This window comes from Pleurodeles waltl, chromosome 10 (assembly GCF_031143425.1).
Source record: "Pleurodeles waltl isolate 20211129_DDA chromosome 10, aPleWal1.hap1.20221129, whole genome shotgun sequence".
NCBI classification, from domain to species: Eukaryota; Metazoa; Chordata; class Amphibia; order Caudata; family Salamandridae; genus Pleurodeles; species Pleurodeles waltl.
This window is the reverse complement of record NC_090449.1, coordinates 132837326-133278697: the sequence shown is the minus strand read 5'-3', so window position 1 is coordinate 133278697 and position 441372 is coordinate 132837326. Positions and strand designations below refer to the sequence as shown.

Genomic DNA, 441372 nt, shown 5'->3' with positions numbered 1-441372 from the left:
TACAGGTAAATTATTAGTACGGAACGCTCTATCACACTTCAACTGGAAAAGGAAAGCACGTTTTGCTTCATGGGCATAAATTGTTGAGCGGGACAAAGGGGTAGGAGACAGGGACGGCCTTGGGGACCTTCCATGGACCCTATACTAATCTTCCGACTCCCAGAAACATTCACAATCATATAGTTCTGAAGTGAAACGGTGCGAAAGGCAGGCACGTAGTCACATTTGTAAGCATGCTTTATTGTTAAGTGCATTCACAAAATAATTAGATCTAACGTGAAAAAACATGTTAATGGGCCTGGATTTTCTGGATGTGTAATTTGCGCACTGACTGGTTTCAGAATGGGTCTGCTATTTGCGATGTGGTTTATATATTACTGGGTCACATCACAAATTATCCACTCACAGGGGAGAGCTAAATGCCCTACCTAATGGATATTATTAAAGAAGGGCACGATTTGTGTTCCTCTGTGACTGGCTTTGAATGAAGGGATGGGACTTTAAAGGACAGCAGGCCTCCAACTCTGAATTTGCATTTCCAAATGGGAAATATATAGTGATGGTTGTGAAGAGGGGTTGCACGGTATGGTAATATCAATTAATGATGTAAATTTGAAACCTAAAAGCAATGTTGCAAGCACTCAGACAACTGGAACTTTCTGAGTGGGCTGCCTTTTGTGCCATGGGGCGGGGGTTAGAGGGTGCCCTCCATCGGTTTCACCTCACTAACACTGAAATCGCACACTCAAGCCTTTTCAGAGGCTACACAAAATGGGAGGAAACTACCTTGTATTTAAAGCACCCTTCCAGTGAAAATCTTGTAATGAAACTAGCAAATGTTCCTTTTGCCAGGAAGATTCAAGCTAAAATATTTAGCAGTATAATGAAATAATGAATGAATAGGTTGATGACCAGCTAAAGACCATCATGCAGATTTATTTGCAAGTGACTTTGGTGAGTTTCATATAAATGGTGAAGTCATCTTTCGGCCATAGTTGTCACTACCAAGAAAAGGAGTGACCTGTTTTGGCAGCGCTGATATTAACAATCACTTTTCAAAGTGTATGTATGGTTGGTATGTTTGGATTTATGTTAAGACGCTCTCTTTCTGTGACAATGTAGACAATATTGGAAACGCAGGGCGGGGGAGGTTTATTGGTGCCCTGGCCTCTTTGAGCCATATTTGCCCAAAGTTTAAAGAGTTTAAGGATGTGTAGGTTGATTGCTTGCAGAAGATTAACTGAAGATGCTCTTTCTGTGTTTGCAAGGAAGACAGAGACGTGGAGGGGTTAGTGATTTTCTATGCCCTTGTGAGACACAATTTTCCATATTTTACGGAGCAGTGCATTATAGATACAACCGAATGCCCTCTTGTCTGTGGCACTTCATGGCTTCATATATTTAACCACTTCTTTGCGGAACTGTGCGCATTGCATTTAGGTTGTTGTTTTGTGCCTTGGGTGCAGAATAATGTAGATCCGGTTCACTATGAGCAGGGTCACATGAATTGTGTGATGAGAGGACCGAATTATGCAGCAGGATTTACTAAATTATTTTCCAAGAAAAGGCAAATTATGCAACTTAATGTGACATAGTTTGTGAAGGTTTTTGTTCATAATTTTGCATTTTTTCACCTGTTAACACTGTTTAGGAAAAGGTTTCACCTAATTAATACCAGTTCAACATCTGAATACAGTGATAAGCTACTGGAAATGATGGGTCAGCCTTTGCATGAGACTTTCAGTTGCATGGAAACATAGATTGCAGTGTTTTTAGTAACTTTTGATCCGTTTGAGCTAGAAACAAAATGTTTTTTTGTTAAAATCTGCAGATTAAGCAGCAGATGATCGATTATGTGGTAAGTGTTGCAAATCTATAATTATGAGGAAAACACCACAGAATTGCATAATTCCAGCAGCATGACCATGAGTAAATATCACATGTGTAAAAACATGCAACTTTGTGGGAGTGTGAAGACGGAGATCCAACAGAAGAGAATTGCATTTGCCTTTTGATCAGCTTTGCAGTAACAAGCATTTTTGGAGGGGAAGCTGGTTTCATTAATTAAATTATCTCCCTTTTGACAAATTCTAGCTAGGTAGGGCTACTGGGTGAGACAATGCACCTTTACTGCATTTTTGCTTAAAAACAGAGAAGACCTCCCTGGCATGGACAGGAAGGGGCAATCGTTGTTGATGCCAGCATTCAAACGATACGAATGATGGGCCAGAGCGAAGATATAATGAACAGTCATTTTCTAACATTTTTAAACATTTCAACGCCTTAATAACTGTGGCAGCTTTATGTTTTGTTCCTCAACTTTTTTTGTGTGCTTTAGAGGTTGAAAAATTGACCACATGGGCCAGATTGAAATTTCTAGAAAACAAAGGTGTTTATGTCTTTGCCATGAAATTCAGCAGAGACCACAACAGTTTAAGTCTTCATCACACAGTTAAGAGCCACTGTACAGGCTCATACGTACACGCCTTCCTCTCTAACAGAGCATAGAAAGGGCCTGGCGACTCTGTGCCAGGCTGCATTTTGCACAAAATGAGCGCAGCATCTATACAAGTGTCCTTTAAAGACAGATCAAGTGCATCACGCTCAGCATTAGTGCAAGCTCCCAATAAGTACAGAATAAGCACAGCATGTGCAGTACAGGTGTAGGGATCCACATACGTCCTTGGAATTGTGGGTCAGACTCATTTTGGGTCATGTAGTCTGTGTCTGCTACCAAGCGTTAATATATTCGGGATTGAGGTTTATGCTAGGTAAAACTGCCCTAAATAAAACGCTCTAATCCAACCCTTTAATAATTAGAAATAAAAACAATAACCGTAAATGTCACAAAGAGATAACCTTAACTGAATTGCTCACTGTGAAACTGTAAAATCTGGTATAAATCTCGGCTTCCCTGTTTTAACTAACGGTATGATCCTAAGCAAATACTGAATTTCAACAAGCCTCTCTTTTATTTTAGGGCTTGGGCGGGCTCTGTTCCCTCTCTTTCAAATCTTTCATAATGTCTTAAGGGAGCATCTTTAAGGCGGCAGGTAGGGTAAGGGTGAGGAGGGCAGAATTCAGACAGTAATCCACAAAGGCAGGTCTCTTGTCCTCTGTCCCTTTGACAGGTGATAACGCGTCCCAATCTAGATAATTTATTCACTCTGGGACTCGTTTTAGGCCGATGAATCTTTTGACCCTGATTGAAGTCTCCTTAAAACGAGATAACTAGTCAACATGTCAATCAATAAATCAATAACCTCATCAATATTCACAATATCATGTCAATCAAATTGATCAATGACATCAATAAGACTCGGAAACCACCATGACCTTTCAGTCACGAATAACCACACAAAATTTAGTAAGATTTATGATATTTATTCCCTATTGATTACAATTCTACCAGCAAGTTTATTAGGACCAGATGTAGCAAAGGGTTTTACCCATTCTGTGTCTATGGGAAAATTCGTTGGTACATATGGCCCTTAGTCTCAAAACCAGAAAACACATTAAAATTGTCATAATATTTCAACTCAAATAGGATTTCATCAAAGCAAAGATCATGAACATTAGAACATAGCACAATGTCAACATGGATTAACTTTAGCAGCGTATCATTAGCGCATTATTCAACAAAGCATAGATTCAGTCATTTGTCTGCTTGCGTCCGTTTGGTGAACTCCTTAACTAACCTCGAATTAGCATTAGCATGTTGGGCTTCATGCAAAACAATTTAGCAACACCAATTTAGAAAACATCTAACTATGGTCTCTATCAAAAGAAGCTTTTGGTACCTAGAAAGAAAAGGCAAACAGACAATACAATTTCGTCATCATATAGTTACCCTCCGTAATGGATCAGCATACAGAGTCGGTCTTCGTCCTCAGGACATCAGTTGATTCGCCGTCAGCCAGGAGACACAGCAAAGTTCAGTAAGACCGGGCAAAAGGGATTACCTCCCTCATAAGGAGGAAAAGTATGAATCGGGCAAGGCAAAGTAAGTAAGGATGGTTTGCAAAGTTCAAACAGCAAAGTCTTTGGGCAGAGTAACAAAGTGGCTGGGCAACAGCAAAAGGCATGCAATGGCTTGTAATGGCATATAATGGCTCGGAATGGCTGATTTCTCCTTGTGTCCAAGAATTTTATATCGATCTTGTTGTTCAGTCCCCTAATTTCCAATTGGGCAAGTTTTGGCGCACCATCATCTTCATCCAATGGTTTACTTGTCGTCTCATTACGATTGTCACCCCATAACAGTTCTCATGTAGTTTATTGGCTCCTGTATTTGACGTCTCCAACGGGTAGAATGTCAGGTGAGGAATAAATGACATTTGTTACTCAAGTCAGTAGTCCCATTGTCTTCCCTAGTCTAAATGACCTTGTACCTGTTGCGAATTACACTGTTGCATTCGGCAAGAATGTCTCCTTGAGCAAGTCAAGTCTCATGAGAAGATTTACTACGGTTACACACACATCTCTAACTTCTGGAAACGTACGGCTTCATGTCCTTCAACAAGGCAGCACACTGCACGTTAGAAAAACACATTTAATATGAAACCGGGCAGCTAGGCCCGACTCATGCTAACTAAGGCCTAGTGATTAATTAGCAAAACCTTAACATATACTCTTAATACTAGTTCAAAATCATACATTAGTACATTAATATTTCATTATTAGTCAATTTCACTAATCATCGTATACATTGGTGGCCACTCCCCGTCGGCACATTTCAGCACATGTTTAGTAAAAGCACATTAATACATTTTCTATGTGGCATCATTATGCATTAATTCGCAAACATTTTCATGTTAATTTTGATTATAAAACTACACTCCAACACAGGCGGAAACCACAGGCAGCTGTACCAGGACAGATTGTGGTGCCGAAATCGGGCAATTGCTGGAAATTGACAGCATAATGAAGCGGTGACATCACCTTCATTTTGTGACCATTAGATTGGCCACAGATACATGGAAGAAGGTTAGCAGGTCACGTGCAGGGCCATTATAGGTAGCGTTTTCCAGCGCTAAAGGCCCTGTGAATTATGGAGATGAGAGGGAAAATTCCTGTGTCCCCACAACCTCTCACCCCTGTTCTTGTGTCCCCTCCACTCCAAAATCGAGGGGATAAATCCCCTGTGTCCACCACACGTCCTACCCGCATGGAGCTGGACAAAACAATAACATATCAAATCAATGCCTGCACATTAGGAACATCCAGGGCCGGACTGGGACAGAATATAGGCAGAGGCACCAAAATAAAACCAGCCCCTATTAGTGAATTTGGGAGCTAAAAAAAAGTGCCCCATGTTTGCAAATTGAGGCAGTTTTGAACTTGTAAAGAACCTTTATGTAAGTGTTTTGCAAGGTATAGAGTACTGCAAGGATTTCATCTTGTTGAAGGAAATCTTTGTTTTAATATCTGGGAAATCAAGAGTAAAAACCAGCTCAGCAGACCATCAAACAGTCTGACAAATAGCCAAAAAAATAGGCCCACACATGAATGGGCCAGTCAGACCCGGTAAACATCCTAAGACAGATATTAGCAATAAAACTTGAAAGTATATACATTTCCTGTTAAATCTCTTTGAGGCAGCCAAGGCACAGTGATCAGGCAAACATGGATTACTCGAAAAAAGATAATGTTTAGAGTTATGACACAGTCGCATTGTCCCTGCCAGAGCACCCTATATTAATTTGGCTATGCCCCAAGAAACAACATGGGCACCAGAGGTAGGGCTAGACGTTTAGAACCACCAGCCAGGCAGTCTCTCCTCTAACCAGCTCCATTTCCAAATATCCTCTCTCGAAGAGGGTTTGATAATAAACTCAAAGGCACTGTAGCATTTGAGTAACATTCTTGGGCAATTTTAGGCATTGAAAATAGGTTAGTGGGATTTAAGCAGGACAAAGAGGATCTCCTAGGGGAAACTCAGCCTTTTATACCCCTTTTCCCCCTCTGTCCAATTCTTTTGACCACTTCCGGTCAGTTGTCCACCACCAGTTGCCAGTCTCCCACGAAATCAAAGGATGCTCGGAAACCCCACATGGGATAGGGGCAGTAGCCCAGTCCATGCCAAAAAGAAAGGTCCCTCAGCCCTAGATCGGCTAGTGACCGTCCCCGCTATTGGAGAGGTGCTTGATCCAAACCTACCACTTCATTTGGTATTCCTTTCTCTTTAAGCACATTTTTTCCTGTGGTTGATAGAAGTATGTTTCTGACTATTACCAGGGTCTCAGAAGTCACTGGAAAAGTTTGTGAATGCCCACAAGACAATACATTTGTGATCACTAACTGATTGTGTTCATTATACTAAACAATGGAGGATTCACATTCCTATAAAATGGATGGCTTGTTGTGCACTTGTATCAATAACTCCCAAACCCCTAAGATAAGACAAAAACAAAGCAAAAACAAGCAAAAACAATAGCAAACATGTATTCTCCAAAGGAATGGGGGGTGTCTCAGAGTTCAGAAGGCTCCTTTCATGGTTCTAGGTAGGTAATCCTATATCCTGAGTTTAGGATTAGCAATATCGCTCTCTCAGTTTGGGAATGTTTTGTTACCTAGGGGCCCGAGTGCTGTGGGTCAGTGGCATCACACTCATAGGGATCCAACCTGGCTGGTGAAGGGAGCAGAACAAACTCTGACTCCCTGAAATAGATTGAAAGCCACAGGTACAAATAGCTTGTCACAAACCACACAACCCTCTCTCGATCCGACTACCTTCGAAATCAACCAGCTGCATTGGCCTGGTAAAATAAAGAACATAAAAGAACAGACCTTGGTGCAGTAAGGAATTTTCTTCCAAGGCACAGTCATCGCTCAGCTCATTTACAGCTGTAGATATCTAGGGCAGCTATGCTCCAGCCTTTGATGACGGGTAGATAGTGCTCCAAGGCACAATGCCTATAAACTCCTTGGGGCAGGGGAAGGCTTCCGCTTAAGCAAGGTCACCTGCAGTGCAGGCCTGAATATCTTCCACTGTGTCCATCTAAGAAGTGATCAGACCTCAGCTCCAGACCTTGGAAGCACCAACAGTGATGGAGTCCATAGAGCTGAAAGTCCAAAAGCTGTTCACCAGGTTGAAGGGAAGTCCCATCATCCATGTCCACATTCAATAAGTTGGTCATGGGCTGCCAATCACATTCAAAGGGCCTGTAGAGAGGACCTTCCAAGGATCACGTGGAGACCTCAGTGGTGTGTCACTCAGCCCTTTATTCACACTCCAGTTTCTTTTCTCATAATCCCTGCCCTTTCCAGGTCATCCCCTTTTATCCCACACCCCTGATGTACTCCCCGGTCAATAAAACAGGGCATTTTCTGAGGGGTGGACAGTGGGTACACCCATGTTATTGTAGTGACTTGGTGTCGCCCGCATGAGACAACACAACATCCCTCCCTCCAAAGAAAAAGGAATAAACAACCATAACTACAATAAAAGAACCCACACATATATAACTTCAGCTTAACTGCAGCATCGAAGTAACAGGATACAGGTTCACTGCTTCAAAAAGTCAGCGGACCGCCTGGGTGGATCTGGAGTGGACCCTGAGGTGGACACATTCAGCCCCTGCTCTCCCAGAGGGTATCACGGTGGCCCCACTGGTGAACAGTACATTTGTGGTGGAAGGTTCAGTGCATATGTCTCTGCTGCGGTTCGCAACTCAGACAAGGGTGCAGCTCCTGTAACGGATGATCTGGTGGTTGAATGCTCTAGGGAGGAATCTGCAGGCAGGTCATATCCCACTGATCGTCAAGCAACAGAACTCTGCTTTGTCCTTTCATGACTGGGGGGCGGGCAGTTTCTTAAACTGGGGCACGTTTCTCGTGACAATGTCACCACTCCTCTCAGCTATCACCATAGTGCCTTTCACATCAAATACTGGGCAGGGGAGACTGCGAGGGACCTCAGTCTTGCAGGGAGGACAAGAGGGGGGCCTCTCAGAAGGCAACCACCCTCATTGATGGAGAGTTCATGCCGTTGTGGTAGAAGACCTGAAGGGTGTACCTAGCTTCAGTTCTGCGGAAGGTTGCTGGGTGCTGTAAGGGTCGCCAATCACTTGACAGCCAGCTGCAGACACTTGTCTCAGGATGCGGCTTCTATTACCTCTGCAAGGGGCGTGGGAAGTGGTATTGCACGGTCTGTTATAAGCCGGACATATTCTTCGGTGTCCAGTGGCGTGGCCGGGCGTGCGTGCGTGTCATGACAGAAAGTCAGCAGGATTGTGCACTCCTGGTTGATACTCGACAGTGAAATTAAATTCTTGCAACTGTAAAAGCCCTTTTTCTATCCTCGGGGTGACTTGGGGGATGACCCTTTGAAGAGTGGGAGGTGTGGTTTATGGTCGGTTAGGACAGTGAAGGACTTCCCATACAGATACAAGGGGAAATGTCTGCACCCCAAATGGATGCCGATCACCTCTCTTTAAATTTGGGAAAACAGCTGCTCAGTGGGTGTCAGAGTCCTACTGGCATAGGCTACCAGTGACTATTTATAGGCTAGCACAATGCCGAGCCCGGTGGGGCTAGCATCAGTGACCAATTGAGACTCTCTCTGCAGGTTGAAGTATACAAGCATAGTGTTAGCTGAGAGGGCTTCCTTGGTGGTCTGGAACGTGTGTTCTTTGTCCTCCTCTTACACTCAGGGGTTGTTGGTCTTTGTGAGGTCACACAAAGGGTTGGTAATGTCCAATAGGTTTTTCATAAGCTGCCCACAGTAATTAACCATGCCTAAAATACTCTGCACTCCTGATATGGAGTGTTGAGCTGGGTCTTCTTGAATGCCTTTTACCTTGGCAGGATCTGGGCCAACTACCCTCTCCAAAAAATTGTATCTGAAAAAGCTGATGTCCATTCTCGGGAATTCACATTTATCATGGTGAAGAGCCAGCCCACATTCTCACAGCTTGGCGAAGGCCATTCGTAGGCGAGTTAGATGGCCTTCTAAGGTGGGGGCGTGCACCAAGAGATTGTCACAGACGTTCAAGACTCCGGGGACACCCTGTAAGACTCCTCTGATGGTCTGTTGGAACACTTCCTCAGCACTGGAAATACCAAAGTTCAAGTGGGTGTATCTCCAGAGGTTACTATGGGTTGAAAAGGTTGTGTTCGGCTGGGAGTCAGTGTGCCGCAGAATCTCATGGTAGTGGGACCTGAGGTCCATGTTCGAGAACCATTTTGAGTCAGACAGCTCTCCTATGATGTAATCGATGGTCAGGGTCAGATGTCTCTCCAGCTTGATGGCCATTATTTGGTATCCTCATATCTATGCAGATGCGGACTGCATCATGCTGCTTCAGCTTCTTAGCAACAACTATCGGGGACACCCACGGGGTGGGATCGGATACCTTCTCAATGACTCCTGCCTGTACCAGGAGTTGTAGCTCTTTTTCCACTCTCGGGCGGAGGTGGAAAGCAATCCTTCGGTGCTTCGGTGCCACCGGAGTGATGGATTCATCAATGTACAGTTAGAGCGGAAGGCCTCGCAGGCACCCAATGCCTTTGAAGAGGACAGCGAACTCCTGTATGAGGTCTTCCAGGTTAATGGTGTGTAAACTGGATGAGGTTTAAGATTTTTGTGGTCTAGCAGCCCAGTAGAAACCCTGATCCTTTTTGAGACACATATATTGGTGAGGCTAGTGGCCCTGTGAGAAAGGTCCATTGTGAAGAAGCTGTTCATTTGTAGTGGCTGTGCATTTCTGAAGGCGTATACTTGTTCCCTGGTTGGTTATAGATTGGGTGGGTCAGGCAGGCGCTTATACACTGCTGCGGCCATGAGATTGATCGAGGTTCCTGTGTTGTTTAGAGCCGAAACGGGGTGTTCTTGTACTATCACTTGGCAAGTGGGCAGCTTTTGTTTGACTAAAACTGGTAGGGCCTACTGTCCTCACCATATGAACCACCTCTTGGTCATCATCCATGTCGCTGTCTGAGGATGAGGTGGGGAGAGCAGCAACAGCCTGTATAGGCCTCTTTGAGCTGGTTGGCACTGCCCTGGGTATTGAGTGGCATACTTTAGAGAAATGATTCAATTTACCACCTGCACCGCATGTCTTTCCTCTCACTAGGCATTCGCCTGAGTGGGGTAATGGGCTTCTGCACCAAATGCAGAAACAGTTCTTTGTCTTCAGTTTGGGCCGCTCAGTCTTTAGCTTGAGGGATTCCTTGAGTATGGCGTTGACTGTCTCAGACTTAACTTTGGGAGGTAGAGTCTGCTCCATGTGTGCTGCATGGGCTCTAGATAACTCTTTAGATCGTCCCATTGTAAGGATGTCCCTCATGCTCATGTTAGGCTCCTGGAGGATGCTCTTGCAGAGCTTCGAGGATGCGCACCATTGGATGAACGGAGCGTGTACTTCATCCTCTTCACCTGGCAGTGTGCATGGCCTGGCTAGCTCTTTTAAGTGGGCGTAAAAGACATCTACTGACTCTTCCGGCTTCTGGCATGCTTGTTGCAGCAGGAACCTCTTGTAGTCGGGATTTGCACAGGGTTCAAAATGCGCTGTGATGGCATTCTTCAGCGAGGTATACGTGTGGGGTGTCCAGTTGATGACTGTTTGGAGGTTTTGTGAATGTCTGTACCCCCAGGTGCAGTAGCAGTGGGCGCCTCCTTTCGTCCTCTACACCGATTGCTTTGAGGTAGGTCTTGAGACGTTCAACCCAGGCTTTCCAGTGGGCTGCCCTTGTGGGTGGAGCCCCAGTGGTCGCAAAAGGTTAGATGGCGGGTATGCTGGACATTGTGGATAGCTGGTGGATGGAGGCATTGTCTGGGTGGATGAGCAGGATGTTGGCAGTGGTGCCGCTGTGCGCTGGGGTGTTTGTTTCGAGATATGTGCTATGTGCCAAGTCACCCTCTGTAAGTGTCCCCAGAATCAAAGTACCTGGGGAGGTTGTCTCCTGTGATTCTTTTTTTTTCTCTGGAGCAGGGGCACAGCAGGTCAGTCTATTGGCCTTCTTGGCAGCTGGCACCCACGAGCTGGAAGCTGGCAGTCCAGCTCGTAAGCAGCCCTTGTGCAGGGTGGCACAGCTAGATGAGCTGTGGAATCAGGCAGCTTGTACCCTTATAGGAGGCAGCAGGACATATGTCTTGTTCCAAAAATATTTTTGTTAGCACCGGCAGCTGAGGGGAATCTGCTGAACAGGACAAGCAGGCAGATTCCCAGGGCCTCGAGGGAGTAGCCAATCGGCCTAGGGGCGTGGCCCCTTGCAGACCTGATGCATCCAGCTGAGCGAAACCATCAGGGGGGAGACTGTTGCCCAAGGGGCTGTGCAGCGGGACAGAGAGAGAAGTTGTAGCCTCAGGTAGCGCGCTTGAGTGAAAAGTTGTGCTGGCAGACCAGGGCTGCGACTGTGGCAGTGCGGCCACACTTTTCTGTGCAAGGCTCTTATTGAAGGAATGCCGGGGAACCTAAAGTATGTGGACTCGGTCTGGTCTGTGCTGGACAGCGCAGGATGGAGAGATTCGGTCAGAGTAATGCTGGTGGCAAGGCGTGTGGCAGTGGATATGCAGCCCCCCTCATCCCAATATAGAGAGGACCCACAAAGGACCACACAGAGACCTCAGTAGTGTGTCACTTAGCCCTTTATTCACACTTTCAGTATCTCTTCTCATAATACTCGCCCGTTCCGTGTCATCCTTTTTTATCCTCCACCCCTGACGTAATCCCTGGTCAATCAAACAGGGCATTTACTAAGGGGTGGACAGCAGGTACACCCATGTTACTGTAGTGACTTGGTGTTGCCCATATGGAACAACACTACAGGGTCCAATCAGTAATTCTGAGACACTGATTTTCTCATTATCTAGGATTCTGGGAAGGGCTTTTCTCCAGAATTCAATGCATCGGTAACTGCCTTCTTGCAGATGCAGTAGTGTTGCTGTGAGGAAAAGCCTTAAGTATTAACTAGGAAAACAAGGTACTGCTTTGGAAAAAGTGAGTGATGGATTTATTGTCTGTGGCAGGCATTCATCCTCTATTGTGCAAATCATATCTAACAAAATAAAAGTTTGTGAATGACCAAAGGTAACTTTAACAACAAGTGCACCAGTAGTGTTCACAAATGTTATCCGATGAACAAACATTCAGATGGGCACAATATTGTAAAACATATGTTTAAAACATGTATGCTTACTGTGTGCGTACAACCCAAACATAAAAAATAATAAGCATTAATGAGCAACCATCTCCTCATAGATACGGGCTTAATTTTAAAGGGGAAAAAGGTAGACTGCTCCCATTGGTGGAAACAATGCATCCTAGAACCTATGCATTAGCTGACATCAATCAGGGCATGTATAGGGTAGTAAAGGAGTGCTCCCCAATCTAGACGCTAGGGTAGGGCAACAATTTACAGGAGCCCCTCTCCGTTAAGCTCCTATTTGCAGTTTTTGAGGTTCCTCTATACATCATGCTGCTTTATCTGAGAATATAAACTGAGTGTACTGATTTTGTTTTTTTTCAAATTAGTACGTTAATATGTTAGTAAAAGAGCCACTTGTTATAGGCTATAGAATTTGAAGTAATTCGCTCCAATCTTTTGGAGATGCCGAAACAAGAGACTTGGTGTGCCTTAGATGCAATATCTGTTACGGTAGATACATTTGTTTTTCACTCTGTGAAGTCGCAAAGGAGCTGCTCTTCTCTCCTCAACAGGCTCACCATGCTGATTGTTGTGTGTGTTTACAACACAAAACATCTTGAAGAAAATGGTTCAGACTAAATGTATTTTTTTAACCATATCTAGCTTCATGAATGGCTCTCAATAAGATGAAGAAGTCAACCTCGAAAAGCCTTTCTTGAAGAAAAATTATTTTCAGAAAGCTGTCTTCCCTTTGGTTTCATTAAGGGGTTCCCCTCCGTCAAACCTCTAATTATTCTCTTTGCTTTTTTTTCTATACAGGAGGGGTCCTCACCTTTAATTTCATCCCCGGTTCCAATACCTTACCCTACCTTAAAAACACCTATAGATACTCAATCTTTTGCTTGACTACTTCCAAACTATCGTGCCCACCGCATCCCCATGACTCCCACCCTCATTTCCCACCCCTTTCTCCTGTCTTAACTTTGTCTCTCTTATTTGCTCTTCTTTCCCCTTTTTCTTAAAAAATCTTTAATTCTTATAGTATTAGCAATTTTAATCATATGTCATTTTCAGTACCGAGATACTTTCCCCCACCCAGTATACATTTTCAGTGGAAACAATCTATATATAGTCGTTGCAGCATTTCTTCAAATTAAAGTTTAGTCAGCCTTATTTAATCAACTTTCTTAAATTTGGAAGTTTGGTACAATGAACTTTGCCAACTTTTTCCCAAACTCCTGGTTCCTTCAGCTCTTTCAAATCGTCACTATTATTAGTCAGATTACTAATCAAGCCTATAATTTCTTTACTATTATCAGGAATATATGAGCAACAATGCTTTGAGTTCAACATTTTGCAAACTCCCCCATCTTTTGCTAAAAGAATGTCTAACACAAGGAGGTTTTGAAGAGTCAGATCTTACCGAATTTCTGTATCCGTTAGGATCATGGCTCCAGAAAAAATTGTCACCATGTTATCCACAATAGTAGACAACTTTCGAATTTTCAATGAATTCAGAACAACTACCACTGAAGGAATGATTGCTCCAAATATGTCTCCAACTATGCCAGAATATGACTCTCGCTTTTGTCTAGTATGATGTAATTCAGTTATTTTAGGTAATTTGCTCAAGTTCTCAAATTGAAATATCTTTGAGAAAACTATCCCCAAGTAACGTGAGCCATGCCATCCTCTTTGAAGAAGGTAATATGGATTTAATACACAGATGTAATAAATTCCAGGAATTGCTGGATCCCGTCCATTCAACTTGAACACCCATTTTCCCTGAAATAAAAACACATGTCTGCATTCACTCGTTCCCACAAACAATGTATCAGTTCTAGTTTTAGGCCTATATACACACACAGCTTTCCTACGTGTTGCACATCTAAATCTAACCTTCCTTGTGTCTTTATCTCACTAAATGCATAATAATTTTTAATTGTCCATTTTTTCTAAGCCCTTTTCTAATTTCTCCTTTAATGCTCTTTTCCAAGCATCTGTGTGATCTAAGAAGCTCTTTTCTATGGGTGTAAGCAAGCATGTCAAATTGTTGCAGTGTACGTATGCGGTGCCAAACGTCAATGTAGGCTCAAATAATTCTCTCAATAATTCTATAGTGTTCTCCTTAGCTACTCTACTCAGGCACTTTATTATGGGGACAAACGAAAACACAACATCATAATTGGAATAGAAATACTGAATGTACTCCTGGTTATAGAATCTTGTTAGTAACAGTCTAGAAATGATTTCAAATATGAGGGGCAAACTATGATAAGTAACTCCTTCCTCGCCTGATGAAGGAATCTGCGCGCAAACATAACAATCTCTCGCATTTATCGTTTCAACATACTCACTCAATAAGCGATAAAAAATGTTAGAAGTAAGTTCTCCTTCCGTATTATCTATGTGCAGATATTTCTCATCTAACTTGAACTTCTCTATTTCGGTGAGTGTATTAGTTGTCTCTAAAGATAAGGTATGGTTGGCTTTACTATTGTCAAGAACAGGCATACCCACAATCAATACCAGGCACAATATCATGCATACAATTGCCAAACCAATACTCATGTATTTACAGCACCTATTCTTACTACCCTGCTGGCTAAGGTTACTCATGATCTGAAAAGAAATTATAACTATGCAGAAAAAAATCAAAAACAAATCTTCAGTCTTCTTTAGCAATTATACAGTTTTCAGACTTTCCTTCAGGACCCTTTTTGTCAAAAATCGGTAAGTTGTCAAAATCGGTTTAGCAGCTTTTCAAAATCAGGTTATCAAAGAGTCTTTTCCGGTTGCTTTCACAGTCTGTTTTTACACTTGTCTCAGTTTCAGTTTTCAACAGTTCAGGTCATTGATTTCCTTCAAGTACCAAAATATTGATCTGAAATGTCTTGATCAAAACAAAAAGACAAAATTCTCTTTGCCATTCACTTGTTTTTTCATACGCCCATTCAGGACCAGCGTACATTCGACTAGCAATTCTCTTCCTTTTAAACCTTCGATCTCCATTTAATTCTCCATCACTCAAACCTTCTCTCCTTTTCGTGTATACTTCCTCCTTAATTGTTGTCACAGTAATTGCTTGTTTTCTTTTTGCTTGTCATTTATCTCCTTTCAGTGGACGTTTCGTCAGTGCTCTTTTCAGTGTCAGACTTCTAATTTCTCCTTGCTCTGCAGGATTTTCTCTTGATGGATCTGCTACTCTTGATGGAGGAGTCAGAACACATTTGCTTTGATCCACATCAACTCCTTCCACCTCGTAGTCTATCATTTGCTCTGTTTGTCTCTCAAGACCGTCTGCTGACTAGACTCTCCTGTTGCCTCAGGTGAGGTTGGTTCACTTCCACTTTCCTGTGTGTCTCCTCCTTCGTTTCTCACAGTAGCGGCTGAACCGCTTTCAGTTTGCTCAGATTCAGTCTCAGTTTCTCCTTCTCCCCTCTCCAGTTCTGGGTTTTGTCTGGACGTTGTTGGTACTCTCAACAACTCCTCCTCATTGTCCAACGGACATGCCACTTTTCTCATATGGCTTGCATGGATCCAGTTCGATACTCCAGCGCACTTCACTGCTGTGGTAGTGATAAGCACTGCCTGTCAAGGGCCTTTCCAATGAGACTCCAAACACGTCTTCCTCACGTGTTTTCTGATCACAACCCAATCACCTGCTCTCAGGTTGTGTCCTTGATCTTGAGATAGATGCAGTGTGGTAGCTTCTACCTGATGAGTCGCATCGATCTTTTCACCGCACGGCGCCCTGTGAGTGGATTTTTTCCTCTTAGGCTGCCAGCTTCTCCTTTCAGGGTCCCAGGAACTGGATGGGCACCACTTGGCAGAGAAGGAGTCTTTCCAGAGACTCCAGGTGCTGGCAGAGAGACGTCTTTGCTGTCCCTGAGACTTCAAACAACAGGAGGCAAGCTCTAAATCAAGCCCTTGGAGATTTTCACAAGATGGAAGGCACACAAAGTCAAGTCTTTGCCCTCTTACTCTGACAGAAGCAGCAACTGCAGGATAGCTCCACAAAGCACAGTCACAGGCAGGGCAGATCTTCTTCCTCAGCTCTTCAGCTCTTCTCCAGGCAGAGGTTCCTCTTGGTTTCCAGAAGTGTTCTAAAGTCTGTGGTTTTGGGTGCCCTTCTTATACCCATTTTCTCCTTTGAAGTAGGCCTACTTCAAAGCAAAGTCTCTCTTGATTGTGAAATCCTGCCTTGCCCAGGCCAGGCCCCAGACACTCACCAGAGGGTTGGAGATTGCATTGTGTGAGGGCAGGCACAGCCCTTTCAGGTGTAAGTGACCACTCCTCCCCTGCCTCCCAGCACAGATGGCTCATCAGGATATGCAGGCTACACCCCAGCTCCCTTTGTTTCACTGTCTAGTGAGAGGTGCAACCAGCCCAACTGTCAAACTGACCCAGACAGGGAATCGACAAGCCAAGAAAATGCAAAATTTTTAAAAGTGGCATTTTCAAACACAAATCTCAAAATCAAATTTACTAAAAGATGTATTTTTAAATTGTGAGCTCTGAGACCCCAAACTCCACATGTCCATCCGCTCCCAAAGGGAATCTACACTTTAATCATATTTAAAGGTAGCCCCCATGTTAACCTATGAGAGGGACAGGCCTTGCAACAGTGAAAAACGAATTTAGCAATATTTCACTGTCAGGACATATAAAACACATTACCATGGGCCTGATTACAACTTTGGAGGAGGTGTTAATCCGTCCCAAAAGTGACGGTAAAGTGACGGATATACCACCAGCCGTATTACGAGTCCATTATATCCTATGGAACTCGTAATACGGCTGGTGGTATATCCGTCACATTTGGGACGGATTAACACCTCCTCCAAAGTTGTAATCAGGCACTATGGGGGTCATTACAACATTGGCGGTATAAGGCGCTTACCGCCGTGCAGAAGACCCCAATACACCGCCACGGCCGCGGTAGACCACCACAGCTATTATGACACACAACACGGAATCCGCCGAAATTCAGACACCCACACAACACCGCCACACCAAAGGTCAGCGATAAACTGGAAGAAACAAAACCGCCACCTCCACGCCAACAGAAACACGCCCATGCTATTACGACCCACGAATCCACGCAGCGGTCTTTCAACTGTGGGATTCCATTGGCGGTACACACCGCTGCGCTCAAAATACACACACATATACAAAACACCGTCACATTGGACAATTCAAAATACACACACCTGATACACATACACACACCACTCCCACACGCCCAACACAATATAAAATACACACCCACATCACACACAAACACCTACAACCAGAAATTCTGAGAGAAGGCCAGAGAGACAGCACAGCTATTGACAACCCCATCACACAGAGGCACACAACACCATCACCCACACAACATCCACGCACAAAACACCACATACCACTACACTCTCCACACTCATCAACACATACACCACCCCACACATCACACATAACACCCCATGTCACGCCAAAGACACCCCCGCTTCTCCGAGGAGGAGCTCAGGGTCATGGTGGAGGAAATCGTACGGATAGAGCCACAGCTATTTGGCTCACAGGTACAGCACACATCAATAGCCAGGAAGATGGAGCTATGGCGCAGAATAGTGGACAGGGTCAACGCCGTGGGACAGCACCCAAGAAATAGGGAGGACATCAGGAAGAGGTGGAACGACCTACGGGGGAAGGTGCATTCAACGGTCTCCAGGCACAACATCGCGGTGCAGCGGACTGGCGGCGGACCCCCACCTCCTCCCCCACAACTAACAACATGGGAGGAGCAAGTCCTGACCATCTTGCATCCTGAGGGCCTCGGAGGAGTCGGTGGAGGATGGGAAACTGGTAAGTCAAATCTTAACTATCACATCCCCCACCCTACCTGCATGCTATCACACCCCCCCACCCTCACATCCTCCCCTATCACCCCAAATCCTCACCAATCTACCCATGACACCAAGCACCCATCCCAACACCATCCCTGCATGACACAACTAAGCATGGACACCCCTCACTAAAGCATGCCCACTGCACATACCCAGAACACCTCCCCAACCATCACCACAAAAGCCCCCACACAGGAATGCCTGCACTGGGGATCTCGCACACCCAACCATTGCACACCATCACACACACACATGCAATAATCATGTGCTTATACCCCTACAGGAACCCGAAGGAACGTCACCACACCAGAGGGTCCAGACAACACCACTCCACCCCCAGAAGAGGCCCACAGTGACGACAGCAGCTCTGCCCCACTGGATCCTGATGACCAGCAAGGACCATCGTGGGCCTCAGGTCAGTCGGTTCCCCTTGCCCAGCCACAGCCCAACACTGAGCTGCCACCCTCTGGTAACACCAGCACAGCACCCACCCAGCGGGCCCAAACCTCCCTACCCAGGACAGGTCAATCAGCGGTGTGTCCACCACTACAGGGCACCCAGCCTAACCCACCACCCCAACAACAACAGGGACCTGGGGGCAGTGGTAGTGGGCACACGTTCCAGGGGACGGAGGCACAGGAACCCCGGGGAACTGGAAGGGCTGCTGTGCGACAGAGGGAGGACAGGCCAAGGGAACCAACTCTCCATGAGGCCCTATCCTCCATCATGGGAGCATACCACCACTCCCAGGAGACAATGGCGACGGTCCTGGACAAGTTGCAGGAGACCCTGCGTCTGCAGGACGAACTGTATTTGGGGTTCAGGGAGGAGCTCAGAACCATCAGCTCTGCCCTGGGCACCATCGTAGGGCTGCTGACGGACATTCAAAAGACCTTGAGGGACACCGTGGCACTCCAAGGGGCCCCTGACACTAGCCAGGACGACGAACTGCCCACCACCTCCGCCGGCGCTAGTGGACAGGAGGCACCGCCACAGGACCACCACACCAGCACCCCATCCCCTGCAGACGGACAACCACCACGCAAGCGGTCCCTGAGATCCAGGAACAGGACAGAGCAAGATGGCAAGACCCCGCCAGGAAATAAGACCACCCTGATTGTCCCCCACTGTCCCACTTTGTCACCCTGTCCAGATTGGAACTGCCCCAGCTCCACTTCCAATGCCCAGATGGGCAGTGCACCTGTGAGACGAATAGACTGGACTCTGCCATGGACATTCCTCCACCATCACCCATCACCATTTTACAACCTTCCTTGATTTTTTTAGCACTTAAATAAGCACCCTTGAAAGCCAAAAAATTATTTAGTCAGTCTATGATTTGGAACTTTGTATTATCAATTACAGTGCCATAATGGGTTATCCATTGTAAGGCTAACATACCAATGTCACACATCACAAGCCCTTGAAGGATGCAAGCAGTTGACACGTAGGTTACCACACTTGTGAAACTGAAATGGAAGGGTACAACCCAATTAACAAATAGTGAGTGAAATGTAGGTACAGGATAGAGGTAGACGTGTGAAAGTTAATGTTATGTTAAACCAGAAAATGTTCTCACCTGTGTGTCACTGGAAATATTGCTGTATGACTGACTCCCTGTTGTCATTTTCTTCATCCTCAGCTTCATCCTCATCACTGTCCACTGGCTCCACAGGCTCCACAGCTGCCACAACACCGTCATCTGGATCATCCTCCTGCAGAAAAGGCACCTGGCGTCGCAATGCCAAATTATGGAGCATTGAGCAGGCGATGATGATGTCGCACACCTTCTTCGGTGAGTAGAATAGGGAGCCACCTGTCATATGGAGGCACCTGAACCTGGCCTTAAGAAGGCCGAAGGTGCGTTCGATTACCCTCCTAGTCCGCGCATGGGCATCATTGTACCGTTCCTCTGCCCTGGTCCTGGGATTCCTCACTGGGGTCAATAGCCACGAAAGGTTGGGGTAACCAGAGTCCCCCAATAGCCATACACGGTGCCTCTGGAGTTGACCCATCATATCAGGGATGCTGCTATTCCGCAGGATGTAGGCGTCATGCACTGAGCCAGGGAACATTGAATTTACCTGCGAGATGTACTGGTCTGCCAAACAGACCATCTGGACATTCATGGAATGATAACTCTTCCTGTTTCTGTACACCTGTTCTCTCCTGTGGGGGGGACCAGAGCTACATGGGTCCCATCAATGGCACCTATGACTTTGGGGATATGTCCAAGGGCATAGAAGTCACCTTTCACTGTAGGCAAATCCTCAACCTCAGGGAAAATGATGTATCTCCTTACGTGTTTCAGCAAGGCAGACAACACTCTGGACAGCACGTTGGAAAACATAGGCCGGGACATCCCTGATGCCATGGCCACTGTTGTCTGAAATGACACACTTGCAAGGAAATGGAGCACTGACAGCACCTGCACGTCAGGGGGGATTCCAGTCGGATGGCGGATTGGTGACATCAGGTCTGGCTCCAACTGGGTACATAGTTCCTGGATTGTGGCACGGTCAAACCGGTAGGTGACGATGATATGTCTTTCTTCCATTGTCAACAGGTCCACCAGCGGTCGGTACACCGGAGGATTCCGCCATCTTCTCATATGTCCCAGCTGACGGTGCCTAAGAAGGACAACAGCGAAGAACCAGTCACTATTCCTCCAGGTATGTACCCACAGTTACACACAAGACTACAGCAGACAAAAAAGCCTTCCTGTATGTGTGTTGAGTATAGGCCTAGCTATGCGTGACGCAGTAGTAAATGAAGCCATGTGGGTCCCTGAAATGGCGGCTGCCTGACCTCTAAACTGGGACAATGGGATTGTGGGGTAACTGCGCTGGCGTTGCACACCGTCGCGGTAGGCGGTCGTAGACCGCGGCGCAATGCTGCATTGGTTAACATTGGACCCTATGGGTCCCAGGAGCCAATGAACAGGTGCACCGGCGGTGATGATGCGCACCGCCGCGGACGTCACCGCCGCGGACGTCACCGCCATTTTCTATCTCTTCAATCACTAGATACCTGACCTTCGACAGGAGAGGACCTACACTGCTAGTGCTGCTGTGACCTCGGTCTGGAATCGACGATGGCTGCTGCGTCTGGGGAAAGGGCCCCTGCCTTCACTGCACAGGAGTTGGAGAAACTTGTGGATGGGGTCCTCCCCCAGTACACGCTACTCTACGGTCCTCCAGACAACAGGTTAGTACACAGGGAGCACGTTGTATGGGCTAGGCCTGGGTGGAGAGGGCTGGGTTGAAGAGGGAAGGGGGCAGAGTACATAGAACAGTTATGCCTTAGGTCTAGAGCTCGCCCCCCACGTCCGCAGCACCAACCTGCTGTCTCCTGCCTCTGACCCCCGCCCACGCTGCTGCTAGCGTGTTCGAGGCCCTCCTCCACCCGCAGGCATCCTCCTGCGCCTCATCCCTGGTGTCTAGTGGGCTCTAGTAAGCTTCACTTGACCCGTGTGCTGCTTTCCGCCGTCCTGTAAGTGTTTTACTATTGTTTTCACGCGCCTTGCCTCCTGCGCATCTGCCCCCGTTGTGCCCCTCTGATTGCTGTTCCCCGATTGTATTTTGTGCCATTAGTGTATTTTTGTGACTGTTTTTCATATTGTGCCCGACTTTTTTGTGCCTTGTTTTTCTTGTTTTCGCCCCTTTGGCGCTCCCCCCTGCAGTTCTCTCCCTGCCGCTGCCTCCCTGCGGCCCCGCCCCCCTCACACCCCCATTCGCCGCACCCTCCCGCCTCCCGCCTCCCAGCTGCTCCTCCCTCCCCCTCCCTTCTTAATGGCTGGCGCTGCATGTCGCGAGTGATCGACCTCTGACCTGCCTTAGGTCTAGAGCTCGACCCCCACGTCCGCAGCGCCAACCTGCTGTCTCCTGCCTCTGACCCCCGCCCACGCTGCTGCTAGCGTGTTCGAGGCCCTCCTCCACCCGCAGGCATCCTCCTGCGCCTCATCCCTGGTGTCTAGTGGGCTCTAGTAAGCTTCACTTGACCCGTGTGCCGCTTTCCGCCGTCCTGTAAGTGTTTAACTATTTTTTTCTGCGCCTTGCCTCCTTGCGCTTCTGCCCCCGTCGTGCCCCTTCTGATTGTGCCGCTTTCCGCCGTCCTGTAGTGCTTTTCTATTGTTTTCACGCGCTTTGCCTCCTTGCGCTTCTGCCCCCGTCGTGCCCCTTCTGATTGTGCCGCTTTCCGCCGTCCTGTAAGTGCTTTTCTATTGTTTTCACGCGCCTTGCCTCCTGCGCATCTGCCCCCGTTGTGCCCCTCTGATTGCTGTTCCCCGATTGTATTTTGTGCCATTAGTGTATTTTTGTGACTGTTTTTCATATTGTGCCCGACTTTTTTGTGCCTTGATTTTCTTGTTTTCGCCGCTTCCCCCTGCAGTTCTCTCCCTGCTGCTGCCTCCCTGCGGCCCTGCCCCCCTCGCGCCCCCATTCGCCGCTCCCTCCCACCTCCTAGCTGCTCCTCCCTCCCCCCTCCCTTCTTAATGGCTGGCGCTGCGCGTCGCGAGTGAGCGACCTCTGACCTGCTTTAGGTCTAGAGCTTGCCCCCCACGTCCGCAGCACCAACCTGCTGTCTCCTGCCTCTGACCCCTGCCCACGCTGCTGCTAGCGTGTTCGAGGCCCTCCTCCACCCGCAGGCATCCTCCTGCGCCTCATCCCTGGTGTCTAGTGGGCTCTAGTAAGCTTCACTTGACCCGTGTGCCGCTTTCCGCCGTCCTGTAAGTGTTTTACTATTTTTTTCTGCGCCTTGCCTCTTTGCGCTTCTGCCCCCGTCGTGCCCCTTCTGATTGTGCTGCTTTCCGCCGTCCTGTAGTGCTTTTCTATTGTTTTCACGCGCTTTGCCTCCTTGCGCTTCTGCCCCCGTCGTGCCCCTTCTGATTGTGCCGCTTCCGCCGTCCTATAAGTGCTTTTCTATTGTTTTCACGCGCCTTGCCTCCTGCGCATCTGCCCCCGTTGTGCCCCTCTGATTGCTGTTCCCCGATTGTATTTTGTGCCATTAGTGTATTTTTGTGACTGTTTTTCATATTGTGCCCGACTTTTTTGTGCCTTGTTTTTCTTGTTTTCGCCCCTTGGGCGCTCCCCCCTGCAGTTCTCTCCCTGCCGCTGCCTCCCTGCGGCCCCGCCCTCCTCGTGCCCCCATTCGCCACTCCCTCCCGCCTCCCGCCTCCCAGCTGCTCCTCCCTCCCCCCTCCCTTCTTAATGGCTGGCGCTGCGCATCCGCGCTGCTGGCGTGCCAGAGGCAAGCCCGTTTGCGCCCGTCCGCGCCTGGACCGCGCCCAGCGCCACCCCCCCTGGTCCTCACGGCCCCCGCACCCCCTGTCTCCGATACTCGGCCAGCGAACTCCTCGCCCTCAACCCTGGCCCCTCCACAGAGTGCTTCCAGGCCACCCCGAAGCACACCAAAGGACCTTTTTCCTGCTGCACCTGCAACTTCTCCTGCAACAGAACAACGAAGCCAGCAACAACCAACACAAACCACCTGCACTGCATCCTCCTCAACACACGCTCTGCACGAAAACACGCCATCGAGCTCTGGGACCTGCTCGACACCACCGCCCCAGACGTGGCCTTCCTGACCGAAACCTGGTGGAACGACTCCTCGGCCCCCGACATCGCCATCGCCATCCCTGACGGATACAAGATCACCAGAAGAGATCGCACCAACGGAATCGGCGGAGGAATAGCCATCGCCCACAAATCTACCCTCAAGATCCACACCCACACGGACGACACCCTCAAGACAGCCGAACACCTCCACTTCCAGATTCACACGGACCCCAACACTACCCTCAGAGGAACCCTCATATACCGCCCTCCAGGACCAAGAGCCCCCTTCAGCGACACCGTCTCCGACCACGCAAGCACCCACGCCCTCGCCTCTCCAGACTACATCCTCCTGGGAGATCTAAACTTCCACCTTGAGAACAACAATGACGCCAACACCGCATCACTGACCACCAACCTCTCCAACCTCGGACTCCGTCAACTGGTCAACACTCCCACCCACATCGCCAGACACACCCTTGACCCACTCTTCACTTCAAGCAACCACATCTCATTCAGCCACACCTCCGAACTCCACTGGACCGACCATCACTGCGTACATTTCACCTTCAAGAAAAACACCGAACACCACCGCACCCCTCTACCGCCTCACCGCCGCTGGGGAAAAGTCACCGAAGATCAACTAGCCAGCACCCTCGCCAAAAACCCACCACCCGACCCCACCGACCCGGACTCCGCCGCCATCAAACTCCATCAATGGATCCTCAACTGCGCCAACATCCTAGCTCCACTCAAGAGACCCACCGCCAACCAAGGAAAGAAAAAAACAGCCTGGTTCACAGACGAACTAACCACCTCCAAACGCACCTGCCAGAAACTCAAGAAAAAATGGATCCTCGAGCGCACACCCGACAACCTTGCTACCCTCAAGGAAGCCAACCGCAAACACCATCAACTGATCCGACTCGCCAAGCGCTCCCACTTCACAGAACGCCTCAACAACAACGCTCACGACTGCAAAGAACTCTTCTGCATAGTGAAGGAACTTTCCAACCCCAACGCCAACGTCAACGACGTCCCTCCTTCCCAGGAACTCTGCGATGATCTCTCCACCTTCTTCTACCAGAAAATCGCAGACATCCACGACAGCTTCAACACCTCACCTCCGCCAGACCCCACCCCCAACAACTCCTCCCACGCCTACCGCATCACCTCCTGGACTCAAGTAGACGATGCCGAAACCCGAAAGACCATGAACTCCATTCACTCAGGATCTCCCTCAGACCCCTGCCCACATCACGTCTTCAACAAAGCCGACGCCACCATCGCCCCCAAACTCCGCAAGACCATCAACCTCTCCTTCAACACCGCCACCTCCCCGGACAGCTGGAAGCACGCAGAAATCCAACCCCTCCTCAAGAAACCAAAGGCTGACCTCAACAATCTCAAAAACTTCCGACCGATCTCCCTCCTCCCTTTCCCAGCGAAAGTCATCGAGAAGATCGTCAACGCACAGCTCGCCCACTTCCTAGAAGACAACTCCATCCTAGACCCCTCTCAATCTGGTTTCAGATGAAACCACAGCACTGAGACCGCACTCCTCGCCGCCACAGATGACATCAGACAACAAATGGACAACGGCGAAACCTCAGCCCTGATCCTCTTGGACCTATCAGCCGCTTTCGATACAGTCTGCCACCGCACCCTACTAACCCGTTTCCACGAAGGCGGCATCCAAGACAAAGCCCTCAACTGGATCTCATCCTTTCTCTCCGGCAGAACCCAGAGAGTCCGACTCTCACCCTTCCGCTCCAAAGCCACCAATCTCATCTGCGGCGTCCCCCAAGGCTCCTCACTTAGTCCAACGCTGTTCAACGTCTACATGGCCCCCTCGCACAACTGGCCCGCCAACACAACCTCAGCATCATCTCCTACGCCGACGACACCCAGCTTGTCCTCTCCCTGACCAAAGATCCTCTCACCGCCAAAACCAACCTCCACGAGGGACTGAAATCCATCGCCGAGTGGATGAGCAACAGCCGCCTGAAACTTAACTCCGACAAGACGGAAGTCCTCATCCTCGGGCGCACCCCCTTGGCCTGGAACGACTCATGGTGGCCCACCACCCTCAGACCCCCACCCACCCCAGCCAGCCACGCACGAAACCTCGGCTTCATCCTCGACTCCGCTCTCACCATGTCCAAACAGGTCAACGCTGTCTCCTCTTCCTGTTTTAACAACCTCCGCATGCTCCGCAGGATCTTCAAGTGGATTCCAACAGGAACCAGAAAGACGGTGACCCAAGCCCTCGTCAGTAGCAGACTCGACTGCGGCAACGCACTCTACACAGGCATCCCAACAAAAGACATCAAACGACTCCAACGCATCCAGAACGCATCCGCCCGCCTGATCCTTGACATACCCTGCCGGTGTCACATCTCCCCCCACCTGAAGGACCTCCACTGGCTCCCCGTGGACAAGAGGATCACCTTTAAACTCCTCACCCACGCACACAAGGCACCACACAACACCGGAACCTGCTACCTGAACTCCAGACTCAACTTCTACGTTCCCTCACGCCAACTACGCTCTGCCAACCTTGCCCTCGCCATCGTCCCCCGAATCCAGCGCAAGACCTCTGGCGGCAGATCCTTCTCCTACCTCGCCGCCAGACCCAGGACCTCCTCACCTTCAGGAGACTCCTCAAGACATGGCTCTTCGAACGATAGCAGCAACACCCCTCCCCCCCCCCAGCGCCTCGAAACCCTAACGGGTACATAGCGCGCTTTATAAATCTATTGATTGATTGATTGAATGGGCCACATGGCCAGAGTAGGGAGGGGCCCACTCACATTGACGGTGCAGTTGGTAATGACTGTTCCTCTTTCCTTGTGCATGTCATGTAGGTCAGCGCCCACCAGAAGAGGGACATTTGGCGTGCCATCGCCAAGGAGGTCCGGACCCTGGGGGCCCACCAGAGACGGGGCACCCACTGCCGTAAGAGATGGGAGGACATTCGCCGCTGCAGCAAGAAGACGGCGGAGGCTCAGCTGGGGATGGCCTCCCAACGTGGGAGGGGTGCCCGTCGCACCATGACCCCCCTGATGTTCCGGATTCTGCCGGTGGCCTACCCGGAGTTGGATGGGCGCTTGAGGACATCACAGCAGACACAAGGGGGTGAGTACAACCTCATTCAGCGGACTTTGCGTGCAGTGGAGGGGTCTGGGTGGGGGAGGTGGGCTGGGGGTGTCCCTAGGCCAGGGCGAGTTAGGTAGGTAAGGCCCCTCCGTTATGTAGGCCATGTGGCACTCAACCTCGCCTCAGCAGAGTGCCAAGTTGAGGTATAGTTGTCCCTGTGGCATCCATGTGCGCAGATTCCCACCATTGCCATGTAGGCCATGTCCCAGAAATTGCATGTGCAGAGGTCAGGAGAATGGCGTAATGCAGGGGGCTGCTGCGTCTGTCTTGTCCGCCAACGGTAGCGTCATGCCATGCACTAAAACTCTCTTTGTTCTGTCTCCCCCCCTTTTCCTGCTCTCCCTGTCCTTTTATACATCAGCATCATCAGGCGGAGGTACAGTTGCACCGGAGCACGAGGGAGCTGCATCCCACATGGCCATGGAGGGCCACACCACAGACTCTGAATGCACCAGTGGGACGGAGGGCGAGGGGAGCTTCACGTCGGCTACCGGATCACCAACCTGCGACACAGACTCGTCCGCCGATGGGAGCTCCCCTGTGGTGGCGGCACCACCTGTGCGCCCCACTTCTACAGGTACAGCCGCCACCCCCCCTACCAGCACCGCCCTCCCAGCAGCCCCTCAGCATTCGCCCCGTGCCCGCTCACCCAGGAGGGTGGGCATCACCTTCGCCCCAGGCACCTCAGGCCCTGCCCCAGTCACCCCTGCTGCCCTCAGTGAGGAGGCCATTGACCTCCTCAGGTAACTCACTGTTGGGCAGTCTACCATTGTGAATGCCATCCAGGGTGTAGAAAGGGAGTTGCAACACGGTAATGCATTCCTGGTCAGGCTGTCCTTCAGCGAACCCTGCAATCTCTGGCCTCAGCACTGATGGCAGCCATTGTCCCTGTGTCTAGCCTCCCCCCTCCAACTTCCTCCACCCAGACCCAATCTCCTGTACCTGAGCCCATCCCAAGCACACCTACAGACCAGCATGCACACAAGTCAACACACACAAGTAGCTCAAGCAAACATAGGCACCACACACACCACAGGCACTCACGCAAGCCTCACCCACATACAGACACAGCAACATCCACTGTCTCCACTGTGTCCCCCTCCTCCTCTTCTCCCTCCTCCCTCCCAGTCTCGTCTACACACACACCTGCATGCACCACATCTACAGGCACTAGGACTCGCACCAGGACACCCAGCACCACAAGCCGCTCACCTGCACTCACCACCTCCACTGCCATTTACACGTCCCCTGTGTCCTCTCCCAATGTGTCTGTGACGCCCCCTCCCAAAGTACCCAAACGCCGGCAATCACTCACCCAACATCCATCCACCTCACGACAGCCTCCAGTACCTACACCTGCACCCAAAACACCTAAAGTGACACCTCCTACAACCACCTCCTCTTCCTCCACTCCCAGACCCCCTCCAGCTACCCATCCCAGTGTTCGTCAGAAACTGTCCCTCTGTCAAATTGACCTTTTTGCCCCCCCCCTCCAATTCATCAGTCCCGTTGTAGCGCCTCAGACAAAAAGCCTCCAGTACCAGTGGTGCGTGTTCCAGGTTTTTGGAGTGCACCGGCCACCAGGGCAGGCAGTAGGACCCGGAGCCAAGGCAGTGGCAGCCCACCCCCTGTAAAGGCTCTGAAAATGGAGAGTGGACAACGGGACCGTCTTAAGACTCCTGGTGGGACAACAAGTGACATGGGATCGAAGGCGATTGGTGAGTCAGCTGTAACTCCAACAAAGGTGGGGAAGGTCCAGAGGAAGTCTGCCCAGCCTGTTGTGAGTGTCACAGCGGAGAAGTGCGCCATCATATCCGGCGCTCCTGACACAACCGCCAGCACCGTCGTCACTGGTCCAGATACCACCGCCAGAGTCACAGCCCAGGAGGGCACAAGTATCGTCACTGGTCCAGAGACCACCGCCAGAGTCACAGCCCAGGAGGGCACAAGTATCGTCACTGGTCCAGAGACCACCGCCAGAGTCACAGTCCAGGAGGGCCCAAGTATCGTCACTGGTCCAGAGATCACCGCCAGAGTCACAGCCCAGGAGGGCACAAGTATCGTCACTGGTCCAGAGACCACCGCCAGAGTCACAGCCCAGGAGGGCACAAGTATCGTCACTGGTCCAGAGACCACCGCCAGAGTCACAGTCCAGGAGGGCACAAGTATCGTCACAGGTCAGGAGACCACCGCCAGAGTCACAGCCCAGGAGGGCACAAGTATCGTCACTGGTCCAGAGACCACTGCCAGAGTCACAGCCCAGGAGGGCCCAAGTATCGTCACTGGTCCGGAGACCACCGCCAGAGTCACAGCCCAGGAGGGCACAAGTATCGTCACAGGTCAGGAGACCACCGCCAGAGTCACAGCCCAGGAGGGCACAAGTATCGTCACTGGTCCAGTGACCACCGCCAGAGTCACAGCCCAGGAGGGCACAAGTATCGTCACTGGTCCAGAGACCACCGCCAGAGTCACAGCCCAGGAGGGCACAAGTATCGTCACAGGTCAGGAGACCACCGCCAGAGTCACAGCCCAGGAGGGCACAAGTATCGTCACTGGTCCAGAGACCACCGCCAGAGTCACAGGCCAGGAGGGCACAAGTATCGTCACAGGTCAGGAGACCACCGTCAGAGTCATTGCCCAGGAGGGCCCAGGATGCCACAGCCCCGCTGGGCAATGATGGAACGTCATACCACACACCAATGCCCATTGTAGAGATCGTCATGCCACACACCAATGCCCAGTGTAGAGATCGTCATGCCACACACCAATGTCCGTATCAGAACCGCCATGGCAAAGCACTGCTGAACAGTCCTGAAACGCCATGTCAAAGCACCACTGAACAGTCCTGAAACGCCATGTCAAAGCACCGCTGAACAGGGCAAAGACCGCCATGTCAAAGCACCGCTGAACAGGGCAAAGACCGCCATGGCAAAGCACTGCTGAACAGTCCTGAAACGCCATGTCAAAGCACCGCTGAACAGTCCTGAAACGCCATGACAAAGCACCGCTGAACAGGGCAAAGACCGCCATGTCAAAGCACCGCTGAACAGGGCAAAGACCGCCATGGCAAAGCACCGCTGAACAGTCCTGAAACGCCATGTCAAAGCACCGCTGAACAGTTCTGAAGCGCCATGTCAAAGCACCGCTGAACAGGGCAAAGACCGCCATGTCAAAGCACCACTGAACAGGGCAAAGACCGCCATGGCAAAGCACCGCTGAACAGTCCTGAAACGCCATGTCAAAGCACCGCTGAACAGGGCAAAGACCGCCATGTCAAAGCACCGCTGAACAGGGCAAAGACCGCCATGGCAAAGCACCGCTGAACAGTCCTGAAACGCCATGTCAAAGCACTGCTGAACAGGGCAAAGACCGCCATGTCAAAGCACCGCTGAACAAGGCAAAGACCGCCAAGGCAAAGCACCGCTTAACAGTCCTGAAACGCCGTGTCAAAGCACCACTGAACAGGGCAAAGACCGCCATGTCAAAGCACCGCTGAACAGGGCAAAGACCGCCATGGCAAAGCACCGCTGAACAGTCCTGAAACGCCATGTCAAAACACTGCTGAACAGGGCAAAGACCGCCATGGCAAAGCACCGCTGAACAGGGCAAAGACCGCCATGGCAAAGCACCGCTAAACAGGGCAAAGACTGCCATGGCAAAGCACCACTGAACAGGGCATGCACCGTCTAGGAATGAAGGGACCGCCACATCAGGCATCCTTATCCCATGTGCAGCTGGGACAGTGACAGGACAGGTACTTTCACGTGGAGACTCATCCAGTCTGGGCACCAGTCCCCCTCCAGAACCAGTGGAGACCTGCACCTACTTGAGAGACTGTGGCTTTGCACTCCCCAGGATGGCACAGTGGGCAAACCACCCACTGTAGTGACTTGAGAGACTGTGGCTTTGCACTCCCCAGGATGGCACAGTGGGCAAGCCACCCACTGTAGAGACTTGAGAGACTGTGGCTTTGCACTCCCCAGGATGGCACAGTGGGAAAACCACTCACTGTAGTGACTTGAGAGACTGTGGCTTTGCACTCCCCAGGATGGCACAGTGGGCAAACCGCCCACTGTAGAGACTTGAGAGACTGTGGCTTTGCACTCCCCAGGATGGCACAGTGGGAAAACCACCCACTGTAGTGACTTGAAAGACTGTGGCTTTGCACTCCCCAGGATACATCTATGGGCATGGAGCCCCGTTGTGGATCTGGCTTCGCGTTCATGTGGCTGAGGTGCCCCCCCTTCCCTTCCCCCTGAGGTGCCTGTGTTGTTTCTATCTGATGCCCCGGCAGTGTTCTCCCCGATTTTGGTCAGGTATCTATTGTGGGCCTCGCCCATGCTTTTTTGGACTGTTGGTGCACGGACATTGTTGTGTACATATCTGCACTACTTCTCGGATTGTATGTGTAAATAAGAGTGATTTTGAGATATGTATATCTGTATATTTTTGTATGACATGTATATTGGCACATTACAATGTTTGCCCGATTTTCGCATTGTCTTTGCATTCTTCCGGGGGGATTGTGGGTTGTTACTGTGATTTTTGTGACTGCATTGGTGTGTATGTTGTGATATGCGAGGGTGGGGGTGGGGGTGTTTGGTGGGTGTCCCCCTAACTTTTGCCTCCCCCCTCCCCGTGTCGTAGGTGCAGTACTCACCGGTATCTTCTGCGCCTACGTAGCTGTTGGTCGTAAAGGAGCAGAAAAACAAGGGCAGGTAGGATTTGTAATTCGGGCTCCATGGTGTCCTCCTTCCTTGTGGGATGTGTTGAGGTGAGCGTTTTCCCATAGCAAAAGCTGTTTCTGCCGTGTTTTTATCCGCGGTGCATCCGCCCCGGAAAAGGTGGCGGATTGGCGGTTTGTAATAGTGTGGGCGGTACATTGTCTCCCGCCTGTCTGTTGGCAGTAACCGCCGCGCTGCTTGTCTGTACCGCCGTGGCGGGCGGTGTGTTAAAGTGGCTGTCTTTGTTGGCGGTTTCCGCCAGGGTCATGATTCCCTTTTTTTGTCCGCCGGCCTGTTCGCGGTATTACCGCACCTTTAACACCGTCCGCCAGGGTTGTAATGACCCCCTATATGTCCTACCTTAACCATACACTGCACCCTGACCTTGGGGCTACCTAGGGCCTACCTTAGGGATGTCTTATTTCCTGGCGGGGGTCTTGGCAATGTTCTCTGGCTTCTGCCTGGATCGCAGGGACCGTTTGTGGGGTGGTTCTCCTTCTGCAGGGGGTGGGGTACTGGTGGCCTGTTGTTCCAGTGGCGGGCCTCCTGTCCACCAGCACCGGCGGAGGTGGAGGGCTGTTCTTCGGTGTGGCTAGTGTCAGGGGCCCGTTGTTGTGTCACTGCCTCCCTCATGGTGTTGGCCATGTCACCCAGCACTCCTGCAATGGTGAACAGGATGGTGTAGATATTTTTGAGGTCCTCCTTGATCCCCAGGTACTGCACCTCCTGCAGCCGCTGGGTCTCCTGCAACTTGGCCAGTATTTGGCCCATGGTCTCCTGGGAATGGTGGTATGATCCCAGGATGTTTGTGAACCGTGTGCCCACTGCCACTGACCCCAGGTTCCTCATCGTCCTGAGTTTGTGGGGTTTCCTGGGGTCCCTGTCGTGGTGGACACACTGCTGACTGATGTGTCCTGGGGACAGTGCCGTGGGCCAGCTGGGTGGGTGCTGTGCTGGTGTTTCCTGAGGGGGGAGGCTCTGTGGTGGTATGGGACTGTGGCAGGGTAACCGACTGTCCCTGATGGGCCAGGTTGGTCATCCTGATCCAGGCGTGCAGAGCAGCTGTCATCACTGTGGGCCTCTTCTGGTGGGGGACTGGATGTTGCTGGCAACTCCTCTCCGGTGACGTTGAGTAGGGGTCCTTTGGGGATGCAAATACAGTGTTATTTTTTCTGCGTGTGCCATCTTGTGCATGGTTATGTTCCCCACTATGGTTGTTATTCCCAAGGCAGCTTTGGCTTGTGTGAGTTGTGCTTCGTTTGGCTAAGTGATTGTCACTAGTGTGGATGCTACCTTAGGGGTGTCTTACATGTAAGAAAAGAGAATGTTTAGGTCTTGCAAGTGGGAAATAAGACTCTCCTGATTATCACCCTTCTGTCCCACTCTGTCACCCTGTCCACCTTGAACTGCCATGTCTCCACTTCCTATGCCCCCTTGGACAATGCACCTGTGATACCAAGAGACTGGACTCTACCCTGGACTTTCCTCCACCATCACTCCCACCCATTGCACATCCCCCTCTAATTATGAGCACTTAAATAAACACCCTTGGAACAAATTACAAATCTGGAGTCTGTCAAATGATTCAAATATGTATTAGTACAACATTATCAAAGCATAGCAAGTCATATGTACAGTTACATTTTCATTGGAATGACCTTTAGTGGGCAGCAGTAAACACACCAGGAGCCAGAGTGGGCCACAGAGATCTGAAAATAGAGATGCCAAAGGGTACAGTAAGTGGCCATAGACATAGATAGGGAAATCAGGCTGCCATGTAAAATGTCCAACAGAAAAATGAAAAGTAAAGTGAAGTTACAGTGTCTTACCTGTGTGTCACTGGAAGTACTGCTGTAATATATTACTTCTGTTGTCCACATCTTCTTCCTCTGCCTCCTCTTCCTCACTGTCCACAGGCTCCACCGCTGCCACAAGACCATCTCCAGGCTCATCCCCCTGCAGAAAAGGCACCTGGCGTCTCATGGCCAGGTTTTGCGACATGCAACATGCAACGATGACCTGGCACACCTTCTTGGGTTTGTAGTACAGGGATCCACCAGTCAGATGGAGGCACCTGATCCTGGCCTTCAGGAGGCTGAAGGTTCTTTCAATTATCTGCCTTGTTCGCCCATGTGCCTCATTGTAACATTCCTCTGTCCTTGTCCTGGCGTTCCTCACTGGGGTCAGTAGCCATGAGAGGTTGGGGTAACCAGAGTCACCTGCAAATATTGAGGGACAACCGTTAGACACACACTAACCCTTAGGAACAACCCCATACCCTGACACCTACTTATACTGGGTGGGGACCTTGGGCTCACCTATTAGCCACACCTGGTTCCTCTGGAGTAGTTGGCCCATCACATATGGGATGCTGCTATTCCTCAAGATAAAGGCATCATGCACAGACCCAGGATACTTGGCATTCACATGGGAGATTTACTGATTTGCCAAACACACCATCTGCACATTCATAGAGTGATAGCCTTTTCTATTCCTGAAAACTTGTTCATTTCTCCCGGGGGGGAGGGGGGGGGAAGAAACAAATGCCACATGTGTACCATCAATGGCACCAATGATGTTGGGGATATGTCCCAGGGCATAAAAGTCAGCTTTCACTGTGACCAAATCCTCCACCTGGGGAAATACGATGTAGCTGCACATGTGTTTCTGCCGGGCTGACAACACTCTGGTCAACACGTTGGAGAACATTGGCTGAGACATGCCTGATGCCATTGCCTCTTTAGTTTGGAAGGAACCACTTGCCAGGAAATGGAGCACTGACAGGACCTACACTAGAGGGGGGATACCTGTGGGCTGGCGGATAGCAGACATCAGGCTTGGTTCCAATTGGGCACGCAGTTCTTGGATTGTGGCCTGATCAAGGTTGTATGTTATGATAATGTGTCTGTCCTCCATTGTCGCAAGGTCCACCAAGGGTCTGTACACCGGAGGATGTCGCCATCTTATATTCAGCCTCAGCGGTTAAAGCCTATGGAAGAAAACGTGATCAGAGGGTCATATTCACACATCTATTGCACTAATGATGCATTTTTTCCTTTCCAGAACCAGTATGGGAATCCGAAAATCAGTTGCTGTGCCAATGTCTGCTGTGACACAGTTAGGTGCCATGCCTTGTGCCCCCCTGAAATGGCAGCTGCCTGACCTGTGAGGAGGGACAAGTGGAAATTAGGTAATTCCGCTGGCGTTGTGCACCGTTGCGGTAGGCGGTGGAAGACGGCCGCATAACTTTGCATGGTTATCATTGGGCCCTATGGGTTCCAGGAGCCAATGGCGATGTATGCCGTTGGTGACGGTACACACCGCTGCAGACGTGACCGCTATTTTCTATCTGTTCACTCACTGGCTACCTGACCTTCAACAGGAGAGGACCTACACTGCAAGTGCTGCTGTGACCTGTGTCTGGAAGCTGCAATGGCTCATGTGTCTGGGGAAAGGGCCCCTGCCTTCACTCTGGAGGAGTTGGAGGAACTGGTGGATGGGGTCCTACCCCAGTACACGTTACTCTACGGTCCTCCAGACAAATAGGTGAGTACACTGTGAGCAAGCCACAGGTAGGGGGGCAGATGTGTCCTGGCTAGAGTGCTGCATGTATGGTGGTCAATGTATGTGCGTCAGGGGATGGGAGGGATCTGGTGGGCCATGAATGTGATGGTCCGGACGGTTGACTAATTCCCCTTTCTGCTGTCTTTTCCATGCAGGTCCGCGCCCACCAGAAAAAGGGTATTTGGTGTGCTATCGCCAAGGAGGCGCAGAACTCGGGGGTCTTTGACAGGCGGAGCACCCACTGCCGCAAACGGTGGGAGAACCTGCGCCGCTGGGCAAAGAAGACGGCAGAGGCCCAGCTGGGGCTGGCCTCCCAACGAGGAAGGGGTGCCCGTCGCACCATGACCCCCCCTGATGTTCCGCATCCTGGAGGTGGCCTATCCGTAGTTGGATGGGTGCTTGAAGTCACCACAGCAGCCACAGGGGTGAGTACAGATTATGAATCCTGACTTTGTGCATGTTAAGGGTTACCTGGGTGGGGAATGTAGGCTGTGGGTGCCCCTAGGCCAGGGCGAAAATGGCAGGCTCTGCAGCACTCCTACCCCAATGGTGTTAGTGGGCATCTACTACTGGGCAGGGTCCTGTGGGTTTCAGGTGTGCAACTAACGGTGGTAGGCTTTGTACCCCACTGGCTGGTGACTATCTTAGTAACTGGTAGTGCATGGCCTAGTGCATAGGGCTGCTCCCTGTGTGTTGTGTACGCCAACGGTGGTGGTGTTGCTGGCATTGACCAAGTGTATCCTCTGTCTCTCCCCCCCTTTTTGTTTTGTCACCCTGGCCTTGTGTGCATTATCATCATCTGGCGGAGGAGCAGAGGCACCGGCGACGGAGGGAGCTGAATCCCACATGGGTCTGGAAGCTGAATTCACTGAAGGTGAGGGCACCAGTGAGATGGAGGGCGAGGGAGCACCACAATGGGGACAGGAGGGGACACCACAGACAGCGACTCCTCCTCCGATGGATGCTCCCTGGCAGTGGCGGACACCTCTGTGCCCACCCCAACAACAGGTACAGCCGCCACCCCCCAACCAGTACCGCCCTCCCATCAGCCCCTCAGTGTGTTTCCTGTGCCCGCTCACCCAGCAGGGTGGGTATCTCCTTCACCCCAGGCACCTCAGGCCCTGCCCCAGTTAGCCCTGCTGCCCTCAGTGAGGAGGCTATTAACCTCCTGAGATCCCTCACTGTTGGGCGGTCAACCATTCTGAATGCCATCCAGGGTGTCCAGAGGCATTTACAACAAACAACTGCACACCTGGAGGGCATTCACTCTGGTGTGGCGATCCAACAGAGAGCATTTCAGGCTCTGGCCTCCTCCCTGGTGGCAGCCCTTGTCCCTGTCTCTAGCCTCCCCCCTCCAACTTCCTCTACCCAGTCCCAATTCCCTCAACCCCAGCCTATCCCAAGCACACCTTCAGACCAGCATTCACCCAAATCAACACACAAAAGTGGCTTAAGCAAACACAAGCACCACACTTCATCCACTGCCTCCACTATGTCCATCTCCTCCTCGTCATCCACCTCCCTCCCAGTAGCGTCTCCACTCACACCTGCAGGCACTACATCCTCATCCACTACCTCCATCACCAGCACGCCCATCACAACACACCCCTCACTGGCAGTCACCACCCCCACATCCATGCACATGCCCCCTGTGTCCTCTCCCAGTGTGTCTGTGATCCCTCTTCCCAAAGTAAACAAACACAAGCACCCACCCAACAGCCATCCACCTCACAACAGCATCCAACCCATGCACCTGCACCCAAACGCAGCAGACAGACACCTCCTACAACCACTCCCTCTTCCTCCACTCCCAAACTCTCTCTCCCTCTTCTCGCCCCAGTGTCTCTAAGAAGCTTTTCCTGGCAAACATTGACCTGTTCCCTACCCCTCCCCCTGTCCTTCCCCTTGGGCCAGGGTGTCCAGAACCCAGCCCAGCACCTCAGCCACCAAGTCGACATCTGCTGTGGTTCCTGCAGCTAACAGAGGCTGAAAGGGGGCACTCATCAGCCCAGCCAGTGTGCCACCAACACCTGCCAAGGACAAAACCATTCCGCCACCTGCCAAAGTGAAGAGGGGGACAGCATGCAGCAAGGGGAAGGAGCACCAACCACCCAGCAAGGTGACCTCAAAGACTCCAGCTGCCAGACCCAAGGTGACACCACCATCTGCCAAGGTGGGGAAGGGGCAGAAAACACTAGGCAAGGCTCTTCAGCTGTCGGAGGCTGCAGGTGAAGGCCTGGTGGCTACCAGCACAACTATCAAAACCCGCCACCTGCACCGCGGCCAGCACTGCCACAAGCACCGTCACCTGCACCGCCACCTGCACCGCCGCAAGCACCACTACTGTCAGCAGCCCCAGTTGTCAGCCGTCCGAGGCTGCAGGAGAAGGGCTGGGGCCTCCACCCACCACTGGCAGCACCGGCACCTACACCATGGCCAGCACCGCCACCTGCACCACCGCTAGCACCACCGCAGGCACCGCTACAAGCACCACCACCTGCACCGCTGACAGTAGCACCACTACCAGCAGCAGCAGCCCCAGTGGGCAGCCGTCTGAGGCTGCAGGACAAGGGCTGGAGCCTCCCACCACCACTGGGAGCACCCCCACCAGCACCAGCTCGGCACTACCACCAGTTTGCAGCCTTAGCCGCCGCAGGATGGAGTCTAGCCCTGCCTCCATGGACTATCATGCAACCTGGTCCCTGCATATCTCGTGCCTCAGACACCCAGGTGAGGGACTGTGAACTGCCACACCCCAAGTGGTGCATCACTGGGCACAAGGCCCCCTCCAGAACCAGTGGCGAAATGCATCTATTCACCCAATCCTTGGCAGGATGAAGCACACTGTGCACAAAGCCCCCTCCAGAACCAGGGGAGATATGCATCCACTCACCCAATCCTTGGCAGGATGAAGCACATTGGACACAAAGCCCCCTCCAGAATCAGTGGAGATATGCATCCACTCACACAATGCTTGGCAGGATGAAGCACACTGGGCACAAAGCCCCCTCCAGAACCAGTGGAGAAAGGTACCCACTAGAGAGACTGTGGCTTTGCACTCCCCAGGAGGAAGCAGTGGGCAACTCACCAAGCTCGGGCTCCATGGCGTCCTGGTTCTTCGTTTGTGTCGAGCGGTGAGTGGCTTCCCTTCCAAGTCCTGTTTCTGCTGTGCTTTTGATGGCGTTGGTACCACCCTAGAAAAGCTGGTGGATAGGTGGGTTGTGATGAGGTGGGTGATACATTGTCTTCCGCCTGTCTGTTGGCGGTTACCGCTGCGGTGTTTGTTGCTACTGCTGTGGCGGTCGGAGTGTTAAAGTGGCTGTCTGTGTTGGAAGTTTCCGCTGTGGTCGTGATCCCATTTATTTTTACCACCGGCCTGTTGCCGGTATTACCGCCGCTTTAACACCAACCGCCAGGGTTGTAATGAGGGCCTATATGTCCTACCTTAACCATACACTGCACCCTGCCCTTGGGGCTACCTAGGGCCTACCTTAGGGATGTCTTACATGTAAGAAAAGGGAAGGTTTAGGCCTGGCAAGTGGGTACACTTGCCAAGTTGAATTTACAGTTAAAACTGCACACAGACACTGCAGTGGCAGGTCTGAGACATGATTACAGAGCTACTTATGTGGGTGACACAACCAATGCTGCAGGCCCACTAGTAGCATTTGATTTACAGGCCCTGGGCACCTCCAGTGCACTGTACTAGGGACTTACTATTAAATCAAATATGCCAATCATGGATAAGCCAGTTACATACACATTTCGTAGAGGATCTCTTGCACTTTAGCACAGGTTAGCAGTGGTAAAGGGCCCAGAGTAAAAAAAACAGCAAAATCAGAGTCCAGCACACATCAACAACCAGGGAAACAGAGGCAAAAAGTTAAAGGAGACCACGCCAAGGATGAAAAGTCTAACACTCATGAAGAGGTAGAGAAAAGAATGCTTGTGATGGGTCTATTACGGTGAACCATTCAGCATTGCATGGGATCTGAAATCACTGCTGGATTTGGCAACATTTAATCATAATGTCATTCACCTTTTTCAAATCTTGAACAATCCAAAATTTCCCACAGGGCTTTTGCAATCCCATTATCGGTGAGTTACCTGGGCTGCTCAACACTGCTTTCAAAACCCCTTGGTTTACAAATTCTGCAATTATGGGTGCAATCCCTTCAATTGTGTCCTGTGTCATGTGATACTGAGGAAACTGGGGAAAATCGCATTTTTCTTGATTGGAACTTTAACTGGCTTATCTTCTTTTATTAGACCGATGTATTTTCCTGACAAATCCCACAATTTCATTTTAACTGTTCCTTGTAAGTCAGACGAAAGATCTCTCACTGTGAAAACTGGAAAGAAGGTTATCAAAGGATACTCTTCATTTATTGTCTCACAGTCTAATTCCGGAGTCGGGTCATCCTCATCATTGCTGTTTATCTGAATTTTAATTCCATCATTTGAGCAAGTAATCAAGCATCTTGTTTTACACAACAAGTCCCTTCCCAGTAAGGATACAGGACTCCAGTCACAAACTATGAATTTGTGTAATCCTTTAAAGTTGCCAATTTTAACCTGAACTGGTTCTGAGAATTGGGTTGGTCAAATACTGATTCGCGACTCCTACAATCGGGACTGTTTTCCCTGAAAGGGGCAAGTTTGGAACTTCTGCAGTTCTTACTGCAGAACGTGTAGCTACTGTGTCAACCAAGAATTAAACTTCGTGACCCAGTACCTTTCCCTTTACATATGGACCTTTCTGATCTACTTCTAGGGAAGCTACATGCACACATTCGTCTTCATCTGATCTCTCACTCACCCAATCATTGTTTACTCCATTCTCAGTGTGTAACAGGAATTGGTGCACTGTGTTATTATTCTGATTAAACATTTGACCTGGGACATGCTGAGGAAGCATCACATGCTGCTGCTCCATTGGGGCTTGAGGTATTTGAATTTGCTGTCTAGGTACCATTTGAACTTGCGATTGCATTGGCTGAAACAGAGGCATCTGCAAACATGGCATTTGCATCTGTTGCATGGGCTGAAAACCTTGTATGTGATTCATATTGCTTTGAAAATTTGAATTATGACCTCTCACTCTTGGTCCTCTCATGTTTTGAAAAGAATTGATGTTGCATGTTTGCTGAACAATGCCTTCCTGTACTAACATCGGACACTCCTGCTTCCAATGTCCAAGCCTTCCGCATGAGTGAAATGGCAACAATCTTTTCATTCCCTGCACATCATTCTGAACCACTACAGTATTCAAATCAGGACTATGATTTCCAGTTCCTCCACAACCTCTACCTCTTGCTTAACTCTGAAACACCACATTTCCCTGCTGTTGTTGCTGTGAAACATTTCTCTGCATTCCAGTTTGTGCCGCTTTAATCTGCATCACCATTGCCTTTTCTTTCAACTTTCTCTGCTTCAACTCAATATCATCACTACAGTACTTTACATATTGCAAAACCTCATCAATCAGCTTTGCTTGCCAGCAAATCAAATGACTCTTGATCATCTGGCTAAATTCAGGTCTCAATCCTTCAACAAATCTGAACACAAAATGAATCATGTCTTTCGGCTCGATTGTTTCTGTACCACTGTAATGCGTGAACGCCTGCAACAATCTCTCATAGTATGCATGTACTGATTCTTTCGCTTCCTGGGCTGTCCTGTCTATTCCCGGCCAGTCAATGTTTATGGGCTAAATTCTCATTTTAAAAAATTCAGTCACCTTATAGTAATATTATATTACATCACGGAATGGCGTGCCTGTTGCTGAATCTCTCTGTGGTTCTTTTGTCGGCCAATCTATGGTCCTCCTACATTCAATCCATAGATCTTCTGAAACTACTATCTCTGACAGGGTGTTCATATCTTCCCACAGGCATTTTGAAAGTTTCACAAATCTGTCTGTCTGTTGGTACCAATCTACTGGCTTCTCTCTCAACCTGGGATAACTATTTGTAAATGACAGAATGTCACTTTTTCTCAAAGGCACAATGACAAAATTCCCTCCTGGAATCTCTCTCATAGGTAGAATTGTCACTGGGTCCTCAACCTGCTGCACATTTGCAGTAAGATTTGCAGAATCCCTTTTCTTTTTGTCTCTTTTCTTTACTCATCTGCTTTCCCATTTATCCAATGCCCCCCATGTTTGAATAGTCTGGATTATTCCTGAAGATGAATTTTCATTCCTGGTATTCTCATGTTCTCAAAATCTTTTGAATCAAAATCCAATCTGTAACTCCTCCCAAGTGCTTTGTTTTCTCAACCTCTATGTCGTATTTATCTGATAAGTCTGCCAATTTCTGTTGCACTATTCCTGCTTTGTTAGTAATAAGCTTGCATAGGTATCTTCCTTGAATGTCTAAATTCTGTCTAACCCCATGGTTCCCTCAAGTAAGTTTTCTGCCTATAGTCGAAGTCTGGTCAAATTCAGTGCACATCCTCTGCTAGAATATCCTTGAGTACTACTCAACCTCTCTAACCATTCGGTTAACTGCTGAGCTATCAAACCCTGTAACATAAAGTTATTGTGACTCACACCTGACACTTGCAGTAATGTCATATTCGGGGTCTCTGGTGTCACCATGCTCGGATTTGGACCTATGTATAATCTCACCTCATTATTTGGAGGAGTCCTGAAAGGACTTAAATCAATTAACGGACCTGTTCCATCAAACGTTGGTCTCATGGGAGTTGTCATTCTTGCATTTGCGTGGTATTTTTCCCTTTCCACCCTAGGGTTCAGAGATTTCTGCTCACTGTTCTAATTATTTCCGTGGGCAAACAATGGTATAACAGGACCTATGGTAACTGGTACTGATACTGCATCGGGGCTTGGTCTGTCATTTGGCTCTCGTGAGTGGACTATTCCTGTAGTCTGATTTGTCAATGTGAACATTTCTGTCTGTAATCCTGTTTTAGGGGTGTATTGTGGAACTGTCTGTGACTGTATCGGGGACATCAAATTCAGGGTGGACTCTATCTGGACCAATGTTGGCTTCTGGTAAACTTGTCCTGTCGGCACTATCAAGGTTGTTACAGTATCTACAATAGGTACATCAGGGTAAATTATTGGATCATCCATTTGCAGCATAGGCCTCTCAACTGCAGGAGTAGCTGGAGATTTTTGGCTAACCTATGTCTGGCTCTGGGTTGGTTCAACTGATATCGGGGTTGTAGGCTCTACACTGGTGTTTGAACTTCTCTAATGTGCTGCATATGGCGGGGGAAGATTTCTCAATAACAGTAAAATGAATTCATCATCATCTGAGTCTTCATCATGTGTCAGAGACTTCCTAGATCCTGTGGATTTCTGCTCTATGTCATCAGAAGGATACGAATCCGTCTTTCTAGTGCTCTTTCTAGCATCATTCTCATTCTCCTGTGTAATTGCAGGAAACAACTTAATTCCCTGTAAAGTCTTGGTTCTCCTAAACTTCTGATCACTGTCCCATCTAGCCTCTGCCAGGGTCTTCTCAGCTTTTCTCATTCTCTTCTCAAATTTTAATTGGGGTTCCTGTCTAGCTACTAGTTCCCAAATAGCTAATGCCTCGAACTGTGCTGGTCTTGGAAGAGGTTTCAAATCATACAGTACCCTCCTCAAATTCTCTAAGCTCCTCAAATTTAATGTTCCATGAGCAGGAAACGCTAAACTCCCATCTTTCTCTGTCACTTTGCACCATTGTTTCAGCCAAAGACATGGCGCAGCACCCTTCTCTCCTATACTCATTGAAATATACGTATCTCCCCTCCGGGCACCCTTTAAGGCTTTGAAAAATGTTATCTCTGAGACTTTCATGGTACTTTCAATCAAATCAGGAAGTGACTTTCAATGCCAAAATCCCTTTCGCCGACCTTCTCAACCAATTGCTCTTCACGGTTGTCCGCCAATCCATGCTCGTCCCTTCTCACTAACCGACCTATTCCAGCGCGGCACCAATGACGTTACACTCACACGTACAGCGGCTGACAAAGTCTTGCGCCTTCTACCCTTAAACTTGGATTTACACTAAACTAATGCAAAAATGTTGCGAGCACTAAACAAAATTAAAGCCCAATTTATCTGTTCACTACAGGTACCTCACAATCGCTTCAGAAACCTTACAGAATTTTCACTAACAGCGTTTCGCACTAGCAGCTACTCTTACTATCTCAGTTTCCCTGATTCGCAAGCAAAATTCGACCTGCAAATTTTACTCTCAACTGATCAGTGGGACTGTCCTGGTACACATATGACTCGCCAGATCTCAGTCAAAAACCTTTCTCTCACTTTAACACGCACTCTCGAGTTTGACAACCACGCCTGATTGACCTATTAAACCAGACAAATTACAACAATAAACCAAGTGTCTCATACACTTTTCAATATACTCCAGAGTATTAGACCTCACAGGGCCCGTATACCAACAACCATGTGAATTTTTTTTTGCACAAAGCGCCACAGTCAAACTTCGGAGCAAGCAAACTCCTTAAACAACTTCATTTGGACTACTCAAACTCCCTAAACCTTCACAAACATCACAGTTCACCTGCGATTTTCATAAGCTGGTCAAGCGCAAAACCTATTCCATTCACACTATCACTGGAACGCTGAGAACATCTTCAAACAATCATTGGCAAGCTCCATGGGTCTGGGAAAGTCATTCCTGAGTCCTTAGGGACACATTTTCTCTCCAGTTTGTATCATCGAATCTGAAAATCCAAACTTTCACCAGTTCCTCTTACTCAATCTGCAAATTATTTTCTATCATTAGGGGACTGACCCTTACCCTTCTACCATCTCCTGGGACCAGCTATTTCTCAAGGGGAAACTTTTGTGGTGGCCTCTTAAGGAAACGTAACCATGCAACTCTCTAACCTTCTCTACAGGGCAAAATGCAATTTGACTGACCTTATAATGATGGGCTCTTATGGAGACCAACCATGTACTGGGCCTTATAATGGGCTCTCAAGGAGACTAACCATGCACCAGACCTTATGACGGGCTCTTAAGGAGGCTAACCATGTACCAGGCCTTATGATGGGCTCTTAAGGAGACAAACCATCATATTCTGCTACCATCTCTGCTAGAGCGTCTGACCTTATTTGGTTTCTTATCTTTAATTTATAAGGGGATGCGTTAGGGGTTCGATGGACCTTTTGACTCCCCTTAGAGTAATTCCCAACATAGGACTCAGTTTCAATACCGATCAATAACAATATCAATCAATAGAATCAATAATCTTGGGAGCCAGTAATTTCCATGCACCATGACCCCTTTGGTCATAAATAACCATACTTTTCTGTAAAAGTTAGAATGTTTATTTCCCTATATTAACTATGCTAATATCACGTAACTTAATCTCAAAATCAGATGATGAACATACAGAAACAACACTCGTTGACCAAATCGCCTAAAGAATCTCAATTTAATCAAACCATGTATGGTCACACATTCTAGGATTACAATACAACTCAATAGCAAGAATAACTGCGCAATAGAAAAAGCATAAATTTATATTCAGCAAAGAAATGACATCAACTGTTGTTAATAATTAGCATGTTCTGTGAGTCTCCTAGCTAACCTCCTGATTAGAATGGCATGTTTGGGTTTCATGCAAGGAATTTAGTTAACACTAAATTAGCAGTTGGTACCTAGGAACAAAAGACAAATTACATCAACAATAACATTTGGCTAGTACCTCCCCTCTGTACGGATCTTCAAGCTGCAACTGTGTTTGTCAATAGGACATTTGTTCGGTCAGCATCAGCATCGGACTGTGAAAGGAAATGGTTCCGAACGGGGGACTCTAACTATCCAAACCATTTGCAAGGCATAGTCTAAAGATCAGCATTCAGCATCAAAAGTTTAAGCAATAAAGTTAAAGGTAGAAATAAAGTCCTCAGGAACTGTTCAGCTCCTCAGACAGAATAAACAAGCTCCTCTCAGGAGGATATCAAAGTGGAAAAAAGCCTCTCTCCTCCCTAGTGCAGTCAGGCTAAGTTAAAACCCTCCAGAACACTTTCCATGTTGCCATTGTACGTTTACATTTAGTCCAGTGAAATTAGAATTTCAAATCTAAGATCTAACTAAACTGCCTTTCACATGTCAATGATGGTCTCCTCTTCTCTTGTTCTCATCGTCAGACTCGTCAGGTAACAACTTTGTATCCCTCTGACCTCCAGTCAGTGCATCCATTGTTAGTTCCTGGGATCATCGCTTTCACACACACTAAACTCTAAAATGTATTGAGAGCTAATAAAGCATGTTCTAGCATGTAGTTCTCATGGGAAAGAAAGCATTTACTAGTGTTTGGTCAACACAGTGGAATAATGCAAGTATTCAATTCTCTAAACAGCCATTTTATGTGAATTATTTAAACAGTTCAACTTAACATGAGGCTGTGCAACTAGGCCCAGGACCTCGTTAACTTAAGGCCTACGATTAATAAAGCAAGTGCATAATAAGTAATTATCGATATAACATACTACTACATTAATCTAACCATGAGCACATCATTTAATTTAATATGCAATTAATAAGGACACTTTGTGATTACTGGCAGCCACTCCAGTAGGAACATTTCCAAAGTTGTGTATTATTTTCTATATTAATTCATTTTCTGCGCAGATTCAACATTCAGAATACATTAATCTTTATTAGTAACAATTCAGCGTTCACAATGTCACTAGTTGGGCTTTGTGCAAGTTGCCCTCATGTCACCAAGATGCTCTAGGTACATTTTTCTTTATCCTGTCTTTACAGAGACTAGGCTCTTTGATCGCTCTTCATTTTTTGCATTTAAATGTTTTTCACCATATCCCTCTCTTCTCCTCATCATTTACGAAAATGATGCTTTATCTGAATAATGGAGGTATTTCCAAAAAATGATCATTATGTATTTTATTTCTGATGAAAGATGTACTTCTCTCAGACAAGGATGTTCCAGCAACACCGGCCCACTGCCTTCTACACTGGTTTCCCCACCCATCTATTACCAATGAGACCAGTAAATTTCAGGACCTAGAACTGAATCTGGTCAAACGCAAGATCACATTGCTCTGGAAGGACCCTAAGGCTCCAGACACACTGGTATGGCGCAGAGAGATAGAAAGATGTGAGGGCACATTACTCCAGAGGGAAGCATGAAGGGGCATAGGGCAAATGAAAGTGGAACAGGCATGGGGAGTAATAGTTGATAGACTGAAGAACCCAGAACCTCAATCACATGAGACGTCACCTATGGCCTCTCCTAGATGAGCTGTTGCCTTACTCACTCCGCGACATGGCCCAACATATAACCTCTTGATGTCACTGGAACTGATCTGATATGGTCAATTCCCATACGCATTACTCCATAGTTCAAGGGGAAGTTTTCATGGTGCTTGGGATCCATATATCTATATCAACATCTTTGGCACTAGGTGGGGCTAGTTTACTGACTTGGGGGTGGGGGGGATTTTGGGAGAATGATACTGGGAACATGGTGTTTCTACCGTATCAAGTTGTAATGGATTATGGTTTTGCTAATCAATATTCAATAAAATCTGTTTACAAAAAAAAGAAAGATGTTCTTCTGTAAGGGGGTCTGGGCTGCTCATCTTCACATTCACCTTCATGTTTAAAATGTTCATAAACTTTTCAGTAATATCATCAGAACACAGAAACAGTGAATGCCTTTGTCTATATTGAAGGCATACATTTCACTCCAAATGAATCATGAAAAATGAAGAGGTCATGGATTAGTAATGTCTTTTATTCCTCTCTTAACAGAGGTGAATTTCATAATGTAAATCTATGCCGTAAATTCTACCACACTAATGACGAAAGGGAATAGTAAATCTGCATTTTTACAAGTACTGCTAGAACTGCGCTTGTGTACACATTTGCGATTGTTGCCTTATTTGCAGTAGTACGCACAGAAAGCTTTTGAGGCATATGACTAAGTGAGTAATGCAATTATTTGTAAACGTCTTCTATTTCTCGAATTGAGAATAGCAAATGGTGAAAATTCTGCACCTTTGAGAGGCAGCCTGATGCATAAATCACACAGTATTTGATGTTTCTCTTGTATAAATTAAGAAAAGGAAGCCAGAACTCCTTGATCCCAATTGTGCATACATATTTGTCCTTCGCAATTTTTTTACCTACATTCTTTTTCTTCTTAACCAGGGGTTGTAAGCCTTCTTTAACAGATATTTAATCAGATATCCTCTTTGTGCATACTCTTTCTTTTTTTCATCGCATGTTATATCTTTGAAATGGTATATAAAGGGATCATTTAGACAGAGGAGTACAGTTTGCCAGCCAGAAGAGTGGCTTCTGTGTCCTCGACTGATCTGATGTAGGATGTAGGACCACCTGTCAAATTTAGGGATCTTGTCCAGACACAGTGGGACCTCCGTGCCTTCAGTCGAGTCATATGTGCATTAGCTCTATTGAAGGCACTGATCATTGCTCAGCTGGTATCATGCTTGTTGCGTACCTTTGGTATATTCGTTTTTAAGAAACAAACACCCAAAGTCAGGAGTTTGTTTCTAAAAAAAACAATTTCCTTGATGTGCTCATGTGTGTTTTCCCTACCAAGGATCATCATGTGTTGTATGTCGGTCCTAGACAGTGAAAAAATGACGGTCACCTCTCCCTTAGACCTGACAGATTCTTCTCCAGCCCTGCGGCTGCTACCACCATGGCAGTCGGAGTAGTACACTGGCAGGTTGGCTTCAACCAACCCGTCAATGTCATATTGTGGCAGTATGTAATGCCTGCCTGTTGGCGGTACCACCGCCACATTACTACCGACCTCCGGGGTCATAATGACCCCCAATGTAATTAACGAGAGAGAAGTGCTTGATGAATTTTCCAGAGCATGAGGCATTTCGGAACAAATATTAAAACAAATGACAGAGAGTCCGAGAGTTTTCCCTGGATTTTAGGTAGGGATCCATCAAAGTGTCAAGTTTGAAAGACATGGAAGAATGTATGAAGTTCTTTATTCTGTTTGGCAGACATCCTTGAACAACTCAAAAGATAAAATAGCAGGAAATGTACTTTAGAGGAGATGTTAATAAAAGCAGAGCATCACAATCAGTACTACTATTGGTCCAGAATAAAATGTGGACACATCACATCTTGTTTTTTGTTTTTAATGCAATAATTGCAGCAATGTGTAAAGGTCATTACATTACACATCACACAAAAAGCAAGGGAGATATTATTTAAAGGTTATACATTTTTGAAATTCATAAAATACTATTTATGTGATCAAATGTCATGCAATATTCACAAACTTCTCATAAAATCACAACATGATTAAAAAATCACAAATCAACAAGAACACATTCAAATTCAGTGCAACACTTCATTGCAAATAATCATAATATAGCACAACTTGGCTGCCACATTTGCGAGATTATACCAAAATTTACACGTAATGGAGACATGGCAATGATGCTTTGAGAAGAGAGTGCTGTTGAAACCATTTTTTTGGATGACTTAAATGTTCAGAACAAATGTAGGCTTTTTCCTGCTTTTTGCAAATGGAGGTGATAACTAAAATGTCATCTTAAAAGCACCATAGATGAAATAGTTTTGTCATCTGGCAAAATATTTCTGATGCAGATCAGTGAGAATAAAGCTTAAAGGTAACAAATCCAATTGGCATAAACTGCTACTTCAGTGTTGTGTGGGAGACACTGCAGGAAAACTGCACTGACTTTGGACTTATTTTCAAAGGATTATCAACAAGATTCCTCCTGTGAAGCAAAGATATGTAAATAATTTACTAACATTAAAAGGTTATTAATTTGATGGTTTTGAATAATTATTTCGATTGAGAAAATGACTTTGATAACTGCTGTACAAGGGACAAAACAAAGTCCTGAAATTCGAGTTTTCAATATCAATGTTATGTGAGATGTAACTACACAAAATAAGAAGCATTGTAAATATCAACAGTGTTTAAGTTCATGAATTGAAAATAATTATTTCTTCATAATTAATGTAACAGTTTGAAGGATTCCGTACAAGTGGCCTCTTTAGTGAGTTAAAGTACTCAATATGTGTAATTCAACAATATGCTCACTTCACTGGGCTATTTCCATGTTTCTATTATTTTGGTGATTATTGTGCACAGAATAATCCTCAAATCTTCTGATTATTTTTTTTTATTTCACTGATTTGACCATGCAATTTCCAAAAAGGCTTTTAAGTTTCACTACTTCGAAAATTCTGCTGTGTAAAGCACACATTCTGCCTTTTTATTATTTCTTCTCCAAGGGTGGTAATTGAAGCTCCCAAAAACTTTAAAGATTGTTTGATACGTTACCCCAACCTCATCAATAAGCTTGACTAAAGTATTTTTAAATCCTTCAATTGAAGTTACTTAAAATAACTTTCAAGAAATAGCACTGAGCCTGGCAGATCATCAGTATATCTTTAAAAAAGTAGAGCTTCAATGTGTTCCATTTGATGTATAAATAAATGTATAGCTATTTTCAAATGATGGGGAAGGAGTATTTTTAGCAATTAGTGAGCAATTATGATTCGAAGATCATCTTGTGATGCAGGAACAAAAATAATGATGAGAGCATACGGAATGTTAATAATTTATCTATGCTATAGGCTAACCGTGGGCCCCTAATAGCATTCATGAAGCTGGAGTCACGTAATCATGTGGTCTTGGAAAACTTCAGTTGTAGGATTCCCTTCCTGAAAAATGAATACAATGTCCAGGCCATGATGCAACTATACGCCTTTTGGTCTCCTTAACTGCAGGACTACATGCAGCCTGGGGGTAGCCTAACTGTATATGTCTCCCTACAACCAAAGGCTAGCTTCCTAGACTTTATGGACAGGCCCTAGATTCCACAATCCATAGGTGAATAGTGTGATTGGTTGGTAGATGAATGGGCATGCCTGAAGTCTACCTTGCCCAAAATATCCTGAGTTAGGAACCTTAAGCCTCTGGAGGTGGTGAAGCACCTCCAGTGGTGGGTTCCACTGGGATTCTTCTTAGAAGGGGCTCCTCTGAGGTAATTGGAGGATGCATTACTAGCTCATCACTAGGACAAATGGGCAGTAGGCCAATACTGAGACAACGTAACACTTGCAGGTGTTCAGTGAGTTGTTTGCAGAGTTGGGATCTTTGCCAATGACAACCCAAATTCATATTCATATCACTGAATTATGTCAAATGTGCTTAGTTTAGATCTCATACCTACATTCCAAATGCTTGATTCACAAATGTTGAATTCTGAAAGTCAGAAATCTACTGCTATAAATTCGTATTAGATATCTAACTTTTGTTCGATTGAGAAAGAATCTCTGTCCTCCCGTAAATGTACAATGGATGGAAATTATCAGAAGTACTCAAATTCACATTTTTCAAACAGACTTTCAGGGTATGGAGTGGAATTGGGGCTTTGAACAAAGAGCTTTTTTTTCTAATACAGGGAAAATATGTTTTCTTCTGGAAAAATATTTACTGCCAAAAAATAGCGGGTTATTTCTTGTCATTCCCACATAGATCACGCCTTCAATACATTTTCTCCTAAGCAATGATCATTTTTTGGATTATACTATTTCAAAGCACTGCAGTCACATACTTTTTGATTTACAGATTCCTAGACCATGACAGGAGACTCAAAGTTCATCAAGGCTGCCCTGTGTTGCATCTTTCTTTCTCTTTCTTGATACTCAACACTTATTTACCTTGAAAGTCATAGAGTTTGTGAATTTTGTTTCCCACATTGATTCTACGTTATGCTATTTTTGTGCCTCTTACACAGATATTAGTTTCAGCACAATATAATACTTTAACAATAGGATAAAGATTCCTCTTATTTCAGCTCCCATCTCTTAGGACTAGCCTGCATGTCACTTTGCAGGGCAAGGCACCTTATTATTTGGTTTGTCGTTTTCACATTAGTTGACTTTTAGTTAGATTTAAGCGAGATAGCAGATCTTATCCTTCCTCAGCATACAAGATAATCAAGTCAGACTTTTGAATTTAAGAGTCCTTATCTGCTGATGGAGGGAATCCTGTGTGTGCATACGAAACAAAACGTTGAGAGTACATTTGATCCTCAGTCTCAAATTTCACTCAATTTAGGTATAGAAACACTTTTTATTTTCATAACACTTTGAAATATCTGATGATGCAAACATTAACCCAGTATGTTTTTGTGGATCATTAGTAATGCCATCACTTGTATGTAAAAACAATCCTACAATGTTTCCTGCCTCTATAATTGCACTAAATCATGACAGAATACACATTATATTCATTATATTAGTGTTATCATTAATATGATTATGATGATGATGATGATTATTATTACATTATTATTATTACTAATGAGTAGAAAGGTATGGTATAAAGATAAATACTGTAATTACCTTCAATTAAATCTTGTTATACTCTTATTCAAACAAGCCAAAACAATTATTCAGAAATAATTTCAACAGTAGATTTTAATTAATCTCAAATTAGTTTGAAGCAGATAATAATTCAGAAAAAACAAAAGAATTAACATTTATGTGCAGACATGCAATATTGTAATTCACACGAAAATCCTTTACTTCAATGCCTTGATGTATCCAAGACAGTAACTAAAATAAGAGTTAAATCATTAATAGTGTTTAATGCATACTATGCTCCGAAAATTATATAATCAATAAATAAAATGTAATGTTTGGAGTACTATAGCACTAATAAATGGAGCTCTAGAAATGAAGGTTTCCTTACATGTAGTCAAGCAGAGTTTATAATAATGTACTGTCACCAGTGGTAGCTGGCTTGTATGTACAGCGGAGGGTGGGTTGTACACAATAAAACAAATTTATTTTTAGAAAGAAAAGGAGCTTACCTGATGGCGACACATCTTCCTCTGCTCGTGGTGTCCTCCTCTCCTCTGTACAGAGATGGAATATAGTAATTCACAGGAAAACCATATACTTCAATGCCTTGAAGTATCCAAGAAAGTAACTAAAATAAGAGTCAAATCATTAATAGTATTTAATGCATACTATGCTCTGAAAAATATAGTATCAATAAATAAAATGTAATGTTTGGAGTACTATAACACTATTAAATGGAGCTTTAGAAATGAAGCTTTCCTTGGATGTAGTCAAGCAGAGTTTATAATAATGTTCTGTCACCAGTGGCTGCTGGCTTGTATATACAGTGGAGGGTGGGGTGTACACAATAAAAATAATTTCTTTTTAAAAAGAAAAGGCGCATACCTGACGGCAACACATCTTCCTCTCCTCACGGTGTCCTTCTCTCGTCCTGCACCAATGTGGCCAAGGGGACCAGTAAAGCCTGCTGCTGCTTTCATGATGGAAACTAGGTCAAAAGAGCACTGGGGGCCTTTGCTTTATTCAACCCAGCTGTCTTAAGTGAGAGAAGTTTAAAGTGTGCATGCACAGCTCCCTGCTACTGTCACTCAGCAGCAGTGGCACCGCTCCGTTCTGACACTCAGTTCAGGACGGGGTGCTGAAAAATAATATGGTAATAAATAAACCTCATTACCCTTTTATTTTTCAGTTCTGGGGCCATTTTTGGGAGCATATTTTTAGCTGGGCGACGTTCCTCCGCTCTCCTGGAGGGGCCGCACCTGAGTGCCATTGTGGAGAATAAGCAATCTCAGAAATGCAGGACCCGCTTCATATAGGTAAAATTTATGTTGGATTCTACTCACATGAAGTTATACTTCTATGCTAAGTGTAAAAGCCAACATTTTTGTTATACACTATTTCTGAGTTAAGATTTATTTCTAGGAGAAGGTCTTCTATTAGTGAATTTATGAGTATTAAGTTACTATTATTATCTTTCCACATGTTTGTGGAGATCTCACCCACTGGTATGGGGACCTCACTGTAGAAAAATATAGAAGGAATTTAATAAAATGTGTTAGTACTTTTTTCAGATAAATAAAATTAATGTCATGCAAAATACAAATGTAAAAAAACTTTCAAACTAAGACTACTACAACTAGAGATAGTACACACTATCTCTTAAAAGTATTTCTTTAAATATTATTTCTTGAATAATACTATAAAAGCACACTCTCACGAACATTTTCCTTTTATTTAATGTGTAATAAGCAGGGTTAGAAGATATTTTTAATCAGGTTTTAATCATGTTTAGACTTTACATTATATCCTTTGGGCTGAAATTATTCCTCTGTTGTGTCCAATGAGAGTTTGTGGCAGTATTAGTAATGGGGCTTACTGGAGGGCTGGAGTATATTTAAGGCAGTTTTTACTTTTGTAGGGCTGCAGTAACTTTAGAGGTGTAGTTTGTGAACAGCAATTGTCTGATTCCTATTTGGGTGTATGTTTAGCATTTCCCTCCCTAAACACTTCCTTACTTGTTACTTAACCCACTAATTTTGTATTAATTATCCCCATTTCTCACATTTCCCCTTGTTCCTCCTACATTATCTACTAAGACTGAAACTTACATTTGTGGTGATCTTGGCCACCAGGGCAGAGGTCTTTGTACAGAACAAAGAAACCGTAAAAGTGGAGATCTCCAGGTGTAGTTTTGTAATTGCATTTTGTAGAATGTAGTACTGGTGGAGTACTGCCTTAATTACTCAAAAATGCTTTTTGTGACTCAGGCTTATACTGTCCAGAAAAAAGAAGTATTAATGTTCAAATGAATATGGATTTTACAATAGTGTTGCATCAACGGGGTGGATCTTGTATCAATGAAATGTAGTTTCTGGAAAGAAGTAATGCCTATAAATAGATAAGTATTGTTGGACCTGGCCCTTTTTACAGGGTCATCCCCAAACCTTTTGCCTCCTTCCTCCTATTTTTCCTGACCTGTTGTTGTTGGCTTTTGACTCTGGGCACTTTACCACTGCTAACCAGTGCTAAAGTGCATATGCCCTCTGAGTAAATTGTACTGTTGATTGGTTTATCCATGATTGGCTATTTGATTTACTTGTAAGTCCCTAGTAGAGTGCACTATATGTGCCCAGGTCCTGTAGATTAAATGCTACTAGTGGGCCTGCAGCACTGGTTGTGCCACCCACTTTAGTAGCCCATTTACCTTGTACCAGACCTGCCATTGCAAGGCCTGTGAGTGCAGTTTCACTGCCACTTAGACTTGGCATTTAAAAGTACTTGCCAAGCCGAAAACTCCCCTTTTTCTACATATAAGTCACCCCTAATGTGTGTCCTAGGTAACCCCTAGAGCAGGGTGCTGTGTGGGTAAAAGGCAGGACATGTACCTGTGTAGTTTACATGTCCTGGTAGTGTAAAACTTTGTTTTTACACTACTGTGAGGCCTGCTCCCTTCATAGGCTAACATTGGGGCTGCCCTCATACCTTATTGAAGTGGTAGCTGCTGATCTGGAAGGAGTTGGAAGGTCATATTTAGTATGGTCAGAATGGTAATACAAAATCCTGCTGACTGGTGAAGCTGGATTTAATATTACTATTCTAGAAATGCCACTTTTAGAAAATGAGCATTTCTTTGCACTTAAATCTTTCTGTGCCTTACAATCCGCGTCTGGCTGGGTTTAGTTGACAGCTCCTTGTGCATTCACTCAGACACACCCCCAAACACAGGGTACTCAGCCTCACTTGCATACATCTGCATTTTGAAGGGGTCTTCCTGGGCTGGGAGGGTGGAGGGCCTGCCCTCACACAAAGGACTGCCACACCCCCTACTGGGACCCTGGCAGACAGGATTGAACTGAAAGGGGACCTGGTGCACTTCTAAGCAACTTTTTGAAGTCTCCGCCACTCAAAGGCACATTTGGGTATAAAACAGGGCCTCTGCCCTACCACCTCAGACACTTGCTGGAGAAGAAACCTGAACCAGAACCTGCACCCTGACAAGAAGAACTGCCTGGCTGCCTAAAGGACTCACCTGACTGCTTTCTACAAAGGACTGCTGCCTTGCTGTTGCCCTGCTGTCTTGCTGCTCTCTTGCTTTGCTGCAGAAGTGCTCTCCAAGGGCTTGGATAGAGCTTGCCTCCTGTTCCCTGAAGCCTCAGGACCAAAAAGACTTCTCTCTTGCGACTGGACTCCTTGTGCAGCGAAAAATTTGATGCACAGCTTGCTCCGCGGTGAAAGATTCACCGCACACCGAACCGGAAAGACGCCGCTCGACTTCGCGAGGAAAAGATCGCCGCGGCGCCTGCAGTGCGACCGGAACTTCGACGCACGGCCCGCCTGGACAACGCCGCCTGACTTCCAGAGAGGAAATCGACGCAGCGCCTGCCGTGAGGGAGAAAATTCCACGCACAGCCCTCCGGAACGACGTGCAGCCGGACTACAAGCCCAGGATTCCACGCACAGACCCCGGGGCATCTGAAAACCCCGCGACCCACAGAGGAGACCTGTCCACGTGACAGAAATTGACATAACGTCTTCCCCGTGTGAAAAATAACGACGCAAGTCTGTGTGTGAAGGGGCGAAACCGACGCACACACCATTTTCCACGCATCTCCTCCTCTGTGGCCCTTTGCGGAGATTTTTCACTCCAAACCAGGTATTTTGTGCTTGAAAGAGACTCTGTTTGCTTTTTAAAGACTTAAGACACTTTATATCACTTTCCAGTAATATCTTTACATTTTCATATTGCATCTTTTATCGTTTTGACCTACAAATATCCAGATAAATATTATATATTTTTCTAAACACTGTGTGGTGCATTTTTGTGGTGCTATTTTGTGGTATTGTATGATTTATTGCACAAATACTTTACACATTGCCTTCTAAGTTAAGCCTGACTGCTCAATGCCAAGCCACCAGAGGGTGGGCACAGGCTGATTTGGATTGTGTGTGACTTACCCTGACTAGAGTGAGGGTCCTTGCTTTGACAGGGGGTAGCCTGACTGCCAACCAAAGACCCCATTTCTAACAAGTATACTGTCAATTACTATATTTTGTATCTTGAGAAGGATTGGAACAATATGTAACAGGAATATCAAGCAGTAAATTCTAGTGCCTAAAAAGTCAGGTAGTAAAATACAGTGTTCAGAAAATTGTAGTGTATGTGAGCATAATTAAATACCAAGCCACACAATATATTGTGTTCAAAGAATAACTTTGTTCATGAGAAGAATGTATTGTCTAACCAAATAAAACAGGGTTGTGATAACATAAGCGTCAATGAGCTGAACACTAAGACTACACAAAAAATAAAGAGTTTGAGAAATAGCAGTGTTTGTGAGTAGAATGTAATATCCTACTAACTGTACATTTTTAACTTAAGTTTCTCTTTCCGTAGTAGTGTGTTGTTTAATGTATTTGCTTCCATGGAAAAAACAAAAATGAATATGTCTTAGGGCCTCATTACGACTTTGGAGGTCTTTTGGCAAGACCGCTGCGGTGGCGGCTGCCAAAAGACCACCATGTTGGCAGTCATCTGACCACTGTATTATGACCCACACAGGGAATACCACCAAAAAACAGCCAAACTTCAGAAACCGCTGGGACACTGGAGGGCGGGAAAGAGGCGGTTCCACAACCAGCACCGCCAGCCCAACACAAATCCACTCAGCAGATTACGATCCATGAATCACCACAGCGGTCTTTCCATGGCGAAAAAACATTGGCGGTGCGAGCCGTCGCAGTCAGAAACCACCACTGACAGAACACAAAACCAAGTTGAACAGTTTGAATACCCCACACCTGACACACATCCCCACACCCGACACACCACCTATACACACCACTATATAACACACCAGAATCCTTTGGAACAAAACTGCAATACTGAGAAACAGAGAGCTGGCACATACACAAAGAGAGCACCCTAACACTATAGTCACACACACATCACACACCAGCTAAACAAACACAATACACACATAATGAGCACACAAATTCCACGACTAACGTTCATTCCCTCACAACGCAGCTCCCACACCCCATCAATCACCCAACACTACACCCTTTTCCATACACCTCCCAGACCGTCAACACAATCACAAACATGTCCCCACAAAAGCACCCACGATTCACCAATGATGAGGTGAGGGTCCTGGTGGATGAGATTGTCAGGGGAGAGCCACAGTTGTTTGGAACACAGGTCCAGCAAGCATCAATTCAGCACAGGTGACGACAACAGGAAGAGGTGAAACAACCTATGGGGGAATGTGCGTTCCATGGCATAGAGACACCAGATAGCCAAGCAGAAGACTGGCGGTGGACCCCCCCCACCCCACAGTTCACATCTTGGGAGGAGAAGGTCTTGGATATTCTGCATCCTGAGGGCCTGACTGGAATACCTGGGGGACTGGAGTCTGGTAAGTACCCACAACATCAATGTCACACAATTGTCAGTGTCCTGCATGCTTCCTCACCACCCAAATACCACCTAATTCACTGAATGTCCCACTACACCTTCCTGCCAATCAACCAATGCCCCTCTCATGCATGCCATCACCCCACACAGCTCTACTGCCCACACGGCCCTTGGCAAGGGTATGGATACCACTGGCTAATCCTATCACTATGACTCTTACATTGCACCAACCTATCAATGCAAAAACCTTCAATGTGCACATCACGTCATATTTCATGCAGGCATGACTATGGTACTATCTACGCCAACTAGACTGTATGACTGAGGACCAGTACATGGCTATGACAGCAAGGCAATGGCACACCACAATGGCAAGCAAGGCTAAACATAGCTACAGCTCAGTAACAAATCCAAATGGACACTGATCTATATCTCCTAGCCTGAAATGGGCTGGCCATGGGTTTGGAAAGTAAGATGCTAGACTCCATGCACATGCACAATATTCAGAGACATTCAATGGGACATCATGGTGCAATGTGCAGCAATATTGTGTCACCACTACCATGCCTGACCACTCACTAGGTAGCAGAGTTGAATAGTAATGTCAAGTATCACATACTAACAGAACCATCAGCAGTGCCATGTGCCCTAATCATAGATGACAGCATCCAACATGGAGCATAGTACTCCTCCTGACACAGACTTGTATGTGCTTCCAAGGTATGCTGTGCAGCATCTGTCATTGTCATTGCAGGGGATCATGGTAAGCCACTGTCTGCATCTCACAAAGAGGGAACCATACACATTTTCTTAACTGTACTCTCTGTCTCACTCCATCCACAGGTAACCCTGCTGCGTTGCCACCATGGAGAGGATACCAGACACTGCCGGCCCTCCTCAGGATGAAGGCCCCGGTGAGGACAACACGCCTGGATGTCTGGACAGTGACGACCTACCTGGCCCATCCAGTACACCTGGTCAGTCGACGACTACCAGCCTCACCTTACCCACATCAATCCTCCCCACCCCTGTTGCTCCGATATCACAGCCAAGCAACTGCTCCAAACCTCTGTCCCAGGGACTGTTCAATCTATTGTGTGCCCCACAGTACAGGGACCTGAGTCAGACCTTCATACCTCAGACAATGATGGTATGGTCCTGCTAACACTGGGAGTGGGCATACTGTGCCAGGGGCACAGATACCTGGGGTGGGGACAAGGGATGCTGTGGGCCAGTGGTTGGGGCACCCAAGGGACTCCACTGACCATCCCAAGTGCTGGGAGTATTCCAAACGTCCCAGGACAGGATGGACCAGATCATCACCATTTTGGGGGAAAATCAAAGGCTGAGGGGGCATACCACCAGGCGGCCATGCAGCAGTGGCAGGCACACACTGCCACCATGGCCTCCATAGCAGGGGTGCTGAGGGACATGACCATCACCCTGCGTGCTTCAGCAACCCACCATCAGGCCCCATCCACTAGCAAAGTGCCATCTGCCCCCTCTACATCAGTGTCAGCTAGTGGAATTGAGGCCCTGTCAGGGGAACCCCAAGTCTCAGACACTCCTCCCTCTGTAGGTGAAGAACTCCCCGCAAGGGTGGACGTTCATCCAGACATCCGGGTGAAGCAGATGCCAAGACCAAACCCACTGCCAGGAAGTGAACCTCTCTTGATTTATCACCCTTGTGTGTCACTGATATACCCTGTTGACTGTTCTGAGACAGAACTCCATTTTCCTGTGGTACAGGGACACTGGACCTGTGTGACCAAATGTTGCAGCAGCTACTCTGATCAATTCCATCTACCATGACTCCATTCATTACCTGCTTATTATGTTGTACACATTTATATCAATTGTCACAAAACTTAAATGCACAAAAATTCCTTTTGGACACAGCTACCATATATGTGTGTTTAATGATACAACAACAATTGTCCTACTACCCAACTGTGGTCTAATAATGCCCCCTTGATTCGAACTGGCAGTGTCATGGCCATCAGACGGAGGCTTCCTCAGCAGGACACACATGACAACAGTAATGTCACTGGACAGATGTCGGAGAGTGAGGTTGAAATCCACTGTAACACCAGGGTATAGTTCGTTGAGGCATCTGCAATTAGATCAAGACAAAGAGTACCATCAGGATGGAAGGTACGATGACACAATAAGCACATGTACAGGTAATCAACTGCGTGCCTATTGTAGTATAACTCCAATTCATTGGCACCCAGATTGGAGCTATACAGCACCAGCCTCAGGCCCTTCACTAGATCCATTTAACAGGCTATTTGTCATGTACACCTCTCAGAACTGTACTCAATCACCATTGACTACTGACACTGTATACCTCAAGCCTTAGGTAGCAGACCCACATATGAATTCCACATCCAGTGGGTGAGAGGAGATGGGAATAGGAGAATGCAGGAAATCAAGCTCAAAACTGATCAGTCCATGAGCGAAGTAAATGTTGGAATCAGTTGCTACAACACATGTTTGAGGTCAACCACAAATACTGTGCACCTTACATTCTATCTGTCTGCTTCCACAACTCACACATAGGCATTGGACATCATTACTCCACCACAAATGCTAAAGGTCAGGAGATGTAATGTCAGCTGTCCACTTCTGACTGTGCACAGACAAGACTTGAAAAGACAGACCTCGCATGTCACTGGAAGTACTGATTGATGAGCTTAGTCCTAGAGTCAGCTGCTCCTTCTTCCTCTAACTCTTCATCACTTTCCAAATCACCATGTGCAGCCACAGGTACAGCTGTCTCACCGTCATCAGCTAGCAATGGTATCTCACACCTCAGGGCTAGATTGTGGAGCATGCAGCAGGCAACGATGATTTGGAAAACCTTGTGGGGCGAGTAGAGGAGGGCACCTCAAGATAGGTCCAGGCACCTGAACCTTGCCTTCAGGAGGCCCAGTGTTTGTCTGATTACACTCATAGTCCTCCCACGGGCCTCATTGAAACTGAGTTCCCCTAGTGTGGCTGAGTACCTCACAGGTGTCAACAGCCAAGGAAGGTTTGGATAGCCAGAGTCACCTGTGTTCATAATGGTTGAACTATTAATATTGAAGGTTCAGTGAGAAGGCAGATTGTGATGACAGGTCACTTTACATACAAACACATTACAATGCATACTTACCAACCAGCCATGCCCTCTCTGTGTGTAGTTGTGCCATCCAGTGTGGGACATTGCTGTCTCGCATAGTTTAGGAGTCATGAACTGATCCAGGAAACTTGGCAGTCACTTGGAAATGTACTGGTCTCCCAGACACACTACCTGCACGTTGATGGAGAGGTAGTTCTTCCTGTCCCTATACACCTGTTCATTGCCACTGGGAGGGACCAGGGAAACATGGGTGCCATCAATGGCCCCTACCACATCAGTAATCTGCCTCATCTGATAAAAGTCAGCCTTCACATAGGTCATATCTGCTCTTTGGGGAAACCTGATGTAGCTGTCTAGGTGTTTTAAGAAAGCACACAGTACATTCCTCATCACCAGAATGAACATGGGCCGAGACGTCTGTGAGAGGAGGCCTCTTTTTACAGGATTAGCCCCCCTGCTTTTTGCCTGATGTTGATGCGTTCTAGCTGTTGGTAGTGCCCAGGGCCCCTGCTAACCGGGATCCCTGGGCCAGAGCTCTTTCCCAAAATCTGTTGTGATGCTTAGCACAATTGGACACACTCTTCGTCCCTAGTATATGGCTACCCGAGTACGCAGGGCAAGAGATATTAAGAGTAGATCTCTGAGGGCAGCCACACCGATTGTGCCACCCCCAAGGGTCCTGCCCCCAGATGCACCCAGTTCTGCCATTGTAGGCTGAGTGTACTGAGGCAAATCTAGAAAGACAAACTCAACATGGCACACCCTCAGTGTGCCCTGCCAACCCTACACTGCATATATTATGGGTAAGTCACCCCTGTGGCAGGCCTTTCAGCCCTAAGGCAGGGAGCACCATACTATGGGGGTTATTCCAACTTTGGAGGAGGTGGTAATCCGTCCCAAATGTGACGGATTTACCACCAGCCGTATTACGAGTTCCATAGGATATAATGGACTCGTAATACGGCTGGTGGTATATCCGTCACTTTACCGTCACTTTTGGGACGGATTACCACTTCCTCCAAAGTTGGAATAACCCCCTATGTGTGAGAGCATAGCTGCATGGGCATGGAGTAGGTTGGTTAACAACTTCCGCTAGCCAGGTATCTCACAAAAAGTGAAGGAATTTTGCAAGTCCTGTCCCTCCTGCCAAGCCAGTGGCAAAGCAGGTTGGCACTTAAAGGTCCCTTTAATTCCGCTGCCTGTGGTTAGGGTTCCCTTTTAGAGGGTAGGGGTTGACCTTGTTGGCCCCCTTGACCCTCCAACAGCATCAGGACATAGATGCTTTCTAGTGGTAGTGGATCATGCCACTAGGTCTCTTGAGGCTATTCCCATCACTGCACCTGCAGTTGCCAAATCCCTCCTGGGTGTCTTTACCAGGGTGGGGTTCCCTAAGGAGGTAGTACCAGAAGGGGTCAAACTTCATGTCTGCATACTTAAAACATATGTGGCAGGAATGTGGGGTGACTTATAAATTAACTACCCCATACCATCCACAGACCAATGGCCTGGTAGAAAGGTTCAACCAGACCCTAAAATGCATGATTGTGGACTATAGTAAGAGCCACCAATTCTGCGACTTGTGCAGATATTACTCCTTTAAGCCATGAAGCATCTAGTATGCCAGTGACATATCCTGCTTTTAACGCACTCTTGTTGTCTCTAAAGCAAGAACCATTGACAAAGAGAATTTGATAATTGTCTTCCAAACAAGTGTCTTTAATGTCATCTCTTGGTTTGGTGCATAGTTCTGTCACTTCCAAACAATCATGTTCAATATTATCTATTTTATTTAGATCTTCTCCCTCATTTGGTAATAATGTTGCCGGGTTAAGCACTGTGCACCTTTTGATCGTTACATTTGGTGCTCCAAGAATCACTGTCTCATATTGTGTTAATCTTGCATTTGTCAAGTATTGCGTTTTTGACCTGCACAATAGAATTTCTATTGAATTAAGTACCATCACTGTCAGTTGATAACCCATCACAATGTTTTCACTCTGAGTTATGCTCTGCTCAACTGCTGCAACTGCTCGTAAGCATCCTGGTAAGGCTGCTGCAATGTTATCCAAAGTAGCTGAAAAATATGCTACTGGACGATTGACACCACAATGTGTTTGTGTCAAGACAGACAAAGAACATCCATCTTGCTTATGACAAAACAACAAGAAAGGTTTTGTGTAATCAAGCATACCTAAAGCTGGAGCTTGACACAAACTCTCAGTCCAGTAAAGGCTCTCATGCATTCCTCATCCATCATTATGGGATCTGAAACAACCTTATGTGTCAATCTTTGCAGTGGCTTAGAAATGGCTGAAACATTTGGAATCCACTGGCAACAACATCCTACCATTCCCAGAAACATCCTCAACTCTTTCTGCAAACTCGGTATTTTCATTTCATTATTGCCGCTACTCTTTCTCTCTAAATTCTCCTTGACCCTTTCTCGATCAAATGTCCCATATATTTCACCTCCTGCTGACAATACTGCAGTTTAGTAGGAGATACCTTATGACCATTGTCTCCCAAAAAGTTCAACAATGCAATTGTATCCTCTCTACAACCTTCCTTTGTCTCTGATGCAATCCACAAATCATCAATGTACTGTACTAATGTCAATTGATAAGGCATTACCAATGACTCCAGGTTCTTTTTCAAAATCTGATTGAAAATTGATGGTGATTCTGAAAACCCTTGAGGAATTCTACACCAGCAATAAACTCTGGTCAGGAACTTGAAACAAAACAGATATCTGCTGTCCTCATGTAGAGGTACTGAAAATAAGCTTGGCACAAATCAATTACAGTGAACCATTCTGCATCACGTGGACTTTGAAACATTATCACTGCTGGATTTGGCACAACTGGACAACATTTCACCACTATGTCATTTATTCTCCTCAAATCTTGGACAAGACAAAGGGGGTCATTCAGACCCCGGCGGGTGGCGGGAGCCGCCCGCCTGGAGGGAACCGCCATATGGCCGCTCCGCGGTCGAAAGACTGCGGAGGCCATTCTGGCTTTCCAGCTGGGCTGGCGGGCGACTGCCAGAAGGCCGCCCGCCAGCCCAGCGGGAAACCCCTTCCCACGAGGAAGCCGGCTCCGAATGGAGCCGGCGGAGTGGGAAGGTGCGACGGGTGCAGTTGCACCCGTCGCGAATTCCAGTGTCTGCTGAGCAGACACTGGAATTCAAAGTGGGGCCCTCTTACAGGGGCCCCTGCATTGCCCATGCCATTGGCATGGGCAATGCAGGGGCCCCCAGGGGCCCCACGACACCCCTCACCGCCATCCTGTTCCTGGCAGTCGGAACCGCCAGGAACAGGATGGCGGTGAGGGGGTCGGAATCCCCCATGGCGGCGCAGCAAGCTGCGCCGCCATGGGGGATTCCCAGGGCAGCGGAAAACCGGCGGGAGACCGCCGGTTTTCCTGGTCTGACCGCGGCCACACCGCCGCGGTCATAATGCCCTGCGGGGCACCGCCAGCCTGTTGACCCCCAAAGTTTTCCATTCAGCTTTTTCAAACCCATTATTGGTGAATTACACGGACTGCTCATCACTTCTTTTAAGACTCCCTGTTCCAAAAACAGTTCTATCAATGGTCTTATCCCTTTGAATTCCTCATTTGTCATTGGATATTGCACAGTCTGCGGACACACTACACCCTTTTTCACTGTCACTTTGAATCATTCGACATCTTTAATTAAACTAATGTCTTTTCCTGAAAAGTCCCAAACTTTTGACTTAACTCTTTTTTGTCGGCAAATCTTTCTTTTCAAAAACTGGAAAGAAGTTAATTAAATCTACCAAATTGTTATCCTCATTTGTGTGCTCAGTTTCATTTGTCTGATCATCAAGATTTAACAAAGCAAATTCCCTAGACAAAATCTTTTTCCCGACATCAACTGACAAATCTTCTTCTTCATCACTATTTGTCTCAATTTCAATTCCTTTTGTTGAACACATAATTGAACAATTTATCTTGCACAGTAAGACTCTTCCCAGTAATGATACTGGACTAGAATCACAAACAATAAAGCTCTGATAATCCCTAAAATTCCCAACTTTCACAAGAACTGGTTCCATAAGAGTATTAACCAAATGTTTATTTGCAACTCCTTCTATTTGCACTGTCCTTTCTGAAATCAGTAGGTCTGGAACTTTTACAGTTCTTACTGTTGAGTGTGTTGCTCCTGTATCGACCAGGAAATTAACCTCATGACCACGTTCTTCACCTTTCACATAAGGACCTCTCTGATCCACTTCTAATGATGCAGCCATCATACACTCCTTCTCACCTGAGCTATCCCATGGCCATTCAGCTTTTATTTCATCCTCACTGTGTAAAGGAAATTGTTCAGCTGTTTTTACATTTCTGTTCTTGCCCTCATTTGTGACCACTTGAGAAAGCATTACCTGTTGCTGATCCATAGGGCTCTGTATCATTTAAACCTGTCTCTGCATGTGCATTTGCTGTACAGGCACCATCGGCACCTGTGGCTGCATTTGTTGCATGTGTGGCATTTGTACCTGATGTTGTGCATTCTGTACCTGTTGCATTGGCTGTAAAGGCTAAAAATCTTGCATATTATTCACATTGTTCTGGAAATGTTGACTTTGACCTCACATCCTAGGTACTCTCATGCTCTGATATGAATTGACACCATTTGTCTGTTGTACAATTCCTCCTTGATTTAACATTGGGCACTGTCTTTTCCAATGTCCAATCACTTAGCAAATATGACAAGGTAACACCTTTCGCCATTGCTGCTCATCCTGCATCACCACAAACTCAAATCCACATTTCTATTGACTACCGAAAGCATCATTCCACCTCTACCTCGACCTTGACTCGGAAACAATCTATTTCCCTGTGGCAGCTGCTGAAAATTTCCCTGTAATCCTGTATGTGCATCCTTGATCTACATCACCATCGCTTTCTCTTTCAGCTTTTTCTGCTTCATCTCAATTTCATCACTACAGTATTTAGCGTACTGCAACACCTCATCAATCGGCTTTGCTTGCCAGCAAATTAAGTGATTCTTAATCAATTGATTTATTTCTGGTTTCAACCCTTCAACAAACCTGAACCCCAAATGATTCACGCTCTCGTTCTCAATTATTTCAACACCAATGAATTGTTTGACGTCGTCAACAACCTCTCATAATATGCATGAACCAATTCCTTTCCTTCCTGTGATGTTCTATCTATGCGTTGCCCATCTACATTTTTCGGCGAAACTCTTGTTTTCAGAAACTCAATGACCTTATAGTAATGTTTCATTACTTCAGGAGATGGCGCACCTGTTTTCAAATCTGTTTGTGGTTCGCTTGTTGGCCAATCAATACTCCTTTTGTATGCAATCCACAAATCTGCTGGAACAACAATATCAAAAAGTGTATTCAGATCTTCCCACAGACACTTTGCAAGTTTCACAAACCTATTTGTTTGCTGATACCACTCCCTTGGTTTCTCTCTGAACCTCGGGTAATCATTTGTAAAACTTAAAATGTCACTCCTATTCCAAGGTAGATGTATAAAATTCACTCCTGGTGTTTCTCTCATTGGCAGTATTTTCACTGACTATCCTGCGTGTGTTGCATCATCTTTCTTCGGCCTTTCTCTTTTCTTGACCCATCTGCCTTCCCATTTGTCTAATGCGCTCAAAAACTGTACTGACTCAAGTAATTCTCTAAGATGTGTTCTCATCCCTGCAGATCTCAAGTGTGTAAAATCTTCCTCCTCCATGTTTAATCTGTAACTTCTTTTCAAAGTTTTCATTTTTGACAAATCAATGTCATAATCGTCTGCTACTTCTTGTAACTGCTGGTAGACTCTATCTGCTCCTCTAGTAATTATTTTACATGGATACCTCAAATGAGCTTCAGTATAGGACTCAAGTCTGTTCACTCCCAGGGTCTCTTCCAGGAGTTCACTTCCTTCCATGTTCAATCTCACTCTGTTTATTGTTTCTTCCTCTTTATCTTTTCTCTCTTGTATTTTTGAATTACTTAAATCTTCCAACCATTTTGTTATTTCTTGTGCAGACAAACCTTTCAGTGAAACACCATTAGTTTGTGCACCTACATCTTGCTCTTGCCCTGAACTCGCACATTGTTGCGGAACCATTACTCTCTGTCCCTGATTATTATAGAATATAGTCCCAGAATTCTGAACAAGAGACAAATCTATCAAAGAATTAGTCTCATTCTAGCTTTGTCGTTGTTTAGGAATTGACTTTTCCAACATTCCATTCTGAACATTAATCAATGAACTCACTCCACTATTATCTACACGCGCATATAATGGAGTTACCGGACCCATCGTAATAGGTGCAGTAATTGTATCTGGATCAGCTAAGGATCCAACCCTCTGCTTTTGTCCTGCACCCATGCTCTGCATTTGTGGAATCTGTATTTGAACAGGCTCTTTTATTTTCATTCCTTGCTGGCCTTGTGACAACACTAAATTAGTAGTCGTCCTTACAATCTGAGCCTCTGGCTGTATTTCAGGAATGTTTATTTCAAACTGCTGTCTGTTGTTCAATGAATCATTGAAACTACTCGGCATCTGAACTCTCTCATTGTTCAGGATACCCCTTGATAATTCTGATGTAGATGGAGCAGTAGGAATCGTATTACTAATTCTACTCCCATTTGATCTGTTATCACTCCTCTGATTTGCATTTGGTGGAGGATATGTCTCTAAAATCTGAGAAACTATTTCATCTTCCCCCATCTCATCGTCATCATTAAACATGACTTGTTTCAAGTCTTTCAAATTTTGTTCTTTATTCTCTGTTGAACCCTTTTACTTTTTCTTCCGATCTTTTGTTTCATTCTCATCCTCCTTTGTTTCTTTGTTTTGCAGGAAATAATCTAATCCCCTGCAATGTTTCTACTCTCCACCTTTTCTGCTCTTCATCCTATCTAGCTTCCGCTGGTGTCTTTTCCACCCTTCTCATTTTCTTTTCAAATTGTAATGCCTGTTGTTGTCTGGCTACCAGTTCCCACATCGCTAAAGCCTCGTATTGTGCTAGTCTCGGTGAAGGTTTTAGACTGTATATCTTTGACCTCAAATTATCCAAAATTCTTAAATTAAACGTTCCATTTTCTGGAAAAGACAAACAACCTTCTTTCCTTGTAATTTTGAGCCAATGTTTCAACCAAAGGCATGCTCCTGTTCCCTTCTCCCCAAACACAATATATGCTGGAGTATTCTCTGGCGGACAAACCTCTCCTTCGAGTGCCGGAATATATTCATCACCTCTCAGTGAGCATCTCAAAGGTTCGAAAAACGTCATTTTTAACTGAAATGTATTTAAGCCTGATGTCCACAACAAAATTGTTTATGAACTCAATTAAACTAAGCAACACAAATAGTAAAAGAACAACCAATCAAGAAAAGTGACTACAATCCCACAATTCGCTTCAACCCTCTCATCTTCCAATCGTGTTACTCTATTGTTGGACTGATTGACAAATCCGTGTGCAACTCTTCTCACTAATTAACCAATCTGAGCGCGGCACCACTTATGTCACACTAACACATACACCCCTCCTCAGCTCGCTCGTTGAGACACTGACAAAGCCTATTGTACCAATTCCTTTCACAACCCACACATAAAATCAATGCAGTATTAATTTTGTGAGCTAACTTAAACCAAAAAATAAGACAATTTGCTCATTTACTACAGGTAGCATAATACAATCGCTTCAGAACCTTCCAAAGTAACCTTCAGCTTTCGCCTACTCTTTTTCACAGTTCCCACAACCATGAGTAAAATTCGACCCAGGAACTTCACTTCTCAAATAGTCCTTGGACTGTTGTCCTAGTGCACTTAGTACTTACCAAGATCGGTCTACTAAATGAATGAATTACAACATATACCTAGTGTCTCACTACACTTGTCAATATACTCCGGAGTCCCGACCTCTCTCCTTACATCTGTCATCAACAACCATGTGGATAATTTTTCCTGCATCAAGCGCCACACTCAAATGAAGAACTCCGCTTCCCTACTGTTATGCCTACAGGAGTACACCCACTCCATCTAAAACTACTTGAGTATCTCCACTCCTTTAAATTCATACTCACGTCAATCATCTGAAAATTAGCTAAAGCTGTGCAAGCGCAAATCACTCCACGCAATTCAACCAAACACCACTAAGAACATACCCTTCAACCTAGAGGGTCTCCAAGAACCGGAGAAAGTCACTTAAGGCAACTAGCAACTCATCTTGTCAAATCCGTATAACATTTTAGAAAAAAGAAAACTCAACAAATTTTATTTTCACAAAAATAACTTTACATTAACCTCATTATAACATCATCAAACAACGACGTAACCGTGATCTGCTACCAAAAACAGCTGCAGCGCCACGGAATCCTAGTTATCATCTATACTATAAAGTGGATTCTGTGCTAGAGGTCAATTGATCGAAGCGACATAGGTTTGAGGGATGTCATCAATGAGTAATGTAAGCATCAACAATAATCAGCATAATCAATGATATTAAACCTCAAACAATAACCACACCAGTTTATTAAGAAGAATTATAAAATTTATTTCCCTAGTTTAGCAATGCTAAGGTCACGAAAATAACTCTCAAACACAAATGGTAAGCATATAGAATTAATAGTGGTTGATTAGAACGTTTTATATATCTCAGTTTAATCAAAACAACTAAACAAATAATCTCCAAGAGAATTACACTTATTAATAATACTAGCAATGGTAATAATGGCAAAGTATACATTAGTTCAACACTTAAAAGATGTCAATGTAAGTCTTGAGCATTACAAGTGAATTCCCTCACTAACCACAAATTAGCGTTAACATGTTGGGTTTCATGTAAAAAGAATTTAGAAACACAAATTTAGAAAAACTCTTTAACTCGGGTATTATTAAAAATTATCATTAATATGCAGCAATCAAATGATAAGTTGCAGCTGGTACCTGGAAAGCTAAAGAGACACATATAACATTACAATGACATACATTTCCAAAATCGATAGCAACAAGCAGTCTACTTCAGCAAGGGGACACCATCAGGTATATCTTCAGGAGAATTGGGCCTAACAACAGCTAAACCCACACTGCTACAGGAACACTGAATCTCACGACTTCAATCTCTCCTGCTAAAATCTGCAATCTGCCTCTTCTTCTTCTTCTGATCTAGAGAATCCTACCTAAGTTGTTATACTAATCTCTAAAAAGCTTATGATTGGTCAGTTCATGGGGTGGTTACGTTTCAACCAATAGAAAACTAAATTGATAACCTAAAATATGACAACACTACATTAACGAGAACATTTTCTCAACATTAACTTTTCCTCTTCCGTCTCGTCTGTAGCTCCATTGTTCCATCTCACCCCAAACTTCTTCTCAGGAAGAAACTTTTACTGTTACAAACTCCACTCACTTCCTCAAGGAAAAATCACGTATTAGTAATATTCTCAAACAATGGAACATTTAACCTATGCAATGCTCGGTTAAAACATGGCCTTGTAAGACATAATTCAGCAACCCAGTAGGGGTAGCTGTGGACACATCTATTAAAGTACTGAATGCACATTTACGTAAGCATTTGAATTATGGAAAATAACCACAAAATTTAGTTCGAATTTTGCTCAGTTAGGAACAGAAAATTAACTGTGGCGACCATTTTCAAAAGGCACCCGTTTTATACGTTAATTCATCATACATTTAGTATACTAAAATCATTAATAAACATACTGGAAAATTCACACTCTCACACTAGCATTTGCATTACACCATGTAACTCTGCTTGAGAATAATAGATAGCTTTGTGCACGATATGCGTTGGATTTCCACGTATCTTGCATACATAAAAAAAAAGAAAAAAGCTCTTCACACAGTATGACCCATTGCAGGTTTTGCCTCATGCACGGGGTTACAAAATACACAAATCCTATATTGCGCTACTTAGTACTGATTGACTCAATCACTGCGCAGTTGCCAAACGCAAAAACAAGGCAAAAGCTTGGTAAATCTGACCCCACTTTTTAATATTAACATTGTTGGGATGACTGAATGGACTGAAATGAGGTCAGACAGGTTCAGATGACCCATTGGCTTGGCTGATAGGTGTAAGTATCCAGTGACTGTTTTTGTTTACATTTTACAAAGAAAGGCAAGAAAAAGGCAGGTTTTCTTATAATGAAGTATAAGTAATGGGTTTTATGATATGTACCTACATTTTTTACAGAGTGAAATTAACAAAGGTAAGTTTCTTTGGGTAAAGGGACGGGGAGCCCAAACGGATAGGACCGTCACTTTGACACAGCATCTATTTCTAATTCGAGCTCCTAGTATTTCCAATGGCCACTTCTCAACAATGACAAAGAAAAAAACAAGATACATACATTTCACACATACTACAGACATAGAAGCTTGTGGAAGTCAGAGCAAGAGTTTGCATCTTTTTTCACACAGCAACAATATTTTTGTATAAAACGCATGCACTGGTTGGCCTGCAGTACCTTGGCCCAAGCAACTGTCTGCTACAGCAGCGCATCCCTGGCAATCATGCCACAGCTTGGCACCTAATTAATGACGGATTGTTATTTTAATGCCAAAGAATGGGGGAAATCTTAATAGAACTCCTGCGTTAGTTTAGGAACTCCGTGCGTCCTGTATATATACTTAATTCGGCAGGTGCTTCTATCAAGCCTGGCCTGGACAAAACGTCTGTTACGCAGGCGTAATTGTGTATAATTTGGCATCATGCATGTTATTCGAAATCTCAAAAATACTGCTACTATGCCACAAAGTTTAATCACTCACAGTCCGCTGAAAAAAAATGTGCATTTGTACAGAAACAAAGCAAACAACCAGTACTCGAGTGGCTGCTGATAGCGGCTCTTCCGTCGTTTGCAGTATTTGTTCAGAGCAAAAAAACGTCCTTGTGTCCAAAATGAATCCAAGGATGCATTTCACGGTATAGTGCCAAAAGCCAGTTTTGCATTTCCCATAACGATGCATACATCTTCCAAAATTTTGTGTAATTATATAAAGGCAAAATACATCAATTTCATTTACCCCGAAAATTGCTCTTTTCAACTGCTGCCCAAGTGGCAATATTTAAATAAAAAAATAAAAAATAAAAAAACTATTGTGCATTAAGGAAATTGGTGGTTAAACTCACCCTGTTTTTATGTACTACAAGGGAAGGGAGCAGTAGTTGTGCTGGGCCTCAAAGAGGGGAACCGCCTTCTTTGTCTCCTGTGAACGGACAAGCCTGTCCTGTAGGTCACTGCATTGTGGTGCAGGGAAGATGGCACTAAGATTACAAGACCCTCAAAGTGCAGACACAGCTCTGTAACTTTATTTGGGCTCTTAAATCCTGGACTGACTCCAATAATGAAGTAGCAGATTAAATTCAAAATGTAGACAGGCTGTGTTCACAATGCAAAGGGAGACCATAAACAGATGAGAACTGTGAAAATAAGAAATATACCTGAATGTTAATAAGGTGGTTTGGTGACTGCACCAAAGTTAGGACATGTTGATGCTGTCCCTCGTCTTCTCATGATATTCCGTTTTTTTTGTAATTTAATTCCAATGCAACCCACATTATATTGTATTATACACTGCATACATTTAAACAAGCAGCCAGTTTCCTCAGCTATCTCACTGTGGTTAAAGCCTTTCTCCTACATGTGGCACAGTTTTCATGGTATGTGCCCCAGTCCATTTAGTGCACCATTTCTCAAGCTCATGTTCTTCAATACTCAGATACATTTGAAAATAATTTAATTACTTTTCAAAATATATTTTAACCTTTCAGGGGCACTCCAAGACCATTCCAACTTTTACTGTCCCAATAATCCTCAAACCTACCACTGCCGATCCAGTTTCCTATTTCGTTCGGTACTACTGCAGTGCTTATTGGGAAAACACAAACCACACACCGGAATATGACTCACAAAGAGTGGTCTTGAGCATCTTATGTTTCCAAGGAAAGATAACCTCCATCACTTCCATTCAGGACCAATGGGTTTTTGCTCAGTCATTCCTGAATACTGATCAGACAAGCCGTGGCATTTTCAGGAGTGAGTATTATTTTACCATGCATGCCAATTTACACTCCAAATAATCTCAGAGGCAAGTTTATGATTGGGGTTGCATCACACTCGCACCACACAACGCGGCACATGCACAACACAAGGCCAAAATGCAATTTTGGGCCATGAGTGCGTTGATAAATCCAGAGTAATGCAACGCAGCACAAATCACTGCGTTGCGTTACTCTGCCCTAGGAAGGCATCCCATGGGTGTTGCGTGGTTGTTCCCATGTAACATCCATGGATTTTCACGCATTCCCAGATTTACCAAAGTGGTAGATCTGGGAATGCGTGAAAATGCTACACTTTCCCAGGTGAGACATAACCAGGAGAAAAATCTTTATTTTGTCTTTTTTATCCTCTTTCTATTTGTGGTGCAGAATGAGGAGCCTCAGGGGATTGTTTTTGTGCAAAAAGTTGCTCCTTCCTGAACAAAAACAATCCTCCTTACAACACAGGCACCCTTGCACCATGGTGCACAGGTACCTGTTTGGTGCTAGGCAGCCAAGATGGTGCCATTTGGGGACAAAGGCAAGAATGTGATGTATTCTTTTAAATATGTGACATTCCTGCCCTTTTCTTGTCATGCAGCGTAGCAAGATAATTTGCTGCGCTGCATGACTTTGACATAAATAAGGCCCTTAGCCTTTATTGCATAGTACCTCATTCTGTATGCCTCGTTAATGTGGTAATGTGGCTGATAATTCCTCCTGAAGTTACCAACTGGGAATACTGGTTCCATGGGAGTTTATTAGCTGATTACTAGTGGATCCTGAGGTTCCCCTGAGAAATTAGGAATTACTGGAGTAATAAATACTTCCGCACCCAACTGCCCCAGTTAATCCTAATTTCAAATCAATATCTCATATTAAAACTCCACTCGCTTTTAGCAGGTGGAATTTCCAGTGGAAACGCAACAGTTCTGTGAAGTTACCATGGAACCTCCAATTCTGATATGGCGTTAACTCCTGTTATTAGTCCCATTGGAATAAAAAGGTCACTCATAATGAGCGCCATATTGCATAATGGGACGATCCTTGCAATACCTCTGCGTAACAACTATGCATCAAGTCTGATCAAACTGTAAGGTAAAACAGCTCTAAAAAGTAGCTGGGTTGAACTTCATTGCCATGTCTCTCAACTATAATAATAAGGAAGCATTTGAGCAGCTATACATGAAAACCAAGCAGAAGGGGATTATCCAGGTAAGTGCCAGTGTCCAACATCAAATATATTGATTTATTAACAATACATTATTTGCCATCTATCAAAGCTCCAGGGTTGATAACAATAAAATAGGCCATGAAAAGAGACAGACAGAAGTTCATTAAATATTTGCAACAGAAGATCCAACGAAGTGAATATTGATGGATTAGAGATTGCTAGAGAATTGAATGTTTGTTTGAAACATTACTTGTTCTGCTTTATTCATTTGACTTCATGGCACAGCAAGCAGTACAACAGACCCCAGTGTGCTCCAGAGCATTATTTGCATAACCCGGGAGACATCCGAATGTTAGATCTCATTGTAAAAATCATACTTCACGTTTACAGAGGCACAGATCTTTTTAAAGTGCTACATACATATGGTAATGCAATTTCGCATGCACGGGTATTAAAACTGCCAGCTGGCACCATCTTCAACGAGTGTGTTTGCAATGTAATCTGTCATACTAGTCTGTCATACATAAGTGGGACAAAGGTTGTTGCGACCCAGTACACAGCCTCCCACTGTTATCAAGAGCATGAATGAAAGAGAACACTGTTCTGAGCTAACTGACTCCAGACTGCCAATTAGGTAGGGAGGCATGAGGTCATCAAATGCCCTGGTTAATTGGGGCATTGCTCCTCATCAGGCCGGCGCTGCAATGCCTGACAGGCCCCAAAAAGAGGCTTTTTGCCAGAGATCTTTTAACCATAAATGCCAGATGAGAGTGAAGTGTGTGGAGAACTGGAAAAAGTGACATTGAAATTGACTATAGGTGCCAAACTGGTAAAGTTTACTTTGAAAAAATGGAGCCTATGTCAAGGTTAAAAACAAAGAGGGAATGTCCTGGACATAATCATCTGGTTACCTTACAATTAAAGGCAAATGAGTGATCCCTCAACTTACAAAATCTGAGAAGGGGCAAAAAGAACTGCATTTGGGAATTAACTACACTACAGAAAGGATGGTCAATGTGTTTCTCATCTCTTTTTGTCACTAAGCATGACTTGGTGATTCGTCAGGACCTAAAGAAACCCTAGTCCTCACTAAGAGAGTATGAATGCTCACCTATTAAAGAGACTAATATTGACCTATCTAGTTATAAGAGGTGATTGTCCCTCTAGTGGTGATGACCTGTAGAATCAAAAGAACATGCAACAAGTATTAACATAATGATTGTGAACATATCATGTATATTTACAGACTGTGTCCACATGCACACATATTTGTGAATTCTAGCTCAGGCTATTTTTAGAAAGTGTGCAATGCTGGTTAGTGCTTTGAGCAATCTCTTGCCCTCCTAGGTTCAGGAATGGGCCCCCTGGGATAACATGGATGCTACTGCTCCCAGACACTAACACTTTAGGGTAGATGAAATTTAGACACCACACTAAATGAAATTTAAAGTAAGAAGTCTATTGAGAATATATCACAAAAAACAAGGGCGGCTAAAAGTTGTGTAAGTATGATGTTGTATTGTGGCCCCTCCACAAAGGGTAATCTTATGGCGTGGTGTGGTTAACTATCATAAAGAGGGTTAAAAAGTACCTCTAATATCTAGTGGTAAATATGGAGCCAACATTCAAACAGGACCTCCCTAAGAAAAATGAACCATGGGGAGGGATATAACAGCTCCCGCCAGTGTCCCAGACTGTTGAAAAATCAATAACAAAAGTAGTATGTGACACTAAAGTCAGGGAGGAAAGTGTCACAGCTCCAGTCAATTAATACATGTGGTAAGCACATGTCAACTGATAGGGTTCAGTGGAAGAAGCAATTATCATTGTTTACACTTATGTCACCTTCAGGTTACACTATGGTTATGATCCATTGTTAAATACCACAATGGATTCAACTTTGGATGACATTTAACAAAAAATACCCAATTTGGTGTTAATTAAAATGCAGAGCTATCAGCGATAAAACATGTCTGCACAATGTATATACGTGGAAGATACTTTGACAGCACCCGCAAGCGGCACTATTATATCGCTTTAAGGCAGCCTTCTGAAACTGGTAGCAAAAAAAAACTAACCTGTATGGTGTGCAAATGCGGGTCATAATAGTGACAGCTCCTGCAAGGGGTACAAATGTTTTGCTTCGGATCAACCCCCCCTCAAACTTAGCAAAACCTGGTTGCCTGAAATGTAAATGTGTATGAAGGGCCCCATGGAGACCAGAGACAGAATCTAATCTCTCCACGGGATCCTTGGTGACAGGAAGGACATCACAGGGAGAGGGGATTGGAGAAGAGAGGCACCAAGTGAGGGTTCTACGGGTGGGTATAAGTAGGTAGGCAGGGGAGGGATCGGCCTCTTTTGTGCAAATCGCTTGTGTTGCCGAGTTGGCCGTAGGCAGGTAGGGTAGGGAATTGCTCATTACAGGTGCGATCATGACATGGTGGCAGGCCATGGCGGGGGGACAGTACCCGCAGAGAATCCTTGGCGCGGCCTGCAGCGCGGACCTGTTCAGGCCTGGCATTCTGGACCAGGCCTGCGTAGGGTTGGAGCGCCCTGTGTGTGCGGTGGCAGACGGCGTGGCCGCAGCAGTTGCCGCGTGCCAGTCGCCGGCAAGAGGAAAAGCAAAAAGAAAGCCAGCGGGAGGGGGGCAGAGGCGCAGAGCGTCCAACCCCCCTCCTTCAGGATCAGCAGAGGGACTGTAGGGGGGCACGGCTGAGGGCCCTGGTGAGAGTGGGGAAGGGCTCCTTATACAGGGCCCCATGCAGGAGGCCAGCAATGAGGCAATGCCGGCCACAGGGGTTTGTGAGACTACACCCCTGGGGCTGGGCCAGCAAGGCCCACCTGGGGAGGTATTTCCCCTGGATTTATCTTCTGGGAGGACCAGGGGGGGCCATTGTGGGGACTGGCCAGGCTTCTGGGGCTCCAAAGAAAGTAAAGAAGGGCAAACAGGTGCAGGGTATGGCAAAGGTGAGGGGGCAGTGAGGGTGTCCACAAGCTCTTGGTTTTGCACAAGTAAGGCAGGGGGGCAGACAGGGAGGTGGCTGGGACCAGCTGGGGTAAATTGCAGGAGGGCAGAGAGCACAACATGGAGGCCCTAGATTGGGCTGCAGGGGACATTGAGACAAGGATCAGGGAGCAGCGTAGTTTGGTGGCATAGTGCAGGGACAGGGATGAGTCATTATGGAGAGATGGGCAGTGCAAGAGAAAGACAGGCACTGAGAGCGTTGCTGGGCAAGCAGATCTGGCCAACCAGAGACAGGAGCAGGGCAGCTGGGTGTGGGTGCCAAAGGACGGCATGGGAGGACAGCAGGAGGCCTGTGCGGGTGGTGGGTTCAACAGCGTAAGAGGCACACGTGGCAGAAGCGGTTATGTGTGGCTCGGTGCGGTGATGCCAGAAGGTTAGGCTGGCAGAAAGGTGGCGCAGCCAACACGGTGCAAAATGGCCCCTTGGACATTGGTCAGAAGAACTAGGGGGGCCTTCGGCTGCCTTCCCTACAGCGGGGAATCGCACAAGATGGTCACATGGCAGACACCATGGGGGAGAACGTGCAGCAGAATGTCAAGGTGTCATGGATGCTGAATATGAGGAAGCGAGAGATGACATGGATGTGAAGGATTTGGAAGATCTAGACTATGAGGAAGACAGTGTTGAGTGGGAAGTTGGTGAGATTCAAGACAAAGAGTTGAGCAAGTGAAAAGGGATGGACAAGGGGCACAGGAGTGGCGCAACTCCCTCTTCTTTTGATGTATGACAATAAACAAAGTTGGGTGCGAAGGCACACGAGGAGGCACAGAAAGACGTGGTCGCAAGAAGGTTCGGGAGGTGGATACCCTCAAACCGGGGCTACATGGTAAGTGGGAATGGGGTCCAACCCAGTGCAATTCAAGTGCACCTCAGTTCAAGTCTATTGTGGTGGGGATGAGCAAATTCATGCAGAGCTTGGTGCGGAAGTGGCAGTTGCTGCATGGACACGTGCTATCATGGCTAAGAATAATGTACCATCAGTAGGTGAAAGAGATAAAGGCACTCATACAGACGTACATAGCGAAGTGAAGGAGGGGAGTGGACACAAAAAGCACCTCCCTGATATGTGTTCGGTGAAGCCGCTGGGGTCACATGTGGGGGAGAAGACCAAAAACCGTATATGGAATCATGAATGTGTTGATGTATTCAAGCTTCTCCATGGGAAAATACAGGACAATAGAAGGGTAGAAGAAAGAGGAGTAGGAATTAGCTCACAGACCGAGGGTTCAAATAACAATGGAAAACTGGATGTCAGCGTTTCTTATTTATGCGAGCATTTACAACGACATATACCCTCACAAGGCCATTGCGATGTTTATGTATAGGGATATAGGGCCTGATTCTAACTTTGGAGGATGGTGTTAAACCGTCCCAAAAGTGGCGGATATACCACCTACCGTATTACGAGTCCATTATATCCTATGGAACTCGTAATACGGTAGGTGGTATATCCGCCACTTTTGGGACGGTTTAACACCGTCCTCCAAAGTTAGAATCAGGCCCATAATTTGCAAGGTACAGACGCATTTTGGAGGCTTTGCATGGCTGAGTTAGGATGAGGGGTTCAGGGCTAGGGTGAGCGTGAACCCAGACAAACCTGGGGTATGTAGATTCTGAACTGTGGATGTAGTGGATGGTGTCTTCCCATTCTGCTGCATCAACGCACACAGGGAGTGGGCTGCCGGTGATATATAAGCCTTTTGAACCCCGTCTTTGGCTAAAGCACCCAGGTCGGGGTGGGTAATACACAGTGAGCTCAAGTTTCCAGTGTGGGAGCCTGTTGGAATTTCAACAAAGGTTTCTGCTCATGTCACCTGTGTAAATTTAAACATGAGTGTTCCAAATGTGGGGGGAGGCACCCAGTCATGCAGTGTTTCTCACTGTTAACCCCAGTAGAACAATGGAGATCGGCCAGGGGTCATGGAGGTCAAAGCACTCCTGGGCCAATGGTCTTCTACACCAATTGAACTGCCCAAATTGCTACCTTGGTTGAGCATGAATCCTGATACGGACGTAGCGCGGAGACTGGAATGGGGTTTCAGAGATGGTTTCAGGGTGGGTTATCAGGGACCACGAGGGTGAAGGTGGGCTGCCAATTTGCGGTCAGCCAGAGAGTTGCCAGAAGTGGTTGCTAATTAATTGAGTAAGGAAGTCGCAGAGAGAAGGATTGCGGGCCACTTTTATGAGTAACCTATGGAGGATTTGATGATTTCACTATTCGGGGTGGTGCCAAAAAAGAAAGCAGGGTAGTTTTGTTTCATCCATCATCTATCCTGGCCAGAGGGGATGTCAGTGAATGACTTCATCATGCCCAAGGACACGTGGGTGGTGTATGCGTCAATCAATGATCCCATTAGACTAGTTGGCAAATATAGCAGGGGTTTAGAGCTGGCTAAATGTGACCTCAAGGTGGCTTTTAGGCTCTTGCCCATTCACCCTGAGGATTTCCCATTGCTAGGCATGCAGCTGGATGGGACTGTCTATGTAAACAGGGTTGTCCCCATGAGTTGCTCTATTTCCTGTGCCTTCTTTGAAGCATTCAGTACGTTTTTGCAGTGGGTGTTCATGAAAGTGAGCGGTCATCGCACTGTCACACTACCTGGATGATTTTCTGTTTGTGGGTGAGGCGGAATCTGGGACATGTGGCAGGGCTTTGAGGTGTTTTGAAGAGATGGCGCTGTGCATGGGGGTTCCCCTGGCCCCAGAGAAGACGAAAGGCCTTAGTACTATCGAACTGGACACAGTGGCACTCATAGCACGGCTGGCAGCAGACAAAGTGAAAGAGATTGTAGCTTTTTTCAGCACCTCCAGTTGCTACATAAGATTGAGTTGCAAGTGGCACAACAGCTGTTGGGTTTTCTCAATTTTGCTTGCAGGGTGGTGCGAGGAGGCAGGATGTTTTGCCGGCGCATGGGTCTGGCTATGTCAGGCACATCACTACCTCATCACTGGATTCGGATGTCTGTGAATTTGAGGGAGGACATCAGGGCCTGGGAGACATTCATTACTCAGTTTAATGGGTTTTCGATGGTCTATTGCGAAGAGGACATGGTGTGGCAGGTGAAGATATTTTCAGATGCAGCTGGAGTGGCAGGTTTTGGTCTTTTTTGGGGGGATGGCAGGTGGTGCGCGGAGGCGTGGCCTCAACAGTGGCTGACACAGTGCAGGAGTATAGTCTTCTTAGAATTTTTTCCTTTGCTGGTGGGGATGGCTGTGTTAGGGAGAGAACTTGCCAATAGGGCTGTGATGTTTCATGTGGACAACCTGGCAGTGGTGGAATTAGTAAACAAACAGAGAGCAAGGGATTCAAGAGTGTTGTGGCTGCTCAGGAGTTTCATGCTTCGATGTCTAATGTTAAATATCATTTTTAAAGCAGCATACATTCCTGAGGATAAAATTCTATTGTGGATTCCCTGTCTTGTTCACAGTGGCAATGGTTCCGCAAAATGGCATCTCAATCCTTCAACAAACCTGAACACAAGGTGATTCATGTCCTTCGCCTCTATGACCTCTGTACCACTGTAGTGCTTGGACGCCTTCAACAATCTCTCATAGTAGGCATGTATCGACTCTTTGGCCTCTTGTGCCGTTCAATCAATCTTTTGCCAATCAATATTTTGCGGCAATACCTTCTGCTTCAAGAACTTAATCACCTTATAGTAGTACTTCATCACCTCAAGCGACAGTGCTCCTGTAGCTCTGTCCCTTGCTGGTTCCACTGTTGGCCAATCCACACTCCTCTTGCACTCAAGCCACAAATCAGCTGGAACTATAATCTCAAAGAGAGTATTCAGGTCTTCCCAAAGACACTTCGCAAGCTTCACAAACCTGTCTGTCTGCTAGTACCACTCTACTGGCTTCTCCCTCAGCCTAGGGAAATCATTTGTAAATGACAGAATGTCACCTCTAGACCGTGGTACATGGACAAGAACCCCTCCAGCCGTCTCTCTCATGGGTAACATCTTTATTGTACAGGTATCCGGCACTTGTTTCGCCTGCTGTTGCTCCGGGCAGTCACTTTTCCTTTTATCTCTTTTCTTTGACCATCTGCCTTCCCACTTCTCTAAGGCTCCCCAAACTTGTGCACTCTGCAGTATTTCTTTAAGGTGTGCCTTCATCCCAGTAGACCTCATGCGATCAAAATCCTTAGGCTCCAAGTCTAACCTGTAACTCCTCTCAGATGTTTAGTATTGTCTAAGTCTATGCCGTATTTATCTTCCAGGTTTGCCAATTTCTGGTGCACCTTGCTAATTTCTTTAGTTATCTTTGGGCACAGATACCTCAACTCTGCTTCAGTTTATGACTCTAGCCTGTTCACTCCCATGCTCCCTTCTACTAGCTCAGCTGCCTCCATGCCCAACCTCACAAAATTCAGGTACTCCTCTCTCTCTGACCGCTCTGCTGTCGCAGGGGTAGTCTGTGGTGAATTTAACTTGTCTAACCATTCATTCAGTTGTTGCACTGTTAAACCTTGCAATGAGATATTTCCAGCCTGCATCATCGGCGTTTTCGGTACGTTCATGCTTGAGATCTGCGGGGCAGCAGTCCCAAACCTGTTTGTCTCATGGTATCTGGAGGAACCCCAATCGGACTGAAGTCTAACAAGGATCTAGATCTTTCTATTGTCTGTTCCACTGGAGTCACCCCTTGAGAGTTCCCTACTAACCCTCCTCTTGTCATCTCTTGGGTCATTACTCCCTGATCGCATACACCAGACTTCACCTGTGCACACAATGGTACTGACGGACCAACTGTGATAGGTAAGGATATGGCGGCTGGCGACTGCCTGCTTCCCAAACCCTGTGGAGCATAAGCTCCCATGTTCTGATTCATTATCGGTGCTGTGGCCAACTGTGGTCCCGTGACTGAGGCGTAATTCGGAACCATCTCTTGCTGTGCCTGAGGCAGTAAAAGTGGAGTTGGCTCAATCTGTTTTAGCTTTGGTCTCGTATAAGCCGGATCTGACGGCACCATCAAATTCATAGTAGTCTCTAATATTGGGACCTCAGGGTAAAGTCTCTGAACCGGTGGTGGCTGCAGCTGTGTCTGCATCTCTGGAGCAGTAGACACACTGACACTGTTCTGCATCGGAACTGGTGTTGCAACAGTACTCACCTGCACTGTGTTTGTTGTCCCCTGGTTCTGTGTCGAATTTACAGGACCTGCACTAGTACTTGGTCTATTATCATCTAAGGCATATGGCGATGGTCGATCATGTAGCAACTGATAAAGGAACTCATCTGCCTCTGCCCAGGACTTCTTAGTCTCCTTTTCTTTGCTAGAACCCTTATCCGTCTTACAAGTAGCTTTCCCTCCTTGGGTTCCGCCTTCTTGAGTTATCGCTGGAAACATCCTAACTCCGTCTATTATCTCTCTTCTCCAGATCCTCTGCTCACTATCCCACCTAGCCTCCGCTAGTGTCTTTTCAGCTTTCCTCATTCTCCTCTCAAATTTCTGTTGTCGTATGGCCATCAGTTCCCAAATTGCTAATCCCTCAAACTGTGCTGGCCTCGGAGGTGGCTTTTGTTCATTTAACACCCTCTGCTAATTTTCCAAAATCATTAAATTGAACGTTCCGTGCTCCAGAAACGGTAAAGACCCTTCTTTCTCTGTCATTTTGTAGCATTGCTTTAGCCAAAGACATGGCGCGGCTCCCCTCTCCTCCATTACGGCATAAGCCGGTGTCCCCTCTGGTGGCGTAGGCTCCCCCACACTCGAGGTAACACATCTCCCCTTAAAGCGTTCTTTAGAGCCTTGAAAAACTTCATTTTGTGTCTTTTATTTTGTTAACAATCGAATCAGGAAGTGACTTTAATTCCCAGAACTCTCTTCACCCACCTTCTCAACCAATTGCCTCTCACGAATCCGTGCGCGACCCTTCTCACTAACTGACCTATCCGGGCGCGGCTCCAATGATGTCACACTCACACACACTGCATCTGTCAAAGTCTTGCGGCTTGTCTTCCTCACTCTCTATTCGCACAAAACTAATGCCATATATTGCGAGCACTACCAAAACTCAAATTTGCCAGTTTACTACAGGAAGGGTAACACAATCGCTTCAGAGCTTTACAGAGATTTTGCTTAGCCTTCTCAGATCCCGCACTTGCAAGCAAATTTGACCCACAATTTCTACTCTCGACTTGTCAATGGGTTGTCCTAGTGCACTTTAGGACTCACCAAATCTCCATCGAAGTTTTCATTCACTCACTTTGACTCAAACTCGACTCGTCAACCACGCCTGATTGACCTATTAAACCGCGCAAATTACGAGATAAACCATCAATATACGGAGTCTTAGACCACACAGGGTCCGTACATTACCAACAACCATGTGGACAATTTGTTTGAGCATCAAGCGCCACACTCACATGAAGTTCACCGACTTCCCTACTCTCACACTGCGGAGTACGCACACTCCTACTAAAACATCACTTGGCCTAAAATTCTCACAAACCTCACAATTCACCTGCGGTATGCATAAGCTGTGCAAGTGCAAACCCTACGTCACTCACACTATCACTAGAACGCTGAGAACATACCCTACTCACTTCGGCAAGCTACGAGATTCCGAGAAGGTCATTTCGGACTTAGGGGCACATCATCTTTCCAATTTGCATTATTTCAAAAACAAATTGCAAACAATGGTCCCTCGTCCTAGGGCCCGAAAGGGCCGAAACCGTCCTCTGCTACCAGAACTGATAACGCATCACAACCTTTATAATTTAACTTACAAGGGGACTCGTTTTAGGCCAATTAATCTTTTGACCACGTTTGGGGACTTCCCAGAGCGAGATATCCGTTTAGCATTTCAATCAATAGATCAATAACCTCATCAATGTTCACAATAACTAATCAACCAAACTAATCAATAACATTTAATTAGAATCAAACACACCACGACCTTTCAGCCATGAATAACCACACAAATCTAGTAAGATTTAGGATATTTATTCCCTATTAGTTACACTCTAGTATCATATTTATTAGTTGCAATATCATTAAGCACATCAATACCACTATAACTTGGCAACTCAAGTAAGACTTTATCAAAACATAGGTCATGAACATTAGAACAAAACACGACGTTAACATGAGTCAACTTTAGCAGAGTATCATTAGCACATTATTCAACAAAGCAATAAGACGGTCATTTGTCTATTTGCATCAGATATTAGTGAACTCCTTAACTAACCTCTAATTAGGATCAGCATGTTGGGCTTCATGCAAAACAATTTGGCAACATGAATTTGGAAACCACCTAACTATGGCCTCTATGAAAAAAGCAGTTGGTACCTAGAAAGAAAAGGCAAACAGACAATTACAATTTATAATCAAATAGTTACCCATCCGAATGAATCAGCATGCAGGATCAGTCTTCGTCCTCAGGACATCAGTTGATTCGCCATCAGCCAGGATAGTTAGGTAGGTCTCAGTAGGGCACAGCAAATAAAGACTCTTCCCTCATAAGGAGGAGAAGTGCATAACAAGCAAGGGGTAGGATGAGGATGGTTTAAAGCATCAGACAGCTAAAGATCAAGTCTCTCAGAATGGGAAAGGGTGATGAAGAATGGCTCGATAATGGCTTCAGGAAGAATGGCTAAGAAAAAAAATGGCTGATTTCTCTTCAGGTCACGCCATTATATCAAAGTTGTCGAACAAGTCTCTAATTTCCCATTGGGCAATATTTGGTGCATCGTTATCTCTGTCCAATAATCCGTCACACACCTTACTAGAATTTTCACCTAAGACGGTTCTCATGCAATTGATTGGCTCCTGTGATTGACGTCTACAACGGGTGGAATGTCAGGTAAGAAAAGTTACACTTGTCGCTCCAGTCAGTAGTTCCATTGTCTTCTCCTAGTCCAGACGACCTTGCACCTGTTGCGAATTACACTGTTGCATTCGGTAAGAATGTCTCCTTGAGGAAGTCGGGTCCCATGAGAAAGAATTTACTACAGCTACACACATATCTCTAGCTTCTGGAAAAGTACAGCTTTGTGTCCTTCAGGAAAGCAGCACATTGCATGTTAGAAAAACACAGTTAATATGAGACCAGGCAGCTAGGCCCAGACCCTTGCTAACTAAGGCCTAGTGATTAATTTAGCAAAACCACACATATATAATCCTTAATACTAGTACAAAGTCATACATTAGTACATGTTTAATTCATTATTAGTCATTTTCATTAATCATCGTATACATTGGTGGCAACTCCCAGTGGGCACATTTCAAACACGTACATTAATTTTCTTCTAGTTTAACACATCTTCTATGCGGCTTCATCACACATTATAGTGCAAACTTTCAGTGTTAATATTAATTATAAAAGTCACACTCCAACACTCTTTAAAGGGTAATTGTCTATGAGGAAGTCCAGTTGGGGGCTATGTGGATTTAACAGGACTAAACAGGACTTTGCCCAGTTCATTTGCAAACCAGATGCAGCCTTAACTCTTGTAGAATGATCTGAATTTGTTTGATGTCTCCCCTAATGTCACATATATAAACCAAGACATCATCCATGTATAGCTAGACTGCATGTGTTTCCTCAGATATTGGGATCCCCCGTCATCTGATGTGATTTTTGAGCCAAAGTCTCTAAAGCTAGGTCGAAGAGTCAGGGGGACAACGGGCATCCTTGCCGTGTCCTCTGGCTCACCCGAAAGGGGGGAGAAATACATTGCCCTCTTTTTACTCACGCCAGTGGTTCCACATACAACAGCCATATCAGTTCCTGCAGCCTGCCCACTATGACACAGTCTGAGTAGAGAAAAGGTACTCCCGTTCCACTGTATCAAATGCCTTTTCCAGGTCTACTACCAGGCATGCAGTGAACAGCCAACGGGTTGGGGCTGCTTCCATTACTCTGATTGTCTGAGTATGTTCCAAGTGGTGGAACTTCCGGGTATTGTAGTGAATCCTAGTTTGTTTTAACGGGATAACAGGAGTTAGCTTAGCCGTCGGCTTGTAAACTCGTGCCCCCGTCACCCAGTGACTTTTAACCTACTTAGCTTGCTCTGTCTTAGTCCATTTAATTATTTATTTCCTTTAAAATGGCAGCCTTGTTTATAGTTAGGCCACTTGTTATGGGTTCTATTATCGGTGTCACTGCGCCAAGGCGTCAAGATCAAGCACGAAAGACAAACATACAGTAGGCATTCACACTTAGGGATTTTCCCTCTCTATACTTTCGAGGGATTGTTGATATTAATTGCCGTCCCAAGCATGCCTGTTATCTATTGTTATGAATAACACTTATGTCAGGGGACCTTGTAGATCTGTATAAATACAACACACTTTTAGACAGATAATCAGAGGGCTTCCGACCAGAGGGCATCGCCACCATCGCTGATTCCGATGCTGCAGTCATCTTGACACTGACCCAGTCTTCGTGTCCCTGCGGAGTCTGAAATAGAGACCTCATTCCAAGGTAACGAGGGTTGGGGGCTCCTCTCATTGACACGGTTTTGGCAGATTAGGTTTAACAAACCCAGCTCTCTTTGAGGTATAAGGGCTTGTGCCATCTTTTACATATACATATACTTCTTTCATATATTGCATAATGGTGGGGGTCTTTATAACAATGACTCTCCTCTTCACAATACTGTTGCTTGGTATATTCATTATCCTAATCATTGCAGTTCATGCAACTTATCACAAATTGCAGTTATGTTGAATAAAAACTATTATAACTTTACTGCATCTGTGTTATTGCCTTTGTTTGTATGAGACATAATAAATCTGTGAGAAAAGGGTAATTTCCGTTTAACCACGACAACCCTGAGATATTGTACTTTGAGTCCATGCGTAAGCGACTGCTACAAATCACCTTTGACTATTGTGTTTATGGTGAGGTACTGCTAGTAAGCCGGTAAGGTTTGGACAACAGTTACAACTAGTTGTAGGAAGAGACTTAGGGCCTCATTCTGACCTTGGCGGGCGGCGGAGGCCGCCCGCCAAAGTCCCGCCGTCAGGTTACCGTTCCGCGGTCGAAAGACCGCGGCGGTAATTCTGACTTTCCCGCTGGGCTGGCGGGCGGTCGCCTTCAGACCGGCAGCCAGCCCAGCGGGTAAGAGGCTTCCACGATGAAGCCGGCTCGGAATCGAGCCGGCGGAGTGGAAGCTGTGCGACGGGTGCAGTTGCACCCGTCGCGTATTTCACTGTCTGCGCAGCAGACAGTGAAATACATGTAGGGGCCCTCTTACGGGGGCCCCTGCAATGCCCATGCCAGTGGCATGGGCACTGCAGGGGCCCCCAGGGGCCCCGCAACCCCCCCTACCGCCATCCGGATCTCGGCGGTCCGACCGCCGGGATCTGGATGGCGGTAGGGGGGGTCGGAATCCCCGCGGCGGTGCAGCAAGCTGCGCCGCCGCGGAGGATTCAATGGGGCCGCGGTACACTGGCGGGACCCCGCCAGTGGTGCCGGTCCGACCGCGGCTTTACCGCCGCGGTCGGAATCCCCATTGGAGCACCGCCGGCCTGTCGGCGGTGCTCCCGCGGTCCTCCGCCCTGGCGGTCAAAGACCGCCAGGGTCAGAATGACCACCTTAGTCACCTACAAACGAAAGTACTGTCATCCTGAGACCAGCAGTCTTGCTCAGAGCAAGAGTCCAAACTACGACAGTATGAACCCATTCTGGTCTGAATGCACTAGTCGTGGCATATGGTGATACGGGCAACCCACCAGGATTTTACTCAATATTTTATAATCTGACCCCAACATGGGCGGTGGGCAGTAGGAAGCAAGCTCCATGGGATCTTTCCCTGAGTTAGGAAGGGAGACTAGGAGGGACTACCTGAGGGATGGTGGGAGGTGGCCTTCCACCAGTGCTTCTTTATACAGCTCAAGTAGTTTTGGGGCTAGGTGGTGTTCGTACGCCTTATAAAATTTGATAGGGCGCCCATCCAACCCCGGTGTCTTATTTGTTGCAGTGCCTCATACTGATCCCTGAACTTCTTGTATCGTAAGAGGAGCATTGAGTTCCTCTTGCTCCATTGGGGTTAGTGTGGGAAGTTCTACTGATTTAAGGAAGCTACATGAACACAGGTTCACGAGTGAACACGATGATTCACCCTAGGACAGTTGTAAAGTGTGCAATAGTGGTCCATAAATGATGCATGAATATCAGTTTCTTGCAGGGCTACCACTGTCGGGGATACTCAAATTCTTGTGATGAGTGAGCGGAGTCTGCACTATGCAATAACCAAGCCAGCAGACGAGATTGATTACCTCTTAAGCGGGTTGCAGCTGTTACACCATTGATAAATAGCATTTCGAATTGCAGACTGGACTGCCGCACTTCCCATCTACTTTTGATTTGGACAGGGTTGCAAAAAAGGTATTTTGCAAGTCAAAGACTTTTCCAACTCTCAGAGTAACTTTTTTAGATTTCCGAAAAGAAAGTCACAAAGTTGGTGATTTTCCAAATCCAGGCTTTGCAGCCACAAAATAGTTTTACGCATTTGGCCCTAAATGCTGTTTGTTCCCTTATACAAGAGGAGTGTGTTGATTCTACATGTTCTCTTCACTGCATCCACCAAAATCTGATATAACAACTCGGAAACTTTTGTTCATGTTGATTTTCAGAAGGTGCTTTTCAAATACTAACACGTTTCCACACAGTTGCTTTGAGAATTCTATACAAGAGATTACATTACTTTCAGCCTTCTAATTCTTCCTAGAACACCTGACACTATAAAGTGTTAGCTCATATTCTCCAGCATTGCTTAGAAGTTTACCTAAAACTAGCCTAAACCTTACCTCTGCTCGAGGCAGGTGTAACAAGGAGACATTTTTCAACTTTGTGTATGTGCTGCATTGCACGGCGAACGAGTGTGCTGCATTGTACAGTGCACATGCAAAGCGGGAGATGTCTTAAAAGTTAGTTTTTGTACTGGAAGGGTCCACTTCCTGTACAAAATGTATGCTTTAGAGAATGCAAGCATCTTTGCACTATGGTTCAAGGGTGTGTGTTGGTGCATGAGGACCATAAATGCACCAATGCTGGTGGAGAGAAATATATGCCATGTCTCAGCAAATATGGCACTTTTTTGTCTTAACATTTGACTTTCACTTTGGTTTTTGCAAGCGGCATAGATTCAGGGGGATGTTCGGGGTGTCACATCTCCCCTAATCAATGTATGCTCTAGTAAATAGTTGGGTACAGGGGCTTTCAGTCAGATCTGGTGAGGTGTCTGTCGGACTTAACCTAAGATTTTTACACACACAGACAAAAAAAGATGCACACCTACACTTTCCTATCTGCTTTGAAATTCTTAAGACTGTTGTTTATTTTACAAGTTATTTTGTTTTGAAATGTTAAGTGACCCTAATAATCAGCACTGCTCTCCCTTTCCACTGCCCACTATAGCCTTCTCAAGTCCTGCTTCTCAGATAATGTATTTTAACATGATATGCCAGCGGGATTGCTGGGAAATTTGAACTTTGCAATGGAGTGCAAAATCGTACAAAAGCGCCTAGCATGCACTGCCATCAATTACTATCCTTCGGTGTTAAAAAAAAGTTATAATCAAACTACAGGGGCCTGCCAAGAGGGAGAGAGGCTATAGAGCTGGTTCCCAATGGATAATTGCAGTTCATTAATACAAGCAGCGTGACAAGTCTCTTAGAACCAAGGACACGGCCCCAGCCGGTGGGCAGTACCTATAAGTCAGAGAGCAGAGCTGAGGCATGTGTACATTTTGCCAAATGATTAAAGTGTTTACCAAACAAAGCAGGAGCCCTGGAAGCGACCATGCAAGAATCAAAAATGTAATTTGCAGTATAGATGTCTGCCTGTCCTGATAAAAAAAAATTATGTGGAAAAGGCACTAAACATGCCAAATGAAAGAGGACTATTTAACTGCTATACTTTACGAGCACCTTTCCAGTGTTATATGCCGCAGTTGTTAACATGAGTGTCGTACGTGAGTTAACGTACGAGACGCCGGGGGGCAGAAGGTAGTCCTTCTTCTATGTTTAGGTCGCCTCCTGACGTCACGGCCAATCCGGGCGAGGATGGTTGTGACGTCGGGGGCGGCGCGCGGAGGACGAAAAGCGGAGCGCGCGGACTCGGGCTGGCGGTGGTGCTCCCGGCGGCTCCTCGTGGGCCTTATTGTTTGTGGCAAGAAAATAAAGAGTGATTTAATGCAACGCAATCGCCTCGCTTCCTTCATTGCTGCCACTACAAATGGCGACGAGGGTCACAGCTTCTACTATGGCCCACGAGTGTAGTCCAACGTGCCTGGTGTTTCCTGCTGCTGATGGGGCGTGCTGATATCTCCTCGCCGATGACCACGTGCACTGCCTCCGGTGAGCTGATGCGGGAGAGCTCTATGCGAGTGATCTGTGACGACCCTGCTACGTGAGGACCAGGCAGTAGGCCCGTGCCCCGGGTTTCCTGTCAACTTGTGTACACCTCATTGGACGTGGCCTGGGGTATCCTGCCGTGCCGCCTAGGAGCCTCCATAGTTGCTGCTGCACCTGTTTCACGTGGTCTATCCGGGTGTGGTGCCCGCCTTCCGGTCATGTCGCAGACCGTTAGTATCTGCGTGCCTCCTCTCTTCCTGGACTCTCCTGGTAAGCCGTGCATGAAATGGAAGTGTTGGCTGCGCGCATTTGAGAACTATATCGTCTCCATTGATGGTAAGGGGTATAGCCCCGAACGCAAAAAGTCGCTGTTATTCGGACTGTTGGGGAAGGCTGGCCAGGAGGTTTTCGATAGCTTGCCGGTTTATGTGAACCCCCCTGGGGCTACAGCTCCTCTGAATGAATACCAGGAGGCCGTTAAGCGACTTGAGCTGCACTATGCTGAGGAATGTAACATCATGGTGGGGCGCCATAAATTCGCACTGCGGAAACAGGAGGAAGGAGAGACCATCGAAGAGTATATTGCGTGCCTACGAGTTTTGGCCCAAGATTGTGAATTTGCGGAGATGATTGATACTTACATCAGAGACCAGGTGGTGTTCTACTGCCACACTAAGAAAGTGCAGGAACGTTTGCTTTCATGCAGGAACCCTTCACTGAAGGAAGTGACGGCCATTGCAAAGGCAGTGGAACGCTCCATGGTGTCTTCTAAGGAACTGGCGAGCACTAGTCAGGCTTCAAATGTGTTCTATGTGCAGGACAGACAGAAACATGCGCCCAAGACTCCAGACAGGGCGGCGAGCGATAGAGGGGGAGGCAGGAGGCCGCTCACTTGTTTTAGATGTGGGTCAAGGGACCACTTAGCAGACAGCAGGACCTGCCCTGCCTTGTACAAAAGCTGCTCTAAATGCAGGAAGGTGGGCCACTTTGCTGCAGTGTGTAAAGCCAAGAAAGCTAGTACGGGCATGAAAGTGAGCTCGGTGAGCGATAGTGACATGGATGCGGATGCGGACATCGTGCTGTCCATTGATGATGAGGACGGAAGAGTGAAGGGGCCTATTGGCTCCATCATGATTGGTGCGGTAGAATTGCCATTTACGGCTGATTCTGGTTCCTCTCTTACCCTGATCTCTGATAGGACATTTGATTTGAAATGGCAGGATGTACGACTGCATGAGACGGATGTGAACCCAAAGGCCTTCGGGGAACATGACATATTGATGAGGGGGTACTTCTGGGACTCCCTCACCTTTCGAGGGCGCACAGTGAGAACAAAGATATATGTGGCTGAAAAAGGGAGGAGCCTTGTGGGGTGGAAGGACCTGGCGAAGCTGGGTGTGATGCTAGTCCCTGGGGCAGAAGATCCCATAGTTCTGAGGGATGATTGGGTCAATTACGTGCAGCCTGAGGATTTGCATGAAGGATTAGCTGAGGTTCTCGACAAATTTGATTCCGTTTTCGAAAACAAGGTAGGGTGTGTAAGAGGATTTGTGCATGCCATACGGTTGAAAGAGGGTGCCATGCCAATTAAGCACAAGGTCAGAACGATTCCCCTTTCGGTCAGGGGGAGCTGAAGGCTGTTCTGGATAGGCTGAAAGTAGAAGGAGTAATAGAGGAGGCAGGCGCATCAGAGTGGGTGTCCGCAATTGTGGTGTCCAAGAAGAAGAGGACAGTGGATATTCGGCTGTGTGTAGACCTGCGATCCTTGAACAGAAATATCCTGGTGAACTGCCATCCTCTGCCCAACATTCAGGAGATATTATCTTCCACATCAGGATCGAGGTTCTTCACCCTGATAGACCTGAAGTCCGCATATCACTAGGTATGTCTCACTGAGGATTCCAAGGAATTGACCACCTTTATTACCCCGTTTGGAGCATCGGCCTCGGGCGTCTTCCAAAAGCTGATGGACCTTCTCTTCTGCGATATGAAGGGAGTTGAAGCCTTCCAGGATGACATTCTGATACACACGGAAGATGAGGAGGGGCACCTGGAACTGCTAGGCAGAGTGCTGGAGGTGCTAAAAAAAAGGGGGATGACGGTCTCCAAGGACAAATGCAAGTTCATGGAAGGGAAGATCGAATACTTAGGGCATGTATTACCCCAAATGGCATCGCGCCTAAAGATGACTTAGTGAGGGCCATACGAGATGCCCCCTGCCCAGGAGACAAAGACGCCTTGCGATCGTTCCTGGGACTCAGTGAATACTATTCCAAGTTCATGCAAGGATACGCGATCACAGTGGAGCCTCTAAGGAAACTGCTGCGGAAGAACGAAAAATACACGTGGACACAGGAACAAAGCGCTGCCTTTGAATTCGTCAAGCAGGCAATCGCCGCGGCTCCAGTATTACAGCCGTACAACAAGGATCTCCGGAACGTGATCACAGTTGACGCCAGTGCCAAGGGTATCGGCGCAGTGTTTTGCCAATTCCAAGGGAAGAAGGAGAACACAGTTGCATTCATATCCCGGTCATTGAGCGAAACAGAGAAGCACTACAGCACCATCGAGCGGGAGACGCTCGCGTGTGTCTGGGCCGTGGAGAAACTGAGGAATTATCTGTGGGGCAGGGAGTTCGAACTGGTCACTGACCACAAACCCTTGATATACATGATGGATGGTGAAGGACGTGGCAATGGCAAAGCCAGCTCGAGGCTCCTACGTTTACTGTCAAGGTTGCAAGAATATCACTTCACCATCAGACACATCAAGGGCGGCCTCAATTGCAGGACGGATTGCCTATCGCGCATGCCGGTCACGGGTGAGGAGGACGGTTCCCTGGATGACACGGAATGCGTGGTGGCAATGGTGGATGCAACAGCCATTTGCGAGGGATCCATATCTGAGGAAGAGTGGTTGACGTCTCAGGAGAAGGACACGACTATTCGAAGGGTGATGGACCACATGACGGCTCGTTGGCCCCCGGTCCGGAACCTGCACGGAGCACTCAGGAGTTTCCAACAGGTTAGCTCTGAACTCACCATTGAGGGCGGAATTGTGAAGAGACACGAACTGTTTGTGCCTCCGGAAGGTTTGAGAGACAAGCTAATCAGGATTGCCCATAAGGGCCACCCGGGCAGTACCGCTACAAAAAATCTCCTCAAGCAGTACTACTGGTGGCCAGGGATGTGCAGCGACATCAGCAGCTTCATTGATCGGTGCGGACCGTGTTTAAGGGCCGACAAACACTGGAAGACGGCGAAAGGGGAGTTGCAGCTGGTGGACATTCCTGCTGGTCCATGGAACAAGATTGCCATTGATTTTGCGGGCCCATTTACCGTGCTACCAGACGATTGTAGACATCTCATCGTTCTCACAGATTACTTCTCCAAATGGATCCACTACAAGTTCGTCAGGGAGGTTACCACTGACCGAGTGATCAAGGCACTGACGAAAATGTTCGCGATTGAGGGGCAGCCGAAGATCATGGTGTCTGACAACGGCACCCAGCTGGTGTCCAGGCAGATGACGGATTTTCTGTCCAGGTTAGGGATAAAGCAGGAGAAGACCCCGCTGTACAGCCCGAAGAGCAATGGGCAGGTTGAGGGGATGAATAGGTTCCTCAAGGAGGGTGTGCAACAGGCAGTCGCCTCCAACATGGATGTGAAAGCGTTTCTGGCGGACAAGGTGCACACTTTTCATAACACGCCCAATGAAGTTACGGGACACACTCCGTTCTACTGGATGAGGGGGAGAAGATGTATGAGTGAGCTTACCCCTAAATTCAATAAGTGGTATGACATGAGGGAGGAAATTGAGGTGTTACCTGATGAGAGCTTGAGAGTCAAAGAAAGAATCATGGCTAAACAGGAAAGCAACAAGCGGTATGCTGACATCGTGAACAGAGCCAAAGCTAAAGATATAGTGCAGGGGGATTGGGTATTGGTGAAGAAACCTAACAAGGTGAGGAAAGGAGAGTCTGTATTTCAAACCCCTATACGTGTGCAAGGAGTGACAAGAGGAGCAGTCTGTTTGGAAGGAGGGGGGTGGCGAAGCAAGGACGACATCGTCAGGCTCAAGGCTGGTCAAGAGGAAATCATCATGAGAGGTAGTTGTGGGTGTGGGGCCGAGAGCATGGACGATATGGATGAGTGGCAAAGTCATGAAGCCAGGGATGTAGTCACTGGTGATGAGGAGTGTGTGAATACGTCCTCTATGCGAGGGCGGATCGGACATGGAAGTGCAGATCGGTGTGAGAAAGCATGGCGCGGCTTGGCGGATGCCGAAGGACAGAATAGTAGCAGGCCCTAACCTGCGAAGAGCGACAGTCACAGCGCAATGAGTTCAGGCCAAGAGGGTACAGGCGCTGGCAGGGTGGGTTCACCCCAGTATATTACCCCGAGCAGGCCGATGAGGCATATCCGAGTTCCCAAGAGGTTCGAAGATTTTGTTATGAGATGAAGTTCCACAGGTTTATGTTTCTGTTAAAAGGGGAGATGTCGTACGTGAGTTAACGTACGAGACGCCGGGGGGCAGAAGGTAGTCCTTCTTCTATGTTTAGGTCGCCTCCTGACGTCACGGCCAATCCGGGCGAGGATGGTTGTGACGTCGGGGGCGGCGCGCGGAGGACAAAAAGCGGAGCGCGCGGACTCGGGCTGGCGGTGGTGCTCCCGGCGGCTCCTCGTGGGCCTTATTGTTTGTGGCAAGAAAATAAAGAGTGATTTAATGCAACGCAATCGCCTCGCTTCCTTCATTGCTGCCACTACAATGAGGAGGATTTCTAATGATCCATTACGTAGATGCGTAGCATTCTCAAGTGGATGTTAGTGCCACGGGACTTCGTCATATCTGGGCTACCAGGTTTCAGCTCATCGCACAGATTGATCCTATTCAAACTCTGTTAAAACTATAACTATAGCCGTACCTGAGACTTGAGGAGCTCAAAAACATCATTTTCGGAAGTATTGTGCAACATTCCAACCCCGTCCGTCGAGTCCTAAAATGTAAATTTCTCAAAATGGTGTTGTTCCAAACACTGAAAGTCCTGATCTAGAGAAATGAATGCCTTTACTGAATGTTTGCGTTAAAACGCCTACAAAGATTTCAGATTTATGATAGGATCAACAATTGTGTGACTATCTTTGCACGTTCCGCATGAGATATTTCTGCACGAGGTTTGAGTGCATGTGAAAATCACATGTGAAAACAGAGGGTAGGTATCAGTCACGGCTGGCGACCGTGCAAAGTGACGGGGCGGGGGCAGAGGGTGTGGAACAAAACAAAACCAATAAAAATAAAATAACTTACCTCAGCAACACCGCTCTTCTTCTCTCTCCGCTGAACTGCAGGCAGGCAAAGGCTCCCAGCCTGCCCTGCGGCGAATCCTAATGCTGCATGAAAGCAGTGTTAGGATTGGCCGGAACACCCTGACTTGGTGCTCCCAGGCAGAATGGGAGCCTGTGCCTGCTCTCTCCAACATAGCAACACAGTTCCGGGTTGGAGAGAGCTCAGTGCACACGTATGTTTGGCTGGCCAAACACACATGCGCACTGAGGGGAGGGCTCACCACTCCCCTCCATGGTTGTCATCCCCCCATGGCCCCACCCCTTTAAAAATAAAATGATAATAAATGCTGTTTATTATCGTTTTATTTTTAAAGTTTTGCAGCTGCTGCTAGCTGGGGGGCGAAGCTTCTCCACCATAGCAGAGGAGCCGCTGCTGGTAACTGTTACTGACAAAAACATTTGTGAAAGGGCCAATACCCTAAAAAACAGAGCACGATTTGCATCGATTTTTGTGTTGAGAGAGCATAACTTGGCCGTGCCATTATGCATTCCAGAAGTGACTTGGAAATATATTCAGTAACATATGTATTGTGTGATTCATAGTATTCATGTTAACACGATGAACTGAAAATCATTTTACACGAGGTGCATTTATAAGTAAAAATGTTGTCAAGTAATGTTTTCTAATGACATTTATCAACATTTGTATGCATATGTATGCATTAATATTCAAATGTATTTGGATTATGGTAATATTGCAAATTCATATCTTATTGCATTTATTCGTCACTCATATACTTATGCAAAGATATGCAGGTATAGCCATGTGAACCTATGTTAAGCTGACTTAAGAAGATCTGAAATGTTTTTCTGTGCTTAATTTTCAACATGGAGTTCTGCCTGTGTTGCATATTTTCGTTTTGCAGGTGCGGTTGCACAGATTCACAGTAATGAAAAGCTTATGGTTAGTTTAAGATAAAGGGGGTATAAGAGGATGTGTGCCAAGGACGAAAAGAGCGAACAAGGCAAATGTGAAGATAAACTCCCTTTTTGAACTCCTGATAGAGGAGGTGACCAAGGTCGACCTGTTCAGTTTGTGAGCTAAAAGCCTAATTGGAATTGACATTGTGTATGGAAGGTGGAAAGTTACTGGAACTGGTGAAGTAAGCTCTGACATGGTTTAAGTGGGGTTTAGTTATTTAGGATATTCAGATTCCCGCTGCCCTTTGTTATGGACACCTTTGGAGAGGTACAGATCTCTCTACTTTAGTTTTGCTGAAGTACCTTTATTTTACTCACACCTCTCTTGCAGAACCTCTATTGAGGTTTCTTTTATGCTGGCACTTTTCTAATAAAATGTATTTCTAAATTCAGGTAAATCTTTAAGGTTCTTTAGCTTAGTTAGCATATTTGGATTTAAATAGTTTCAAATGATTAAGCAGACAGATCGCAATTTGATTACTGATCACTAAGTACTTTCTCTCATCTTTTGTATCTCTGTTTCAGAAATATTGGTATAATTAATACTTTGTCAAATTAATTTGATCCTGTTGTTCAATTCTCCTTTGGTGATTCTGTACCTGTATGGAATGCTTTTAAGACTTAGGAATACCAGTTTGGCTTTAAATTTGTAATACACCTTTTGTACTATAATTTCTGTCTCTGAGATTCAATGTGTGGCCAAATGGGTTACACTGTAATTTGATAGAAAGATTAAATACGTTTTTCCTTACCTCTCAGAACTCCTGAAAAAAAAGACTCATCGGATCGAGATAAAGTAGAAATGTATGCTTGCACACTCTTTAACACTCCATTTATAATACTTTATGTTTAACTATCCCAGATTCTGCCACTGGACAGGTTCAAGCCACCGACATGGAAACTGAGATAATAATTATTTCATTAATCAGAGCCGCCCACAATAAAGTTTAAATTATCATTCTATACTGCACCTTGACTTGTTCAGTCACTTATAGTGTTTTGTGCTCTTGGGAATTCAGCTTTGATTGCTCTGTTTGAAATCTACTAGTCAGCTTTTTAGTCTGTTGATTTGTCACTTTGTCGAGAAGGATCAATTATTAGCACATGTGCAAAACTTATGCCTGATGAAGAAATGGGCAGCTACAGCAAGGTTGAGCTTTTTGATGGGCCTTTTCTGTCTGCAGCTCGGGAGACAAAGCATCATGCATAATTAACACAAAAGGGTGAGGAGCGGAGAGTGGATGGATGAGTGACGGGGTGGATGAATAGATGCATGGATGAATGGGTGAAAGGATGGATGTAAAGATGGATGAGTGAAAGGGAGTAAGTAAAGATGAATGAACTTCTGGGAGAGACATACAAGCTGGAGGCTGGTAAAGTTAGGACCATAGAGGAACACTAGAGGGAGACAGTTTCTGATGTCCCCAGCTGTAGGTGTGGTCAATAGGCTGGCAAGGTCAAAGGTCACCGCTTAGTTGTGGTCAATAGGCTGGCAAGGTCAAAGGTCACAGCAGCCACAAGAAGCATCACAGGTGTAGAGATACAGCAGCCCAGGTGAAAGTATTTGAAGGGTGGCAGCACGACCTCTCTGGGTGCAATCTTCAGAAGGGTATCACATTCCGTGACAGACTGAATAACTTTTTTACAGTGGTAACTCCACCGAGCCACAACTTTGTGATGGCACTAAACTCTGTCTCAACATGAGTTTCTGGCCAGTGGCATTATCAACTTCGGGCACAGTCTTTTTGGGGGCAGCAGCAACAGTCTGTCTACTTTTCCTTTGAGATTTGTCCTCACAGAGAATCTGCAGCCCACACGCCTCAGGACATGCAGCTGTCTCTCTTCAGCCTTCATTCAGCGACTCATACAGTTATAGGGTTCAAGCTGCTCTAAGACTTCAAGATAGTCACATCTCTGCAGGGTTGGAAGGCTCCATCCATCTCTCAGCAGCATGTTCGCTTCAGGGTGCTTCCAGTTAGAGATTCAGCTTCTACCAACAAGCCCAAACTGCAGGTGATGTCCGCTCACCTTTGGGAGGTTGCCTGTCAGGCAGATACCAGCTCCGGCTGTACAGCAGTCCTCTCAGTACTCTGCAAAGCATTCCCTTCCTTGGTTGAGAGAACTTGAAACTGGAACAAGTGGGTGTTTGGCTCCCACTTTTATACAATCAAAGGGGATGTGTCTCTCTGTCTGCACCTTAAGAACCGGTTTGTGAGATTCTGCTTCCATCTGTCCTTCCAGGCAGCTCTCTAGACACAGCCTCAGTGCAGAGTGAGAATTGATGCTCTAATCTGTAGGGTGGTCTACAGCCTGGAGTGCCCACAACAAAAGGAGAGGGATTTGAGCGTTCTGTACCTAGCTCAGCGACAGCCAGACAGTCACGGATTGTGAAAAGAAATGAAGCTGGCCTCACCTAAAGGACTCTTCTCACCCTTAACAACAGAGACTGCAGTCTCACCCTTCAGATCCACCATCTACCAAATGGTAGTGCTCAAAAAGACTTATCAGCAGGACTTCTCGGCAAAATAACCTAATGGAGTTTCTAAGTGAGTGCTGTCTCTTATTTCCCACTTCAGTGTCTAAGTCTCTTCCCCCCAAATTCAGGGATGTCCAGAATACACTTCCACTGTCTAAGAAATCAATCTGTAATTCTCTTGAGCACATGAACAGGGCAGGGGCTTTCAAATGGAACTTGTAGGCCTAGATTACTTTGATTTATTCATATATACATGAATGTACACAAACATGCACATGCAAAACATACACATGGGATGGTAGCGTTCGGATCTGGGCTGGCGCAGAGAAGCAGAATTTTACACGGGTGGGCCAGTAGGCCTTCTCTCCTGTGAACACAGATAAATAGGTCTGGTCACGCATACTGATTCAAATCATGGTCGGCTGCCACCACTGCTTACAATGCTACATTCATGACAGGAATAGTAGTTCACTGTCAGTCAAATGAGGGAACACCTGGTGCAACTCTTCAGATCACAAGACAGGTGAGGGACGTCACTCATGTCAATCGACAGGCCTAGGTCTTCTCACACTCTCAAGATCAGCACAAGGCTGGGGTCATATGCAGTTAGCATAGGGGAAAACAACTTTACACCAAAAAGGAGGCATTCCTGCCCCAACAGTTGTGCAAAAAAGCCTGTTAGCAGTAGCGGGGTTTACAATATTGTGGTGGAAATATCGAACTCTGGCATTATCGACTGCCACTATATTGTCTAAATTTGTACTTCCCGATATACACTTACTTCGATGATACAGTGGTAGTCAATATTATGGACGCTATACTTGTGCAGGTCAATAATAATGACTCTGATATTATGACATACGACTCTCCTTTTGTCTCCATGGAGGCTGCGATGGTGTGGATAGGCTTACCAAAAATAGCAATGTATTCCTTTATGAAGAAAATCTGAAACATGTGGCAGCAGAATCCACTATCACCAGGGGGAGGAAACCCAGAATATATCTTCTTCTGTCTGACACATTGCATGGTCAAAAATGTTTTCATGTCTTTCCCATTACACTTCAAATGTAAAATAACAAAACTCTAGTCAAAAGCTGCAACTTTCCTAATCCATTTTTTAGTAAAATACATACACATATAAGATTAAAGCAAAGCAGTTCCTATGGCTTACTTTGTGCAGGTGCTTGCAAGTGGCCTCTCTGGCACTCATTTCTGGGAGCCACGACTTACATTTTGTCATCAAACTTTGACCCGGAGTAAGAGAGAAAGGGAGAGGATTAAGGAAGAGAAAATCAAACATTGAAAAAGGAAGAGAGCTATGTTGCAAAGCAACCTACAAAAGTTAAAAGACTGAGGCCCATATTTATAGGAAAATTATGGAGCGTGACGTTGTGCCAAAATTGGCAGCACTACCCTCTGTCATTTTCACAACTCAGGGATGCACAGTATTGAATTGAATATGGTGCACCCCTATGCTGTCCCCTGCGCTGGCACTAAATTTAGCTGCCAGCGCCAATGCAGGCATCCTTGCACCATCGTGCAAGGATGTCTGCGTTAAGGGGTGTGATTGTTTATGTGCGGGAAGGTGTCCCTTCCTACACATAAACACTCAAATCTTCTCTTCTTGTGGTGCCTACTTCTTCTTCGATTGTTGAAAATGTAACTTAGACTTTTCTTTTAACTTGTGATCTTGTCCATTTGTCTTCTTTCAGTGTTCCCTTTTTTAAAGCTCTTTTCAGTGCTGGACTTGCAGTTTCTCCTTGTTCTGCAGGATTTGGACTTGATGCACCTGCAACTGGCTCTGAAGGAGTTAGATTTGTTTGATTCTGATTTAACTCAACTCCTTCCACTGGTTCGGTGGCCTGCTATGGCTGGTTTTCGAAATCATCTGCTTCTGGGAAAGTCCTCCTATGACTTGGCTCTCCTGCTGCCTCAGTTGAGATCTGTTCAACGCCACTATCCTGTAAGTTTTCAGTCGCATCTCTTACAGGAGTACCTGGATTTTCCTCTGTCTGCTCAGAGTCTGTTTCTGATTCTCCAGTTTCCTTCTCTGCATCTAGAGTTTAGCTGGATCTAGTTGGTACTCTCAACAACTCTTCTTCATTGTCCAAAGGACAAGGTACTTTTCGAGTGTGACTGGCATGTACCCAGTTTGGAACTCCTGCACACTTCACAGCAGTAGTAGTAACTAGTACTACCCGATATGGACCCTTCCACCGGGGCTCCAAACAAGTCTTCCTCCTTTTTTCGGATCACAACCCATTCTCCCGCTCTCAGGTTGTGACAGTGATCTTGGGATGGCAGCACAGTTGTGGCTTCACCTGATGAGAAAAAAAGTTAACCAGATCAGCTAGACCCTGCAGTAGTCCAACACCATGTCATCTGTTATGTTCACAAGAGCATTGACAGGAACCGCTGCAACCTCATTGCTCTGCCCATGAGGATTTCATGCGGGGACAATCCAGCTTTCCTGTCGGGTGTGTCTCTCATCAGAACTAATGGAAGTACATCTGGCCATTTCAAATTTGTGGGTGCACACTTCTTTGCAAGTCGGGACTTCAGAGTACCATTCATTTGCTCTACGAGTCCTGAGGCTTCAGGGCAGTAACTACAATGGAACTTCTGCTCAATGTTTAAGGCTGAACATAGTAATTTAATTACTTCGTTATTGAAGTGACTTCCTCTATCTGATTCTAAATAGACCGGAAACCCAAAACGTGGTATCAGTTCCCTAAGCAATAATTTTGCTATGGTAAGGCTGCCATTTCTGCGTGTGGGGTATGCTTCAATCTAATGACTAAAAATGGAAACGATCACCAGCACTTATCTCAATCCTCCACACACAGGCATTTCAATGAAATCCATTTGCATTCTGCTAAACAGACTTCCCGCTCTTCCAATGTGGCTCATGTTAACAACTGTCCTTTTTCCCACATTCATGTTAGCAAATGATACAACGGTGGCAAACTGCTTCGGCAACCTGTCTAAATTTTGGATTAAACCATGTCTGTCTAAAGGTTTAAATCATGGCATCCCTCCCAACATGTTCTTGACCATGTTAATATCTAGCCATTTGAGTCAGCAGGCGATTTGGCAGGACTACTTGGCCCTTCCCTGACACCCAAACATCATCTTCCCTCTGCACACATTTTAATTTAACCCACGTTTTCTTTTCTTCTTTGTTAAAATTTTCCTGGAGGCTCTTCAGCTCTTCCCAGGTATCAACAACAGTTAAGGCATAATTTCTTCTTCAGGTAACAGTTCCCATTTGTCTTGGAAAGATATACAATTCAATGTGCAAAAACCTTGTTATTTGATCTGCATATCCATTTCCCATTGAAACAAACTCTTGCGATCTCTGGTGTGCACTGCATTTCACCACAGCAGTTTTTTCAGGCATTTGTAAAGCTTATAACAGATTCTGTCACCATTTCTAACCGGGAACCAGAAGAGATCATGAAACCTCTCTGTGACCATAGCTGGCCAAAGTTGTGCACTATTCCAAATCCATACTGGCTGTCCGTATAAATGTTAACTTTAAGCTGAGCAGAAACATGGCATGCTCTAGTAAGAGCCACCAATTCAGGCACTTGAGCTGAATATACTCCCCGAAGCAAAGAAACGTCGATTATTCCAGAAATTGTGCACACAGCATATCCTTCTTTTAGTGTTCCCATATTATCTCTTAAACAGGAACTGTTAGACCTGACAGCCTTAGGGTGGCCATCCCCCAACCTTTTGCCTGTCTCCCTCCTCTTTTCTGACTCTGTTTTTGCAGGTTTTAGGACTCTGCACACTTTACCCCTGCTAACCAGTGCTAAAGTACATATGCTCTCTCCCTTAAACATGGTAACATTGGTTCCTACCCAATTGGCATATTTGATTTACTTGTGAGTCCCTAGTGGAGTGCACTACATGTGCCAAGGGCCTGTAGATTGAAAGCTACTAGTGGGCCTGCTGCACTGGTTGTGCCACCCACATAAGTATCCCTTAACCATGTCTCAGGGCTGCCATTGCAAGATCCGTGTGTGCAGTTTCACTGTCACTTCAACTTGGCTTTTAAAAGTACTTGTCAAGCCCTAAACTCCCCTTTTCCTACCAATATGTCAGCCCCAAGGTAGGCCCTAGGTAACCCATAGAGAAGGGTGCTATGTAGTTAAAAGGCAGGACATGTACATGTGGTTTATATGTCCTGGTAATGGAAAACTCCTAGATACCCTCATATACTGTTTGAGTGGTAGATTCTGATCAGGAAGTGGTAACCAGGTCATATTTAGTATGGCCAGAATAGTAATACAAAATCCTGCTTATTGGTGAGGTTGGATTTTATATTACTATTTTAGCAATGCCACTTTTAGAAAGTGAGCATTTCTCTGCACTTAAAATCCATCTGTGCCTTACAGCCTTTCTCCAATCCACGTCAGGGCTGGGCTGGTTGACAGCTCCCTTGTGCATTTCACCCAGACAACCACAAACACAGGATACTCAGTCACGCCTGCACTCATCTGCATACTGAAAGGGTCTTCCTGGGCTGGTGGCCTGCCCTCACACAATGGACTGCCGAACACCCTGCTGGGACCTTGTGCACTTCAAAGCCACTCTTTGAAGTCTCCCCCAATTCAAAGGCATGTTTGGGTATATAAACTGGGTAGCTGACCCCACCAACTCAGACACTTCTGAAACTGAACCTGCAACCTATCAAGAGGAACAGCCTGGCTGGCCAAAGGATTCATCTGGGCTGCTTTGCTGTGAAGTACTGCTGCCCTCCTGTTGCCCTGCTGCCCTCTGACTTTGCTAAGAAGTGCTCTCCAAAGGCTTGGATTGAGCTTGACTCCTGTTTACTCGGGGCCAAAAGGATTTCTCCTCTTCAAGTCAACTCCTTGTGCACTAAAAAATGATGCACAGCCTGCCGGAAATGACGCACAGCCTGCCCTGCGACGAGAAAACCGCAGCACAGCCGAACCAGAATGGTGCAGCCCGACTTCCAGAGTGAAGACCGGCGCAACATCTGCGACTTCTTCTCGCATAACCAAGCTTTTCCCCGCATTCTCCCGGGGCGTCCAAAGATCCCTGCATCGCAGTGAGGAACCAAGACTGCGTGCCAGAAATCGATGCAAAGCCCCTTGTAGCTGGAAAGAAAAGACGCATCGTCTGTGCTTTATTTTATCCATGCATCTCCTCTGCGGTCTCCGTGCTTGGTAAATTTGAATCAAACCATGTACTTTATTGAATCTTTATCAGTTTGACCTTAATTTAACCAGATAAATATCTTATATTTTTCTGTGTGGTGTATTTTTGTGGTGTTTTCACTGTGTTACTGTATGTCTTATTGCACAAATACTTTACACATTGCTTTTTAAGTTAAGCCTGACTGTTCAGTGCCAATCTACCAGAGGGTGGGCACAGGATAATTTGGATTGCGTGTGAATCACCCTGGCTAGGATTGTGGTCCCTATTTGGACAAAGGTGAATACCTCTGCCAACTACAGACCCCATTTCTAACAGGGACCATCAACCAATATGAATTGGTCATTTTCTTCCAATCAGGTATCTCGAATGTCAGGTCTAGGTTTTGTGCACAATTCAGTTACTTCCAGACAGTAATGATCAACGTCTTTCAATTTGTCAATTTCAACATTTTCTTTTGGAAGCAAAGTTGCTGGGTTAAGCACTGTACACCTTTTCAGAGTAACATTTGGGGAACCCAAAATCACAGTTTCATATCTGGTCAATCTTGCATTTCTCAAGTGCTGTGTCTTTGTTTGGTAAGCAAAACTTCAATGGAATAAAGGACCAAAACAGTTATGGGATGTCCCAACACAATGCTCTCACTCTGAGTGAGGCTCAATCCCATCGCTGCCACAGTTCGCAAACAGCCAGGCAAAGCTGCTGCAATTGGGTCCAAAGTAGCAGAAAAATATGCAGTTTACACCACCATGTACCTGAGTCAAAACAGAAAAGGAACATGCATCACTTTCATGACAAAACAACATGAATGATTGTGTGTAATCAGGCATTCCCAAAGCCGGAGCGTTGCACAAACTATCTCTCAACTCAATAAAAGCTTTCATACAAACTTGGTCTAACTTTAGGGGATCAGTAACCTCTTTGTGAGTCAGCTTCTACAGTGATTGATAAATTATTGAAAAATTGGGAATCCAATGACGACAATAACTCACTATTCCAAAAAACATTCTGACATCTCTTTGTGTAGCTGGGGGATTCATCTGCAGAATGACAGTGACTCTCTCTCTGGAAATATTTCTAGCTCCCTTTTCAATTTGATGTTCCAAATATTTCACTTCTTTCTGGCAGTACTGTAATTTTGCTGGGGACACTTCATGTCCGTTTTTCCCCAAATGATTTAGCATGGCAATAGTATCTTGCCTTCATTTTTGAAGCGACCAACAAATCATCAAAGTACTGAACCCACGTTGATTGGAAAGTCATTTCCAATGTCTTCAGGTTCTTTTTCAGTATTTTGTTAAAAATGGATGGGGACTCTGAAAAACCTTGTGGGATTCTGCACCAATAATATACGTGATCCAGGAATTTAAAGCAGAAAAGAAGCTGGCTATCCTCGTGAAGAGGTACAGAAAAGAATGCTTGTAATAGGTCCACTACAGTGAGCCATTCAGCATCACATAGGATCTGAAATAATACCACTGCTGGATTTGGCACCACCGGACAACGTTTAATCACAACATCATTAATTTTCCTCAAATCCTGAACAAACCAAAATTTCCCACAGGGTTTCCGCAATCCCATGATAGGTGAGTTACATGGGCTGCTCAATACTTCTTTTAGAACGTCGTCTTACAAATTCTGCAATCATAGGTGCAATCCCTTCAATAGTACCTGTTGACATATGGTACTGGGGAATCTGGGGGGAAATTGCATTTGGCTTGACTGGGACTTTAACTGGCTCAACTCCTTTAATTAGACCAATGTCTTACAGATACTCCTTTGAGCCCAGTTTACTTGACTCACAAGCAAAATTCGAGCAGCAAATTTTACCCTCAACTGATCATCAGATCCTCCTGGTGCACTTAGGAGTCACCAAATCTCTGTCAAAAACTACCACTCGCTCTAACACACACTCTGAGTTGTCAACCATGCCCGATCGATCTATTAAAAACACAAATTACAACATAAACCAATACCAATATTCAATACTCCGACGTCTTAGACCACACAGGGTCCATATACCAACAACCACGTGGGCAATTTTTTTTTTTTAGCACAAAGCACCACACACAAGTGAAGTTTGACGACTTCCCTACATGCAAACTCCTTAAACAACTTCATTGGAGTACGCAAACTCCCTATTTCCTCCCAAACATCACAATTCACCTGCGATTTGCTTAAGCAGTGCAAGCACAAAACTTATTCCACTCACAATCACACTAGGAACTCTGAGGATATCTTCAAACAAGCATTGGCAAAACCCAGGGTTTCAGGAAAATCATGGTATGATCTTAGGGAGACACAACCCTCTACTTTACAATTTACGATTTGGGAACCACAGCAGCTTCTTAGGGAGGCGTAACCATCCATTTCTGCTACCAAATTCTGTAAGCGCATCTGACCTTATTTGTAATTTGATAATTTATTCATAAGGGGACGTGTTAGAGGTTTGATGGACCTTTTGACTCATGCTAAGAGTGTTCCACCATGGGTACAAATTTTTCTCATGACCTAAACAACAACAATGCAATCGGTTTAACAAATAATTATCAGAATCTATGAGACTGTAATCCTTACACACCATGACCCATGTAGCCATGAATAACCACACCTTTTGGTAAAATCAGAAAGTTTATTTCCCAAGATTAACAATGCTAATATCACCTAAAGTAATCTCAGAACCAAATGATAAATGTATACAAACAACACAGGTTTACCAAAGCAGTGGAAAAATCTTAATCTTACTAAAGACTAAAAGGATTTATCATTAAACATTCAAGGGTTACCGTACAAATTAGCAGTAACACTATCTGAGCAATAGAAATGGCATACATCTAGACACAACAGATGAATACAATTAATTCTTTATTAATAATACTTGTGAGCACGTGACACACTAACTAACCCTCCAATTTGAATGCCATATTTGGGCTTCATGCTAAAGTAATTTAGATAAAAGTTAATTTGGAAAATATCCAACTTGCTCTACCAAATTAGCGGGTGGTACCTAAAAGAATGAACAAAAACCTATAGCAGAAACAATAGCATTTTGTATACCTGTCTAGAATGGATTAGCTTTACCAAAATAGTGGTTGGTTCCTAAAAGAATGAACAAAAAACCTATAACAGAAACAATAGCATTTTGTAAACCTCTCCTGAATGGATCAGCAATCTATGATTTCTTCCTCAGTTGGACATTCATCTGGCCAGCTTTGGCGAGGGAAAAGAAGGGGGTTGGCTCAGCCAGAGTGGGGCTCTAAGTTAACTGAGCCTCCTTAGAAAGGGCATCAATAGCATTGCCAAAATTACTCGGTAAGGCTAAAGCTAGGAAGAGAAGACATCAGGAACTACTCTGCTCCTCGAATGGGACTCGAACTACCAGAATGTGTGTTTCTGCTAAGTGTAGTCGAGGTAAGTTGAAAATCCATAAAGTATTTTCTCACTTCGTCATTGATCAGAATATCGTCATTGGTTCACAGTAGAACCAATAAACATTAATTCTCAAATCTATGATATAACTAGACAGTCTTTCACACGTCGATGATTGGCTCCTCTTCTCCCGTTACATCATCAGTTTCGTCAGGTAACCTTTTAGTTGCAATAACTCCAGTCAGTGAAGCCATTGTCAAGTCCTGGGAACATTTGCTTCTCACGCACCAAGCATACAAATGTACCCATAGGTAGAACATTGCACTACAGCAGACAGTTCTCACACGAAAGTTTAAGACATTTACAAATCGTTTGGTAAGTGCTGTGTGAACAATGAATAAGCGTGAATTCTCTGCTTTTATCAAACGTTTTCAAACATTTATTTATGCCAAGAGGCTTAGCATGAGGTCTTGTCGACTAGGCCCCTAATTGTACAATTACTCTACGCCTAGTAAAGTTAAATGAATACATTTCGTTAATACATTAGTATGGTCTGCTAATACATTTTATTCTACATGTGCGCGTTATTTAAACGATTAATTACACTTTTTTTATTAATGTCGGACATGTAATGGCTGCTACCGAGGTGGGCACATTTTCCAAAACCCTTGATTTCTCTGTGTTAGCATAATTCATGTAAGTTCTTAGCTACTAATCAATGCACATTTATTAGTAATGAATTCGGCTTTCACACCTTACAAGGGGCATATTTATGATGCCCCTCTGCCACCTTGCGCCACATTTGCATATTTTTTTCACTGAAATGTGGCATTATCTGGGCATTTCCCACGCGCCATGTTTACAAAGTGGTGCAATGCAAGCATTGTAAACCCTTTGTAAACCCTTGTCCCACATTATGCCAGCGCCAGGCATAATGTATGCAAGAGGGGCGTTTCGATGTAGGGAGGCCCAGAAAAATGGCACAGTGAAATTTACTAGATTTCACTGCGCTCTTTTTAGCGTCATTATTAACGCCTACCTAAGGCGCGGGTTAAGATGACGCTCACATTGAAAACAATGGGCCTCCTTATGATTTGCTGCATTAGAGCCATATTTATGGCCCTTATCCAGCAAAGCACCACATTAGCGCCATAAATTATGACACTAATGTGGACAAGACCGCCATGGTGAACCGTGTTGTAAAAACGATGCACAAAGGTGTTGTTAGGGGGACACAGTAGGGCGCTAGAAAAGCGGCTCATCATGAATGATGCGCCACTTTTTCATTTATGTACGCCCCAAAGTATTTTCCATAAACCTATCTTAATTGGTGAGCCACTTCAACCGTACTGAAACTGGACAAAAACAATGACAAGAAAAATATTTTGTACATTGTACATCAAATCACGTGGTGCCTGACATCAAGGGTCAGAGTAGGGAGTGGGGTAGGGTGCACAGATGTAGTTTCCAGGTGAAACAGAGGTGTGGACCCATCTATTTCAGCTCATACAAAGTGACTGTAAAAGGAGAGGAGGTTGTTGCAGAGACCTTTAGACAGTTCAAGATGGGTACACATTTGAAGTACATTTTTAAGAGGGATGGAGGGCCTAATATAGATTAAAAAAAGGTAAAAGAGGGAGAGTGAGTACTCAAAAGAATTACCAAAAGATACATATATATAGTCCATATTATAGGCGTGTCCAATCTACATCCAGGGTCCAGGCCAGATTATTAGATTACCCAGGTCCTGTGAATTTACTGAATGAAAGTAGTTACCTTGTGGTTATCCAGGAAATATGCATTCACCCAGCCATCCTGGGCTGATGTTGGACACCTCTGGTATGTAACATGGAACTGAACATGACAATTATGTTTTTCCTATCACTGCAACATATCATATCTGGCTTCTCAGCTTTCTATCCACAATGTGGATGCGCCCTCTAATTTCACATCTGTTTCTTTTGAAGTTTATCATGCTGCATTTCTACAAGCAGATAGCACATCAGGTAGATCAGCTATATATTTTGATGTAGTGACGTGACCTCCCTGCTGCCCAGAGACCCCCTATTCGCTTTGGAGTCGGACCTGCAGTGTGGTAGGGCTGCGCCCGGTATGATGTCTGTCCAGGTGGTGGAGGGAGGCTGCCAGGCATTGACAGCTGCACGCTGAGGAGAACAGGTGCATCCTGGGAGAGAGTGAAGGGGGGGAAAGAAAAGGCTGTACCTGCTCTCCAGGAGGCCCCGCTGCAACTATAACATTAAGGCCATGATTTATTAAAAATTGAAGCAGCGTCGCGCTGTGCCACTTTTGAAATGCAGGAAGTGCACCGTATTTAGAGGAATACGGCGCACCCCTGTGTTTCCCCCTATGTCGGGGCTCAATTAAGCTGCCTACCCCAATGCAGGCATTCTTGCACTGTGTTGAGGGGATAGATTGTTTATGTGCAGGAAGGTCTCCCTTCCTGCACATAAACAATCTATAATGGTGATTTGGCATGTCTATGCGTGCTGTAAAATGCAGCACACATTAAAGTATTTAAGCAACAATTTGGAATGATTGTTCATGTGCAGGAAGGGACACCTTCCTGCACATAAACAATCACCCATGGCATTTTGCTCTTTTTATGTGTGCTGAGGAATGCAGTATACATGGAAAAAGCAAAAAACAAGGAGGAATAAAAGCATTCCTCAATGTTTTGCTATGCTAACGCCACACCTGAGGTGGCGTTAGTTTTAGGCACTGCCACAGGTTTACGATTACTCATAAATATGGGGCACCATCAAAAGCAATGGGTGTTGTGGTGGAACGCCCAGAGCAACACCCATTGCATGCCCCTCTGACGAAGAAAACTGCATCAGAGGGGCTCATATTTCCAAGTCAGCGTAACACCACAAAAAGTGGTGTTACAACTCCTTGTAAATAAGGAGCAGTTTTTAGCGCCACCGAAGTGTCACGAAAAGTGCCACTCCGGTGCCGCTAGGGCCTCTTAAATCTGCCCCTAACTACGGACTGAAAGTGGCAGATTTCTGCAGCTCCTCTCAAGTGATAAGAAGTTTCTTTAACATTTTTGGAGACACAACTGCTGAAAAAAAGAGAAGTCGAACGACCTGCAGCTTGAACAAGTTTTTCAGCGTTCATAGAGGCTGCGTGCCTGTGGCTCCGCATGCATGGCTGTGTGTGATGCTCTCCTCGTGGTTTCAAGCCAGCACCCTTATGTTGCACACACATATCTGAGAAACAGGAGGCGATAATTGGTTGCGCTGAGTATAAAACACCATATCCGAGGTATAATTATGTTAATTGACGATGCAAAGCAGATTTTAGCAACTGGGATGCAAGAAACATAGACCAAACAAAACAAAATCCAGAGGCGAAGAGTAGAAACTGACTGGGGTCTACGGACAGGCTGCTTTGGGAAAGAACTCAAGGGTAGGCATTGCTGGCTAATATATTGTCTCTTCATTTTCCTGTGTGATATTTGCAATTGGTTCCATGTTAGAAGTACGGACGCTTGGTCGAAGGACGTGGGTTGTGTGTTTCACTCATTTATCTTACCCGTGTAGCTGTCCTGGGCACAAGTTTCAGATATATTGGAGTCTTGGGTTGTACAAACCCCCTGGTGTCCAGCTCTAGCGGAATCTGCAAAGATGGAAAGAAAAATAAATCATCAGTAACGTTTAATCATCACTCTGAGACATGAGCTGAATTTTGAGATATATGTAAAGAGCTCTAATTCATGAGGTTCCAAACATAACTAGCTGGCCAGAAAAGCACTACACTGGCTAGAAACCTAACCCGCAGCGCTTACGACCATCAGCTGTCTAACACACTCATTTGCCAGGCAACTGGAAAAAGTATACGTCTGGGTTCTGTGGGTGATGAAATATGTAAAATTAAGATTTATGAACTTTCCAAATAGCACTGAGAATCACAACATCTCTGACCAGAGACAGTTGTGAAAGTGAGGGAGGGAACTTAGAGTAAGCAACTGAGTTCAAACCCAAGCCCTGTTCACAAGCCTTGACGTAGTTTGCAAGGCAGCCTGCTGCTGGATGGGTATTTGAGCAGTAGTAGCCAGATGCAGCGATGGAGGGGAGAGTTTTACCTAGATTGAAGAATTTGTGGGACCATCAAGGTGACACGTACATAGATGGAAGTTGATTATGCCGTACCCATGATGATTTACAAAGAGCCCCCGATAAATAGTCAGAATGGGGTGATCCGTTGTTGCATCTTTTGACATAATCAATATCAGACCTCACCACAGATATGCGACCCTGTTTAACTTTGATCCAATGAATGACCTTATTGGTTAAGAATTCAGCGTCGTCAAAAGCATTACTGCCCAGCTTTGGAACTGGAGTTAGATGTGCCATTCTCTGGAGATTTCTTCCATGTTTGGAGCAGAGATTACCAAACAAATTATATGAGTGTGAGGTTAGAAAAGAGGGGACATTGCTACATTGACTCTCCCAAGGTCGATTATTAGGCGCACTTCTTGATTATGGTTAAAGTTTGACTCTGTCCTTGAGTAACCGTTGTGCTGTGTCTCTTTATGTCGATTATAAGGCCCACTTCTTGATTATTCAACCCTTCGAAGTGGTTACAATTTGACAGTGGCCTTGAGTAACCATTGTACAGGTGTCTGAAATTCGACTCCCAAGATTCTGTTCAAACACTTGTGGCCTTACTTCTTCTAAAAGTGCTAGCACTTGGGATTGTACTCAAAGCTTGTGCAGCAGAAAGTAATTTCCCCTGGGCAAAGGTGTTGTCCCATGCAATGTGCCCCTGATTGCTCCTAGATGGAAGAGTGCTACTACCACAACAGCAGCATGTGATTTTCCCAGAGACATTGCAACCTATTTTATTCCTCTCAACTAGCATAGTAACCAGGACCAGCAATTTGTCCAGTTTGCAGTGAAGCGAGGGCAAGCCTTTACCAGCAGCCACTTGGTGACACAGACTCTCTCTATTTATGTCCTCAGTGGGTGCTCCTAAAGTGGATAACGGAATGGGTGTGTTTTGCACCAATGGAACTAAAGTTAGGGGTTCAGCGGTGATTAGCGGAGATGCGGCTGTGTCCTCAGCTGCCAAGAGGGAAACCTGTTGGTGCAAGAGATGTTCCGGACAGCCACAATTTTAGGTGACCAAGGCAATCCAGCCGTGCCATCGCTGACCTGGTGTGAGGGTTAAGCTAGTTCAGGGCCAGTTTTAGCCTTATGCACACTCTTATTAAACATCTCTGGGATTTTCCCTGATGCTGTAATTCCATTAGGCATCTCTATTAAATGATCAATGGCCTGCATTGCAGTTGAACCAGCATTGATCTTGCATTTCTGTTCACGGGCTAACCTTTTCGCCACAGATTTCGTGCATCTGAGGCTTTACCCTTCCCTATAGCAGCTGTGAGAATTTGAAATGTTAATAGCCACCTTACAAGAAAATGTGATCCCCAGATTTTTGAGGACTTCCAAAAGTAAAAGATTTGTGGTACTCACATAAATTCAGAGGCAGTGATCTGTTAGAGGGTGGGTCCAGCCTAGCTTCTTCCGGGTGATGAGGGATGAAGAGGGACCTGCTGTTCGAAGATCAGTATAGCCAAAGTGCGTGTCCCATGCTGCGGTATGTAGAAGGCTGCAGAAGTGAAGCCACAATACCATGCAGCCAGTGCCCCATTTGCACTGGGTCCGGTGATAGTGTTTCTGATTTCAAGTGGAAGGGTCAAACTCATGCTCGTTAAAACTCATACCCAAGTTGACATTGGTGCCACACCTAGCAACAAAGGCAAGGCGTCAGAGGATTCCCTAGACATTGCAACCAATTCAGATTCTGAGGAGCAGTCATAATGGTCAAAATAGAATCGATGTAATTAATGGATTTTCGGAGTGAAACTGAGAGTAAGGAAGTTCGGAGGTTCTGATTTTCTTTTGAGGGGCATTAAGGATGGAGAAAGTGGTCCGGCTTCAAATTAAACAAGGCATTCTTTTCATTTAACAGTTTAAGTATATTGCTAAAGATTGGTTTAGGATCTGGAACCAGACTACACAGGCTAAATGCCCTGTGTAGATGCCGCATTTTGTTATCACAATTTGGACTCTGTTCACCTGAATGGTCCGTGTGTAATAAGGAATGCACATCGTCCTTTAACAGGGCCGGAGAGTACATTTGTGAACTATACTCATTTTCAAGAGCACTTTTATGAAAGTTTCAGTGCCCATGGCACCTTGATAGACCAACATTCGCCACTCTGTCAGGTAATACTTTCTATACTCCTACTCCTACATAATGTGTAGCTGATCTCCATTTTTTCATCAATGGGGCACATAGCTTCTCTATGTTTTCAATGCTCTATTGCTCTCACGACACAGTAACACAAAAAATGAAAATTGAAATCTTTATTATTCCAAGTTCAGATCTTAAATGAGTGAGGCTGGTGACGACGAAGACTGATGAGTTGTAATTGATTGGTTACTTACATAAATGCTTCCTTACTCAAAGTCCAAGTCTTCAACAAGTAAGGAATGTGATGAGGAAGATGGACAAGTCAAGAATATCTCAATTACTTACTAGAATTTTTCCTTGGTCCAATAGAAAATCTTAAATAAGTATGAAGGTGATGAGGAAGATGGACAAGTTGGTAGGAGCTTCATTACTTTTTGGAAATCGTCATTACACTGAAGATTATGCACTAGTAATCTTCATTACTCATTATTACATTACCTCCACGTTTTAAATGAGTGAGGAATGTGAAGAAGAAAACAGACAAGGTGGTTCTGAGGGAAACTGACAATGAAGGAAGTTAGGTACTGGGTGGCAATCATATTGTAAGAGAACTGAACATGATCTAATTTTGGACATTTAGATTAATATATTTTCTAAAGGGATGCGGGCAATACTTCAATACCATAGCTCTAACATTAATGTATGAACTAAAACTACACTTTCAGGGATAATTTATGTAGTTTTTAACCGAGAAAATGTATTCAAAAGTGTTACTAACTAACCATGATGAAGAATTGTGCCAAGAAATATTTATGTGGCCGCAGATTTACATTTTATGCTGAATTGGGTCCATAGCACAAAGCAGAATGAGCCTTTTTATCAATAGGCTAATTCACACAAAAGAAAGCCATTCTATGCTAGAATGTTGCTCCTCACCGGTGTTTCTTTGCAGACCTGGAAGCTGAAGTTCTGCAGCAGGCTAACTATTCCAACCTTCACATTGAGAAGAGCAAACCTCATTGCGATGCAGTTCCTGGGGCCACTTCCAAAGGGCAGGAAAGTGTAGGGCTCCTGAGTTTCTTTGTTCTCTTTAGTGAACCTGGAAAAATCAAAATGAGATGAAAGAGTGAAACCAACTGTGAGATCGTCTTGAGGCACTGCTATATGTTGGGAGTTTGGTGTTATCACACGTTTTGGAGAATAATGTGGTTAACTGCTGGTGTTTATAATCCTATTTACTGGTGTTCACCTTAATGAGAAAATTATATCTATATATATATAAAATCATAAAATATAACTTTTATATTAATATTTATCTAAATAAATACTATATTAAGTCTGCAGGAACTCAGATAGAAAAGCCAAGTCTGCTCCAAGCCGGCGAGAGATTTAAAAATGCTAGCACTGGGTGGGAGCAGAGTTCAGTTTCCTTGTCTGCACACCTGCAGGCTGGAAAACAGATATTACTCCTGCCTTGAGGAAGCAAGCAAAAACAGCTGCTCCCTCCTGGCGGGAGCAATGTTGGCTCCCACAGTATGCTGGGAGCCTGCTGGGGCTGTGGGGGTCCTGGAGTCCCCCCCATGGCCCCAGCTTGCTGCTTGGATAAGTTCCCTGGGGCCGTAGAGCCCCTCCCCTTTTTATTGGAATAAAGTTCCAGGGGATGGGAACCCCAGGGCTTATTAAGGCTCAGTGAAGGTGGCCATGTGCTCCCCTTTAATTGAAATGTGGCACTGGTGGATGAGGATCCCAGTGGCCAATATTGTCCCAGGGAGGGGGGCCGGGTACCCACCTCTCCTGAAAGACCCTGGGGAATGGAGTCCCTGGGCCCCATTCTCACTTGAGGAGTGGGGCCACGTGCTCCCTTCCCCTTTACAAATATTGGTTGGCCATGAGGATGGTGTCCGAGGGCCACAAGTTGCTTTCGGATGGGGTAATTTGCCCCTCCCTTGTAAAAAAAAAATATCCAGAGGAATGGGGTCCCTGCAGCCCAAAGGCCAACCCTACGCTGCATACACCAATGGCTATGTTTGGCTTAGAGTTGGCATTTGGATAGTGGGGTTTTCCCGCAGGGCCTGACCAAAGGCTTTCACTGCTGCCAAGCCCACACCGCGCTTGGCAAAAGGCTGTGCATGGCGTGTGGTTGACCATCGGTGGCAAACCTGCTGCGCACAGCCAAAGCCTGTGTGCGGTGCCAAGTTGGTTTTATCTATAGTAAAAAATATTACTTTACGTTAACAAAAACCCTAGCTATCACTAAAAAACAGTAACATTATAGGTAGGTGAGCATTTCACTGACAACATAGGCCCTCATTTTAAGAACGGTCGTAAAAACTGACTACCGCTGTGGCGACACCCGCCAAAACACCGTCGCCATGGCTACCAGTTGTCCGCTGTATTATGACCACAGCTGGATTTCTGCCACAAGAATGGTGGAAATCCGGCCAGTGGATGGTGGTAAACTGGTGCTGCTGCCACCAGCAGCGCCATGCCAGCTGTATTATGAGAAATAATACGGCCTGGCGGTGTTCTGCTGGCGGGCGCTGCTGGCGGTAGCAGCGCCCCATGTCGTCTCCTGCCGGAGGAACACCTGGATACAGATAAGTCGGGTCTTTGACAGGGGAGGGAGGTGGGGGGTGTTGTGTGTGTGTGTGGGGGTGTATGAATGTTTGTTTGTGCATGGATGCAGGTGTGTGTTGTGTGTTGAATGCATGTGTGCCTGTATGGAGGTGTGAGTGCGTGTATGTTGTGTTATGTGAATGCGTGTCTGCGTGTATGTTTGAAAGTGTGTACGGATGTGTGTGTGAATGGATGTATGCATGCGTGTAAGCATGTGGGAATGGGTGTGTGTATGCGTGTGTGTGTGTGTGAAGGGGGTGTGAATGTAGGGGGTGAATGGTGGGTTTGGAGAGGTGGAGGGTGTGGGGGGTAACCGGAGAGAAGTGGGGGAGACCCATATCAGTGACAAAGAATTTCCTGTCACTGATATGGCCTACAGCCATGGTTTTCATGGCATTACGAACGCCACATAAACGATGACGGTAGGTGGGGTCATAATCCCATAGGCGGAACAATGGCAGCCGCCGGGCTGGATTGGAGATGGATATCTCCAGCCCGGCGGCTGTTACCGCCGTGGCAGTCGAAGTGGTACATTGGCCAATGTCATAATATGGCAGTAAGTACCGCCAGCCTGTTGGCAGTACTTATCGCCACATTAACACCGACCGCTGGCATCGTAATGACCCCCATATTGTTTTAAATGAACAAAACTATTGAAATTTACCAGTTATAGTTATCTCGAGTAATTAGAACTTGTGCCCTAAAGTAACTATAACTCGCGCTCTCGTCATGCACCACGTATTACCGCACATATTACATCACTCATGGTATTATCTATGACGTTATTGATAATATAATTTGCAATAAAATAACTGATGAGAAAACTGTACATCGGGGTCTTGAGCTATAGTTACCTTAGGGTATGAGTTATAGTTAGTTGTGATAACTATGACTGGTGGATTTCAGTGGTGTTGTTCATTTAAAATGTTACGTTGTCACTGAAATTCTCACCTAACTATAAAGCTACTTTACCCTTTGGTTTTTCCACTGAATATATAAATATTCTATTTATGACCATTGTTGAGTGTGGGAGGGGTGCGATTCATGAGAGGTGAAATCTTGAGTGGATCATGATGCCCCTGCCCTCCCTCATCTGCAATGTTAATAAACAGCATATTATTCATTATTCTCTGTGCATCTGCATATCAGGTTTATGCCATGACATTTTTCATGGGTATTTCCGTTACCCCATGGACGTAATCAAGGGGTTAAATTTGTGCAGCAAAATAAAATCACACTCTAAAGATATCCTGACTCTTGAGAGAGCTGTTTTCTTGTGTAAATAATTTGTTACAGCATTCTGTGATCCAGTAAAAAGTGTTTTTCTCATGTCACTTTCGCTGTACTGGTAATAAACTCCTCGAATTTGACCTCTAACACTACATTATGTATAGATATATAGATTTACTACCAGAACGTTGCATTTAATATACAGCTCTACAAAATACAAATAGATGCGTTTTAGATTTACTATTCATAACTTCACCTATGTACCTTGAAACTATACCTAGATTTCTACATATCATTATAGTTTGTTAGGATGAAATAATTTTTTTGTCTATGATATTCAGGACCCATTAACTCTTTTTATGTGCACTTCGGTACACAAAAACATGGGCTCTACACTTCATTTAGGAAATAGCATAATACACCACATCTGTCGTTAAAAATAGATGATCTCGACATTCCACTGTCTGCATTCTAACCCAAATCTTTCCTCTTTTAATGGTCTAATCTGGGCCAGTCTGTCAGCTTGCTTAGCTCTATCCTTTCTGTCACCTACCTCCAAGTCTAGGCCAGATGACTGCACATCCATTCGGAACATCTGGCCAAGACCCAGAAATTTGTGAAAAGGGAGAGACAGAGATAAAAAATGAAGCCAGAGTTGGTGAGACAAAAGAGGACAGACTGGGCAGATAGTAAGAGTGGGCACTGCTGGGCTGTGAGAGAGTGGGGGCAGGATCCTGGACAAGCGAGAAGGGAGCTCAAGGAAGAGTCAGAAGAGCTGGGCATAGATCAGTACCTGCGTAGAGAGAGGTTTCAGACCGGTGAAGTAGTAGGGAGTAGGAACTGTTTAGGAGAAAGAGGGCAAATGACAACAGCAGGCAGTGCTGAACAGGGATAGCAGGTTCTAACAGGCCTTTTATTCCACTGGGCATTTCCCTAGTGGGGCGGTGCCCATGGAGGCTGGACTTGAAAGCTCAGCGCTTCTCCCGGTGCCTCTGCCACTTCCCCTGCTCCCCGGGATTATTAGCAGCAGGCAGGGGACGCTTCAAGAGAGAGAATGAGAGGGAAGGAGGGTGAAGATAGAGAGAGAGCATTCAGGGAGTGAGAAGAGTGAGCGGAGAGAGGAAAAGAGGATGGATGGAAAGAGGGAGATTATGAGAGAGCGTACCTTATATACTCAATATTAACATGAAATGTTTATGAACTAGTGTGTAATAATGCTGCATAGAAAATGTATTAATGTATTTTGCTAAAACGTGTGCTTGAAATGTGCCCACGGGGAGTGGCCGCCAAAATATATATGGGGACTAATGAAAATAACTAATAATGATGAAATGTTATGTTAAAGTATAGTTTTACACTAATTATTAAAGGTTATATGCTACAATTCTGCTAATAAACCATTAGGCCTTAGTTAGCATGAGTCAACGCCTAACAGCCTGGCTTTCATATAAAATGAGTTTTTCTAACGTGCAGTGTGCTGACTTGCTGAAGGACATGAACTCTTGTTTTTCTAAAGCTAGAAGATGAATGTAACGGTAGTAGATCCGTTCTCATGGAATTCGACTTGCTTGAAGAAAAATTTTAACTGAATGCAACAGTGTAGATTAATCTCAGGTACAAGGTCGCTTGAACCGGTACAGACAATGGAACCACTGACTGAAGATGTGCAAAGGACCACGAGAGCATGAAATCATACCGGACATTCTACCCGCTGAAGACGTCAATCATAAGGACCAATAAACTACGTGAGAACTGTTATGGGGTGACAAATTTGATGAGCTAATTAGTAACCTATTGGTTGGAGTGCAAAACCCTATCCAATGAAAATTCAGGGACTGTACAATGGAAAAGGGATAAAAACCCTTGACACAAGGAAGTAGTGGAGATCGAGGGGAGACTAGAGATCAGGAGACTAGGAGTTAGTTAGGGAGATGCTATTGCGTATTGCTATGACCCAGACACTTTGTCACACTGCATAAAGACTTTGCTGTTTGTTTCTTAAAACCATCCTTGCCCTTATATTGCCCGTTATACTTTACCTCCTTATGAGGGAAGTACCCTTTTACCCTTCCTGCCCGAGCTGAGTTCATGGCTGATGGCAAATCAACTGATGTCCTGAAGATGAAGACTGAATCTGTATGCTGACCCAATACGGAGGGTAACTATATGACAATGAAATTGTGATTGTCTGTTTGCTTTTCCTTTCTAGGTACCAACTGCTTCTTTTGACAGAGACCTTAGTTAGAGGTTTTCCAAATTAATGTTTTTAAAATGTTTTGCATGAAGCCCAGCATGCCAATGCTAATTTGAGGTTAGTTGAGGGGTTCATTAATCTGGCGCAAATAGACAAATGACTGAATCTATGCTTTGTTGAAAGACGCACTAATGTTACTCTGCTAAAAGAATAATCTATGTTGACGCTGTGTTATGTTCTAATATTCGTGATCCTTGCTTTGATGAAGTTGCCATATTGTGACTATGCTAATGAGTTTCTTAGTTTTGAGATTAATAAACTTGCTAGCAGAATTGTAAACAATAGGGAATAAATATCACAAAATCATGCTAAACTGGTGTGGTTATTCATGGCTGAAAGGTCGTGGTGGTTTCTTGAGTCTTATTAATGTCTTTGACTAAACTGAATTATCTTATTGTAGTAAATATTGATGACGTTATTGACATATTGACTGACATGTTGATTAGCTATCTCGTCCTAAAGTGTCTTCGATCAGGGTCGAAAGATTCATTGGCTTAAAACGAGTCCCAAAGTGTATAAATTAGTCATAAAGGGACTCGTTAACAGTAGCAGAGCGACGGTTTGGCCCTTTGGGGGCCCTATGATGAAGGATCATTGTTTAGAATTGTTTTTCGAGATAATGCAAATTGGAGGTATGATGTGTTTCTAAATTCCCCATTACTTTCCCAGAATCTCTGATCCTGCCTAAGTGAGTTGGGTATGTTCTCGGCGTTCTAGCATGTGTGGTGTAGAATTGCGCTTGCTCAGCCTATGCATATTGCAGATGATTTGTGAAGTTTGTGTGAATTTAGGCCAGATAATGTTGTTTTAGTAGGAGTGGGCGTACTCCGCAGTATGAGAGTAGGGAAGTCGGCGAACTTCATGTGAGTGTGGCGATTGGTGCTAAAAAATTATCTATGTGGTTGTTGGCATACGGACCTGTCGTGGTCTAGTTTTGTGTGAGGAGGACAAGCCGCAAGACTTTGTCAGCCGCAGTGTGTGAGTGTGACATCAGTTGAGCCGCGCTGGTATAGGTCAGTTGCCGAGAGGGGTCGCGCACAGATTGGCAGCCGTCCGTGAGAGGCAATTGGTTGAGAAATGTGGGTGAAGAGTGTTCTGGGAATTAAAGTCACTTCCTGATTAGATTCTAAACAAAATAAAAGACGCAAAGATGAAGTTTTTCAAGGCTTTAAAGTGTGCCTTAAAGGGAGATACATTTATTGCAGCAAATGTAGGGGAGCCTACACCGCCTGAGGGTACTCCAGCTTATATCGTAATGGAGGAAAAGGGAGTTGCGCTATGTCTTTGGTTAAAGCAGTGGTGCAAACTGACAGAGAAGGAGGGATGTTTGGCATTTCTGGAGCACGGAACGTTTAATACAACAATTTTGGAGAATTTGCGGTTGATGTTAAGTGTGCAAAAACCGCCTCTGAGACCAGCTCAGTATGAGGCATTATCAATCTGGGATTTGATGGCCATACGGCAGAGACAGCAGAAATTTGGAAGGAGAATGAAAAGAGCAGAAAATAATTTAGCTGAGGCTAGGTGGGATAACGACACCAGGATGTGGAGAAGGGGAATAGTTGACGGACTTAAGATGTTTCCGGCAATAACTCAAGAAGATGAGACACAGGGAAAGAAAGTCACTTGTAAGACAGACAAGGGCTCTAGTAAAACAAAGGAGACGCAGAGGTCTTGGGTAGATGACGATGATTCAGATGATGAAGAGTTTCTTAATCAGTTGTTACATGATCGCCCGCCACCATATGCCACGAATGACAATAAGCAGAGCACTAGTGTGCGTCCTGAAGGTCGGGCACAAAATAAGGGAATCACAAATACAGTGCAGACAAGTGATACAGTTTTGATACAAAATGGTGTCAGTGTACCCACTGCACCAGACACGCAGATACAGTTGCAACCACCGCTGATTCAGAGGCTCTATCCAGATGTCCCAGTATTGGAGACAACTACGAGTTTGATGGTGCTGCCTGATCCAGTGTACACTAGATCAAAGTTAGTGCAGATTGAGCCAACTCCACAATTGCTGTCCCAGCCACAGCAACAGGTGGTTCTGAGTTACACTTCTGTTGTAGGATCGCAGTCGGTAGCTACAGCACCCATGATAAATCAAGCTATGGGAGTTAATGCTCCACAGGGTTTGGGACTTGGACAGTCACCAGCTGCTATATCATTGCCAGTTACTGTTGGTCCGCCAGTACCGCTGTATGTGAAAGGTAAGCCTGGCGTATGTGATCAGGGAGTAATGACCCAAGAGGCGATAAGAGGAGGGTCTACCGGAAACTTACAGGGAATGACACAGGGCCGTCAGTCAGCCGAAAGGTCTAGATCCTTGTTAGACTTTAGTCCGATTGGGGGTTCCTTTGGAGATGATGAGGCAAGCAGGGTTAGGTACCCTAACCCCACAGATAATGAGTACAAATACGACACAGACACCCGTGGTGCAGTCTGGAAATGTCTCGTTGCAAGGCTTGACAGCGCAACAACTGAATGAGTGGTTAGACAAGCTCAACACTCCGCAGACTACTACAGTGACTGCGGAAAAGCAGGAGAGAGACGAATACCTGAATTTTGTGAGACGGTGTAGAAACCGCAGAACTAGTAGAAGGGACAATGGGAGTGAACAAATTAGAGTCATACACAGAGGCAGAATTGAGATACCTATGCCCCAAAATAACCAGAGAAGTGAGCAAGGTGCATCAGAGGTTAGCAAACATGGCAGATAAATACGGCATAGACTTAGAAAGTACTAAACATTTGAAGAGGAGCTACAGGTTAGACTTTGAGCCTAAAGACTTCGAACACATGAGATCTACCGGAATAAAAGCACATCTCAAAGAGATACTGCAGAGTGCTCAGATTTGGGGAGCATTAGAGAAATGGGAAGGCAGACGGGCAAAGAAGAGAGATAAAGAGAAAGGTGATGGTCCGGAACCAAAGCAGGTTAAAACCGCACCGGACACGGGGACAATAAAGATGTTACCAATGAGAGAAACAGCTGGAGGGGTTTTAGTCCATGTACCATGGTCTAGAGGTGACATCCTATCATTCACAAATGATTACCCCAGGTTGAGGGAGAAGCCGATGTAGTGGTATCAGCAGACAGACAGGTTTGTGAAGCTTGCAAAATGTCTCTGGGAAGACTTGAATACCCTGTTTGAGATTATAGTTCCCCCTAATTTATGGCTTGAGTGCAAGAGAGCTGTGGACTGGCCAACAGAAGAGCTGGAAAGGGACAAGGTTACTGGAGCACCATCAGCAGAGGTGATGAGGTGTTATCATAAAGTGATTGAGTTTCTGAAGAAGAAGGTGTCACCGAAAGTCACTGATTGGCAGAAAACTGATCGAACCTCACAGGAGGCCAAAGAGTCGATCCATGCTTACTATGAGAGGTTGTTAAAGGCATTCAAACACTATAGTGGCACTGAGGTCATAGAACCGAAAGACATGAATCACCTTGTGTTCAGATTTGTTGAAGGGCTGAGACCAGAGATTAGTCAGATGATTAAAAATCATTTGATCTGTTGGCAAGCGAAGCCGATTGATGAGGTGTTGCAGTATGCAATATGCTGTAGTGACAAAATTGAATTGAAACAGAGAAAGTTGAAGGAGAAAGTGATGGTTATGCAGATTAAGGCAGTGCAGGCAGGGATGCAGGGAAATGGAATCCAGCAGATTGTACAGCAGCAACCGCAGGGAAATGGAATGTTTCAGGCACAACCAAGAGGACGAGGTCATGGAGGTTTTGTGAACAGGGGTCCAGATATTAATACCGTTGTGGTTCAGAATGATGTGCAGGGGATGAAAAAGGTGTCGCCATGTCACGCGTTCGGGGGCGTGGGGCACTGAAAGTGGGAATGTCCAATGGTGGTGCAGGATGGTGTTGTTCAACAAAGCAATCATGTCGGTACATTTCAAAATGTGAGGGGTCCAAAAGTGAGGGGACAAAATCAGAACTTCCAGAATAACATGGTTCAGATGCAGGGGTTACAGCCCATGCAGCAGATACAAATGCTGTGTGTTCAACCAGCACAAGTGCAACAAGTACAACAGCAGATTCCCATGGTACCTAGACAGCAAATGCAGATACCATTAGCTCCAATGGGACAGCAACAGGTGATGCTTCCTCAGCAGGTCACAGGTCAAACGATGAGTCAAAATAATACAGTACAACAGTTCCCATTGCCTGGTGAGGATGGAATGAACGATGAATGGTTGGATGATTGTTCAGATAGTGAGGAGTGCAGGCTTGCAGCGTCCCTAGAAGTAGATCAGAGTAGTCCCTATGTAGAGGGAAAGGTGATGGAACATTAGGTTTCCTTCCTGGTTGATACAGGAGCTACACGCTCGCCAGTCAGAAGTGCAGGGGTTCCGAAGTTGCCACTTTCGGGGCGTACAATAAGGGTGGTAGGAGTAGCAAATCAGTTCCTGACAAACCCAATTACAGATCCGGTCCAAGTTGAGATTGGTAACTTCCAGGGATTACATAAATTTGTGGTCTGTGATTCGAGTCACGTATCCTTACTGGGAAGAGACCTACTGTGCAAAACGAGGTGCTCAATTACCTGTTCCAATGAAGGGATTGAGGTGCAAACAAACAGTGATGATGAAGGGGATGATGTTCAGATCTCTGAGCTAGAGACGGAAATGGTAAATGAGGAATACCCTTTGATAACCTTATTCCCAATGCTCACAGTGAATGACTTACCAGCTGATTTGCAGGGACCAGTGACAGAAAAGGTGTGGGACCTGACAGGAAAAGAAGTGGGGCTAATAAAAGGAGTAGAACCGGTCAAATTAGGAGTAAAGCCAAATGCAGTGTTTCCCCAGGTACCCAATACCACATGGCACAAGATGTCCTTATAAAAGTGATGCAGATAATTGCGGACTTTGTGAAGCAAGGGGTACTGAAAGAAGTATTGAGCTACCCGTATAATTCACCAATAATGGGTCTGAAAAAGACTTGTGGGAAAGTTCGAATTGTTCAAGACCTGAGGAAAATAAATGAGATTGTGGTAAAATGTTGTCCCATAGTGCCAAATCGAGCAGGTATTATGTTTCAGGTTCCGTGTGATGCAGAGTGGTTCACAGTTGTGGACCTGTCACAAACATTCTTTTCGGTGCCTCTTCATGAGGACAGCCAATTTCTCTTCAGTTTCAAATTCCTGGATAAGGTTTATAGTTGGTGCAGAATTCCTCAAGGGATTTCTGAGTGACCTTCCATCTTCAATCAGATACTGAAGAAGGATTTGGAGTCACTAGAATTGCCTTTTAGTTCGACTCTAGTGCAGTACATTGATGATTTGTTAATTGCGTCCAGAACAAAAGATGACTGCAGGTATGACACAATTGCCTTACTGAATCATTTGGGAAAGAATGGACATAAGGTGTCCCCAAAGAAGCTGCAATACTGTCAGAAAGAGGTGAAGTACTTGGGTCACTTGATTGAAAAGGGGTCTAGAAGAATTTCCAATGAAAGAGTGACAGCTATACTGCAGATGAATCCCCCGACAACAAAGAGAGATGTCAGGATGTTTCTGGGAATGGTGGGCTACTGTCGTCAGTGGATCCCCAACTTCTCGATTATCTCTAAACCTTTGGTGAGGTTGACGGTTAAGGAAATTCAGGATGGCCCAAGTGCCATAATCATGTCCGAGAAAGAGATGAAGGCATTCATGGAACTGAGGGAAAGTATGTGCAGGGCCCTAGCTTTAGGTATGCCTGATTATACAAAGCCATTTGTACTGTTTTGTCATGAACGTGATGCTTGTTCTTTGTATGTCCTGACACAGGTCCATGGAGGTGCAAACCGCCCAGTAGCATATTTTTCAGCTACTTTGGACCCAGTTGCAGCAGCCTTACCAGGTTGTTTTCACGCAGTTGCAGCAGTTGGTCAAAGCCTCACTCAGTGTGAAGGTATAGTGATGGGACATCCCCTAACAGTAATGGTCCCTCATTCAGTTGAAATCTTGTTGACCCAAACCAGGATGCAACACATGACAAATGCGAGGCTTACAAAATACGAAACAATTATACTGGGGTCACCAAATGTTTCGCTTAAAAGATGTACTGTATTGAACCTGGCAACTTTGCTTCCTATTGAAAATGTGAACATGGATGATGCTGAGGAAGTTGAACATGATTTTCTTGAGGTAACAGATCTGAGCACCAAACCAAGACCTTACATTAAAGATACCCAATTGGAGGAAAATTATTACATTATGTTTGTTGATGGTTCATGCCTGAGGGACGCAGTAGGAGTACTGAGAGCTGGATATGGCGTGTGTACAATCACCGGTATCTTAGAAGCTTCCTGGCTCGAAAGAGTATACTCTGCACAAATGGCTGAATTAATTGCTCTTACTAGTGCAGGCCACGCGCTGAAAACCTGAAAGTCACTATCTATACTGACAGCAGATACGGATTTGGAATTGTACATGATTTTGGCCAATTATGGTCACAGAGGGGTTTCATGACCTCTTCTGGTTCTCCAGTGAAAAATGGCGAGAAAATTAAGGATTTGTGGTGAAATGAAATGCCCATGTTAAATCACAAGACTTTGTGTCAATGGGAAATGGATATGCAGATCAAGTCGCAAGGTTTTGTGCATTGAACTGTATATCGTTTCGAGATCAGTGGGAATTGTTACCTGAAACTGAGAATGAAACATGCACAGGGTATGCATTAAGAGTAGTTGACACATTAGATAAGTTAAAATCCTTGCAGGGACGTGCCAGTAAAGAGGAGAAACGCTCCTGCCAGAGAATGCAATGTGTACAGAGGTCTGATGTCTTGTGGGTCACAGAGGAGGGGAAAATGGTTTTGCCAAACAGTCTTTTGTCACAGTTTGCAAGGTTTTACCATGGTCAAGCACATGTCGGGAGAGACGCAATGATCAGGTTGTTCAAAATTGATTGGTTCAATCCGAAATTCAGACAAGCTTCAGAGGTTATTTGTCACAGGTGTATCATCTGTCAGCAGATGAATGCAGGGAAAGGGACTGTGGTGAATTTGAGCCACATAGGGAGAGCTGGAGGTCCGTTTAGCAGAATGCAGATGGATTTTATTGAGATGCCTGTGTGTGGAGGCTTGAGATATATGTTGGTGATTGTGTGTGTTTTCAGTCACTGGATTGAAGCTTACCCTACACGTAGAAATGACAGCCTCACAGTAGCAAAACTGCTGCTTAGGAAACTGATACCATGTTTCGGGTTTCTGATCTCTTCAGAATCAGATAGGGGCAGACACTTCGACAATGAGGTGATTAAGCTCTTGTGTGCCATATTGAACATTGAACAGAAGTTGCAATGTAGCTATTGCCCTGAAGCATCAGGACTAGTGGAACAAATTAATGGTACCTTGAAGTCAAGAATGGCAAAGATGTGCGCAGCTACCAATTTGAAATGGCCAGATGCATTTCCCTTAGTGCTGATGTCAATAAGAAACACCCCTGACAAGAAAACAGGACTGTCTCCTCATGAAATTCTTATGGGTCAAGCTATGAGATTGCCTGCAGTGCCTGCAAATGCTCTTGTGAATATCACGGATGACATGGTGTTTGGCTACTGCAAGGGTCTGGCTGACGTGGTCCGCTCTTTCTCTCTCCAGGTGGAGGCTACCACACTGCCACCGATAAGTGATCCAGCTCACACTCTGAGAGCCAGTGACTGGGTTGTTGTCAAGAAACACGTGAGGAAATTGTGTTTGGAGCCACATTGGAAGGGGCCATATCAAGTAATACTGACATCTACCACAGCTGTGAAATGTGCAGGTCTTCCGAATTGGATACATGCCAGTCACACAAAAAAGGTGACGTGTACAACTGATGAGGAACTTGAATTGTCCAAAACAACAGCTGCAGAGAAGGAAGTCTCAAGGCCGGAGAGGAATCAAAGAGGAACTGAGACTGAAGGAGAGCCTGCTGAGGACGGCTTAGTCACTCAAACAGTAAACGAGTTCCAGAGAGGTGACAGTGAGCCTATCTCAGCCGAGGCAGCAGGGGAACCGAGACAAAGAGAGGTTCTCCCAGAAGCAGACGGATATGGGTTTGAAGTTGAGCCCATAACAGACCCTGAAGGCGAAGGAAGTGAGGCAGAGGGAGGTCAAGGTATTCTGACTCCTCCTGAGCCGCTTGCAGGTCATCAAGAGAAAACACAATAGCACAAGAGGAGGGTGCTGTTCAACGTCCTGAAAGGCCAAGGAGAAAGAAAATGCTTAAAGGAGATAACTGGCCGGAGCCACAAGCTGCAGGGGAGAAAGTGATCCCTAATGAAACAATAGAGGAAGAAGTTGATACAACCAGGAAAGAAGATCCCAGTGAAGGAGAGTTACAGGGTGACCGCAAACTGAAAAGAAAAAGAGTCGCAAACAGAAGGTACGCAGGTCCTGAATGGGCGTATGCAACATCAGCTGAATGGCAACAAGAATTCTTGGCATTTTGTTTTGATTGAGAGATTCCAGGTCAATACTACGGCACCTGAATTCAACATTAAAAAGAGACTGTTAAAATTGAAATTGAATAAAGCTGAAAAGCATAGAAAAGAAACTGATAAATAACCGGATGTGACACTGATAACCTGAATTGACTCTGAAAATCCGATTATGACAAGCTGCTATCCTGATTTGACAAAAGGGTCCTGGAGTGAGTGAAACACTGTAAATACTTGCTGAGAAAGAGAGACTTTGCATTGAAAAAAAAAAGAGTTTTTATATCATCCTCAAGTTGATTGTTTGCTTTGTATTAATCTGCCTTCTGATTCTTTACAGATCATGAGTTACACTAGAGATAATAATAGTAAGGGTAGGACTCGTGCATGTTTGGCTGTTGGTGTGGGAATTATGTGTGCAATAATAATTGTAAGTGTGATTGTGGGAATGCCATCGGTGGTTAATAAAGTGACTAACAATGCTTCAACTCCTGAAACTGCTACACTAACACCGTGGGAAAAGTTTGAGAAGGATACTAAATACTTGCATGAGGAAACTAATTCAAAGGGGGAGCTATCTACTAATGTCTTCTATCGCTTGCTGAATGAGTATGTTGACACAATGGATGCGAGAAATTGCTATGTGTGCACAAAGATTCCTTCATCAGTACAAGAAGGGGTTACTTATCATAGTCTGCTGCTCACTTACGGAATAAGCTGTAGTTTGCTATTAACAAAATTCTATAATCAAGAACATGTGCAATACTTCTACTCTAATCTAGATGTAGTGTTTTCCTTTGTGCCCGTAATTGAGTTTCTAAATAAATTAGCTAAGGAACACAGTATAAAATTAGTTAGGGGTTTCTTTGAGCCGACACTGACATTTGGAACAGCTTATGAGCACCGCAATCATCTTACTTGCTCACTAACACCTGCAGAGAAAAGCTTCTTAGATCACACTGATGATAGACGAAAAGCACTAAAGGAAAGGCTAGAAAAGGTATTCGAAAAACGCACGTTTGCAAATGATTATGCTTACACCGCAATAAAGACACAGGGTAAATTAGCTATAGACGCACTGCATGTAGGTAGGCTTTGTATATATAGGCCGAAATCTGAGCGTGACACTTTATTTGTGGGAACGAGTGAAAGCAGACATGTGTTTTTGTTTCAGAGTAAGTGGACGTTCATGTTAAATGAACAGGATCCAGCGATCCCAGGGATCTATTATATATGTGGACTTAATGCTTATTACCGTCTTCCTAAAGGATGGTATGGGACATGTTATTTGGGAATAGTTTTCCCAAAGATCTACCAGATTGAGGACTTAAAGCAAATTCCTAAAATGTCTGAATTACATCATGCTAGACAAAAGAGAGAGACAGCGGCTGCTGTCGTAGGTGACATATTTGGAGCCATAATTCCTTCAGTAGGGGTTATCTTAAACTCCATAAAGATTCGAAAGTTGTCTACTATTGAGGATAACATGCTGACAAACTTCACAGGAGCTATACCCCTGATGGATACTGAACTTGCTGCGGAGAGGGCTATGACTCTTCAAAACCGGCTTGCTTTAGACATTCTTTTAGCAAAGAGTGGCGAAGTCTGTAAGATGTTTAATGAGCGCCATTGTTGTGCATTCATTCCTGACAATAGTAATAAGATTAGAGGTATGCTTACTAACCTAACAAGAGATAGTGCAGATTTGAAAGAGCTGAAAGAACCTGGAGTGTGAGAAAAGGTTGGGAAAGGAATTACCAAAGTAGGGAACTGGTTTAGTAGTATTTGGAATGGGGTACTTGCAAAAATAATAGGGGGTATATTGATTGTTCTAACTTGTCTATTCGGACTATGGTTATCATGCAAAATTAATAAAAGAATCAAAAGAGGTTTGGTAAAAAGAAATAAAAGAAAAGAAGAAAAGGAAAAGGAGAAAATGTTTAAAGAAATTTGGGAAAAATCACATAGGGAGGAAGAAATTGAAATGCGTAGCCTGAAGAAAATGAAAGGTTGTGAAGGGAAAGGTTTTGTGTGATGACAAGTGTCATCAGAGGAGGGACTGAGAGAGCGTAGCTTATATACTCAATATTAACATGAAATGTTTATAGACTAGTGTATAATAATGCTGCATAGAAAATGTATTAATGTATTTTGCTAAAACGAGTGCTTGAAATGTGCCCACGGGGAGTGGCTGCCAATATATATGGGGACTAATGAAAATGACTAATAATGATGAAATGTTATGTTAAAGTATAGTTTTACACTAATTATTAAAGGTTATATGCTAAAATTCTGCTAATAAACCATTAGGCCTTAGTTAGCATGAGTCGAGGCCTAACTGCCTGGCTTTCATATAGAATTAGTTTTTCTAACGTGCTGTGTGTTTGCCTTGCTGAAGGACATGAACTCTTGTTTTTCTAAAGCTAGAAGATGAATGTAACGGTAGTAGATCCGTTCTCATGAAATTCGACTTGCTTGAAGAAACATTTTAACTGAATGCAACAGTTTAGATTAATCTCAGGTACAAGGTCGCCTGAACCGGTACATACAATGGAACCACTGACTGAAGATGTGCAAAGGACCACAAGAGTATGAAATCATACCGGACATTCTACCCGCTGAAGACGTCAATCATAAGGACCAATAAACTAAGTGAGATCTGTTATGGGGTGACAAATTTGATGAGCTAATTGGTAACCTATTGGTTGGAGATAATGGGGTGCAAAACCCTATCCAATGAAAATTAGGGGACTGTACAACGGAAAAGGGATAAAAACCCTTGACACAAGGAAGTAGTAGAGATCGAGGGGAGACTAGCGATCAGGAGACTAGGAGTTAGTTAGGGAGATGCTATTGCGAATTGCTATGACCCAGACACTTTGTCACACTGCATAGAGACTTTGCTGTTTGGTTCCTAAAACCATCTTTGCCCTTATATTGCCCGTTATACTTTACCTCCTTATGAGGGAAGTACCCATTTACCCTTCCTGCCCGAGCTGAGTTCGTGGCTGATGGCAAATCAACTGATGTCCTGAGGACGAAGACTGAATCTGTATGCTGACCCAATAAGGAGGGTAACTATATGACAATGAAATTGCGATTGTCTGTTTGCTTTTCCTTTCTAGGTACCAACTGCTTCTTTTGACAGAGACCTTAGTTAGAGGTTTTCCAAATTAATGTTATTAAAATGTTTTGCATGAAACCCAGCATGCCAATGCTAATTTGGGGTTAGTTGAGGGGTTCATTAATCTGGCGCAAATGGACAAATGACTGAATCTATGCTTTGTTGAAAGACGCACTAATGCTACTCTGCTAAAAGAATAATCTATGTTGACGCTGTGTTATGTTCTAATATTCGTGATCCTTGCTTTGATGAAGTCTTATCAGAGTTGCCATATTGTGACTATGCTAATGAGTTTCTTAGTTTTGAGATTAATAAACTTGCTAGCAGAATTGTAAACAATAGGGAATAAATATCACAAAATCATACTAAACTGTTGTGGTTATTCATGGCTGAAAGGTCATGGTGGTTTCGTGAGTCTTATTAATGTCTTTGACTAAACTGAATTGTCTTATTGTAGTAAATATTGATGACGTTATTGACATATTGATTGACGTGTTGATTAGCTATCTCGTCCTAAATTGTCTTCAATCAGGGTCGAAAGATTCATTGGCCTAAAATGAGTCCCAAAGTGTATAAATTAGTCATAAAGGGACGCGTTAACAATTACTTCGGGAGATGAACGGAGTGTGGCTGGTTTGAGCAATTTCTCAAGAACTGTTTTTGTTCCCCAGTAAGACGTTTAAAGACAGGCTTAGAAGGGGGCTTCCAGAATCCAAGAACCTACTGAGAATGCAACATAATGTCAGAGGAGAGAGGCGGGCAAACAGGTGCAAGTGATGGGAAAGTAAAGCTGCTAAGGAGAAAACAATGCAAAGGAGTAATTTGAGAACATAAAAACTGCTGAACAGTGACAGATAGGAGTACGGAAAAGATAGCAGGGTTACCAAGGAAAGCAGTGCAGACACTAGAAATTCAGCAAAAGTCGAATCGAGGGAGGAACAGAGAGGGAAAATGTAGGAAACATGATATATTCGGAAAATGACTCTAGTGTGTGTTAGAGACATTGATAAAGAAGGGACAAAGGAGCTACTGATTAGAAACGAAGCAGAAAACCAAGAAGAGCATTAGCTTTGGCAGGAGATAGAGAGTGGAAACAATGGGACTTGTAAGCAATGTAGACCAGATGGAGCAAGGGTGACAAGTGATCTTTTAAAGTGGAGTAAATACATACCGGCTCTGGACAGTGATCTTTTAAAACTGGCGTGCACACACACTTGTCTGTGCAGTAGGAGCACTGCATTGGGAAAATGGGGGACTAACAGTGCATTTAATAACACAATTTTGTATGAATTTCATAATAAAGACATATGTGCTGAAAGGATACTCATAAAACATTCCAAAACTTTAACCGTTTGGTAAGTAAGCCTGACTCTCCCCAGAAATTTTGTAGGTTTGTCTACCCAAGAAAGGTTTGTGAAAATAAAATTGAAAGAGTGCATTTTTCAGCACTATATTCTTATTACACTAACAGAGCCGGCTAGGACGTCATGTGAGCAAATCACCAGTGACAATGGACAGATTTTAAAAGGACGGTCTTAGTATAGTGGAGGAGATCCATAGTCAAACACGTGAACCTTTTACATCTTTAGTGTTTCGTTGAAGTATTTTGGCAGGACAAGGCATGCTTCTTTAAAACTACCTCCAGATATCAAATCAATACTTTGACTGTTTGATAAAAGTGCTTCTTAAGTAAAATATAACTAAGAAAATCTATCTCATAATGGATAGTGAAAATGCAAAAGATCTGCAATGTTGGGAAGATTGCTTTTGCAACCTAGACAAAAGTTTATAATAAACTGCAATTTTCATATAGTTTTTGATGATTTGCACCAGGAGTCATGCATATACAAATCATGTCTTGCGTAATGATAGAGTCTACACCTGTCCTAATTTGACATTACAAAATGATCTGGGCAAGGGGACTACCCAGCCAGATAGTTGCTTTTATTTGGGTTCTTGACTCCACAGCTTTTAATTACTCGATAATAGTAATTAGAAAAAGCTAGGTTTGATTCGTATGAAGTTGTGGCTGCACAGACAAGGAGAGGAAGTATGTTGCAACGTCTGGCTGAGAGTTACATGTATCTGTACATCTCAAATTCTACAAACCCTGAGGATGACTGCAGAAACAGCTCTGGTCAGTTTATGTCCCTGGATAGAAAGACAAGCCTGTGATTAAGAAGGTTGAAGAAGCGTTTCATGGGGTCCTGTGGAATTCAGGAGTCACAGTAGTCAAGCTTGGCACAGGTGCATGCAGCAGACTAGGCTCACAGATCCAGGGGTGATGGTCGTGCCTCAGTGACCAGTGTCATCATAAGGGGTTTGTGGCCTGAGCAAGACATATTTTGGGGGCCCAGGTATGAAACAAATTAGAATTTTATTATCCATTCACTGCTCTTTCAAGCCTGCATGATTTCAAAATACTAAATTATATTTTAAACTTTCAAATGATCCCACAAAAACTGTTGAAATATCTCTAGTCTGTGACCCCAGAAATCCTTAAAAAGACACTGGTTGGAGATTCTGAGTCAGAGGTAGAGGGAGGTAGAGAGGAAGAGAGTTTTAGATATAGAAATAGAATATACAGAAGTCAAATAGAGAGAATATTCATTTTACCGGTGTGCGTGCCCCTTGGAAGGTGGGGGCCCTGGGCCATTGGCCACTTTGCCCATACATTGAAGTTAACTTTCCAGTGCAAGGACTGTGCTGGGGCCACCAGGAAAGGACAAAAAGTAGGGGTGGAAAGACGCACACACACCCTCATTTGTAAAATAAAATGGGGTGAGCTTGGAGCACTCGGAAAACTACACTTAACATCAATGCTGTAACCTTCTTGGACTTGGTTGTGGGAGATGTTTGGAATTTGAGGCTGTAGCTATTTAAGACTCGGGAGACATCTGCCTTTGCATCAGGGACAGCACTGCAAATGGCTACATATAATCAGCTGCTGAAAAATGGGGATCGTGCTAGGTTTGAATAATTTCATAATAAAAATGCAAATAAACCGTGATGACCAAATTCGAATGACACTGCTGTACATTCACAATTTCTACAGCTCCAAACTTTAAAGTGTGTTTCATCTGTAGATTTTTTACATTTTGCTCTGGTATTTGTGGAGAGAGTTTTAACGGCTTAGGAATCTTTCCAGAAACATAGTGATGAGGTTAGGGCGGAAGGAGAAAATGCATATTTCTAGGAAACTACTAATGTACAAAGTAGTTACAGCAAATCCCACTCTCAAATGCTTCACTTTCTCGATGGCGATGCATCAGACTCTTGCAAATGAGGCCCTCAGACTGAAGTGGAGTGAAATTCCATGCAGTAATTCTGCTCTGGCAGACTCATAAGCAGGGTCTTAGAGCTGATAAACAATCCATAACATTCCCTATTTCAGAAGCTGGTGTTTTACTAAAGGAGTAAAGAGCTATTTCTGACACCTCTTAAGCTAGTTTGATAAATGAGCATTATTATGTGCTTCCAACATTTTCCTAAAAACAATGGGGAGGAAGTTGGGATTTGTTCATTCTGTTTGTAAATGGAGATGGGGCTGAAAATACGTAACTGGAATATTAAAAGGTTTCTTATATTACAAGAAAATAATGTCCCTAATATTTTTATACCACACCCCTCACTGGCATATTTTTGACTGGTGCTGTTATATGTCATAAGATGCAAGTAAGGAAGTGATTAGTACAAACAACTGTTAGCACCGTTTTATCAGAGAAAATTTGAGGAAGTGTTAATGTGTAAGAAGCATATTTGTGTATATCTATTGTGCTGCATTTTTGTTGTTGTCGTGATGTGATTTGTTGTTTTTTGGGCTGCTTTGTTGTTGTGATCAATTATCGCATTGTGTTATAGTTGTGTTGTATTGTGGTTGTTGGGTTTCATTCTGTTGCTGACTGTTTTCTTGGGCTCTGCCCTGTTATGTGTTGGTTGTGTTGTTATTGTGCTTTGTGCTATGTTAGTGGGTTCTCTTCTGTTGTGCTCTTTAATTACTACTGAGATGACCGCAAATCTTGGCACATTTACAGCTGAAAGCAGAATATAAATTGAACGTTCAAGCACAAACAACCAACTACACGTCTATAAAGTAGTAAAATATTTCGGCAGTAGCTCTTTAACGCTTCAGCCAAAAACTGTGGCAGAGACATTATATGATACGGCCCCCTGGATTTATGAAATTATAGGAAGTTTGAATTTCTTACACTTGAGGCTGCTGATTATTATTTCTAATTACAGCGAGGCAGTGATTGTCTGTTATATATTTTAAAAGCATTGATGGTGGTTTATGATCTATATAAGCCAAGGGGAGGCCAAAAAGAGGCTGAGGATAAAGGACTAGGGGCCAGATGTACGAAGCATTTTTCAAGTCGCAAAGGGGCCGATTCACAGAATCAGCCCGTTTGCGACTTGAAAAATGCTTTTTGGGATGTACAAAGCCCAAACTGCGATTCAGTAACTTGTTACCGAATCGCAGTTTGGGTTTTGTGATTCGCTTTTAGGAAGGGGTGTGTAAAATCCAAATGGTATGTATGATTGTTTTGTGACCGCGAATGTGGTCGCAAAATAATTGCAGTTAGCACCAGTTTCAAACTGGTGCTAACCCATTCGGAAACAGGAATGTTTTCCTTTGTGAATGGCAGCAAAAATATTTTTTCAGAGCAGGCAGTGGTCCCACGGACCACTGCCTGCTCTGAAAAAATGAAAAGAAAACTTTTCATTTTTTTTTTAAAATGCATCTCGTTTTCCTTTAAGGAAAACGGGCTGCATTTAAAAAAAAACTGCTTTCTTTAAAAGAAGTTAAAACATGGTGGTGTGCTGTCTCCAGCAGGCCACCATCCTTGTGAGGGCCGCCATTCCAAAAGGGGTCGCAAATGGCGACCTACCTCATGAATATTCATGAGGTAGATCATTTACGACCCCCATTAGGAATTGCAAACAGTGTAAAGTACACTGTTGTACATTCGGTATTGCGACTAACAAATTGTGAGACTCTAAGACTCACAGTTTGCGAGTCGCAAAACCGGATCTTTGTACATGTGGCCCCATATGAGGAACAACGGAAAAGTGGTTTATATGAAAAGACAGTAAAAATGGTAGAAAGGTAGGAAAGATGCAGGAAAGTATAGGGAGCAGGATAATGGACCAGAGAGGAAGAGAGAAGAAGGAAATAGAGAAAGATCAGCAAAGGAGAGGGCCTCCAACCCTTTACCTAAAATAGTATTTACATCCTTGAGCAAGGTTACTGTGTCAATGTGCTTTAAAATGCACTATCTGCCACCATTTCTTCACTAAATTCATTTGTCTCCAGCACAACTGATGCAAGTCAATTCAATACTCCTGGTGTATACTTTACTGTACTCTTGCATTCCTTTGTGAACTGGCCCAATAACATCCAACATGGGACTAAAATAGTAATATATATATACGAGTAGCACTAATAGAAAGGATGATGTCCTCTTTGAACTTTTATTATTAGTGTGCTTGGCTTTTCAAAAGTATGTAAGAGTACATAAAAGAGAACTCCTTACTGTAAAATGTTTTGAGAATTGTTCCCCATAAGTTTACACTCATCTTTACTGCGTAGATGTTTATATTCTTGAGTACCTCCTTAGAAGGCGCACGTTTTTAACTACACACTATTTGGTAGTCTTTTTTCAGCTCTACGGATCCATGTATAACAGTGGTCTTGTTACCATCTCCAGGTTTACCAACACTTAGGACTGAAGTCTAAAAAATGGACCTGCAGTGGTCATCATTTATTTCAGTCTTTTGGAGGTCTTCTCGGGGAGCACTATGATGGCGCTGTAGACACATTTCACTTATCACATTTTATAGCCAATTCTATTCAGTTCAGTTCATGTGAATTAGATTAAACATACAGGCCCTCATTATAACTTCGGCGGTCTTATAGAAAGACCGCCGAAGCTGCGGGTGCCACTATACTGCCAGTGCTGGCTGTATTGGTGGCTCCCTATTATGACTTTTCCGGTGGCCCAGCGAAAAAGTCACATCAACATTGCTGCTGGCTCATAATAGAGCTGGTGTTAATGTTGATGTGCAGCGGGTGCAGCAGCACCCGTCCTGCATTTCACTGCCCAAAATTCGGGCATTGAAATGCGCGATGGGGCTGTGCCTGGGGCACCCTGAGTCCACCTTACCGCCAGCCACACCGCCATGGACAGGCTGGCGGTTGGGGACTCATAATCCCCAGGGCAGTGGTGCTTGCACAGCTGCCCTGGGGATTATGACCACCTGGCACCAGGCGGTCACTTGGAGGGGCCGGTGGTATGGCCATGGTTAATGCGCCACGGTCATAATACGCTGGCGGTACACCGCAAGCCTGTTGGCAGAGTTACTGCCAGCTTACAGCCGGCCGCCAGGGTCATAATGAGGCCCACAATGGGCAAATTACAAGACACTTCCTACACAAAATGAATTAAATCACAAGATGAACAGTGTAACTAATTGAGCGATTATAGTTAACTGAAGTTCTAAAACACAAGGTCGCAATGTTTTCTAGTACATCCGTTTGTGCTCAGTTAAAACTAAGCTTAGATTGGTAATGTGTGCTGTGAGAGACTGCAATTTTAGTTTATTTGAACTGTGGTTATAAAAGTGATTTGAAACTCTATCTTAACTTAAGCCAGCTTTCTTATTCTCTATCCGCTTATTTATTCAGTAATTTGAATCATTGATAATTAGCCATAATGTTAACGGATTTCCTTGCTATCACTCTATCTCCCTTTCTTGCACCCTTCATTTGTGAATGATACCTGTCTGGATTGAACTTGTCTGGTTCTGGCCAATACTCAGGGTCCCGGTGCAGGCTATATAATGGGATCACCACCACCACTCCTTCTGGGATTGTCACTCCCTTCACCTCCACGGTCTTCTTACAGACTCTTTCAATTCGTCCTCCAGCTGGGTACAATCTGAGGGCCTCATTAATTGCCATCTCCAAGTACTCCATCTGCAACAGTGCCTCATATGTGGGAGGAGCCTACAGTTAATGGAAAATACTGTAGGTTAGAAGTGAGGCACTATACTTGATAAAAATCTTTCTTATTTGACACAAATACATCACCCATGTAATGCAAGAGATCTTATTACCGAGCCAACAGAATTTATATCAGCTTGCTTGTTGGCTTGCTGGGGCTAGAGTCCTGAAGTGGATGGTTTACAAATCTGATGCCTTCGCCCTTCTGGGTCATTCATCTTCCCAAAACATTTGAATGTTAATTATACCAATTTTAAAAGATGTACACAACCTTGTCCATACACATTACCACACTCTTCCTATTTCCTAAGCACGACTTCTAAAACAAGTGTTAGCCTAATGTTTTCTAAGCAGCTTAGGTGCTACCACCATTGACCTTTCTGCTGACTGGCTTAAGAAAGATTTTAAAAAATACTATAATGTATGTGTTATGTAGACATTGGCCCCTTGAGCACATGACCTAATTTAAATGTCAAGAGTTCAAATGAGAAAAATCTATGGCAAACCAATGGTTAACCAGTGACAACTGAAGTGCCACAGCAAAACACTAATACAGAAGAAAATGAAATCACCCTTGATAGAATTGAGATAGCATAATCTGGCTGTGCCATCTCTTAAAATGTGAAACCAAATGGTGGTTGTTTTTCTGCTTAACAAAATAAATGTTTTCTTTTAACGTGGTGCACGGTAAAATATACAGGCCAAGTGCACAGACAAATGGAATGTTTCATGTATGTCATATTTTATCATCGTTTAAAAGAATGTTTATGTTATAATGTTTCAGAAATATTATTCTTTATAATCATTATAGATTTGATATGAGACAGAGAGAATTTAGTTAACCTGAAGGTGTATTTGTGTTTAATTAATTTGGCCAGAGTGAAGGCCCAACCATTTTTTTGTGTTTTAACCTTCAATGTGCAGTTTGCTTTTTCAATGTTTTTCTAAAGCTTCAGGTGTCAGGATCTGAGACTGAGTTAATAGGAAGCTCATTGTTCGAGATGATAAGAAAAGCCAGTTGAAATGCTTATCAAGGATGTGAGGAATATCCTTAGATGGCAGCTGTAACTCTTGTGGAATTCTAGAGCACAAGGGTGTACCAAGGTTGACGTGGAAATCACAGAAGGCCGAAGTGTCAATTAGCAAATTGTTAGACTTGGCATCCTTGGCGTGGTCTCTCCTAACGTTTTGCCTCTGCCTCCCAGGTTGTTGATGTGTGCTGGACTCAGTTTTTGCTGTTTTTTGATACTCTAGGCAATTTATCAATGCTAACCAGTGCTAAAGTGCAGGTGCTCCTGTGTAAAATGTATGTGTAATTGGCTATCCATGATTGTCATAGTTGATTTACTAGTAAGTCCCTAGTAAAGTGCACTAGAGGTGCCCAAGGCCTGTAAATCAAATGCTACTAGTAGGTCTGCAGCACTAATTGTGCCACCCACATTAGTAGCCCTGTAAACATGTCTCAGATCTGCCACTGCAGTGTCAGTGTTTGCAGTTTTAAACTGCCAATTCGACTTGGCAAGTGTACCCACTTGCCAGGTCTAAACCACCCCTTTTTATACATGTAAGGCACCCCTAAAGTAGGTCCTAGGTAGCTCCATGGGCAGGGTGCAATGTATGTTAAAATTGGGACATGTACTGATGTGTTTTACATGTCTTAACAGTGAAATACTGCTAAATTCGCTTTTCACTTTTGAGAGGCCTATCTTTCTCATAGGTTAACATGGGGGGCTGCCTTTAAATATTTTTAAAGTGCAGATTCACTTTGGGAGCACATGGAAATGTGGAGTTTGGTGTCTCTGAACTCAGAATTAAAAAAACATATTTTAGTAAAGTTGGTTTTTAGATTGTTAGTTTGAAAATGCCACTTTTAGAAAGTGGGCATTTTCTTGCTTTAACCATTCTGTGATTCCGCCTGTTTGTGGATTTCCTGTCTGGGTCAGTTTGACAGTTGGGCTGTTTGTGAATCCCCTCTAGAAAGTGAGACAAATGGAGCTGGGGTGTAGCCCTCATATCCTGATGAGCCATCTGTGCTTGAGTGTATGGAGGAGTGGTCACTTACACCTGAATGGTCTGTCCCTGCCCTTCAACCCCCTGGTGTGTGTCTGGAGCCTGGCCTGGGCAAGGTAGGATCTTGCAAACCAAACACGAGAGACTCCCCTTTGAATTTTACCAACTTCAAAGGCAGAAAGTGGTGTAATTATTGGACCCAAAACCTCTGAAAATTATATCACTTCTGGTCTCAAGAGGAACCTCTGCCAAGGAGAAGAGCTGAAGAGCTGAGGAGAAGTGCTGCCCCTGCCTGTGACTTTGCTTTGTTGGGCTATCCTGCAGTTGCTGCTTCTGCCTGTGAAAGGGGACAAAGACTGGACTTTGTTGTGCATTCTTGCTTGAGAAGAATCTCCAAGGGCTTGAACTGAGTTTGCCTCTTGTTTTGAAGTCTCAGGGCCATCAAAGGCTTCCTCTACCGGCACCTGGACTCTCTGCTGAGGCTCCTGCCCTGCCAAGTGGTGCCCTATCCAGTCCCTGGGCCCTTAAAAGATGAAGTTGGCAGAACGAAAGCTGGAAATCCACGCACAGAACGCCGTGCTGGGAAAGTTTCGACACACCATCTGCAACGCGGCTGATAAATGATGCGCTGTGGGCTCGTGACTGAAATCAATGCTTCACCTGCATCACAGCTGGAAAATCGACTCATCGTGGATGGAGAAAGGAAGCGCAACACCCGCTTGCGGCTGCTGATTACGACGCAAACCACACACAGCGCGGTTTTCTAACACCGTGCAACCGGATTTTCCACGTATTGTCCATGGGCGTCAAAGTCATCCTGACTCTGCAGAGATCCAAGGTGCTCCGCCTAGAAATTGACGCATCGCTCTTTTGTAAGGGAGAAAAATGACTCATTGCTGACTCGACTGAGGAAGAAATTGTACAGGCCTCCCTTGCGTGGAAGGAATTGACACATCGCTGACTTTTCCGATGCACACTCACCCGTGCGGCTTAATTTTTTACACATACCAGGTACTTTGTGCAAAATCATCATTTCCATTGTTTTCTATACAGTAAGAGTCTTATTGTTTTGAAAATTCATATCCTGACTTTTGTATGCTGGAATTTTGTCGTTTTGGTCTTGTTTGATTTAGATAAATGTTACATCTTTTTCTAAAATGGTTTGGTGTCCATTTTCTAGTGTTTTCACTGTATTACTGTGTGTGTTGGTACAAATACTTTACACATTGCTTCTGAGTTAGGCCTGCCTGCTTGTGCCTAGCTACCAAGGGGGTGAGTATGGGTTAACCGGGTGTGTTTCTCCTTTGCCCTGAATACAGTCCTTGCTTGGACAGTGGGTAACCTGACTGTCAAACAAAAACCCAATTTCTAGCACAAATTATAATTTGTGGTTATGTTTTTGATCTGAAAAAGGTATTTGCCTATCAGATCATCCTTGGAAGAAAAAAGATTTAAGTGAGATTTAGTTAGCGGTAAGATTCAGATTCCCTCTGCCCTTAGTTGAGAGAGGACCATATGTAGATACCCCTCTTGAACTCTAATTCTTTGTGGCATCATGCTGCCATACCTCTCTTGATGGAAACTTCTCCAGAAGTTCTGCTGTGCTGACTACTTTCCTGAACCTATAGAACATTAGCATAGTCAGGTTTAAGATCAAATGGTTGGGCACTTGTTTTTGAACTCTATGCATCAATTGTTTTTCCTCATTTTCTGCATTATCCCTATTGAATTAGTTGTCTTTTGCATGTTACTTAAATTTCATATTGTGTGAGGTTTTGATTGGCCTTTGGTTAGTCTGTAAATGTATGCTATGATTTTGAGACATATATATAAGAATGACTTTGAGCCTAAATAAAGCCCTTTGAACTGTAAGCCGGTTTCTGGCTTTGAATGTGTGACCATCGAGTTACACTGTAATTAATTTGAACAATTTAAAGCATTGTCTCCTCACCCTTCAGAATGGAGAAGAAAAATTCATCAGACCCAAGAATCTAGAAAAAGAGCCGAGAGCTGGAACAGATGGTGGTGACGAGGATGGTTCTCTTTCCAAAACTGGATTTAGGCTCTAGAACATTTAGTCCCCACTGTCCAATTTAGTTGCTCGTTTTCAGATTTGAAAGATCAGTGGAATTGGGGCAATTCGGAGGAGAGTTGTACTGCCAATGGATGAGTGAGTATTAATACGGTTGCAGATAGCGGAAGTCATATCTAGTTTGCGGTGATCGTGTGAATAAATGGTGTTTTGAGGAGATGTTTTTGCATGATGATTTATAAAGAGGTTGAAGAAGTTATTGGGTCCGAAGTGGCCTAAAATCGTGGATAGTCTAAAAGGTGTAGAAGACACTATATTAGATTGCCAGCTCAGAGGTTTTGTCATTTTGAGACCTCATCAATGGCATAGTTAAGATAGGGGCTTACTTTGTGTGAATCTGAGGCGATTGGTATAGTGAATCTTAACGCACAGAGTGAAGCTATAACGGTCTCGATGATGCCCCGAATGGTGAGGTTTCATTAGAAGTGACTGCCAACTTTCTTGTGTGTTGGAAACTATTCGTTTTAGTAGGACAGATAAAGGTTTTTTTATTTTGTGTGTGCGTGTCATATTGCGGAGCAAGTGTGTGTGTGCAGACTGTAAAGGAGGGTGAGTGTCATGAGGAGTGAGGTCTACATTACAGTGTACAACACTGGCAGAGGTCAGTTGGTATAGTGTTGCGCTATTGGTGGACGTCATATGGTGCTGTGCTGCGACTGGTGACTGCGTTGAAGCGAGGAATTGTGGATACGATGTTGCTTTCTGGAATTGATGTCTTGTGAAAATTGTTGAAAAATTAAAAGTTTTGAAGTTTTGCAAGACCTATTCAGAGGTGATGTTCCAATTCCTGGAAGAGTGGGTGAAATGGCCCCTCTTGAAGGTACTCCTGGTCATTTTATGGCAATTAATGGAGGGCTTCACAAGTGTTTGGCTTGGTCAATGGTACAAAATCACAGAAAAGGATGGCCCATTGAGTTTCCCACAATATGACACATTTAGTTCAAGAATTATTAAAAATTTGAGGATAATGCTGTATGAAAATAAGCCTCCTCCTAGACCTGCACAAATGAACCACTTAATGCTTGGGAATGTGCTGCCCATGCGAAGGAAAGGGAGAGATATCAAGGCAGAGTGAAGAAAGCTATGTGTTCTTATGCAGGCGCTATATGGGATGCTGTGCAAAAAAGGTGGAGAACAGACATGAAAGAAGGGGTTAAGCTGTAGCTAGCTTTGACCACAGATGGGACAGAGAGAGAAGGGGAAAGAAAGACAATCAGAAAACAAAAGGAGAAGAAGCAAAAGGAGCATGATGACATGAGCATAGATGATGATGACGATTCTGGAGATAGTCTTGAGGATGTGCTATTGTCTGAACATCCACCCCTGTATACTGAAGCAAGAGGTGAGAGTGGGAACAATGGTATTGGAGGCAGTGGCATAGTAACCTTTCCTTCTGCCCCAAATAGGAAGACTCTTAGGGCCAGATTTATGCTGGCCTTGTGCCGTTCCAACACAACATAAGCATCATTTTTGTTGAGGCCTATGTGGGGGTGGAAGGGGAAAAACGCCATGCCAAATATACAAAGTGGCACAGTGCTTGTATTGCACCACTTTGCAACCCCTTGCGCCACATTATGCCTGCGCCATAAATTTGGCCCTCAGTCCTGTGCGATCTGTTCCTACTAGCGTTCCTTGTGAACTAAGAAGTGGAGGTCTGAGAGAATGTGTCCCAGTCGACCCCACTGTGAGTACGTTGATGCTCTCACAGTACCAGTTACTATTGGCCCAGTAGTTCCTATGTATAAATCAGAAGGCGCTGGGAGAAACATGTACAATCTGGAAGTACCTAATAGTGTTGCAGGATCAACAAATGATCCAAATAATTCGGGTACTAGAGAATTTGTTCCTTTGATCCCTACACATTCAAGCACTCCATTTGAAGCAAGTGCGGATACGACTCTGAATATTTCAGGATACACTTCAGTAAGTTCATATCAGAAGATGCACACTCATACCAATCCTGTATGGGAACCACCTTTGAATTTGAAGAATGGTGCTCAGAAAAATGATTCCACACCCAGGATTCCTGTAGTGACTCCATCTATTAGTGCCAAAATAATAGACAAATGGTACAATTTTTTAATGGAGGTACTTCATCTGAAGATGGCGTAAGTACAGAAGTGAGTTAGGGAACAATTCCATTGACACTGAGAGAAAGAAGTTTGGATGTGGCAAATTTGACAGTAGAATTGGAAACAATTCTTGGTTTAGAACAATTGGAAAATTATAAAGAGAATGAGATTGCATTTATGTGTAGGGACATCACTAAGCAAGCAAGTCAAGTTCATGATAAATTGGCAGAATTGGCTCAGAAATATGAGGTTAACTTAAATAAAACTAAGGCTCAACGAAGGAGCTATCGAGTGTGCTTTGGTTAAAAAGACATTGCTCAAATGAGAACTCCAAGGTTGAAAACTCAGATTAAAGAATTAATTCAGAATATTAGGAAATGGAATGCAGTAGGTAAATGGGAGACTAAATTGGTGAAAAAGAAGGAGGAACATTCAGATGAACTGCATCCAGTTGGAGCAGAGGGAGGTGTTACAACCTTCCTTTTGAGAGAAGTGACTGGTGGAGGTTATGTGCATGTGGCATGGAGCAGAAGTTATCTTGCATCATTTAACAAAGATTTCCAAAATCATTGTTTGACATTGTTGTTCTGAGTGACTTTTGGACGGAATGTATGATAGCTGTCATATAGCCTGAGGTGATGCTGACTAGAAACCCACTGACAAAGGGTTCATCCACATTGGTAATGAAGTAATATCAGGAGGTCATGACATTCCTAAAAGGAATAGTGCCTCCTAAAGATGTTGATTGTGTCAAAATGGACAGAATGACTCAAGAACTAAAGGAGTTGATCCATGCGTACTATGGGAGTTGTTGCAGGCACTCAGCAGTACAGTTGTATGGAAACATTAGAGGCAAAGGATATGGGACATTTTGTGTCAAGTTGATTGAGGACAGAAATAAGCTTGATGATTCAGCAACACTTGATCTGCTGGCAGAATAGGTCTATTGGTGAGATTTTGTGTTACTCAAAATACTGCCATGATGAGATGATAGCGATGAAGCAGAAAAAGCTGAAGGAAAAATTGATGGTTGCTCAAATGAAAGCTGCACAAAGAAATAGCCAGATGCCTGTAAATAATGTGGGCACAATGCAAATTGTATACCAACAGCCACAAAATCCCATGCAAGTCTAAAAAGATCAACACAGTGTCACATCTGCAATAGAGTGGGACATTGGAAGTGGGAATGTCATTTAAATCCAGCTAATCAGGTCCAAATGCCAGATTTGTACCTTCTCACAATAATAATTACAATCAGATGCAGGGTGTGCAAAGACCAAGAATTCAAAATTTCAATATGCCTCAAGCTCCAATAATGCAAGTTCCACAACCTCTGATGCCACAGCAAAATGCTTTTGGGTCACGTCGGAATATGAATCAGGGTTTGAGAATGAATACGAATTTGACGCAAGATAATAATCCATTTCAACAATTTCCCCTTTTCAGTTTGAATGTAGGAACTGCCTCCCATCAGTCAACCTGACTGTGTCAGAGAGGGCAGGAAGACGGTGTATTTCGCGCAGCCTTAAAGGTGGACCAGAGTGGACTATTTATAGACAGTGAAGTGTATGGCTGCCCTGTGTCATTCTTGGTCGATATTGGTGCTACCGGTTCTACTTTGAGAATAGCAGAAGTCACAAACCTACCCCTCTCGGGAAAAACAATCCAAGTTGGTAGTGTAGAGAATAAACAAATGACTGCTCAAGAAACTGTCCCATTTAAGGTGAAAATAGGATCTTTAGAGGATAAACAAAAGTTTACCGTATGTGATTGCAGTCCAGTGAATCTTTTGGGAAGAGATTTACTTACAATACTAAACTGTGTGATCTTTTGCACTCCAGCAGGAATAGAAGTGCAAACCCATGATAAGGATGCTGTCTTTAAGTTGATAAAAAATGAGCCGTGTTGCATGATGCTGACATTGATAATACTTGATGATTTGCCCCAGATTTGAGAGAATCTGTGAGAAATGAGGTGCAGGATTTTACGGGGAAGGACATTGGAATGATTAAAGGTGTAGAACCTCTCTGGATTTCTGTCAAGCCTAATGATGAGTTCCCGAGAACCCCGCAATATAATTTGACACCAGAAACGATTGCTGGGATAACTCCTTGTGGCAGGCGGAACGGTATAAAAGCAACGGAGAAAGGTTATGGTGATCAGGTAAGTGGTTTATTTAAGAGTTTGGCTTTTAATTTTTTTCTTTCCTTCTGTTTACAGGGTTTTAGGGTCTCTGGACGGCTTCTTATAATCTTCTCACTAGGTCTTATTCTTCTTTCTTCTTTGTCTCTTAGGTTGGTGGCTCCTCTGTCTCCCGTATGGCTCCAGCGGGGTTGTACCGGGAAAAGAAGGAAAACGCTAAGGTAAGTGGGGAATTGCGTCTGGGTTTGGGTTTTATAAAACTAAAGGGGAAGGGGAGAAGGGGTGGGATTGTGCTGGTAGCGTGTTGGGGCAACTTAAATAATAGCCTTAAAGTGCACGTGTTATGTGATTCCCTTGTGCCTCTATACGTGCTCTCCAATATCCCTTCCCAGCCCTCCCTCACTCTTTCCCAGGTCCCTTCCCCAGTGCCCTCTTAAGCTGTGTATTCCCTCTTGTGTCCCACAAAGACCGTACCTTAGCAAGCCACGACCCTCCTGGGTCGTGGCCGGCTCCTGGGCGTTCTGTCAGCTGATCTCCTCCGTCGACAGTCTCCTTTTCCTCTGATTCGTCCTTGGTCAGGGTTTCGGCTCCGCTCGTCAGTTCCTCTGTTCGGGTTCCGGTTTTTGGCGTCCCTTCTCTCGCTCCTTCTCCTTCTCCTTCCCCGATATCGCGGCTACTCCCCTTTTTCACCGCCGCGGCCCGGAAGCCCTCTTGTGTTTCCCCGGCAGCCAGGCAACGCTGTCCTCGGTCCGGGAGCGTTCCCACGGAAACGTGGGAACGCGGAAGTGACGTGTCGGGACTACCCGACACGTCGGTGTCCGCCAGTGCCGAGGATGTGTTCGGGTCTGCCCGATCACACACCCCATCCCAAGAACGGTCCTGCTTTAGGACCGAAGAAGAGCAGGGAAAACGAGATAAATAATCCGCAGGACCCTGCTGAGCCCCAGGGATGTGGCGGACCTGAAAGGAAAAAGGCTGCAGTTCAAGGAACCATCGCAAAATCCGTGAGTTAGAATCCTTATGAGCGGCCATCCAGGTAAGGGGAGCGTGATCCGTATATAGAATAAAAGGCTTGCCCAAGAGATAATACTGCAGATTGTCCACCGCCCATTTAATAGCCAAACACTCTCTCTCGATGATGGGATAATGACGTTCCCGGGGAAACAGGTTCCTGCTGATAAACACTATAGGGTGATCCCTGCCTTCCCCGTCAGGTTGAGCCAGAACTGCCCCCAGCCCTACATTAGAGGCATCAGTGTACAGATGAAACGGTTTGGAAAAGTCCGGACATCTCATTACAGGTTCCTTCGTAACATAGGATTTTAATCTCTCAAAACTATTCGTCTGAGGGCCTGAAAAGGGTAATAACCGGTTAGGGTGGGATTTAGACAGGAGGTCTGTGAGGGGGGCTGCAAGGGTGGAATATCCTGGTATGAACCTTCGGTAATAGCCCACTAAACCAAGGAAAGAGCGCAAATCTTTCATTGTTTTAGGGGTAGGGGTAGGGGCATGGCTTATAGCCTCCACCTTCGTGGTTTGGGGTTGTAGGGTACCCTGACTAATATTGTATCCGAGATAAGATATGTCTGTTTTCCCTAATATGCATTTCTTGGGGTTGGCCGTTAGCCCTGCTTTTGCCAGGGTATTGAATATTTGTCGAAGATGGTACAGATGATCCCCCCATGTCTCGCTAAAAATAACGACATCATCCAAATAGGCTGCTGAGAATGTGTGAAAGGGCTTTAGTAACCTATCCATTAATCTCTGAAAGGTAGCCGGGGCTCCATGTAGTCCAAAGGGTAACACTGTAAAGTGATAGAGACCGGATTGTGTAGAGAAGGCTGTTTTTTCTTTATCGTCTGGAGCAAGAGGAATTTGCCAATACCCCTTAGTTAGGTCCAAGGTGGACATATATTTAGCTTTTCCTAGTTTTTCAAGGACATCGTCTACTCGGGGAATTGGATACGTGTCAAACATAGATATTTCATTAAGTTTACGGAAGTCAATACAAAACCTGACGGACCCGTCAGGTTTCGGTACCAGGACTACTGGGGAGCACCAAGGGCTGTTAGAGGGTTCCACCACTCCCAGGGCTAACATTTTCTGTATCTCGTCTTCTATGATCTGCTTCCTTGCCTCAGGAATACGGTAGGGTCGCAATCTGACTATTTTACCTGGGGTTGTTCGTATTTTATGACAGATTAAGGAGGTTTTCCCGGGCGTCTCAGCAAAGACATGTTGAAACTGACTCAATAGGAAATATAACTGCTCTTTCTCTGAACTTGTCAACGAACTATTGACAGAGGGCATTTTCTCAATATTTTCCTTGTCCTTAGGGAAGAACTCTATGTTCAATTCCTTACTGGGATATAAAAACCGACCCATCTCTACTGAGTTGTCTACATCCTCTGCAACTTCCCATTTCTTTGAGAGATTCACATGATAAATCAGTTTTTTTTTTAGGATTGGTATTTAGTTCTATGAGATAAGTGACAGGGGAGATTGCTCGAATAACCCGATATGGACCCTGCCATCTCGCGAGAAGTTTTTGCTCAGACGTGGGACGCATTATTAATACCTGGTCGTCTGGGTGAAAAATCCGCAACTTACTCCCTCTGTCATAATAATGTTTTTGTATCTCTTGGGCCTGTTCCATATTTTGTCGTACCTGTTCCCATAGCCCTTGTAAATGGGACTTCAAGTTGTGGACATATTCCAACAACGGCCTTCCTGCTCCCTCAGCTTCCTCCTCCCATGTTTCTACAGCCATATCTAAAAGGGAACGGGGTTGCCGTCCGAACACTAGTTCGAATGGGCTATGTCCCGTTGAGGCCTGTTCATGGGTTCTGATAGCGTACAGCACTAAGGGTAATTTTTGATCCCAGTCTCTGCCTGAGTCCTTGACTATTTTCTTTAATAGTGTTTTGATGGTCCGATTGTAGCGCTCCACCAATCCATCCGTCTGTGGATGATAAACTGAGGTTTTTATTTGGGAAATTCCCAATACCCTACATACTTGTTTCATGAGATTCGACATGAATGGGGTCCCTTGGTCAGTGAGTATCTCTCGGGGAAACCCTATTCGCGCGAACACCGTTATCATTGCTTGTGCAACTGTTTTTGTTGTCATACTTGTCAGCGGGACGGCTTCGGGGTACCGGGTAGCATAGTCTACGATAACCAATATATAGGTATGACCTTTAGAGGAAGGTACTAAGGGCCCAATTAAATCCATCCCCACCCTGCTGAATGGAATGTCTATGATGGGAAGGGGCAGAAGGGGCGCTTTTTTTGGCCTACCTGGTTCTGTAAGCTGACACCTGGGACATTGGGAGCAATATCTCCTAATGTGTGCAAAAACTCCTGGCCAATAGAATCGTCTGAGGAGATACTCCTCAGTTTTTTCTCTCCCAAAATGTCCCCCCCCGGTTGGTTGTGTGCTAGAGTAAGGACATGGTTCCTATAGGGTTCAGGTACTATTAACTGATGTTTGCGTTCCCCTGATCGGGTAGTGGTAACCCTATAGAGGAGGTTTCTTTTAACCAGGAAGTAGGGACCCACCTCATCAGTTTCTTCGGTTTTTGCAGAGCTCCAGGCCTGAGTAAGGGTAGGGTCTTCTCTCTGTTGGTGATGGAAACTTATGGGTGCTTCATGCGTCTCTGCTATAAGTCCTTGGGATTGCTCCTGCTCCTTATGAGTCCGGAACTGTACTCTCTCATACCGCTTTTCTCGGCGGGAAAGTTTTCTGCGGGTCAGAGGACATTCAATGGGGCTTCCCGAAAAAGGAGCCTCAACCCACCACTCCTGGCGGAATATATGACAGAACAACTAGGTCCTAAACAACTATAGCCTAAACCACTACTGCTAAACAACTAAAAAGTCTCTACAACTAAGTACTGAACAACTACTGTCTAAACAACAATTGTTCCTGAATAACAATTGCCTGAACAACTACTACATATTTATGTATTCTAAACTACTAATAAACCATAAAAACCAAAAAGAAAATCTTACCTTAAAATTAGTTGTTCAGGCAATTGTTATTCAGGCACAATTGTTGTTTAGACAGTAGTTGTTCAGTACTTAGTTGTAGAGACTTTTTAGTTGTTTAGCAGTAGTGGTTCAGGTAAGTAGTGGTTTAGACCTAGTTGTTCAGGATGTTTCCACTCCTGGGGAGCTTTTGGATTTCGAATATGATCCAAGAGCTCGTGGAAATGGTCATAGTCGGTACCAACGATACATTCCTCAATGAGTTGGGACATAACTCCCATAGGAAGCAAATCCCTGTAGTCTCCCCACTCTAATTCGACTACTTTCAGGGGGTATTGCTCCTTATCACCGTGAATACAGCAAATATGGACCCACTGACTGGTTTCCCGATCTATAGGGCCTATTAAGTCTTCGCGAACAACGGATTGGCTGCAACCCGAATCGATGAGAGCACATAAGGACCGTCCATTAATTTTTAGGGTTTGTTTAAATTTAATGTCTCCCCCTCCTGTACAAAGTACTCGCCGTCTGGTCATTCCTATCTCCATCGGTTCGCCTCCTTCTATTTTCCGGGGACACATGCGAGCTATATGACCTCACTCTCCGCAGTTAAAACATTGTGGTCCCTGTAGGGGAGGACCTTCTCCGAGTCTTCGGGGAACCGGGTCTTCTAGAGGAAATCTCGGTGAGGGTTTGGGGTTGGGTATAACGGGTTTTATGTTGGGTCTGGACTGTGTACCTCTCGCATCGGTGGACCGATGGTATGCACAGGCTAAGTCAATAGCCATGTCTTTATCTACCTTTGGGTGTTGTCTTATCCAGTTTTTTGTAGGAGTAGGTAAAGAGTCCAAGTATTGCTCGAGGACAATTGTCTGTATGACCTCCTCCCGGCTGTTCCCGATAGGACCCAACCATTTCAGGGCTAAATCTTTAACACGGAAGTAAAAGGTTCGGGGGTCCTCACTCTGTCCCCACTTCACTTTACGGAATTTTACTCGATAGTACTCTGTATCGTGTCCTACCCGTTCTAGGATGCTGTTCTTTATGTCTTTGTAGGGGGTTGTTCCCCCGGGATTCGCTGCTTGATACGCGGCTTGCAAGAGTCCGGTGAGCAATGGCGCGATGTATTGTCCCCATCTTTCTTCCGGCTATTGGGCAGAAGAAGCCACTCTTTCAAAGTTAGTAAAGAAGGAGTCCGGGTCTTCTCCCTCCTGATATTTTTGTAACACCGAACTGGGGACATTTGGGTGGACTTTGCTGGCGGCTATTGTCTCTGTTAATTTTTTCATTGCCGACTCATGTACCAGTTGGTTGTTCGCTAGTATAGTGGCTTGACTTTTCAAGGCAGACTGTAAGGCCTCCCTGTCTTCTTTCGCCTCTCGTTGGTGGGCTTCCCATACCAACTGCAAGTGGCGCTGGCCTTCCGCCAGTTGTTTTATCATGTCCTCTAGGGAGGGACTTTCACTCATTGTTTATACCGTTCGGTAGCCTTGGGCCTTTTTTTTTTTTTTTTAGATCCCACTTCTGACACCACTGTGGCAGGCGGAACGGTATAAAAGCAACGGAGAAAGGTTATGGTGATCAGGTAAGTGGTTTATTTAAGAGTTTGGCTTTTAATTTTTTTCTTTCCTTCTGTTTACAGGGTTTTAGGGTCTCTGGACGGCTTCTTATAATCTTCTCATTAGGTCTTCTTCTTCTTTCTTCTTTGTCTCTTAGGTTGGTGGCTCCTCTGTCTCCCGTATGGCTCCAGCGGGGTTGTACCGGGAAAAGAAGGAAAACGCTAAGGTAAGTGGGGAATTGCGTCTGGGTTTGGGTTTTATAAAACTAAAGGGGAAGGGGAGAAGGGGTGGGATTGTGCTGGTAGCGTGTTGGGGCAACGTAAATAATAGCCTTAAAGTGCACGTGTTATGTGATTCCCTTGTGCCTCTATACGTGCTCTCCAATATCCCTTCCCAGCCCTCCCTCACTCTTTCCCAGGTCCCTTCCCCACTGCCCTCTTAAGCTGTGTATTCCCTCTTGTGTTCCACAAAGACCATACCTTAGCAAGCCACGACCCTCCTTGGTCGTGGCCGGCTCCTGGGCGTTCTGTCAGCTGATCTCCTCCGTCGACAGTCTCCTTTTCCTCTGATTCGTCCTTGGTCAGGGTTTCGGCTCCGCTCGTCAGTTCCTCTGTTCGGGTTCCGGTTTTCGGCGTCTCTCCTCTTGCTCCTTCTCCTTCTCCTTCCCCGATATCGCAGCTACTCCCCTTTTTCACCGCCGCGGCCCGGAAGCCCTCTTGTGTTTCCCCGGCAACCAGGCAACGCTGTCCTCGGTCCGGGAGCGTTCCCACAGAAACGTGGGAACGCGGAAGTGACGTGTCGGGACTACCCGACACGTCGGTGTCCGCCAGTGCCGAGGATGTGTTCGGGTCTGCCCGATCACACTCCTGTAATTGAATCCATGATACAGCAGGAAATTCTGAGAAAGATAATGGAAAGTCCTTGTAACTCTCCCATTATGGGTTTTCAGAAAACAAGTGGCATATATACGATTATAGAGGACCTGAGGAAAACAAATAATGTTGGTGTTCCTTGTTGCCCTGTGGTACCAGATACAACGGTAATACTGTTCTAGATTCCATGTGAGGCTGAGTGGTTCACTGTCACTGATTTGTGTCAGGCCTTCTTTTTGATGTCGTTGCATGAGGACAGTCAGTTCCTTTTTGCATTCCAAATTGGAAACAGGGTCTTAACGTGGTGTTGTGTCCCACAAGGGTATACTGAATCTCCATCTATTTTTAATCAGATTTTTAAAGAAACATTTGGACTCTTTAATTATGCCTTGCAGCTCACTCTTGCTCCAATACATCGATGACCTAATGGTAGCGTTGATTACCCAAGAAGCTTGGAAGCAAGACCTTATCCCATTTCTGAACCACCTGGCTGAGAGTGGTTGATGTCACCAGGAAAGTCACAATGTTGTCAAAAAGCAGTCCAATATCTTGGACACCACCTTGAAAAGGGAGTGGGGAAAGTGCCACAAGAAAGGATATCAGCCATACTGAAAATGAGTCCCCAAACTACACAGAGGGAAGTTGGGATATTTTTCGGAATGGTGGGCTACTGTAGACAGTGAATACCCAACTTTTCCCTGATGGCCAATCCTTTACAGATGCTGACACAAGGATGTGTCTGAGCCGGTAATTCTGTAGCCGCAGTCTATGCACAAGCATAGAGTGGTGTGAAAATATTGTTATGGGTCACCCACTGACTGTGTACATTCACCACTCCGTTCGGCTTTTGTTGACTAGAACAAAAACGCAGCATCATACAAGTAGTTGACTTACTAAGTACGAACAGATCATTCTGGCTGCAGAGAATGTGATTATCAAACGCTGTGGGATTTTGAATCCTGCCACTCTTGCCAATATGAAATCAGGAAATTGTGGAAGATTGTGAAGGATACCAGGATTGTCTTGATATCACTAAACTGTCCATCAGACCGAGACCAGACATCCGAGAAGAGCCTAAATCTGATTATGTCCTCTATGTTGATGGTTCATGCTTAAGAGACAGTGGAGAAAGTCTAATAGCAGCCTATGCTGTTTGTACCCATTCTGGAGTTGCTGAAGCTTCTTGGCTTCAAGGCATTTTCTCTGCCCAAGTAGCTGAATTGATTGCTCTTACTAGAGCCTGTTGTGTTTCTGAACAATTGAAAGTGACAATCTTTACAGATAGTCAGTACGGCTTTGGAGTTGTTCATGAGTGTGGACAACTGTGGTTTCAGCGAGGCTTTATGACACTTTCTGGATCTCTGATCCAGAACCGAGAACAAGTGAGAAACCTCCTCGATGCACTACAATTGCCCGAGCAGATTGCAGTGGTTAAGTGCCTTGCACATCGTTCTGGAGATGATTATGTAACTTTGGGCAATAGGTACGCTGACAAGGTCGCAAAATACTGTGCACACAAATTTTGTACATTCAATTGTGAATTCACAAATGAAGGAATAGATGAGAATAACTTTAACATCTTAACAGTTGATACCTGGGAAGAAGTGAAGAGGCTTCAGGAGGAAGTGTCTGAGGAAGAACAACAAAATTGGGTCAGAGCATTTTGCGTTAAAAAAGACGATGACATTTGGGCTGCAATGGATGGATGACTGGTGTTTCCAAATAGTGCGTTACCTCCTTTGGCTAGACATTTCCATGGTCCAGCTCATATTGGAAGAGATTGCTTGGTAATATTTCTTAGACAGGCTTGGTTGATGGCTGAGGCATTGTGTCATAGATGTGTTGTGTGTCAAAAGAATAATGTTGGGAAAAGAACTACAGTTACACTGAGTCACATAGGAAGTTCAGGAGAACCTTTTAACAGGATATAAATGTATTTCATTGAGATGCCTGTGTACAATAGATTGAGATATGTTTTGGTTGTAGTGTGTTTATTTTCAGTTTGGGTGAAGGCCTACCCAACTAGGCAAAATGATAGTCTCACTGTAGCTAAACTGTTACTGAGGGGACTATTCTCTCGGATTGTCCTTTTCACCTCTTTACAAAGAATTTAGACGTTTAAGTACACACTGTACAATTACACTATACAGACCTGTATGTATTGTTCATCTATGTTTTCACAGCCTTGACAAAGTCTTGAAGACGAAACACATGTTGGCTGTTTTGCTGTATGGACTTATTGTTACATTTGATCATCCTATTGTAACTCTGACCATTGATCACCATCTGGCTGCTCTGGATACATGGTCATTTTGTACAACGCAGTCTTTGTGATTGAGATTTCTACTTTCTACCTGCCTCTATAATAAATTCCTACACATCATCTTCCAAGAACGGACTTTCAATCAATTCTTGAACATTATCAGGATCTATGATACGGGTGTGCCCTGGCCACTCTTCTTTTAAGTTTGTTATAATGGCAATAGTGGCCCTGGTGTAATAGGTGCAGGATGCTAGCACATGGTAAGGTGGGGTCTTTGTGGGAATGCTTCTTATTAGTCAACTGGACAAGTAGTATACAAGAAGTGGGGGACAATCTGTCTCTGGTCCATTCAATATTACGAACAAGTGCAGGGCCCATAGTCAGTGGGGGTAGGGTTTGAAAATAGATAAATTCCAGTTTGACATGTGGTCTATAAGAGGTAAATTTGCGGTCGGAGCCTGTCAGTTTGTGTGTCATGTGCTCCACTGCCAAAGTATGCCATAGTCTTGTGAACCAAGCCGCCACAGGGGGATCCCTAGGTGACTCCCATGCAATAGCTATTAGTTGCTTTGCTGTGCCTGTAATGTGTTGTGTCAGGTACCAATCTGAGTGTGTCATTGCCTGTAATGTTGGCGGACGTAGTCCCATGATACCAGTATGGTAGTAAATGGGGATAGGATATCCAAGTATGTCTTTAATATGGCTACTAATTTCTTTCCAAAAGTGAGGGAGCTTGAATCCTTCAAGGTTAGGCCTACATCCTTCAAGATTAGGCCTAGGCAGAGTTGACAGAGTTCCACTCCATGGAATTCCATAGAACTGATTAAAAAACTCTGTGGAATTCCGCAGAGTTCTGTGTGCCACAGAGTGGCACCCTCTCGGAATGCGCCTGGCCTCCAGGCATGACCTGCTCAGCGCTTCTGAGATCAGGCACATTCAGGAGAGGGCTGTAGGCAGTGAAAGCTGCAGTTTCAGGCCTCTTGTGCACCGGCCTGTCCAGTGTGCAATGCACACGGAGCAGGCCAGTGCACAAGAGGCCTGAAACAGCAGCTTTCGCTAGATAGGGCCCTGGCCTGAATGCAGGTCAGGGCCCTAAGCAGCAAAAACAGCAGTTTCAGGCCTTTTGTGCACCAGTGTGCGCACTGGACATAAGAAAAAAAAACAAGGAATTACCTGGGTTCTCCTAGGTAGTCCTCGTTGCCAGCGCAATGGCCTGGCTGTCTGCCTCCCTCTGCCCACTGCGCCCAGAATACAGAGCTGCCGGTAAGCAGCTCCATCACTGATGTCCGGTGAGTGCACACTGCAGCCCAGTTATGGGCCACACAGCGCAGACTGTTTGCGCTTTAGCTGTGTGGCCCATAACTGGGATGCAGTGTGCACGCTTCAAGCTCTGCTCTTCTGGTGAGGCTAGTGGAGTTTTTGGGCTAACTTGCGTTAGCTTTGCCAACGAAGCGGAGCTCACCACCCACCCCCTACCCTATTCAACATGAGCATTATCGGAGATGTAAATGTCAGAGATAAGGGCTGATGTTAAGTTACAGAGGAGGGAATGAGATATAAATAGTAGTAATATAATAAACATGAGTTTATTTTGGCTGACAAGCCATAAAAGTATGCATCAAAATAAAACAATAAATACATGAATAAATAAAACAGGCATAGGCCTAAACATCATCACATAAAAGGTGATACAATAAAAAACTGTGTTTGAAAATTTAAAAAAAGGTGCAGTGTGACTGGCAATTAATAATTCCACACAAGACATAAAATGATCTTTCACAAGCAGCACTAATGATAATATAGTCAAATTACTTGGTTACCAGTTGGTCAATGAGAGCTACTGGTGGTAATAAGTACAATTTCGAGTAATCATAGTATAGTCAAATTCCTCAGTTATCAATTGGTCAGTGAGAGCTACACTTGGTAATAAGAATCATTTCAAGCACCTGAACAGAAAGTTCCTTCATTCTCATTTTCCCTGCCACAAGAGGAATGTGAGACAGGGGACGCAATCTGTTCACTAATATCGTAAGGATCCTAAGTATCTCCCAATGGTTCTTAACCCTGAGCAGCTTGCATAATGCAATGATCCACTTTGAGCGGGGCTTTCAATACTTAGGGCAACAAAAATAAAGTCTGCCTCCGTCTGACTTTGCAATGGACAACGTGGGCAGTCATAAGTTTGTCAGCATGCCTTTTACCATGTTAATGGCAAGGTGCCCAGTCTAAATTCTACATATACATATTTAGCCTGGGATGGATAAGTTCTGTCCAGGAACTGCTCAAATGTAGGGAAGCACTCATGGTTAAGAAATTGCCCCGCTTTACTTTTCTGTGTCTGGTCTTTCCAAATCTGCATGAACCCAAATTCCCAGTATGCTTGCTTTACTTTCTTGGTAACTCCTTTGGTTAGTTCCAATGAGGAGTCCCATATCCTGCCCATTTTAATCATCTGGCACCGATTTTTAACATATCTAAGCCATGGGGTGCGAACCTGGTTATCATAGGGAATTAGTTGTGAAGCGGCATCCATGCATGGTCTCAGTTCCTCAGTTGACCACAAGCACACCCTATATAATAATGGTTTTAGAAAAATTACGTGGAGGATGCTCTTGAGGGCCATATCAAATCTAAGTGGTGTAAGCAGGGTGCTTGAGGGCAAATTTAAAAGAGCCCTAATGAATTTGTTTCCAATCAGCGTAAGCACATGGGGGTTAGGATGATGCCAGAGCTCAGCACCATATGTTGCTGCTACCACCGCTGTAGCTTTGTACACGCTGAGAGGTGGTGAGATGGACCCCCTCCATAAAGGCCTTGTGTTTTCTGCCAATTACAGCTGCTCTTTGGTGGAGGATAGTTCTTCTTTTCTCAATTTGTAGGGCCCATGTCAGGTTATACGCCATCCTTACTCCTAAGTAATCAAAGTATTTAACCTGTTCAATACAGACTCTGCCCCAGAATGACCTATGCTTGTTTAGTACCATGTACCTCAATTTGGAAGGATTTATTTCCAAATCCCCTCCTTGAACAAAAGGCTGCAAAGGGATCCAACTCCACTGTAAGCCCATCAGAGTTCTTGAAATAAAGAGGGTATCGTCTGCAAACATAAGAATTGGCACAAGGGCTCCAGGTACCTTAGGGGCATCTGTATTAGACAGTCACCCGCACCATTAATACACAGGTTGAAAACGATGGGTGCCAGCACTCATCCCTGTGTGACCCCGCTCTTTTTTGGAGTCTGAGTCGTGAGATCCCCTCCATGTTCCACCTTAAACTAACATATGTATTGGTGTGTATAAATCTCAAAATCAGGAGGAAGTCACCAGGGAGACTGCAAGATTCTAAGGCCCTCCACAGTTTTTCTCTTGGAACCAAATCAAATTCCGTTGTCAAATCAAGAATGGCAACATAGAGTTGATCCCACCTGAGGGTAATGTATTTCTAACACAAGACTTGGTTGAGGGTACTTGCTCCACTCCTAATCCCCGCCTGAGAGTCCTCAAGAAAATGATGATCAGAGATTCAAGATTGAAGCCTTGCCAAAACTTGCCTAACAAACATTTTTTGACTGATGTCAATTAGGCTACCACCACTCAAGAGGGCCCCGGGTACAGCTTGATACGAGTTGATTAACGTCAGGCAGGGAGAAAAAACGACCTGAACCAGTCACAGCAAAATATACTTCCACAATCAAGCAATTTCCTCCCTGGAGGCAGCCTCCCCCTACAGGATAAATCCAAAGTCGTAAATGCCAGTGAAGAGCAAAGCAATAATTACAAAGTGGCCCAAAGGACAAAGGGCAACAAGTAATTCTGAGATTTGGCTGTTAGACCATAGCCTTTTTGCCGCAAATGAGTATTTAACCATAATGATGTTACTATAAAACGTCCGGCATCACCCTCAGAGACAGAGTGTTTTTTAGAGTAGCTGTGGTAACAATAAATGGTTAAAACAGTTCTTACCAGACACAGAAATTTTGGGAGGGGGCTCCCTTCCCTGCCTCTTCCTGTTGCTGACAGGCTTTGCATGGGCGTGGCCAGCATGTGTCCCACACAGAAGGACTGTGGCACAGCTATAAGTCCTGAGGGCAGCCTTCTCCTCCCCTACACAGGTGTTGACTCCTCCAGGTGCAAAGAAATGGGGGACAGGTAGTCCCCTGGCCTCCAAGTCTTTTCCACGGCATCCCACGCAGCAGGATTGATGACAGCGATGTAAGCACTCAGTGCAACCTGCCCCTACCCCCCACAGGTGTTGGCACATCCAGAAACAAAGAAACGTGGGACAGGTAGTTTACTGGCCTCCAGGTCCCCTCCATGGAGTCCCATGCAACAGGATTGATTACAGTGCTGTAAGTGCTTGGGGCAGCCTGCTCTTTCCCCGCACAGGTGTTGGCACCTTTAGGCGCAAAGAAATGGGAGACAGTTAGTTCCCTGGCCTTCAAGTCTCCTCCACAGATATGAATAGATAGTCTATGTGTGAATAGGAAAAGTGTACGTAGGTATGAAAGGCGTAGTCTCGCTCGTTAGGGCAGAGGTATTTCCAGGTGTCCACTAGCCCAGCGTCAGAGATTTCTTTATTAAGTGAAGCTGACATGGCTCGTGTACCTTGGTGATATGGTGGGTTTCTGTCTAGTGCTAGATCCCAGACTAGATGAAAGTCATCCCCTACCACAAGTTCGGAGCTGGTCTTTGAGGATCTGTCTAATGTAGGTATCTTGAGACTGATTCGGGGTATAAAGGTTAAGGAGAGTCAACGTGGTCCTCCCTCACTTCATTAATAATTTTAAGTATGCCTCTTTGGGGTCTTTAGATGCCTTGATCAATTCAAAGGGGAAGCCCTTCTTAAGGAAGATGGCAACTCCTGTGATTTAGTGGATGCGTGAGATGCATGAGATGCAGCATGCGGCCGGAGTCCCCCCGGAACTATAAAGACCCGGTGGCTCAAGGGATATGGACCACAGGTTACAGTAATATGAGGTAGACTTGCAGGAAGAGGGATAGGAACTAGAGTAAACCTAGCCCAACAGGGCCAAAAGTAATGAACCACTTCAACCAAAACCCAATAGGAAACCCCATCAGGCCCTTTTGAGGTGCCGCCCATGACAAAAACTATAGCAATGTGTGGAGGCACAAACCCAACAAGACAATATACAATATCAACCTGTCAGAAAGAGCAAAGAAAAGTTAATGAGTAACATTCAAAGGATATATCAGTCTGGATCCCAGGCTGTGGACCCCCGCTTTCACAGGAGAAAGCATCTTGACAGCTCAATTGTTTGTCACCTGGAGGCAAGGAAGGCAGGCTTCGGACCATGTATAAGTCACAGATCATTCAGACAGTCTGATGTTCTTGCTTCAAGCTGTGGAGATGTGCAATGATGTCTTCTTTTGGAGAGGGGAAGACCTCCATCGTCTTGTTGTGACCCAGAGGTCCCCTGCGGCCAGTACGCCAGACTGGGCGTCCGCCATCACAGCCAGGTGATTGCGGAAGTTTGGCGCTGTGTTCCTCTTAGTCATCCAGTATGCCGGAACGGAGCGTACTGCCATCCTTTGAGAATTCCACTGAAAAAGCAGTGTGAAGGGATGTGTCCATTGATATGTGGCCCCCTTCTCCCGAAGCATTGCTGTGATAGGCTTGAAACTGCATCGCTTTTTGAGTGCCGGGGGAAAGGTTTTGGTAGATCTGGATCGTGTGACCCCGAAAGACGAGGTCCACTCTACCCTAGCAGCTCGGAGGATGCCTTTTAATGAAAAAAATGGATGTCTGTGAGAATATCCGGGAGGGTTTTGGAGCAGTACCTTGTGGGCAACACGTGGTGAGCTCTATCTTAGATGAGGGGCTTGTCTTTTCCTCCACCCTTCAGTGCCTGCAGGAAACTCATGATGAAGCCAAAGATGTAGTCCCCCTACGCTCCCCAGGGTACTGCCCTGATACGGATGTTGTTTCTTCTTTCCCGGTTTTTCAAATCCTGCTTTTCCTGAAAGTCCATTTGCTACTCCTCCAGGGTGTTAACGCGCCCCATTAACCACGGGATGGGAGTCCACCGTGTGCTCCAGGTCATCGATTCTGTCCCCCAACTGATGTGACATCTCTGCATAGGTCCTAGAGACAGCTTTTGATGTCTGATTTGAGCAATGTGATCTCTTGTCTAATGTCGCTGAGAAACCGCTCCTTGTAGTCATGAGTAATGGCTGGCCATGGGGAGGCATAGCCGATAGCAGAGGGTCCTCCGATTTGCTGCTGATGTCCGCTGTGTAAGACTTGGACAAAAGTGGAATCACTGAGTGTTCTTTGGAACTTTTACCATGTGCCATGTCAGTGAGGATGGCGAGACCAGTGTGATCGCAAAGTTTTGAGTATCTGGCATGTGATGTTGGTCCAGGCTCTCAGCCATACATCTGTGTGGGGAAGGTACACCTGGTAGATCCAGTCAGGGGAGAGATAGGGGTTGCCAAGCTGGGCCTCTGTAGAGTATTTTTCCCCTTGCAGACACCAGGAAAAAGGAACGAACACCCCCAGGGTCTCCCTCCTTCAAAGAAACCTTGTGGCCGACTGTGCCAGGCAAGCCACGCCCTGTGGTCCCACAACAGTTTGGTGTGCTTCTTCTCCCGTCCCCTCAGTAGGGCCTCTATGCGGGGTTCATCACTCTGCGTGGTGTTTTGTTGCATGGAGGGCTGGTGCAATCTAGGGTCCCTTGCGCGCAAGTGTAGGGCACTGCAGGCTGAAGGGTAGAGTCAATATTCGGATATGGTAGAGAGCAAAGGCTTCTGCACAAGTATGCCCAGCTTCATGTGCGAAAGAGGGGCCTCACTCATCGTGATGGGCTACTGGTTGTTGCCAGAGACTGTTTACTAAAACTGTGCTCGCACCAGCTCCCTGGGTTGTAATCTGGTGTAGTCTGGTGTCAGATGGGTTGTATCAGGGCACCTTCAGGGGCGGAAAGTAGAGGTGCAGACAAGAAGCCTAGTCCATCCTCCAGGATCAGCAGGTTGCGGTCATCCCGCGAGCGGAGGGCATACAGGGGTCAAATCAGGCCTCGCAACAGGGCCGCTATAGGATTGGTCAGACCCTCCACCATTTCGCGATTTCAAGATTCGCAAAATAATCGCAAAATCAGATGAGAAGCACGATGATCGCAATATTTATCTTTTTGGCAGCAAAGAAAGATTTCTGACTGTAGGCACACGTCACTAGGAGGAGCCATACAGCCATGATTGCTGTCTGCTTCCTCCTGCCTTTAAAAACAGTACAGTTGGAAGATAGACGAGAAAACGAAAGCGTGCACACACACCTTCTTCATATTCTGAAAACTTTGGTAGAATGTACTTTAAAATGATGCACCGCATTTTGTAAGTAAAGTAAAGTAACCAAATATTTCTAGTTGCAGACTTCATTGATCTAATTAAGAGTCTCCAACAGACAAATTTGACTAAATTAAATGTTTCAATTCATTATTCGATTTAGGTTCGACACGTAATTTCCCTTTATGCAGGGCGCGTTATTTACTGTCAGTTCATGAACTATGCATGAATTAGTGAATGAGATTTCATCGCATTAAGCCACCCCACGAAGCATTTGGTGTCACAACACTCTTCTATAGGTCTACAGACTACTGGCTAATCTCTCTTGTCACTCAACATGCAAGATGATGAACCACAAACGTTCATAGGTTGGAGCTTGCCGTACCTGAAATCCAGAATAGTTTGTGAAATCTGAGATTCACCAGTCTAGCATCATTGTGCCATGATTACCGGTCTAAGAATCATGCAAAAAAAGAAATCAACTACATAAAGCTCGTATTTAAACAGCCACGCTTAAGAGTATCACAAAAGTTGTCTGAAGTTACAATCAAGTTACCAGTTTAAAAATACATTTAAGTACAAGTGTACCACTAACTCTTGGAAACCTTCTTTCTGTTGTCTCAGTTGTGAGGTTTTAATTGTAGGTGCTCTCCCTACCACTCAAACCTTTTACCTCATCACGCAGTTTTGCTTGTTTTGTCGTGCATTTGTAGTTACTATTGTCGAGTAAAGCAGAAGAAGTTAGATTTTCTGTACTCAGACGATATGCTCCCAGACTTTTCTTTCACATTTCCCTCTTCAGTTTCTCTTGGGCCTGGAAGTCTATACTTAAGGGGCGCATGTGAAAGTTCCTCCTACTTTAGTTCTCATAGCCATATTTATATGGGTTACATATATTATTGCAGCCCGAAACATTGCCCAAGTTCATAATGTATCCGATAGCATTCTCACCCTCTGTGATTGCATCATTTAAAACAGTGGTTCCCAGCCTTTTTGATTTCTGTGGACCCCCACTTTATCATTACTGGAACCCTGAGACCCCGAGTGAATCATTATTGGAATCCTTTGGACCCCCACTGAGTCATTACAGGAAACCCGGACCCCGGCCTGAACACTGTTAATGATTTAAAATGCAAAACAATACACAAAAAATACAGAAACAAGCATTCATCAAACACATATACAAATGATAACACATTTTATTTTATTTACAAATATAAATAAAAAAAATAGTCATTTAATTTTAATAGCAAGGTTGGAGCTTTTCTAAATTCAATTGAAGCCCACATCCTCCGTAATATATTCTGTTTCATGCACTGGCACTGCTCCCATGAATCAATCTGAAGATACTAATTTAATTTTTAGCCTCCAATTTCAAATTACTTTACATTTACAGTAACTTTTAAAGTTTTAAATCATACATTTAGCCACTTTATATATATTCACTTTATTATTCTGTTAATATTATTTAATTTTCCAAACAGTCGCAGACCCACTAAGAAGGCTTCACGGAATGCAGTGTTTCACAGAATGGCCACACTCACCCGCAGGGTGAGAGTTTGACCGTGAAGCAGGAAGGGACTCAGTGGTTAGAGGAAGTCCCCAGACGAGCACGAGTATAGCAAGCAGGCCGCCAACCCTAGCTTAGATGGCGGGCAGTCCTGCAGCCAGGGGTCCACTGTCCGGAGTTTGTTGACAGTTGAAGCATTTCAAATAAATCAGCCTCATTGACTACTGACAAGCATCCATTCAGTGTTCTAACTTCGTTAGTTTATTCCGAGCGGTTATTCTTACTTTGATTTGGATTGTTGGTGTCCATTACTGCTTTTGGCCAAAAGTTGCAAAGAACAGATTTTTAAATGTAAAAGGTTGCTTACCTGAAACACAGTTTCCCTAACTTTATTAAAAATATACGCGCCACTTTGGTAGAGCTGTAACTATTTTATCACCTCAATATTGGGGAGGTTGTGTTCTGTTTTGCATATCCATGGGCACTAATGCACACATGACAAAATAGAATATAAAACTCAAAAAAAAAAATTGAGATTTTTTTTCTTAAAGTCTGCACACATCTCAAATATCTGAAAGGAGTGATGGAAAAGTGCTAAAGTAATCATATTCTTTGTGTGGTTACTGTGATGTCATAAATGTCGTCAGGGCAGAAGATAAAAGACAGAGTTAGGTTTTTGTGGAAATCTTAATTTAGCCAATTCAAAGTTGTAACTTTTTTAGGCTTTCACCGTAAAAACGTAATGATAATCTACAATCGAATCCATAGGATAAATTTGAATTTCGTTCTTACTTTTACCCCATTTAGTTAATCTGAAGTAAAGTTAAGATGCAATTCACTTTTAGTTGATACCGGAAAAGTTACAAAACATTGTTGAAGCTGAAAAACAAAATGTAGTGGAAGGTCCGCAACAATTTCTTTTCCATTTTGATACAGATTTTTAAGTTTTAGCTGAGGCTGTAGAAAGTGTTAAATAGATTTAAACCAGACTTTACATAAGGACAGAGGCAGATGTCATCTGGGTGTTTTTATGATTTTACAAAAAAATCCATTCAGAGATTATGAGAAACTGCATAGCTCTTTGGCTCGAAGGACACATCATCTATGGACTTTGAAATTCAAATCCGGATTTAGAATCACCAAGGTTTCAGGTCATTGTTTCATGAGGATATTTGGCCACTGCACCTAGCAGCTCAGTTTTGTCCTAGGGTAAGAAGGAGAGTTCCTAATCTTAAAAGTTCTTTTTTTGAGGCAGCTGTAAGATGCTATGCTTTTCACAGCCCCTCCCTGACCTTACCAACCTTGCCCGGAGGAAGGTTTCTGCCTCAACGCTCCCTCCGCCCCACCCAAGAAGTAGACATTTTCTATTTTATTTTGTGACCCAAGCAAAGGTCTGGGATGATTTATTTGGACACCCACCTTGACCAGGGGCAGTCTTGTGCAATAAATAGTAAGAATGTTTTTTTTATTCCCCAATCCATCCCACCGAGGAGCCAAGAGGGGTGTTTCTGCAACCACAACAGTTTAAAAGAATGACATGGAGAGAGGAATTTCCACATATACTTATTTATTGGTTCCTGGAGGTGTGGGGCAGGAGTTGGGGTGGATTCATTATGACGCCCCTTCTTGTCGTGCTCAAGGACAGGAAAAGTGTACTTTGCAACTCTTTTTAAACTTGTTACAACTGCTAAATGCTGCTTGGAGACGTGTACACACATATGAACAGGGCACAAGGGTGGTTGTTAGTTGTCATGGTCCTTCTTCAACCATATTTCTGAGATTAAAAGAGGACCAGGCAATGACAGCTACTCTACACCCAGAAAGATACAAATGGCACCAAGCACTGCATGAAAAATATGTTTAGATTCTGGTGGCTTAAGTTGCTTATGCAGAATTTTAAATAAAGAAAAATATTTGGGCCATCAATTATAGGTCGATAGGAATTTAATATCTAATATCCTCCAAACACCAGCAGACATCCTGTCCGCCCTTCTCTGATGTCCCTCAAAGTAGTCCCTTTTGCATCCTCCTTCGGCAGATAACTTCGGCTCACCTTGTTTGGTAGGAGAGTATCTATCTCCTGTTGCAGTTTCCGCTGAACATCAGGATGGGTCGCCAGGTTGTAGGACAAGAAAGAAAGAGTAGTGCTGGTGGTCTCATAGCCAGCCAATATGAAGACCCTGGATTGGGCTATAATTTCACTATCAGTCAGTGCTGTGGAAAGAAGATCAACAGGAAAGAGAAACAAACAGTGAGATAGCGTACATGCTATTCTTCGTTATGTTAGGATGTGTTATGTTGTTCTGTGCTGTCTTATGTTATGATATGCTGTGTTACATTGTGCTATTCTGTTTTGTTCATGTGTTTTGTGTTTGCTGTGCTATTTGTTTTTGTACTGTGATGTGTTGTGCACAGCTATACTTTGTTACTTTTTGATGTGTTGTAATGCTGTTTCATGCTATATTAGGGTGTGCCATGAAGTGCTATGCTTTGTTATGTTTGGGTGTGCTATGTTGTATCATGCTGTGCTACAGTATACAAGATTGTGCTTTGTTATGTAATGCTGTGCTCTGCTGTGTTATTTCATGGAGTGTTGTGTCATGTTGTGTTATGCTTTGCTATAATATGTCATGGAAAGGTGCATTATGTTATGCTATGTGATGTAGGATGTTCATCTGAGCTGCTTATTTTATGATGTGGTGTGTTTTTGCAGTACCATACTAACAACACATTACATAGTCTTTTTTTAAACAACGTATTTTTCAATGCTAAGACCACACATCACAGACATCTTTCCAAAATATTTCCAATCACTTTTCAATTGCCCATGTAAAATTAAATTTGTCACATTGGTGTGTACTGTCCCATCACCACTTTGGTGTTATAGCTTGTGATAGGCGTGAGCATGGGCGGTGAGGTGAGCACATGTGAAACAGAAGCCTATGTCAGGCCTCCTGCGGTTCATTACTTGGTACACCACTTCTTGTTGCAGACATTGTTGTTCGCCGGGAGAAGCAAATGACGAAACTGAACACGTTTATATGGGTCTCTCATCCGAACCTCTGCTGCGTCTCCTCATGTCTCCAGTTTATCAGTGCATGTTGCAGTGTCCTCATGGCTACTCAGTACTTAATTTGTAAATAAAAACGTGCCGGTGCCCAAAGGCCTCCTCTTAAACACGCGGCTGCTGCAATTAAATGTGGGAACACGGAATACCGAGGCGGCGTAATCCTGAAGAGAACCCGGGCCTCTTCAATCCATATAAAGCAACTCCCTGCCCCTTCAGCTCACTCCTGCAGATTTCTACTTTCTCCCTTCCTGACGCTTTTTCGTTTTTCCCTTCACCCGTCTTTCCCATATGCTTGAGGCAGAAGAATAAGCACCGGCCCTCAAAAATAAGTGCCGGTGCTAAGCACTGGAAACAACAAGCACAAATTAAGCACTGTGGCTACTGAGTCGTTATCTTGGCCACTCTCCACACCTTGACCAAAGGGGCCTCTGTTGACTTCCAGTCCATTGCAAATCTGCGTTTTCCAGAACTAGTGCGGGAAAACTAATCCTCGCTTAGACAGCCCTCTTTGGGGAAGTACTCTCAGTAAGCACGTCTAGGGCACACTGTCACCGGCGTATCTACAACTTTGCTAATCTATGGAGCTATCTCATGCAGTCCTCACTTATGACGGGGCACCCCCACGTATAGTCGTCTACATTAGGGAAATTGCATCTGGGGCAGTCAACTGAGCCTGTTCAGAACATCCTGTGAATGCTGAAGGGTGTGCCAATCCCTGTGCAAGGAATTGGGTTGTACCACTATGATGCACCTTTGTCTTTAAAAACGTAAGCATTGTACCCCACCAGTCATCATCACTCCACGTCCTGTTTCCCATGGAACAAGTCGGGGGTACACACACAGGTAGATGGAATTCACCCACATTTTCACAGGACAGATCCTGTCCACTCCGGCAATAAGTTGGGACTTACTGAAATATGCTGAATGTGTCCCGGTGTAATTTTCAGACACCGGGACACATTCATCAGAATCTGCATGTTGGCTTTTCTTCTGAGTAGCAAGGGGCTTTGTTATTTTAAATTCCAGCTGGGCCTAAAACAAAGGCCAACTTTAAGGGGCCATCAAATTTCCTTCTGTTCCAGTAACCAGCCTGGGAGCTATCTAGAGCCTCACACCTGGATGCAAATGCAATGGAGGAGAAACAAAGGCACACAGCTTATTATTAATTCTCAAGTACTTAAGAGTTTTGGCGTTGTTTAGTTCCTTTATATAACAGATATGCATACACTATAAGAATATCAGATGTGTTAGTCGGTCCCTCTATTTATACAAATAGCAATTTAAATGCCACTATTTTGTTTTATTTCTTTAATAACACAACTCATCCTAACGCAGGGTGTCAGAGAGCTTTACATCACACATACACATTATTCATTAACGATAAATCATGTGTGTCTAAATCAATGTACACCATGTGCTACTTAAGACAGTGAGTGTTACAAGGTATAGGAGTCTCATGTCCTTCAGAGCTGACTGTGCTATAGTAGAAGGATTACAATTTATGAACTGCAAGTAACAAAATAATCTCTGTGTTAAAAGCAGTAACCCACTTGCCTATCTACCTAAAATAAAAAACTGTCAACTGCATGTTACATGATGTGCTTTGCAGGAGACACATTAACCTTCTGTGCTTCTTTGATTCAAAACAGGGACTACACAAAACACAGATATCTCCAGCAAATGTGTTACCTTCCATAGTTATCTCACCTTTATTATTATTCCCTGAAATTTACTGACTACACAAAAATCTCTGCAGCAGGTGCCTTAACCTGATAAGGTATTTTAAAATGGAGACTTTGTGACCAACTAAGCAGAATAGATTTACCAACACGTTTCTCCTTGTTGCCAATTTCTTTGTGGCAGATTTTTTAAAACATAAATTTATAATTTGAGGCCCAGATTTTGCGTCTTGGTTGCATCCCTTTTTTGGCACAACCCCTGAAGCAAAATCACATTTGTTAAATTTCATAATGCACTCAAATGTACTCATGATAGACCTGCTAAACGTATTTGTGAGATCTTATGATCTGATGTCACTTTTGTGATGTCCCTGCCTGGGAGGTCATGGGTTGTGATGCCAATTCCTGTGATGTCACATCCTGTCATGCCACATGTGATGTCACACGCTGTGATGTCACACACTCTGATATAATGCGCCATGTTATCACTTGCATACTACCTAACTTGGTTAGCCCCCTCACTCATTTATTTTGGACCTATGCCCTGCTGGTCCCCATGTCAGTCTTGCCTGTAACAGTCCGTCTGATGGCAACTCCATGATGCCATTGTGCCCTGTGGCCTTGACATCATGCATCAGTGTCCCAAGGCAAAAATTGCTCGGTGGTATCATGTACCCTTCCTGCAACAATGAATACTCCTAAGCATACCTTCAGAATACAAGTCTCCTGTTGTTTCAAACAATGATTTTTCCCACACGTCCCCTGCAAGCTTTAAGCAAGTGTCAGGTCAGTGGTTTTAGGGGTGTATATTAGTTTAACTTCCTACAACTTACAAAAGCCTTTTCTGTGTTGAGCGCTGCCACTGAGGCCAATAAATATGCTACAAGGGCCTCTGTTAGGACTGGAAACTGTCTTCTAAGGTTTAGGGAGTTCTGCGACCTGGCATAAAACCATTCTGTTCAGGGTGGATAAATCTTGTAATCAATATTTAGCAACAATAACAGCTTATACAATGCTTTGTCATAGAAGACTATGGCCCATATTTATACTTTTTTAGTGCCGCATTTCGTCATTTTTTGACGCAAAATCTGCGCAAACTTACAAAATACAATTGTATTTTGTAAGTTTGCACCAATTTTGTGTCAAAAAGCGGCACAAATGCGGCGCTAAAAAAGTATAAATATGGGCCTATAATCTGCTAGGGTAGAACTACAATTACTGGTTCCCTCACAGACTTTGGAAAAGTCACCCTCTGCAGTATAGTTCTAGGAGTTTCTGACACAGCTGGGTGTCTCTAATGCATTTGGATGTCTTTATGTAGTCTTCTCTCAATGCTGCAGTCTCCTATTCAATCCATTTATCGCTATTGCGCACTTGTTGTCTTTGAAACTGTTAGAAATGGGGTCTCTAGTTGCCAGAGGTTTGGACCCTGTCCAATTAGAGGCCCTCAGTCTAGTCAGGGTAAGGGAATCACACAGCTAAGATAACTCCTGCTCACCTCCTTGGTAGCTTGGCACAAGCAGTCTGACTTAGCTCAGAGGCAAGGTGTAGAGTACACACATTAATACAGTGAAAACCCTACAAAAGGACTCCACACCAGTTTATTAAAATAGACAGTATTTATCTGAGTAAAACAAGATTGAAATTACAAAAATCCAGCATACAAAAGTCAAGATATAACTTTTTAAAATTTTAAGCAAGTCTTAAACTATAGGAAACAATGGATTTATCTCTTTAGCACAAAGTAACTGGACTGCGTCCAAAACAATGACGATGCCGGCCACAGGGGAGGTGAGGTGCCAGAAAAATAAAGCGATGCATCGGTTCCTTACCGCGCAGGGGAGTTGATATGTCGATTCTTTCCCTGTAGGTGAGACGATGCATTGGTTCCTTACTGGCAGGGGAGGTGATACATTGATTCTTTCCTCGCAGAAAAGGCGATCCGTCAATTTCTGGATACGCAGCTTTAGTTCCTTACTACGGTGCAAGGTAGATGAAAAATTGACACCCAGGGATGACATTGTGGAAAATCCAGACGCGCTGTGATCATGAAACCGCAGCAAAACAGGTGCTGCACCAATTCTGCAGGCGCTGCGTCAATGTTTCAGCCACAAGACAGACACTGCATTGATTCTACAAGCAATGCATCAATTTTTCAGCTGGGAGACAGGTACTGTATTGTTTCTGCAGGCATTGCGTTGATTTTTTCAGCTGCAAGACAAGCGTTGCATCGATTCTTCCGGTGCCATGCTTTGATGCATGGCTTTTCTCCTTCAGATTACCAGTTTGCACTTCGAAGGGCCCAGTGAACGGAGTTGGCACCAATTGGCAAGTCAGGGCTCTCAGCAGAAGAGCCCAGGTACTGGCAGATGAAGTCTTTGATGCCTTTAAGACTTCTTAACAGGAGGCAAGCTTAGTCCAAGCCCCTGGAGAACCTTTGGAAGCGGGGTGTAGAAAGCCAAGTCCAGTCATTTCCCTCCCAGGACACAAGCAGCAAGCAGCAGGCCAGCAAAACAATGCATCAGGCAGAGTGGTAATCCCTCCTGCAGCATCTAGCTCTTCTTCCTGGCAGAATGTCCTCAGTCCAGAAGGATTCTAACTATGTTGTGCCAGGGGTCCAGTACTTATACCCATTTCTGTCTTTGAAGTAGGCAAACTTCTAAGAGAAGTCTTTGTAGTGCACAAGACCCAACCTTTCCCTGCCCTGGCCCCAGACACACTCCAGGGAGTAGGGGAATGCTTTATGTGAAGACAGGCACAGCCCTATTCAGGTGTAAGTGTTAGCTCCTCTCACCAATCTAGCTCAGGAAGACATATCAGGTTATGCGGGGCACACCTCAGCTCCCTTTGTGTGACAGTCTAGAGTGAATTCACAAACAGCCCAGTTGTCAGCCTGCTCCAGACCTGTATTCAGCAGACAAGCAGAGGTACAGAATACTTAAGTAAGAAAATGCCCACTTTCTAAAAGTGGCATTTTCAAACTCACAATTCGAAAATCATCTTCACCAAAAGATGTATTTTAAAAGTGTGAGTTCAGAGACCCCAAACTCCATAGCTTTGTCTGCTCCTAATGGAAAATTACCAGTGTTGCCCAATGGGAGAGATAGGCATGGCAATAGTGAGAAACGAATTTAGCAATATTTTACTATGAGGACATGTAAAACACCCCAGTACATGTCCTACCTTTTAAATACACAGCACCATGCCCATGTGGCTACCTTGGGCGTACTTTAGTGGGGCCGTACATGTAGTAAAAGGGAAGGATTGGGCCTGGCAAGTGGGTGCACTTGCCAAGTCGACATGACAGTTTAAAAACTGCACACACAGGCACTGCAGTTGCAGGCCTGAGACATGTTTGCAGGGCTACTCATGTGGGTGGCACAATCAGTGCAGCATTTCACTAGGAGCATTTGATTTACAGGCCCTGGGCACCTATGGTGCACTATACTAGGGACTCCAATCACAAATACTTTGCAGACCGAGAGCATATGTACTTTAGCACTGAGCAGTGGTAAAGTGGCCAGAGTCATAAAACCAACAAGAAAATAGGAGGAAGAAGGAAAACAGTTTGGGGATAACCCTGCAAAAAAAGGGCAGGTCGAACAGAAATTATTATCTATTGTCTCCCCGTACCCTAATAAAGAATTTATTTTTTAGAGCCAATACATGTAAATGCTAAAACTGGATTGATGAAATGGGTCTTCCTCTGTCTGAGTGTTAGTAATAATGGGTTATGGCCTGAAAAGTTCTTACTTAAACACTCAGACGTGCACTAGAGTCAATGATTCATTTTGTATCAAGAATCTATCAATGCAGTTGTGGAGTTTAGATACAGGTGAATAGAATGGCCACTCACTCTTTGCAGGTATGAAGGGCTCTCCATACATCCTTTAAGTTCCAGTTCCCCAACTATTCTCTTCCTGGTGGCTGTGTTTCTTGTGCTCACCACATTTTGCATTGGAGGGTAGGACCTATGCTTGTCAATTATCAGGTGGTCTATTAGATTACATATTACTCAGAGCTGTAGTTCTTCAGGCAATGTATTAGGTGCATATGTACATCTCAGTAAAATTGGGGCTATCACCCAGTAGGCCCTCCACCATTAGCGACTCTCTACATCAATTACCTCATTGAATTTCTGAATGTTACTCCTAGCCTCATCCACATAAGTGTCCCTTTTGCGTAAGGAAAATACTTAGTTGCAAATATTTTGCCTTTTGATTTGTTTCTCAATTTCTTTATATCAGATTGAGCTATGTGGTGTCCTGAAAGAAAGCTACTTGCTCCCCTCTCATTTTCAAGTAAGCAAGAACAGTGTGGCATTTTGAGGGAGTGGTCACGCCACTGATGTCCCAAAGTCATCAGTTTGTTCTGCTTTTGCTTGGCCATTTAAATACTAGTACCCTTCCTACACCCACGATGACTATCTCATCCTGCAGCTCGCCTTCTCAACAATGTTTTCTGCCTTCCAGTACCTGCCTTTGTATTACCCAATCGACTTTGCAATCTTAGGGTGAGTCTGTCTGCACTGTGCCCCTTCCCTCGCCCCCCTAGGTCTGGTGATGTAACAAATACCGCGTCCTCATAATTTATCCTGATAAACTGTTGCGTTAATTTTAAGCTAATTTCGTGACCTGTGGGGCAAATAGATATGTCCATAAAAGAAACAGAATGACCGCAACCTCACTTTTTCCTCAGTTAGCCCTGCTCACTCCACAGCTGGCTACTTCACAGTGAAGCGCTGGGGTTCAAGTTCAGAAAAACACATAAAATAGAGAAACTAACATGTGGGCTTAAATCTGACTGTTTCTCATATTTCTGTTCAGACCTGTCCCTATGTGGTGCCATTTGATATGAGTCAAAGGAACACCAGACCTTGTAGTATTGATGAACCTTAACAAGTGTCAGCTGGCATTAAAAAAATCACTTTTTTGCATTGTAGATATGATTGTTGTCTCAGACTTTACATTCTAGTGTGTTGGTTTGTTGTGAATTTACATAGTCTGAAGTCCAGAAGTAACCTTAGTTCCTTCCTCTCTGTCGAGTTGGCTTGTTGTAGTTGTCCTCCTGTGATCATGTGACTGTCTCCACTTATCAGAGGTCAGAGCACCTGCTGCTAGGCCACACTTTCTGCCCTAATTAAGCATCAATTTCTCATGTGCCTCCTACTTGCTTTTGATGCATGTCTTGTTTGAGTTTGTTGTCAGTCTCTCCTTTTGCAGTTGTGATGTTCTTCCCTTCTAGCAAGTCCCAGATGTCTGACCCGTCTGAAAAGAGCACAGCCCTCATGTATCAGCTTTTTTTCACCAAGAGTAACAGCATGTAACAGACTTGCCCTTCCTTTTTACTTCTATGAAAGACCATCTTTGAATTTGCACTGCTGCCATGTAATCTGGAAATAGAGAAACAATAGCTTTGGCCACTTTGAAGGGCTGTGTGACAGCTAATTTTACAGGTAGACAGCTTTGTCCCAACCCTCAGCATGCTCTTGGAGCTCAACTATTCCAATGGTACTTCTGCAAGCTCTTCCTTCTATATTTTCTGCTTGAAATTCTAAGTAACATACATCTTCCAGGAACTCTGACCTATTTTCGTCAAGGTCAGCAATTTCGGACTTCAGCACAAGAATGTGTGTCAGCCTCAATTCACTCTGACAACTTTCTTTGGTCAGACTTTAGTAGTCCTACATCTATGGCTACTGTGTTGATTTTTGATTCAACGTCAGTTTGCGGTTCTTGCACTGCTGTTAATATGCTATCCAGGCCATCCGTCGGGTCTAAGAATGTAACCCCTGTTTCTCTGCTTCTGCCATTAGGCCTCCTTTGCCACTGAAATCAGACATCAGTGATGCCACTACCACAGTTTGCTTTGTGCTTTTGAGTTTAACCACTGTTCCAAGCACAGGTTATTTATTTACTTCATGTTGCAGTACCCTGATAACTCCTTGGTTCCAGCTGATAGCACCTCAAAATGTTTATTGGTTCTAACAGTCAGTCACATTAGTGGTTACAGTATGGTTTGCAAATCTTTTCCCACACTACTTGGTAGTTCATGGTCATTGTGTTCAACTTACAATCCCACAAATGTTTCACATGACAAAGTCACTTGTGTAGGTTGTGAGTGAATCTGGAGGTGGGAGGAGAAATGCCCTTCTTTTCCTCTCACTAGTGCTCATCAGTTCAATCTGCACAAACTGTTCCAATCCACCTGTGCTGTATGGGAAACACCAACTTTCACCTCCATGGCCACACCTGGTCACCATCAGTCATTTAATACCTCCACCATGTAAAGCCCCACAGGCAAGCACTTGCCTCCACTTTCACCAGTTGATCACACTGGGTGTTTCCATCCTTCTATGTTGGTACACCTTGGAAAGCTACCTGGGCATCCCCCACTGCACTGGATACACAAACTGGGGCCACCATGTCTCTCCTCCCTCCTCGTGCACATTCGGGGACATGCCCAGCCCACAACTTATAGCACTACCCCCACTGCTCCCAATCTAGTGCTTACCACTGATTCATGGTGCCTCTCACTTCATTGTGTGGCCCTGAGCCACTCACTCTTACTGTTGCGTGGACACATCTCGTTCTGCAGCCTTCTGCAGCTTGCTCTGTGTTTCCTCCTAGGACCTTTCTCTTTTTCTGCTCTGTGATAGCCCCTACAGCAATTTCACTTGCGCCTTGCTGTTTCTCAGCATGAGGGTACTCAGCACCTCTTGCAGATGGCCAACATTGCCCCTGAGTTGGCAAGATTTTATTGACAGGGTTGGCAGTTTAGGTCATTCTTGTAGGCCCTGTTTCTGGCGCCACCAGCACATTATGAGTTTTGTTATTGTGTGTTGTATCATGCTGTGTTATTTTTATGGCATGTTGTGTTATGCTGAGTCATGCTGTTCTATGCTTCACTACGTTAAGTGTGTAGTGTATGTTGTTATATGCAGTGCTACACTGTGTAATGTTAGAGTATGTTATCCCATGCTTTTTATGTTTGCATGTTGCATGCTGTGCTTTGCAGTAAAGGTGCTTTGTACTGCGCTCAGATGTTACCCTAGTTGGTATTATGTCGGGGCATGCTATGCTATGTTATGGTGTGTTGATTTATGTTGTGTCATTGTGTCAGCCAAGCACCTACATAAAAACAAGCTCTCTGTCTCTATCACAAGCTACACATCATGTTCCATCTGCAGTCTAACAAAAGGACTACCTAATGCCCCATCCCCAAAACCAAATGGCAACACAAATAAGATAATGTAACCATCCTCTAAAAAATATGGGTTCATGGACAGCATAACTAGGAAATGCAAAGCATGAAAACCACAGGAAAGCCAATGGCTGAGGGAACCGATCCTCAGCCTACTTACTTTCTCCGTGTACTTCTTTTTATTATAGTTTTTTTTTTTAATTGAGGTTTGTATTGGTGTGGTGCGGGTCGCAGATCATGCAACTATTATGGCATGTACTGAGGTGCCTTCGCAGGGGGTGGCCTGATCTGAGATACAAGAATCAGATGTTTGAAATGAAACTGGGACCTTGCTAACAATTGACACTCTACGTATAATTGATTTGAACTCCCGAAGAAATTTACATTGGTAAACAAAATGATTTGGCTGTGTCTTTGACTGCAACGTTTGGAAATTTGAAACCATGTGAAGTTTTTTACCAGAAATAAAAGATTTGTATCATCGGATACTTTGATTAGACTTCTTACTGTTTGATAGTGCATACTACTTGTATTTGTTTATTAACTATAATAGCACACCTTGGAGCAGCAGGAGTTTTTAGTGTATGCACATCACCTTTTGCATTTACTGCTATTGGGACAGAGTGTAGGTGCTGTTCATGGACTCGCTGCTCAATTGTCTTTGGGATTGTAATACTTTTTTTTGAAAAATTTATGTCAAGAGGCCATTGAGGCAACTAACATTGTCCAGACCTAGGCATAGTCCCCCACCAGAGCCCACATTGAAACCTGAATTGGAGACAGCCATTAAGAGAGTTTAAATCTCATTTAGAACGCATATACAATAAGGTGGCTGAAGTTAAGCTTTGGAACTCAAGCTCTAAAGAATTTAAGGATGAGACCGCCACCCATGCCATCCAATCTCTAAGACAAGACCTGTTCAACTTTTACATTTTTGGATAACTGCACCCCTTTCAGTTTTATTGATGGTGTTTCGTTTTTCACAATTCATTTGCACGTTTTGTGGTTTCTTTTCTTCAAATGCTAATTGGGTCCTTTTTATGTTTTGAGCATCACAAAAATGCTTTGTATGGCGTTATGCTGTAGGTTATAAATATTTAAAAAACAAATAACTCACTGCCGCTGCAAAACAAATAACTCACTGCCGCTGCCCGTCAGTCTTGCTGAGCTGCATCACTATCTTAGACACTAAAACCCACTTAATGATTGTGTACATTCTAGGGTATTACCTTTGTACCCATGATGTGTACCATTAGATGAAGAGGTGTCTTCTGTCTGAGAATCAACCATCAGCTGCAAGAAATCCACTCGCTTCTGGTAATAAAAGAAAAGACACCACGATTACTGAACACATTTGCGTTAGAGATGACTTTGGCAAATCAGTTAAAAAGATCTTATACAAACATGCAGGGGTGGCTCCTCCTTATGGGCGGAGGAGGGTTGTCCCCGCCAGCAGCAACAGCTGCAAACCTTTTTCACAAAAACGATAATAAACTTTGTTTATGGAGGGATCTCTCGGACGAGGAATGGGACAGCATATTCTATAGAACACACTACACAGCCTATAGCGCGGCAGGGACAGAGACAGCATATAAGATCGCCTCTTACTGGTACTATACTCCGGCGCGAGTGCATACATGGGATCATGCTAGGACAGACCTTTGCTGGAGAGGCTGTGGAGCTACGGGCACACTGGTACATTTGCTTTGGCATTGCCCCAAGTTACATCGCTATTGGGAAAATATTATAGATGAGATATATACGGCATTCCAGGTCACGATTCCGAGGTTCCCATCGTATATCCTACTGGGGCAACCCAACCCCCTTACTTTTCCGTTACGATCTCTAAAGGGGAGGCAGATAGCTCTGGCGCTCAATTCAGTGCTGCAATTGATTCTAGCGCTCTGGGGAACAGATAGGGTTCCGACTCACGTCTCATGGCTCCAGAAGCTCTGGTTTATTCTCGCAATGGAGAAACTTACGCTGGCCACCCAGCAACGGGCAGAAGATTTGGGTGCACTGTGGAAGCCCTTTATTCGGCTTCCCTCTGTAGAATTTACTGAGTTGACATGCCCGACCTACCTGAGAGTTTTGAGGTTGACCTGAATTACGGGTTGGAGCGCGAGAGGGGGAGCCGGTGGGGAAGGGCGATTGATATTAAGGGGTCAAGGAGGGGAGAGACAGATGGATGATACGGTCTCATTGGGAGGTACTGTTGTAATGTTTTTTTTGTTGTTCTATTTATGTTTGTGTGGTTCTAAATTGCGGGGCTGATATTATTGGGGTCTATTGGTTATTGCCATTGGATATACGACTTAGTAAGGAGGGGATCCTCCGGAGGTCCATATTAGCATGTTTGGGGATTTAAGAGAGGACCCTTTATATGAAACTAGGATGTGTCATTGTGCTGATGTATATCATTTCAGCCCTGTGCTGTGCTATGTTTTGTATGTTTTGGTTTTTCTATAAAACATAACAAAAAGATTTGATCCTAAACTTTGTTTATTATCGATTTTGGGGGCAAAGGGGCAGGGCCACGGGGTGACGAGCAATAAGGGGGAGTGCTCAGCACTCCCTCTCAGAGCGCATGTGTGTTTGGCCGACCGTCTCGGGCCCGCCAAACACATATGTGCACAGGGCTCTCTCCAGCTCGGCAACAGCTCCTAGTCTGCTTATCAGGACAGCCCCACCATGAGGAAGCCAAAGAATGGCGAAGTAACCAAATATATTTAGAGACCACGACTGCAAACATGTACAGCGTCTAGCAATTAATCAAGGTATAGCACCTACCCAAGTGATAGTGAACTTTGCACTCTGAGTTTATAGCCCATTATCACTCTACTGTATTTCACTTTATACAGTAAATCACAACAAATCGAGTCCTGTTGATTATAATCGCCATATTTTTATGTCCTCTGACAGAATTTGATAATCCGGGGTTTCTATATGGTCAGCCTTGGATGCCCCTGGTTTGAAAATGTGTTTGTCAATCTATTTGACGAGAGCTGCTATGACTGAAATGTTTAGATGCTTACATTTCTAATTCCTCTTTCTTTCTTCTTTAATTCAGTCTTTCCTTATTTTCCCCTACTTTATTTGCACTCTTACTTTATTTTTCATTCTTTCCCTTTATTTTAATTCCTTTTTCCTTTCCTTCCTCAGACTTTTACTTTTTACCTCCTTCTTTTTACATTCATTTCTTCCCCTCTTTTTACTCCCTTTTCCTTGCCCTTTTGCCTTTCTTCCCTTTCTTTCTTCTTGCATTTCTTCCTTCCTTTCATCCGCTTTTTCATTCTTTTGGTAATTATGCGTCCTTTCTTTTACGTGCCTTCATGTCTTCAGTGTATTCTCATTGTTAGGTTCTTTCTTATCTTTCATCCTATCACCCTTCTTTCCTTTTTTGTCCTTACTTTTCTTCTTCATTCTTACATATTTCCATTTAGCTCGCTCTCTTCCTTAATACTTTTAAATAACTTGACTTGGGCCCTAATTACGAGCGGGTCCGTGTTTTCCGACTCCAAAGTAAACCCCTGTTTGCACAGGAGTCTGAATTGCAGGTTGGGTGATATATAACACATCAGGTAATTACCAGGTGCGTTAAATATATCACTCTTTCTTTAATATTGAACAGTTCAAACCTGCTGGAATTTAAGAGGGGAAAGGTGTAGAGTATTTACTGTACCATAGGGATTTGGTGATGTTAGAACTAAAATGGCACATTATTCCCTAGAAACTCGTAACAGGTGCCATTCATCCCACTAGATAAATAAGGTACCCCAGAGTAATATTTATCAGGTGCGATAAACAGCACCTATTCTTCCCAAAAACTCCTTTCATGTTAAATCTTTAAATAAATACTAATTTGTCACTGTCCCTCACGTGCTTTTGGCTTGATCCATGTCTTCTTTCCTTTCTTTCCATCTTTCTTTACTTTTTCATGCCCCTTTCACGTTCCGTTTCTTCCTCCGCATTTCTTTCTTGATTTCTTTCTTCATTCCTCTCATCTTTCATCCCACACCCTCCTTTGCCCATTCATTTATTTTTCTCTTTTCTCCTTCCTTTTACATTCTTTCTTTCACCTTTATTTCTCCCCTTACTTTCCTTTCTCTCTGTCTTTTGCTTTCCGTTTCTTTCAGTCACTCTTTCTTCTCCATCCCTTCTTTCACGTTTCCCTCCTTTTTGCTTCCTCCCACTTCTTCAATTTCACCCTCTTTTTACCCCTTCCTTCTTTCACTATCCCTTCCATCCTTCTTCTCTACTTTCTCCATTTCCTTGATTTTTGGTTTCCTTTCTTTCTTCTTCTTTTCTTTCTCTTTCCTCCTTGTCTCCCTTCTTTATTTACATTTCGTTTTCTTGATTTCTTTCCTTCTTATGTTTGTTTTGTTTGCTACTCACCCCATGTTGCTTTTGTTTTTTTCAAATGTTCTTAATTTCTCTTTATTTCTTTCCATCACAGAATTTTCCCATTTTAACGCCCATACTCCCTTTCCTTACCTTTGTGAAGCTAATCTTTTACTGTGATATTTATGAGCTCTTTGGAAGGAATTGGAAGGGACCCATAAAAAAATTCTGAAGATTTTAGCATGACCCAGATCTGTGAGAGATCCAGCTGCATTAAGGGTGCAGTGAAGCACCAACTACATCACCTTAGGCAAGGGGGGGCACTGACAGATTAAATAGTTTTTACTTTCCTCTTCCTCACAGGTCACAAGATCAAAGCTGAAGCTAGCAAGTGACACACCACGAGGAAAAAAATATATCAGGACTGCCCCACCAGAAGGAAGCCAAAGAATGGCGAAGTATCCAAACATATTTAGAGACCAAAACGTGATAAACATTGCAAAGAAAACAAGCATTTGCAATGCAACGGGTCTCGCGTTTGCTCATGTTAGAGCTGATCGCGTTGTGAACTCCTAACCCGACTTTTTATCTATCGGCAAAAGTGCTTTTATGTACGTAACCCGAAAAAGTGAAATTAACTGTGTAAAGCGCTCGACTTCTGCCAAGCGAAATCGCGATAGGAAAATAGAGAAAAAGTAGTCCACGATCCGACAGAAAACAGCAAGACTTGCATGTTTTCTGTACTTGGTCGCTGCGCTCGAGGAGGGCTAACCACGGAAAAGGCATGACGTGTGCATGCCTTCCACTAATGAAAGCAAGCAGATTTTACAAGGCAAGCCCACCAACCAATCAAACACACTGACATGACGTCACAGGGCTCCGAGCCCTTTTCTAATAACTAAAGCGTCTCGCTGCGATACGCATGCGTGAGCGCATGCAACGCAGGCTCGACCCTAAAAATGAGTCAGGGACTAGAGGAAGGGGGAGCGCGAAATAGGTACGGCAAAAAGAATCAAAGGAGAAATGAAAGATAAAAAAAGGAAAGAAAAGAACACGAATCAAGGGAACACTGCACGGAAGGCCATCAGACTTTTCTAAGAAAGGTTGTGATTGCATGCTTCCTGACTTATGAATATGATTCATAAGGGGGTATTTTATTTTTTTGGCTACTCCCTTGGCTGCATCCCTCATCCGCTGACCTTCACCCCACCAGTCTCCCCAGTGCTCTAGCTGACGAAGCAGGCCTTCTTTTGGAAGCCACTGAGTTGAAAAGATTCTCTACCAGGAAAAAAGTGTGATTTGAAAATGCATTTAATACAATTTACATATTTGTTCCATAGTGTTCGTACTATGGTCAATCAGCAGGAATAATAGCTCAAGGAGCTGAACTTTCAGCACTAGAGCAAAGAGGAAATCAGCACTCATCAGTGTGAATCAGCCTTCCAGACACCCAAAAATGATACATTAAGTACAGTAAGTTTAGAAATAATCAAAGCTGTTGTTTACTGCACCTCGAAACTTCAGAAGTGAGGTATGAAGCACTACGTGAAAAACAGGTCATTTTAATTATCATGCTTCCTTTGACGTCCTACTCTACCAGATGCCCCATGAATCAATTTGAATGCGATGCTTTAATACATGCACATATCTTTCATTTAAGTCCTTATTTTGCGTGTACATTTTTTAAAGATATATTTTAAAATATTTTTTTTAATGCAGATTTTTTTTCTGCTGGACTCCTAACACTAAGCATCCAATAAGTTAGGCCCGCAGAGATATTAAAGAGCCCCAAGAATTAGACGAGCATTACCTTTTTTTAGGACAGTTGGGAAAGTCAACATTATTAAGGGCTCTGAAGTTGGAAGTGAGCCAGTCTTCCCAGATGCTCTGAGACCGCCACTTCACTGTGACCCACACTCAAGAGAGTAGAGGCTATCAGTGGATTTTTGACACAACAACGACCTGTAGAACTAAACACCATCTAAAGTGAAGCCATTAATGTGGCCTGGTGGTTGATGACCTGGGTTCAGAGACTGGAATTTGAATGCCAGTTAATAAAGGGCATGCCATGATGTTTCTTCCTTACTCAGTGGAATTGGGGTTGGGGTGGACATTTTTGGCACTAGGTAGAATCATAAATTAGCATTCCATCATCAAGACATGACTGACTGTCATGTAGATATCGCTATTCCTTATTTTTCTGATATTGGGTTGCACTCACCTCATGGTTGCCTTTTTGCCTCTTCTCCTTCAGGCTCTTGATAGCTCTTGTAAAAAACTGCACGAGATCATTGGGGCTCAGCCAGTCATTCAGTTTTTTAAGAATAGGAGTGAGGAATGGAAACAAGACTAGAAAGAAAAAAAAAAAATGATGGCAACTTTTCTGAGGAATCACAGAGGCGAAACGAGTATAATTTAATATTTATCAGATTAATTTTATTATCCCTTGTGATACCTGGTGTTCAAATTAATAGATATGCTTTTGAACCCTGAACATCAAAATCATTGACTGTTGTGGGACGGGAATCCAATCCAATTGTAAAACGTGTTGGATGAAAGCTTGTAAGAATGTAGAAGGATTGACTGGTGTCAAACGTAGCCAAACAGCCTTCTACTTTAGTGTGGAAGAAAATCTTCATTACTTTTCAAACCACATCTTTGAATTAACGTTTACTATAACAATAATAATGCATTTTAATGATTGATTTTGCAGGGTCTGGCAGCTTAGTGGACTAATGCGTTTACTGTAGGGGACCTGTGTTTGACCTCATGGTCACAGGTTCAAATCCCAGTGGGTCTACTCACCTTTTCATCCTTCTGAGGTCAATATAATGAGTACCATTGAGTTGGGTAACAATAAACATCTGTTATTTAGCACCAAGATACCCATCTGGGTGAATGTATACTGTACAAATGCATATTTTATGTTATAAATTTGATTATTAGGGAGGTTTTTCACAAATGCAGTTTATAGAAGAGGCATTTCTGTCTAATTTAGACACTTAGGAAAGATGACTCCAAGGACACATCTTATGAATTTGGAAATATATCTGAAAGTGGTCTCTCTGATGACTTGTTACATGCCATATGTTACCACATCACTCTTTAGGTGTAAAGAACAATGTTCAAATTACTAATGAGTACCAGGGTCCCCCAAATAAAAAAGTAAACCAGAAAAAGGCCATGGTTGGAATGTAGGCACTTGGGGCCAGATGTAGGTAAGTAAAATTTTGCGACTTGCAAATTGCGAGTCATACCGACTCGCAATTTGCAACTCGCAAAATTACATGCAGAAAGGTGTCTCAGACACCTTCTGCGACTCGCTATGGGGTCGCAAAGACCCACCTCATGAATATTAATGAATTGCGACCCCATAGCGAGTCACTGCACTCACAGGGATGGTTGCTTGCTGGAGACAGCAGACCTCCATGTCTGTGACTGCTTTTTTAATAAAGCAGTTTTTTTTTTCTTTTTGCAGCCCGTTTTCCTTAAAGGAAAACGAGTTGCAAAAAGAAAAAATTCGGAAGCCATTTGGTTTCGTTTTTTTCAGAGTAGCAGTGGTCCATAGGACATTGTTTTCGGCATTCACAAAGGGAAAGGGGTCCCATGGGGACCCCTTCCCTTTTGCGAATGAGTTACCACCCACTTCAAGTGGGTGGTAACTGCGAGTTGGTTTGCGACCGCATTCGCGGTCACAAAGCAACTCAGCATGGCGATGCGGTCGCAAATAGGAAGGGAACACCCCTTCCTATTTGCGAGTCGCATCCCTAAATTACGAGTCGGTACCGACTCGCAATTTGGGGATGTGCATCGCGTTAGGCTGTTTGCATGCCGCAAACTGCGTTTTTCGCAGTTTGCGACATGCAAACAGCTACCTACATCTGGCCCCTAGTGTGTTGTTGATTGCGCTGCATGCACAGTATGCTACACCTTACATTCCCTATAGCCACTTGGCTGGTTTCTTTGTCCACTTACCTTCATGTTGTCACGCACCTTGTGGATCTCCTAGGCACACACACCACTCAAATATTAGCATGAAAAGCTTGCAATATATTGTGTGATGAAGCTGCATCGAAAATGTGTTAACAGAAAATAATGTACACGTTTGAAATGTGCCCATGGGGAGTGGCTACCAATGTATACGAAGACTAATGAAAGTTGTTAATTCTGACCTTATTATGTAGTACTGTTTTGAATTTGTATTAGCATATCATAATTAGAGTTATGTATTAGGAGTTTACTTATTACATTTGAAGGCCTTAGCTTGGCGAGGGTCTGGGCCTAGCTGCCTGGCCTCATATTAAACTGCATTTTTCTAATGTGTAATGTGCTGTTTTCCTGAAGGACACGAATCTGTACTTTTCCAGAAGTTATGTGTGTGTGTAGGTGTAGCAAATTCTTTCTCATGAGAACCGGGGACGTTCTTACTAAATGCAACAGTGTGATTCGTAACAGGTGCAAGGTTAGCTGTAGTAGGGAGAACAATGGAGACACTGACTGGAGCGCAAAGTGTAACTTTTCTTACCTGACATTCCAACCGCTGAAGACGTCAATAACATAGACCAATCCGCGACATGAGAACTGTGGTTTGTGGAAAATTCTGGCAAGGTGCGTGAAGAATTATTGGACAGAGATAACGATGCACCAATTATTATCCAATGAGGAGTTAAGTGCTAATTAGACTGTTTTGATTTAACAGAGTAACTCAAGGAGAAACGGGGACTCAGAGGAGAAACTTCACTTACTCATGGAGACTTTTCGCTCTTTTGCTTTGTCCTGGTACTTTAAACCATCCTCTACCCATTCTTGCCTGATACTTACTTCTCCTCCATATGAGGGAAGATCCTATTCCTTAGCTATGCTATATCGGGACTTTGTCCCGTCCTAACTCTGCTGATGGTGAACCGACTGATGTCCTGAGGACGAAGACTGACGTTGTTTGCTGATCCATTGGATTGGTAACTATTTGATGCAAAATTGTAATTGACTGTTTGCCTTTTCTTTCTAGGTACCAACTGCTATTTTGATAGAGGCCATAGTTTAGATGTTTTCCAGATTCGTGTTTGCTAAAATGTTTTGCATGAAGCCCAACATACTAATGCTAATTCGAGGTTAGTTAAGGTGTTCACAAATATCCTACGCAATTAGACAAATGACTGAGTTCTTGCTTTGTTGAATCAAAAACTACTGAAACTTTGTTAAATTGCTTCATATTAATGACATATTTAATACTGAATGAATATTCTCTATGCACTGATTAATTGCATTCTAATTGCAAAGTAGAGGAGTTTCTAATGTGATTTGAATTGCTAATGAGATTAACAGAAATGACAGTAGATTGTAACGAATAGGGAAATAAATATCCTAACACGTAACTAAATTGGTGTGGTTATTCTTGGCTAAAAGGTCATGGTGTGTTCAACTTATTGACTCTTATTAAATGTTATTGATTAGCTTGTTGAGTAATTATTGTGATTATTGATTGGGTTTTGATCTATTGAGTTGTGATGCCAAAAAGACATCTCGTACTGGGAAGTCCCCGAACGTGGTCCAAAGGTTCTTCGACCTAAACGCGTCTCATCGTAAGTTTACTTATTAAGGCTCTGATGCGCTAACACTGCCATTGGGAAAAAAGGGGCTTTGTGGGCATTGCTGTCTGCATATAGACTTACTTACGTCTTCTCTTTGTTTTTCTAGTAAGGGGTGAATGACCTTATTGGAGGTCTGTGTTCCGTGTTCGGAATAAACACATCAGCACCTGAGGGGAACCAGGTCGCTCATCGTTCAGACAGCACAGCTGTCTACCCATAACTTTCCTTCTCCCATTATTCACCCTTTTTCCCCTAAAGGGTAGTCAACAACGCTCTCAATTACTTGGGGTGCAGGGATTAGCCTGCAGGTGAAAGGACCGACTATCTTTGTCCTCTGGTACCTGGTTTTCAGGTGATTGGGACCATGAATTTGTGTTTGTTCCTGCTTGGCAGGAGGGTCAAAAATGCTTCTGCCACACGGGAGAAAGCACAGGTTTCCCTGCCAATGCTGGTGCGGACAGGAAAACAGCTATGTCCTGGGGGTGGGCTCCCAGGACATAGCTAGTCGGCTGCGGGCATGGGGTCCCAAAGGTACTTGATGGCTGTGTTGCCCCCTCTCTTTTTAACCAGCTTCGGCCTCGGGGTGGGCTCCCCGGGGTCTGTAGAATCAGTATCAACAACTTCACCTCCAAGTTGATTTTTCCACACCTCTTCTTGACATCATTCTTGAGAGGCCGAATGATATCTTAAACGGGAATGAATGATGAAAAAAGGCTGTTTACCTGTTTTTTTCTAAAAAAAGTATTAGGAAACCTTTTAATCACACAACACTTTTTCACATGTTGTTGAATACATCACCCTTGTTAGGCCGTATGATGTCTGTAGTAGTAATGATCCAGATTTAAAAAATGCTGTATCCATTAGTGTCCAACTGATCCACATTGGAACTTTGGTTGAAGAAAAAATAAATATGAGTTAGGAAGATTGAAAGGTAGTTTCTGTTTAAACTTGAGACTTATATCATTGCATTCTGTCCATCCGCTTTGGGTCTTCAAATATATAGTATAATAATGTCCAGAAGTAATATTTACTCCTTTATGGAAGATGAGAGCCAAACTACAATATGTTCTACCAGAAATTGAAATCGGTCCAGTTCTAAAGTTTGTAATCTTGGTGTCCAATCTTATTCCATCGGCTCTGCATTGTTTAAAAATTGCTATAATGTATTTACCACTCCCCTGTATAAGAAATGTACAGAATACACTTGATGGACAGGTTGTACAGGTCATATTTTGTCACTCGTTTTTATTAATTTATCAAAACACACACTTGTAGAATCTGGGAGAGTTAAGTACAAAAATTGCTCAGATGGGATTTCAGTGGTAGATAAGAAAGAACAATCTTCACGGTCATGGTTCCATGTATAACTGGGTCCAAAAATATCATCAATATTCACATTTTCTTCTTCTAAAATTCCAAGGATTACCCAATAAACACCTGTGCATTTTGTTTAACATTTAGAGTGAATACAACAGATCCACTATACTTGTCTACTAGTTCTCAAATTCCTGAAACAGATTGTATTACAGTTCTGTTACGAAATAAGAGTTGAAGACAATTATATATTGCTGTGCATAATGTGTTACACGTTTTTCCTGGATTGCATTTACAACATGTGGTAGATGGAAGAGGACATTAAGAACGACATTAGCATAGCAGTGAACACCACTAGTGTTATCCAACTGGTAACCAACAATATATCCATCTTTTCCACTTTTCATTTCTTTACACCTTCTTCTTTACCTGTGCTTTCTGCCTTTTGTGTAATCTTTTTTGATTGTTCTGTAAATTTCTGCTTAGGAAATAATACCTTTTTTCATAAACAGGATACTGTCCTAAATGAAGGGTATAATTACTTCTTAGTCTGTTGTATTCTTTCACACAGTTTGCATCTGCACTAAGCTTGTTCTCATTAAAACCAACTAGAAACAAACCAGATAACTTCCAAACTCGTGACAATGTTACATATGACGTTCCCTCTTTAAAAACTGTACTTTCAGTTTTTTTGAATGCAGCATCAACACTTAACCCTTGAGACTTGTGGATTGTTACTGCACATGTAAGACAATCTGGAAACTGTTTTCATCACAAATACAAATCTTTCAGGAGCAAAAAGAGTACAACACATTGTCCAATTTGCTTCACGCCATCAACCTGATCAAACTTTATAATTAAGAATTCAACATGATAATGGTTAAGACAATGAATTATATCAACTTTACCCATGGCACCATTTACCATGCCTTCTTCCACATTTAAATTATGTGTTAAAATTATTCTGCCATTTTTACAAACACGTAAACATTTCTCTAGTCCAACAGCCATTGGTACAAATTTTTCCAAAGAGTCTAATTTATCTTGTAATTTTCACTCACTCCTACAGTTATTCCTTGATATTCCATTTTGTCAATTGCTGTAATCTCCACAATTTCTTCATTCTCATGTTTTAGTAATTCCTCATTAAATGCAGCACACTCTTGAATGGTAGGCATCAAATAAACGATCTGTTTCCCCTCTTTACAAAAGTTGTACATTAGATCTGCTGCCCTCTTGTTCTAGGAAAACAGTTTTTGTATAAGTCGAGTTTGCAATATAAGTTTTCCCTCTTCTGTGATTACTCCTACTCTAATGTCCTTTAGACTGTTTCATACTCCATGTCAGAGGCTTGATGCATATTTTTGACAAGTTCTTTGTGTTGAAAATTTCGCCAAATGTTGACATTACCAATACTTCCCAATGATTTTCGAGTCTCTTCATGTGAAAGAGTTTTGAAAATAGGCTGTACTTTTACTGGAGTAAGTTGTAAAATGTCCAAAAAAACAATCAAATTCTTTTATCCAAAGAAGACATTGTATTCAGTTTTTAAAATCTCTTGCATTCGAAAGGTGGACAAAGGCCGGCATTAGTTTTGAAACCATGCTTACCTCATCAGTAATCAAAAGCTTAATTGTCAAAACTCTTGCTACCTCATGACAAGCTTTACCTGACAATTTCTGGTATTAAAGTTTATTGTCATGTACAGCTGGTTGGATTAGTGGTCTATGTAAAGTTATTCCTTTGATATTGTGTGCAGCTACTCCAGCAAGTTAGAATCTGTATTCTTTTGTAGGTAAGTAGAGATAACTTTAATTAAAAAGCTTTTTCTGGTGCCAGCTTGACCACAAATGTTGCCTTAGAGCCCGCTGTTAAAGGCTTGCTCCAGCGCTAAAGGCCCAACCCGAAGGCAAATACAATACTCTTCCTTTAAGTCCTTTCAAACACTCTGTTGGATCCAAAAGTGTAATTGTTTTAAATGGATGTACGCATTGTATAAGTATAGACTCATGAACATTTAAGTCTCATAGTTATTCTGGGATACTCACAAATTCTAACCAATTATGCACTGCTCTAGCTGGTGTTCTCTGATCCTCAAATTATCAAAGCAGCACTTACAAATAACTTGCTGCACTGACAAGTCAAAACACTCTTCTACAAATAAATAAGCAGCAAGTTCTTGCCACTTTTCCCTGTGTTATCCTTCAGTGTGTCTACAGCAAATGCAAACATAGTTTGGCATCTCAGAACAAGCTAAATTGTATTAAAGATCTTCTGTGTTACCAACAGGTACCAATTTATGCAACAGCGCAGAATCACAAAATCGAAAAACACTCTGTTGTGCACATAAAGCACATTTCTCCCCTTTACCTCTGGCAGATGTCAGTATAATAATTGCCTTATTCCATAACCCTCTTACATAGGCATCATAAATAATCTCTTTATCTGTAGAACACATCATTTACAATCCTCTACTATTAAGCCTATCCTAAAATAATAACTACACTATATATTCCTAAATTTATATTTCAACACATTTCTACCTGTAGTTCACTTAATACAGTGATATCGATCTCATAAACTCTTTGATCAGTCTTACTTCCAAACATAGTTTACTTTAAATTAATACTTTTAGTCACATACTTGTCAATACTTTCTTTTGATAGGTAAAATAGTATCACAGTATAACTTTGGCTTTTTCTTTATAAAACATCTAAAACTCAGAATAAAAATGGAATACCACTCATACTCCAAGAAACCAGTAATGGCAACCTATTTACCTTTGCGCTCAATTATACTATCCTAGTTATCAAATCACAATCTGTCTTTTATTTTTTATTTATGCTATCCCATATCTGAATGGTGAGTCACTATTAACCTTTTTTTAATGTTTTTGGTAAGAAGCCCATTTTCCTACTGTGTGCTGTTGGAGTGGTGACTCCTTTGTGTCCCCCTGCGCAGAGCCCCCTTGAAACTTCACGATGGAGTTGCAATTCCAGTCGGGGACAAAAAAACATATTTCCCATTATTTTCTTATACCTTTTCACTACATTATGAAAATACAGACAATATTTACCAGGGGAAAACATTTGTTTCAAAATCCTACTCCACCATAAACTGTCCTTTAGTGACAACTGTTTGTCTCCTTTATTAGGTCCTCTTCCCCCAACACTGAATGTCCACAGGTGCCATAGCAACCTCCTGCAGAACACTGTACTGTACCAGGAGTTTAAAAGTTCACTACATTTATTGTTGGAAGCAGTCTAGCTTTACTGTGTGCTGTAGCGGGTATGGTTTACTACTATTAAATGTAAGCATATCCAGAATCAGAATACATGTCTTAAAAATATAACAACCAATCGACTAACTTATATTTGTTAATCACAACCTACTTTTAACTATCACTATTTTTACAGCATCCAATCAAATATGTGTTTTTTTAAAATCTCGTGCTCCCTCCATTCTAACCACCTGATATTTTCAGAACTCCTTCATTCAGCTGCAGCCTTCTCCTGTGTGCTACTGCTCCTTCCCTTCAAAATGTTCAGTTTGGATTGTAGGTCACAGCTATGTTTATTGGGCTGGTGAGTATGCTAGAAAGAGTGGCATTAACAGGGGCTTGGGTTTGTCTAATGTGAATATTGCTTGCTTTGGCCAGAGTAGGTTAAAGTGACAGCAATTGCTTCCATTGGTTGAAAGCATTAGAGACTTCCAACCACCTCATCTCATGATTGTGCACTGTGGTGGTATGACTTGGGCACACTGACTGGGGCACGATTAGAAATCCTAGTGAAGGATACCTTTGCTCAACTAATGCACCTTTTCCCTCACACTGCTTTTGCCGTCTCTAATATATACCAGAGGCAGAAATGGAAACTGTCAAATCAGTTCTGTCCACAGATTGACAAAGCCAGGAAACATTAATAAAACTGTTTTAGCATTTTTCAGCGACCATAACATGGGTTCTATTTACAATAACAACCTCCAGTTTCACATGGAGGGGATATATAGAAGAGATGGTGTGCACTTCACAGATGAAGGCAATAGAGTGTTCCTCTGCGACTTGACACTCTACATCCCTTCCTATCTGTACTAAACATATACACATAATAAACACCAAGGCTCTTTTTAGAGCCACTCTAAACCCCAAACAATCTTTTAATTATAAAGAAATTCTAAATTTATTTTCTACAAAAAGTTTGAAGTCGCAACTCTGTCTTGGAGCCGCAAACCAAAAGCTCACATTAAATGAACAAAACATACATATTTGTTCATATGTTTTTCTTCAGCTCTAGTCATATGGCAATACATTTCTCAAAACCTAAGTGGAAGTCAAATGGGGTCTCTAACAGCACCCATTAGTATTTCAGTGGCTCTAAAAAACAGTAACACTCTCAATTAATGTGTGAGTGGATAAGTCATACTGACTGGGTCTGTCACTTGCTAAGTGGGTGCATAACCGTCAAAGTGGATGTGTGAGTGGATATATCAGTGAGCAAGTGGATGTCTGAGTAGGTCCATAGGTGGGTGCATGAGTAACTGGGTATCAGAGTGGGTGCGTGAGTCACTGGCTGGGCCTGTGAGTGAGTGCATGAGTGTCTGAGTGGGTCTGTAAGTGAATGAATGACAATGTCTCTGGGTCTGTAAGTGGTTGTGTGAGACTCTGTGTGGCTCTGTTAGTAAATGTGTGATGATTTCAGAGGGTCTGTGATTGGCTGTGACGCTGTCTGCGTGACTCTGTGAGTGGTTGCGTGAGACTTTGAATGGCTCTGTAACTGGGTACATGAGTGTTAGACTTTTCATCCTTGGCCTGGTCTCCCTTAACTTTTTGCCTCTGTTTCCCAGGTTGTTGATGTGTGCTGGACTCTGTTTTTGCTGTTTTTGTTACTCTGGGCACTTTACGACTGCTAACCAGTGCTAAAGTGCAAGTGCTCCTTTACAAAATGTGTTTGTAATTGGCTTATCCATGATTGGCAAATTTGATTTACTAGTAAGTCCCTAGTACAGTGCACTAGAGGTACCCAGGGCCTGTAAATCAAATGCTACTAGTGGACCTGCAGCACTGGTTGTGCCACCCACATAAGTAGCTCTGTAATCATGTCTCAGACCTGCCACTGCAGTGTCTGTGTGTGCAGTTTTAACTGTAAGTTCGACTTGGCAAGTGTACCCACTTGCCAAGCCTAACCCTTCCCTTTTCTTACATGTAAGACACCCCTAAAGTAGGCCCTAGGTAGCTCTAAGGGCAGGGTGCAGTGTATGGTTAAGGTAGGACATATAGTAATGTGTTTTATATGTCCTGAAAGCAAAATATTGCTAAATTAGTTTTTCACTGTTGCAAGGCCTGTCCCTCTCATAGGTTAACATGGGGGCTACCGTTAAATGTGATGTAAGTGTAGATTCCCTTTGGGAGTGGATGGACATAGGGGAGTGGTGGAGTGTGGGGTCTCTGAGCTCACAATTTAAAAATACATCTTTTAGTAAAGTTGATTTTAAGATTGTGTGTTTGAAAATGCCACTTTTAGAAAGTGAGCATTTTCTTACTTATATCATTTCTGTGGCTCTGCCTGTTTCCCTTTCTAGGTTAGTTTGACAGTTGTGCTGGTTGCACCTCACAGGGCAAAATGGGTATAAGAAGGGCACCCAAAACAACAGACTTCAGAACACTTCTGGAAACCAAGAGGAACCTCTGCCTGGACAAGAGCTGAAGAGCTGAGGAAGGAGAGCTGCCCTGCCTGTGACTGTGCTTTGTGGAGCCTTCCTTCAGTTGCTGCTTCTGCCTGTGCTAGAGGACAAAGACTGGACTTTGTGTTGCCTTCCTTTTTGTGAAGATCACCAAGGGCTTGAGTTAGAGCTTGCCTCTTGTTGTTTGAAGTCTCAGGGACAGCAAAGGCTTCTCTCTGCCAGCACCTGGAGCCTCTGGAGAGACTCCTACTCTGCCAAGTGGTGCCATCCAGCTCCTGGGACCCTGAGAAGAGAAGCTAGCAGCCCAAGAGTGAGAAATCCACGCACAGAGTGCCGTGTGGGGAAAAGATCGCTGCAACTCTGATCTACGGCTGAAAAATCGACGCGCCGCCGGCTTTGCAGCTGAAAATCTATGCTCGCCTGCAACGCGACCGGAAGACCGACGTTCGCGGCTGGAGAAATTACGCACAGCATCACTGACGGAGGCTGGTGAGATCGCAACCCGCGCAATTGAAAGGAGGTAACTTTTCTGGAGAGAACAAACCTCTGTTTCTTTAAAATGCAGGTTATTCCACACACACAAGGAAACATGCACACACAGCAGACAAACACATACACACCCACACACATACATGGAAACATGCACATACAACATAAACCCAGACACACACATAGCCATGTACAAGCATGCACACCTATTTCTGATGTTTTACAGAAACAGTGGCATGTAATGAAACATTTCGTACCTGCCTAACCTTCACTTCTAGTAGTGCTCAACACACATGTTCACACTTTAATTTCCCACGTTCCAATAAGTGTGCATTTCCACGGGCAGTGTGCACTAGCCATTGTGAGCAGCCACCCTACACCCCTCAGCTACAGCATCATTTGCTCATGCCTGTGGGAAGAGAAGACGAGCAAAGCCTTGACACGGATAGTACCACTGACAGCAACAGACACACACAGACCTGAATGAAATTAATTTGGAAGCTTTTTTCTAGAGCATGAGAGCAAAAAAAAAGGAGGTGATCGGAAGCAGGTGACTTTTCTGGAGACCTTTGTTTCTTTATAATGCAGGTTATACCAAATGTGGCTCTCCCTTTAAAACACTTGAAATTGGTGAATGCTTTACAGGAAAACAGAAATCCTCAAAGTGAAAGCAGCTCTCCTGGCACAGAAGGAGAGCCGATACTACATAATATTCACTGCACTCGGGAAACTTGCCCCATAATGCTTTGAAGGGCTGTAGTAATCACACAGGTAACTCAGGTAAAAGATGTTTATTTCTCAACTCCTCACAAGCCACTAGCACAAATCAATCTCAACATTCTATGGCAAACTCCCGGTTGATCCAAAGTCCCAACATTCTAAGGTGAGCGGAACGTACTACTTTAACCACTTGAAGCATGAAATTATGTACATATTTAACCCATACTCTATATTTCTATGCTATGCTAAAATATATATGTATATACATATTTACAATAACAGAAGGTATCTCTCTTGACGTTTAATACTTATTACAAGGGCATTACTTTTACTAAACATTTTTGCTCATAACTCAGGTTGTGGTGGTCCTAGGACAAAGGGACTACCTCCAAAACGTTTACGAAAACATGTTCTTTCTGTCTACAACATCTTTGGGTACCCACATTAGGTTGATGGGGACTTCAAAATAATAACCACTCCTTCCATTCAGTGTCTGTTTAAGCTCTCTCATGGATGGAACTTTTATTTTACAGTTGGGAGTAGCTTGTGATTTAATGGTCTTATTTGTAATATCATTGTAATAGGCCTGTTATCCCTGAAAATGTGTAATGGACCATGCCCTCTAGGGGCAAAATATATGGTTACACTTGGTTATGCTCTCTGGGAGCTCTCTATATAGTTACATGACCATGTTTCTTACAAATGATATTTTAATTGTGGTGTCCTGTAGGGACAGTGCTAAGCATTACAGCGGTATCAACATATTAAAATATTTGTGGTACGGAAACTTGCCCCGTAATGCTTTGCAGAGCGTTACTTTTACAAAACATTTTTGCTCATAACTCAGCCTATGGTGGTCCTAGGACAATGGGACCACCTTCAAAACATTGACCACAATGTGCTCTTCTGTCTACATCATCCATGGATCCACACACTGTAAGTAGGGACTCCAAAATAATAACCCCTACCGCCAGTCATTTTCTTTTTAAGTTTTCTCGTGGCTGAAACTTTACAGCTGGGAAATGTTTTTTTATGGACCTTGTTCATAATATTACTGCAATAGTCCAGCTAGCCTTGAAAATGTGTAATGTACTATGCTGTCTGGGGCTCCATATATGGTTACACACTGCATTATTTTCTCATATTCTTTTTTCATGTGGACTGTTTGAATACTCATATGTTTGGATGATCCTTATTTCTTCTCTGTAATAGTCTTGTGTCTTTTTTTGGAGAATTGTGTTAGCCAGCCAGCAACTCTGATGGTGGGGTGGTGAAAGTTGAATTCTATTGGAATCAGCATGGCAGATTTAAATGAGGATGGCAAATGGCAACATTGTTTTGCTGCAGATAGAGGAAGAAGGTAAATGGAAGTGCTTTAGTTATATGCAGGGCCACTGGAATTATATGGCAGGAAAAGACAACATTATGAGGCAGGGTTGAACAATTTATGTTGCAAAAAAAGTCCAGTAATGAATTTACAATGCCAATAGCTCTAACTCAAGCAAATGCAAGACCTATTGCATTGCAAATGCTTGTTATTATTTACAGCCCATATTTCCAATCCACGGGGTCGTGCACCAGTAGATAAGATGGCGGCCCCTACTTTTTCCACAGGTTGCAACCAGCCAATCTAATTGCCTCCTTCTGTTGCGCGAAGGTGCGATGGCTTCGCGACGGATCCACGTCCCTATATACAAATTTGGATTTCCTTTAATTTCTCAAAAACTACCAAATGGATTTACACCAAATAACAAAAAGGATCATCCTGTACCAAGATCTAGCTTTTTGCCAAATTTGGTGTAATTCCATCCAGTAGTTTTTGCTCTATTGCTAAAAATGAATTGGGAAAACTTGTTTTGGGACCCCCCTTTTTCTAGGCCCCCACCGGATGGATCACCCTGAAACTTTCCAGACAGCAGCTGATGTGAGCATAAAAGTTTTTGGAAAATTTTGTGAAGATTCATCAAGCAGCGCCAAAGTTATTACCAAAAAATAAAAATGTTTTTCTATAGAAACTAGGTCCTAACTATAACTAGCTGGTGGTGACCACCTCTGAGTTTTATATATCTATATCTATCTCTCTCTCTCTCTCTCTCTCTCTATATATATATATATATATATATATATATATATATATATATATATTCACTTAAAAAACGAAAGGTTACAGGGACACTATAGTTAGGCTCGCATTTTAAACTAACAAAACCATAGAGGGTCACCTGTTATAGTTGGGGTTATCTCAAGAAACTATAACTTGTTCCCTAAGGTAATTATATCTCCCACAGGCAGGGAAACAGAGGAAACCTCCGCTTCCAGGATGCAAGAGCAGTTTGACAGCTCTCACTTGCTGGAACCGGAGTGTGTGCTCTGGCTTGGTGGGAGCTGTCAAAGCTCCTGCCAAGTAAGAGCAAACAGCTCTGTGCCAGGGATGGGCACCCTGGAACATAGCAGGAGCTGGCCAAGGCGGGTTGTGGTCCCCAGGGCCATCATTGGCTCCTCACCGGGGGCCACCCAGTGTGTGTTGCCCCAGGAGGTGGTGGTCCCAGTGGTCCTAAACTGACCCTCCTCATTGTTTTATTTTTAGCCCCAGAGAAGTGGCTGTCCCCTGGGCTGCGGGGGGCCACGCACCCCCCAACAACATAATTAGTTTAGTCCCGGGGAGGTGGCGGTCCCTTGGGCATAAAACTGCCCTAGAAGGAGGGGCTCCTTATGCCCCCTCCTTAACCCCTTCGCTGCCAGGCCTTTTCCCCCTCCTGTGGCAGGCCTTTTTTTGCCTATTTGGGGCAGTTCGCGCTTAGGCCCTCATAACGTTTTGTCCACATGAGCTAACCAAGCCAAATTTGCGTCCTTTTTTTCCAACATCCTAGGGATTATAGAGGTACCCAGACTTTGTGGGTTCCCCTGAAGGAGGCCAAGAAATTGGCCAAAATACAGGGAAAATTTCGTTTTCTTTAAAAAAATTGGAAAAAGTGGCTGCAGAAGAAGGCTTGTGGTTTTTCCCCTGAAAATGGCATCAACAAAGGGTTTGCGGTGCTAAACTCAGCAGCTTCCCAGCTTTCAGGAACAGGCAGACTTGAATCAGAAAACCCAATTTTTCAACACAATTTTGGCATTTTACTGGGACATACCCCATTTTTGCAATTTTTTGTGCTTTCAGCCTCCTTCCAGTCAGTGACAGAAATGGGCATGAAACCAATGCTGGATCCCAGAAACCTAAACATTTCTGAAAAGTAGACACAATTCTGAATTCAGCAAGGGGTCATTTGTGTAGATCCTACAAGGGTTTCCTACAGAAAATAACAACTGAAAAAGAAAAATATTGAAATTGAGGTGAAAAAAACATCAATTTTTCTCTACGTTTTACTCTGTAACTTTTCCCTGCAATGTCAGATTATCGGAAGCAATATACCGTTACGTCTGCTGGACTCCTCTGGTTGCGGGGATATATAGGGCTTGTAGGTTCATCAAGAACCCGAGGAATCCAGAGCCAATAAATGAGCTGCACCCTGCAGTGCGTTTTCATTCTATACCGGGTATACAGCAATTCATTTGCTGAAATATAAAGAGTAAAAAATTGCTATCAAGAAAACCTTTGTATTTCCAAAAAGGGCACAAGATAAGGTGTTGAGGAGCAGTGGTTATTTGCACATCTCTGAATTCCGGGGTGACCATACTAGCATGTGAATTACAGGGCATTTCTCAAATAGATGTCTTTTTTACACACTCTCCTATATTTGGAAGGATAAAATGTAGAGAAAGACAAGGGGCAATAACACTTGTTTTGCTAATCTATGTTCCCTCAAGTCTCCCGATAAAAAGGATACCTCACTTGTGTGGGTAGGCCTAGCGCCCGCAACAGGAAACACCCCAAAGCGCAACGTGGACACATCCAAATTTTTGGAAAAAAACAGAGGTGTTTTTTGCGAAGTGCCTACCTGTAGATTTTGGCCTCTAGCTCAGCCGGCACCTAGGGAAACCTACCAAACCTGTGCATTTCTGAAAACTAGAGACCTAGGGGGATCCAAGGAGGGGTGACTTGCGGGGCTCGGACCAGGTTCTGTTACCCAGAATCCTTTGCAAACCTCAAAATTTGGCTAAAAAAACACATATTCCTCACATTTCTGTGGCAGAAAGTTCGGGAATCTGAGAGGAGCCACAAATTTCCTTCCACCCAGCGTTCCCCCAAGTCTCCCGATAAAAATGATACCTCACTTGTGTGGGTAGGCCTAGCGCCCGCGACAGGAAACGCCCCAAAGCGCAACATGGACACATCCAAATTTTTGGAAGAAAACAGAGGTGTTTTTAGCGAAGTGCCTACCTGTAGATTTTGGCCTCTAGCTCAGCCGGCACCTAGGGAAACCTACCAAACCTGTGCATTTCTGAAAACTAGAGACCTAGGGGAATCCAAGGAGGGGTGACTTGCGGGGCTCGGACCAGGTTCTGTTACCCAGAATCCTTTGCAAACCTCAAAATTTGGCTAAAAAAACACATGTTCCTCACATTTCTGTGGCAGAAAGTTCTGGAATCTGAGAGGAGCCACAAATTTCCTTCCACCCAGCGTTCCCCCAAGTCTCCCGATAAAAATGATACCTCACTTGTGTGGGGAGGCCTAGCGCCCGCGACAGGAAACGCCCCAAAGCGCAACGTGGACACATCCAAATTTTTGGAAAAAAACAGAGGTGTTTTTTGTGAAGTACATACCTGTAGATTTTGGCCTCTAGCTCAGCCGGCACCTAGGGAAACCTACCAAACCCGTGCATTTCTGAAAACTAGAGACCTAGGGGAATCCAAGGAGGGGTGACTTGCGGGGCTCGGACCAGGTTCTGTTACCCAGAATCCTTTGCAAACCTCAAAATTTGGCTAAAAAAACACATGTTCCTCACATTTCTGTGGCAGAAAGTTCTGGAATCTGAGAGGAGCCACAAATTTCCTTCCACCCAGCATTCCCCCAAGTCTCCCGATAAAAATGATACCTCACTTGTGTGGGTAGGCCTAGCGCCCGCGACAGGAAACGCCCCAAAGCGCAACGTGGACACATCCAAATTTTTTGAAGAAAACAGAGGTGTTTTTTGCGAAATGCCTACCTGTAGATTTTGGCCTCTATCTCAGCCGGCACCTAGGGAAACCTACCAAACCTGTGCATTTCTGAAAACTAGAGACCTAGGGGAATCCAAGGAGGGGTGACTTGCGGGGCTCGGACCAGGTTCTGTTACCCAGAATCCTTTGCAAACCTCAAAATTTGGCTAAAAAAACACATGTTCCTCACATTTCTGTGGCAGAAAGTTCTGGAATCTGAGAGGAGCCACAAATTTCCTTCCACCCAGCGTTCCCCCAAGTCTCCCGATAAAAATGATACCTCACTTATGTGCGGAGGCCTAGCGCCCGTGACAGGAAACGCCCCGAAGCGCAACGTGGACACATCCAAATTTTTGGAAGAAAACAGAGGTGTTTTTTGCGAAGTGCCTACCTGTAGATTTTGGCCTCTAGCTCAGCCGACACCTATGGAAACCTACCAAACCTGTGCATTTCTGAAAACTAGAGACCTAGGGGAATCCAAGGAGGGGTGACTTGCGGGGCTCGGACCAGGTTCTGTTACCCAGAATCCTGTGCAAACCTCAAAATTTGGCTAAAAAAACACATGTTCCTCTTATTTCTGTGGCAGAAAGTTCTGGAATCTGAGAGGAGCCACAAATTTCCTTCCACCCAGCGTTCCCCCAAGTCTCCCGATAAAAATGATACCTCACTTGTGTGGGTAGGCCTAGCGCCCGCGACAGGAAACGCCCCAAAGCACAACGTGGACACATCCAAATTTTTGGAAGAAAACAGAGGTGTTTTTTGCGAAGTGCCTACCTGTAGATTTTGGCCTCCAGCTCAGCCAGCACCTAGGGAAACCTACCAAACCAGTGCATTTCTGAAAACTAGAGACCTAGGGGAATCCAAGGAGGGGTGACTTGCGGGGCTCGGACCAGGTTCTGTTACCCAGAATCCTTTGCAAACCTCAAAATTTGGCTAAAAAAACACATATTCCTCACATTTCTGTGGCAGAAAGTTCGGGAATCTGAGAGGAGCCACGAATTTCCTTCCACCCAGCGTTCCCCCAAGCCTCCCGATAAAAATTATACCTCACTAGTGTGGGTAGGCCTAGCGCCCGCGACAGGAAACGCCCCAAAGCGCAACGTGGACACATCCACATTTTTGGAAGAAAACAGAGGTGTTTTTTGCGAAGTGCCTACCTGTAGATTTTGGTCTCTAGCTCAGCCGGCAGCTAGGGAAACCTACCAAACCTGTGCATTTCTGAAAACTAGAGACCTAGTGGAATCCAAGGAGGGGTGACTTGCGGGGCTCGGACCAGGTTCTGTTACCCAGAATCCTTTGCAAACCTCAAAATTTGGCTAAAAAAACACATGTTCCTCACATTTCTGTGGCAGAAAGTTCTGGAATCTGAGAGGAGCCACAAATTTTCTTCCACCCAGCGTTCCCCCAAGTCTCCCGATAAAAATTATACCTCACTTCTGTGGGTAGGCCTAGCGCCCACGAAAGGAAATGGCCCAAAACACAACGTGGACAGAACATATTTTTTCACAGAAAACAGAGGTGTTTTTTGCAAAGTGCCTACCTGTGGAGTTTGGCCTCTAGCTCAGCCGGCCCCGGGAGGGGGGGGGGGGGGGGGTAGAAATGCCCTAAAATAAATCCCAGGTGCCTAGTGGTTTCTGCCCCCTTGGGGGCAGATTGACCTAAAATCGGCCAATCTGCCCCCGGGGGGGCAGAAATGACCTAAATACAATTTGCCCCCCAAGGTGAGCGACCCTTGCCTGATGGGTCCCTTCCCATCTCTAAAAAAACAAACAAAAAAAAAAAATGTGCCCTGGTGCCTAGAGGGTTCTGCCCCCCCCTGGGGGCAGTTCGGCATAATAATAGGCCGATCTGCCCCCAGGGGGGGCGGAAATGGCCTAAAATAAATTTGCCCCCCCAACCCCCACTCCCCCCCCCAGGAGTGACCCCTGCCTACGGGGTCGCTCCCCCTGCCTGACATTGGCGCCAAAAAACAAATCCCAGGTGCCTAGTGGTTTCTGCCCCCTTGGGTGTAGATTGACCTAAAATCGGCCAATCTGCCCCCAAGGGGGGCAGAAATGGCCTAAATACAATTTGCCCCCCAGGGGAGCGACCCTTGCCTGATGGGTCGCTCCCCATCTCGAAAAAACCAAACAAACAAAAAAAAACACAACAAAAAAATTTGCCCTGGTGCCCTGAGGGTTCTGCCCCCCCCTGGGGGCAGTTCGGCCTAATAATAGGCCGATCTGCCCCCAGGGGGGGCAGAAATGGCCTAAAACAAATTTGCCCCCCCCAGCCACTCCCCCCGGGTGCGACCCTAGCCTACGGGATCGCCCCCCCTGCGTGACATTGGCGCCAAAAAACAAATCCCAGGTGCCTAGTGGTTTCTGCCCCCTTGGGGGCAGATTGACCTAAAATCGGCCAATCTGCCCCCAGGGGGGCAGAAATGGCCTAAATACAATTTGCCCCCCAAGGGGAGCGACCCTTGCCTGATGGGTCGCTCCCCATCTCTAAAAAAACAAACAAACAAAAAAAAAAAATTTGCCCTGGCGTCTAGAGGTTTCTGCCCCTCCCCGGGGGCAGATCAGCCTAATATTAGGCCCATCTGCCCCAGGGGGGGCAGAAATGGCCTAAAATAAATTTGCCCTCCCCCCCAGGGAGCGACCCTTGCCTAAGGGGTCGCTCCCTTTGCGTGAAATTCACGCAAAGAAAAAACTCCCTGGTGTCTAGTGGTTTCTACCCCCCTTGGGGGCAGATTGGCCTCATCAAAATAGGCCAATCTGCCCCCAAGGGGGGCAGAAATGGCCAAAATATAATTTTCCCCCAAGGGGAGGGACCCTTGCCTAAGGGGTCGCTCCCCACCAAAAAAAATAAAATGAAACATAAAAATAAAAAAAAACAAAAAAAATGGTCCCTGGTGCCTAGAGGTTTCTGCCCCCCCTGGGGGCAGCTCGGCCTAATAACAGGCCGATTTGCCCCCAGGGGGGGCTGAAAAGGCCTTCCCGAAAATATGCCCCCCCTGGGAGCGACCCTTGCCCAAGGGGTCGCTCCCTTTTGTCAATAACAGTAAAAAAAAAAAAATAATCCCTGGTGTCTAGTGGGGTTTCAAAAGCCGGATTGCAAGCAATCCGGATTTTGAAACCCTCGGAGAGACTTCAAAGGGAAGGAAATACTTTTCCTTCCCTTTGAAGCCCCTCCGGGCCTCCCCAGTGATTGAAAGAGAAATGCTTTTGCATTTCTCTTTCAATCGCGCTAGGGAGGCCCCTGTGACAAATCAGCGCACGCTCGTGCGCTGACGTCACAGGGGGGGGTTGGGGGGGTCGGGGTGGAAGGGGAAGGTCTTCCCCTTCCATCCCCGACTTGGGGGGGGGGAGGGGGGTGCACGGGGGCGCGCTAGCGCGCCCCCAAGTTCCCCTGTGCCATGGACGAGATGATCTCATCCAAGGCACAGGGGAACTGTAGCCTTGGACGAGATCATCTCGTCCAAGGCACAGAACAGATTAAACTGTATATGCCCCGGCCAACCTGGGCGCTTGTTTTGTTTAAAAAAAAATTCTGGTGAATTTGCAACATTGTTGGGAATTTGCAGACTTTTTTATTCAAAAAGCATTTTTTCGCTCTGATGGGGCCCCTCTGGGACCACAGCACCAGAGCTAAGGGGTCAGTATGTCCCTACCCTGGCCCGGTGTCTTATTTTTTAAACTTTTTTTCCGGGTCTCGGCTGAAGCTGAGTCCTAAGATGGCTACCTACACTTCCTGGTTGAAGTATTGGCAGCCAATCAGAGCTCTGCATTTCCCTGCACAAGCTCGTCACTATTCGCGAAGTTGTTGTGGCCAGAGATATACAAATTTGGATTTCCCTAAATTTCTCAATAAATTCTTAACAGATTTACACCAAATAACTGAAAGCGTAATCTGCATACTGGAAGCTACCTTTCTGCCAAATTTGGTGTAATTCCCTTCACCAGTTTGGTCTGTAGTTGTGTTCAAAACTCCTACAGGAATTAACATGAGAAGTGCATATTTTGTTACCCCTCCTTTTCTCGGCCCCCACTTGACAGATAAACCCCAAACTTTCTGTGCGCAACAAGAATCACTGGCACACTTTTTGGGGGGAAATTTCTTGAAGATTTGTCAATTGGTGCCAAAGATATAGACAAGTCAAGAAATGATTTCTATAACATTGTCTTAACTACAACTACCTCCTGGTACCACTCTGAAAGGATTTTGCTTTGACTTATACTGGGTGCTCCTTTGTGTCTGGAGAAAGCTTAACCTCTGTGAAGACCTATAATGATAGTGAAACCCATGTCAGGGTTGCTTTTGCTCATTCCAGATTGGCTTGGAAGGTATTTTACCAATTCAAAGCTGTAATACTGTGCCTGGAGTGGTGAAAGGTATTTGTCATTTACAGCTCGGTAAGGATGGCACTCTGCTAACCTTATGCTTAAAGACTTTGCTGCATAGGTCTTAAGACCGCCAGGGCGCTATGGCAGTTGGACCGCTGCCAATGTGGTGGTCTAACAGCCACATTATGACCGTGGCGGTTGCGCCACGGTCGGACCACCAGTACCGCCAGTTTTCCTCCACTGAAGGGGCTGGCGGTGCTGGCGGTGCTGATGGTCCCAATCCGCCAGGGCAGTGCTTCTCCTCTATCTATTACATGGTGGTAGCCTTGTCATGTAAAGGGTGGCAGAGACGGGGTGCAGGGTGCCCTAGGGGGGCCCTACACTGCCCATACATTTGGCATGGGCAGGGCAGGGGCCCCTTGCCCAGCCCCGTTGCGATTTACACTGTCTGCAAAGCCGACAGTGAAAATTGCAACAGGTGCTGGTGCACCCCACGCACTACAGCATTCCCGCCGGCTCTGTTATTAACCAGCGTCAATGTTGTAGGCTGTTTCCCGCTGGGCCAGCAGGCAGAAACTCTGTTTCCGCCCAGTGACTCGGGGGAAACTCTAAATGGGGACCACAGGAAGGGGACCGCTAAGTTTGGCAGACGCCCTTTTCCATCCATCAAACTCATAATGACCCCTTTTGTCATTTTTTAGCTCGTCATTAATGGCACTGTGCTTAAAAACTTTGCTAGAAAAACAGACATTTGAGGTGAGCAAATCTAGAGTGTTGCTGGTATTGTAAGGTGCTCTATACTGGAGCTGCTCTCCACCGAAACTAGGGAACTACCCTCTGTTCTCTCTTCTCTTTTGCAGAATTTATGCATCACCCTAAATCTCAAAGAGTTTTTGTTTTGATATATATATATATATATATATATATATATATATATATATATATATATATATATATATATATCTAGCTCAAATGAGCACTATAATTTGGCAGTCATGGTATAAAACATTTGCCATAACTTGCAACGCCATTAGAGTTGTGCAATTTTGAATCCACCATTATATGTCACAAATACGCAATATATATGTGAATCTTGCACTACATACTTTGGGGGTGATTCTGACCTCGGCGGTAAAATGCCCTTACCGCCGGTCATAAGACCGCCATAACACCGCCGCGGCCGCGGTCAACCGCCACGGTCATTCTGACCCACAACGGCCAAACCTCCAAAAATCCGTCCTCCACTGCAGCCCGCCACATCGGCGGGCAGCGATAAACTGGAGATGACCAAACCTCCACCGTCACGCCAACAGAAATACGCCCATGCCATTACGACCCACGAATCCACACGGCGGTCATTCAAACGCGGTATTTCATTGGCGGTACACCCCGCCGCGGTCAGAATACACACACATCACCAAAACACAGCCACATTGGACAATTTGAAATACACACACCTGATACACATACACACACCACTCCCACACAATCAACCAACTATAAAACACACACCCACATCACCCACAAACCCCTGCGACCCTAATTACTGAGAGAAGGAGAGAGAGACACAGCAGACAATCCATAGCAAGACACACTGAGGCACACTACACCATCACACACACCACATAGTAGCACAAAGCACCACTCACCAACACACTCCTCATCACATACACCACCCCACACCTCACCCACACCACCCCATGGCACCCCAAAGGCACCCACGCTTTTCGGACCAAGAACTCCGGGTCATGGTGGAGGAAATCCTAAGAGTGGAACCCCAGCTCTTCGGCTCGCAGGTGCAGCACACCAGTATAGCCAGGAAGGCGGAGCTATGGCAGCGGATCGTGGACAGGGTCAACGCGGTGGGACAGCATCCCAGGAATAGGGAGGACATCCGCAAAAGATGGAACGACCTACGGGGGAAGGTCCGATCGATGGTCTCCAGGCACAACATCGCGGTCCAGAAGACTGGCGGCAGACCCCCACCCACCCCTCCCGAATTTACATCGTGGAAGCAAGAGGTCTTGACCATCCTGCATCCTCAGGGCCTCGCAGGAGTAGCCGGAGGAATGGACTCTGGTAAGTCCAATCTCAACTACTATATCCCCCCCACCCGACCAGCATGCCAACCCACACCCCCACCCTCACCCCCAACCCCCCAGCACACATCCTCCCTGACAATGTCTCACCAGCACAACCCACCCATCCCAACACCAACTCCTGCATGCCAACACAAATCATGGGCACCCATCACCTAAGCATGACCACTGCACTAACCCCTCCCCCCCACTAAATACCCTCACAACACCTCCCTCCAGGGAATGCCTGCACTGGGGGACAAGGGCACCCACAACACGCATGCTATTGCACACACAGAAATAATAACCAAACTCTCTTACCCCATGCAGGACCCGAACGACAACACACCAGCCAGGAGGGTCCAGAAGTGTCCATCCCACCACCGGAACAGGCCCACACTGAGGATAGCTGCTCTGTCGACAGTGAACCTGATGACCAGCCCGGACCATCGGGGACCTCTGGGCAGTCGGTTCCCCTCAGGCAGCCACAGGCCACACCAGACCCGACCCCCTCTGCCGACACCAGCACAGCTCCCACCCAGCGGGCCCATGCCTCTGTCTCTAGGACAGCTCAATCAGCGGTGTGTCTGCCACTACAGGGCACCCAGGCTAACCCAACACCCCAACAACAACAGGGACCTGGGGGCAGTGGTGGCGGGCACACCGTCCAGGGGACAGAGGCCGGGGGAAACCGGGCAGCTCGGAGGGCTGCTGTGCGACAGGGGGGGGAGGAGAGGCCCAGGGAACCCACTCTCCAAGAGGCCCTCACCACCATCATGGGGGCATACCACCACTCCCAAGAAACGATGGCGACGGTACTGGCCAGGTTCACTGAGATCCAGGCACAGCAGGAGGAACGCTACATGGGTTTCAGGGAGGAGCTGAGAATCATCAGGACCGCAATGGGGACCATCGTCCTGGCCCTCCACAGGATAGAGGACGCGTTGCGGGACCATGGTGCACCACACAGGGCCCCTGTCACTAGCCCGGACCAGGAACAGCCTACCACCTCCGCCGGCGCTAGTGGACAGGAGGTCCCAACACCTCGACAGCCCCCCAGAACCCCACCTCCTGCTGAAGAACAACCACCCCGTAAGAGGAGCCTGAGACCAAAGAAAAAGACAGAGTAGGATGTCAAGACCCCCGCCTGCAGGACATACCCCCTCAAGTCTTCCCACTGTCCCACATTGCCACCCTGTCCAACCATGAACTGCCTATGCTCCATCCTTCCACAGGCAAAAGGACAATGCACCTGTGAGACTGAGAACTGGACTCTGCCATGGATATTCCTCCACCCCCACCCATCACCCTAAGAATCACATGTACCGATATCTAGCACTGTAAATAAATCACATTTTGCACACAAATCTGTTTTGAGTCATGCTGTATTATTGACAAATGTATTACATATTACTGTTCGATTTCTGTTCTGTCAATTAGTCATGACAACATACCAATGTCAATACGCTGTATTTCATGGGCGAATCAAGCAGAAGTCAGGTACTGAGTCAGACAGCACTGAGAAGGGAAGGGAAAGGCAAAAATCAATGACAAACATCTGTGGGGAACTACAGAAAGTACAGATGCAGGAGGCTATAAGCAATTGTGAAATGGCGTGGGTGATTCTTACCTGGGTGTTACTGGAAATACTGTTGTATCACTCTGTCCCTATTGTCTGTGTCGTCCTCTGAGTCTTCCTCCTCTTCACTCTCCACAGGCTCCACGGCTTCTACAACACCACCATCTGGACCATCCTCCTGCAGGAAAGGCACCTGGCGTCGCAAAGCCAGGTTGTGAAGCATACAGCACGCCACGATGATATGGCACACCTTCTTTGGTGAGTACATTAGGGATCCACCTGTCATATGCAGGCACCTAAACCTGGCCTTCAGGAGCCCAAAGGTTCGCTCAATCACCCTCCTAGTACGCCCATGGGCCTCATTGTAGCGTTCCTCTGCCCTTGTCCGGGGATTCCTTACTGGGGTCAGTAGCCACGGCAGGTTGGGGTAACCAGAGTCACCTATTAGCCACACACGTTGTCTCTGTAGCTGCTCCATCACATAGGGGATGCTGCTATTTCGCATCACATACGCGTCATGCACTGACCCTGGGAACTTGGCATTTACATGGGAGATGTACTGGTCAGCCAAACAGACCACCTGGACATTCATCGAATGATAATTCTTTCTGTTTCGGTACACCTGCTCATCGTCTTTTGGGGGTACCAAAGCCACATGGGTCCCATCAATGGCACCAATGATGTTGGGGATATGTCCAAGGGCATAGAAATCACCCTTCACTGTAGGCAAGTCACCCTCCTCGGGGAAAATGATGTAGCTCCGCATGAGTTTCATCAGGGCAGACAACACTCTGCTCAAAATCTTAGAAAACATAGGCTGAGACATTCCAGATGACATGGCCACTGTGGTCTGGAATGACCCACTGGCCAAAAAATGGAGGACTGACAAAACCTGCACCAGAGGGGGAATCCCTGTGGGTTGGCGGATGGGGGACATCAGGGCTGGCTCCAGCTGGGCACACAGTTCATGGATAGTGGCACGGTCAAGTCTGTATCGAAGTATTATATGGCGTTCTTCCATTGTCGACAGGTCCACCAGCGGTCGGTACACGCGAGGATTCCTCCTTCTCATCGCAAGTCCCAGCGGACGGTGCCTAGGAAGGACAACATGGAGCACAGAGTCAGGCAAACCACAGGTACGTACAGACAGCTTGCACAGTTAAAGAATGGCAATGGGTTGAAAGGCGTGTATGTGTGGCAATGCAAGGCCTAGGCCTGTGTGTCGCAGTCAAAATTAAGCCATGTGGGCCCTTGAAATGGCGGCTGCCTGACCTGTGAAGTGGGACAATGGGATGTGAGGTCAATGCGCTGGCGGGGCACACCGTGGCGGTAGGCGGTCGAAGACCGCGGCGCAAAGCCGCATTGGTTAACATTGAAGCCTATGGGTTTCAGGAGCCAATGACGAAGTGCGCCGGCGGTCGCGGTACGCACCGCCGCGGTACGCACCGCCGCGGGCGTGACCGCCATTTTCTATCTGCTTAATCACTCGAGACCTGATCATCCACAGGAGAGGACCTATACTGCAAGTGCTGCTGTGACCTCGGTCTGGAAGATACAATGGCTGCTGCGCCTGGGGAAAGGGCCCCCGCTTTCACGTCTGAAGAGTTGGAGAAGCTCGTGGATGGGGTCCTCCCCCAGTATGCGCTACTCTACGGTCCTCCAGACCAACAAGTGAGTACACCGGGTGCTAATGGAATGGGCTATGCCTGTGTGGATTGGGGTGGATGTAAGTTGGTGGGGTGGGGGGCGAATGAGGAGTGCAACGCCCGAGAGATGAGAGCATGTGCCATATGGCAAAGTGGGTGGGTGGGGGCCAATTACATCTAACATGCAGGTCATTGATGATTTCCTCCTTTCCACCATGTACATGTCTAATAGGTCAGCGCCCATCAGAAGATCGAGATTTGGCGTGCCATCGCCAAGGAAGTCCGGACCTTGGGGGTCCACAACAGACGGGGCACCCACTGCCGCAAGAGGTGGGAGGACATCCGCCGCGGAACAAGGAAGACAGCAGAAACACTGCTGGGGATGGCCTCCCAACCTAGGAGGGGTGCCAGTCGCACCATGACCCCCCTGATGTCCCGGATCCTGGCGGTGGCCTACCCTGAATTGGATGGGCGCTTTAAGACATCACAGCAGACACAAGGGGGTGAGTATCAGCACATTCTCCTATCTTTCTGTGCAGTGGAGGCGTCTGGGTGGGGGAGGAGGGCTGTGGGTGACATTAGGCCAGGGCGCTTTCTGTAGTGTAGTCCTCTCCCTTAGGCATGGCCCTGTGCCCCCGGCCCCCACCTCTGTAGGGTGACAAGTACAGCCATTGAAGGTCCAGCATCTCCCATGTGCGCGTTTGACGTCTCTTGGCCTGTTGTCTTAGTCAGTAGTACTGAGTAGTGTACCACGAATGCGCGGCTTAGTGCATTAGGCACCTGTGTCTGTCCTCTCCGCCAACGGTGTTGACATTGCATGCACTCAACCTGGTCTTCTTTTTTCTCCCCCCACCCTTTCTCTTCATCTTCTTGTGCATGTGTGCATTAGCATCATCAGGCGGAGGAGATATGGCATCGGAGCACGAGGGAGCTGCAGGACACAAGGCCCCGGTGGGCCCAGGAACAGACACCGAGGGCACCAGTGATCCGGAGGGCGAGGGGAGCACCACGACGGGGACCGCTGGTGAGAGCAGCGAAAGCGACACGTCCTCGGATGGGAGCTCCCTAGGGGTGGCGGCAACATCCGTGCCCCCCGCCTCTACAGGTACAGCTGCCACCCAGCGCACCAGCCCCGCCCTCCCAGCAGCCCCTCAGTCTTTGCTCCGTGCCGGTTCGCCCAGGAAGGCGCGCGTCTCCTTCGCCCCAGGCACCTCAGCCCCTGCCCCTGTTGCCCCTGCTGCCCTCAGTGCGGAGCTCATTGACCTGGTAAGGACGCTCATTGTTGGGCAGACGACCCTTTTGAATGCCATCCAGGGTGTGCAAAGGGAGGTGCAACAGAGCAATGCGTACCTGGAGGGCATTCATTCGGGTCAGGCTGCCCATCAACGAGCGTTCACTGCTCTGGCCTCAGCACTGACGGCAGCCATTGTCCCTGTTTCCAGCCTCCCTCTTCTGACTGCCTCCAGCCTGTCTCTGTCTCCTGTTCCTCAGCCTATCCCATCCACACCATCAGACCAGCCTGCACACACCTCAACACCCAAGAGCAGCTCATCCAAACACAAGCACCACAGATCCCGCAAACACTCACCCGAGCAACACCCAGATGCAGACATGCCAACAGCCACTGCCACCCCTGTGTCCCCCTCCTCCTCGTCTCCCTCCTCCCTCCCTGTGACGTCTACACTCACACCTGCATGCACCCCAACATCAGCCGTGCTTCCATCACCACCTCACCCTCCAGTACAGTCCACACTCGTGCAGTCACCACCCCCACTGCCATGTACACGTCCCCTGTGTCCTCTCCCACTGTGTCTGTCACCCCCTCTTCCAAGACACACAAACGCAGGCAGCCACCCACCCAACAGCCATCCACCTCACGACAGCCTACAGCACCAGCACCTTCACCCAATGACAGCACACCTGACTCTCCTACAACCACCTCCTCTACCTCCACTTCCATCTCCAGTTCTCCTACCCTTTACCTTGGCCCTAAAAAACTTTTCCTGGCTAACCTTAACCTCTTTCCCCCGATGACCTCCCCCATCCATCTTCAAAGAGTCCCAAGAGCACCGCAGCCACCACCAGCCCAGCTTCGGGTGTCACTGTTGTGCCTGGGTTCTGGAGCCCACCCTTTGCCAGCAGTGACACATCGATCAGCAGCAAGGACACGTCCAGCCCCCCCCCGGCAAGAGGACCCGCAAAACCAAGGACCGCCGTGCGAGGACCGACAGGGCTGCCCCCAAGGAGCAATGTGCGGCCACTTCACCCCGACACCATCTAGGGGAGGCAAGGGCCCGAGAGCCCCATCAAAGGAGCGGAAGGCCAGCAGGAGCGCGGAGAAGGTGGACCCCACATGCCACATCCCAGCTGGGAAGGAGGACACTAAGGAGGCCAGGAGTCCGTCCCCGAAGGGTCCAGAAACGTCACGGTCCGAGGGCGACTGAGCAGGGAGTCGAGGCCAGGTCTGGCTCCCTTGACCTGCTGGATGAGCACCGCTGAACAGGGCCCCGCCGTGGAGAAGAGCACCGCTGAGCAGGGCCCCGCCGTGGAGAAGAGCACCCCTGAACAGGGCCGAGGTGCAGAAGAGCACCGCTGAACAGGGCCCGCGGTGCAGAAGAGCACCGCTGAACAGGGCCCCGCCGTGGAGAAGAGCACCGCTGAACAGGGCCCGCGGTGCAGAAGAGCACCGCTGAACAGGGCCCGCGGTGCAGAAGAGCACCGCTGAACAGGGCCCCGCCGTGGAGAAGAGCACCGCTGAACAGGGCCCGCGGTGCAGAAGAGCACCGCTGAACAGGGCCCGCGGTGCAGAAGAGCACCGCTGAACAGGGCCCCGCCGTGGAGAAGAGCACCGCTGAACAGGGCCCGCGGTGCAGAAGAGCACCGCTGAACAGGGCCCCGCCGTGGAGATAGGCACCGCTGAACAGGGCCCGCGGTGCAGAAGAGCACCGCTGAACAGGGCCCCGCCGTGGAGAAGAGCACCGCTGAACAGGGCCCCGCCGTCTCAAGCACCGCTCCGCTGGGCCCCGCCGTCTCAAGCACCGCTCCGCTGGGCCCTTCCTCTCAAGCACCGCTCCGCTGGGCCCTTCCTCTCAAGCACCGCTCCGCTGGGCCATTCCTCTGAGGCACCGCTCCGCTGGGCCCTTCCTCTCAAGCACCGCTCCGCTGGGCCCCGCCGTCTCAAGCACCGCTCCGCTGGGCCCCGCCGTCTCAAGCACCGCTCCGCTGGGCACCGCCGTCTCAAGCACCGTTTATGGTTCACTGTGCCCACCATGCCTCCTCCTTGACCAGTGGAGACTGTCATCCACCTGATGGACTGTGGCTTTGCACTCCCCAGGATGGTCCAGTGGGCAGCCCACCCACTGTAGAGACATTGAGAGACTGTGGCTTTGCACTCCCCAGGATGGTCCAGTGGGCAGCCCACCCACTGTAGAGACATTGAGAGACTGTGGCTTTGCACTTCCCAGGATGGTCCAGTGGGCAGCCCACCCACTGTAGAGACATTGAGAGACTGTGGCTTTGCACTCCCCAGGATGGTCCAGTGGGCAGCCCACCCACTGTAGAGACTTGAGAGACTGTGGCTTTGCACTCCCCAGGATGGTCCAGTGGGCAGCCCACCCACTGTAGAGACATTGAGAGACTGTGGCTTTGCACTCCCCAGGATGGTCCAGTGGGCAGCCCACCCACTGTAGAGACATTGAGAGACTGTGGCTTTGCACTCCCCAGGATGGTCCAGTGGGCAGCCCACCCACTGTAGAGACTTGAGAGACTGTGGCTTTGCACTCCCCAGGATGGTCCAGTGGGCAGCCCACCCACTGTAGAGACATTGAGAGACTGTGGCTTTGCACTCCCCAGGATGGTCCAGTGGGCAGCCCACCCACTGTAGAGACATTGAGAGACTGTGGCTTTGCACTCCCCAGGATGGTCCAGTGGGCATGGTGGCTCCTCGTGGATCTGGCGTCGTGGACTCATGTGGCTGTGGTGCCCCCCCCTTCCCTTCCCCCTGAGGTGCCTGTAGTTTTTACATCTGATGCCCCTGCAGTGTTCTCTCCAAAGGACTCAGGTCTCCTGTGTGGGCTTTGCCCTTGTTTCTCAAGACTTTGGCCCACGGACATGCTGAATTCGTAGGATGTGCAGGACTTGTTACTTCAGTTATACACTGATGTGTATGTCATTAGTTTGGTTGTGGATATCTTTCATGGTTGTACTCTAATTTTCTGGAGCTTTTTGGTACATAAATATTTATTCCAAATATGATTACGTCCTGGCATTTTTCAGGGGTGTTTGGGTGGTGTCACTGTGACTTGGTGCTCTGCATTGGTGAGTACATAGTTGGGGGGTGGGGGGGGGGTCACATATGTGTGTGCCCGTGACCTTTCGTCCTCCCCCTCCCGTGTGTCGTAGGTGCAGTACTCACCGTTGTCGTCTGCGCCGGACTTCGTACTCGTGGTAGATGAGAAGGTAGACGAGAGCAGGTAGGATGTTTAATTCGGGTTCCATGCTGTCCTCCTTCCTCCTTCCTCCTGGAGTGCGTAGTGGTGAGCGTTTTCCCGTCCGTAGTCTGTTTCCGCCGTGTTTTTATCGGCGGTGCTCCCGCCCCGGAAAAGGTGGCGTATTGGTGAGTTGGAATAGTGTGGGCGGTACATTGTCTCCCGCCTGTCTGTTGGCGGTGACCGCCGCGCTGTTTGTTTGTACCGCCGTGGCGGTCGGAGTGTTAAGGTGGCTGTCTGTGTTGGCGGTTCCCGCCAGGGTCAGAATCCCATTTTTTTTACCGCCAGCCTGTTTGCTGGTTGGCCGCCGCTTTAACACCGACCGCCAGGGTTAGAATCACCCCCTTTGTGTGTTTAACAGCATTAATGTAACGTGTTGCACTTGAATTCAATAATGAGGTGCATTCACTTTAGAACTAGAAATTATATATTTTGTTTTCCTTAGCTTCATTAAACGATATGTAGTTTTAGGAACTGAATTAGACCATCTTCATTTAGCTGAAATGCATTTGCTTTTCAACGAGAAAGATTATGTAAATGTGTGTATTAATGTTTATGTTGGAACTCCTAATGTAGTTCTTGGTGCATATTTAGAATTATATTGCATTTATTTAGTTTTTCAATATGAATTTAATTTGAATTTATGCACTGGCATTCTTGTTTAGTTGTAGTTAAATGTGCACAAATGACATATTGAATGTGCATTATTGAATTATACAGTTAATTTGACATAACCAGGTTTTATTTATTTTTACATGAATTTGTGTTTTCCATTCTTGCTTGCATGTCTTTTTCTTTGCAGGTACATTTGCATGAAATGTTAGTTTGAAAATATATGTAACCCTGTGTTAGTGATAGAGAGCTTGGGAAGAAGACCTTGACGAGGGGCATGGAGGACCAGTGCATGTTTCGAGGAGTTGCAAGCCCCCAAGGCTAACAACTTTCCCAGGACTGGTATGGGAGAATTTGCAAATGTTGCAACTCACAACGAAATGAAAAGGACAGTGGAACCCCTGATGGTGTGAACAAGGGGTGTTGCTTAAAGGATTTGTATGGGTATTAATTAATGTTCTTACAGATTGAAGAGATGCACTATGCCTTTGGATTTTGAGAGGTGCAAACCTCTATTCTTTCCTTTTTGCCCCAGGCGGAGTGTGGATTAGGCTAACACTTATTTCGCTTTCAGAGAAGATTCTTTACAGAGTTTCTAAATGCTGACACCTTCCTAATTTCCTGTGTATGCCTGTGCATGTAATGTTTCCTTTTTATTGATCTAAGCAAGAAGATCAGACACTTTTCTCTGAACACCAAATTTTATTGCCACTTTTCTGTACTGCTGTAACTGAACTTCTGTTTTTCCTTATGTTGACTCACCTTGGGTATCCTGTTGTTATCCTGTACCTTTACAGCATGCTTTTGAGATTGATATACATTAACGCCACTGCTAATTTGTAGTAAATTCTTTAACTTTATTCCTCATTCCTGGTCCTTTCTGTGTAGCCAAAATGGTTACACTGTTAATCAGAATTGTTTGACAGTTGCTAACTCCTTGCACCTCTCCTGTTGACAACAAATGTCCATCTGGAGACCTATGGTAGGGGATTTACCCAGAGCTGCATCAACCAGTAGCAGATGATGGTTTGTCACGGAAGGGGAGAGTTAGGGTGTCTCATTCAGAACGTTGCCCAAATTCAGGACAAAATCATAAAACCCATGGTTCTTTTGGAGGATTGATGGAGAGTTCCAGCGGTTCAGAAGTGAGTTGTAACAGCGGAAGTGTGAGTATTAATAGGGTTGCAGTTGCGTATGCTTAGCCTGTGGTGTTTTGCGGTGATTGTGTGTTCTTCTGCTGAGATATTTTAAGCTATTGTGTGAATTTGGCGCTTAATGCTAAAGAGTTGATTTGGTTATTGAGTCTGTTGTGGCCTTAGATTCCAGGATTGTATTCAGAAGTGTAGACTACAGAATATTGTAGTTGTCTGCTATGTTGTGGTGCTAGTCATGAGACGTCTTTGGTAGTACTATTGAGATAGGGACCTAATCTTTGTGTAATTGTGAGTTGTGGTGGATATAGCCTATTTCAGTGCACAGGGAGGCACTAAATCAATCCAAGTGAGACCTCACTGGTCGAGGTTTCATTCGAATGTGTGTCAGGGTAGGGCAGAAGGCATTACTTCAGATCAGTTTTGTGTGTTTGAATAGTTTAATTTCTTTAGAGAAGCAGACAAAGTTAGTTGTTGAAGTTGCCTGCATTTGTCGTGCTTGTAAACTGTTGCGAGAGTGTGTTCGTGGGAAAATTGTGAAGGAGGGTGAGCTGCTGCAAAGAGTGATTTTTACGTCACAAGGTGCCATGCTGGTATTAGTTGTCTTTGTCATTGACAGCCACTCTGGTATTGGTTGTGGACGCTGGACAAAGAAATGTGGGTAGAGAATTATTTCCTGCCTCCAAAGAAAAGTAATGGGAGGTTTGTATATTTTGACTGAAAATTAAATTATTTAAGGCATTATGAAATCTAATGAAGGGAGATGTGACTATACTTGTTAGAAAAGGAGAGGAAAAGCCGCCTGAGGGTACACCAGGTCACTATATGACAATGTGCATGGGTATTCACATGTGTATTTGGCTCGAACAATGGCACAAGATCACTGAGAAAGTGTGTGCACTGGTATTTCCACGCTATGGTGCACATAATTTGAAAATTAATGAACACTTAAGGAGGATGTTATATGACATGAAACTACCCCCAAGACCTGTGCAGTATGAAGCACTTAATGCTTGAGAACTTATAGCTCACCAGAGACAAAAGAAAGTTATGAAGGAAGGGTCAAGAAGGCAACACGCACTTGTGCGGATGCTAGGAGGGATGCAGAACAGAAGGCATGGAGAATGGATATGGCCGAGGGAGCTAGAATGTATCTTGCATTGATGAGTGAGGAAGAAGGGAAAAGGGAAGTGAAAGGAAAGGAAAGGAAGAAGAAGGGGATTGAGGATACTGAAAAGGGAGGTGAGAACAGTGATAGTGAGTCGGATGAGGATTTCATAAAGGAACTATTGTGAAACTGTCCACCCCCATTTAATGAAACCCCAGTTGGAGAAGTGGGCAGTTTGTGTACCAGTGGAAACTCTGATGTGCCAACAGCACCAAGTAGATGTACACTCTAATCAGATGACAGAGGGTTCAGGGATGACAGCCCCTCTGAATTGACCTGTCTTGAAATGTTCCTTTCACAACTGGTCCTGTAGTTCCTTTGTAGAAACCTGGATTGTCAGGGAGTACTACACATGCTGTTCCTACTGAGATGGGTACCTCAGGGAAAGATCCTATGGGTTTGACAGTGAGGAGGACTCCTTCGGTCCTGGCATGGAGGAACACTCCATTTGTTACTAGTGCAGATCCAACACTGAATCAGACAGGGTGTTCTCTGAGTGGAAGGTTTTCCCAAAGAGTACCACCTTCTTTCATTACTAACACAAATGCACTTCCAAGTGCTAGTTACAGTACCCCTAGGACAGGAATACCCTCAGGTTCGCCAAATTCTGACATGATCATTTGGAATTCACTAGGTGCTGCAAATCTTAGAACCTCTAGAGAAGAGATAATAACTAATACCCCACTAGAGCAACATGGTCTTAGTGCTCAAGAATTTGAAATAATGTGATGATTGTCTCAAAGGTATAGACATCCCAAATGAAGGTGAAAGTTCAGGAACAAGTGCAAAGACTGTACAAACCTCAAGTATTGTAAAAGACGATACATGTTACTAAATTAAAATTTGAATTAAATGAACTTGTACTGGAAATCTTGACATGTCCCAATCAGATACCTACCAAGAAAATGAGCTCTTGTTCATATGTAAAGACATCACCAGACGTGCTGGACAAGTCAAGGAAAGGTTGGCTTAATTGACTCACAAATACAAAATTGATTTAAACAAATCCAAAGCTTTACAGAGAAGTTACCATTTAGATTTTAATGTTAGATGTCTTACTAATATGAAACCACCAGGAAGTATATTACAGATCAAGGAATTAATTGGCTATATCCAAAAGAGGAGTGAGCTGGATAGATGGGAAAGCAGATAGGTGAAGTAGAAGGAACTGAAGAAAGTAAGATTAGAGCTGCCTCCATCTGGAGCAGAAGAAGAGGATATACAAATTCCACAAGTGAGAGAAGTTGCTGGTGGAGGTTATGCCCACATGCCCTGGAGCAGAAGTGATCTTGCGCCATTCACAAATGATTTTCCAAAATTGAGGGAAAAACCATTGGAGTGGTATGGACAGGTTGACCGATTTGTGAAAATATCAAAAGTCATGTGGATAGATTTGAATACATTGTTTGAGATTGAGGCCCAAAGGGATCTGTGGGTTGAATGCAAAATAGCTGTGGAATGGCCTGAGAAAGAACTGATGAGACATCCAATAATCAAGAGTCCATCACCAGTAGTGATGAGAAAGTAGCATCAGGTAATTACATTTATTAAATCAAAGTTATCCTCTAAAGATATTGATTGGGTCAAAATTGACAGAACAACTCAAAATTCCAAAGAGTCAATACACTCTTATTTTGAGATGCTGTTGCAGGCGTTTAAACAGTATAGTGGGATGGAGACCATTGAGGCTAAAGATATGGATAATTTTGTGTTCAGGTTTGTGTATGGATTGAAATCTGAGATTAGCAAGATGATTCAAGAACATTTAGGGGGTCATTCTGACCCTGGCGGTCATGGACCGCCAGGGCCAACGACCGCGGAAGCACCGCCAACAGGCTGGCGGTGCTTCCGGGGGCATTCTGACCGCGGCGGTAAAGCCGCGGTCAGAAAAGGGAAGCCGGCGGTTTCCCGCCGGCTTCCCGCTGCCCCAGGGAATCCTCCACGGTGGCGCTGCAAGCAACGCCGCCATGGGGATTCCGACCCCCTTCCCGCCAGCCTGTTTCTGGCGGTTTTTACCGCCAGAAACAGGATGGCGGGAACGGGTGTCGAGGGGCCCCTGGGGGCCCCTGCAGTGCCCATGCCACTGGCATGGGTACTGCAGGGGCCCCCTAACAGGGCCCCATTAAGATTTTCAGTGTCTGCTTGGCAGACACTGAAAATCGCGACGGGTGCAACAGCACCCGTCGCACACCAGCAACTCCGCCGGCTCCATTCGGAGCCGGCATCCTCGTTGCTGGGGCTTTCCCGCTGGGCGGGCGGCCTTTTGGCGGTCGCCCGCCAGCCCAGCGGGAAAGTCAGAATGACCCCCTTAATCTGTTGGCAGAGTAAGCCAATTGATGAAATTTTAAGGTACGCCAAATATTGTAGCAATTAATTGGAGATGAAGCAGAAGAAATTGAAAGAGAAGTAGATGGTGGCACAAATGAAAGCTACACAGCGAGGTCAGAATTAGCTGTTTGTTGGGAATATTGGTCATACACAGAGAGTGCATCAACAGAGAGCTACGATGATGCAAGGTGGTATTGAATTTCCACAACAAGGTAGAGCTTGTGGTATCACAGTTGATCCGAGTACAAGGATTGATAAGGCTACTTTAAAGAAAACAAATCATTGCCAGTTTTGCAGCAGGATGGGGCAAAAGAAGTGGGAATGACATTTTAATGCTGGTAACATAAAGAATGAAAATTAGGGGTCCGATTGGTGGATTTGTATAACCTCAGGTGAAAATACCATTCCGACACAACATGTATAAGGTCAATGGACACAAAATGTTCATGTACCCCAGTCTCAGGGAATGCAGGTTCCACAAGCCCTGATGTCACAACAGAATGTGAATGACCCCAGGACTAGGATGAATATGGTTTCCAATGTGAACAACAATTAACAATGTGAATCCGGGTATTTCCCAACAGTTTCCTATGATACGAGCCGATTAGGATTACACCTCAGACCTGTCACAATTAAGGTACTTTAGAGAGGAGGAGGGTTGCATGCTTGGTGAAACCTTAGAGATCAACCAGAGTGGTCCATTTGTGGATGGTGAGGTGAATGGTCACCCTGTATCATTCTTGTTTGATACTGGTGCTACCCGCTTTACTGTTAGAACAGTGGAGGTTCCCAACCGACCCTCTCAGGAAAAAAAATTAAAGTTGTAGGAGTTACTAATAAAAAATTGACTAGCTCTGTCACTGAACCTGGACCTGTAAAAATAGGGTCCTTTGAGGAGAATTACTGGTTTGTGGTGTGTGATTCAAGGCCTGTAAATTTACTTGGAAGCTATCTTTTGTGCAAACTGAACTGTTCCATTTACTGGATCCCGAAAGGCATTGAGTTCCTAACTCATGGTGAAGACATGGTATTCTGACTTGTAAGTCAAATTGTATCCCAAGCCGACAAGCAAAGATTTTCCCCTGAAACTGGGAGACAGTACTACCTGAAGTCTAGGATGTTTCAGGAAAGGACATAGGTTTTATCAAAGGTGTAGAACCTATTCACATAACAGGAAGACCCAATGCAGATTATCCAGGAATCCCGCAATATTATCCGACCCCTAAAAATATGGCTGGGACTACCCCTGTGATTGACTCAATGATTCAGCAAGATATTCTTAAAGAGATCATGGGGTGTCCATGAAGCTCACTCATCATGGCGCTGCAGAAACCCAATGTAAATATTGCATAGTTCAGGACCTGAGAAAGATTAATCCTATTGTATTCCTTTGTTGCCCTGTTGTTAGACTTGGCATCCTCGGTGTGGTCTTCCCTAACTTTGTGCCTCTGTTTCCCAGGTTGTTGATGTGTGCTGCACTCTGTTTTTGCTGTTTTTGATACTCTGGTCACTTTACCACTGCTATCCAGTGCTAAAGTGCAAGTTCTCTGTTGTAAAATAAATGTGTAATTGGCTTTCCATGATTGGCGTATTTGATTTACTAGAAAGTCCCTAGTACAGTGCACTAGAGGTGCCCAGGGCCTCTAAGACAAATGCTACTAGTGGGTCTGCAGCACTGGTTGTGCCACCCACATTGGTAGCCCTGTAAACATATCTCAGACCTGCCAGTCTTGCATTGCCAATTTGAATAAACCTTCCCTTTTTATACATGTAAGGCACCCCTAAGGTAGGCCCTAGGTAGCCCCATGGGCAGGGTGCAGTCTATGTTAAAGATGGGACATGTACCGATGTGTTTTACATGTTCTAACAGTGAAATACTGCCAAATTCGATTTTCACTGTTACAAGGTCTATCTCTCTCATAGTTTAACATGGGGGCTGCCTTTAAGTATCCTTAAATCGCAGATTCCCTTTGGGAGCAAATAGAAATGTGGAGTTTAGGGTCTTGAAGTCACAATTTGAAAATACATATTTTAGTGAAGTTGTTTTTTTAGATTGTGTGTTTGAAAATGCCACTTTTAGAAAGTAGGCATTTTCCTGCTTAAACCATTCTGTGACTCTGCCTGTTTGTGGATTCCCTGTCTGGGTCAGTTTGACAGTTAGGCTGTATGTGCCTCTCCTCTAGACGGTGACACAAAGGGAGCAGGGGTGTAGCCTGCATATCCTGTGAGACATCTGGGCTGAGAGGAGGGGAGACATGGTCACTTACACCTGAAAGGGCTGTGCCTACCCTCAAACAATGCAGTCTCCAAACCCCTGGTGTGTGTCTGGGTCCTGACCTGGGCAAGGCAATACACTGGGACTGCACATGTTTGTCCTGAGTGGGGGGTCTGAATGAGTCAACAGTTGATGTTGAAACAGGGAAGTCTCATCCTGAAGTACTGACTGTCTAAAACTCAGATCCTAGTGAAGGGCCTAGTGCACAGTAACATGAGTAGTGCCTGGAGACCAGTGGCAAAGAGAACAGAGCGTGTCTAGAGTGCGAGTACCATGTACTAGCCCAGAAGAGACAGAGGAATCTGGTCAGAGTGACACTGATGATGAAAGGCCAGTAGTGAGAAGATCCAAAAGAGCAAGAGTATCCTGTGTGGGGTATTCCTCACCTGATTGGACATATCTTGCTGCCAGTGACTAGGAGAGTGAAATTTTGACATTTTGTTATAAAAATTCAAATCCAGCTTAGCGTCCTTGAACTGAACTTTGTGATCAAACTGAGTTTTGAAATGCCATTGCCCCTTTACAGACTGGGACATTTTATCCTGGATTTGATGATTATTGTTAATGGTTATTAGGGAATTTGAACTATGCATGTATAGAGACATTTGAATGACCTTGACATGGAACAAAGAAGAGTACCCAGGCCCAAGTCTGATGAAGGAGCACAAGGTTGTCATTTAGAAGAAAATGGAGTAGGGCTAAAGAAGGTTCTCAAAGTCTGAATTTAGAAAAGTCACGGATACTATTAACCTAAGTAATAAACGTAGCTACCTATTTACAGAAGTGTTATTTGTAATAACTATAGTATTAATTACTTTGCTTGTAGGGCTGAGCTTACCTACACAAAGGGAAATTAGGCCTTTGAGTGTCCCAAAAGCACCATTACCTACCAACAATAGTTTGCATTTATTTGATGAGAGTCTTACATTTTGATACATCTAGAGGAGATTATTCACTGAATGTTTATTCCAAATTGCTTTACAAATATGTTGACAATATGGATATCTGTGATTGCTGTGTGTGTATGCAATTACCTGTCATGCAGTTTGTTGTTGAGTCTATTCCATGGGAAGGAACATTTCCAATATTATTAATACACCTCGTCACAGGCAGTAAGCCCCACATAAATACAATTACAATTATAGTTAAAATTATGACCTAGGGCCTGATTTATATTTTGACAGACAGTTTACTCCGTCACAGTGGTGACGAATATCCCTTCCACTGAAATATAAATCTCACAGGTTATAATCCTGTGGGCGGTCGAGATATTCGTCACCGTTGTGATGGAGTAACCCATCTGCTGAAACATAAATAAGGCCCTTAGGCCCTCATTACAACCCTGGCGGTAAAGGCCGCTGACCGCTGTGCTGACGGCCGCCAACATACCATGGCCGCGGTGGAAATCCGCTACAGGTATTATGACCTACACTTAGAAATCCTCCACAATACAGACACCCACACAAGTTCGCTACACCAAAGGTAAGTGATAAACTGGCAATAGCAAAACTCACACTATTACGCCAACAGGAATATGCCCACACTATCACGACCCACGAATCAACGCAGCCGTCATTCAACCGCAGTAATCCATTGGCGGTACACACCGCCGCGCTCAAAATACACACACACTTACAAAACGCAACCACATTGGACAATTCAAAATACACACACATGATACACATACACACACCACACACTCACACCACTATAAAACACACACCCACATTACTCACAACCCCTTACAACGACATTTTTGGAAGAAGCAGAGAGACATAAAAGCTATGACAACACCAGCATCCAGAGGCACACAACACCATCACTCATACACCATCCACGCACATCAAAGAACACACCCCAACACATCACACCACACATCATATCAACCATCACCTCACACATCACCCACACTACATCATGGCACCTCAAAGACACTCCAGGTTTTCTGAGGAGGAGCTCAGGGTCATGGTGGAGAAAATCATCCGGGTAGAGCCACAGCTATTCAAATGACAGGTGCAGCAGATGTCCATTGCTAGGAAGATGGAGCTATGGCAGAAAAGTGTTGACAGGGTCAACACAGTGGAACAGCATCCAAGAACACGGGATGACATCAGGAAGAGGTAGAACGACCTACTGGGGAAGGTACGTTCCGTGGTATCCAGACACCAGGTAGCCATACAGAAAACTGGCGGTGGATCCCCACCTCCTCCCCCACAACTAACAACATGGGAGGAGCAAGTGTTGGCGATCATGCATCCTGAGGGCCTCGCAGGAGTAGCAGGAGGACTGGACTCTGGAAAGTCAACTCTTTACTATTATATACCCCCCCAACCTACCTGCATGCCATCACAAACTTCTACCCCTATCCTCACACCCATCACCCCAACACCTCACAGATACCGCACTATCATAACCCACACATCCCAATACCAAGCCCTGCATGTGACAACAATGCATGGACACCCATCACAGACCTGCATGGACACCTATCACCAACCCATGTCCAGTAGAGAGACTCAGCCAGGCCACACACGCACCACTCACACAAGGGCCAAGGCGATAATGCAAGCACAGGAGTAGAGGGAAACTCACCCATTGCACAAGATGGCACGCACAGATACAATAACTATGCATTTACACTCCAACAGGATCCCTACCCAACGTCACCGGACAGGAGGTGACAGCCATATCCAGTCCCCCCACAGAAGAGGCCCACTGTGACGACAGCAGCTCTGCACGCCTGGATCAAGATGACTAGCCCGGCACATCAGGGACCTCTGGACAGTCGGTTCCCCTGCCATAGTCCCAAACCACCACTGAACCACCCCCCTCAGGAAACACCACCACAGCAACCACCCAGTGGGTCCATGCCACTGTCCCCAGGACACGTCAATCTGCACTGTGTCCACCACTACAGGGACCCCAGGCAAACCCACTAACCCAGGACAATCAGGGACCTGGGGTCAGTGGCAGTGGGCACACGGTTCAGGGGACAGAGGCACAGGACAACAGGGAAACTGGGAGGACTGCAGTGTGACAGGGGGAGGACAGGCCCAGGGAACCCACTGTCCATGAGGCACTCTCCAACATCATGGGAGCATACCACCATTCCCAGGAGACCATGGGCATGGTACTGGCCAAGTTTCAGGAGACCCAGCGGCTGCAGGAGGAACAGTACCTGGGGATCAGAGAGGACTTGAAGTCCATTAACACCACCCTGGTCACCATTGCAGGGGTGCTGGCAGACATGGCCAACAACATGAGGGAGACAGTGGCATACCACTGGGCCACTGACACCAGCCGAACGATGAACAGCCCTCCACGTCCACCGGCGCTAGTGGACAGGAGGTCCCGCCACAGGACCAACAGGCCACCAGCACTCCACCCCCTGCAGAAGGAGAACCACCCCACAAATGGTCCCTGCGATGCAGGCACAAGCCAGAGAACATTGCCAAGACCCCGCCAGGAAATAAGACTCTCCTGATTGTCACCCTTCTGTCCCACTATGTCACCCTGACTACCTTGAACTGACATTGCTCCACTTCCTATGCCCCATTGGACAATGCACCTGTGATCCAAAGAGACTGGACTCTACCATGGATATTTCTCCACCATCACCCCAGCCCATTGCACATCCCCCTCCACTTATTAGCACTTAAATAAACACCCTTGAATCACAAAACAATCTGGAGTCAGTCTGTACTTTCACAAATGTGTTCTTACAACCTCTTTGACAAATAACATAGTAAATGTTCATTTGCACATTTCAAAGTAGGACAGTTGTTGGGCAGCAGTGAACATAACAGAAGGAATAATGTGGTACCCAGATCTGTGAAAAGGAAAGCCTAAGTGAACTGTCAGGGTCCATGCACAGAGGTAATGAGGCAGACTTATACAATGTCCTACAGTAGTCTGATATGACATGAGCAGTGCCAGTCTCTTACCTATGTGCCACTGGAGGTACTGCATGATGATGTTATTTCTGATGTCAATATCTTCTTCTTCTGCCTCCTCTTCCTCACTGTCCACAGGCTCCACAGCTGCCACAAGACCAACATCAGGCCCATCCTCCTGCAGAAAAGGCACCTGCCGTCGCAAAACCAGGTTGTGCAGCATACAGCATGCCACAATGATCTGGCACACCTTCTTCGGTGAGTACTATAGGGAGCCCCTGTTAGATGGAGGCACCGGAATCTGGCCTTCAGGAGGCCGAAGTCCCCTCAATAATCCTCCTAGTTCACCCATGTGCCTCATTGTAGCGTTCCTCTGCCCTGGTCCTGGCATTCCTCACTGGGGTCAGTGACAGGTTGGGGTAACCAGAGTCACCTGCAAATGTCGAGGGATATCTGTTAGACGTACACCAACCCTTAGGGACTATCCCATATCCAGACACCTATTCATACTGTGTGGGGACCTTGGGCTCACCTATTAGCCACACAGGGTGCCTCTGGAGTTGCCCCATCACATAAGGGATGCTGCTATTCCTCAAAATATAAGCGTCATGCACAGAGCCAGAATACTTGGCATTCACATGAGAGATGTACCGGTCTGCCAAACACACCATCTGCACATTCATTGAATGGTATCTTTTACGATTTCTGTACTCCTGTTCATTCCTGCGGGGGGACAAATGCCACATGTGTACCATCAATGGCACCAATGATGTTGGGGATATGTCCCAGGGCATATAAGTCAACTTTCACTGTGGGCAAATCCTCCACCTGGGGGAAAACAATGTAGCTGCGCATGTGTTTCAGCAGGGCAGATAACACTCTGGACAACACGTTAGAGAACATTGGCTGTGACATCCATGATGCCATGGCCACTTTTATTTGAAAGGAACCACTGGTCAGGAAATGGAGCACTGACAGGACTTGCACTAGAGGGGGGATACCTGTGGGATGGCGGATAGCTGACATCAGGTCTGGCTCCAATTGGGCACACAGTTCTTGGATTGTGGCACGATCAAGTCTGTAGGTGATAATGATGTGTCTGTCTTCCATTGTCGACAGGTCCACCAGGGGTCTGTACACGAGAGGATGCCGCCATCTCATCATCTGCCCCAGCGGATGTGCCTTATGGAGGAGAATGGTGAGCAGAGGGTCATGTACCACATAGGTTGCACAAGGGTGTTTTGCACTAATGTGATTTAATCAGTGTGTGGCGCTGGCTGTCCGTATTCCTGCCCAAATGTGCTGTGACGCAGTTAGGTGCCCTGCCATGTGCCCCCCCTGAAATGGGAGCTGCCTGACCTGTAAGGAGGGACAAGGGGAAATGCGGTAACTGCGTTGGCGTTGTGCAGCGTCGCGGTTGAAGACCGCTGCGCAATTCAGCATTGGTGATCATTGGGCCCTGTGGGTTCCAGGAGTCAATGACGATGTACGCCGGCGGTGATGGTACGCACCGCCACAGATGTGACCGCCATTTTCTAGCTGTTCACTCACTTGATACCTTACCTTCAACAGGGGAGGACCTACACTGCAAGTGCTGCAGTGACCTCAGTCTGGAAGCGACAATGGCTCGAGTGTCTGGTGAAAGGGCCCCTGCCTTCACTTCGGAGGAGTTGGAGAGAATAGTGGATGAGGTCCTTCCCAGTACACACTACTCTATGGTCCTCTAGACAAACAGGTGAGTAAACTGTGAGCATGATGCATGGGACATGAATGTATGGAGTGGTCTGGATGGAATATACATGTTGTGGGGGGGGGCTGAGGCCTGCATGTGAGGATGGTCAGTGTATGTGTTTCAGGGCATAGGTGGGAACTGGTGGCCAATGAGTATGAAGAACCGGACAGGGTAGTAAGTTCCATTCTTACTTTACCTTCCCTCTAGGTCAGCGCCCACCAGAAGAAGGGTATTTGGTGTGCCATTGCCAAGGAAGTGCGGACCCTGGGGGTCTACCATAGACGGAGCACCCACTGCTGCAAGAGATGGGAGGACCTGTGCCGCTGGTGCAAGAAGACGGCAGAGACCCAGCTGGGGATGGCCTCCCAATCCCAACGTGGAAGGGGTGCCCCTCGCACCATGACCCCCCTGATGTTCCGGATCCTGGTTGGTGGCATATCCAGAGTTGGATGAGCGCTTGAGGGCATCACAGCAGACACAAGGGGGTGATTACAGTCTCATTCAGCTTACTCTGCACGCTTTACGAGGTGTCTGGGTGGGGGATGTGAACCATGGGTTCCCCTAGGCCAGGGCGAACTTGGTAGGGTATGTCCCTTGTTAGGCAGGCTCTCTGGCACTCCAACCCCAGTAGTGGTAGTGGCCATCTACAACTAGTCAGCCTCCTGTGGGTTCCAGGTGTGCAGGAAATGGGGTTAGGCATAGTCCCCCATGGGCAGGTGATTTTCCTAATAACTGTTAATGCATGGGCTAGTGCATAGGGCTGCTTCCTGTGTGTTGTGTCCGCCACCGGTAGTGGTGTTGCTGGCATTGACCATGTGTCTCCTCTGTCTTTCCCCCCCTTTTTGTTTTGTCACCCTTTCCTTGTGTGCATTAGCATCATCTGGCAGAGGAGCAGTGGCACTGGAGCAAGAGGGAGCTGCAACCCACATTGCCCATGAGGGTGAATGTACGGAGTCTGAAGGCACCAGTGGGACGGAGGGTGAGGGGAGCTCCACGACGGGGACAGGAGGGGACACTAGCGACAGCGACTCCTCCTCTGATGGGAGCTCCCTTGCAGTGGTGGACACCTCTGTGCCCACCGCAGCAACATGTACAGCCGCCACCCCTCCACCAGCACCGCCTTCCCAGCAGCCCCTCAGCGTGTTTCCCGTGCCCGCTCACCCAGGAGGGTGGGCATCTCCTTTGCCCCAGGCACCTCAGGCCCTGCCCCAGTCAGCACGGCTGCCCTCAATGAGGAGGCTATTGACCTCCTGAGATCCCTCACTGTTGGTCAGTCAACCATTTGGAATGCCATCCAGGGTGTCAAGAGGCATTTGCAGCAAACATATGCATACCTGGAGGACATTCATTCTGGGGTGGCAGCCCAACAGATAGTATTTCAGGCTCTGGCCTCAGCACCGATGGCAGCCATTGTCCCTGTGTCCAGCTCCTCCCCTCCAACCTCCACTACCCCTACCCAATCACCTCAACCTCGGCCTATTCCAAGCACACCATCAGACTTGCATGCACACACATCAACACACAAAAGTGGCCCAGGCAAACATAAGTACCACACATCCCACAGGCACTGACACAAGCACCATACCCATGCAGACACACCAACATCCACTGCCTCCACTGTGTCCCACTCCTCCACGTCCTCCACCTCCCTCCCAGTCTCGTCTCCACTCACACCTGCATGCACTACATCCTCAGCCACTACCTCCATCACCAGCATGCCCATCACCACACACTCTACTCACGTGCAATCACCACCCCCACTACCATTCACACGTCCCCTGTGTACTCTCCCAGTGTGTCTGTAAGCCCTCCTCCCAAAGTACACAAAAGCCAGCACACACCCACTCAACAGCCATCCACCTCACAACAGCCTCCAACCCATGCACCTTCACCCAAACTCAGCAGACGTACACTTCCTACAACCACTACCTCTTCCTCCACTCTCAAACCCCCTCCATATTCCCATCCCAGTGTGTCTAAGAAACCTTTTCTGGCTACCATTGACCTCTTCCCTACACCTCCCCCCTGTCCTTCCCCTAGGGCCAGGTTGTCTAGAGCCCTGACCAGCACCTCAGCCACCAATTCCTCGTCCAGTGTGGTCCCTGCAAGTCTGGGAACATCAAAGGGGGCACCCAACAGGGCTGCCAGTGTGCCACCTAGTGAAGCCAAGGACCTCCCTATTCCACCACCTGCCAAAGCAAAGAAGGGGCCAGCATGCAGAAGAGAAAAGCCGCACCACCCACCCAGCAAGGCCTCATCCAGAACCAAAGAGGACAGTGCCAAGGTCCCAGCAGCGACTTCCACGTTGGGGAAGGGACACAAGAGCAAAGGGAAGTCAGCTCAGGGCACGGAGCCTCCGGGTGAGGGACTGGTGTCCCCCCTTTCGCAAGACAGCCCAGCAACCTGTACCGTGGTGATCACCGCCACAGGGACCGCCACCTGCACCTCCATCTGCACCCCACCTGCACGGCAGCTGCCTGAACTACAGTCACCAGCATCATCCCCAGTGGGCAGCCTTCCGAGGCTTCAGGAGACGGCCTGATGTCTCCCTCCACAAGCGCAGACACCTGCACCACCGGCAGCATCTCTGCCGCAGCCACCGCCGCAGCCACCGCCGCAACCACTGCCACCTGCCCCCTGACGTGCCCAGGCAGTGCCACTACAGCGGACTTCAGCATCATCCACAGTGGGCAGCCATCTGAGGCTGCAGGAGATGGCCTCGTGTCTCCCTCCACAAGTGCAGACACCTGCACCACCAGTAGCATCTCCTCCGCAGCCACCGCCGCAGCCACCGCCACATGCCCCAAAACGTGCCCAGCCAGTGCCACTACAGCAGACAACAGCAGCATCCCCACTGGGCATCTGTCCGAGGCTGCAGGAGACATCCTGGACCCTGCACACACTACAGGAGGCACCACCACCAGCACTGGCACTACCAGCAGTTTGCAGCCTCCGTCGTCGCAAGGAGGAGTGTGGCTCTGCCTCCATGGAGTATCATGCTACCTGTTACCGGCACATCTCGTGGCTCAGACACCCATGTGAGGGAATGGGAACTGCCACACCCCTGGTGCAGCATCACTGGGCACCAAGCCCCCTCCAGAACCAGTGGAGAACAGCGTGGAGTGCACCAGGCCCCATCCAGATCCAGTGGAGAACAGCATCCACTCACCCAGTCCTTGGCAGGATGAAGCACTCTGGGCACCAGGCCCCCTCCAGAACCAGTGGGGAACAGCATCCACTCACCCAGTCTTTGGCAGGATGAGGCACTCTGGGCACCAGGCCCCCTCCAGAACCAGTGGAGAACAGCATCCACTACCCCAGTCCTTGGCAGGATGAAGCACTCTGGGAACCAGGCCCCCTCCAGAACTAGTGGAGAACAGCATCCACTTGTGAGACTGTGGCTTTGCACTCCCCAGGACCAAGCAGTGGGCAACCCACCCACTTGAGAGACTGCGGCTTTGCACTCCCCAGGACCAAGCAGTGGGCAACCCACCCACTTGAGAGAATGTGGCTTTGCACTCCCCAGGACCAAGCAGTGGGCAACCCACCCACTTGAGAGACTGTGGCTTTGCACTCCCCAGGACCAAGCAGTGGGCAATGAACCCACTTGAGTGGCTTGAGAGACTGTGGCTTGGCACTCCCCAGGACCGAGCAGTGGGCAGTGAACCCACTTGAGTGACTTGAGAGACTGTGGCTTTGCACTCCCCAGGACCAGGCAGTGGGCATGGAGCCCCCTCGAGGAGCAGTGGTGTCATCCCATCATCCAGCTGCCCCCACTCCCCTTCCCCATGAGATGCCTGTTTTTTTTCAAGCTGATGCCCCTGCAGTGTTCTCTCCATTTTGAGGCAGGTGTCATGTGTGTGCTTTGTCCATGCTTTTTGGAACCACTGGTCCAGGGACATTTAATGGGACAGTGTACGGACTTGTGTACTTGCTGTAAATATTTGTATATACTGATGATTTAAAGTTATCTTGGGCTATCTGATTGTTCGATTATTACACTTGTTAAACTCATTTCATTTGATCCTTGCATTCTTCCAGGGTATGTATCTGTGATGTTATTGGATGTGTGTGTGTTCTTGTGGGTGGGGGTGTTGCGTGTTGCATGTGTGTGTCACTCTCTTTTTCCCCCATCCCCCTCCCCTGTGTACTAGGTGCAGTACTCATCGTCGTCGTTGCTGCCGTCTTTGATGTTCCTGGCAGATGAGGAGGTAAACCAACATGGGAAGGACCTGTAACTCGGGCTCCAGGGCGTCCTGGTTCCTCGTTGGGTGTTGAGAGCTGAGTGGTTTCCCTTCTGTGTACTGTTTCCGCCGTGCTTTTGATGGCGTTGGTACCGCCGCGTAAAAGCTGGCAGATTGGTGCTTTGTAATAGTGTGGGCGGTACATTGTCTTCCGTCTGCCTGTTGGCGGTTACCGCTGCGGTGTTTGTTTCTACCGCCGTGGCGGTCAGAGTGTTAAAGTGGCTGTCTGTGTTGGCGGTTTCCGTCATGGTGGTGATTCCATTTTTTTTCCGGCCGGTCTGTTGGCGTTATTACCGCCGCTTTATCACCGACCGCCAGGGTTGTAATGAAGGCCTTAGGGGGTCATTCTGACCCCGGCCGGCGGCGGAAGCCGCCGGCCTGGCGGGGACCGCCAGAATACCGCTGCGCGGTCAAAAGACCGCCACGGGTATTCTGGGTTTCCTGCTGGGCTGGCGGACGACCGCCAGAAGGCCGCCCGCCAGCCCAGCGGGAAACACCCTTCCATGAGGATGCCGGCTCCGAATGAAGCCGGCGGAGTGGAAGGGGTGCGACGGGTGCAGTTGCACCCGTCGCGATTTTCAGTGTCTGCATGGCAGACACTGAAAATCTTTGTGGGGCCCTGTTACGGGGGCCCCACGACACCCCATACCGCCATTCTGTTCCCGGCGGCCAAAACCACCAGGAACAGGATGGCGGTATGGGGGTCGGAATCCCCATGGCGGCGCAGCAAGCTGCGCCGCCATGGAGGATTCCCCAGGGCAGCGGGAAACCGGCGGTACACCGCCGGTTTTCCGTTTCTGACCGCGGCTGTACTGCCGCGGTCAGAATGCCCATGGGAGCACCGCCAGCCTGTTGGCGGTACTCCCGCGGTCGTTGGCCCTGGCGGATTTTACCGCCAGGGTCAGAATGACCCCCTTAGTCTTCTCTGAGATTCCTCTGTTGAAACATTTGAATCGTTAGCCTGATGCAAACATCCTGGAAATAGTTGAACACTTCTTTAAGCCTACTATGATGAGGAGAAGAAATTCACAGATTCAGTACTGTTCAGGAGGAGAAATATCATAGCCAAAGCAGCCAATCATACTTGTGCACCTAAATTGGGCTAAGGAGGAACTTGAACACAAAGTAGCAGGAGACGTGGCTGCTTTATCATTAGTTTGGCACCATCATGGTAAATTGTGTATATATACTAGAAAATCTAATTTGGATACAAGGTAGGAATCACTATTAGGAAATTACAATTAAGAAATCTCATGCCTTTAGTTAAAATTGGCTTTGGGCAAAAGCCCTACTGTGATGCACCCCACAAAATAGTGGTGCACATGTAGAGCACACATGTGCCCTAGTGGATGTGTGTGCTCTACTGCACTTTATAAAAGCATCTTTGGGTGCTTTTTCTAAACTGTACATGATTACCATTGACTTGGAGTCAATGGTAATTGCATTTCCTAAATGTCCAATTCGCATTGAGGATATGCTTTGTACATCTGAATAGGAATCGCAAATAGGTAATCCCCATTTGTGATTTCCTATTTAGAGGATTGCAAATTGCGATTTCTACTGGGTAGAAATCACAATTTGTGATTCCTAAAGGCTTTTGTATACCTAAAAGCCTATTTCGCATTTCTTAACGGCCCAAAATAGTGATTCAGACTGTTAAGAAATGCTAAATAGCTTTGTACATCTGGTCCTTAAATTTTACTTATGTCTAAATAAGAAGATCGGAGACTTTTCTCTGAACATCAGATTTTATTGCTAGTTTTCTGTGGTGCTATGACTGAACGTCTGGTATGTCTTATGTTGACTAGCTTAAAGTTCTTCAGGTTTGGTTATCCTGTTGTTATCCTGTATCTTTACAGTATGCTTTTGAGATTGATTTACATTAGCTAGACTGTTCAGTAGTAATACATTCTTCAACTTTATTCCCAATTCCTGGCACTTTTTGTGTAGCCAAATAGGTTACACTGTTAATCAGAACTGTTTGACAATTGCTAACTCCCTACACCTCTCCTGTTGACAACAATTGGCCATTGGTTGACTTATGGTAGGAGATTGGCCCTGTGCTGGTTCAATTACCATACTTAGGCCCATATTTATACTTTTTAGCGCCGCATTTGCGTCGTTTTTTGACACAAAATCAGCGCAAACTTACAAAATACAATTGTATTTTGTAAGTTTGCGCTGCTTTTGCGTAAAAAAATGCCACAAATGCTGCACTAAAAAAGTATAAATATGGGCCTTAGTGCTTACTTCATTATCTTTTCTCCACTGGTACTTGCAAATGGGTGAAGAGAGTTATGCCATGCATTGAGGGCCATGCATATCACTGTCAAATTGCTGTGGTTTTGCATGCTTGAGCAGGAACCATAATTAAATTTTTAACTGTAGTTATGTGATAAATAAATGTGAAACTTTGTCAGGAAATTAGATTTTAGAACAGTGATGCAAACCACTAGTGTTTGACCCTGTGCAAGTTTATGCTGGAATGCACCATTGTGTTCAAGAATAATTAGGAGTTCAATTCAGCAGTTAGTGCTCAAAATAAGTGTGCATTCTTGATTTCCTTGAAAAAAACACTCAAAATAGTCTGTATTCCAACTATTTTGCTCTCAGATGGTGCCCACCCTGGTTTCTAAAGAATTTTGAGGTTTCTGCAAATTGGGGGAATCTGGATTCTGTGCTATTTTCACTAAACATCTGGGCCCATATTTATACTTTTTAACGCAAATCAGCGCCAGGGCAGATTTGCGTAAAAAGTTTACCACCGGCTAACGCCATTCCAACGCACCAGCCGGGCGCCTTATTTATGGAATGACGCTAGCCGGCACTGCGGCCTGGCTTGCGTCAAAATGAATGACTCAAACTGGGCAGCGGAGGCGAAGGGAAGACTGGGGGTTGTGCATCAAAGAATGGTGCAAGTCAGGTTAGAGTAAAAAATATTGGCTCCAACCTGACCTGCGACAGTTTTTGATGCAAAGACAGGAGTCATGGCCCCCTGCCCAATGGCCATAACCAGGGGACTTCTGTCCCCTGGGCATGGCCATTGGGCATAGTGGCATGTAGGGGGGCCCAAGTTAGGCCCCCCTATGCCATTCTAAAAAAAAATATATATATATTTACCTGCACTTACCAGCACTCACCATGGATGCGTCCCCCCATCCATGAGTGTCCTCCAGGGGTGGGCTAGGGTGGCAGGGGGTGTCCCTGGGGGCAGGGAAGGGCACCTGTGGACTGCCTCCATGGTCTCCCACCATGGAAAAGAGCCCACAGGCCCCTTAACGCCTGCCCTGACCCAGGCGTGAATTGTTTACTCAAATCGGGGTTTACGTAATTTGCCAGCTCTGCCTCCCAGCCGTGCGCCATTTTTGCTTGGTTGGATAAATATAGCCCACGGGTGTTTAAGTCTTTTTTGGATGGGAACGCCTTTCTTGCATGTCATTAACGCAAGGCGGTTTCACGCAACCAGAAAATGACGCACACTGAGAAATGTTGACATTAGTGGGGTCTAACGTCAAAGTATAAAAATGGTCTTAGTTTTGCACTGAATTTGCTTTAAAAAAAGATGCAAATCCGGCACAAGCAGAGTATAAATATGCCCCCAGGTGTAATGGCTGCAGGCTTCAACCTTTAGGACAAACTGCTTACAGAAACAAGAAAGATGCAACTGTCACAATCTTCTGTCCCATCTTTACAAAGTTTGTTAAGTTTCATAAACTCCTATTTGACAAAAAAAATCATGGCAGTTAGAACTTGGTCTAAAGTAATTTGCAGAGGCCTTATAGAGGGCACCCATAATTCATGCAAATGTAGGTTGCAGTAGATTGTTTAATTGCCCTTTGTACAAGTTTAGAATATTGAAGATCAAGTGAGGAGGAGTAAAACCAAATTGTGTAAGCAGAACTCCTTAAACAGCTACCTTTTGTGTCTGATGGTGGAAAGCTAGGCATGCTAGCTCAAACACAAGACTGAATATTAATAAAAGAGGTGTGCCACAGATGCTAATGTCTGTACTAAGGTAGAAGTCTGAAGGCCTTGGGTCCAAGGCTTCAACACTTACCAGATGATTTCAGAGCTTTTCTCGAATCTTGGGAATTACGTTACGTTACTGTTATACTATTGGAAGATCAGAGAGTTTATGGTCAAATGTTAGAGACTGTAGTTGAAGTATGACCAACACTTGTGATTAAACAAAAAATCTTATTGAAGAAGAACACTTAACCCCAAGGGTGCCTGGGGCAAGCTGGTCTCGTCCAGGCACACGGTTCCCATGTGCCTGAGACGAGACCAGTTCGTCCTGCACCTGGCCCACGGGGGAGCATTAGCGCTCCCCCGTGGGCCTCCCTCCCACACCCCCCAGTCGGGGATGGAAGGGGAATTGCTTCCCCTTCCACCCCTGACCCAACCCCACCCCCCCAGTGATGCCTGATGACTTCAGTGTGCAAATCGCACCCTGACCTCATCAGAAGTCACCTCGGATCATGCTGGAAGCATGTGTCCAGCGCGATCCCGGAAGAGAAATGCTTTTGAATTTTTCTTCCGACCAGGATGTGGGGCGGTAGAGACAAGAAAGGAAAGGAAATACCTTTCTTTTCCTTTCTTGTCTCTCATAGTGTTAGACTTTTCATCCTTGGCGTGGTCTCCCTTAACTTTTTGCCTCTGTTCCCCAGGTTGTTGATGTGTGCTGGACTCTGATTTTGCTGTTTTATTGTTACTCTGGGCACTTTACCACTGCTAACCAGTGCTAAAGTGCAAAAGTGCTCCTTTACAAAATGTGTATGTAATTGACTTATACATGATTGGCATATTTGATTTATTAGTAAGTCCCTGGTACAGTGCACTAAAGGTGCCCAGGGCCTGTAAATCAAATGCTACTAGTGGGCATGCAGCACTGGTTGTGCCACCCACATAAGTAGCTCTGAAATCATGTCTCAGACCTGCCACTGCAGTGTCTGCGTGTGCAGTTTTAACTGTAAATTCGACTAAGCAGTTTTAACTAATATAATTAGGCCGATCTGCCCCAGAGGTGGCAGAAACCACTAGACACCAGGGATTACTTATGTTTATTCATACTTGTGCATAAGGGGAGCTGTCCCTTGGGCAAGGGCCACTCCCCATGGGGCCAAATTATTTTTAGGCCATTTCTTCCCTACGTGGGGGCAGAAAACCACTAGACACCAGGGATCATTTTCTTTTTTGTTTATTTTTATTTTTTTATGTGTGGGGAGCGACCCCTTAGGCAAGGGTTGCTCCCAGGGGGCCAAATTATTTTTAGGCCATTTCTGCCTCCCCTGGGGGCAGATCGGCCTAATATAATTAGGCCAATCTGCCCCCGGGGGGGCAGAAACCACTAAACACCAGGGATTATTTCTTTTTATCATACTTGCGCATAAGGAGAGCGGCCCCTTAGGCAAGGGCCGCTCCCCAGGGGGCCAAATTATTTTTGGGCCATATCTGCCCCCGGGGGGCAGAAAACCACTAGACACCAGGGATAAAAAAAATGTTTGTTCATTTTTATTTTTTTATGTGTGGGGATCGACCCCTTAGGCAAGGGTCGCTCCGAGTGGGCCAGATTCATAGGCATATATATATTTTTGTATTTACTTTATGTTTTTATGTATGGGGAGCGACCCCTTAGACAAGGGTCGCTCCCCTAGGGGGCAAATTGTATTTAAGCCATTTCTGCCCCCCTTGGGGTAGATCCGCCTATTTTTGTTATGCCAATCTGTCCCCGGGGGGGGGCAGAAACCTCTAGACACCATGGATTGGTGGGTGTGTATGTGTGTGTTTTGTTTGGGGGGCAGCCCTTTGGGCAAGGGTTTCTTCCCATGGGGGCACATTACTGTTGGCCATAACTGCCCCCCTGGGGGGGAGATTGCCTATTTTTGGAAGGCCCATCTGCCCCCAAGAGGAGCAGAAAGCCCACCAGAGACCAGGGAAGATTTTCTTTCAAAATAAGAGGTTGGGGTTATGGCCATACCCCCACCCCAAATAAATGGGGCCAAAGTTTTTCTGCCCACCATTGGGCAGATTGGGCAATTACCCCCGATCCACACACTGGGGGGGGGGGGCAGAAAGTCTACTAGATGCCAGGGATTAAAACATAAAAAATAAAATAGTGGGGTGGTGGCTACCAACCAGTATGGGCCTGGTTGTGCCCCCACCCGAACTGAAGGGGCTAACAGTCTTTTAGCTCTCCCCCGCACACTAAAACATCTTATCCCATGGCAAGCAAGAGGAGATTTGATTATTTTGGGTTTTGGTTTTACATTTGGGCCATGAGAGCTTGGTAACTCTCAAAATCGTCCCACTTGGAATGATGAGGGCTGCACTTTTTTTTACTTTGGGACGCTGCCATGTAGAAAAATCCACAAGACCTAGACACATCTGAAAACTAAACATCTGGTTGATTCCAGGGTGGTGTGCTTCACATGCATCCGCACCATTTCCTTAACCACAATGCCCTGCAAACCTCCAACTTTGCTGGAAATCACACATTTTTCCCACATTTTTGTTATGGGACCTTTCGGAATCTGCAGGAATCCACAAAATTCCTACCACCCAACATTGTCTCATCTATAGCGATAACTATTTTGCTGCACTTGTCAGCCTAAAAATGTTTTTTTTCAAACTGCCCTTTTGGACCTGCTTTGGTTCCCCCTCAATTTCGACATGTTTTTGGCTCTTCCCTGTCACAGGAACTTGGCCCACCTACACAAGTGAGGTATCATTTTCACCGGGACACTGAGGGGAACGTTGGGTGGTAGGAAATTTGTCCAGGTGCAGTGATCCCACTCACAAATGTGGGAAAAATGTGATTTTTAGCTAAATTTTAGGTTTGCTGAGGATTCTGGGTGGGAAAACATTGGGGGATCCACGTAAATCACACCTCCCTGGAATCCCTCGGGTGTCTAGTTTTCAGAAATGTCTGGATTTGGTAGGTTTCCCTAGATGGCTGCTGAGCCCATGACCAAAAACGCAGGTCGCCCCCGCAAAAACAGGTAGTTTTGTGTTTGATCATTTTGATGTGTCCAGATAGTGTTTTGGGGCATTTCCTGTTGCAAGCACAAGGCCTACCCATGCAAGTGAGGTACCATTTTTCTCGAGAGACTTGGGGGAACGCTGGGTGGAAGGAAATTTGTGGCTCCTCTCAGATTCCAGAACTTTCTGTCACCGAAATGTGAGGAAAAAGTGTTTTTTAGCCACATTTTGAGGTTTGCAAAGGATTCTGGGTAACAGAACCTGGTGGGAGCCCCACAAGTCACCCCATCTTGGATTCCCCTAGGTGTCTAGTTTTAAAAACTGCACAGGTTTGGAAGGTTTCCCTAAGTGCTGCCTGAGCTAGAGGCCAAAATCCACAAGTAGGCACTTTGCAAAAAACACCTCTGTTTTCTTTGGGAAAATGTGATGTGTCCATGTTGTGATTTGGGGTATTTCCTGTTGCGGGCACTAGGCCTATCCACACAAGTGAGCTATCATTTTTATCGGGAGTTTTGGGGGAACGCTGGGTGGAAGGAAATTTGTGGCTCCTCTCAGATTCCAGAACTTTCTGTCACCGAAATGTGAGGAAAAGTTTTTTTTTGGGCCAAATTTTGAGGTTTGCAAAGGATTCTGGGTAATAGAACCTGGTGAAAGCCCCACAAGTCACCCCATCTTGGATTCCCCTAGGTATCTAGTTTAAAAAAATGCACAGGTTTGGTAGGTTTCCCTAGGTGCCGGCTGAGCCAGAGGCCAAAATCTACAACTAGGCACTTTGCAAAAAACACATCAGATTTCAATGTAAAAATGTGATGTGTCCATGTTGTGTTTCCTGTCGTGAGCATTAGGCCTACCCACGCAAGTGAGGTACCATTTTTATCGGGAGACTTGGGGGAACACAGAATAGCAAAACAAGTGTTGTTCCCCCTTGTCTTTCTCTACATTTCTTCCTTCCAAATGTAAGATAGTGTGTAAAAAAGATGTCTATTTGAGAAATGTTCAAAAACCAACAAAGGAGGGGCAAAAGAAAGGGATATTCGGAGAAAAGACTCCTGGTCCCGTGTGTGAAGTTCCCAATATAATGCACATCAAAATTGCACACACGATTCCAAAAAGAAAGGTTCTTCATAGACCAATAGGTTCTACATACCACAGAAAAGAAAAAGTTATTTCTTTTAAAGCACAAGCCCTCACTCACCTTACGGTGACATGCTTCATCATAGGGCTGTGCTCCTCGTCAGGCTGGCGCTGCAATGCCTGACGGGCCCCACGAGGGGGCTCTTTGCCGGAGATCTTGTTTAAGGAGAAATGCACAACCGGTCAAAAAGAAGTGTGGAGGATTGGTATAGTAGTGGTTAAAATTGTCTAGAGGTAGAAAATAAATACGTCTTTAATTTGGTGTAGATACCTCTGACAAGGTTAAAAACAATAAATAGGGAAATGGTAAAATAATGTCTACGCTCCCCATAAAAAGAGAAATTATTATTAATAGCAATTACTGACTCTCACATTGGGGAGTAGTATAAATGAAGCAAGTAGACACAGGGTCCCCTGTGCTACTCTACATCACAGGTCAACATGTTTCTCGCTAAATGGTAGTCAAAAATGATCTTAGTGCGATTCGTCAGGACCTTAATAAACGTACCTAATCCTTTAGATATTTGGAAAACCCTTATTTAGGGAGAACAGAGCCTTCATAATTTATATGTAGGGCCTCATCAGGGAAAGTAATAACTTGAAGCTATCCTTGGATATGAATAGGGAGTGTTGATACCATTAGGTCTTCCCACACGATTCTATTCATATCCAAGGATAGCTTCAAGTTATTACTTTCCCTGATGAGGCCCTACATATAAATTATGAGGGCTCTGTTCTCCTTAAATAAGGGTTTTCCAAATATCTAAAGGATTAGGTACGTTTATTAAGGTCCTGACGAATCGCACTAAGATCATTTTTGACTACCATTTAGCGAGAAACATGTTGACCTGTGATGTAGAGTAGCACAGGGGACCCTGTGTCTACTTGCTTCATTTATACTACTCCCCAATGTGAGAGTCAGTAATTGCTATTAATAATAATTTCTCTTTTTATGGGGAGCGTAGACATTATTTTACCATTTCCCTATTTATTGTTTTTAACCTTGTCAGAGGTATCTACACCAAATTAAAGACGTATTTATTTTCTACCTCTAGACAATTTTAACCACTACTATACCAATCCTCCACACTTCTTTTTGACCGGTTGTGCATTTCTCCTTAAACAAGATCTCCGGCAAAGAGCCCCCTCGTGGGGCCCGTCAGGCATTGCAGCGCCAGCCTGACGAGGAGCACAGCCCTATGATGAAGCATGTCACCGTAAGGTGAGTGAGGGCTTGTGCTTTAAAAGAAATAACTTTTTCTTTTCTGTGGTATGTAGAACCTATTGGTCTATGAAGAACCTTTCTTTTTGGAATCGTGTGTGCAATTTTGATGTGCATTATTTGAGAAATGCCCTGTAATTCACATGCTAGTATATGCACCCCAGAATTCAGAGATGTGCAAATAACCACTGCTTCTCAACACCTTATCTTGTGCCCATTTTTGAAATACAAAGGTTTTCTTGATACCCATTTTTCACTCTTTATATTTCAGGAAATGAATTGCTGTATATCTGGTATGGAATGAAAACCCATTGCAAGGTGCAGCTCATTTACTTGCTCTGAGTACCTGGGGTTCTTGATGAACCTAAAAGCCCTATATATATATCCCTGCAACCAGAAGAGTCCCGCAGATGTAACGGTATATTGCTTTAAAAAATTTGACATCACATGAAAAAGTTACAGAGTAAAACGTAGAGAGAAATGGCTGCTTTTTGCACCTCAATTTCATTTTTATTTTTTCAGCTGTTATTTTCTGTAGGAAACCCTTGTAGGATCTACACAAATTACCCATTGCTGAATTCAGAATTTTGTCTACTTTTCAGAAATGTTTAGATTTCTGGGATCCAGCATTGGTTTCACACCCATTTCTGCCAGTAACTGGAAGGAGGCTGAAAGCATAAAAAATGGTAAAAATGGGGTGCTTCTCAGTAAAATGCCAAAATTGTGTTGAAAAATTTGGCTTTCTGATTCAAGTCTACCTGTTCCTGAAAGCTGGGCCGCTGGTGATTTTAGCACCGTAAACCATTTGTTGATGCCGTTTTCAGGGAAAAAAACACAAGCCTTCTCCTACAGCCCTTTTTCCCCTTTTTTTAAACAGAAAAAAATAACTTTTTGCTGTATTTTGGCTAATTTATTGGTCTCCTTCAAGGGAACCCACAAACTCTGGGTACCTCTAGAATCCCTAGGATGTTGGAAAACAAGGAAACAAATTTGGTGTGGGTAGCTTATGTGGGCAAAAAGTTATGAGGGTCTAAGTGCGAACTGCCCCCAATAGCCCAAAAAAGGTCTGGCACCTGAGGGGGAAAAGGACTGGCAGCGAAGGGGTTAAATTAGTGTGGACATCAGGTGTTTTGCAACCAAAGAGATGTTCAGAATTCAGGAAGTACAAAGCCATGCATTTAAAATGCTCATGTGCCTCATACTTATTGTCATTATGTGTAGTGAGAACTGCAAAATGGGGACTAATGTACCCTGTTGTTTACGCTAGATTTATCCAGAACAATTATTTGCATACCTATCTTATTAATGACATGTTTATTCGCAATGCTTTCCTGTTGCAGTCAAATACTCTTACCCACACCCAGCCGAAACTCAGTTTCCAATAACCTTGAGCAATTTCAGCAAGGACATAAAGTAAATAAATATGGAAGAGATGCTAGACCGGAATGAGGAGTCATATTAGAAGTCATCTCGAGAACATGGCTAGGGGATACCTAGTTTTGTTACTTGTGAGGCATCAGTGCCTGGTATTATAATTATCTTTAGGATTATCCGTGTTGTAGTCAAAAGTACCTCAGTGCTTTGAGGTTATGTGAACCTGGTCCTGACTGTAATATCATTGACAAAAATTCTGCATTCATCTCATTTGAAGGCAGTGTTCATGTGTACTGCGTGACCAATCACAACTTCAGAGAAATGATAAACGAAAATGAAAATTATGCAAGAATAACAGCACATGCTGCAATCAAATAGATTGTAAGTTATGTTATGTTTAAGATGCTCTTTAACAATACAAAGTGGCTCAGGATTCTTACCTATGATAGTTAACAACGGGTTAATGAATCTGAAATTAAACATTTTCCTTGCAATAGTAACAAAGGGATCGTTCGGGTTGTTCATTGAGTCTACGTTCACACCAAAGGAGGTGCTGATGACCACGTCAGTACTGTAGGAGCCAAACAACCTGAGCAGAAGGAAATGAAAATGAAGTTATTCATTATGTAGCTCAAATCCAAATTCTAGAGCAAAGTCAGCGATATCTATTAGCCAGGCAATATTTTTAAGTGATATATATGTGCTGATTCTAAATATCCGCACTGTAGGAATGGGGTAAACTGAGATCTAATATCACATTGATTTCATACGGTTATCATCGTTACCAATTAAATATTTGCAAGATTTTTATGTGATGATTCCAATCCTGTGCAGCATGAGTCAGTCAAGCATACAATCAACGCACACACAGATTTAAGGGGCAGTGTCTAATGACAAAGGCTCTCAATACGACCTTGGCGGGCAGCAAGATCGGACTGCCGGGCGGCCGCCAATGTGCCCGCACCCCCGCCACGGCCATTTGGAGATCCCCGCTGGGCCGCAACACAGGAGCCGGCTCCAAATGGAGCCGGCGGTGTTGCAGCCATGCGACGGGTGCAGTTGCACCCGTCGCGCTTTTCACTGTCTGCTATGCAGACAGTGAAAAGCTGCACGGGGCCCTGTCAGGGGGCCCCCGCACTGCCCATGCCAGTGGCATGGGCAGTGCAGGGGCCCCCAGGGGCCCCGTGACTCCCCGTACCGTCAGCCTTTTTCTGGCGGTGCAAACCGCCAGGAAAAGGCTGGCGGTAGGGTGACTCGTAATCACCTGGGCAGCGCTGCTAGCAGCGCTGCCCTGGCGGATTACTACCGCCGGGGCCATTGTGGCGGGAAACCGCTGGGCCCCAGCGGTGCGACCGCGGCGCTTCCGCCACAGTTGTAATGAACTGGGAAGCACCGCCAGCCTGTTGGCGGTGCTTCCGTCATTACAGCCCTGGCGGTCTTATACCGCCAGGGTTGTAATGACCCCCATTAAACTGTTTTCTCTACAGATGTTTGGAACATTATCAGCATGAAACACAAAATTCACCTTTACTAGAGATCTTTCTTTGAACTTGTGGTTTAATCATATCTGTTCACAGTTTTACAAAAATGCCCCCATCTCCAACTTATATCAAAGACGGTCAACACAGAAATATCTTTGGTAAAAGAGTGAAGGTGGGAGTGTATGACTTAAGTTCCTATCCTGAATGGGTCAGAAACGCGTGGTATTTTCAGAACCTGGTAAATGCCTTTACACCGGCGTGGGTTATTTACTAGCTATTTTAAATACCTTCTATTCTGAGTTTTTTTGGCAAAATTAAATTAGCAAATGCAGGATCGGCGTTTACCATAACGAATTGCACATGTTTTGCCTTTTTTTACAGCCCTTTTCCTCTGATAAATTTCAGCAATAAATACCAGCCGAAAAATCAGGTGCATTTTGTGCGAGGTATGGTGTCTACGGCAAAACTCAAATTCCAATCCCTTTCCAAACTCACCCTTTCTTTAAACCTCCCCGCCAGACCCTCACCCATTTTAATCCTTCTACAGTACATTCTTTTAAATCCCACATTTTTCCAAGTAGAACAGAGACTCATTACTTTTCACACTGTCAGTTCCTTAGTCCCCACCATGTTACCGCATACCTCCAAAAAGTTTAGGGACAGATTTAAGAAAAATGGCATTGCATCCAATTCAGTGCCACTTTTCTTGCGCCCCATAGCCCCCCTAACTACACCAAGTGTTACCATGGCAGTAGTTAGGGAACTATCGTCAACATTTTTTACACTAGTTTGGCACTTTGCAGGATTACTGTAAAAAATGGTGACACTAATCCTGCAAAGCACCTTGAGGCCCATTATAATAATGGTATGCCTACTTTTAACTCCTGCTCTGTGAGGGTGTTAAAAATGCTGCAAAAAATGGCACAAAGAGAACTTTTAGATTTCTTTGCACCATTTTTTCAGCCATCCTAACTTGGGAACGTCACCCTTGCATACATAATGCCTGGCACAGGCATAATGTGGCACATGGGGTTTCAAAGTAGTGCAATGCGTGCATTGCGGCACTTTGTAAATCTGGCACAGTGATTTTGGCCTTGTTGGGCCACATTAGCGTAAAAAATAACCTTACTGTGTCGCAAGGAGGTGCTACGCCTTCCTAAATATGGATGTTAGTATCTAAACTGCTCATCACATCCCACAAGCCTTTGACACCAACTACACCAAATAGAGGCCAATCAGTTCTCATGCCTTTTTAGCTCGCACAAGTCTAACTTCTTCAGGTTCCCTTAATGCTGTAAACAATCCCATGTTCCTTTATTGCCATTGCTCAGTTTCATAAATATCAGGATTCATTCAACCATAAAGTCACGAAAGGTAGATTACAGGACTCTGTGGATAAAGAGAACTTGCTCCATGACTTGCACTCAAGGTTTTGACCATTAGGAAGCATGGTCCCTGATTAACAGAGAAAAACTAAGAACATTTCCAGCATCGAGAAAAACAAACTAGAAGCATTAACATTCCTTTACATGCTAATAGTAATGTTGGTCAAAACATACTACAGGAACCAGTATAATACATGCAGATGATGTGGCATTATTTCATACCCTTACTCCAGAGAGAAGTAATATCAAGCCAGTTTTTGAGACCATAAAAAAGATTGTGTATTATCTCTGGGTATAAGATAAATGCTAAAAATATAGAGGCTCTATTGATAACTTTTGAACCACTAGATCAAACCCTGCAATATTGAAGCATGGTAACCAGAGTACTATTTTCTACATCATTAAAATATCTTTTTGTTTAAAGTATGCTTGACTACTTGTTGAAATAAAGCATGACTTCAACAAGAGTTACCATTTACCTCTCTTGATAATGGGAGGATTAAAATAATCAAAATGGTTACCCTACTGCAGAGTCTATTCCTTTTTCAGAAGCTACAGTGTAAAAATGTTGTTAAAAGAATCAGTGGGATGAATACATAATTTGCATGGTAATTCAAGTGTCCCACCCTAGCAAGGAAAAAGCTTTGTCTTCCACTGGAGAAGAAAGGTGAGCTGTTCCAACTTAGTGGCTATATCACAGTTGCTTCAACAACTTGTGCTCACTTAGAATAATTGGCAATACTATACGATTCTTATGAAGGAAATGACAAAGAAATATGGTCTAAAGGGTTTTGTTAGTAAATTGGTAGTAGTGAAAAAATATAAAACCATTGAGTTTTAAGTCCTCAGAGACCCTAATCAGTTGTATTAATTATGGATCAGATGATCAAAGATTGATCAAAGAATGGAATGTCTACCATTATGGAACAATTTGGAGCTCCCTGAAGAATTGTCTAGTCTAATGCTTAACAGGGCCAAGAAAAGGCTAATGAGAACTTAAATAATTGTGGAATCATGAAAGGTTTAGGACACTGGAAGAAGTTAGACAAGAAAATCAATATTGAATTAAAAGGAAGAGTTTGCAGCTTAGAAGTTACTTTTCAGACATACAGCCTGGAGAAGAGTTAGATATTTTTAGTGAGATTTTACAACACCCTGCTCATAAAGTCTACACATCAAAAGTTTATGCACAATTTTTAACTCTAGAAAAAATTAACAATGATAAAATTAGAACAGCCTGGGAACTAGATTTAGGTTTTCAGTTCATAGAGCAGGATTGGGGTGGATTAACTCAGATATCCATTTGTTTAAGCTCTAATATCCAGCACATGCAGTATTATATGGTATATCAGTTGTGTTTAATGCCAGCGTATATTAATACAATTGCAGAATCAATACCAGCTGTATATAAGAGATGTTTTCAAGTGATTGGGAACTGGAAACGTATGCTAGGAGACTATAACAAAATCAAAAAGTTTCAAAAGAATGTTTCTGAATGGCTTGTGGAAAAATTAGGATATCTGATATCACCATATCCCTGCTAAGCGGTGCTGGGCTGGCAAAGTTTTTCTAAAAGAATGGAAAAAAACGGTTTTGACAGTTTCCTAACTCTTCTTTGTAAAAGTGTTTTTCCTTGTTTTGTGTAACTTGTCATCACAAATGATGTTACATATTGAGGAGATACATGTGACATTGGTGACAACCATATAAAAACACACAGCAACATGGTTTGTGCATCTCAATTAGCAATTAGTTGGTGAGTACATTGAGTGGCGGCGGGCAGCATTGGGCCATGCAAGACGGTATTGATAATCAAATGGAATGAATAAGGAGCCTATTACAAAGCCCTTATGAGCTTATGACTGCTTTCAGTGTTTTAGTCTGATATCTGAGGATGTCTTAAAATGTGACCTAAGGCCCATTATTCATCACCCTCTGTACCTAATAACCATGAATGCAATTCTCCTGTAACCCCTGGAGGAGCTGATGGGTGAACCAGTCCAGTGTGGGGTTGTCATACCTTTGTGCCAGTATTTCAAGAAAGAAAGTTAGGATGCCCTCCCATGTTTGTGCATGTTGTCCTTTACCCAGACCTTTGTAACTGCTCACTCAGATTACTTTTGAGTCAATCCCTCCCCAACATATTGTCAGCTCTATCCAGTTCTATGCTTCCAGTCACTACAGGGATTTCCAGGCAGTGGCAATTCCCTTTTTTAGCAAGAGTTACAAAGAGGTATATACATTTATTTATCATTTTCCGTTTTTTGGGGGAGTATGTACTGTCACAAGAGACAACATTTTCGTTTGAGGAATCCTGTTCTGTTAGTAAATCGCTCTATTTTTCCCATCCCCTCTTTCCAGTAGGAATTTCACAATCATTGGTTGCTAGATCATTAATAGCACAAAAAAGGAAATCAATAGAAGTCCCTTCATTTGAAGAATAAAAATCAAGAGTACATTAATATTTGATGAATTGTGCCATAAAGGCAATGGATTATGTAATCAGTGTGCAAAGCACTGGTTAACCTAAAAAAAGGCTTACCAAATGAGCTATAGCTCATGAATAAGCAAATTATGCCTTTTTTACATTAATATATTATCCCTCAAAATTAATATTTGCAATTTTTTCTTCTAATGAAATATAAGATTGACTCACTTCCCAGTATTAAAGCAAATAATGACTACAATACTGGACTGAAATGACCACTCTAACCCTAAAAAAGATGAGATCATTCTTCCAAAATGATTGGGCCTCTTTCACACTACCAACTATATTGCACCAGGCACAGTACTGCAGTCTCTTGCCTGATGCTCATGCTGTTTAACATGGACATGTGGCTTCCCACTAGCCCAATCCAATATCTTAGACTCCTAGCCTATTTTGATACTAATGAAAGACACATCCATCTACAATCATATATACCCAGAGTAAAAAAATAAAAATAACAGAGGGCTTTTTAACATAACTATTTCTAACGAAAAACATCTTTCCTGTCCCTCAACCAACAAAAGCAGACCAACTACTTGTAAGCAAATCAGCAAAGACAATCCTACTGTTCACGTGGACCCAATTGCTATATCTGATAGGTAGGTTTGTTGAGAAGATTTGGAACTAGCACCAGTAATGCAGATGCTGCATATCATTATACAGAGGAGAGGAAATGTGGGATTCCTCCTACGCTCATCACAGTTCCTCAATGTGAGCAGAAATATGCGAGTTCAGTCTGTCATGGTAGCGTGGGAGACTCACATGCCCTTCTAAATCGATAACGTACATTTGCCCTGTGAGGTGTCCCAAAAAAGAGACCAGCAAAGAATAGACTGGAGTCCAGGGCGGTTTTGGAATTTACAGCATTAACCGGCATCCCTCTCAGTGTTAGTATAGGAGGGTTTCAAGGCTCCTGGAGTCATCTCGACCCAGATAAGTTTCCTCCTAGGGGTAGTGATTAATTTAAGTGAAAGAGTGAGCAGAGGCTTTCGTGGTGGGGCCAAAGGAATTAAACAGATGCCTCTGATTTGAGGCGCTCCTGCCGCTGACTGGTGAGTGGCTGCAGGTAGAACAGATGAATGATTAGTTGACAGTGAGAGCGTGAGCTCAGGATAAGTCTAGGGTACCTTAGTATTAGCACAGTGTTGAGAAGTGAGGGTTCCTCATCCAGAAGTCAGATAGATTCTAGTTGCCCCAGACGCTCTCGAACATCCTCAAGAAACTGTGCACCTGCAGGTAGCAGGGTAAAGACCTATATAGGGCACCACTCTATTGATGTTCAGATGATAGGACTAGGAGAGAACATAGACCAACAGTCTGTGAGAAATAATCAGTTTTCATTACTAGGATATGGTGATGTGTGCATGTTCACAGGTAATGATCAGTATCGGATCACCTAGGGTTGATAAGATTGCATTTTCACCCAGAGTGTCTAAAGTAAAATGAAACAGGATGCTTAGGAAGTTTACTACTAACACTTCCAAAGTGACAGAGGGCTATTAAAGGTGACACTTGGCTAAGAACCCGCATAGGGTGGATTCTCCAGCAAGGGGCAAAGAGTAGTGTTGACTATGACCTGGGTAGACAGACCCACTATGCTATTGGCCGTTTTTGTGGCAAAGTCTATCTCAGAGTAAATAAACGAGTAACTAATGGAAAGCATCACTTACACCTTGTATCAGGAAGAGAGAGTACTTCAGGGTTCAGGCATCCACTACTTTAGGGGTCAGGCATCTACTACTTTAACCACTAAAACCAGATATAGAATGTGAATTGAACAAGTTTCAAGCTAGCCCCTTCAACTGCTGCAGAACAGAGCTGGGCCTTTGTGTGAATAGCTTTGATTATGTTCAATAAACAAATGGAATGGTATATAGCAACTCAAAATGCAGACCGATTTTTCGTGGCGAAATAGAGAACTGTATGTGAAAATGACAATTTTGGATGTCCTAACGTCAATGTGTGTAGGCAGAGTCAAGGTATACAAATAAAAACAAACTTAAAGTAAATAGTGGTATGAGTCGCAAGGATGGTCCCTGATGCATCCATACATTTTTGCTTCCTACCCTAGAAGGACACAATAATCCAAGGTTGCGAGTAAAGGGTTCCATTTGCACCCCAAATCAAAAATATATGCACACAAATACTTGTGAATCATCACTGAAAGAACATTGATGAAGTCACTTAAATTCCCATCTTTACACCAAACTCAACTCTCCACAGATTACAAAGCTCAATATGGCTTCCAGTCTTAAATCCCAATATTTATTGTACTCTTTCATTTCTCCTAGGACCATCAATCAGCATTCGTCACTCTAATGTAAACCTCTCCATTTATAACACTGTTCCAAGTTACATCGTTACTCTTAACAACTCTCAATGTTTTTCAGCAACCTTGCAACCACGATTTGCCAACATGCTTCAATTTCTTACTTACTGTTTCATATCTAAGGGTTCATCATGTTCTGTTTTTTTCTGGACATTTTTTACCAAAGTTTCTCCCAAACTCTTCATGATTGGAAACATCTGAAAATCAAGAAAACAAAAATCAAGGAATGCAAATTATCTTGGATACACTTGTTGAAAATACAACTTTCCAGGCCTAAACCTACCCTTTTTATACATGTATAGCACCCCTAAGGTGGGCCCTGGGTAGCCGCAGGGGCAGGGTGCATTGTATGTTAAAGGTGGGACTGATGTGTTTTTCATGTCCTAACAGTGAAATACCGCCAAATTCAGTTTTCACTATTGTAAGGGCTATCTCTCTCATAGGTTAACATGGGGTCGTTCTTTAAATAACTTTTAAGTGCAGTTTCCCTTCGGGAGCAGATGGAAATATAGAGTTTGAAAATGGCACTTTTAAAAAGGTTCCTCTTGAATCCTGAAGTAATCTAAAAATCTGGGGTTTTGGGTCCACTACTTATACACCTTTCTGCCTTTGAAGCAGGCAAACTTCAAAGGAAAGTGCTATTCACAAGATCCTGCCTTGCCCAGGCCTGGCTCCAGACTCACACCAGTGGGTTGGAGACGGCATTGTGTGAGGGTGGGCACAGCCCTTTTAGGTGTCAGTTACCACTCCTCCATCCACTCTAGCTCAGATGGCCCTTCACGATATGTAGGCTATACCCCAGCTCCCTTTGTGTCACTGTTTAGAGGGGATTCACAACCAGCCCAACTGTCAGTCTGACCCAGACAGGGAATACACACGCAGGCAGAGTCACCAAATGGTTTAAGCAAGAAAATGCCCACTTTCTAAAAGTGGCATTTTCAAACTGACCATTTAAAAAACAACTTTGCCAAAAGATGTATTTTTTAATTGTGAGTTCCGAGACACCAAACTCCACATTTCTATCTGTTCTCGAAGGTAAAGTGCACTTAAAAGTTATTTAAAGGCAGACCCATGTTGACCTATTAGAGATACAGGCAATGCAACAGTGTAAACCGAATATGGCAGTATTTCACTGTTAGGACATATAAAACACACCAGTACATGTCCCCCTTTTAACATACATTGCACCCTGCCGATGGAGCTACCTAGGGCCTAACTCAGGGGTGCCTTACATATATAAAAAGTGAAGGTTTGGGCCTGGCAAGTGGGTGCACTGGCAAGTGGGTGCACTTACCATGTCGGATTGGCAGTTTGAAACTGCACAAACAGACACTGCAGTGGGAGGGCTGAGCCATGTTTACAGGTCTACTCATGTGGGTGGCACAAGCAGTGCTGCAGGCCCACTAGTACCATTGTATTACAGGCCCTGGGCACCGCTAGTGCACTTTACTAGGGACTTACTAGTAAATCAAATGTGTCAATCATGGCAAAGCCAATTACTCATACATTTTACACAGGGAACACTTGCACTTTAGCACTGGTTAGCAGTGGTAAAGTGCCCAGAGTACCAAAAACAGAGTCAAAACGTGGGAAGCAGAGGCACAAAAGACAGGGGGGCAACATGCCAAGGATGTCAGGTCTAACATGTGTCCCCCCCGCTGAAAGTAGGGAGAACTACCCAACCTTATGGGAGTTCTCAACACTAAGGCGAAAGAATCATAGCCAGACCATCAGCATTAGTTTTTTCTGTTCCAGGGCGGTGTTCCACCGTAAAGTCCATTCCCTGTAGGGAGATGGACCACCTAAAAAGTTTTGGGTTCTCACCCCTCATCTGCATTAACCATCTGAGGGGCTTGTGGTCTTTCTGAACCCGGAAGTGAGTCCCACACAAGTAGAGTCTCAGCTTCTTCAGTGCCCAAACCACAGCAAAAGTTTCACGCTCAATTGCACTCCACCGACGTTCCTGGGGAAATACCTTCCAACTAATGAAGGCTACAGGCTGGTCTAGGCCCTCTTCCTTTAGCTGTGACAACACTGCTCCCACAACATGCTCTGAAGCATCAGTCTGCACAACAAATTCTTAAGAGAAGTCAGGTGCCTTTAGAGAATGGGTACCAAGAACAAGGCTGCCTTCAGGGCATCAAAAACTGTCTGGCAAGCCTCAGTCCAGATCACTTTCTTTGGTTGCATCTTGGAAGTTAATTCTGTTAAGGGAGCAGCAATGGTGCCATACCCCTTAACAAACCTCCTATAGTAACCTGTGAGACCTAAAAAGGCCCTCACCTCAGTCTGGGTCTTGGGGGCCTCCCAAGCCAGAATGGTATCAATCTTTGGCTGTAGGGGTGCCACCTGGCCAATCCCCACCTGGTGTCCCAAGTACACCACAGAACCATGCCCTATTTGAAGCTATTTGCTTACTTGCCTTAATAGTGAGGCCTGTCTTCTGCAGGGCCTCAAACACTTTGCAGAGGTGCTGCAAGTGTTCCTCCCAAGTGGGGCTGATCACAGAAATGTCATTCAGGTAGGTTGCACTTAAATCATCCAGTCCAGCCAACACCTGGTTAACCAGCCTCTGAAAGGTGACAGGGGCATTTTTCATCCCAAAGGGCATCACCCTAAACTGGTAGTGTCCATCTGGGGTAGAAAATGCAAACCCCTCCTTGGCCCCCTCATTCAGAGCAATTTGCCAATATCCAGACATTAAGTAAAATGTGGTGAGCTATTTGGCAGCCCCTAAATGATCAATGAGCTCATCAGCTGAGGGTATGGGGTGCACATCAGTCTTAGTGACCACATTGAGTCCACGGTAATCCACACAGAACCTGAGTTCTGGAGTGGCACCATGGACAGCAGCCTTTGGGACTGAGACCACAGGGCTGGCCTAAAGGCTACTGGAAAACTCAATAACCCCTAATGCTAACACCTTGGACACCTCACCCTTGATGTTAGCCCTTACCTTGTCAGTCACCCTGTAAATCTTGTGTTTTACAGGTGGACTGTCCCCATTGTCCACATCATGTGTACACAAATGAGTGACCCCTGGGATCAAGGAAAACAATATGGCAAACTGTCCCAATACCTGATGACAGTCCCTCTGTTGCTCTGGGTTCAGTGAGGGGGAGAGGTTCACACCCTCCACAGACCCATCTTTCTCTGTAGTGAATCCTAGTTTGTTTTAATGGGATACAGGAGTTAGCTTAGCCTTTGGCTTGCAGACTCGTGCCCCCGTCACCTAGTGACTTTTACCCTACTTAGCTAGCTCTGTTTTAGCACATTTATTTAATTAATTATTTTACAATGGCTGCTCTGTTTTTAGTTAGGCCCAAGCTTTAGTTTGTGTTATCAGTGCCACTGCGCCAAGGCGTCAATATCAAGTGACAAAGATAAACAAACTGTAGGTATTCACAATCAGTACTTTCCCTCTTCACTCTTTCAAGGGAATTGATTATATAAATTACCGTCCCAAGCATGTCTTGTTATCTATTGTTTGGGAACAGGCCTACGTCAGGGGTCCAAGCAGATCTGTATAAATACTCTTCACTTAAACATATAGAGGGATTCCGACCAGATGCCATTGCTGCTATAGATGCTGCACGCCGCCTTGATGCTGACCCAGTCTTCGTGTCCCTAGGGAGTCTGAGCTAGAGACCTAATTCCAATGTAACGAGGGTTGGGGGACTCTTCTCATGGACATGGCAATGGCAGATTACGTTTAACATGCCTAGCTCTCTTTCATATTAGAGATTAGGTACATGAAATTAGGGTATTAGGACATATTTCACATTTCATGTCATTGCAAGATGATGGGGGTCTTTGTATTAATGACTCTTGTCTTTACCATTCTGTTTCTGGCACTGTTCATTATCCTAATCATTGCAGCCCATGCACCTTATCGCAGATTACTGTTTTGTTAAATAAAACCTATTGACACCTTACTGCATCTTCTTCATTGCATGTGTTTGATTGAGACATGTTGTTCATGTGAGAAAGGGGTAATCTCTGTTTAACCACAGCACTCCCTGAGATGTCACACTCTTTAGTCCTTGCGTAAAGGCTGCCACATATCACCTTTTACTGTTTGGGTTTTTGTTGAGGTGCTGCTTGTGAGCCGAGAGGGTTGAGATGACACTTGCTATTTGTTGTAGGATTGACATAGTCGCCTACAAACATAAGTATTGTCATCCTTCAACCAGCAGTCTAGAGCAAGAGTCCAACTACGACATGGCGCCACCAACTACGGTATTTAGGCACTAATTTACAGATACCCTGACTATCACTGTCTCACATACTACAGGTACCCTAACTACCTTTATACGTAGACGTCCATGGTCTTAGGGAAGATCCTCCTCAGCTGAACAGGGAGTACCTAATTAGGCTGTAGGTTGTTCGAGCTGGAACTTAAAAAGGACTTTTCTCCCTATTTGGTGTTCCATCTCTTTACCCATTTCACAACATGGCTAACGCCATAGAAATTCCTGTGAACGCTAGACAAGCACTAACTCTACACCTAGTAGCACCTGGCTGAACAGATGAGGGCGGGGATGTCACATTCATAGTAGAAGCTAGTGAAGCTTACCAGACAGAAATATTCTATTCTTGGGTCACCTTTTCTGAGGAAGACCAAAGATCATTCACATTCCACACATACAGAATTTAAACGTACCTCAACGGTACCAAGCATACCAGTATCTTGAGAATCCGATTACCTATCAAGAACATCAGAACTGGTTTAATGGCACCCTACCACATGTAATACAACCCGTGAGTTTAGGACCCTTAGATAATGATGGACCAAAGTGTCCTATGTTTGCCACATACACACCTCACCCAGTTATACAAAAAATGCATGCAGAAGACCTGCGAAACTTATATCTTGAACTAGTAACACTCTACAGATGACTTGTTCAGTTCGTAATGCGAACTTTGAACACTACACCAGTGCGTCCAGCACCACCAGCAACTGCTGGATACAAATTGGCTACTGGGATGAATCCACAAACAGTGCATACTATCATGGGTGAGGTACCCACAGAACGAGAGAAAATACCGTTCTGGATAGCCCAGAAAACAAATCAGCTGGAAGCTGAGTTTTCCCATACGAGACCACAGGAGAAACATCGAATTCTCACAATGTGTTTGCCCTTTGGGATGGTTCCCTTGGTGGATTACTGTGCCACATGGGGTACAGTCTTTGCTGCAATATACACTACCACACATGGTACCCCAACACTAGCCAATTTGCCGGAAGTGTTAAAACAAATATAGATGCAAAAACAGGGCTGCACCAGCCCTAGATTTGGGGATGAAATGAATGCATAACTTTGACGCAGTCTCCTCAATAATACTTAGTAATATCAAGGGGAAGTGGTAGCACTGGCTATACGCAAGCGCCTCTGAGAGATTCCACATTTGGAATGGGAGAAAGAGCTACCGAAAATAATTTCCGACACCCACACTAGTATAGGAGGGGATAGTTTGGGAGCCAAGCCGAAGAAGGTTTAAATACAGAGTACCACCGTTAAGGAAGGCACTAAATAAGCACAGGAGGGGTCTAGAAAGCCCTTGGATAAGCAAAAACAATATAAAAATAGACTAAATCAAAGAGCTTATTCTCCACATTTGTAGAAGTCCGACAGGAGATATACTCAGAAATAGAGAAAATATAAAAGCTCCTGACAGATATACTGATTCACGTCCCTCTTGTTCCTTTCAGGGAACACCGGATAGACGTAGCGAGAGTGGGGGCTGTCCTGATCGATGTCCTGAATACGTGAACCAGAAGAAAGACTCACCACAGACTTCGGACAAAAAAGAAGATAAGTCCCCACAACAAAAGCCACAGTTTAAAAAGAAAAAGGTCGCAGCACTGTTGATTAAAAATGCCAGTACACTTGAGATCATTACTGAAGAACAAGACGTGGGCAGTGATACTGTTAGACAGCGCAGTAGAGGTCCCGATCTGTCACCAGAGTCTGAAAGATCATCTGGATGCGACAGCAACTAGCGATTTCCTTGCGGTTGAGACTGCGGACGGCCGCGTTTCCCCACCCAACATGTTTATGATTTAAATATCCAAATTGTGGGAGACGTGTGATATTTTGGGATGAACTTAGTTGTGATATCCTTCTGGCCGAAAGGGACTGGCCACCTGCACACGTCCGTAAGCTCCCACATGGGGAAGATGTCATTTTGCCTTCTTTCTCTGATCTTGTTCCGGAGGCGGTGAAACAAGCCTATGCTGTCAACTTGACTTTAGTGCAGGCACCTGCGTTGTACTGCAGTCATGTAAGTTGGGACAAGGATTCTCCTCCTTGTCATGTAATACCTATTAGGTCTACACCCCAACCTCAACCACAATATCATGTTAAGCACAAAGCAAAAGCACCAGTGAGGGAGATCCTCACTCAGCTCGAGTAACAGGGAGTAATTGAGCCCTGTGTCTCTGCAATGAATAACCCGTTATTCCCGGTTGCAAAGCCCGACCATTGTTATAGAATAGTCTTAGATTACAGACACTTAAACAGTCATACAGGTACATACGTTATACAAAATTCACATAGCACAGCACTGATTAATTATGCACAACGTATCAAGCCACCCTATGACTTAATACGCCCTGATTTTTCTAGCAGACAGTGGTCAGTTGAACACACACGCATCCTTAGGGAATTGCAACAGGTTAATGCTAGAAGCAAAACACTTGCACACACGTGACAACAAAACAAATTTGGTGATCAGAATAATATCTGGTGCCATTGGGTTTACTTATGTCACCTTTAATGAGGGTGACACATTGCCCATAGCATACAAATCTCATTTATATTCTATTGCAAAACAACGATTTGCACCCATAGAAAAAATTCTAACTGTAGTTCAAATGACTGTCATTATCTAGAGGCCACTTGGCCAAGGGAAACGCATCATTGTCGTTACCCCCGGTGCCAGCCTTAGAGGCTGTCACCAAAGCAAGCGTTCCTAACACTAAAGCATTACATCCACACTGGATTCAGTGGGCAACCTCCCTGACTGCCACCATTGTTGACTACATAGACCCTAGGGGACTGCACAGCTCAGCTGGCTGAAATAAAAGCCCTTATTCTAGAGCTAGAACACACAGAGCCAGGATTGCTGACTTTAATTGTCTGTGACTCATACTACTGCATCCAGTCTGTTAAAAATGGGGTCTTTGGTTGGCAGTCATGTTACCCCCCTGTCCAAGCAAGGACCCTCACTCTGGTCAGGGTAAAAAAGAATTGCCCTCAGCTAACCCCTGCTTACCCCCTTGGTAGCTTGGCACGAGCAGTGGGCTTAACTTTAGAGTACTAGGTGTAAAGTATTTGTACCAACACACACAGTAACTTAATGAAAACACTACAAAATGATACAACACAGGTTTAGAAAAATAGAGAATATTTATCTTAACAAAACAAGACCAAAACGATAAAATCCACAATACACAAGTCAAGTTATCAATTAAAAAGCAAAAAGAGTCTTCGTGTAGTTTTAAACACACACTAACACTGTTAGCGTGAAAATGTACCTTGGGTGCGTCAAAAATAACCCTGCACCGGCGAGTGTGCGTCAAAAAGAGCTTGCGATGCATCGATTTCACTCACGAGCGAGACCTTGCGTTGTTTATCCTTTCGTTGGGTTGGGGTGCGTTGTTTCTTCTCTCCGCAGGAGAGCGATGCCTCGAAACGGTCAGCACTCTCGGGTCCAGGCAGGCCTTGTGTTGTTTTTACATGTTCGGTGGTGCTTGCATCGGAAATCCAGCCGTACGATGATCCGAAAACCAAGCAGCGCGGGTTGCGATCTCACCAGCCTCTGTCAGCAATGCTGCACGTCATTTCTCCAGCTCTGTGCGTCGATTCTTCGGTCGCGTTACAGGCAAGCATAAATTTTTAGCCGTGAAGCCAGCAGCGCGTCGATATTTTCCCCGCACAATGTTCTGTGCGTGGATGTAGGAAAGTCCTCCTTTTTGCCCTGGTCACCCTGCACTTTTGGACAGGTACTGGTGGTTACTGACTCTTGGCTGTGCCCTGGGTACTGCTTACCAGTCCCAGGGCCAGTGCTCTGTGTAAAGTGGATATGCAAATTAGGCTAATTATAATTGGCTAAGTTAACCAACCTATAAGTCCCTAGTATATGGTAGGGCATGTAGGTTTAGGGACCACAGCATAGGTAGTGCACCCATATGTGCACTGCTGAGGTGCCCAGTGTCATTTTAAAGGCAGGCCTGCCTTGCTGGCTGCTTTTAAATTAAAGTTATATGCAAATTCGACTTTGGAATTAAAAGTAGGTTCAAAGTCTTAAACTACCTTATTTTTACATATGAGTCACCCCTAAGGTGTGTCCTATGTGCCCCTAGGGCTGGGTGCCATGTAACTATAAGCAGGGACCTTATAAAAATAGTTTTATAAGCCCTGGTGAGGTAAAAACAGCCAAATTCGTTTTTCTCTCATTGTAGTGAATGGCCTTCAGAGGCTAGAATGGGGAGACTTTATTTTAATTTTTAAAGTCCCCTTAAATGACAGATACAAAGAGTGTGGTATAAAATTAATTGTTGTAATAAATCCCACAACTTCCAGTTATGGGATTTAATATAACTTGTTCAAGTAAAGAGTTTTAATCTTTACCTGAAAAGTTGCCAATTTCAGCCCTGCATTGTTTTTGCTGCTGTGCCCTGATTAGCCAGCCTCTGGCAGCCTGGCCAGGCTGCCTTGATGAGATGTGAAGTGGCCTGGCTTCACACAAAGAGATGTGCCTGTGGGAGGGAATTTCCCCTCAGCAGATGGTGAGGCAAGAAGGGGGAGGGCTGCCAAACTGGTCTTCAAAGGCAGAGAAGGACATTTGGAGCAACCCAGCAACACCCCCACATCCTGCAACCCCAGACAACTAGGTGCCCCCTTGATTAGATTAGGAGAGGGCATGACAGGGGTGTGTTTATGATTTTTAGCCACACCAGTGGGTGGGCTCAGCCAGATGTAACCTCCAAAAATCAGATTCAGCCATGATGGATTTTTGAAGAATGTTGCCTCCTGGGATTGATTTTTGCCACACGTCGCAGGAAGTGGTCATCACAGGGGGAAGGAGCCTGCACCTGTTTGGAGAATCAGGGCCCCCCTGTTTTTCACCCAGGAGCAAGGATAAAACTGGCAGACCTGCACCCACACCTCAGTTCCCTACCACATCCCTACCAGGAAGAACTACAGAAGAAGAAGGACTGCCCTGCTGGACCCCTGGCCTGCACCTGGAACCTGCACTCCGGACGACTGCACCAGCTGCACACTTGGGCTTCACCACAAGAAGGACTTTGCCTGGCTTCAACTGGTTCAAGGAGGGACTCCCTGTTTGTTACAGGAGAAAAATTGATAACCAGAGTCCCCTGCACCAACTCCTGAAGAAACCGACCAGCTGACCACTGTTCAGTGGCCAAAAAGGAGTTTGCGGCAGGTGCATTCTGGGAGTTGTAGTCCGCACCCCCAAGGATCATCTCAGAGCTTCTGGACCCTTGGGGTGAGCTGTGGACCCCAAAAGAACCTTAAAAGAACATCTGGGAGAAGCCCCAGAAGTTTGGAGTACTTATGAAAAAGAGCTCCATAGAGGGACCTGATTTGCTTGTTCGTCCCGGTGAAGAAAATCTCCAAAAAAGAGACTAAGTCCGAAGGTAAAAAGTTGACTGGGACCTCCCAGCCAGCGTATCCGAGGAGGGCTCCATGGATGTCAGATCAAGATCCAGGTTTGCCCTGGTCGAAGGATTTTCACCTCGAAAAGACGACTACGTCCGAAGGTAAAAATCTCCACGAGGGCTCCCGCAACGCGTATCCGGAGAAGAGTTTCAGGAGGTCGGATTGGACTGGCAGGTTCATCTCGCTGAAGAAAATCTTCAGAAAAGAGTCTAAGTCTGAAGGTAAACTTTTGACCGAGGCCTCCCGCAAGCTGTAGCCGAGCAGGGCTCCATCGCGGTCGGCCTTAAACTTTGACTTTTCCCCGGTCGAGGTGCGACCAGATGACCAGATTGGCGCTTTTTGTTTCTAGGTGCTAGAAAACAATAATTCTTTAAACATTAATATCTCCAGTTCCCCTTATCCGATATTATTCGTTTTTATGTCATTTTAATGATAAAAATATCATCTATTTTTTATCAATTGGTTTAGGATTTTTAAACTGCTTCCTGTGTTTTATTTAATTACTATTTTGTGATATTTGAATGCTTTATGCTCTGTCTCCTACGATAAGCCTTGCCGCTCGTTGCCAAGCTACCAAGGGTTGAGCTGGGTTTAATTTACTGAGACCTAACTGGACCTAAGTGGATGTTAGTGGCCTATTGCTAAGTGGAGGTACCTACCTGCCCTTACCAATAACCCATTTCCCAACAGTGGATTTCTTCCTCTTAGGCTGCCAGCTTCTCCTAAATCAAGCCCTTGGAGATCTTCACAAGAAGGAAGGCAACACAAAGTCCAGTCTTTGTCCTCTTGCACAGGGAGAAGCAGCAACTGCAGGATAGCTCCACAAAGTACAGATATAGGCAGGGCAGCTCTTCTTCCTCAGCTCTTCAGCTCTTCTCCAGGCAGAGGTTCCTCTTGGTTTTCAGAAGTGTTCTAAAGTCTGTGGTTTTGGGTGCCCTTCTTATGCCCAATTTCTCCTTTGAAGTAGGCCTACTTTCAAAGCAAAGTCTCTCTTGAATGTTAAATCCTGCCTTGCCCAGGCCAGGCCCCAGACACTTACCCGGGTGTTGAAGACTGCATTGTGTGAGGGCAGGCACAGCCCTTTCAGGTGTGAGTGACCACTCTTTCCCTCCCTCCTAGCACAGATGGCTCATCAGGATGTGCATGCTGCACCCCAGCTCCCTTTGTGTCACTGTCTAGTGTGAGGTGCAACAAGCCCAACTGTCAAACTGACTCAGATAGGGAATCCACAACCAGGCAGAGTCACAGAAATGGTATAAGCAAGAAAATGCTCACTTTCTAAAAGTGGCATTTCCAAACACACAATCTTAAAATCAACTTTACTAAAAGATGTATTTTCAAATTGTGAGCTCAGAGACCCCAAACTCCACATGCCCATCCGCTCCCAAAGGGAATCTACACTTTAATCAGATTTAAAGGTAGCCCCCATGTTAACCTATGAGAGGGACAGGCCTTGCAACAGTGAAAAACAAATTTAGCAATATTTCACTGTCAGGAAGTATAAAACACATTACTATGGCCCTCATTCTGACCTTGGCGGTCTTTTCGCAAGACCGCTGAGTTACCGCTGCGGTAAAGACCGCCGACCGCGGCGGTATGCCGCTGCGCGTATTCCGACCGCTGGGAGCGTTCTGCCGGAAAACCGCCAGCAGCCACACTGGCGGTCGGCGGGAAAGTGGAGACTGGTCAACCTCCACCGCCACGCCAGCAGAACACCGCCCCCAGAATTACGACCCACATTTCTGTGTGGCGGTCTTCTGTTGGCGGTCTTCTGTTGGCGGTCACGTCCCTATGGCTCCCGTCGCCTCCCGGAGGACCAACGCACAAGGTAAGTTGATCGTCTGTGAGGGGAGGGGGTGGGGGGGTGTTGTGTGATGTGTGCGTGCATGGGGGTGTGTAGAGGGGGTGTGTGAGTGCGTGCATGCGGGCGGGGGGTGCTGCTGTGCCTATGGGCAATGTGTGTAGTTCGGCGGGTGCGCATGTTGGCATGTATGTGTGCGGGTATGTGCCCCCGTTGTGTATGTGTGTGTGTAGGGGGTGTGCATATGTGCATGTTGGGGGTGCGTGCATGTCGGGGTGCGTGTATGTGCATGTCGGGGTGGGGGGGGCAGGGGGTTCGTACCACCTCTGGGGGGGTGGAGGGTGTGGGGGGAGGACTCGTGGGGGGTAGTGGGGGGTGGGGGAGACCCCTATCAGTGCCAGGGAAGGAATTCCCTGGCCCCGATAGTGCCTACCGCCATGGTTCGCATGGCGGTTCCCGACTGCCAAAAACCGCGGTGGTAAGCAGGGTCATGATACGGTTGGCGGTCTTGGGTCGACCGCCGGGCCGGAGTGCGCAAACTCCAGCCCGTCGGTCATGACCGCTGTGGCGGTCGGAGTGGGAAAGTGGCGGTCGATCGCGGCGGTGACCGCCGCGGTCAGAATGCCATTTTTTGGACCGCCGGTCTGTTCGCGGTCCGACCGCCGCCTCTCCGCCGACCGCCAAGGTCAGAATGAGGGCCTATATGTCCTACCTTAACCATACACTGCACCCTGCCCTTGGGGCTACCTAGGGCATACCTTAGGGGTGTCTGACATGTAAGAAAAGGAAAGGATTAGGCCTGGCAAGTGGGTACACTCACCAAGTAGAATTTACAGTTAAAACTGCATCCACAGACACAGCAATGGCAGGTCTGAGACATGATTACAGAGCTACTTATGTGGGTGGCACAACCAGTGCTGTAGGCCCACTAGTAGCATTTGATTTACAGGCCCTGGGCACCTCTAGTGCACTTTACTAGGGACTTACTAATAAGTCAAATATGCCAATCAAGGATAAGCCAATTACATACACATTTTGTTAAAGGAGCACTTGCACTTTAGCACTGGTTAGCAGTGGTAAGGTGCCCACAGTTACAAAAACAAAATCAGAGTCCAGCACACGTCAACAACCTGGGAAACAGAGGTAAAAAGTTAAGGGAGACCACGTCAAGGATGATAAAGCTAACACGTGTCCCTCCCCAGCTGAAAGTGGGGAGCAACTACCCAACCTCATGGGAGTTCTCATCACTAAGGCGGAAGAACCTGGACAGACCATCAGCATTGGCGTGTCCTGTACCAGGACAGTGTTCCACCATAAAGTCCATCCCCTGTAGGTAAATGGACCACCTCAACAGTTTTGGATTCTCATCCCTCATCTGCATTAACCATCTGAGGGGCCTGTGGTCAGTCTGAACTCGGAAGTGAGTCCCAAACAATTAGGGTCTTAGCTTTGTCAGTGCCCAGACCTCAGCAAACGCTTCACGTTCTATGGCACTCCACCTACGTTCCCTGGGTAGTAACCTCCTGCTAATGAAGGCTATGGGTTGATCTAGGCCCTCTTCATTAAGCTGTGAGAGTACTGCTCCAATACCATGCTCTGAGGCGTCTGTTTGCACAACAAACTCCTTGGAGTAGTCAGGTGCCTTCAGCACAGGTGCTGTGCACATGGCAGCCGTCAGGGCATCAAAAGCGTTCTGGCAAGCCTCTGTCCAGATCACTTTCCTGGGTTGCTTCTTAGAAGTCAACTCTGTTAAGGGGGTAACAATGGTACCATATCCCTTAACAAACCTCCTGTAATATCCTGTGAGACCTAAAAAGGCTCTCACTTCAGTCTGGGTCTTGGGAGGCTCCCAAGCCAGAATGGTATCAATCTTAGTTTGTAGGGGTACCACCTGGCCACTCCCCACCTGGTGTCCTAAGTACACCACAAAACCCTGCCCTATTTGGCACTTGCTCACCTTAATAGTGAGGCCTGCATTCTGCGGGGCCTCTAACACTCTGCAGAGGTGTTGCAGGTGTTTCTCCCATGTAAAACTGAAAACAGCAATGTCATCCAGGAAGGCGGCACTGAACTCATCCAGCCCAGCCAACAGCTGATTGACCAACCTCTGAAAGGTGGCAGGGGCATTCTTCATCCCAAATGGCATGTCTTTAAATTGAAAGTGTCCATCTGGGGTAGAGAATGCTGATCTCTCCTTGGCCACCTCGGTTAAGGCAATCTGCCAGTACCCAGATGCTAAGTCAAACATACTGAGGTACTTGGCAGCTGCTAACCGGTCAATGAGCTCATCCGCTCGGGGGATGGGGTGTGCGTCAGTCTTGCTGACTGCATTGAGTTCCCAGTAGTCCACACAGAACCTGAGCTCTGGAGTGGCACCAGGTGCAGCAGCCTTTGGGACCAACACCACTGGGCTGGCCCAAGGACTGCTGGAGTGCTCAATAACCCCTAGGGTAAGCATTTTGGATAGTTCATCCTTAATGCATGCCCTGACCCTGTCAGTCACCCTGTACACTTTTTGTTTAATAGGTGTACTGTCCCTAGTGTCCACATCATGTGCGCACAAGGGTGTGATTCCTGGGATCAGGGAAAATAGTGAGGCAATTTTCCCAACACGTGGCAACAGTCACCCTGCTGCTCCTCAGTCAGGGAGGGGGAAGAGGATCACTCCCTCCACTGACCCATCTTTTTCTCCTGCAGACAGGAGGTCAGGAGGAGGCTCACTCTCCTCCTCCACCCCGTCATCTGTCGCAAGGGGCATGGACAGTTCAGGCCGCTTAAAGTGAGGTTTGAGGCGGTTGACATGCAGGACCCTTAAAGGGTTCCTTGGAGACTGCAAGTCCACAAGGTAGTTGACTTCACTCTTGCGCTCCACCACCTCAAATGGCCCAGTCCACTTATCCTGGAGTGCCCTAGGCTCCACTGGCGCCATCACCCACACTTTCTGACCAGGTTGAAACTCGACCAGAGTGGCATTCTGGTCATACCAGCGTTTTATGTCTTCCTGAAGCAGGCTGTCTGGTTCCTAAAAGCCAGCATGTATCTAAATACATTCTGGGGGGGCTTACCAGAGGCCTTCTCCAAGCCTTCCCTAACCAGACTCAGAGGGCCTCTCACAGGGAGTCCATACAACAATTCAAATGGACTAAAACCAAGTCCCTTTTGTGGCACCTCCCTGTAAGCAAACAGAAGTCATGGCAAGAGGACGTCCCACTTACGCCCTAAGGGCTTTGACAAGCCCATGATCATGCCTTTCAGGGTGGGGTTGAATCTCTCAACCAGACCATTTCCTTGAGGGTGGTAAGGAGTGGTGAACTTGTATGTCACCCTACACTCCTTCCACAGAGACTTCATATAGATAGATATGAAGTTGGTACCCCTATCAGATACCACCTCCTTGGCGAACCCTATGTGGGTAAAAAACCCCATCAATGCACATCCCACCAAAGGGGCAGTGATTGATTTCAAAGGAATGGCTTCTGGGTACCTGGTGGCATGGTCCACAAAGACCAGGATAAACCGGTTGCCCATGGCTATCTTGGGATCCAGAGGCCCCAAAATTGGGTCTTTGTTTGGCAGTCAGGTTTCCCCCTGTCCAAACAAGGACCCTTACTCTAGTCAAGGTACGTCACACACAATCCAAATTATCCTGTGCCCACCCTCTGGTAGCTTGGCACTGATCAGTCAGAATTAACTTAGAAGGCAATGTGTAAAGTATTTGTGCAATACATCATACAATAACACCATATAGCGCCACAAAAATACACCACAGTGTTTAGAAAAATATATAATGTTTATCTGATAGATGCAGGTCAAAACTATTAAAATGCAATAAGTAGATGTTGAGATATCACTGTAAAAGTGATATAAAGGGGGTCATTCTGACCTCGGCGGTAAAAGGCGCTTACCGCCGGTCAGAAGACCGCCATAACACCGCCGTGGCCGCGGTAAACCGCCACGGTCATTCTGACCCGCAACTGGCAAACCGCCAAAAACCCGACATCCACAAAAGTCCGCCACACCAAAGGTCAGCGCAAAAATGGCGATGACCAAACCTCCACCGTCACGCCAACAGAAATACGCCCATACCATTCCGACCCACAAATCCATGCGGCGCTCTTTCAAACGCGGTATTCCATTGGCGGTACACACCGCCGCAGTCAAAATACACACACACATAGTAAACTCAGCCACATTGGTCAGTTTGAAATACACACACCTGATACACATACTAACACCACTCCCACACACCCAACACAATATAAAACACACACCCACATCACCCACAAGCCCCTACGACCCGAAATTATTAACGAAGGCTAGAGAGAGAGCACAGAATAGACAATCCCACAACTCAGAGGCACACAACACCATCACCCACACAGAATCCACGCACCAAACACCACACACCACCACACGCACCACACTCATCACCACAAATGCCACCCCACACCTCAACCACACCACCCCATGGCACCCCAAAGACACCCCAGGTTCAGTGACGCCGAACTCAGGGTCATGGTGGAGGAAATAGTCCGTGTAGAGCCCCAGCTCTTCGGGGCACAGGTGCAGCACACCACAATTGCCAGGAAGATGGAGCTATGGCAAAGGATAGTGGACAGGGTTAACGCGGTGGGACAGCATCCACGCAATCGGGAGGACATTAGGAAGAGATGGAACGACCTACGGGGGAAGGTGCGTTCCATGGTATCAAGGCACAACATTGCGGTGCAGAAGACTGGCGGCGGACCCCCACCTACTCCCCCCGAATTTACCGCATGGGAGGAGGAAGTCTTGCACATCCTGCATCCTGAGGGCCTCGCAGGAGTAGGCGGAGGAATGGACTCTGGTAAGTCAAATCTTCACTACTGCTTCCCACCCCCACCCCACCTGCATGCCAAATCATACCCCCACCCTCATCCCCACCCCCATCACACCAACACCTAGCAAAAGGCTCACCATCACAACCCACCCATCCCAACACCAATCCCTGCATGCGACCACAAAGCATGGACACCCATCACCAAAGCATGCCCACTGCACACACACATCACCCCCACAAGCCACCCTCACAAAAGCCCCCACAAGGAAATGCCTGCACTTGGGTACACGGACACCCACCCATCACACGAAATGCCACACACAGAAGCAATAACCATACCTTTATACCCCTGCAGGACCTGAACGCCACCACACCGCCACGGAGGGTCCAGAGATGTCCATCCCACCCCCAGAAGAGGCCCCCAGCGATGACAGCAGCTCTGTCTCCCTGGAGCCAGATGACCAGCCCAGCCCATCGGGGACCTCTGGACAGTCGGTTCCCCACAGACAGCCACAGGCTACACCAGACCCAACCCCCTCTGGGAACACCAGCACAGCTCCCACCCAGCGGGCCCATGCCTCTGTCTCCAGGACACGTAAGTCAGCGGTGTGTCCACCACTACAGGGCACCCAGGTTGACCCACCACCCCAACAACAACAGGGACCTGGGGGCTGTGGTAGTGGGCACTCCGTCCAGGGGACAGAGGCCCAGGAACACAGGGGAACTGGGAGGGCTGCTGTGCGACAGGGGGGGGACAGGCCCGGGGAACCGACTCTCCAAGAGGCCCTCTCCTCCATCATGGGAGCATACCACTGCTCCCAGGAGACGATGGTGACGGTACTGGCCCGGTTCCAGGAGATCCAGGAACTGCAGGAGGAACGGTACATGGGGTTCAGGGAGGAACTGAGGAACATCGGTTCCGCAATGGGGACCATCGTCGTGGCCCTTACCCAGATCGTCACCACATTGCGGGACCATGTGGCCCCCCAAAGGGCCCCTGTCACTAGCACAGGCCAGGAACAGCCTACCACCTCTGCCGGCGCTAGTGGACAGGAGGCCCCCACACAACGACAGGCCACCAGAACCCCACCTCCTGCAGAAGAAGAACCACCCCGCAAGCGGAACCTGAGATCTCACAAGAAGACAGAGTAGGATTGCAAGACCCCCGCCAGCCTAAGATACCCCCTGATGTCATCCCAATGTCCCACATTGTCACCCTGTCCAACCTTGAACTGCCCCTGCTCCATCCTTCCCCAGGCATATGGACAATGCACCTGTGCGACTGAGAACTGGACTCTGCCATGGACATTACTCCACCCCCACCCATCACCGTTTCCCAATCATGTACCTATATGTAGCACTTAAAATAAATCACTTATTGCACTTAAAATAACAGGAGTCTGCTTGTATTCTTAACAAATGTATTACACATAACGGTGCAATAATGTCCAGTTACTTTGTGATGACAACATACCAATTTCAATAAGCTTTAGTCCATGGGCAAACAAAGCTGAAGTCAGGCAGTGGGTCATAAAGCTCTGAAAAGGGAAGGGAAAGTCACAAATCAGTTAACAGGAACTGGGGGGAAACACAGACAGTGGAGACGCATGAGGCCTTAAGTAAATGTAAAATGGCGTGGCTGATTCTTACCTGTGTGCTACTGAAAATATTGTTGTATGACTGTATCCCTGTTGTCCGTGTCGTCCCCGTCGTCTTCCTCCTCTTCACTCTCCACAGGCTCCACAGCTGCTACAACACCACCATCTGGACCATCCTCCTGCAGAAAAGGCACCTGGCGTCGCAAAGCAAGATTGTGAAGCATACAGCAGGCCACGATGATCTGGCACACCTTCTTTGGTGAGTACATTAGGGATCCCCCTGTCATATGCAGGCACCTAAACCTGGCCTTCAGGACCCCGAAGGTCCTTTCTATGATCCTCCTAGTTCGCCCATGGGCCTCATTGTACCGTTCCTCTGCCCTGGTCCGGGGATTCCTCACTGGGGTCAGTAGCCACGACAGATTGGGGTAACCAGAGTCACCAATTAGCCACACACGGTGTCTCTGTAGCTGTTCCATCACATAAGGGATGCTGCTATTTCGCATGACATACGCGTCATGCACTGACCCAGGGAACTTGGCATTTACATGGGAGATGTACTGGTCAGCCAAACAGACCACCTGGACATTCATCGAATGATAACTTTTTCAGTTTCTGTACACCTGCTCACTTTCTTTGGGGGGAACCAAAGCCACATGGGTCCCATCAATGGCACTAATGATGTTGGGGATATGTCCAAGGGCATAGAAATCACCCTTCACTGTAGCCAATTCGCCCACCTCAGGGAAAATAATGTAGCTCCGCATGTATTTCATCAGGGCAGACAACACTCTGGACAAAACCTTAGAAAACATAGGCTGAGACATCCCAGATGATATGGCCACTGTTGTCTGAAAAGACCCACTTGCCAAAAAATGGAGTACTGAGAGAACCTGCACCAGAGGGGGAATCCCTGTGGGTTGGCGGATGGGGGACATCAGGTCTGGCTCCAGCTGGGCACATAGTTCATGTATAGTTGCTCTGTCAAGCCTGTATGTAAGTATGATATGTCGTTCTTCCATTGTCGACAGGTCCACCAGCGGTCGGTACACGGGAGGATTCATCCTTCTCCTCGCAAGTCCCAGTGGAAGGACAACATGGAGCACAGAGTCAAGCAACCCACAGGTTCGTTCACACAGCTTGCACAGTACACGAATCGCTATGCATTGAAAGGCTTGTATGAGTGGCAATGCAAGGCCTAGGCCTGTGTGACGCAGTAGAAATCATGCCATGTGGGCCCTTGAAATGGCGGCTGCCTGACCTGTGAAGTGTGACAGTGGGATGTGAGGTCACTGCGCTGGCGTGGCACACCGTGGCGGTAGGCGGTCGAAGACCACGGCGCAAAGCAGCATTGGTTAACATTGAACCCTATGGGTCTCAGGAGCCAATGACAATGTGCGCCGGCGGTCACGGTACGCACCGCTGCGGTACGCACCGCCGCGGGCGTGACTGCCATTTTCTATCTGATTAATCACTCGAGACCTGATCATCCACAGGAGAGGACCTATACTGCAAGTGCTGCTGTGACCTCGGTCTGGGAGATACAATGGCTGCTGCGACTGGGGAAAGGGCCCCTGCCTTCACTTCCGAAGAATTGGAGAGACTTGTTGATGGGGTCCTCCCCCAGTATGCGCTACTCTACGGTCCTCCAGACCAACAGGTTAGTACACAGGGTGCACGTTGAACGGGCTATGCCTGTGTTGAGTGGGGTGTATGTAAGATGGTGGGGAGGGGAGCGAATGAGGAGGGCAACGCACGAAAGATGAGAGCATGTGCCACATGGCAAGGTTGGGGAGGGGGGGGCCACTCACATTGACCAGGCAGAAAACTGATGCGATTTCCTTTACCACCCTGTACATGTCACATAGGTCAGCGCCCATCAGAAGATCGACATTTGGCGTGCCATCGCCAAGGACGTCCGGGCCCTGGGGGTCCACAACAGACGGGGCACCCACTGCCAAAAGAGGTGGGAGGACATCCGCCGCGGGACCAGAAAGACCGCCGAGTCTCTGCTGGGGATGGCCTCCCAACGTAGGAGGGGTGCCAGCCGCCAATTTACCCCCCTGATGTCCCGGATCCTGGCGGTGGCCTACCCCGATTTGGATGGGCACGTGAGGACATCACAGCAGACACAAGGGGGTGAGTATCAGCACATTCTGCTATCTTTGCGCGCAGTGAAGGTGTCTGGGTGGGGGAGGAGGGCTGTGGCTATCTCCAGGCCAGGGCGCATTCTGTAGGCTAGGCCCCTCCGTTAGACACGGCCCTGTGCCCCCGCCCCCCACCTTTAGGGTGCCAAGTACAGCTATCCATGGTCCGGCCTCACCCATGTGTGCATTTGTCGTCCATAGACCTGTAGGCCTAGTCACAATAACTGAGTAGTGTACCCCGATTGCGCGGCCTAGTTCAGGGGGCTTCTGTGTCTGTCCTCTCCGACAACGGTGTTGCCAATGCATGCACTCAACCTGTCTTCATTTCTCCCCCCCCCCATTTTCTTTGTCTTCCTGTTCATGTGTGCATTAGCATCATCAGGCGGAGGAGAAGTGGCATCGGCGCACGAGGGAGCTGCATCTCACATGGCCCCAGAGGGCCATACAACAGACTCCGAGTATACCAGTGAGACGGAGGGCGAGTGGAGCTCCACAACGGGGACCCGTGGAGACGTCAGCGACACCGACACGTCCTAGGAAGGGAGCTCCCTAGCGGTGGCGGCAACATCCGTGCCCACCGCCACAACAGGTACAGCCGCCACCCAGCGCACCAGCCCCGCCCTCCCAGCAGCCCCTCAGCCTTCGCTCCGTGCCCGCTCGCCCAGGAAGGCGGGCATCTCCTTCGCCCCAGGCACCTCAGGCCCTGCCCCAGTTACCCCTGCTGCCCTCAGTGAGGAGGTCATTGACCTCCTCAGGACACTCATTGTTGGGCAGTCTACCCTTTTGAATGCCATCCAGGGTGTAGAAAGGGAGGTGCATCGGAGCAATGCATACCTGGAGGGCATTCATTCGGGTCAGGCTGCCCATCAGCGATCGTTCAACGCTCTGTCCTCAGCACTGACGGCAGCCATTGTCCCTGTCTCCAGCCTCCCTCTTCTGACTCCCTCCACCCAGTCCCAGTCTCCTGTTCCTCTGCCTATCCCATCCACACCATCAGACCAGCCTGCACACACCTCTACACCCAAGGGCAGCTCATCCAGACATAAGCACCACAGATCCCACAAGCATTCACCCAAGCAACATCCAGATGCAGACATGCCAACAGTCACTACCACCTCTGTGTCCACCACCTCCTCATCTCCCCCCTCCCTCCCTGTGACGTCTCCACTCACACCTGCATGCACACCACCATCAGCCAGTACTTCCATCACCAGCACACCCTCCATTACAGTCCGCACACGTGCAGTCACCACCCCCACTGCCATTTACACGTCCCCTGTGTCCTCTCCCAGTGTGTCTGTCACCCCCTCTTCCAAACCACACAAACGCAGGCAGCCACCCACCCAACAGCCATCCACCTCACGACAGCCTCCGTCACAAGCACCTGCACCCAAAGACAGCACACTTGACTCTCCTACAACCACATCCTCTTCCTCCACTCCCATACCCACTACACCTACCCGTCCCTGTCCTTCCCAAGTCGTTTTCCTTTCCAACCTTGAGCTCGTTCCAATCACTGACCCACCCCCTCCATCTGGTAAGAGTAAAAAAAGCACCTCAGCCACCACCAGCCCTGCATCTACTGTGACCATAGTGCAGGGCTATTGGAGTCCACCAGCTCCTAGGGCAGGAACATCGGCCAGCAGCAAGGGGACAGCCAGCCCACCCCCTGGGAAGAGGACAAAAAAAAAAAAGGCCCAGCGCGACAAGACCGAGACGGCTGCCACCAAGGACAGTAGCCTTGCCCCGTCACCTGCCACATCATCCAAGGGAGGCAAGGGCCACAGAGCTTCAGCGAAGGAGGGCAAGGGCAGCAGGGCGGAGAAGTCAGGCAGCAGGCGAGCTGCCCAGGAGGGCCCCACCAGCCCCATTCCGGTTGTGACGGACGACACCCAGGGGCCCAGGACTCCATCACAGGAGGGCCCCGCGACCGCAAGGTCGGATGGCGAATGAGCGGGAAGTCTTGCCCAGGTCTGGCTCCCTAGACACACAGGACAAGCACCGGCGAACAGGGCCCCGCCGGGAGGAGCACCGCTGAACAGGGCCCCGCCGGGATGAGAACCGCTGAACAGGGGCCCGCCGGGACGAGAACCGCTGAACAGGGGCCCACCGGGAGGAGCACCGCTGAACAGGGCCCCGCCGGGAGGAGCACCGCTGAACAGGGGCCCGCCGGGACAAGAACCGCTGAACAGGGGCCCGCCGGGACGAGAACCGCTGAACAGGGGCCCGCCGGGACGAGAACCGCTGAACAGGGGCCCGCCGGGACAAGAATCGCTGAACAGGGGCCTGCCGGGACGAGAACCGCTGAACAGGGGCCCGCCGGGACAAGAATCGCTGAACAGGGGCCCGCTGGGACAAGATTCGCTGAACAGGGGCCCGCCGGGACAAGCACCGCTGAACAGGGCCCCGCCGGGAGGAGCACCACTGAACAGGGGCCCGCCGGGACAAGAACCGCTGAACAGGGGCCCGCCGGGAGGAGCACCGCTGAACAGGGGCCCGCCGGGACAAGAATCGCTGAACAGGGGCCCGCCGGGACGAGAACCGCTGAACAGGGGCCCGCCGGGACGAGAACCGCTGAACAGGGGCCCGCCGGGACAAGAACCGCTGGAGAGGGGCCTGCCGGGACAAGAATCGCTGAACAGGGGCCCGCCGGGACAAGAATCGCTGAACAGTTGCCCGCCGGGACAAGAACCGCTCCGCTGGGCCACGCCGTCTCTGCACCGTTCCGCTGGGCCCTTCCTGTCAAGCACCGCTCCGCTGGGCCCGCCGTCTCAAGCACCGCTCCGCTGGGCCCCGCCGTCTCAAGCACCGCTCCGCTGGGCCCTTCCTGTCAAGCACCGCTCCGCTGGGCCCCGCCGTCTCTGCACCGCTCCGCTGGGCCCTTCATCTCAAGCACCGCTCCGCTGGGCCCTTCCTGCCAAGCACCGCTCCGCTGGGCCCCGCCGTCTCTGCACCGCTCCGCTGGGCCCTTCCTGTCAAGCACCGCTCCGCTGGTCCCCGCCGTCTCTGCACCGCTCCGCTGGGCCCTTCATTTCAAGCACCGCTCCGCTGGGCCCCGCCGTCTCTGCACCGCTCCGCTGGGCCCTTCATCTCAAGCACCGCTCCTCTGGGCCCTGCCGTCTCTGCACCGCTCCGCTGGGTCCTTCCTGTCAAGCACCGCTCCGCTGGGCCCCGCCGTCTCTGCACCGCTCCGCTGGGCCCTTCATCTCAAGCACCGCTCCGCTGGGCCCTGCCGTCTCTGCACCGCTCCGCTGGGCCCTTCCTATCAAGCACCGCTCCGCTGGGCCCCGCCGTCTCTGCACCGCTCCGCTGGGCCCTTCATCTCAAGCACCGCTCCGCTGGGCCCCGCCGTCTCTGCACCGCTCCGCTGGGCCGTTCATCTCAAGCACCGCTCCGCTGGGCCCCGCCGTCTCTGCACCGCTCCGCTGGGCCCTTCCTGTCAAGCACCGCTCCGCTGGGCCCTTCATCTCAAGCACTGCTCTGCTGGGCCCCGCCGTCTCTGCACCGCTCCGCTGGGCCCTTCCTATCAAGCACCGCTCCGCTGGGCCCGCCGTCTCTGCACCGCTCCGCTGGGCCCTTCCTGTCAAGCACCGCTCCGCTGGGCCCTTCATCTCAAGCACCGCTCCACTGGGGCCTTCATCTCAAGCACCGCTCCGCTGGGGCCTTCATCTCAAGCACCGCTGGCCCATTGACAGTGCCGGTTCTGTGTCGAGCAGGGCTTCAGGAAGCACTCTGGGCACCATGCCTCCTCCATTAACAGTGGAGTCGGTAATCCATCTGATGGACTGTGGCTTGGCACTTCCCAGGATGGAACAGTGGGCAAGCCACCCACTGTAGAGACTTGAAAGACTGTGGCTTTGCACACCCCAGGATGGAACAGTGGGAAAGCCACCCACTGTAAAGACTTGTGAGACTGTGGCTTTGCACTCCCCAGGATGGGACAGTGGGCAAGCCACCCACTGTAGGGACTTGAGAGACTGTGGCTTTGCACTCCCCAGGATGGGACAGTGGGCAACCCACCCACTGTAGAGACTTGTGAGACTGTGGCTTTGCACTCCCCAGGATGGGACAGTGGGCATGGAGGCCCCTCGTGGATCTGGCATCAAGGACTCATGTGGCTGAGGTGCCCCCCCTTCCCTTCCCCCTGAGGTGCCTGTAGTTTTATCATCTGATGCCCCAGCAGTGTTCTCTCCAATGGTATCTGTTCTCCTGTGTGGGCTTTGCCCATGTGTTTGTGCACATTGGCCCATGGACTATGGAACTTTGAGGGAATGTGCAGGACTTATTGCCTATGTATATATTGTTGACTATGTTCATTCCTTATTTTTGTATCTTTTATATAGCATATTTCCCATACCTTTAATGGAGCTATTTATACATATATTTTATAGATCATTTTAATTGTGTCTTTGCATTATTCCGGTGGGTTTGGGGGGTGTCACTCTGACTTGTTGCTCGGCATTGGGGTGTAGGTATTTGTGGTGGGGGGGTGGGTGTATGGCGCATGTGTGTGCCCGTAAGCTTTCCTCCTCCCCCCTCCCCTGTGTCGTAGGTGCAGTACTCACCGTTGTCATCTGCGCCGGCGTTCGTACTCCTGGTAGATGAGCAGGTAGGGTTCCATGCTGTCCTCCTTCCTCGTGGAGTGTGTATAGGTGAGCGTTTTCCCGTTCGTAGTCTGTTTCCGCCGTGTTTTTATCAGCGGGGCTCCCGCCCCGGAAAAGGTGGCGGATTGGTGAGTTGTGATAGGGTGGGCGGTACATTGTCTGCCGCCTGCCTGTTGGCGGTGACCGCCGCGCTGTTTGTCTGTCCCGCCGTGGCGGTCGGAGTGTTAAAGTAGCGGGCTGTGTTGGCGGTTCCCGCCAGGGTCAGAATTCCTTTTTTTGGACCGCCTGCCTGTTGGCGGGTTGGCTGCCGCTTTATCACCGCCCACCAGGGTCAGAATGACCCCCAAAGGGTCTTAAGTCTTTGCAAAACAAGTAAAGGTCTCTTAAAAACAAAAAAGGTCTCTTGCAAGCGCAAAGTACCTGGTTTGCGTTCAAAATCTCTACAAGGGACCGCAGAGGAGGCGATGCGTGGAAAACGGGGAGGTGTGCGTTGGTTTTGTCCCTTCGCACACCGACTTACGTCTTTATTTTTCACACACAGGAAGGCTTTGCGTCAATTTCAAGCACGCAGACTTGGTTCCTCTCCGGGTTGTGGGGTTTTCTGGTGCCCCGGGGTCTGTGCATGGAATCCTGGGCTTGCGGAGCAAAGTCACAAGCGATGCGTCAATCCAGTGGGCGTTGCGAGGAAAATTTGTCCCGCACGGCAGTCGCTGCGTAGTTTCTTCTCTAGAAGTCAGGCTGCGTCGTCCTGGGTCGGCTGTGCGTCGATCCGGTGGGCCGTGCGTCGAAGTTCCGGTTGCAACGCAGGCGCAGCGTCGATCTTCTGCTTGTGAAGTTGCACTGCGTTGTTCCGGTTCGGCGTGCGGTGAATTTCTCACCGTGGGGCAGGCTGTGCGTCATTTTTAGCAGGCTGTGCATCGAATTTTCGCCGCACAAGGAGTTCATTTGCAGGAGTGAAGTCTTTTTCGGTCTGAGACTTCAGGGAACAGGAGGCAAGCTCTACCCAATCCCTTGGAGAGCACTTCTCAGCACAGCCAGGAAGCAGCAAGGCAGCAGGGTAACAGCAAGGCAGCAGTCCTTGTCAGAAAGGCAGTCCCAGTGAGTCCTTTGGCCAGCCAGGCAGTTCCTCTTTGGGGATTCTTCACCAGCAGGGTTCTTGTCCATAAGTGTCTGTGAGGTAGAGTGTCTACCCCAAGAAGTGTGTGATCTGGTAGGGGAAGAGGCCCTGTTTAAATACCCAAATGTGCCTTTGCAGTGGGGGAGACTTCAAAGAGTGGCTTCGAAGAGCACAAGGCACCCTTTCAGTTCCATCCTGTCTGCCAGGGTCCCAGTAGGGGGTGTGCCAGTCCTTTGTGTGAGGGCAGGCTTATGTCCTTTGACATGCAAGTGTCAAGCCCTCCACCCTCCCAGCCCAGAAAGACCCATTCAAAATGCAGATGTATGCAAGTGAGGCTGAGTATCCTGTTTTTGGGGTGTGTCTGAGTAAATACACAAGGGAGCTGTCAACTAAACCTAGCCAGACGTGGATTGGAAGGCACGGAAGGAGTTAAGTGTAGAGAAATGCTCACTTTCTAAAAGTAGCATTTCTAAAATAGTAATATAAAATCCAACTTCACCAGTCAGCAGGATTTTGAATCACCATTCTGGCCAAACTATATGACCTTCATACTCCTTTCAGATCAGCAGCTACCACTCAAACAATGTATGAGGGCAGCCCCAATGTTAGCCTATGAAGGGAGCAGGCCTCACAGCAGTGTGAAAACGAATGTAAGAGTTTTACACTACCAGGACATATAAACTACACAGGTACATGTCCTGCCTTTTGCCTACACAGCACCATGCCCTATGGGTTACTTAGGGCATACCTTAGGGGTGACTTATATGTAGAAAAAGGGGAGTTTAAGGCTTGGCAAGTACTTTTAAATGCCAAGTCGAAGTGACAGTGAAACTGCACACACAAGCACTGCAGAGGCAGGCCTAGACATGGTTCTGGAGCTACTTAGGTGGGTGGCACAACCAGTGCTGCAGCCCACTAGTAGCATTTAATTTACAGGCCCTGGGCACATGTAGTGCACTTCACTAGGGACTTACAAGTAAATTAAGTAAGCCAATTGGGTATGAGCCAATGTCACCATGTTTTATGGAGAGAGCATATGCACTTTAGCACTGATTAGCAGTGGCAAAGTACGCAGAGTCCTAAAACCAGCAACAATGAGGTCAGAAAAAGAGAAGGAGGAAGGCATCCCCCTCAGTTTCAGTCTCCTCCTGGAATGTGGGAACTTCTGGGGCTGATTTCCCGCTCTCCTTGCCCTTCCTCCTTCTGGCAGACACCTTGGCCACTCTTTCGGGCTCCAAGGTCTCCTGATCACTCTGATGGGCTGCATTGACCAGGTGGACACACACACCCAGGCAGACCCTTCATCGCCAAGTGAGACCCGTGTTTCACCTCTTTCCAAAGGAAATCCTCCAGGTCATTGCCAAGCAAACAATCTACAAGCATGGTTGCACTCACAGCTACCCTCAATGAACCTGAGACCCAACCCCCGACTCAAAGCAAACCTGTGCCACTGTGCACATGCGCTCAGAGTTGTCTACCGCACTACTTGGTGAAGTGCATGGGGTACTAGGTGCTCTTCAGACACCAGGTGACTTCTCACAGTAGTCACACTGGCTCCTGTGTCTCTCATAGCCTCCACCCTCTGCCAATTGATGGTCACCAATTGCCTGTACTTTGTAGTGTTCTCAGGAACAAGGGTCCTCTGGACCATCTCACTGTCCCCTAGTGAGACAAAGGCCATCTCATCTGGCTCCCACCCAAACCCTGTTACTGAGCACCAGTGGGTGCCTGTGTCTCCTTGGGACATTTGGGATCCCCCTCATGTGACCCACCTGATCACATTCAAAGTTCTTGCGAGGACCACTTTCTGCAGGTTTCCCTGTAGAGATCCATGGTTTCTTTTCAACTGGGGACTGGGAATCTTAACTCTGGGGACTAGGTTGGGGCCCTTTAGAGAACTCCCCATGTTTACCCTTACCCCCTCCCCACATCTTCTGATGGGGACCCTGCCCTCCCTTGGCATGGTCTCCCACATACCTTTTCTGGACCCTGGTGCTCTCCCACCGGTCCGCTTCCTGAGCAAGCTTTCTGGGGTCAGTCAGCTTGCTGTCAATTAGGTGCTGGCACAGCTCTGGAAAACAAAGACTGTACAAGTGCTCCCAAGCAATTAAGTTCCAAAGCCCCTCATAAGTTGTTACCTTACTGCCCTTCACCCAACCATCCAGTGACCTGAAAAAAGAGTTTACACACTCCAGTCAACATTGGGAGTCCTTCATCTTATAGGACCTAAAGTTTTCCTTGTACTGTCCAGGGGTGAGACCACATCTTGTGAGTAAGGCATCCTTCATAATGGAGTAGGTGAGTCCCTGAGGATTCCCTAAGGATGTCAGAGTGTCATCCCCCTAAATGTGCTTCAGGGACCATGTTTATGTGGGGAGCTGACTCATACCCCTTAAATCACAGATAGATATCATCCTCACTCATGTAATCCTTTACTAAGTCCTTTGGAATGTGTACCATCCTCTCAGGCTGCACTGAGTGCTGCCACCATCTCTACTAGATACAGCTCTCTAACTGAGCTCATGAGCCAAGAGCATCTTTTTCTCTTCAATTGCCAGCCTCCTCTCTTCCATCTCCCCCTCCACTTTAAGCTTCTCTAATTCAAACGGGTGCACCCTCTCTGCCTGTCCTTCCTGCAACTCCTCAGGAGCCAGACCTTTGGTTGACACACTGCTATCTGTCCTGGAGACCCACCCCCAGGCAGAATAGGTACATCCACTACACCACCTAGATTTCTCTGCACCTCCTCACCCTCATCCTCCTCCTCTGTGTGCCCTCCAGCCGTCTTGGTTGCCACCCAGGCCCTCATTGCCTTTTGCAGCTCCTCCTTCCAGGAGGAGCTCTTGATTGGGCAGGCAAGATCCTTACAAAACTGCTTCAGCTGAGCCACTGTGTACTCATCCAGTTTCTCCAACTCAATAACAGCCTTTGTAACCACTGCTGATACATTCCCAGATTGAGACATGTTGGTAAGGTTCACTCAAAGATGCAAAGTTCCAAAAAAGAACAGAGAGTTCCCAAGAGAAGTTACAAAACAAAATCACAAAAAATATGGAGGCAGAAAAAGTTCAAAAAGAGAAAACGCAAAATCACAAAACAAGTAGTATGTGGTCAGTTAATGGTCTGCACTGAAAATAGTAGTGTACACTTAATCACTGTATGTCAGGTACAAATAACATTTCAATCCTCAGCCCTGATCACCAATGTTAGAAATGGGGCCTCTGGCTGGCAGTCAGCTTGCATTGTGCCCAAGCAGGGACCCTGACTCTAGTCAGGTCAATGGAGATACACACTTAAAATAAACCTGCTCACCCCCTTGGTAGCTTGACACAAGCAGTCAGGCTTATCTCAAAGACAATGTGTAAAGAATTTGTACCAACACACACAGTAATAGAATGAAAACACTACAAAATGGACAACACACCAGTTTAGAAAATAGGCAATACTTATCTAAATCTAACAAGACCACAATGACAATTATCCAACATACACAAGTCAAGATATGAATTGTCAAAAGAATAAGAGTCTTACTCCATGGAAAACAATGGAAACATTGTTGTTTCCTTTGAGGAAAACGGGCTGCGTTTCTGAAAAAAATGCTTTCTTAAAAAGCAGTCACAGACATGGTGGTCTGCTGACCCCACAGGCCACCATCCCTGTGAGTGCAGCCATTCCCAAATGGATCACAAATTACGACCTGGCTCATGAATATTCATGAGGCAGGTCTCTTAAAACCCATTTGGGAATAGCTAACAGTGTGATTGACACTGTTGTACATTTTGTTTTGCGACTTGCAATTTGTGATTTGCAAATGGATTGCAAATTGGGAGTCGCAAAAGAAAAGGTTGCATATCTTGCCCTAAATGCTTTAAAATTATGTAAATACCTTTTTTAATCATCAACATGCTTGCATTCACATTATTCTTACTATACAGAATGTTAATTGAAGGTGAAATAATGTAGATTTTCATAGATCACATCACACACAGGGAGAAGATTGCAACAAACATATGCAAAGGCTTAGTTTTTCTGCAACAATACTTTGGCCTCTCAGTTAATATGTTCAGAAGGGTGGTCCTTGTGGAAATAACCGCATTTTCAGCAGGGAATCATATTTGGGAAATTTTGAATTTGCCCTTTTACCTCTTTTAGTCTTCCACTGGTGAACGTTGGTGATAGCACTGTACGAATCCTCTTCCATTCGTCATCTTTAGCAACAGACATTCCCTCTTCAAAGGGTCCGTTCAAGCCAATGGGCTAAAAATGAATATAATCGAACAAAGCATTATGATAAAAAAACTATAGTAAAAAAAAACAAGGTCATTAGGTCATTAGCCACATTACCTCTACAGGCATGCAAGTAACTATTGTCTGAAGCAACTGGAGTTGTAAAGTGGCAAAAAGTCTTATTCTCAAATAATATCGTATCCAACATATCCTGCTACAAAACGTTTGTAGACGAATATCGAATGATGCAGTATCTTGAAGGTAAACCAATGTAAATAGTGGTAGATTCGCTCTATTTAACTCAACATATATTTAATCAGGAACCCTCTGAACACTCCTGTCCTACTCTGTGCTGTGCTAGTGCTTGGTCCCTCTGACCTCAAGCTACGCTGCACAACGCCATTATGAGCTCTAGTGGTATATTATGTGAAATTGTAAAGCGCACTATCATCTGGGAATATCCTGGTCCTTGTCTGACTGGAGTCTCAGCTCTTAGGGGGTCATTCTGACCCCCGCGGGCGGCGGAACCCACCCACCTGGCGGGAACCGCCAGAAGACCGTACCGCGGTCAAAAGACCGCGGTGGTCATTCTGACTTTCCCGCTGAGCTGGCGGGCGACCGCCAAAAGGCCGCCCGCCCGCCCAGCGGGAAAGCCCCAGCAACGAGGATGCCGGCTCCGAATGGAGCCGGCGGAGTTGCTGGTGTGCGACGGGTGCAGTTGCACCCGTCGCGATTTTCAGTGTCTGCCAAGCAGACACTGAAAATCTCAATGGGGCCCTGTTAGGGGGCCCCTGCAGTGCCCATGCCAGTAGCATAGGCACTGCAGGGGCCCCCAGGGGCCCCACGACACCCGTTCCCGCCATCCTGTTTCTGGCAGTGAAAACCGCCAGAAACAGGATGGCAGGAAGGGGGTCGATGGGGCCGCGGGAAACCGGCGGGAAACCGGCGGGAAACCGCTGGTTTCCCTTTTCTGACCGCGTCTGTACCGCGCGGTCAGAATGGCCCCAGAAGCACCGCCAGCCTGTTGGCGGTGCTTCCGCGGTCGTTGGCCCTGGTGGTCTTAGTTTGCTGACAGAACTGGGTGCTTTGGCGTTGTCTGTGGGCTACAAGGTTAGCGTTCAGACTCGAGGGAAGGCACCTCTGTGATTCGAGCAGCTAAATTGGGCTCGGCCCGAATGTGGAGCCCGAATGTGGAGCCATGGGCCGGGGCATGCAGCAGATCGTCACTCTAGTGGCTTCACGGGGGCAGACCTGTGTCCCACAGTCAGGACACACTGGTCATTAGGGCACCTGTGCTGCTGAGACGCACTGGGCCACAGAAGGCAGTGGGCAGTTCTGCCTTTGGTGCTGCAGCAGCCTAGACACCATACAAAAATTTTATTGCTCATTTCTGTCCACTTCTCGGACACAGTAAAAGAAAGGAGGGTTGAGTGAAATTTGCTCAACTTTTTTGCTTCACAGGGCCTAAGTGGTTGTTTTAAAAACAGTTTCACTACTGCCTGATTGTTTGACCTGGATTCAAGAGGTCTAACATCATAACCACTTCTTCTACCATACCAACGCCCAAATATGAAAGACCATATTTTAGCCCAAGGAGAATCGGGTGCCCGAAACACATAGAGCGCAATTCAGCATTCTCACATAGTTAGCAGCTATCGGCTAAGTATTTTTAATGCATCCTAATAGTATCAGATTGAGAAATGGCAGGGGCCAGGATATAAAGTGGACCACATTGGGGCCCATGATAAAACACCTCCCGAGTGCGAGCCACCAGGGGAGCGAAGCCACCAAGCCCGCAAAAGTAATTGGCTGGGGGGGGTTTAAACCTGCCAATGAGGTGCGGCATCGGAGCGGGGCAAGAATGGTCAGGAAGGGATGATGCGCCACCTAAAACAAGCTGACCACTTATTAGGGTCGCAAAAACAACAAGTGATGGACGGAATGTTGAACATTGTCAAACATTCACCCCCAGTACAGTGATCTGGGCCTAAATCCATCGTTTTTTTGCTGCCCATGCCATTCCAGTTTGGACCCAGCCATATGCAAATCAGTCTTGACCCTGTTCCCCATTGGAACAGTCCAGCCTGAACTGCTAGGCCAGGTCTTCCCTGGACTGGAAACAAGCATCCTGGGACCGGTTTCGGGGTTTCACCCCTCATCAGCCAGGCCTGCGTTGCATGCGCTCGCGCATGCTTATCGCAGCGAGACGCTTTTGCATTTAGAAAAGGGCTCGGAGCCCTGTCAACTTCACGTCAGTGTTTTTTATTGGTTTGTGGGCTTGCCTAATAAAATCTGCTTGCTTTCATTAGTCGAAGGCAAGCATACGTCATGTCTTTTCCGGTGGCTAGCCCTCCTCGAGCGCAGCGACCAAGTACAGAAAACATGCGAGGCTCGCTGTTTTCAATCGGGCTCGTGGACTTCTTTTTCTCTAATTTACGAGCGCGATCTCGCTTGGCAGAAGTCGAGCACTTTACATAGCTAATTTCACTTTTTCGGGTTGTGTACACAAATGCACTTTTGCCCGATAGGTGAAAAGTCGGGTTAGGAGTTTACAACGCGATCAGCTCTAACATGAGCAAACGCGAGACCCGTTGCATTGTAAATGGTTGGTTTTTTATATGGATTCAACCTCGTCGCGGGAGGACATCACTGCTTGGTAGGGGAATTTCAAGACAACCCCCAGAAAAACGATGAGCAGCGAGGACTTCACTGGGTGGACAGGACAGCGTAGGACGAGGACTTCACCGGTCAGCTTCCCCAAAGCATTGTTAAACCCAAAAGCTGGAGCGGAACAACAGCAGAAGTGCAAGGGAGTCGGGCAGTGGAGAACGTCACTCGGCGGCTTTCCTTGGTGCAGTGTTGGACTTGGAAATCGGGGCAGTGCACAGGACGTGGCAGAGCTTCAGTGCAAAGCCAGCACATGGGAGAGAGGCGGTGCGGCGAAGTGGCCGGGAAAAGGCATATCACAAGCACAGTGAGGTTGGTTGTCTTGGCCTAAAGCGTTGGAGGTGGCGGGTGTAGCCGCTCCATCTCCTGTATTAAGGAGAAAGCCCAGCACACAAAGGAGGGGCATCAGGCACAATCAACAGCCGATCTCAATGGCAAGAAAGCAGCACACACAAACAGAGAACACCAGTGGCACTGATGGAAGGAGGACACAACACCAGGCAAAGCAGGATAAGAAAGAAGCCCGCTCGCTTCAGGGACATGGTGGAGGTGGTTGGGGCCAAGGATCAGTGATCTAGGTGACCTGTGGCATGCAGCAACACTGACCCTGACCTGGAAGAGGATTTTCAGGTGATGCTGGAATAGGCAACGCAAATCATGGTTCGACAGGGCAAAGAATAGGTCAACCAGCAGCTAAACAAGGCGATGAGCACCACGGAAATCTAAAGGGGCCCAGAATGTGGAAACAGGGGCCAAGTGGGGATGCACCAGGGAGTCGTGCGCCTTGCCCCTGTGACCCATCAGCAGGCGGACTACAGCCAGAATGACACTTCCTCAAAGGTCATTGCAGGGTCTGGGACAAGGTGGAGCCCAGGGCCCAAGAAAGAGAGGACCCACCGTAGCAGGGTTACACCACAGCAGGGCCCAAAAAAGAAGACCTCTCACATCCCCATAAGACAATAGAAGGGACTACTCTTATGAAAGCGAGAGGGAATATGATGAGGAGCAGCATGCAGTACCTACAGCCGCTGCTGGAGCTGGTCCCTGGGCAGCGGAGCAATGAAGGGACTTGGACGGTAAGCAGCAAGTGCATGGCATCGGGGGGCCCACAGCAGATGGTGCCTGCACAGTGGTGGGGGGGGGGGCAGTGTGGCATAGTTAACTTTAGGACACAGGTTGGGGTTTTGAACTCCAATCAGCAAGGCGAGCTAGTGATGCAGGGCTGGCTGGGGCAGGCCCACGCGACTCCAGAGGTAGCTTGGCAAAATGGAACGGGGCATGACCCTAGCATGTGCAGCCCCTACCACCATATATGGGTTCTGCTTGGTGGCTGTGGAAGGGTACAGGGTCCTACCTCTCATCCAGTTACCCTCCTTTTTTCTGGCCGGGCAGGAACCTGTGGCTGGGCCAAGGAGCAGCGGTGGGACCTCAAGACAACAAACAAGTGGCACGAAGACACAGGATCCACGTGGGCAGGTGGGGGCGGACCCAAACAAAAGCAAGGAGGACGCTGCTCCTCAAAGGCAGGGCAACCTCGCAACTGGGAAGGAGAGAACAGAAAAGGGACCAGCGACCTGCAGCAAGCAGCTCCGAGTAGCAATGCCTCACAAAAGGAGACCAACCCCACCAAGGCGTGGACGGGTGCGACATGAGTCGACAAGCTAGCAAGTGAATATAATAGGCCCTGCCGGGAACCACCACTTGACAATGAGAGAGACAGGTCTGGCCAGCTTTATACCATTAGCAGTAAAAGGAAGGAAATGGGGCAAGGATGTTCTTTGCCATTTTCTCAATCTTAAAGGAAAGTCAGGCGGGTTTAGACCTGACTATGCATGATAAGTAAGAGGAAGAAAGGAGGGAGAGGCACAGATCAAGGGTCGAAGGATCCAATGATCACTGGCTGATAACATTTAGGACCTTGGCATGTGTGTTTGTGGAGAAATTACCAGAGAGCTCAGCAGCACTATTCCTACATGAACTGAAAGTGCACAAAGCACAACTATAATACCAGGGTGACAAGTGGCTGTGCTACGGCGAAGGGTTCAGTGAAAAAATGCAGACATGGCCAATCACTGAATGGGAGCATCAAGATGTAGAAGACTTCACCAACCATATGGTGGCAACCATGGAAGGAGCTAACACAAAGGAGCAAAGCTTTCTCACAACTGGAGAAAAAGGAAAACTGGAGGGGTTCCAACAAGGGGGCAAGCAAAGAATCCAACCAAGAGGAACACTGTGAAAAAAACAGAACCGAACATGTTGAAAGTACGAGAAAGATGAATGCAGATGGGGCAAGCCTGCAGATTCAGAAACATCTGCAGCTATTGTGGGGGTACCCACCCTGCAGTGGACTGCAAAAGGAGGCCATGGCTAGTGGCAGCAAAAAAAAAGCAATGTAATGTAGTATCACAAGGTGGGGGCATTTGGGAACCAACAACACCCTTGCCAACCCCAATACATACAGCCTTGATCACAAGGTTATTGAACAGTTACCCCAAACAAGTGGAAGGCCAGATGTTAGCGAAGGGTTTTAGTTCCGGCTTCATCAACCCTTACAATGGCAGTCGGACCCCTCGCACTTTTCAGAACCTGAAATCAGTCAGGGTCAACCCGACAGTAGCAGAGCAGAAAGTGAGGAAAGATGCCGACCTAGGCAGGATAGCAGGCCCTTTTTCTGAGCCCTCATTTAAGCTTGAACTCTTTACAGACACTGTGGAAGGCAAAGGCTTTGGTCTAATAATGTGATCAGCTTGGGCAGCAGCACACTAGCCAGAAGCCTGGCACAGAACAAGCATACAGTATAAAAAAACATAACTGCTGGAGCTATTTCCAGTCCTGGTCACCTTCACCATATGGGGGAGAGATTCGCCAGCAGCCAGATTACGCTATGTTCAGACAACAGTGGTACAGGCCCTGAACTTAGGAACAGCGAGGTGCCCGGAAGTGGTAAGGCTGTTTATGCAGCTAGTGGGTTATCAAATAAAGGTGAACATAACAGTGGGGGCCAGACATACACCAGGCTGTGACAATTAATTAGCTGACACACTTTCTCATTTTTAATGGCAAAGGTTCAGAGAGCTGGTGCATCACGCAGACTAACACATGACACCGGTGCCCTAGCACCTTTGGAAAATTGCAGAGCCGACCTGAAGATGCTGGAGGATAATACACTGGCTCTCAGAATGGCAGGAAAGTACCGTAAGTGCTGAGAGGTCTGTCAAAGCATGACCGGTGCTACAGGGGAGGACAGAGTAAATATAAGGATATTCTGGGTTTCATCCATTGAGCATTCACAGGTGAAAAGACCAAGTCCCGGGCACAGGCTCACCGTAGTGCTGTATCTTACTAAGCAAAATTAACCACCAGTGGCTGCTCCTCCGTTTGGGCGGAGGAGCGTCGGCCTCCAGTCAGCAGCGGCAGCTGCAAAACCTTTTAAAGAAAACGATAATAAACTCTGTTTATTATTGTTTTCTTTGAAAGGGGTCGGGCCACGGGGGTGACGTGCACTGAGCTGGAGTGCTCAGTCTCAGGCCGGCCAAACACATATGCGCTGTAGGCTCTCTCCAGCCCAGCAACACAGTTTCTGGGCTGGAGAGAGTCTGCACAGGCTCCCCGTCAGCCTGGGAGCACCCTGGCTGGGCACTCCCAGCCAATCCTGATGCTGCTCTGAGCAGCATCAGGATTGGCGCAGGGCAGGCTGGGAGCCTGTGCCTGCAGAGGCAGAGGAGCGTCAAGGGACAGGGGAGCAGCGGAGGAGGTAAGTTTTTTTCTTTTTGTTTTAATTAAATATAATGTTTATTAATGTTTATTCACTCCCTTCAAACCCACCCCCCACACATCCCGCACTGCCCCTTCCTCGGTCCGGGAGCTGCTACTGTTAACCACGGACAGGGGCCCAGCCAACTCACTTTATTTTAGAGCAGCCATGAAAAGATAGGAGAGGATGAATGCGAAAAGGGTAGACAAGAGGCGGCTTATTGATTTTTCAGCATTAAAGCTGCAAGGATCAGACAGCTTTGAAGACCGGGGCATGAAACAGTATTGTTTAAAGCAGTATTTGGGCAGGCATTTTTCGGAGCGTCCATCATTAGTGAGCATGTTGCCCCCTACAAAATGAACGCAGGGCTGTCATGCCTCTGTGGGAAGGATGTGCACCTAAGGGGCAGCTACATGATTATTCACCTGAGGTCAAAGATATACCAGGAGGTAAAGGGGAAATACTCTTGCCTGTACTGCCTGGAGGACAGTGAGTGCTGCTAAATGTGCAATATGCAGGAATACCTTAAGCAAGAAATGCAAGAAAGTCAACCACTTTTCAGACATGCAGATGGGTCATACTTAAGATGCTTCCAGTCATTGCAGTGCAGAGGTTAGCCCTGGGGAAGGCAAGGATCCTGTCAAACCAATTCAGGTCCACTCATTCTGTATGGGAGCAGCCATGACTGTGGCGGCCAGCGGGCTCGGTGAAGAAGGGGTAAAGAGACTGGGTAAATAGGCGTCTGAGGCTTTCAAGGGATATATATGGCCACAATCCTCTGAGTCTTGTTTCCTTCAAATCAGGCCCTCTGGTATGGATCCTGGGTCACTCTTTTATCACACAGGTGCAATGGTGGGCAACAGCGAGGAAGGATTACAAAGGAATGTGGTTGCATAACACACCAGTGACATGGCTGGGACAACCAGGAATGAGATGGGCCCAGCTGCTGCCCTTCATACAGAGTGCGTTACTTCAGGAAGAGAAACTAGACGACGTGCTTATGCATCTAGGGGGCAATGAGTAGGCTTGCCTCGGGAGGAAGGACCTGTTGGGGGCTATGGTATCCTGGCTCACGGCAGTGGCAAGGCTGCTGAGCCCAGCAGATGTTTTGTGGTCCGAGATGATAGCTAGGCTGGTCTGGAGAAAGGCAAGGGATTATGGGGAAGTCGAAAGATCTAGCCAAAAATTAAACATATCCATGATAAAGGTATGAAAGGCCAACGCCTGAGTCTTTGTGAGACACAGGTTCATCAATCTCAGGACTCCAGGGTATTATGCAGACAGCGGCGTTCACTTGGCAGGGGTAGGCATGGATATATTTTTGCTCAATATAGTGGATGCTTTAGAACAACTAGGTTTCTCTCGAGGGCAGTAAAGGGGGAGCTGTCAGCGGTCGGTAAACTGTGGCCAGTGTGATCGAGTAAAGAACAAAAGCCAGTCAGAAAGTAAGCAGCCTGAGAAGGAGAACCACTCTTACCGTGTCCTTGGGATGCCTCATGTCTAGGGCACAGGGAGCAGGCATGGCCAAAAAGGGCTCATTCTCGGTGGAACATGGCACTTGCAGCCCGGCAAAGGTCTGAGGACCGCCCACGTAGAGGTTGGTGGCAAGAGTAGCCTATCTGCCATCAGAAGCTAGACACTTGCAGTAGGGGCCAACAATCAAAGGCTGAACAGGAACACTGGCAGCAACAAGGCAGAATAAATGTTGATAAAGGGGCAATTGCATAATGGAATGTGTGTATGACCACAAGCTGTGATGTTTTATGAACCATGTATGTTGACTGTAATGAACTGTGCCCATGTTAACCTTCAACAATGTCTCGCCTGAAGATTTAGGGCAGGGGAGGGGGAAGGGGTAAAGGAGGTAGTTATTTGCCGGGAGAATCATGGTGGTACTCGTATGTCTGTGAGGGGTTAAAAAAACAAGCTTCTTACTTTGAGATCAGCTTAACTCCCATTAAAATCAATGGGGACATCATGGATCTACCCAAGCCCAGTAGAGGTATGAGCCACCAGATAAAACGGAGCCACTATCCATTAAACACTATTTTAACAGACTAAAAGGCAGTGAGTTAGAGAAACTTTCAATTGTGGCAACGTCTATAATACTAACCATTCTAATTGGTGACATGCCTCAGTCATACCACAACCAAGCATCGTTGAAACGACTGCGCAAATTTATTACAGTAAAGAGGACTTGGATGAAATACCAATAAAAGAAATGTCTTCAACTGTAGATTCTTCGACAGACCCCGCTATAGGGGTGGACATATTTAGACAGTGCAGAAAGGTTTGCTCTGAGTGAGTCTGATGCCAGATATCAGAGGAGGCGGACTATTCACAGCAAGGTGAAAGAGGTATTCTGGTGCTCTCCTCAAACACTCCTAAATCATTGTGTGGCAACATAATAACCTCTGTTATTTGCACTCTGCCAGCTGCAAGGAACACACTCAAAAAGCAGTTGTAAAATTTTAGCATCAGGTGGACCAGTTCCAATCTTTAGCAACCTGCATCAGTAGTTTGAACAACATCTGTAACTGAGAAACCAGTTTAAATGCCCTCATTACTACACACTCAACTTCTAAATGCACATGCCCCGATGGTAGACAATCTTGGAACATTACCAATCTTACTCAAACATTGGTGGGTAATTTAAAGAAAATAAGTTGTCCGAATATAATAGGCACACCTACTGAGAACCAAAGGTGGCCATTCAAAGTAACCACTGATCTCAGTAACAGTTACCACTCTAAGGGCCAGATGTACTTAATTCCTGAATTGCGACTCGCAAATTGCGAGTCAGAGAGACTCACAATTTGCGAGTCGCAATTCAGTATGCAGGATGGTGCCTGCCCCTGACACCATCTGTGACTCGCAAGGGAGTTGCAAAGGCGTACCTCATTAATATTAATAAGGGGGATCGCAATTTGCGACCCCCTTGAGACTCGCAGCACTCACAGGGATGGTGGCCTGCTGGAGACAGCAAACCACCATGTCTGTGACTGCTTTTAAATAAAGCAGTTTTTTTTTTGTAATGCAGCCCGTTTTTCTTAAAGGAAAACGAGATGCATTACAAAATGAAAAAATGAAACGTTTTTGTTTCATTTTTTCAGAGCAGGCAGTGGTCCATAGGACCACTGCCTGCTCTGAAAAAAAGTTTTCCATGCCATTCACAAAGGGGAAGGGGTCCCATGGGTGTGACACTGGTGGTAACTGCGATTGCTTTGCGACCGCGTTTGCGGTCACAAAGCAATGCAGCATTGCGCTGCGACTCACAATTAGGAAGGGGAACACTCCTTCCTAATTGAGACTCGCAGTCCCGTTTTGCAAGTCGGTAACCAGGTTACCGACTCGCAAAACGGGGACTGGGCATCGCGATGTGCTTTTTGCACATCGCAAACAGCGAAATTCGCTGTTTGCGACGTGCAAAAAGTTTGCTACATCTGGCCCTAAATGCGGAAGCTTCCAACCAAAATGCAGAAGCCTTAGCAACTATCAGTAAAAATGTGGACCACTCGTTAGAAGCTCCTAGTGGAGATCACAAGGAATATTTTGGATAGTGCAAGATATTATCAACCTCTGAGTCTCAGCAATCCCTATATTCAGCATCAGAAGCTAAACCGCTGCTGTAACAAAATAAAAATAAACTCATTAGAACTCTAATAACCACGCCACGTGATTGCTTGATTTTTTAATGAGGAGATTACCCCCCTCTGGTTTTTTTTGAAAATAGGAATTACAAGAAGGAAGGCCGGAATGATTGATTCCCCTTGAAAGAAGTTGTGTTGGATCTTTGGAGTAATGGAAATGACTCAAGACAGTGTTCCTAAATGGTACATGCTTTACTCCCTTGTTTGCACATGTGAAGAATGTGGGGCTTATTTCCTGCAAGGCAGCCGCAGATTAAAATGGGTACCAAAGATAGTCCAGAGACTGGTGCTGCGAGCATTAGAGTTTATATTTTCCTTTCAAGCAGCACTTCCCAGCCTGAGAGTAATGCAGGGCTCCAGGGGATTATGATTTAACCTACCATCTATGCATTTCTGTGAGATATCTGAGTCTCATACCCTCCCCATCACATACTGCAGGGGGCGGGGACATCATTTTGCGGGGTGCCACTTCCTTTTAAGGTGCCTTTACATGTGCCATGAAGCGTTAGTGACAGTATAATGCAGGCATGCCACTTTAGCAACCGCCCAAGTACAGTCCTATTTTCATACAGCTTCGGCATTTTCGAAGTGTCTTGAAGATGTTGGGATTGCAAGTCACCCTGCCCCTTTCACCCTCTCTCTCACAGCACAGATATGTTAAACTAGAAGTCTACAACGGAGATTGTGACTACAAACACGACAATAAACAGTCCTTTCGTCTGAATCCGTTCTTGAATTTAGATTTGCACCTGTTTAGAAACCTACCCGCCTATTTGTGAAGTGGGTGTAGCACTCTTTCACGAGGATGCTTTTCAGTATTACGGGGTCCATGACAACGAGTATCGGAGTCCGCCCATCAAATATCCTGTAGAACAAAAAACGCACATCTGTAGACTCACTGAATCCAGCAGCAAAGCAGAAAAGACTTGTGTTACAGTGATACAGTCATGGAGACGGGGTTACAACCCATGCCTCAGCATCCCAGTAGAAACTACTGAAGAGGGTCACTTGGAAACTTTGCTGTCATAGGCACACATGAAGTTGTATTTACAATCACGGTGGGCAGCCTGGAGAGGAGCAGTCAGCGCTTATGCAGGCACAATTGCTAAACTTAAACGTTCTGTCGTCAGGTAAGGGCAGACACTGCAGAGAGTGAGGGTTACACAGTGGGTAAAGTAGGCTTAGAAGGGGCTTCCTAATGAAAAAAGAATGCGGTGGAAAGATAGAGAGGGAAAATAAATGATTTAATCACCGATGCAATTGCCATTTCAAATATGTTCAAGTCTACTATTCATATAGAGCTTGCTACAAGCATTTGGCCTCTTCTTACCTGATCACAATTTTGGAATTTTAGGAACCTATGGGATAAGGAGCGATTGCATAGATCACGTGATTTAATCAGGTGAGGAAGATGGGATTAACTTCCAAGACATCCCTATGAACAATGAGATGTTGGCGTAGAATCACAAACTGTGAAAATGTAGCCAGTCAATGCTACATACTAACGGTTTGGATGGAGGTACACATGTCTCTTGATCCACAATGCCCTAAAGTGCATTTAAGGTGTAGTTTCAATGTTCATAAAATTATCTCCTATTGTAAGTACCTCCCGCAAACTTCATGGCACTCATACATTTCAACTTAAAACTTACCAGATACTTATTTTGCTTTGATCAGATTACTAAGAGGAGATCACCAAGCATATTCACTCTTGAAAGCATTATGTAATTTAGATTATTTTTGTCAGCATTCTGTGGCCAACCTAACGTTGTTTTTATTTTAACCTGCAGATGTTAGAGAGGCACTGTTGATATGGATGAAAACAATGTCAATGTACGCAATGATATGTGTGCACATAGCAATGAACTTGCATCACTGTTGACAATGCCACCCGATGTGACCTCCTCATCAACACTGAGTCAGAAATACATGGTCAGGCAAGCCCTGCGACCTGTGCCTGAAGCAACTGATTGACAGATCACAGGTGGGGTGGTACGTAGCTCATAGACAAAAACACAAACAGGAAAAACCCAGATTGATCCCTCAGATAGGCAGCACCACCACAATAGTCGTAGTAGGTAGGCCCCCAGTAAAATACATTTGGCCAGAGGAGTGTGCATTCCCAAAACACTTTAAGATTTAGTTGCCCCAAGAAGTTAGGAACACTCAACCAATCAGAACACAACCCACACAACATGCAGTGATCACAGGCTCCCCATGCCAGACATCTGGACGTTATCAACTGGCCCGCATTTTGTCCAAGCAAGGTTGAGACCTACCTGTGCACTTTATGAGATGGTCAGATTTACGACTCTGTGACTAGGCCTGGATTCCTTTCTCCAAAGAATGCATAGAATTGTTTTATGACCTTTTGAGAATTGTGTATAATGAGGCTCAGAACTCTGTAACTTTGAGAGACAGGCATCAGACTCCAACTCTGTACTGGGCTATCCTGGCCGCTGCATCTAATTAAATCCAACTTTTCTGTTTTTGCCAAACGCCTCTTGTCTTTCATTTCTTTAAGATAAATCTGCATTCGAGGAACATCACAACAATAAGGTCAACATTTTGTTGATCTTTTTCACAGTATGCGGCTATGCGGAAAATAACAGTAGGCCTTTGGTGAGTTCCATCACCTTATAACCATCTTATCCCAACAAAGATGTCACTATTTCACATTTACTCAAATGTACCCAATAGGATGAAAATGTGACTCTTTCTGAGTGTCTGTCTGATGCAGCTCCTTCCCTGAAGATCCATCTAATTGCTAAGTGTCTGTGATAGTTGGATTTTAGCACTCCTTATTCTAGGAGATTTATTTTTGTTTTAGTGATGCAGCAAGTCTCCTTTCCTTATTTTGCAAGTGGGATAAATTCCCCAATTATTCAGAGTGTGTAGAAATCCTTTCATATAAAAATAGTCATCTGCTTATTCTTGTGGTTTGAAATCTAGGGCCACATGTATGTAGCTTTTTTGGTTGCCAAGAATCGGGCCATTTGTGACCAAAAAAATCTTTCTCTAAAGTAGAAAACCCAATTTTGAGATTCAGTAACCTCTGACCGAATCGTTAAGAGGGTTTATGACACGCTATTAGAAAGGGGCATGCCAAAGGTGTCCCTTCCTAATAACGACTCGCAGGGGAATTAATGATTGTTTTGTGATCAGGAATGTGGTCACAAAACAATCACAGTTACCACCAATTTCAAACTGGAAGTAACCCACTTGCAAACAAGAAGAGGTTCCCAAGGGACCCCTTCCCCTTTGTGAATGGGGACGCCAACATTTATTCAGAGTAAGCAGTGGTCCGGCGGGCCATTGCCGACTCTGATAAAATGAAAAGGAAACGCATTCCATTTTCCTTGAAGGAAAACGAACAGCATTTTAAAACAAAAAAAGGCTTTATTTAAAAAGCAGTCATGGACGTGGTGGTCTGCTGACCCCAGCAGGCCACCATCCCTGTGTGTGTGGCAGTTCCCAAATGGGTCACAAATTGTGATCTGCCTCATGAATATTAGTGAGTCAGGTCCCTTGCAACCCATTTGCATATCGCAAACAGTGTCTGAGATACTGTTGTAGATCAGGTTTTGTGACTTGCAAATTGCAAGTCACTAAAAATCGCAATTTGAAAGCCACAAACCTGATGTTTATACATGTGGCCCCTAGTCTTAACATCAGTCCATCCAGTTCAGAGGCTTCAGTAGGCACCTGGTGTCCCTCCTCTTTCTTCTGTACTTATTATACAAATGATAATATGGCCAGAGCCCTATTCCATCAAAGCGGATAGCTGAGAGTTTAAACGTGCTTTTATCTAAGCTCCCAGCCATCAGAGGTGAAGCCTTTGAGACCTTTGGCTGTACGAATACTGCGGTTTGCAGGCCCATATTTGAATGCTGGGGTCAGTGACAATATTTCTTGGAACCTGATGGTCAAAGGTTAGTTGACAACGTTTTCACAATCAGGAATTTCCATTACACTGAAGACTGGTGATGTTCATAGAGTTGACTGTTAGGAAGTTCGGTGCATTTTGCGAAGTTTAGTGTTGTATTAATCGCGCAACTACCCAAAGGTTTCCTGGTGCTGATACTGAGATCTGGATACATCTGAGCCGGAGCGGTTAAAATACAAACGAATTAAGAGCTGAAAGGCATTGGGTGGTTTTCGGCTCCGAATGAGAAGGCTAGAGCATTCCATGCTTTCGCTATCACAACTGTGAACACTCTACTTTCCCTCCTGGCATTCCTGAATTTAAGCATTTTAACTAGAAAAGCAGAGGGAGCATAGTGCTCTAGTTGGGGCATATATTTGAAAGAGAGCCGAGATGTAATGCTTAGCATGCTTTTCTGCTTTGTGACAGTAGCAAAGCCCTTTGAAAGTGCATCTTTTCTCAATTGAGAGCCAATTAAGTGATCTCAAACGTTGAGATTTGTGCTCTCTTTTTAGGATTTTAAGGATTAGCCTAGCTGCTGCATTCAGAATAAACTGCAGCTTCCTTTAAGTGTATGTTGGAAAGTACAGATATAGTGCATTGGAGTAATCAAGCTGCCTGTTGGCCAGGGCTTAAACAAGTTGTTGTTTATGCTAATCTTTAATGAGGGAAAGCATCTTTCTCAGTATATTCATAGTTTACCAGCAGGTGGCAAAGAGTTTGGATATTTGCAACTTGAAAGCCTCTTTGCTGTCAAAGATAAAACACAGGTTGCAGGCTTTAAAAAAAAATAAAACTGTGGGGGTGTTCCTAAAGATTGTGGCCACCATGAGTCTGCCCAAGTCGATGGGTTACTAAAAACTACTGCCTCTGTTTTATCAGAGTACAGTAGCGTAGAGTTGGCATTCATCCAGGAGGCCACACCCGTGAACCCTGACTGATCGACAAATCACAGATGGGGTGGCATTTAGCCTGTAGAAAAACTAACAAACAGGAAAAACCCAAATCAATCCCTCAGATAGGCAGTACCACCACAATAGTCATGGAAGATTGGCCCTCACTAAAACACATTTGGCCGGAGGGATGCACATTCCCAAAAAACTATAAAGGTGAGATGCCACATGAAGTTAGGAACACTCAGCCAATCAGAACACAACAGTAGGACTAGAAAATATATTAAAGGTATTAATTAAGTACACTCCACACATATGACCTGAAGAAATTGTTCACTTGATTGTGCCCTGATGAAGTCCCATGTTAGGCACGAAAACCGTTGGCTGTTTCCGATGTACTTTTGTGACAATTTTAAGAAAAGGAAATAATGAGAAGAATTTAATCAAATTCATATATGCGTATGGGACTTTTGGACTGTTATTTTGATGTGGTGCACCGCCCCAACTGATTTTGTATTCCTAGCGCCTGTTTCAGGGGTGACACCGTGGTAGCAGGTGCTAGTAGTGAGTGCACACAAAAGTAATATTTGATGGTTCATAAGTTAATTATCTTGGACCTTTGGGTCAGGTGTGGCTTCCTATGTCCCACCGCCTCCTCTGTGCATTATAATAGCCAATTTACTATCAGTGAAATATTCTTGGACTTATGCAGTCTTGAATCATCCTTATATTGCAATTTGTAAATTAATCGTGAGTATAATTGAAAAAGAGCATGCTCATTGCTCTTTAATTTTCAGAGATTTTCATGCTTAAGTGTCCCGCTATGCATTGGATGTGAATATAAATATTGACTTGGACAGTACATAGTGGTGTAGTGAGCCCCAGTTTTACCAACTGAAGTAAGAGTGGTGTTTACAATAGAAATTTTGATTAGTTATTTATGAGTCTATTCTGTATGTAACTTTGCAGATAAAAACTCTTAAAATTACAAAGTAAGTGAGGATAGAAGGTGAATGAGACAAAGAGAGAGGGAGGCAGGCAGCAGGGTGAAACTAAGGACCTGAAAAAAATATGACAAGAAGGAAGCATCAAAATGAAGAAAGGATGAATGCAAGGGTGAAAGGATTGATGGATGGATGGGTAAACAACATTTGCATAGAATGTTCAAAGATAGAATTCATGCAACGATTAAGGTTTGATGACTATATGGATGGTTTGGTGTATACCTGGGAGTATGAAATGATGGATGGAAGAATAATAATGCCTCAATGGATGGATGAACGATTGGATGTGTGAGTAGAAGGATGGAAGAAAGACTAATGATGAAAGGATGAATGGAATGGAGAAAAGGATGGATGAGGGAAGCATAGCAAGATGGATGGATGAAGACATAAAGGAGGGAAAGACACATGGACAGAAGGAGGTATGATGGAACCTCTTCAAGGATGGGTAGGTCTCACTTGCTGTGCTCATCCAATGACATTCAACTATGGAGCAAAATGGAGGGGGGGTAATTTTCTGCCTACTACCTTGACGGAACACTGTGGTAGCTCTGTTCCCACAACATTGTAAAGCTGAAAAAGTGGGATAGATATCCTAGAGAAACTTAGGCGGTTGGGCTGTCTAGCATGAAATTGTCTTTTGGAAGGGGACCTGCCTACTAAACCAACCTAAAATGAATATATGCTAATCCATTATGAAACTTTTGGGTCCTTCACCAAGGCCAATACATTAGAAAATATTTGCAATGATCACGCATCCTGTGTAAATATATTTAATAATCATGAGAGAAGCGTTATTATAATTGAATTGTGTATGTCTAGGTTTGTCACAACAATTAGGCAACAAAGTTATACCCCAAAAAGTAAGAAAAGGACATCATAGGGATACAAAAGATTATTGATTGTCTGCTGAGATTAGAGGTTTAATGAACAGTTGATGATGTATTCAGCAGGCTGAGTCGGGTGGATACAAGTCTTGCGGAAGAAACACACTAAACAGTGAATCTCCTTCAGAAGAAGAATTATTTTTTTACTCTGGCATTATTTGAATCGCGCTGCAAAGACAATTATTCACACTGCTGGAGAATATTAGCTTTGCAACGTGTAGCCAAAACAAAACGTTCTGTTGTTTTAACATAATCTAGCAGGATAGGATATATTATATTTCAAAATTATGTTCATTGAATGACACAGAAGTACAGCCCTGAAATTCTTATGATGAAGGTGCCACATGTACGAAGCTTTTTTCCAGTCGCAAATGGGCTGATTTGCAGATTCGGCCCGTTTGCGACTGGAAAAAAGCAATTTGTGATGTACACAGCCGAAATTGCGAATTGGCAATTTAGGTTTGTGATTCGGTATTAGGAAGGGGCATGTTTAGGATACCCCTTTCTAATACCGAATCTGAAAGGTATGTACAAATGTTTTGCAACCAAAATGTAGCCGCAAAAAATTTGCAATTTATCACCAATAAAAAGTTGGTGGTAACCCATTCACAGATGGGAAGGGGCCCAAGGGGACACCCTTCCCCTTTGTGAATGGTTAGGAAAATATTTTTTAAGAGGCGGCAATGGTCCCAAGGACCACTGCCTACTCTTAAAAAATGAAACTTAAACGTTTCATGTTTTCCTTTTAAACGTATCCCATTTCCCTTAAGGAAAACCCGCTGCATTTAAAAAGAAGAAAAGCTTGCTTTATTTAAAAGCAGGCCACCATCTCTGTGATTTTTGCGATGCCTAATGGGTCACAAATTGCAACCTATCTCATTAATATTCATAAGGTTGGTCTATTTGCGACCCACTGGGAATCACAAAAGAAACTCAATGGAGTTTAGTACATTTGGAATTGCAATTTCCAAAATTGTGCTTAGCATGGGATCACAATTAGGAAATCAACACAAAAGCCAAAATAAAACACCAAGTCCAGCTGCCCATTGGTATTCTGTCCCATTTCCACTACAACCCAGTGTAGTAAAGGTGCCAATTTGCCTGGAAAACTTCATCATAACTCATCTTTAAAGACCTGGGTGAAAGTGTAATTACAGTCCACCAGCGAAGTTTGTGAGGTTCCAGAACTGTGTATCAGCGAAATCTGTGAGATTTCACATTATGCAATTTTGTGCGCCTTTCTTGTGTAAAAAAACATCTTGAGAGAAGTCAGCAGGAGACCGGTTCTCACAGAAAATGATAGACTGATTGATATGTTGTGCACAAACCAGTCTTATGGAAGAAGCGCGCTCAGGATAAAGAGTGACATGAGGTAATGGCACATTATATTGTGCTACAAAAGCCTAAGGCCCATATTTATATTTTTTAGCGCCCCATTTGCGCCATTTTTTGACGCAAAAACGGCGCAAAAATACAAAATAAAACCGGTGCAGACTTGCAAAATATGGAATTTTGTACGTTTGTGCCATTTTTACGTCAAAAAATGAGGCAAATGCAGCACTAAAAAAGTATAAAATATGGACTTAAGTTTGTAAAATGTCCATAGAATTTGTTGAAAGAAAAACGAAGCTTTGCACATGCCTTAAAATGAACTTAAATAATGCATGTGAATGGCTGTTGATCTTTAAATTTTTCTTTTATTTAATGTTAGCCAAAAGGACCACTTTTGAATAAAATAGATGTATGGAAGACAAAATGGGAACGATCCAATACGAACAACTTAACTGTTAACTGGGTGACTGAAAGCTGATTTTTGGATGACTTCGGTGGTTTAAGGGCAAAAGTTGGACGTGGGAAGCTTTTTTGAAATGCTTATCACTGTGAATGTGGTAACACCAAAGATTACTCAGGTCCATAACCTGGAGGTTACAGTGTTCAGGTGCCATAGTGAACTCAAACCTTTAGATTTCTGAGCACAAGAATATGTCCAAGGTCAGGGTGCGACATCTACATATCATATCAGGACACGCAGAGTACTGCACCTCAAAAAACCTGCATGCAACAAATTTATTTGTACACTATTAACTCTGCGACCAGTGTGAGGTGAGCGGTAAAGGCACTCTTTCACCAGATTTTGCTCTCTGGTCTCAAAATCAGTAGAAAATGTGTCGTGAACACATTACAGATTTGTAGCCAGGAGTACTTTTGCCTTATTTCCACAAATGTTCTGAATGACCAACTATATCCCCAGTTAAATTTAAATCCAGATTCATAAACTATGTGGGACAGACACCGTTTTCACCATATATTCTCTGAATTTCTTTGCCCATTTGTGTTGCAATTACAAAACAAGTATTCTCAAAACCAGTGGGTGTGGGGTTGGCTGCTAACCTCTTGGCTTTGACAATGTCCTTTTAATGTTTTTGCAAAGCTTTATGCTTTAGTGAAGGTTTATTGAAATAATTTTAAAAATAGCCTGCCTTTAAGTACACACGAGTGGATGCAAACACCACTATCGTAGACAGTTTTTGTAATGAATATTTACAAAAAAAAACATTCAAACATGGTTGGCCATGTGTGCACTTGATTAGGCCAACATATTGGTTTTTTTTGTAATAAAGTTTTTTCAAAAACATTCAGTGATGGCCACCCTTGTATGCGCATGCATGTGTTTGTGCACAAATGGGTGGCCATTATGGAAAGGCTTGAAATTCCATTTAAATATAGTCACCCGTGCTCGTGCGTGCATCTGCATCCAAGAGCAACATTTTGGAATGGATAAAAATCCCATTTCAGAAGATGGCGGCCACAAGCAGAGCTCACACGACGCAATAGAATATGCAGACGTGGTGATGAAGGCCTGTTAGTGACGCCAGGCAGGTACCAGGCACTCACAAGCTTCCAAATAAGTAAAAAAAATGGTAAATATAATATTTTCCTTTTTTCAAAAGAGACCACAATGGCTCACACGACTCTACCACTGAAAGAGTACTGAAGATGTAGGTAGGTGGCAAATTGCGACTTGCAATTTGTGAGTCAGAGCGACTCGCAAATTGCAACTCGCAATTCGCGATGCAGAAAGGTGTCTCAGACACCTTCTGCAACTCGCTATGGGGTCACAAAGACCCACCTCATAAATATTTATGAGGTGGGTCACAGTTTGCGACCCCATAGCGAGTCTAGGCACTCGCGGGGATGGTGGCCTGCTGGAGACAGCAGACCACCATGTCCGTGACTGCTTTTAAATAAAGCATTTTTTTTTTTTCTTTTTGCAGCCTGTTTTCCTTAAACCTTTTGTTCCGTTTTTTTTTCAGAGTAGGCAGGGGTCCATAGGACCCCTGCCTGCCCTGAAAAAATAATTTTGTGATCATTCACAAAGGGGAAGGGGTCCCGTGGGGACCCCTTCCCGTTTGCGAATGAGTTACCATCCACTTCAAGTGGATGATAACTGCGAGTTGATTTGCGACCGCTTTTGCGGTCGCAAATCAACTTACATCGCGGTGCGAGTCGCAAATAGGAAGGGAACACCCCTTCCTATTTGCGAGTCGGAAACACATTTTGAGAGTCGGTTCCGACTCGCAAAATGTGTTTCTGCATCGCGTGAGGGCATTAGCGCCTCGCAAACGGCGTTTTTCGCCGTTTGCGAGGCACTAATGCCTTGCTACATCTGGCCCTAATTTCTGTGTGCTAAGGTACAATGCCTGTCCCTGACAGAGAAAAGAACCAAATGGCTCAAGTAAGCTGATCCTTTGCCCTTGTCTTAAGTTTTGATTGGTGGAAGCAAAATGTGAAGGACAACTGACAGATTTTGTGACTTTATTTGCTACTGATTGCTAGATTGCTACTGCCACCTGAAAGTGAACGGACGGCTGTAAGAGTGAGTGAAAACGTGAGCAAGCAGTGACTGTGCGCACTGGTCTAAATAGGCGCAGCACCAAAAACAGGGGAACATCTGTGCGCACCCAGGCCTAGAACCAAACTAAAAACTAGGGTCTTGCATTTCTCCGAGTTACAGCTATTAGCAGTTGTAAACACCCCAACCGGATTTTTCTTGCAACATTGAAAGAAAAAAAACAGCGCGATTGTGCTGCTACAGTTAACTCGTAGTGAAACCTATCGGCAAAAGTGCAATTATCTATGTAACGGCAAAACAACAATTAACTATGTAAAAGGGTTGATGTTATGCAAAGCGCTTGACTTCTGCCAAGCGAGATCGCACTGCGAACAAAAGATAAAAAGTAGTCCACAAACCTGACGGGAAACAGCGAGCCTCGCATGCTTTCTGTACTTGGTCGCTGCGCTCGAGGAGTGCTAACCACTGGAAAAGGCATGACGTATGCGTGCCTTCCACTAATGAAAGCAAGTAGATTTTAACAGGCAAGCCCACGAACCAATGAAAGACACTGACGTGACGTGGACGGGGCTCCGAGACCTTTTCTAATTCCTAAAGCGCCTTGCAAGCAATACGCATGCGCAAGCGCATGCGACACAGACTCAACCCTAAAAACGAATGTAAAAGTTTTTTCAGGACAAGTAAACCTTAAAAGTACATGTCCAGCTTTTTAAATACACTGCACCCTGCCCTGGGGGCTGCCTTGCACCTACCATAGAGGTGACATATTTAGTAAACAGGCAGGTTTGGGCCTGGCAAAATGGTTATTTGGCCAGGTTGACATAGCAGTTTAAACTGCACACACAGGCTCTGAAATGGCAAGCCTGTGACATTGTTAAGAGTGAACAATCAGTGCTGCAGACCCTCTAGTAACATTGAATTTACAGGCCCTGGACACAGATAGTGCACTTTACTAGGAACTTAAAGGTAAATTAAATATGCCAATTGGATATAATCCAATCTCATCATGTTTTAGGAAAAGAGCACAAGCACTTAAGCACTGGTCAGCAGCGGTAAAATGTGTTGAATCATAAGGCCAGGAAAAACAAAGTCAGAAAAAACAGGTCTGAAGGCAAAATGTCAGGGGAAACCACACCAAGGATGGCAGAGATAACATGTGTCCCGTCAGCTAAAAGTGGGGTGAGCTACCCAAACCCTTGGGCATTCGCTTCACTAAGACAGATGAACTTGGAGAGACCATCAGCATTGGTGTGGTCTGTTGCAGGACGGTGTTCCGCCATAAAGTCCATTTCCTGTAGGGAGATAGACCACCTCAACAGTTTGGGATTTTTAACCCTCATTTGCATTAACCATCTGTGGGGGTCTGTGGTCTGTCTGAACCCGGAAGTCAGTGCCAAACAGGAATGGCCATAGCCTCGTTGGCACCCAGAGCACAGCAAAGGCTTCCCTCTCTATTGCAGTCCACCTTTGTTCCTTGGGTAGTGATCACCTACTGATGAAGGCTACCAGTTGATCCAGGCCCTTTTCATTTAGGTGTGAGAGCACGGCCTCTAAGCCATGCTCTGAGGTGTCTGTCTGCACAATGAATTCTTGTGAGATGTGAGGGGCCTTGAGCACAGGTGCTGTGCACATGGACTCCTTCAGAGAGTCAAAAGCTGTCTGGCATACCTCTGTGCAGATCATCTGATGTGGCTTCTTCGTGGAAGTCAGCTCTGTCAAGGGGGCAACATACCACTCAACAAATCTCTTGTAGTAGCCTGTGAGGCCTAAGAAGGCTCTCACCTATGTCTGGGTCTTGGGGGGGGGGGGGATTACCAAGCTAGAATGGTTTCAATCTTGGCCTGGAGAGGCTGCACTTTGCCTTCTCCTACTTGGTGACCCAAGAAGACCACTGAGCCCTGCCCTATGTGGCACTTTCTGGCCATGATAGACAGCCCTGCCCTCCGCAAGGCCTGAACCACTTCTCTGTGGTGTCATAGGTGATCCTCCCAGCTAGAACTGAGGACCGCAATAGCATCCAGATTGGTGGCACTGAAGTTTTCCAACCCAGCCAGGACCTGGTTCGTCAACTGCTGGAAGGCGGCCGGGGTGTTCTTCAACCCAAAAGGCATGACCCGGAACTGGATGTGCTCTTCCAGTGTAGGGAATGCAGATTTCTAATTGGCCACCTTGGTGAAGGCATTGAATCACATTTGCTGAGGAACTGGGCAGCTCCAAACCGATCTGCGAGCTCATCCGCTCGAGGGATGGGGAGCGCATCAGTTTTGCTGGCTGCATTGCACCTTCAGTACTCCACACAGAACCGAAGTTCTATAGTGACACCTGGAGGGGTAGGCTTAGGGACTAACACCACTGGGCTGGACCAAGGACTGGTTGGGGGCTCAATGACCCCTAAGTGCAGTATTTTGGAAACCTTATCCTTAATGCTGGACCTCACCTTGTCAGACAGTCTGTAGATTTTACTCTTCATAGGCATGCTCTCCCCAGTATCCACATTATAGGTAAATCATGGAGTGAGTCTTGGGGAAAGAGAGAATAAAGAGACAAACTGCCCCAGTAACTATGCCTCTTTGTTGATCTAGAGTCAGGGTGGGGCGAGTCGGACACCCTCCACTGATTCATCCTGCTCTGTGGAAGAAAGGAGGTAGGGATACAGTTCACTGTGCACTTCCACCCCATCATCCATGAATAGGAGCATGGTTGATAGGACCCTTAAAGAATTCCTTGAAGTCTTGAGGTTCACCAGATAAGTGACCTCATTCTTGTGCTCTTTCACCTCATAAGGCCCAGGCCAGCAGTCTTGCAAGGCCCGGGGCTCCATGAACTCCATATCCCACACTTTTTTACCAGTCTGAAACTCATCCAGAATGGCATTCTGGTCATACTGCCTTTTCATGTCCTCCTGGCTGGCTTCCAAATTTTCCTGCGCTAGCTTCTGGAAGCGTCTGGTCTGGTTGCAGAGTACCAGCAAGTAGCTAACCACATCCTGGGGGGCTTTCCTGAGAGCGTGCTCCCAGCCCTCCTTCAGCAGACTAAGAGGTTCTCTCACAGGGTCTCAGTACAGAAGTTTAAAGGGGCTGAAGCCAACCCTCTTCTGCGGTACCTCCTTGTATGCAAACAAAAGTCATGGCAGAGGATGTCCTACTTACACCTCATGGGTTCTGAAAGACCCATTATCATACCCTTTAGGGTCCTGTTGAACCTTTCAACAAGCCCAGTGGTTTGAGGGTGGTAAGGAGTGCAGAACTTAGGGGCATGGCCAGGATGGCAGCCGCATCAGACGCACTGCAATGAGCTCCACGGCCGGCCCGTCCTAAATCCTTATTCCACTTTGCCCATTCAGCACCTGTTCCACTTGTAAAGCTTCCAAGGCTGCTAATGAAATACATGGAAAGCATCTGCTTCCATTTTCGGCCAACGGGGCCCCTGCAGCAGTGAGTTAACTGCTGTGCGACACCAGCAACCCTGGTGTTGGGCCTGTCTTGGTGTGGGCAGGCCCCTGTCATCTATCAGACTCTGGCACAGACACAGGGGGCTCCATTTCCTCACTGACCACTCCTCACTGGGGCTCTAAAGTTACTCCTCAGCCTTCGGGCGATTTGTGAAGCATACATGCCACATACAGCCCAGAGTCGAGACTGCAGTTTAGCAATGTTACGCTAAGCCTCACTGCTCTGTGTTAACTAGATGGCCAGCCCTTTACAGTCAGCCCATGGCAAAGACTTGTTGGAACTGTGTCCTTCCATGTTCCACTGTACTTCCGTATTGAATTTGATTTGCCTGTTGAACCGCTTTTTCATTTGTTGGTTTGTTCTTACAGGTGGGGACTCCAATATCACTTGACCATACTGGGAGGTATTTACTGGCTTTACTATTGTTTGTGTTGCTTTGTATTTGAATTTAGAACACCTCGGGGTACACTGCTGGGATATGAATGCGCAAGGGGGCACACTATGGCACGCCAGGATGGGCCATGGGATCCAGGAGATGGTTGCCACAATTAGATGCAGACCTGTGACCTGCAAATACCTACGCCGACAGATGACATGGACACCTCCCTTATATGCAAGTACCAGTGTACAATGTGATCACATAGAATGCACATGCATGGCCACACCTACCAAGCACTATCGCATACACAATTACCTTAAATACTGACCCACACAGCGCCATGATGCAGGCAATGCACCTCACTGCTGCAGAACTTTATAAAGTCCATATGAAATGGTTGGGTCAGTTATCTGGTACGACATCCTCTGCTTATGCCTAAAAGGTGCTAATATGGATAGCCCCGGGTGGATAGACATGCTGCTGACACTGGGGTCAGGTTTGTGATCACAGAAAGACACTTAGACGGGACACCACTGATGATGGTGGGCATATATGCCCCCAATTCAAACCAATCTGAATTCTTTGATACACTCACTCCAGCCCTCTTCATGAATCCCCATGCACCTGGCATGTGGGGGGGCAGCTTTAACTGTGTGCTGGAAGTGTATTGGGATCACTCCTTGCCTCCCTTGCTAAATGCAACCTGCATTAGAATGTCACAAAATCTCAGGGTGTGGCTGACACAGAGGTGGCTGCATAATGTGCAGCACTTGGGCCATCCTGCTGACCCGGAGTACCTGTTCTACTCCCTTCCTTACAAATGTCACACACGATTGGATCTTGTGCTCTACACTGATGGGCTGGAAGCACAGGTTGTCAGGTCAGAGTATTTGACCAAAATGTTAGTGGACCAGTGTCCACTTTAGGTGGTGCTCTAGTTGGTAGGGCGTGTTTGAACATGCTCATGTGGCGTTTACAGCCAGAAGCACTGCATGAGCCCGCATTTTGGGATGACCTCTCAAAACTTAGTACACAATACTTCGAACACAACAAAGGGTCCACTCCACCTGGGGCAACAGAACGGGAAGCCCATAAGGTGGTAGAGTGTGGGCACTGCATGGCTGCCACGTGGGGAGTCCACTGCATTCCACAAAATGAGCTGTTGGCCCTGAAGCGGGACATATGATCTATGGAGAGGGAGGTGGCCGGCCACACAGTGGGGATTGAGCAACTCGGGTGCTTATGCATAAGATATAAGGAAGCAGAAACGCACCTGAGTCATCATGACTACATGCAGAAGCTAACCAAGTTGCATGCTGAGAGCGATTGCTCAGGCCGTTACTGGCTTGGCTAGCCCGAGAAAACCCCTATAGGGGCCATTTGCGATGCAGACAATATGTTAGGTACCACCCAGGCCGGCATCGTTAATGAGTTTCGGGTGTACTACCATACACTGCATACATCTGCCAATGAGCCAGGACCTGTCTGATTTTGGGATTTTTTCCAAGGGCTGCAGCTGACCCACCTGTGCCTTCTTCATGGATTATTCAATCCAGTTAGAAGAGATTTGATTGGCTGCTACCCAAATTGGTAGAAATAAAACCCCGGGCATTGATGGGCTGCCAGTTGAATATTATGCTATTTACTCCGTGGGAATTTCCTAACAGTTGTTGGAAGTGTTTACTGAGGTCCGATCTTCCAATCAATCACCGCTCTTCATGAGCAAAGAACTGATCGTAGTTCTCCCCGAACCTGGCGGGAGGAACCAATGGACGTGTGCTCACACCATCCCCTATACCTACTTAACCTTGATTGCAAGGTTTTGCGGAAAATAGTAAATACTAGCTAATAGAATTCTGCCTGTCATTAGTTCCTTGATTCATCCTGACCAATCAGACTTCATTCCAGGACTCAACACCTTCCTTAACATCAACAGTCTGCTAAGACTAATGCACCTCAAACCACCAGAGGAATTCGGCAGGGTGGCGGTATCATTAGACATCAAAAAGTCTTTCAACACCCTGAGTTGGGCCTATCTCGTATCCACCCAAGAGCATCTGGATTTTGGACCTGGGTTCCTGGGCTAGGTGCGCACACTGTACTCGGGACCGACAGCCAGGGTCAAGCTTGGCCAGTTCATATCAGACAGCTTCCCAATTCAGAGGGGTACTCGCCAGGGATGCCACAGTTGCCACTACTTTTCGCTGTGGCCATGAAGCACCTGGCTAGCCGCCTGCACCTACACGACCTAGAGTGAGGAATCCCAAAAGTGGATGCTTGCCACGTAGTGTCACTATATGTGGATGACACACTGGTCTTTCAACCTGAGCCTCGGACCTCGCTCCCAGCATTGATGAGCTTGCTGGATGACTTTAGCCCTCTCTCTGGGCTCCAGGTCGATTGGCCCAAATCCTGCCTGTTTCCTCTTACCTCAACACCTGAACTACTTAGAGGTATGGCGTCAGAGTGAAAACTACAGTGGTGCTATGACACCTTTAAATATCTATGCATCCACATATACCAGACTAATGCAGCCCTTAAAGAAGGCAATGTAGACTGAGCCTTGTGATTGATTTGAGGATCACTCCCCTTCTGGCTCTCCATGTCCCTCTCCCCACTGAGACAGGTAATGATTGCTAAAATTCTGATTATTTCTAGATTACTGTACTTTGTTGCAGCACTGCCACTGGTACTCCCCAAAAGTTTTCTCCTGGGAACTAAATAGCCACTTCCTGGATTTGATCTGGGGGGGAACGGGTCATTGCTGGATAGCCCTGACTTTTACACAACAGCCATTACTAGAGGGAGGACTGGGTGCACCTAATTACAAGCCATATTATGCAGCATCATTGAAGATGAACGTCAGGGAGCCATTTCTTCTTCTTCTCAATAGAGAGATGTGAGGCCTGACCCAAAGGTCTGGTCTGGGGCCCGTTAGAGAACTCCTTGCCTTTCTGTCTGTCTCCCCCTTCTTCTGATGGGGACCCTGCCCACCCTTGTAATGATCCCTCTAGCTACCTTCTTATGGACCCTGGTGCTGACCCAGCAGTCCGCCTTCTTAGGAAGCTCCTTAGGGTCAGAGAGCTTGCTATCAATCAAGTGCTGGTGCAGATCTGCAAAACAAAGACTGAACATGTGCCTTTTTTTAAATCAGGTTACACAGCCCCTGACAATCTATTATTTCAGTGTCCTTTACACATCCATTAAGTGCCTTGCAACAGGAATCTACACAATCAACCCAGGTCTGTTGGGGCAGTTTCTGCCTGTCCCTAAACTTCTGCCTGCACTTTTCTGGGGTCCAACCATACTTTCTGACAGGGGCTACCTTTATGGGGGGGGACCTCATCCTGTCTCCTACATCTAGGGCCAGAAGGGTGACCCTCTCCTCGCTAGGGATATGCCTCCGCAGACTATCCCCCAATCCCCTTCAGGGATCTTGTGCATCTGTAAGGCAATCTCATAAGCCTCAAACCACTTGTCAATGTTGCAACCCACAAACAATTCGGGCACCAGACCTTCAGGTTTGTGGACCCTCAGGTCTGCAGAGGGCACTGAGGGAATGCTGCCACCATCACTGCTGGACTCAGCCTGCCTGGTCCTAATGTCCAGTGCCTTCAGACTCAGTTCATGAGCCAACATTAATATCCTCTTCTCCATGGCCAATTTCTTCTCCTCTAAGACTCTGGCAGCCTAAGTCTTCTCCTTTGCTGTTTCTGTGGCTAGTCTCTTCTCTTCCATTTTTGTGTTTAACCATCTCCAGCCTACACTCTATCTCTTCCCTCCTTTCATCCTCGCAGCCTGCTCCCCTGGGGAGAAACCATGGGAAGAGGCACTGCTACCTACCCCCACAGGAAGCTGTAGTTCAGGGGTCATTCCTTCTCTGTCCCCTATAGGTGATTCCTCAGAAGGGACTTCGTCATGGTCACCCAACTTCTTATCCTCTCCTGGGGGTTACATTCAAAGCAGAGCGAGCTTCTGCCCATGCCCTCAGCGCCTTTTGCAGCTCCACCTTCCATGTGGTGCTCTTTTCAGGAAGCCACATCCCATTCAGAGATCCTTGAGCTGGGCCACAGAATAAACTTCTAGGTTGGCCAACTCAAATTCCTTTTTTGCAGATGTAGATCCTCCAGTCAGAGACATTATGTAAAAAAAATTAAAAAGGCTAATCAGGCAGAGTTGAAAAGAATTTGAAGTGGTCTTTGGTATGACTTGGTAGTATACACTAATTACTGTATGGGACTGCACAAACATAAGTCCTATCCTCACCGCTGCTCACCAGTTTTAGAAATTGGGTTGTTGGTTGAGTGAGAAGTACACCTTAGTCAAACAGCAACCATAGTCCTAGTCAGGGTAAGTGTCAGATAAATCCGAAATCCCCTCACTTACTGTAGCTTGGCACAAAGCAGTCAAGCTAAACTTAGAGGTAGTGTGTAAAGTATTTGTGTAATACCTCAAACTGTAAAACAGTGAAAACACCACACAAAAAGATATCGGACCACATTAGAAAAATAAATCAAAATGTAATAAACAAAACAAGACTAAAGCGTCAAAAATCCAATATGTAGAACATGAATTAAAAAAATAATAAACTGTAAAATAGTGCTTAGAAGCAAAAAGCACCAACCGGGACAAAGTCAAAAGTTCAGGCCGACCACGATAACGTGTGGGCCGACTACAGGGACCCTGTTGGGCCCGCTGAATCAAAGTACCTTAGAACTTGGGGCCAGAATTACAAGGCCCTTGCACCCCTTAACGCCACATTTGCGGCCAAATTTTTGCCAAAATGTGACGCTAATGGGCCCCTACCATAGTGCCGTATTCAGGCATTAAAAGGAGGCTCCCATTGATTTCAATGGGTCTCTTAACACTATACTGGATTAGCATTTTTTTTTTTACGCTAATCCATTATAGCGTTACAATATCGTCAAAAAAATGACGTTATTGCCCCTAACATGCGCCATGGTGCGCCATATTGTAAATAGGATGCTACCATGGCGACGTTAGGGGACGCATTTGGGCTGCAAGAAAAGTTGCGCATCACTTGTGATGCACCACTTTATTGTAAATATGGCCCTTAGTTCGGGAGCCTTGCGTTAGTTAGAAGGCACATCATGAAGGAGATGCATAGATTTTCCCTGTGCAGTCAAGGAGCTGTGGTAAAGTTCCCCACGCAGGGGTGGCGATGCATCGGAGCAGAGATGCAATGGAGTTCAGGTGTGTGTGCCGGCTGTGTTGTCATCAAGGTGATGGACTGACTCTGGTGAGCACAGTGGTTGCGATAGGGAGATTGGCGTTGTTGTCGAGGCTGTGGTCGATGGGGATGCAGGGACGTTGCACTGAAGTAAGTGCCGGAGTGCTGGTTCTGGGAGCCATGCATCGGTTTTCTCCTTGCAATGGCAGAAATGTGTTGTTCTGTCGACGCAACGGCGGAGATGCATTGGTTCTGTTGGAGCTGCATCTTAGACCTATTTCCAAGGATCCAGGACTCGTTTGGCACCACTTGGCAGGTCAGGCTCACAGCTGGCAGAGTCTAGTTGCAGAGGTTGGGCGGGTGGAAGTCTGTTATGTCCCTGAGACTTCAATCAGGAAGCTTGCCAACTAGCCTTTGGAGTCACTCTGAGTTCTGGGTTGTGGAGATGCAGGTCCAGTACTTCTCGCTTCCAGGCAAGAGGGTAGCAGTCAGCAGGTCAGCACAGCACTGTAAGAGTCCAGCAGGGTGGCAGTCCTTGTTGCAGTACAGCAGCTCTTCTTCCTGGCAGAATATCCACGGATCCAGAAGAGAAGTGAAGTGGTGGTGTCAGGGGTCCAATACTTATACCCAGTTGTGTCTTTGAAGTGAGGGAGACTACAAAGAGATGCTTTTGAAAAACACACAGTCCCTGCCCTTCATGCCCTGGCTCCAGACTCACTACAGGGTGTATGCAGCCATTTGTGTGTGGTCATGACACAGACTAGTCAGTTGTAAGTGAGGCTGTGCCAAGCTCCTCCCTTAAATCCTCCCAAGATGGCCCATCAAGTCACACCTAAGCTCCTATTGTTTGTGGTTGTCTAGAAGGTACACAATGCACAGCTGTCACCCTGTTAGAGTTTGTACACAGCAAAGAGCATGTCCCCTCTCACTGCACTAGTGGGTTCTGTAATATCTCCCTTTTAAACTTACTATTGAAAGCCTTTCTTGTTATCTCATCTTCCCCCCCCCCTAGGCTTCTGTGTATGTTGTTTAATGTGCTGTTTTGTTTACACATTGGGCCTTGCTTTTACCAAGGCTTCTTTAAAACACTCCTCCCTAGGCAATGTGTTAATCCAACTCATTTGCATGATAACTGAAACTCTGCACACCTTTCAAGAACATGTGCAGCATGTGAGGACCACACCCAGCCCTTAAAACCACACCCAGCTCTGCACACCTTCCAAAAACATGTGCAGCATGTGAGGACCACACCCAGCCCTTCAAACCACACCCAGCTCTTCGAACCACACCCAGCCCTGTCTATAAAAGGCATCCCCCGAGCCTCACCCAGTGCTTGTGCTCGTCTACCTCCCGCTTACCTGAGAACAGATCCCTCGGCGCTGGCACTCCTGCTCTTTACAGACTTTCTTTGACTTCAATGGGCGCAGCTGCTGGCTCTTCCTTCTTCCGGTTTCCGGTTCCTCCTTGCCTCAGCCTCTCTCCTACGAGTAACCTGCAAAAGAGAAAGAAGACAAGGTTAGACTGATCAGTATCTCTTGCCAGCAACAAGTAAGTGCAAAACTTTTTATTACCTGAGGAAGCTTTGACGGCAATTTCCGGATTCCTGTATAGACAGTTTGAGGCGAAGTGCCTTCCACGAGCATTGTGATTCAGGCTCTTTGTTGCAGGAGTATTTTGCGGAACTTTGTGAAGCGGACATTGTTTTTTGTCATGGAACTTTTGGGAATCGAACAGTGGAAACCATTGACAGCAAGGCAAACAGTAAATCAAGGACTTGCACAAATTACATGCTGTATTTTGATGTAAAAGTACAGTATTTGTTTTATAAAAGATTCTGGAAATATGGGAAAAGTGAGTCTGCTATTGGGAATTTAGGCTTTAGTTATATTATGATGAATGTTTGATATTGGTAATTCTGATAACGGTATTTGTTTAATGTTTTAGAAGCTTTACAGTAATAGAAAACACATCCCAGAGCAGTAACACATTCCAAACCTGGAAACTAGAGACCAGGATCCAAGAGGTACTTTTAGAAGAGAATTTCTAATAAATAAAGGGATAGTCAGGAACCCATTTAGGAATAGGTTGCACTTATCTGTTCTTTGTTTATGTTTTATTAGGCACCAGTTTCTACAGAAGTCAGAAAGGGCCGCAGATTTGTGCAGCACTTCAACAGTGGAAACGCAAGAACGGTGTTGTCTCTTTTTTTTATTTTATCCACTTCCCCCCTTCCCTTGAGCTTCTGTTCTTAGTGCACTGTTTTAAAAACTAGTGTGCTGGAACAAGCAGTTTCAGGGTGGGGTCGGATTGTCTTCAACCTCCATCAGAACTGAACAAGAACTCAGGTGAGCTGGGCTTTGACAGAAGCACAAGCCTTAAAAAATTTCAGTTCTGGTGGACGATGAATACCGGGGAAGAAATAGAGGGCATTGACGTCACGGATATGGCGCAGGCCCTAAATGAGGACTTGGCTCATAATGAATCAGTGTCTGGCAGCTTGCAACATATGCAAGAGGAAATAGAGAGATTAAAGATGGAGAATACCTTTTTAAAACAGGATTTAAGCAGGTATAAATTTAGGGGATCTCAGTGGAACACAGATTCTACGCCTTTGTTTAAAACCTCCTCAGAGACAGGGGCGCCATCAAAACATACAACTTTGCCTTCCCCAGTTGAGGTTACTGTTAATGTTCCTAATGTTGTGCCCTTAGCAGCACCTGAACGTTTTCATGGAGATAGTAACAAATTCCATGTTTTTATCAATCAATGTCAATTACACTTCATTTATAAGCCACAACAGTTCCCTACTGATGATACGAAAGTGGCATTCGTCTTGTCTTATTTGGGTGGCACAGCAGCCAATTGGTCAATTCCTTTCGTGGATAGAGATGATCCCATCCTCCATAATTGGAATCAATTTAAACGTACCATGACCAGCCTTTTTGCAAAACATACTTTCATGCAGGCAAGTGATAATGAGCTTTTAAATCTTAAACAAGGTAACAAGGATTTATTGACCTATCTCACTAGTTTTAATCGTTTACTCACCGAGACACAGTGGCCAGAAGAAAAGCGTGTCTCCCTTTTTTATAAAGGTTTGAGAGACGAGTTAAAAGACGCGCTGGCTCATATAGTTGATTTGCCAAAAGACTATTCGGACTTTGTAGATTTAGTTGTGAAATTAGAACATAGACTAGGAGAAAGAAAGGGAGATAAATACAAACTGGAATCACGGTTAACTTTTATTAGACACGAGAAGAAAGACACAGATAATAAACTCCCTGAACCAGAGCCTATGCAAATAGGGACACTCAGAGGTCCACTCACATCAGAGGAAAAAGAAAGAAGGAGAAAATTTCAATTATGTTTATATTGTGGCAGGGCAGGTCACTTTGCCAGAGAATGTCCAGTAAAGCCTAAAACTCCACGAAAGGGTGCTGTTTCCTCCACCTCCTCAACTGAATCGGGAAACGATTAAGCTCAACAAGGGGAGAGGTTACTTGTTCGAGAAAACATCTTAATCAAACCTCTAATGCTGCAGCCTTCAGGGTACCGCACATACCTAGACATTTCATAATTCAGGTCGTTTTAATTGTTACTACCCAAGTGAGGCATTCTCTCCCTGTCCTACAGGATCCAGGCGCGACAGGAAATTTTGTGGATAATAAGTTAGCTGAAATCTTAGGACTTCCTATGTGCCTAAAGCCTTGTCCAGAAGCAGTATGTGCAGTGGATGGGTCAGAATTGACCTCTGGATTAATCACAAAACAAACAAGTCCACTTGTTATGGTCTGTCAGAACGGGCACACAGAGGTGATTAGCTTTGATCTGATAGATACTCCTAATTTTGGTTTGATTCTCGGGGTACCCTGGTTAACAACTCATAATCCAAAAATTGATTGGGTGAATAGAACTGTTACTTTGGATTCCTCTTTCTGTAGAACCAATTGCTATCAAGAAGCAGGTACAGAACAGAGCACAGTATTACACTGTGCTAGTGTTACACAAGATGAACCAAGTCTCCCTCCTGAATATTCTGACTTTAAAGACGTCTTTGATCCAGTAAAGGCTAGTGTGCTGCCCCCACATCGGTCTTATGACTGCCGTATAGATCTTATCCCAGGGGCCCCTTTACCTAATAACAGAGTATATGCTTTGACTGACGAAGAAACCAAATACTTAAGAACCTACCTAGATGACCTACTACAGTCTGGGTTCTTCCGTCATTCCACATCTCCGGTGTCATCTCCACTCTTTTTTATCCCGAAGCTGGATAAATTCCTGCGCGCGTTTATCGATTATAGAGGACTAAATAAGGCTACAATAAAGAATAAATATCCTCTTCCTCTAATACCTGTGTTGTTGGATCAATTAAGACATTCTACTGTATACACTAATCTAGATCTGCGGGGAGCTTACCACCTGGTCCGAGTAAAAGAGGGGGATGAGTGGAAGACAGCTTTCAAGACAAAGTTTGGTTTATTTGAGTACACAGTAATGCCCTTTGGGTTATGTAATGCCCCTGCGGCATTTCAGTTCTTTATAAATGAGGTCCTATACGAATTCCTGGACGTTTGTGTCATAGTATACATAGACGACATCCTCATTTACTCTAAGAACTCAGAAGAACATACCCAACATGTTCGTGCAGTATTATCAAAGTTAAAAGAAAATCATCTTTTTGCTAAGTTAGAAAAGTGTACTTTTAATGTCAACAAGGTGGACTTTTTAGGATACTGCCTGTCACCTCAAGGAATAAATATGGATGTAAAGAAAATCAGTGCTATTGCTGATTGGCCAGAACCATCCTCTGTAAAAGATATTCAGAAATTTCTGGGTTTCGCCAATTTTTATAGGAGGTTTATTGCACATTTTGCAGACATTGTGGCCCCAATAACTACCTTGTTGCGGAAAGGGCAACGATTTCTTTGGACTGATGAGGCGGCACACGCCTTTCAACTCCTAAAACAAAAGTTCACTTCAGCCCCAATTCTGAAACATCCTGATCCTGACTTGCCCTTTTTTGTTGAAGCGGATGCTTCACAAGTAGCTTTAGGAGGAGTTCTCTCTCAACGAGATGCAGTAGATGGCCAGTTACATCCTATAGCCTTCTATTCCAAAAAGTTATTGCCAGCTGAACAAAATTACACTGTGGCTGAAAGGGAACTACTAGCTATCAAAGTAGCCTTTTCAGAATGGAGGCACCATTTAATGGGAGCCAAGTGCCCAGTTACAATCTTTTCTGACCATAAGAACCTACAGTTTTTTGGATCACTTAAAGCACTAACACCACGTCAGATGCGCTGGTTAAATTTTTTTAGCACATTTGACTTTGTTATAACCTATAGACCAGGTGCACAACAAATTCAATCTGATGTGTTATCTAGATACGGACATACCTCAGACATGAAACAAGATAAAATAGGAGAACCCATTATTCCTCCCCAAAAGTTGTTGGCACCAGTACAACAGAAGGATTTCATCACAGATCTATATAATGCACACATGCAAATAGCACCTCAGGATTGGTTAAAGGATTCCCATAACACAATACAACGAGGTTTATTGTATCACGACAACATGCTGTTAGTGCCCACCTCTGAATTACAAACACAGGTGATAATTTGGCATCACGCCTCACCGTTGGCAGGTCATCCTGGTTGGGTAAAAACCCTGGAAAATGTGCAAAAACACTTTTGGTGGGACACTATAAGAAAGGACATTAAGCAATTTGTCACTACCTGTCCAATTTGTGCAAGACATAAATCTTCTCATAAGGCTCCTGACGGCTTGTTAATACCAATGCCAACACCCAAACAACCTTGGCACACTGTGAGCGTAGACTTTATTGTAGGTTTACCACCTGTAAAATCCTTCACAACAGTGTTGGTTATAGTGGATTTTTTATCTAAAATGGCACATTTTGTACCATTACGGAAATTACCCACGGCGGCAGAATTTGCCGATATTTTTATAAGGGAAATTGTGCGTTTACATGGTTTGCCAAGCAAAGTGGTGTCAGACCGAGGGAGCCAGTTCAACTCCAGATTTTGGAAAAAATTATGTGAAAAACTGAAAATAGATGTGGCCTTATCCACTGCTTTCCACCCAGAGACAGATGGACAGACTGAACGACTGAACCAAACCTTACTTCAAACGCTACGTTGTTTATTGGCTGATTATTCTAGTGAATGGTTGGAAGCTCTTCCTGTAGCAGAGTTTGTTTATAATAATACTGAGCATTCAGCTCTACTTTGCTCACCATTCTATTTCTTGCAGGGGTATCATCCAAGAGCTATACCCATTTTGTTAGAAGATTCCCTGTTGCCTACAGTAACGGATAGACTAACGAGGTTAGGTGACATACAAGACAAAGCCAGGAAACATTTATTAAAGTACAAGGAAAGCATGAAAAGACAAGCAGACAAACACAGGTCAGAGGCCCCAATGTATAAAATTGGTGACAAGGTATGGCTCTCCACAAAGAACCTAAACATAGAGGGATCCCGAAAGCTGCAACCACGTTTCATTGGACCCTTTAGTATAACTGCCATAGTAAACCCGGTAACAGTAAAATTAGATTTACCAAAAGAATATCCAGTACATACTACATTCCATGTGTCCTTGCTTAAGCCGTACAACTCAAAAACCCGACCTGAACCACCACCTCCACCCATACCAATTAAGGGAAATCTGGAATATGAAGTGAAAAGCATAAAAGACTCAAAAATAATTAGTGGACGTCTGTTTTATTTAGTAGAATGGAAAGGATATGATGAATCTGAGAATTCATGGGAACCAGCATCATATGTACATGCCCCACAGCTGATTAGACGGTTTTATTTAAAAAATCCAGGAAAACCCCGTCCTGTAGGAGGGCCTTTGAGGGGGGCAACTGTTAGGGTTTGTACACAGCAAAGAGCATGTCCCCTCTCACTGCACTAGTGGGTTCTGTAATAGCTCCCTTTTAAACTTACTATTGAAAGCCTTTCTTGTTATCTCATCTTCCCCCCCCTAGGCTTCTGTGTATGTTGTTTAATGTGCTGTTTTGTTTACACATTGGGCCTTGCTTTTACCAAGGCTTCTTTAAAACACTCCTCCCTAGGCCATGTGTTAATCCAACTCATTTGCATGATAACTGAAACTCTGCACACCTTTCAAGAACATGTGCAGCATGTGAGGACCACACCCAGCCCTTCAAACCACACCCAGCTCTGCACACCTTCCAAAAACATGTGCAGCATGTGAGGACCACACCCAGCCCTTCAAACCACACCCAGCTCTTCGAACCACACCCAGTCCTGTCTATAAAAGGCATCCCCCGAGCCTCACCCAGTGCTTGTGCTCGTCTACCTCCCGCTTACCTGAGAACAGATCCCTCGGCGCTGGCACTCCTGCTCTTTACAGACTTTCTTTGACTTCAATGGGCGCAGCTGCTGGCTCTTCCTTCTTCCGGTTTCCGGTTCCTCCTTGCCTCAGCCTCTCTCCTACGAGTAACCTGCAAAAGAGAAAGAAGACAAGGTTAGACTGATCAGTATCTCTTGCCAGCAACAAGTAAGTGCAAAACTTTTTATTACCTGAGGGAGCTTTGACGGCAATTTCCGGATTCCTGTATAGACAGTTTGAGGCGAAGTGCCTTCCACGAGCATTGTGATTCAGGCTCTTTGTTGCAGGAGTATTTTGCGGAACTTTGTGAAGCGGACATTGTTTTTTTTCATGGAACTTTTGGAAATCGAACAGTGGAAACCATTGACAGCAAGGCAAACAGTAAATCAAGGACTTGCACAAATTACATGCTGTATTTTGATGTAAAAGTACAGTAGTTGTTTTATAAAAGATTCTGGAAATATGGGAAAAGTGAGTCTGCTATTGGGAATTTAGGCTTTAGTTATATTATGATGAATGTTTGATATTGGTAATTCTGATAACGGTATTTGTTTAATGTTTTAGAAGCTTTACAGTAATAGAAAACACATCCCAGAGCAGTAACACATTCCAAACCTGGAAACTAGAGACCAGGATCCAAGAGGTACTTTTAGAAGAGAATTTCTAATAAATAAAGGGATAGTCAGGAACCCATTTAGGAATAGGTTGCACTTATCTGTTCTTTGTTTATGTTTTATTAGGCACCAGTTTCTACAGAAGTCAGAAAGGGCCGCAGATTTGTGCAGCACTTCAACAGTGGAAACGCAAGAACGGTGTTGTCTCTTTTTTTTATTTTATCCACTTCCCCCCTTCCCTTGAGCTTCTGTTCTTAGTGCACTGTTTTAAAAACTAGTGTGCTGGAACAAGCAGTTTCAGGGTGGGGTCGGATTGTCTTCAACCTCCATCAGAACTGAACAATGACTCAGGTGAGCTGGGCTTTGACACACCCTCCCCACACACATGATCACAGACAGGCAGCAGTTACCAAATGGCTAAAGTAAGGAAATGGCAACTTTCTAGAAGTGGCATTTTCAGAACTGCAATTTCAAATTGGACTTCACCATAAGTTGTGATTCTGGGGACACCAAACTCGATAGGTTCATCTCCTCTGGATTGTGAATTACACTTAAAAAATATAGGGGGTGATTCTAACCCCGGCGGTCGGCGGAGAGGCGGCGGTCGGACCGCGAACAGACCGGCGGTCCAAAAAATGGCATTCTGACCGCGGCGGTCACCGCCGCGATCGACCGCCACTTTCCCACTCCGACCGCCACGGCGGTCATGACCGCCGGGCTGGAGTTTGCGCACTCCGGCCCGGCGGTCGACCCAAGACCGCCAACCGCATCATGACCCTGCTTACCGCCGCGGTTTTTGGCGGTCGGGAACCGCCATGCGAACCATGGCGGTAGGCACTATCGGGGCCAGGGAATTCCATCCCTGGCACTGATAGGGGTCTCCCCCACCCCCCACGAGTCCCCCCCCACACCCTCCACCCCCTGCCACCCCCCAGAGATGTTACAAACCCCCTGCCCCCCCCACCCCGACATGCACATACACGCACCCCGACATGCACGCACCCCCAACATGCACATATGCACACCCCCTACACACACACATACACAACGGGGGCACATACCCGCACACATACATGCCAACATGCGCACCCGCCGAACTACACACATTGCCCATAGGCACAGCAGCACCCCCTGCCCGCATGCACGCACTCACACACCCCCTCTACACACCCCCATGCACGCACACATCACACAACACCCCCCCCACCCCCTCCCCTCACGGACGATCAACTTACCTTGCGTTGGTCCTCCGGGAGGCGACGGGAGCCATAGGGACGTGACCGCCAACAGAAGACCGCCACACAGAAATACTCGATCTCGCGTTTACCGGACAGCTCACCACTACGCTACTACTCGGTCATTTTATAGGCTTATCAGGGCCTTCTCATATCTTCGATTTCATGCAAGCCTTTTACACACGCACCTGCAGCTGCCTGGCGCAGCCATACCTATTTCAGTTCTTTACCATTTACTCAGCCTTGATAAAGTCACTTGTGTGACGAAACACGTGTTGGCTGTATCTCCATGATGACTTAATGCTTTCTAAGCACCTACGAATAAAGACACCATCTGCAAACAGGATTTGAGACTCGTTTCAACTTTATACTTCCCTCAACTCTCGGAACCACACCAGGAATATCTTTTTCTGCCTTACTGTTGGACATTACTCTCTGTGTGCTGTGGCCAATGTTTTCCCATTCTGTGGGCGGTGTTCTGATGGCGTGGCGGTGGAGGTTGACCAGTCTCCACTTTCCCGCCGACCGCCAGTGTGGCTGCTGGCGGTTTTCCGGCGGAACGCTCCCAGCGGTCGGAATACGCGCCGCGGCATACCGCCGCGGTCGGCGGTCTTTACCGCGGCGGTAACTCGGCGGTCTTGCGAAAAGACCGCCAAGGTCAGAATCACCCCCATAATAAGGTAATTCCAATGTTATCACAGAGATTGGCTTTGCAGTACTGAAAAAAGAATGTAAGAGTTTTTCAGTAACAGGACATGTAAAACGTTAAAGTACATGCCCAACTTTTTTAATTTGCTGCTCCCTGCCCTTGGGGCTGCCCATCCCCCACCTTAGGGGTGGCGTATAAGTATTAAGAACAAAGGTTTGGGCATGGCAAATGAGTTATTTTACCATGTCAACACACAGGCTCTGCAATGGCTGGCCTGAGATATGTTTAAGGGGCTACTTAAGTGGGCGCACAATCAGTGCTACAGACCCACTAGTAATATTTAGTTGTCAGGCCCTGTACACTAAGGACTTATAGGTAAGTTAAATATGCCAATTGGATATAATCTAATGTCATCTTGTTTAGGGAAAGAGCACAAGCACTTTAGCACTGGTCAGCACTGGTCAGTGCATAGAATCCTTAGGCCAGCAAAAACAAAGTCAGCAAAAACAGGAGATCTGAAGGCAAAAAGTCAGGGAAAACCAAGCCAAGGATGCCAGGTCTTACAACTTGGATGACCAAGTCAGTGTTGTGAACTTGCAGAAAACACCTTACAGTGCTAGAGGAAATGTGTGATGCTCAGCGGCAAGAGAATGTATGTGGAATGTCACACGATGGAGAGTCAGATGTAGGCACATCTCCCTATAGTGCAGTTCCATTTAATAATCATAGTGATGGCACAAGTAGTGGTCAGTGTGCTAGGGAGAGTACCCTGTCTTCATCTTTTCTTATGCTACAGAGCACTAGCACTAGAAATAGTGCCATTTTCCTGGGCCTCCTAATGCCCGAACGCCCCCTTGCATATATTATGCCTGGCGCAGGCATAATTTGATGCAAGGGTTTACAAAGTGTTGCAATGCATGCATTGCGCCACTTTGTAAATGTTGTGCAGCGTTTTTTCCCAACCGAATGCTACATTAGCATGAAGAAAATTATGCTAATGTGGCAATAGGTGATGCTAAGGGCTTCTTAAATCTGTCCCTCTATTTATTTTTTTCAAGTGGTATGATCATGTGTTAGGTTAGTTTATACAACCATTTTGATATTTATATATAAATTAATCTATAACATATGTGATTATTGATATGTATATATATATATATTATATATCTATATATATATATATATATATATATATATATATATATATATATATATATAATAACCTAGTTTCAGCAGAAAAGGCGTTTTTTGTTTTGCTAATAATTCTAGTGCCGCTTGACGAATCTGCACAAAAGTTTCCCAAAAAATGTCATGCTCATGTCAGCGCCTGTCTGGAAAGTTTTGGGTGATCCGTCAAGCGGGGGCTGAGAAGAAAGGGGGGCCTCTAAACACGTTTTCCTGATTCATTTTTCCATAGGGATTTAGAACAGAGATAGCGCCAAATCTGTAGGACCGAATTACATCAAATTTGGCAGAAAGGTAGCTTTTTGTCCAGAAAGAGCCCTTTTTGTTATTTGGTGTGAATCCGGTTAGTAGTTTTAGGGAAATTAAAGGAAAATTAAATTTGTATTTATAGGGGCACGAAAGATTTGCAACCCCTCTCGATCTCATGCTGAGATCTGTTTGGCTGACAACACTTCAACAAGGAAGTGCTGTCAGCCATGTTGGGACTCGGCTTCACCCGAGTCCTACAAAAAAAATTAAAAATAAAAATTTGGGGCCAGGGTACAGACACCTTGATCACTTTCCTCTGGTGGTGGCGTCCCAGAGGAACCCCCCCATGGGTAAAAACCTTTTTTCTTGAATTTTTGCTGAGATTCGCAGAGGATCCATGGATCAGGTGAATGAAAAAATAAATAAAAAATAATGATGCAGGCTCCTGTGCTTCATTTTTTTCAAGCCCCTGGGGGACTAGGTGCCAGGGATAATATTAATTTCTAACGGGGCGGCTGGCCCCCACCCGTAGCCCCGGGGTCCACCACCTCCCTGGGGTGATTAATTAAGTATGTGCAGCCCAGGGACTGCCACTACCCAGGACAAAATGCTTTTATTATGTGGGGGAGGCCCGATGGCCTCTTCTACAGCCCTGGAGACCACCACCTCCCTGGGGCGATTAATTCATTATGTGCAGCGGGCCCAGGAACCACCAACCCCAGTGCATTCTGGAAATTGGATGTGGGGGGGGGCTCAGGCCCCCTCTGCAGCCACGGGGAACACCGCCTCCCCAGGGCAATTAACGAATAAGGCGAGGGGGTAACCCACTGCCCTCAAGATCACCACCTACCTGGGGCAAAGTGTAAACAATACAAAGGGTCCATTCCAGACCCACATTAGCGCCGGGGATCACCACCTCCTGGGGCTGTGTATACGTTGGAGGGGGCCGGATCCTGCTATGTCCAGGGGTGGCCACCGACCCGGGACATAGCTGTTCACTGTGGTTTGGCTGCAGCTTTGCAGCTGCAGCTTAGCCACAGTAAACACTTTGATTTTTTGACAATGGGTCCTTTCAAGCAGGTCCCGCTGTCCAAAACCGAAACTTTCATCTCGGTCCCCTGCACTTCTGCAGGAAACAGAGATGAAATGCTTCATCAAGCAGGGAGCTGCTGTTAAAGCAGCTCTGTGCTTGCTGAAGCAATGGCGCCTTAAGGCTTCCCCCACGGTGGCAGATAGCCAGTATAGGGCTTGTGTTACAATAACAAGAATAATAGAAATTTTTTAAATCATGTAGGGACCAAGGGGAAGCCCTTGAGGGCTCCTCCACAGTCCCTGTAAGCCCATAAAGGGATACAAAAGAAAAAAGAAAAAACCCCAAACAAATAGCTCAGTGTGGAGGTCACAGACCTTCACTCTGAGCATTGAGGGTTTGAGTCCAGCTTGACTCATTTCCCTCTTTTTTTTTACTACAAATCTTTAAGGCTCATACAGAAAGGTAATATTACTCTTTAAATGACAAATACATTTTTCTTTTAAATTTTTCGTAAATACCTCATTCTAACTATGTCATATATAAAAGCCTAAAAAACTCTCTATCGCTGCCCCTCTCACTCTCTTTCTCTCTCTCTTTCTATTAATCTTTCTCCCACTCACAGACCCACTCAGACTCTCGTGCACCCACTCACAGACTCACTCAGACGCTCGTGCACCCACTCACAGCCCCAGTCAGACACTCATGAATCCACTCACAGACCCACTTAGACAGTGAAGCACCCACTCACAGACCCACTCATAATGTCACACACCCACTCACAGACCCACTGACCCCCCATGCATCCACTCACAGACCCACGCCCACACTGATGCACCGACTAAAACACTAGTGTACGCGCGCACACCCAGACAGGCAGTCTGACAGCCACTCTCACACTGAGATACACCGTCTAACATCAATTGCCACACTGAGAGAGGCTGCGGCCAACTCTCGCCACGCGCGGCCAAAGAGCTGTGCACAGCATGGGGTTGGGAGATTAAGGTGGTTTGGCCGCAGGATCTGGGTGCAGGCCAGGTCTTGTGGGCAACCTCCCCTGCACATGGGTGAAGGCCATGCATGGTTGGGTGCTTATAGGGGGGTTGACCCTGCATGCTGGTGGTTGGATTAACGTATAGAGATGAAAATTACTTTATGTTAAAAAAAAAACATAGAAATTCAGTGAAAAAACAAAGGTTACAGGGACGTTATAGTTAGAAAATAGAATTTAACAAAACATAGAAACACTTAAAAAAACAAAGGTCACAGGTTATACTTAGGCTCACATTTTAAACGTACGAAACCATAGAGATTCCCGCGCCAATCACTGCTAATTACACCACAAATTCAGGCACTCATAACATCTTTGATAATATCATTTATAATATCAATTGTAATATTTGCAGTAAACTTTTTGGTGAAAAAACTGTGCTTGGGGGGGCGGGAGTAATAGATACCTTAGGGCATGAGTTATAGTTACTTGAGGTCGCTCTAACTGGTGAATTTCTATCACTTCATATGTTTAAAATGTGAGCGTAACTATAACATCCCTGTACCCTTTGTTTTTACAATTGAATATTTATACTCACATCTCAGCTGTGCACAGTTTTTTCATCAAAACACTTTTCTGCAAATATTACATTGATATTATCAGTGATGTTATCAAAGATGTCATGAGCGCCATCATTTGTGGGGTAATTAGCAGTGCATGGTGAGTGCACGAGTTATAGTTACCTTAGGGCAGGAGTTACAGTTAGTTGGGATAACTAACTATAACAGGTGAATTTCTATGGTTTGGTACATTTAAAATGTTAGCCTAACTACAATGTACCTGTAACATTTGTGTTTTTCAGTATATATATCATAATCCTGATTTCTTCCTATCCTTCCATTAGGAGAAAACGGTTTTGGTTGAATCAATGACTACCTGTTTTTTTTAAAATGTTGTCAATCAATAACACAATCCTCCCAAAGTGATTACTTTCAATAGAAGAAGATATTTATAGACAAATAACCTAGATGTAGTGAGGTATTGCTGTTGTATATTGTGCAGAATAAACCCGTAAGTGGCTATCTGGTATCTAAAATCAGTGCATTGTGCTTTTTCACCAGGTTTACAGACCACCAGCAGTGCAGTCGCAGCAAGGACGTCAGTGGAGGTTCAGGCAGTCCAGGGAGAAGTCCCAATGCTGACAGGGACAAGCGGTAAGTCACCTTGTTTTCTTATTGACAACACTGTATTGGTTCAGCCCATAACCTAGCATCCAGTTTGCAATGCACAAACCACAAACTGAAGACAAAAGGGCATATTTAAGAGCCCCTAGCGCCTTGTTAGTGCCGCCATAGCGTAATGTTTTAAAGCTAAGGCAGCGCTACAGTGTCATTTTCTCCGCACCATATTTACAAAGTAGCACAATGCATGCATTGCGACATTTTGTAAACCCTTGTGCCACATTATGCCGGTGCTAGGCATAATGTATGCAAGGGGGGGACATTCCCCCATTAGGGGTGCCGAAAGAATGTCGCAATGAAATCTAATAGATTTACTTGCACCATTTTTTTGACACTTTTAACGGCTGCTGAGAGAAGGGGTTAAAAGGGGGCATATCATTTTTATAGTGGGCCCCTATGTACTCTGCAGGAGTAGCGCCAAAATGTTGTCGCTACTCCTGGAGAGTACATCAATAGCTTAAAAAAATGATACTATTGCCCCCTACCCTGCGCCATGGTGCACTGTATTTTAAATAAGGGGCGCAAGGAAAGTAGCACTGCAGTGGGTGCCGCAGCACTTCCCTTAAATCTGCCCCACAGTGTGTTTCCCCATGCCCACTCTATCGCCTACTAGTGCTTCACTTCATTATTCTGTCTTTCTGTCCCAGTATACCTAAAAAGTGAATTCTATCTTGGTATATGCTGTCTGTGCCACATTTCTTCGACCAAGTGAAGTTATATTTCATGTCTTCCATTACAGATTGACAGGTCCAAAAATGTTCCTTCCATCAACTAATGTGACTAAGAAGCAAAAGAGTAGCACATGATCAGTGACACTCAACCATTCCATAGCTAAACTTCTACCTAGCCCATTCCCTATAACCTACCTCCCTGTGGACTAATTTTACCCACTGCCAAGTTTAGGCATTTCTTGAGAATAATCTGTGTTAGATGCCTGGGTGTAATGTGGAACTAAGGGATTTGTTTACAGTTTGGCAGATGGGATACTCTGTGACAAATAATATATTCTGTTCGCTGCACTACAGTTAATCATAATATTTGATGCACTGTCTACTGTAATATGGTAGATGGAATATGCGTTTTTCACCAAGTGAATCCGATCTGCCAGACTCTATCAGCCTAAGTGTATGAGCTAAATTTGGATTTAGGGTATTAGGATGGAAAAGGGAGTTGAAGAACGACATTTTTAATTGACATTTTATTATTTCTACATTTTTAGCTAACATTTTATTATTTCCCTACACACTGTTTGCTTGTTTCTCTCTACCCCCGCACGGTGCGAGGGCAGAGAGAAACTCTGGTTAGTGCAGGGGAGCAGAACAAGACAATAGAAGGAGCCATTTTGGTGAGCGCTCTACTTGTTGGGCTGGGGCTGTGTATTTAATGAGCCTGCAGTCGCGGATGTGCAGTGGATGCACCAAAGGCAAGCCCATCTATGCCCAGCTGCACCCGGACTGCACTTTGCATCAGGACCCCAGACCGTTTCTATATCCAGAGGTATTCAAGGAAACTACTTCTCAAGCTTGGGGTGCCCTGGAAGCAGCCTTCATGCCCCTGGGTCAGTAAGGGGGATTTAAATGAAACCTTCCAATGTAACAACTGTAACTTTGTATGAAAAGAGCAGATGCCCCTGATATTCGATGGGAAGAAACAGCATCGCTCTGAAACCCTCTCTATGGAATCCAAAGATAAGTCTATCAAATGTTTTTTAATTAACACATGCTCTGCCGTTGAACACAGATACAAGCTTTTGGAGTTCTTGGATGCCCATGCCACTGATATAGCCTTTTTAACAGAAACATGGACAGATGAGTCCTTGGACCCAGACATGATGGCAGGATATGTCATGGTAAGATTAGACCGGGTTGGCAAGACAGGCGGCGTCCTGAAGATTATATATCACTCACTTGTGGAGATTATGTGCCTGATTCTAACTTTGGAGGACGGTGTTAAACCGTCCCAAAAGTGGCGGATATACCACCTACCGTATTACGAGTTCCATAGGATATAATGGACTCGTAATACGGTAGGTGGTATATCCGCCACTTTTGGGACGGTTTAACACCGTCCTCCAAAGTTAGAATCAGGCCCTATATGTGAATCAGCCAAAATAAATGATTGCAAAGCTCTTTCTTTCAAATGTAAAATTAATCACAATCGTACGTTTCATGGCATCCTTATCTACAGACCCCCTAGTCCTAAAACAACATTTTTAGAGGCCAAATGTGGGTTCACTGACTCTTGTACGCTACAGGACAATTACACTTTTTTAGGGGATTGGAATTTTCATTTGGATGATCCGGTTAACAAAGAGGCAGCTATTTTTCTCAACACTATGATGTGCTTTAATCTCAAACAAATGTTAAACCTAGCCACCCATACGGCAGGGCAAAACTTGGAAGGGATCGTCTTGAATCTTTTTGAACTAGTGGTGGACACTGCTTTTTCTGTAATTTGGCCTGACCACATCGCAATTTTCTTTAGGTTATGCTCTCCACGTACGAAGGTGGAGAGCAGAACAGTGTCACTGAAATCGGTCTGAAGCTGGAATATAATGAACAAGACTGAATTTATGAAGAGATTGGAGGCAACCCAACCTTCTGTCTCTGGTAACGCCAATTTTGATGCAGAAAAATATTCCAACCTGCTAATGGGGGCAATTGATATCTTAGCTCCACCCAGACCTGTTAAAAAGCAGAGGGGTCGGCCTTCAGCACCATGGTTTAGTCCCAAGCTTACAGCAATGAGACAACAATGTTGACATCAGAAAAAAATGGAGGAAAAATTAAAGTCTGGAGGAAAAAATCAGATGTAAAGCAGTACTTAGGGAATATAAAGCGAAGATTTTAGAGGAGAAAACCATATATTTTACAGATAAAATTAATGCAGCTAAAAATTTCTTCAATCAAAGAGCTTTTTAAAACAATTCATGTGTTTTTTCGCCCTCCCTCTGCAAATAAAATGAACCCCAGCCAGTTACTAAATAACAAGTTAGCAGAATTTTTTAAGAAGAAAGTAGAGTTTATCTTATAGGCTTTTGAGGCTACCCAGCCACACTGTCTTTCTACAAATGGACATGATTTACTTGTACACTGCACCTTGGAGTTTTGTAAGATTCCTATGTTGAGTATAGAGCAGGTGGTCGAACTCATCAGGACCATCAAATATGGAGCACCATCCGACCCCTGCCCTCCAAAGATTATTCATGAGGTAGCGGAGACAACAGGAATGCAGCTTACCCCACTACTGAATACATTTTTGGAGATGGGGAGTTTCCCATCCAACGGGAAAAAAGCCTTCATCTTCCCCTTGCTTAAAAAACCCTCTATAGATGCTGGTGAGGTGCAGAACTATCGTCGCATCTCACACCTCCCATGCCTGCCAAGATTCTTGAAAGGCATTTGAAAACTGCACTCTCTGATTATTTAGATCAACAGGGAACTCTGAATGGAGCCCAGTTTGGGTTCAGAAGGGGACACAGTACCAAGTCCCCTTTGATAGTGGCCTCAGAGGAAATTTAATGTGCTATGAACAGCGGAGGAAAGGCCGCCTTGATCTTTTTGGTCATATTGGCAGCAGTTGACACAGTGAGCCATGCTGTCTTGAAAGAAAGCCTGTTTGAAATAGGTGTAGGTTTCCTAGCTTACGGTCTTCCTTGTTCATTTCTTTCAGATATGGAGCAATCTGTTTATGTGGGGATTTTAATTCCTAGTCCGTTACTCTGTCATGTGGTGTCCCACAGAGGTCATCGCTTAGCCCAACGCTTTTTAATATTTACATAGCTCCCTTGGCTAAATTGATCAGGTCATAAGGTTTTTCAACTGGTTCTTACTCTGATGACACTCAGATTGCAGTGTCAATTACAAGTGATGTCGAAGAGGCTAATGGCTTTAACAAGTGTATGAGTGCAATAGTCAGCTGGATGAGTAACCACTGCTTAAAGTTAAACTGAGGTTTTACTATTTAGAAAGACACCTCCTTTTGGAATCTGAAATGGTGTCTCCAGAACTTTGAACTCTCCTCACGCCTATTCTCAAAGTAAGGAATTCCGGTGTAATCTTTGATACACAGCCTTCTTTCACTGATCAAATCAACAAACTAGTTTTGTCTTGTTTTTAAGAAGGCTGTTATACTCCCTATAGTGTTGTCCTTCTTGACTATGATAACACACTGTACATGTGCATTCAACAAGGCCCCTTGAGTAAATTGCAGAGGCTGCAAAATGCAGCAGCAAGTCTTCTTATGAAGATCCCACATTTTCAGTACATCTCTAAGGCACTGGAGCAGCTTCACTGGCTTCCGGTGAGAAAGAGAGTTGCTTTTAAAGCATTGTGTACAGCTCACAAAGCACTCCATGACTCTTGCCTGAACTATTTAAGGACATTTTCGTTGGTACATTTCTAACAGACCCTTGTGTTCCAAAACAGCTAAACGGGTGAAGTAGAAGCTTTGTTTATTTCTCTTCTTGTCTTTGGAATAGACTGCCTAGGCACCTTAGAGGACAATCTAATTTGAGCATCTTTAGGAGGCAGTTGAAAATCTGCCTGTTCTCCATCATGCTGTAGCACTGCTGCTCCTCAGGCTTCTAGAACTCAGCACCAAGATGCTTTCAGGCACTTGTTGCGCATTATAAACCTATCAATATCAATACCTGAATTGATTAAACAATGGTACCTCTTGCAATCTTCTAAAGCCTTACAGCAGAGTTTCCCAAAACAGCCTTCTTATTAATGCTAGTGGTATTATTAGTGTTCTTGTCCTAACAGGGAAGATAAGACGGGGTCCCATTCCCACCTACTACAGAGGTGAATTCCAACTGTGGGATTACTCCGAAAGATTAATCACTGCAACTAGACAGAAAGAAAACACAGTTAGTGGATATTAAAGACTTTCTGAGACTAGTCACCAGACCTGACAAAAACTCTTATTACAAAAACTAGCAATAGTAACTCTGAAGCAATCCGGAGTCTAATTTATAAAAATGAATACAACTAAACTTACAAAATCCTCAGGTCAGGAGTCAGGACTCAGGAGGGGGAGAAAGTATGGTTACTCCATTTTGCATTGATTTTGTAACTAGTACAGGGAAGACCTGATTTACAAAGTTAAAGTTAGACTTTTTGTGTTACTTTACTGACTCTTGCAGTGTAAGCTTAGGACTAGTAACTTTTTCATCAGTAACTTCAGTAGTAACTTCGTGAGTATTAAGAAGATCCTGCAGTGAGTTTGTGTCACTTTCACCACATCCGCCCCACCAAGTGTGTGATCCATTTATGGTATACATTTGTAGGTCACACCTCAATAAAGCACACAGCCTGGGGGAAGAGGTTTAGGGGTTTGATGAATGAGTGGGAATGGGGAGTTGGGGAAAGTTGTGACAAAGACAAACGTTGCACAACAACAACATTCATCAGGTTGTTGAGCAGCATATTGTCAAATCTTTTGTGTAAGGAAATGAAGGAATGAAGAAGTTCAGATAATTCATTGTAAACAGTACTTCAATCCCAAGGACCACGTTTTCTTATGTAAATGTTCTGTCATCTAGGTTTGAAAAACACAAATTAGGGAGGAGTGAACCCACACAGTTGTAAAAATTAGGATTGTTTAAAGAAAACTGATACTGTTGATAATTGGGTGGTGCATTTGCTTTCTTTTTGGAATGCCCCTCTTGGGTGCATAGCTGAACCGGTCAGCTAAGTTAAGCAGGAGTGTTGGAGCTTTCGTACAGAAGAAAAGAAGGCCTGTGGATTGTAAAACAGTAAATGTCAATATTGTAGAGTCAAGGAGAAGGTAAGCTTCATGAGGGGTGGACCAAGAGGCAGAGCAAGAGCATAGGCTGCTGCAGTATAACCTCATGATGACTCAAGCACGAATAACTGAGAAGTGAGAACAGTTTTACAAACAATCCCAGACAAGTAGCTGCATATACCTGGCTGATTAATCTCACAACTGTTCTAACATTTAGCTGAGTATGTCCATCATGTGACTTGTCTGTCTCCAGTTACAGCCCCCCGGCCACAACCAATTAATTAGAGGAGTTTTACATTTGACCCACAGCACACTACTCAGCATTTTCCCAAATCAATGCACCATTCTCCAGGCCACATATCTGAGTGGGCCTCTTTGAGTCATGTTGGTTTCCCTTTGAACTTGAAGTAGATAACTTCATTCTTCTGGCTGTTGAGGTAGTCCCTCACTGAGTCCTGAGTCTGACTCTGAGTCCTGAATCCATCTCCTGACCCAAATGAGATGGAGAGAGACAGACCTGTGGTGCACTGTTGTTGATGAACAAAAAGAGCAAAAGAATTTGAGCATTTTATGTACATTGTATCTGTTACCTAAACTGACTGGTCTCAGAAGAACCTGAAAAAAAGTACAGCAAGGAGTGGACCATTCAAGAAAATCTAACTAAGTGCGAAAGGGCAAATCACCTTCAGGCAGAATCATCCTTCAGCCCTCAAACATTACAAATCGTCAATATCAAGTTTACAAATAATGGTTGAACAACACCCTCACAGTCTGCCACCATATCAACCTTCATCACTTACACTCACTCAATACATATCACTCATTGTTGCAGTTATTCAAGCATGGTGGTGGTACACATTTGTCTATTGTACCTCCTCTTCTCCCATGGAAGCAACACAATGGCAGTCTCGTAAATTAATGGTCTTTAGTGTAGCAGCCCAGCTAGCAAAGGAAACAAAGAAGATTAAGAATGGGATGGAGCCAGGCACTGTCTTCATGTCCTTAAATCAAACAAGGATGCTTCGTCTGTGCACACTGGTCCAACTCCAATCCGGCCGTATATGTGAATAAATGGTGGGGTGCATAAGTCAGACACCAACTATGTAAATGTTCCTCTAGCTATATAATTTTTTTTTTTTGCAAAGCAGTTTGACGATAATGTGAAAGGTCTATTGTGGCCTACTCAGTCAGAGAGTTTGTCCTCAAAAGTAGGGGTTTCGCCCAGAATTTGGTCAGCTAATGTACTAGAGTCAGGCCAATTGCCATCATTCTCCGCCTGTGCTGTTTCAGGAACAGTGTAATTTTGTGGTATGGTTCATTTTAATCATGGTGAGTTTCTCCAAGTTTTGAGGCAAGAGACTGGTCTTTCTGACTGTGGCAACTGTCCCAGCTGCACTGAACACATGCTCAGCAGACACACTGGCTACCGGCCAATACAGATACTTTATTGCCAGCGTGCTGAGCTCTGGCCTTTGGCACATCTTTCCATACCAATGGACCTATGGGTTTGGATCGAGGTAGACCTCTTTTGGATCATTCATAAAGTATTGAACCATCCTCTGAATGGCCATTGATGCTGCCACTTTCTCGACCTCTGTTGCCTTCACTTCTGCACTTGACTTAAGTCCTGCCACTGGAAACCAAGCCATTGCAGAGGTTGTGTTTGATTCTTCTGTTGTTGGTGTTGTTGTTTCTGGTGTTGTTGTTGCTGGTGTTGGCTTCTGTGAGACAACAGCACTGCCCTCTCAGGAGGTTGAAGGCTGCATGCCAGAACAACTGCCTGGGACTTTATCTTAGAGCAGTTCTTCTTCTTGATCTCTCGCTTGCTCAACAATCCAAGTCCTGTATTGTGAAACATTCCCATCTGAAAAAGGAATGAAAGTGGCCAGTATTTTTTTGTACTGTGGATCAAGTATAGCGGCACATATGTAGTCTTTGGAGGACACACTGTATCTTTGCAGCCTTATATTAACAACCAAGCCAAGGATTAGGCTCTGAACAAACTCATATGCTTCATCGTTCACACTGACAAACCTTTGCAACACTTTTTTTAACTGGCCTTTTAGCAGATGCAACAACGGAATTGCTTGACTCATCATACTGTTCTCCTTGCTGACTTCCCATATGAAAACTTCAAAAGGAAGTAGCACTTGTGTCAGGCATTTGACTGGGGCCCATTTGTCCATCTCCATGGTCATGCTTTTCCCAGTTGCATCCCCTCCTCTTTGAAGGACATAGTCAATGATTGGTCTGTACTGCTCAAACAGACGTTGCAACATGTAGTATGTTGAGTTGCAGCGAGTTGGCACCTCTTGAATGAGGGCTTTAACTTGTACTCTTTTAGCATGCTGAATGATCCTCAACTGTTTCTGGCTGTAAAAGAATGTCTGAAATGAGTGCAGATTCTTGTGCTGGTGGCCAGAAAGTTGCTGACTATGGTCCTCACTATGACATTGGCGGTAAGTGCTGCCTACCGCCACAGCCGCCAAAACACGGTCGATGCGGCTAACAACCATCTGCCATATTATGACCACAGTTGGATTTCCGCCACAAGAAGGACAGAAATCCAGCTGTGGCCATACTGGCGGATGGTGTTAAGGTGACGCTGCTACCACCAGCAGCGCCACACCAGTAGACTGCCACCAGCCATATTATGACTAATAATATGGTCTGGTGGTGTTCTGCTAGCGAGCGGTGCTGGCAGTAGCAGTGCTCTGTCCCATCCCCTGCCAGAAGACCGCCTGGATGCAGGTGAGTTGGGCATCTGACAGGGGAGGTGGGTGGGGGTGTTGTGTGTGGGGGTGTGTGCATGAATGTGTGAGTGTGTGCATGTATGCAAATGTGTGTGTAATGCTGTTTGCGTGTGTGGGTGCATGTGTAAGAATGCGTGTACGAATGGAAATGTGTATGTGTGTCTGCATGTCAGTGTCAATGTGTTACAGATGTGTGCGAGAATGAATGGATGCATGCGTGTATGAATGTGTGTATGCTTGTGTGAGAGAGTGTGTGTTTGCGAGGGGCATGTCTGCGAGTGTGCATGTATGGGGCGGGGATTGGAACGGGGGAGCATGGATGTATGGGGGTGGGGGGCATGTTGGGAGTGTTGGGGGGGTGGGCCTCCTACCAGTGACAGGGAACAGGTTACGAGCGCCACGAAAACCATGGCGGTAGGCAGGGTCAAAATGCCGCTGGTGATACATTAGCCGCCACCGGGCTGGAGATTTTGATCTCCGGCCCGGCGGCTCCTACCACCATGGTGGTCGGTGTTGTATATTGGCGGGTTGGCTTCACCCAGCCTGCAATATTCATAATATGGAGGTATGTACCGCCAGCCTGTAGGTGCTACTACCACCACATTATCACCGACTGCCGGGGTCATAATGACCCCCTATGTCTTCTTTTGTGAAAAAGTCCTGCAAAATCAGGATGATGCAATACCCCATACAGAGGACACTGCAATGTCCACCATCTGCCAGGGCCTTGACTATATCACTGCCATTGTCTGTGGCAACAAATCCAGTTCTGACACTTCTGGGATGCAGCCATTCAAAACCTTGCTGTTAAAATCTTCCAAGATGTTTGCAGCTGTATGGAATTTCTCCATGACGAACAGTGCCAATCGCCCTTAAAAGTTTCTTCAGAGCTGAGACCTGCAGATAGCTGTTGGCTAACCCCCAACAAAAGAGATCCAAAGTGCAGTGACACACATGTAATCAGTTGTTTGACAGCTGGTCCACATCTGTCATCAGGTGGATAGTGTGAACCACATTCTGCTGCAAAGTTTGTCCAAACAAGTGCAGCATATCATGATGGATAGCTGGAACTGTCCCTCTCTGCCAAAATAGGCCAGCCTGGAAACCTTCTATTTCAAACAGATCTAAAAATCCCACTGATCCACAAAAGAAAAAAGGAGGCGGTCTAGCAGTAGCTAGCTTCCCGCTGTACAAATGTGCCATTGGGTGGTTGCATTCATAGGGCCCCTACTGTCTAAACATGCCCATACTAGAAACCTGGATTGTTTTCTTTTTTGGTACCACAGACACAGATGACTTCTGGAGAGAACCAGGAGGTGATAAACTCAATGTGTGCCTACAGGGAATCACTGTATGTGATGGTGTCTCCATCTGAGTCTTGGCCATTTCAAGGCTGCTAATGTAGGTGATAATGGCACACGGCTGGGGACAGGGCTGCCTTGTGTAAAACTATCACTTTTTTCTTCCTCATCACTTCTATCACCGTGATCAGAGCTGATTCCCCTTTCTCATCACCACCACCAGCTATTCTTTTAAGGTGCTCCTCCCACCGGATTGCATGATTTTTTTGTATATGGGCCGTTTTGCTTCCAGTACCGTAGTGTGATCCAGGCTTACCTCAACAAACACTAGCATGTCAAATAGAGCATATTGTAGTGTTATCCTCCCACTTGCTAATCATAAGTCCGAAACTGGGAAGGAGAACTTTTTTAGTGTGTCACTGCCAATGCCTGAAGAACTGGAGGAAGGTGAATCTGTTGATTACCTATGCAATGCATACCTTGATGGAGGTAGTGGTGGATGAAGGTCTCAGTGGGGGCTGTGCAAATATGGAAGCTGGCAGTTGTGGTGGTGGAACTGGTGCCCCCTGAGCTGGCTTCTATAATGACAATCAGTGGCTCGTCCTCATCACTGTCCCTTTCCATAATTCTAAGGCTTTCAGGAACTTTCCTTTTCCGTTGTCTCTTGTGGCAGGTCTTGGACTTAGCCGGGGTCCAGCCCACATCCAGATCATCAGCAAGGGGGCTTAGAGATGATGTTGGAGTACCCTTTCTTTTTCTTGCTGGAGATCGGGAAGCCAATGGTTCATCAAAAGCTACATTTTGCTCAGCAGTAATCTCAAACCTCCTGTTCTGCTCCTACTTCAGGAAGAACTGTTTCTGGCTACAGCTTCTGTTGTCTACTTTGCTCAGTTTCCTGCTACGATTGGGACTTAGCTGGGGTCCAGCTGATGTCCAGATCATCAGAAAGGGGACTTGGAGAAGATGATGGAGTACCCTTTCTTTTTTTTGCTGGCGATCGGGAAGCCAATGGTTTATCAAGAGCTACATTTTGCTCAGCAGGAATCTCAAACCTCCTGTTCTGCTCCTACTTCAGGAAGAACTGTTGCTGGCTGCAGCTTCTGTTGTCCACTTTGCTCAGTTTTCTGCTACGATTGGGTACTTTGCAGCTAAGGCAAATCCAGTTCAAACTCATTGCTTGTCGCCATAATTGCAGTGGCAGCCTTGCTGAGAGACATGGCCTTGGGCTGAGGCTGAGGTGGTGCTGTTGATGCAGGTGTGCTGCTCCCAGCTTGATGCCCGGAGGACGGTGCAGCAGGCACATCACATTCCCTGAAAAAGATGGGGGGCAGCACGCTAGTAGTGGCAATCTGCTTCTGTCAACATCAGGGCAGTGCGCACTCTACGGGCGACTACAATGCAAAAACCCAGTCTTTATGCAAGAGCATAATTCATGCATTATGTTGATATGCTGTTGTTTAACCTTTTGCATTGCAGAGTTTAATCCTGAAGACTTATATTCAAGGTGATTGTAAAGACTCTATATAAGGGAGCCAGCCCAGCTCCACGTCCTCACTATTCAGACGTCCCGGTGCAGAGCAGCAGCAATTTCCTGAGCTCCTGTTCCGGAGGCCTACTTTGATGTTCCAGGCCATTGCCCTTCATTGTATTGGTGGTCCTTGATCAGGGCGGTAAGATGGAGATCGGGCTGGGCCCCTGATCCCGTTTTTGAAGACATTCAAGTTCTTGGGCCTAGTTTTCATGTTGGAAGATTTTTCCTTGTGCATGTGCTCTTGGTTTCTGGCATTTACATGTTAATATTCGAATCGTCAAGATGCTCGATTCATTCCTTGCATTTAACTCTTGATACTCATTGTGCGCTACCATTTCTTTACATTTGCATGGTAACATTCGAATCGGCAAGACGCGTGATTCATTCCTTGCATTTAACTCTTGATATTCATTAAGTGCAACCATTTCTTGACATTTGCATGGTGACATTCAAATCGGCAAGACGCACGATTCATTCCTTGCATTTAACTCTTGATATTTATTGTGCGCAACCATTTCCTGGCAGTTGCATGTGGCATTCGAATCGGCAAGACGCGTGATTCATTCCTTGCATTTAACTCTTGATATTCATTGTCCGCAACCATTTCTTGACATTTGCATGGTGACATTCAAATTGGCAAGACACGCAATTCATTCCTTGCATTTAACTCTTGATATTCAGTGTGCGCTGCCATTTCTTGGCATTTGCATGGTTGCACTCGAATCGGCAAGACGCGCAATCATTCCTTGCATTTAACTCTTGATATTCAGTGTGTGCGATCATTTCTTGGCATTTGCATGGTGACATTCGAATCGGCAAGATGCGCGATTCATTTCCCGCATTTAAATCTTGATGTTCAGATCGCTTACAGTGTGCGCGATCATTACATGGTATTCGCATGTACTTGTTAGACTCAGCAGTGTGCGCAATTCATTTCCCGCATTTAAATCTTGATGTTCAGATCGCTTACTATGTGCATGATCATTTCATGGCAATCAAAACTTTGATGTGTAGTGTTTCCTGAAGTGCACACAATTATCCAGGGCCCTTGAATTTTCTGCAGAGGTGTTAAATTCAGCATGCTAAGTCCTTAGTACAATTCCTGTTGTTTTCCAGGGAATGTTTGGATTGCCTTTTGTCCTCATTTAATGACGCAGTGTTTGTTCTGAGACATTGTTCTAGAAGGTTCTTGTATACCTAGACAGTATGTAACAACTCATGAAAAGTCAATTTGAAATATTGTACTAACCATTCTGATTATTTTCCAAGTACCTAGATTTCTTGAGGCCTAATTAGAGTCTAGTTCTAGGCCATTCATGTTTCTTCAGTCTAAGTGTTATTTCATGTTCCCAGTATAATTGTACACTAGATTCAACAGAGTGTTACTTCATGTTCTGAGTATCATTGAACTCTAGATTTAACAAAGTGTTATTTCATGTTACGAGTACCATTGAACTCTAGATTCAACAGAGTGTTACTTCATGTTCCGAGTACCATTGAACTCTAGATTCAACAGAGTGTTACTTCATGTTCCGAGTACCATTGAACTCTAGATTCAACAAAGTGTTACTTCTTGCTCAGAGTGTCATTGAACTCTAGACTCAACAGAATGTTATTACATGTTCCGAGTATCATTGAACTCTAGATTCAACAGAGGGTTATTTCATGTTCCGAGTATCATTGAACTCTAGATTCAACAGAGTGTTATTTCATGTTCTGAGTATCATTGAACCCTAGATTCAACAGAGAGTTTTTATGAACCTCAATGTGATTATATTTTGATATTGTGTTGTTTAACCTTTGCTTCCTACAGGTCTCCTTCCCAGCTGTTCCCTTCCTAATCCCCTTTTCCCCACTTGGACTCTCTTAGGCTCTGTGATTCTTTTATCAGAGTTTTGGAGCTGTCTTGTGGTGGACATGTTGGGAACGTGCGCAGACCCCGAGGATCTGGTCTCCCTGACAGAATAGTGAGCCCACTAATTAATTATCCTCCTGGTTTGCGTGTGTTCTCAGCATGGCCACATCGGACGAGCTAGTCAAGGTTATCACGCAGCTCCAAGCAGAGGTAGTGTCATCAAAGGATATAGCAGCCAGCTTAGCTGAGAGAGTGAGTCAGTTGCAGGAAAGAGTGGGAAAGTTGGAGGAGGGTCCTTTGGGTGCAGGTTGGCTTGGTCCTCCTCCTCAAGGTACAAGAGGTAATCCTCCAACTAACATTTCTCTCAACGTTCCCTCAGCCATTCCTCTGGCTCCTCCAGAACGGTTCTCAGGTGATCCTTTGAAAGCGCAATCCTTTTTGATGCAAATAGAATTGTACTTTACCTGTCGACCAAGTATTTTACCTGATGCCCAATCTAGGGTGGCCTTCTTGTTATCATACCTGACTGGGGATGCAGCCACCTGGGTAATTCCGCTTGTGCGTAAAGACAATCCCCTGCTTTACAATTGGAGAAATTTTGTTCTTGAGTTTGAATGAGTGTTTGATCGTAGAACTGTGACATTGTCGGCAGATCGTGAACTATTAGACTTGCAACAAGGTAAACAAGATCTAGTTTCTTACTTAGCTAATTTTAATTGGCTGGTAGCCGAAACATCCTGGCCTGAAGAAAAGAAAGCAGCCTTCTTCTACCAAGGACTCAAGGACGAGTTAAAAGACATTCTTGCTCAGATAGACCCACAGCCTACTGATTGTCAAGATCTAATAAACCTTGTTTTGAGACTGGATCATCGTCTTGCAGAACGAAGGAGAACATGCAAAAAAACTGAGAAATATTCCTGGCGTGTTCATGATAACAGAGAATCACAAGTTCAGAAAGAGAACAATAAGGAACCAATGGAAATTGAAACTATCAGGCGGTCCTTAACGACTGCAGAGAAAGACCTACGCTGGAAAAAGAGACAATGCTTGTATTGTGGCCAGGAAGGTCATTTTGTTAAAGAGTGTCCAGTAAAACCAAAGAGAAAATTGGCTGTTGCCAAAAATGTTGTGACAAAACTAAAATCCCCAGAGTGCAGGGAAGGTTTAGTCTTGGGAGTTACCACAGACCCTTCTCAGGAAGAGACACAACCGTTAAGAAAATCACTGTATTTGAAATTGGATCTAGAAATTCAAGTAGAAGGACACACCTACCTAAGAGAAGCTTTAGTGGACTCAGGTGCTACTGAGAATTTCATAGACACTCAATTGGTGGAAGCATGGGGGATCCCGTGTGAGGAAAAGAAAACACCGGGGTTAGTGGAGACCGCAGATGGCAAGCTCCTGACTGGAGGTCCAGTGACTCTACAGACCCTGCCCTTGTCAACAACTTGTGATGGGCAAACTTATGACACTAAACATGTCGAGTTGGTAACCTTTGATGTTATTCACGCTCCTCAGTATGGAATCATCCTCGGAATGCCCTGGTTGAGTTACAATAATGCTCAGATAGACTGGGAGGAGAGAAAGATAATATTCCAGTCATCCCTTTGTAAGACAAGATGTCTTAAAACTTTGAATCTTCTAAATCTGAGTGAATCTCCGTTAGCCATAGTTGCTACAAAGGAAATGACATTGCCTTCACAAAACATATCATGTACTGGTGTGGAGGGGGCAAGGAAGAACAGAGAGCCCTTCTTCTGGTCCCCAGAAGCTGATAAGGCCTTTTCGGTTTCAAAGGAAGTTTTTTCCAGTATTCCTATCCTGACTCGTTCAGAGGCTGAAAGTCTCATTGTCACAGAAAGCTGTCTCCAGACATCCAGTGGTATAGATCCTCAACAAGCCCACACAACCAAGGATGCTGAAAAAGAAGACTTCTCCACTGTCCCAGTCTTGACTCATCCCGATCTTGACTGTGCAGTCACAGTAGAAACAGGTGCTTCAGATGGAACAAGTGGTGACGTGTTATCGCAACACAATAAAGACAGACAAAAGCATGCAGAGCATTACGGCAAGAAACACTGTGAATGACCTCAATATAAAACAGGTGATAGATGTGGCTTTCTACACAACATATTGACTACAAGAAAAGACACGTGTTAAGTCCCAAGTTCACAGGTCCTTACACCGTCTTTCAACAAGGCAACCCAATAACCTATGAACTGCAGCTCTGTCGGAAAAATTACGGTCCAGAGAGTAACTCATGGGTCTCCGCTTTGACATTCAGGCTCTACGATTAGTGAGGCGTTTTCATTGCCTAAACCCAAGCAAATCAGGCCCTAGAGCGCACTTGGGAGAGGGGGAGTACTGTCAACATCAGGGCAGTGGGTGCTCTACGGGCGACTACAATGCAAAAACCCAGTCTTTATGCAAGAGCATAATTCATGCATTATGTTGATATGCTGTTGTTTAACCTTTTGCATTGCAGAGTTTAATCCTGAAGACTTATATTCAAGGTGATTGTAAATACTGTTCATTTGCAATGTATTGCTGCAGGCTTTCAGAGTGTGTCAGGGTGTGGTCCCTTTCCAGGGCTTTCTAGAAGCTTTCTCTGCAGCATGACTGGATGTGGTTTGTAGGTTGGGCCAGACTCTATATAAGGGAGCCAGCCCAGCTCCACGTGCTCACTATTCAGAGGTCCGGGTGCAGAGCAGCAGCAATTTACTGAGCTTCTGTTCCGGAGGCCTACCTTGATCTTCCAGGCCTTTGTCCTTCATTGTATTGGTGATCCTTGATTAGGGTGGTAAGACGGAGGTCGGGCTGGGCCCCCAATCCCGTTTTCGAAGGCATTTGAGTTTTTGGGCCTAGTTTTCATGTTGGAAGATTTTTCCTTGTGCGTGTTCATGTGCTCTTGGTTTCTGGCATTTACATGTTGATATTCGAATTGGCAAGACGTGCTATTCATTCCTTGCATTTAACTCTTGATACTCATTGTGCGCTACCATTTCTTGACATTTGCATGCTGACATTCGAATCGGCAAGACGTGCGATTCATTCCTTGCATTTAACTCTTGATATTCATTGTACGCAACCATTTCCTGGCATTTGCATGGTGGCATTCGAATCGGCAAGACGCGCGATTCATTCCTTGCATTTAACTCTTCATATTCATTGTGCGCAACCATTTCTTGACATTTGCATGGTGGCATTTGAATCGGCAAGACGCGCAATTCATTCCTTACATTTAACTCTTGGTATTCATTGTGCGCAACCATTTCTTGACATTTGCATGGTGACATTCGAATCGGCAAGACGCGCGTTTCATTTCTTGCATTTAACTCTTGATATTCAGTGTGCGCTACCGTTTCTTGGCTTTTGCATGGTGACATTCGAATCGGCAAGACGCGCAATTCATTCCTTGCATTTAACTCTTGAAACTCATTGTGCGCAATCATTTCTTGGCATTTGCATGGTGGCATTCGAATCGGCAAGATGCGCGATCCTTTCCTTGCATTTAACTCTTGATATTCATTGTGTGTGACCATATCTTGGCATTTGCATGGTGGCATTCGAATCGGCAAGACACGCGATTCATTCCTTGCATTTAACTCTTGATATCCATTGTGCGCGACCATTTCTTGGCATTTGCATGGTGGCATTCGAAATGGCAAGATGAACAATTCATTCCTTGCATTTAACTCTTGAAACTCATTGTGCGCGACCATTTCTTGGCATTTGCATGGTGATATTCGAATTGGCAAGACGCGCAATTCCTTCCTTGCATTTAACTCTTGATTGTCAGTGTGCGTGATCATTTCTTGGCATTTGCATGGTGACATTCCAATCAGCAAGATGCGTGATTCATTTACCGCATTTAAATCTTGATGTTCAGATCGCTTACAGTGTGCACGATCATTTCATGGCATTTGCATGTACTTGTTAGAATCGGCAGTGTGCGCGATTCATTTCCCGCATTTAAATCTTGATGTTCAGATCGCTTACTATGTGTGCGATCATTTCATGGCAATCAAAACTTTGATGTGTAGTGTTTCCTGAAGTGCACACAATTATCCAGGGCCCTTGAATTTTCTGCAGAGGTGTTAAATTCAGGATGTTACATTTTATGTGCATGCTAAATCCTTAGTACAATTCCTGTTGTTTTCCAGGGAATGTTTGTATTGTCTTTTGTCCTCATGTAATGAGGCAGTGTTTGTTCTGAGACATTGTTCTAGAAGGTTCTTGTATTCCTAGACAATATGTAACAACTCATGAAAAGTCCATATGAAACATTGTACTAACCGTTCTTGATTCTTTTCCAGGTACCTAGATTTCTTGAGGCCTAATTAGAGTCTAGTTCTAGGCCATTCATGTTTCTTCAGTCTAAGTGTTACTTCATGTTTCGAGTATCATTGAACTCTAGATTCAACAAAGTGTTATTTCATGTTCCGAGTACCATTGAACTCTAGATTCAACAAAGTGTTACTTCATGTTCCGAGTATCATTGAACTCTAGGTTCAATAGAGTGTTATTTCATGTTCCGAGTATCATTGAACTCTAGATTCAACAGAGGGTTATTTCATGTTCCGAGTATCATTGAACTCTAGACTCAACAGAGTGTTATTTCATGTTCTGAGTATCATTGAACCCTAGATTCAACAGAGAGTTTTTATGAACGTCAATGTGATTATATTTTGATATTGTGTTGTTTAACCTTTGCTTCCAACAGGTCTCCTTCCCAGCTGTTCCCTTCCTAACCCCCTTTTTCCCACTTGGACTCTCTTAGGCTCTGTGATTCTTCTATCAGAGTTTTGGAGCTGTCTTGTGGTGGACATGTTGGGAACGTGCGCAGACCCCGAGGACCTGGTCTCCCTGACAGCTTCTTCTTATCCTCCTCACTGGCCATTTACTTGGCAGAAACACCTTTCTTTAGGGCTATCTTCAAACGCTGTCATCTGGCACTTAGCTTCACAAGGGGAAGCAGGAAGAGGAGGACTAAGGTGATGTGGTGTCACTTTGTGCCGGCCTTCTGTCTGGCAGTACTGTGGGCGTTATCTCTTGTGCACCTAAAAGCAAAGATACAAGAAGAACATTTATTGAAATGTGGCATTTTTTCAGTTTGAATTATTCATACACCTAATATAATTTAGGTAGGTTATTCCAAATAATTAACAATAGTGTATCCATTGACCATCATTGGCCAAACCATAACATAACATTTCAATTATGATAACAACAACATACAGATTTAAAAGTTAGCTTTAGATCCCTTTACTGAGACAACTGTGGCAGGCTAGGTGTAAAGAAAAAATAAATAATCCTTAAAAAAAGTGAATTCTGGTGTGCACAATGGCCTAAGAGACTTATGGCAGACTGGGGGTGCAGAGAAAAAGGAAAAATCCTTAAAAAGTGAATGCTTGTGTGGGCCTATGGCCTAGGAGACCTATTACAGGCAAGGGGTGCAGGCCAGGGAAAAATTGAATAATCCTTAAAAACTTAAAAAGTAGAATGCTGGTGTGCTCCTATGCACTAAGAGAACCTACAGCACGCTGAGTGTGCAGGGAAAAATTGAATGATCCTTTAAAAAGTTAATGATGGTGTATGCCTATGACCTAAGAGACCTCTGGCAGGCTGGGGGTGCAGGAAAGAATGGAATAATCCTCAACAAAGTGAATGCTGGTGTGCACCTATGGCCCAAGAGACCTATAGCAGGCTGGGGTGCAGGCAATGGAAAAAGGGAATAATTCTTTAAAAGGTGTATATTGGTGTGCGCCTACGGCCTAAGAGACCTAAGGCATGCGTCTTGCTTGGGACTTTGAGAATTCCTTTGAGAGTTAAGGAGGTGAAGGGGAAAATGGAGAAAATTTATAAAATATTATATGTACACTGTACATACATACTACAAAGATCCTCAAGCACAATAAACAGGTAAAAATGTAAAATAATGAACAAAAAACAAAAAGGCATAGCCCTCTTCAATGTCCCTAGAAAATGACTCTGAAAGCTGGGAAAAAACGATTTAACACACTGGTCACATGTTCAAACACCAACAAGCAGAAAGGCTTGGACAACAAAGAACACATCCATGGCTATGGCATAAGCATACTGGCTGGGTACTCAAAATGGCCTCTGGCCACATGGTCAAACAACAAGCAAGGAGGCATGGCCAACAAAGAACACATGCAGGCCTGTGGCACAAGCACACAGGCTGACTACACAAAATGGACGCCAGCCACATGGTCAAACAACAAGCAAAGAGGCATGGACACAAAGTAAAGAACACATGCAGGCCTATGACTGCCCAAAATGGCCGTCAGCCACATGGGTGCGAGAAAAAAGACAAAATAGTGGCATATGGCAGACACACAAACTGTCACACACACACACTCACGCACACTCTGGCCAGACACAAAACACTACCATTAATTCAGCAATGCCAAAAATAATAATTACGTCAGCTATACGTTTTTACAACACACATCCTCCATCAAAATATATGACCCCACCAAAATATAATACACATTTTGCAGAAAAATAACAAAAGTGAAATACAAAAAACAATGTAGGATTTAATCCAATGCTATCCCTGGCCTAAATCATAGATGTTTTAAAGCAACATATACCACAGAAACACATGTTTCATATACCCAAAGGCTAGTGCTGGCTGAATGGCCTATGGGCAAACTAGGCCACATGGTAATTTAAATGAAATAGTGAAACAAGATGAATTGGCAACACTGAGTAGACATTGAATGCACATTCCTATAGTTTTATACAAATAATGTTTAGTTCGAGGTGCTCATACATTAAAGTACACCGTTGCCAGAATGTTCAAGCGGGGATTCCAAATGGAAGACCCATAATCTAGAGAAAAGAAAGAAATAATGGAGCACACAATATATTTAGGTATAGCGGTCAATTATAGCCTGTGAAAAAAATGATAAGTTCCCTTTTTTTTTCTCAAAAAACAATTTACATGAGTGGTGAGGGTGTAAGTTCTCCTATCATAGTATACATAACAATTTTTAAAACAAATTTTATTCAAAACAACACATATGATATAAAGTAAAAACAGAGCATAAACAATAATATAATGAAGATGCACCACAATTGCATCTGCCACTGAAAACACTGTATATTACAATTGAGATAGTCCAATTTAAAGAAGAAAGGGCCCAAAAGATGTATACTTCCGCCCATAAACTGAGGCTCCAGCCGACACGTGTTTCGTCCTGATATGGACTTTTTCAAGTATGATAAATTATAACACAGAACATTGTATTACTGAATGCATCCTTAAACTTTAAAGAACAATATTATACAATAAATAAATTTATAAAATAAGTACAAAGACATACCAAATATATAGAATGTATACTAACGATTCGAATTACATAAGGAGAACCAATACCAAATGACTATTTCAATCTATTACTTCTATAATACAAATATAATTGATAACTATTTACAACCATTTGAAACACCCATGTGCTCAGAGAGAGGAAAACTGTGAGTTACTACTTACAGTCTAAATAGCCAACATATATATTGCATTCTATGTAAACACTGGAAAATACTGCAGACTGATTGTACGCTTGCAGAGATAATACCCAAGAAGCCGAAAATGATCCACATGACAGGTTGGATCCTGGTGATTTGGGAATGGATAAGGATGTTTCAAAGCTCCTTCTTAGACCTCCCAGCCTTAGGGCGGTCTTTACACAACTTTTTGTCTGCCTGCCTCCCTCTATTTTTCTGTTCTCATTTTTGCTGGTTTTAGGACTCTGCACACTTTACCATTGCTAACCAGTGCTAAAGTGCTTAAACATGGTAATATTGGCTCCTACCCAACTGGCCTATTTCATTTACCTATAAGGCTCTGCTAAAGTGCACTATATGTGCCCATAGCTTGTAAATTAAATGTTACTAGTGGGCCTGCAGCACTGATTGTGTCATCCACGTAAGTAACCCCTTAACCATTTCTCAGGTTTGCCATTGCAGAGCCTCTGTATGCAGTTTCAGTGCCACTTCGACTTGCCATTTAAAACTACTTAGAAAGCCTTATAATCCCCCTTTACTACATATAAGTCACCCCTAAGGTAGACCATAGGCAGCCAATAGGACAAGGTGCTATGTAGGTAAAAGGCACGACATGTACTTGTAAGTTTTACATGTCCTGGTAGTAGAAAACTTCGAAAGTCGTTTTTCTCTACTGTGAAGCCTGCTCCGCTCATAGGTCAACAGTGGAAATCCCCTTCTATACTTTAAATGTGGTAATTTCTGATCTGAGGAGAGTAGCATTGTCACGTTTGGTATGGTTAGAATGGTAGTGAGCAATCCCGCTTACTGGCGAAGCTGGATTTAATATTACTATTTTAGAAATGCCACTTTTAGAAAGTAGGCATTTCTCTGCACTTACTGCTCTCTGTGCCTTACAGCCTGTCTCCAATCCATGTCTGGTCTGTGCTGGTTAACAGCTACCCATGTGCATTTCCCCCAGACATCCATAAACACAAGACATTTAGCTGCATCTGCATTCATCTGCATACTGATGGGTCTTCCTGGGCAGGAATGGTGGAGGGGCTCTCACTTACACCTCAAAGGCTAGGGGCCTGACCTCACACAAAGGAGTGATAACCCCTTGCAGATCTCCTGGTAAACAGGATTGCGTTGAAAGGAGAATGTGTGCACTTCAAAACCACTCTTTGCAGTCTCCTCAACTTCAAAGGCACATTTGGGTATATATACTAGGTCCGTGACCCCACCAAGTCAGACACTTATGGACCTACAAGTGTACTCTGTCGGAAGGACTGCTGTGCTGCCCAAAGGACTCATCTGGACTTCTTTTCTGGAAGGAATGCTCTACTGCTTGCTGCCCTGCTGCTCGACTGGAAGGACTTTGACTTTCCGCACAAGTGATCTCCAAAGGTGTAGACTGAGCTTGCATCCTGTTCAGAAGTCTCAGGCCCGTATTTATACTTTTTGATGCTAAACTGCGCTAACGCAGTTTAGCGTCAAAATTTTTTGCGCCGGCTAACGCCATTCTGAAGCGCCATGCGGGCGCCGTATTTATTGAATGGCGTTAGCCGGCGCAAGCAGACCGGCGCTGCCTGGTGTGCGTGGAAAAAAATCACGTACACCAGGCAGCGCCGGCGTTGGGAAAAATGGCGCTAGGGCGTCTTAAAAATGGTGCAAGTCAGGTTGACGCAAAAAATCGCCTCCATCCGATTTGCGCCATTTTTAACGACGCCCAGACGCCATTTACATGACTCCTGTCTTAGTAAAGACAGGAGTCATGCCCCTTGCCCAATGGCCATGCCCAGGGGACTTATGTCCCCTGGGCATGGTCATTGGGCATTGAGGCATGTAGGGGGGCACAAATCAGGCCCCCCTATGCCAAAAAAAATATTTTAAAAAAATATATATATACTTACCTGAACTTACCTGAATGTCCCTGGGGTGGGTCCCTCCAGCCTTGGGTGTCCTCCTGGGGTGGGCAAGGGTGGCGGGGGGGGTCCCTGGGGGCATGGGAGGGCAGCTGTGGGCTCATTTTGAGCCCACAGGTCCCTTAACGCCTGCCCTGACCCAGGCGCTAAAATCCGGCGCAAATGCGGGGTTTTTTGCCCCGCCCACTCCCGGGCGTCATTTTTGCCCGGGAGTATAAATACGACGCATTTGCGGCGCAGTCATTTTTTTAGACGGGAACGCCTACCTTGCATCTCATTAACGCAAGGAAGGCGTTCACGCAAAAAAATGACGCTCTTTACTCATACTTTGGCGCTAGACGCGTCTAACGCCAAAGTATAAATATGGCGTTAGTTTTGCGCCGAATTTGCGTCGAAAAAAACGACGCTAATTCGGCGCAAACGGAGTATAAATATGCCCCTCAGGGCCATCAAAGACTTCATTTTAGAGAAAAAATCCACCACATCGAAAAATCTGCACAATGCAGTCAAAAATTGACGTAGCCCCTTTCTCATGGCTGAAAAATCACTGCATTGCTTACTGGATTGACTGAACACGTGTTTCACCCTCCCAGCGCTTTTTGGATTTTCCACGCATCGTCCCTGCGCGTCAAAATATCCCCGCACTGCAGTAAGGAGTCAAGGCTGCACACCTGGAAATCAACGCATCACCTTTCCCGCAAGGAAAGAATCGATGCATCACCTCTGCTGCACCAGAAAAAAAAAACGGTAAACTTTGCACTTGCATAGCGCACTACTCACCCATTAGGGTATCCAGGTGCTGTACACATACCACTGTGGAACCCCTCCTGGCTTTTCCCTGTGAGGCACCCACTTGTGGACAGTCCCAGGGTGAAGCCAGGCATCCAAGTGCTATTGTGGAGTTTAAGCAAGCTATTGCCCAGAGTGGGACCCCTTAATTAGATTAGACACTGAGGCAAGAATTATCTGGTCCAAGGGATTTGAGCCCAAGACCCACCAATGTGGGAATTGAACCTTGGTCCCAGACCAGATCTCTGCATCAGGGTCTGCTGCCCTAACTATTGTGCCACACTTCTCAACTCAATGCATTGCTTTCTTTTCCAATGCATCACCTCCTCTTCGGCCCTCTCCGTCATTATTTTTGATGCATCCCAGGTACTGTGTTTACAAAAAGATACAACCACTGATTCTTATGGGTTAAGACCCATCTAAATGTTTATAAAATGATATCTTGACTTGTGCATATTGGATTTTTGACATTTTGGTCTTATTTTATTCATATAAATATTGTCTATCTACCTAAACTGGTGTGGAGTGTTTTTTGTGTTTTTTCCACTGTGTCACTTTAGGAGTTATTGTACAAATACTTTACACAACGCCTTCTAAGTTAAGCCTACCTGCTGTGTAAGAAGCTACCGGGGGGTGTACACAGGATAGTTTAGGGTGTGTTGTGACATACCCTGACTAGAACTGTGGTCCCTACTTGGACAAGGTGCATACTTCTGCCTGCTAGAGACCAATTTCTAACACCTTTTGTTATTTTAATTGATATTCTCACAGTTTGTTAAGCATATTCTTGCTAGTCTTGGAGAGGGACAGACCATTCTGCTCACCTTTCCTGCAAGTGTGAACCTTTATGTTAAACACGTATTCCTTTTTTTGAAGATGTCTATAGAAGTGCTTATTATGCTGACACCTTCCAAAGTCCCTAAGTAGGTACCCTGAATAGAGGATCCTCTAGTCGTCCTATATTTAGGTGAGGGAAGGGAAGATTGTTTATGGAGCACCTATTTAATGTGCTTTATTTCTGTTTTTTTGTAACTGTCACTATTCTGTATCTCATCTTATTACACCCAAACCTACTGAGTTATTTCAGCTTACCAACTATACTGCTGCATCGTTTGAAATTATTACGATTTTGCTTGAATTCTGGATTGATTGATAACATGAAATAAACCCCATTTAACTGCAACTAGTGATTCCTGGATCTCATCAGGGAGTCATGGCTCCACAAGTCTGAAATATATTGTTGATGCCTTCTCTCTTACGCCGCTTCAAGTCAACCAACAAAGGTTAATATGACAAATGGGGAAAAATCGTTAACATTTTTTTTAAAAGACTGAGATGTAAGTACCAGTGCGCTGTTACTATCCTATTTCTTGGGATGCTTGCATTGTTGCTGCACATGCTGTGAATGTATTTGGACACAGAACACACACAAAACATATCAAATGGCATTAGCTTTGTGTGTTTCTCTCAAACACATAAAACAGTAGTTCAGTCGGAAGCACAAGATTCTATTAAACAGACTAATTTCAGCAAAGGCAGCAGTGCACAACATGGAACGGAGGCAAAGGATGCAAGCGGGTGTTCAGGGTGAAATGTGAAACACAAGAAATCAGTGGGCACCTTGTATAAATGGGGGCACAGAGAAGAAGGGGCTCACAAGAGGCAATGAACTTGTAAGATACATACAAACCAAGTGACAGAGTATTTTGCCACAGAATGTGCTTCATGGTGGAATCAAGTTAGGCTGAGATCACCTTGGGCAATTTTCTACTCAGTGACACTGAATCTACTTGACATGACTAATTGGCTCTTCCAGCTGCAATTAGGCCTAGTTAATGGACTCACTGAGCTGGAGAAGCACCGGCATCCTGACTCTCTATGCTCATGTCACCAAAATGGTCTCACAACCAATTACCAATGGACAAGAGCTTCCCTAGCCAAACAATGACAACAGTCCCACCCAAAAAATCTATGTGCTGATACCACTGAAGAGGGTCCCACAACCAAATAACAACTAACAAGAGCTTCTGTAGCTGTTCAATGACAGTACCTGTCAGACCTCATTCAGGTGGAGGGGAGAGGGTCCATGGAAGACAGGTGATGCAATGGCTCTGCTATTTGGGCCAAGTACAACCCTTGACTCTCAGGGTAGAGAGGTCAAGCAATCCTGGGCTTCTCAGGAAGGAAGTGTGTGTTTGTGTATGTGTGTGTGCGAAGGGGGGTTAGAGCTCAGAACTCAACAATCAGGCAACAAATATAATGAAATTTTGTCCAGCCCAGTGCTAGTATTTTAAGTAATCAAGTAATCTATTCAAACAGCATCACTTAATATTACAAAGTGTAATTAGAGCTATGCAATACAGGATTAAAATCCTGTTCAAATCTAAGCGCTACATCCTTCTGTACTCACCCTGCTGATGGAGTTACCCATTGTTTGTGATCATAGAAGAAGGTGCTGGCTAGTCCCAAATGCAGTCACTCATTCACCCCAATGCACATATCAGCCTACAGCCCAGTTCACTTTTTATTCAGCGCAACGTAATCATGGAAATTTCTTAGCTTGTGTGGCAGCTTCAGCCCACTTCAGAGTCCCTACTACAAACTCATTTTTTAAGCCTCTCAGATACTTGCACGAAGTTGGAGACCTAGCGGATGCTGGACAGACACATGCAATGAACCCACTCTGGCACCAGATTTGGAGCTGTCGGGACCACTGGGCCGCCTTCATTGGGAAAGTGAAGACATTAAGTTTGTTGGTGTGGCTGCATCCTCTAGCAGCTTACTATTTTCAGCAGTTGTGACCTCCATAAGTAGAGGCCTGAGGTAAGCTCGCTCACAGGGGTGGCCTCTGAGCTGGTCTGAGCTTTGCGGATAACAGAACCAGTTTGGATTAATTATATTTTACATTTAATGTACAAGGTACTCTCCAAACACAGTCTTTGTGCAAAGTGATGGTACTCACTGGAAATAGCAATGGGATTGGCTTCACACAGAAATATGCAAACCATGGGCACATTTAAGTGCTAGCTCTCTGTCCCTGGCAGCCTTCACCTTTCTGAAGCAAGTCACAAAAGAACAGCCCCTGCCTAGAAGCATCCTCATCTTGAACAATAGAAACTGCAGTCTCACCTTTCATCCCCACCATATGGCAGACGGCAGTGAGCTAATTTTTTCCTAATAAGGTCCTCATTGAATTTATTAAAATACCCGTATCTCCATGACCCTCACTTCAGTGTCTGGAGCTCCACCCTCCAGGACCAGAAATATAGGCAGTACACTTTCACTGTCTCGAGAAGTTATCCTCACCCTCCATGCTGCAAAAGTATTGTACATACAAACACCTAACATACAGAAAGTCAATACAATTTTCTGAATTTCTCATGAAAGAGGAACATAGGGCAGAGGGTGAAGTAGACTGCCTTCTCACGGCAACAGAAAAACAATCAAAACAATCTGGTTACACTACAAATTCACAAAACATGGTATGATATCACTAATATTTTACACTATAAAGCCAGAGCAAGGACAGTAGGACCTTGCCTGATAAATGGCCGTATTTGATGTGGCTCCCTTTAGGTCACAGGACATGTCCTTGATCTCCCATTGTCCTGGACAGGCCTTGGCCTCTGGGCACATGCTAGATAAGTGTGATGCCCCCTGCAAAATAAAAGGCAAGATACCAGTTTCACATGTAGCCAGGCACTCAGAGCAGGTATACCTGCCTATATACCATGTAAGAGACATTTCCGTTCCACAGTTGCCCTCCCAAATCATTCCAGTCTCACCATACATTGTCAATGCTAGCAATGCCACATGTTTTCACCTATCAAATTGTTGTAACTAGGGGACAAAATATCTTAATTCCGGACGTTATTCAATCCTAATGCATGATTCAAGATTTTCCAACAGTTTTACAGCGTTGTTAATAATTATTCAATCACATATGAGAGTACTAAATAGACATGTATCTAAAGCAACGTCACAAGTATCTTTCTGAAAACCGTGGTGATTTTCACAACAGAAGAAAACATTGATTGCCTGACACTTTGCATTCAAGAGTATTATACTTTTCTTATATGTGCATTGCTGCTCATGTAGTCCTATAAACGGTCATTTCAAGATGGCTATTTAATTCTGAGAAATAGACCAGACCATCACAGGTTTATTAGTCTGTTTTCAAGAATATCAGTCATTGGCAACCCTGCATGACACACTCATTGAATGAAGGGGTGAAATGTGAAGCATCTATTAACTAGTATTCCCTCAGACTCACATTTCAACCCAGTGGTGTTGCTGCACCTCCAAAATGTAACAAGCATTTGCAATGCAATGGGTCTCGTGTTTTCTCGAGTAAGAGCTATTAGCGTTGTAAAGGCCTAACCGGACTTTTCTTGCCACATAAATTGAAAATGAAAAATAATACAGTTTCACATAAGCAACTGATTTAAAGTGCCACGCCATGAGCGTGAAGGAGCACACAAAAAGGAAACAGAAGTTCACTAGCAGTCAAACGTATCAGCAGTTATGCAACTATCTATGTAACAGGGTCGATGTCATGCAGAGCGCTCGACTACTGCCCAGCAAGATCGCACTGCGTATGAAATAAAAAGAAAAAGTATTCTAGAAACCATGCGGAAAACATGGAGCTTCTTATGTTTTCAGTACTTGGCCGGTGCGCTCAAGGAGGGCTAAACACCGGAAAAAACATGAAGTATGCATGCCTTCCACAAATGAAATTAAGCAATTTTTAAAAGGCAAGCCCACGAAACAACGAAACTGATGGACGTGCTGTGGGTGTAGTTAAAGGCCCACAGAGAGCAGGCTAGAGCACTTGCGCACTCGACCCTAAAAAGGGACAGAGAAAAAAAATATGTCATAGACCAATAACTAGGACACTATAGGAAACGAGGTGAATAGCAATTGTACTGACTAAAAGAATAAACAAAAAGTTTAAACTTACCCCCACATTTTCCCATATTTTTTAAAACACTTCATGTCAAATTCCAGCATACCCTAAAAAGGAAGACAAGTCAAAGTGGTTAATGTCGAAAGTGTAAGAAAAATAATACACAATAGCTACATTTGATTTAAATGATGTTGACCTTCAAAATGAAGAAAACACGTTGTCATATTTATTCCTCTTTCTCAGTCCGAAGGCCATTTTGATAGCCTTATCAGAGGAAATATATTAAAATTGTTAAATACGATATCAGGCCTAACCAATATTAAAGGGTAGAATTCCTGAAGGCCAAGATTGTCTCATAGGAAAAATACACTAGGGTTACTTACTCCTAGTACAACATTGCCTTTTGAGTCTTATGATTTTCTACACATTTCTGCGATATGGCCATAAAAACCTAACTTGAATGTGTTGTACCTTATCCAGCTTGTTTACAGACACCTTAAAATAATGCTATACCTAATAATGTGGATCAATTTTGCCACAACTCACTACAAGCGTGGTTAGAATAACTCTTCTATAGCAAACCAATTAAACACATCAATTATACCTGAGAGGCTATCAGTATTTTGGACAACGCAGTGAGGGATTAAGGTTGCGACACCTTGACCAGCTTCAATTGTACTGGTGGGGCTCTTGAATAAACGATTCATTACCCATACACAAGAAAAATATCATTGAATAAGAGACCTAACTCAAGTATGTCTTTCAAATCAAATATGTGCACATGAAATGTCGCAGACTTGTGTAGACATATGGCCAAATGAGAGGATGATATCTTCCTTCAACTTCCTTTAAAAGTATGATTTTGTGAGTCTGGAAAAATACAGGCACATCTCTGATATGACATTTGAAAGTTATACTGTCTTCGGCATCAGAGCTGTGCCCTCTCCCCATGAACGCCCTAAAGCTGGACTCCTACAGTGGTAAAGACCACTGGTGGTGCAGTGGCCCTGGTTTAGTTCCCGGATATAACAATTTCCTCCTTGTCCAGTGTAACGAACAACAAGATGTTATTTTTGATCTTTTCTTTTATTAAATGTTGGTCTCACTCCCACTAAAGAAACAAGTGATCCCCTTGCGTGTAAACTTATTATCTTCATACTATATATACCTTCTTACTGAGTTCACAGGGGATTTAATCCGTTTTTATTTGAGATTGAAGACTATGATGATAATTTCTAGGCCTGCAACAATCTATTTGGCTTCGTCCCTCTGTGTTTCATAAATCCAGGAGTAATTCCAGTGGCAAAGAGCTCTCTTTTGGGCTCATGAGTGTGCAGCCGAGATCACTGGAAAACAGATTCCTACTGGATTCAGGTCTTGACTTCACCCATATATCTCTCCGGTTCATGAACCTTCTTTGACTATACTTGTGTCTGTGGCTGGTTTACTGACCAAGTCAATGATTATTAATTCATCCATATGCTTGAAAGCAACCGTTTTCTTAAGCGTGTTGTTTTCCTCTTGAATGAAAGAGTCTGTAATAGTTAGAAATAAAGCCTGTTCTATTTGTGGCATTCAAACCATTGATGCCATAAAGAAGACTCAAGCTAATTTGAATAAAATTCTAAGCTGGTCCAACAATATAGAGGCAACTTTTACTAGGTCAGAGCTGTTGACAAGCTTTTAGTTTGGGAGCGTGTGTAACATTCTCTTTACTTGCTTGTTTAGTGACAGGCCCACCATTGGTAGCTCACCCCGAGTAATTTTACATTTTATTCCTCTCCTAAATCCTAGTTTAAAGGTGACTGCATTAAAAGTGAAAACCTCTTCTATTCGGCACTTTGTACCTTAAACACATTTGCCAGCACACAAAATACCCTAATGATTGCTAGAAAGATGTATGAAGCTGCTGTCGAATACACTAAAATAGGAGGAATCTGAATGGGTATCTCTTTTTAACATATGGAAGACAAATTCTATCAAAGCTTTTTGGAACATGGCTTCCAAGATGACTAAAAAAAAAATCCTCTCTGATCGTGCCATCAGTCAAAAAGAATGGCTTGCCCCAGTCAATGACACCCACCCAGTGGCAAAATAATTTCCTTGTGACCTGCTGGGATAGTCATCTACCTTATTCGCAGAGATTCAATTGTTGATAAGGTTTCTTTTTTTTTGTAAAATGTTGTAATCTTTATGTTTATTCATTTTATCATCAGATACAATCATGTTCATCTCAACACAAAGATTTTATTTGATCATGTGCAGGTCAGGTAGTACGAACAAATAAGGTGCTAATGAATAATTGTTGTTTCATTGATTTTAGTAATGCAGGGTTGACAGAGGAGACTTTAGACTGAGATGAAACCCCAAAACAGTAGATCCATGCTATTATATTTTACATAAAATCTACTCGATTCGACGTGGGTGCAAATACAAACGTGTAATTAATCTGAATATATAAATTGGATGTCAACCAGGACTGGTGTGAAGCAGGACTGCATCTTGCCCCTCAGACCTTAAACTATATGTTTAACTGATCTAGTTTCCCAGCTTCCGAAGCTAAATACCACCCCCTAACTAGGGCAGCACGAAATTTTGGCACATGCCAATGAACTTATATCAATGGATAAGACCCCTGTTGAGCTTCAGTGGATATTGGATTCTTGGATTTCATGTCCCAGTACTGTATGAAAAATGGCCTTAGAATCAATAGACCTAAAACTAAAATGACAACATTTGGTAGATCATCTGAGAGAATTACTTGGTCATTTAAAGAAAGAAGCCTGGAGACCATTCAAACTTATGATTAGTTGGCTATTGGCATGTCCTCTCATCCATCTTGGTCTAAGCAACTGGCTTCGTTAAATAATAAAACTCATAAATCCGATATTGGGGTTAATTTTTGTTTCAAAATACAACAGATTCTGACTCCATGGTTTTGAAAATTTGTAATGCCATCTTTCCCCCTGTTATTCATTATTGTTCTGGTTTATACAATGCTGAATATGGAATATCTTGAGGTAGATGATCCCAGGAGTATTTTAGAATTAGAGTGCTCCATGTGAAATTGTATGATTTGAATAGGGTTAAACAGTCAAAGTTAAAATGAGTGACTGGAAGACCCTTCTTTATTCAATTTATGCAGAGCTGGCATCATTTATTCTCTGTCTGATTCCTTTCTTGAGTGGTGCTTGAAAGGAGTCAACAATTAGCCATCTTTATTTATGATAAATTCACTCTGTAACTGAGTTAAATCTGACATGGCCATGTCAAAATATTGTGTAAACCGAGGTTAAACTTTAAATGAAGAAAATATCAAAGTTCCGAATTTCAATCGAAATCTATTCTCCTCCCTTAGGCTCTGATTACAAGTTAGGCGGTTAATTCTGTCCCATGTGTAAAGCTATTTTTATGCACAGGACGGAATAACAAGTTTGATTTTATTTAACATCTGATAACTATCAAATGCGTTAAAAAACTCAACATTCGTTAGATTTCAGCAGGTCAAACTTGCTGAAATTTAACAGAACTGTGCTGTGAACAGTACTTACCGTGCCACGGTGATTTTGGTGTGTTAACGTAAAAATCTGCAAGTTATTCCACAATAACTCACAATAGGTGCTATTTATCGCACCTGATAAATACAACCCCCAGGATATCGTTTTTGACCAGGTTTGATAAATAGCAACATTGCAGATATAAATTACACTGTGGCCTTTACATGCACCTCCCTGACCCCACAGAGGTAATTAACAGTACTGATATCCTAGAAATCGTGATACCAGGGTTTACAGTTTCTCTATAATTATCTTGAGTTAAGGCTGAAGGGGCCTAGAGTATGGTAACATTAATGACTGTTCTTGATCCAATGTATGCATCTGCCCCCCGGGCCCCTACATAGAATATTTAAAACCCCTTTTCACCTTTTACGTAATACAAACAATACGGTCTGTATATTTTTTATCTCTCAGAGGCCGTACTTGCCAGGATTGCACTTGTGTCATGCTATTTATCAGCAGGATGTCCTGAACTTTGGAGTCCTGGAACAAGGACAGTAATTGACCTGACTTGCAACATCCCATCTGATCTTGGTTACTTCCCAACTCGCTCACTTTCTTCCGATCATCTGTTGATTACATTTGTCACTGTTTTGTAGTGCAGACTGTAGTGTTATTATCTTGCACTTTCGTACACGTGTTTTAATGTTGTTTATTAATATATGGCACTACGCATTATGATGATTTCCTTATGGAATGAGCAATAAAGGAAGACATAATTTAAGTAAAACCGGCCACCTTCAGTTGTTGATTGCTGCATTTAGGTGTAAATAGGTGCTATTGTGTGACACTCTTTAGGGGCAGTGTAGAGAGCCACCCGGGCTCTCCTTTTGTTGGGACCAGGTTCTGCGCGTCCTGACGTAGGGCGGAACCGAGGTCTCGTAATAAAGTCGGGGCTGCGCTGACGCAGTTCCCCTTGAGACCCCAACCAGTGTGCATGTGTGTCTTGTTTGCATCCGCATCGATCACACTGCTCGTGCAATCTTACAATGGCGACGAGCGGGATCGATACTCCGCGTCGCACATGAGCAGCACTGAGCACGGAAGAGAAAAAAAAAGTGAAACCGTGACTGACTCCACAACCTCGCGCTGTGCCAGGAGAGCGCACAAGGACGCGTGACCAGGCGGAAACCCGACGGCGCATGGAAGAGGCGCGCTGCGCCCTACATCAAAAGGTGCGCCTCCTGTGAGAATTCCCCGGCTGTGCCCGGTGCCCTACAGAGCCCTGCCGTGGCCTGGACTGTGCGCGGCAGCGACAGAAAAGAAGGAAAGCCCTGCCGCGGGCTGGACGGTGCGCAGCAGTCGAGGAGAAAAGGGAAAGCCCTGCCGCGGCCTGGACGGCGCACGGCAGTAAAAAAAAAAAAAAAGAGGAGGAATCTTACCTCCGGCGCTTGCTTCGAAGCAGCGCTTTCATTGGGAGGCCGGCAACATCAAGTGGGGGCTGTGCGCGTCTGCACACTCACGTGCACGCCCCGTTGCTAAGCAACGCAACGCTCAGGCTGTGTTCCCCTGGGAGGGGAACGCAGCAGAAGAGTCAGAGGGGTGGGAGCCCCGTAGAAGCAAGGAGGAAGGGCAGGGAGCCCTGAGGGACGGTGCAGAGGAGAGGAAGAAAAAAAAAAAACAATATAGAATAAAAATAAAACACAACATAAAGGAGCAGCAAGAAGAAGGGCAGAGGCCCCAAGAAAAGGAAAAGCCCCAAGAAAAGAAAAGAAAAAGAAAAAAGTAAAAATGAACCCAAGGAAAAAAAAAGAGGGAGGACTGAAGTAGGAGTACAAAAAAAATAAAAAAATAAAAAAACACTCCCTGGAAAAATAAAAGGAAGATAACACTTGATAGAAACCATAACAGCAAAGCGCCTACATAACTAGGGACATCATGAGCGCTCCACCACAAGAAAACCCCGAACTGCCCGTGCAAGCAGGCGCAAGTGCTCACTCCTCAGTCACTGCGCTGCCCCCGTTCAGCCAACTGGTTGATCCGGCCACCGCGTTCCCAAGATGGTGTCTGTGGTTAAACCGATTAGAAAATTACTTTTGTGCCACTCGTGAGACAGATGGGGCCGTGCGCTGATCTCTCATGTTGCTCATGGGGGGAGACGAACTGCAAGAGCTGTTTGATGCACTCCCAAACACAGGTGATAAGGCGGATTTCAACGCGGCAGTGGAAGCCCAGAACAAGCATTATGACCCACAGCTGAACTCAGACTTTGAACTTTTCAAACTTCGGCAGGCTCAGCAAACGGATGCTGAGTCAATGGACATGTTCTTTGCACGACTGAGAAAGCTAGCAAGCTCGTGCGTAGGCCTCAATCAACAGGAAGAGATTAGGGCACAGATCATTCAAGGATGCCGGTCGAACGCACTAAGGAAACTCATCCTACGCCAGCAAGGCATGCCCCTTGACGACATCCTAGTTTTGGCACGGTCGCACGAACTATCAGCGGTGCGCGCGGATGCCATGGCGGGAGTAAGAGGACAATCACTGGCTGCTGCGTCAAATATGCATCCAGTCCAGGTGAAAGAAGAGCAGGTAGATGTCATCCAAACTCGTCAACCACCAGGACGAAAGGTGAACTCCGGCAGACAAAATGCACGCACCTGCCGAAGCTGTGGGTATGATCACAAACCATCAATAGTGTGCCCAGCGAAAGGGAAAACATGTATCAAATGCGGCAAAGATAACCACTTTGCGAAAGTATGCCGGTCTGGCCAAGGATGGCAAGGGAACCAGAAAGGAAGGGACACCAAAGTCAGAAGTGTGACTAAAGAAGCTGATGATTCTGGTGACACCACCACTCAGAAGACCCCAGTCTTCGAAGAGGACGAAGATGAAGACATCTTTGTGATCTCGTTCACCGGTGGGAGGCAACAGAAAAAACAACCTCCACCCATGAGCAATGTCCAGATCAACGGCAGGTCGGCAACAGTACTCATAGATACTGGAGCGTCAGTAAATGTGATGGATGAGACTCTGTTCAGGTAGCTGACCCCAGCACCATCGCTTACCCCAACTACCACTAGAATTTACAACTATGGGGGCAGGAAACCGCTGCATCTGAGGGGCACGGTGGAGTTATTGGTGTCCAGCGGGCAGACATCGACACTGGCAAGATTCTACGTGGTGGCTGGAGATCGAGGTACGCTGTTGGGCTGTCACACCGCGGAAGAGCTTGAATTAGTATTCTTCGCTAGACAAGTGTATGACTCCCACGCTGAACATTTCATGAATGAGTTTCCGCAGCTCTTTGAAGGCCTGGGGCGACTCAAAGGTAAAAGGGTCAAGCTCCACATAGATCATAGAGTTACGCCCGTTGCCCTCAGACACAGACGCGTTCCGTTTCACCTACGATCAGCCGTGGAGAAGGAACTACAGTTGCTTGAAGATCAGGGTATGATTAAGAAGGTAGACGGGCCCACACCGTGGGTGCCGCCATTGGTGATAGCACTGAAACCTAAGCAACCTGGCGCTATCCGTTTGTGTGTCGATATGCGCTTACCCAATAAGGCTATTAAAAGAGAGCGGCACATAACGCCTACGATGGATGATATCATAGCGGATCTGAATGGTGCACAGTGGTTCTCGAAATTAGATCTCAATGCTGGGTATCATCAACTGGAGCCTGACAGTAGAAACATCACTACTTTTTGGACGCATGTGGGACTTTGGCGATACAAGAGACTAAGCTTCAGGGTATCCTCGGCTGCTGAAGTATTCCTGATTAGGGAGACGCTCTCAGGACTACAGGGGGTAATCAATTTGAGTGATGACATCCTCATCTACTCCAAAACCAGAGAAGAACACCATCGACACCTAAGGGCTACACTGCAGAGGTTATCGGAGGCTGGGTTAACACTCCACAAGAAAAAGTGTGCATTTTATTAGACATCAGTAGAGTTTTTTGGCTATGTGTTTTCAAAGGATGGTCTACAAGTGGACCCTCGAAAAGCGGATGCTATACGTCAAGCCCCAGTTCCGAAAAACACCACAGAAGTGAGAAGCTTCCTAGGTATGGCAACCTATTGTGGAAGGTTTATCCCACAGCTGGCGACCATGGCAGAACCTCTCAGACAGCTCACGAAAACTGGGCATCAGTGGGAATGGAGCCCGATGGCAGACAAGGCGTTTGCCGACATCAAGACTGCTTTACTGGACAAGTCAACGATGGCGTACTTTAACCCTCGCCGACGAACGGAGGTGGTGGTAGATGCAAGTCCAGTGGGGTTGGGTGCTGTTCTTCTCCAGGAGCAGAACCCGCAGGAGTGGGTTCCGGTTGCGTATGCCAGCAGAGCATTGTCATCGTTCGAAACACGATACGCCCAAATAGAACGAGAGGCCTTGGTGATTCGGTGGGCGTGCAAACATTTTCACCTGTATCTATATGGCCAAGAATCTCAGGTGGTGACCGATCACAAGCCTTTAGTCGCACTGTTTGCAGGTTGTTCTCGCCTGGCACCCCGCGGATAGAACGATGGACTATTCTGCTGCAACCGTACCGGTTTACTGTCGTCTATCGGCCGGGAGTGAACAACCTGGCAGATTATTTGTCTCGTCACCCGTCGCTAACCACGCCCGATGACTCTCAAGAGAAAGATGAAGAGAACACGGAAATATTTGTCAACATGGTGGTGAAGTCGGCATGCCCTAATGCCCTGAGTGTAGGCGACATTGTGGACGCCACCAAGGTGGATTCGAAGCTCAACCAGGTCAAAGAAGCACTTGATCACAGGAAATGGAAGCTCTTCCTGGAAAAGACTAACATGGCCAATCATGAATGTAAAGCAGTAATGCAAGGGATGTGGAGGGTGCGAGATGAATTATCTACGGATGGGCAAGGACTGATCCTGCGAGGAAGGAGAATTGTGCTGCCTCAGAGTTTATGGGCCAAAGTAGTGGAGCTAGCACATCAAGGCCATCAAGGCGCTGCAAAGACTAAAGCAAGATTGCTGGCCAAGGTGTGGTTCCCTGGCATGGACAGTCAGGTGGACGAATTGGTGGGAAAGTGCCATTCCTGTGTAATCACATCAGGGGTACCACCCTGCTGTCCCGTGGTCACTGAGCCGCCTAGTGTGAAGCCATGGACAAAAGTGAGCATGGACTTTGGGAGCTTCCCGGATGGGCGGCTGACTGTTGTCCTCATTGACTCTTGCACCAAGTTCCCCGTTGTTGACGTCGTATCTTCCACGGCGTTTGAGAATGTGAGGCCGGTGCTTCAGAAAACATTTGCCATGTTTGGCCTTCCTGATGAAGTTAGAACAGACAATGGCCCGCCCTTCCAGGGACAGGAGTTTCGGTCTTACCGTGAAGGTTTGGCTATACGTCATCGCAGGGTCATGCCCTATTGGCCACAGGCTAATGGGGATGTAGAAAGGTTTATGCGAACTCTAAACCGTGCCCTCAGAATAGAAGTTGATCAAAGAGAAGACAGTGAGAAATGTCTACAAGATTTTTTGAGTGCTTATTGCCATACCCCTCATAGCACTACAGGGTGTGCCCCGGCCACCCTGATGTTTAAGGTTCCACTGCGGGATTACATCCCGTCTGGTCCTCAGTGGACACTACCAGAGCTGGATGTTGAAGCCACTCAGCAGCGCAGAGAACACACTAATTGGAAAGCCACTGAACGGAGGCGATGTCGATACAGGGGTTTGCAGGAAGGAGATGTGGTGGTAGTGAAGAATCGCCGGCCAGGTGGAAAATTCCAAACTCCATTTGAGCCTGAACTGTGGCAGGTTGTCAGTGTCTGGGGTACCATGATAACAGCCGCTCGAGGCCGGCAGAGAGTAACCAGGAACGTATCACACTTCAGAAAGGCAGGGGTTGCGATCACATCAAAGGAGGAGGCAGAGATTGATGACTTGTTGGTTGAATCACCGGCTGAGGAGGTGCAGGCCGAGGGGGCTCAGGTAGCGGCGCCCCGTGTACAACACTCTCCGGTTGAAAGCGTCAGCCGGGGACAGTCACTTCCCAGGGGTGGATACTAACATCTACGCCCCAACCCGGTGCTGAACAGCCAGCTTCAAGACTTTGTTTGTACCCTGGATCCCTAAGGAGCGACGTCAGATCATCCCTGCCTGCTTACCAGAGGGGTGTTATCCCTGGGACTGTGTATCCTTTCATCTGTTCTGTTATTAGTCCGTTTCCATTTCATTTTTGTGTTTCTAGTTTTCTTGCATCTTTTCTTTCTCTTCTGCGTGAAGTAAAACATGGGAGGGATGTAGAGAGCCACCCGGGCTCTCCTTTTGTTGGGACCAGGTTCTGCGCGTCCTGACGTAGGGCGGAACCAAGGTCTCGTAATAAAGGCGGGGCTGCGCTGATGCAGTTCCCCTTGAGACCCCAACCAGTGTGCACATGTGTCTTGTTTGCGTCCGCATCGATCGCACTGCTCGTGCAATCTTACAGGCAGTATAAATGTCTCCATTTGATGGTCCGGAGAAGGAATATTATCAAAATATTTACATATTTAGATGTAGAAACAATGAGTCCTTCGTTTTCACAATAAAATATTGTTTCATTATTTGTGCTATACCCGGGACAGCTCTGTTAGAGCAGCACTCAAGAGGACCCCCGGCGTACATACTAATTTATTTCTCTTTATTCTCTTGTTAATATCTTATGTCTTATGTCGCACAGTGCCTTTTAGCGTGCCACTCACACATGTAGCGTATGGTGCCAGGGGCTTAAGGGCGAACCGAATCAAACACTGACTAAAATGCTCAACCAACTGCTCCCCTGCTCTGCTCGGTCTCTCTCTCCCTCTCTCAACATCCATCCTTTATCTCCCCTCTCTGATCTCTCATTCCATCCCTCTCCTCCCTCCCTTTCTGTCTCTCTCGAAGACTGCTTTGCCTGCAACAATTAATCTTGGAGAGCTGTGGAAATTGAAGTGGAGCTGTGGGAAGAGACCAGGTGCAGCGCTGGGCTTTCATAATCGGCCTCTAACCGCTCTAGCCCTCCCGGGAAACCCCCAATTGAATAAAAGGCCAGTCCAGCCCTGTGTGCTACGATTCTTCAGGGCTAGTTCTTATAGGAAGGATGTGCTTGAAAGGCCCAAGTGTGTATTCAGAATAAAAGCAAATCCAAAGACTATTTTAAAAAATATATTTGATATGAAGAATAAAAGAGGCACACCTTTTTTTTACATGTCTCCTTCTGATTCCAAAAGTAAAAAAGCATTGGCAAAACCAATAGGTCTCACCTATGCAAGAGCTATTGGCTTTGGCAATGTGTTTTAGCCATGTTGTACACCAGTGTGGCTAAATGTTAGTGGCAAGGACTGTTGTAGAACAGAGTAGTGTGTCATAGAGTGGAATAAGGAGAGCAGAGTTCAGTGGTTTAGCGGTGGATAGTGTCGTAGAGTGCAGTGGCATAGAGAGAGTTGTGAAGTGGAGTGGGGTGGATTCGGGTGGAGTGGGTTGGATTGGATTAAGGTAGAATCAGGTGAATTGTGGTTGGGTAGGGTGGATTGGATTAGAGTGGGGTGGGTTTGATTTGGGTGGGTTGGATTGGAGTGGGCAGCTTTTTTGGGTGGTCTGGAATGGATTGGAGTGGAATGGACTGTGGTGAACTGGATTGGAGTGGGGTGGATTGGATTTGGTGGATTGAATGGAGTGGGGTTACGTGTGGTAGAATGGAGTGGGGTGGATTGGGTTGGAGTGGGTTGGAGTGGGGTGGGTGGATTTGAATGGAGTGGGGTGGATTGGAAAGGAGTGGGATGGATTGGAGAGGGGTGGATTAGATTTAGGCAAAATGAAAGAAAGTTAACTATAGAAAATAAAAACTTGAAATTGTGTTTGTCCTGCTGGGCCCATTTTTGCCACTCACACTGATCTTCAAAAATAATTTGTGGACTGACCTTGAAAATGCTGAATCAGCTACATGGCTTGCCAATAATGCTGGCATGCAGATAAAAGTGAGTTCACTTTTCCTGAACCCAGGGTTAAGTACAGTTCTGTTCTCTCTATGTACTTTATACATGGGTTCATGATGTCAAATCTGTTGCCTTCTGTTTGCAGGCCACTATAAGTTTAAAAGAACAAAATAGTACCTCAATCACAACTGGACAACGAAAGATTAAATTTAATCTATTAGTGCTTGGTCCCTGCTCCACAGAAGGGAACAGAAATGATTCTTAGCCTGCAATGACCAATTACTAGGCTAAGAAGAATGCCACTTAAGCCAACAAATGGTAATCAACGGATGGGCTCGAAGTACGTTTTGTACGCATTTGCGTCTTGCATTCGAGACACATGCACTAGCGCATGCTGTCGCTGGTTTGACCCTAAAAAGTGTGTGTTACCATGAACGTACACATGTATGCTTATTTCTGCTGAATGCAATAGTGCTGCAGGGAACATAAAATAAGTCTACTTACGCACGCGTATTGTAATTCACACTATTTTGCTCCCGGAATTACGAGGGATGATTCAATAAAATACTGTTCTTGAGCTTTCAAGCAGAACAAAATCATTACTTGTTGGCTAGCAGCATTTTCAATCAGCTCTGGTGAATATGTACACTTATCTTTCATAAGAAACCTACTTATTTAGCCAGGTATTTGGTGTCACTTTTGTATCAATCTGGTTTAAAATGAAAAAACATTAGAGATAATACAGCTACAAAATGTGACACATCAATTGCTCTTTCTTGCCACTTGTGGTCCACTCTGCTACAAATTTAGACTCCCCTGCCTCAATAATTCCAGTGGCACTGCCTACATTATGTTTAAAGCCTTTTCCATAAAAGAAAGGTCAGCAAGGGGGGAATGGTTGCCACTCCAGTAATAGGTCACAAACATCTGATACTGACACATAAGACTAAGGCCCTTAATTGTGAAACGTTTGCACAGCCTTTGCATAATTTTTTTAATGCAAAAGCGGCGCAAACTTAACTCCATATTTACATTTTGACGGTAGACCCGTCTAGCGTCAAAATATCAGAGTTAGAGTCATCTTTTAGGAGCGCCAACCCACTTTGCGTCATTTTGCGACAATGATATGCAAGGTAGGCCTTCCCTTCCAAAAAATGACGCTAGCCCTCTAGTGCCAGATTTACCTCCTTGCTTAAAAATGATGCACACTAAGGAAGCAAATCCAAAATATGACACAAAGGCCGATTTGTGTTAAATTTTAACACCTGGTCAGACCAGGCTTTAAAAAGAGGCCCACACACCAACTCTGAAAGAAAACACACTGGGGAAGATGTAAGGAAAGAGGTGCTGCACCCAGTGCAGGGCCACTTTCCTTGCACCCCTTAGAGCCCCCCCTACCGCCACCATGTATGCACTGTATTTATAATACAGCACACCATGGCGCAGGCTAGGGGGCAATAACGTAATTTTTGTTTTACGCTATTGATGTACTCTGCAGGAGTTGAGCAAAAAATTTGGAGTTACTCCTGCAGAGTACATAGGGGCCCATTATAAATAATGGTATGCCCACTTTTAATGCCTGTTCTGAGCAGGCGTTAAAAGTGCCGAAAACTCTCCTAGATTTCCTTGCGCCATTTTTTCAACCCCTCTAACAGGGGAATGCCCCCCTTGCATGCATTATGCCTGGAGCAGGCATAATGTAGCACAGAGGGTTACAAAGTGGGCAATGCATGCATTGCACCACTTTGTAAATAAGGCACAAGGAAAATGCCACTTTAGCACCCTCTTAACGTAAGAAAAATGGCGCTATGAAGGTGCTAAGGTGGCACTAGGGGCTCTTAAAAATGCCCCACAGAAGGAACATTTGCAACCTCCAGGACAACATGGAAGTGCTACTGCTCTAGCTTGGCAGGCACTGCAGACATTAGTGATGACAACAGGTTCCTCCACCACCACCGTAGCCACCGCAGTAGCTACAAACACCACCACAGCAGCCACAAAGGCAGCACAGAAGGCAGGAGAGGATCTTTTAAGAGCGTACAACCATCCTAGGCTCAGTTGACAAGGGGGCACATTTAAGAGCCCCTAGCGCCACCGGAGCATCACTTTTTGTGATGCTCCGGTGGCGCTAAGCACTACTCCATATTTACAAGGTGGTGTAACATCACTTTTTGGTTGCGTTATGCCTCCTTGTAAAGATGCGCCCCTCTGATGCAGTTTTCTGCGTAGGAGGAGCCTGCAAGAAGTGTTTCGGTGGGCATTCCACCACAACACCCATTGCTTTATGATGTTTCCTCAGATTTATGTGTTGTCGTAAACCTGAGGCAGCTCCAAAAACTAACGCAACCCCGGGAGTGGTGTTAGCATGGAAAAACAAGGAAGAATGTTTTTATTCCTCCTCTTTTTTTGATTTTTCATAGAAGAAGTAAAATGCCATATACAATTGTTTACGTGCAGGAAGGGACATCATTCAAATTATGCTTTGGCACTTCTATGTGTGCCGCATTTTTCAGCATACACAGAAGTGACAAATCAGCATTATAGTTGGTAATGCGCAGGAAGGGACTCCTTCCTGCACCTAAACAATCTATCCCCTGTACGCAGACACCCTTGCACTATGATGCTAGGATGCCTGAGTTGGCGCTAAGCAGCTTAACTAAGCACCAGAGCAGAGGCAAACTCAGGGGTGCACGGTATTACTCTAAATATGGCGCACCTCTGCGTTTCTAAAGTGGCACATTGCGGCGCTGCTATTTTTTGTGCCACTTTAACATAAATCTGGGCCTAGATGTCATCAGGACTTACCATCTGAACTAGTAGTCAATTGTATGCCTGCTGCACCACATTGCTCCAGACATCACCTCAAGGGTGGAAACTCCAACTTACCACCCTTGACCAAACCTCTCCCTGTCCTCCATATGCTGACAGACAATGGGAACACAAGTGTCTGGTATCTCCCAGCCATCCTTCACGGTCTTCCTTCCAAAGGTTCTGGACGGAATCATACGCCTCACCCCCCCCCCCCCACAACTGTTTCCTAAACACCCAGCAACTGCAGCAGGAGACCAAGTAAGGTTTTTATCCAATCGCTGGGTTCCCGCATGTGCACATCACAGGGGGATTGCCAGCCTGTGCTGTCCTGTCCTGCAATTCCACTGACCAGCTCCTCCGGAATGACTGTTTTGACCATCTCCGCCAGCTCATCCAGGTCCTCCTGTGCTGCGGGACTTCCACCTCGAGTTTACGGTGCTGCCTTTCGGTTCTTGGCCAGTTTCTCCTTAGTCCTGAACTTGCAATTGAGCCAGCGCTTCTTGCAGTCGGTGACAGTCCTCTTCACCTCTGCCACGCTCTTGACTTTGTCTACTGTTGGCCGCCATATTGCATCTCACCTACCGACTGGCAATTTGGAGGTGACGAAGAGCTGGTGTTGGTGTTCCGTCACCTCTCTGACCAGGATGTCATGCTCCTCCTCACTAAAGAGACACCTGTGCTTCCTCTTCTCCTTCTCCTGGGACTTTGCGGGACCCTTCTGGCTGGTACTTGGGTGACAGGGGTCTCCCTGGGTTTTTTTCTGGCCTGCAGTCTCCATCTTGTCTTTCAGACACAGAGTTATGACGGCCTGAAGCCATTCCAACACCACATTAGTGTTACTTTTTTATGCTAATGTGGTATTGAAAGGTCAAAAATGTCACACCATATAAGCAAGTGGCACAATATTTGTGTTGCGCCAATTTGTAACCCCCTGCGCCACATCATGCCTGCGCCAGGCATAATGTATGCAAGGGGTTGTTCCGGCGCTAGGGGGCTGAAAAAATGGTGCAAAGAAATCTAGGAGATTTCTTTGCATTATTTGTTTAGCCATTTTTAATGCCTGCTCAGATCAGAGTTTAAAAAGAGGCTCTCATTGTTTTCAATGGCTCTTTGGGTGCTTTGCAGGATTAGTGTCATAATTTTTCACCCTAACCCTGCGAAGTGCAGGACTAGCATCTGAAATTATGATGTTAGCCCCGCTAATTACTGCATTGGGGCACCCTATATTAAATACGGCGTACACATGGTGGCAGTGGGGGGTGCTAAGGGGGCAAGAAAAGTGGTGCTGCACTAGGTGCAATGCCACTTTTCTTTAAACTGCCCCTCCATTTGGGGCACATATAATCCGCTAAAGTGGCATTTCCCTGCACCATATTTACAAAGTGGTGCAGTGCATGCATTGCACCACTTTGTAAACCCTTTAGTCACATTGGCGGTCATTCTGACTTTGGCGGGCGGCGGAGGCCGCCCACCAAAGTCCCGCCGTCAGAATACCGCTGCGCGGTCAAAAGACCGCCGCAGTAATTCTGAGTTTCCCGCTGGGCTGGCGGGCGACTGCCAGAAGGCCGCCCGCCAGCCCAGCGGGAAACCCCCTTCCATGAGGATGCCGGCTCCGAATGGAGCCGGCGGAGTGGAAGGGGTGCGACGGGTGCAGTTGCACCCGTCGCGATTTTCAGTGTCTGCTTGGCAGACACTGAAAATCTTGGTGGGGCCCTGTTAGGGGGCCCCTGCAGTGCCCATGCCATTGGCATGGGCACTGCAGGGGCCCCCAGGGGCCCCACGACACCCGTTACCGCCAGCCAGGTTCTGGCGGTCTAAACCGCCAGAGCCAGGCTGGCGGTAAGGGGGTCGGAATCCCCATGGCGGCGCTGCCTGCAGCGCCGCCATGGAGGATTCCCTTGGGCAGCGGGAAACCAGCGGGACACCGCCGGTTTCCCGTTTCTGACCGCGGCTGTACCGCCGCAGTCAGAATGCCCATGGGAGCACCGCCAGCCTGTTGGCGGTGCTCCCGCGGTCGTTGGCCCTGGCGGTCCATGACCGCCAGGGTCAGAATGACCCCCATTGTGCCTGCGCCAGGCATAATGTATGCAAGGGGGGCGTTCCCCTGTTATGGGTGCTGAACAAATGGTGCAAGGAAATCAAAGAGATTTCCTTGCGCCAATTTTTGCGCACTTGTAATGACTGCTCAGAGCAGGCATTAAAAGGGGGCATACCATTCTTTATAATGGGCCCCTATGTACTCTGCAGGAGTAGCGCCAAAATTCTGGTATTACTCCTGCAGTGTACATAGATAGCATCAACACAAATGCTGCTATTGCCTCCTACCCTGTGCCATGGTGCGCCGTACTTTAAATACGGTGCACACATGGTGGAGGTAGGGGGCAGTAGGGGGCACTAGGGGGCGTAAGGAAAGTGGGGCTTCACTGAATGCAGCTCCACTTTCCATAAATCTGCCCCCTTGTATTTTTCTAGCTTGTTCCTTTTTTTTACGCAAATGTGGTAAAAAATGGAGCTAATCTGTTTTGCGCCAAAAATACGGTGTAGCGCCACTTTTGCTACATTACCGTAATTTTTCCTTGTGGCATGTCGCAATGCTTAGAGTCTTTTTTTTTGTTTACGCTAGTCATTCTTTAGTGCCATTGTGCGTTGTTTTTTAAATATGATGCACGGATAGTGCTGAGGAATGACGCAAGCTTGCATTAAATTTTTTTACAAACAACTGCGCTAGAGCGGCTGTGTGTCATTTTTCATGAATATGTGCCTAAATGTGGCAGTATTTTGTCCTCTATCACTCATTATCTATTTTATAATGCATTGACTATGATAGCTGTCTCTCATGGAGTCTAACAAAGGCAGCCTCCAGAGAGCTCAGGTGTAAGACACATGGAAAAGGTGAAGTCCTGAAGATACAAGGAAAGTAAAGCAGAACAGAAGTCTGAATTAAAAACCCTTTCTCCTGCTTGAGAGATTGCAGTTTTCACTCTCCTTTAAAAATAGCACAAATTGTGCCCCCCATTACCTCACCACTAATACCACCCTCCTAAGCACAGAGATTATCTTCGACATTTGCACAGCCCACATCACATCAGGGATCACTATCACAAAAAGAACATCTGTTGCCCCTGCTACTCAGATCACATCTGGTGTTCCTGCCACAGGAATTGCACGACTTCCCTATGACACTTCTATCTGACATTCTTGTCATACAAACCACACCTTGCACCTCTGGCACACAACTGACTTTTTGAATCCTTGCCATTTTGATCTCAGTGTCCATGCTGCAGATTCTGAATGTGGCTTCCCTGTCATTTGTTTCTATTGGTTCATGTATTTAATTAAAGAACATCCATTCATACGTTTGTACCCAACACTTGATTCATCTTTTCAGTATTTTAAAATGAAGGCAAATTACATTTGCAAAATTAATTGCATTAATGGACTCCAAGATTACTTTATAAATAAGTTACAAATTGAGCCTTGAAACAGTTTATTGGAAGGATGAAACACGTTTCAGCTATAATGATATAGATGGATTTCTTTAGCCTGTAAGGAAAGAGATAAAGTGATAAATATTGAGTGTCTAGCCTAGCTTTTTTTCCCAAATCGATAACTTGCCGTCAGGAATAGTGAGGCAGTTGAAGAGTTCAACCTTAATTTTCAGCTTTGTGCCATCCTATTCTGATCACACTATTAAATACTTTGAGGGTCATTACGACCCCGGCGGTCCCGGACCGCCCCGCCGGCGGTGGCGGTAGTACCGCCACCAGGTTGGTGGTGCCAACCAGCCATATTACGACCATGGTGCATTCGCCACGGTCATATCGCCTGTACCGCCAGGCTACCACCAAGAGGCAGCCTGGTGGTCGTAATTCGCCAGGACAGACCTGAAAGCAGCACTGCCCTGGGGATTATGAGTCTCCATCTGCCAGCCTGTCCATGGCAGTAAACACCGTCATGGAAAGGCTGGCGGTAAGGGAAATGGGGGAGCCCCATGTTGTACTTAGCATGGGCAGTGCAGGGGCCCCCAGGCACAGCCCCATCGCGCATTTCACTGCCCGAATTACGGGCAGTGAAATGCGCGATGGGTGCTGCTGCACCCGCAGCACATCAACATTGCCGCCGGCTTGATTACTAGCTGGCTTCAATGTTGTTGTGACTTTTCCACTGGGCCAGCGGGAGGAAATGCTGTTTCCGTCCGTGGGCCCAGCAGAAAGGTCATAATCGGGTGCCACACATACCACCAGCAGTGGCGCCCGTGGCATCGTCGGTCTTTCACAAAGACCGCAAATGTCTTAATGAGGGCCATAATCCCCAGGGCAGCGCTGCTTGCAGCGCTATCTTGGCGGATTATGACAGCCAGGCTGCCGCCTGGTGGTACCGGCGGTATGACCGTGGCAAATGCGTCACAGTCATAATATGGCTGGTTGGCACCACCAGCCTGTTGGCGGTACTACTGCCACCGCCGGCGGGGCGGTCTGGGACCGCCGGGGTCGTAATGACCCCCAAAGTGTACTCACCTGGGGGATATTTGTGTAGTGTATGTACTAGAGAGAGTGACATGACTGCAACCCCCAGCAAGTCCAATTTCTGTAACTCCAAACATCAGCACAGTGCTTCCTTCTCCTAATACCTTTGTTTGTGAACTCACAATTGAAGTGTACTCACCTTGGAGGATAACATATGAATAGTGTGTGTAGTACAGGGACTGACATGACTGCTAAGGCCAGGAGGCACAATTACTGTTACTTCACTCAGCCAGCCTATTGTCCTCTTCACCAAAGACCTATGTTTGTGAACTAACACACACATGAAGTTTACTCACCTGGGGGGTAATATTTGTCAAGTATTGGGGAGTAGAAGGACTGACCTGACTGCAACTCCCAGGAGGCACTTTTTCTCTAACTCCAAATACCAGAACAGTGTTCCCTTCTCAAAATACCACTGTGTCTTAACTCTCAATTGAAGTGTACTGACCTGTGAGGATAATATGTGTAAAGTGTGTGTAGTAGAAGGAGTTACATGACAACAACTCCTCGGTGGCTCGCTTATGGTCACTCCAACCACCAGTCAAGTGTCCTCTTCACCAAAGACTCCTTTTTGGGAACTCACAGATGAAGTGTACTCACCTTGGTGGAAAACATTTGTATACTAGAGAGAGTGACATGACTGCAACTCCCAGCAGGCCCTGTTTCTCTAACTCCAACCACCGGACCAGTGTCCACATGTCCAAGTACCATTGTTTGGTAACTTTCAATTGAGGTGTACTCATCTGGGAGGATACCATATGTATAGTATGTGTCGTAGAGGGATGATCTGACTCCAACTCTCAGGAGGCACTGTTTCACTAACTCAAAACACCAGCCCAGTGTTCATTTCTTAAACTACCCTTGTTTTTTAACTCACATATGAAGTGTGCTCACCTGTGGGGATGACAGTTATCAAGTGTATGAAGTAGAGGGAGTGGCATGACTGCTAAGGCCAGGAGGCTCTGTCTCTCCTACTCCAAACACGAGCTCAGTGTTCTCATGCCCAAATATCTCTGTGTCTTAACTTTCAAATTCACTTTACTCATCTGGGAGCATAACATATGAATGAAGGGGGTAAGTAGAGGGAGTGCCCAGAATGCCAAACCCAATAGGCCCTATGTCCCTAACTCCAAACACAGAAACACTGTTCACTTGCTCCATTCCATCTATTTATGAGCTCTCAATTGCAGTTTACTAATCTGGGGGGATACCATCTGACAAGTGTGTATAGTATGGAGAGTGACGACTGCAACTTCCAGGAGGCACTGTTTTAGTGACTCCAAACCCCAGAACGGTGGTCATTTGTCTATAAACCCTTGTCTGCCAACTCTCAATTGAAGTTTACTCAGCTGGGAGGGACAAAGATATAGATTATGCTTAACTCAGAGATGTGTATAGCTGCCTAGCTCCATGTTGACCTGCTAACCCAAGATTAAACTATTAAGGACAGAAAGACACCTTACCCATTGTGCAAAACAGTGATCCCAAAAGTCTCAAGATGCATGACAAAATTGGAATTGGCAGCAGACACATTCACAAAGCACTGACCACATGATGACTCCAATCACATATACAAAAATGTTGTGGGTCTGCCTGTATACCAATCAACTAACCCTCAAAATGGTCAGAGTCAAATCTTGCCTAGCCACTGTTTTGCCTGCACTGGTGGCAAGATGTAATTCTCAGCCCATCCTCCTAAGTGCTAATGACCCGCATATTTCAGCAGCTGCTTCACTTAAAATGGAAGTGGCATGCTTCACACATGTCAGGTCAGTGCAATCAATAGCATGGGTACTTGTCACAATAGGATAACCTGTAAATCGACTATGTACAGGATCTCTGCAAAATATCACTGTTAACTTTTGGAGGTAGATATCACAAAGCAACCAGTAACATTGTACGTTTCACATCAACAGGTCGATCTGCCACTGGCCACACAGACTCCACAGAAAAGGGTGCCACTACCCCCTGGATAAAACCCTCAGTGAAGAAGACGCTCCTGTACATCTGGATGTGAAGGATGGTTCTGGCCCATCTGGACAGTGAGTCTCACTCTGGCCACTACATCACCTCCCAGCCCAGTTACCTCGACATCACATGCAGCCATTAGCCCCCTAATCTGTGTCCTTAGGACAGTGTCAGTCATCTAACACTTCCCCATCCAGGACCGTGAGTCGCAACACAACACCTCTGACAATGATGGTCCTGGAACCAGTGGGAGGTGGCACCCTGTGGCAAGGGCTGGGAGGGTAGGGTGCTTGGGAGGAATGCTGTCAGCCAGCCAGGCGAGGCCACTGGGGATACTCATGACCAGGAACCCATCAGCCACGACTTGGAGGTCTAGTAGGAGTCCCAAGGTTTGATGGGCCAGGAACTTATAGAACTCTGGGAGATCAAGCAGCTGGAGAGGGACATCCATAGGGATATGCATGAACAGCAGGAGGCCCACAATACCAACATGGCCTCACTAACAGGGGTGCTGAGGGACATTAACACTACCCTGAACAGGGATCGTCAACAACATTCTACCCCCTCCTTTTGGTGCATCTACACCAGGCCCTTCATTAGTGCCAGCCACTGGAAGGGAGGCCCTGTCAGGGGAAAAACCCACCCAGACACCCCTGCCTCTGTAGCAGCAGATCACCCCCTACACACCCATGCAAGCTGGGACATCCAGCAAAGACTCCAGGAGGTGCAGATGACAAGACACCCATTACTGCCAGTAACTGACTTCTTTCTTCTTTGTGTGCCACAAATCCACTCTGACTGTTCTTCAACCACCTTTGATTTCCAATGGAAGGAGTACACTGGACTTCGGACTTCCAGTGATGTGGCATCTACTCCAATGATTTTATCCACCATGATTGAACCCTTCACTGTTCTTTTCAACCATGCCCCAATATTATTTTATGCATAATTGTTCAATAAATCCACCTATCACAAAGTCAATGTCTGTTTGCTTCTGTTCCACATTTTGCTATGTAGAGATGTAAGACCTTGTGAAGCAAAGGAGGTAGACACAAGATACTAATGCAAGGAGGGATATGTTACAGGTACTGTGTCCTGCTAAGGATTACTACCAACACACACAAACACATTGCTACAACTGTCTGGTCACACCAAACATTTTATTCCAGTATACAGCACATAAGCTGTTGAAATGTCTGGACTGCCACAGCCAAGAATGGCTGACTCATATTGTGTCAAGGTACACAAATCAAGGTACAGCCCCACAGACTACAGAAGGAAGGGCCTTTTCAGACATTGGACCTCATTCTGAGCCAAATGGCCGCTCCGCGGTCGAAAGACCGCGGAGGTCATTCTGGTTTTCCCGCTGGGCTGGTGGGCGACCGCCAGAAGGCCGCCCGCCAGCCCAGCGGGAAACCCCTTCCCACGAGGAAGCTGGCTCCGAATGGAGCCGGCGGATTGGGAAGGTGCGACGGGTGCAGTTGCACCCGTCGCGAATTTCAGTGTCTGCACAGCAGACACTGAAATTCTTGGTGGGGCCCTCTTACGGGGGCCCCTGCAGTGCCCATGCCATTGGCATGGGCACTGCAGGGGCCCCCAGGGGCCCCACGACACCCCATACCGCCATCCTGTTCCTGGCGGGCGAACCGCCAGGAACAGGATGGCGGTATGGGGTGTCGGAATCCCCATGGCGGCGCAGCAAGCTGCGCCGCCATGGAGGATTCCGTCGGGCAGCGGAAAACCAGCGGGAGACCGCCGGTTTTCCTCTTCTGACCGCGGCCAAACCGCCGCGGTCAGAATGCCCTGTGGGGCACCGCCAGCCTGTTGGCGGTGCTCCCGCCGACCCCGGCCCCGGCGGTCCTTGACCGCCGGGGTCGGAATGAGCCCCATTGTGTTGTAGAATAGGCAAGCAGAATAGTGGATGGTGTCACCAGCTTGAGCCTTACCACACACCACACCAAAGAAATCCAACATAACATAAACCAAGGTACAGTTGGAGGGCAGTACAACAGTCCCAGATCACAGGACCATCATAATCCAATTCCCATGCATCTGGTGCTATGACACAAACATATGTCAGTGTTGTGGCACTGTAGTCTGCAATGATTAAACACATTTACAGCTGCATACAGGTCAGACAAGAATAGTCAAACAGGTTTAGCCTATGTGAAGGGTAAATGCCTGGCTTGCAATTGATGACAACATATTTCATTCCCACATGATCACACACAATATTATCGGTCCAACACAGCACACTAAACAAGTCCAATGTCTACTTCTGACTTTCCACCCAAACACTGTTCAAGCTGCCTTGGCACACGTCCCTTACACCCCAAATCTGTGACCTACATTCCCTGGAACAAACCATGTCCACTTTGAATAACAGAACTAAATCAGACACGTGCCATTGTCACAACTCTGAAATGCCCACATGGTGAAGGTACCTGTGCAAAGACAAAACAAGAAGTATAGGCTTAAAAATACACCTACTACACAAATCATATAGCAAGCACCTGGAAAGGAAATTATATTGCAGTGAGACTGGCATAAAGAATGTAGCTACATTAAGGTGGGGATATGTCCAAGGCTAACCATTCAAGCACCCTTTGGCTGAATGTTACAGGGTATCTGCTCCCTAGTTGTTGCCACACAATCTAAGAACTACAGTTCTTCATACAGCCACAGTCATTACATCACACAACATACTTACATTCATGAAAAGTAGGTATTGATGAGATCTTTCTGCAAGTCAGCTCCATCCTCTTCAACACTGCATCCTCACTTGTCATTTCTTGAGTCTGACCCGGTTGCACTGCAGATTCCCCCTACTCTGGGATGTATGGGATAATCCTGTGCAGGGCAATGTTGTGGAGCAGGCAGCATGCTACAGTGATCTGACACACTTTCGTGGGTGAGTAGAGGTGGGCTCCACCTGTCCGGTCCAGACAACTAAATCTGGCCTTCCTTCAGGAGCCCTTAGGCCCACTCCACTACCCGCTGTGTTCTTCCATGGGCCTCATTGAAGCAGACTTCCCCAGAAGTAGTTGGATTCCTTATTGACGTCAACAACCAATGATGTTTTGGATATGCAGAGTCTCCTGTTACGGAATGGGACATACGTGCAACAATGAGTCCCTCTTTTCTTGATTGTAGCACCTGACTTTGCACACAAACAAACAGGACAGATGTGACTTACCAACCAGCCAGGCCCTCTCTGGGTAAAGTTGTGACACCAGCTAGAGTATTGTAATGTTTGGCATTATGAAGGAAGAATTGGCTGACCCTGGATTGCGGGCACAGACCTGTGAAATGTAGAGATCCGCCAAACAGAAGACTTGCGTGTTGATGAAATAGAAGTTCTTTCTGTTGTGGTATACGTGATCATTGGCATGCGGTGAGACCAAGCCAACACGTGTGTCATCAATAGCCCCCACCACATGTGAGAGGCATGCAAAACCATAAAATACGGCTTTCGCATGGGCTAAATCCTGATGTCAGGGAACATGGATGTAGCTGTCCAGGTGTTTCAACATTGCTGAGAGGACATCCTTCAACACCCGACTGAACATAGGCTAGAACCTGCCAGCTGACAGGGCCACTGTATGTTGAAGGACCCTGTGGCTAGGAAGTGCAGTACTGACATGACTTGTACCATGGGTGGTATGCAAGTTAGATAACTAATAGCTGACATCAGATCTGGCTCCAACTGACAACATAAGGTCCACTATTCTTTGCTTATTCAGAAGGTAAAGAAGGATGATATGGCACTCTTCCATGGTCTGAAAGTCTGGCAGTGGACGGTAGACATGTGGTTGTTGCATCCTTCCTCTGCCTGTCTACCTATGTATGACAAGACATGATTTCTAACATTAGTCATTGTGTCCACAACATACATGATGCATGTCAATGATATCATGTGACAAGGTATTTCAGAAGGGATCAATCAATCAGGAATTTGTAAAGCACAATACTCACCTGTGAGGGTCTCAAGGCACTGAGGAGGGGGAGGGATAAAGGGGGGGAGGTTCTGCTACTGCTTAAACAGCCAGGTCTTGATAAGTTTCCTGAAGGTAAGGAGGTCTTTGGTCTGGCGCAGGTGGGTGGGAAGAGTGTTCCATGTTTTGGCGGCGAGGTGCAAGAATGATCTACCACCGGTTGTAGTTCTGCGGGCGAGGTCGGCGGAGCAGAGATGCCGGGTCGGGGTATAGAAGGAGAGTCACAAACAGTTAGGAGCGCACCTGCCTAACATCCCAGCAATTAATCTGCCCCATTGCATCATGGTAGATGTAGTATCTTCAAAAAACGAACTCCATTAATTTTTAAATATTTCACCTTTAAGTTGGTACAGCCTTTACTGTGCATCTCTGGACACATGTGTTTCTGGGTTAGTCCCTTCTTCAGCAGAGAACATATTTGCGGGGTGCTGGGAATGCTGCCATAAATCACCCGGTTTCAGTACCTCTTCCCTGGCATGCTGGTGCCTGCTCCAGAGCTCGTCAGCCCAGTAGCTCAAGGGAGCCTTTAAAGTCACAAACAGTTAGGAGCGCACCTGCCTAACATCCCAGCAATTAATCTGCCCCATTGCATCATGGTAGATGTAGTATCTTCAAAAAACGAACTCCATTAATTTTTAAATATTTCACCTTTAAGTTGGTACAGCCTTTACTGTGCATCTCTGGACACATGTGTTTCTGGGTTAGTCCCTTCTTCAGCAGAGAACATATTTGCGGGGTGCTGGGAATGCTGCCATAAATCACCCGGTTTCAGTACCTCTTCCCTGGCACGCTGGTGCCTGCTCCAGAGCTCGTCAGCCCAGTAGCTCAAGGGAGCCTTTAAAGTCACAAACAGTTAGGAGCGCACCTGCCTAACATCCCAGCAATTAATCTGCCCCATTGCATCATGGTAGATGTAGTATCTTCAAAAAACGAACTCCATTAATTTTTAAATATTTCACCTTTAAGTTGGTACAGCCTTTACTGTGCATCTCTGGACACATGTGTTTCTGGGTTAGTCCCTTCTTCAGCAGAGAACATATTTGCGGGGTGCTGGGAATGCTGCCATAAATCACCCGGTTTCAGTACCTCTTCCCTGGCATGCTGGTGCCTGCTCCAGAGCTCGTCAGCCCAGTAGCTCAAGGGAGCCTTTAAAGTCACAAACAGTTAGGAGCGCACCTGCCTAACATCCCAGCAATTAATCTGCCCCATTGTATCATGGTAGATGTAGTATCTTCAAAAAACGAACTCCATTAATTTTTAAATATTTCACCTTTAAGTTGGTACAGCCTTTACTGTGCATCTCTGGACACATGTGTTTCTGGGTTAGTCCCTTCTTCAGCAGAGAACATATTTGCGGGGTGCTGGGAATGCTGCCATAAATCACCCGGTTTCAGTACCTCTTCCCTGGCATGCTGGTGCCTGCTCCAGAGCTCGTCAGCCCAGTAGCTCAAGGGAGCCTTTAAAGTCACAAACAGTTAGGAGCGCACCTGCCTAACATCCCAGCAATTAATCTGCCCCATTGCATCATGGTAGATGTAGTATCTTCAAAAAACGAACTCCATTAATTTTTAAATATTTCACCTTTAAGTTGGTACAGCCTTTACTGTGCATCTCTGGACACATGTGTTTCTGGGTTAGTCCCTTCTTCAGCAGAGAACATATTTGCGGGGTGCTGGGAATGCTGCCATAAATCACCCGGTTTCAGTACCTCTTCCCTGGCATGCTGGTGCCTGCTCCAGAGCTCGTCAGCCCAGTAGCTCAAGGGAGCCTTTAAAGTCACAAACAGTTAGGAGCGCACCTGCCAAACATCCCAGCAATTAATCTGCCCCATTGCATCATGGTAGATGTAGTATCTTCAAAAAACGAACTCCATTAATTTTTAAATATTTCACCTTTAAGTTGGTACAGCCTTTACTGTGCATCTCTGGACACATGTGTTTCTGGGTTAGTCCCTTCTTCAGCAGAGAACATATTTGCGGGGTGCTGGGAATGCTGCCATAAATCACCCGGTTTCAGTACCTCTTCCCTGGCATGCTGGTGCCTGCTCCAGAGCTCGTCAGCCCAGTAGCTCAAGGGAGCCTTTAAAGTCACAAACAGTTAGGAGCGCACCTGCCTAACATCCCAGCAATTAATCTGCCCCATTGTATCATGGTAGATGTAGTATCTTCAAAAAACGAACTCCATTAATTTTTAAATATTTCACCTTTAAGTTGGTACAGCCTTTACTGTGCATCTCTGGACACATGTGTTTCTGGGTTAGTCCCTTCTTCAGCAGAACCTGTACCTACTTAAAGGTGAAATATTTAAAAATTAATGGAGTTCGTTTTTTGAAGATACTACATCTACCATGATGCAATGGGGCAGATTAATCTGTACCTACTTAAAGGTGAAATATTTAAAAATTAATGGAGTTCGTTTTTTGAAGATACTACATCTACCATGATGCAATGGGGCAGATTAATCTGTACCTACTTAAAGGTGAAATATTTAAAAATTAATGGAGTTCGTTTTTTGAAGATACTACATCTACCATGATGCAATGGGGCAGATTAATCTGTACCTACTTAAAGGTGAAATATTTAAAAATTAATGGAGTTCGTTTTTTGAAGATACTACATCTACCATGATGCAATGGGGCAGATTAATTGCTGGGATGTCAGGCAGGTGCGCTCCTAACTGTTTGTGACTTTAAAGGCTCCCTTGAGCTACTGGGCTGACGAGCTCTGGAGCAGGCACCAGCATGCCAGGGAAGAGGTACTGAAACCGGGGGATTTATGGCAGCATTCCCAGCACCCCGCAAATATGTTCTCTGCTGAAGAAGGGATTAACCCAGAAACACATGTGTCCAGAGATGCACAGTAAAGGCTGTACCTACTTAAAGGTGAAATATTTAAAAATTAATGGAGTTCGTTTTTTGAAGATACTACATCTACCATGATGCAATGGGGCAGATTAATTGCTGGGATGTCAGGCAGGTGCGCTCCTAACTTTTTGTGACTTTAAAGGCTCCCTTGAGCTACTGGGCTGACGAGCTCTGGAGCAGGCACCAGCATGCCAGGGAAGAGGTACTGAAACCGGGGGATTTATGGCAGCATTCCCAGCACCCCGCAAATATGTTCTCTGCTGAAGAAGGGATTAACCCAGAAACACATGTGTCCAGAGATGCACAGTAAAGGCTGTACCTACTTAAAGGTGAAATATTTAAAAATTAATGGAGTTCGTTTTTTGAAGATACTACATCTACCATGATGCAATGGGGCAGATTAATTGCTGGGATGTCAGGCAGGTGCGCTCCTAACTGTTTATAGAAGGAGAGTCGTCTGTTGAGGTATTCTTGTCTGGTGTTGTGCAGTGCTTTGTGAGTGTGGGTGAGGAGTTTGAAGCTGATTCTCTCGTTGATTGGGAGCCAGTGCAGGTTTTTCAGGTGGTCTGTGATATGGCTGTGGCGGGGGATGTCCAGGAAGAGGCGTGCGGAGGCGTTCTGGATGCGTTGCAACCTCTTCTGGAGTTTGGCCATGGTTCCTGCGTAGAGGGCATTGCCATAGTCCAGCTTGCTGCTTACGAGGGCTAGGGTGACTGTTCTGTTTTCGGTGGGTATCCATTTGTAGATCTTTTGGAGCATGCAGAGGGTGTCGAAGCAGAAGGAGGAGATGGCGTTGACTTGTTGGGTCATGGATAGTGAGGGGTCCAAGATGAATCCTAGGTTGCGTGCGTGGTCGGTGGGAATCGGAGCGGTTCCAAGAGTGGCAGGCCCCGGGAATCATCCCATGCGGTGGGAGTGGAGCCGAAGAGGAGGACATCCGCCTTGTCAGAATTGAGTTTGAGGCAGCTGCTCTTCATCCATTCGGCGATGACCTTCATTCCTTCGTGGAGGTAGGTCTTGGCGGAGTCCTTGGTGAGGGAGAGGATTAGCTGGGTTTTGTGGGCGTATGAGATGATGTTGAGGTTGTGGGATCGGGTGATGTTAGCGAGCGGGTCCATGTAGACGTTGAAGAGGATCGGGCTGAGGGATGAACCCTTGGGTCCACCGCAGATGATTTTGGTGGCCTCCGAGCGGAATGGGGGAGGCGGACTCTCTGGGTTCTGCCGGTGAGAAAGGAGGTGAACCAGTCCAGGGCTCTGTCACGGACTCCAGCATTGCTGAGGCGTGAGCTTAGGGTGTGGTGGCAGATGGTGTCAAACGTGGCCGAGATGTTTAGGAGGATGAGGGCTGCGGTTTCGCCGCTGTCCAGTATGGTTCTGCTGTCGTCGGTGGCGGCTATGAGGGCGGTTTCGGTGCTGTGGTTGCTGCAGAATCAGGATTGGGAAGGGTCCAGGTTGCGGTTCTCCTCGAGGAAGCAGGTTAGTTGTCTGTTGACAGCTTTCTTGATGACTTTTGCCGGGAAGGGGAGCAGGGAGATAGGCCGGATGTTCTTGAGGTCCTTTGGGTCCGCCTTGGGTTTTTTGAGGAGGGCATTGATCTCGGCAGGATAGACATGTCAACCAGGACACATCACAGCGGCAAAGAATGTAAGGGTCACACGTGACCCCGTAGTTTTACACGTGTCCACAACATGTATCTGGACCAAACTCAAAGATATGCATCACAATTGCCACTTGAAATGTGACTAGATATTACGTCCACCAAAATGACAGTCGACGGGTGTAGACTGTGAAAGAACATAAAGGTCACATGTGACCCCGTAGTTTTCCACATGTGTCCACAATGTGTATCTGGACTAAACTCAAAGATATGCATCACAATATCCCCTTGAAATGTGACTGGATTTCATGGCCTCCAAAATGACCGTTGGCGGGGGTGGACTGGGCCTCACTGTTAAATGCTTTCTGTGCCCTGCACCATACTACAATGGTGTTTGAGTAATAGGAACTATATGACAAGATAGGATAAGCATGTTTGTGATCTCAAAACAACAGTTTCGGAGGTGTGACAGTTTGTGAAGCCCAAAACTACGTTTCAGACCTCTAAAATGGTGGCTGCCTGACCTGCTCCACTAGACATTAGGAGCCACCCCAAACTGCCTGTGAAATTCATCATGGATATAGGCAGTTGCAACAGCGGCAGACACAGCCATAGGCTAATGTTGCCAGTAGTGGTCGCTGGCCAACAGCTGTGTCTTCCGGTGGTGACCACCTCGTATGTGGGGGATGTGTCTGCCATGTTCTGCAGGTTTACTCACTTGACCCCTGGCACTGCTGCCAGCAAGACCTCCACTATCTGAGCTGATGTGCATCGCCTCTGGGGACAATCATCAGCAGGTAATAGGGCCCCTGTCTTCTCTCCAGAGGAGCTTGAGAGGATAGTTGATGAGGTCCTACCTCTCTATGGACAGCTCTAAGGTGCACCTGAGGAGCAGGTAAGTACCTCATGTACACAGTTGTCTTGGTACTTCACCATTCTTTCCCTCCTCACAGGCTAGAATATGGCCATGTGTGCTAGGGTGACTACTCAAGTGCTTGTTGTAGCAGCCTGTGTGGCATCAATGGGATGTACAATGTGCAGGTAATGGTGGCCAGTGCCATATGTAAAGTTCAGTCACATTGTGTTCTGTGCAGTGTTTGGGTTCCTAGATCCTCCTTGCGTTGGATGCACATAAGTAGGTGAGGAGAACTTACTGCCATCTACTGACATCTCCTTCTTCATGATTGTTGTAAATTTCACACAACATGTATGTGCATTGCAGCATGAGCTGAGTATGCATGTTGTATGAGTCTGTTGAAAGTGATGTGAGAAATGTGGTTGGTGCCACAGAGATTTCTATACACATCTTGCTAAACTGTTGTTTGGAAGGCATATCATGACTCACTCTGCCCTTCCGGTTGGCACACACACCACACGCCAAATTGCTGTTGGCTACATGATGTACTGTCATGCATGGAAGCAATGGGAATGGAGTGTCATGTACATTCTGTATGCTCAGCTTGTAGAGACCAGGGCCTGTCAAATGTATCACCCAGTATGGGTCCAATCTAGGCTGGGGTGGAGTCACTGTGGCTATGCAACTGTGGCACTGTGCCCACTCCCTGTATCCCAGTAGGGCCTGTCATGTGGCCAATATGAGGCTGCGGTGTAAACTGCTGCTCAGAGGGCCTCATTCCTCTGAATAGATTAAGATTGGGCACAGAGCTACTTTATTAATCTAAGTCATATGTGCACTTAGAATCATTGGCAATGCGTGTCTTTGACTCATGACAGGTCCCTTACTCCCACAGCCCTGTTGTCACCTTCCTACAGGTCATATTTGTCCTGTATAGGCTTACTGCATAAATGACAGTCCCACAGTGCAGACAGTGTGTTGATTCATGGGAGGGCCATGGTATGTGACTCAGTAGATTGGTCACATAGCAGAAACTGTACAACACGTGCCTTTGTTTGTTGGATGCCATCTCTGTAGGATTGGCACATATGTCCAAAGGAGTGTTCTGTGGTACAAGTACCTAACGCAGAACCCCACCCCCTGAAATGGCAGGAGTCTGCATTTGTTAGTCCACATGTCTACACAGGGAAAGGGAAAACACTTACTGTGCCCACCATGCCAGAACCTTCATTTAAAAAAAAATATTTTTATTGAACAAAGAGGGTTCATACAGTGGAAATGCAATAGACCACAGGCATTACATTTTAAACAACTGTTGGTCCATTTCTATACAGCACACATTTTACCAATAAAGCATGAATGGCGCTTGTACGGCCCACATACAGTTGACATGGTGTCACTGGGGCCCTTTGTACTTCTGCCCCTCCTGGTACTTCCCGGCACTAGTCCCTATGGATCACCCACGCTCCACATATTTTCTTCTGTTTTTTGGGGCAACCTCTTCCTTTGTAAATCATACTCTGACACCAGTCCAGGTCCGATTGCTGATCTTCCACATCTAGAGTAGCTGGCCTGTTCCTGGCTTTTGCTATGTTGCGTTGTGCTATCCCCTAAGCCTGCCTTAGCCAAATCCCCAGATATTTAGGCCATGTGGTTTCACCCAAGACCCCCAGTAATATCATCTTGGCATCCAGCGGAATCACTAAAGCCAAAACCTGGGACATTACCTGGGTTAGTTTGGATCACTATTCTTTTATTAGGGGGCAGCCACAGAGTGTGTGGAAAATGAGCCCTCCTCATTAAAACCTCTCAGGCACAATGGTGTAGCTGTTTTACCTAACTTATGTAGTAACGTATATGGCTAGTACAACCTATGCAATATTTTTAGCTGAACAAGTCAGAAGAGGGCACATATGGTTATCTCTGGGGCCGTCCAAGGGTCTCCTACCACTCCTCATCTTCAAAGGCACTCAGGTTTTACCGCCTGCCACCTAACAGCTCTTGTGAAATATTTACCAATTTTTTATAGAGCACAGAGATCCCTTTTTCGGGAAAAGGTCCGGTGAGTATCCTATCTTCCATGGGCAGTCCCTTCATTGATACCCACTTGTAATGTTTGAGGTTGTATACTGGCAGTTGCCTGTGCAGACTGTATGCAGAAAGTCATTCTCACAGAGTGTGAATGTGTTGGTTCATTCATGCCTAAGGAGTTTACCATTTAAAAGTCTCATAGGTGTAATGTATCTCAGGTTGCTGGAGCGTGGCCTACATGATATCAGTAAGTTTTCTTAGTCATTGTAGGGCCTGAGCAGGGTAGTGGGTTAGTCTGCAGATGGAGAAATGTATGTCTGTAGTCATGTCCCTGTACTTATTGGGTTGTATGTGTCACACTTAGGGAGTATTGACAAATAGGAAAGTTCTAGCTTGATGTTACTGACATGTATGTGACTCAACCATTTGTGATGAATCTTGTGATCATGATTTCTTGATTTGTCTTTTGCATCCATGTAGGTCAACGCCCATCAAAAGAAAGGATTGCGGACAGCCATCGCCAAGAAAATGTAGGACCCCGGGGGTCCACAGCCCGTGGAGCGCCCACTGCAGTTAAAGGTGTGAGGACCTGAGACTCTGGGACTGGAAAATTGCAGAGGTTCAGCTGGGGATGTTCTTCCAACATGGGCGGGCTGCACATCGTACCATGACCCCCTAATGGCCCACATTCTGGGGGTGGCCTATCTAGAGCTTGATAGACATTTGAGGGCAGCGCAGCAGCCACAAGGGGGTGAGTACAGGGCACATTGCTGCCTGTCCCATTGCCAAGTGAATGAGATGGGTTCTGACAGCTCCCCCTGATGATTAGGGATGAGCAATGTGTCACACAGATTGTTTGACACATTGTTTGCGTAGACATATCATGAGGTGCATGCTGATGTGCCTTGGTGAAATCCAAAAACCACTTGCACTGCAGGCGCGACATACAGCTGGGTACATTGATCAATCAAGTACTGTTTGGTGCTGTAGTGTGTGTAATATCTATGCAACAGGCCACTACTCCAAATGTTCCAGGCCAAAGGTAAGTAGGTGATGGATCAGTGTCCTCTTCCATACGTCTGGGTAAATGTGTAAATAGGCATCTGCCACCCAGAAGCTAGTTGTCTTCAGCGCATGATGGGTGCTGGTGCATCAAAGCAGTCTGTAATGTGAAGATGTCATACATGTGACAGAGCTTACATTGTTCTCTGGGTACAGCTAAAGATCAACATTTTTCCTTGGTAAGTGGGGAATGTCCATTGGCATGGTTTCTGTGCCATCACTGTTGCCAACATTCCTTGTGCCTACATGTCTGCATGTGCCCCTTTCTCTTTTGAAAAATATTTGTAAGCTGCGGTTTCATGCATCGTGTACCTATGTTGATAGGATGATGTCTGTATTCCCTCACATATATGTGCATGGCAAACTGTGGAATAGTACATTTACAATAGGGACTCTGAAAATGTAATGTTAGTAAACCCAAACAGTTGTTTATTTTGGGTACACATTTGTCCTACAATTCCTTTTCTACCATAATGTTGTTCCTGAGTGACTTGTGTTGTCTGCCTACAGCTGTGAGTGTTTCAGCCTGCTTGCTGATCCATTTGCTGTTGTTTGCAGTATCTGACTTTGTAGGCAGTGCTGGTGTTCCCTAGGAGAAGAGTATATGCTGAGTGTATGGATATGTGGGTGTAAATGCTATGATGGTGTCATGGCATTGTGTACTGTTTATGGTAAGTATTTCATTTTGTGCTGTCCAATGTGGGCATGTATGGTGTTAGACTTGTCTCCCTCATATGGATTATGTATTCATCTGTTGTGTATCAACTTGAATTTTGTTTGTGCAGACATGGAGTGTGTTCAGTTGTGCTACCTCTGTTTGTAATTGACTGCGTATGTGTCCATTTAGCTGTGTGGACCTTGCAGCTTATTCATGTAGAGGAATGTCCCATGCAGTTTGAGTTGTATGTGCTTTCTTGACTTGCACTTCCACATTTTGCAGATAGGCATGTTATTTGGGTCTAATCTTGTTTGTCCCTGAGACACATGTAGGGCCATTTCCTGGGCAAATGTTGTTTAAGGGGCATGTGCAAAGTGAAATGTGCCCCAGTTCAGCCTCCTTCCCTGAGTACGCCTGATGCCACCTTACCTATTGGGCAGGTATTGTATATTTGTCTCTCTGGCTATTATGCATGCATTGTCCTTCCATTGTGCTATAATGTGGGTGATGTGTGTGTCCATTGGAGGGCTGTTTCATGGGTGTGGTGTTTGTGTTTTATGACACATCCATACCTATGTATGTTGTATGTGACGACAGTCCATGACCTGTGAGGAATGTGACTGTGCGAGTTGTATTTATATATGTGATGTTGGTGTGTTGTTGGTGTTGTGTGAGACAATTTTGTGTAGCCTTCACTATCCCTGTGCCTGAGAAGTGTGTTTTGTGTAGTGTTGCAGTGTGTGACTTGCCCAAAAGGGGTGTTTGGTGATTATGAGTGCGTCCATCTCTATGTATGATTCCGACTGTGTACACAATGACATGTGTACTTGGTGCCCGTGGTGAGACCCCCATATCATGTGGACGACGGTGCAACGATCTGTTGTTGAGGGTAATGACACATATAGGTATGTGTACTTATGGTTGGTTGCGTCCACGGCAACGTTTATTTTGCGCTCCATCGATGATCAACAACAGAAGCAGGATGTGTGTGATGGGTTCCATGGCACCACAGGACGTGTAAAGGTGTCTGCAGGTGAGTGCCTCCCTTTATACTGTCCATTTCCGCCTGCTGATCTGTGGTGGTTGCATCTCCATGGTCACATTGGCGGTGTGTCCGCGGTAACACAGTCTCCACTGGCCTGTTTGTGCAGCATCATGACCTTGGCTCTCTGTGCTGCCTGACGGTGCCAGCAGGACATTGGCGGTCTTTGCTCGATAGGCCTGCATGACTCATAATCTCATGGTCCAACCTCCAACCGGATGGCGGTTGGGCCACCACCATGGCGGTTGATGGAATACCAAACTTGCAATGAGGCCACACCTCAAATATCAAATCTGGGGCACATTCTACCCAACTATTTTGAGACCATGTCACAGTGGCTATGCCTGAACTCCAATCCAAAAACTATGGTCTGGCCTGGTGACCACAATAAACAGATGATGACCAGTGTCCTGTCTGTGCAGATCACAGCTAGGGTTCCCTTTGCACAGAAGGCACAGGTATACAGTGTTGTTAGCTATCGCTCATAGTATGCACCTCTACAATTTAAATTAATGTAAGCAGGCATTCAAGGGTTTTTCCCAGTGTGAAAGGGGAATGTATTAGAGAGAGAGAGAGAGAGAAAGAGAGAGAGAGAGAGCGAGAGAGAGAGCGAGAGAGAGAGAGAAAGAGAGAGAAAGAGAGAGAGAGAGAGAGACTGAGTTCAACTCTTACACACAGAAGTTGCAATAAGGGAGTTCATTGGGTTAATGCAACAGTATCTCAACAGTGTCATCAAGTGCACATCTCTCACTATTAACAGATATTATCACAGATAAGCATGTGCTGTAGTACTTAAACAAATGGAAACAAATCTCTCCCTTTTGGTGTCCATACTTACCGGTGTCTGTTCAGCAGGGCACCATGAACCTAGGCCCAACTGAGTCATGGCTTGACACAGATGCTACCTCACATTCCATCAACTATGGCATTATTGGTTGGCCGTTCCACATCTTGCTCTGCGTATTTCCTCTCAAGATATCATCCCCACTGGTGTGGCAAGAGAAGGTTGACCAGGACTGTGGCTGCCACATGTGTGCTGTCCAATTGTGACCCCCGTCTCCATGCTGGCAACCCAAAAGCTGTGATAGTCTGCCCCATCTGAGTGGCAAGCTGCAACAGGATTTGAGGATCTACTACAGGATTCAAGGATCCTGGTATTCGAGGATTTACTGTGGATTCAAGGATCTACTATAGAATTTGAGGAAATGGCAGTGTAAAAAAGCATCACCCATGGTGTGACCAGGTGCTTGACTTTCTTCCCTGTAGATGAGAGGAAGACCTTCCTTGGGCTCTGCAGTGCTCATCATCAATTTGGCTTCTGCTACACTCCTGTGTCACTGGCTCTCTAGAAGCCAATCTTCAAGTCAGACATTAAGATGATCTTCTCTGAAGTTTTGCTTTCTGCTTGCAGAGTATCTTAGAAATTCTTCTGAAGCATCACTAAAAGAACTTCCTTGAATTGTTGGAACTCTTTGAAGTCTTCTAGTGCAGACTTCAGATGCCTATTTGTTTGGATTGTGAATCTACTGTTGTATTCATAAACTACCCCTTGCACTTTTGTACTGGAAGTGTGCCTCACTTTCTGTGCTATGTTGTGCTGTAACAGCTGTCCCTTGGGCCTTTGCAGACTTATTTACAAATCCTGAGTGCACCTTTGCTTATGTTTGGTGCCCCATGTTATGGAGCTTTCACCGCATTGTACAGGACATTAGAACAGGATGAGTGTCACAGTGGCTTCCTTAACCTTTGCAAGATAAAGTTACTGCACCATTGATATGTTGAGGCGAAGGAAGCTGGTGGGTTTGTATGGTGTTCCTAGAGCAACTTTTTGTTGTAACATGAGTCTAACAGACTGAACGGAGGAGGTGAAGGAATCTGGAAAGCTTTCAAATATGCCAGATGGAAGAATGGTGGAGACCAGGAGCTGGAATGAAGTGAGGACTCGGAGCACAAGAAGAGCAACCTGAAGTGACACAGAAAGAACTGCCAAGGAGGAAAACAAGTGTGGTACGAAGGACAGTGAACAAATTAGAACGAGGACAAATTGTGGAATGTCAGGTGTGCTGATCTTTGCCTAAATATTTGTCTGCTTAGTAGTCCTGAAAAACACCCCCTGACCATCTATGCAAAACCACACAAGTTCATTTACTTCAACACCACAGCCACCACAAGCTGGTCTGGCACAGATGCAGTCATGTATAACTATGGACACATATTTATGGGATTTTAGCGCAGGGCAGCACAGCAAGTCACCTTGGTGTAGTGCCCTGCTTCAAAGGGAAAGGGGCAGGAATGCACAAAATCTATGTAATGCAGCACCTTCTTGTCTTTCACACTGTGTTTATGCCGTTTTGGCTGCCTAGCGCCAACTAAGGCACCCTTGCACCTTGGTGCAAGGGTGTCTGCATTATAGGAAGGATTTTTTTTGTGCTGGAAGGGGCACCTTCCTCTTCCAGCACAATCCTGGGAGGCTTCCTCTTTCTATGTGCAGCACACCTAGAAAGAGGAAAAGCAAGGAGAAATAAACATATTTCTCCTTGTTGTGCCTCCCAAGTCCATATAAATGAGGGTATGCGCCAAAATCCATGAGTGTTGCATGTGAACACCCAGCACAATGCCCATGGAATGCCTCCCTTGCACAAAGTAAGGCAAAGCAGCAATTTGTGCCGGCTTGCCTTACTCCATATCAATGAGGTAATTCAAAGCAACACAAAGGGCCTGATTACAACTTTGGAGGAGGTGTTAATCTGTCCCAAAAATGACGGATATACCACCAGCCGTATTACGAGTTCCATAGGATATAATGGACTCGTAATACAGCTGGTGGTCTTTCCGTCATTTTACCGTCACTTTTGGGACAGATTTACACCACCTTCAAAGTTGTAATCAGGCCCAAAGTGTCTTTGAGTGGGCTCACAGATGTGCAGGCCACGAGTTCCTTAAATTTTGGACAACTGAACTGTTGTTGCATGTGTGATCATTGAAGCAAGACAATGGCACAGAAAAAACGTTCTTCACTTACTTTCCTGTACTCATGGAATGTTCCAATGAATGGAAGGGGCCTGGGTCCGGGGATACCCAGTTTTCTAAATATTTCATGTGTCCAGCTTCCATAGCTGTGGAGGAAAAGAAACATTTTTCAGAATCACAAAGCAGCAATAAAAATTTTAACCCAAAAAAACCGCTCATTTAGGGAGGGCCCGAGTGGAAAAGCATCTCAAGTCGGGGTAAGCAAATGTCAGTATCACTATCAATATTTTACAAGTTAAAGGCCTGCAGTATTACACATCAAACATATGTTCGTAGGATGTCACAGCATGGAAGAATTGTTCCTGCTAGCACAGAGGGAGGGTAAAGGTGGTTACACTTGTCCTTGCTTTGTACATGAATTTCTCACCATAACTGCTGCTTTTACGCATGTACCCCAGGGTGCATGTCTGAGTTAATATTGGGGCTTTTCAGTGGCTTTTATTATAATATTCCAATTTTTGCCATCTGTTTGGTAGTATAAATGATCTGTCCAGTTAGTTGCTGGAAAAATATGCGCAACAGTGTGTACAAAAGGCTCGCCGGGTACCAATGCCAATGTATCTTCATCCAGTTTGGTGAATGCTGCCAGGACAGAGCACAAACCCACATCCAGTTGCTGTATAGCATGGTGAATGCTGTGAGCACACCACACAAAGCACACATTTAGGGGGTCATTCTAACCCTGGCGGTAAAAACCGCCAGGGCGAATGACCGCGGTAGCACCGCCAACAGGCTGCGGTGCACCGCTGGGCATTCTGACCGCGGCGGTTCAGCCGCGGCCAGAAACGGAAAGTCGGCGGTGTACCGCCGACTTTCCGCTGCCCTGCAGAATCCTCCATGGCGGCGGAGCGCGCTCCGCCGCCATGGGGATTCTGACAGGAACAGGATGGCGGTAGGGGGTGCCGCGGGGCCCCTGGGGGCCCCTGCAGTGCCCATGCCAATGGCATGGGCACTGCAGGGGCCCCCGTAAGAGGGCCCCAAAAAGAATTTCAGTGTCTGCCTAGCAGACACTGATATTCGCGACGGGTGCTACTGCACCCGTCGCACTCCAGCAACTCCGCCGGCTCCATTCGGAGCCGGCTTCGTCGTTGCTGGGTCTTTCCCGCTGTGCTGGCGGGCGGCCTTTTGGCGGGAAAGCCAGAATGGCCGGCGCGGTCTTGTGACCGCGGTGCGGTCATTTGGCGGTAACCGCATGGCGGGCGGCGACCGCCGCCCGCCGCGGTTAGAATCACCGCCTTAGGCCCGTATTTATACTTTTTTTGCATTTCCGTCGTTTTTTGACGCAAAAACGGCGCAAACTTGCAAAATACCATTGTATTTTGTGGGTTTGCGCCGTTTTGCGCCAAAAAGCGGCGCAAATGCGGCGCTAAAAAAAGTATAAATACGGGCCAGTTTCTGTATAGTACGTTGAATTTTGCTAGCCTAGAACACAAGGTACACCTCCAGTTCCTGAACTAGGAGGTATACAGACAAAAATGTAACTTGGATCATGTTTGCCCATTTGCCTTGTTTTTGGTGTGTTATGTGGGTATGGTTTGGCCTAAATGGGTTTCATTTCAACAAGCACTGTCAAAGCCAATACGTGTGGCATTAATGTGCTAAAGCAAGCATTCTAAGGACTTGTGTTGTCCCTGTGTGATGGAAGTCGACACAAGGCAACACAAGTCCTTATCTGGGATTTACTTAGGCATGCAAAGCCCTTTGAGTGTTTTAGTAAATTCAAAGTAACACAAGGCAACTCAGAGTGCTGCATTGCATACTGCTGCCTACTCGTTCCATGGGTGGATCATGGGCGGTCCCCAAGGATTTTGACGCATTCCCAGATTTACAAAGACTTGTGAACCTGGGAATGTTTCAAAATGCTATGCCTTCTGCTGTGAGGCATAACAAGAAGAAGTATCTTTATTTCTCCTCGTTATTTCCTCTTTCCATGTATGCTGTTGCAGCACACATAGGAAGAGAAAAGGCCATTAAGTGTTGTTTTTGTGCAGGAAGATGTCTCTTCCTGCACAAACACAATCCTGTCTGTAAAGCAAACACCCTCGCACCAACCATGATGCAAAGGTTTCTGCGTTGGTGCTAGGCAGCACACAGTGCGCCAATGCTTGGAGACAGCAGGAATGCGCCATATCTTTATAAATATAGCACATTTCACCTGTCTCCCCTATATGCAACGCAGCGCAGCACGTTGCCTTGCTGAATTGTGTGAAAAATTAGGAAATATGCCCGTCAACGTTTACAGGTGTGTATGTGTTACCAAATGAAGGAAAGGATAGGTCTATTGGCCTTCCCAATACATGTTCAGATAGATTGTCCTTTGATACTGTATTGATGTCGTAGGACTTCATTACGAGTGTGGAGGTCTGAGGACCCCCCACTTGCTTTGACAACGGACCACCGCACTATGGACGGACCGACCACCCACTTACAGCCCTAGCGGGCAGACCTGCCAGGGGACCGCCGTCCCCGCCGGTGGTCTTGGTTGCAGTCAGCCACGGCGGCGCTGAACTCAGCGCCACCTGACTGATTACAACCTTGTTCTCTGCCCGCCTTTTCATGGTGGGTGTGTCAGCCTTTTCATGGCGGTTTCCCCACCATGAAAAGGCTGACGGAGAACAAGTGGAGGGGACACGGGGTGGGGAAAGCACTGCTCATGCCTTTGCCTTGGGCCCCCCTGCCCTCCCCCTTTGCAGACAGTGCTCATTTCAAGGGTGTTGGTGCACCTTGCGTGCTGCAGCATTGCCACTGGCTCTATCATGAGCCTGGAACAATGCGTCACATCTTTCCTGCTGGGCTGACCAGCGGGAACTTTGGCTCTCACACATCATCCTAGTGGGAAAGTCGTAATTGGCCCAGAGAGAAGTCCTCTGGGACCATGTGGTGGTCTTCTCTCCCGGGCCTGGTGGGCCACTGGGCAGCCCGCCAGCCTCATAATGAGGCTCTTAGAGTCTAAGGGGCATATTTACAAGAATAGTGGCGCAGGGCACTGCAGCAAGTGACCTTGCTGAGCTGCCTTGCACCTCAAGGAAAGGGCAGAAGTGTGGAGTATTAAATGTCTGGTCCCCCTGTGCTGGCAACCTTTTGGCTGCCTAGCACCAACACAGATGCCTAGCTCCATGTTGCAAGGATGTCTGCGTTGCAAGCAGGATTGTTTTTTTGCAGCAAGGGTCAACTTCCTGCACAAAAACAATCCATGGAGGCATTTTCCTCTTTCTATGTGTGCTGCAGAATGCTCACGAACATTGCTGTTATCCTTGCAGATCACATACCCTAAAGCACTATGAAGTCTACCTGGTCATAGTTCCAGTGTTATACAGAGACGCCAATTAAAATAAAGTAGTCACTGATTATCAGGCCAAAAACATATGGTGACAAGTTTTATCTTCAATTCATTTTGTCAGTATAACCTTTTTTGTGAATTTAGAGGCAATAAAATGCAACTATTACATGTTTTAATACATTTTCTGTTTCTTTTTAAGGAGGGAAAATGTTAGCAGTATCAGTTTGAAGCTGACCACAAGTCCTGGAAATGATACAAGTTATTGGTAAAGCTATTGTGGGTGTTAGTGATGAGGATCCATGTTTTACTTCTACATTATATGCCATGTGTGAACAAGCTTTGACAAACCTGCCCATGCTTTGGTCTCACCTTTGCAAAACCTTTACAAAAAAACTATAATAAACTGTGTTTATTATCGTCTTCTTGTAAAGGGGCGGGTCCACGGGGGTGACAAGCAGTGAGGGGAGTGCACTGTGCACTCCCCTCAGAGCGCATGTGTGTTTGGCCGGCCGCCTGGGGTCGGCGAAACAAACATGCGCAGTAGGCTCTCTCTGGTCCAACTCCAGCACAGTTGCCGGCTGGAGAGAGCATGCATAAGCTCCCAGTCTGCCTGGGAGCACTTTGGCTGGGCACTCGTAGCCAATCCTAAAGCTGCTCTGAGCAGCGTCAGGATTGGCCACAGGGCAGGCTGGGAGCCTGTGCCTGCAGCAGAGGAGCAGATTGAGCGGTGTGGCAGCGGTGGCGATCGAGGTAAGGGTTTAATTTTGTTAATATTAAGTTCATTTTTACTATCTCCCCGAGTGCTGCCGCGGCCTTTCCGCACGTCACAAGCCGCAACTGCTAATTCTGATGTTCAGATCATGCTAAGGTGCTGGACAAAGCTATCTTGCTGGGTTGATAAAGGCATACCATTCCGGATTCATCAAGGTCAGATACAATAATGATAACATCTGGTGGGTTACCCCCCTAATAGAAAAGCCACCAGGAAACAGACACCAGCGATCATACTTACATGAGACGCAGCAAAAACGCTTGATCGCGTTAGCTGGCACTTCTTAGGTAACACTGTGCAAAAACTTAGGCATTGGCACCCAAATGATTAATTGGATTCAAGCTAATTTCAAAGAACCCGCAGCACATATTATAATAAATGAAAATAAATGTGACATAGCAGAGCTGCAGAGTCGGGCGAGACAGGGATGTCCTCTTTCCCTGCTCCTTTCTTGCGTTCTCTATGGAACCAGTGGCACCAATGCTGTGGTAGGATCCAGAGGCTTTAGTTCGGGGGTGTAGCTCCCAAACTGTTTTTTTGCTGACAATGTTCTCTTGATGCTCAGTGAACCACAAAAATCACTAACCGCTGTGACATATCAGCTACAGCGTTTTGAAAAGTAAGCAGAGTTCTGTATAAAGACTGACAAATGTGAAATACTTAGGGGTATATTTAAAAGAAAGTGGTGCATCAGCTATGATGCACCACTTTTCTTGCACCCCATGCAAGGCACCTAACTACACCATGGTTGCACTGTATTAGCACAATAGCGTCAAAATGTTTGAGCTCTAATGTGGTGCTTTGCTGCACCAGCATCAAACATTTTGACTCTAGTGCAGCCAAGCACATGGAGGCCCATATGCTGATATGGGTGTGTCACTTTAACGCCTGCTCTGAGCAGGTGTTAAAAATGACAGATAAAACGGTGTAGTGAAATCTTGAAAATGTCACTGCACCATTATTTATTGCCTCCCACCGCCAGAACACCCCCCTTGCATACATTATGCTTGACGCAGACCTAGGCGGTCATTCCAACCGCGGCGGGCGGTGGTAGCCGCCCACCAGGCGGGAACCGCCGAATGACCGCACCGGCCATTCTGGCTTTCCCGCTGGGCCGGCGGGCGACCGCCGGCCCAGCGGGAAAGACGCAGCAACGATGAAGCCGGCTCCGAATGGAGCCGGCAGAGTTGCTGGTGTGCGACGGGTGCAGTGGCACCCGTCGCGATTTTCAGTGTCTGCGAAGCAGACACTGAAAATCATTATGGGGCCCTGCACTGCCCATGCCCCATGACACCCGTTCCTGCCATCCTGTTCCTGGCGGTAACAAGATTCCCTGGGCCAGGGGAAAACCGGCGGTAAAGCAGCGGTCAGAATGGCCCAGGAAGCACCGCCAGCCTGTTGCCGGTGCTTCCGCGGTCGTTGGCCCTGGCGGTCGGTGACCGCCAGGGTCAGAATGACCCCCATAATGTGAAGAAAGGTGTTGCAATGCATGCATTGTGCCCCTTTGTAAATGTGGCGCAGCAGAAAAGCCACCTTAGCACCGCCTAACTGTAAAAGAATTACGATATGGCGGAACTGCGGGGGGCAAGGGGCTTGTAAATATGGCCCTTAATCTGACACTTTCACTAACAGAGATAGCGGCACTAATGATGAATTCCCATTTAGATGGGCAACTTCTCACGTTAAGTACTTAGGTATCAATACCATGCTGTCTTTATCAACGATGGTACAAGCCAATTGGTCAGACCTCAAAAGAGATATTAGACAGGATCTGATCAGATGGAGCACACTCCCTGTCCCCGGCTGGGACGAATAGCACCACTAAAAATGAACATACTGCCACAACTTTTATAGTTATTTCAGGCCATGTCCTATGCCATACCTAGAGATAAAATCTTATCCCTACAAAAAGTATATAGAATTTTGTGTGAGGAATGACGAGGTATAAACTTGCTAGGAAACTTATAACAGCGCCAAATGACAAAGGAGGCCTAGTGATGCCCTATCTATGGTGATATTACCAAGCAGCACATTTCTCACTCTTCCAAGTTGGATTATCAGAGAACAGACAGAAAATGCATATTCATGGGCAGAACGGTAATGGGCAAACAATTATGGAATGTCCTACGGCTACCAAAGCAAACCAGACTCAAGAACGCCTAATCTAGTGAAATCCTGAATTCCATAGTCAAACATGGGACATGACTGATATCACACACGGGCTCACGACTTACCCCTCACCAGTCGCACCATCCACCAAACCCCTGTTTTCACCCCTGCAAATGAATGGGTGGCGTTTCAAAGATGGACGGATGGTGATTGATTTTTCCTGAGCCACTTGAATGAGAAAGGAAGCATGAGAAAAGTAACATAGAATCCTTCCTACAATGCAACACTGAATTTACAATCACAGAAATGGATGGATTTATATATGTGAAACTATGCCAGTGGGCAACACATGCAAACATGAAAGAAGCATTTGAAAAATACATAATAACCTGCCCGGAAAGCAAAGAAGTGATTTCCAACATCTACAAAGTACTGGAAAACAGAGACAAACAAAATTGTTGGGGCTTTCAAACACAATGGGAGACAATGCTGGCAAAATATATCTCTGACAGTGAGTGGGGACAACTTTGAAAGTATGTCAGGCGAGGAAGGTGGCGAATGCCAAGAGGTGCTTGCACATCTGCAAAGAGTATATCAACTGTAAGATCAGAGCAAAGTCATATGTTCAAACAATATGGTGTTGGGTGCCGGGCTAGCCAAGACACCTGCCACCACAGGTGTCGGAGGGCCACACACTGAGGAGTGTGTGGTTACCTATATATTGAAAGAAGAGTGGCCAGGGCACACCAGTATCATAGATCCTGAAAATGTTCAAGAATTTAACTTCAAGTCCATTCTTGGAAGAAGATGTGTAGGAGTTTATTATAGATACAGGTGTAAAGTAGAAGTCTCAATCACACAGACTGCGTAGTACAAAATGACCATGTGTCCGGAGCAGCCTGAAGGTGATCAATGTTCAGAGTTACAATAGTGTGTTCAAATGTAACAATAAGTCCATACAGCAAAACAGCCAACACGTGTTTCATCGTCAAGACTTTGTCAAGGCTTAAAATGTAAACAACGTATATATAAACTCGCAAGGTGCATGTATCAAACTGCTGGCAGTCATGAATCTTTAAGCGAAGTCCAAAAGTACTGGCAGGTAATGTCCATGATAAGCCTTAAATTGGAGTAGCAAAAGACCCGTGCGGTCGCGTCCGGGTTTTGGCACCACTGTCATGAACCTGGGATAGCACAGCACCAACTCCTATGGCACGGGCATCTACTGTAAGAATTGTTTTGATCCTCAAATCTAATGGAGCTAACACTTCAACCTTGCAGAGTTACGTGGTCATTTGGACATTGGCGGTGACTGTTAAAGTGGCAGTATACCGCCAACAGGCTGGCAGTAATTACTGCCAAATTATGACCATGGCCGTGATAACTCCCATAGACAGCCAATGTACCACACCAACCACCAGGGTGTTAACACCACTGACCACGACGGTAGCTATCAACAGCCAGGCAGAAGACAAAGTACCGCCCACCATATTAAGACATTGCAAACCGCCACGATTTCTGAGGAGGTACCAACGCCATCAAAAGCCTGGTGGAAACAGAACACAGAAAATTAAAGACTCACCATCAGAGACACAGAGAAGAACTTCAAGTCTTCTCGATGCTCTTCTACGCCATGCTCCACCTGGAACACCAACGCCGACGAAGACGACGACAGAAAAGGAGAGTGACACACACACCCACAACACACATGATTCACACACACACCGTACACACAACCAGCTGCAGAGGAAAACCAATGTCACAGGACCCACGTCATAATAATGCAAGGACTACTTCATTCCAGAACTGACAGTGTAATTGGATGCCACCATATTGTCCATATGACCAAAAATACATGATTCACTGTTCAGAAAGGGGCAATGGCCAGTCCAAAGTACAAAAGGCCCACATGGCCACAGGGCACAGTCCAAGGCCCAACTCGTGCCCTGACATAATTTGCACTACACTGTGCAGCGGCATCATATTGGGAATGGCCAGGCACCTCAGGGGGAAGGCGGGGTGAGAGGCACCTCAGCTGAAGTGGGGGACTTGCCCACTGGTTCTGGAGAGGGCTCCATGACCATTACAATTAGCTGGGGACTGCAAGGTCACAGACTCTGAGTTGGGGAACTTGCCCACTGGTTCTGGGGGGGGGGGCTCTGTGTACCACAGTCCCTGGAGGGTGGCCTACATGCCCTCTGCTGGAGTTGAGGGCTGCTGTGTCCCAACTGGAGGTGAGGGCTGCTGTGTCCCAGGTGAAGATGAGGGCTGCTGTGTCCCAGCTGGAGGTGAGGGCTCCTTGCCCACTGCTGCTGGAGGGGGCCTCTTGCCTCTCTTAGTTGGTGGAGTGGGAACCTTCCCTTATCTGGGCTGTGTATTGGGATCCTTCCCTCTCTTGGATGGTGGAGTGAGATCCTTCCCCCTCTGGGGGGTGGTGGAGTGGGGACATGGGTGTTGTGCAGAAGGTGTTCAGTGATGTGGTGGGGTGTGGTATGTGGGGTGGGTGACGGATGGATGGGTGTTTGTGTGTGTGTGTGTAGTTGTATCAGTGGTCTTCGTGTTAGTTTTATGGCACTTTTTGGCATTCATAAAGGGTGGTGTGTAATGTGGGTGTGTATTCTATGGTGCTGTTGGTGTGTGGGTGTGGTGTGTGTGTGAGTGTCAGGTGTGTGTTTCTGGAATTGGCCAATATTGTGTTTTTTTGTATTTGGGTGGCCATTGTGAGTGCGCTTGTGTGTACAGCCAATGGACACCAGTGGCCAACAACCTCAACCACACCTTTTGGAGCCCAGTAGCCCATGTCAGCAGAATGAGGTCTGACAATACACATGTTAAGTGGATAGTTTCTAGACCCATCTCCCTTCACAGAGCACCACGCCAGGGAGAGGTAATTCTGGCTCATTTCATGAATCAGTTAGAAGTAAGCCCCCCGTCAGGTAGGTTAATAGCGGCATTGCCTTAGCCTCATCTCTTTTGAACCTTCTTAATCTGGCAGCACAAACCACAGTACAATTAAGAGGTAGATGCAGAGGGCTATTGAGCGGCCCCAATCATCCAAACTCATCCTAACATGCCACCCGACCTTGGGCACTGCCTCACCCAGGACTGCTATATAAGGCACTCTAATTCATCTCAAGTTTTTCAGACACCTGGCCGTAAGACAAAAGCTTTTTTCTTCTCAAATGTTATAAAATATCAGTTCTCTGCATTTGGGACTCTTGAGCTTGGTGTTCACACTAAATGACCCATCTACACCTTCTGATAAGGCCTAGTCACTGGGAGGTGGCGCTAGCATATTAAACGTTATGCCAATTACTTTGAGGAAGCTGAGTCTTTCATACAGAACATGTGAATTTACTCAAAAAAATAGTAAGGACATTACTGGATGTTGCCAGGGGGCAAAGAATGCTTGTGTATCATGCACCTGACACTAAATTTAGTTGGGGTCATATTTAGAGTTAGGCAGACAGGGTATTCTGTTGCAACTGTGACGGAGTACCTGACCGCCAAAAACGTTGGTCCACCCACCTCATTTAGAAACAGTAGATCTTAAATATTAAGATCTATTGTCTCTTGGCTCCACTGATGGAATACTTCCTCCACTGACAGAATACTTCCTCCAGCAGCCCGACGGAATAGGGGCTCTCAGAGGAAGAACATTACACCATCCGCCCTGTTGATTCATGTGTCATTATGTTGTGGGTGTTGTTTTGTTGGCGTAACGGTATGGGTGTTCGTACCGACACTTTACCACTGACCTTTGGGCTGGCGGATTTTTGTATGTGGCAGTATTCTGTCGGTTTGGTGTGTGTGTGTGTCATAATATGGCGAACGGATATTCGCTACCGTGGCAGTATGTTGGCGACCGTCACTGAGGCGGTAAGCAGCATTTACCGCCAATGCCATCATGAGGGCCTTAATCTTCTATGTTGTCAAAAGCAAGATGTTGACATTTCTCTCAAAGTTCAACACTATCCTAAAGAGTTTTCTGAAATCTTCAATCTTGTCAGCAACGATTTTAATGAACTTTGAGTAGTATTCTCCAAGGTGTAAAAAGGATCGAAGGTGATCTTTATTACATGAGCAGGGCCTTCCTTAATGGCCATCAACAAATCTTTCTTGGGTTTTACCCACTCATTAGAAGAGGGATTTTAGCTGCCACAGCACGTCTTGCATTTTCTTGACTTTACACTGCACAATTAGCTGATCACTTCATCAGTAATTCCCACTAACTGACATTTGATCAACAAACTCCCTCAGCCTGGAAGCAAAATCATCCATGGATTTGCCCAATTGCAGGTGTTGCGTATGAAATTCTGGCAGTCTGGTGCTTCCAAATAGTTCTCAAAAATATTTTTTCACTACTCCCATTCAATAAGTGGGGACCCACATTGTGTAAGGAATAGTGGTGGTGGTATTATCACTGAAGAATATGTATATTCCATACTGGATGATGCTTATATTTGTGGTATGAATAGTCTTTGATATAATTGGAGCAACTCTGTAGTCCTATTCCATGGTTGTAGCAACTCCGTAGTCCTACTTAAGTGTTGATGGCTCTCTTTAACCTTTACAAGTAGTGAATCCGAAGAGATAGATGGCCGAGAAAGGGATTTAAATCCAATATGAGAAAAATTTTTCCTCTCCATATACCGAAAGGGGCGGAGATAAGGTGGTTTCAGTTTGGGAATAAATCTTTGAGCAGACTATCGAATAGTTAAAAGAGTGGTGTGCGCTCATAGCAGGATCAGCTCACCAGGTGGGTTGTGAGCATGGTACGCGCACGCAGCAGGATCAGCTCGCGAGTACCATGCTGATTCTCTTGAAAAGATGCGCAAGTTGCTCACAGTAAGTGCGTGAGGCCGCAATGATGTGGCGGCCTCTCTAAACGAGTGTGCGAAGAGGCACAGTACCAGGCGTTAAACATGTTTGTCCCACAGCCTCCACAGTCCCGTCTACACTGTGGCAAGATCTTTAGAAAAACATGGCCACAGTCAGATAAAACATTATTTAAATTGTTGCGGCGTCCTAAAGTGTCCTTGCTGAAAGACTGGATTTTGTATTCTCTGGACCACAGGCTGTTTCCCATGCGGTGCTGGCTATCGTCGCCAAAATCATGTAGCTTAATAATGCTCCACGAAGTGCTGGTAAAGTATTTTTTTTTCAAATATATTTTTATTGAACTGTTTGCTGTTTTACATATGTAGGTCATTTTACAGTAACATTTTGTCATTATTATACACTTCTACTTAGTTGTCCGCACCACTGTTTTGCTGCGTTTGTATTGTGTTCCACAATTACTTGCTCATTTCGGTATTTTTATAATACTTGTATAACATTGCCAACTACGCATGATCCATCCGATTTTATGGAGACAGTATTTTCAGTGCCCCATGTTACTTTTTATATTGGTGACCTAATAACAGACTTAACTCCACTACAAACTATATATAAACTTAATGGCTTATGTGGGTGTGCCTGCTTAACTTCAAGGAGGGGGGGGTCGTCATGGAGTTTCATTCTATGTAGGAGTGGACTATCTACTGTTCCCCTCCCTCCTCCGCTCTTTTAGTCATTGCGTCCTATCCCCTATACTCTCTCCCTTTGCGCCCGGGCTGGCGGGGTACCCGACGTTCCTCCCCTCCTGTTTTCTGGAACCTTCCCTTACAAGCGCATCAGGTGACCCTCTCAACTAATTCAGCCCATCCCCTCAGGTGCCATTGGTCCCTTCGTTAGGCCGTCCCAGCTTGTCACTAGGTTTTCCCACTCTGAGGCGATGGGGGTCTGGCGAACCCCCCTGGCCTCCTCGGCCTTAAGGACCCGCAGTTCTGCTCTGGACCATCTTGTGACATCGCTTCTCCATTCTGTCAGTGAGGGGGGTGCGATCGACTTCCAGCCCTTCGTAATCAGCCTTTTGTAGAGGGCTAGGGACAGGTCAAGGAAACGACTCTCTACCCTTCTCCATTTGGCACTAGCTCTGAGGCCCAATAGACACATGTCGGTTGTTGGCCGGATCTCCGTCTCGAACAGCTCCGTGAGATTCGCCATCATCGCTTCCCAGCCCCTCTGGAGTATCATGCATCCCCACATCATATGATCAAAGTCGGGATCACCATCTCCGCATCTGGGGCAAGTCTTGGGCTCCCCCCCGTATATGCGGTACAGCCGTTGGGGAGTAAGGTATGTTCTGTGTAGGTAATTGTATTGGATGTATCTCAGTCTAGTGTTGCGTGAAATCACCCTAGGATAAGCAAGTGCTCTAGTCCACTCTGACTCGGTCAGATCCCGCCTAATTGTCTTCACCCATTTTTCTCTTAGGGATCGCAGGGGGTCCACAGCTACCTCTATTTGGGCCCTGTATATTTTGGCTATTAGGTGGGTTTCCTCTCCCCCTGTCAGCAGGAGGTGCAACACCCCGTGGGGAGCGGGTTCTGCGTTGACCGTGGTCCAGTGCTCCTTCAGGGTGTGCACCAGCCTTCCAAAGAGTAAAAATTGTCCTATTGGGACTCCCCCCCTACTACATCAGCAAAGCTCCTCAGCACCCCCTCCCTGAATAGCTCCCCCACTGTCTCTATCCCTGCTCTCGTCCAAGGTCCCAGTCCCAGTCCCCCTGGCCCCTCCGCTCTCGTATCCAGAGCGACGGCCATCAGCGGCAGAGCGGGAGAATACGGCGGCCCCACTCCGGTCCTCCTCTCACACTGTTTCCAGCATCTCATCGCCACATTGTACATTATGTTGCCTCTAATGGGGGCCATCTTCCTGCCCACCATATTTGCTGTAATCTGAGCTACGTCAATTTCACCGTGTGCGGTAGCCAGGTCCAGGCGCCCCCTACCCGCTAGCCAGCCGGCCACCCATTGTAACTGGGACGCCAGGTAATAACCTACGAAATCTGGGGCGCCCAGGCCTCCCAATCGCGTCGGTCTACAGATGGTCGAGAGCGCGGTTCTTCTGCGGCCCTCGTCCCATATCAGTTCTCTGAGCAAGGCGTTCAACTCTCGGAACCATGCCGCGGGTATCTGTAGTGGTAAGTTAGCAAAATAGTAGAGGAGGCGTGGAAGCATGACCATTTTTGAGAGCGCCACTCTGGCCATGATTGTTAGTTTTAATGATCTCCAGAACCCCACCGAGGAGCGCAATGATCTAAGTGTCCTACCGAGGTTGCCGTCCCTAAGATCATTTATTTCATGAAATATTTGTATGCCTAGGTATTTAAATGTCCGCGGAGCCCAGTTTACATCAGCTGGGCACGCTTCCGGGCGTGCTCTATCTGACATCACGGGGAATACATATGTTTTCCTCCGGTTAAGTCGGAGTCCCGATATGCCCCCGAAGTCTTCTAGTATCCCCAATGCCCACGTGAGTCCTCTTGTCACGTCCCTCATGTAAATAAGTATATCATCAGCATACAGAGAAACTATATGTTCAGACGGACCCCAAATAATTCCCCTGCCCACGCCTTCACTCCGCAGTTGCGATGCCAGGGGCTCGATTGCCAGGGCAAACAATAGTGGGGACAAAGGGCAGCCCTGCCTAGTTCCCCTGTATACTGGGTATGCACTGGAGATCATCCTTCCAGTTTTAACTCTCGCTAACGGGGATGAGTACAGCAAATCCACCCATTTCACCCACTTCACCCCCAGCCCCATTTTAAGCATCACAGTCCTTAAATAGTCCCACCTGATGGAGTCGAAGGCCTTCTCGAAATCCACCGCGAGTAAGGCCCCCTCTAGCGGCCTCCGGTCCCTGGGCATGTGCAAGATCGTAAACACCCGTCTCAGGTTCAGGGAGGTACTGCGGCCGGGGACAAAACCGTTCTGGTCAGCGTGCACTAACTTTGTCATAAGAGGGAGCAACCGAGCAGCCATTATCTTACTTAGTATTTTGAAGTCGCTGTTTAACATTGATAAGGGCCTGAAGTCTGTCACCGGAGCTTCCCTGTCTTTTGTCTTGGGGAGCGGTACCACTAAAGCCTCCCGCATTGTATGCAGTAGTTCTCCATATTGCAGCGCCTCCGCGTACATCCCTGTCAATTGGGGGGCCAGCAGCGATTTATACTTTTTATAAAAATCCATGGGGAGACCGTCTGTCCCTGGGGTCTTTCCGGGTGCTAACTGTTCTATCGCTTCATTTACTTCCTCCATCGTTACTGGTCCCCCCAGGCTGTCTCTCTCCTCTGCATTCAGTGTTGGTAGACGAGTTTGTTGTAAGTATCTATCGAGTTTCCCTCTGCAGTTCGTCGGGTTTCCCGTACAACTGCGAGTAATACTCCCTGAATGCGTCGTTTATGGGGCCCGGCCTGAGTCTGCGAGACCCCTCCCCGTCTATTACACATGTGATGGGCTCACCCTGCCCTCCCGGGCGGACCAGCCACGCCAACAGTCTCCCCGATCTACCCTCTTCCGCATGTAGGGATGCTAAATATTTTTGCCTATCGTGGCACCGGAGTTGCTCTTCAATGCGGGAGTGTTCCCTACAAGCTCAGTTATATTCTTCATTCTCCTGCGCTGTCTTCCCTTGTCCCAGCTCCCTCTCGTGCATATCCTTCTCCAGGGCATTCAGTTCTTTTTCAAGTGTGCGCCTCACCCCTACCGACTGCCCCAGGCAAAAGCCCCTAGTCACCACCTTGAGCGCCTCCCATTCCAAGGCCCTGGAGGGAGTAGACCCCTTATTTGTCTCAATATATTCTGCCAAGTGACCGCGTAGGGCCTCTCTGTACGCCTGGTCCTCCAGAGCCGAAGGAGACAGCCTCCATGATGGTATGGGGGGTCTATCCTCTGACACCCTCATCGTTATTAACAAGGGATTATGGTCAGACAAGGTGCGGGCTAAGTATTCCGAGCGTGTCATTTTACTTATCAGGCCTGCTGTGCAGACTACTCTATCAATTCTTGTGTGCACTCGGTGGAGACCCGAGTAATATGAGTATTCTCTAGCCGTTGGGTGATGCATTCGCCAGACATCTGACAACCCTCACGTGCCCAGCCACTCACTCAGCCTTTTGGCTGTTTTGATTGTCGCTGCCCCTTGTAGAGGCGGGGTGGACCTGTCCATGTTTGTGTCTAGCACTGCGTTAAAGTCCCCCCCTACTAGTAGCTCTCCTGCGCTTTGGCGTGTGAGGTGTCTCGATAGGCTCGTCATAAAGAGGACCTGGTCTTGATTGGGGGCATATATGCAGCTCAAGACTATCGGGATACCTTGTAGCCTCCCTTCTAATATCACAAATCTTCCCTCCCAGTCTATATTGGAAGAGGTCATTGTGAAGGGGACCCCCGCTCTGATCCATACTAATGCGCCTCTTGCATAGGCTGAGTATTCCGATGCGAACACCTGCCCCCTCCACCTGCGCCTTAGCTTCTCTACCTCTCCAGACGCCAAGTGTGTTTCCTGTAGTAATGCCACCTGTACCCCCCTTCTCTTTAGATAAGAGAGTATTTTGTGCCTTTTAGCTGGTGTGCCCATCCCCCTAACGTTCCAGGTCAATAAATTGTAGTCCGCCATTTCATGATTTCAATCTGGTGACAATGCCCCCGCTTCTCCCCGGTTGCAAAGTTATTTTCCCGCATCATCATGACTTTACCGCAATCAAATTCTGCCACCCACGTTGCCATATTAACTTGTAACTGTGTATCCCAACTCCCAATCCCCAGGGCACCTCCTAACCTGTAGGCTGCCCAGTAAACTATGCAACCGTGCAACTTGTTCAATCTTTGATCAGCTGTACTCGCCATTCTGAAAAGGCGAGGTTCTGTTCCGGGGGGTGGCCAAGTCCGGAGGGGCCGCTATTTCACTTGACATGCCCAGTCCCCGGCGCCTTCCGCAGGCCCAGGCTAGCCAAGTTCGTCAGCTGTTTGTGGGGTCACCTTCGGGGCTCGGGTCGAATGTTCCAGGTCTCCCGCAGAGGACACCAGCGTGTCGTCCGTTTCATTCCCAGAGCCCTCCTGGGGGGATGTCTCACCACCCATGCGTGCCGCCGCTTCCAGTGCTTCCTTCCTGCCTTTCTCTTTCTGTGTTTGTGTAGGCGCCAGTCGTCTGCGGTCTTTGGCCTTCCTTCCCTTCAGGGCCCGGCGAGCACTGCCCCCGGTCGGGCCCTCTCCTGTGGAACCTCCCGCCCGGGGGCCACGTGACTCAAGCCATTCCCATGCCTCCTCAGGGGATTGGAGGAACGTTGTCTTCCCTTCCAGTATCACTCTTAGTCTGGCTGGGTAGAGTAGCGAGTACTGAATTCCCTCCTCCCTTAGGGCTCTCTTAACTGCCAGAAACGAAGATCGCTTGTTTTGCACCTCCAGGGTAAAGTCCGGGAACAGTGTCACCTCCCCATTTGCGACTTTAAATGGGCCCGACTCCCTGGCCCTCTGCAGGAGGGAGTCCCTGTCTCTATAGTGTAAGAGTTTAGCTATCACAGCCCGGGGGGGTCTCCCCGGAGCAGGGGGTCTCGCCGGCACCCGATGTGCCCGCTCCAGCGTGTAGAAAGGAGTCAAGCGCCCTGGCGCCACTGTCGTACTGAACCATTTCTCCAGAAATTCAACAATGTTCGCACCCTCAGCCCCCTCCGGGAGGCCCACCATGCGCACATTGTTCCTTCTGTTCCTCCCCTCCGCATCTTCAGCTCTCTTTTCGAGGCGCACCACTCTGTCAGCCAGGGAGGTCACTTCAGCCATCAGGTCTTTCTGCTTTGGTTCTATATCGGACAGTACAGTTTCTGTCTCTTTAACTCTTTCTGCCAGTTTATGGTGGTCCGCTCTCAGTAGGCTCACCTCCACAGCTACCTGACTGATCTCCCGTTGTAACGTTGTTTTGGTGTCCTCGATCGCCCCGAGTATTTTATCTAAAGTATCCTGGACTTTGATCTGCATGTGGCCCTGTGTGTCCAAATCTCCGCTCTCTGCCTGGGCTGCAGTGTCCATGGTTCTGTTCTTGTGGCGGCTCTTGGGGAGCATCTGATCAACAGCGGACTTCGCCCCGGGCCTCCGGCAGCCGCCCCAGCAGTTTCTGTTGTTCCACTCCGGAATGCCTCTCCCCAGCCACTCTTCGTTTAGGCGCTATCCGTTTCAACTCCGGGTCCTTTAGCCCGTCGTAGACTCACAACTGTCACTCTTCATCATGTCTCCGAGTTTCCTCCCGCTAGCCTCCCTTGTTGCACCAGGGACACTTCTGTGCTCGGTCCTACTCATTTAGGGATCTCCAGTACCACAACGCGCCCGGGGGAGTCTGCGATTCTACCTTTCGGGCAATCCAACCATCGCTCACCCCCGGGGGCGCGGTCCGCCGCCCGCCAGCTCCGTCAGTTGGCCGTTTTGTCTCGCTGGCTTGGTCCTATCATCTGGATTCCTCAGCCCCGGGTCCCCATTCAGCACCCATGGGTCCCGGGTCGACCCAGTCCGGGGCCACCCCGTTCCGACCCCCGACTCAGCCGAACCAGCCACCACGCAGCCAGCTCACCAGTGTCTGCAGGGGTCCGCCAGGTCCCGTTATCCCTCGCTCACTCCGCTTCTTCGGTGTGTGCCAGGTCCCAGAGGCCCACCTCAAGTCAAGCAGCTCCGCAGTTTGTCCCCGGGCCACGCCCCTACCTCGAGTTCGCTCCGCACTGCCACTCTCTTGTTCGTGGCCTTGCTTCGTCCCCAATCCTTCCTGGGGGCCTCACCCGTGGCCTGGGTTAGCGCCACTTCGCCTCCCAACAGAGTGCTTCTTCCGCCGGGTCACCAGGTCCCAAACGGCATCTCCGCCCCAGCTGGCGGTCTCCGCCGGCGTCCTCCACTATCTTCAGCCTCCGGGCCTCCTCAACCCGCAGCCCTGCCCGTGGCCGCAGCCCCGAACTCGGGCCTGCCCCTGTGTGCTACTGGTCCCACCCGCATCCAGTGGTGCAGTCTCTGTGCGCCTCAGCAGTGCGCGATCGTTCCTGGGCCCCCCCCTGGCCCCACCGGCTCCTCCGCTGCCACTGGAGAGCCTGCACGGTACCTCCCGCTGTTCTGCGCCGTCCTCACACTCACCGCTACGGTTCGCGGCACCACGCAAGGCCTCCGGGCCGCCTCAACCTGCAGCCCCGTCCATGGCCGCGACCCCGGTTTCGGGCCCGCCCCCTGTGTTCTTCTGGGGCCGCCCGCATCCAGTGACACGGCCTCCGTGCACCTCAGCAGAGCACGATCTCCTCTGGGCCCCCAGGCCCCCGCCGGTACCTCCGCTGCCACCGGCGAGCCTGCTCGGCGCCTCCCGCTGCTCTGTGCCGTCCGCGCACTCACCACCTCGATTCGCGGCACCACGCAAGGCCGCGGCCTCTGCCGCGTGCTCAGGCCCACGGACTCTGAAGTCCACGACGGGCAGATTCCGGCACTCCCGGAGCTGCCGCGGAGGCCCACACATGCTCGGCCCCCTCCGCTGGTCTTGCCCCGCAGCCTGGACCTCAATCGGCCCGGGGAGGGCTCATTACCGACTCTCTATTCGCCGGCCCCTCCGGAGCTAACAATTCAGACGTGCGCTATCTTCAGGTCCTTGGCCACACCCCCCAAGTGCTGGTAAAGTAAACATGTTAATTCCAAAGAAATGACCTTCATGCAGTCCGCCCTCACCACCCAGCCAACCAACTGACTCCTGTGGAACTTCTCTCCGTAGCCAACACAATACATTCCAAATGACATATATAACATTCCTGAACTGTAATGATCCTACTCCAGCTCAGGAAATAACAAAGTGATTTTCAATATCTACAAAATACTGAAAAACAGAGAAAACAAAACCTTTAGGACTTCCAAACACAATAGGAGAGTGCTGGAAAAAAACATCTGGGACAGTGAGTGGGGAAAACTTTTGGAAAGATATAACTAGACACAAAAATGTCACACTGAGAACAAATATATAAATTGATGTACCACTGTTATTTAACCCCAGAACAACTGAAACAGAACAACCTGAATATGCAGGGGGCATTCTGGAGATGTACTAAAGAGGATGGAACTACACTCCACATATGGTGGCCCTACAATAAAGTGCATCACTTTTGAAAAGAAGTTTCTATGAAATCCCATACCAAATGAATAACAGGTGTATCCATCACTGAAGACCCAGAATCGATTGTGCTGGGGCTCAGAGCTTCGAAAGCGCAAGGCATGAACAAGGGACTGAGAACACTAACACATTTGCTAACAGCCAAAAGAAACAGCTTATAGAAGCTGACTGGAAAAATTAAGATGCTCCCACAGTCAATGGATGGTACCCAAAACGCTGGAACATACTAGCCATGGAAAAAATAATGTATGACTTAGATAATCAATGGAATAAGTTTCAACTAATCTGTCATCCTCTGCTTGACCACCTGTTGGAACTAGAAAGAAGCTTGATAAGGACTTAGGGGGTCATTCTGACCCCCGCCGGCGGCGGATGCCGCTGGCCTGGCGGGAACCGCCAGAAGACCGTACTGCGGTCAAAAGACCGCGGCGGTCATTCTGAGTTTCCCGCTGGGCTGGCGGGCGACCGCCAGAACGCCGCCCGCCCAGCGGGAAACCCCCTTCCACGAGGATGCCGGCTCCGAATGGAGCCGGCGGAGTGGAAGGGGTGCGACGGGTGCAGTTGCACCCGTCGCGATTTTCAGTGTCTGCCACGCAGACACTGAAAATCTATGTGGGGCCCTGTTAGGGGGCCCCTGCAGTGCCCATGCCAATGGCATGGTAACTGCAGGGGCCCCCAGGGGCCCCACGACACCCGATCTCGCCAGCCAGGTTCTGGCGGTGAGAACCGCCAGAACCAGGCTGGCGGGAAGGGGGTCGGAATCCCCATGGCGGCGCTGCTTGCAGCGCCGCCGTGGAGGATTCCCAGGGGCAGCGGGAAACCGGCGGGACACCGCCGGTTTCCCGTTTCTGACCGCGGCGGAATGCCCATGGAAGCACCGCCAGCCTGTTGGCGGTGCTTCTGCGGTCGTTGGCCCTGACGGTCCATGACCGCCAGGGTCAGAATGACCCCCTTAGAGCATTATACTTAAACTGTTCATACCTATAGTGCTAATAACAAAGCAATAAGGGGAAGAGGGACAACCTTCGATTGAACTCAAACATTTTCCCTGTGTGTGGGAAGGGGGAGGAAGGGGCATTTGACATTTTCTGAAAACTTACGTTATGAGACTGTAATGCTCATTGATTATATGGAAAACTGTATACTTGTGTCAACCACAATTGCTTATTGTTAAACCTGACAGCCTTAGAATGGTCTTCCCCCCAACTCTTTAACTTTCTCTCCACTGTTTCTGTCCTAATTGTATCTGGTATTAAGACTCTGCACACTTTACCATTGCTAACCAGTGCTAAACTGCTTATGCTCTCTTCCCTAAATATGGTAGTATTGGTGTAGGAAAGTGGAGTATTATGTGGTGTGGAGGTTAAGTCTCACCATGTAATACTCTCACAATACCCCAAAGATGATCTTTGGGTCACACTCATAAACCCTCAACTCAGTCCTGGTAGAATGCCAAAGAGCTGTTGACTTTACTAGAGGAATGTGTTAAGCATTTCAGAGTACCAACATGGTCTATAAATAATTGACATGACTAGAGAGAAATCTGACGCCAATTTATAACAATAGAGTATATTTGTATCTTATTTTAGACACTAGAATGAAAGAAAAAGCATACACATAAACAGAGTTAAAAGTTTTTGAAGCAATATTAAATGAGTACAAAAAATATAATGGATCACTGATATTATATTGATACCAAAAATATCGATACACACAAATATAGGAAATTTTATATCGAGAATATAATATCGGCTTCTTATACATCACAAACACAAACACTAAAATCGAGGACACAAATACATGTATAATTGACAAAAACCTAGATTTTTACAAATATCAATGACAAAATATAGGGGAGAACAAAAATATTGCCTCCCTATACATCACTAACTCAAACATTAATATCGAGGACACAAATATCATTGATAAAAAACCCTGATTTTTATAAATATCAATCACAAAAATATAGGGAACACAAATATAGACACCTATAACTAAATATATCACATGTCAAAAATATTGAAACCACAATATAGACTACATAACTATCGTTAAAATAACAATGGGCCTGATTATGAGTTTGGCGGCCCGTGGGCTGCCATGGTGGCAGCAGCAGTCTGACCAACATTGATCTAGTGGTCGGACCGTCAGAAGACCGCCAGTGGTCCATTAGAACTGCCAGGTAACAGAGACCGCCACAGTCACGAGGAAGCACAAACAGGCCGGCGGAGCTCTGTGTTTCTGCTGTACACATTACGAGGTTGCACACCGCCAGTGTGACACTGGCGGTCCAACCACCATGTACAAGCCGGCGGAAATAAACAGTATGAAGGGAGACACTCACATGCAGGCAGCCTCACACATCCGCAGCTGCATGGAGCCCTTCATAAACATCATGCTGCTGCTCCTGCTCATTGAAAGAGAATGAAATCCACGCTGCCATGGACGCCAACAACCGTAAGTACATACAACTACATAAGCATTAAAAACAGCGTGTTGCACAACATGGAGGGCACGCCACGGGCATCAGGTACACGTCTCAACCCACACACATCCACAAATATACTTCAACACGGACACTCGCACAGTAACTATACACCGCTTTTAGGCAGCACACTTACACTGCACCTCAACACTATGCAAATACACACTGCCACACAGCTCAGGTACAGGGACAGTGAAGGCTACACAACATTGTCACACACATCAACAAAAACACACCTACAGCACATATACAAACACAACTCACACACTCAAAATCACCATTGGCCAGGGACTGCCCCCAAATGTAACCAACACACATATATATTGAAGTGGCATGGAACACAAGCAACCCAACCATGAATTGTACCCTGCAATGGACACACATATCACACAGCACAATGGAAACACAATGGCATGCACACGACAGAGAGAGACAAATAGACAAGCAACACTATGACAACTATACCTGCACGAGGGGGTCATCTACGACACCCAGGGAAAGGTGATTGCACTGGGACATATATCACCTCGAACTGGCCCCTCAAACAACAAGTGCACAAGAAATGGCCCTACATGGGTTTCAGAGACAAACAATGCCAAACCCAAATGTCATGCGCAGCTGCACAATGGGGAAGGGCAACTCAACAAAGCACACAAAACTCCGCCTGCATGGGACATACCTCTACAGGAACTAGCTGCAAGGGACACACACTAAATGGCCACATGCACAGGTAAATACAAACACATCAAGCACAAATGAACACACTCCATGTCTGCATTAACAAAACTCACGATGACACACATCAGATACATACACAGGCCACACCAGGGGGACAAGTCGGTCACCATATATGCTCACATGGGTCAACACAAAGAGAAATACTTACCATGTCAAACAATACACAATACCATGACACCACCATTGCTTTTATACACACATACCTATACACACAACATATAGGCAGTCATTCTGACCGCGGCGGGCGGTGGTCGCCGCCCGCCATGCGGTTACCGCCGAATGACCGCCCCGCGGTCAAAAGACCGCGGCGGTCATTCCAACTTTCCCGCTGGGCCGGCGGGCGACCGCCAAAAGGCCGTCCGCCGGCCCAGCGGGAAAGCCCCTGCAACGAGGAAGCCGGCTCCGTCGCGATTTTCACTGTCTGCTAAGCAGACAGTGAAAATCTGTATGGGGCCATGTGAGGAGGCCCCTGCACTGCCCATTCCAGTGGCATGGGCAGTGCAGGGGCCCCCAGGGGCCCCACGACACCGGTTCCCGCCATCCTGGTTCTGGCGGTGAAGACCGCCAGAAACAGGCTGGCGGGAAGGGGTCGGAATCCCCGTGGCGGCGCTGCAAGCAGCGCCGCCATGGAGGATTCACTGGGCCAGGGGAAAACCGGCGGAAAACCGCCAGTTCCCCTTTTCTGACCGCGGCTTTACCGCCGCAGTCAGAATAGCCCAGGAAGCACCGCCAGCCTGTTGGCGGTGCTTCCGCTGCCCTCCGCCCTGGCGGTCATGGACAGCCAGGGTCGGAATGACCCCCATACTCTTCTCTTGGGGGACACTAGCACTGCCCACAAACTCACATACTGCAAACAGCAGCACATGGAGCAGCAAGCAAGCTGAAACACATGCAACTCGAGGCACACAACCAAAGTCACTCAGGAACAACATAAAGCTAGAAAAGGAATTACAGGACAAAGTTGTTCCCAAAAAACAACTCTCTGGGTTTATTAAATATGAGTTTTAAAAAGTCCAAGACCAAGGGCCAGTCTATGAAATTGTCCAGAAAACTCCAAAATAGCACAGTATTGTGCCAACCCTTGACTCTTGAATGACAAATCAATTCAAATCAAATCAAATCAAATAAAAAAAACATTTATAAAGCGCGCTAATAACCCGTGACGGTCTCAAGGCGCTAGGGGGAGGGGGTTACTGCTGCTCGAAGAGCCAGGTTATAAGATGCCTCCGGAATGCAGGGTGGTCCTGGGTGGTCCTGAGGTTGGCGGGGAGGGAGTTCCATGTCTTGGCTGCAAGGTAGGAGAAGGATTTCCCACCTGCTGTGGTGCGGCGGATGCGAGGGACGGCGGCGAGTGCGAGGTTGGCGGAGCAAAGTTGACGGGTGGACATATAGAAACTGAGGCGACGGTTGAGGTATTCGGGTCCCTTGTTGTGGAGGGCTTTGTGTGCGTGGGTGAGGAGCCGGAAGGTGATCCTTTTGTTGACGGGAAGCCAGTGCAGGTGTCTCAGTTGGGCGGAGATGTGGCTGTTGCGGGGTATGTCGAGGACGAGGTGGGCGGAGGCGTTTTGTATTCTCTGCAGACATTTCTGGAGTTTAGCGGTGGTTCCTGCTTATAGGGTGTTTCCGTAGTCCAGGCGGCTTGTGACGAGGGCGTGGGTCACAGTTTTTCTGGTGTCGGCGGGGATCCAGCGGAAGATCTTTCGGAGCATGCGGAGAGTGAGGAAGCAGGAAGATGATACGGCGTTGACTTGTTTGGTCATGGTGAGAAGCGGGTCCAGGATGAATCCGAGGTTGCGTGTGTGGTCTGAGGGGGTTGGTGCGGTGCCTAGGGCCGTGGGCCACCAAGAGTCGTCCCAGGCGGACGGGGTGTTTCCGAGGATGAGGACTTCCGTTTTTTCTGAGTTCAGTTTCAGAGGGCTGAGTTTCATCCATTCTGCGATGTCTTTCATTCCATCTTGCAGGTTGGTCTTGGTGCCAGTGGGGTCCTTGGTGAGGGAAAGTATCAGCTGAGTGTCGTCGGCGTAGGAGGTGATGATGATGTTGTTTGCGTACGATGTCGGCGAGGGGGCTCATGTAGACATTGAAGAGAGTCGGGCTGAGCGAGGAGCCTTGTGGGACGCCGCAAATGATCTCGGTGGGGTCTGAGCGGAGTGGAGGGCGGTAGACTCTTTGGGAGCGGTTGGAGAGGAAAGAGGTGATCCAGTCCAGGGCCAGTCCTTGGATACCGGTGGAGCGCAGACGGGATGTTAGGGTTCGGTGGCAGACGGTGTCGATGGCAGCCGAGAGGTCGAGGAGGATGAGGGCGACTGTTTCTCCATTGTCCATCAGAGTTCTGATGTCGTCTGTGACTGAGATAAGGGCTGTTTCTGTGCTGTGATTGGCTCGGAATCCGGACTGAGAGGGGTCGAGTAGGTTGTTGTCTTCAAGGAAGTTGGTCAGTTGCTTGTTGACTGTCTTCTCAAGGACTTTAGCAGGGAAGGGGAGGAGCGAGATGGGGCGGAAGTTCTTCAGGTCGTTGGGGTCCGCTGTAGGTTTCTTCAAGAGAGCGTTGACTTCCGCGGGTTTCCAGCTCTCGGGGAAGGTGGCAGAAGCAAACAAGCTGTTGATGATGGTCTGGAGATGCGGGGCGATGATGTCGTCGGCTTTGTTGAAGATGAAGTGTGTGCAGGGGTCCGAGGGGGCACCGGAGTGGATGGAGTTCATGGTAGTTTTGGTCTCCTCCGTGCTGATGTGAGTCCAGGCGTTGAGGGTGAAAGCTGGGGTTGTAGGTTCTGTGGTGGTTGGCTGGGTCTGGTGTCCGAAGCTGTCGTGTAGGTCGGTGATCTTACGATGGAAGAAGGTAGCGAGGGAGTTGCAGAGGTCTTGTGATGGAGTTGGCGTTAGGATTGGAGAGCTCTTTGACGATGTTGAAGAGTTCTTTGCTGTTGTGAGTGTTCTTGTCCAGTCTGTCTGTGAAGGAAGTTCTTTTGGTGGCGCGAGTCAGCTGATGGTGTTCATGGGTGGCGTTTTTGAGGGCAGACATGTTTTCTGCGGTGTGGTCCTTGCGCTAGGCTTTCTCGAGGGTACGGCAGGTTTTTTTGGATTCCTTGAGGGTGTCTGTGAACCATTGAGGTTTCCTGGTGCTGGTCTGTCTTGGGAGGCGTCTGAGGGGTGCGAGGTTGTCCGCGCAGTTGGTGATCCAATGAGTGAGGCTGAGGGCTGCGTCTTTGGGGTCTGGGGAGAAGGTGGGTTGCTTGTCGCTGAGCGTGGACTGAAGCTGTTCCGTTGGGATTATGTTCCAATGTCTGCATGGGATGGGTTGAGTGCGGAGGTGGAGGGTCTTGCGTCTGAAGGTGAAGTTGACACATCTGTGGTCGGACCAGTGTATTACGGAGGAGTGGCTGAAGGATACGTGGTTGCTGGCGGAGAAGATGGGGTCGAGCGTGTGTCCGGCGATGTGGGTGGGTGTGTTCACCAGTTGCTTGAGACCGAGGTTGGCGAGGTTGTCAAGCAGGATGGTGGTGTTGGGGTCGTTGTTCTGCTCCAGGTGGAAGTTGAGGTCACCGAGGAGGATGTAGTCCGGCGAGGCAAGGGCGTGCGGGGAGATGAAGTCAGCGATGGATTCGCTGAAGAGGGCGTGTGGTCCAGGGGGTCTGTAGATGAGAGTTCCTCTGAGGGTGGTCCTGGGGTCGGTGTGGATCTGGAAGTGCATGTGTTCGGCGGCGAGAGGGTGTCTTCGGTGGAGGTGGTGACGTTGATGGAGTCCTTGAAAACGATGGCGATTCCTCCACCGACTTGGTTGGTGCGGTCTCTCCTGGTGATCTTGTAGCCGTCGGGGATGGCTATGGCGATGTCGGGGCCGAGGAGGTGTTCATCCAGGTCTCAGTGATGAAGGCAACGTCCGGTGGAGTCCAGGAGGTCCCATAGTTCAATGGCGTGCTTGTGGACGAAGCGTGTGTTGATGAGGATGCATTTGAGGTGGTTATTGGCGGGTGGGCTGGCGGGCGGGGTGTAGTCGCGGTGGAAGGTGCGTTTGCAGGTGAGGCATGCGAAGGGTCCATGGGTGCGTTTAGGGTTGGCTTCGAAGCAGGTTCTGGAGCGTCCCGGGTTGAGAGCGTGGAGGGAGGTGGGGTCATAGCAGTGCTGCAGGGTTTGGGGGTGCTGGGGGCCAGGGGTCGTGGCACTGGGCGCGGTCCAGGCGCAGACGGGTGTAGACGGGCTTGCCTTTGGCACGTCTTTGGCACGCCAGCTGCGCAGCCGCCATAAGAGGGAGGAGGGGGGAGGAGGGGTCAGCTGGGGGCAGGAGGGGGGGCGACGAATGGGAGCGGGGGGGCGGGCCGAGCGGGAGGTGGCGGCGGGAAAGCAGAGGGCGGGGGGGTCAGGTAGAGGGGAAGGAAGAAAAAAGATAGGGAATGGGGGATTACAGAGGAGGAGAGGAGTCAGGAAGAAAAGAAGAGAGGAGTAGAAGAGGTAGGAGAGAAGAGTCAAGAAGAAGAGGAGAGACCACAGAAGAGAAGGAGAGGAGAGTCAAGAAGATGAGGAGAAGGCCACAGAAGAAGAAAAGGAGCACGCAGCGAAGCGTACAGAAGAAGAAAAGAACATGCAGGACGGGGTGCAGAGGAGGAGAAGAGCACAGAAGAACACAGCAGAAGAAGAAAGAACACGCAGGACGGGGTGCAGCGGAGGAGAAGAGCACAGAAGAACACAGAAGAAGAAAGAACACGCAGGACGGAGTGCAGAGGAGGAGAAGAACACAGATGAAGAGCAAAGAAGGAAGAGAACGTGGTGAGGAAGAGGAGAAATGAAGAACACAGATGAAGAGCAAAGCAGGAAGAGAACGCGGTGAGGAAGAGGAGAAATGAAGAACACAGATGAAGAGCAAAGCAGGAAGAGAACGCGGTGAGGAAGAGGAGAAATGAAGAACACAGATGAAGAGCAAAGCAGGAAGACAACGCGGTGAGGAAGAGGAGAAATGATGAACACAGATGAAGAGCAAAGCAGGAAGAGAACGCGGTGAGGAAGAGGAGCGGGGCACAGAGGAAGAGCAGAACACGCAGCAAGTGGGCTGCAGAAGAGGAGCAGAGAGCGGAGGAAGACGGCTACCAGAAGGAGGAGCAGAAAGCGATGGGAAATGGACAGCAGAGGTGCGGAGAAAGGTTGGAAGAGAGAGCAGAAGGCAGAAGACAGAAGTTCAGGGAAAGAGAGGTGAGTAGCGCGGGGCTGGGCGAGGAGCTGGGCGGTGGGGTACTTACGGTTTAGCTGGTCTTGCTGGGAGGTGTCAGGAGCCTGGGCAGGTGGAGCTGCAGCGGCAGGGGAAGCGACCTACCCTAGGGAACCTCCACAGCAAGGGGCATCTAAGAGGCAGGCAGGCACCTCAGGGATTATATGGGGGTGGGGAGGTGGGCTGATTGGATTTGGAAAGTTTGGCGGCCTGGGCTTGGGATGGGTAGTCTTCTTTTTGGGAGGGGTGGGCTTCTTCTTTGGGGAGGGCTATGGGTGCTTGCAAGGGGGGCAGGGGAGGCCTTGGAAGTGGAAGGGACGGCCTTGAAGCTAGGTGGGGTCCTTTTTGGTGTGATATGGGGGTGAACAGGGTCAACGTCACAGAGGAACAGTTGTTTGGACACATGGGGATGCTCAGTAGAAGGTGGTTGTGGTTTGAAGGTTGAGGGAGTGATTGTAGGCAGTGTGGGTATGGATGTCATGGGTGAGTGCTTATGCAAGGTATGCTTGTGTGAGGTAGGTGTCTGTTGATGGTTGAGTGTGGAAGTTTGTGTGCCTTGGTGGGACGGGAGGTGGAGGTGCTGGGGGATGTGGGAGTGGTGGATGTGTGTGTCTGTTGGGGTGGTGACTGCGAGTTGGCTGGATGTGGTGGATGTATGTGTGTCTGTTTTTGTGGTGTCTGCAGTGTGGTGGTCATAGGGGATGTCTGCAGGTTTGCTGAGGTGGTGTCTGCAGGGAGTATGGGTGTGGTGACTGTGCCAGTGACTGTTGTGGTGGTGTCTGTTGGTATGCTTGATGTCATGTGTGATGCTGGGAGGGGTGGTGATGTCATGGGAAGTTTTGACTTCTGTTGAGTTTTTAATTGGATATTGTTTGTGTGTGTGCCGGTGTGTCTTGTGGTGCTTGTGTTTGTGTGCACTCGGTTTGTCTGTTGAGGTGGATATCTGTTGATCTGTTTGTGTGCTTTGGGTACGTAGGGGAAGGGGGATTGGGTCTGGGAAGAGGGAGGTGGAGGGGAGACAGGAGGTACGGGATGAATGGCCGCCATCAGTGTGGAGGCCAGAACCTGAAAAGATCTCTGTAGGCCAGCCATTACACCTTGAATGCCTTCCAGCAACGCGTTTGTTTGTTGCAGTTGGGTTACCAGTCCCTGGATGGCATTCACAATGGCTGACTGACCCACTGAGATTGTTCTCAGGAGGTCAATAGCTTCCTCTGTGAGGGCAGCAGGGTTAACAGGGGCTGGGGTGGAAGTGCCTGCGGCAAAGGAAAAACTCACCCTCTTGGGTGAGCAGCCACTGCCAATTGGGTTGGGAGCAACAGGGAGGGTGATGATAGAGCAGGGGGTGTCACACAAGGAGGGTGCTGGGGATGCTCCTATGGGTCTGCCATCACTAGGGAGTGGCCACTGGAGGAGGAATCCAAGGATGATGATGATGGCACACCCATCGCCCTCCAGGCCACTGGGTCCCTCCGTGTCAGCTGTCTCTTGACCTAAGGTCCAAGTCCACGGCCAGATGCATCCCCACTTGGCTTTGCCCCATCTCCCATCTCCTCCACTTGCCTGTGCTGATACTGCAAGGTCAATGAGGAATATGGTAATCACATGTCCATGATAACACCAGAACCACAACTCAGACTGACTAACAATACAATTGTGCCAAGTAGACCCAACAAAAAATACTCATCTAAGTGGTGCATACATGTGCCATGACATATGCATGCATGCCGTCTGGATTTACTACAGTGGCCCACAGTAAAATCATAACCTCAGACAACTACAATTGCATGGCAGAAGTCTTGGAACCACACTAACCATACAACAAGTAGGAGTCCTCTTCATCCTTAAAGTTGTTCCACATGCAGCAGAAATTCCATTCCCACATATCCTACACAATGTCATGCACACATCTATTTGGCACATACATAATGAACCAACAATTATAAATGATGCCCTGAAATCCTGCTATGTGGACCACAAAAATTCTATATCCTGGAGTAGGTGACATGGAAATAACAATGTCACACAGGAAACATTTCAACAATGTACATTTCACCAAGTGACATCTGTCACAATAGATTCAAGGAGGTAGTATCAATGTAACTCAGATACACCTCACATGTGGCATTGAAAGGAACACTGTTGACGTCAGGTTCAATATGTCAGGGAGAGATGTCCCCAGAACAAACAAAACAACAAATTAGCAAACCTACGATATTCACCACTAATATCTGACACCCATTACCATGACATTCTCTGAGTGTTTCTGTTGTAGACATATGTCCTTTGCATATTGGAGAGCCACAGAAGTTTAAAAGGATAATAGAAGCCCTCAACCTGTTGCCCATTGAGCACCAACATCACTAACCACAACTTGGACATGCCAATCCGGGTGTCTGTCTGTGGATGAATGTCAGTACACAAATACAGGTGATGTCAAAATCACTGCAAGTCACTCCATGGTGCATGCCAACAGTCAAGGCACAATCCTCAACCATAACACATGTGCAGTGCACTTTTCCACATGATTCCACATCAAGGGCATAGATAAACACAAAGTGGTTCCACACTCTGGGCCTACCTATCATCTCCCTCATAGCTACTGAAGTTCTACATGCCAAATGACATACAATGATGCATGAAGGTATATGTCAAACAATAAACAATGGTGATACCCTCTTGTCTGATTTACTATTCCACTAACAGTTTGCCATGCACATATATGTGAGGGAATGCAGACATCATTCCATCAACATAGGAAGAACATTCATGGAACTGCAGCATAGAAATGTTTCCTAAAGAGAAAGGGACACATGCGGACATGTAGGCGCATAGAATGTTGGCAACAGTGATAACACATCATTCATGTCAATAGACATTCCCCACTTACCAAGGAAAAGTAGTTTGCTATAGCTGCAAACAAATAGCTATATAAGCCATGTCATATGTCTGATGGACACCTACACATCACAGACTCCAGTGAGGCACCAGCACCCACCATACACTGAAGATAACTAGTTCTTGGGTGGCAGATGTCTACATACACATATCCCCAGACACGTGGCAGAGTACAGTGATCCTAAACCTACTTACCTTTAGCCTTCAACAATTAGAAAGAGTGATCTGTTGGACAGAAATTACACCCGCTAGTACAACAATCAATAAATGAATGATCACTGCACACAGCCATTTGTGGTCCCTGCTTAGCAAATGGTCTGATGAATCTCCCCACTTTTGTCCTCGATCCCAGGTCCAAAAGGCAAGGCACATCAGTTTGATACACATGACATGTCAACACAATGTATGACACATGGCTCATCCCTCATTGTAAGGGGGAGCAGCCAGTACCTCACTCAATCACCTGGCAAAGGGACAGGAAGGAATTTGGAATGTGCTCGCCTCCATGTAGCTGCTGTGCGGCCTTCAAACGCCTATCCAGCTCTGGGTATGCCATCACCAGAATGCAGGCCATTAGGGGGGCCATGGTCCTGATGGACATCCTACCCATATTGGGAGAACAGCCCCAGTTGGTCCTCCGCGATCTTGCGGTCCCAGCGTCTCAGGTCCTCCCACCTCTTACAACAGTGGGCGCTCCACCAGCTGTGGACCCCCAGGGTCTGCACCTTCTTGGAGATAGCTCTCCAAATCCCTTTCTTCAGATGGGCATTGGCCTGCATGAATGCAAAAGACACGACAAAAAATTATTTCAACAAGTCACATCCATAATGTCTGAGTCACATACATGTGAGTATAGCAGGAGAAGAACATACTGGTTTGCCCATACTGCCCAACTGTGGCACATAGCAGTCATTGAATACAGGGAGATGACTACAAACACTTCCAAATATGCAGCCCTACCCACCACTTAGTTCAGGCCCTGCACTGACTAGGTAGGTCAATTGACATCTTGTGGGACCTGATTTAGCAAGCTGACAGAGATCAGAAACACTATGAGACGCATCACACCTATGTGGCTTCTGAAAGGTAAACTCCTTAGCCATGAATGCATCAAAACACTCACAATTTCTGAGAATGATCCTCTGCATACAGTACCTACAGGCTACTGCCAGGCTACAAACTCTAACATCATACATGGGTAACAATGAAGGGATTGGCATGGTGGGCAGAGAAAGAGTCTAGCCTGTCCATGTGTGGACATGCAAAAATACAGTTCTAGACTTATGCCATTCAGTGGGTGGGGTCTGTGTGCCTCATCATCAACATAAAACACACTTTTGAAATGTGTGCCCATAATACATATATAACCTTTGAATAATATTGGTACACATTGTACATTTTCTGCAATGTGACCAGACAACTGAATTACATATCATAGGTTATCAGTCAACAACACACTGTTTGCACGTATGCAATGCCAGAAATGCAATGAGCCTGCACAGGTCACATGTGACCTGTATGAAGGTGACAACAGGGCTTTGGGATCAAAGGACCTGTCGAGGCTCTGAAACACACATTGACAAAGATGCCAAGTGCACATCAGTCACAGATCATCAGCTCTCCCCTAATATCATTTGCATTCTTATCAGAGGATAGAGCCTCAATATCCTGCATATTAGCACTGAGGCAAGATTAGGCCACATAACATGATGTGATTGGATACAGGGAGTGGTCACAGTGCCACAGTGCCTCAGTTGCATAGCAAAAGTGAATCGACACCAGCCCAGTTTTGGGCAAATACAGTGAGATACATTAAACAGGACCCAGTCTCTGCAGGCTGAGGAGACAGACCTACATGAAACTCCATTCCCAACGCATCCATGCACGACAGTACATCATGTTACCAACAGTCAATTTGCATGTGGTGTTTTGTGCAAAGCTGTGGGGCAGAGTAAGTCAGGATATGCCTTTAAAACAACAGTTTAGCAAGGGCAGATGTGGTTTGAATTGTCTGTGGCACCATACACATAGCTCACATTACACACAACTGACATATACAACATGCATACACAGCTCATGCTGTCATGCAAATACATGTGCTCTCACATTGATATTATCCATGAGGTGAGAAATGTCTGGGGATGGCTGTTATGTCACCTCACCTAGTTATGTGCATCCAACATACGGTGGATCAGGGGACACTCAATACACACACACCACAGTGTAGCAGAACTCAACACCTGGCACTGAACACAAATACATGAACATTGACTCTTCCATTGATGCACACTGACTGCACCTACTGGGCTTTGAGTTCACATTCTGCCACACATGGTCACACTCCAGCCTGTGAGGAGGGAATATATATTTCAAAGTACAGAGAAAACTGTGCAAACGAGGCATGTACCTGCTCCTCTGGTGCACCACAAAGCTGTGCATACAGGGGTAGGACATCAGACACCAGCTTCTCCAGCTCCTCTGGTGAAAAGGCTGGGGCCTTATCACTTGATGGATGAGGCATGATTGCTCCAAGAGGCGGTACACAGTAGCTCAGGTAGTGAAGGTCTTGCTGACAGCAGTGTCAGGAGTCAAGTGAGGGATTTTGCAGAACATGGTGTTGAAATCAGCCACGTACGCGGCAGTCACCGCCGGTGGACACAGCTATTGGCCTACGACTGCCACTGGCATTAACGTTAGCCTATGGCTGTGTCTGCTGCTGTTGCGACCGCCTACCACCATGACGACTTCCGCTGGTGGTAGCGGACAGTTCCTAATGTCCTGTAGAGTAGGTCAGGCATCCACCATTTTAGAGGTCTGAAATGTGTTTTATTGTGTTTTATGGCTCTAACAAATGCGTCACACCTCTAAAATAGTTGGGTTTTGCTTCATTAACTGCTTGTCTTTTCCTCTCATGTAGGTACTACTACTCAAACATCATTGTTGTACATTGCTAGACATATATGGCGATTTGCATGGGGGCAGAGTTCCCTTCCCCCCAACAAAACATCATTTTAATGCTTGGGACATCAAGTCACAGTCAGAAAGGCATGTTTTTTTCCACAATTGTTGATGACCAGTTTGTGATGTGTACACATGTAGGGTAAAGCAAGGGAGTGACGTGGCTGCTATGTGATTATCAATTGTGATGTGTACTGCCTATCATGTCAAAACCTCAATACATGCCTTGTCACATTTTAACATTGACATGCATCCTGTATGTTGCAAGGGATACATTAAATAATGGCAATACTAATTTCTTGTCATACATAGGTAGGGAGGGGAAGGTTCAGACAACCTCCTGCCTATCGTCCACTACCAGACCTTCAGATCATGGAAGCACACTACATCATTCAGATCTGCAGTCTGAATCAGCTAACAGTTGTGGACCTATGTCGTAAGTTGGAGCCAGATATAATGCCTGCAAATAGCATACAACCCATTGCACAAGTTCTGACAGTTTTGTACTTCCTGGCCACCGGGCACTTCCAAAATGCAGTGGCCGTATCTGCTGGAATGTCCCAGCCTATATCCAGTCTGGTTTTGAAGGATGGACTCTCCGCAGTGTTGAAACACCTATACAGCTATATCCGCTTTCCTCATCATGAGGATTTGACCCACGTGAATGCTGACTTCTATGGTTTGGCACACATTCCACATGTGGTGGGAGCCATTGATGGTACACGTTGCCTTGGTCCCACTACATGGCAATGACCAAGTATACCGCAACAGAAAGAACTTCCATTCCATCAATGTCCAAATTGTTTGTTTTTGGGATCTCTATATTTCACAAGTCTGTGCCCGTTATCCGGGTTTAGTCCATGATGGCTTAATTATGTGGAACAGCGCAACCTCCCAACTGATGTTACGACTGTACCCAGAGAAGGCCTGGCTGGTTGTTAAGTCAAATCTGTCATGTTTGTGTGTGCAATGTCTGCTACAACAAATCCAATGAGAGGGACTTATAGTTGCACATATGTCCCATTCCATAACAGGGGACTCTGCATATCCAAATCATCCATGGTTGTTGACTCTGGTGAGGAACCTAAGTATGCCAGGGGAAGCCCACTTCAATGATGCCCATAAAAGAAAAAGCTGTGTGGTGGAGTGGGCTTTTGGGTTCCTGAATGCCAGATTTAGGTGTCAGGAAAAAACAAGTGGCTAGCAATGCCACTGTGTGAGAATCCTGAAATGCCAAGTGAGAGTGACAGTGATGAGTTGAAAGGTAAAGGCTTGCAAGCAGATCTCATCAATCGCTACTAAACCTGAGTGTAAGTATTGTTATGTTATAACTGTGACTGTATAAGGAAATGTAACTGTCAGGATGTGTGGAGTTGGGTGTTTTTCCTACAGATTGTGGATGTTATGCTTTGCAGTATACATCCAAGGTTTGATTGCTAATTCAGACTTGAGCATTTCACTACCTTGATTATCTGCAGGGTTTGTGTCAGTTTCATTGCAATGTAAGTGTATCCACTGATGTTTGATATGAACTTATGGTAATAGGTATAAATTCCCAACCTTAACTCATAGTATTGTTTTTTATCCAGGTACCGTGTACCATGCCATCCTCATGTGAGCATTTCAGAGTCCTGACATTGGCTGGTATCTGATGCTGTTCTGACATAAGAAAGGGACGTGGATTGATCCAGGTAATGTTGGTCACAGATTTAGGATGTATGAGTCCTGTGCCAAGGCAGATTGGACGCTGTGTGGGTGGAAAACTGAAGTGCAGGATACACTGTGTCGGTCCAGTTGTCACATGTGTATGATCATATGACCTGGAAATATGTTCAGATCAAGTACAATCCATTAATTCTCCCTTCACATTGTGTTGACAATAATCCTGTTTGACCTGTTCGTAGCTGTAGATGTGTTTCCTGATTGCAGGCCAGAGTGCCTGTGCCACAACACTGACATAGGTTGTATCATACCACCAGATGCTTTGTCATTGTAACGGAGTGGACCCATGATCAAGGACTGTTGTACTCCCCTCTGTTGTCGCCATGGCTTATGCTATGTTGGCAGAGCTGGTTTTGGTATGTGATAATGCTCAAGCTGGTGACAACATCCACTAATCTGTTATCCTATTCTATAGGCCAAGGTCTGACAATGCCCTTTCTTCTGTGGTCTGGGGGATGGTACCTTGGCATATCTAGCCCGATTCAATATGATTCAGACATTCTTGACTATGACAGTCCCAACATTTTGACAGCTTATATGCTGTACAGTGCAATAAAATGTATGGTGTGACCAGACACTTGTATCAGTGTGTTGCTATTAATCCTCAGCATGACACTACCTGTGACATAGCCCTCTTTCATTACCATCTTATGTCTTCCTCATGTGCATCACAAGGGCTTACATCTCAACATTTCAACATGCGGAACAGAAGCAAGCAGGCAATGTTTTTCTTATTGGTGAGTTTATTTATGTAAGTGCAGGAAATAAAAAGCTGATGCTTCAGAAAATGAAAGTGAGGTGATCAGTCATGGTGGATGAAATCATATTATTAGTATATGCAACAATATTTGGAGTCCAAAGTCCAGTGTCCTACTACCATGGAAAATGGAACGTGGTTGGAGAACAGTAAACAGAGTGAATAATTGACACACAAGGTAGTGAAATCAGGAAGGGGTCACTTGCTGGCAGTGGTTGGTGTCTTTCCATCTGCATCTTCTGGAGTCTTGGGTGGACGTCCCTGCTTGCAGGGGGTTCTGCAGCTACAGAGGCAGGGGTGTCTGACGCAGGTGCTTCCCCTGACATGGCCTCCCTTCCAGTGACTGCCACTGATATAGAAGGGCCTGGTGTTGCTGGGCCAAAGGAAGGGTTGCGGTGTTGCTTATTGTCCCTGATCACGGTACTGCTAATCTCCCAGTATGGTATTGGTGGCCTCCCACTTTTCCAATGACTCTCGATGGAAGTCCCTCTACAGCTGCTTGATTTCCATGAGCTCCGTAAGTACCTGGCCCATCACGCCTTGGGAGTCTTCCTGTCCAGGAACATCCCCAGTGGCCTCATGCTGCTGGCTTACAACACCCCTCCTGTGCACCCTACACCCACGTGCCTGCACCCTTGGCACAGCTTTCCCCCTGCCACTGGTTCCAGGACCATCATTGTCGGAGGTGTGTTGCTGTGACTCGGGATCCTGGACTGGGGTCACAAATTGGTAGTCACTGTCCTCGGGACACAGGTTGGGGGGCGCATGGCTGCCTGAGATGTAGATGCAGCCGGGCTTAGAGGAGCTGATGTGATCATGGTGAGGCTCACTGGTGTTGTCTGACCAGGTTGCCGTGAATGGGCCAGAACCGCTTTCAAAGTCCGGACATCCAGTAGTGTTGTTGTCACTGAAGGCTTCATCCATTTTGGTAGGGGCAGTCTCTTAAGTGGTCTCGGTGTTCCCAGTGGCAGCTCGACCTGTTGATGTGAGAGATACAATGTTGCAGGTTATATTGTGACTTCTGCCTCCAATAGTTTACAGTGACATATAGCCAAGAACGTGCACACATTGGATTGGCAGGTTTTCATTATGTGACTGCTACACATGCTATCAATTGTATAGAGCTGACATTTGTGAGATATAACAATTCCATTTCAGTCAACCAGCTGCAGAATGTATGAGTTCACTAACACTTGGGAGGATTAGCATAGACTTACATCTTGCCAGCAGTGCAGGCATGACAGAGGATGGGCAGGATGTGGCTTTGATCATTTCAAGTCGTAGTTTACTGGTATGCAGGCAGACCCTGGACATTTTTTGTACATGTGGTTGTAGTCATCATGTGGTCAGTGCATTGTGAATGTGTCTACTGTCAATACTATTCAGGTGATGCATCTTGAGGCCTTTGGTTCTTGTTTTGTTTTGGTGCACGTAGGTTGAGCTGTCCTTCCTGAACACAATATTTTCCTCTTGGCTTAGCTGCTCAAGATGGATCTATGTGTTTAGCCACATCACACAGTGTACAATGTTCTGTCTCATGCCCCCCCCCCCCAGGTGAGTAAAGATCATTTGTGAGTTCACAGACAAATGTATTGTAACATATGTACAGTGTCCTTGTGATTGGAGTTGCAGGGACTGGCCAACCCGGAATTTACAGTCATGTTACTCCAAGTACTACACAGTATACATAAGCTATCCTCCTAAGTGTGTTCTCGACCATTGCGAGTTCACAAACATGAATGTTGGGACAGATGCACACTGGGCTTGTGTTTGGATTTTGTGAGACAGAGCCTCCTGGCCTTAGCAGTCATGTCACTCCCTGTACTTAATGCAGTTGTTATATGTCATCCCTCCAGATTAATTCAATTCATGTGTGGAAGGGTATTTTGGCGATTGTATACTGGACTGGTGTTTAGAATGAGAATAAGGGAGCCTCCTGTGAGTTGTTGTCATGTAACACCCTGTATTACACACAATATAGTGATGGTTTCCTCCCAGGTGAGTACACTTCAGTGATGATTTGGTACACAGGGGTATTTTGTGGGAGGATACAGTTTTGGAGTTTTCATTTGGGGGAGCAGTGCCTGCTGTGTGTTGCAGTCCTGTCACTCTCACTGATTCACAATACCTGACAGCTGCCAACTACCCCAGTGGGTGTACCACATATGAGCTTTGAAATACTGTTGTCTTCAGGAAAGGGGACACTGTTTTGGTGTTTGTAGTGACAGAAGCAGTCCCTCCTGGCCTTAGCTGTCCTGTCAGTGCATGTACTACCCACACACTATACAGATATCACCCTCTCAGGTGAGTACACTTCAATTGTGAGTTAAGGGACAAGGGTCATTTGAGCAGAGAACACTCTGGTGGCTGAGTGGGGTGACAGTAGCAGTGCCTCCTGGCCATAGCAGTCATGTCAGTGCTTGTACTACTCACACACTATACAGATAACCTCTCAGGTGAGTACACTTCACTAGGGATTTGCCAAACAAAGTAATTTTGAGTATGATACACTGTTCTGGTTTTTGGAATTGTAAAACAGTGCTTTCTGAGAATTGTAGTGTTGTCAATCCCTGTACTACACACAATGTACACAGCTGTTGTTCCCCCAAGTGAGTCTAGTTCACATGTGAGATGCCTCACAGTGGTCTATGTACAGGTGGACACTGGGCTGGTGAGTTGGATTACAGTGAATTGGCCAATGGGGAGCATGGAGCATGCATGACAATACATTTTGGTGACCTTTGTAGTGTTGTGACTTACCAGACTCCACTCCCCCAGGTATTCCTGTCAAGCCCTCAGGATGCAGGATGGCCAAGACCTTCTCCTCCCAGGATGTGAGTTGTAAGGGAGGAGGTGGGGGACCACTGCCAGTCCTCTGGCTTCTGGACCTGCAACTGGTGCCTTGATGTCATGAAACGGACCTTCCCCCTGAGGTTTTTCCACCAGTTCCTGACGTTGTCCTTTGTGCACGGGGTGGTGCCTACAGAATTCACTCTGTCAACTATCCTTTTCCACATTTCCATTTTCCTGGCAATAGTAGTGTGCTGGACTTTTGCACCAAATAATTGTGACTCTACACTTATGATTTCATCCGTCATGACTAGATGAGTTTTGAAACAGGGATTTGTCTGGGGTGACATGGAGGTGCTAAGTCAAAGGATTGAAATTAACAGACGATGGTGAGTTTGTGAAGTTAGGAAGTGCAAATGGATGTGAATGGAAAAAAGTGTGAAGAGTGTGGTATGTATTGTGAGAAAAATTGCAGGGTGCCTATTCTATAGTTTAAATTGTCTTTTTTGGGCTCTGGCTTCTCTATTTGGTGTTGTAGATGCAATGGATTGTGGTGTGTTAAGAGGTGTGTTTTATAGTGTGCTTTGCAGATGTGCGAATGTGGCAATGTGTTTCAGCTGTGCTGTTTTCAAATCCATCCAATGTGGTGTTGTATAGTACTCTGGTAACTGCGAACTGCTGTGGTTCGGAACACCATTGGAAGACCACCATGGCTGATGCTCTACTGTGACTTTTGACTTATAATATGGTTGGTAGTTGGTCGATGGGCTGTCAGTGCTGGTGCCGTGAATGAGACTGCCGGTCTTGTTTTTTTGACTGACTTTTGGCTGTCCTGCTTGCGCAACTTGCAATATGGCTGTCTGTATGACTGCCAACATGGTGGTCTTTTGACGGGCACCACTATGGCGGTCTGATCGCCAAACTCATAATGAGGCCCTATATCCCTATAGAAATCAACAGAAAATATGATAAAATATATTTTTTTTAAATGCAAAAATAATATTAAAAATAATAAACATGTCTAACAACATTCTTATAAATGTAGTAACATGTAAAAAGCACACATATTCTTTTTTAAATATATAGAATTATTTAATATATAATATAAAAAATAACATAATATTTAAAAATACATTAAAAATTGCAATATGTGCAATATGTCAAAATTATATTCAATGTAAATTTACATGTGAAAATATACATTATAGAAATCTGTATCAAATATGTTGCATTTTTATTGTTTTTAAATTAAAAAAATGTTTTACTGACTAAACTTTTAAAAATAAACATATATGAAACTAAATTTTAAACTGTACAGTGAAAAACGAAAAAAATTAATTAAAAAAAGTCTGACATTTTTATTATAATAAATATTGAGATAATTCAAAGCAGTAAAACATTAACTTTTACTATACCCACAGTAACCTAAACCAACTTCAGAAACATGCTGCACATTAAAGGGGGTGACATTTGGTATTCCCACTCAAATCTAAACCAGCTTAAAGAAGAGTTGGCCACTAAAAGGGTGCCATTTCCTATTCCCATTCCAATCTACAATAACTTGAGGAAGGTTTTGGACTCTAAAGGAATGCCACGTATTATTCCCACTCCAATCTAAACCAACTTGGAGAAGGTGTTGGATACTAAAGAGGTGACATTTACTATTCCCTCTTCTACCAAAATCATCTTTGAAAAGGTGTTGGACACTAAAGGGATGATATTTACTATTCTCACTCTAGTCTACACTAACTTGAGGAAAGTATTGGATACTCAAAGACTGACATTTACTATTCCCACTCCAATGTAAACCAACTTGGGGAAGGTGTTGGACACTAAGGGAGTGACATTTACTATTCCCACTCCAATCTAAACCAATTTAAGGAAGGTGCTGGGCACTAAAGGTGTGACATTTATTATTCCCATGCCAATCCAAACCAACTTGGTTAAGGTGTTGGACACTAAAGGGGTGGCATTTACTATTCCCACTGCAATATGAACCAACTTGGGGAAGGAGTTGGAGTGACATTTACTATTCCTACCCCAATCTAAACCAATGTAAAAAGTAAAAAAAAGTAAAATCTGCTTTTTTATACACTATTAATTCCAACTTTTAATTAAAATAATATATTTTACAAAACCACAATACAGCATTATTAGTAAACAATATCAAACTATATTAAATGTATAAATTGTAAAAATCTTTAAATAATACATTACTGTTTTCAACAACTAACATTTAAAGACAAATTTAACATTAAATATTTAGATATATAATTTAGTTATTAATACATCATTTAATTGTGGAAATAAATATTATTTACAATTCAAAACCTTTTAAATACATTACAATTGAAAATGTAACAAATTAGCAACCTTCCTAAATGAATTGTGCATAATTTTATTAATTTTATTTTTTTTATAATTAATTATGTATTTTAAAACAATTTCTAAATAAATTCATATTTTAAATATTTTTTTTAAGTTACAAAAATCATTTTATTCTTAAAGTATTTGTAATTGAACTATTTTTAAAATTCCATATGTAATATATTTTTTAAATTTGAAAAATTATTTTTTAAATTAAAATACATCTTATTTCAACAAAACTAAATATATAAATATAATTTTTCATACAATAAATTACAAAAACAGGTTTGCATATTAAAAAAATTATTACCTTGAAAATAATTAGCAAAAATAACTTTTTTTAAATCTCCCCACCCTTATAACCTATTAACCCAACAACCTGCTACTAAAAATATTTTTCTACATCTAATTTAAATACATTAAAACAATCAAACATTAAGGGCCTCATTACGAGTCTGAAGGTCTCAATTAGGCCCTAAAACTTCACAAATACCATAAATAAAACAAAGTCTAAAAAAAAAAAAAAAATGATCTTTACAAATATTAAACTAAAATTGTATACATTATATACAATTTTAAATTGGAAAAATTATATTATATATAAAGATATTTCCTACATCTATAGTTTTGACATTGATATTATAAACAACACTAAAAACAATATTTTTGACTTTGATATTACTTACCTCGATATAAGTGAAGACCGAATATTCTTGACACCATATCTCTGCATCACAATATGTTTTTTATTCAATATTTTGTCCAAACACAAAATATAACATTGCAGTCAATGGGAAAAAAACACTAGTGACAATTGGTCACATGCAAGTCGAGTAACGTGTAATACTTACAGCGATAAGGTCAGCAGGGTCCCTGAACCAGACCACAGCCGTCAGTTTGGTTTTATCAAGCCCATGGAGTCTGGGTGCAGATTGTACTGGGTGTCTGTGGTGCTGAATGGGAGCTGTGGGGATGCTGGATTTACCGCCTACATGGTGCTGCAAGAAACAAGATGCAAAACCCTGATGGGGCCTGGCTTCTGAGGTCAGGTGTGGATTGTATGCTGTTTCCTGAGGCTGTAGCGTTGAGTATGGGGGTTGGTTGCCGGACTGACAACCTACAAGACTTGGCAGCGGTAAGCACAGCAAAAAGGTATTGGAACTTCACTGGGTCCTGGAGTATGAGGTAGCAGCCTGAAACTTCAGGCCCGGTGGGACTACAACTTCCGTGATGCACTAGACCACCTGGATTGAATGATTCCACAGTGGGCCTGATGGCTAGTGATGCTTTGGATCTGTGGTGGATTTTTACCAGCAGTTTGTAGGGAACTAGTGCCACTAGTCCAAAGGAGTCTGAGGGGGCTTCTGATTTCCAGACGGGTGTCTCGTGTTGAGACTGCTGAGTTTTAGCCAAGGGTGAGGGTCGTTCACTCAGTGAAAAGTCTGTTGCCACAGGGACACAGTATCCAGCTTTTGCCTTGCTGTGGTGGCCAAGGTCCTATTGTCAGTGACACAGGTCTCCACTGGGTCCTTCATCTATGCAAGTTGTTCATATCTAAGTATCTGGTGTCAGGTAGTCCCTTAAATCCTAGATTTAGGGGAGTTAGTGGTGTGGGAGCTAGTAGCCCATGGGCAGTTAGTCACTGCAGCTATTCTGCCTCTGAAGTGACCACATCCTAGGGTGTAGGTCACCTTTTATATCCAGAACCCTCTATTCTACCACTCCTAAAGATCCCTACATAGCTAATTTCTCACTTGCCTTGGTGCAATTGTGCCTGGGTCAGAGAAAGGCTGTTTCCTTCACTGGGAGTCTGCCTTGATGCATATCAGAGGTTGTGTAGCATTTGAAGCTCACCGCCTTGATGTGCGACTTGACTAGCCTGCTTGAGAGAAGGGAGGTGTGACCTTCTTCCTGCCCAAGCCTTTGTTCCTGAATTCTGGGAGTGATCACACTGCCTGGCAGGAGGTTAGAATCCTGTCTTGGCAGTGGCAGGCGCGTGAAAGCGCAGGCTGGTCGACCAGAGCACAGTTAGCTGGGGTAGCCAGGTGGGCAATCTCCAAGGTTGCCCCATGGGTGCCTGCCACATTTCCAGGGCACAAGATTCTTGTCGGGTGAGAAGGCACTTTGTTTGATACCAAATATGACATATATTAGTGGTACCATAATGGAGGTGCCAATCTTAAAAGTGTCCAATTGGCAGCCCATCTTATCCTATGGACCACTAATACGTATAGTTGTTTCCAATAAGGGACATCACTATAGGGACACATAGGCTTGCACTTATTTGTCATCACCTTTAATAAACTGCACCTTGCCTCCTGGGCTGAGGAAACCTACCTTAGGGGTGTCTGACATATATTTCAGGTAGTGCATTAGATTGTGCCACACATGGTTAGGGCACAGTCGGGTTCAAGCTGTTTGCACGGATTCTGCAGTCTGCGATGGCAGGCCTGCTTTCACTAGTTTGCGGGGATCCCCCAGGGTCGCGCAAACCCATGTTGCAGCCCTGGAGACCCGGTTACCACCTTTGCCCTGGGTATCCCTGGTGCCATGTACGAGGGCCTTATAAGGGGGTAAAGTCTTACCCAATTTGGGATTACCAAGTTGAACATAACAATTTTGGGAGACAGCATAAGCACTGGGGTGTGGGCAGCAGACTCCAGTGGACTAACAGAGTCATAGCCATCAACACTTGGAGCAAAAATTGTAGGGGGGACCAAACACAAAGGGGCACATTCCTACAATTGGCTCATCCCCAATTGGCATATTTAATTTACTTATAAGTCTCTAATAAGATGGTACTATCTCTACCCAGGCCTTTAAATTACAGGCTACTGGTGGGTCTGCAGCACTGATTGTGTCACCCACTTAAGTAGCCCTTAAACAAAGGCTCAGCCCTGCCATTGCAGAGCCGGGTGTGCAGTTTTAAACTGCCATTTCAACCTGACAAAGTTAACCTTTTGCCAGGCCCAAACCTTTCCTTTTTATACATATAGTTCACCACTAGAGTAGGCCTCGGCCAGCCCAGAGGGTAGGGTGCAATGCTTGCAAAAGTCTGGGCATGTACCTTTAATTTTTATATGCCCTCATAGTGAAAAACTCTTACATTTGTTTTTCACTACTGCAAGGCCTATCTCTTCCATAGGATGACATTGGAATTACCTTATTACAATTTGTAAGTGTAATTACCATTTGGGAAAAGATAACACCTTCAAGTCTGGGGTCTCTGGAATCCTAATTTAAAATCCTAACTTATGGTGAAGCCAGATTTTAAATTACGGTTCTGAAAATGCTACTTTTAGAAAGTTGGCATTTTTCTTACCTAAGCCATTTGGTGCCCACAGCCTGTCTCTGATCACATGACTAGGTGTAGTTGGCAGTTGAGCTTTGTGTCTGTTCCTCCCAGACAGCCAGTCACAATGGGAGCTTAGGTGTGACTTGATGGGCCATCTTTTGCAGTATGGGAGGAAGTAGCTGGGCCCAGTTTCATTTACACCTGAGAAGGTTATGTCCTGTCACTAAACAAAGGGCTGCATACTCCCCTGCAGTTAGTCAGGAGCCAGGGCAGGAAGAACAGGGAATCAGGGCACTTCAAAGGCATGTCTTAAGGAGTCTTCCTCACTCCATAGGCAGAACTGGGTATAAATATTCGACCTCAGACACCATTTCAGTACACTGCTGAACCTGTGGATACTATGCCAGGAAGAAGGACTGCTGTGCTGCTGAAGGACGGCCACTCTGCTGGTTTGCTGCTTTGTTGCGCTGGCCTGTTGCCCCCTTGCCTGGATGAGAAGGATTGGATCAGCAATTCTCTTGAACCTAGATCCCAGAGTGATTCCAAGGGCTAGTTGGATGGCCTCCTGATCTGAAGTGTCAGGGACATTAAAGACTTCCAACAACACTGCTTCTGCACCTGGACGCTTCCTCCTGTGAGTCTGCACTGCCAAGTGGTGCCACTTCAGTTCTGGACCCTTGCAAGTGGGCCTAAGGTGCTTTGCCTATCTGTGGACCCCACGGAACCGATGCTTCATCTCTGTTATGCGGCGCAACCGCCAGCAGACCCGGCGCATCGTTCCCGTGGCATGGATTGGACCCATCTCAAAGACTCACAGCACCGCCACATCTAGCATCTTGGGACGCTGCCTCATCTATGGAACGGCCACTACAAGACGCTTTACCTGAGCAGATCCTCACATCTCTTGTCACTGGAAGCCTTGACTATGACGCCAAGCTCTACATTGCAGCTTCACAGCTTGTCCAAAGCTGACACTTCAGCTTGACTGTGCCTCCCATTCCCGACACCGGACTTTGCATCGTGAGCACTGTTGACAAGATCATTGACGTCGACGCAACAGGACCTCGCACCGCATCTTTGCTGCATCACGGAACCAACACATCACTTAGGATGCATGACACATCTTCAATGCTGATTCACGCAAACCAGGATTAAAGATACTTTTGTTCTGTGGGCCTAACTAGGTCCCTGTAGCTGGCCAGCCCACCATCGCAATCATCCTGAACTTGTGATTTGTCCTTGTCTGGCGTGACCAGAAATCCACAGCTGGCACTTTATCCTTTTTGACACTATTTCACTTAAAAAATTTGAAATTCAATTTCTCTTGTTCTACTAATTGGATTTTTGTTGATTTGGTCTTGTTTTAAATATTAAATATTGCTCAATGTTTCTAGCCTGGTGTGGATCTTTTTGTGTGTTGTTTTTACTGTTTGAAGTATTGCAGCAGTACTTTACACATTACCTATAAGTTAAGCCTGACTACTCTGTACCAAGTTGCAAGAGAATGAGGTTTGGGGTTTGCCTGTGCCTTACCCTGGATAGGATTGTGATTGCTGCTTGACCAGCACTCACACCCCAGTCAACCAGTAACCCAGTTTCTGACAGTTAATACAAATTAGTAAATTAAAAAAAGGAATGTGTGCTGCAGGCCTCTGCTCCACTACTCAGCAGAGGCCATGCTTCGCTGCTACTTACTATAGCATTGAAAGCAAGTGAGTCAGACGGTCTGGAAGTGGTCAGCAACATGTAAATATGTCCAAGGAACCGATATCTTCACCCAGTGGCCTCTCTAGAATTGATTTTAGGGAAGGGCACAAATTGGGCAACAAATAAAACTACTGGGGTCACCTACATAAGTATTATATGTACACTTTTGCTTATAATGTTCAAATCTGACTCTCTATGTAAACGTATGTATCGCCTCAAAGATTCACTGCTTTTCAGTGAAAGGTAGTTGAACACATGGAATGTAGCAAGGTGCACTCTCTCTCTGTTTCCACGTCAACTCCCAGCAAATTCAAAACCTATATTGGTAGGGTCCAAGGGGGAACCAGGACAAATGGAGCTGCAGCACAGGATCCATCTGGCTCCCATTTAGAGATGGTGCTGCAATTCCCTCTCAGTGAAATGCTTTGCAACTAAACACAATGGGCCCCAAGAAAGTAAAAATATGGGCAGAGATTTGCATCCACACTTTGATGTATTTTTATGTTTTTTTGTCCTAATCATATTCATTCAGAGTAGTATCTTCGAAAGCAAGTGCAGATGTGCTGATGGGAACATCATGTGTTAAGACTTCCATTCTAAAGGTCTAAAGGTCTTCCTTCACACCCAACAAATCTGGTGGTGATCCGTTCTGCCTTAAGGAAGCATTTTCAGGGTAGATTGGAGTTTGGGAATGCACACAAACATTCCTGATACGTTTTCAGATCTAAGGGGGTCATTATGAACACGGCAGTAAACACCGCTGTGTTCATGCTGGCGGTCTTTCTACAGATCACCAGCCCCCTTGAGACCCCGCCGGCCGAATAAAGGACATTCTGCTGGGCCAGCGGGCGGAAACAGTGTTTCCTCCCGCCGGCCCAGCAGAATGCAGGGCCAGGACATTGCTGACTGCTCCACATGTAGTCGTCGTCAATGCCTCAGTGCGGCAGGTGCAGTAGCACCGGTCGCGCAGATCACTGCCTGTAAAACGGGCAGTGACCTGCGCGACGGGGCACTGCACGGGGGCCCCTGCACTGCCCATGCCAAGTGCATGGGCAGTGCAGGGGCCCCCAGAGGGGCCCCGGAGCACCATTTCCGCCAGCCTTCTCCCAGCAGGGGAACCCACCAGGGAAAGGCTGGGGGAAACAGGGTACATTATCCGGTGGGCAGCGCTGCTTGCAGCGCTGCCCTGTCGGATAATGTAATCCGCCACTGTCAGGCTGCCTGTCGGCGGTAGCCTGGTGGTGGCGGAGGGCCGCCACAGGCGGCCCTCCCTGTGTTCGTAATATGGCGGTTCGGACAGGCATGCAGGTGACGGTCTTTTCCGCCGCCTCTGGCATGGCGGTCTGAACCGCCAAGAACATAATGACCCCCTAAGGGCCTGATTTAGACTTTGGTAGATGGATTTAGTACTGTCGCAGTGGAGGAGTATTTTACTCCATCATGGTGAGGGTAGCCCACCTGCCAAATTTAGAGATGTGTGCCAGTTCCGCGGACATCTCTTGCATCTCTTGCATTTCCATAAACCGCCGTCATGGCGGTTCCTTTAAATGCATTGAAAGTTTGATGATTGGCTCTGTCAATGTGGTGGAGCCGTACGTCAAACTTTCAAGGTTTTTTTAATAATTGAAAAAAAAGAAAATCTCAAAGTAGGGTTTTCTTTCTGAAAATAAAAAAACCCTCCCCATGTTGTGCGGGTCATTTCACAGTTTTCACTATCTCTTACCACCAGTAAAACAGGTGAAAGGTTGCCATTTGCCCGACCACTCTAAATAAGGTGGGTGGGCAAACGGTCAAGCCTCCTGTGGCCTTTACTCAGTAGGGCCATTGGAGGAATATGCGATAGCAGAGATGGAGTAGTCTCCCCTCTACATACTGAAGTTCCTCCTGACGCTAAATGAGCCGTATTTAACTTTGTTTCGGCAGGGAGGGTACGTCGTCACAATGGAGTAACCTATCTACCAAAGTCTAAATCTGGCCTAAGGTATTTAGGGCTAAAATATCTTTCTGGATCAATAGACTAAATAACCAGATCCAAAGCCTAACCTCATCACTCCCATTCCAAGTCCAAACAGTAAAAGAAAGATGTTGAAAATGGCTCTTTCTGCAGGTCCATCCCAAGGCCTTTTTGCCTTTTCCCACCACGTTTTGCTGAATTTGTTTTTGTTGACTCTATTACTCGGGGCACTTCAACACTGCTAACTAGTGCTAAAGTGTTGTGCACTCTGCTTAAAACATGGTACCATTGGCTTATCCACAATTGGCATATTTAATTTACTTGTGAGTCCCTAGTAAAGTGCACTCTAAGTGCCCAGAGCCTGTAAAAGAAATGCTAACATTGGGATTACTGTAAAACATCTTTTAAGTATAACTCCCAATTGGGAATAGATAGAAATGTGGAGTTTGGTGTCTCTGGACTCATAATTTACAATCACAACTTATGGTGAAGTTGGATTTTAAATTCTAAGTCTGAAAATGCAATTTTTAGAAAGTGAGCATTTTCTTACGTTAACCATTCTGTGCCTCTTCCTGCCTCAGAATACACATTTGAGTTGGGTGATACCTGGGCTCTGTGCATTCCCTCTAGACAGCCACACATAATGGGAGATTAGGTGTAACCTGATGGGCCTTAATGGGCCATTAACTGCCTTGATAGGGGAGGTGGAGCTTAGCACTTCCTCACACCTGAAAAGACTTGCCCTTTCTACCCACAATAGAGCTTAATGACCCTGTATTGTCACTCCAGTCAGCTTGGAACAAGAAGAGGGGTGGAAGGACATCTGTACATTTCAAAGGCCTGCCTCTGGAAGCTTCTCCCACCTTCCAGAACAAAAGCACGAAAATATGAATACTGGACCCCAAACCTCACTAAAGCAGATTCTACTGGAACCAAGGACACTCTTCTGGGAAGAAGGACTGCTGTGGTGCCAGGAGGGACCGCCACTCTGCAACTGCATTGCTGTGTTGGCCTACTGCTGCTGCATGAGAGATTGCCACTTTGCTATTTGCTCTGCTGTGTTGGCCTGCTGCTTCCATCCTGCAGCGAGAGAGACTGGACTTGCTGTCTACATCCTTGAACCCAAGAATCTCCAAGGGTTTGTTGTCTTGCCTCCTGTTGTTCTGCAGCCTCGGGGACATCAAAGACTGCTGCAACTCATGTGCCACAGCACCTGGACTCTGCCCACTGTGACTCTACCCTGCCAAGTGGTGCCACCCAAGTCCTGGACCCTTGGAAGTGGCCCTATGGTGCTCTGCCTTCTGTGGTTCTCATTGGAACTGCCGCAAAGCAACACAAAGCCTTGCAAAGCAATGCTGTGCAGACCGTGCACCAACTTTTAAGGTATTTTGTTCAGAAGATCCATGTGGGCTCCTGTAGTTGCCTCACTCCATTGCAGTTAGCCTGAACTTGTGACTTTGTCCCAGTCCAGCGAGACCAGATAACCACCATTGGCGCTTTGTGCATTTGTGCTCTATTTTCACCTAAATCTTTAAAATTGCATATCTCAGGATCTACTTTTTGGATTTTTGTTGTTTTGGTCTTGTATAGTCACATATATATTGTCTATTCCTCTGTCCTGGTGCTAAGTCTTTTTAGGGTGTCTTTCACTGTAATTATGTTACATTATTACTGTTTTTACTGTAATTAAGTGTTGCACAAACACTTTACACATTGCCTCTTAAGTTAAGCGTGACTGCTCTGTGCGGACCTACCAGGGAGTGAGCAAGGGTTAATTTAGGGTGTATATCTGACTTACTCTGACAAATATTGTGATCCCTACTTGGACAGGGTGCAAACCTCTGCCAACTAATGACCCAATTTCTAACAAAGGAATTTATTGAAATAGGAGAAAACAAGAGACAAATATTCACAGCTGGTGAAATACTGCGCTTCTGTCATGCAAAAACTGATGTGGGTTTGATGCCACAGGAGATGAATGATTAGCTCAGTGATTTCATGCAGCTATTGTAAAGATATGTCTGGAACCTACGTTTTGCAAGTTTGAACATCCTGATGTTGTGTAGTGGTTGAACTGTAGACCTCAAAACCAGGAGACCTCCAATCTTGACTTTTCCACATAACATAATTGTGTGATCCGGGGGAAATCACTTTATATAGCCATATCTCTTCTGTGCAGCCTCAGATTCGGGTGCTGCAAGAATCACTCCATAGTCTGTGGCACGAAAGAAATATAAATGCACTAACAACCTCTGAAAGGAGGTTTGTAAAGAATAAAATGCCATTGCTATCTGTAAAAAGTACTCTGGAATTCATCTTGGGGTTCTGTTGTCTTAATGAGGCACTAGGCATTATGGGCCTGAATGCGAGTCTGGTGGTGTCAAGATCGTCAGACTAGCGGTTGTGGTCGGACCGCCACAGCTGTGGCGGTTTGAACTCCACATTATGACTTTAGCAGTTGGACCGCCAAAAGACCTCCTTCTCTGCTAGGATCAGTGATCCCAACGGGCTGGCGGCGGTCTTGATTGTGATCAGCCAGGGTGGCGCTGAAATCAGAGCCTTCCTGTTGATTACAATCATGTGCTGGTGGGGAACAAGTGAAGGGGACCTCAAGGGGGCCCCTACACTGCCCATGCCTGTGGCATGGGCAGTTTAAGGGTCCCCGTGCCCAGCACCCTTGAAATAGGCACTGTCTGCTGTGCTGGTGCACCCTGTGTGTGGTAGCCTTGCCGCCAGCTCAATTATTAGCCGGGAAAAATGCGGCCACACCTTTCCTACTGGGCTGAACCCACCTGTCAGCCCTGTGGGAAAGTTGTAATAAGGCAGGTGGGGAGACTGTCAGCTCCATGGTCGTCTCCTCATCACGGGTTTGGCAGTGGGGTTAGCTAAATGCCAAACTTGCAATCAAGCCCTACATCTTCTTCATCTCTGTAATCATAAAACTCTTCAGTAACCTGCAATATTATCACGATGACTAGTACTGGATTTAGCGTATAATACTACTAATAATAATAGTTATATCACACACATGACAAGCAGATATCTCGGAGTTTAAGAACAGATGTTTTTACACAACACTTATTTTGTTCACGTTGGAAAGACAAAAGGCTGAGCCAGCGCTGCCAGGATCAGATGTGTGGCCCGCAAAGTTTGGGGGCTTCAGAGCACTAAGCTGGTATTCTACCCACTGAGCTATTGAAATATCTGAATGTTGACGAATGTGCCCCGTTTCCCGCCCTCTTCCTTCTACTAACCACCGCCACCCCTCAAGCAAGGACATTTAAGCTAGGTACATTTCATGAAAATCATTTGCGGTTCCTTTATGTTGGACACTAAAGAATAACCGTCGTTGTACTTACAGAAAAAATACCGTCACGAGCACGACAAGCAGAGCCCACGTTTCCACGGAGAAATTTGGAAGAAAGTCCATGGTGCCCGGTGCACTCTGGCTTGGCACCTGTCTGAGGTGAATGCTCTCTACTCAGTTGTTTGCTTGGAATGTTTTCAATGGTTCCAAGGGCCGGTTATTGTAGAGTCCATCTGTGTCACCGGTTGGTGCATAGGTAAACCAATTGCAATGCTGCCAGTCTTTTGGTATGCTAAATTCTCTCGTGCAGGATTCCTTAATTAAACATACTAGATTACATCAGCCTATGAGACATGCGTGTCCCAGAAATATTATGACTATTTGATTAAAATAAACTTCTCAAACGCAGCTTCGTATTTAGCTAGTAAACAACCTTAGTTAATTATGTCGCCTTCAGATATTTATATAAGTTCACCAGGATTTACAATATAACTAAGTGCTTACCTTCACTTTTCACTTATTTTGAGGTAGATAAAAATCAGTTCTATCGATCTGTTGTCTACAGTGATTGAAGCAGCCTGTACTAAACC

The 441372-nt window shown here is 46.0% G+C and overlaps 1 protein-coding gene across 2 annotated transcripts; it reads right to left on the bottom strand.

Annotated features, from left to right (window-relative positions):
* Nucleotides 1–106543: 106543 nt before the first annotated feature.
* Nucleotides 106544–440961, bottom strand: LOC138261216 (cytochrome P450 3A21-like). 2 transcript variants are annotated; one of them, XM_069209971.1, is made up of 13 exons: nucleotides 440835–440961; nucleotides 389434–389527; nucleotides 351628–351680; nucleotides 289855–289954; nucleotides 278932–279045; nucleotides 249122–249210; nucleotides 241771–241919; nucleotides 182451–182578; nucleotides 177118–177199; nucleotides 165990–166150; nucleotides 137902–138128; nucleotides 114409–114571; nucleotides 106544–110889 (listed from the first exon to the last, which is right to left on the bottom strand). In XM_069209971.1, the coding sequence occupies exons 1-13, from the start codon at nucleotides 440903–440905 to the stop codon at nucleotides 110797–110799; spliced, it is 1524 nt and encodes a 507-aa protein (XP_069066072.1). In that variant the 5' UTR covers nucleotides 440906–440961; the 3' UTR covers nucleotides 106544–110796. The 2 variants fall into 2 exon arrangements, with proteins under 2 accessions (XP_069066072.1, XP_069066071.1); XM_069209970.1 differs by having other exon boundaries at nucleotides 106545–110889; nucleotides 177118–177202.
* Nucleotides 440962–441372: the final 411 nt, after the last annotated feature.

Excerpts from the sequence above, each read along its gene's own strand:
- LOC138261216 (XM_069209970.1), bottom strand. The coding sequence starts at position 440,905 with ATGGACTTTCTTCCAAATTTCTCCGTGGAAACGTGGGCTCTGCTTGTC. Across the intron at positions 138,129-165,989 it reads ATACTCTCCTACCAAACAAG|GCTCCTCCCACATATGAGGC; the intron begins GTGAGCCGAAGT and ends CATTAACTGTAG. Across the intron at positions 110,890-114,408 it reads AGGTCTGCAAAGAAACACCG|ATTCCGCTAGAGCTGGACAC; the intron begins GTGAGGAGCAAC and ends CCATCTTTGCAG.